The sequence below is a fragment of the Gobio gobio genome (genome assembly GCF_949357685.1).
Source record: "Gobio gobio genome assembly, chromosome: 15".
Lineage (NCBI taxonomy): Eukaryota > Metazoa > Chordata > Actinopteri > Cypriniformes > Gobionidae > Gobio > Gobio gobio.
This window is the reverse complement of record NC_137108.1, coordinates 22,921,585-23,498,300: the sequence shown is the minus strand read 5'-3', so window position 1 is coordinate 23,498,300 and position 576,716 is coordinate 22,921,585. Positions and strand designations below refer to the sequence as shown.

Sequence of the window (576,716 nt, the reverse complement as noted above, 5' to 3'; positions counted from 1 at the left end):
TGATTAGGACGATTTTAAGTGCCCTTGTCAAACAAGGGGCTCATGCTATCGGTGTGAAAGGGACAAAATAGAACTGTGGTCGCGATAGAACTGTGTTTTTTTTGTTATAAAAACAAAACAAAACAAAAAAACAAGCCAAGACCAAGAGTAACATAACACATTACTATCCATAAAAAGTAACTATGTAACATTTAGTTACTTTTTTAGGGAGTAATGCAATATTCATTACTTTTTAAATTAACTTTCTCGAACACTTAGTGTGACTGTAGCTTTACGGTCAAAGGAGGATACTTTGAAATGCCTGGGCGCTCAACTGAGCAAAGACAGAGAGGAATGTGGCAAAATGAATTAAACTTGAGCTTTAAGAAAAATCTGGCTGTGCGCGTACAGTATACACATACTATGCTGATGATTATATTATTACACTTAAAAGTAATCATTGCTTTAACTCAGTACCTTATAAACATAATGTGTTTACAGATGAACCAATAAAAAAGAAAAGAAAAGAAAACTGTCATTACTCTTGTAAGTAAAAAATAAATAAAAAGAAGCAGTACTAGGTGCACTGTTCATTTGACATCATAGCATTTCTTTGTTTTTCTTTTTTTATCTAAGTCCTGAAACTATATTTCCAGGTTTAAATTAGATTTTGAATCCCACAATTTCATGGTGGCCTTCTGGACCCCACTGTAATTTCAAGCACCTTGCCAAAACTCCCTTTGCCCAGAACCATGAGGAAGTTGAAATCGTGCAGTCCGACTTGGCCTTTGCCTTTGCCCGTGTGCTGGAGAGATGGACTTGGACTCAGAGCGGGCGGGGTCACAGAAGGAACAGGCGTTGTCATGGTAATATGAGAAGGAGGAATAGAGGGTGTGATAGCAGCCTCTGGTACCTTCAGAAAAGAGAAACACAGGATGAGAGAAAGAGAATAGTTTGTTTCAATATAGGCATACACTGCCCTCCTGTGGATGTGTTATGAAAGTGACAATTATGGTGCTCACTGAAGAAGACTTGGAGATGATGGTAAGACAACATCTACAGAATATGTTTTGCTGCAGTGGTGTGTGTGCAGTGCTCGAGTATGTGGCTATCTGACTCTATGTTGTCAAAAAGAACATTTGATTTTAGATCAATGTGTTTATTTGTGGACCTGTGACCTGTGTGGCCCCAGGCTTCTATTAGCACTCTCTTGGCTGAATATTGCATGGACACTTTTATCTAAAGTGATTTACAATACACCTATCACAGGAGTAATCGCCCCTGGAGCAAACTGGAGTAAAGTGCTTTGCTCAAGGGCACAAAAATGATGCTTAATGGATATAACCACTTGAAGCCAACAACTTTTCAAATTGTCAACCTAGAATTTTGGTCCTTAAAGTTCTGGATGGCAACTGAAAAGTTGCAGGCTGCCTAGTGCTTATGGTAGGTAATATGGGGGTGTAGTTATACTAAAAAAAGGTAACATGAACACAATAAAATTCAATTTGTTAAAGTCATAATGTGTTGGAAGTCGCGTTTACAAAAACGTAATCATAAACTTTAATTTAAAACAGATGTATAGCTGGCCAGATCATAAAATGAAAAATTTCACTAAATAATGTTACCAAAAATGAAATCATCTACCATATATAATTTTATGAAAATTAGCTGTATAGCTGATCAGACCATAAATGTGACAGTTTTTACACACGCACATCCGCACGCACACAAAACAGAGCATTACAAAAAAAGGAATTACACAGTATTATAACAGTAAAAGCACAAGATATACCTGTAGGTCTGGGTCGGGTACAGGGATATTATAATACTCTCCTTCATCCTGGTTGAGTAGTTTGAACCAGCCGCTGACGGAACGTCTGAATATCTCAGTAACACCAAACGACAGAGCCCCCATAAAGTCATTCCTTGAGGTCCGATCCCAGTCCCAGACCTCTACAGACAAACGCCTGTCCCACTGCCTCCCACGCACTGAACTACACTCAGACAGAAAGAAAGAAAGAGAGAGATAGCCTAGCATCCACTCAGAAGACCTTAGGAACAGCATAGCAACACCTTGGCAACCACACACAACACCCATAGCATCATGGCAATGACGTCTGCATCGTACACACACACAAACAAACGGAATAAACACTCACAAGGTGAAGCTCTCGTTCCAGATGGGGTTGAGTGTAGAACGGATGGTTTTGGTTTTCTGTTTGCTCTGGCTCTTTGGATCAGGGATGAGTTTGAGCTTCACATAAGGGTCCGAAAGGCCGTTAGGGTCCATGGGTATCAGGTTATGTGCCTCATGCACTAAAACGTAGAATACATAGTGAGAGAGAAGCATAACAGCAGTTTATACAGTTTACACATAACGGCATTTGCATGAAAACTAATGTACATATGGCTGTGTTGATATGCTTTGTACAGTGAACGTATGTTTAGTTGTACTGTTAAATTAACCTGTCAGAATGACACAACAGCAGTGCATTTTAAGACGCTCACATTCTCTGTAGAGCATTAGTAGTCTCCTCACTACTCGCTAGACTCTCTATGGTGGCGCTGATGTAAGAGCCACAGGCTTAGTTAAGTTGACACAGTGCAGCTAATGCATTGTAATACAGCATATTGTGTGTGTATAATTAGCTTTTTCCTCATGTCCTGATGATGGTGTATGCACACATTTCCCTCTGCTGGAGGAAAACTGAGCTGTGCCATGCGGCTCATAATGCATCTCCAGTGTGATTCCTTAAACAGCCCATTTTCTGTGAGCAAAGGAGTAATTCTTCATTGGGGTATAAATAGGAGCACCTTAATAAACATTACGTAGCACTTTCTATGAATAGGGTATGAAACAAGGACAGCCAGACATTTATTTTCTATTCATTTTCTAAGGGCTTTGCAATCCCGTTGACAAAACTTGGCGCCATGTATAAACCTATCATATTTCTTTTACATTGTAATTTTCTAGCAATAAATAAAGTAGTAATAACAATCTGATACAATTTATGGTAACACTTTATTTTAAGGTAAAGTAGCTACACGTTACTACATGTACTTACTATAGTAACAACAGTAAATGATGCATATTTACATGCCAAACCCTAACCATAACTCTATAGAAAGTACACAGTTAATAATTAATATTACTCAGTACCTTTTTGAGTAAGTACAATGTAACTATGTCACCTTAAAATAAAGTGTAACCCAATTTATTAATTTTATTTAATACAATAAAAGGTACAATACAGTATATACAGTAAAAAATTTCAGACCCCATATATAATTTTTTACTAGTGGGTGCAGGACACTATGGTTAATTTATGTAAGCGAGGATAGCAAAATAAAGTAAATTGTGACATATTAGACCCCAAAATTCTTCATACAGTCGACTACCAGTAAAATGTATACAAATTTGGGACCAAAATTATTCAGACACTTTGACCTGACCATGTTTTGCTTAAGTGTTTTTTCTTTAATTGCTAATGCGACCTTTTACACCACAGACTGAAGAGAATTAAGCATTGTTGGTTGACCTAAATTGGTATTGTCTAATTGTGTACTTAAATTTAACAGCTGACAGCTGATTGGTTGATTGTAATCCACATATCTTTCAATCAAAGTTATCTGACATTATCAACATGAATTAGTTCTGACACAGTTTAACTCTGAGTTCTTGTCATATTTTATTACCATTTTCTAAACTTTAGCGAATAAACTGTGATAATGTGACAAATGTTTGAAGTTGTCAGAATACATTTTGGTTTGACTGTAGTTACATATAGTTTATCAATATCTTAAAGATATAATTTGGGGAACAGGGTTGAAAGGTTGCGCTTGACAAAAGCAATTAAAAGTAAAATTTGTGTAAAATGGAAAAAATATTATCAAATTAATTCCCATAATGTAGAAAGGGTCCAAATTATGTTATTTATAGGGTTACATTTTCTGGTAATGGGGTAAATCATGCAGTGACATTGTTGCATGCTTTTGTTGGTCATTAAAATGAGTTAATAATAAGCAGGTCATTGAATACCAATTAGATGGATTATGTCAACATCATGACGTTGTATCAATTTTATTGGATACAGTCAAGAATGTCAAGACCTCATATGTGGGACAGCACAAAAATTAAAATATGTAACATATACTGTAATTGTTACAAACTTGGTGTATATCCAAACTCACGAAGGCGAAGGAGAACTTGGAACAGGAACTTTTAAATGACAGAACTCACACTCAGAAACACCAGTATACGAGAACGTCGACAAACAAACACGGAAAGGAACACAGAGAACTAAATACACCGCGGCAAACGAGGTAATGACTAAACACAGGTAAACAGAATGAACTCATAATGACAACGATCAGGGAGTGACGAAAAAATGGACAAAGGAAAAAACTCAAAGACAAGCAATACAGACTAGACATGTAACAGTAATAACAGTCAGCTGCATTGTTTTGTCTCAAGATGCACACCAGTAATGTTTTTCTCTAAGGCACATTTATAAAAGCTACTTAAATGTCCTAATTTAACCAAGGCCTACTCATGGCTTAATCCAAGCCCTGTCTGTGAAACCAGGCCATGAGGTTACAGCTATATGTTCACCTGTGACATATAAGTCTTCCTTCTCTCCACGCACGGTCAGACGAATCCGTCCCCTTTTCTCAGTGTGGTCCTGTCCGCACAAGCTGGGGACGCTGCTCTCACAACGCTTGTGTACATTAATGTCACAACCTCTCTCACACAGACACACACAAACAGACAAATAACACAAAAACAAAAGACAGAGAGAAAGAGTGATGTACTTACAGTCTCCCACTTATCCAAAAACAATAATTATAAAGTCCAGTCTGCCTAATAAAGCTTCCAAATCTAATATAAACAGTGTAATTGTTAACAGCCATTGTCAAACGTTGTACCTTATATGACAACATGCTGAAACAGCAAGTGCTGTCAGCTGCATCAGCCTGCTTTATTATTTTCTAAAAGTGTATCATGTCATGCAAATTATATTAGATGACATGGTTGTTATTACATGGATTAAAACAATAGTTAAAGGGAATTAATTAAATATGACATACAGTATGAATTATTATTAAAAGCCTGAAAAATATTACTCTACAGTAATACCATTACACATAATTACAGAAATTATGTTAATTTAATAACAGTGAGCTTGATAATTATGATATGCTAATCTCAGAATTGATACAGTTTAATTAAAATAAAAAAATACTTCATGTAGTGCTTCATGTAGAATTTGAGCAACTCCCTAATTTTTAATTCATTAAAAATTAGTATAATAATATTTATTGTAATTTGAAAAATGTATAAATATTAAAATGTACAATCATTTATATATCCTTGCATGGCTGGCAGGATTACCCAATCCCTCAAAAACGTAGTGAATGAACTTAATAATATAATTAATATAATTAATATAATATAATATAATATAATATAATATAATATAATTAATATAATATAATATAATATAATATAATATAATATAATATAATATAATATAATATAATATAATATAATATAATATAATATAATATAATATAATATAATATAATATAATATAATATATAATATATAATATATAATATAATATAATATAATATATATAATATATATAATATAATATAATTAATATATAATATAATTAATATAATATAATATAATATAATTAATATAATATAATATAATATAATATAATATAATATAATATAATATAATATAATATAATATAATATAATATAATATAATATAATATAATATAATATAATATAATATAATATAATATAATATAATATAATATATAATATAATATAATATAATATAATATAATATAATTAATATAATATAATATAATATAATATAATATAATATAATATAATATAATATAATATAATATAATATAATATAATATAATATAATATAATATAATATAATATAATATAATATAATATAATATAATATATAATATAATATAATATAATATAATATAATATAATATAATATAATATAATATAATATAATATAATTAATATAATATAATATAATAATTACTGTAAAACACAACACTTTTATTTGCAAGTCTCCATTTTAATTATTTCAATGGAATTTCAATACGGAGATTGGGCAGGGGATTTTCCATTTTATTTTGTATTTATATTATATTATATTATATTATATTATTAATTATATTATATTATATTATATTATATTATATTATATTATATTATATTATATTATATTATATTATATTATATTATATTATATTATATTATATTCTATTATATTATATTATATTATATTATATTATATTATATTATATTATATTATATTATATTATTATATATGAGAAACAACATGTGATATAAAATATAGGTAAACATAACTACAGTCCCCAGCACATCACAAATAACGCTCTAGGTGAACTTCATTTGGATAATTATTTGCTCAATATATACTCACTGGCACATTTCATGCCCTGATGTATAAGGCCATAGAGCAGAGACCCACAGTGATCACAGAAAGTGGGACTGGAGTATGTTTGTACTTTAAACTTGTGCTTGCTCTTGAGATCCTAGAGAGAGGGACAGAGAAAAACATTGCACTCATTAATTGCTTAGTCCGTTGGCAAAAGCACTTTGATACATTTTTATATTTAACAAAGAGGGGCGCCATCCAATGCCCAGTTCTTGGAAATGGTTGGCCATGAGAGAAAGAAAAGAGATTTAAATTATGTGTCTGATAAGAAGCCCTCTCATACTGTTCTTTGCTCTATAAATAGGACATGCTTTATGCACAGACACACCAAGAATATGCACAAACAAACACAGATACTCTACTTTCCCTCTGGTTCTCTCTCTCTCTTTAAAGGTCCAGAGGAAAGGCTTCATTTTGAAGTGACTTTTTCACTGGGAGCCAATTAGCTAGGGCTATTTTGAGGATGAATGGTAGATGAATATATGAGTTCAGCTCAGCTGTGAAAACTGAATCCTCCTAAATGCCTAAACCCCCTCCACCCCACCCTCGTTTCTCTCTCTCTTCCTCATTCTCACTCTCTGCATGCTGCCTGCTCCTTTTCTTCACCCTCTGACAATCTTTCTCTCCACTTCTCTCTCTCTCTGTCAGTCTGCCTCATCTGCCTTTCACACAGGCACAATTGTCTACCCATCCTTACGGCCTAGTCGCACACGCACAGTCGCACACAAGCACCCCTCCTTTACCTCATTTTACAACAATTCCATTCAGCTGCTTATGAAAAAAAGAATCTCATAAAAAAGTTGTAACTATGCTCCTGAGGAAGACATGATGAAATGCTATAGCTCTGTTCCAAAACCTAGCGAGCTGCCTCACTGCCTACATTGGCAGGTGCCTTTTAGGACAGCATCCTAACCATCGTGGAAGTGAAGATTCAGAGTGCTCTACATGCCGCACAAACATTGCTTCACATACTCAATTTGTATCGATTTCAGTAGAGCTTGACGTCAGCATGTTGCTAATCTAACACTGTGATACTCTAACAAGCATAAAAATACATACAAAAAATATATAGGTTTGAAAAAAAAATTTTTTAATTACATTGAACTATTTTTATCAACACTGTCTGGTATATGAAAAATATAGGTTTGTGATCAACATTTATTTCACCTTGTCCACCATTTATTTTTTTCCTGTTTAATTAATTTGTAATTAATATAATATATCAATCATATCATATCATATCATATCATATCATATCATATCATATCATATCATATCATATAGTATAATAATTTATTAATATAATAAATTATTAAGTAAAAACAACAACATCTGCAGCATTTTATCTGTAATTCTTTTTTAATATCAATTGTCCTGGCAAAAATAGCAAAATATTTTTGTATGCGTGTATGTATATATAGTGCATCCGGAAAGTATTCACAGTGCTTCACTTTTCCCACATTTTGTTATGTTAAAGCCTTATTCCAAAATGGATTAAATGCATTATTTTCCTCAAAATTCTACAAACAATACTCCATAATGACAACATGAAATAATTGTTTTTGAAATCTTTGCAAATTTATTAAAAAGAAAAAAAAGGAGAAAAAAAATCACTTTTACATAAGTATTCACAGCCTTTGCCATGACAGTCGTAATTAAGCTCAGGTGCATCCTGTTTCCACTGATCATCCTTGAGATGTTTCTACAACTTGATTAGAGTCCACCTGTGGTAAATTCAGTTTATTGGGCATGATTTGGAAAGGCACACATCAGTCTATATAAGGTCCCACAGTTAACAGTGCATGTCAAAGCACAAACCAAGCCATGAAGTCTAAGGAATTGTCTGTAGACCTCCGAGACAGGATTGGCACAGATCTGGGGAAGGGTACAGAAAAATTTCTGCAGCATTGAAGGTCCCATTGAGCACAGTGACCTCCATCATCTGTAAATGGAAGAAGTTTGGAACCACCACGACTCTTCCTAGAGCTGGCCGCCCGGCCAAACTGAGTGAATGGGGGAGAAGGGCCTTAGTCAGGGAGGTGACTAGTAACCAGATGGTCACTCTGACAGAGCTCCAGCGTTTCTCTGTGGAGAGAGGAGAACCTTCCAGAAGAACAACCATCTCTGCAGCACTCCACCAATCAGGCCAGGTAGAGTGGCCAGACAGAAACAAAATTCTCTGGTCTGATGAAACAAAGACTGAACTCTTTGGCCTGAAAGGCAAGCATCATGTCTGGAGGAAACCCGGCACTGCTCATCACCTGGCCAATACCATCCCTACAGTGAAGCATGGTGGTGGCAGCATCATGCTGTGGGGATGTTTTTCAGCGGTAGGAACTTGGAGACTAGTCAGGATTGAGGGAAAGATGAATGCAGCAATAAACAGAGACATCCTTGATGAAAACCTGCTCCAGAGAGCTCTGGACCTCAAACTGGAGTGAAGGTTCATCTTCCAAAAGGACAATGACCCTAAGCACACAGCCAAGATAACAAAGGAGTGGCTACGGGACAACTCTGTGAATGTCCTTAAGTGGCCCAGCCACAGGCCAGACTTGAACCCGATTGAACATCTCTGGATAGATCTGAAAATGGCTGTGCACCGACGCTCCCCATCCAACCTGATGGAGCTTGAGAGGTCCTGCAAAGAAGAATGGGAGAAACTGCCCCAAAATAAGTGTGCCAAACTTGTAGCATCATACTCAAAAAGACTTGAGGCTGTAATTGGTGCCAAAGGTGCTTCAACAAAGTATTGAACAAAGGCCGTGAATACTTATGTACATCCCCCCCCCCCCCCCCCGTTTTTTTTTTTTAATAAATTTGCAAAGATTTCAAACAAACTTACAGAAAATAATGAAACAGAAAATAATGAATTTAATCCATTTTGAAATAAGGCTCTAACATAACGTGGAAAAAAGTGAAGTGCTGTGAATCAAAAAGTATATATCATATATATATATATACACACACACACACACACACACACACACACACACACACACACACATACAAACATGCATATATTAGGAAAAATAAACCATTTCTAATTACACCAAACTATTTTCATCAACACTTCTAGGTATTGAATGAAATAGATTTATAATAAACAGTAGATCCACCATCTTGGAGTCACAATTAATTTTTTCTGGGAAAAAATGCCAAAACAAAAGTATATTTGGACTTTGGAGGCAGCGAAACTAAATTGTTTTGCTTTTGAAACAGCCCTTGGAAGAGGCCATGACGCCTTTGATGAAAAGTGCTGCCTACGTAGGCTGCTAACTAAGATTTGGAACAGAGGGAGTGTTACAATATAGCCCCTTCCCTGCTTTTCTCCATCACACATAGTCTCACACTCACTCTATGCGAGTGTGAGTAGCAGTGTAACACCATCATATCACATCCCCTGCATGTTTTATCATACTGTAGCATGAATAAGAGAGAATAAAAGAGAATAAGAGAGAGAGAGGAAATTGATATTCTTTTTCCTTTAAAGCCTCCTCTTTTAAAGAAGGTATGCAAGCGAAAGCAATAAAAGGCTTGTCAGGAAGAGGAAAAAAAATGTCTGTGACAGTGAGACCTACTACCATATTGGCTTACTCAGCCAAAAAATAAATGTCTTGCCATGCAAAAATGAAGAGGAGAGAGACAGATGGGGTATGGATGATACAGTAGAATAAAAGATGAACTGCTGTGATCATAGCAAAAAATCAAGCATGAAAAGAAGAGTTATACGTTGATCAAGCAAAAAATAAATAAAAATAGGACAAAAACAACAACAACAACAAAAAATATTAATGCTAATGGAAAGAGGATTACATGGTTCAAGTTAACACAGAAAGGTACATACATACCTCTGCTTTGGGAGCAGTGATGGCACCAGGACAAGTAAAAGTGACGAACTCATGGCAGCGTTTGTGCACCACAAAACTGCAGACTAAAAGAAACACATATCATTATCTAGTAAAGAATCACCGTTTAATAAGTTTAATAAGTCAAATGTTTTATTAATATTCCCTTTGTTAAGGGTTATAGAAGATTAATAATAGATTATTTAAGTTGTTAATAATGAGTACACTTTAGATTTAATAAACAATTTTTCATAATTTAATAAAAAACATTAAAATTTCATAATTCAAGATGTACACTATCATTCAAATGTTGGGGTCAGTAAGATATTTTAAAATGTTTTTGAAAGAAGTCATTTACGCTTTTTTAAACCAAATTATTTGATAAAAAAAAATACAGTAATATTGTGAAATATTATTACAATTTAAAATAATGATTTTATATTTTATTCAATTTTTAAATGTAATTTATTAGTCTCCACTTTTAAGTGTCACATGATCTTTAATATTTTTTATATTAATGCTATATATTTTTTCAGGATTTTAGGATTCTTTGATGAATAGAAGTTCAAAAGAACAGAATTTTTGAATCTGAAATCTTTTGTAACTTTATAAATGTCTTTACTGTCACTTTTGATAAATTGAATGACTCCTTACTGAATAAAAATCTGAATTTATGTAATAATTTTTTTTTAATCTTACTGACCCCAAACTTTTGAATGCCATGATGCAGCAAAAAAAAAATACTGTTGTAGTGAGATTAAATAGAGGGAGTACGTCATTTTGCTACAGGTCATTGCTACATTGCTTTTTTTGCCATATTTATACAGGACAGTGCAGACAGCAGACAGGAAGCAAAGTGGGGAAAAAGAGAGATAGATGGATCAGAAAGGACCACAAGCCGAGACTTGATCTCAGGTCAAAACATTTCTCTGCTCAGACTTTTGCAGTCTCAGCTTACTCATTGTGAAATACGAATTGCTTCAGCGAACCACTTTTTGATCTTCACATGTACACCATAGGCATTAAGGGGAGAGGAAGAGGCCTACACTTTTACATCTGGTCCCCTTCAATACTGAATATTTGGTTACATCCTTTGATGCTCATTCACAGCAATGTATGATAACATGTAATGCTATGTAATGACTGCTAATGCTACTGGAGACTTTGATGATAGGTAGCCCCAGATAGAATCAGTTATTTTACATTTTATGCACTTGTTTTGTTTTTGGTTGAGTGCCTGTGTGGAATGAATTTAAATATGGTAAAAGGTGGGACAGATTCAAAATCATTACCTTGACACTGGAATCCTTGTTTTCCAATTCCCCTGTGAAACATAAACAAAACTCATATAATGCAGTCTAATTATATTGTATGTAAATGCATATATTTGTGAGAAAGAGCAGATCACAGAGAGCTGTAATAGGTGTGTGTGTGTGTGTGTGTGTGTGTGTGTGTATCAGCACAGAGGGCAAACAGAAGACATAAGCTGCTGAGGCCGTGACAGATAAGGTAATTTCAAGAAATCCTCATCCGACGGGCAATTTAAGTGCTCTTCAGTTCACCATAATAACAGGTTGCTCTGCTCATGATATCTTTGCTATGCAAAACACAACTTAGCATAAATCCCTAAAGTACTAAAATAAGATACTTTGACACCCAACACTTTGGGCATGATCTGCTCTCAGCATCTGAGAGTAGCTACGACTCTTTAAGAGCGTCCTTCAGACCAATCGACAGGGTTTGAGAGATGTGAGCCATCAACATCAACATATATTCAGAAATATAGGCTGAGACAGGACAAGGGCAAAGAGACAGAGAGTGGAAAAGAGAACTCGAGTTAAATGAATTCAATAGTGATTTATGTACTGTTTAGGGTTAGTTTAGGTACATTCAGTTGCAGTCAGTCACATCAATGTGAATCAATCAACCAACCAACTAGGGATGTCCTGGTACCAAAATTCCAGTAGTCTGTACCAATACCATAATTTTTTTTTTAACTATTAAAAAAATATATAAAATGTATTAAGTTTATTATTTATGATGATAATCATTATAAGTAAATAATAGAAACATTTAAAGGCTGTATGCTGTTTAAAAGAAAACATTGTTTATAAAAAAAGATCAAGTGAAAAATAATCAACCATCTAGGCATAATTATTATTATTAGTAGAGACGTATTATTATTACATAGAGACGTAGCTAAATCTACTGTAATATATTAATTAAAAATTTAAAAAAAAAAATTTTAAACCAAACTTTTATTTTGACGGGTTGCCGTGAAGACCTTTGAGTGTCCGTGTTCATGATATGACAGTTTTCTCAAATGAAACAGTAAATTCTCATGAATTGAGAACTTTGTGTCCTCATATAGTGACACACGGCAGAGACTACAAAGACAGCGAGCGAGTGCCCGCGCATCTGTGCCCGACTTCCCGTCATTCACACAGAGACGCAGAACTCGCAGGAGTAAAATTTAAATAGTATTTTGCAGTTTAATATTCACAGACACTAGCATATATTCAGCTACATATATTCAGCCCTGCGCTTAGATAAACACGGAAGCGACTGAACGCAGCTGCGGGTACCGCGGGAGTCTACTACAGGAATACTGGTATCATCACATTTTTATAATTTCAGTACCGACTTGGTACTGAAGTACCGGTACTTGTGACATCCCTACAACCAACCAACCAACCAATCAACCAACCAATCCATCCATCCATCCATCCATCCATCCATCCATCCATCCATCCATCCATCCATCCATCCATCCATCAATCTTTCAAATCAATCAACCAACCATCGATCGATTGCCCGCCCGCCCGATCGACCAACCAACCATCAATCGATCGATCGACGGACCGACCAATCAATCAATCCATCTACCCAATCAACCAACCATCAATCAATCAATAATCAACCAACCATCAATCAATCAATAATCAACCAACCATCAATCAATAAATAATCAACCAACCATCAATCAATAATCAACCATCAATCAATCAATCAACCAACCATCGATCGACCACCCGACAGCCCGACCAATCAATCAATCAATCATTCAATCCATCCATCCATCCATCCATCCATCCATCCATCCATCCATCCATCCATCCATCCATCCATCCATCCATCCATCCATCCATCCATCAATCCGTTCCATCCATCAATCAACAAACCAATCAATAAATTGTTGAACTGACCTGAATTAACCCTACACTGCAAAAAATACTTAGACCTCATTTTGAGATGCGAGTATTTGAATTGCAAATTAAATTTCCATCCATTTGGATAACACAATTTTTGCATTAACACACTAATAAAAGTAATATATTTATATTTGTCTGTCATAAACAGAACGGATAAAGATTTTTGTAATGCACTAATAAACGGAATGTGTTTTATAAACACAATAACCAGGTATACATCAATTCTCAAAAATGTTTTATTTGTTTCAATCTCATAATTATAGCTTATTGATTATTGTTTGTTCCTCAGCTAGCCATATTTTAACCATGTTCATTGTTTTTAACTGAATACATTTCATTGTTTTCACAATTTATACTGATTCTAAGCAATTTGAACAAATAGATGCAAAAGTTAGTAATAAACTACACTCTAAAAAATGCTGGGTTAAAAGCAACCCAAGTTGGGTTGAAAATGGACTAACCCAGCAATTGGGTTGTTTTAACCCAGCGATTGGGTTGTTTTAACCCAGCATTTAGGTTGTTTTAACCCAGCGGTTTGGTTAAATGTTTGCTTAAAACAACCCAATTGCTGGTTAAGACAACCCAATTGCTGGGTTAGTCCATTTTCAACCCAACTTGGGTTCTTTTTAACCCAGCATTTTTAGAGTGTATGCCAAGATTTTATTTTTTTAATTTTTTTTTGTGCAGAAATCGTTTTTAATTGTTTTATATATGACTGACAAATATGCATTAATGGTACAAATCTGCTTATATTAAATTCAATGTATTTCTCCCTGTAAATGTTTTGATGGTATTCATACCGCTGGCATATACAGTACATATTGCAGACTAGATTTGTAGTAATTTATGTTAGGGAAAAGAAAGCAATAAAAATATATGTACAAAAGGTATTTCCCTAGTCTCCCCTACTTTACAATTCTCTGTATATGCTGTACTCCAACAGACATAATAAAACTTCAATGAACTGAAATGAAAGGACAGAAAGAGAAACAGATGCATCCATCAGAAGCTATTTGAATTGTATTAATGAACATGAGGTACAGAATATGAGTGGGTAATGCATGGGCCATATGGCCGGCCACAGTTCCATGCGGGTTTTGTGAAGCTTGTGGTTAAATGGCAGCTCAAACAGAGAGGACTGCATAATTTAAGAAGCCCCTCAGGGCATGAGTTTTATGAGGCATGGAGGAAACTGAACAAGCACGGTCATGTAACACACGTGTGGGACAGTGTTCTTCTGCCCTCTCTTGTGTGTGTCATTGAAAGAGTAGTCACTGTAAATGTTAACTAAGTTCTTTTGCCTTGTTTTCCAGGAAAAATATATATTAATATTTAACAACAGCATGTTACAACATATGTATTTTTTTTGTTTCAAGCAATATATATATTTTTTATTACATACATGCTTTAAACGTGCATTTCAAAAGTATGCTTAGTTGCAAGATTGTACATACACTACTGTTCAAAAGATTGGGGTCAGTAAGAATTTTATTTTAAAATTAATTTTAGAAATTAATACTTTCATTTATAATATTTAGAACTTTCTATACATTAAAGAATGCTAAAAAAATATATTAGTTTCCACAAAAATATTAAGCAGAAACGGTTTTCAATAGAACACTGAAGATTGGAGTAATTCAGCTTTGCTATCAGAGGAATACATTACATTTTAAAACAATAAAATAGAAAACAGTTGAATTGCAATAATATTTTACAATATTACAGTTTTTACCATACACTAAAAAAAATCAAGCCTTTTTTAAGATTTAAGCATTTCAATTAATAGTAAAATTCCATAAATTTAATCAAATCAAATTAAATTATCCTAACGCATTTTAATTGAATGACTGATTATGGATTGTTCAACTATTTAATTAAAATGTGTAAGTTTTATTCAATTCAATTTGATGGAATTTATAATTGAAATGCATAAATATATTTTTTTTTAAAAAGAGTGTATTTTTGATCAAATAAATTCAGCCTTGATGTGAAATAGTAAGATTTTTTAAATGTTTTTGAAAGAGACTGACCACAAACTTTTGAATGGTAGTGTAAACAAAAACAAACACTAGAATTGTCTTTTAATAAATAGTTAATGGTGTTAAAGCGAACTGTATTCAAATTGTATGTAAGAGCTAATAGAGGCTTCGTCTCATAATTCAGTATGAACTATAAAATACGAGGCCAGTACAGCATTGAGAGTGAGTTATGATATGAATCACGATATGGGCATTACGTTTTTAGGATTAAATCAATACATAAATTCAGTGCAAAGTAAAGGTTAAGGTACAAGTATCGGTTTAATAATGTTAGGAGTTCAGTAAAGTTACTGAAGTGGCCAGCAGTGTTAAAGGTGTGAAGTACCAGATGAAGTCAGTGCAGTGGCTGCAGAAAGTGGGCTGCTTGAAGAATCGGGCAGTGAACTGGTGGTCCTTCACTTCAATGACCCTCTTGTGCTTGAGAGCTCCCTTCCTCTGGAAGACTGGCAGCCTGGGGGGAGGAGAAAGGGGAGAGGGGAGCGGGGAGGAGGAGGGAGATGGGGTGGACAGGGCCAGGGGAGACAGAGATGGAGATGGAGAGACTGGGGTAGACATGCTACCAGTTGGACAGAGCAAGACACAGAGAACAAGACTGGGACCGGGATGGACGGCCTATGCAACCAATGGGTGAAAGAACAACGAGAGGATTTATAAAAGGGGGAGAATAAATAATAAGAAAAGCGTCTGGTAGAACACAGATCAAGCATGAGAGGTTACGTGGAACATAGAGGAAGGAATTCAATAGGATGTGATGGCAGTTCGGTTTGTGATGTTGAGGAAATGAAAGGAAAAGATTCCCAGGAGAGAAGGAAAGGGAGGGTGAGAACCAGAGTAAAATAGAGGTTAATACACACTCCAAGAGAAACTTCCACTGGGACTTCAAAACGCATAGCGATTAGTGTACTTTCTGCCCTACTTCAAACACACACACACACACCAGATTCCCAATGTAATTTAAATTCTAATTAAAATGCCAAAAAACAATACCAGCTCTATATATATATATATATATATATATACACACACATACATAACTGAACATCTATGATAAGAACCGACTGCTGTTTTTTAGCTGATTTAAGGTCAGTCAGAAGTGGAGTGCATTAGGATCGATCAGACTCACATTAATAAAAGAGAACGGATGAAGAAAAGCTGAAATGAATGATGACAGGATCAAATCAAACAGGAGACGGCACTGAACAAATGATCGTCACATTAATTAAAGAGGAGATCTACAGAGCTGGAGAATGAAGAATGAAGGAAACAAAGAATTTATGACATCCACCAATAAGTGACAAAAACGAAATTTATGAAAGAAAGGAAGAAAAAAAAGAAAGAAAACAAACAACAGATACCTAAATGTGACAGTATGGTTTCTCCTCTTCCTCCCACTTCTTCTTAAGACTCTTGCTATGCGATCAATCCTTGGCTCATAAAAAGTAAGAGAAAAAAAGAGACAACCTCACCGAACAGAAGGTCTACAAGAGAGGAAACACACCTGGGGAAAAAAAAAGAATCAAACCCCAAAAAGGAAATTAATGAAGGCAAGGATGAAACAGCAGCTTTCCAGGAAAGAGAGGAGGAGTGAATGCCCGTATATTCCTTTATCCAATAGAGGGGGTGAGGAAGAGGCGATTTTCACTTTCCAAGATTGATTCTACCAACAGAAAGAGGGGATGAAGTAAAGTGAAACAGAGAGAGAGAGAGAGAGAGAGAGAGAGGGAGGGAGAGAGAGAGAGAGAGAGGAAAGAGGAGGGAGTAGATGAAGAGAAATAGGCAGCAATTCATTTTTGAAATCTGGGTTACCCCTCTCTAGAGAGTAAAAAAGAGACAGATGATGGGAGGGTGAGGAAAGAGGACAGAGAGAGAAAGAGAGGGAGAAGTTGGCCACTAGCTCGCTCATCCTCGGTCAGCCAGTCGCTCCCGTATAGCATGGAAAACAAAGAAATCAGATCAATGATCAATAATCAGCTTCGGCCTGTAAAGCTGCCAGTCTCGCTCTATAGAAGTGTTACGACAGATGGCCGCCTTGGCAGTCATTATGTTCACACATGAGGACTTTGAGGCCTTCAGACTGTTCCAGTGAACCGCTGAGAATGAGACAAGAAAATCAGTATTCCTGAAAAGAGTAACATAAAGCATTATACAGCTGATTTGTGAGACAATAAAAAAATAAATATAATTATATTATATTATAATATATTAAGCCGGGATGCACTGAATTGATCAAAAGTTACTATAACATTGTTACAAAAAATATTGTTCTTTTTTAAATAAATGCTGTTCTTTTAAACTTTCTATTCAAAGACATCTGGAAAAAAATTGTTTTCACTGTTTCCAAAAAAATATAAGCAGAAAAACTTTTTTCAACATTGATAACAATAAGAAATATTTCTTGAGCACCAAATCATCATATTAGAATGATTTCTGAAGGATCATGTGACACTGAAGACAGGAGAAATGATGCTGAAAATTAAGTTTGCCATTACAGGGTTGAATAACATTTTAAAATATATTTAAATAGAAAACATAATTCTTTTAAATTGTAATAATATTTCACAATATTACTGTTTTACTGTATTTTTGATCAAATAAATGCAGCCTTGGTGAGCAAAAACACCAATTATTTCAAAAACATTATAAACCTTTGAATGGTAGAGTGTATATATATATAAGTTAATTGCAATTATTTTAATAAAATACATTTCCACACCCGAATACCAACTCTATATAAGTAATATATATATATACATAAGTGATATCAAATAATGTATATAAAACAATATATGAGAGAAAATTTAAATATAAAAAGAATTACTTTAAAAAGGCTCATTTCCCCCTATCTAGATGAAATAAAAATTACAATAAAAATGCACATTTTCATACAACAAAAACATGTCAATTAATGGCTCAAAAGTTCACTTGTAACTTTGCTTGGATAATTCAAATTAAATTAAAATACAGTATTATGTGAGATTTTGAACCCAGGTCCCTTAACCCATGCAGGCACACTAAACAAAAATGACACCACTAGAATAACACATCTCATCTCGCCTAGAGCAAAAGTGAGTCAGAAGTGCCCCCGGTGCCCCCTGAAAACAAATAGGTGCATGCATGAGGCTCCTACACACAGGTGGCTATCTGTAGCACTCACAGCTGCATCTGAAACCAGGTCACAGAGTATGTGTGAGAGAGGGAGGAGGCAGACAAGATGGCCGTCAGACACTGACATTAAGGGAAGAAGACCAGCGGGAAGGGCGACCGTGAGGGGTCCGGCCACAGTGATGTTATATCGGGACGAGGGTGCAAGAAACGGTGTTAGGACATAACACTAACCCACTAACATCCAGAGAACAGGAGTGAGACAGAGTCCAAGAGGTGATGTGAAGAGAATAAGAGGATGAGAGGAAGAGGGAGGGAACGGGAGAGTGAGTAAAAGGTTGAAGGTCTAATTATGTAAAATGTAGGTTATTAGTCTCCTGATGGGGACACTGTGAGAAAATTAATTAACAATTATAATTAGCAAGATTGTTGGAGAGCAAAACGGTGTCATTGGACAGGTATGTGTATGGAGATTTAGATGTGTGTGTGTGTGTGTGTTGCTGTCATTGAGAGTGAGGGTGTGTAGGTCAGCGTGTTTTATATCTTAATTTCAGATAGAGGCACATGCCGCAGCAATGATTTCAGAGCTTCAGTGTCTCATGCCTGCAGTGATAAATCAATGCCAGCTTCATGTCTCCGGTCATGCTGTAATAGCATCATAATGCAGAATATATAGTCAGCTATATTATTATATAATTCTTACATTTAAAGGGAAAGTTCACCTTAAAATGAAAATGCAGTCTTTATTTATTGATTCTCATGTCTTACAAAACCCGTTTGACTTTCTTCCTTTGTGGAACAGAAAAGGAAGATTTGGAGGAATTGTACCAGTCACACTTTTCCATGCAATTGGGGTGAATTCAGGGTGATTGGGACACTTTTTGCCATTGGGATGACTTGTGTCCAAGTTTCCCAATCAACCTGAATTCACCCCTACAAAAAAAAGTAAAAGCATGGTGTCATAAAAGAAACATGTTTTCCTTGTTCTAGCTCTCCTTGGTTAATGAACAAATTTGCTTTTGATAAAATTTTATCAATGGATCAGTTGATCCAATTCACAAAAGCAGTCAGAATGATTAATTCTCAAATCAGACTGATCCGGCTCTCAATTTGTGGGTCACTGCAGTTAACAGCTCACTGGAGGAGATTGACAGTGACTAACTCACAGTATGTTACTCACACAATGCAAAAACAAATTTTTTTTTAATTAAATCATCTTTCCATTGATGTATGGTTTGTTAGGATAGGACGATATTTGGCTGAGATACAACTATTTGAAAATCTGGAATCTGAGGGTGCAAAAAAAATATCTAAATATTGAGAAAATCGCCTATAAAGTTGTCCAAATTAAGTCCTCAGCAATGCATATTACTACTAATAATACATTTTTGATTTATTTACGGTAGGAAATTTACTAAATATCTTCATGGAACATGATCTTTCCTTAATATACTAATGATTTTTGACATCAAGAAAACTGGATAATTTTGACATACAATGTATTGTTGGCTATTGCCACAAATATACCCGTGTGACTTAAAACCAGTCATATGACATTTGAATACAGAAGACTTTGAAAATAGTGCACAAGTTGTGTGCATGGACCACTTTTAAGATATTTCTCTGATGCGTTGGCACTCTTTTAGGGCGTTTTCACACCTATACTGTACCTTGTAGGCTACTTTTGTTCCGAAACAGGGACTTCATTTGTTACAATGTTGCATTTTCTTCTTGGATCGGTTCGCTTTCACAAGGCAAAGCGTACAAAAATGTGTTTATGCAAGTCACATGCGAGTACAACTTTCCTCTTATCGGTTAGTTTCCTCTGCGTAATTCATCAAGTCAAGTTCTCTTCATGAGAGCTTTATTTGTAACTGTCGAGACAAACGGAAACACTATATGTTCGAATGTAGCAGTCATTTCCGCTGTTAAATGATATACTACATTGGCATTAATACTGCAAAAAAATTCAAACACGCTCTCTCTGGATCTCCCAGTGCTGTCTAGAGGTTAACTGAGTCAAGACACACGCAAACACTAATGTTATAATGCAGCATCAAGGCTTCATCGGGACAGCATTCTCGAATAGAGAAGCATAACATTTTAAGATGAAGAGGTGAAAACTAATGTGCTCACTCACTACTGCTTTTTATATAGCACATTTCCTGTTATGAATTATAATACCATTAGGTTATTTGGTCCGTTGGGTCGTATTGCTTTCTCATCTCAAGCGAACCGCCGAGTTCAGGCTCGTTCAGGCGGCCTTGGAGCGATTGTTTTAGTGCGGATCCAAGCGCGATTGCAGTGTACACTTATGCCTAAACGAACCGAACCAAAGGAGAAAACGCACCAGGTTCCGAAACAAACGTTCATGTGTGAAATCCCTAGTCCCTATTCATTGCAATTGCAGAGAAAAGAGCAACAAGCAAAGTCTTCAAAATGTCTCTTTTGTGTTCTTTTCACCTTATGTAGCAATGCAGAATTGAGCTATTTTCTGTGATTGTGAGGGCACTTCCGATTCATTTGCTGCTAGAGGTAAATAATGGGAAGATAACAAAATGCTGCAGATGGCTACAAACCAGTGTGTTTATGATTACGATAATAAATTAAAATGATATGATAAGTAACAGTTTGCAATCTCAAGCAGTTTTTGTATACAGCTAAAATAAATGGAAGCAAGACCATGATACAATCGGTTACAATGGCCGTGCCAGCTCCAACGTTAAGAATAAGGTGACAGATATATGGGTTTGGAAAGACGTGAGGGTAAATGAGGACAGAATTTTATTTTTGGGTGAACTATCCCTTTAATAATAGAAGATGCATTGCAACACTGGGCTCCTGTATTGTGCAATAAGAAATAAAAATGTAAAAAAATGAAGAATAAAAGGACAAGTAGTGAGAATGAAAAGGTGATGGAAAAGAGGACAAAATCATTTTCACCTCCAAACACGTAAACGGCATATCTGATGATGTGCAGTGCCAGAGTATGGCAGGCTTTCAGTATCATGTTATAAACGTGGCCATGAGGCAAATCGCAGATATGAATCATGTTTAGCCTTTTCACACCTGTCATTTTTTAAAGGCGAGCGTTTTATCATCACCTTGCAAGAACAAACATCTAAACAAAGTTGCTTAATAAGGATGAAACAAAACTTCTCATCTCAAAGGGGCATATACTGTAGGTAATCATAGCAACACATATTTCCATTTACCACCAAATAGTTTTAAGAGAATAGAGTTAAGGCCCCGTTATACTCACGGAATTCGAAATTCCTTCTTCATTTAGGGGTAAAATGAAGTTCGAAACACGTGAGCAGCGATACACTGTTAGCGAACATCCGATGCCACCCACAATGCTGAGAGCGACATTTAAGTAATTATGTAAATATATGCTGTGCACTTTCCTCTCAATAACAAAATAAACAACAAAATGGAGAAAACAGCAAGCATTTTAAAAAAAATAAAGCATAAGAAAAGCATCTGATCATGGCAACGTGGATATGTTTGCAGGAGCATTTTGCAATCTGGCACTTTAGTAAAGTCACGTCACGTTTATTTATATAGCACTTTATACAATAGATTGCTTAAAATCAAGCAGCTTTACCGTATTAAACATGAAAAACAGAGTCTGTGTCTCATTTCATCAGATGTACAACTTCATTTTCTACTATATAATAATAATAATAATAATAATTATTATTATTATTATTATTACTATAAAGCAGCTCTCCAGTGTGTTCATGTTTTCATGCATGGACGACTGACCTCGACGGACTCAACAGAAGAAATGAACCAGAAAAGAGTTCGACATCGAAGAAGGCGGAGTCTCTACGCAAACCTACCTATTACGTAATCGCCACGGACCAATGGTTGTACGAATGTGTTTATCAGCGGGAGTGAACTTTTGCTTTGGCAAGTTGTTTCAAACTCCCAAAACAAACTCCAAATGAAATTCGTTTTGGCCGGATTTTGTTCAAAATGACGTCACATCAGTTCGTTCTTCAATTTCGCTTGAAGTATATCGGGGCCTTTAGAGGCTTTTCCCACAGTTCCTTTTCAAGGTTACATACACAAATATGTAATCCCGTTCCCTTTCGAGGGAACTCAGAGCTATGTCATGGCGTTGATGCTTTTGAAATGTTTCCATAGAACACTATATGACGCAGCGTTGAGTTCCCTTCACAGGGAACCACAAGATCCTTTTAATACAGTTTAACTTCTTTTAACTGCATTCCTGAAGTAATAATCAGTGACTGTATTTGGATAGCCCTCTATACCCTCATTCGCTAATCGCTACTTTAGCTCACTAATATATCACTGAGTAAGAGTGAATGAAAGTGAATGAACAAATTTGGACACTAAGTGTGCCAGAAGGGCTGAAGGTATCTCCTAGCAAGACAGAAAAATTTATTCTGACTGTATACATTGGTATTCTCTAGTGACTAGCCATTAAGTGTACATCCATAGAATTGTTATTGAGGTGCATTATGGGATTGAATAAGTGCACTCGATACTGACCACTATGGTTTCGGACACCACTACAAACGGATGTTCCCTCAAACAGTGCACCATATAAGGGTATAGGGGCAATTTTGGACAGAGCAAATGTTCTTGAACAACAGTTGCGTGAATGATTCAATGAATCACTTAGTGTTTTTGAATGATTATGCTATACTGTACATATATGCCCGGTTTCACACATAATGCTTAAACCTAGTCCCAGACTAAAATGCATGCCTGAGCTGTTTTAACTGAAAGCAACTTGCACTAAAAATTTTCTAAGGCACATTTATAAAAGCTACTTAAATGTCCTAATTTAAAGGATTAGTTCACTTTTGATGATTTACTCACCCGGTCCCTCAAGCCATTATGGGTGGATATGACATTCTTCCTTCTGATGAACACAATCGGAGTTATATTAATACACATCCTGATGTTTCCAAGCTTTATAATGGCAGTGAACAGGCCAGGGCTCACAAATTTGAAGCTGAAAAAAGTGCATCCATCCATCATAAACGTGCTCCACACGGCTCCGGGCGGTTAATAAAGGCCTTCTGAAGCGAATCGATGGGTTTTTGTAAGAAAAATATTCATATTTAAAACTGTATAAAGCAAAATATCTAGCTCCCGCCAGACTGCCTTCCGTATTCAACTTATGCAGAAAGTGTAATGCTGCTTTCACACCAAACGCGAATAGACCGTCAAAATCACGTCTACCGCGTCTAGTTTCACGCGCGAACATTTTGAATGCATTCGCGCGTCTGCGGCGAATTGGACGCGCGTAGAAATCGAGCGTTTGAAGCGAAATTGACGCGCGTTCAAGGCACTCCAGGAGAAATATGTCATAAAACACCACTCTGCCTCTTTTCATTTTCATTAAAAATATATATTAAGCATTAATTGCCACACAAATGTGGTCCAGGGAACTCCTACATTATCTTCACTGCATGTATGTTTAAATATCCTTAAAATATAAAGTTATGAAACTTCTCTTTGCCCTCAGTCAAAACGATTTGGCAGACAACAAATTATAGATTCATGAGAGCAAAGCTCGGCCGTTAGATCTACACAAAACGAACCACTACAGGACATCAGAGCCAGCGGCAGATGCCAGAAGGACTGGCCGAGGAAAGGCTGCCTTCGCCGGGGTTATGAGCAGTGATTGCTCTGTGATCCCCTGGATCTCACAACTCCAAAAACACAAGATTATTTTTTTTAAATAGGCGCTCTCTTTATAAATAAACCACAGATTTGAGCTTTAAACAACTACATTCCCACCTGAAAAAGTCTTAAAACTACATTTTGTGACACAATAGTACTATTTTTAATTTATGCAGGGTTTCTCATACACGTCACTTTACCACGTGACAGCAGCAAGCAGGCTCCTGATTGGTTAACGCGGCGCGAATTGACGCCAAAGATCAAATTTTTCAACTCGGGCGTCAGACGCGAATTCGCTTCAAACGCGTGAATGCACAACAGCACCATTCGCGTGTAATGCACGTATCTCGCAAGAAGCTCAATTCGCGTCCAATTCGCGTCATTCGCGCGAACTGGACGCGTGAATGAGGCGGATTCGCGTACTTCACACCGTGCGAAACGCGCCTTCCGCGCCGCGGGACCTCCAGACGCGCGTCAACGCGCCTTTCCATTGACTTAACATTGAAATCACTCGCGCCAGACGCTCTATTCGCGTTTGGTGTAAACGCAGCATCAGTCAAAACTATTTGGCAGACAACAAATGATAGATTCATGACACCAAAGATCGGCCGTTAGATCCACACAAGACAAACCACTACAGGACATCAGAGCCAGCGGCAAACGTCAGAAGGACTGGCCGAGGAAAGGCTGCCCTCGCCGGGGTTATGAGCGGTGATTGCCCGGTGATCGCCTGGATCTCACAACTCCAAAAACACAAGATAATTTTTTTTAAATATGCGCTCTCTTTATAAATAAACCACAGATTTGAGCTTTAAATAACTACATTATCACCTGAAAAAGTCTTAAAACTACATTTTGTGACACAATAGTTGTATTTTTAAATTATGCAGGGTTTCTCAGCACGTCACTTTACCACGTGACTGCAGCGAGCAGGCTCCTGATTGGTTAACGCGGCGCGAATTGACGCCAAAGTTAAAATTTTTCAACTCGGGCCTCAGACGCGAATTCGCTTCAAACGCATGAATGCACAAAAGCACCATTCGCGTGTAACGCGCGTATCGCGCAAGACGCTCAATTCGCGTCCAATTCGTCCAATGAGACAGATTCGCGTCCTTCGCGCCGCGGGACCTCCAGACGCGCGTCAACACGCCTTTCCATTGACTTAACATTGAAATCACTCGTGCCAGACGCTCAATTCGCGTTTGGTGTGAACGCAGCATCAGACCTACGTTCATCTTCGGAACACAAATTAAGATATTTTTGTTGAAATCCGAATCCGAACCACTGAATCGACTCGCTGACTCGATACACTCCGAAGCTTCATGAAGCAGTTTTGAAATCGGTTATCACTATAAGTCGTTATTTAGTTGGGTTTTTTTGGCGCACCACAAATATGATTGTCGCTTTATAATATTAATGTTGAACCACTTTACTTACATGGACTGCTTTAAATATGTTTTTAGTACATTAATGGATCTTGAGAGTGTAAATTGCTTTGGTCTCTATGGAGGCCTCACCGATCTCAACAAAAATATCTTAATTTGTGTTCCGAAGATGAACGGAGGTCTTACAGGTGTGGGACGGCATGAGGGTGATTTTTGGGTGAGCTAACCCTTTAATCCCCCGGAGCCGTGTGGAGTAGCCTACGTTTATGATGGATGGATGCACTTTTTTCAACTTCAAACTCATGAGCCCCATTCACTGACGTTATAAAGCTTGGAAACATCAGGATATGTATTAATATAACTCAACTGTGTTAATTAGAAAGAAGAAAGTCACCCAGGATGTCTTGAGGGTGAGTAAATCATGGGGTAATTTTCATTTTAAATTGAACTACTCCTTTAACTAAGGCCTAGTCCTGCTTAATCTAAGCCTCGTCTGTGAAACCAGGCATATTACTAGATTACTTATGTATTACTAGAATAATAATATTTACTACTAAAAAATACAGTATACATTTTTTTTATATATAATGATGTATAAACAGAATTTTCTTATATATAGGCCCATTTATTTATGGTATATCTTTGTTTCATTTTGGTAGAGTGCAGCAGAAATTACAAGAGCAGCGGTCATGCTGTGGACACAGGGAGGAATATTTCACAGCGCTATCTCTGCCTGCTTTACAATGCCCCGCTCCTGCTCGTAAAAATGAACTATGGCAATGCTGAGTGGAAATACATTACCGCCATAAAGAACTCTACCACGCCCGCAGTACTCTGGGAACACACCTCTCTCACACAGAACAAGAGAGAGAGACTGTTTTGTTGCTGATTAGTTGCTAAAAAAAGAGAGGGACCGTGATAAAATGGAACAAAGGCAATAGTCACTAACTATCTGGAGGCTTGTTAGGAACAGAGGGAAGGTAGTTCATAGTTGGAGATACCCACAACTCAAACACCTTTAGAAAACCCATAAAAATCCTTCATTACCTCTTTGGGGCCATAATAGTGTAAAAATGACTGTCACACACAGAAAGATTCTAGATCTGTGTTAGAGATGCAGACATGATTTCAAGTGTAAACACCCCAATACACACAAAACCAGTATATTTAATTCATCAACGTATCAAAAAAAAGTGAAATATTCACATCTATATTAGCCAATATTTCCATTTGCTGACTGAACCTTTTTGATGACTGCATAAGACTCCTATATAAGCCCCAGCATTTCACAGCTAATTTCTTCCTCTTAGTTTGCTGATAAAGTTCGAGGCAGTTTAAATCCAGAGAGCACTGATAACAGAGGCACTTTTGCTTCAGGCACAAAAGCATTCTTAAACTAACCTAAAACATGGCAGCCTATTTTATGAAAAAGCACTGCATTCATTAAATCATCAGTGAGTCACTGACACCCCCTGAGTGACTTTTGACAGATATGAGGATGATGAGGCTGTCTAAATGAGTCTGAGGAATGGCAGGAGGATATTAATAACTTCCTTTTTACAGATTTTCCTTAAATCTTTAGCAGGTTTTCTGTAGTGATTCTCATCTGGACGGTTTTCATGAATGTGCAGATTGAAATCTGAGAAGTACATTTATACAGATTAGCTGTACATTTTCCTGGGAAAAGATTAAATGGCCTGCTTTATATATATATATGCCCCACCCATGAATTCCAGTCAGTTTTTGTGAACTAAAAACTGTCATTATGTAGTTTTAAACTTAACTGTCACCATTATTATCATCACATTATAATATCTACTTAATACTTAAACTGTACTTAAATACTTAATAAACCTTTAAGACATATCTGTGTAAAAACTTATTATTGGCTAAACTAACATGTAAAATAGTTCACACTTTCCAGTTGATTAATACTAATTTGCTATTAACTACACTGTGAGCAACTACAGATCCCCTAAAGGGACATGGTGAAGGAAAAAAATGTGATATGGGAGAAATTTTTTTCAATAATTTTGCATTCTCTCGCATGTGTTTTGCATTCCCCAGAGATGCTTTGTGTTTGCTCGCAAAACCTTTGGGTTCTTTGCGAGCAAACGCAGAGAGTTTCTCAAGGGGACAAAAAAGTTTTGCGAGGGAAAAGTGCACCGGCAAAAGTAATGATTATGAATGTGTCGTGAAAAAACAGCAAGGAGACTGTCTGAACATTTTAATAATTTATTGACAATGTTTTCGGCTGCAGAGATCTCCACAGTAGTGGACGAGCCTATATGCACGTTTCATATGCATTGCATAATCGGAGAATATTTGTTTTACACTTTATTTGGTCGACAATCGCTTGACATTTCAAGCTTTCTATAGATATATTTCTCATGTCTGTAAGCGAAATATACCTTGAGTTTTGGGTTTATTTTTTTGACGCGCTCAAGTTCACAGAAACCGAGACGGCAGAAAGCGCATCCTGTTTGTTTTTTTTTATTCTACAGAGGAACAGCGTTTTGTTGTTATTGTCCGTTTACACACATAAAATACAGTTTATAATGATGTACTCTTATCTGTAGGACCAAAAATGTAGTATTTTAAGTTGTTTCCGCTGTTATCAGAAAGAAATTGCGCCGGCTTGTCCATGTCTTGCAGTAAGCGCGCTAATACTTTAGTTCTCCACACTGCACACTTGGATTAGCGCCTGATAATAAGCACACATTTATCCAGGTTAACATTAGAGCGATGTAAAAGTTGCTACTTACATGTTCCAAATGATAAGCCATATTTGAGGCCGATGGATGATATGCGAACATTTGGATTTACTGCCCGACATACTGTAATTACCACAAGGAGCCACCATTAACGATCTGCCTCTTACGGACTGCAGACTTCGCAACCAGTTTTTTTTTCTGCAAATAACCGACTAATCACATTTTTGGTCGACTAAGGTTTCATTAATACGGATAGATTACAAAACTAAGATGCTCTCCGTCCACACTAGCGTCATCCAAAAGTTTCTCATCCCCACTGAAACGTCAGAAAACGTCAAATTGTGCATGCATAAAACCTCATAAAAGCTCACTGAGACGATACAAACGAAACAGACATCAGACACTCTAAAAAATGCTGTTGGGTTGTTTTAACCCAGCAGTTGGGTTGTTTTAACCCAGTGAATGGGTCGTTTTAACCCAGCAGTTGGGTTAAATGTTTGCTTAAAACAACCCAATTGCTGGGTTAATCCATTTTCAACCCAACTTGGGTTGTTTTTAACCCAGCATTTTTTAGAGTGTAAAGTTCATGATCATTTTAATTAGCAATATCTCACCATTCAGGTCGCACTCACACACCATTATTAGGTTTGGTCTAAAACGCAACTCCTCTCATGTTTTGCCGCAGGACAGCAAATGCGAGTACATTTTCTGTCATCCTTGCAGGACTGTGATATGAAGTGTGCAAAGTAACTGTGTGAAAGTGAATAGCACATAACAGGCAGAGTAGCGGTATAAACATACATCAGCTATCTATTGGTACAAAATGCGTCACATGACTAAACATGCTTCATCGTTTTCAAATACCTCCGTCTTCACAGTCCACACTAAAACAGCATTTTCAAATGTATCCATTTTGGAGAGCGTTTTAAAAAGCGTAGTTTTTGTGAAAAAAAAAAAAACGCCGTCTCAGTGTGGACGGAAGGCCAAAACGGAGAGAAAAAGGTGCGTTTTCAAACAAAAATTACATATTAGTGTGGACATGGCCTAAGCCTCTTCTAGTTGACTAACGATTGGTTGACCATTAGGGGGCAGCCCTAAATGTAATATATATTTTAAACACAATGTCCCTTAAGGGGCTCCGTATATCAGAATATGTGTACATACATTGAATTCTTCAAGATACATTTCATATTTTCTAAGGGGTTAGAATTTGGCAGCTTGGCAAGGTCCAGTTAGCTCCTGCTGCTAGATTCTCCTGCCAAAGCCTATCTCTCTATTGACGTTCAAAAACGGCAATGTATTATGTAAACATTTAATTATATTATAGTAGATATTTTGTCAGTGCCCATTTTCTTTGAAATGATCTTAAAAGCATGAAATGGGCTTATGTTTATCCATGTCTGCTGCCTTTGGCGTCACAGCTTATGTACAGACGGGACAGTCATCAGTAAAAGGCTTGGGACTGTGGCGTCAGTCAATCAGCATTGGCATTACATCATTTTCCTGCGGCTGATCAGTCAGATTGCAATCTAAATTGCAATCGCAATTACAACTAAAGACCCCCTTGATTATTTCATGTATGCGATGTGAGCCACTCTGTACTTTAACCAAACACAGACAGAAAAACAAGCGCTTAGACACCCAGCATCAAGAAGCCAAACACACACATGGCAAAACCCGCAGCTTTCTTTATTTCCGGCTCGTTGATCTTAACTGCAGGGTTGGGTTCTTTAGGAACTCCCAGATGCTGATGAAATTTGGCCATCCCAGTTGAGTGCACTGTCTGGCCAAATAATCACTCTAATTAGCTTAATTACTCAATTAGCTACTGAGGTATAACAAGTTTCAGCATCCAAGAATCCAGATAAATGAAGGTCAAAAGAGTAAAGATCTATCCGTTTCAGCAGTACTAAACCAGAAGCTGCTCTGTTGTGTCGTAACATTTGGAAATTCACATCTATCATGGTAACACCGATCTGAATAAATCTCTCTTCCAAATAATGGGGATTAATTGTTCAAAGGGAAGCTATATTGAACTGGCAGCTATGTGGCCAGAAACTATAAAATGCAAAACCAATGATGCAGCTTTTTTCCTGTAATTATTTTCTGTGACACCGCACCACATTAATGGTTTTGAGAGCTTTGTAAGCAGCTTATGATATACACTTATGAAACATTTGTTTACAGAGAGATAAAGGTAGATTCAGAAGATTAGAACATCAAAGTGCATCTCTTTCTCTCTCTCTCTTTTACTGTACAAAGCAGACAGAGTTTATACTGGCCACAAGCCATCAGCTTATTAGTCCTGACATTACACTAATGAAGAGGAAAATTCTGCATCTATACAATCCCCAGACTTCTTTTTCTGCCTCCCCCCTCCTCTCTCTCTCTCTCTCTCTCTCTCTCTCTCTCTCTCTCTCTCTCTCAAGCCGACCAGAATCTGACCAATTACATGAATCTATTACAGCAAAGTGAAAACATCCAAATGTACTTGTGTCTGGTCTTGCTTTTCCAACTTTCAAATGAAATTAGACACAAATTACATTTCAGAAACATTGCTTCTGGAAACCAAAAGACACCGGCAGATTGCTTCTGCTTTCCCACAGAAAACTATTCGACTGTGCCATCTCATAATGATCACATTTGAATTAAACACGCATCTGTTATTATAAACTTTTCATTTTTATTAACTAAAAAAAGAGGATTTTAACTGTTTACGAACCGATAGCCTATTCCAGGTGCATATTGAATGGCGCAAAGCAGCTGCAGTGAACCCAAAGGCCTTTGAACTGACAAAAATAACTGGGAAAAACAAGCGACTTTAATCGCCTCTGCACCATGTGAAGCATTCGCTCGCAATCGTTCGATTTACAAAAGCAGCAGCAAAATCCTGCAAGACAAATTGATATTAATGCTAATGTCAATAATGATGAGAGATGAGCGCTGTGCCATGTGAAGTTGGAGTATGCCCCCGTGAATTCTGGGTAATTTGTCGTTCGGTCCCACAGTAATGTGCACGGGAAAAAAGGAGATCTGACAGGATTTGCTTTGTGGATGAAAAGATGCTCTATCTTTCTCTCTGTCTTTCCCCTGTTCTTGTGTGTGTGTGTTTTTTTTTATATTGAGAGATCAAGTCGATGCGTTGGTGCAGCCTGCGGCACGCTGGGCTAATGATGAAAGAGAGAGCATTGCTGCTTCTATCATGTGCTGGATGGGTGCAAACGTGTGAATATATGAGCGTGTGCGCGCAAGCAACTAACACTTTCTTCGCTCGCTCGCGCACACGTGCGGTGTTAATCTGAGCATTGATGCTATAGTGAGAGGATAAGTGAAGACTCAGATTCTGCTGTGCCGTGGCAGAACTCTTCATACTCGTGCAGCTTTTGAGTGACATAAACACGGCTCAGTGTTGATCGATGTGCAGACATCAGCACACCCCAGAGATGGATCATCTACAGCCGCTGAAAACACTCCCAAGACGAGGTTGAAAGCTCTCCGCCATCACACTGATAACACTAGATATAGTGAACTTCAGCTATCTCCCTCACACAGCATATGCATAAAACACAAGATATCCAGCAATCTCTTTCTTGCCCCAGCGGGGGCACACACACACACACGGCTCCAGGGTAAGCGAGGACGAGGAGAACAAGAGCTGATTTCCAACAGCAGAGGTTATTATTTGGTTATCGTATGCTTGTATTTCAAGAATGTTTTTTCAGGGATAGTTCACCCATAAATGAAAATTCTGTCGTCATTTTTCTAAACCCGTGACTTTTGTTTGAAGACCAAGTTCGATCACGATTGACTTCCATTGTACTCGCAACACTGATACATTTTTCAAAATATCTTCTTTTATGTTCCACAGTAGAAACAGTCATACAGGTTGGGAACGGCAAAAGGGCGAGTATATTATGACAAATTTCATTTTTGTGTGAATTATACACTGCCTAACCAAAAGAAAAGTCGCTGTTTGGATTCTATGAAGTCTATGACTGTATTGCTGTGATTATTATGTTTCTGGCATGTTATACGTTTGGGAACAGTTCTTCTAACTCTTAATTGATGGAGTGTGTAGCTTTTCATTTCTTAAACAACCATGTAGGAAGACACATCATGGCCATATTCCAAGATGGCAAAGCTAAGATGCATCAAGCTCAAATTGTGAAAGAATGGTTGGGAGCATGAAGAATCATTTTAAATTCATTGAAAGTCTTTGGGGTGTGCTGGAGTAGACTTTACACAGTTCTTGACTCTTGCATTCTCAATATAAGATCTTGACCAAAAATGTATGCACCTCTTGATGGAAATAACATCACAATATTTATGTGACAATGCAAGAGTCAATGTCAATTCAATATCATACAGGTGTACATTCTTTTATAATTGATTATTAAATTGCTTAATTACAGTTTATACATGCTAGTTTCCATGACAGAGTACAAGATAAATCTTTTCATTAGTATACTGGAGCTGCCATTTGCTAAATTTCAAGCACAAACTGCAAAAGCGGCACTCAGTGTCCAAATTCACTCCCTCGTTTTCATTCACTCCTTCAAGTGAGCTATATTAGTGGAGTAATGTAGGGAATAGTGAACGAGGGTATAGGGGGCGATTTCGAACACAACCCTAAATGCAGGAAAAAAGTCATGTTTTGTTGTCTCAAGTCATGTGACTGAATAATTTGCTCATAAGACCCCAGTGTATAATTTCCATTTCCTTTTTTGTAATTAAGGCCAATTTCTCTGTAAGTGATGATTTTGCTTTCTTGAACAAATACAACAAAATGCTGCCTTAACCTTGCATAGTAACACATCTAATAATAATAAAAAGTATTATATTATATTAATAATCTAACTACCCATTTGTCTATATAGACTAAGTTCAGTTTTAGAAAAGAGAAATTGACTAATAAGAATGCAGGCTTGCACATATAATACGTTAGTATGTTTTATATCATAGCAAAGCATTGATAATGATATTGTGCAATACTGTGTGCAGTTTGTATTTGTCATTTTAACTGACAAGGGGAGGAAGATCACAGCTCATCACGGCTCATGACTGTGTACAGAGAAGGTGGCTTATATAAGGTCAGGTCTGGTCTTCAAAGATCAAAGCTCAGATAACATCGCTCAAAAGGAAGAGAGAGGGGGGGAGGGGAGGTTCAGAGAAAAGGGTACAAGAAAGTGAAGAAAGTTCTTACCAAGATACAAGAGAATTTAGTTTATAACCCCCACCGGCATGTGTGGAAGGCAAGACACACATTCTCACCCTCATAGACACACACATAAACAAGCCTTCCCATGTTCACACGTAAATACAGTTACAGGATAAATAAGCAAAGGCAAGGAGTATTTTAAAGAGTATTCTTTATGAAGCAATTCTTAGCACTGACCCATTCAAACCCCTTCCCAGGACATGATGTCAAAACCAAACAAACTCTGATTGGTGGATGAATTCTGTCTGGACTGTACAGTACAAAGGCAATAAACATCATCAACCGATGCCTGTCACACACATACACACTCACATTGCCTTTAGTTACAGTGCAGTTTACACAATGCCACATCAATCATTTAAAATAAAATAACAAAAATCCAAAATATTTTCAAAACAAAAAAAAGATTTGCGTAAAAAAATTGGACAGAATATCTTCTAGCTGTTAAGACAAGTAAAACACGTAATTACTTCTTTTCCTTCTGCATTTTGAATGGGAGATGGGATTATATGATTGTGATGTGACATGGAGGACCCTGTTTAAATATGGGTTTCACAACATGTAAGATGTAAGTGCTCATCAATTGCGTGACAAAGCAAAACTAGAGTACATTTCCAGCCTTGATTCTGAGACATTACTGTTGGTGTTCAGCTGCAGTTTGTGGAATAAAGGTAGGCGAAGTAAAACATGTAGCGGTCTATCACAGGGGCTGACCTGCTTTCACACAAACACGCATGCATACACACACTGATCTCTGCTCAGCTGTGATCAAGAGGGAAGAGCTACGCTTTTATCCGTCGAGCTGACTGTCAAGTTATGCCTTACATCATGGTGCCAACAGCTACCTGGAGCAACTCTGAGTCTCAAGCTCCTGAGGGAGAGAGAGAGCCAGAGAAAGTTCCAGAACACCTGCAGAATTTGTGCTATCCAAGCGAGTGTGAGTATGTATGTATGTCTGTCCTGAGTGAGTGAGTGAATTATGCATTATAGCAGCCCGATGAGTGCGAGGAAACAGTTGAAAAAATTGATTCAAAAAGAGGAAAAAGGAGACAGATAGAGACTTTGTATTGGGGTATATATAAATACTGTATGCACTCTCTCTCTCTCTCTCTCTCTCTCTCTCTCTCTCTCTCTCTCTCTCACACACACACTCACACACACAATCACCACATAAATAATGAAACACCTACAAATCTGTGTGCAGTACATAACTGCACATAATCTGTCTCTTTCTCTTCTTTCTCATTCACTCACTAAGTACAGAGCCTCAATTCATTGTGACACTCACTTGGCAAGTCCAGATGGAATCTGAGGACCTTTCAAATGTTTTCAAATCTGCAGAAAGGATTTATATGTATATATAATTCAATAATAGTCTAATACACTAACGGTCTGTAAAATTTGCTTACATTTTTAATGTTTTTTTGTTCCAATTCTACATGAACTCACTGAAATAAATGACAGAGAACCTAGCAATGCTGATCGCAAATGAGATGCACACACATAAGATCACACATAATGCATCAATGTAGAAAAAGGACACTAGGCTTTTCCCTCCTGTTCTGATGATTAAACATACAAACAAGCAGCCACACTGAATCTAAAGTAGCAGCTGACCAGCCCTTAACACAATATGTGACTAATTTCCCAGCCAAATATTGACCACCACTGACAATTCTACCAGCAATATCCAACCCTTGTACTTTGTCTATTTCACAAGTCTAAACGGACGAGGCGAACGGTGAAGCCTTTGGTGAGTGTTTGTTTTGGCGATGGGATGACATATCTATTGCCTACGGTACCTCCTAATCAACATGAGTCAGTACGGCAACATTACGTTACAGTTACACACATTACCCATCATGCATCTAGTCAGCACAGTGAGTTGCGTACAGTACAGCCCAGACTCTCACTACAGTGTCATGGTCATCAGGTACAACTCTTCAGTCACATTTTCAGTCATTTATCAATTACATCATCTTTAATTGATCATTATCTTCAATAATCAATTGATCGGAGCAGGAACACAGTAGCTACTGGTCTCTGTTTTTTTTTTCTTGTTTTGTTTTTTGCTAACTGAGAGAACGTACAGAGGGATAAACAGAGAGATTAAAAATATCACAAAAAAAAGGAAAATGCCAGAGGTACATTGTTTAAGTTGCCTAATCAATGGTGCTGAGGAAAAAATATACTAAGAAAACTACAGAATAAGAAGAAATCAGTAGTTATTGTTAGACTGATGGGTGGCTGAATGGATGGATGGAATACTAACTGGCTAGATGGACAGTTGGAATGGCAGAATATCAAAAGGACAGACGCATGGGCAAAGGGCTAAAACACAAATGATATGAAAGCTATTTAGGTAGTATTAGAGTAATTGTGAAGATCTGCTAGAAATAAGAATAGACGAAAAGATGGACAGAAGGATGGATGGATGGATGGATGAAAGGATATTAGACTTGTTTTTTTTTTCTTCTTCACAGGCACTAATGTTTTCACAGTCATATAGGAGGAATCAAAATCCAAAAATGTCTCCAGAGTCTAGAATTGCTACAAAGCTAAAACATTTAAAACTATTTCTACCACTTCCTCCAAGTATATCAAACTTAACTCATTATATATATACCTGTCTGTATATATATATATGTATATATTTATTTGTACATATATATTTTGTATAGATAAATTATATGATGGCAATGAAAACTGAATACAATGGGCAATAAAATATCTATGTCAATTCACAGTATAACATGATACATTCTCAAAAACATAGTATATAGAGATAATATTTCTTTTTGTTCTCAAGAAAAAGCTACATGGGAATTATAAGTCTGTTCTGTACATGCAGTCACAGAATTCTGTGTTAGCGCCTTCTGACTCAGTAAGGGTCAATGACAGATCAAGTGTACTCGTGGCACACTATATTAATTCAATCATTCTACATCCATCTTCCTGCCCCCCGCCGCGCTTCCATGCCGGGTGCGGTGGACTTTCCGCTGACGCACCCGTATTCCCGGCATTGGAAGAAACGCTGACCGAGGGGAATTAGCGGCTGTGTGTGATTCAGTTTACACAACGCGCAATTCAATACCTGAGCTTGTTATTTCTTGACTCATGCGATGACAGGTGGGTCTTTAAAATGTGTAAAAGCCCTAAATTTTATTGTAGTTGATGACGAACCTTCCCCAAGGGTCTTGTTACAATTAACAAGATATGAAAGGGAGACAAACATCACTTATATCAAATAAAGGGCAATCAAATCTGTTGATCTGTGACGACATGTACAAGCCCTCTATGCCCCCCAGAATGAAAGTGTAATTGTCACTTCTTGTGATGAGTAACTGCATCCAGAGTGCTACAAAATCTACCGCATGTCTACTTTTTGCTAAATCATTTCAAAGCTACATTCAACTACAACACGGGCAAATAAGCGGTGCCTGACGTCAAATAGGTATTCAGAAACTGAATCTCTGTATGACTGACATCAATACTCTTGCCAACATAAATGGTGTAGGATGCATTTGGTTAAAAATCGATAAGTAATGTTTGTCCTTGACTCTTCATTATCATATGTTAACATTTGCACTGACAAGAGCCAGCAGCTTGTGCTTTATTATATGCAACTCTGCACTGGAAGTAGGCTTGACTTGATAATGCACAATCAGTGACAACGACAGCCTCAGCTCTTTAAAACATTGCCCCTAACCATCCCAGAAACACAGCAAGCTGCCTGTTCGCGATCTAATGCATGACGATTAAGGAACAAAACAACAAGCACGATCCACTCATGGTCCACCGTTTATAATTGTTAACGTACAGTTTTTAATATTATGTAGCCATCTAGTGCCAATCATAAATATTGCAACCCATCATCATTTGATGAAAGACAAGTATTGCTTGTATGCAAAGAAAGGACCATCACATTGGGCAGTGCCGTGGATCTAGTTGTGACAATTTGAAAAGTCTGTTATCAAAAGAAATAAATACCCCTTTAAAAATTGTCTTCACATCTATAATCCCACTATTTAACATCAGACACAGCTGGTTTACCCTTTTGTTAAAATACGACCACAGTGGGAGCAATAAATAGCATAAAAGAAAAGGAAACCTGAAGGGGAAAAAATATACAGGAAAAATTGCTACATTTTTGTTTTGTCTGTGTTCTTATTGTTTTTCTTTTGAAGTCTGTCTCTTAAGAAGATAAAGTCAAACCTATTTGATGTCAAAGTGACACCATGGCATTGGAGTTCTGATAGGACAACAAAAGTTCAGATGAGTGAAATGGCTCCATGTAGATTCTGATCAGCTTGGAATCAGAAATACAGAAAGAGTGACAGTTTACTCTTGTTTAGTTTGAGGTCAAATTTCAATTAATTCCAGCATGGCCTTAAAAGAGGAAGTCAAACAGTTACTGATGCCATAGCATCACTGTTGCAAGAATAAAAAAAAAACAAAGAAGAAAAAAGAAAGGGTATTTCTGTATCTATGTGCATCAGGTTGCCATGGAGACCATTTTTCAGTCAGTGGGTTGATGCTGATCATCTGAGCCTTTCCAAGACTGCATTCAAATTGAATATAGATTAATTTGGAGTCATCTGTAAATAAACTGAATAGCCAGTTTGAGCCACAGCAGTATTTGATGTCTGTCGTCACATGTTGTATGTGGACGATGCAAAAATGTCTTTTCCTTGTTTGAGGGAGTGTATATGTGTAAACATGACATCATTACTCACAGAAAAATCCCAGACATTTGCTATCCACTGTTGTCATTGGAGGAGAGGAGCACAGAGGACATCATAATACTCAGCTCAGACCGAAGATGTAGCACGGCTGGAGAATCCGTTGTGACCGCGGCAGAATGTGTCGAGCCATTCCCTGCTTTGACTGCCCTTTCTTTGCTGCTCTGGTCACTGTGGTGGACGTTTTCCTCGTCTTGGTGCGGCGCATGTATGTGCATCACACTCCAGCTGCGCTTCACAGTAGAGCTCACACACACGCGCAGCAGCGAAGCCCCGTGTCATACTTCACTCTCTAGGCTGGAGAAATGGGCAGAACCACGGCGTGAGCATAAGCTCTTGGCTTTGAGTGGCAGGTGTGGGGAGTAAAATCGCCTTGGCTGGGGCACAGACCGAAGTCTCTGGTACTGAAGCTTAGCACTGGCGGTGGCTGCTTGGGAGGAGCCGGAAGTAGCCCCAGGGGAAAGCACAGGTGGAGGGGACATGGATGCAGAGGATGGAGGTGGAGGAATGGGCATGGGTAGGGAGTTGGGAGCAGAAGGTACAGGTAATGAGGGCAGGAGTGGCTGGGGGGAGGAGGGTGATGGCTGGGATATGTGTTCTGAGAGTTGGGCTTGCTGGGAGCTTAGGTTGGACTGGCTTCCGGATTTGGATTTGTCAGGTTTAGGGGGTGCTTTGGGCCGAGAGCTTCCACTGAAGCTGTGGCAGTGAGGAAGCAGATCCTCCTGACTGTGGGACTGAGCACTGCTGTGTTTGTGGTGTATGTGGGGCCTACCGTGCCCATACTGTGTACACGTACATGATGCTGCATCTTGCATTCTATCCCGAGACCTCTGACCTTTGCTCTTTGTCCCACTGCGGCTACGCTTCTCACCCTTCATCTGCAGTTTGTCCACTGACCAATAGCGTCGCGGTGGTGGCAGGGAAGTGGGAGGGGGTGGCCACTGTGAACCCAGCCCTCCACTGCCTCCTCCAGAACCCCATCCAATCCCTGGACCTGAACCCCAGAAATCACCTGCCACACCCCACCCTTCAGCCCGACCCAAAATGGAGTCATCTCTACTGTTGATACTTCCACCTTTCTCTCGAGCAGGGTATGTTCCAAAAAACCAGCCCCCACCCCCAATTCCACTGGCTCCAGCCACACCAGTTCCTTCCCAGTACCTCTCAAATCGGCCGAACTCTCCTGAGGACCCCTCATCAGAAAAGCTTTCCTCTGCTCTTATTCTGTCCCGTTCTGACTCTGACACTGCTCCTCTCCCTGCACGCCGCACTCTCTCCTCTATTCTCTCTCTCTCTCGTTCTCTCTCTCTCTCTTCTTCTTCCCCTTCCTCCTCCTCATCCTCAGAGTCCCACTCATGGAGGGACAGGCCTTCTCTTGTGTTAACTCGCCCCCTTTCATAGTGGAGAAGCAGTGGCCTGCGCTCTCCTACTCTCCCTTCTGCCTCTCTCTCTACTCCACTACTCCTCCGTCTCTTGGAGGAGGAGAGGAGGGTATGTAAAGAGGAGGGAGGGGAGGGTCCGGAGGCCTCTGTGCCACCTGCTTCTCCTCCACTGACCCAGAATTTGACTGAAGAGGGGAGTTTGTTGAGGTTGGGATAGCGTTTACTGGATGGTCGATGTCGTGAATGGGAGCTTTTGGGTCTTCTCTCCCTTCCTCTACCTCCCCCACTCTCATCTTCTCTTTCATCCCCCTCGTCCTCACCTTCATCTCTCCTCACTCGTTCTCTCTCTCCCTCCCAAGCTGAAAGACTGCCTTTGTCCACAAATGCGCTGCGGTATTGAGTGGAAAATGACGCGTACTCTCCTTCTCTATCCCCATCCCCCTCTCCATCTCTCTCTGCCTCAACATCACCATCCTCTGGCTCGGACCGCTTGCCGGAAGAAACTTTCTTCTTCTTTTTTGTTTTCATTGCCTTCTTTTTCTTCTTTTTCACCTTGCGACGCTTCCTCTCTCTTTCTCTTTCCCTTTCACGCTCCTCCCTCTTCTTCCGTCTTTTATTTTTCTTCCTCTTTTTCTTTTTTTCTTTTTCTCTGTCTTTCCTACGTTTCTTCTCTCTTTTTCTTTCTGTATCACCCTGGGCTCCACCACTCCTCTCCCTGTCCCTCTCTCTCTCTGCCCACCCTGCCCACCATTCCTGGAGCTGTGCTAGCTGACTGCCACCCCTCTCTCTTTCTCTGTCCTTCTTATGCTCCCTGTCTCCAAAGGTGCCCCATGGTTTACGTGGGGGTATAGGAGGAGGAGGTCCATGAGTGAGAGATCTAGGGGAAAGGATGGACCGTTCTCTGTCCCTGGTTCTGTTGTGGCCCTGCAGAAGACTAGACTCTTCGGTCAGCTCATCCAAATCCTCCTCATCCTCTTCCTCAGCCTCTCTGTCTCGGGTGCTGCGAGATGACGCTGTGGAAGTGGATGATGGAGAGGTAGAACGTGAGGATGTGGCTGAAGTTGTGGTTGAGGAGCTGGTGGTGGATGAGGAAGATGATGTGGAGGTGTAGGGGAGTGAGGGAGAGGGAGATGGAGGAGTGTAGGTTGGGGAAAGAGTGACTGGCACAGGGATGGGGAGAGGAGGAGAGGGTCTCGGTCTTCGACTCGCTTCCCTCCCTCCACCTCTCCGGCCCAGTGGCAGGATGTTTTCGTACAGTGGGCCACCAGGTTCTTTGGGCTTTTTTGGTCGCCGTTTCCTCCAGAAGGATGAAGGGAGAGGGGGAGAGGGGTGCTGCAGCGGGGGGTTAGGTGTCAGCGGGGCTGGGGCCTGGCTCTTAGGAGGAAGCCTGGGAGTTCCCAGAGATTTAACCCCTCTACCCTGACCCCCTCCACCAGTACCCACTCCCACCTTCTTCCCCATGCCATGGTCCATGCCCTTCTCCTGGTAGAAAGCCACAGTAGTTGGTGGGGGCTGTTGGTGGGCTCTGGGGATGGTTTTTGGAGTTTGAGAGCCTGTCTGTTGGTCCACACATGGCCCAAGTCCCTCCGGATCAATAGGTCCATAGTAGCGCTTATATCCATCTAGACCACTACCTGTACCTCCACCACTTGCCCAGGTAGGTGCCCCCTTTTGGGGTAAGGGCCCTGTTTCTGCTAGGGCTCCTCTCACACCCATGGAGGTGGCGGCACTAGCGGTTTTGGGTAGTCTCCAGCGGTCCACAACCGCCAGTCGGCGATCTGGCCGGGGTAAGAAAGTAGTACATGGTAGCGGAGCTCCTATTAGTTGAGTATTTGCAGGACCCAAGGCTGCTCCAGAATGAACAATTGTGGGAGGGGAACCAGGAAGAGGTGTTTTGTAAGACTGAGGAGGTTGAGGCTGTTGTGGTTGCTGCTGCACCATGGCAATGGCTGGATTGGATACAGCTGAAGTGACCACATGTGAGGAAGAAGAAACAGGAATCATGGCAGTGTGATGGTGGCCAGGAACTGTGACTTTAGTCCCACCTTGTGCAGTTTCATCTTCAAAACTGCAGCAGCTATACATTCCCTAAGAGTACAAAAAATATAAGTCATATTCTGATAATGAGGGCAAATCAGGTTTCATTGCATGACTCTCACCATCTGTAATACCCCATTCATGTCCATGTCACCATCATTTTCTTTTTACTCAAACTCTTCCATATGTCTTTCATCCAGTGACTAATAATCACTCACTCTTTCAATTCACACTCTCTCACCCTGCTGAAGGCGAGTAGGAAGTCCAGTTTGCCGGACTGGCCCATTTTGTTCATGCAGTGCCGCAGCCTCCAGTAAACCAGGTGTTCCCAGGCGAAGACCAACAGACTTAGGCCCATGGCCACCAGCAGCATGTAGAACACACCGGCCATGTTGTCTATGTCTAGTTTGGAGCTCATCACTTCAATTTTATCATTATGACAGATCCCTGAGAGCCAGAGACGCTCTAGCATCTCAATCTCATCTGAATGGAGAGGGAAGAGAAATACAAGGCATTAACATTATTCACTTTCTCATTTAATTTCTCATTTAACTTCTAGGCACAGATGCATCAATACAACATGTATGAATGCAATATGGCATTGAGTTGCCTTTCCCACATGCTTGCTGTAGCAGGAAGCAGATGCCAATACTAAATGTGTGTAAATCTGTTGTGAACCAGGTGTCAGGTGCTATTTTGAGATCATGACAAAACATTTCAGGTTAGAGGTCAACTGAACAGGTGCCTGTGGGTAAAGGTAACATTACTGTGAAGGTCTGTTTAGAAGCTGATTAAAGGGGGCAGTTTTTGTTAATCTTAGAGTGAAAGGAAGATGAAGAGAGCAAGAGGCCTGTAGGCTAGCAAAGGCTAGGTCCTGCATAATGATCTACCCATATCCTCTTTTCCTCAGAGGTTAAATGAGATAAAAAAGGAAAGAGAGAAAAGTTCTTTGTCTTTTCAATGCTGCATTGTATCATGGGAAATGAGAGGATGTGAAGAAATAAGTAAAAGGCATGTGGAAAAGAAGAAGAGGGTGACTTTGCCATTATGACAAATAGCAGAAGCACCTTTTCTATTCAGAGAGGAGGAAGATGACAAAAAAAGAGGGATGAAGACATATGGCAACAGGGGGAAAACAGTATATGTGCATTGTTTATGTTTGCCTGTGTGTGTATGAGGTTGTGAAAGATGGAACAGAAAAGGGTAAATTAAATAAAGAAGGAGCAACAGAGTGATAGGCAGGGGGCAGAAAAACAAGAGGACAGAGAGGGAGACAGAACGGTGAAAGGGTGAGATCATAATCATTTAATTGTGCTGGAAGATGGTCAGGCCTGCTGCAAACTCAAGAGAAAATCAGAATCTCACCTTTTATCTACAAAAAGACGAGCTTGTGAATTACTGCAATCCTTACTAGACCAAGGCATGTACTGCAGCATTAACTGCTTTGATGAGAACTGGCCAACTGCACCACGTTATCTCAGTATGGACCATCTCAAAATAGTGCTGTGTAACATAATAAAAGTACATCATCACCCATCACACTGTAAATGACAGTTGCGTTGTTCTCAGAGTTTGAATTATGGCGTCTGTCTCTTATGCTATCAAAACAAACTATCCAGCAAGCATAACTTGCGGGCATTAATCACAATGTAGATGAGGTGCAGCAGACACATCACATAAAACATTTCACAAAAGAAAATGCAGTCAAGCAGGACGAAGAAGCGAAAGCTGAATCCCACACGGGACTAAAATAGATAACAGCACGAGCCCGGCTTGGATCAGAGCAATGCCTCACTCTGTTGACACTGTCCATTCACCTCCTTCTGACTCCTGCCAGAGGCTCTGGCAAACCACTTCACTGGCCACAGCCAAACTTAGCAGGTGTGTCACACTGAGAGCACACATACACACACAGCTATATTATAAACACACAAACACTATTCACACACTTGCACAGCTTTACAGCTGTACGCTAAGTTACAAATATGCACCCACACATAATAAACAGACGCAGACATACTTTCACACCTTTGCTCTTGCCATCACAGCTTCTGTTTGGCAATTGAACTCAGTGTTGGCACGATTAAGTGGGCACATTTGAACAGATAATGCTTTAGTAAGGTCTTTAAGCTCAGGCAGACAGCCAGTCTGTGCCATTTGTGTGACCTCCAACACTGTTCCCTGTGCAGCCCACTCTGATCCCACCCTGACCCAAACCACTATCATGCTAAAGCAAACATTGCTCTTGGATCAGCCTTAAAGGTCAACACTTTTATAAACAGATCAGAACCACAGAGGCATCTCTGACCACTGTAATAAGTCCTTGGAATTGTTAGTAGGTGAAAGGACTCCTATTCTAGATGACCGCTCCACAGAAAGCTGCTGGCCCTGAGATAAAATAACATAGCGCTTTTAGCAGGTAAGAAGTGCTTTTGCGTGGTACTGACCAATAAGTTTACCTGCGGCGTTTAAAAGGCTGCAGATGGACAAGTGGTTTCCTGTGGCTTTTAAAGGCTCTAAAGAAACATAAAAGTACAAATTATAGTCGTTGGTTGTGCAACAAAAAGGATTCAATACCCCCATAGTAACTTCCCAAATGTTACGCTAATTTCTTGGATTGGCACAATTTCATCAGTTAAAGAACAACTGGACCCACTTTATATTAGGTGGCCTTAAGTACTATGTACTAACATTTTAATTAATCATTTGATACAATGCACTTATTGTGTACATACATGTTTTTACATTGTACTTACATTTAAAAAATATCTGCCTGTAATTACATCATAATTAATTTCTGTAGTTACATTTGTAATTACACAGTTGACACTTCCCTTACACCTAACCCTACCATTAAACTTACCCATACCACCACACCTGTCCCTAACCCTACCCGTATCCCACCTCAATATCAGCAAAGGTGTTTTGCAATACAATTTGAACACAGTAAGTACATTGTACTTATTTTTTAATGTAAGTACATAGTACTTAAGGCCACCTAATATAAAGTGGGGCCGAACAACTCCGGTGAAAAATGAACCTAGGGGTAATTAACACATGGTTACTGAGTAGATCGTTCTCTGGGATGCGTTTTCATGAAAATCAAAGGTAAAGAGTTTTATCTCTAAAAACAGATTAGCTTATAATGCTAGTATATGGGGCAGTAAAATTAAATCGCTAGTTAATACCACTAACAAGGCTCAAAATAGAGACTAGTGCTTCCAAAAGATACACACTAAAGAGAAGGCGAATTATTCAACCGTGGCTCGACTGTTTTCCAAGATGGCTCCTGCCTGTATACGCGTAATGTACTGTCTTTATAAAGTATCTTCTTATTAAACTGTTTGTAAACTGTTTACAAAGTTCTCAATGCTTCGGTTTGCATGTAGGGACCCCCATTATTCTACCGTGTTAGTGTGAGGCTATTTTGAGCCTTGTTAGTGGTATTAACTAGTGATTTAATTGTACTTATACTACGGGGCCGTTGAATGCTTGAATCTGATTGGCTGATGAACGTTCTGAGGTGTGCAATTATTTTCTGGGAGATGCACAGCGAACGTAGTTCCAGGCAGCTCTTGACCGCATTACAGTTCCATATCACTTCGCATAGTTAACTGTAATAACGGACTAAAAAACAACAATATGACAGACGATTTTCCTAAAGTAAATCTTAATATTTACGGTGAATATAAAACGTTCAACAACTGGGCGGCAGCAGTATTAGACAGTCCAGATGAAAACCAACAGACGGAAGCGGACATCAAAGGCAAGCTTTTCTGTCTCATTACTGAAATCACACACACTCGCACTCGCACTACAGTTTGCACAAAAAGGTGTCAGCGCTGCCCTGACGATTTGATCAGTTAGCCTATATAGTGGAGCAACTTAAAGGCTACACGTGACATTTTTTCACTAGCAAGGTAATAATTCACACACACTCTCTCTCTCTCTCTCTCTCTCTCTCTAATAATAACTGAAGTAGAATGCTATCAACGGCTCAAGCCTTTGGATGAGACGCGGAAGAAATAGTCCTACTCACAATAGCGATTTAAGTACAAAAACCGGACAAATCCCTTTAAATATATCTTCGGATCGATGTCTTGAGGTGTGGTAACCGTAGTATAAGCGGAATAATTGACTCCGGGGCGTTCAATTATTAGAATAATAATGCACACCCGAGGTGTAACGGCCACTCCGCTTCGCGTCGTGACCGCATCACCACCTCGGGTGTGCATTATTGTTCTAATAATTGAACGGCCCGTCGTCAATTATTCCTTACTTATTATATGCCCCATATACTAGCGTTATAAGCTAATCTGTTTTTAGAGATAAAACTCTTTACATTCGATTTTCATGAAAACGCATCCCAGAGAACGATCTACTCGGTAACCATGTGTTAATTACCCCTAGGTTCATTTTTCACCGGAGTTGTCCTTTAAGAATAGTGTTACTTTGTGTTGATATGCCTTCAACAAATATGCTTATGCAGAAAAGGCAACCTTTCTAACTTGAGGATAAGCTAAAACTAAACAACAGCACTGACATTGTCTTTCATGATTTTCCAGTGAAACATTTTGAAAAAGAAGAGTGATTACATGTAGAGCTGCCCTAATTGAGATTAAAATGTTTGATAATAGAGACTCATTATCCACAGAAAACCACAAAGGTTTTTAACACTTTAAAGGCAAAAAGGACAGAATTCAGAAAATAACATCAGATAAAACACCCATGCCTCAACCACCAACCGGATGAATAAAAAAAGTCACTGTTCATTTCACTTGTTAAGCTTCTCAGCTGTTAAATTGTAGTGTTAGCTAATGGAACCTGGCACCAGTGTGACGATCGCACTGTGGGAACCTGGCGTACTCACACATTCTTTCAGTCTCTCTCTCTGTCTCTGACACACCAAAAGCCAAAGAGGATTTAAACAGCAATCAAACAAACCCTCCAGTTTAAACAAAACACTGTGTGAGATAGCTAGAGCATTTATGTGTTTGTGTATGTGTGTGTTGGGAGAAGGCAGGGAGGATGGTGTATAAATGACAATTAAAGAATTAGTACTTGGACAAGCACATTTGAATCAGATGTGTTCCACTCTGACATTGCAAATCCATAACAGCTAATCCTCTAAGGACTGTGAGAATGGACAGCCACTCAATACACACATATCTCACAATAGCTTGATTCCAAAACCTAGTGAGCTGACTAGCTACCTGTTGCCAACACAGGCAACTGCCTGTGTAGTATTCCTAACCATCATGGGACCGCCTAAGTGACTAGTTTGGAATTGGAATGCTTTGTGGCGTGCACACCATATGAACAGCACAGGAGAAACAACTCACAATAGTTTGCTGTTAGCATGTTGTTAAGTTAACAACGTGATACTTTCATACGCATAAAAATACATAGCACAAAAATGAGTAAGATGATCAATTTGACACTTTAAGGTATCTAAGCTTCATTCATAATGAAGCTGATTTTACACGCAAACACTTGACGAACTACGTTACACAGCTTGATGCCTCACAATCCTGCATCAGGCAGCTCATAGGTTTTGGAACAGGGCACAGCCTTTCTTTCTCTATTTCTCTCTTTCACACACACACACACACACACACACACACACACACACACACACACACACACACACACACACACACACACACACACACACACACACACACACACACACACACACACACACACACACACACACACACACACACACACACACACACACACACACACACACACACACACACACACACACACACACACACACACACACACACACACACACACACACACACACACACACACACACACACACACACACACACACACACCACTTCTGTCATTCCCAAGACTGAATGTTTGACACATGAGACATCTCTTTTATGCATCAATAGGTTGCTATCATCTTTAAATCAGTAAACGGCCTCCTAGCACAAAGACAAATGCCACCTGACAGACAACAAAGATACATATTGCGTCATGTTAAGGAAACTGGATTACACCAAAATGGCTGGGAAGATGGCTTGGAGCTAGCTGTGCAGGCGAATGAATAAAGTCTTATTAAACATGCATAAAAAAAAGACTTTTATCTCCCAAAAGCTTTTATCTTCTCCATCCCAACAGCATGAATGCACTAATATACAATCCCTTAAATTTGAGCACTTTGATACTGCAGAACCTTCAGACTCTCACCGTCGCCCACCAGCTGCAGTAAGGCCAGGTCCAATGGCCGTTTCCAGCGGGAGTTCTTGATCAGGGCGATGCCGTAACCAGTTGTGGCGAATACTTTCCCTGAGCCGATGGTCATTACTTTACAGCCTTCATCTTTACGAGCCATGTAGTTCAACACAGCTGCATCATAGATTAAGGCATCCAGCTTACTGCAGACACAGACAGGAAGAGTAGGAGTCAGAAGAGACAGAGCGTGAGATGAAGGAGGGTGACAGACAGAAAGAGAACAGAGAGGAAAGTTGTAGTGTGGCAGCATTATATTATATAATCACTTTTGCTAAAAATGGATAAGGAAATGACAGGCTCAGGGAAACCATGGTGTGGATTAACAACTCATGACAAATAGAGGAAGAGTGTGTGAGGTGTGCAGGGCTAACAGAGGAAGTGTGGGAGGAGGGAAAAAAAAGTGCAAACACATCGTAAAGGAACCCGTTTGTGAGAGCAACATGGGGCTGGGAGGTGTAAGGAAGCGAGTGGAAAAGTGAGAGACGTTAGATAACACATTGCAAGCAATGTTATTTTTGTTTATGAAAACTATTACAAAGACAGAAAGTAAATAAACACAGTGGAAGTATTTTCATTAACAGAAATATAAATGAGTTTGTGAAGGAATGAAAGCTAAACTGGAAATATAGAAGAAAGCAGCAAATATCAGGGTTTAAGTACTGCTGGAACTTGAAGTATTATTATTATTATTATTTTCAAAATATAAAGCATTTCTCAGACAGTCAGTTATTTCAGGACGATTAGACAGTAGAGATCTGACCATTCTCATATTTATAATCGTTGTAGCCCCATCTATTGTCTGACTGTCATTTTATGAAAATCTTGCTTTTCGAGGTTGTAGACTTTTGAGTAAACTGGGCCACACCCACAAAGAACAGAAATTTAATTTAGGATACACATTTGGTTTGTCTTGGATTATATACAGTTAGAAATGGTTCTGGTGATTTACAGTTCAGGAGAGACAAAGGTTCAAAATGTACAACCTCAAACGCATTTATCTTCATTGTCGTGCCCACACTTGGCTGTTTGGGCTGTGTCCTTTTGCGCATAAAGTAATGGGCAATAGTTCTACCAAATTTCAGATTTATTGGCTTTATGGTTTGGGCTATATGATCAGTTTTAGAGAATAAAAAAATTATACTACAGGGCTCCAGAGTAACATTTGAGAGCAATGGCACCAGCGACGTCAGCACCTGATTTGGTGGCGCTGGAGGAAAATTTATCATAAAGTTGATTTAATCATAAAATTACTATTGTTTTGCGTTGTTTGGTTAATAAGTGCAGTTACTAATAATATTACATGTTTATTTATTGGAATTGTAACAGTGAAGCACTGAGCTTGAATTAATATGCAGATAAAATTAACAACAGTACAGTATGTACAGTAAAAACAGTAATGTGCTAAAACCTAATTTTATAGGGAAAATGTAAATATTCTGCTCTTAATTAAATGTACCATTGTTCTTTTATAAAATCACACTGAATTGACCGACAGCTTCAATGATTAGAAAAGGAGCACTCTACTTGTTTTCTGTCTAATTCAGTCATAATTTAAAGAATTTTTTTGTTATTCATGAGACGTGCGACTACTTACTTTTTTCCCATATATTAAGGAGTGGAAATGGCTAATAAGTCAATAAGTGGTCCTTTGCCGCCACCTACTGGTTATAGTGGTAATTTCATGTCTTTTTAAAATAAAAGTGCTTGTTTGCCATAAAGTGGACTACACCTTAAAACGTTTAGTTTTACAAATCACCACATTAAAAATAACATTGGAATTGGATTAATATTTAGAGCTTTTAAGTGCTGGAAAAAGTGTGAAGCCCTTGAAAAGTGCTTCAATTTCACTCCAAGCCTGTAGTGCTCCTGTCAGAAATTGAAGCTTCTGCGCCTCGATCGCCCCCGGTGGCCGGTCCCAGTATAGCTCTTAAACCCCACCCCTCCATGTATTTGAATGGACGCGAGACACACTAAACAATTCAATTACACTTCAAATAATTGTTTCCTAAAGATGGTTTCTGTCATTTTAGGCAGTTTTTATTACGATAATTTCTTTTCAAGTGTTCGTTTTTTAAATAAGTTTAGTTTTAGTGAGTTATTTGATGCTATAAAAACGGGGGTTGTGACGTCATGATTGACAGCTGAGATTGACGGCTTCTCTGAGTGAAGTTGTCACTGAGGCACTAACGGACTTTTTTCGGGATTTTTGGGAGGAGATTGGAGCTTTAGCTTTAATTTCTACATTTCCATAACTGTTTATTTCACACCAACACAATGAATTATTCTGCATCTGTGAGAGTGTGGGCGGGCTTTTGATAATCGTGCCTCTACTTCCTGTTCTCTACTGCGCAACTCCGGTCCCGAGATCGCTACTGCGCAGACTCGGTCCCAAGATGTCAGCGCCGTGAGCGGGCATATGAAAGCTTCAACTATGGTCAGCGGAAGTCAATGAAGTTGCGTCGTCCATATTTTTTTACGGTCTATGTTTCACTCTCAAAAGGTTGTATGAACCCTGAGATGAATAATGTAAAAAAAAAAAAAAAAAAAAAAAAAAACATTTGACAATTGCTTCCACAATACCATGGGGTGTTATTACATTAAATCCATGGTTAATGTTTCTGATTTGTGAAACCCCTTAACTTTGTTCACAATGTTGCTCCTCGTTTCCATGTCAGCGCTGTTTGATCTGATATGGTTTATAACAGAGGATTCAGCGATCTAGATCTTGCAGTAGCGATGTTATTAATTCTGTGGGCGAATTCAAACACTTTCTCACTGGATCTCCCAGCGCTGTTTAATAACGGTGTCACGTGATCGAGATCGGCCCGTTTATGAGCTTGCGCTGCGCTGTCTCTTATTGCTCCGAGCTGATAAACCGTCCGCACAGCTCAAATGAGTAGCGCGGTTCCGTTCCGCTTTCATTTAGTTTGCCGTTTGATGTTTCTCATATGTTACAGAAATGGCAGCTCTTATCAGTTGGGCAACGTGGTGGTGGCACCAGCAGGAAAAAAGGTTGCAGTCTGGAGCCCTGTACTAAAAAGAATCTCACAAAAACAGTAGGGTTTTTATCATTTGATCCCAAAGCTATAAATGTGCTCAACAATCACTGTGAATGAAAATGACACAGAATATACAAATACAAAATACAAAAATACCACTTTCTTTTTTTACATTTCTTTTAGCTTATAAAACACTCTTGAACAACAATGTGGATCCAGTCCAAATTTAAAGCTAGGGTGATTAGTGATGGTAATTTCAAATGCAGCTAAATGTAGTTTGTGGAGGTTTTTTTTTAAAGAATAAAGAACTATCTATGAACTGTAATACAAAACAAAATTAAAAACTGTATGAGAAACAGAATAACGTAAGTCAGTGAGAGTAAGAAACCCAGCACAGACCCAGTCTTGAGGTGGGAGATGGCGTCCTCCACACTTTTCTGGTTGTATTTGATCATGTACTGGTGCATGTCTGGATAGTTACTGCGGATGTTTTTCTCTGTGCTTCCGTTAGGGACTGTTCCAAATTTCAGAGGAGGGTACTGCTCTGTGGGGTGCTGAAACTGAGAGAGGGGAACACAGTATGAAACGGTGATTGAAATTGATTTTGCATCTGTTTTTTTCAAAGTAATTAGTGGACTAACATAGAGCACAATGAAAAAAATGTTGTAAGAATAAACATGAATGACGTGAAAGCGAACGCATGTTAGAAACAGACTACAGCTACTGCAGCTGTCAAAACCAACTACAATACATCATAAGCACAGAACAATATCCAATGCAGCAGTGCTGACATGCACATTGTGTTCATTCCGCTTCACAATAGTGAAGCAGATGGGGGAAACTATTTTCATTTAAAAGGGGATTACAAAATGAACATGAGTCACTTAGAAAAAGAACCAACAAAAGCCACCGCAAGTTAAATGACTTTAAGTATCCAGATTTGATGTAGCTTCTTTTCTGAAAATGACACAAACACAATGGGACTCAAATACATTTCATTTGGTGTACATAAGTACATTCATTTGCCACGACAGCAAAACAGTGTTTTTAATGTCTGTGTGTTTCTTCAAGAATCCCTGTAGATTCTCCAAGGTCAACACTGAGAGCGAGGGCAAAGGAACATTTCCACGCTAGAGTGGCAAATTACTGAACATCTCACAGACCCACGATAAACGAGCACTACCACCGTATTAAAACGCAAGCACAAGTAGAGGCACATCAATGCGATATGCTCTGGTTGCTAGCAGAAGATTGAGTATGAATTGTCCTTATTGTTAGCTATGATAAGGCCTTTTATAGAATTAGGCTGCTTTTCATGTAATATAGGAGCTGAATGGCCAAACGGTAAAGATGAGAATGTAGGGTTTTCAAATACTTGTAAGTGTGTGTGTTTGTGTGTAGTTTGAGGTTGATTTTTATGTTTTGGAAATAAATCTCCTTCAATAGAGACTGATTGTTCAGTTAGCCATGTTCAAAACAGTAGTGCTGCTTAATATTTTTTTTTGGAAACCGTCTTTCTTCCAAAATGTGTGTCATTTCAGTAATAGACTTAAAATTCAGTAAAAGACAAAGAGTGAGAAAATGTTTCTTCATGCTGTTCATCCACTTAGCAGCCAATTTAAGCTATACTGTCAATCTCAAATTCTAGTCCCACTCTATTCTCTGTAGTCTTAGGGATTTTGATCCCAAAATCCATGTCAACACTATGGGCCCTATCTTGCACCCAGCGCAATTGACTTTGTACACCGACGCATGTGTCATTCCTATTTTGCACCCGCGCAAAGCACGCTTTTCCCTCCACAGAAGCACGTCGCTAAACTAGTGAATGAACTTGCGCTACCTGGGCGGTTCAGCGCAAAAAAGGAGGCGTGTTCCGGCGCAAACAATCCCTGGTGCTATTTTGCTGTTCCATTAAACAATTGCGCCACTGACCAGAAAAAACCTAGTCTAAAGTCAGTGGCGCGTTGCGCGTTGTTCATTATGCTATTTTAAGGGCGCATGCTTGACCATAATGTATAGCGTGCACAACGCGCATACACTTTGCTCATGTAACCTACACAGATGCAAGTTATTTTTGCAAATCATAAATTGTTACACTAAAAAAATATTAACACATGAGTTGACGGAAATCATTGTGGTGTGCCACGAAGATGTGAAAAAATAGGTATAAATAGCTTACAAATGATTCAGGCTAATTGTAATAATTAAGGATAAGACCTGTTTGCCCAATATAGTGGCAAGACATATATGTATATAAGGACATCTGACAAATTGGTTTGTCCGTCAAGAACCAGGAAAAAAAATCGACTGAAAAACTGAAAAAACTGAAAGACTGAAAAAAAAGACTGTGAAATCACCTTTACCATAATGTACAACATTACAACTTCACTTCTCTGTCTTTCAATGCTCTTACAAGCACACCAGTCTCCTCGGCTGTGAACCGCTCCTGGCGTGCGCCTGGTAAATACGCCATAATAATAGCAATCCATAATGGAACTTGCGCACCTGCTTTTAAAGGGAATGTTGGATGACGCTCGGATTGGTTTATTCACGTTACGCCCAAACCACACCTATGAATAATGAAGCTACTTCAGACCAACCCATTTTAGATTTGCGCCGGGCGCAAGAGCCATTTATCCCGCAAGGAAAATAGCAACAGCGCCGAGACCCGCCCACAAAGTTACTTGCGCTTCGCGCGTTGACACTTGCGTTTCAGATCGTTAAAATAGGGCCCAATATCACAAATTATGAAAACTTTATATGCCCATCTACACGCACCAATGAACACAAGCTGCATCTACGGTATCTCTGAAACCCCTATTCCCCTACCTTTTTATCGCTGAGGCCAGACACAGTGTCAATGTATTCCTCTTGGATCATGAAGGCAGCCAGGTTGGCAGTGTAGCTAGCCAGGAAGATGACAGCAAAGAAAGCCCAGACAAGAACCATGATCTTGCTAGTAGTTCCTTTGGGGTTCTCCACTGGAACTGAGTTATTAAAGACCAGAGCCCAAAGAAGCCAGATTGACTTCCCTATTGTGAACGTAGAACCACCGGCCTCTGACAGAGAAGAGCAAGTGAAACAGAGAAAGAAAAGACTTTTAACATGGCCTTGAATTTTAAAGGAACTGTATGTAAGAATTGTATTTCATTTAATCATAAAATGGCCCTGATATGTCACTAGACATTAAGAAATCATGTTAATTTCAAATACTTATATCACTGACAACTGTTGTCCGGCCAGGATATTGTCTTTTTAAAAGTGAAGTTGCAGCCCTCAACTGATGTTGATGTTGACATGTTGTGTTTTGGCCTGAAGCGCCACCCTCCACCTATCTACCAATCACGAAGTCAGTAGTGTTTCGGCATCCGGGTTGCCAGCTCTGCTCTAGTTACCACAGTTGCAGCTACAAACTTTTTGGATAAAAAATGTCTAAGGAGGGGGAGAGGGAATACACCGCTCTACAGTAATTTGAAAGTGATTGCAGTACCAGTTTTGGCCACAATCCTACATACAGTTCCTTTAAAGGCACTTTAAATATTCATAAGCTCCAAACAAACTAAAAAGTACCAAAACTGCTAAATTGATAAAAAAAAAAAAAGGCTTCCTAAACTATGCAGGTGATGAGGTGAGAGAGGGGTGTCGGTGCCAGAGGATGAAGAAGAGAACAGAGGAGGGAGAGGAATACAGAGCACATGTCTGCAGTCCTTTATTATACATGAGTGTCTGAGAAACTGACTGCACCACAAATATTAAACCCACACCCAGGCCAATAAAAGAACAGAGGTGAACTCATCCATTCGGACTCCTGGATAAACTCAGTGACAAGCAACTGTGCACATTTATCTCCGTTAAAATAATGCTTGAGGCTACTTAAGTTTGACCTTATTAAAAGGTTACGTGCAGGACTAAGAGCAAACCGGACTCACTCTTGCCGCTCTGAAGGCTGCGGTTGTACCCCACTGGACTGAAGAACTCAAAGATGAAAACCGTCACTGCCACCACGGTCAGGCACATAACAAACATCATCACCCACACAGCAGGACTGTACGGCTCTGAGAGAGGGCACAGACAAAGAGAAGAGGACAGAGAAATCAAAACCATTAGTAGTAGTTTTTCTACTCAACACGGAGCAGAAATCAATACCAGGGTTGTAGCAAACATTAGAACTGGAGGAGACTTTTGGAAATGGCTAAATTTGAATTCAATTAACTAACTAACTTAACTAGGCTTTTAAAACCATGATATACACTATATTGCCAAAAGTTTTGGGACGCCTGCCTTTACATGCACATGAACGTAAGAATGGGAAGACATCCCATTCTTAATCTGTAGGGTTTAATATGGAATTGGCCCACCCTTTGCAGCTATAACAGCTTCAACTCTTCTGGGAAGTCTTTCCACAAGATTTAGGAGTGTGTTTATGGGAATTTTTGACCATTCTTCTAGAAGTGTATTTGTGAGGTCAGGCACTGGTGTTGGACGAGAAGGTCTGGCTCACAGTCTTTGCTCTAATTCATCCCAAAGGTGTTCTATCGGGTTGAGGTCAGGACTCTGTGCAGACCAGTCAAGTTCCTCCACACCAAACTCGCTCATCCATGTCTTTATGGACCATGCTTTGTGCACTGGTGCATAGTCATGTTGGAACAGGAAGGGGCCATCCCCAAACTGTTCCCACAAAGTTGGGAGCATGAAATTGTCCAAAATAGGGCTGGGCGATAAAACGATAAGGATGTGTATCGCGATAGACACGTAATCGATATCAATAAAAAATGCGTTTGATAAAACGTTCAATTTTTTTTTTCAATCGTCGCCAGTCAGCTCGCCAGTATGGCAGTTTTTGGGATTTTTAGAAGTCTGACCATAGTCAGACCAATGTCGTCTGCAAATTATGCAAGACCGCCATCGCCACCAAGACTGGTAAGATGTAAGATGTGCGGTGAGAAGAAGTACACACGTGACAATGTTTACTTTAAACTTTCCCAAAACCACACAACGAAAGAATCGTGTAAACCCAGTATTACTTGTGACATTAGAACAGAATATATGGATGGAAGAACATGTATACAACTAAATTAACGATCTCTCAAACATTTTCTCGAAACATTTGCAATTCGTTTCGTGACCCTTTTTATTAAACATGGATCTTTATTTTCATTAAAAGGGCTTATTTCTGCTATTGTTGTCTCATTTTGTAAATATAAGCAACTGATTTAGATACGCAAACTGGGTGCTGGTGTGATGAGATGTCAAGGAAGATTTGCCTCAAACTCGTGCATCTTCGGTTGCAGAGCCACGCGTAAAGTTAAAAATTTGACGTGCAGTCATGCACACCGCCAAGCGAAATGGGGTCTCACGCTTGTCCTTTGGAGCACAGCCGTCAGCAACGTCCAACAACATCTGCAGCTGCAACACCGCACAAGCAGCAGACCACCATGGAGAGGTACTCTGCATCAGTGCCTTATGACAAAGCATCTAAAGAAATAACGGTACAAAGAAATAACGGAGGCACTGCACCTTAATGTTAAGAGATAATTGTTAAGTGTTCCTTCTGATTTTAGACTTCTGTTTACATTTTAATTATTTGAGTGTTTTCTATGGTTGTGTTGACATTTCTGCCTTTATAACTGAGGGTATTATAATTAGAAGATGGTTAAGTTTAAAATAAAAATGTTTAAATGTAATATATTTTTCTCCTGGTCCTTATTTTAAATAGGTCATAAAAAATATAAATAATTATCGATATCGACCGATATGAAACAGTTATATCGTGATACAGTTTTCAGCCATATCACCCAGCCCTAATCCAAAATGTATTGTATGCTGAAGCATTAAGAGTTCCTTTCACTGGAATTAAGGGGCCAAGCCCAACCTCTGAAAAACAACTCCACGTCATAATCCCCCCTCCACCAAACTTTACACTTGGCACAACCCAGTCAGGCAAGTACCTGTCTCATGGCAACTGCCAAACCCAGACTCGTCCATCGGATTGCCAGACAGAGAAGTGTGATTCATCACTCCAAAGAACACTTCTCCATTGCTCAAGAGTCCAGTGGTGGCGTGCTTTACCACGCTTGAATGCACTGAGCTCCGGAGAGCGACCTATTCTTTCAGAAATGTTTGGAAGTGAATTCAATGATTTGGAGGGGTGTCCTAATACTTTTGGCAATAAAGTGTATTTGTAAAAAACTAAAAACAAAAATAAATAAATAATAAAAATAAATAAAATTAATATAAATAAAATAAATAAATAAAATAAAATAAAATAAAATAAAATAAATAAAATAAAATAAAATAAAATAAAATAAAATAAAATAAAATAAAATAAAATAAATAAAATAAAATAAATAAATAAAATAAAAATGGCATTAAGTCTGTTTGGAAAAATGTTGATTTAGTGCTTCTCACTGAAGTGTGATAGATAGTTTGTTTTGAAAGGGAACTGTAAGTCTGATTGATGAGCTCTGAAAAGATACGCACCAGTACCTGAAAAGCCATACATCATAATCACATGCAGCAGAGACTGATTAAAGTCAAATATGATGAAACATTATGGCTCACATGAGACTCAAACTCACCAAGAAAAGCAGAGGGGGAGACCGTTCCGTTACTGCGAGAGACCATGACGCTGATTCCCGTCTCCACAAAGGGCACAGAGAAGTCCACAACCTCTGACCTCTCTTCATTGATAGTGAGGGAGCCGATCGCCATGTCTGCCCGCTTGTACACAACCTAGAGAACAGGAGGAAGTAGAGGATAATATTTTTTGCCCTTTTATTTGTAGTAGGAACGTTTTATTTACAGGATTTATAGGGACTCTTTTTACAGGAGCATGATTCCCTGTAAAATGCCGCTGTGGGCCAGTAAAGTTTTACTGATTAATCCTTGTTTGACAAGGGAAATTACCATATACTGACCCTATATTTCCTATATTGCAACCCTATATTCTAAATCCCTATATTTAACTGAACAGTGAAGAAGCAACAGGAAAGTACAGGAAGAGAGAGAGAGGGGGAACACGACTGGGATTGGGACTTGAACCCAGGTCCCCACGAGCACAACAGTACTGCAAACTGGATGTCTGGAGTGCCACCCTCTGTGCCACAGCTCTGATTTAAAAAAAGCATTATGGATCAATAAAGGCCACAAAGAAAGCTACTGTATTAAAAGTATATGGCCGAAGTAGTCCAAAGCATGGAGCACTTTATATTAAACACTTCAAAAAAGATTGAGCATATAGTTTCATGTGGTCAAAGTGCTTGTGTCATTAAATGTGCTAAAGTGGCTTTGTTCTTATCAGTAAATATTATTTAAAAAAAGAATGTAAGTGAATATTAGTTGGTAGACATCGAATTTAGATATAAATGAATGTAAAATTATCATTAAATTTAATATACATTTTAGATGTAGAAAATATTTTTCTACAAGAACTAACACAAGTCCTTATTTTTATCTGAAAAATAAATTTCATTAACATGTTATGTTCAGAGAAGAGAATGTTGTTTAATGAAGATTCTAGTAGGTGGTTATAACACTTGTTCTTAATGTTTATAATATACGTTAGTTATTTAAACTTTCAAACTGTAAACCGTTTTTTATATTCTAACATTAACACTACTGTTCAAAAGTTTGAGGGCAGTAAGATTTTCTATTTTTAAAGGAATTAATAATTTTATTCAGCAAGGACTCTAGTGACAAAAAGGCACAGTAAAGACTTTTACATTGTTACAATGAGTACAATACATACAAATAAATCTTGTTCTTTTTTTTTACTTTGAAGTAATTAAAGTATAAAAAAAAATCACTGATTCCACAACAATATCAAACAGCAAAACTGTTTTCAACATTGATAAGAAAATCCGCACTAAATGATCATATTTGAATGATTTCTTAAAGATCATGTGACACTGAAGACTGGAGTACTTACTGCTGAAATTCAGATTTGGCAATACAGGAATACATTAATAAACCAATTTAATACATACATTTACATTTTATATATAAACATTATTATTATTATTTTTATCCTGTGATACTTTTTCAGGATTCTTTGATGAATAAAAAAGTTTAAAAAGAACAGCATTTATTTAAAATATAAATCTTTTGTAAAAGTATACACCAGGAGTGCCCAACCTTTTTTGAACAAAGATCTACCTTAAATTTGTCAGTGTGCCGAAATCTACCCTGGCTGAATTCAGATTAGCGTACTAGCATACTACTCTTGCTATTCCTGCCATATATTTATTTGAATAAGTATGAGTAGTATGTTAATATGCGATTTCGAATTCAGCCCCTGTTCAGTTATGTTACTTATAAGTAATTAGTTAATGATTAAGTAATCATTTACAAAACATAACTGTACATTCATAAATTATTAATAAGTGGTATGCTAACAATTAAAAAAAAAAAAAAAATGTTTTTAAGTAATTTATAAATTATTAGATCATGATGAAATAATCAGTAATACTTTACAATAAGGTTCATTAGTTAACTACATTAGTTAACATGAACTAATGATGAACTGCACTTTTAAAGCATTTATTTATCTTTGTTAATGTTAATTTCAACATTTAATAATGCATTATTAAAATCTTGTTAGTAAAATAAAAAGCTTATTATTTATTTATATTCACTTGTTTTCTTATTTTTTTTACTTTTTTATTAATGTTGTTGCTTGTTTAGGTCCTTTTTATTTGTATGTGATATTGCAGAGGTTTATTTTTCATTTTATATCAAGAGTACAATTATACAGTTAATTTTTTTGCATCTTTCTGTATCATATGTTGTGCTTGTTTCCTTTTTTGTTTAGACGATAACTGAGCCTTTAAAACTCCTTTGTAAAAGTTTTATGAGGCATAAATAGTCCTCACTTTAGATGAGCTCAAAAAAATAGTTAACAATAATAATAATAACTAACTATTAACTATTCACTAATGCTTAACTTATGAATAATACCATTAAGTTATTATAAAGTGTTACCTATTTGGGTAAACCTTTTTGGCACATTATATATAGCCCTTTATATAATTAAAATATATATTTCATTAAAATAGGGGATTTTTTAAACTCTGACTGAATAAATATAAATCAACAGATAAAATAATTCTAAAAAATAGTTGTAGCCCTAAACAAGCTGTGATTAAATGTAGAGGGATATAAAGTCAAACCAACATTTATTCTGACACTTCAACATTTTCTCACATTATCACAGTTTATTCACTACAGTTTAGAAAATGGTAATAAAATATGACAATAACTCAGAGTTAAACTGTGTCAGAACTAATTCATGTTGATAATGTCAGATAACTTTGATAGAAAGGTATGCGATGGATTACAATCAACCAATCAGCTGTCAGCTTTTAAATTTAAGTACACAATTAGACCATTTTAGGTCAACCAATGACCAAGCAATGCTTAATTCTGTTCAGTCTGTGGTGTAAAATGTCGCATTAGCAATTTAAGAAAAAACACTTAAGCAAAACATGGTCAGGTCAAAATGTCTGAATAATTTTGGTCCCAAATTGTTTATAAATTTTACTGGTAGTCCACTGTATGAAGAATTTTTGGGTATAATATGTAACAGTTTACTTTATTTTGCTATCCTCACTTACATAAATTAACTATAGTGTCCTGCACCCTCTAGTAAAAAAATATATCTGGTGTATAATTTTTGGTTTGACAGTATATTTTCTGTTCTGTTAATGTTTAAAAAGTCAACTTTATCTAGTTTCTATTTTCTTTGTGAAAGATACGGTAACGGTTAACTTTACAAATGTGTTTAGGTTAGAATTATGCAAATAAGAAACTGAACTACTGAAATAATCTGTAACCCATAGTTACATTAATGCCACACAGAGAATGTAAAACTGCTGCTCCAAAAGTCAACGGAATTGAATGCTTTGGTTCTTTGAACCCTACCCCCAGGCCCCCCAAGAAAATAAGGGTGCACTTTTTTGGCTCCATGGGGAGAAGCGCCAGCAATGCCCCTGGTAGAAAGAGGGTATAAAATGTTAGCGAGAGAAGAGTGGAACGAGCTGGGGAATTGACACGAAGATTAATCAAACTTGTGATGCCCGCATGAGCACCACGGCCCAAAATTTCCTCTACACTTTACTGATCAAAGCACCCACTGTGCACTAAAACTAGACATTCAAAGAACTATCAAGAACTGGTGATGTACAACAGAGGCGAGTCCGCGGCAAGGAATCAGCATTTTGCCTGAACACAGGGGCCATATGTGGTGTGTAACAGGTGGTCTATCTGCAAATTCAGAGAACCTCCATCTCTAATTAATATTCAATCCACATACTGGCTGCATTCCAGTATACATAAATTGGTCGGGCAGATAGTGTAGTAAGAAGCCTGCACACAGACGCTACAGGAGGCAGGTTATCCATCTCGAGACAGTATACCCCATACAGAGAGAAAGCATGTACGGGAATACCAAAAAGGGGGGACAACATTAACATCTTTACTTTCCAGTGCAGCACTTTTCTCACTTTGCATTCTGTTTTATATTCCTGAATGGTGTGAAAAGCTCATGATGCAGAGGAATGGGATTTATGGCGACAAATGCAGAGTTGAGTCACTGCCTAAAATCATGCAGGTTACAAGCTTTCCCAAAGCTCCTCTGACAGCTTGAGCGCTGAAAAGACGCGCACCTGCCTGCGCCTATAAATGTGTATGTGGGAGACGGGATTGTTTAGGTATAATTTCCAGTGTGTATCGGAAGCTTTTGCATCCTTGTGGAAAGTGAGCCTGCACATTTGTTGGTCTGCAGAGAATGCGGAAAGAACATCGATGAAGTTGTTTCCTCGCGAGCACGCCGCAGTCCCGGTCCTGCTGCAGGCCGGCAAAACGCACAGGGGAAATGTGGACCTGTCGTAGATAGAAGATCAAAGCCGCTCACGCACACACACTCTCGCAGCCTGAGAAAATAACCCTTAGCACTGTGCCTACAGGGGCCGTGCTGACAGCTGATTGGCTGAGCATCAAAATATGCAGTGAGCGAGAGAGGGAGAGAGAGAGAGAGAGGGAAAGGAAAAGACTTAAAAAAGAAAAAAAAAGATGTGGTCACAGAAAAAGAGATATGCTGAAAACCAAAGAGCGGGGCCGGGGGTGTGGGGGGGGGGGGGGGACATAAGATACCGTGAGAAATATTAAGAGCAGAAGGATGGAAATGAAGAAGGAATGAGACAGAGAAAAGAGCTGTTTCCATTCCCTAGCAACTGTCTCGAACAGGCGTCACTCCAGGGTGTGAGCGCCACAGCGGGGTCTCGCTCTCAAAACAACAACCTCCTGTCTGTCATTCGCACTCACATGTATCAATGGCAAGTCATTTTTGGCTGGCTTCAGGGCTCTGTCTTGGATACCTCTGTGTATGTGCATGTGACCTATTATTCAAATCCCTCGGCGCTGTGTTAAAAGGGTTCAGAGTGTTTCAGCAGTCCTGGAGGCCGGCAGATACGGGTGGGAATTCAGTCATCAAACAGGGCAACAAGTGACTGCTCTGTTACATCACACATTGTACTGGAATTGCAAGTTGAAATCCTTTACAAAGAGCAGCACTCCTAGAGACCAAGCACTCAGACTATAAACAATATAATATCTTCAGCAACCCTTTATCATAATAGCTTTTATTAAGAACATTAACATTACCACATTATAAAATGATTTCATTTAAAAGTTAGATTAGAAAAATAAGTTTTATTAATTTCCCTTTTATTAATGCATTCAATTGATCAAAAGTGACAGTAATAGCATGTTCTTTTGTAACTTTTGTAACTTACTATTTATCAAAGAATACAGAAAAAAATTAAATCACGGTTTTCACAACAAATTGTTTTTATAATTTATAATAATAAGAAATGGCTAATGAAAATTCAGCTTTGCTGTCATAGGAACAAATTACATTTAAATATTCCAAACATATTACAGCAGAAAACAGTTATTGGTTAAACATACTTAATTCAAATCACAACACATTTTTTATTCTTTTTTTTTTCCTGAGATGAATCAATTATTTTATTGTACTGACAGCCATAGTTTAACAGTTATAAATAAAAAGGAAATACGATTTGTGGAAAAATAAATATTTCTTGTTGTGCTTTGTTGTAACTTTCTAAGGATTTTTTCCCTGTCCACTGTCACCTTTAGCTTGCTCACTCATGGTTTTATGCCAATATGCCCTCTAAAGCTGCTCTGGAACAATATTCATGCTTATTGAATTGGAATTGAAAATATAATTGTACTAGAAGAAAACAGACACACACTTTTATTTAATTACTTTAATTTTAATTACAATAAAACAAATATAATTGTTGCTTTTAAAGGGTTAGTTCACCCAAAAAGGAAAATTCTGTCATTAATTACTTACCCTCATGTCGTTTGACACCCGTAAGACCTCCATTCATCTTCGGAACACAAATGAAGATATTTTTGTTGAAATTCGATGGCTCAGAAAGGCCTCCATTGGCAGCAACGAAATGTACACTCACAAGACCCATAAAAGGTACTAAAGACATCGTTACAAAGTCCATCTCACTACAGTGGTCATACAATAATTTTATGAAGCGGCGAGAATAGTTTTTGTGTGCAAAAAAAAAAAAATCAAAATAACGACTTTATTAAACACGTTTCTATCTTCCACCTAGACCTGAACTAGCGAACTCACGAAGCACCACGACGCATGCGCGAGAATACGACGTAGAGCCGGCATTACGACACATGACCCGGAAGCGAGAAGCTTTAGCCCCTTTTCCACCGAAATTACCCAGAACAATTTGTACCAGGAACTTTTTTTACAGGAACTTTTTTCCCCCACAGACCTGCTACTGTATGCATTTCCACTGCGGTCTAAAGTGCCGTGAAGATTAGGCAAATTAGTCCTCCCAGTCGCCGACGGACAGTAATAATTTTTGCGAGACACCGTCGGCAACAATAAAGAATTGAGGAGATTCAAGCAGCGCTGCTTTTGCTGGTTATCTATTGGTTTACTAAAGAGGTCATTAACAAAACGGCGGAAAAGAGACGAGCACGGATACTAAAGCATATTCTGAAAGCTTGTAAAGCTAGATTTAAAATAAGACAACGTATGTTATTATCCGCTATTACGGACATTGACCGTGAGATGGCTGAGACGAACGCGCGCCAACGTACAGAAAGAGCAAGACTGATATTTACTGAACGCAGAACGAACCTCGCAGAGACTTTTAAAAATGCTGGTTGAAATAAAATGCTGCGTGAGCTCAACCAATCAGCATGTTCAGCGCCCCAAGTCCCACCCCCGAAAGTTCCTGAACTTTGAAAAAGGACTACCTCAGGAGCAGGGCCATTCGGAGGGGGAAATATTTACCAGGAACTTCATTTAGACCCTGGTTCCTGCGGTAGAAACACACCGAGTACCACCCCAAAGTTCCTAGTTCCTGGGGAAAGTTCCTGCGGTGGAAACGCGGCTTTTGTTTACAAACAGAGGAAGACGCGCCGTATCTAAGCTGTTGAATTCTACATTGATCGTTCTGTACATCAAACATCATTCGTAAATATATCCGCAGATTTCGACGAAGAAGAGGACTTGCATTTTTTTGCCCAACCGTAATTATTCGAACCTGAATATACAGAAAGTGAACTACAAGAGATGGAAGTGGCTACAACACAGCCACAGCCACAAGCTACTGGCATATTCTCACGCATGCGTCGTTGGTGCTTCGCAAGTTCACGTCAAAGGCCTAGGCGGAAGACAGAAACTTTATTTTTTTTGCGCACAAAAACTATTCTCGTCGCTTCATAACATTTTTGTAGAACCACTGTAGTGAGACTTTGTAACTACGTCTTTAGTACCTTTTATGGGTCTTGTGAGTGTTAAATTCGTTGCTGCCAATGGAGGCCTTTCAGAGCCATCACATTTCAACAAAAATATCTTAATTTGTGTTCCGAAGATGAACAAAGGTCTTACGGGTGTCGAACGACATGAGGGTAAGTAATTAATGACAGAATTTACATTTTTGGGTGAACTAACCCTTTAAATATTTTCCAGATATTTTAGCTTTACCGCAAAAACAATATAAAAGCCAAACAACATATTGTTTATATAATATCATGCTATTATATGCTATCTTTTCTCAGACCCTATAAACGGATGTTTATGCAAATGTATGAAAATAATAGCTGCTTATACATTTTAGGAAGTGAATCCCTCTCAAGGGATCATCATATTTTAAGATTTGCCTTAGAGTTGAAAACCCTGGATACTCTCTCCCTCTCTCACCACACACTCACATACATCCTCATACAAAGAACATTGAAACATGTCATAGACTCCCATTGCTTCCATACGGCAAATACACTGCACCATGGCCTCATCTATCCCACAATCCCAGTGTTTGATCATCATGAGTACTAATACTAAAGGGAATAGCAGCCTTGCCTTTAATCTGCAGTCCTCTCTCTACCTAATGCCTGTATTTACATATGCAAGTAAAGTCTTCTAAGAGATATCGCTGACAGTGCATCCAGGGCACTTGCTCATCAGAATAAGGAGAGGCGCTGATGGGAATACAACAAGCTTGGCCAGTTTAAAGTAGGATGCAAAGAAAGATGCAAAAAGCCTCTCTCACCTCTCCCACCATCCCGTTCCAAACACCATCAATCTTTTTCCCATGTTTCCCATTGGTCACCAAGTAGAGGTCATAGGTGAAGCCGACAATTCTGGCCAATCGCTTAAGAATGTCGATGCAGAATCCCTTGCAGCACTGTTTCATAGGTGCCACCCCTTCCTGAAGTGCACTGTAATCAGAGAGAAAGTGCTCACTTAGCTTTATTGCACGTGTCAAGAAAATCCATCACATTTCCAATAAGATTCAATTTAACATGTGTTGATGCATTTGGTACCAAATGTTTAATAATTCCTTTTTAGGAATAAAATATTTTGCAGTAAATAAAATAAAATAATCATTTAGACGTTTGGGATCAGTAAGATTTAAAAAAAGAAGAAATTAATATTTTTAGGATGCATTCAATTAATCAAAAGTGACATTAAAAGCTTTACTTTCATCAAAGTTACTGTTCTCCACATTAAGAATCATAAGAAAAGTTGCTTCAGCAAATCAGCATATTACAATGATTTGTCAAGGATTATGTGACACTAAAGACTGGAGTAATGATGCTTAAAATTCAGCTTTATCATCATCAGAAATAAATTACATTTGAAAATATATTCTCTCTTGATAAACAGTTATTTTAAAAGGTAATAAAATATTATTACTTTTTAAAATATTATTACCTAATACTACTAATATTTATAATACCCACCCCCATCCCCACCCCTGAAGAATGAAAAGCAACAGAAGGATGACAAGTGCATTACGATATAATGGGATGAAACACGCACACACACATGACTGGTGTGGGAGTAGTGAAACAGCATCCGCAGAGACACACGTACACAGCAAGAGCTCAAGCAGATTGACAAGCAACATGATGGCTAAGTATGAGTAGAGATCGCCACAAGGCAATTCAAAATGAGAGGGGGGAGTGAGAAAAAAAAGAGAGAGGAAATGAGTGATCGATTGCAAAGCTAAGATAGGTGAGTATAGCCCCTGGAACTTCATAGTGATATCTTGTGTGTGTGTGTGTGTGTGTGTGTGTGGGGGTGAGAGACACAGAGATAAAGACAAAATTGAAAGAATGTGACAAATGACTGGAGAAAGATGACCAAAGACTCCTGAGAATTTACTCAGAGTAAATTCTCTGGAACAACAGGCCATGCTCATACATGCATACATACATATATGGGCTCAACACTAAGGATTTTTCTACTGGCCTGGTCGGGGCTGGGTTGTGGCCCCACCTCAAAAAAGTAATAAATTAATAAATAAAGTAAATAAAATAGGCCTAGATATTGTTTCCATTGTTTTTGACACATAACCTTAATAAATAAGGTTGTTACACCAAAAACTACTAGCCGAACTCGTCTAATTTTTTTTAAATATTGTTAAAGACAAGTAAACTGTCAGTAATAAAATAAGAACAAATCGAATTATGAGCAATAGCACAAACACAATAGAACAAATATACAAATAGCACTACATATTCTTCACTGTATAAATTAAATCTAGATTAATACTTTTTAAAGTTACAAAAGTTATTCAGTCAAGAGCAGTGAGAGGTTTTTTTCTTTGTTTCTTTTTTCTTTTGTTGTTTGGTTGACATTAAAACAAAGACAGCATTTTGACATGCGTTTTGTTTCTCAAATGTTTATATTCACTCATTTCATAGACCAGCATTTTTTTATGTAATGTTGTGTGAATATGTCCTTTCAAGAACAAAAAGACATGAAAGAGAGCTCAATTCAGCATTCGTAACACTTTCTGAGAAACAGCTTTCTGGGCGTACGATGTGGATAAGGTAAATTATTAAAATTTGGCATTATTAAGACATTAAGGACCCTATCATACAGCCGACGCAATGCGACGTCGGGCGCGATGCAAGTGTTTTTTTGCTAGATTCAGCATGATGCAGTTATCATTTTCCCGTCCTGCGCCTCGTTGTTTAAATTGCAAATGAACTTGTTCGCCCATGGGCATGCTGGTCTGAAAACCAGGTGTGTTCAGGCGCATTGTTGGCGCTTTACAATTTTGATGCAACTGAAAACGACTGTGCCATTGACCAATAAAAACCTGGTCTGAAGTATTTTTTGTGTTACTTAAAGGGTGCGTTAGTAATGTGCGCCTATAGGCGGGTACACAACGCATGTACACTTATTACACACACAGGGACGCGCAGCAACACACAACCATTTTTAAATATAAATAAAAGGATTCCTCTCTGGAGAAGCAGTCAGTCTTTCCTCTCACAAATTCCACCATGTAAATAGTGAATACCCCATGGTAAAATAAAGGGAATGGGAGATGAGACTCTAATTGGTTTATTGCACGTTACACCCAAAACACACCCATGACTCATTAAGAGACTAGGTACAACCCTTTTGGACCATGCACCTGTTGCACTAACCGTTTTTTTCCGTCATTAAACTAGCAGAAGTGGATTCGGACACGCCTTAAGTGTACCTGCGCCATGCACTTCAGACCATGCGCTCAGATCATTAAAATAGGGCCCAATAACTACTAAGACTACTCTGTTGTATACAAACAGTGAATGAGTTAATATAATGATCATAGCTTGAAATCTGAGTGTGTGCAGTACTAATAGAAACTTGGCTGTATCAGACTCTACTAACATCACTTTCAGACAGTTTAGGAAAACATGGAATGACATTGGAATGCCTGTCTCACTGAAAGGTCATATGAATCGTACAGGGAAGAAACTCCTTACCCTGTCCACTGAAACGTACAATTTTCTAATTTAACATTGGTTTCCTGGGACTCACTTGGACAATACACAACAAATGTTCCTTTTCCCCCTTATAGAAAAGCCATGAAAAATGGCAGAAGAGCAGGTCTGATGAGTACCTGGCATTTAGAGGGCGTCGGCATGGCACAGAGTCCCTAATGCAGGTTCCAGAGGCAGGGTCTGCAAGCTCCACGATAACGAAGGGCCGCTCCTCCAGGGTCACAACCCTCAGGTGCTGGGCATCATCGGGTGGCTGCAGAAAGGGGCCATAGCGAGACCAAGCAGGGTATCTCAGACGTAACACTCCATTCTCCCACCATCCTACCTAAGACCACACAGACAGTACATGGTCGAGTGTCAGAGATCCAATGTGGCCAATGATATATAATAATTATTGTGGCCAAAATATGTTTAAACATGAGCACTTCTCATTATGAATACAATTCATAAATCAATAATACATGAAAGTCAAAGGTCATTTCAGCGATATCAGCTATTTAAAATGGTGTATTCTAAAGAAGTCATTGAGGCTGGATTACAGGCAGGAATGGCTTCCCTTACTCAGGTTAAGCCTGTAAAGTGGGGAAGGATAGTGAAAAATGAAATACTATCGCCTCTATGTTCCTCTGTGAGCTTATAGCTGAGGGCTCTCTAAAAACAGTCCTGTGCCCTTTTTACTCGCTGGGGAATGAGTGGATTTTTCTTTTCAGAGGAAAAAAGACAGATTTTTAGCTAAGTGACGGGCCACAGAGGAAAAGGTTGCGAGCCTGAAAAAAAAACCAGAAGGGGTAAAATGTGTCAAGATGGGCTATGACAGTATAACTGAGCTCATAATCCATATACAGAAGACCAAGACCTGAAGAATTGTATGTATCAGAGAGTTGTACGCACACAGAGCTTGACAGAAAATAAACAAAGTTGGCAATTAAAAGTGAGCTTTATGCAATTGAGTATTATTTAGATTGAATATTATTATCATTCATTTTTATTTTATAAAATAATAATATTTGTATTAATTATTATTACTATTATTAATATATGTAGATTATACTTAGTATTAAAGGTCCCATATTGTATACCTTTCTGGAGTTAGGTGTTGATGTCCTTAAGAATATATATTTGCGGTTTAAGTACCAAAAGCAATATATTTTTACAGCTCCTTTCTCAGGAGCTCTAGTAAGAACAGGTCGATTTTGGCCTGTCTAATTAATATTCACGAGCCTCTCTTCTGATTGGCCTGTTGTTTTCGGAAACTATGGTAATGCAGGGCTGTCAGGCACGGCCGTGGGCGGGGCGTGAGGAATGTGACGTCACATTCCTCAGAGAATCAAAATGGCTTGTCTAATGAGACCGCTTTGGTTTAATGGGGATTAAAAAATAAGGAGTGGGTGGATTTTTATCATTGTAGGGTGTTTGTGTTCACACACCGTTAACACACATTAATATCCAAACACCTTGTAAAAGTGGATTTTGCATAATAGGGGGCCGTTAATAATAATAAGCCTTTATACAAAAATCATAATCTGCATGTATTAATAACAATACTAATAAATAATATAAGACTTTTGTCCAAAGCAAAACACATGAGAAATGCTACAAGAAATTCACCCTAAGAAAATAACAGAATAGCCACGATACAAAGCATCAGTTCAAATTAAAGAGATATTTACACCAAAAAAAAACAACATTATTTTACTCACCCTTACCCATTCCATTCTTGTATGCTGTTATTATGTAAATTAACCACAAATTTAAAGAATCTTCACATAGATCTTTTCCATACAACTGTTTATAGTGACCACAGGTTGTCAAGCTTCAAAAAGGGCCAAAAAGCAACGCAAAAGCAACACACAAACATAATCCATAGGATTTGCTTTCAGACTGAAATTTAAGTCTGATGATGATGTCATGACATCAAATATCTGAGCCAAATGTCAAACCTGCAAAAAGGTCATATGTGCGTCTACTTTAAAAACACTTTTAGAGTGCTTTTATTTCATTTCAAAAGCTTGACAGTCTGTAATCCATGAACAGTGGCTGCATGGACAAATGATGATGATTTGTTTGTGGAAAAAAATTACATACAGGTTGGGAACGACACATGGGTGAGTAAATAATGACAGAATTTTCCATTTTCAGAAATATTCCTATAGGACACAACAACCTCTCGGCAGTTTGTAAGCAGCGCACACTTCAACTGTCTTTTCCCAATCCCAGCACTCAAACTTTGTTCGCAGCATTGGGCCGTAGGAGTCTCCTCTACACACCGGCAGAGACTGGCAGCTATCAGCACCAAAGCAGCCCTCGGGAGCCATTCAGATACAGCAAAAGATGTTCAGCTCTTTAAAAATTGTTACAAAGTCTCCATGGCAGGCAAAGAATAAATATACTTCTCATACGCTGTGTATGTGCACGCATATGACTCGAAGAGATCAGCCAGAGGCTGGCAGCTAGAAGACTTTGCATATTAGCACAGGATCAGTGCAGAGGCAACTAATTGAAAGGAATAGAGCAGGAAATGGCAGCAGTCAGCATTGGATTCCTGCAAGCGCTGGTCTCATTGGGCTAGTTATCCCACTTCTAACTGCCCCGTAACTGAGGCTGTGCTACTACAAAGGCTCCGAAATCAAACGCATCCAGGGCGGATCATTGGAAATTACAAAAAGCCGATTCGGCGACATCGGCTCACCTGGTCCCTGTCTCGTTCTCTCTTCATCAATCAGTCTGCTTGGGTCAGTTTGACTGTCCATTTGTCTGCTTTCTCTCTCTGTCTCTCTCCATCCTTCTAAAACATCCACCTTTACAGTGTGTTAAACCAAGATCCATTTTCTCTGAGCTCCACTGACAGGAGGGAAGAGAACAAGAAGGCAATGTTGGGTTTGTTGGCTCGTGTCTGCATCTGACAGACAGCGTCAGCTCAGAATCCGCCACAGAAAGAGAATCAGCCACACATCTCAACAGGTGACACCGTCTTGTATTAAGGATGTCTGAACAGCTTCATAAAATATGCATGGCGTGTCACAAAGTAGCACAACCAGGCAAGGTAGGACTGTGTGCGATCCGAGTGGCTTTTTGCTGCTGCTTGAGGGATAGAAATGCTAATAATGCACAGTGTTTAGTGTCATGTCCCTACAATACTCTTTAATGTGTTTGAACGTGCTGTTGGGTTTCTCTTCTCCCTCTCCTCTCTTCTCTGATCTCTCTGCTTTTCTCCCTGAATCTTTCTTACTCTCTCCCACCTCTGAAATGCGGCGAGTTCTCAGGGCTGATCCGTGTCAGCGGCAGCCAGACGTCTTAACTCTTCTCGACGTCAGAATGCGGGCCGACAAAATGACCGAAATAGGAGTGTTGGAGCATGTGTGGAGGACCGGAGATCCTGCGGTGAATAACAAAGAGCTGGAGTAGCAAAGATTTGGGCCCAAGCTGAGGGGGCAGAGCCTCACGCAGGCAGAGGTAGAGCAGGGGCCTGATCAAACACCGTCTCCCCCGGGAACAGATAATACTTTCACAGGGTGAAACACAAACACGCTGCCATGACACCCCCGTCCCTGTGAGAGGAGGATGAAACGAGGCGCTTTTTACCTCAGCGCGATCCTTACAAATCCACTAGAAGATTTACACAGCATAAACACACATGGACACATCCTGACAGGTACAAAGAGGGTTTGGAGAAATGTGCCTGGCATTTCATTTCTTAAACGTCTCCCCCCTGATATGTATCGATTTATGAGAACAGCGTGGACAAATGGGATCAAAAGCACTGTAGCAGTTAGTTTGTTAAAGCACTATAAATGCTGCATGTGGAAGCCGTCACATGAAGTGCCTTGTGCACAACGGCTTCTGGAAGTTGAGTCATCAACATCCATTGTCTACTCCATGTTAGACGGAACGCATTTAAGACAACCAGAGACAAAACGGAGCAAAGACAAAGACGGCAAGCATCACATTTTAATAGAGCAGCCTCCTAAAACAAATGGAAATTGAAAACCTCCTATAGTCAGCGTGGAAGCCTTTTAAATGTACATTATGGTGCACCATTAAATATTTTATGTGAATCACAAAGACAGTGACTCTGAAGTACAAAAGCATCCAGATGTCTCTAACAGCACTTTTCTCCAGAACATATCTGCAAATGAGACGCAGACGCCAAAGCCAGAACCAGCACCATGCAACCCTTAACAGACTGTTGCACTGTTTGATGGGTTTTTTAAGAGTTGTTCCGTGCACAGATTTCAAAAACTACAAAATACCACCGTTTTTTGTGCCATTTCTTGACCAAAACTTTTCATGCAATAGAAAAATAAAACTTCTCTCAAGATTTACTCATGTCATTTTTAAAACCAATAATTCTGGCCTGTTCCTTACACAACACACTCGGCTATCAAACTAATTACATTGCACAAATTCATATGAAATTGCAATGAGATCCGGTTGAGCTATAATAAGACTTCAGATGATTTGGGCTATCGCACATGATGTATATGGAGCGCTTTTAGGGTGTTTGTATTTTTGCGGCTTGACAGCCCCAGTAGTCACCATTCACTTTCATTGCATAGAAACGAATATAATTAACATACTGCTTAGCATCTCCTTTTATGGTCGACAGAAGAAAGAAAATCATTAGGGTTTGGATCAACATGAGAGTAAATGACAGAAATCTATTTTTGGTAGAACTGTTAAAAATACAAGATTTTAAGGAAATGAAAGACTGGCCTGATTCAGACTAAATGTAGAAAAGGCTGCGAAGAGAAGCTCATTGGCTGGCACCCAAACAAAGCCTATACAAGAACATCGACGGAACAAACAATCAACGCTCCACCTTTCAAGACGCCCTGGGCAACATAATCCCTGTGCATCCTCTCACTTTCCTACTGGAGCCTGTTAGCGTGAACCGGTGGCATGACAGAACGTGCTGCCGTTCGAAGTGCTATCAGAGGTCCAAGGCATGACAATACTAGGGCTGGTCCGAATATCATTTTTTGAGCTTCGAAGCTTCGGTAGGGAGGGGGCTGAACATATTCTTCTCTCTAATAAAGGCAGGAATCTGGAGAAGCGGCACACCTCATGCGGGCAGGGCTTATATACACTGCACTAGTGATACAAAACACACTGGTCTGTTACGTCCCGGTAAAAAGCTCCTATATTTCGCAGGAGATTCATTTAGATTGATACTAATAACGGGTAATAGGCTTGCAGCAATAGGCATAACACCAGTTTAACAGGCATAACACCAGTAACACCACTTGCCCACCGCGGCATCGCCCCCCACCATCGTTTCGATTTTTTTATAGTAATAAAATGATTTAGTTCAGTTAGAGAACAGACACTACAAATAAAAACTGAACGTGTCTGCCGAAATCGCAGCACAGACCAAAAGCAGGAGTCAGATTTCATTCATCACGAGAGTAGCTGAATGACAAGATGACGGCTGAAGATTTGGTCTCAATGCAAAATGTAAAAGTGCCTATTTAAGTGAGTTTGTCATTGTACTGTTTTGTTGTTGTGTTTTTAATAATAATAGGCTAATGAACCCACCATTCAAGCAACCCGCCCAGAATTGGCGCTAATTCGCAAACAAAACTAAAATGCTGGCCCACAATGTGACGGTGAGGGAAAATTTTCTCACGTCACACCCCTAACGGGTAGAAAGGCTAATACATTTTGATTCCATCGTTCTATTTTCCGCAAAATGTCAAACGAACGCAGCTTAACCCAAAATGCAGGCTCAGGCATGCGCTTCTTCCATATAAGATCATGCAGTTGTGCGCTCTAGACAGAGAATACTCCGTTGCAGGGAATGCTAAGAAAAAGCAAAAGTATAACGAGGTTGGGTCCCTATTCAACTGTCCATCCTATTAAAATGGCTAGGCTATAAGATAATTGTAAACAAAAAAAAAAAGTATAAACATATGCAGGTGTGAAGGAGAACCGCTTCGAGGGGGATGCCAGGTGTGCGCAAAAAAAAAAAAAAAAAAAAGAATATTCGAATCCCAAAATTGAAAACCGAATACCAAACCACGAACGAATATTGTGGTCCAGCCTTAGACAATACTAGTGAAAAGCATTGATCTTAGGCTATGTTGTGCGAATGAATACAAAGAGCACAGTATATAAAGCAAATAAATAAATATGGATGGGGATCAGCAGAAAACAAACCCCCACTCTATATCGAAACTTTTTTGTTTTATGGCTCAATGTCAGTGAATATTGCCCGAAGGACTCAGAATTTCTCCCAAGTACATAATCCGTTGTCATTTTCTCTGTTAACAGATTGTAGAGGTGGAGAACACAAGCGCTGCCAGGGATTACAATTTTCGGTCTATACGCTTGTCTTTGTGGCATCTAAATATTAATAATTCTGTTTTAAGGCACAGTTTGAGTGGCACCTTCATGTACATGACATTCTCCCCGGCTATATTTACTCAGTTGGGTTTGGTATCAGTAATTTAGTCTCACGACAGCAGCGCTCTGCGGGAAAAATGTAGAGCCACAACGTCCCATGTGGCACCTACGATACGCTGATATACGAGAAACCAATAAATTTAAGAGAGTTTATATTCATTTATTTATTTATTCCTTCCTTTTCCACATTTAGAGACACTTAACGCAAGCATGACTAGCGAAGGAATCGGAAGAGGGAAAAGAGAAAATCAAATCCACTCTAAAACCATTTCACAATTAATTATTTTCCGTTTGTTGGTATTCACATAAAAATAATAAAGTCGCAAGCTAATAATGTAGGGAAGCATTGCTAATCCTAATAACATACCGGGGGTATCATGGATATGCATAGATAACAAGGCCAAATGTAAACAAAAGCTAATTGTACATTATGAACATCCTCTTGAAACCCTAATTATATGTTTATATCATTGAGGCTTTAAGGTTTCTCTGCAGTACAGCAGAAGTGCACCGTCAACACCACAACACTCTCTCTGCTGCACAATGTGATGCATTGTTCAGAGTTAATTGTAAAGGGTTTTTTTTTCTGCTGTGGACTGTCATGGGAAATGGTTTTCGAAATTAGTGTAGTGTCAAGTTGTATATCATTTTAAACCTGCTTTCAATCTATATGTCTTAATGCTACAATCTACAACATTAGGTTTTCAGCTCTTAGACAGCAAGTACATCATTACGACAGTCGTGATGGAGTAAATCGCACATTTTATTAGAGCAATGCGCTTGTCGTTACCTTTAAATCACAATACGTACCACAATCGCTCATATGCGTAATTAACAGCGCACAGAACACCGTCCATGTCATAAACAGACATCTCGAATGATATGTGGTCTTTCAAAATCCATTCCAGCGCATTGGTACTGCAGTGCTCAGCATGGCTACTGCAATGCTGCTTTTCATCCTGGACATTACCAATCCATAACAGCAGTTACACAAGAACGAACAGAAATAGAATTCTGATTAGTTCTTACGTCTTCCCAGCCACTCCCAGGCGTGTAGGAGATGACATCCAGAAAGGGATTGGCCAGGTAGCCCTCGTTATTGAACGAATAGTCCCGCCCACCGAGAGTGATGTTACTGAAATACCTGCAGAATGAAGAGAACAGAGCAGAAACAGTCTGTTGAGATGGAAGAGACCCAGAAAGAATTAGTGTAAAAGACTCAGAGGACACGTCAAAGAGGAAATCTTGCACAGAACACTTCACAAACATCCTAATTAGGTCAGATTGCAAGAGTGTGTTGAAGGTAACCATTTTATTTCCTTCAGCAATGGAATCAAAGGAGGCAGTCACTCTATTTCGAGCACTTAATCTAAACCAGTAAAATACCCAGAACAGTGCCTAAATGTGACATTCTTTGTGACTGCTTCAAATGAATCTTTTTATCTTAAATCCAATATGCTTTTGGCAAAATGAAGACTGCACACTTAAAAAATTTGACTGGGTGAACAAATTTGAAGGAGCAAAGTTCCTCTGCTCTGTTCTTATGAGCCTTTTGAAAGCCCTTTGTGAATACACCTCACAAAATTCCGCCAAAGATCTGTGTGATAAATGCATGCAAAACCATTATGTATAAGCCTATTTAGCGAACCATAATTACAACAGCAGTACTAAACAGGTGAATCTCTTTTCCCCATCAATCCTCTTCTGTGTAATGAGTGTGAGTCACACTGGATGGTACGTCGAGAGCTTCTGCTCAGTGAGTCCATGTCATTTCTCCTTACCATGTGCAAAACATGCTATAAAAGGTGATTATTTTTTTTCCCCCATTCTGGCTATTGTTCAGAAATTCTAGTTTCAAGGGTAACACTTTATTTTACAGTGTCCTTGTTACACGTTACATGTAATTACTGTAGTAGTAATTATAAATTATGCATAATTACATTCAACTAAACCAAAACCTAATCCTGACCCTATAGTAAGTACATGTAGCTAATTATTATTACACAGTGTTTAAATGTATAATTACACTGTAACATGGACACCTTAAAATAAAGTGTAACCTTGGCACTAAGCCTTTTTTATTTATTTATTTATTTATTTATTTGAAATGCAGTGATGATAATTACGCAAAATTAATTAAAACATACTGTTGATGAAAATAAGATGAGAACAAAATTACACTGTTTTTTTTAATGAATCTAATCTTAGCCAATAAAATCATGGATATGAAATGTTTGAATATTTCATTACATTTTGTACTTTTTTCGTCTACTAAAATTAGATGCAATTTTTGTCAAATTTGACTTGAAATAAAGAATATCAAATGACAAAATACTAACTAAAAAGGGAAACATTTCAAAAATGACAAACAAAAAACGCCTCATGAATTATCCACCTTATTTTTAAACGCAGAATTAATCCATTTCCTGTGAGTCTGCGAGACTTCTGATTCACTAGTCACTAAAAAAACTACAAGAATTACAAAATGCAGTAAATGGTAATATTATTTTGCACTATAACAAGTGATTATGATTAGGATAATATGTAAAAATAATATGATAACAAGTACAGGTCTGCAGTATAAAGCAGCATAATCTGTTTTTGTACAGCTAAAACAACTGGAAGCAGCTCATACCAGAATCCTTGCACATTCAAGTTAAAAACGAACCCATTCACTCTTACGTTAAAAATAAGGTGAGTAACGTTCCCATTATAATAAATGAAACTGGCACATGATTGTTAATTATAATGGGAATTTCTAGTTTAGTTGTTACTTGCTTTGAGGGTAGAGACAGCGTCAAACGTGCTGCAATTGTTTATCCGCTCCCACCAACTTTGTCGTCTTAAACACAGAGGCATGTTGAACGCCTCCCCTACAGTCCCTGTGGTGGGGGAGTAAAGGACGTCCGTGCCCCAAAGGTGCAGCACTTTCGCTCTCATTAGAGTGTGTCATTACTGGTAAAGTGACTTACTATAAATGCAACAAAGCAGCAAAAAAAAACAAAGCTTGCAACAAAGTTGAAGGTTAATGCCAAACAAGATGAGCTTTAAACACAGTTCTCAGGATGAACATAAATTGAGGGCTTTTAAAAGATTTTCAAGATCACACAATACAATAACATCATAAACTACGCTGAAAGCACCATTTATTTGCATGTGCTGGTTTAGCACTTTATTCACTAAATTAATCACACAGGTAATATCACGCACACACGTTCACAAAAGCAGCTTTATTAGCGCTGGAATACCATGGGCAAAAATGATTTAAGTCTTTAGTGAATTTGCTCCTATGGGAGTATCTAAATGCATTACTGATATGGCTGATATAACTAGGGCTACTGCATATATGACAAAATTAACATTTCTAAATAAATGTCACTGGTTAGTCCAAAAAACATTTTTATAATCTTGATCAAAACAATATTTAAACTTTTTAATTATTTTTGACCAGTAAAATTACACTTTGGTGTAAGAAAAATGTTTGCTGTACTACTGTGAAATAGTAATACAATTTAAAATAAGTTTATATTTTTAAATATTTTAAACTGTTATTTATTACTGTAATGGCAAAACTGAATTTTCCACATCGTTACTCCAGTATTTAGTGTCATGTGATCCTTCAGAAATCATTCTAAGATGCTGATTTGCTGCTCAAGAAACATTTCTTATGGTTATTAATGTTGAAATCAGTTGTGCTTCTTACTATATACTAATACTTTTGTGGAAACCATGATGAATCTTTTTCAGGATTCTTTGATGAATAGAAAATTCTAAAGAACATCATTTATTTAAAATAGATTTTTTTTTGTATAAAAATCTTTACTGTCACTTTTGTTCAAGGTAATGCATCCTTGCTGAATAAAAGTATGAATCTCTTTTTTTTACTAATTTCAAACTTTTGAACAGTAGTACGTTTATTTTAAAAATGAACTATTTTATAGCCTTCTTTCATTACCCAATGAAATCTCATTTGATAAAATCAAATCTCACCGTACATCATGTTTCAATATATATATATATATATATATATATATATATATATATATATATATATATATATATATATATATATATATATATATATTTTTTTTTTTTTTTTTTTAAATACAGCACATTACATTAATTAAATGTTTTGCGAATACAATTTTCATGTTCATGGTCACTCTCTTACTTCATTCTACCGCGAATCCTCTGTGTTCTGTTGCCATCCGTCTGGCAGTTAGTGACAAAGTGCGGACCTCCAGTGGCTCCGTAGTCCTTGCGCAACGCAACAGCTCCGTGGGTAAGGATGGACACCCCACGGGCGATACGTCTGCGGGGCTCGTCCCTCCATCCCTGCGGTCTGACAGCAAAAAGGCGATTGGGTAGTCCGGTCAGGCCCAGCTCGGACAGAGCTGGACCCACCGCGAACCATATGTGGGAGGCACTGGCCTGACCAGCTGCCCAAGCAGCGTGGAACACCTGTTCTGCTTCCTCCTGAGAGCAGTACAACAACCGCACCTACAGTAGGAGTGGGGGCAAAGAGGACAGAGGGGACCAAGATGAAAACCAGAGAGCAGGAGCAAGAGAGGAAACAAAAGAGAGTGCAAACAAGAACACAGAGGTCAAAAGGGAGGAAAAGACCATGAGCAGAATGAGAAGAGGAAATGGAATAGAGGACAGGAGAGGTATTGGGGTTATATATTTTAGTGCTGGAACTAATTTGTAAAATCACTAATAACGGATCATGAAAATGTCACGTCTTTGCGGTGTGCTTGGAGAACCTCTTTCAGTGCTTGAAAAAGTCTTTCTTAAAAAAAAACATTTAATTACATTTTACTGTTAAATTTTTATAATGAGAGTATTTCCATTTCCATGAGAGCGTCCTAATAATCAAAAGAGCGATTAAAATGTCGCCGTCGTCATTAAATTTCAGATACTTCATAGAACACATGCAGATCAAATGGAGCACAACAGAAAGGGAGTGCAATCACTTGGATCAGTGAATTTGGATTGAAACTTGAAATCCTATACGCACTGCAATTAATGATACATGAACAATAACTTTAATGGGATTACTGAAAAATAAAGGGTTCATTACAGGAACTAATAAACTGATTACAGTAGATTGATGTACTACAGTATGTACCATATTCAGAGGGCAGAACGTGTTCATTCCTGCAGTCACACGTTCTACCTCTTAACAGTTAACACTGTTAATAAAAATGCTATTTATTCTGCTGATTTCAAACTGTAAAAAGTGTTTTTTTATAATCACTTTAATTTTGTACTGAGCATTATAGCATATATTTCAATGTGCACATTGTTTGAAGGACAATACTGGTCAAGATACTGTATATGATTAGTCAAAGAACTTGTCATCGATTAAATTGAATATCAAAAGAGTTATTAGCTGCAGCCCTAATGTATTTGGACTTATTTCAGGGAAACATGTAACAGACAGAAATGTCCAATTACTTTACAGGAGAGGAGCAGCTTTGGAGTAATGGTGCTGGGACATTCCTTAATGAAGAAAGACAGAGACAGGATGGAAAGAGAAGGAGAGAAAGAAAAAGGGAAGAAAGGAGACTAGCACAATCTGGGAAGGAGAGAGAGAAAGGAAGAAAAGAACAGAAACTGAGAGAGGGGCTAAATATTTCACCTTTACAATACATGAGAGAGAGAGAAAAACCCAAGAGAGAAAGACTGCAAAAAAGAAGAAGAAAAGGGCAATAGAGAACCAGGAAAAGAACTAAAGAATGAATGAGAGAATAAACTATAAAGAATCCAAACTGTATCTAAAGTCACCAGACCTGAACAAGTGATGAAATGATGTTTTTGTTCTGTGTGTGTGTGTGTGTGTGTGTGTGTGTGTGTGTGTGTGTGTGTGTGTGTGTGTGTGTGTGTGTGTGTGTGTGTGTGTGTGTGTGTGCGCTTACGTAGAGTATACAGTATATCCTATATGTGTCTAAAGTAGGGGTGTGCGAAAATCGCAGAATGAGTAATATCATAAATCATGCTAATGTATATATAACATTATAAAATGGACAGGCCTGGTCTTGGCTTCTGATTGGTCAACAGAACATTCCACCCATGCTAAAATCCACACATTAAGCACAACACATCAAGATCATCACATCACTGCGCAGCTCACATAGCAGATTATGCGGCATCGCAACATTCTGATATGCCAGGGACTATATCTTTTAGCAGAATAATGCAGCTTGATGAATTATCTTAATAAAATAATGTTTTTAATTGTATTTTTTAATATTCAGTAACTGTTTTGCAATAAGGCACTCAATGCTGTGCTGCATTGTAAATAAATTCACAGCTCTATGTTAATACTAATGCATCCCTCAAAATATATTTGTATAAGAAAGGTGAGAAACCTTTCTTATACAAATATATTTTGAGGGATGTATTAATATTAATATTCTGGCTGATACTGATAAATCAATATTTTTTATGTTATAGCCAATAATTGATCAATTCTAGAATTCCATGCCAAATAAGAACATTCTTAAAGGGGCTATATGCAACTTTTTCCCCAAAATAAACGTAACAATAGCCTTTTTATTTTACCATTTATGACTCAAACATCTCCTGATGAGCATACTGACACCTTGTCCGCTCACAGTGGGTGCACCTATAAGCCTGTATCCTATTTTTCCTATTTTCTGGCGGGTCGTCTTTTCCCGCGCTGTCTGCGGATGTGACGTCACCACCGCTGCGAGAGCGAGCAGAAAATGAGAGCAGTTCTGTTTTTTGGCCACAGGTGTCAGTCGCGAGTTTAAATTTCAGAAAAACGCATATAGCCCCTTTAAAATTAAAAAAAAAATCACAATACTCATATCTCGCAACAATAACTCAAACAAAATTTTCCCAATTATAATCAAAAAGTTTTGCTTAGTATCACACAGCAGACTGCAGATCCCTACTGACTAAAACATTTCTATCCCCATCATACTACTTATTCAACTATGTAACTTTCTGTGTATAAAATGCATACTTTATGCATGTGTGCAATATTTATTTTGGTATGTGTGTGAATGTGAGTGTGTGTAATTGAGCAGAAGCACTGCAGACTGAATCTAATGCATACGGCATTGGGTTGCACCGCCACAGGCTCTGTGTTATATTAACACTGACATCAGTGTACTGGGACCCACAAGGCACAATAACACCCTCTAACACACACATACACAGAACAATAACAGCCTGGAGCCAGGGGGAGACAGAGGACAACCTGTGACACACATACACACACATACACATTACACAAATATAGGTAGAGATGGGAAAGAGAATGAGAGGGGAACGGAGAAAGGACGGTGAGAGGTCACAGAAAGATGGCGGCGTAAACAGCCAAAAGAAAATAAATGGTTAAGGACAGGAAGTGATGTCAGGTGGAGGGAGGAAGAGTAAGTGAATGATTAAATGAGTGAATGATTAAGTGAGACATAAATGCAATGACCTTCCCTCTCTACCTGTGCTTCATTCTCTTTCAGTAGCCGTCGTGCTCGCGCTCCTCCTGGGTCATCGGTTAAATTCAACATCACTATGCTCTTCTTCTCCCAGCCAATGAATGACCCGTCGGTCAAACCTTCCACCACCGACAGGAAGTCCTGGTAGCCATGGTGACGTGTGGACACCACCGAGAAGGCCGTCCAATCGTACTCCTCCAGCACCTCAAAGATCACCTCCAATTGGAGAGAGGTGGAAGAGCTGAACTGCAGGAAGATTGAACCGGTCTCCTGCAGAGTAATTAAGAAGGTAAACGGCTACATTTCCCAAGACTAAAGACGGTGGATTCATTCCTTGCATAAGGCGTCATGGGAACTACATTTCTTATGAACTGTTTCTAATGCGACGTTCTCTAATCGTAACAGCAGACAGAGCTAGTATTCTGCAGTGCAATTAAGGGGGGGAAAAATAACTACATTTCCTGTGATTGAAGACTATTCATTGCCTCCATAAAGCATCATAGGAATTCAATTTCTTATAAAGAGTTTCTGAGATATGCAGCCACAGTAGAAACAGGAGGGAGGTACTTCAGTGACTCTAATAGTCACCGGAGTACTTCGCACAGATTTAAATTTAATTTACAATGCAATGGAGTGGAGTGTACGTGAAGGTCCGGGAGAGTGTAGGATTCAATATCATGTCTCCAAAGTTAATAATAATAAAACATTTGTAAATGAAAAAAATCATGTCTTTTTGCTTTCATACTGTGCTAAAGAGAACATGCTATAAATGTCGAGACGAGCAACTGAAATTGCGAAACCCAGACCGTAGCACTTCAGAGAACACAAGAGAGGGAAAAAAAAGAGCAGACCATATGGCCTGCAGCAGTAATGCATGACCCTTGGCCTTGCTATTTATCCAAATGGATGTTAGTAATGCCATCCCTTCCTACAGTTATCGGTGTGCCCCGATCAGGCCCCGACAGAGACGATGGCAGACCTATCTCTGTCCGTTTAACACTCCTCCTCAGGCGGTACCATTAACAAACAATGCCCTTATAGCACTACAGCAAGCCAAACACTATCTAGCAAGTGTTGGAGCTCATTAACACCAAGAGCTTGCAGAGAGATGTTTGTGAGGAATTTCCACAGTCCAAAGAAACAATATTGTTGTTTTTTTTCTTTTAAGAAAAAATAACGCTGTCAAATAATTCAGAGCATCTAAAGTGCATCTGAGACTGTTCAAACTGGTCTTTTCTGAGAAATCCTCAATGGCCCCGTTTTATTGTGCTATTAAATGGCATAGACAGTACAGTTAATCAGGAACAAACACTATTCATTTCGAGACAGCTAAACTTCAGAAAAAGAATCAATCATACTGGCTGGGTACAATTGCTTTTAATAGGCATTTGACTTAGCGTTTGCTGACACCAGCAGAGTTGCAGGAAATACTTAAAAAAGGACAAGTTTAAGTCTGTAGCCTTTAGATCTGTATTTAAAATCGTTCATTTAGTTGGCACCAGTCTATAAGATTTGCTGTGATATCCAAGGTTGATCAATGAAATGTGCACAAAGGTTAAGTCAAATTAATTTAACTCAGATTATGGAATCATTGTGAATAATCACTGGTTACTTTCTAATTTGAATGCACTTAAAGTAATTGAGTGAAATCAAATTTAAAGTTCCGGTCACATTGGCGAAATAAAGGTTTACTGTCAATAGTGTAGCAATGCATGAAGCACTGCTCACACAGACTCACTCACTTTCAAACCAAGCAGCTTTTTGTTTGTATGACCAACTTGAACATGGGTGAAATCTGCTTGAGGGACTCCTAACCTTGTGGATTCCTTTAAAAATGCAAGGATTTCATCCGCGAAATTTCATTGAACAACGGTAGATGTGACCATATCTTAATTCTGTAAACAGCCATACCTGTGGTACCCTGCCCAGACCCGCCCCCCCTCCCACAGCAACGATGGGGAGGCCGGTCTGGGCCGAAACGAACTCCAGCATGGGGGCCAGGGGGCCGGAGGCCAGCGGTAGGGGTCTCTCATCTTCATATACGAGTCCCTGAAGGGGTCTGGCTGCCAGCAGGTCACACAGCTGAGAGAGCAGTGTCCTGGGACTGCTGTCATTCACCTGTAGTCAATTCACATTCATGTTCACATTCACACTACATTTACTTCTGTAGTTATAAATAAACACTCATGCTTAAGTGCCCATTATTTCACTCTACTTTTGTGTTCGCACTTCAGTTCAGAATTAACAAAGCGTTCAGGAATTCTAGGTTACTCTAAAGATAAAAATCACAATCTGTCTCCACCCTGAAAGCAATCAATTCCGTTCCAGTTGTATGAACTCTTTCACACTGACCTGAAGCCAGATTACATTTGCGGATCCCCACTGGGTGACGACACTCTCACCAAAGCTGCTGTGCACACGTCCGAAACCTGGGTACGGCACCCTACCCGCAGCTGCTGCCGCCCCTGCTTCCCCTTGTTGAACGGTTGAGCCCGCGTGGATCACTGCGATGTTGAAGTGCATGGATGCCACCGGGTCCCGTTCACGCTCTCGGGGCCGGAGCAAGAGATGAGGGGAGGAGCTAGTCTGACCCGCCCATTCTACCAGGGCCAACAGCAGAGACAGCGTGGGTACTGTGACCATGGCAACAAACATGGAGGCCAAACGAGAGGGCACAAAGAAAGCCTAAGTGAAACCAGGAAGGGAAAAGCAAGAGAGAAACTGCAATTAAAATAAAATCATAAATTCAATATATTGCATACAATTAAAAAAAAAAAAACCTTGAGAGATAGAAAGAGAGATTAAATTATTAGAATGAGAGAAAGAAAGTGAAGTAGAAAAAGAAAGATGGCAAGAAAGTAAGAGAACAGACAAAAGGAGGGAAGAAAATGAAACATGCTTTATTCAGGCCACAGGCTGAAATGGAGCAACACAGGAGGAAAACAAACAGAGAGAGAGAGAGAGAGAGAGAGAGAGTGTAATTGATAGAGGGATAGAGAGAAACTGCATGTACAGGTTTAGCTGTTCATGTGAAGGTCTAGTGAATGTCCTCGTGAAACAGTCTTGTGAGAGCATCTGAAGTGGACTTCACCATTTGGAGGGCTCACTGATCAGCCAAATCATGAGCCAAATCATGTTTACTTTAAAGGTTAGTTCACCCAAAAATAAAATTCTGTCATAATTTACTCAAACTTGTGTTGTCCCAAACCATAAGACTTTCGTTCATCTTCTGAAAACAAATTATTTTAATAAAATCTGTGCCAGTTCTGTACTCTCCACTGACAGCTACACAATCAACACTATTTGATGCTACAAAAAGTTTATAAAGAGATCGTAAAACCATGGGCATCACTAGGCCCTTTTTAGCCCTAAACTTCTGTCCAGCCCCCTAAAAAAATGTGTGATTAACCTTTCAAAACTCTGAAACTGGCGGGAGGCTTCGGCTTCATCCCGTCTTTTAATCTGCATTAATCAGCATGTTCTTCAATCCGCAGTGGCGTCGAACAGAGTTCATGTCAGAAGCAGAGGTGTGTGCGTTGATCTAAGCCTTATTGGTCTGTCACCGCTCGTCAATGTCAAAATATTTGAGAAAACCAATCTAATCAGAGTAGGCGGGCTTTATGTACGCATACAAGCTGCTGAGGCTGAGCGCAAATTTTAGCAGCATGACTCGACATCAAATGAGAGATATATGTTAGTAGCTAAACTTGACATTTCATATTTGACAGCTGCTTCTTTAAGTCCGAAATGTTAAACAAATGACTAAAATATTCAAGCAAATTAATAAACTTTTGTCTAATTTCGCCATTTTTATTTGAAATAGGCCTATGTAATGTCATTTATAATACAATTAACAAACAAGAAATATTAACAAAGTAATATTAGTAATAATGTGTGCATATTGTAAATGAATAATTCCACGTGTAGCTCTCAGTAAATACAAATATTTTTTCAGCCTGTATTGGGCACAAGACAAGTAATGAATGTGGGCATATTGTGAATTAATTTAATACATTTAGTTACCTAGCTTTCCTGTTAGCCTTCAGTAAATTAACATGTCTACAAAAATGATTCATAAAACATAAATATCAGTTAAACATATGTTTACTTTCTTCACGGACAAAATGGAAAAACTTTATCAGTCATATCTGCCCACTGACATGGTTTTCAAGCTATTGTTATCTCATTTTTTTATTGTTAATCTCATCTTAAAATGCACATATGTAGATCATAGAAGTCAAAATTTTCTTGAGGGGCCATGCCCCCAAACCCCCAAACCTCACATTTGGGATCTCAGTGATTATAAACCTGCCTACATTGTATGATTAAGGGATGTACAATATGGTCACGCAGAATAAGGCATTCCGATTTGCTTTATAAGTATAAGTAATAATAAACTGCCAATATCCTAATATGCATACTAATAAGATACTAGTTAATAGTAAGAATTGGACCCTAAACCAGTGTTACCATTTTTTTTCATACCCTCACTGGGTGCTGAGCACCCCTAAAATGAAAATCCTAGAGTCCCCCCTGCGTAAAGCTTATCCATATGAATTGAGTGGTTTAGTCCACATTTTCTGAAGAGGCACGATCGCTTTATATGATTAACAGATTGAATTTAGGTTTTTATTCACATATAAACATTGATCAGCAAACAGAAGCTCAACCGAACCTGCTTGACGCACAAGAACAAAACTCATTGGTTCTCACACGTCATTCCCATTTGTAAATTTTTGCACAATCGGATGATGATGCCCTACTGAGGGTTAGTGTGGTCTCTGTCAGGAGTTTGTAAGCATAGAAAACACATGAGACAGGAGTAACAAACTTCATCCATCTTGTTTACTCTTCACTTTCGTTCTCACACATTACATCATTACAGAACACTTCCTTACAACACTCATTCAAAATAGTAGTCTTAACACAATGGTTAGATTTAGGGGTGGAGCTTCATGCTTATATTTTTCTAAAATGCATGCGATTTTGGCAATCCTATAAGATAATTACAAATCACACTGTACGACATGGACCTAATAAACTTGGGTAAGAAATGTATGTAGACTATACGATAATGACACTTATTGAATCGTAGGCTACGACGCAAGTTAGTATAGAAGAATAAAACGTCATCAGCATAAACAAATAAAGCCAGATGAATCGCACTTTGGCAATTGTGGTTTTTAAGTGTGCTGAAAAAAGAGGAGGAAGCGAAAGATGAGGAAAAAGAGGCAAACTTGGCATGCCAATTTTGCAAATGGGTAAGTAGTTTTAAGGGGATGTCTAATGCTAATTCATGCATTCTCACTTATTTACAATGCTAAGGAGTTGAATTCTCATGGCCAAAGTAAAAAAAAAATTTTGTTGGACGTATGATGGAGAACTTCTGTGCCAAATACACTCCTTCAGGTTTCGTATAAGTTTCGGAACTTTTTTTTTAGTATGGCCCTGTGTGCCATACGCCATGGGTCATGGCAAGCCGCCATAAGCTTGACTGTATCGGTACAGCTGTTTCTGTCTTGTATAAATCTGATAAAACTAAAGACTCTTCTGAGATATGAAGGATGCAATACTACTCTATAGGTACTCAAGTTTAACATGAGATTGACTGTGTGTGTTTTGTCCCCTTTAAGTTTTAACGGCATGTCGCGATGATCAATTTTATATGCTAGTCAGTAGACATAGGTCGTAGTAGCAAACACACTGTGGGATGATCAAGCCACAACCACAGAAATCGCCACGATTGGTCATCTTTTGTCTGGGACAGCCCAAAATCATATACTGTGTATCGGGCATAACCTGAAGGTTGCGACTTCGATTCTCAATACCGGCAGGAAACAACTGAGGTGCCCTTTAGCAAGGCACCTAACCCCCAATTGCTCCCTAGGCACCACAGTGAATGGCTGCCCACTGCTCCTGGTGTGTGTGTCCACGGTTTACAGTGTGTGTGTTCACTACTCACTACTTCTAATGTGTGTGCACTAACTTGGATGGATTAAATGCAGAGGACAAATTCCGAGCCTTCGCTTCGCTTCACTCTGAATTGGCAACTCATTAAATAATTACAGTTTCTCATGTGATCAGGTTGGGTCATCTCTATGATGTAATTTCCTGTTTTTTGTGTGTGTTTTTTGCATATTGGCCAGACTACCTGATTTTGATTCGGTGGACAAAAGTTTTCAAATTTAAGCAATGAAGCAGTTTTTTTTTTCTTCTGAAAAATAATAAGAGATTATGCCAAACTACTCTTTTCAATGATTTCCTTTTTTTCTACATTTTAAAAAAAGATATCAACTTTTATTTTAATCCAAAAAAAAATAAAACATCTTAATTTACTAAACAGGGCAAATTAGCGTGAGAGCGCAATTCCAAAAAAACGCAGATGGGAGTGGAAAGTTCAGCGCATGATCTACAACAAACTGCATCCACTGTTCCCTCATCGCTGGGTTCTTTGGGAAGCTGAACAAGGTTATCATTCCCTCACAACCAAGAACACACTTCTTTGGTGACATTGGGCCCTATCTTGCACCCAGCGCAATTGACTTTGTACACCGACGCATGTGTCATTCCTATTTTGCACCCGCGCAAAGCGCGCTTTTCCCTCCACAGAAGCACGTCGCTAAACTAGTGAATGAACTTGCGCTACCTGGGCGGTTCAGCGCAAAAAAGGAGGCGTGTTCCGGCGCAAACAATCCCTGGTGCTATTTTGCTGTTCCATTAAACAATTGCGCCACTGACCAGAAAAAACCTAGTCTAAAGTCAGTGGCGCGTTGCGCGTTGTTCATTATACTATTTTAAGGGCGCATGCTTGACCATAATGTATAGCGTGCACAACGCGCATACACTTTGCTCATGTAATCTACACAGATGCAACAGTTATTTTTGCAAATCATAAATTGTTACACTAAAAAAATATTAACACATGAGATGACGGAAATCATTGTGGTGTGCCACGAAGATGTGAAAAAATAGGCATAAATCTAGCTTACAAATGATTCAGGCTAATTGTAATAATTAAGGATAAGACCTGTTTGCCCAATTGTGGTAAGACATATATGTATATAAGGACATCTGACAAATTGGTTTGTCCGTCAAGAACCAGGAAAAAAAATCGACTGAAAAACTGAAAAAACTGAAAGACTGAAAAAAAAAAGACTGTGAAATCACCTTTACCATAATGTACAACATTACAACTTCACTTCTCTGTCTTTCACTGCTCTTACTAGAACATCAGTCTCCTCGGCTGTGAACCGCTCCTGGCGTGCGCCTGGTAAATACGCCATAATAATAGCAATCCATAATGGAACTTGCGCACCTGCTTTTCAAGGGAATGTTGGATGACGCTCGGATTGGTTTATTCACGTTACGCCCAAACCATACCTATGAATAATGAAGCTACTTCAGACCAACCCATTTTAGATTTGCGCCGGGCGCAAGAGCCATTTATCCCGCCGGGAAAATAGCAACAGCGCCGAGACCCGCCCACAAAGTTACTTGCGCTTCGCGCTTTGACACTTGCGTTTCAGATCGTTAAAATAGGGCCCATTGTCTTGCATTTATCCGAATGATGGCCGTGCTCTTTCCTCTGGTTGGTGTGTGCACGTGCTTTTCCAGGAGAAGTGTACATACAAAGACTTTCTGCCATTTCGGCCATACTGGAAAAAAACTTTACATAACTTGTGAGAAACCGAAATGCTCTATCATACGTCCAGTTAATTTTTTAAAACATTGGCCATGTTTAGCATGGGAATCCAACTCTTTAACAGTGTACAAAAACTCAGAATGCATGAAATAGAACTAGACCCCAACCCCTTTATTTTGTATGTGCAAAACAATAAGGTCAGCCGCAAAAATAACTGTCAACACCTTTTCAGCGCTAATATTTCACTGCGTGTCTTTAGTAAATCCTCACCATCACAGCGTTTATGAGAGGTCCTCATCATTAATAAGCTTCTAAGGTCTGTGTGTATGCACTAATAAAAAAACAGTCAAGGAATGAATGGTGGCTACTCTAAAGTAAATGAATAATAACAAACATTAAAATATAAACACTCACATAAATACTTCATACCCACACACACATACCAACATCACAGAACGCGCACCAATAAAAAGATTTAGAGTTAGTGCAGTTGATATGCAAGAAAGTGTCTCCACGCTGTCTTACTCTCCTTTCTATCTCAGTCACACACACAAACACACACACACACACACACACACACACACACACACACACACACACACACACACACACACACACACACACACACACACACACACACACACACACACACACACACACACACACACACACACACACACACACACACACACACACACACACACACACACACACACACACACAATACAAGCAAATCATTTTCAATTTACTTTTGTGGCAGCCTCCTCCTGCCTGCTCCTCTGTTTCATGACTTCAGGTGCTAATGCAATTGCTTGGAATCACCAGGCTCTCTGACATAATATTCCCTCTCTCCCATTTCTATCACCACTCTCTGGGTTTGTTCTCTTTTTGTTGCATTCTCTTTTTCCCTCTGTTATATTTATCCATCTCTAAGCCTGTTGGTCTGTTGACCCTGATAAGTCCTTCAGATGAATGAGAGAAAGAATTAAGAGGCCAAAGACGAAGAAGGAATGAGAAGAATATGGGAGGGATGAGACAGAGAGAGAGAGAGAGAGAGAGAGAGAGAGAGAGAGAGAGAGAGAGAGAGAGAGAGAGAGAGAGAGAGAGAGAGAGAGAGAGAGAGAGAGAGAGAGAGAGAGAGAGAGAGAGAGAGAGAGAGAGAGAGAGAGAGAGAGAGAGAGAGAGAGAGAGAGAGAGAGAGAGAGAGAGAGAGAGAGAGAGAGAGAGAGAGAGAGAGAGAGAGAGAGAGAGAGAAAGAAGGGAGACAGGCAGACATTGGAATTCTGTTTTGCTGGAAGAGGTAAATATAGTCCTAATGACTAAGATGTGGACAGAGATGAGGAGGAGGGGGAAATGGAGGGAGTGTAGAAAAAGAAAGAGGGATAAAATATGGAGGAATAGAGGAAAGGAGAGAAATATTGATTACTGGGGTATGTGTACGTGTTTGGCCTGAACAAACACGCTGGCAATCCTCCATTTTTGACAGACATGGGACAGTATGTGTGTGTGTGTGTGTGTGTGTGTGTGTGTGTGTGTGTGTGTGTGTGTGTGTGTGTGTGTGTGTGTGTGTGTGTGTGTGTGTGTGTGTGTGTGTTTGAAAGGTTGGTGGGGGAGGGGGGGAGGGGGGTGGAACGTACGAAAGAGCACAAGACCACATTCCACAACAGCATATTACTGTTTTTGAGTCACTTCAAATTAACCTGGAGTAATCATAGCCTGGGCTTGTCATTTGGGATCCAACTGTGCTAATGTTGTGCAAAAGCAGCAATTTACTGCCGCTTCCACAGGTTGCATTATACAGTGGGAGACGTGGGAAGTGCACATGCAGTCCTGAATTCATCAAAGAGAGCCAAAAAAACTAAACGATATATCATCCACAAAGGAAGGGACATGTGCTTCGCTGTTGCTTACAGACCCCTGGGCAATTCTAAAATACTACAGAGTACATTACTATAACGGCGCCATATAAATTTACATAAATCTCTAGTGTCCCTGACTGCTTTATTAAATATGCTGTGAACACTATTTTAAAAGATATGTTCAGTTCAGTTATTTACAATTAAGTTTCCCCTACCATTGTTTTGGGGGGTCTCACACTCACAGTGCGTGAATATTCACACAAAATTATGTCAAAATGCCTGTCTTGTCGAGTATCATCGTAAACATAGTCGGTTATGTCGTGAGCGTAAACATGAAATTTGCCAGTCACCGCCAGCGTTTTTGGGCATTTTCACAAGTTTCATGGCCCACAGAATATCATGTATGAATATCTGAACATGCAAAATAATCACAAAAAAACAGACCCTCTGTTTTATTCTAGCTTCATATATCTTTTTTTTAATCAACACTTTCATGAACAGTTTCATGAAAAAGCAACATTTTGAGCATAAAGCTGAGAAAATCAAGTTGGATCAGATGCTGCGTCTGGATCAGATGTTGATCGAGTCAACACCCTCAAAACTTCTCGCCCTGGGTCGACATTTCATTGAGTAACATTAGGCTGTTTTGATTGATATGCTGTTTAATATTGATGATCGCATTATTTTACATATGCATCTGCTTAAATATGATATTGCTCGTTTCTGCTTCTTCGCCTCTGTACTCGTTCAGGACAGGAGATGCGAAATAGCGCCGCCTACCGTATAACAGTGAAAACATGGAAAGCTGGAATATATCGTCACTGGCTATATAAATATCGAGTTAACAAAAGACAAAAATAAATAAATCACTCACTGCTCTTGACTAAATAACTTTTAGGTTAATCTATATTTATATGCAGCGACATATAATTTTATGCAGACTATGCAGTGATATTTTACATTTGATTACTATTTTTGTACCGGACAACCTAGTTTAGAACTACATGAAACAACTTAAAAGAACTGTTTATTTGATTTGTATGTTTGTTCTGCTGTATCTATTTGTGCTGTTGCTCGTAATTTGATTATTTGTTCTTATTTTATTACTGACTGTCTTTAACAATATAAAAAATTGATATGAGTTAGGATAATAGTTTTTAGATTCATAACCTTATTTATTAAGGTTACATGGCTCAAAAAAAACAAAAACAATACTAGGTCTATTTTATTTTATTTTTTACTTTTTTGTGGTGGGGCCAGTGAAAAAAATATTTAACCACTGGCCAGACTGGCATTGAGCCCTGACATATATAAAAAATAATAATAAAAAAACACGGACGTGCGAGCTACATGTAGTAACTTTAGCAGTAAAAATGTCGAAGAGGAGCGGAGAAGGTGACAAACCTAAACAGGTTATAACAATAAATGTTGTTTATATTTATTTACCAAATTTATGTGCACCACTGCGCGCCGCGTCTATGACAACAACACATATCCACAGGCGTAACACGCCCACTCCACAACACTAGTAGTTTCGGGAGGTCTACCATCCCCCCTGAAATAAAATCCTAGGGGAAACACTGAAGACACAAGGTCAATTTATTTCCATTACAATACTACTCATATATAAATATAAAAAAAATATCCTGGCTCTTCCAAGCTTTATAATGGCAGTGAATGGCTGCACAAAATTTGAAGCCCAAAAAAGTGCATCCATCCATTATAAAAGTAATCCACACGGCTCCGGGGGGTTAATAAAGGCCTTCTGAAGCAAATCGATGGATTTGTGTAAGAAAAATATCCACTTTTAACACGTTATAAAGTAAAATATCTAGCTCCCGGCGGACTGCCTTCTGTATTGGCGTAACTATGATGTTGGATGTAGCGCAAGCGTTTTGAACTGCAAGAGGCGTTATACTTTCTGCGTAAGTCATACACCTAGGATGGCTTGAGAGTAATTCATGGGGTAATTTTCATTTTTGGGAATTTTATAACAACAATAAATAACCCACAACACAAACTATCTTTCATATTGCAAATACCATGTAGCCCTTTGATTTCCACGATGCGGAAAACACGAATGGAATCACAGAATGCAGTCAGAAATAGAACTTACTGTATAAAGCAAGCTTCATGCAATTTTTGGGCTTTACAAGGAATCAAAGCTTGGTGGGGGGGGGGCTATTTTCACAACTACTTCCGCGTTCTACTAGTTTCCGGTGACAGCATTCAGCGCACCAACATACATGAGCATGCAGATTATTACTACGTTTTATGGCTGCCAATTGATTAAAACAATGAATCATGTTCTCAGTTAACATTATCTTGAGCCTGCTGAAATGTTCCTATAAATATTTTCTGTGTGTTCTGGATAATACATTTCCCCACTATCCTGTAGCACTCCAGTGCTCGTCTTCTCATTAACAGTGTCTTTCTCTTACTGATCATATTTTATACCTGTTGAATTTACATTTTAAATGAATCTGACTAATAAAAATGATTGCTTGTGTGCGCTGGTGCTTTTATTCCAGTCTTTTAAAAAATTTGAATGAATGTGAATGCGCGGTACATGCCTATGTTAAATATTTAAACAAAACCTTAAAAAATAACGCACACAGTAGAGGAGAATGACAGTCAACTATGCCTACTTTGAATATTAATTAAGCATTTTGGGCATAAACATGTAAATTACATACAGTTGATTTACAAATATGAAAATATTTAATACAAATACAAATATCACACACTTCAGCAATGCCGTATGTTTACCAGCCGCTGCTTTCTCAGATCTGCTTGGCTGGATTAAAAGTTCACGCCCCATTGAGTTTGGAAAATTCTGTCCATAGTAATCATCAGAATATCTCTTTTCCTGTCTCTGAAAATTGCCACTCATTTTAGGTGGCGTTTATTCAACTTGATGACTGCAGTACATTGAAAATATACACAACCGGAAATAAGTGAGATGCATTGTTTTAAAACGGAAGTGCGTCACGAAGCTCAGCGCAAATAGTCCATTGAGAATGAAAGAGGGAAAGTCACATGAGAGGAGGCAATGCCTCAATCACGCTAAAATTCATACAATAAATCCCACCTTGTTTTAGTGCGCATTTTCATCTTTGGGTGAACTATTCCTTTAAAGGAATTAGCCCATATTTTACTCACCCTCAAGCCATCCTAGGTGAATATGACATAGCCAAACACAATCAGCTCTTTATAATGGGAGTAAATGGTACCATTTTTTAAAGCCCAAAAATGCACATCCGTCCATCATAAAAGTAATCAACACGGCTCCAGAGGGTTAATAAAGGCCGTCTGAAGCGAAGCTATGCACTTTTGTAAGAAAAATATTCATAATTATAACTTCATAATCTGTAATAATCACTAGCTTCTGGTAACAGCCATACATGCGTTCTCGAGAGAGTAGAGTTCCGGTGTATGATGTAGGCGTAGTGTAGACATGACGTGCCGGTACACGGTAATACGATATATCACAATAATGAACATGCACGATATTGTTACCGTGGGCACTTCAAAATACCGTGAATAATTATTTATTACGAATTATTTAGATTTCTTAGAATGCATTTTAAAAATACTTTCCCCACAACCGTTTAAAATGAACAACACGTCAAAGAGGAACGTGCACTGATGTAAACAAACTCAACGTGCATGAGCACATGGCGGAACGCGTGTAGGAGACGCGCATTCACACTCTCTGACAGCAGAGGGCGCCTTAATGGACCTGAGCTAACACTAACTAACAGTTGCTTTTTTAACTAACGTTATCAAAGAAGAATAACTTCTATAAAAATGTAGCTATTCATTCTTTGTTCATGTTAATGCATTAACTAGTGAGACCTTATTGTGTTACCTATTGTTCTTTATAATTCTTTTGCACTTTAATCTGTTTTAAATATTGTTTACTTTATACATTTGTATGTATTGCTTTATTGTATTTAAATGTTTGGTTATTTTGTTATAAGAAAGTTATTATACCTGTTATAGTATGACAACACTTTTTTTGCAACTTATTTCAATATCTTGATAATACCGTATACCGTGAGAAAAGCTTCAGCAATTAATCGCAACATGAAAACTTGATACCGGCACATGCCTAGCGTAGTGTAAGCTTAGGTGAGAGTACACTTCTCTCACAGTTCAAATATAGGGCAGGGCAACAGACTCAAGCACCAAAATTCTCGTTTTAGACTTCTAATTCGCAACCATTGTTTTGTTTTGCTCTATCCTCTGTGCTTCCGCTTTCCTCAATATGTCATGCGTTGGGTTAGAGGTCACTCTTCCGCCGGAACAGCTGTTACAAAAACGCAACACTTCACTTCAGAAGGCCTATATTAACCCCTGGAGCCGTATGGATTACTTTTATGATGGACGGATGAGCTTTTTTGGGTACCATTCACTCCCATTGTAAAGCTTGGAAGAGCCAGGACATTTTTTAACATTACTCCGATTGTGTTTGGCTGAAAGAAGAAAGGCATACACCTAGGATGGCTTGAGGGCGAGTAAATTATGGGATAATATTCACTTTTGGCTAAACTAACCATTTATACCGACAATGCATTTGGTCATGTTATGTAAATGCTTTAACCAGTTTTTCTTTATCAGAGACATAAATGGCTTGAGGATAAACCAGTCGACACAGCTAGATTTTTGCAAATTCACTAAATTTTGTCCAGCATGTAAACACCTTAACCTGTTTACTGGAGCATGCATGTCTGTCTTTGACATGAAAGCGTCCTTACTGGGGATTTAAGCACATCTAGCCTGAGCAAGTGTTTCGACATAGGGGAAAATATATTGCATCATTGCAACTCTTTCTTGTCCCAAGAAATTATAAAAACTCTTATCTCGTGCAGCTGAAGTGGTACAGTCAAAATGCTAAATCCATAATTGCATGAGGAGAATATGAGTCCAAACAAGTTTCCAGCTGACATTTTGGAATATTGGGTTTTTAATACTTTATTTAACACCAACTCAAACAATTTAAATACCTGCAGTCAAATACACGAATGATTACACTTTCGGTTTTACTCCCAGGGAATAACCTGATAATAAAGTCTTTAATAAAGTCTTGTAAACACGGTACACATGCAAACATACCCAATGATAATATTTTTTTTAATTGTTCAAATACAAAAAAAATGCACCATTTTCATTACGCAATTATTGTGGCCAAAATATTATTATTTTTGTTTATTTATGTCAGTTATCATCAACACCATATATATATAGAAACATCCCGATTAGAACCATGCCAACAGTTCCCTGCCCCTCCTTTCCCCCCAAAAAAACACAACAAATGGACAACAATGCTCGAGAGATGAGATAGACTGCATTCACAAAAACTGGCTGGATCTGGGGCCATATGCATTGACAGCTCGTGATCATTATGGCTGAGCCCATGGCGGCACTGGCTGTGAGAATGCTTCCCTTTACTGCACGGCTGTAAACACAGCTCGTAAAATGCTTCGCATGCACCGTGATGACCGACGCTATCGAAAGCACTTTAGCTGACAAACGATCACGTCATCCATCAACCGTCCACACAGGCGCAGATCCTTGTCAAAATAACAAAGCCCATGCTGCACTGCACAAAAACATTACTACACTATTTTGATACCACCACGAGTATGTTGGACGCGTTTTACTGAGATGCTGCTGTATCAACTTAAAGAAGTGAGTTTAATCTAGTCCAACTCCAAGATCTCTTCTTCAAGACTGTGGCACAAAGTAATCTTACTCACAAGACAATAGCCATCTTATCTTGCTCCTTTACCAGATTTTCACCCTCAATCGCAGCAGACTAAGGAAAAACAAGCCGTTTCCCCTAATTCTCTCATCAGCATTAAACCACATGCGGGCTATTATGCCCTGAAAAAAATTAAGAAAATCGAAGGTTTCCATTCTGTAAAGTGTTTGTACCACGTAATAAAAATGTAAACAGAAAGTACTAAAAAGTACTAAAACCTCTCCACCAGTTGGTTAAACCTTCACATCTTCAGCAACTTGGTAAACTGAGTAGAGTAGCCAAGAACAACCCTCAACAATGCGAGTAAATCACTCGCATATGCAAGTAGGCTAAATCTTCACTCTGGGCGACTAAATAATATCGATCATTAGCCACTGGCTAATAAATGCTTAGATTTTACTCGCCAGTGTGTTAGAGGCTAAGAATAAGTTTAGCATAGATATATTTTCACTCGCTGAACACTCCCCGTCAAGCGATCTGTCTTTTTCAGTTCAGCTCAACGGATGCGCAGCGTGCCTGTATTTGACATACCATAAACTCTAGTGTGAAGGCGCACGACTCGCCGTCGCATTGCTGAGAGCGCTAGCTGTGTTTCACTAACAAGGCTCAAAATAGCCTCTTCTTATTAAACTGTTTCTACACTTACAAAGTTCTCAATGCTTCAGTTTGCATGTAGGGACCCTCATCATGCTACCGTGTTAGTGTGAGGCTATTTTGAGCCTTGTTAGTGGTATTAACTAGCGATTTAATTTTACTTATTCTATGCCCCATATACTAGCGTTATAAGCTAATCTGTTTTTAGAGATAAAACTCTTTACATTCGATTTTCATGAAAACGCATCCCAGAACTACTCGGTAACCATGTGTTAATTACCCCTAAGTTCATTTTTTTAATATATATATATATATATATATATATATATATATATATATATATATATATATATATATATATATATATATATATATATATATATATATATATATATATATATATATATATATATATATATATATATATATATATATATATATATATATATCACATATTATATATATATCACTCTAAAAAAAAAAAGGTTCTATATGGCACAAAAAAATGGTTCTCATTAGAAATCATAGAGGAACCACTTTTGGTGCTATATATATATATATATATATATATATATATATATATATAGCACCATATCTTAACATGTTCTGTATATGGTAGCGGTGCTATATGGCACCTTAGTTAGCGGTGCTATATAGCACCTTAGTCAAAGAACCGGTGAAGAACCTCTGACGAACAGCTGAAGCACCAAAATTGGTGCTATATAGCACTTAAAAAGGTTCCCCTATGATTACGAGCCAAGAACCATTTTTGGTGCCATACAGAACCTTTTTTTTAGAGTGTGTATATATGACACATACATATATATAAAGATTAACACTGGCTGCTCAGAGCTGTACAGCAGAATTCAAGTATAAAATTGAATGAATAAATGTACAAATAAAACACTACATAGACTTCACTATAAAATATACATGGATTCTTATTAAAGTTACTGTGTTAAAGTTTTTCAGTCGAGAACAATGAGTGATTTTATCTTTGTCTTTTGTTGTTTTATTAACATTAAAGGGATAGTTCACCTAAAAATTTAAATTCTGTCATCGATTTACTCACGCTCAGTTGTTTTAAACCTGAATAAAGTTCTTTATTCTGTTGAAAATAAACTATATATGAAGAAGTCCCCATGGACTTCCATTGTAGGAAAAAATACTATGGAAGTCAATGGCTACTGTCAATTGTCTGGTTACCAACATTCATCCAAATATCTTCTTCTGTGTACAACAGAAGAAATGAATACAGGTTTGGAACAACATTAAAGTGAGTAAATGAGTCATTTTGAGGTGAAATGTCCCTTTAAGGACAGCATGTTCACTATTAGGCTGCGCTACTATCACTTTAAGACCTACAGACACTCATCCGATTTTACTTTCACTTTAGACATAACCAACACTGTGTTTATGTTAACCATGTGTGCATTTGACAGTATTAGCGCGCAGTAAGATTATTTAGTCCAGTAATCTCGTCCTGTTTGACAGGCTTTTAGTGCGCATGCTCAGAAAAGCGCATGTTAAAACCATGCAGAAGCACACAAATTAAATGTTTAACCGGCAAGGCTTTAAAACGCATGTAAATAATGAACTCGTGATTACGAATAACTATAGTGTCCCGTGAGCTGTGTGACCTTTGCAAGCATGACTAAACACCCCCTAACTTTAGTGCATAGTGATTGGATATTTACTCTTATCAGCGCGTAGTCTCACGGGCACACACAAACAGAGCCAATTCGGAGATAAATAAAATGCACGGAAATTAATTAAATAAATGCAAAACCGAAAAAAACCCAATTCACAAGCACGTATTGAACCGCAGATGCCATACCGAACGGTTCAATATTATATTGAGAATTGTGGCATCCCTAATATATTATATATATATATATATATAAACGATTAATCACGATATATAAAAGTTTGTTTACATAATATATATGTGTATACTGTATATAATTATTATTTATATTTGAATACACACTCATTCATGTATATATTTAAGAAATATTTGCATGTATTTACTGTATATATATTTATATAATTTATATTATATATAAATATAAAAAACATTTCTTAAATATACACATGCATGGGTGCGTATTTATATACACATAATAATTATACACAGTACACACACACATATATTATGTAAACAACACAAACCTTTATTTTGGATGCGGTTAAATGTTATTAATAGATTTGACAGCACTAATATAAATAAAATAGTATATCAGTCTGGCGAGTAAACAAAAAAATGTCCTAGCCAATGGTGATTATGTTGCCAATGTGTGCGTAGAGGCTTGCAAGAAGTTGCAGCCGATAAGTAAAAGGTTGTAGGTTTGAATCCCACAAGGAGCAATTTATGAACTATTATCATTGTGCCCTTGGGCAAGACACTTAACCTTAGGTTGCTCCAGGGGGATCTTCCCTGTAATAAGTGTTCTCTTTGGATAAAAGTGTCAGCTAAATGATAAAATAGCAAAACTGCTTCCAGCATTTTTTTCTTTCTTTCAAATACAACACTGTTAGACCCTGACTGAGGTCTATGAGAAAGAGAGGTACTGTAAGTGCACTCCTGGGGATTCGTCTCCAAAGCTTCACATTTTTGCAATACACTAAACACATTTCTCATTTGGCTCAATTCCCATCTTTTAAAAATGATTTAGTTCTAAGACTGTGCAAATCATGGTATGTTTGAGAGAAGTAGTTTAGCTGTTCTAAAACCCAGTGAGCTGCCTTGCTGTCTACATAGGCACCTCTGTGCACCGTACAAATAGCGTTCCTCAAACACAGTGCATGGGAGACTCAAATTGATTTCAATACGGGCCGCACGAGTAGAGTGATTGAATAATCTAATAGGGCTGTTGACCTTTGATATGACATGCTGCACTCCATCCGAATGTATTTTAAACTGAACTAGCTAATTATTTTATAATTGTTAGATGTGCAGCTTTAATGACTTTTAATATTTAAAAGACTACATAGAATATTTGTACTTTTAAAAAATCAATTTGTCACAGCACAAGACCATTTAAAATAAAGCAGTACAGGCAAGAAAAGTGATTAAAACATTATAATAAACCTTGATAAAAAGTAGGAAAATATGTACTTTATCTTAGAAATCAATTCCAATCTGAACCTAAAATCTTGATATTTATTGATTTAAAAAAAAAGAATCACATTGGAAATATTATTAATTAACCACCCAATAATGTTAAATAGTCACTCATGACAACTCTCGAAGTAGTTTTGGCATGTTAATGAATATGGCGATGTTAATGTATTTGGTCTAGTTTGATATGCATGCTGCTTGCATACACAGGCCCGCTGCTGTGAGCATGTAAGATATGCTGCTGACATTCATAGACAGACATACATCCCGTAACAGATCTAGACAGATGGAGCTGGAAGGTTTCTGCTCCAGGACCAGCGTACAGTAAAAACTAAACCAGACTATTTATATGCTGAGAAAGCAATCTCATTGGTTTGCGAAATCAGCAAAGGCCAATCAGCTTGTGCCATGTAGTAATGGTGATAGGGTTGGGTGATGTCTCCTTAATTGGCAGTTGACGATGTTTACAGTAAAACATTGTGATGGACGATGATATCGTCGTTTAAAAAAAAAAAAAAAAAAAAATTATATATATATATATTACACAAGCAAAAATTCCTCCGATGACACAAATATCGTCATTTTGCGTCATCGGAGGATTTGTTGGCCAGAGGCTAAAGACTACAGCCACTAGATGGAGCTGTTCCGCATGTTATCAACCCGCCCATAGGGAGAGATCTCACCGTCACACACAGAATGTAAAAGACACAGACGGCCGCACGGACAATCATAATAACGGAGCGCGGTGCAGAGTAAAGTGAGTGTTTCAACTTTTCAATGAATTCCTGTGATAGTTTAGCTTCCATATGCGATCTGAATACGTGCCAGACTGGCGCTTACCACCGCTCTGCTCAGCTCGAATGAAATCTGACACTGCTGCGTCTGTGACGTGTCTTTCGTTCAGCTCACCCACACTTTATTGAAAAGACACGTTCAGTTTTTAATTGTAGTGTTTATTCTCTAACTGAACGAAATGATTGTATTAGTATGAAGATCAAAACGACGGTGTACGGAGTGGCCTCGTAGGGAAGCGAAGCAAGTGCATTCTGGGAGTTGTTGTCTTTCATCCACATGAGACGAAAATACATTTTCGGTCTTTTCTCAGTCTAGAAGGCACCAAATTCAAAAATAATTTCACATTTCTACTGCATAAATGACCCAGTTTATATACAAAGCTTAATGCTAAATCACTGAAGTTACCCTTTAAGTCTATTATACCCATTCACATCCTTTACTGTGAGAAAGTAAAATAAACACTGTAGGACGAATACCTTTTTACTTCAAATTTTATTTAACACATTTTGTTCTTGTTATTAGACTTGGTAAGGTGCGTCAAGTTTATTTGAATAGCGCATTTCACACACACCGGTGATTTTAGTTTTGTTTTCTATGGCAGTGAATAATCAAACATAGCTTAAATGTCTTGACCCTGTGGAAGATAAAATTCGCTCTTCACACCTTTTACAACAAGTGTTGCTTTGCAACATCAGGAGAAAACATGAAGACGATATTCAAAAAGGTGTCTATCCAGCTCGTGTCCCACATTCATCTCAAAGCGCAGAGCGGTATATGACGCATCTTTGCGGGGAAATAGGCTATGAAACAAATATTTTTTTAACTAATATTTAATTTTCTTATAATCTTTAGGTTACCATTATTTACTGATAATCGTTTAAATGTTTTATAGGCTGTAGTGTGTTGTTTCCCTGACGGAAGTGCTAAAATAAACACAGCCTCAAATTATTTCAAAATGTAGGCTATGTATCTGGCATAGACTACAGTATTTAAAATAGCATGTATGCATTAGTTATACTCTCAATTTAATTTACAGAGCAATCCCTGCAAAGTTTTTAATTTAACTATAGAAGAGGATTAGTGTGTGGCGTACTCTAAATCTAAATCTTATATTTATTATAATATATTTTTACATTGAAATGATAATAACTGAATTCATAAATGTATAAATTAGTTAACATTTCTCTCACTTCTCTGCCATCTTAGGCTACGTTCACACTGTCAATTTTTCGGATTGACAACCACATTTAGTTACTGGTGTGAGTCTTGAAATGTCTCGTTCACACAGCAACTTACAGTAGCGTCTGGAATACTGTCTGTATGAACGTGCAACGAGAGTCAAGCCTGTATTCTCTTACCAGTAACCATAGTGAAAAGTCTTAACACTTTTGACACGACAAGAGTCCAATTGAGTCGCGATTTTATCCGTCAAATCTTCATTAACCGACAGAAGCTTCAATGTAAACACACTAGCCAGACCACGCTAACCAGACCGTTGCACTCGCGTCCTTCATTTGAGTAGCGCATAGAACACAAAACTGACGAGAGCCGCTCTGGTGGAGAACAGTGACTGGATCTAAAACCTTCAGATGACACACAGCACAAATACAGGGCTGACAACCATATTCTGCTGCTGTGTGAACGTGGCCTTAAATTCATCTCACTGAGCTCATATCAGTGCATTATGGGATTGTCTTCTCCACAAAGAATACATTAAAGGAACAAAAAAAAAATGTATTAGGCTCATTTTCCAACTCAAACAGTTAAACAGTTGAGTTTTAACATTTTCGAATCCATTCAGCTGATCTCCGGGTCTGGCGGTAGCACTTTTAGCATAGCTTAGCATAGATCATCGACTCTGATTAGACCGTTAGCATCTCGCTTAAAAGAGTGACCAAAGAGTTTTGATATTTTTCCTATTTAAAACTCGACTCTTCTGTAGTTACATCGTGTACTAAGCATACCATGGGTGCAGCAGGCGCAATGATATTAATGACTCTTTGGTCTTTTTTTTTTAGCGAGATGCTAACAGTCTAATCGGATTCATTGATCTATGCTAAGCTATGCTAAAAGTGCTACCGCCAGACCCGGAGATCACTATCGCGATATGCAATATTATTACTGCCATTTGAAAGGTGTCATGAACTGGCTTTTTAAATGTTTTTATACTGTTGTCAACTTATGACGTTTGCATGGTTTTTACTTTAAAAAACATAATAATAATGAATAACTAATAGGCTATTTTCTGCCCTGGTTTTGAGGCTCTCTCAAGAACCGCTCGGTTTCTATGGGCATGCCGCACTGAAGACTTGGAAGTAAACGCCCACTGCTAGGATTGGATAATATTTGAATATTTAATTAGATTCAGCTCCCCTCTCAGTACATGTGGGAATTGTTTTGAAAGCGTGTGGGAAAACGGAAACCGGAATGATGATTAGCTCACAGGACTCGCAAAATGTGTTTATCAAACAAACACAATGATTTATCTCTCATCCACCTGCGGTTGATTGGAATGTTATTTTTTTATTACTTGGCCCGCCCGATTGGTGGATATAACCGTGAACCGCACAAGCGCGCACGCACAAGCCTTACTGCAGGGTTTTGCGAGCCCTGGCCCATACATGTCCGAGTCTGATCCCGAATCGCAATGAACCAACAACACCACAAATAAAGGATTCTTCAGCCTTTGACAGCATGCTTTATGTTAAGGTATGTTTAGTTAGACACGTACACATAATCAATAGATTTCAAAGGATCTGTAACAATGCAATACTGTCACATATAAAAAACATATTTTACTCACATTAGTGTGTTGCTTCATTCATTCATTCATGTAATCTCATCCAGTCTCTTGTTTACAAACGAATCTGTGGTGAAATGAAGGAACAAACGCGCAAAGTCTTCCCCACGTGAGCTGGATATTCATTAAAAATAAAGTTCATCCATACATTCATAATATTGGAATCCGAATTAAGCTTTTTCGGTATGTTTATTGCTTAGAAATTCGATACGGTTTAGCTCTATGTAGGCCTATGTCATGTCAAGCACGAGTCGGTGGGCGGGGCTACAGAATCAGCCGTTGTTGTTCTTCTTCTGTTGAGGCGGTGTTTCACCACACGATGACGTCAAGGTGTGGCATATTTGAGATCGAGCGTTTGCTGGGCCTGGTGTCAATAAAAGCTTTTCTTTGACTAACAAGGAAGTTTTCAGCTCTGAAACGTACAGGATATTCTTATATTACCATGACCTTTTATATATCAAAAGCTCAAGGGAAAGTTGATTACTCAATTCAGGACCCCTTTAAATGTAATACAATTATTATTATTAAATATATTTTGCTATATAAATAAGTGTTATGATGTGGGTAGCAGGTACACAAATGAAGGAGATTCAAAAACAAACAGGCTTTATTAATAATTCAAACTCTAAATGAACATGCAGGAAAGTAACAGCCAGTTCCGATCCTCAAATCTGACTGGACGAGAGGCTTTCTAAGGTTACGTTCACACTGCAAGCCTTAAAGCTACACTATATATATATTATATATATATATATATATATATATATATATATATATATATATATATATATATATATATATATATATATATATATATATATATATATATATATATATATATATATATATATATAAAATTTATAATTTATTTTTTTCACAGCTTGTCGTCTTACCGATGGATCTAATAATGTTTATGGGGAAATAATGTTTATGGATGAGTGAATGCATTTATGTGTTTTAACATGACTGTGGTATGAAGCTGGGCGCGATTACTAATAAGAGACAGATATCAGCACCACACACGCGATCTCACATGGGGATATAAAGAAATGAGGATATTTAATTCAACCCAACTACGCGCAAGTGCTAAATTACTACTCATACAGGTCAGTTTATTTGACGAATTAAAATTGGGAGGAAATGCAATTCTGTTTCACTTGGTCTACACTATCTAAACTGCATTTGAGTGTGTTGAAAGTTATATAATTCTGTGTGTTGGCTGTATGAGACCATAGACCGTAAAAAAATATGGACGACGCGACTTCATTGACTTCCGCTGACCAAAGTTGAAGCTTTCATAGGCCCGCTCACGGCGCTGACATCTTGGGACCGAGTCTGCGCAGTAGCGATCTCGGGACCGGAGTTGCGCAGTAGAGAACAGGAAGTAGAGGCGCGATTATCAAAAGCCCGCCCACACTCTCGCAGATGCAGAATAATTAATTATATTGGTGTGAAATAAACAGTTATAGAAGTGTAGAAATTAAAGCTAAAGCTCCAATCTCCTCCCAAAAATCCAGAAAAAAGTCCGTTAGTGCCTCAGTGACAAGTTCACTCAGAGAAGCCGTCAATCTCAGCTGTCAATCATGACGTCATACCCCCGTTTTTATAGCATCAAATAACTCACTAAAACTAAACTTATTTAAAAAACGAACACTTGAAATGAAATTATTGTAATAAAAATTGCCTAAAATGACAGAAACCATCTTTAGGAAACAATTATTTGAAGTGTAATTAAATTGTTTAGTGTGTCTCGCGCCCATTCAAATACATGGAGAGGCGGGGTTTAGGAGCTATACTGGGACCGGCCACCGGGGGGCGATCGAGGCGCGAAAGCTTCAATTTCTGACTGGAGCACTACAGGCTTGTATGAGACTAGCAGTAAGCTACATCAACATTAGAACATCCATAACATACTGATGATATTATAAGATTTCATTGTGTTGAGCTAAATAACATTGATTGTTTTTTTTGTACATTTGCTCACCTGTCTAATAAAGCACATGTAAGAACGGCATCTCTGTCAAGTCGAAGTTTGTTGCAAAGCTCTCTCCATCTCGAAAACGCTACTTCGATACCGGTCCTCTTTTGAGTTCTCATTTTGTCCCAAAGTCTGCTTGCCATGGTCCATAATGTTTGAATGAAACTTTCCACGTCGGTTGCGACACGTCCTGTCTGTTATGTTTCTACGGCAATAAAAGCAGAAATCGAGGGTAACGCGGATATTACGCCATTGACAGGCGACTCCCTCACACGTCCCTGACTGTTCCTTGGTTAAAAACGCAATTTTCTCACGATTTACAAATAGTTGGAAACATTTGAGATATTGTAAGTACTCAAGTGAACAAAATATATAGTACTGGCCCAGAGCCGGCCCAAGGCATAAGCGAACTAAACGGCTAAACTAAGTGCATCTCGATTTTAGTGCAGATGCGATGCGCTGATGTGAAGCCATTTGAGCATTTTGAGGGAAAGAGAGAGCGCGCGCACGCGGTGATTCACTCGCGCTGTTTGTGAACTTGCATCTCACAGAAAGTTTTCAAATGACTGCGCAAGTTATTTAATATAGAAATATGAATTTTACCTCACCTTCAGCATTATAATTATTTTACCCGCGCCGGAAAGAGAATGAGACGGTGTCGCTGCATGTCATGCCCTGCATGGTTTTATGTGTCGTCATGAGATCGTTTTATGAGATCGGCCTTTTTTAGAGACCGCCGATCAATCATCCCAAAGCGATTATCGGCAGATAGAGATCGGTTGCCGATCAATCGGAGCACCCCTAATTTATTTGATCAAAAATACAGTAAAAACGTTAATATTGTGAAATATTATTATAATGTAAAACATCTGTTTTATATGTGAATATAGTAAAGTGTGATGCGGGGCCGTGCAGAGAGTTCTTCAGGGGCAGGGGCTCAAATGTAAAAAAGGGGCAATATGTAAATATATATATATATCTTATGCTCATCAAGCCTGCATTTATTTAATCAAAAATACAGAAAAAAACAGTAGCCTAATATTGTGAAATTTTATTACATTATGTTCTTTTTAACTTTTTATTAATAAAAGAATCTTGAAAATAGTATCACAGTTTCCATCATTGACATTAAATCCTCATATTAGAATGATTTCTGAATGATCATGTGACACTGAAGAGTAATGATGCTGAAAATACAGCTGTGATCACAGGAATAAATTATATTTTAAATTATTTTAAAATAGAAAACCATTATTTTAATATTTCACAATATTGCTGTTTTTTATCAAATAAATGCAGGCTTGATGAACATAAGAGACTTTCATAATGCTGCATAATATTCAAAAATGGTAATATAATAAAGTCCTTTCACGTAACCATTTCGCCGGCCTACCCTTCACATAATAGGCCTGTAGGTGCTGGTGGCACTTGGGGTTTGTTAACTTTGATAGTTTCATGAAATAGTAAACGGTGTATCAATAAACATAAATACAAGTGAATTTAACACTTACCATTAATGCGACTTTTGCTGCTGCTGCATGGTTTTGTGCAGGGATTTGTTTGTTAAAATCCATTTTGTCAGTGATGCAATTTAAAAAATGAGACAAACCGCAGGAAATCGTTCCACAAACGTTAGTTCGTCTGTCCATGTCATTTTCAACCGATTTATGAATAAGAACAGAAAATTACCGTTTCACATCGCCCAATGGAATTTGAACTTGCTTTGCCAGATCACGATTGGTTGGTGTATATACATGACAAACGGGCATTGGTGAATTGTGTAATACTTTAAAATATATAATATATAGATTTGTAATTAAATCAACACATTGGCTTTGATTATGGATGAAAAAAAAATATTGGTTTAATTTTTTCCCGTAAGGCCACACACTCTCTGAAAGGACCATATTTGGCTCGAGAGCCGCTTCCGAACAGAGGAAAATCAGCTGTCAATTAAAACGCACGCGACCCATAGCAACACGTTACGGCAACGCCTCAACAGAAATTGTCCGACTTTTGAGCCGTTCGTTACCATTGTATACATTGTCATGTTATAATAATCACATTTATTTAGTTTTATTGACCACGATATTATCATTGATATTTGTCTGAGAGGGGCACTTTTGATTCATTTTGAAAAAGGGCAGGGGCTCGAGCACCCAAAGCCCATTTCCATTTCCCATTGACCATATCCTCTTTATAATAAAGATAAGAGTAATTTAATCATTTTTAAATGTCATTTTATAATTAAAATATTAGGCATGTAATTTAATTTTATCTTAGTTTTTAAAAATAAGCAAAAATGCAAATTACAAACAATGACAAATACTATAAGAAAGAGACAAATTAAATAAACAATGGTTTATATTTCAGCTATAGTAGGTCTATTTAACAGTAGCATTCAAGAAAGAAATTAAATAATCAAATGTAACAACAAAAAAAAAACTAACGGCATAGCCTTCACTCTAACTATACACTGATTCTTAATACATATATTAAAGTTATTCAGTCAAGCTTGGGGTGATTTTCTATTTTCATTTGTTGTTTGATTAACATTAAATCACACAGAATATTAGAGGTGCGTTCCATTCGACCGTAAGTGGACTGCGAAGATCAATGAACTGTCATTGCGCGTTGCGTCACCAGTCACAACTATTGATGGAGCAGAGCCATTAGAAGAGTTTTTAAACAGCTCTGCGATGGAGGAGCTAATGTATGCGTTTGAGTATTCATTAATATTGTTACATTTATATAAACTAGAGTATTTATGAATGGTTATGGCAATGAATGTCACATTTGCATATTCTATTGCATGTATATGTTAACAAAGTAACAAAGTAAACAAGTAAACAAAAGTGTGTTGAGAAAAAAAAAAACTGTAATTTTTATTTTATTTTACTTTATTTACCTCAGGAATGTTTACTATGCAGCTGCGCGTGGGAAAGAATGCGCACGAGATGAGACCGCTACAATTATTATGACCATTATTAAGAACACATTTATACACAGTTAACCAAATCCAAATTTATTTTCATATTGAATGACAGTTACAGTGCAGCTTCAAATCTGTTAATAGTCAATTTAATATACAGCAGTCTATGTAATAAACTAATACAATGTTTTGATCATATTTATTAGATACATACTGTGTGTTTTGTATATGTATAGGCCTATTATATGGTTTTAAATTTTAAAGTAAAATAAATTAATATTTATTTATGTTATATCATAATCTGCGTGACTCCTCTTGTTGCCTTTCTTTGATGACGTTCCAAATGAGCAATAATTGTCAGTCCGCTTCAACTGATATACCGTGCTCAGGGAGTAGGGAGCAGTAAACACTGCGTAGGGACCCTGTCGAATGGAACGCAGCTTAGATCCGGCCCTTGAACACATCGGATTTCTTACTCAACTGTATATGTTCACTAAAGACATACCTGACTGTGTTTACCGGAATACTTGTCAGGACGTGTATATTTACATATTATTGACCATTCAAACCCAATAATTGCATGCGTGTTTCAGGTCAGAGCCCGGCAGTGCGAGCACGTCCCAAGCTGTGCTTTACTTTCTCATGCATGCATGTTTCTGTTGCTTTCTTTGTCATGCGCATATATATATTTGACTGAACGTAAACAGTGGAAGCAGAGCTCTGCACACATGTCCTGACTCCTGCTGTCACACAACGACGCAAATTAAGAAATACTGCTCTTATTAGAGTGCTGTCATTCTTAAAGTACCGGCACTAATAAAATTTCATATCGCACTGTTTTTAATAGCAGGGTATCGTGATACTTTTCTAGTACCGGTATATCGTGCAACAGTACTGCACAGCTATAACGATACTGGGGAATGTTATATTTGGGATCACTTTCAGAATTTTTTTTCCCAGTTGAACGATAAAATACTGACAGCCAACCAGAGTCCATTCGAATGTAAGGGCTTGTCCATTTAAAATGGCAGACAACATTGCAGAGAATTTAGTTGCCGAGGTCCAGAAAAATCTGCCACTGTTTGACAAGTCAAACCCCCTTTACAAGGATACTTTAAAGAAAATGGATATACTGACTGGAAAGCAATCGGTCATACCTTCGGAATAAATCGTGAGATGTATTAATGGAGATCAGATCATTATGCCAGGCTCGCAAACAGTGTAACAAAATTACTCAGGTATCCAGCACTAGTCTCGACAAAATTTGTCTTACTTCCTTTGAATTTGTAGTTGTGTTTTTATTCCACTTCACTATCGACTACAACAGCTAAATTCAGTTAGATTCGATCAATTACACTCGAAACATGCTGATGACATCTGCTGGTTAAAGCAGTGTCAATGCCACGAGAACAGCAACATCGTGTTCAATGACATGTTGTACAGACTTTGAAACCGCAGCGCGCAAGCTTAGAATAAAAAGTCAGTTATCGTTCATTGGTGTGGACGGCCACAAATAGTTATCGTTCTTGGTGCCATAAAGGCCCGTTCACATCAAGGCCCGCTCACATTCGTTCTAAATATAAAATACTCACACCACAACTATAACGGCACAGAAAAACTACATCTTTGGAATCACTTTCAGAACAATTTTTTCCAGCTTATGAACTATAAGAACATTGACAGCCAATCAGAATCCATGCAGCTTTAAAGAACTCGAGCATTTAAAGCGGCAGATGACAAAACTGCAGCACGAGCTTATAATAAACCAAACAATATCGGCCGCTGGTGTGGAGGTTAATAGTTATCATTCTAGGTGTGAACGTCTCTGCGCGTTTTAAACGGACTGTCAGTCAGTGCAGGTTACATTGTTACACCACTATGTGGTGGCAAGGGACTGTCTTTGAGTGAGTCATTAAACTGTTCATTCAAATAATACGTTTAAAAACACAGATTCATTCATGAATTAAACAAAGTGTTGAAATTATTTTAACTTTGAGCACAACTTTACAAGGCTGAACCGACCAGCAATGCGTCGCCGGGGTAACGCTGAAGCTGAAGCTTCACCTCATAGAGATCAATGGCACTGATTCGATGCGCTGACGCCATTCACAACAGTATACAGAGTCTTAATTACATTTTTAAAAAGCCAGTTGGTGGAAAAAAATTACATGTTATCATTATTAACTTGTTTAACATTTAATACACATGCATGAAGTGTAAAACAAGGGCGTATCCTTATGAAAAAAAGAAAAAATGTAAACATCGTGGTTGCTTTTAGTGATTTTTTTTACACAATAAAATTATGAAAGTATACATGAACAAGATGTTTATTTGGTATTTAAAAGGATAAATTGGCTTTTGGCTAATGAAAACAAATCCGCAATCTGAAATTAATGGGAAATTGAATTGGAAATTAAAAGGCTGAAAGGTGAAATTAAAGGCAACAACTGCATATTCTGCAATCCAAACAAAGATGTTACTTAAATCAGCATTTGTTTTTAAATTCAGTGTAAAGAAAAAAAGTCTTTACCAGTTAAATTAAATAAAACCAAAGTATATAATTGTTCCAAAATGTTAAATCAAATAATGTTTAGTGCAACGAAAAAAACTAAGATGCTACAGCAGGTGCTTTTTAAATCAAATTAAGTCAATGTAATTTTAAGGTAAAATAAAAATGATCATCCTATAGGCTACAGAACTGATAGTATTTCATTTCAAAAGTGTATGCATGTTCTTCTTTAGGCTACAAAAGAAGTATTTCGGCTTTGTCACAAGTTAGTCTGTTTCGTTCTCATCCGATCCAACACGTGAGAAGCTGAGCTGAACAAACGCTCACTATCTACGCTTGTGCAGGGCGCCGAGTGGTAAGCTCGCGCAACATTGAACAGCTCGCACAGGAAAGCGGCTCTTCATTCCCTTCAGCGTATCTCGTCTCTTCCCTCAGTTCTCCAGTTTCCGTTTGTAACACACAAGTGACATGTTCGCGAATGATTGCAATATATGCGCATGTGCATGCGGGCGCACTTCCGGAAAAATCGGCAGAAAAATACAAAGAAAACCGGTTCCTATTTTTGGCCGGTCAACCGGTGCATCCCTAGTTGCTTTCATTCATCTGCAGTAAGCTTGTCAGTATCGTATTACTACAATGTTGCGATAATCGCAACGGCCCTATTGTCACTGTCAATCATCGCATTTTACGATTCAATCGCCTATTTAAATACGATTGTCAATACAGAAACTTTGCATACTGATTGTGAATGGGTAATAAACAGCAAGCAAGAGAAGATTATTCCCTTTATAATCACTTAGGCAGTCAATGTTTAGAGAGCAAGCTTCTGCACTCTCACAAAAACTCCTGTTATAATAAAAAAGCAATGAATCTCTTATACATTGTACTTACACTTTATTGGTTGAAATGAAAGGATTCGCTAGTGTGCAGCTTGCATTGAACAGCGTATTCTGACTAACTGACAGACTAGCATCTCTGATAGGCCATTGCATTCATGTGCTCAACAGATATGATTGTGAGAGCGTTTGTGTCTATAAGCGGGTGCTCGGTACTGCAGAAATGCTGGTACCATTTAAGTACTATATAGTATTCAAAAAACAGGTATAATGTACCCAGGTTACCTACTAATTCCGCCAAGATTCTGGAGTGCGCATTTGATGGACATTTTACTATCCCATGAGGCCACAGGAGAAGAGTCATGAATGGCAGGGAAGCGACACCATAGGTCACATGGTATTGCCAAGCCAACATGGAGGGTCTGGATTTCATTCATACTACACGCATTCAGAATATATAGAACGGATGCAGAAAGTGAACCTACTCTGTATGTAATTTCGGACAGAGCAGGTTTTAGAAACAGCATTTGTGTCTACATCAAATAAATTCAATACAAATAGATGAAAAAAGAACAGCCAGTTGACACAGACTTTTTTGGAGTCCTGAAAACCTTACGAATGTTGATATTGGTCTTAAATAAAAACCATTCCACTTTCCTTCATTGTGACTTTAAACCAGCACAACATTCACTGTCAGAAATAGCAGGTCCTCGATGGCAGCCTCTTTCTCATTATCTCGTAATTTATTTCACTGATGAAGGCAGGAAGCGGAGATGTTTGAAACAGCAGCCACATCTGAACAAATAAACAAGAACAACATTACAGAAAAAAACTCTCAGTGTGAATCATTTTTCTCAATTCATTCTGGAAAACCTGAGAGCTGAAATGAGAAATTTGTGAGCTGGCCTTTCCACACAGCCCTCTATGCAGCATTTTTGCTCACTTTCTCTCTCACACTCACTCACATTTTCCCACTCGCCTTCTGCCTTCTGTTCGGAGGCCCTGAACTGCTTTAAAGGTTGAAGAACACTATGTTCTCGTGTAGCGTGCCAGCCGATCACACCGTGCCTCTGCCTCAAACATGCACATTTTCGTGGTTATGCTGAGTCGATTCAATCCAACAGGCTCCTATGTCCCCATTCACAAAACAAAGAAACACCTATGCATCCTCCCATTCATAAATCAGCACCCTAATAACTTCCATTCACCAAAATCAACCCCCATGGCCTCAATTAGCATAACAAGCTAAGCCAAAGACATTAATTCGCCCAATTTATCCATGCTGAGAAAACAAGTTTCCCGTCCATAAGGAAAGAACAATTTCACAAGCCATTCTAATAAAATAGATCCCCTGCAATTCATTCACTGCATTTACAAAAGAAAGATTCTCCTAATTCACCTTGCTTTCTTACCGAAATCATAGGACTTCCTAACACTCGATTTTTTTAAAACAGCCCCTCAAACTACATCCATGCCATGTATCTGCCTATCGTCACCAACCAGAGCATGTGAGCGGAGTGGTAATATTTCCTCCGGAGTAGTGAGTGCTTTTCTGAAGATTCTGCTCCGCTCGCTCAGTCCGCTCAGGACCGCTCGCTCAACCCCGAATTACCTTTGTGACATGCATGTCGACTACTAGATGTTCATTTAAGCCATTAGTCAATCACACATTATATTAATTTAAATATTTAAATATATACTGGAGAGAATACTAAACCATAATGAGCATTTATATATAGCCTATTGGGCACTCAAGCGTACGCATAAAGCTTCCAAAAAACAAACGGCAAAAGTAATGATTATGAACGTGTCAAAAATAGCAAGGAGACATTTGAATTGTTAATTAATAAACTAGTGTTTTCTGTGTCAGTGTCGGCTGCATAGATGAAGTTGATGATGCTGACTCGCCATCTCCGCAGTAGTGGACGCGCCTATAGAAAGAAATGCACATTTCATATGGATTGCATAAGCGGAGAGTAGCCTATTTCTTTTAGTTTTGAATGGTTTCATTGCAAAGTAGACATTTCAAGCTTCCTATAGACATATTTCTCATGTCTGTGAGGCAAATAGCTTATACGCTGAGTTTCGGTTCATTTATGAGACGTGCTCCAGTTCACGGAGACCGAGACGGCAGAAAGTGCATCCTGATTTTTTTCTAAATTGTGCAAAGGCTCAATGTTAACTTGTTATTGTGAGTTTATAAAAAAGAAATTAATTAATTAAATAAATAAATAAATAAATAAAGTAGACACCTCCGTTTTGAATGATGTATTACTCTATATGACCAAAAACCACAGAGCATTCACAGTTGTTTCCGCTGTTGTCAGCTATATTTGCTTCTTAAGGCATCTTTCCTCTGCATGCTATATATATAACGTTTTGATGTTTGTCATAATTCTGTGATACTGATAGGCTATTGAAGACTAAATGGTATAGTTATTTTATATTTCTTAATAAAATTGTGGCAGCTGGAACAAATGCTATAAAGAAATGGCTGACGTCGTGAAATATGGTTCTCTATATAATATAACAATGCACAATCACAGTGACGCTGATTGAGTAAAGCATTTACCGCATCTGAGGGAAAAGTTGCAGCGCGTTTGATCTGCAATCTCTTCAAAGGAAGATTACAAACGGCGAACACCAATTGATTACACAACACGACTGTTTGGTGGTTTGCTTCACGATGTGAGTACAGGACTTTTACAGGACTCTATTTTAATGATAGACATTTTTTAATTTGTCTAAAACATATGGAGCTATTCCTATAGGTTTTGTCTCCCGCTTCTTGATTCTCGCGCCACCTCAGCTGACACTGACAGGCGTTTGTCATGACAATGACGTAATTTAGGGCGGCACAAGTTAGCATTCATTTACACTGAATCAAAACCGTTTCAGCGTCGCTTTTGATACTAGGGGCTGAGGTGGGTCAGACCCGGCGTATTTTAAGTCTGCTTTTATATGGCATTGCATCTTTACACAGAATTTGAGAAATCAGAATCTTACTCATGCAGTTCACCTTTCATAATCAACATAGATTAAATAAAATAATAATATTATAATATTTAAACATAATTATGAAACTAAATATGTTTTCTTCAATGGGTACAACACGTATAGTACAGTGCAGAGAAATTTCGGCGCGGGATTTGATCGAAAATTGCTGCGTGAAAATAAGTTATTATTAATTTATAATCTGGCCATGTAATCATAATAAAAGTTGCAGGTGTTTTACTGCTACTAGTGGTAATGTAATCTGGAAACTGCAGTGAATTGTATGTATAGTTATGTTTTTGGAGTTTTGCAAAAATGTAGGTAGAGGCACATTTTTCCATTGAGCCTAGGTTGAATATTTGGCTGCTATTCAGAGGCTCTACATTGATGAATGGGCTCCTAGAAACTGCTACCAGCCGGCAGCTGGCTCCGAGGACCCTCGAGTAGGAGTTCAGCACCACAAACCTCTGTGGCGGTCCCTACATGATGCCCTGCCTAGAGTTGGCTCAACCAGCACATCCCTTAAGCTTCCAGGCCCCACTGAGATCCTGCATCCTGCCTTTCTGTCAAGCACAATGGAGTGTTTTAAGGATTAGAGACGTTCTAAGGACACACCGAGGGAAATGCCGTGAGTCAACTTGGATCATAAACCATCCAAAATCTATGAGCCCTTGGGCAGCGTCTGCCCTAAGATCCGACTTCACCCTCTATAACACCACCAGTCCTCAGAAGATCCAAGCTTCTGTATAACCCACAAAGAATCTGAGCACCTCAAGGCTGGATATGGATTTCTTTAACAAGTGTTGGTCGTTGAATTTCTTTTTCCTTGTACAGGTGGATTTAACAAGAGAAGCTAATTTATTGCAGCTTTAAAAGATTGTTAGCACTGAACAACAGCGGTAAATGATGCGTGTAAGTCAAGCTTCAGCTGTTGAATCAAAGCTCCTCCAAAGATACTGAGCGCTCAAACGGACTCTTAACTAAAATTTAATTATAAATGACCAGGAATGGGTTCCTCCTGCCTCTATGCACAGATAATTGACTACCTACCATGAGCATTAGCTATTCATTGGTTGCCTAGATTAAATCGCACAGTTTCATTTGAAAAAACCTGAAAAACCTCATCAACTTGGTGGGGGGTTTAATAAAAAAAAAAAAACAACAGTTGCCCTGTGTTGTGCCACTCTAACATTTGAATATGATTGAGATTTAAAGTGGAAATTGCCCTGGAGAAAGAGACTTCCTGAGAGCGGGGGAAATAAGCAAGCCAGGAGATGCAATCCATCAGGGAGAGTGGCCTCTTCGCTGAGCGCTACAGTGCAAAAAGACCATTATCCAGCAAAAACACACAGATTTAGATGCATTGATATCATAACAGTCGGGTCAACGGCGCAACACACATTTTTGTTTTTGTCTGTATCTTTAAATGACCTCAAATACTACTCATTAGAAATGCAATTGCAATGACTAGAATACATGTTTAGTTTTTTCTCTAGCTTTTTGTTTCGTTTTTTGTCTCGGATGATTGTCACGTTTCGCTATGTGGTTTTATTCAGTGGGCAGCCCAAACAAGCGTATTGTTTTACATTTTTGGCCAATCAAGAATGAAGTCTTTCAAAAAACCTAATGAAGCATCTGATGAGCATCCAAAAATGAAAGGCGGTTACAGTTCTACATGAGCCAAAGTGAATGTAGTGCTCCTATCTGTTCAGTGCGGTGGGGAGAGAATGGATTGGGAGCCAGTGGAGTGGCACAGGATGAGTGGGAGGTGCTGATGAGAGGAGATGAAGGAGGAGGAGAGCTAGAGCTGAAAGCCAGCAGTCTTACTGCATCCCTCCTCAGTCCTCACACCTCTCAGACACACACCGCTGTGAGGAGGGAGCTTCACTGACAACAGCTGCATAATAACGCTCTCAACACACACACATAGTAACACAATGCGTGCACTGAAAAAAATCTATACTTTGAACCAACTTTTAAAAAAACTTTTCCTCAAATTATATTTATTATTTTGTTTCAAATCTTACATTTTGATTCAATATTAAATCAAAAAAAATATTTATGTATTATACAGATCATACATGATATATATTTTCTTTAAACATAAGCCAAAATGTTACTTAATGTAGGTCAGTATAATATTTTTTGGGCTTTTTACTCAATTTCACCATAAACAAAATCTAAAGCTAAATTAGATATGAAACATTTAGTTTCATATTATTGTTGCAGTTTTTATTGTAATGTCTTTTTAAAAGTATGTATCATTTCCATGTACAATTTTTTTTTATAAAACCCACAATAATTGCATAATTTCAGAGCTGCCAACTTTTCGAAAAATCTTGGAGTGAGGTTTGGTGGGGCCAACCAAAATTGTGTCGCGGTACAAAGCTAATTTTTTTTTGCCTCATTCAGCATATATATATATACATATACATATACATATACATATACACATACACATACACATACACATACACACACACACACACACACACACACACACACACACACACACACACACACACACACACACACACACACACACACACACACACACACACACACACACACACACACACACACACACACACACACACACACACACACACACACACACACACACACACACACACTTCAGTGGTTCACCACAGAAAACATTCTATCTATCTCTCTCTCTCTCTCTCTTTCTATATATATATATATATACATACACACAGGGAGTGCAGAATTATTAGGCACGTTGATTTTCTGATCATATTTTTTTTCCAGGCACATTTGACCAATTTCAAACCACAGTAATCCTAATAACTACTATTGATTTAGTATTTAATAATGTATAAGTGATATATAATTGTTCATGAAGGCTGGAAATGAAAATCACCTTATATTCAGGTGTGCAGAATTATTAGGCATGTTTTCTTTTACAGATAAATTGAGCCAAAAAAGAGATTTAACTCAGACTGAAAAGTCAAAAAGTACACTCTAAAAAAAAAGGCTCGTAATCATAGGGGAACCTTTTTTAGTGCTATATAGCACCAATTTTGGTGCTTCAGTGGTTCTTCAGCGGTTCTTCAGAGGTGCTATATAGCACCTTAGTCAAAGAACCGGTGAAGAACCTCTGAAGAACCGCTGAAGAACCTCTGAAGAACCGCTGAAGAACCACTGAAGCACCAAAATTGGTGCTATGTAGCACTAAAAAAGGTTCCCCTATGATTACGAGCCAAGAACCATTTTTGGTGCAATATAGAACCTTTTTTTTTTTTAGAGTGTATTAAATGCCCATGAGAAGGATGCAATACTAATGCAATACTAGACATTGCAGTTAAGGCATGACCATTGGACAGTGAATTGCTCGTTGGGTCAGCAGGATCTGACAAAAACAGGTGGTGAAGAAAAGACACCTGTTAACTGCAAAAGAATTAAGAATTAAGGTGAAGAATTAAGGGTGAAACCATCAGGAACCCTTTAGTCTCCAGCGCCACCATTTTCCAGAGCTGCAACCTACCTGGAGTCTCCAGAAGTGCAAGGTGTCAGGATCTCAGACTTCAGTTAGGTAAAGAATCCTAAAAAATGACCCCCACTAGATAAGAATCACAAGCTGAAGTGTTGTAAAATACATGAAGAAGGTTTTTTTATAGGCTTTATGGACAGATAGGTTGAGAGTGACTCTTGAAGGACCAGCACCACATCCTCTAGTACCACTGTTTGAAGAATTCATCTTCCAGAATCTGGCAGTACGTTTTGGGAGTTCATTTTTAGTCCATCTCTGCAAAACGGACTTCAGGATGGACTAAAATGAACTCCCAAAACGTACTGCCAGATTCTGGAAGATGAATTCTTCAAACAGTGGTACTAGAGGATGTGGTGCTGGTCCTTCAAGAGTCACTCTCAACCTATAAAACCTATAAAGCCTATAAAAAAGCAGGCTTCATGTATTTTACAACACTTCAGCTTGTGATTCTTATCTAGTGGGGGTCATTTTTTAGGATTCTTTACCTAACTGAAGTCTCTGAGATCCTGACACCTTGCACTTCTGGAGACTCCAGGTAGGTTGCAGCTTTGGAAAATGGTGGCGCTGGAGACTAAAGGGTTCCTGATGGTTTCACCCTTAATTCTTCACCTTAATTCTTAATTCTTTTGCAGTTAACAGGTGTCTTTACTTCACCACCTGTTTTTGTCAGATCCTGCTGACCCAACGAGCATTTCACTGTCCAATGGTCACGCCTTAACTGCAATGTCTAGTATTGCATTAGTATTGCATCCTTCTCATGGGCATTTAATACTTTTTGACTTTTCAGTCTGAGTTAAATCTCTTTTTTGGCTCAATTTATCTGTAAAAGAAAACATGCCTAATAATTCTGCACACCTGAATATGAGGTGTTTTTCATTTCCAGCCTTCATGAACAATTATATATCACTTATACATTATTAAATACTAAATCAATAGTAGTTATTAGGATTACTGTGGTTTGGAATTGGTCAAATGTGCCTGGAAAAAAAATATGATCAGAAAATCAACGTGCCTAATAATTCTGCACTCCCTGTACACACACATATATATATATATATATATATATACACACACACTTCAGTGGTTCACCACAGAAAACATTCTCTCTGCATCAGTATTTGAATGGGGTAGTATTGTTTTTTGTTGTTGATTTCTTTGTCTATTAAGACAAAATGCATCTATAAGACAACATTTTAAAGCACTATGTAGAGGCATGATTTTGTCTAAATAGAACTACTTTAACTTACAAGCTACTTGTAAGTTAAACTAGTTGTTACATTCAAGCTACCCTTTTGAAAATATAGCTAAGTTACTATCAAAAAGCATTTTTACAATGGCATTGTTACAAATAACTGAACAATTGTTAATGAAGAATGTTGTAATATTTGGGGTTTCAAGCAACATAATGCAATGTAATTATGATTTCAAAGAGTATGGGGTGAATTCAGGGTTATTGGGACACTTTTTTCCCAGTCATTTCAATGGCAAAAACTGTCAGAATCATGCGATTTTGTAAACCAAATACTTTTTTGGCTGAATGGTGATAAAACGGTATATACCCCGGTATATAATATATATAGATATATATCCCGGTTTTTTCGAAGTTTTTCTATTTGGAAAAAAATGTATCTGTACTTATTTTAATAATTTTATCTCACATCCTGCCCACTGATGTCCTAAAAGCAATGTTGATATTGAAATACAGTGAATGTAATGTAGGCTATGCAATACATTGTGCAAAAAGGGGGTTTATACGGTGGCCAAAAACTAAATTAATAATTTTGAAAAAGCATAGGCTATTAGAATACTTGATTACCCCATAATGGTCACTTTCATAAAAAATATATTTACTTGTGGGTTTAAAATTCCACATATGGCACATTTACTGTCCAACAACAAATATTTTAGAAATATGTATATTTTAGTCAGATTTATTGCGTTCCTATTCTATTGCGCTCCGTCTGTTTGGCTTTAAAGAAATTCAAAATCATTTCTGACCCTATGTCTTTGACTTTGTCTATGCACTTTTCAGATTAAATTTAAAATAGCACTATAATATTTAAACATAAATATTAAACAAAATAGCTACATTTAATAGCTACAGCAAGTACAGGCAAATTTCATGTCAGAACTGGATTTGAGCGAACGTTGTTTTACTGGTGAGCGCGCAGTTCATGAGTGGAGCGTTCGCTTGGGCCGTGAGATTGAGCTGAGCGTCACACCGCACCGCTTCGCTCATTACAGACTTGTTCTCGTCAGAACCCAAAACGGAATGTAGCTTTTGGTCGCACTACGCCGTATTTATTTGCACATTTATCTTGAATCCCCTCACTGAAAGCATAACTACCGTAGTCGATAACGAGTAGCTGGTACCTGGTAGATCTATAAACTCATCTTTCAGGCATTTGACCGACCAGGTTGACACTTCAGCGTGAGAAATCAGGGGTGTGGCGTGTGAGACCATTCGTATGCGTGTGTCTCACGGCCAATGCGTGAGAGTTGGCAGCTCTGTAATTTCGCCAGTCAGTAAAGCTAGCCAGTATGTGTTCTACACATTACACTATTTAATGCCCCTGTACTCAATAATTATATCCCTTAAAACTCACATTTGATCATCAAAATTACATATTTAAACTTTTTATTTTCCTGTGAAAAAAATGTCTTCATGCCTTAAAAAGTCAAGTCAAGTCAAGTCAACTTTATTTATATAGCGCTTTTAACAATGTAGATTGTTTCAAAGCAGCTTTACAGTGTTAAACAGGAAAATAATGCAGCATAATTTTATTCAGCTGTATAGCCATTCTGGAAAAATGTCAAGTATCATACAGTGACAGTGTGGGCTTTAGATCAATAATTTGATCAGTAATTTAGTTGAAATGGTTAATTTAGTTTATTATTTAGATGTATTTCGATGTTTAGTTGAAAAATTTAGTGTTAAAAGTTAAAAAGTTAAAAAAAGTTAAAAAAAAGTTAAAAAGACTGTAATGAATGCATCTCTACACCCTTGCTTCATTTAGTGCACGGACCCATGCACAAATGGAAGCACGAATCCATGTAAAAGAGCCCCGCCTCCACTCAAGCTCAGAAATACCTGATCCACTTATGTCAACTTTACTATAGTAAACGCTGCTCAATGTCAAGTGTAAACACTGGTTTAATTCAGCCATATATGTTTAACCAGAAACTAATTCAGAAGAAGTAGAAGTAGTACATCTCAGAGTCAGACAGCTGCCTTCTAAAAATCAATATCCTTAGAAAACGCTTTGAACTTAGAACGTCAGTGGAGAAAGACCTATAGTTCATCATAATATACATCATACATTATTCACCCGCTATATTGCTAAACGTACAGATTTTTCATATCAACAGAAAAATATACCGGGATAACCTGGCTTCTCTTGAGACCCCCCTGCTTCGCAGCATAGATAATGATATTCTAAAGTCTGCCCGCACATTGATGTGATTGGTTACAACATATTTGTGACAAAGAACATCGATTTCAAGCCGCGTTTTTGTGACTGTCTATGGTTTACTGCTGTTAAGGAGAAAATACTCAGCAATAAGTATCACAATACCCTGCTATTAAAAATGGTACGATTTGACATTTCATTAGTAGCGGTACTTTAAGAATGACAGAACTCTTATAATTTGCGTCGATGTGTGACAGCAGGAGTCAGGACATGTGTGCAGAACTCTGCTTCCACTGTTTACATTCACTAAACCGTGAAAGCAGAACAGTCAAATATATATGCGCATGACAAAGAAAGCAAAAGAAAATAAAGCACGGCGTGGGACGTGCTTACGCTGCAGGGCTCTGACCGGTATAGAGGTATTTTAGTCAGGTATCGCATCGAATTCATAATTTTGGTATCGTGACAACACTACTCAGCAATGGCATTGACCTATGAATTTGCACATGATTTGTCTTAAAGCATATTAAAAACACCACATATAAATAACATTAAAAACTTGATTTTCTCCACAGGGGGTAGGCCTATTTAACCCCTTTCCACGCAACCCCCATTTTGGAAAGTGGGGCATAAATGACACACTCAAAATAAAGGTTGCTGCTCATAAATAATTCTGAATAGACAATAAATAACAAAATGTGTGGAGTGTTATTTGCTTTTACACAAACTAAACAAAACCGAAATCCATGATTTTCAATTAGACCAATACAAAAATGCACTTTAAATAAATTACAGTTGTTTCATTTTTTTTCAATGTAGACAGATACTCTCGGGAACTAACCTGCACTCTTAAAACAGACCAAGTTGTTTGTGAAGTTTCGTCTACATATCCGCATCGACAACTTGGAATGGAAATAAGGACACACATCAAATTACACTCTCTTAATCAGTCACACACACATGCTTTCACACCACATCTGGCCATTCCTCACACACACCGGGTGCCAGAAAAGAAGCCGGATACACACTGTGCACATCAACACAATCTTCATGGACACTGATACACTCTCACAGCTGTCAGCTTCCTCCTGTGCCCGCCTCAACACACACAGACACAGACCCACACACACATGCAAGAGGACACTTGGCTTTACCCACTAACATGTAATTTCAGGCACAGATGCACAGAGCGACCACACACACACACACACTCGCACACAGACATACACAATAAAATTGGTGATAGGGAGCACATGTGCTCACATGGCATAAATGACACTTACACTCATGTGCACCCCAGCACTCCACTGCACAGACGACACACAAACATGCAGCGGTTTGCACCGATGCAACACACACAGCCTCTTGCAAATCGCTTTGGTAGAAGAGCGTCTGCCAAGAAAATAAATGTAAATGTAATCGGAAATGGTCGCGTTATTGGCCTCATCTGCCCTCGCTGTACAAGCGCCGTGACTCTTTGTTTGACATGGTCATTATTAAAGGTCAATGGGAATGTTGTAAACATGACAAAAAGCCTGTCGTGGACTTTCAATCTTTGACACGACTGCTATGAAACATGCACAGTTTGGATTGTTTTACAGGTAACACCGACTCCCGTCATGTGGCTTTATTGGGTCATTTGTGCTGTTGTGGAAACGTCTCCTTGCTTGCATGTTATGAGGTGTCATGAATCGTTAATGAAGAAACAGGGAGACATGAGTGGAATTAAAAATCACACAACATCAAATAAACTGGGAAAAATTACAAAATAATATTAAAAGGGATAGCTCGGCCAAAAATGTTGTATCAAACCCACAAGATTTTCATTAATCTTCAAAACACAAATGAAGACATTTTTGATTTCTGATTTTGATTTCCTGACAGATTTCTGCCCCTCTATTAAAGGGCCATTATACCAAAAATCTGACACTTCAAAAAGTTCATAACGACATCATAAAGTAATCCATATGAATCAAACCGTTTAATCCAAGTCTTCTGAGGACACACAATTGCTTTATATGATGAACATATTTAATTCAGGATTTCATTCACATGTAAACATTGAACAACGCACACAGAGCACATCAAATACGGTAGGCAAACATGGATGCACAACCGTACTTTCTAGACATTAGAGAACAGACCTTGTTTTTTATTTTACTGTATTGAATAACATACTAAAGCACATGTAAATCACTTCCTTTTAAATTTTAAAGGGATAGTTCGATTCTGTCATTAATTACTCACCCTCATGTCGTTCCAAACCCGTAAGACCTTCATTCATCTTCGGAGCACAAATTAAGATATTTTTGATGAAATTCGAGAGCTCTCTGACCCCTCTATAGACAGAAATGTAATTGACACTTTCAAGACGGCAGCCGATGCTGTTCACGTGAGCACCACGACGCATGCGTGAAATGATGACACAGGAGTTGCACTTTAGTTACAACGGAAACTGCATTGGAGACTGACACAGGCTAGAACGAAATTGTTGAGTAAAGTCATTATTTTTGTTTGTTTTTGCGCACAAAAAGTATTCTCGTCGCTTCATAAAATTAAGGTTGACCACTAGGGTTGGGTACCGAACTCGGTACTTTTAAGGGCACCGACCGAATTACGTCGGTACTACCGAGTACCGATTCACATTAAATCAATCGGTACCAAATTTCGGTACCTGAGAACGCATCTGGTGATATAGACTAGTGTCTGTGAATAATAAACCGCAAAAAGACTATTTAAATACGAATCCTGCGTGTCTCTGTGCGAATGAATGCCGTAGAAGCGCGGTTTACCACACACACACACACACACACTCACTCAAGGTCGCATGTTTCCATCTCTGACGTCTCATATGAGGACATGAACGCACGAACGTCATCTCCAGATCCACTGAGTCACTTTATGAGCATTTTACCGTTTTATTTGAGAAAAACTACCGTCATATCATAAACACAGAAACTCAAAGCAACGGCAACCCGTCAAAATAAAAGTCCGGTTTATCTTGACAAATACATCACTGTTGTACAGTAGAACTTAGATACGTCTCAATTAATAATACTAACACAAATGTAATAATAATAAAAAAATATATATTTTTTAAGTAATACATTTAAATTGTTCTGTTTTAATGTTTTAATTTTAACCATATAAAGCTCAGTTGTGCAGCACTTTGTATGACAAAAAAGTTTAATTAAATTAAAAAGATAAATTAAATTAAATTAATGTCTTATGTCTTCATTTGATTACCAGAAAATACACAGCACATAATTTGTGGGAAATCTTTTCATAGAAATGAAAAGAAAAAGAAAAAAATAATATGGTTGTTTTTATTAATTAAATTTAAGTATCTAGTAGCCTACTATCTAGTAAATATTACAGTATACAAACATCACAGACAATGGCAGACTTCTATAAATGACTTAAAATCGTAAAGTAAAACCCTAAAGTACCTAAAAAAGGTACCGTATTTCCGTTAAATGAAGTTAAAATGAGAACGCTACCCAACCCTATTGACCACTGGAGTCACATGGACTATTTTACCGATGTTTTTACTACCTTTCTGGGACTTAAAAGTGTTAATTAAATAGCTGTCTATGGAGAGGTCAGAGAGCTCTCGGATTTCATCAAAAATATCTTCATTTGTGCTCTGAAGATTAACAAAGTTCTTACGGGTTTGAAACGACATGAGGGTGAGTAATTAATGACAGAATTTTCATTTTTGGGTGAACTATCCCTTTAAGTGTTTTATTCGACATTATATTTAAAGGTAATCTATTTTAAAAGGTACACTATAACTTTTAGCCCTCTAGCAGTAAAAAAAAAAAAAAAAAAAATGCATGCATTTTGCCCTTAAAACATTGTTTTGGTTGTGCTTCGGATCTGTGTGACTGTGCGGATACAATTTATCCGCACAGTCACACAAAGCCGAAGCACAACCATATGGTTCTTTCTCATAATTAAAAAAAAGAGAGCGAGATTATCCTACTGCTCATAAAACATTTACTACTAGGAGTAAGAGATGTAGTTTAGATAAAAAAGGATCTCAAGCTGACAAGCTGAAGATGTTACTGTAGCTATACCCATTACTAGACAGTATCACAGATTTGGTTAGGGTTAGGTTTGGTTAGGGTTACATACATTTCAAACACAATTAAAATCAAGCAAACAGTCTGTAATAAAATAAGAACAAATAATCAAACTACAACAGGGTTTTTCCTACATTTAATTTTTTTTGGCGGCCGCCAAAACAAATTTTTGTCCCACCAAAGCTTTATTTGATGAGTTATTGTGATTTATGAGTGATGTAGAATAGATGCTGCGCTTGTAACCGAGTGTCAGAGAGAACGATCAGAGAGCTCCTCCCCCGCTCGCACGCTCTCGGTCTTCAAAATAAGCATTCTTAGCTTTCTAATATTTCACATATTACGTTAATCAAAATCAAAAGGTTGGAAGACCGAATCCATGTTGCACGTGGCGCTATCAGACAATGTTTTCCTTTAATTACCGTTGGGTGTGAAATACGCTCAAAAAACATTGACCGATTCTATGACCAGTTGACATAAACCATACTTTCAATAAACGGGAAACAAATCCTATCCAGTTATGAAGTGTTTTCTGTGTGTTTACAAATCTTTCGCGATGTTCTAACAGACGGGATTCGCACACAACACGTCTGCTAATGTCCGATTCGCCACCTTATGACTCCTTTTGTACCGAATCATTTCAACGACTGGTTAGAACAACTGATCTGTCAGTGTCCAACACTGAACTCACGAATCCGTTTATTAATTTACTCAGAACAATCTGAAATGAGAATACAAGTGTGCTTACCCAATTTAGCAAGAGTGGGTGTAAGAGTTAGTTTTAATTATCCACAGTCTTTCAGCTTATTTATGTTCATAATGTGTAGTAAAATAAATAGTCTATAAATCACTTAGTTTAGACTGGAGTGAGGTGAACCCAGAACAAAGTTGTTGTTAGCTAGCTGATAATTTTATGAAATTGTATATGGCAGAAAATTAGGCTATTTGTTCATTTTTTTTAATACTACTTTTTAATATTTATATGATTATATACCAAAACAATTATCAGTAAATAGTGTAAAAATGAGGAACAAAAACAAACCTCAAGGTATCCCACATGGAAAAATACTATAGTATATTATAGTAAAATTACTATAGTGTTTTTGAACCATACTATAGTAAAGATACTACAGTAAATTGTAGTATATTATAGTATTTACTACACTTTGTTAATTTACTGTAGTATATTTACTATAGTACGGTTCAAAAACACTATAGTATTTACTAGAGTAATTTTACTATAATATACTATAGTATTTTTTCATGTGGGATCAAAATAAGATAAGCAAAAGTTACAAACTTTCTTTGAATTTATTTAAAATGTATTGCATATAGTATTTGAATATCAGTATTGCGCTTGCAGATCACGTGGGTAGGGTACTTTTTTACCGTGCGTGCGTGTGTGTGTATGGATGACCATGTCTGTCAGCCACCACCGAAGACCATTTTTGACCCAGGAAAAACCCTGTACAAGCAATAGCACAAATAAACAATAGAACAAATATACACATTAAATAAACTGTGCTTTTCTTTAGGTAAATTAAGTACAGAAGTTGAATTAAGTAATCAAATGTAAAATAACACTGCATAGTCTGAAATATAGATGAATCCTTATTAAAAGTTACAAAAGTTATTCAGTCAAGAGCATTGTGATTTTTTGCAAGATTTTTTGGCCGTTTCACTTTAAGATATAATGCATGGATCCAATATACAGATACTGTACACTCGACTGTTTCTTGACTGTTTATAATCACTTAATACATTACCAATGTTTACTAGAATACTCGCCAAGACGGGCATTTTGACAATTTTGTGTGAAATTGTCTGTTAAAGCACAAGAAGACGTGAAAGAGAGCTTACTTCAGCATTTACGTGCTGTCAGACGCGGCTTTCTGGGCGCGCACTTTGAATGTGCAGTTTGCGCACATCGTGCAGGATTTATGTTTTGCGTTTGCTTGCGCTTGAATGCTTAAATTGGCAAGGCTTAACACTAATTAAACACATTAAATGCTAATTTAAAGAAATTTTTTGAAATTTGGTCGCATATGCAAGTGATTGACTCACATTGTAAGAGGGTTGGAAAGTAACTTGGTGCTTCAAATACGGGTGTATAAATAATTACAAAATGACAAATGACTGTTAAAAATGTTTTTGTCATGGAATATTCACTCAAGAGATTCGTTCAAAATGCTAGGCCTAATTCATGCAGTAATGAAACAAGTAATCATTCATTCAAAAACAACCATTCGAATTAATTTTTAAAACAATTAAATAGACTGCAGAAATGAATATTTTGTAAATTAAATGTTCTTTTGTTTAGTTATCTATTCAGAATCATAGAAGTATTGTGATCTCTATTTGAAACAAAAAAAGTGTGATTCTCAATTTATCCAGAATTGCGCAGGTCTAGTTATCGCAATCCTCAAAAAGCCAAGCCAATGTTGATTCTCTTTTTATTACGAGCTCTTTTGGGTTCTCTTTTTGCCAACAGACGGGTGAAACGGGTGATTCCCTGGAGGTTAAGCTTGCTCCATGTCAACCTTTCTCACTCGTTGACAACTAACCTACGCCACTCCCACACTATACACGCCTCCATGTATGACGAGACATGCACGGACGAGTGACATGTGTACGCAATTTCCCTGAAAACCATTGCCTTTTTGGAAGAAGGACTGATGATGCATCTAACTCATTAAAAATGTGTTACTTTGCAACAAAAACTGTCACATAGTTTAAAGGGTTAGTTCACCCAAAAATGAAAATTCTGTCATTAATTACTTACCCTCATGTCGTTCGACACCCGTAAGACCTCCGTTCATCTTCGGAACAGAAATTAAGATATTTTAGTTTAAATCTGATGGCTCTGATGGCCTCTGATGGCTCTGATGGCCTCCATTGGCACAATGGCACTTTACACTCTCAAGACCCTTAAAAGGTACTAAAGACGTTGTTACAAAGTCCATCTCAATACAGTGGTTCTAAAATAACTTTATGAATCGGCGAGAATAGTTTTTGTGCGCAAAAAAACCCTAAATAACGACTTACATAGTGAAGACGATTTCAAAACAAGGCATCATGAAGCTTCGAAGCGTTATGAATCAGTGAGCCGAATCATGATTCGGATCGCGTGTCAAACCGCCAAACTGCTGAAATTTGGCGATTCAAACCGCTGAATCAACTCAGTGATTCATAAAGCTTCGAAGCTTCATGATGCTTTGTTTTGAAATCGTCATCACTATGTAAGTCGTTATTTAGGGTTTTTTTGCGCACAAAAACTATTCTCGCCGATTCATAAAGTTATTTTAGAACCACTGTAGTGAGATGGACTTTGTAACGACGTCTTTAGTACCTTTTAAGGGTCTTGAGAGTGTAAAGTGCCATTGTGCCAATGGAGGCCTTTCAGAGCCATCAGATTTCAACTAAAATATCTTCATTTGTGTTCCGAAGATGAACGGAGGTCTTACAGGTGTCGAACGACATGAGGGAAAGTAATTAATGACAGAATTTTCATTTTTGGGTGAACTAACCCTTTAAATATACTAAATTGCAAATTAAATTATTTCAAATACTTTTAAAAAGTCACTGTTTGGATTTAAAGTAACTGTATGTAAGAAATGTATTTCAATTAATCATAAAATCGCCCTGATATGTCACTAGACATTAAGAAATCATGTTAATTTCAAATATTTATATCACTGACAACAGTTGTCCGGCCAGGATATTGTCATTTTAAAAGTGAAGTTGCAGCCCTCAACTGATGTTGATGTTGACATGTTGTGTTTGGCCTGAAGCGCCACCCTCCACCTATCTACCAATCACGAAGTCAGTAGTGTTTCGGCATCCGGGTTGCCAGCTCTGCTCTAGTTACCACAGCTTTTTGGATAAAAAATAAAACTTTACGAAACCTAAAAGACCTCGTTATGAATCAGAAAAACTTTGTGACAATGTAAAAACAAAGAACTTGCTGTGTAGGACTCTTCACTTGCCATTGGAAGCTCCTTGTAGCAGCCTACGTTCCTGCAGCCTATTTGGCAACCTCAAGTCAGGGGGAGGAGGAGAGGGGATACACCGCTCTACAGTCATTTGAAAATGATTGCAGTACCAGTTTTGGCCACAATCTTACATACATTTCCTTTAAATAGGCAGTCTATGACTGGATCATTATCATGACAGGCTCAAATTGTGAAAGAATGGTTGGGAGGGAGCATGAAGAATAATTTTCACACAGGAAACTGCTCGACTCCTGCACTGTCAATACAAGATCTTGTCCAAAAATCAATGCATCTCTTGATGGAAATAAATGCTGTGATGTGAGTCAAGCACTCTGTAAAGTCTACTCCAGCACATCCCAAAGACATTCAACTAAGGTCTGGACTGTCATCCTGAAACATGGCCATGATACATCATCCTACATGGTTGCATCCTAATCTTTAAAACACCCCCTGTTTTAAAGTGTTTTTTCTTCAGTAATTAATAATCCATTACAGAATAGTATGCTAAAGTATACTTCTTTTTCACAAGGATATGCAATGTGCATTGATCAATGTTTAGATGTGAATAAAAGCGTAAATTAAAGGTCCCATGGCATGAAATTTTCATTTTATGAGGTATTTCAACATTAATATGAGTTCCCCTAGCCTGAATATTGTCCCCAAGTGGATAGAAATGTTGATCGGTGTAAAACCGAGTTCTGGCTGTCTTTCTCTGCCTTTGAGAAAATGACAGGCCAGACGAGCCAATCCTGAAGTCTCCTGGTTTGACGTCCAAGCAGGAGCGGTTTCCTCCCTTTCCTCCGCCCAGAGAATCTGGCACGCCCATGCAAACACTCCAGATCATTAACGTTACTTGTGAACGAGTGAACACTGGCAGTTTCTCAGTGTTTGGATGTACAAATGAAAACAGAAGTCTTTCTTCAGTTCCTTCTGATCTGTGATCATTGATTTCTTATGTGTAGCTTATTATTTATTATTTGTGGACACGCAGCGGCTTCTCTCTCTCCCGACAGAACAGTGTTTTCGTGTTTTCTATCTTGTGAGTCAGTGTTTTTGTACGTCCTTGTCGCGTCTATCTGTTCTAAAATGTGCATACAGTCTTTTCTGTTTAACATCAGCAGTCACATCTTTAGAGATAAACTTCACACACGCCGAAGCTCGGCCTCCAACATCCCCGACCCCCAGTACTGCATCTGGCCCACAGCGGAGGCACCAAACGCGGCGTGAGATTAAGCAGAAGGAGGGTAAGCGTGAGGGTATCCGGCTAGGCTAGCCAGCTTTCCCCACAATAAACTGGATTACATTCGATTACAGCTGTTGTGTCTTTGTTTGCGCTGTGTAACGTTACTCAATGCGCGTCAATGACGCTATTCATATGATTGGAACATATCTAGAAATAATGCTATACTCAACACTTACTAACTCGTTCATCTCGCTGTAATGGTACATTGCATGTGTTACAAAGTTGGTAGAATAATGATGAAGAGGACTCGGTGTGACTGGGACTCGTGTTTATTCAGAACTCTCAGATACAAACACAATAAACTCGCGCTGACTGACAGCGCTCTCATAACTCAGTAGTTACTATAAATAACTTTGTTAGCAATCGCTTTGTCTCCGTGATGTCCGGTTCGCGAACGAATCATTCTTTTGAATCGGTTCTTTTTAGTGAACCGAACCAGTTCACCAAATCGGACTGAATCGTTCTAAACGGTCCGCGTCTCGAGTGAGCGCTGATCCATAATTTACTAAAGTTACTAACTTTCTGACATGAGTGACAGCCCCTCCGACTAGAAATAAACTAATAACCTGAAGTATATGCTGTAACTACAACAGTTCACCCTGAACTGAGACATGCTGAGAGAACTGATGAGAAGTGAACACAGGTCCATCCGTCTCTCTGGCAGCAGCTCGTGCCTGCTCGTGCCTCGTTAAACCACGCCCCCTCCGCTCATTTAAAATGCAAAGATGTCAGCCAATCACAACAGTGGGCGTTTTTACTGAAGTCTCACAGCAGACACGCCTCTTGAAGCAGGGCAGTCAGCCACAGGGCAAACAGCAGTATAGAAAAAATGCCTTTTATTTCTAAATTATGACATTTTATGATGTAAAAATCATACTAATAATATAAGTACACCTCAGAAAACACTATAAAATAATAGAAAAATGCTATGCCATGGGACCTTTAAATATGTTCATCATAAAAAGTGATAATGTCTCTTTAAATACACAGCATATTGATTTCTTTTATGTCTATGAACTTAATGAAGCTGGAAAGTTTGAAAGTAGAAATTTCTCTGGTATCACAAAAAAAAAACCTTCACTTGTGTTTCGAAGATGAACAAAAATCTTGTGGGCTTGGAACAACATGAGGCTGAGTAAATGATGACAGAATTCTCTTTTGAATCTCTTTTGGGTGAGCAATCCCTTTAAAGGCAACAGCATCTTAAAGAATATTAATCATGAATTCAATTCCCTGTTCAATGCTGGCGGGTCAGAATCCAGAGTGAGGCCACGCCCATAATCTTACAGTTTTTTTTGAAGATTGGGTATTGAGCTCTTCGGATGGGCTTATTAAGCATGTAAAGTACTATGCTATTAGTATGTATATTAGATTCAAGGTAATCTCTCTAGGTAGCTTTTGTGCAGTTGCCCCTAATTACCACGTGCGGCAGGAAGAAAGAGATGATGAAAGAGAAGGAGAGAGAGAGAGAGAGAGAGAGAGAGAGAGAGAGAGAGAGAGAGAGAGAGAGAGAGAGAGAGAGAGAGAGAGAGAGAGAGAGAGAGAGAGAGATGTTTGACAAAGCGATGGGGGGAGCTCATAATTCCAGTACTTTTAATGAAAGTTGTTGGGAAAACTTCACCGAGGCAACTAAGCAAAAGACAAGAAAAAACCCTGTGTCAGAGTTTAAATTAATGCATCATTTCATAAATGCAGCCTTGCGTTGTCCTATTTCTTTGAAACAGATGACAGTTGTTGCCCAATGAGACAGTTTCTCTCGTGCTCAGCACACCCTGCTGTGAGTTAACCAGCAAATTATGGCTGTAATAACGCAAGAACACCCTCCTCTGTTCAATCATTTAGACAGTGTATCTATAGATATTTAAAAACTAAACGCAGTCAGCATTCCTAAACACACATGTACAAAAGATAAACAGCATAGGTAAACATAACTCAAAGTAGGAAATGCCAGACCCTGAGGCCACATACCATATTAAAGATTAATAATGTATGTTATTTAAACTACACGGCAAACAGTTGTTACATTCAGACGGCGATGCACGGATGTAACAGCACTGCTCGTATATATGCCTACAGCAACATTAGATTACTGACGCACCAACATGCACACCTGTGCATCATATGCTTGAATACACTTACAATCTCTCTCTCTCTCTCTGTCTTTCGCTATCTCTCCTTCTCGCTCTCGCTCTCGCTCTCTCTCTCTCTCACACACACACACACACACACACACACACACACACACACACACACACACACACACACACACACACACACACACACACACACACACACACACACACACACACACACACACACACACACACACACACACACACACACACACACACACACACACACACACACACACACACACACACACACACACACACACACACACACACACACACACACACAACTGGACTGAAGGTGAATACTTTGAACAACAAGTAATCTGAACAAACAATCTTTACTACATGGATATTTGTACTTCATACCTACATTTATCAAAATACAGGCGAGGAGTATTAAAACTGTGTAGAGTGTAGCAATAACAAAACACATTTTGCAGGGTTAAAAAATGTGGATTCATTGCTGGTCAAGCTGTTTTACATTTTTACTCAGCCCTAACTTCATCAAAAATAGTTATGCATTTTATTTTTAGAAACATATTTTATGTGTGTCAGAAACGTAATATGTTCATACTTTTTATAGAAAGAGATTGTTTTGAGAAATGTTACCCCCAAAAAAAGAGAATAAACTGTCATGATTTACCCTCATGTCAGTCATTCCAAACCTGTTCGACTTACTTTCTTCTTTGGAGAATACACTTTTTTTTTGGTCACCAACATTCTTCGACAAAAAAATTAATATGTATATTTATATATATATTTGTGTGTGTGTGTGTGTTCTGAAGAAGTCATACATGTTTGGAACGACATGAGGATGAGTAAATTAATCTTTTTTGGGGAGAGGGGTTGTTTTGGGGGAACTATCCTTGTAACATTTAGTCATCTTTATGTCTTTAAAATCTGCAAAATTTGTAACATTTAAAGTGCCCCTATATTATGGTTTTTCAAACATTCCCTTTAATGCAGTGTGTAATATAGCTGTTTGTGAATGTAAACGCTCTGCAAAGTTGTAAAGTGAAAGCGAATTGTCTCCCAAAAGAATAGACTCTGAACGAGTCGTTTGTAAATCGAGTTCCACTGTGTGACAGTTCTACGTCACTCGAAATAAATTTACATAATGCCCGTCTATGTTGTACATTGTCCGCCCGCGAACAACTTGCCACGCCCACTGCTTCTCAAATCTCAGAGTTCAGCGCAGGTTTTGCAAAATATGCCAGCTCATGAAAGATGGGTCAGTACCCAGTTTATTTTGATCAGCTTAGAATCACAACCTGTATGAATAATTATTGATACAGGGCTCCAGACTGCGACCAAATGGGGAGCAGCGGGAGCTACTTGCGAGCTACTTGATCTCGATTGCACGATACAATTACACAGTGCTGGGAGATCCATTGAAGAAATCTGTTGAATCTGCCACAGAATTAATAGCAACGTCTGTATATAATCGCTGCAAGATCTAGTGAGAAGCATTCCAATTCGGCACAGAGTTCTGTTATAAACCATAGATATCAGATCAAACGGTGCTGATGTAGAAACCAGGAGCAACATTGTGCCAAGAATGAACAAGTTATAAAAGACTTTGTCCACAAATCAGCAACATTCACCATGGGTTTAATGTAAAACTATGTGACAGAAATAGTCAAACGCTTACAAGTACTACTTTTTCCAGCACTTCAAAACTATAGCATTATAATATTTAAATGTTATTTGTGATGACCAAAACATTATTTGTTCAGCCTTCAAAGATTGTGCCCATTTATAAAAATAAAAGTTTCAAGATGTAGGAAAACTCGCACTTATTTAAAAATAAAAAAGGCCTTAAAGTAGGTGGCTGCAGAGCAGCGCTTATTGGCTTATTAGCTATTTTCACTCCCTAATATAAATTTTTTCACTCGTTTTCCTTTTGAATTAATATTAAGACATGAATGATAATAATTAAAGTTAATTTTATCTACACAGCAACTGAGCTCAGCGTCAGCCCCCCAGTGCTACCAAATACTTTCTGTAGAACTTAGCGGCACCGGTGCTGCTGCCCTCAAATGTTATTCTGGAGCCCTGTGAACTTAGAATAAAACTGCACAATGGAATTTTCTGTACGTTAAGTCTACTTATTACCAAGGCATTTGTCAATAATGCAGTCAAAATGGGGGAAAATGTGAATAACTGCGTTGCAGGTTGATTTAAGGTGTGCCCCTACATTTTCTGCTTGTGCTCCTAAAAATGTTCAGTTATGGGCTACAGTGCTCCTAATAAAAACAGTTAGTCTGGAGCCCAGATATATTTTCTACCCGGTGTTCAAAATAAGTCGTTTTGTGTTTTATATTGTGTACATTTCTGGCTATCCGGCAAACACACGTTATTACTATCTTACTGAAATAGTTCTGCTAAGCAGCTGTGGGCCACGATTACCTAAAACTGTGTCTATTAATGCAGATTGTCTGTCGTTTTTTACTACTCTGAGTAAAGATAAAGGAAGGAGCAAGATTTGTTTTGCAAAGGTTTATGTTACAGCAGTCATTCACGTTAGTGCTCGGCTAATTATGCGGTTATTGTTCCGCAATAAATTAGAAATATACACATCGTTTTTTTGATGGACAAGCACTTGTTAATGCTGATGGAGAGGAATTACAGTTGCAACATCTGACCTCATACTGAGTAATGCATCACTGAGAAAAATTGAGAACCATTGAGATATGTGCTGATGTGCAATTTATATTATGAGAAAATGAAACCTGTTGTAGGAGACATCTAAAATGAGGAAACTTTAAAATAGCATTATTGGTGTGCTTTAATACATCACAGGATACCAAATGTTTTAGTTTTCAAGTGCACAATCAACAGGCGCAAGATTTTATGCAACTGTAATTCACTGTGCAAATGTAATTTGTTGTTAACAGTTTTATTCTAGCATTAGTAAGTAACTATGACTAGTGGTGCAGGGATGATGTCAAAACCTGACCAATTCGCCTTTAGGATTTTCGTATGGGTTTTATAATGGGGTTTTTCAATTAATGAGTAAAATAAGGTCTGTGCTAAACATAAGCTGACAACACTAGGTCGTTTTGTTCAACAACATAAAATTAAACACACCTGTACCAAAAATACAAATTTTGAAGCTGTTGTGCTGCAGTGGTAACAATACTTCCGGAACCAAGGCTGCTGAAAAACTGGACTATGCACTCTGTTAGGCATACTGACAAAAAAAAAACACCAGTATGTAAAACATCTGCGAAACAAAGTTATCAGTGAACCGTTTCTGTTCTTGCTTTCATCTAAACAAAAGTATTTCAGCTTTATCTTTTCTAGATCTGTGTCAGGTAAAAATCGTGCCATCTCTCTTGTCCTCCTTTTTCTCCGTTAACATACCGAACAGAAATCTGTCAGTATGATCAATCAGCATCTTGAATACATACAGCCCAAAATGTCTCCTCAGTCTGGTCCACCATTATCCGTGTCATTTCACTGCCCCTGAATCTCATCTTGTTTCATCCAACAGCTGCTATACACATCTCTGCCCCTCTCCACTTCACAGAAACAGCATCACAATACCTGTCTTATCACTGGAGACCTCCCCAGGGGGAGAGCACGGCCCCACTGGCTTCGTTTTCAGCCATTGTTAGTTTACACCTGTCAATAGCGTTTTATGGACATGTGTCTGATTGGATATCGGAGATGAATGAATCAAGAGACGCCTGTGATCTCACAGAGTGTCAGCAAGCTCACGTTAAGCTGTCAGGTGTAATGTCTATGGAAGCGAGGGAAGACTTGCAGGGATTTCCGTGGTAACTGTACAGGACCGCAGTTGTAGTTAGACAGAAATATCCGTGGTTACGGTAACCGTGGAGATGGGTGAAAGGGAGGACTCGGCTTCCTGTGGAAACTCATGGCTGATTAGAACAGGATGCCACTGAGTGCTACACTTTCTGTGTTAACATTTCCTCTTAATACGCTAACATTTCCGGCTTCTTGTTAAAAGTCTCTTGTTTCCCTTTTCAGAGCTTTTTAAAATCACCACAATGGATCATCTCCTCCTCTTTTTTCCATTGCTCCTTTACTACCACTTGGCCTCAGCTGTACACTATAAGTTGTTATTTACACAAAATGCTTTTAGAATTTGTTTAAAAATTGTAAACATCCGCTAGACAGGTATGTTTGACTGTTGACTGTTGTCTTTTGCAGCGTCTTGTTATACTAAAAACACAACACTAGAGTTAATATGGAATCCCATTTTAGCCAGATAATTTTTTTTTTTGGTAAATCAGAATTAAGACACAAAAAGTCATAATTATGAAATTAAATGTAATTATTACATCATAAGACATCCTAAAAAGACATAATAATTTATAATCATTATGAAATGAAAAGTCAGATTTTTTTCATACTTACAACTTAGTACAGTATGTCAATTTCAATTATTTATCTAAAAATGAAGTTGTAAATAATAATTTTTATTTTTTATTAGAGGTTGACCGATAGTGGATTTTACCGATACCGGTATCTAGGTTGTACCGCACTTGTCGATAACCGATTAATCGACCGATAGTTTTTTTTAATGGATACTGGATAAAAAAAAACATAAGTAAAACAGTGCTGAACTTTATTACTAGAAAAAAACTGTACTAATCCATGAAAATGTGCTAAATTAAAAATATATACGAATATTAAAATGAGAAGTTCTAACAGAACAAATTATTCAGAAAATAATTTAAACAAGATATTACAGGTCAAATTTGTTTCTTTATCTACAACCTAGAAACATGCATGTACATTTCATAGGTAACACTATATGCATTATGCAATATACATTGAATATTGTATGTATTAATATGATCAATACAATTTTACCTTCATGTTAGTTTAGTGCATTAACAAGGTTAACAGATACAAATTTAAATTCTAACTCAATTTAATGTTGAAATACTAACTACTAACCATGAACAATACTTCCACCACATTTATTAACCTTAGTTAATATTACAAATGGAATATTATTTTAAAGTGTTAGTTACCATTTCATATAATCAAACTGCTTTTTTAGAAGGCGATTATCTAATAAAAAAAACAAGTGCGCTTCTGCTTTATGTTTCTGTCGGCAGCATGACGATACAGTTTGCTTCCTCACGTCACTAATTTTATATATGCAACATTTGGGTCGGACTTGCGTGTGTTTTATCACAATGTTTTACCTGCTTGAGGTACCGCTAATTTTAGCGTCACCTCAGCCTCGTCGACAAACATACACACTGCTGTTCTTTACTTGCTAATGCAGTATCTAGTCAACAAATTAATTACTTTATAATGATTTGGCAACAAGTACTGTAGTGTTCTGTATTCACACTGTTTCGCTGTCATGTTTTAAACGCGCATCTGATGTGTCAGCTCTCTCCGTGCGGCATGTGCTTTCCCTGCAGTGCAGCCTCACGTGTGAATGTAAACACAGTGACTTTTTATTTGGCCTCTAGAGGCCACTCTCGTGCTATATAATGGCAGCAGACTCTTCTCGGAGCTCTCGTAATGACCGCGCAGCCTCCAGCAACGGATGCAACCCGGGAAAAACTATCGGTGTGGATTTTTGCCGATAACCGATTGTTCCTCCAATCAGCTGTCGGTGCCGATTAATCGGCAAAACCGATGAATCGGTTGACCTCTACTTTTTATGTCATAAGTGTGACATCTCAGAATTTCGATTAATCTCTTGGGCCCCATCCACATGAAGCCAGAGCTTTCTAGGGCTGTCAACGAATATTCTAAATTCGAATATATATTCGAATAGTTTTTAAAAAACGAATTTCGAAGGTGAAAATTAATATTCAAATAAATAAAAAAATGTGGGGGAAAAAACGCCCGCGGTAGTAGAGGCGTGGCTGTCTGCTTTGCGAGTGGGCGCTAGCGCGCCTGAAGCCTTGTGTACTTTGGCCCGTCTCCAGAGCGCGAGCCCCCGCTGACTGCGCGCGCTCCTCCCCAAACGGACGAGGTGTTTATACTTGACGCGCTCGCCGTTGTGCTTTTCTTTGAAACGACAGATGGCGACTCGGAGTAATTGTTCTATAAACTATCAGGAAAAGCGTCGAGAAGAAGTGGACTAATGTACACAGGTGACGATATTCATTTTAGCACACTTCACCGAAAACCACACTACAAAAGAATCATGTAAAACAGATCAAAATAAACCTTGATATTACTTGTGACATGAGAACAAAATGTATGTAGGAATGTAACGTTAACTTATACAACTCAATGTATGATATCTAAATGTTTCCTAATTTCACTAAACACTTTAGTGAGTTTTCACTTAGTTTCGTGAACTTTTCTTTATTAAACGGGCTTTTTTATGCTTTTGTAGGCTCGTTTTGTAAATATAAGCAACTAATTTGTATGTGCAAACTGGACCAGCCTTACTTTGCATCGCCCGCCACAAGCTCTCTGTCTGCAACACGCGAGGCCATAACGGAGAAATTAATTTTGTTCATTTTTAAGGACATGAGAGCGATCAGTGTCGTGGATGGGGCAGGCTTCAGGGAGTTCTGTCAAGCAATGGAACCGAGGTACTGACTAGGGCTGCACGATAAGGGCCAAAATGATAATCACGATTATTTTGATCAATATTGAGATCACGATTAATTATCACGATTATTTGTTGATTTTAACCAAAACAATTTTTTATTGTCACACAAGCTAATTACATTTACTGCCTTCACATCCATATTGTGCAACATTCCTGCTAATGTACAGATATGTGCATCAAAATAAAATAGGTCCTCTTATTCACCAAAATTCAGTGAATCTCCTTAAAGAATAAATAAAAATAAATTAAAACAATAAAGAAAATGTAGCAAAACTTCAACAGGGCACTATTTTACATTTTACAATGTGTAAATATATTTTAGGAAGCAAAATATAAACTTAAGTTTTACCTGCATAATGGATGTGAATAACACTAAAAATAAAATATACAATCAATAAGAAACAAATATTCCATAACAGAATGTAACCAAATAAGAACATTTCAAGGCAGAAGAACTATGGCGAAAAGAATATTGGCAAGATCACGCTCTATTTCCCCTCTGCGTTTTCTGTACATCGCAGGTAGTGCCACCTTTGAAAAATAATTACGCGAGGGGATCACGTATCGTTTATCCAGAGTGTTGACCAAGAATTTGAAGCCTTCGTTTGTCACCGTGTTTATTGAGCACATGTCTTTAGCCAAATGAAATGCGACTGCATTTGTTATTTCACTGTGTCTTTGAGAGGTGGATGGGTATGGTGATGCGCTAAAGAGGCTCGCTTCGATGGATGTCTGAGATGTTGTGGGATGATTAGTCTTTGCAACGCATTTCTTGGCCCTCATACATTCATCGTATTGAACTTTATGGTGTTTTTTTAAGTGGTTAAAGAGGTTCGTTGTGTTGCTTTGTGGTGCCAAAACAACTTTATGGCACTCTTTGCATATGACCTTTTCTTGTTTTGTGTCACTTGCCTGAAACCCAAAATGTTTCCACACAATGGATGACGATCTCGGCCGCTCCCTCTGCTACGTTAGACATTTTTTCTTTGTTAAGATAGATTATAGCCTGCTATATGTTGTGGTATTTTCCTCACGCTACTCTGTCTTCTGTCTGTGACTGTCTACATCTGGAAACTGACTGAGCTGCTGCGCGGTGCAGGGAACAACTCTGATTGGTGCATGGACGCACGTGATCAGACAGCGGCTTTACAGCGCGCTAGACTGGCTTTGGAAAAAAAAAAAAAACCTTTAATACAAAGCGTGAATGAATGACGCATTTTAAATATCGCTCGATCACGCGAATTTGATCGTGGGAAGCCAAAATCGTGATCGTGATTAAAATTCGATTAATTGTGCAGCCCTAGTACTGACTGAATAGATATTGCATGAATGAAGGATAAATGCACGGCTTCCACTGGTTTGATTATTTTCCGTTTCATGTCAAGGAAAAGTTCCATGTTTACCACAGCACAGCTCGCTCGGAGCGTTCAATGATATGCTGTAAAACTTATTTTAATATTTGTTTCAATCACTGAATGAAGCCTGCTATATTTGGGACAAGAGTCGCAACCTTAAATTGCTTGCACAAAACTCTCGATCAGCCTCAAAATGTGTTTGTTCATTTAAACCGTTATATGCAGAGACGGTGAGGGCGAGAGAGAGAGTGAGGTCTGCGGTCTTTAGCCATTAGTTGATTTACTTGTTTTTGTGTAGGTAATACGTTGTCAAATATGTTTAAACTTAAATAGACTACCTATATAAGTAGTTATGTGTCTTTGTATTCATTTGTCCTGTTATTGACGTAATGCGCGTCATTGATCAAATGCGCAACCAGATGTTCGAATAGTTAGAATATTCATGCTTTTTTTAGAGGGAATATTCGAACGTCATTTTTGAGCAATTTTGACAGCCCTAGAGCTTTCCCTATTCAATCTTTTTTTCCCCTCGTTTCAAGAAACATCCACGTACACACGAGAGCACTGAAACCGACTCAAAACGACGTAGTATACATGCCAGGCCAGTATGTGGCGCTGTAATTCTGCCACAGAAATACACTAAAAACGGAGAAGAAGAGTTGTTGAAGGGGTACAGCAATGGTCGTAGGCAAAATCTCACAATAAAATAACAATAAATAAATGTGCTACTCACCAGATTGTGTTTTATTAACGCCTCCACCTACTCCAACCCTAAACCTACCCTTACAATAATGCAAATACAGTAATTAAATGACGCTATATTGATGTGCGCATGCCCAGTGGCCGTAGCTGCAGGGCCGGCTCTAGCTCTTTGGTTGCCCTAGGCGAGATTGAGTTTTGCGCCAATCTCAATGAATACAGATTGATCTGTTGAAAGCAGTTATTTTGAGTTAGATGCTAAATGTTCTCCTCTTATACATATTTGACATTGAAGGGGTGCATAGGTTACAACATATTTGCCCACCAGCAACTATAGTTGCCACAGATTCAAATACGATTTTCAAGAAAAAATACAAAAACCTGGGGAAAATAAATGCAGGACATGCCATTCAGAAAAAAAATGGGCACAAATGGGTTAAGTATTTATAAAAACTATACAAACAAAAATGCTCCTATAGTTACTCCAAGACTTAAAAAGCTAATTATGACTTACATGATACACTCTAATAAATTGCACATACAAAAATGTTACAAAGAACGTTGGAGGATATTTAACAAATTATGACTCAAACTATGGATGAACAAACAAAAAGGCTTTTATAGTCACTCCAACACTTAATCAAGAAAATTAAGACTTGAAGGATCAACTGCAATAAATTGTTCATACACAAATTCTAGAAAGAATGTTCAAGGATATTTACCAAATATTAACTCCATAAACTGTGCAAAAACACTCTTAAGCACCTGTAAAGACACTTAAGCAAATTATGACCCATAAACTGGATTAACTATACCCTCTACAAACAAAAGTGCTATTATGGATACACTGTACTTACCACTACAAAATTAAAATATATAAGTTCTTGTAGCTCTATCCCTATCTTAAATAATAAAAGATGAACAGTTGTTTCTGGCATTTCTATTCAACTTCAAAATTGACGCAGCATTAAAATTTGGCTCGTCTGGATTTCCTTATTGTCAGTGAAATGCGTAGTAATATGTAGATAACTAGCTAGCTAGTGATAGCTTAGTGACAGCAATAAAACGTCCAATGCCGTCCAATATTAGTTGATAATATCGATAATACGAAGTAAATTTATTTCGTTTGACAGCTTTATGGCTGAGATGAGAAGACTTACCTCTATACTGGGCTTTCTTGTGATCGTCTGCCTTTCTCTTTTTCCGTCCCTGTGCACTCGAGGGTTTAGACCGCGTCATTTTTGAAGAACGCGCCAGTGATGAGCACATGCCTGACCAACCGCCTGAACGCCTGTGCTCGACAATACTCACTATCAATTCAATCTAATAATCAGGTTAAGTAATTAAACGTGCGGCTGAGGGGGCGCCCAAGGATGATCATGTTTAATAAACAGTATGTTTTATTTCGCTTGTGTTATTCTATGCTTAATGGGAAGTAAGTTTAAGGGCGCCACAAGAGGGCGCCTGGCTGCGCCCCCAACACATTTGTCGCCCTAGGCAACCGCCTAGCTCGCCTATAGCAAACGCCGGCCCTGCGTAGCTGTATCCCTTTCTAGTCTTTCCCGTGCTGGATGTGGTGTGATGACATCACCATTTCACAAAATATACGGATTGGCTGTACACACGAAAACACAAGGGTGTCGTTTTCAGATTTATCCACTCTGGGACCCGGTTTCAAAAAATATCAGATTCATGCTCCCAAAACGCGGATCCGTGTGGATGAAACGCTGATACGGTACAAATTTTTTACGTATACAGCTAAACGCGTCTCCGTGTGGACGGGGCCTAAGTAACTTATAACTTATCTCATACTTGTGTCATTTTTATGTAAATTCTGAATTCTGAACATAATTTGACTCATCTCTTAGTAGCCTATATAATTTTGTAGTTATACTATAATAATTGTGACTTTGTCAATTTTGACTGTTATCAATTCCATGTGGCGGAAAACAGGTTTAACGGTTGAAAAATGTGCCTCTTTTTTGTCATTCCACTGCCCAGCGTCATGTGTTTTTAAACTCAAAAAATGCATTCTGTCTGGCCCCTAAAGCGGCAATAGCTCTCTGTGTGAGACAGGGTTGGCTGCTTTATTTGGGTCTGAAAGTTTGAGCAAATGTGGGGTCCCACGTGCTTTCTCCATCTGACCCCGAGCACCCAAACTGCGTCTAAGGTCTAATGTAAATTAGAATGGCCTTTATCAATAGCGAGCCAGTCTAACCTCTGGGGAGTCGGGGGAGAGGGGAGCAATGTAATCTCTTTCAAACACCAGCCTATGATCTCGTTAAAGACTAATTGATGTTCTGTGTTAACGAGCTTTACCTTAATTAGTCACATTTAAGTGAACGGGGATACTGAGAGGGAGTTGGATACAGTTTTGGGCATGCTGGACTCATCAACACAGCTATGCGAACAAACAAAAAAAAGAGAGAGGAAAGTAATCAGATGGAGAGACTGATACAGAAACGCTGAAGAGAGGGATCCAGCGGGGGGGGGGTTGAGAGATCTTAAAAAAGCAGCAATACTCTCTAGAGCTGGAAAGCCCAAGAGAAGGAATGATAGAGAGGATGGAGAGCAAAGGTAAAGGAGAAGATAAAGAATCAATGCTCTGAAACAGAAAAGGAGAAATGCAAACGTTGATTCAAGCTGCTCTCATCTTTCTGTCTGAGCCCTCCAACCATGTTCAGTCTCAGATATTCAATTCCTCTTCTCGCTTTCTTCCTCTCCTTCATTTCCTCCTCTCACTCCCTCGTTCTGTTTGCACTGTATTTCTATTTTCCCCATCCTTCACTGTATTTCTGTCTATGAGTCTTCTCCTTCCCATCCAGCTTCATCTGTATCCACACCTCGGCTACATCCTCCTCTTTAGTGCATTATAGTCTCTCACCTTCTTTCATTCTATACTCTTACATTCTTTCACTCTCCCTTCTTCTTTACAAGTGAACTCCCCCTCCCTCTACAGTAAAGCCTGGAAAGCAGCTGTAAGACAGACCACTGGAGTGAAGCTATATTGACACTGAAGGCAACACATTAACATTACTGTGCGCATTACAGTACTGCAGTGTGTGTGTGTGTGTGTATGTGTGTGTGCAGTCCTTGCGTCCAGTACCCACTACATGCCTTGTTCAGTAAATGTGCTTTTCTGGAGGTCATAATCTTTTCTCACCTATCTTTTATTTATAGACCTGCGGGATCAAATACTGTATGTATGTGAAGAGTCTCAAGACAGCAAATCAGTACAGCGTGAAGCTCACGAAAGGTCACGTTGCACAACAAGCCGCTTGTACACTAAAACATATAATTGAGCTAAAATGTGTTTTTTGTGTGTGTGTGTGTGTAAGAGGCCAGCACTGATCTCAGGCCTGTCTTGGTGTACATTAAGACCTCACATTCCCTCTGCAGGACTCCAGGCTCCATCATAACAGCTTTAATAAGTTTGGCGCAAGGAGGGAGTAAAACTTATTACAGAATATGAAGCAGAAGCCCCACATAAATGATTTTACTTCATCTAAACGCCAACGGTTTGATTCATATCGCAGGAGGAAAACTGTGGGCCTATGATGGGCTCATATGAAATTAACATAATGAGTGCTGCTCATAAATCTCACTGATTTCTTAGCCAACTATTAAAAAGCAAATGGCCAGACTTTGAAAAACGACAGCAATTGGTGTATTGAGATATTTCAATTCTCTGTATTCCCATTTCAATGATTATCAATAAATGAAATACTCGAATAGGCTATGCTATGTAAATAAGCTCGCATGGCACTGAAACACAACGAGTATCAAAAGACATATACACTGGGAGACACAGGAAACTGTGCTCAGTAAAATTGACAAATCCGCAGTTTACATACACAACTGGAGACGAGCAGCCTGACAGCGCGGCGCATCGACACGATCATTAGCCGCAGCAAAGCAGCATTTTAAACACGTTTTAATATTCAGTTGCTGCACAGTTGTTGTTTTTATGAAAATCACTAATTGTGCCCGCAGACTGCGCGTGTCTCAAAGCCGTTTCCAGGCGCGTGCGACAGTGTGCGCGTGCGTTTTCGCGTGTTGCTGTAACCTCTGCGCGTATCTGTGCAGTGAGAGTGCAAGAAAAGTCTAAGTATGTGCCGTTTCACAGAGGAACAAGTGGGCTTATAAGCACTGGCATATGTGCGCGCGTGCAGCAATGACAGAAGGGTCAAACCCCCGCGCGCGCCGGCCGTATCCATCTCTCTTTCACGTACCATCCATCTTTTCCAATACCCTCACCCGGAGCCGCAGGTGCGCTGTCAGTGCCATGTCTCCTCGCTCCACGCAGTCAAGTCCATGCAGAAACACAGCAGTATTCATTAAACTGTTACTTACTGTGTATTCACGCGCCTGTCCCCCCTCTCGCCTTTCGGCCCTCCATTCTCTTCACATCATTCCCCTCGAGGTATCCTTTTTGCGGCTTCTCCGGGGAAAATACACCTAGAAATATATATATTCTACATGTATTCAATTTTCGCGAGCGCTCTCTCTCCACCTATCTCCCGCTCCCTCCTCTCTCTCTCTCTCTCTCACTTTCTCTCCCTCTCCCTCTTTCTCCGCTCTTTTGTTAAAATTCAGTATATGCGCCTCGTCACCTAGCAACCGTCAACCGTCAACCTCTCTCTCCCTCTCTCTCGCGCCTCCCGCCTCTCTCTCTCTCTCTCCATCACTAGCGACACGTGTTGAATGCTAAACTTAGCGGTGTGGAATAATATTAATAACTGGGTGGCTCGAGGTCTCTTCCTCAGCCTCTCTCTCTCTCGCACTCCACACACACACTCACTCACTCTATCGCGCACACACACCTCCTCCTTTCGCTCGCGCATATCATCATGCAATATAAATATTTACTAGAGCCACTCAGTCCTCTGCATGCCCCCCGCAGCCCCCCTCCGTGTGTCTCTCCCCTCCCATCATCCCGTACTGCGAATCAATGGTGCCGTATCGCCACTTTTGCTTCTCCGTGCAAAACGGAGAGGTGTGCGTCCGTCACGCTGTCCGTCCGTTTCACTAGACACGCGTGTATCCATACAGCAAAGAAAGGGGGGGGGGGGGGGGGGGGGGGTGGATACGCACTGAGCGTGTGCGCGCGCTTGTGTTCTGGAGAGTGAGTTACCGTTTCTTAAAACCGGGAAAATGGATGGAGTAAGTAGCATGAGCTGCAGTATTAATGGAGTATCAACGTTAATACCCGTTTATTCTATAATATTCCACCCCGTTGAGTGCTTTTATATTATTTCACTGAATTCCATATTTTTCATTGGTTAGATTTTTGGAGCTCTCTTTTTGATCTGAGGTCTACTGGATGTGGTCACTTGTCAATCGATTAATAAACCAATAACTCAAAAGCCCGTGATTAATACTGACACTGTGTGTTTCATTTAGTGAGCTCGGATGATAAATGGTCAATGTTTTTTTCAGAAGGTCAGTCCTTACTGAATCCCAGCGTGACGCAGCGCTATTGATGAAATACCGTTCAGCCGTTTAAAACGCTGTCGTCTCCATCCCTGTTCCTGGAGACCCCCCAACGCTACACATTTGGGATGTCTCCCTCATCTAACATAGCCTACCCATTTAAAAGTCTTGGGCTGCGTCCGAGAACCCAGGCAGCTGACTTGCCTCGCTGCCTTATCAGACAATGACTTGTAAGGCAGCGTTTGTGCATGAAGGCACCTGACGAAACAGACTTCTAAGGCAGTGTAACAGTTTAATGATGTACAGCAAAACAGAGAGAGCTTTGGTGAGAACTAAACAAATATTTAATAACTACATTAGTAATTTCTCGCTAGAAATGACATCAGAAGTGGAAAATGTTGTCGGTGTGAAAAAACTTTCGGACGCCATATTTTTCTCTAGCTCAACTGTCACAGAATAGAACGCACAGGATTGTGGGATATCAAAGGCAGCGAATGATACATTTATACTGCCTTCAAAAAAATCAATCAGATGAAGGTATCTCAGGAGACAGGAAGTGAAGCTAACATTAGATTTGGATGTGTCTTGATGCCGTCCTATCTTGAAATGTGTCCTCCGAAGGCAGCATTTTCCAGGTTTCGGACACAGCCTTCGAGTACTCTACTAATGAGCTGACGAGTTTAATCAGGTGTGTTTGATTTGGGAGACATCCAAAGTGAGTACTGTTGGGGGCCCTCCAGGAACAGGGTAGGGAACCTGCATTTTAAAGCAAACTACTGATCCGTTTCTTCATCTCCACTAAAGAAATCTACCTGCATTATGTCTGTGCGTTGAATGTAGTGGATATAACAGTCAAAACACTCACTCATTCAATGCCTGAGTTTAATGCAATGCAAGTTAATTCATATCTGCCTTTATACTTAAAGTTATTATTATTATTATTAGGCCCTTAATAGATCGGGGGGTATTCCAGAAAGCAGGTTATGTGACATACCCGGGTATGTTTAAAGGTCTGTACACACCGGGACGAATATCATGCGCGCTTACCGCCAGCGTTTTTCATGACGTTTTTCGGCACGTATTGAGTGTTCACACCCAAACGATTTCCACTGGCGATGCGTCGAGAGAACGTGCAAATTCAGTAGATGGTGCTGCGGCACTTTACGCTTCTGACACTCGCTTGTCACACAGAAGAAGAAGAGAGACAGTATTTACGTGCTTGCCAAAACCATAGACATATGTCTATGGCCAAAACCATTCACACAGACTTTTTACTAACTGGCAAGCAGCATTAGCAGCTCATCTTCTTCTTTGTCTACTTACTACTTCTTTGTCGTATCAATGTGTGCAAGGCCGTTTTGTGCTTGAGCGCCACCAAGTCGTGTTTTACTGTCACTTCAGCAGCTCCAGGCACGTGAACAAAAGCGCTGATCTCATTGGTCGGCCAGTTTTTAACGCACCGCGTCAAAATAAAAAAACGAACCCGAGGCGTTTTTTTTAAAATGACGCTTTTACGCCTGCCGTTTTTTGCGTCGGTGTGCACACTCATATTGGTGCCCTTTGTTTAGTCACAAGGCGTTAAACGTCGGCGATAAACGCGCACGAAAATCGTCCCGGTGTGAACAGGCCTTAAGAGTAAGCAAGCGGATAACCTCAACTTTCGGTTCCAAAAACGGAGGGAACTTTCAGGGTATGTAAGTAGCCCGGAGCAGGTTATGTTCCAGGGTTTGTTTGCTTAAAGGCCCACTGAAATCGAAATAGTTAGAAATCAAAGTTTTTTAGCTTTCAGTATGATTATGTTAGCCTTAGGGTTATGAATAAGCTGGTGTGTTCCAAAACAATGACAAAATTAGCATTTAGGAGATATAAGCATTCAAAACTTACACTCTCACTTCCATAAAAAAATTAATCCCAGATTTTGATGACATCATCGCAGACTTCACCTTCTCATCAAATCTTCTGTCCAATCTAATGCTCTCTAGAATCTGAAGCCCCGCCCCCTACATTATAAATAGACCCTGAAGCTGCATTTGAAATCGGTCAGTTGTTCACACATTTACTAATTTCTACATGAATATGTGTGAAAGGCACATAGCGCACTATACATGCGATAGGAAACGATTCAGTGTAAATATGCTTTCAGTTGATGCGAATGAAGTCTGGTTTCACGTTAGTTTCAAACGCACCGCTGCAGCGCACACACACACACACACACCAACGGCTCTGGTCTAAAGTTAGACTAAAGACACGAAAGCCATTGGCTGTTTCAAAAAAGGGGAGGAGCTGCTAACAGCTAGAGCCATTTCAGGGGAAATTCCGTCAACATTGAATAATGCTGCGCGTTTCAAGGCACTTCAGTGGGCCTTTAAGAAGTATTCAGATGTGTGTAATATAATTAATATAGTTAAATTAATATAACTAAATGTGTTATATAGTTTATAATACTATACACGGTTATAATATACAATATTATATATTAATTTGAAATAATTAAAATAAAAATTATAACAAGGTAATGTTTAAATGTTAATTCAATTCAAATATATTTATTATTTATTTATTGTCATCTCACACATGGATCTGCATTCAATTAATTATCATAAAATAAACAATATAATCCTTATGCTCAGTGAATAAAGATTACTTAAAATTATTGAATTATTGAAATTATTGATATTCAAATTAAAATATTTATTTAAAAAAAAAACACCACCAAATAGGTGGCGATGTGCACTAAGTAGGTTATGTAAATCGGCATAAAAAAAAGAAGAAGAGAAAGTAGAATGGCGTGCTTTTTCAAAGGCCCTGTCCCAAATGGCACCCTAAACCCCCACTGTCTTCCTCTGAGTCCGCACTTTCACGACGTAATGCCGCTTTGACTGCCGGGCTCGGCAGACGTGTGCATCGAGGGCGCATATCGACCTCAAAGCGGGCGCCCTTTTGAGACCTAAATTGACAAATGGGACACCCTGCGGTCTCGTGGACTTAACGGACATGCGCACGCAGTGGCCATTGTAAGTCCACAAGACCGAAAGTGCACATGAAGTGTGCCATTTGGGACAGGGCCTTAGTGTCTGTTTCCATGGTGACTCATGGTTTCGTTGCTCTGTTGAGGGTGTCTTGCCTGTTCACGGTTAACATACTCTGAGTTGTCTGAACTTACTCACGGACTCGTTTTTGGAACCAGCATACCTCGAGTAAGCAAGGTTTGGGTTAATCAACCGAGAGTTCAAGGTAGGTTAACCTTGCTTTCTGGAATACCCCAGGGGGCAGTTGTAAGTTATAGGATAAATTAACACCAGATCACAACTTTAACTTACACACCGAAAATGTGAGGAATGCACTAGTTGAAACCTAACCATATAAAAACTAAATATTTATGAAAGACCAATTGTTGGAATAAAAATGGCAAAATCGACTGGATTACATGAGCACACATTGTATTACCTGACAGACTTCACTATATATTTAAATTTAAGAGGTTTAAATTTAAATACAGTTTTTTTATGCATCTTATTTCAATGGAAATGTATTACGGTTGACAGTTACGTGAGACATCAACCATCCATAACCAAAGAAATCAAATGAACAGCTTTTTAAAATCATGAACACAAAATCTTATGGTGCCCATTGGACAAATAAATGTACATGTCATATTATGCAGCACATTACTTTATGGAGAGCTTACAACCTAGTAGCCAAGTCTTCCCTTAAAGTTATAGTTTATAGAAAATAAAAAGTTCTAGTTATAGTTTTTATAAAAAATAAAAGTTTTGCCAGGTTTGGAACGACATTTGGGCCAGTGAGTATCTCCTTAAATTAGCGACAGATCTTTTTTTCTGTATTGTGACATACATCTGAGAGTACAGATTATCGAAAAAAAGAATAATTGTAAGGGAGGACTGCTGATTGGATTTTGGGGCGTTGCATTCAAACGTGGAAGCTGATTAGCGTAAGTTTGTAGGGGCAGGTTTAAAGGCACAATATGTAATTTTCGCCGCTAGAGGTCGCTTATTCAAAACAAAGACATAGCTTGACTGCATGAATGAGCGTGGAATCATGGGAGTTGTAGTGTTGACTCTTCACCTCCACAGCCGATGGAAAGGAATCTTATGGAATCGGGCAGAAATCATGTTCATGAATGAGTGTGGAATCATGGGACTTGTAGTCTTGTCTTCACCTCCACAGCTGATGGAAAGGAATCTGATGGACTTGGGAAGAAATCATGTTCATGAATGAGCGTGGAATCATGGGAGTTGTAGTCTTGACTCTTCACCTCCACAGCCGATCGAAAGGAATCTTATGGAATCGGGCAGACATCATGTTCATGAATGAGCGTGGAATCATGGGACTTGTAGTCTTGTCTTCACCTCCACAGCTGATGGAAAGGAATCTGATGGACTTGGGAAGAAATCATGTTCATGAATGAGCGTGGAATCATGGGAGTTGTAGTCTTGACTCTTCACCTCCACAGCCGATCGAAAGGAATCTTATGGAATCGGGCAGACATCATGTTCATGAATGAGCGTGGAATCATGGGAGTTGTAGTCTTGACTTCACCTCCACAGCCAATGGAAAGGAATCGGGCAGACATCATGTTCATGAATGAGCGTGGAATCATGGGAGTTGTAGTCTCGACTTCACCTCCACAGCTGATGGAAAATAATCTGATGGACTCGGGCAGAAATCATGTTCATGAATGAGCGTGGAATCATGGGACTTGTAGTCTTGTCTTCACCTCCACAGCTGATGGAAAGGAATCAGATGGACTCGGGAAGAAATCATGTTCATGAATGAGCGTGGAATCATGGGAGTTGTAGTCTTGACTCTTCCCCTCCACAGCTGATGGAAAGGAATCTGATGGACTCGGGCAGAAATCATGTTCATGAATGAGCGTGGAATCATGGAAGTTGTAGTCTTGACTCTTCACCTCCACAGCCGATCGAAAGGAATCTTATGGAATCGGGCAGAAATCATGTTCATGAATGAGCGTGGAATCATGGGAGTTGTAGTCTTGACTTCACCTCCACAGCCGATGGAAAGGAATTTGATGGACTCGGGCAGAAATCATGTTCATGAATGAGTGTGGAATCATGGGAGTTGTAGTCTTGTCTTCACCTCTACAGCTGATGGAAAGGAATCTGATGGACTTGGGAAGAAATCATGTTCATGAATGAGCGTGGAATCATGGGAGTTGTAGTCTTGTCTTCACCTCCACAGCTGATGGAAAGGAATCTGATGGACTCGGGAAGAAATCATGTTCATGAATGAGCGTGGAATCATGGGAGTTGTAGTCTTGACTCTTCACCTCCACAGCTGATGGAAAGGAATCTGATGGACTCGGGCAGAAATCATGTTCATGAATGAGCGTGGAATCATGGAAGTTGTAGTCTTGACTCTTCACCTCCACAGCCGATCGAAAGGAATCTTATGGAATCGGGCAGAAATCATGTTCATGAATGAGCGTGGAATCATGGGAGTTGTAGTCTTGTCTTCACCTCCACAGCCGATCGAAAGGAATCGGGCAGATATCATGTTCATGAATGAGCGTGGAATCATGGGAGTTGTAGTCTTGACTTCACCTCCACAGCCGATGGAAAGGAATCTCATGGACTCGGGCAGAAATCATGTTCATGAATGAGCGTGGAATCATGGGACTTGTAGTCTTGTTTTCACCTCCACAGCTGATGGAAAGGAATCTGATGGACTCGGGAAGAAAACATGTTCATGAATGAGCGTGGAATCATGGGAGTTGTAGTCTTGACTTCACCTCCACAGCCAATGGAAAGGAATTGGGCAGACATCATGTTAATGAATGAGCGTGGAATCATGGGAGTTGTAGTCTTGACTTCACCTCCACAGCTGATGGAAAATAATCTGATGGACTCGTGCAGAAATCATGTTCATGAATGAGCGTGGAATCATGGGAGTTGTAGTCTTGACTCTTCACCTCCACAGCCGATGGAAAGGAATCTTATGGAATCGGGCAGAAATCATGGGACTTGTAGTCTTGTCTTCACCTCCACAGTCGATGGAAAGGAATCTTATGGACTTGGGCAGAAATCATGTTCATGAATGAGCGTGGAATCATGGGAGTTGTAGTCTTGACTCTTCACCTCCACAGCTGATGGAAAGGAATCTGATGGACTCGAATGTATTAAACTTTGATTAACGTTACAGGGGTCTGAAGCAGGAACACCAGTCTCGAAAAACCAGTCTTGGAGATTTTATTATGCTTATGCCGCAGGGGTAACGCAGTGCTGTTTTAAACAATCATACTAAATACATTTGAGTGTGTTGAAAGTTATGTTATAAGATTACTCTGTGCATTCGCTCAGTGGCTGGTATGTGAGACTTGTTGCACTTTGCAGTAATCTAGATCGATATTAGAATATCATAAAGGATGACTAAATGACTGTTGCTAAATGACATGCAATTAATTTTAAAATATATTATATGATGGAGAAAGCTCTCCCTGATTATGCTATGTTAGCCACTTGACAAAATAGTGTTGTCTCTGAAGTGCAAACATGGTACTTGTGGTAAATCAAGGAAACATGCGATTCAAACAATAAGACTAACCGTGTTGAGCTATATAACAATGATTCGTTTTCTGTCGATAAATGTATCTAAACAGTTGCTCTCTAATAAAACACATAATATATTAAAGAGTCTTTATGAAAGTAAATATGGAAATCGAGGGAAACGCGGATATCACGTCATTGACAGGCGACGCAAGGAGACGGTCCGTAACTCTGGTTAAAATACCTGATTTCTCTGAATTTAAACATTGTTGGAAATGTTTGGGATAATGTAAGTACACGGGTCAACAAAATCTATAACATTATTCTAGTGGTTCATGGATGTTTTAATAAAAAAATCTTACATATTGTGCCTTTAAATGAACTAAATGATTGGAGAAGTCCTGTATATATCACTAGAGAGAGTTCTGTTGTTTTCACTGGAAAGTCCCATTATAACATTTTGATTAAACACAGGGGCGCCGATAGCAATTTTGGGTCCTATGAAAGAATATGAGGTTGGGCCCCCTACCGCACCCATTCCACACCAAACATACAAGCCAAGCTAGCTATCCAAAATCTAATCTAATACCGCTCAGCACTGCTCGCTCAGCTCAGAATGCCCTTTGTGATATGCTGGATGAAAATATGTGAAATAAATAGGGCTGCCCCTGACTTAAGATTTTTCTATACTCGACTAGAAGTTGTTCATTTAAGCCATTCGTCGACTATGCACTTTTATTAATTTAATTACAAAAATATATATACTGGAGAGAATTCTTAACCATAGCCTAATGAGCGCTTGCATAATATATTACACTATTGCTCATTCATAAAGCTTGCCACAGATAACAGGCAAAAGTAATGATTAAGACATTTTAATTGTTTATTAATAAACACTAAAGTTTTCTGTGTCAGTGTCGGCTGACGATGTGGACCCGCCATCTCCGCAGTATAGGACGCACCAAGAGAGAAATGCACATTTCATTACATAATCAGAGTTTCGTTTTGAATAGTTTTGTTTAAAAGTAGACATTTCAAGCAACATATTTTTCATTTCTGTGAGACGCGCTCCATTTCGTGCAATGCAATTAATCGCGCCGGCGCTTCCATGTCTTGATTATATTGTCTGCTATATTTGCTTATTGTTTATTAAATCCAGGTTGATGAAACATTGATTACAATTAAGATACAACTTATACAAAACGAAATTCACTTTAAAGAAAGGCTTTCTACAAACCATAACTTAATGAAGTGGTCAAAATAATTTCTGACAAACTCCATGTCTTCCAACATATTGCGTATCTTATGGTGTGTCCTTTCTTACTCATGCTGTTCACTTTTCATAATCAACATAGATTAAATAAAAAATAGCATTATAATATTTAACCTAAATACATTTTCTTAATGGGTTACAACAAGTATAGTAGCCTATACAGTACAGAGAAATTTCATGTCGAAGCGGATTAGAGCAAAGATAGTTTTACTGGTGAACGCAAGCGGTTCATGAGTGGAGCGTTTTGCCGGAAATGCAGAAATAAGCCATAATTTAGTTTTATTTATAAAATTTTGGTAGATTACACATTTATAATTTTTATTACATTAATACTAGGCCTACTAATAAAACTGATCTCTGGGGGCCCCAAAAGTGTGTGGGCCCTTAGAATAGTCCTAACTTCCCCTCCTTAGTTAATTTTGATGATTATAACAGACAACTAAGGAAAATCCCAAATTCAGTATCTCAGAAAATTTGAATATTACTTAAGACCAATACAAAGAAAGGATTGAACATGAAAAGTATGAGCATGTACAGCACTCAATACTTAGTTGGGGCTTCTTTTGCCTGATTTACTGCAGCAATGCGGCGTGGCATGGAGTCGATCAGTCTGTGGCACTGCTCAGGTGTTATGAGAGCCCAGGTTGCTCTGATAGTGGCCTTCAGCTCTTCTGCATTGTTGGGTCTGGCATATCGCATCTTCCTCTTCACAATACCCTGTAGATTTTCTATGGGGTTAAGGTCAGGCGAGTTTGCTGGCCAATTAAGAACAGGGATACCATGGTCCTTAAACCAGGTACTGGTTGCTTTGGCACTGTGTGCAGGTGCCAAGTCCTGTTGGAAAATGAAATCTGCATCTACATAAAGTTGGTCAGCAGCAGGAAGCATGAAGTGCTCTAAAACTTCCTGGTATAAGGCTGTGTTGACCTTGGACCTCAGAAAACACAGTGGACCAACACCAGCAGATGACATGGCACCCCAAACCATCACTGACTGTGGAAACTTTACACTGGACCTCAAGCAACGTGGATTGTGTGCCTCTCCGTTCTTCCTCCAGACTCTGGGACCCTGATTTCCAAAGGAAATGCAAAATTTACTTTCATCAGAGAACATAACTTTGGACCACTTTTTTTCCTTTTTGTCTTTAGCCCAGGCGAGACACTTCTGATGCTGTCTGTTGTTCAAGAGTGGCTTTACACAAGGAGTCGAGATGGCGCCGAGGATGGCCGCAACGTCGCAAGCTCTGCTGAAACATTGTAGTTTTTTGTTTGTTCTGTTTATAGTTTTTGTGTTTTTTGTCTTGGATGTTGTCTGCCTCACTACGTACGACAGACAGACACTTTTGGACATTGGTTCGGCAATCGCACACCGAAAACCGGACTTTAAATTCTCCAGTGACGAACCGCTGCTTACAAACACAGCAGCGGATCCTTTTGTTTGGGCGGCCCGACCACGGAAACGCCGCCGGAGAAGGGGAAGCAGAGCCGGCGTGCTCATCAGATTAAGACGCCGCGCAAACCGACCCCCGCTTCCCAGTATTTTACTGGCAAATGTTCAGTCTCTGGACAATAAACTCTGCGAGCTGAGAGCACGGATCTCTTTCCAACGAGAGACGAGGGACTGCTGCATTATCTGCCTTACAGAAACTTGGATGTCCGCTGAGATTCCAGATTCGGCCATCGAAACCACGGGGTTCTCCGTGCATCGGATGGACAGAGAAAAAGATCTCTCCGGGAAAAGCAAAGGCGGGGGTGTATGTTTTATGATCAACCGATCCTGGTGTGATCAGAGGAACGTACATTCTATCAAGTCTTTCTGTTCTCCTGATCTGGAATTTCTCACGGTTATGTGTCGACCATTCTGGCTACCGAGGGAATTCACAGCGGTCATCATCACAGCGGTGTATATTCCCCCACAAGCCGACACAGACCGGGCACTGAAGGAATTGTATAGGTCAGTGAGTGAGCAGGAAACCGCGCATCCTGAGGCTGCGTTTATTGTGACCGGGGACTTTAACAAAGCCAACTTCAAGCGCATCGCACCCAAATACCACCAACATGTTAGCTTCAACACACGAGGGAACCGAGTTCTGGATCATTGTTACTCTCCCTTCAAGGATGGTTACAAATCACTCCCGCGCCCACCATTTGGCAAATCGGATCACGCTTCCATCATCCTTCTGCCCGCTTACAGGCAGAGACTGAAACAGGAAGCACCCGCCCTCAGAACCATCCAGTGCTGGTCGGACCAATCGGACTCTATGCTACAAGACTGTTTTGATCACGCGGACTGGGAGATGTTCCGGTCGGCCTCTGATGACGACATCGAGGTCTACGCCGATAGCGTAACGTGTTTCATCAGGAAGTGCGTAGAAGACGTTGTTCCGACCAAAACAATACGGCTGTACCCCAATCAGAAGCCGTGGCTAAATGTGGATGTTCGCGCGGCACTCAATGCGCGGACCTTCGCCTTTAACTCCTGTAATGCGGAGGAGCAAAAACAAGCAAGTTATGCCCTCCGGAAAACCATCAGAGCAGCAAAATGCCAGTACAGGGACAAGATTGAAGGACAGTTCAACACCACCGACTCCAGAAGCATGTGGAGGGGAATTAACACCATCACGGACTACAAAGGGAACACAAACTCCACCGTGAACACCGCTGCCTCTCTCCCGGACGAGCTAAACACCTTCTATGCTCGCTTTGAGGGAACTAACACCGCCCTCGCGGAGAGAGAGCTCGTGGCTGAAGATACAGAGGTTAGTGCACTCTCCGTATCTGTAGCGGATGTTACCCGATCCTTCCGGCGGGTGAACGTCCGTAAAGCCGCGGGTCCAGACGGCATTCCGGGCCGCGTCATCAGAGCGTGCGCGCGCCAACTGGCTGGAGTTTTCACGGACATTTTTAACCTGTCCCTCTCCCTGTCTGTGGTCCCCACATGCTTCAAAACGTCCACCATTGTTCCTGTACCGAAGCAAGCAAAAACCACCTGCTTAAACGACTGGCGTCCTGTTGCTCTGACCCCCATCATCAGCAAATGCTTTGAGAGACTAGTCAGAAACCACATCTGCTCTGTTCTCCCCCCCTCACTGGACCCACTGCAGTTTGCATACCGCAAAAACCGCTCCACTGATGATGCCATTTCATCCACTATTCACACTGCTCTCTCCCACCTGGAAAAGAGGAACACATATGTGAGAATGCTGTTTGTAGACTACAGCTCAGCATTCAACACCATTGTGCCCTCCATACTTGACATGAAACTCCGGGCTCTCGGCTTAAACAGCCTGTTATGCAGCTGGATCCTGGACTTCCTGTCAAACAGACGCCAGGTGGTCAGAATGGGCAGTAACATCTCCTCACCACTGACTCTCAACACTGGAGCCCCTCAGGGCTGTGTTCTCAGCCCACTCCTGTACTCCTTGTACACACATGACTGTGTGGCAACCCACAGCTCCAACACCATCATCAAGTTTGCTGACGATACGACGGTGGTAGGTCTCATCACTGACAATGATGAAACGGCCTACAGAGAGGAGGTGCACACTCTGACACGGTGGTGTCAGGAGCACAACCTCTCCCTCAACGTCAGCAAGACCAAGGAGCTGGTGGTCGACTTCAGGAGGAATGAGAGAGAACACCGCCCCATCACCATCGATGGAGCACCGGTGGAGAGAGTCAGCAGCTTCAAGTTCCTCGGTGTCCACATCACAGAGGAACTCTCATGGTCCGTCCACACCGAGGCCGTTGTGAAGAAGGCTCATCAGCGCCTTTTCTTCCTGCGACGGCTGAGGAGGTTTGGAATGAACCGCCACATCCTCACACGGTTCTACACCAGCACTACAGAGAGCCTGCTGACTGGCTGCATCACCACCTGGTACGGCAACAGTACCGCCCGCAGCCGCAAAGCCCTGCAAAGGGTAGTGCGCACGGCCAGCTGCATCATCGGAGGTGAGCTTCCCTCCCTCCAGGACATTTACGCCAGGCGGTGTGTGAAGAGAGCTCAGAGGATCATCAGAGACTCTAGCCACCCGAGCCATGGGCTGCTCTCACTGCTGCCATCAGGCAGGCGGTACCGCAGCATCAGAACACGCACCAGCCGACTCCAGAACAGCTTCTTCCCACAAGCAATTAGACTCCTGAACTCTTGATCCATCAGGATCATAACACACACTGGACAGAATATCACTCAGCACAACCCACTGTCGATACACACACATTATATACACATTTATATAATTTATTATTATCATATAGCACCTATTGCACATTGGATCTCTACTGTGAATAATAATGTATACTGTACATTGTATACTATTATTATTATTATTATAGCGTAATGTATATTGTTTAATGTATGTTTTAGTGTGTATATTGTTTAAAGTATATTGTTTAAAGTATATTGTTTAAAGTATATGTATATTGTAAGTATGTGTATATTGGTTAAAGCTGTGAGAACCACACTCACATTGTGTAAATTATTTATTGTTTATTGTAGAGTTTACTGTGCTGTGAGTAATTGTGGGCGCATCAGTGTAATCTGATGCTGCTCTAAATGTTGTACATGTCATGTCGTGACTACTATGTTGCTCGGAACTGCACCAAGAATTTCACCTGCTGTTGCACTTGTGTACATGGCTGTGTGACAATAAAGTGATTTGATTTGATTTGATTTGATTTGAATGTGATAGCTGACACCCATGTCTTGCATACGTCTGTGCGTAGTGTTTCTTGAAGCACTGACTTAAGCTCCAGTCCACTCTTTGTGAATCTCCCCCACATTTTGTAATGGGTTTTGTTTCACAATCCTCTCCAGGGTGCGGTTATCCCTATTGCTTGTACACTTTTTTCTACCACATCTTTTCCTTCCATTCGCCTCTCTATTAATGTGCTTGGTGTTGATTCATATTGGTTTTACAGCTTTTAAAGACAGCATTAATTAATTATTAAACAAGATTTCTGATTTTACCACCAGGTGGTGCGACCATATATTCATTTAAAATAATATACATATACAATATACATATGAATCATTGTAAAATGCATATCACATGGTAAATTCCCTTCCCCTTTTCTTTGTATAGCCCTTTTAATCCAATTCATATAAACGGACACTTTTCTATGTGTTCAGAACACAATTTTCCATACAGAGTTTTTATGTTTTTTTTTTATTATTATTATTATTTGTATACATTATATAATGGTTTACATTTATATTTCTTACTTCATTTTGCAATTGAAGTGGAAATTGATACTTGTAAATGTAATTTGCTGGTTGCACCACCTGACATTTTAGGTCTTTGAAACACCACAACTCAAAGTCAATTGAATTTAAAAAAAAATTAAAAGAGTATCTTATAATATTGTAGATCAATTTGATATGTGATATTTATTATTATTATTATTTTTTTTTAGGAAAATAATGAATTCGGACACAAAAAAATACATGTCATGTCATTGACCCATTTATGTTTTTGAATTTCGTAATAAAATAAAATAGACGTAATTTTAAATCTGAGACTTTGTTTCATATTAATAGTAACAAAGCGCAAATATTATTTCGATTTAATGGATGGGAGCCACGCTACAATGTTCTGTTCATTCATCAGCTGAAAACAGGATGTCTAACTGATTCTTGGGATTTGAAAATCGACATCGGTTCGTGAAAATGAGAATCGATTAAAATCGAGAAATCAATATTTTTTTACCCAGCCCTAGTAAAAACAGTGAAAAAAAATCTACATATGCATAAATAAATTTTTCACATTTCGATCTATAACATTTAGAAAATATATAGGGTGAATTTTAATTTCATGCTGACTGCAAGACTAAAGCCGAAAGTATACTTTGTTTTTTCCCCATATGCGGGCGTATGCGCACAGTCGAACGCACAGCCTTGCAAAGTATACTTCTTTTGACTCGTACGCGTACTCAAGTGGTGCAACCAAATGAAGTACAGACTTAGTTACAAACTTACAGTAGCTACTAAGCCACTAGTGTACACTTTACATCCCAATTTAAGGGGAATGTTCACCCAAAAAATTTAATTCCATCATGATATACTTACCCTCATAATGTTCTAAACCTGCATGACTTTCTTCTGTGGAAAAACTATCCCTTTAAGTAAGACCATACAAATGGATCGGTTCAACCTACCCAGGTCATCACAATGATTTTTGTGAGAGACCAGTGTTCTAGTTGTCAGTTTGCACATACACATATATCAATCATCGTTCTGTTTCTCATTGGCCAGCGACAGATGGCAGTTGAATGGTTCGCAACATAAACTGTCAAATCGAATGAGTGTGATTTTGAAGTGAGGGCATGTTAACAAGTTTCATTCAGTGGAATTTATGTTCACACCCTTTTCACCCTCTTTCTCTCTCTCGGTCTCCCTCTTTGTATATGTGTCCTGTTGTTTGAGTTACAGCTCAGAGCACAACAGATGAGTAAACATTGATAGTCACAAGTAAATCCCATCAAATCAGATTGGGGAATGCAAAGGCTACGCTCCCTCCTGCCCTCGCTCTCGGCTCCTCTTTTTCTCTCTCTGTTGGTGTTTCTTTCATTCTCTCTTCCACTACTCACAAAGTCTGATTAGAGTTGATAAAGAAAAATCCCATTTAATCAAGTAAATAGTAGGTGGAGGAATTGAGCAGCAATCCTAGAGGCACGCATAAGGCCTTGGCCTTATAGGAATCATACTGAAGGCTCGTAAGGCCTTGGGATAATAATATGGACTACGACATGGCATCTGGTATTAGTGTCGGATAAAACAAGCAGACGTGAGGGAGATGTGCAGAAGCAGCTAATAGGAGAACTAAAGAGAGAGAGAGACTGCCTGAGGGAAGATGGAGAGAGTGAGAGCCCTATTCAGCAGTGCCACACAGACTTTCCTTTCGCACTGGGAGACCTCGACGACGATTGAATTTTTTCTCTGTCCGAGCTGTAATAGAAAATAACCAAGTACTTTTGCGCAATAGCTGTCAGCGACCTTCTGAGAAGAATAGGGCTAATCCTTTACGGTGGCCTCGCAGAACGGCTCCGTTCAAATCCCCTACATTTCATTTCTTGAATACATTTTCTTCCTCTTAAAGATAATTTTTCCCCCCCTCACATTGAGACTGAACCCTGTCTTTGACTGGGCCGGTGTTAAACGTACACTCGAAATTAGGCTTTCAGCACAGAAAGAAAAAGCTACAAATCGTCACATTCATTTTCACAGGCGGTAAATGATGGGCATTGTAATCCCGAGCTAATTATCGCAATAAGCACAAATGTACATCACCGTTTTTCAAGTATCCACATTTGTAAATATCTAAAGACTTTGCATGAATAATTCTTTAAGACTCCTCGCTTGTGTTGATACAGTATAGTTGAAGGGTTCCGAAGTAACTGATGCAAGCCACAAGAGCCTTCAGTCCCCACGGTCATTTCTCTGATCACTTATAATTCCATTTAAACAGTATTACTCTCAACGAACAGCTTCATCCACGGCTAATGATGGCATGATGCCGCATGTTTCAAGATCCTTCTTTCTCTTTCTCGAGAGGCATTCAACAGGGTCGGATAGAGATTCGATGAGAAGATTGGAAAGCCCTTCATCATCCAGAACACCAGGGGTTTGGGCTTTATCCCAGTGTGTGCCAAGTTCTCAGATATATCGGTTAAAAGGCCCAAACAATCAGTGCTCTAAGCTGTCTAAAGATGCAGAACCCCAGCCATTATGAAGTGCACATTGTTCTATCTGCTCTACTTTATGTTTAAGGAATATTCTGGGTTCAGTACTAGTTAAGCTTAATCGACAGCTTTTGTGGCATAATGTTGATTAACACAAAAATGAATTTCCACTTGGGGAAACTTACAATAGAAGAGAATGAGGCCAATCCGTAAACATTAAAACACCCACTGTTTCAAAAATATAGCGACAGAACAATATGTGATAACATGATTTTAATGTGTGCGCGTGGAGGGGTGATCCTTTTTTGTATGAAGTTATCCAATTTTCCAATGTAATGCCATAAACCCTAAAAATGGCGGTGAAAATTATTATTTTTACAGCTAAAAAGAAAACAAACAAAGTTTTGGGACGTCTGCCTGTACATGCACATGAACTTTAATGACATCCCATTCTTAATCCGTAGGATTTAATATGGAGTTGGCCCACCCTTTGAAGCTATAACAGCTTCAATTCTTCTGGGAAGGCTTTCCACAAGGTTTAGGAGTGTGTTTATGGGAATCTTTGACCATTCCTCTAGAAGCGTATTTGTGAGGTCAGGCACTGATGTTGGACAAGAAGGCCACGAAGTCTGTAGCTATTGACAGAAAGTTGCCGACTTCTGTGCGCCTCAGCATGCGCTGACCCCGCTCTGTGATTTTACTTGGCCTACCACTTCGTGGCTGAGTTGCTGTTGTTCCCAATTGCTTCTACTTTGTTATAATACCACTAACAGTTGACCGTGGAATATTTAGTAGTGAGGAAATGTCACAAATGTTCTTATTGCACAGATGGAAACCTATCACGATACCAAGCTTGAATTCACTGAGCTCCTGAGCGAGCCATTCTTTCAGAAATGTTTGTAGAAGCAGTCTGCATGCCTAGGTGCTTGATTTGATACACCTGTGGCCATGGAAGTGATTGGAACACCTGAATTCAATGATTTGGAGGGGTGTCCTAATACTTTTGGCAATATAGTGTATGTCATAACAAGAATTATTGTACATGCTTTTATAAGATAAGCTTCACATTTCTTTTTAATTTTTGGCCTCATTCACTTCAATTGCAAGCGCCTCAATGTTACCTTGATTTTTTTTTTAAAGAAAACAAGGGATGAGTTGACTGATTGAACTTAACCTCGCTACTTCAATGCAATGTTTTCAAAAGGCCCACATCTTAAAAACTAATCAACAACAAGTGAACCAAGACAGAACAAAGTCTCCGCCCTGCATTTTTTCTTTTCCGATAAGCCGTTACACTCAGATGAACGTCAAAATGCAAAAGAAAAGATGTCGATACTTACAGTTAATCTCAACTTCTCTGCATCTACCAAGAAATGTAATGTTTTCATTGTATTAAATGTTGTAAACATATTGTAAACCAAAATGCTGCATAAACTGAAAACACAAAATGTGTAGCTACAAAATAAAAATAAATGTAAAAAAAAACTTGGCCACTCTGAGTGCTACCCACAGTTCTAAACTATTGCCAATCTCTGAGGTGGAACCTTCCAAAAAACAAAAACAAAATGATATACATATAAAACATAAAACCTGCTTGGTTACAGTTTATTGGAAAGGGGAGCATTGTCAAGAACAGTCCAGGAGATTCATTTACATTGTTGCTGGGGTGTAAGTAATACAGAGAAAGGACTTACAATTGTCAAACCGGTTTCATTTCATTATTGTTTTATTATAATGGTAATCCAATGCTGGAATGCAAACCAGCAAGAACTTTAACATCCACAGCAATGTTTGTATTTTACAGTAAAGAAAAACACATCCATATTACGTCCATACTAACTTTGTCCTGCTGATCTCTCCAATTAATCTATCCTTTGCCCTACAAAAAAAAAAACAAGGAATGAGAGCAGTAGATGTAGAGACGTTGTAGTGTCATAGATGTAAAAAATACATTGTAAATAAAGATCAAAAAAGTCTGCACACTCCACTGACACAGTCGCTCAACCAGCTCTCACAGATTCATTCAGATCACAGCAGGCTAGTTTGTGTTCAGTTCCCCCTCAGTTTTCTTTTTCATGGTTTCCATTCTACACTACTACACACAGGCCACTGGTATCTCTACCCAAAATAAGACATATTGACTCTGCTGCTGCCTACAAGATGACAGGGTTTAGTTTAGCCTGATCCGGTTAAGCTGATAAAACAATTGAACAGAACAGAAACCGAGAGACATTACCATCCGCTCAGAAGCTGAGCCGGTTCCTTTTGTTTGAGGGATTGAAGGTGTAAAACTATTGTGCTTCGAGAAGACAACATCGTTATGCTAAGTAAAGAAAGCAGGGCAGTTTACAGTGAAACCAAAATCACCAGAGCAGAAAACTATTATGCTTTGCTGGGGGCGTTCAAATTGCAAATGGGGGCTGGATCTGCTGAGTGAGGGTATGGTGGGGGAGATGAGAAATTTCATAGACTTCCTCCTGTAATGCTTAATTACCTCTCTCCTGTACTTGAGGTAATCTTTAATCAGATGAGCACCATGGACTCCAAGGGGGTGTGTGAGTGCCCTGCAGCCGCCTCTGAGAAAATTCACGCACGCACAGGTTTGTTTTTCCACCATAGAGGAAAATTTCCATAGACTTCTATTGTGTTTTCTTTACTGAGCTAATTATATTTTGATTCCATATTCACTACAAATAAATCCAGTCCTTAACTCTTATACCATTTTCAATTTTCATTTAATGACTAAAATGTCATGTGGCATATATCAATCAAGCAAATAGTAGTACAACTTTTCATATTATTAATTCATTAATAATCATTACAATTTTGGGGAGTCGCAAGACATGACATTTGGACTTTTTTGCTTCTTGTTTTATATTGTTTTATATATATACAACCCCAAATCAGAAAAAGTTGGGACAGTATGGAAAACGCAAAAAAAAAAAAAGAAGTGATTACTTTGACTTGTATTTCATTGCAGACAATATGAACACAAAATATTTCATGTTTTGTCTGGTCAACTTCATGTCATTTGTAAATGTGCATCCTTTCCTGTCATTCAGACCAGCAACACATTTAAAAAAAAGTTGGGACAGGAGCAATTTAGGGCTAGTAATGAGGTAAAATGGTTAAATAATGATGTGATTTGAAACAGGGGATGTCAACAGGTGATTGTAATTATGATTTGGTACAAAAACAGCATTCAAGAAAGGTCTAATCCTTTAGGAGCAAAGATGGGCAGAGGATCGCCAGTTGCCAACAAATACGTGAGAAAATTATTGAAATGTTTAAAAACAATGTTCCTCAAAGAAAGATAGGAAGAGATTTGGATATTTCACATTCAACAGTGCATAACATAATTAAAAGATTCAAGGAATCTGGAGGAATTTCAGTGCGTAAAGGACAAGGGCGCAAGCCTAAGCTGAACAACCGTGATCTCCGATCCCTCAGGCGGCACTGCATCAAGAATCGTCATTTATCTATAAGCGATATCACCACATGGGCTCAGGACTACTTTGGCAAACCTTTGTCAAGTACCACAATACGTAGTTACATCCACAAATGCCAGTTAAAACTGTACTGTGCCAAAAGGAAGCCCTATGTTAACAGTGTCCAGAAGCGCCGTCGACTTCTCTGGGCTAGGAGGCATCTGGGATGGACCATCACACAGTGGAAACGTGTTCTGTGGTCAGATGAATCAGTATTTGAGGTATTTTTTGGGAGGAATGGACGCTGTGTGCTCCGGACCAAAGAAGAAAAGGATCATCCAGACTGTTACCAGCAACAAGTCCAAAAGCCAGGGTCTGTCATGGTATGGGGTTGTGTCAGTGCCCTTGGCAAAGGTAACTTGCACTTCTGAGAAGGCACCATTAATGCTGAAAAGTACATAGAGATTTTGGAGCATAATATGCTGCCTTCAAGAAGACATCTTTTAGGGACGTCTAATATATAAGATATATAAATATATAAGATAATCAATGTAGGCCTAGCTACGCGTTGCCTGAACCACATTTGTGAGGCTATTATGTTTAAGATTTTTTTTTTTTTTTTTTACGAAATGAGGCAGTGGTGTTTTTTGACATATTTCGTCCGCGAACTTCTGACTTGTGTCCGTGACTTGCCAAGTTTGACTCCGGAGAATGAACTCCCGAGGACAGGAGGACACTAGTCCGCCTACTCTGCTAATGGACAAGCAGCGTTCTTGACAGTATCACTCAGTATATATTTGTATATTTTAGGCTACAATAAAACAAAATGTATGATAAAACACCACTCTGCCTCTTTTCATTTTCATAAAAAAAATATTAAACATATTATAGCCACACAAATGTAGTGCATGCAATGCATATTATCTGCAATGCAAGTATATAACAAAACGAAATATTAAAAAAACGGCCTCTTTTCGTTTACATAAAAAAAAAAATAATATGTGTGCATATAAAGGCTATGATTATCACTGTAATAAAATGAAATATGACATAAAACACAACCCAGTCTCTTTTTGTTAAATGTCAGTTTATGTGTGATCAATAGCCATTATAAAAGTATAAATAAAAGGTATAAGAAGCTATACAATAAATAAAGCAATTCAGCCAAACAAAGTCAGCGCTAGGAGACTACAATGGTAAAGTTTAATAGCTTAAAAATATAAAGTTATGAAACTTCACTTTGCCCTCAGACAAAACGATCTGTCAGGGAACAAATTATAGATTAATGAGAGCATAGATCAGCCGAATCATATCTTATGTTTAACCACTACAGAGACATCAGAGCCAGCGGCAGACGGCAGAAGGACTAGCCGAGTTAAAGCTGCTCTCGGCGGGGTTAATGAGCGCTGAGCGCCGCTGATCCACTGGAGCTCACAAATTTTCAAAAAGGCGCTCTTTATAAATAAACCACAGATTTGAGCTTTAAACAACTACATTCTCACCTGAAAAGGACTTAAAACTATATTTTGTGAAACATTAACACTACCAGAGGGCTCTCGCTAAGACCCATTCGTTTAGCCACCACAGGGGTAAGCTGGTATATCAGACTTTTGCCGAATCCAGTCGGTGAGACAGCGATAACATCTTTTTTAGATATGAAGGCTTCGAGTGTTGTTCTTTGCTCAGGTTTTAACGAAAAGGAAAAGTTGAAATCGCTTAAAACAGACGCGATAGCTGATTCGAACGAGTGATGTTCCACGGCGGCATCCATCTTTGTAATGTACAAAATCTGCTATACCGTCGCTGCGATGTCGTCATCGTGTAAAGCCGCCCCAACGTCTCTGATTGGTGCCGCAAATTCGACGGATTAGAAATGGGCTTGAATGGGCTCTTTGCCAGATTACTTGCAGAGCAAATCTAAATTTGCCGGAAGTAGTCTGGGTTTTCCCAGGCAACAATGGAGCCGTATCGGACTCATATTCTGACTAGAATTGAGTATGACGACGTCAGGCTATATCGGGGGTATTTTTACGAGTACTATCGGGCCCAATACCGATACTGGTATCAGTAATTTGAATCCCTAATTTTAAAATGTACTTTATTGTTATGATGGCAAAGATGAATTAGTAATCATTCTAATATGCTCAATAAACATTTCTTATTATGTTGAAAACAGTTGTGCTGCTGACATTTTTGTAAAAAACAATGATATATTTTTTTCAGGATTTTTTGGATGAATATAAAGTTCAAAAGTAAAGCATTTATTTGAAATGGCAAGCTTTTGTTACATTATAAATGTCTTTACAGTCACTTTTGATCAATTTTAACGGTTCAACGTGTCCTTGCAGAAAAAAAGCCTTCATTTCTTTCAACAACAACAAAAAAAAACTTACTGAACCCAAACTTTTGAACGATAGTGTAAACCTGTGAATCTGGCAGAAAGGATTGAACAGACTGAACAGGTTAGTGCATTTTGTATTGTAAACAGATTGTGGTTGTTTAATCTGGGGCAAAGTGAAGTTATATTGATATATTGAGAGAGCAGGACAAAGAGGGAAAGAGGGAGAAAGCGAAAGTAGAACTAAGTATGAGAGATTTAAAAGATGGAGAGCTGGTATTGTGTGGGAAATCAGCAGAGAAAAGTAAAGTCAGGTGGAGGAGGGAAGGGGAGGAGAGAAAGAATAACGATAAGCACTGAAGAAAAGAATGCACAGAGAACGGAGACGAGGGGAGGGAAGAGGGAGGGGCAAAGAACATGGCAAGGTTACACATGAACTGCAGTCTGTTTTCTTCTTTGACAGACACAGAACGAGAGAAGTAGAGAGAGGAAGCCTCGCTTTTGCTCTTATCTCTGCAATATCACATTAAACCATAAATTAAAAACAGAACGGAAGAACTGAATGCTAAGGGAGTGAGTAACATTCATGACACAGAGAGCCAGGAAAGAGGGACACTGCAAGAGAAACACAGACAAAAGACAGAGAGACTATGAGAACAATAAAATAAACACGGCGGATACACATTGGCAGAGTTTACAAGACCAGCTCTGACATCAGTGAAGTGAGAGAGGAAGAGGGGTGCAACATTGCTTTACGGAAACCACTTGTTTCGTACGCTGACACAGTCTGAAAGTAGGAAACAGACACTTAAGAGAAACAGAAAGAGAAAGAAAGACAAAAGGATAAAACAAATCCCATTTAAACCAAACCATGTTGATCAAAGAATACCGGATATGCATGCCGCTCACAGTCGATGAGGTAAGTTTGTAACTTTTTACATGTGTTTGGGTTTGCTTCCAAATGTTTGTGTGTACTGCAGCTGTCCACATGATTAGTGTGCATGAAAGTAAACGTTATTAAGATGTTTATTCCACTTTGTTTATGCAGATGAAACCTTAATCTAGTTCTGTGTACGTCTGTGGGTTGCATTTTATAATCTCCCCAATTCAGCCGTTTTCTTTAGCTAAACGGGTCTGACCAGTTATGTCCTTTTATTCTAAAGGCAGAAGTTGAGTTATTCACCTCGAGGTTACAAACAAAACACAAAGGCCTTTTCCACAAAAAGCTTGAGATTTCTATCACGAGGGTCAGATTCAGGGATTGTTTAGTCTGTCTATGTTTCACCTTCAAGTAGCCAACTTGCGCTCCTCCAGATCAGACAAGCCCACACAAGCACACCTGACCTAAAAGTCTGCATTAGAATTCGTCTATGGACTACATCAGCACTAGACCGCATAGTTTCCAGACAGGAGCTCCGCCCCCTTTTTCTGGAGAAGCTCTGTTGTGCGTACAGACAGCGGTTTTATGCTCCAAGCCTCACAAGGTCTCTGTCTGTCGCCATCATCAGTGATTGTTGGAGTTTTCACATTAACAGATTTCAAAAGAATTAGTCCTCGGACAAACAGCAGGAACATTGTCAGTGCTGCCAGCATGGGGTTTTTTTAGGAGAATATGTGGGGAAAAAATTATATATGCTCTTCAGTGAATATCAATCTTTAGACAAAAACAAAACAAAAACATGTGGCAATGAAAGATCAGTTTCCACCCACATACGCATTTTAGGGTATCTCATAAAAATAAAATAAATAAACCTGAATCCCTTCCACCCTAAATTCTAAAAATGTGCATAAAAATGTATGCGCTCAATTAAAATGAATAAATTTTTTATCTGATAAGACATGCGCGTAACGATAGAAACACATTTACCAAATAAATCTCCCACTGCACAACAAAGACGTTGATTTTGTGATTTTGCCTCAACAGTGGATGTGATTAGATAACTTGGACAACTGCCAATTTCATTGCAGAGCATCTCAAATATTGGTTTTGATCGTTCTGTAATGCCTGAGCCAAAGTCATAAAATGATTTGGTTTAATTCGCTGTGTCTCACACTTTTGATCAATTTAATGTGTCCTTGCTGAATAGAAGTATTCATTTCTTCTTCTTTTTTATATATATATTACTGACCCCAAACTTTCGAACAAAACCTCTCTTGCTCACACAAACACACACACACACACACAATCTGGAAGAAAGGATTCTACAGACTGAGCAGAGCACTTTGTGTTCCTAAACACCAGGCATTAGAATGCAAGATAACATGACAGCTTTTATTGCGTTCCATCTGCGTGCTCGTCTGCGTTCGTCATTTATGAAGTCATGCAAGTCATTTATGACGTAGGAAAAAAGAGCCACAGTGGCTTCTCTGATTGCAGCAATTTCCATTTTTATTACAGATATTTTGTGATAATTTCCCAGGAAGTGACATTTTTGTTCTCTTTAACTCATGGGATGGAAATGCTGGTTTATTCGAAAAAATGTTATGCAACATTCCACTTTTGCGCATAAGTTATATTTACAACTTTGAATGGATATCGCTAGTGACATTAAAGTAACCGTTCAGTTTTTTTTTTTTTTACTTTAAACTAAAATGAATCATTTTATTTACACAAATTTTACATTTCTCAGAATAAATTAGCCATAAACTGTTATATGTCATAATAGCACATATCACAACATATATTATCAAAACATTTTATATTATATTAAAGATGTCATGAACTGGCTTTTTAAAAATTGTTATAGTGTTGTCTGATGTCAACTTATGACGTTTGCGTGGTTTTTACATTCAAAAATCATAATGAATAAGTAATAGGCTATTTTCTACCCTGGTTTTGAGGCTCTCTCCTGGAACGCTCTGTTTTTATGGGTGTGCCGCACTGAAAACTTGGAAGTAAACGCCCACCGCTAGGATTTGATAAGATTTGCATATTCAACTCCCCTCTCAGTACATGTTTGAATTGTTTTGAAAGCGTGTGGGAAAACGACAACCGGAATCATGATTTCGCCCACAGGACTCGCAAAATGTCTTTATCAAACAAACACAATGATTTATCTCTCATCCCCCCGCGATTGATTGGAATGTTATTTCTTTATTACTTGGCCTGCCCGATCGGAGGATATAACCATGAACGGTGCATCACACACACACACGCGCGCGCTCGTGCGTGCGTCTCACTGCAAAGTCAAACAAATCAGCATGTTCTAAACTTCCGCGATTATATTTTTCCTTCAAATATCAAGTCAAGAGAGTGAACAGTGCACATCAAGAAAGGACTGTTATTTCACTATTTAAGATATGTTTTTACGTTTTGGTAGCCCGTCTGAAAAGCACATAGCCACATTGCGAGCACTGACCCACATTGCGAGCACTGACACATACATGTCCAAGTCTGATCCCGAATCGCAATGAACCAACAACACCACAAATAAAGGATTCTTCAGCCTTTGACAGCATGCTAAGGTGTTCAGTTAGACATACACATAATCAATAGATAGCCTATCAAACGATCTGTAACAATGCAATACTATCACATATAAAAAAAAAAAATACTCACATTAGTGTAGTGCTTCATTCATTCATGTAATCTCATCCTGTCTGCAAATCCAGTCTCTTGTTTACAAACGAATCCGTGGTAAAATGAAGGAACAAATGCGCAATGTCTTCCCCACATGAGCTGGATATTCATTAAAAATAAAGTTCATCCATGCATTCATAATATTGGAATCCGAATGAAGCTTATGCGGTATGTTTATTGCTTAGAAGTTCGATCCGGTTTAGCTCTATGTAGGCCTATGTCATGTCAGGCACGAGTCGGTGGGCGGGGCTACAGAATCAGGCGTTGTTGTTCTTCTTCTGTTGACACGATGACGTCAAGGTGTGGCATATTCTGAGATCGGTCGTTTGCTGGGCCTGGTGTCAATAAAAGCTATTCTTTGACTAACAAAGAAGTTTTCAGCGTTTTCAGCTCTGAAACTTACAGGATATTGTTATATTACCATGAACTTTTATATATCAAAAGCTCAAGGGAAAGTTAATTTCTCAATTCTGACCCCTTTAATGAATCAATGAATAAATCTAATTGACTGCAAAATGGCACCTATAGAAATTTAATAATTTAAGGTGCAGTGTGTTAATTTTAGCGGCATCTAGCAGTGAGGTTGCGAGTCGCAACCGCTCACCCCTCCCTTTAGAAGCACATAGAGAAGCTACAGTGGCCAACACAGGACAAATTTGTCGTCTGAGTAGCTAGCGCTCTATAGAGCAGTTGTCCGTTTATAGCAGGGGTAGGAAACGTTGATCCCAGAGAGCCACTGCCCTGCAGAGTTTAGCTCTAACCCTAATCAAACACACCTGAACAAGCTAATCAAGGTCTTCAGGATTACTTAAATTATAGGTAGGTGAGTGTCTTTATAGGGTTGGAGCTAAACTCTGCAGGGCAGTGGCTCTCCAGGATCAAAGTGCCCTACCCCTGGTTTAGAGCTACTGTAGCTACTTAACCGGTATTCATGCCGGCACAAAATGGTGACTTCACCCTAACTGTGCGTTCACATCGCAGCCGGCGAGAGCGTCAAACTTCGCTCTGGCCGCCCTGTCATCGACACTGTAGAAATATTTGTGGACGCGCTGCTGCTCTGACGTAGATCGAATGCTTGGTCTTTATTTAAACTTTATTTAAAGGGGCTGCAAAGCGAACAATCAATGCCTTTGTGCTGACTGACCACAGGTAGGGTATAACCGTATGAGATAACCCCATGAAATCATTTAAATGTGAAAGTAAAAAAAACAAAAAAAAACAGATCAATTGAAAGAATTTAACATGTTTGCAAACAAAATAAACCAATCGAGCAATCGAACGCTCTCCATTGACTTTGCATTGCGTGAAGCGGCCTCCTTGTCATTTCGGACTTATAACAAGAAACAGAACAATGTCTAAAAGCGTGACAAATGTGACAAAGTGTACAGCAAACAAGCTAAGCAAAACCCACAACCAAAAACCCAGACGTTTTTATAAGCTATTGACCCAAAAAACGAGCGTTTAAGGACAAAAAAGTGGATACAGGCCATTGAGACACTGAGAACTACACCCACTAGAGGGGAACGTAATCAGCGACAGGAAATATCATATATAAAACTGACATTTGGATATTTGACTTAACAGTGACAACATATTTACTGCACACATAGGTATACTGAGGCATACTGAGTGTCAGGATCCCAAAATGTACCCATTCTTCCTGCTGAAGCGTCACGTTTTACTGCCTTTATCCACTTTTGTCTCCTTAAACTCTCGTTTCTTTGGGTCGACAGCTTATAAAAACTTATTTCCGTGTTTTTTAGCTTATTTGCTGTACACTTTGTCACATATCAGCTTTTAGACATTGTTCTGTTTTTTTTTTTTATAAGTCCGAAATGACAAGGACGCAGCCTCACGCAATGCAAAGTCAATGGAGAGCGTTGGATTGTTTTCCCCCCCGGTGTGGGCGTGGCCAAAATACGCTCTGTCTCTATGGCTGCCGCCGAACCACGTCATAGCTCATTACCATAAAGTTGAGCTGATTTCAACTCTTCTCGACGCCCAAATCGTCCAAGACGCGCCGCGCCACTCTCGCCGGAGCTCGCCGCCATCTCCCATTGAAAATGAACGCCTTCCGGCCACTTTGACGCTCTCGCCGGCGGCAGTAGGACCTGCGGTGTATGTAGATAGAAATGGCTCATTCTAAGGTAATAAAAACATAAAGGTTCGTTATGTGAGATCTTTATACACCACTGAAAACATAGGTATGTATATTATATTTCATTTCAATAGATCCTCATAAATACTATACACTGCACCTTCAAGAAAATATTAGTTAAAGGGTTAGTTCACCCAAAAATGAAAATTCTGTCATTAATTACTTACCCTCATGTCGTTCGACACCCGTAAGACCTCCGTTCATCTTCGGAACACAAATGAAGATATTTTAGTTGAAATCCGATCGCTCAGAAAGGCCTCCATTGGCACAATGCACGGTACACTCTCAAGACCCATAAAAGGTACTAAAGACGTAGTTACAAAGTCCATCTCATTACAGTGGTTCTACAATAACTTTATAAAGTGACGAGAATAGTTTTTGTGCGCAAAAAAACCCTAAATAACGACTTATATCATGATGACCGATTTCAAAACAAGGCATCATGAAGCTTCGAAGCGTTATGAATCAGTGAGTCGATTCAGCGGTTTGAATAGCCAAAGTCAACTGATTCAGCAGTTTGGCGATTTGACACGCAATCCGAATTATGATTCAACTCGCTGATTCATAACGCTTCGAAGCTTCATGATGCATTATTTTGAAATCGGTCATCACTATATAAGTCGTTATTTAGGTTTTTTTGCGCACAAAAACTATTCTCGTCGCTTTATAAAGTTATTGTAGAACCACTGTAGTGAGATGGACTTTGTAACGACGTCTTTAGTACCTTTTATGGGTCTTGAGAGTGTACCGTGCATTGTGCCAATGGAGGCCTTTCTGAGCAATCGGATTTCAACTAAAATATCTTCATTTGTGTTCTGAAGATGAACAGAGGTCGAACGACATGAGGGTAAGTAATTAATGACAGAATTTTCATTTTTGGGTGAACTAACCCTTTAATAGTTAACAAATCAATTTTAATTTCATAGATCATTATGGAACAAGCCACTCAAAAAAATTAAAATTATGAAAATGTATCACTTTGTAACATTTTTCAGAAAAAATTTGCCATAAATTATTACGTTATCGAAATAGCACAAAATGTATTCCAAAAATTCTATTTTATTAATCAATGTTTGATTGCAAAATGGCATCTATATTCAATTTATAATTGAATTATTTTATTTAACCAATTAAAAAATGTGGCATGAATCATTATGGCAGAGCACACAGTTTCCAAGAATGCCCTAATTTATGTAATATATCAATATATGTACCAAGATACATTTACAGACATTGCTGTGAGCATGGAAGACATGTTGCTGCTGCTGCACATGTAACACACATGGAATAACCCCTGTAGTAGAACTATACAGGTAGAGGGTTTCTGAAAGCGCACTGCAGACTGCTAACAGCAACACTACCGGTATTTGTTTGAATGTTGAGCCACAGCTCATTGGCCGCTGAAGCAACAGCATCATTATGTAGATAATGATGTGATCGCTACCAAATGAGTTAAAGACCTATCAGCCTGCGCAATCAGTTTAATGCCAGAACTAAGTAATAGATTCACATTTTTTTCAATATTTCCTTTTTCTGAAAACAATATGATTATACTTTTTAAATCGGTTTTAAATCTTCATTGTTATATTCAATCAGCGTTACTGAACTCAAACCACTTGAGAAAAAGCGTACATATCAGAGAATAAGTTCAGAATTAGTCCAAATCAGTGAGTTAAGAAATTATGTTGTCGCAAAACTTACACTCTGGACTAAAGAAATCTCTCTGAATTAAGTGATGAAATTTATTTTATGCTAAATATACTACAAATACATTTACATATGTACGTACTTAAAGGGATAGTTCACCCAAAAATGAAAATTATGTCATTAATTACTTACCCTCATATAGTTCCAAACCTGTAAGACCTTCGGAACACAAATGAAGATATTTTTGATGAAATCCGAGAGCTCTCTGACCCCTCCATAGACAGCAGTTTATTTACCACTTTCAAGGCCCAGAAAGGAATTAAAACATTGTTAAAGTAGTTCATGTGACTCCAGTGGTTCAACCTTAATTCTATGAAGCGACAAGAATACTTTTTGTGCGCAAAAAGCTAACAAAAATAAGGACTTTATTCAACAATTTCTAATTGTCGTCATTTTTGGGGGGTTTTGCGCACAAAAAGTGTTCTCGTCGCTTCATAAAATTAAGGTTGAACCACTATAGAACCACAAATTGGAACAACTATTTTTGCATTTTAGTTATCCGGAAGTTGTGCTGAGGTCCAACTAAAGATATACTTAAGCGTTTTTGATGTTGCTAAAATGGAACTATCGCAAGTATAAGCTACTTTAACACATTTTAGGCTTAATATTAAGAAATGTGCATTGCGCAATAAAGAAGTACTCCAAATAAAGTTTCATTGTAATATTTAAATCAGTAAATCTTAAGCAATATGTCAGTAATTATGTGGATTTGTAGTAATACTTAGTATGAAATAAATGTATTTTAAATACATTTTGAATTAGGTTTTTTTTTTTTCACTGGGGGAATTCAACTTCCTGCCATTCCAATTTAAATTCCACTTCAACATCCATGTGGAAAGGGGCCGATTCAATTCACATTCCTTGAGCTGAAAGGGAGCCATTTCTAAAATCCAGGATTTTGCTCAACCTAACTAAAAAAAAAGGCCAATAATGAAACATATGAGGTCACAAACAAAGGTCAGCAATTTCTCTCGCTCTCTTCCTCAGTACAAGATCGGCCAGTTATACATGATCAGCAAGCACAGCAGAGAGCAGAGCGGAGGAGGCGAAGGGGTGGAGGTCGTCCGTAATGAACCTTGCACAGACCCCAAACACGGAGCCGGTCAGATCACAGAGAAACGCATCTACCTCAACAGGTGAGAGCGCGCACACACCCACACACACACGTGCACACATAAGCAATCCTGTTTTGTTCACGGTTTACATTACCCACCTGCCAACGTGCCAGCGATCAGCTATTATTGATGACTGCAGCTAACACCTTTATGCATACAGCAGAGCTCCGGCCATCGCTCACTTTACCTCCAAAAACACATTTTCTCTCCCCTTCGAGCTTCAAGCAGAATTGCACAGCAACATAACCGTCCTGAGGAAGATCACGTAGGCATTCAGTCTGATATCTTCCCACGCTATGAACATGCATACACACGTATTGTAATTGCCTGTTTTCTTACATTCTTTACACTCTCGCACTACAAGGACAAACCCCCCCCCAATACACACACACACACACACACACACACACACACACACACACTCAGTCATTAGATGCTGTTGTGAATATGAATTACTGCACCTCTAGCAGTAAAACAAAATTTTCAAGCCATTAATGTGTTAGCAAAGACCAAAAGGGCAGAGCATTAAGTTCCTAATGGTCAAATAAATCTTATCATGGAGCATGTGAGTCTAATTCAAATGCTGATATTACAGCAGACAAGATCATTATATGCTGTTTACAAGTACATCATGCTGAACCGCTGCATTGTAATTATGAATAATTTAACTTGTATCATCAAGATACGAGCGTCAAAGGATTGTAAATGTAATGGCAGTTGTTTGGTAGGAATGTGCTGTTCCGCCGGACACACTGTGGAAATGTCTGTCACTTCAGAAATGGGAAAGAGAGAGTGTGAGAACGCGAGGCCACATCCGTGGCGCTCGACACAACTGGCTGACCGTGAATGATCTACATCTTCTCTTCTCCACCCCTCTCTTCTCATCCTCTGTCCATCCATCCATCACTCAAGTCCTCAGGCTGTAAATCTCAACCGCTGTCTGTGCTGCCTTATCTTACAGTGCTGAGTTCATTATCTCTCTCGCCCGCTCTCACTCTCTCTCTCTCTCTCTCTCTCTCTCTCTTTTTCTTGGACTCTGACTGAGTTTTTTTTGGTAGGGACAGATGGCACCAGACACCTCTGGAAATGAGACTTATAGCTATTGTGACGGCTGCCTGACCTCTCACCCTAGCACACACACACATCTACAGCAGCCCCAAAAAGTATCTGGACACTTAAGACAAACTTTAAATGATCTGTACTTCACAAGACAAAATATCAAAACAAAGGGCGACTGCAAACAAAACAATGCAAGACATTTTCTCAGAACGTACTTTTTCACAATTACTTTGAGCCAACCAATGAGCAAATGTACACAGGTCGGTAAGATTAAAAATACAGTAAAAACACTAACATTGTAAAATATTGTACAATTTAAAATAACTTTTCGATTTTAAAATATTTAAAATGTAATTTATTACGGTGATGGCAAAGCTATATCCAGTCTTTAGTGTCACATGATCCATCATAAATCATTCTAATATGTAGATTTGCTGCTCAAGAAACATTTCTCATTATTATCACAGTTGAAAACAGTTGTGCTACGTCATACGTTGTTTTAGAATTCTTCAATGAGCATTTATTTGGAATGTAAATCTTTTGTAAATGTTATAAATGTCTTTACGGTCTCTACAATGGAGTGTTGTTTATGTCTTTGTATAACGTGTCTGTTGCGTCATAACATCTTCTCGTTTCCCTTTTTGTCTGTGTTCAGCAAACTGCCAACCTGGATGAGAAATTTTGTTCCCATGGTTTTTTATGTAACAGAAACTGCCTGGAACTTCTACCCTTACACCATTACAGGTCAGTTCAAGCATTGTGTTACAATAAACACACCAGTGTTTGAATATTAACATGTTGTCACAAGGCACATACATCCATCTTGTGTTTTTAATGCACCAGTAACCATGCAGCCGTAACCTAACACTCTGTTTCTCTTTTGCACACTTTTCTCTGTTTCCGTCCACTGATGTTTTACCACAGAGTACTCTGTAAGTATTCTCACATGTCAGCTCTAACTCATGCAGTTTGCTCTTGGCTCACTGTCCCACTGAGCATACAACATAATCACCTCACTCTCCCTCCTTCTCATTTCTCCTTCCAAAAGTGTTCCTTCCTACCGAAGTTTCGTGTCAGGATCGAGACACGCTTTGAGAATGACAACGGTTGCAGTGAAAATGTGAGTAAGAGATGGCAACACACACACACACACACACACACACACACACACACACAGGAGATAATCCTCTTAAAGGAGGACGATTCATCAGAGGCACACGTAGCGCCGCGTCCTTGTAAAGGCCATTGTGCTTGTGTCTGTCTCTGAAGCACTCATACAGTAGTAACAGTCAGGTAAGCAAATCCAAACACTCCACCTCACTCCTGAGACACAGGACACCAGTGCCTTCAAAGCAGAGCCTCAAATACTGGTATTGGTCAGACATGAGACAAAGCTACAGGGCTTTCGTATTTAAATCAACAGAGCCGTTTACACCAGAATGCACTGCAGTGTGACGCGCCTTCAGTTATTGGATGTCACATTTTTATTTTTGGACGTTTTGATTTATGGTGCATTTTGATTTTTCGGCACAGCTACAGTACACTACCATTCAAAAAATATATATATATTTTTAAAGAAACTGGTACTTTTATCGAAAAAGGATGCATTAAATTGATCAAAACTGACAGTAAAGACTATTATATTGTAATAATTTCAAATAAATGCAGTTATTTTGAACTTTCTGTTCAAAGAATCCTGAAACAAAAATGTATCATGGTTTCCACAAAAATATTAAGCAGCATAATTGTTCTCAACACTTATGTAATAATATTCTTCAGCACCAATTCAGCATTATTTCTGAAGTACCACGTGACTGAAGACTGGAGTAAATATGTTGAAAATTCAGCTTTGCCGTGACAGCAATAAATAGAATTTTAAATTATATTTCAATAGAAAACAGTTACTTTAAATGTTAATAATATTTCACAATATTACTGTTTTTACTGTATTATTGGTCAAATAAATGCAATCTTTGGTGAGCATCTTGGTAATAAACTTCTTTTAAATATATTTTTTTTAAGTTTACCTACCTCAACCATTTGAACTATAGCATACTCTGGAAACTTTATTTAGCTTGCCCATCTGAGAATTTTTTTATTTTTTTATTAAGAAAAATATATCCAAATTGATTGATTTATGTTTGTAGTCTGCAAATTATTTTAGGGATACAAAATATATCTGGACCATATCAGCTAATCGATGATATTAGAGATTTATTATATATAGTTTTGTATGATATTGCATATTTCATTGTTCAAGTTGTTCAAGGTGTCAACAGTAACCTGTTTAACAACACCTTTTTCATACTGTTCAATATAATATAATGTTGTAATGCCAAAATTCATGTGGCATATAAATACATTTTTGTTTTTAGTATCTTATTTTTAACTTATTAACTTATTACATTTTATTACAAGAATATAATAATCATCATCTTATCGGTATTGGCCAGATTTGTTAAATCTGGCATTCATATTTATCTGTTTAAATAACTTTTTCTGACTTCTTAATGGGATGATACCTGCAAGGACAAAATTGCAGTTCTCAGGAAATACAATCTCATGAGACGCCCAGAGGCCTTTTAATGCATCAACAACCATAAAACCGCACTAATAACTGGAGACAGTTAAAGTTTTAGGTTGTAAAAACATTTTTTCCCAACTAGCCTTCAGGTAATTTGAGACTCCTGCTCAATAAAGTGAACAAACAGACAGTATAGCTGCAAACAGACAATTCATTTAGCTGTGTTGTCATTCAGACTTTTTACTTAGTAATTATTGAGATGAGTTGAGTTATTACTGGTTTGCCGTTTGTTTATTTGCACGCAGCAAAATGGGGGGGGCAGAGAGGACGTTGTGCCCCGGAGTGCTCCCTGTTATTAAGAAATGAAAAGTATGACTTAAACAAGATCCAACCTGCCACAAAGAAACTCTTGATTTATGAGAAAGTCTTCCTGAGAAAAAGAAAGGGAAATGGAGGTGTTGGGGGATGGGGGATGGGGGATTGTTATTGATACAATTTCCTCCAAATCATCCAACTTTCTCTCCACATACCAGCAGACAGTACACTCCCTCATTCACATACACACCTACTGTGGAAGTCAATGAGGCCACGTTAACTGTTTGGTTACCCATATTCTTCAAAATATCTTCTTTTGTGTTCAGCAGAAGAAAGAAAATCATACAGGTTTAGAACAACTTGAGGGTGACTAAATGATGACAGATTTTTCATTTTTGGGTGAACTATCCCGTTAATATTTAAATTAGTGCTGGGGAAAAATTAAGATTAATCACATTCAAAATAAAAGTTTGTCTTTACATAATATGTGTTTGCACTGTGTATAATTATTATGTATATATAAATAAATACACACACATGCATGTATATATTTAAGAAAAATATGTTGTATTTTTATTTATTTTTTTAAATATATATATAAATATAGATAAAGATAAATTATATATACAGTATACACTTGCAAATAGTTCTTAAATATATCCATGCATGTGTGTGTGTGTATTTATATAAACAAAATAATTATACACAGTACACACACATTATGTAAACACAAACTTTTCTTTTGGATGCAGAACTAATTTAAATGTATACATGCATATGCTGGGTAGATCTCAGGAAATCTGGATTACGTATTCAGATTCAAAAAGTTAATTTCTTGTAATTAGATTATATTACATTCTGAAACACTTGTAATCAGACTACATTTACTTTACTGATTACATGATTATTACATATTCACACAATGGTAGTAAATCAATTATTATTTATTGAGTTTAACCAATTTTTTTTTTTTTCATGTTTTAAATTTTCCTTTCTAAAAAGCATATCACACACATTCAAAAAGTCTTCTAGTTTTGTGAAGTTGCACACACAGACCAGCCACTAGTCAGGTGGCTATAATTACATGGAAAACTGAGCGAGCTTAGGCCACGTTTACACCTGGTATTAAGATGCGATCGGATCACAAGTGGATGAGGGAGACACATTCCTGTTACACCTGGTGTTTAATGCTGCCTTCACATGCTATCAGAATTATCATAAATACTAGTTTTACTAGTTACAAAAATTTGAATGCGATTATCTTACGACTTCAGAAGTGGGAAGTAGATTTCCGATAGCACGTGAAGGCAGCATTATTCCTTAAAGCAACAAAATAAGCGTGCGCACATGCACAGAGATGACGGAAAAACATATAGAGAGCAACGGCTTTCGTTGCTGCTCTAACAGTCGCAAGACCATGCAGAACACAATGAGTGCATGTTAGAAATTAGGAACGGTGAAGGAAAATTGAGCTTGGTATGTTTTTTTTATCTTCAAACCAAACTTGGGTCCCCAGACGACAAAGTTTAAATTACGTTTGGCTAGCACGCTTCCCATGTTCCCGCGTTAGGTCAGTAGGCGGTCTCTTGCGGCTGTTCAAACCAAGCATGCCACACGAGACCTTAAAAGTGAAGCCAAAGCATCGTGATCGCCCCCAGGTGGCTGGATGCAGTATAGGTCATAAACCCCGCCCTCTCCATGAAATGTAATGGGACTTAGACAAACTAAACAATTACACTTCAATTACATTTTTTCCAAAGATGGCTTCTGATGTTAGTTCAAGTGTTCGTTCTTTAGAGAAGTTTGGTTTTAGTTGGTTAGTTGATGCTATAAAAACAGGGGTGTGACAATTATGATTGACAGCTGAGATTTACATCTTCTCTGAGCGAAGTAGTTACTGAGGCACCAACGGACATTTTTCGGAAACTTCGGGAGGAAATTCGAGCTTTAACTTTAATTTGTACATTTCCAGAACTGTTTATTTCACAAAAAGTTGCCGATTCGGCGCTCACTAATGCATAGACTCGGGCTCCAAGTTGCTACTGCGCAGACTTGAGACCCAAGAATGTCAGCGCCATATTTGAAAACTGGCGGCTTTACTTATTTCAATGGAGAAAAGTGAAGACGCATGATTCATCATTTTTTACAGTCTATGGTTCAAACGCATGCGACCACATGAGCGTCTACATTACGAAAGCAATCCGGTCGAATGCGTTTACGACTACCTCTCTGGAAGTGGCCAAGTTCAAAATGTTTTAGACCCTGTTTAGACCTATATTTTGCATCATCCACTTGTGATCCAATTGACCTAAACACATTTTTATACCAGCGGTAAACAGGGCTATAAAGCATTTCTGGATTTCCAGAAACTAAAATTGCACATTAATTATTTGAATTATCACTGTCTTTTAACCATGTATTGCTGTGTCTTTAGAAGGGTTTTTTCTTAAATGTTTTATTTCTTTTTATTATTATTTTTTATTAAAGATTGAATTTTTTCCTAAACTTACAAACTCCCTGCAGTTCCTTTAATGTTTAATGAACTTCATGTTCTTGATAAAAAATGGAATACATTTTCTTTCTCTCTGTATTTTTATATCAATATGTTACAATATTAACCTATTCAAAGTGATAAAAAGTAATCTAAAAGTAGTCAGATTATATTACCTGATTATGTTACCAATTAAAATCTTTGACAGGTAATTGGGAATCAGTAACAGACTACAATTTGTACGTAATCTACCAAGAACTGTGTATATTACATATGCACTTAACCTCCAAATGATCATCAACATATCCGTTTTGCACATAGGCACTGCAACTCCAGCACAGTCAAACAAATCAAAATAATACTGGTGCAAGTGTCAACACATCAGACAAGAGGAACAGTAAACAGCTTTTCTCACGAGGAGACCGAGATAAAAAGACAAAGAGAGAGGAAAGAACGGGAGAGGAAAAAGAGCAGGGGTTTGCTAAAACACTTGCATTGTTTTTAACAACTTTAAAAGACTAAAAAGGTTTTGAAACAGAGAGACCACAAAAGAGAGATCAGCACACCACTTTTCTTAATTGCTTATTTTTCATTCATCCTCTTCAGCGGGTGCAAAAAGCACCTGCAATGCTGCACAGTCAAGGCAGCACTCCTTTAAGTTAAGACTTGTTATCTGGTTTCTTTCTCCATTGGCCTGCAGTAGTTTGCATAATTCAGTACTTCAGCTATAGTAGGCTTGATTTTGCACTCTTTGTTTCCATGTTTTTTTGCATTAATTCCGCGTCTCTGCCTATGCCCTACGGTCTTTCTGTTATGTAGTGTGTCAAAGTTCTGTAATGGGCTACACTACAGAATGTTTAACCGGTTGCATTGCATTGTGTGGTATTTTATATTAAGATTGCTGTGAGCGATGCTGAGCACTTCCATTTGTCTTCAAGATGCAGAAGTTGGTGCATTTCTATTCCTCTGTGTTCAGAAGACTTTAAGTTAGTGTCATATTTTACTTGGGCGTTGGCGACTAGCTGGAATAAGAAAGCAGTGTTTTCTTTGATATATTGTTGGATTTGTCTGACCATGCTGTCTGATGTCTCCTGTGCAGGTGTTTGGTGGTGACCCAACTCCGAAGGACAGTGTCTGCTTTCTGGATATTTTGAGCGATCCAATCCCTGATAAGCATTACAAGGCATCAGAGGTACAATACATTCATATTTGCATAAATACATGGCCAAACTAAATCAGGGGTGGGTAAAATTCAGAATTTATGAGTGGGTTCATTTTCAATTCATGAGTTAGACTGTGAATTGAATTGGCCACACGCCACCGGATGCTAAATTGGGATTTGAATCGGGAACGTCAGAAAGAGGAATGTATACAACACCAGTCTACATAAGAGGAAAATCTGTTTCGTTTCGTCAAAACATAAATAAATCATAAATTTTGACTAATTATGCCTATTTATCTCCTGATATGCAGGCTAAAAAAACTCATCTCATTAGGCTAAACTGAGTCTAAACTGAGTGCTGTCAAGTTAACATGAACATAAAAACAGATTTGACATACAGCAGGGCTCTTTTTTATGCAAAGGACCCTTCAAATATATAATGATCCCCTTGAGAGAAATATGTATATCTTTATTAGGGCTGCACAATTGAATCGAATTTGTAATCGTGATTACAATTACGGATGCCACAATTATGTAATCGTTCAAAGAAAAAAAAGTCCATTACATTATTCTGTGTGCTTAAAGGGTAACTCAACCCCTGGTTCAGAGCCTAACTCCACCCACTTGCAATATTTGAAAAATGCTGGAAAAGTGGGACGAACCGAAGGCGGGGTTGAGCGGGGGGGGGGGGGGGGGGGATTGCACCTGAGACCCACAGTGACAGATTGATTGACAGCTGTCAGACTCACAAAGATGGAGAATGACTGGAGTGATGCCAGAAGATTTGCAACAGAGCGGTCATTTGAAGTAGAGGATATATGCTATCCTGATCATATTCAATACTCGCAATTCCAACTGCAGACTCGCTACAGTGGTTTTGACGGAACAAGATGTTTTATACCAGGGGCTGAACCTATGCCAAGGGCGTGGTGAGCTCGCGCCAGGGGCGTGGGTAGTGAGCCGTTGGAAGAGCCAACATACGTCACGATGACAAACAACGTCCAATAGGAACATTCAACTGCAGTAGCCACCGTTCAACCTTAAAAGGCCAGCACTCAAACGTTTTTACACCATATATTGTAGAATTAAAACTTTATGCCCAAATGTCAAAACATTTACTCGAATCAATGAACAGCACTATAAAGCCCCAGTCTTGCAGATCATTAACTAAAAAAAAGTTGTTTTAGGGTTTAGTTACCCTTTAAGATGTGTTTTTTTTTCGTTCTACAGGTTATCTTAAGGGTTTTTTCCCCCCATTGTTTTAATTTTAATTTTAGTATATTATAATACCATGCGTATTTTTACTTTTTATTAAACCAAACCAATGTATATTTGACATTTGAGGCTTAATGCTACAGAAAAGCAATACAGGTCATCTTGTTTATTTTGATATAACAATACGGCATGCAGTCACTTCAAACAATGGCATAAAGCTATTCAAAATATCATTCAATGTAAATTGTGATTATTGTATTTAATAATCGCAATTACAATTTCAAGGGAAAAATCGACAGTTATGATTTTTGTCATAATCGTGCAGCCCTACATATAAAAAGAGAGAAAAATATTAAAGGTGACTTTATAAAAGACATGTTTTATATAAATTAATTAACTGGCCTTATATTGTCAGTATATTTAAATCAATAGAAAAGAAAAGTTTATCTGATGTAATCAGAAACAAAAGGCTGAAATAAACAGTAAGTTTCAAATCTTTTTTTAAATGGATTTTAGTTAAAAAAAAAAAAAATTGCCACATTGTTTTCAGATAACTTTATAAAAATAGCATTTTAAATCCATTTAATACATTGAGTAAATCAGAGAATTCTGTGAAATTAAATGTTCTTCCACCATGACATATACAATTAAAGGTGAACTATGTAAGATTTTTGCTGTAAAATATCCCAAAACCACTAGGCCAGTGTTATATATTTTGTTCAGTTGAGTACTTAGAATATCCCAAATGTTTCTAACTATGTGTAAATCGTGAGAAATTGCTATTTTAACCAAGGAACCGGGACGTGAGCTATGCGTGTGAGGTAGTCGCCTGTCGATTGCATCATATCTGCGTTACCCTCGGTTTCTGGTTTTATTTAGCAGAAACGATGTACTCTCACTGCAGTGTGAACAAGTGTCATAGCAGCCGCTGAGCGAACGTCATAACTTCCTTTTCAACACACTCAGATATATCTAATACGACAAACAGAGTTGCGTTACCTCATACTCATGACTGGAAAAGAGGAAGTGGCGCCGGCGACCGTGTCATAATAAAAGTCCCACCGGCGACTATGCCATAAAAACAGTCCCGCTCTTCAATCGCTCCTGCGGCCTTGCTCAGCCTTACAACACTCGGCCCTGCTCTGCTTCATACTACAGTAATGTTAATAATCGCATCCATGAACATGATTTCTGCCCGAGTCCTATCCTGACTCTTTTCCAACGGCTGTGAGGTGAAGACCACATGTCCCAAGATTCTGCACTCAAACGTGGCGTCATCAAACTACGCCTTTGTTTTGAACAGGCGACCTCTAGTGGACGGAAAAGTTACATAGTGTAGCTTTAAATAATGTCAATAAGTGGCATTTCAAATACTGATTGTTATGATATTACATGTTGATATGTTTTATGATAAGGGTAATTCATACCGAACAATGTTAGTATTATAAACAACAGTTACAGCAGATATAATTGCTTGTTCTTCCTTAAATTTTGAATCTTATGTAGTATCATCTGTATCATCGTCAATAAAAATGTAATTGGAATTAAATTCTCAGTTCATATCTGAACGGTGAACAACTTTGACTCACAAATAAATAATCATCCAGTCTACTGTGTTCTCGAAGTCTTTGCGCTCTTACAGCAGTGCAAATGTCTTCAAAGCATTTAACAGAGACTGACACCACAGAGGCTCTCACAGCTCTACATAAGTATACGTGCACACAAGTGCAGAAACAAAAACCACAAGACAAACATTACAAAAAAAACACATTCCTCAGTGTGCTCTACTTAAGAGACACAGTTTATCGGACTCTGCTGCTTTTTCAGTGGACAAATAATACATCAGAGGAAAGCATGTTTTCATGTTACACTCTCAGATTCAGTCATGCACAACCTCAAATCCATAGCTGTCATATGCCAAGTTAGGAATAAGACAAATCCAAGGATTACAGTTTTTCAATGAGAAAAAAAAACAGCTGAGATACACCAAAGACATACTCAGACAAAAGGTAAACTAACTATTATTAGAGCCTACCAGTCCTACAGACAAAAGGGACCAAAACAAAACATTAAAATATGGACCGGACTATATTATATTACATTACATTACATTACAATATATTATATTATATTACATTATATTATATTTAATGCTGGGCAATCGATTAATCGCATCCAAAATAACATTTTGTTTTTACATAATATATGTGTGTGTACTGTGTATATGTATATATAAATACACACACACACACACACACACGTATATATTTAAGAAAAATATGTTTTATTTAAATATAAAATATTTATATATAAAATAATTATATAAATATATGTATGCAAATATTTCTTAAATATATACATGAAGGAGAGTGTATTTATAATAATTATACACAGTACACACATATTATTTAAACACAAACTTTTTATTTTGGATGTGATTAATCACGATTAATCGATTGCCCAGCACCAATCATATTATATTATATTATATCATATTATATTATATTAGTTATGTTCTCAATTACTGTAATAAATAAACAAAAACAGAGCCTGATAACAGTTTACACCTAATCATTGTTAATGATGGCTTTCAAATATAATTTTACTTTTTCAAATTAATTTGACTTCAATTTCCATTTTATCCTGAGAAATCACAACAGCTTCCATGTAATGGAGGTGATGTTACCAATAAAACTTAAAATAACTAACAATTTTCACGAATAACGGTACAACATAGGGCTTGACAATCTTCAGAAATTCAGGAAAATTAGCAACAAATAGGGAAAAAAGGAGCTAGGTGGTTTGTGACCAAATGTTGGTTTGTACCAATAAACCTTTATTTTGTTTATTAATTAAAGTAAATTATTTGTTTGATGATTGCTCCTACATACCATTTAACAGTCAATGCTTGAGATTGATGAATGAAAGCAACACTACAATTTGTGTAAACAATGAGAAAATGGAAAAAGATGAATTTACTTGTCATGCTTTAAAAAGGTGCCAATTAAATTATGTTACTTCTTGGGTCTCACAATTTTAAGGAAATGTTAAACTTTTTGCAATGGGAAAATATTCATGCACCAGCATTGTAAAGCAAAAAATATGGGACACAGCTAAATATTTAAAACAAATAATTATTATTATTAGAACAGCTTTTACGACAATTTTACAAAACGGACAAGCCAAAATCACTCATTTTACCCAGGGGTTTAATACTAGCTACTTGTCATGCTAGGTTTTTTATGCTAGATGATCATTCATCAAACATAGCTAATAGGTCACACAACAAAAAGCATGGAATTTGTGCCTCTAACGCTTTAAAAATGGGACACCACATGACCAACTGTGAAAAGTAATGTCACCCCTGCACAGTGATTCATGCGCAGCATGCAACACACACACACGCACACGAGCAATGATCTGCTCGCTCAGCAGGTAATGTGTATCTACTTAAAACAAACAGGATCTGAGGCAATGGGTGTCAGAGAAAACAGGCCGGGGACCCCTAGTGGACGGCTGGAGGAACACCACTAAACCCATCATGTGCTCCTACAAGAGAGTCACCTGTAGCTTTGAGGTCTACGGCTTCCAGGGAAGAACAGAGGAATTCATTCACAGGGTACTGACCATAACGCCCCATGCATTACGTCATGTAATCCCATCATGTGTCATATTACAGCATGTTATGATTCACCATAGAACATCCGTGACATTCTGTTGGTGGGACACAGACAGGCGGTGGCATGGATTGACGAGTGGCATGGTAAATGAGACGTATTGTAATGCTTCATTACCATAATTTATCACATGCTCTGTTCATTACCATAATTTATCACATGCTCTGTTAAGTACACACAAGAATCATGATCTCTCACTTGGCACTCGAATGCCGTACGTCATCGGTCTTATTTCTTCGCAAATACACAGCAAACATATAACAAATATGTGTGCATGCAGGAATGACGATCGAGCAGGTGAGAGAGTACGAGAAAAAACAGCAGGAGGAAACCAACTGCCAACTCAAGAGCGACATTACCTGCGCAGGTAACATCTCAAAGAAAAAGCAAGCAAATTGCTGAAAATGAGTAAAAATGTGCAATTGAAAAATACATCAATCAATATCACAAATGTGCTTATTGATTAGTGACCTGTAAATAGTGCCATACATTTTTTTTAAAAATAATTTCCATTATAACATTTCTAGATTTAGAGTTTGAATAGATTGTCCATGTGAACTCTGTCATCTCTCACTGCCCTCTATTGGTGAATGTTTTACACATCACAGCTGTTACAGTTTAGTCAGCACTGTGATGAAACTTCACTATTAATATGGAAGTCATCATGACTCATCGAACAAAACTGTTGCAACACGATACGATAAATCGGAAGCATTTGTGGCGAAAACTGATTCTCTTGTCTGCTTTTCAGACTCTGCTCCTCCAATACGACCCAGCTACACTCGCTCCATCTCTGTTACGGATGAATCGTCACTGAAAAAGATGGGGGTAAAGACTGTTGACATGCCAGACGCTTCATCCAGCCCTTCCTCCGTCAAAAGTCCCTTGAGATTAAACTCTACCCCGGAATAAGACCCACAAGGACCACTGCCAGTACCACATCTTGAAACATTTGCCAAAATTCTCTTCTTACCAAAACGGATAGAAAGACATTCCAGTGTCACTCTCTGCTCTCCATTCACGCTGGACTTGCATGCTTGTGTTCATGCAGAGGTCGACATTAACAAAAACATCTTACTAAAGAATTAGAGATATTATGTAAAAGACTGTGCCACAGTGCCTTAGTTCACTTTTTTCACAGACAAGCCCACATCACCAAAATGGATTCAACAACGCAGTCTATTCCACTGGCAATGGACATGAAGGGGACCACAGACCCAGCACAGAATGGATATGAAAAGCCTATTGACATCATGATGAAATCAATAGACCGGTTCACTGAAACCCAAATATATGGATTCTGGTGATTGTGAGCAACTAACCGACATTTCTAGTGAGTTACGGCTTACGGGTTATTAAGACTGACCTTTTGACCCTGTATCAATACATTGAAGTAACATAATTGATTGTTTAGTCATGCAGCACATAGTAAGAACATTATCAATAGTACTTTTGGTGAGAAGATTAAAGACTACAATAGACTCTGAACATTATCCATTATTTGACATTGATATCACACCTCTCATTGGATACATGCAACTGGTGATATTTTGGGCCCTATTTTAAAGATCTGTGCGCATGGTCTGAAGCGCATGGCGCAGGCGCATTTCGCTAAACTTTGCTAGTTTAACGACGGAAAAACGGTCAGCGCTCCAGGCGCACAGTACAAAAGGGTTGTCCCTATTCTCTTAATGAGTCATGGGTGGGTTTTGGGCGTAATGTGCAATAAACCAATTAGAGTCTCATCTCCCATTCCCTTTAAAAGCCAGTTTTTGCAGAATCGCTAAGCGTTCTCAAAGCGGGAATGAAGCGGATGAGTTTGGTCTGGATATCTATAATATACTGTGATCGCTGTGAGGGTAATTTTTCCATTACCCTTTTTTCGGCCTCATTGTTAAATTACCATACCGCAATACAATGTTATATGTCAAAAAAATGTCAATTCCATCGATGTACAGACAATAGTTAGGACCCTCCTATCGACACTAAAATTTCTTAGTTTCCTAAGTACACCTAAACGCTGTCTTGCAATGAGAATTTATCGTCAATGATTGTACATAACTACTTAAAATTTGAGACTTTTACACCTTTTATAGAAATGTGTTAATATGAAATACCAGCCATACCTGTTCTATTTTTGTTCCCACAACATAGTTCCAAGAACCCACAGTGACACGGGTGTCACAAACACTGGTGATTATCTGGAAAGGTCTTTTTAAAGCAATATCCCTAAATTTCAACTCAGGAAGTCCCTAAGTGACATATAAGGAACACCCAGGTTCAGTCATGTGACAATTTGTGCATTTTTTGTTGCCATGGCAACATTTCCAAAATGGTGGTCTGTCTGGTTAGCACATGTTGCAGTGTGAGCAATTTTTTAATACGCTTGTTTTTGTTACTAAAGGTATGTTTCAAACCATGCAACAATTCTAACATTTTAATAACTTATCATAGATTACACTTGACCTGATTTTAATAAATTTCTTAAACAAATTGATATAAAACAAGTTATGAAAATATTGTGGTGACGTATGTCACATCGGGCTGTTAACCTTACAACAGTTGGTGGAATTTTGATGTTATGTATTTGTCATATTAAGAAAAATATTAATGAGCTGCTCAATTAATTTAGCAGATTCAATATTTTTTTTAGTATTATATATTTTCTCTATGTTTTATATAAAATCTGGGACTCAGAAAAATGTTAACAGCACTGTTTAATATAATTGAAATATTGATTGGTATTGATCTGCGCATGATCTGGACCAAATCATGCATACTTGGGAAAATGACAAAATGACATACCATGGTGGCTGACAAAATGTTACGCAACTGTTTTCAGACTCTACTAGCATGTCTACATTTCACTGACAACAATGATTCTTAAAATCAGCAAGCAGGGGATAAGTGTTGGAAGATCCGTCTATGGCTTGATATGTTTTGCTCACAAGGCAGCATTAATTGAATCTAAAATATAGTAAATATAGTAAAAATATTATTACAATTTAAAATAACTGTTTTTGATTTTAATACATTTTAAAATATGATGCAATGGCAAAGTCTTCAGTGTCACATGATCCTTTAGAAATCATTCTAATATGCGGATTCGTTATACATTTTTTTTCAGGCGTTCTTTGGTGCACTGCAAAGAAAGTTAAAAAACAGAAATCTTTTGTAACATTGAAAATGTCTTTCACTTTTGATCAATTTAATACATCCTTGCTGAATAACAGTATCAACTTCTTTAAAAGGAAAAATACTGACCCTAAACTTTCGAATTTATATATATATATATATATATATATATATATATATATATATATATATATATATATATATATATATATATATATATATATATATATATATATATATATATATATATATATATATATATATATATATATATATATATATATATATATATATATATATATATATATATATATATATATATATATATATTCTTTAAGTTTATTTTTATCAAGGTTTAACACTGCATCCCTACTTGGTAAAAGACCTAGAAAACGCATCAATAAAAAGTGACTTTGTAAACAAAAGTCTGAACGCAGGCATGTTGTAAGCTTTAAGCGTTTGCATTTTTGCTGTCATCGGTACATTCACCTTTTCTCATCACATTTAATTTCAAAGATCCTCGCTGCTGCTTCCTCCTGTGGCAATTGCCGTATTCATTCATTCATTACTAGCGTTTTATTTCCTTCTTTTTATCTCTCTGACGAAGGGATGTGGAAGGCAAAGATTGAATCCATGGTTCCTGAAGTCCTCTAGTAGCACTCAAAGGACTCCAGGCTGTTCTGTTATAGGCTCTGGCTCTCTCTTTCTTTCAATTTATCAGTTTCGGCATTCTCTCTCATTCTTTCCTTGCTGCCCCTCCTTCACATCCCAATTTCTATTGCTCTCAGGAGAGCATTTCTGATGTATAAATTTCATTAAAAGAAAGCTTCTAAGGCTGTACCACTAGTGCAGGCAGATTAAAAGATCAGTTCAAAATAGAATAAACAGACCAATTAAATAAAATGCTTTAAATCGTAGGACCGCGCACAATATTCGTGTCTTTAAAACACTAATATTGTGCATGATTCGGTTTTCCATCATTTTAAAGCCAGACCAAAGCGTCCAATCCACTTTCTATCAAGCAGCTATTTGAGATTCGTCAAAAATGCACCTTTTGTGTTTCACAAAGTAAAAGTATCTACACCATATCTAGCATGAATGTCATTACATCTGACAGCCCATATTATCTGGAAGTATGATAAACTGCATTGAAATACAGAATATCCACAACCCATTAAATGTCAACAGACAATTCATATTTAACATTAGACTTACCAGACAGAGATAACATCACTCATTTTCTCATAGAATTCACTGAAATTGCAAACTGGATCTCACAGAGCAGATCTGTTGATATTGTACCAGCTGCTGACCCAGACAGACTGACCCAAGCCTTGTGAACTTACCCAGATAGCGATGCCTTTATTGTCTGTCTCTAATCATTATTATCATAAAAATGTATAGGTGGGTTAAAAAGATCTCAAGGGTAATTTATGAGCAGTAATTATATTGCTGGAGCCACCCCCAGACGACACACACGGGCACACGCACAAGCATCCCCTCATGCAAGCAAATGTAGAGTTACACATGCACGCACATATTCCCCCAAGAGGGTGGGAATGTTTGGGAGGCATTCATTGAAATTCAGGCCCTAAACATAGCAATCAGCACAACCATAAAGGACCCAAATTTAATTGGCCCACCCAGCCCATTAATTACATAGCCAGAACTGCACTACAACACAGCATATGTTGCCTAATAAAGCCCAATGGATCTTAATAGAGATGTATTATTGATTCACAAAGGTGGAATTACACTTTTACATACAAGCAGAGAACCTAAAAGCACACATCGCGATAATTATATACTCACACACACACATATTAACATAAGCTTACACACACATTACACCCTTGAGTGTTGTCATGGACACAAACAAGGGTAGAAAATAAAACCGTTAGAATGGTCATTATATGGACATTGTGTGAAAGCACACACAAAAACACACAGGGCATGACACGCAAGGGTCATCATATGTCATTACATAATGAGACTCCACCAACAAGCAGCCAAAAAGCCTTTCCGCCCTAAACATGGCCATAATAGTAATGAGATCCTATTCAGGAAACCAGGAAATCTCCACAATTTTCATCCGATTCCTCACCAGCACTTATCTTCTATTAAAACATCAGATAGCCACCAGCAAATATTGCAATTTTGCCTATTACTTACTTTTTTCCTATTTCATTTCTTATCTTTCCCATACCTCATTCCTTTCCATCCCTTTTAATACAGACAGACAGGCAGCCAAATACACACAAGGCTGCACAAGGGAAGTCATTTACTCTAAATATTAAATATTGAATAAAGGGTCATTGCACACTTGAGGACCTTAAATAAACAAACAAATGATGCAATCGCTACATCATCAAAGCTTTAAACCCCCAGTACTTTTTGTTTCATCTCGGACCTGCCTTAGGAATGCTGTCGAAGCTTTTTCCTACTCCATCAGCAGGACATATCTGTGTGATTTGTTGAAGCCCTTGAGAGGTTTGACATCACTATAATCAATATCAATTATTCATGAATTAATAATTAAAAGGGCTGGAAGCCTTCAGTTTTGGAACTCCTGTGAAAACTGGAGTTACATTTTATCTAATGTATTATTTTTTGTAGTTTACAGATATGGAGGAACAAAGTTACATAAGTTTTAAATAATTAAATGTAGGCTATAGATAAAAATAAAAAAAGTAACTTAATAATAGTAAAATAAATCAAGCAAATTCCGATCTCACTCACGCTTCACGTTCACACAGCAGCAGTGCTGTATCTGAGTCCTTAATACGGTTACATTCATACACACAACACTGTTGTTTACGGGAGTGAAAACGCATTCCATAACCGAACTAACACCAGTAGATTTTCAGGACTCACAAACGCATTCTCGTGTGAACGGAACCACACTGGACATAACTAGTTGTCTGCACGTCATGTGGCCTCCTGTGCGAGAGCTCTGCTGCTGAGAGGTTTTGCGTGGTTTTGCTTTCGGTAACTTACAGCGACGGAGATGTGAGCTGTGTGCCATCTGAAGATTTTTAATCCAGTCACTGCTTGTTCTCCACTGGAGCGGCTCCCGTCAGTTTTGTATTTTATGCCCGAGGCAGCGCGCGCCGCGCGATGTGCGTGAGACGTGAGTGCAACGATAAAGGCGTCCGGCTAGCGCGTGTTTACATTGAAGCTTCTGGAAGATTTGACGGATCAATTCGCTGCTCATTTGCAGGGCCGGTGTCCTGACATTTCATCCTACCCGTCAGATTGTCCTACCAAGGCTTACTGCGCATGCCCACATAAAAAAAAATTTATTTTTATTTTTTATATTTACATTTTAAAGGTAGGTTTAGGGTAGGGATAGGGGTAGGTGTGGATATTAATGGATATTAATAGAGCAAATCACATTAATATGATTCTTGTAGCACAATCTGATAGGTAGCATTTTACATCCATATTTAAGATTTATTTATTTAAAATATTTACATAGTTTTCAGGGTAGGGGTAGGTATGGATATTAATAAAGCCTCAAATCAGATGAATATGATGCTGGTAGCACAATCTGATAGATAGCATTTTTTGCTGTCGAATTGTGCTACCTACTGTTTTAATGGGAGGTATAGCAAAATCTGACAAGGTAGGACAAATCGACAGAACACCGGCCCAAGCCCTTATGGGGCCCTAAGCAGAATTTAATTTGGGGGCCCCTGGGTGCCACCAATACGATTGACTATTGTCAATTCTTGATAATTCGCACACCCAGTAACAATTTTAGTATTTGTAGCTGTGTTGCTTTCATCATGTCTGGCAGTAATGGTCTTACCCTTTTGGTCTTACGTTTTTAATGTAACAGTAGCAAACCCACAGGTGTGGTCAGGTGTTAGTATTCAAAGCCTTACTGTACTACAGTTCAGACTGGGATATGTACTTTAAAAAAAAAAGTAGTCTCTTATGCTGAATATGCTCAGGATATTGAATATTTCCCCAGGATTCTTTGATGAATAGGAGGTTCAAAAGAACAGCATTTCTCTGAAATAGAAAGCTTTCAAAAAATCCTAAAAATATTGTACACAACTGTTTTCACCATTGATAATAATCATAAATGTTTCTTGAGCATCAAATCCTCATATCAGAATGAATTCTGAAGGATCATGTAACACTGAAGACTGGAGTAATGATGATAAATTCAGCTTTGATCACAGGAATAAATCACACTTTACTATGTTCACATATAAAACAGATATTTTACATTATAATAATATTTCACAATACTACCGTTTTACTGTATTTTTGATCAAATAAATGCACAGCAGAAGAGACTTATTTTAAAAACAAGAATTGTTGATTTCTTTCAAACATTAAAGGAAATGTATGTAAGTTTGTGGCCAAAACTGGTACTGCAATCACTTTCAAATGACTGTAGAGCGGTGTATCCCCTCCCCCCTCCCCCTGTCTCGAGGTTGCCAGATAGGCTGCAGTATCCAGCAGGAACGTAGGCTGCTACAAAGAGCTTCCAATGGCAAGTGACGAGTCCTACACAGCAAGTTTTTTTTTTTTCATTGTCACAACGTTTTTCTGATTCATAACGAGGTCTTTTAGGTTTCGTAAAGTTTTATTTTTTATCCAAAAAGTTTGTAGCATGCAGCTGTGGTAACTAGAGCAGAGCTGGCAACCCGGATGCCGAAACACTACTGACTGATTGGTAGATAAGGTGGAGGGTGGCGCTTCAGGCCAAAACACAACATGTCAACATCAACATCAGTTGAGGGCTGCAACTTCACTTTTAAATGACAATATCCTGGCTGGACAACTGTTGTCAGTGATATAAGTATTTTAAATTAACATGATTTCTTAATGTAGTGACATATCAGGGCGATTTTATGATTAATTGAAATACATTTCTTACATACAGTTCCTTTAAGCTTTTATTTTGGCGTATTTTTGATCAAATAAATGCATCCTTGGTGAGCAGAAGAGACTTATTTTAAAAACAAGAAATGTTGATTTCATTCAAACATTAAGATTTTATTTTGGCGGAAATACAATTTTATTTTTTGCCTTCCATTCGACTTAGTAGAAAGAACCTTTTTATTTTCTAAATAAAAACTTCCCAAATATAGGCAACACAATTTATAATTCCAAGGGGACGATATAGCAGTTTGTAGAAAAACATTTACTGAGAAAATGGAAGCTCTGCTGTACTCCGCACAAAACATCAGACAAACGTCAGACAAGATATTCGCACTAAACCATATCACATTCTCAAATCCATCCATTCATAAAAAGGTTACCGGGTAACTGACGAGTAACGTTACGTTTTAGCGCTGGTTTTCTCGCACTTTGGACTTTGAACCCTGGCTAACATGCGAATAGTGTCTGGCCAGTGGCGCCGCAAGCTCATGCAATGCTGTCAGAAACAATCCGTGCATATATTAGAAAACTTAAAATTTTGCTGTTTATTTAGTAATTGTTTAAGGCCATTTCGCGATTTCAATCATCATGAAATAACATAGGCCTACTGCAAAAAGTCATTTCATGTGCTCTTGGGGGCCCCCTGGTGGCAAAGGGGGCCATAAGCAGCCTGCTTAGTTCGCTTATGCCTTGGGCCGGCTCTGCTCATTTGGGCTCTTGTCAAACGTTTTAAGACTTCAGTTTTATGGTCGTCGCCATCTTTGAAATGAATTTGGTCACTGTCACTACAGCCAGGCTTGGCATGTTAGTAAGACAGTATTGAGATGCTACGACTGTAAATGGGACATTGAGACTCACACCCGTGAGTAAATGCTGTTGCCAATCCCAAAAATGTACAGTGTGAACATAGTGTGAGCGCTCAACCAATGATGCACTGGAGCCTCCATAATTTTCATGTTGCACATGGAAAAGTAAAAACAAATAAACGAATAAATAAATAAATCTGGAATTAAATACAAATGGGAATAAATACATTACATAAATATTTATTTATTTAAATTCCTGCAGGTTTTCCATACAGAAAATTAGAACACCTAGAACCTTAGCCTACACTTAACCGAGTGTGTTCATTCAGGTGATATTTCAAGTGCATTTCCATAAAAAATTGCGTACAGTTGCTTATTGCTTATATACATAATTCATTAACTCAGTTATATCATTAATAACAACAACAAAAATCCCATTTTCCAAAATTCAAAAAACGGAGCATGCACTATTGAATATTGAGTAAAACCGGTTGCAAATTTAAACTGGTAATGCATTGCTGTTCATTCATATAATCTTGAAACACCTCCCACAGGATAGAAAGGGCCCTGAAGCGCTTTTCCGATGTACAGATTCTCCGATAAGTCAGGGCCCTCGTGGAAAAAAACAGAAAGGCTGACCTTCAGTAGATGGGGGAGATGGTCGACTGTGCGCTCATGAATATTTATTAGTCGGGAGGGGTGAGACCTCCCTGTGGGCTTAATGCTGCAGCTCATATCAAAAGTTTCATTACTATAAAACTAAAAATGACTAGCAACAAAAACCAGAGACATCGAGAGTAGAGAACATGGGCGAAGGGAAAACAGAGAAAAAGAAAGAGAAAAGACAAAGAGAGAGATGAAGTGGCAGAGTTGTATCAATGATGTAGTGTGATAGGGCTCTTGACCCTAATCTCAGATTCTCTCGTTTAATTGAGGTTGTAATTACTCACTCACACTACTCTCTCTCTCTCTCTCTCTCTCTCTCTCTCTCTCTCTCTCTCTCTCTCTCTCTCTGTCTCATTCAGTCCCGCCATGCTGTTCAGGTTGTTATCTACATACTGAAAGAGCTTATAATCACTAACTCAAGAGGCACATCTCCTGAGACTTAGAGGGCCCTCTCACTTTCTCTCCTCCCCTCTCTACACTAAAGAATCTTTTATACCTCTTCTCGAATCTATCCCTCCTTTCCTCTCTGTCTGACCTACAAATTCATACCCCGTCTCCACTGCATTTTGTTGCATTCAAACACCATCCATTACATCATTTCAGAGCTTAATCATATTAAACATGACTTCGCTTAACTGAGCGTTAAGTCCTTGACTGTGGATCAGAACATTTCAATTGAAACGGCGCAAACGGAATACAACAACTCCATCAGAATAAACAGCCTCGTGCTGAATGGAACTGATCGGCCGACAGAAGGAGAGATTCAAAGCTGAATTGACCTTGTATGCTTGGCCGAGTTGACATATGTAAGGTAATGATGTGTTGGTCATTATGTAATCATTTTCCCGGGTTCATTTGGCCCCCACGGTTCCACCTGTTCAAACAGGCATCCAGCAGGGACAACAGATCCACCACAATGTGTTTCTACTCAGCTAAGGCTCAAACACTGACACACCGCTCGCCTGCTTCATATGTTGACCTCTACTCTAGTGATTCACTGTGCTTCAGACAAAAAAAGGACGAAGTGAAACCGGGAAGGACAGGTCAGGTGAATCATGCTGTCCCACAGCTGTGACCACTTGTAGGTAATTCTAGTCTCACTTCTTTCCAGATTCAATATCACACCAATATATCAATGTCTTGGTTTTAGGCAGGCTCTTATATAGTTTATATTGTAGGTTCCATAGCATTGTTAACTTACACTTCGGCATAAATGGCTAGGAATATCAACAACAAACTAGATTCGATTCATTTTAATGTTTATTGCCGCTGAGTTTCAATTTACATGACAAATAGCACCATAGCCAACAAGAAGTGTCAAAATAAAACCATTTAAATGAGTCAAGTGTGATTTCTAAAACTTCATTCTAAATGCATTTTAAACTGTGATATAAATCATATAGTTTATCACTAACTGACTATAATCTGAATCTGGAGACCAGGATGGTGATGAAAAGTGAGAGCCTGGAGTAAACAGGTGTTGGGTTTGATTCTACTTGCTGGCCAATGATGACATTTATTTTTTTCCATGGAACAAGCACAAGGTGCTCCAATTCCTCTTATTTTGACAGCATGCGGGTTTCAGTTATTGGATTCATAAGCCATACAGCCACTGTATAAATAATAGTAAAATAGTGACACTGTAAACAGTAATCATATTAAATAGATAGTTCACCAAAAAATGAAAATTACTGCGAGAGGCATTACACTTTCAGCGTAAGTTGAATGTGGAAGGCGGTCTGCCGGAAGCTAGATATTTTACTTTATAATGTGTTAAATATGGATATTTTTCTTACATCGATTTGCTGTATAAGGCGCCATCGCGGGCACCATAAAGTAGTTACGCTTAGGGCACCAAGACGGCCAGCGGGACTGATTATAATGGATGGATGCACTTTTTTGGGCTTCAAATTCTGGGCAGCCATTTACTGCCATTGTAATGTTTGGATTAGCCAGGACATTAGTAGATTGGGAATGGGTGTGGGACACCGAGAACCATCTCAGACAATGAGGACGGTGTCTCAAATTCATTAACATACAGAACACAGCTGTTACTACAGGATCAACTTCATTTACATTAAGAGTGGTAAACTGTAACAGGATAAAAGGATTGAGATTCATTCTGACGCTGGTGAACCCAAAGTGCTACTGTGACAGATCTGCCAGGCTCTCTCACCAGTCAACCAAAGCGCACCTAAATCACCAGAGTACTATACACACCTGCACCTGCGGAGGTCCTGCAACGTCTGAGAGTGTTCCATTTATTCACCAGTCCTTTAACAGATCTTCTCAAGAACAATTCCAAGTCTCTGTCCTGGTCACCATCTGTCGCTGCCACATTTCATCAGCTGAAGACCGCCTTTACTAGTACACCGCTCCTAGTTCATCCAGATCCTGATCGACCGTTTGTGGTGGAAGTGGACTCTTCAACTACTGGAGTCGGAGCCGTGCTCTCTCAGCAGCGGGGAACTCCAGCCAAACTCCATCCATTCGCCTTCTCCAAAAAACGAAATCCGGCGGAGGTAAATTATGACATCGGCAACAGGGAACTTCTTGCCATCAAGTTAGCCCTGGAAGAGTGGAGGCATTGGTTGGAGGGTTCTCACCACCACTTCACAGTTCTCACCGACCATACTTGAAGTACCTGAGAAACACTAAAAGACTGAATCCTTGTCAAGGCCGCTGGGCTTTATTCTTCACCCGATTTGATTTCCTATCGTCCAGGAACCAGAAATGTGAAGGCTGATGCCTTGTCCGGTCTCCACGTTCCTGAGAAGGTCAACGAGATCCCAGAACCCATTCTGCCTAGTAACTTGATCGTGAGTCCCATTCAGTGGCCCTCAGACTCCTTTGCATCCACCAATGTCTCCACCGCCACTCCGCCGGGCTGTCTACCCAGTCACCAGTATGTTCCACGACAACAGTGCACTCCACTTATCCACTCCACTCATTCATCTCTGGGCACTGGCCACCCAGGGGCCAACAACACCTTTCACTGCTGAAAGATCGCTTCTGGTGGCCCAACATGGCCAGGGATGTGAGAAGGTTCGTACAGGGATGTAAGGACTGTGCCATCTCCCATTTGGCAAGTTACATCCGCTGCCCATTCCCAATCGACCATGGTCACACCTGGGAGTGGACTTTATCACTAATCTGCCTTCATCTAACGGTAACACATGCATCCTTGTTATCATTGACCGTTATTCCAAGTTATGCCGTCTGCTTTCTCTAAAGGGACTCCCAACAGCTCTAGAGACTGCCAAATTACTATTCAACCACGTCTTCAGATATTACAGGATTCCTGAGGATATAGTGTCTAACTGGGGTCCACAGTTTATATCCTGGGTATGGAAGGCATTCTGCACTCTCCTAGGTGTGACCGTACATCTCTCCTCGGGATACCATCCTCAGTCGAACGGGCAGACAGAAAGAAAGATCCAAGAGATCGGTCGCTTCCTTTGAACTTTCTGTCATGGCCACCAGAACTCTTGGAATCAGTTCCTTGGCTGGGCCGAGTACGCCCAGAACTCCCTGCGTCTACTCACTACTGGACTCACTCCCTTCCAGTGCGTACTCGGTTACCAGCCACGCCTATTTCCCTGGTCTGGGGAACCTTCAGATATCCCTTCCATCGACCCCTGGTTCCGAGAGAGCGAGAGGGTCTGGGACGCAGCTCACCATCGGCTTCAGCAGGCAGTCCGCCTGCGGAAGATCACAGTCAACCGTCAAAGATCAGAGAAACCACCATACCAGCCTGGTCAAAAGGTTTGGTTGTCCACCCGAGACATTAGAATGCGGCTGCCCTGCAAGAAGCTAAGTTCCAGATTTATTGGCCCCTTCACCATCCTCGAACAGATCAACCCGGTCACCTTCCAGCTCCAACTCCCACCGCACTACAGAATACACTCCTCCTTTCATGTTTCACTCCTCAAGCCTTATAACGACCCTGTTTCTATTCCCACAGAGCCTGGCCCAGCCGAAGAACCCCCCTTCCCAAAGGTCCTAGAGGATGGTACCATCTACCAGGTGCAAGAGATTCTGGACTGCGCCGTGGTGGGGAGGATACGATGCAGAGGAAAGGTCTTGGGTTCCCAGAAATGATATCCTCGACCCCACACTACTGACTGCCTTCCATGAGTCTAACCCACATCGTCCTGCTCCTCGTGGCAGAGGTCGACCACCACGACGTCGGGGTCCTCGGCCCTCGTGAGCGGGCCGTGGAGAGAGGGGGTGGGGGGGTATGTACTGTGAGTCCCTGCATCTGTAAGGAAAATACATTCCATCATTCTCACATTCAAAGAACATCAAGTCTCTACTGTGTGTCTACTCACCTGTTTACATTGCCTGTTGCTTCGTGCTGTCTCGAATAAACTCTGTTAACCATTCCTCTTTGTGTTCCGAGTATACATTCCATAACAGCTACATGTACTTTGGCACTGCTATGCTGCAATAAACTTCTTCTTCAAGATCGTCCAAGTCCATCATAATTTTTTCTTACAAGGTAATAGTGTGAAATATCAAAATTGAAAACTAAACCAGTTATTTAAAATTGTAATATTTAACAATATTACTGTTTTTAGTGGAATTTTGATCAAATAAATGCAGCCTTGGTGAGGATATGAGTTTGAATGGCACATGTCAAAAAGACTAGACATATCATGTTTGACCAGACTTTTCAGTGTACTTCTGGGCTGTGTTTTATGTATTTGTTCTATATTCTGAATGTATGTGTTATTCTGATTTAATATTTCCTTTATGTTTACTATGTTTCATTAAAATGCTTCAATGAAATGGGGAGGATTGGGGTGGGGGTTTTGGCAATGATTTTGTACCAGTAAATTTAATATGTTCATGTTAAAGTTATGGATTTACATTTCACATTTACATTTGAAAAAAAAAAAGCTTCTATTCAAAGCAACACATATTCCATCCAAAGTACACAGTGCATTTCTAAACTATTTTATAGCAGACAAATATGAGACATATAATGCAAGGGAAAACCCCACAGAAGTAACGATATAGAAATGTTTTAAACCAGTTCCCAGCCTCCCCTATGTGTGTTTATCAGTGTTGGAGGAGGTCAGGTTAGCTCATTTCCCCATGGGCTGCTTCTTTACAATGGTGCTGATGACTCATCAAACCTGAGAGGACTGAGGGTCAGTGAGTGCAGCTGATTAAGAGTGTAATTGCTTTGGGTTTTCCAGCACTGTGCTAATTGGTTATTATAACTAACCCATCAATTCTTTCATGTTTAGTGGCTGATTTATAAATGGACTCTCTGGGACTATTGACCATTAGGGAAGATGGAGACACAGCAAATCCAAACATGGCCTGTGGACAGTTGGTTTTAAAAAATTGCTGTTTAACGAGACGATTAACCATTATTGCACTTTTTTTGAAAATGGCAGTAATGCAAGTGGTTGTGAAGTGCTGGCAGATCAGATGGCAACTTTCGTTTACATAATGCATGCATGATGAGCTCTTGAATATATAATTGCATCTACTTATCACCTGGAACGAAGCCTGTTTATTCATAATCTGATACCCTGTCTAGAAACTCCACCATTTTGCCACAGTTATATAAAGTCAGCAGGAGGAGGTTGGCCTTAATTTGGACATGTTCAATGATAAAACTGATAAAATAAAGTGAGATTTTCAATCCACACTGATGTTCCTTGATTTAACATTTTAATTAACCGTTCAGTAATAAAGGGGCACACAGTTATGGGAGGCATTGAAGTGCACCGTAAGAAGAAGAAAAAATACATAGAAAAATGGAAAACATACTGGTAATTTTAACCTTATCCTTAAAACACAATATATAACGTAATTCAAAATACTGGGAAAACACCTGTGAAAAATCAATAGGAAAATTCCTTTATATTATTGGACCCAATTTTTACAGGCATTTTTTAGAGTGTAAAACCACTGTATCTCCTCTTCATTTCAAAATACTGCATGGCTTTTGAAGATACTGTAGAGGCTTATTTTAGGTCTACACAATTTTGAAACAAAAAATATCATCAAAATCACACCAGACCACTGAGTAATATATAAAAGTCTCCAGTTCCCAGCAGGGCTCTCACACATAATGTGTGGTCTGTCTTCAGTGTGTAATGGAGTGAATACGACTCAAGTTGTAAAAATTATGATCGGTCAAGGTAAGAGAATCTAAAGGGATCAGTAAAAGCTCAGGCAGGCAGCATGGATCATGAGCTCCTCTAACTCATGGTCTCTCACTTTCTCTCACTTTCTTTCTCTCTCTCTCTCTCTCTCTCTCTCTCTCGCACACACACATGCACGCACACACATGTACACACAGCCATAGAATTATTGATTGATTTCATTGATTGATTGATTGATTGATTGACGATCGATCAATTGATTGATTGCTTGCTTGCAACATCTATATGTACCTTGTAGTGCTATGGTACCATACGGTACCCCTAAAAATATTTCAAAAATTTCCTTTTAAGGGTACTGCCCCAGTGACAATGGTGTGCATGAAAGTGTGAAAGACACTGGGTCTCATTCACTAAGCATACATACGCACAAATTTGTATGTGAAATGTGCGTTCAAACATTTTCAAGAATAAATCACAATTCACCTCTAAATTTACGAAAAAAAATATAGGAACAACAGAAACCACACGTATGCAAAAATAACTTAGTCTGTATGGCTTTATAATCGTGTTAAGAAGTTATATTTCATCCTAACCTGAATAATTACATTGAAGTAGCCTTTATTGCATTAATTGTATTATATAATCCATATATAAAATTATATAATGAAATTATTAAATAATACAATTTAATTTCATCTTAAATATATTCGATCATAAACAGTTAAAGAGGAAGAATGCGTTATATCTTCAGCTGCGAGGTTTCTCTGAATAACGCAGATATGCGTGTATGTACAGCTGGCTAATGCTAGCTCTGTAATCTGGGTCTTTATAAAAGGTGTTTATTGTGAGAACTGGTGAGAATGGCACACTTGGGATTGCCAGAGGTGAATCAGGCAGAGATTTTCCGTGCACCACGAAGCACAACAAACAGTGCTCCAGCCAATAGCCGACAAGAATGATTTGGGGGTGGAAATCATTCTTGTCGGCTATTGGCTGGAGCACTGTTTGTTGTGCTTCGTGGTGCAGCCTGCACCAGTTTGTTTTTGTTGCAGTTTGTTGCAAAAAAATGTTTGGCCTAAAAAACGTGTGACATCGCTTAGAGCACCTTTAAAGGGTTAGTTCACCCAAAAATGACAATTCTGTCATTAATTACTTACCCTCATGTCGTTCGACACCCGTAAGACCTCTGTTCGTCTTCGGAACACAAATGAAGATATTTTAGTTGAAATCTGATGGCTCTGTAAGGCCTCCATTGGCACAATGCATGGTTCACTCTCAAGACCCTTAAAAGGTACTAAAGACGTCGTTACAAAGTCCATCTCACTACAGTGGTTCTAAAATAACTTTATGAATCGGCGAGAATAGTTTTTGTGCGCAAATAAACCCTAAATAACGACTTATATAGTGATGACGATTTCAAAACACGATCTCATGAAGTTTCGAAGCGTTATGAATCAGTGAGTCGAATCATGATTCGGATCGCGTGTCAAACCGCCAAACTGCTGAAATTTGGCGATCCAAACTGCTCATTCGACTCACTGATTCATAACGCTTCGAAGCTTCATGAGGCCGTGTTTTGAAATCGTCATCACTATATAAGTCGTTATTTAGGGTTTTTTTGCACACAAAAACTATTCTCGCAGATTCATAAAGTTATTTTAGAACCACTGTAGTGAGATGGACTTTGTAACGACGTCTTTAGTACCTTTTAAGGGTCTTGAGAGTGAACAGTGCATTGTGCCAATGGAGGTGTTTCAGAGCCATCAGATTTCAACTAAAATATCTTCATTTGTGTTCCGAAGACGAAAGGAGGTCTTACCGGTGTCGAACGACATGAGGGTAAGTAATTAATGACAGAATTTTCATTTTTGGGTGAACTAACCCTTTAACTGCACCTGTTTGAACTTGTTACCTGTATAAAAGACACCTGTCCACACACTCAATCAAACAGACTCCAACCTCTCCACAATGGCCAAGACCAGAGAGCTGTGTAAGGACATCAGGGATAAAATTGTAGACCTGCACAAGGCTGGGATGGGCTACAGGACAATAGCCAAGCAGCTTGGTGAGAAGGCAACAACTGTTGGCGCAATTATTAGAAAATGGAAAGAAGTTCAAGATGACGGTCAATCTCCCTCGGTCTGGGGCACCATGCAAGATCTAACCTCGTGGGGCATCAATGATCATTAGGAAGGTGAGGGATCAGCCCAGAACTACACGGCAGGACCTGGTCAATGACCTGAAGAGAGCTGGGACCACAGTCTCAAAGAAAACCATTAGTAGCACACTACGCCGTCATGGATTAAAATCCTGCAGCGCACACAAGGTCCCCCTGCTCAAGCCAGCGCATGTCCAGGCCCGTCTGAAGTTTGCCAATGATCATCTGGAGGATCCAGAGGAGGAATGGGAAAAGGTCATGTGGTCTGATGTGACAAAAATAGAGCTTTTTGGTCTAAACTCCACTCGCCGTGTTTGGAGGAAGTAGAAGGATGAGTAAAACCCCAAGAACACCATCCCAACCATGAAGCATGGAGGTGGAAACATCATTCTTTGGGGATGCTTTTCTGCAAAGGGGACAGGACGACTGCACTGTATTGAGGGGAGGATGGATGGGGCTATGTATCGCGAGATCTTGGCCAACAATCTCCTTCCCTCAGTAAGAGCATTGAAAATGGGTCGTGGCTGGGTCTTCCAGCATGACAACGACCCTAAACATACAGCCAGGGCAACTAAGGAGTGGCTCCGTAAGAAGCATCTCAAGGTCCTGGAGTGGCCTAGCCAGTCTCCAGACCTGAACCCAATAGAAAATCTTTGGAGGGAGCTGAAAGTCCATATTGCCCAGCGACAGCCCCGAAACCTGAAGGATCTGGAGATGGTCTGTATGGAGGAGTGGGCCAAAATCCCTGCTGCAGTGTGTGCAAACCTGGTCAAGAACTACAGGAAACGTATGATCTCTGTAATTGCAAACAAAGGTTTCTGTACCAAATATTAAGTTCTGCTTTTCTGATGTAGCAAAAAACTTATGTCATGCAGTAAAATGCTAATTAATTACTTAAATATCAAACAATGTGATTTTCTGGATTTTAGATTCCATCACTCACAGTTGAAAAGTACCTATGATAAAAAAAAATATTTTTTTCAAGACTTCTACATGCTTTGTAAGTGGGCAAACCTGGAAAATCGGCAGTGTATCAAATACTAGTTCTCCCCACTGTATATATATGAATCCCAGACACAGTCCAAAGACATGCAGGTGAGATGGATATGCCAAATTGGCCATATAAGTGTGCATAAGAAAGGGCATCAGGCATAAAACCTGTGCTTCACGTGTCTGATCACGCTCTGTTGTTCCAAATCCAAACAATTAAATGCTCCTTCCGCTCATGCACCTGAGGGGGGTTGATCAGGGTCAGTATAGCATCTGATCGAACTAACCTGACCTTCTTTCAGTGTTCTAATCAGCCACAGCGCGTCCCAGTGGATCCACGCAGTGGAAGAACGAAGAAGATGCAAAAAGACTCCAGACTCTACTCGGCTGCTTTACACATGAAATCAGTTAATTTCCATGAAGCTGGAGTAAAACTCAGCACCAAGCAAGAAAGCAGGTTATCCGTGACAGCATAGGTCATTATACGGAAACTCATTACATACCGTTCATGTGAGCAGAGCGTTAAATCGCTCGATTGGCTCGAGCAAGGCCTTCGATGTGGAAATGGATGAATGCTTGCTTGATTTATGTTGGATTAGGTTGCTTGTTTGATGGTTATCTTCGTTTTACACAGTTCACACTTAAGAACCTTTTATCTCTCTGAACATCCTACTTTTAAAAAATCTGTGAAATGCAGCACATTAAAAAAAAAATCCCTGTACTATGTTATTCATCTTAATTTGCCTGAGTATGTCAGATGGAATTTGTTGGTATTATTGCATGAGATGTTTCCATGTTGTGAAATTTGCAGTAAGCCTTCTATTTCCACACTCATTTGTAAAGTCACTATCGTAGGTCTATTTTTCAGGCGTGTAGTACAGGAGTGTATTTCAAAGGTGTTAAGTAAGGCATAATGTCCACTTCACATCAGTGCTTTATTTGGCGATAATATCTGTAGGCTATTATGTTAGGGCTATATAATTTCATGGACATGAAATCATTGATTTAAAATTATTATTTTACTTGTATAGCTTAAAGGCCCACTGAAGTGCCTTGGTACGTGCAGCATTATAAAGTGGTGCAGATATGACATCACTTTGTTGGCCAAAATGCGGAAGCGAGTTGGCATTTTAGCGCTCCCGGTTCCATTGTCCTAAAGTCAATTTTTATTTTATTTTATGGGATTTTGTTTCAAAGGCTGAAATAAGGTTTGTGGTGAACAAAAGCTCAAGACACTTTCACGTTTTATTCTACGACATAAAATACATCGGTATTACGCCACTCGTGATTTTTTGAAGCTGTAATGCGTTTTGAAAAAGGCGGTTGCTAACAAGTGGTTAAGTGAGGCTACAGAGGCTGTCGGGGAGATTTAACATTATTACGCCAAAAAGGTAAACTCAGTCCAATTTTACAGCCTAATTATGCTCATAATTCTGCTCTTATAAACCATTCAAACTCAAACGTTCTGGGAAAATGTTTTGAGATAAAAACTGAAAGAGTTGTGGGAAGTTTAGTGACGTTGAAGTTGAGCGACCTTGGTGTAGACTGTTAACCTTTAGCTTTTTACTTCTGGCGACTGCATTCAGGCTTCAAAATTAATAAAAGTAGTTTTCATCTGTGATAATTATCTTGATGGACAAAATGTGTAAGTATCATAAACTTTTGTTGATCACAGATCACAGCCTATGGGAAAATCCTATTGGGTTTTTATCGAGGGAACCAGTGTGATACTAACTGCCGATTGGCCTACAAAGTGACGTCATACCTGCACCACTATTCAATTGCTGTGTTCGAAATCGCCTGTATATTAGGCTGTAGCCACAACGGATCAGCGGTTTCGAAAAGCTGCGAGTGCCATCTTGTGATCAGACGCGGGAATTCATTCGACGAGCGACTCTCAGAGTGCATTATGGGTATTTGCTTTTGAGCTTACATCAGTTGTACACTCGTTATTGCAGTGCATTGTGGGATTTAATGAGTGCACTCAATAATGACCTTCTGGTTTCGGACAAATACAAATGGCTATTCCCTCAAATAGTGCCCTATTTAAGGGTATGGGGGGGGGGATTTCGGACACAGCCAATGTGTTGACGGAATCTGCACTGAAACAGGAAGACATTTCCTCCTACTAATCGCTAACATTTCTCCTCATGAACTCCCCCATATTGCTTTAAAATATAGCATTTTGCTTATATCTTCTAAATGCGAATTTTGTCATTGATTTGGAACAGACTAGCTTATAGAAAACAGTAAACCTAGCACATTCGTACTAAAAGCCAACAAATTTAATTAAATAAACCTAAAAATTGTAAAGCTTCCGCTAAAGAAAACAGTCCATTACAAAATAGGGTAACACTTTATTTTACAGTGTCCTTGTTACATATATTACGTGTGCATGTAACAGTAAATTATGCATAATTACATGCAACTAACCCTCAACCAAACCCTAATCCTACCCTAACCCTATAAGTGCATGTAGTTAATCATTATTACTTAATACTTAAATACTAAGTAATAATAATTAAGTACTTACTATAGGGTTAGTGTAGGATTTGGTTTATAATTACACTGTAAACGATACAGTGTTTTTTTTACTGTAACAATGACACCTTAAAATAAAGTGTAACCCAAAATAGAAAAAAAATTGCCCTACCAAGGCAAACACTGCAACAATAGACTCTTTGCCATCATCAAGCAGAATAGTTTTCTTTTATTTGAAACTACGTCGATCCATATAAACTGCGCTGACTAAATACTGCCTTTTTTATTTCAAACGACAGAAACCATTGTGAGTCACAATATGCAGCAATGAACTATTTCTGGTTGCATTGATATGAAAAGTGAGAGACAGTGGAGAGATATCTAGTTAAACCAAACAAATATAAGTATTCCAGAAAGCTGTGTAATGATCTAAAACTACAAAATTATAATAAAAAAATCTATATGCTCTAATGCAGTAATGCACATTCAAACAGAATCAACTATATTTATAAATAAATGTAATAAATCCTAATATTATGCCAATGTCCCTTATAAGCTGCTACCAATTGGACATATTTTCTTTGATCAAGATGTATATTGAATTTGTCACGTTGTGTTAGTGAGCTCACAGCCCGTGTCAAACATTTTGAGCGATCTAATTAACACATTCAAGTAATTAAAGCAATTCTGCTTTGCCAAAAGGTAGCAAAAATGCATAATGCATGGTTGTGTAAACTGTATTTATTAGGATCACTGAATAGTTAATCAGCTGGTGTGAATTAATATGATTGGTGTGAAGTGTGTTTCAAATACGAAAGCAGATCTTTTCATAAGGGTTGCCTGATGTATGTTTCATTTCTACCATCGAGCATCTTCAAAAGCCGTCTCTGCTTAGATGATTTACAGTGCAGTTTAACACTATGATCTAGACAGAAAGGCAATCAAGCTCCTGCTAAGTTCTAACCATCTACAAATGTTGACTTGAAATGTTGGGAACTAAAAGACTGAACTTCACAGAGGCTCAACCCATTTCCAGCAGGAGCGAAGGCGTCTAGACTGAAACGGTGTACGAAGAATTTATTGCTGACACCACACTACAGGAACATTATGGGCAGTGAAATGAATCAATGAGGCAGCCTAAGGGACATTTAAAAGAAAATTAAAGCATAGTGATCACCATGATTCCTTGGAGTAATTTGACACAAACGTATTTAACAATAAAGCCATTATTGTAAATACTGAGCTCATCAATATAACAAAATAAAAAGCATAAAGACAAAGAAACAGACACAGGTGGGAAAATCAATTAAGACTTTAATTTTACTATTTTAAGTTATAGGACTTTAACGTGGATAGTTGACAGAGTTTAAATAAATTACTCAATAAATATATCAGTGAACATATCTGATCAAACACTTGATATGTTTGCTTTTTGTTGGTTGGTTAATTGGTCATTGATTTAGACACGTGGCTTAAAAGAAACAATAGTTGTGTTTGGTAGGGTTACATAAAAAACCTCATTTGAGAACAAACAATGGCCAGCTGCACAAATGCTGAGATTCTCTAGCACCTGTCCGCATTCTGAACGCAGGGCAATATATTTGATTATCAAACATGTTGTCCTATTTACACATACCCTTTCACATATAAGACTGGGACAGAATAAGGAGGACATGTTTCACTTTCTTTGGACATTTCAATTGTGTCGTATCCCTGTGTAGTAATGCATAAAAGCAACGGGCAGTCAAAAGGTCAAATGTCTGTAAACAACAATGGTAGATGATGTTACATGGGTCCCATTAAGAAAATTCAAACAGTAGCAGTTGAAAGATTCCTTCTTTAACGTTTCACAGTGTTTTCTGGGCAGGCTGATCAATCAGCTTAAAAGCCTTTAGATTTTCCAACTTAATTACGTTAGGCTTTTTAAAAACACATTTTCTCCTAATTTGTGGTTTCAATCCTGCTGAAGGTGCATTCTGGCGTCAGACCAGCATTATTTTGCACTGTATTGGTGCCTAAAGGTAGCTTGAGTTATTCTACCCTAAAATCTAAAGAGGATCTGTTGTTAGGCCAATGCTTTTGGGTTAACATCAGTCCCATGATGCACTAGTCCAGACAAAGCCAATTGTAACTTGATACTAAATGGAAAAAATGTACACCAATATAAACAGAAACAAGTGCATTTGGATGCTTTAGGCATCTCATTTATGTTGCATTGAATTTGTAGATACAGAACATGCTGGCAAGTGTGTACGCGCCAACACAAACACACACACGAACACACACGCAGCTAAAGCAGCCAAGAGAAGCGTGCTCACACATACAGGGAGCGCATACACTTCCCTGTAAATACACACAGATTGTTTGAAGCTCCCACTGCTCCACACAGTTGCCACATGCCGACAGTTTGTCTGGCACCGAAGCAAGAGGCAAATCAACTGGGAAACCCGCTTTTTTGTATAGTATATTCTTTTTTCATTTTTAAAGCTTTTATAAAAATACAATCATTGTGAAAGTGTGGCGTATGTGCACATGCTCTTTGTGGCTCTTTCTCAACAAGTTACCAAAGCATATCTCTTTTTCCATTTCCCTCTTTCTCTCGACATTGCGTGGAGTAGAGGTTAGCAGTCAACACCAGTCAGATCCGTTTGGTCACATCAGTTGACAAAGATGGATGAATGCAAAAACGGAGGAACGCATGAGAGGATGAGGGGTCGCCTCTCGAGGGTACGCGATTTGAAAGGTGGTTAATTTTCAATCATGCATCCAATTAGCCACACACACACATACAGACACGCACTACGCCCCTTCCTCACCATTGCTCCACCATCAGGTCGAGGACCCTGTTGACGTTTAGGTCTGAGTCAAGGCCAAAGTCGCTCTCTAAAAAGGGGGCGGTGGGGGGCGTTAGCGGGTTCAGGCCAGAGGTCAAGGTCTCCAGCCAATCAGCAGGGTCAAAAACAAGAACCTCTGACCTTCTTTTCCTGGACAGTGACCTGGATGGTGGAGTGGTGCAGATGGGGGGAGGAGGAAGTGGAGTTGGGGTTGAACTGAGGGGTGGAGCGTTGTTAGGTGAGGGAGGAAGCTCTAAAAGAAGCGAAGAGCACAGAGGAGAGGAAAGAAAGTTGTCTTCTTTTTGGCGCTTGGTGAGCTGTGATTGGTCAGGCTGTGGGGCAGGGGAGGAGCCTGAGAGGATGGTAGTGGCTGATTGGATGTCTGTGATGAGTGAGGAGTTATCTGAAAGATAAGGACATGAGTTAATGGTTACTTCGTGGTGTTTGAAATATTAGTTGGATGTAACCTATATGCCAGCTGTGACCAACACAGGAATGTCAGTATAGCCCTTTTCACACAGAGCGTTGATCCCAGAAAATTGCCATAAAATGCCTTCTGTGTGACAAAAAAACACGTCCCGGGATGGGGCCCTAGTAACATTGCCGAGATCACAAAAGACTGAATCAATGCTGTAAGGGGTCTGTCATAGAGATGACGCTGATGCTGAGATCGCTCACCAGCTTAGTGGAACTGTACGCGATCCGCTAGTTTATGTTCGAATCAGAAAAAAAATGCGCAGTTTCATTTCATAAGCAAACTTAAGATGCTGTGGAGACATTACACGTCGCAACGATGTCACGTGTCTTTATGGGATCTTTACGGGATGTGTGTGAACGCACGCACAGATTCCAGAAAATCACTGACAGTTTGAATGAACCAAAATAAAACAAGTATATTTTCCGGAATTTCTGTGTGAAAGGGGCTTATGTCCGGCCAACCTTAAATGTCATCAAAATGTCCTCAAATTGAATGTTTTTTGCCATTGGTAAGCCACATTTTTGCTTCCTCTTTCTATTTCGACCACCACTTTTCAAATTTTTACTCACCTGAACAACCAATAGTCTCGTCCAAAATGTCATCTATGGATTGAGTAGGGTCCATCTTACATGGTGAGAAAAAGAATGGACAGGAAGTCGAACGCTCAGTGCTCATTGTTAATGAACAGCAATCAATACATCAATAGTTGCATAACATAGGTAATTGTGAGAAAGCAGACAGCACACAAACTCAAAAACACTCACCTGCACTCTTTGAATAGCCTCCTGTAGTTCCTCTTCCAAACTGCGGACAGTGGGCGATGCCTGTGCTGGACTGGCAGTGATTTGCATAGGCAAATCAAAGTCTTGACCAATTGCATCACAAAGCTGACAGCAGTTCACCTAATATTAGGAAAACAATATTCATTTTAGTGGTGAGATATATATTAGTTAGTTTTTGTTTTGTGCCTAATATTACCCACATTGATTTCAAAAATCTGTCATCATTTACCCCTCATGTCGTTACAAACCCATAAGACTTTCGTTAGACTCATCTTCTGAACACAAATTAAGATATTTTTTTCGAGGTATAACTGAGGCAGTTCTGTACTCTCCATTGAAAGTCTACGCAACTACCACTTTGACGCTTCAAAAAGTTCATAAAGCGATCTAAAATGAATCCATATGAATTAAGGGGCTTGACCGAACTTGCTTGACGCGTGAGAACAAACCTAACTGGCTCAAAAAAGAATGAACCTCATTGGCTCTCGCACATCAAGCGAACATGCTTGAGCTTCCGTTTATTATAACTGATGTGTGCGTTGATGAATGTTTAGATGTGAATAAAAGCCTAAATTAAATCTGTTCAGCATATAAAGTGATTGTGTCTCTTCAGATAAATTGGACTAAATCGCTCAAATCATATGGATTAGTTTTACAATCTCTTTATGAACTTTTAAAAGCATCAAAGTGGTAGTTGTCAATGGAAGAACAAAAAAATATCTTTATTTGTGTTGCGAAGATGAGCGAAGGTGACACGACATGAGGGTGAGTAATTAATGGACAGAATTTTCATTTTTGGGTCAACTAATCATTTAATGGTGCAGTAGTATGTCACAGTACTGTCTTACTAGTATGTCCCTGCTTGTCTTACTAAATACTCAAAGTACGTACTTTTCCTTCACCAGTGCAGTACGTGAAGAGCAGTTCCTGTCCGCTTGTGTCTGGTTTCCCTCTGGTGCATCCTGGCTCCTGTTGCAGGAACGAATGAAGGGAACTTCCACACAGCTGGGGGAAAAAAGAAGGAATTAAATAGTACATTAAATACACTAAATAGATTCACCACAAATAAAAAGGATAAAAAAAGTGCCAATTTTAGGAAATGTCAAAAAAATTCAACTCGTGGTCAATTATCCATTCTCACCTGAGTGTCCTTTGCTCCTTCTCTGGGTCTGCTCCTCATCCTCTCTCTCATTTCCAGCTCCACACTAAGTTCATCTACTGCCTTTCCTGGCCTCCACGTGGCGCCAGAGGGCATTGGAGGAGAGGGTGTATGTAAGGTAGGACTGGAGCCAGCAGAAGAAGGAGAAGGGAGGTAACTATCACTAGCTAAGCTTTGCTCTCCTAAACCCGAAGGGTGGATGTACATTTGAGCAGACTTGGCGGCGGCGTCTACACTGGTAGGGATTTGGTTGAGGCCAGCAGGGTGTGCGGTTTCTAGTGTAGCCCCTAGCTGGCAAAGTGGAGCAGGGGTTAACGGGGGACGAGGCATCTGGAAAGGACGGAGTCTCTCAAGTAGTGCCGGCTTAGTGCCGGAAACTGGGAGTCCACGTTTCCGCAACTGCTGACGAAGAACTGACACCTGAGAAGAAGGAAATGCAGTCAATGTTCTAAACAAACAGTTTATGAAGACCAGACAATCTAGAGCAAGTGTGCCCAAACCTACTTCTGGAGGGGCACTGTCCTGCAGAGTTTAGCTCCATCCCTAATCAAACACCCAAGAAGCAGGTAATCAAGGTGTTCATGATTAAATGAAAATAATAGGTAGGTGTTTTGAGAAGTATTGGGAGTCTGCAGGAAGTAGCCCTCCAAGAGCAGGATTGGACACCTGCTCACCTGGATCTAGAGCGAGTAATCTTAACCAATGAGATTCTTACTGTTAGGTCATCAAGGTTCGAGGGGAGTAACTCTGCCTGGTGGATGGGACTTGTATCAGGAGTAGAGGGGTTTGTTGAAGGGGTTCCAGACTGAGGGGAACTTTGAGGTGTAGTTCCAGAAATCTTCAAATGGTTCTCACTATTATTTAAATGTAGAGTATAGGTAAGTAATTGTTTCTGTAATACCATTCACATTACAGGGTAGAATCTCTTAAGCTGGGTTCGCACTGTACGATTTCTATGCTAGCTATGATTTTGCCCTCTTAGACAAATTTTGGGGATTGCAAACGATTTCTTATAGGTAAAGCCATCAGTCTTAGATCACAAAGCGCTGACTTACACTACACAACTTAAACCCAGACTGTAGCCCCAAATTACAGGGGGCAAATTGATGCTAATTGCCTTGAGTCAGAGCCAGGCTACACATTTTGGGAGATTGGAGTTGCTAGATTTCATAATGTGTATGATGGTTACAGCCATCTAGTCTGAGGGTTTCAACCCCACCCCACCCACCCAATTTGGCCAGCAGCAGCTCTGATTGAACAGTCTAGCATGAAAGAATGATCTTGCACAGTGTGCCATGGCTTTTACTCAAGATGACCGTAAAAATCGTGCATTGTGCAACCTGGCTTTAGTTGTACAAATTAGAGGTTGACCGATTTATCGGTTTGGCCGATTAATCGGCACCAATAGCTGATTGGTGGAACAATCGGTTATCTGCAAAAATCAATACCTATAGTTTTTCCGGGTTATGTCCGTTGCTGAAGCGGCTGAGAAGTGTGCGCTGTCATTACACAATACGAGAACTCTGAGAAGGTCTGCTGGCATTATATAGCCCGAGAGCGGCCTCTAGAGGCGAAATAACAACTATCCCTGATGCCTCGTGTTGTTTATATTAACACGTGAGGCTGCACGCTGCACAAAGAGGGCTTACACATCCGATACACGTTTAAAACACAGACAGTGAAACGGTATAAATACAGAACACTTCAGTACTTGTTGCCAAATCATTATGAAGTATTATACAGTGTATATGTACTGTATGTACTTTGTCGTCGAGGCTGAGAAGACGCTAACATTAGCTAAAACTAAAGCTAACACTAATACCTATAGGTTACTAATAGACAAACACACGTCCAACCCAAATGTTGCATGTATAAAACTTGTGAGGTGAGAAAGCAAACTGTATTGTCATGCAGGCGACAGAAATATGAACAAATCAGAAAATTTTGTTATTTTGATTAGATAATCGTCAAGTGTTCTAAAAAAGTTTGGATTTATATTAAATGGTAACACTTTACAATAATTTTCCATTTGTAACATTAACTAAGGTTAATAAATGCTGTGGAAGTATTGTTCGTTGTTAGTTTTATCTGTTAACCTTATTTAATGCACTATGAACTAACATGAATGATCAAGGTACAATTGTATATTGCATAATGCATATAGTTCATGTGAGCTAGCTAAATAAGCTAACACATCCTTGTTAACAAATGGGACTTGCAGTCTGTTACCTATCACATTTACATACATGTTTCTAGGTTATAGCTAAAGAAACGTTTACATTTTTTGTAGATTTTTTTCTGTTAGAACTTCTCATTTTAATAAATTCATATTTACATATGTAATTTAGCAATTTTCATGGTTCAGCACTGTTTTACTTAGAGTGTTATGTTTTTTTTATTTGTTTTTTTAGTATCCATTTTAAAAACTATCGGCCGATTAATCGGTTATCGGCAAGTGCGGTCCAACCTAGTTATCGGTATCGGTGAAATACACTATCGGTCGACCTCTTGTAAAAATGATGGTCTTTTTCATGGGTTTTGTTTGGATGTTTACCTGTTTGTCACCGTAAGCTGTTGTTGTTGGTTAAGAATTTGTAGTTGTAAGAACACCTGCTGTTGTTGCAAGAGGTGGGAGTAAGAGGCATCAGTGGACGGAGCCTGACTGTTGTTATTCTTTTGCGAAGCATTTCCGGCTCCGCTTCCAGTCCCAGTCCTTTGATCTGGGGGAATGTACTGATGGTATTTCAGCTTCCTCATTTTAGGTTTGGAATCACGAGGCTTTCGTGGCCGTGGAGGGCGGGATGACGTTAAAGACCCAGCCAGAATGGAATGAGAAGATGGAGCTGGAGGTTGTGCTGTCTTGAGGAATACAGAGAGAGAATGTGAGTATTATAATTTGGAAAAATTAATGAGGGAAATAATGAATGTTGAAACAAATCGTTATTTTAAATCTCTATGTGAATGTGTACCTTTGGCAGCAGTGGTGGTGTCTGTGAGGGCATGTACATCCCTTTGGGTCTTCCAGTTGTTGATATGGAGTTTGACCCCGTTACGGTCATGGTCATTGGTTGGCTGATGCACTCGGTTGCCGGGAGCAACGCCAATCTGCACTGCTTTGAAAAGATGAGTTGGTTGTTGGTGAAAATTCTGAGCAAACATCTTCCAGCCATTTAACCTGAACTTAAAAGGTAAAATGTGCAATTTCTGCACCCCTAGTGGCACAAAACAGCTGTTTTCCATCAGTTCTTTTCCCCAAACACTTTAACAGATAGCAACCAATATCACCACTTTGGTTGACCCAGTGTTGCTATGTTTGGCTTGTAGGGATGCACAAATGAACAGAGACATATTTGATAGCTCCACAGTGCTTGCAAAATTAAGACAAAAAGTAATTTGTCAAAATATTTAGTCTAATGTTGGGTAGGTATTTTACGCCTCTTATACCTGTACATTGTTTGGGCTGATGGGAGTAGTAATAGGTGACGCATCACTTGGTGATTGGTCACCTCCTTGCCCAGGTGACGATGAGAAGCCAGGAGATTGGTGCATCCCGAGTTGCTCGGGAGATGCAGAGGCAGAAGAGGAGTTGTCATCTTCAAAAACATCTGATGGCAAAGAAGCAACTGAGGCAGAGGAAATGGTGATGTGTGAAGCTTTCTGCAACAATGCTGGGTATAAGTTAAATGTTATGTGGAAATGTGAAACTGTAATTGATAATAATGCACGTTTTGTTTATAGATTTTTTTAAGGTTTATTTTTCATTTATTTGGTGGCATAACCATATAAATGTAAAAATGTAATTAAAATGGTTGAAACTTTATCTGTAATAGCAATGCACAATATGCATTACAATTAGATTTCATAAAACATTTTTAATACTATATTGTTTTAATTTGCATATCATTCTGTGTGATTTCTAAAAAAAAACTTTTGGAAGTCTCTAAGTCAACTGGATCTGATTAGGGCTGCTATTATGGACAATTTGGTCTGCCCGCTGAATCAAGTCTGCCTAGGAGCGATTAGTAGGCTATTTTATGGTATGGTACTTTATGATGTGTGTGCCATCTGACCTACAGTATGTTATTATGCCCATTAAAATTGTTATCATTAATGTTACAAATAATTAACATAACCCGAAGCTATAGACTTAATTTATTTTTAGTAGGTTGAGGTTTTTACAAGCAAACAACTTAGCATACAGGCCTAGCATACCGCTAACTGATTAACCTTCTTGCTTTTGTTTGTATAAATACGGTCACTGTTTGTTTCTGTTGCATACATTTTACATCTGACTGGTGTCTTTAATGTACTACATACAGTATATACACACATATTATGCTAGGAGTGTCATCCACAAAAATTGCTGACGCCAATAATTGTGTAAATATACATTATAGCTTCCTCTCTTTAGTTAAAAAAATATGAGAAATAAGACCCCAATTAAATGTTAGTATAAAACTATTATATAAGAGAGTATTTGTTTATGTACATAAAATATTTAGTTTGAGTTTATGCTATTTTGTGAGGCATCAGTTTCAGTTATTTTTCAATGACTCACTGTTCTCTAGAGGCAGAATATGCCTCTGCAGGAGTTCAAGTGGTCCAGGCTGACTCTGAATTTTGTCACTCAGATCCTCAGCCAGACGAGCCTTCTTCTGCCTGTGAGCTCCACTATAACTCCTGTCTGTGAGCGAGAGACATACGAAGAGAGGAAGTGAAAACAAGAAACGGGCGAATCAGTGAGAGAACAAAATGAATAGTGAAAATGGGGAATGTAAATGGAAGATCAATTGCTCTGCTTTATAATACGAGAGGAGAAGAGGAGGAATATTTTAAAGACAGATATGAATGATTTTTCACAACAGAATTTGTTGTCGGGTAATCCAATTCAGGCATTCAGAAAGCTACTGATAATAAGTGCAGTACAGAAGGACCTTCAGCTGAATGATTTGCAAACACAAAGAGCTGTTTGGTGAATGGGGACCGATAGATATGTGAATGGCTAATGGACAAACCGCTCATTTCAGCTATAAGGTTACAGCTTTGTTCAGTACTAGTATTGGGATATTCTTTTATAACTGAAGGTCAGGAAATATCGGCAAACCCTCAATGGCATCACCTGGTGCAGTTTGAGCAGTCAGACCACTAGGGGGCGACTTCTGAGTGGCACCATCATCTGTCTGACGCTGCATTGGGAAAAAGCCCAGTCAAATCAACATCAACAAATACTGTAAACCATAATTTCTCCAATAGTTAATGAAAGATAGCACATGGGTGAAGTTTCTGAAAAGAACTAATTGTTTGCTTTGTGTGGTAACATTCTCCTGTAAGACTCCATTTTCCCTCCTGACAGTAATTATCTTGAACCAGCTGCTGTTTACTGTCTTACTAAACATAATTAATAACTGTGCTAACAGTGTTTCACGGCTAATACTAATAGTTTGCGACAGTAACTAGACATGTAATTAAATTATGCTAAAGAGTTTGAAGACCAAGTCATGTCAGTTATCAGACTGTTTTGGCATCACTGAGTAGTTTGCTTATCTACACTGGCACCCTGTTTCACATCAGTCTATTTTCATATAAACCAAAGGAATACACATACTGCGGCTGGAGTGTGTCAAGAGGGGAAGCCATTAGATCTGACTATAGTTTTAGGTAGGAACTTCTTCCTCAAATTAAGGTTTACATAATCAGCTATTTTGTGGAAACATATATTTTAATTTTGGTCTATATTTTACCATTTCTCCTAAAACATAGATAAATAATGGCTCACCAAACCACTGCTGACTTCTTTCTCCCCAACTTTATCAGGGACGGAGGCCTTTGTACCTACAGAGCACAGAGAAATTGAGAATGAACAAAAAGACAAGTTGTAATAAAGCTATTATTTAGAATTAAAATGCATAAAGAGAGCAGTCTGGTTTGAAAAATGTGAATCAAATATATTATGATCTTCCTGCCCCATAAGGGGACATTTCATTGACTTCCTGTGGCCAAGCACAATGATCAAAATTCACACACACACACACAGACTCACCAGACTCTGCATTAAGCTCATTCTGCTGTCTGCGGTTCTGTATTCTCAACTGCAGAACTGAAAAAATATATTTATATATTTATTATTGAGCAATAAAAACAATATTTGCAATACTTTATTTCTAACACAGTCTTTGTATTTCAGAAAACTTTTAAAGCCCGAGTTTCCCATCTTGAGGAATGTGCAGTGTTGCTCTGTTGATCATATAGTTCAATTTATGACTGTAAGCCCAGCATTTTTTTAAAATTGCAGCACTCGGATGTGAATTTCTCTCATAAATAAGTTTCATATGAAATAGGCACTGCAAACATACACTGTTCACTAACCTAGTCAATCATGCAATCACTGTTTTTTGTCACAAATATAACAAGATCTGCACAAACAAACATGCTTGAACCAGCAGGTGAATTACAGCTAGGTCAGAGGTGGGAGGAGTCGCTTGTCCCATGATGCACCTCTGTGCTGAGTTTTGAGATCTGAGAGTGGACGTAAGAGGAAGGGGGTAACTATTTATCCCTCTGAATGTCTATTTATGTATCCTTCCCATCCCCCATCCAGCTGTCTCTCTCTCTCTCTCTCCCTCCCTTCCTCCACTTCTCTCTCTCTCTCTCGCTCGCTCGCTGTCTGTCTTTCACTCCCTCTCTTGCTGTCAATCGTGCTAAGTAAATTCTTCCTCTTTTTACTTTACTCTGAAAAAGAATGACATGCTGAGTGGCATCAGGCCAAATCAGGTTGGAATTCTGGGATTAAAAAATTCACTGAGTGCCATGGCAACTTATAGTAATTATGATAACTGGTGTGCTCTGATCATATAATGGCATAGATTCATAATGATAGTTCAAGTTTTATGATATTCTACTAACTATACCACCCGTTGATATCACTATTATATGTCTTAAAAAAAAGAAGTACCTAGGCATGCAGACTGCTTCTACAAAAATTTGTGAAAGAATGGGTCGCTCTCAGGAGCTCAGTGAATTGAAGCGTGGTACTGTGATAGGTTGCCACCTGTGCATTCGTGGAAAAGCCCATTCGCGAAATTCTCACTACTAAATATTCCACGGTCAACTGTTAGTGGTATTATAACACATGTGGAAGCAATTGGGAACAACAGCAACTCAGCCACTAAGTGTTGGCCACGTAAAATCACAGAGCGGGGTCAGCCTATGCTGAGGCACACAGTGCATAGAAGTCGGCAACTTTCTGCAGTCAATAGCTACAGACCTATAAACTTCGTGTTGCTGAGCAGCTGCATCTAAGCCTTACATCACCAAGTGCAATGCAAATGCTGTTTTGTGCCATGTGTAAAGTTTGGTGGAGGGGGGATTATGGTGTGGGTTTGTTTTTCAGGGGTTGGGCTTGGCCCCTTAGTTCCAGTGAAAGGTACTCTGGAAGTGATTTCACCATGCCATTGAAGTGATTGGAACACCTGAATTCAATGATTTGGATAGGTGTCCCAATACTTTTGGCAAGTCAAGTCGAGATTTATTGTCTTGTATATACACTGTATGTATGTATGTATGTATGTATGTATGTATGTATGTATGTATGTATGTATGTATGTATGTATGTATGTATGTATGTATGTATGTATGTATGTATGTATGTATGTATGTATGTATGTATGTATGTATGTATGTATGTATGTATGTATGTATGTATGTATGTATGTATGTATGTATGTATATATATATATATATATATATATATATATAAATAAAAACATATATACTAAGACATTCTGAAGTTCAATTCAACTTCTCACTCGAACCGTTAATGAATAGTATTTTATCCCTACAATTGAATATTGTGTAAAGTCAAAGTGTGCAGGAATGAGAGCATTAATATGACGTTACCCTAGCATCCTAGTTTAAGTCCTTATATCTTTCAGCAGTTGCTTTTTTTTGCAGTAAACAGCTCTGCAGTTTTGGTTGACTGGTTCACTTTCACTCCGTTCTCAGCCACTGAACTCTTTCAAAGTGATTGTTGGCTTCTCTGTGGCTTCTCTATTTATCCTTCTTGTTTGAGAAAGTTTAGAGGTTGACCTTTTCTAGGCAGCATCTGGGCGGTTTGATGAAGCCTCCTTCCTGATAATTGAGCCAAAAGTGCCCTCCGAGACCAAACACTTGGATATGGTTTTGTACCCTTTGTTTTACATTATCTTTGGCATCTTTGAAAGGGTCTTTACTCTTCATTCTTACAGCTTGCCTTTTAGATTAACAACCTGCATAATATCTGTGTTTAAATTTTTTTTAAAAAGTAGTTCTTTTAATAAGGTAATTGTGTTATCATTAGGGGTTTCTTTCAGGCCTGAAAGATGAAAACACTAAAGGCTGTTAAAGGTTTTTTTTTTGTTTTTGTTTTTTTGGTGGAGCCTAAGGCTGCCGCAGTGTTATTTCTCAGGACACCAAATTCACTGATATCTCTCAGGTTAGAAGTGTGGTATTAAAAAAAGGAATAAACAATCAAGTAAAATTTAAAATGAAATCTAATTTTAAATACAAGCTTCGGTGTTGAGAAACACTCAACAGAGGGGAAGTTTTCAATATATATTTTTTATATATACTTTAATAAGTAGGCTCTCTCATATTACAAGTCTCTTTGGAATCTGGTTTTCTAAAAAATATTGTGTGAAATGTGAAACAATTATTAAAAACAAATCAAAATAATAATAGGCCCCTCCATGGCTAATTCATTTTTTATTGCATAATCAACACATGATACAAAAAATGATGAATCACCTGGTAGCCTTTAAAGCAATAATGTAAAGCAATATTTGTTGGCTATATAATACATTTCATAAACATACTAAATTCATGAATATTGGCAAATTTCCCTAGGTTCATCCAAAATAAAAACATTTTAAAGTACTTCAGTTTTGTTTTCGCTCATTAATTGCTGGAGCATAACTTAAATAGTCAATGAGGAATAAATGACAATTTTGTTATAAATCTTAAACATTCTTACATAGAACGTTTCATACATTTCCCCTTTGTTTACACTGTGGATCAGGATTTGCCAGAGAGGCAGCCATCTTTCTCACAACACAACACACTAACACAGCGTATCCAAGGTCACAGCTGATCTCCTTGCTGTCTATACACGTGATCCTCCTTTTAAAAAAATGACAGTCCTTTTTAAAATATTAGCTGAACTGTTTAAGTTTAAAAAGTGTTAATTCAATGCAGTTTTGATGGAAGAGTCTCGTTATTAGTAAAGAGTGCTGCTGGACATTTGTCTGAGAATCTTGCCAGCAGGAATTTTATAGGGAACCCAAGAAGAGAGGGCACCGCTTTTGAAGGGGTTCCAACCACAGATGGGAACCAACAAAGACAATCTGTCCACTGTCCACATGTCCTTCAGGGAGACCCGTACTGCTGGGCCCAATTGTACAATATGAGGAAGTGCGAGAGACCGTGGAACCTCATGAAGACGGGTTTATTGGTCAAATTTTAAGGTCCACAATCTCCACATTTTATAATGCGATGCATTGAGGATGCACAACAGGGCTTAATTTAAATTTAAATTGTAATGAACTGAAATTCATATCACTGCAATGAGTTATGTTTAAAAATAAAAGGAAGCTTTGGTTTGAAAAAAAGAATGATGGTTTGACAGCCTTGTCTGAATGTTTAAAGTCTTTCAAGGTTCTACAAGTTTTAAAAACCTATTGATTCAACACCGTTTTTTGTTACATAAATCTGCATGAGTAGCTCATTCAGAAAATTATATTCTTTATATACAAGCAAGCCCATCCTCAACTTATGAGCCCTGTTCCATAAAGTGTGCTAAGAAAATTTGGGATTGCTCTCCAAAACCTGAATTTAATTAACTTAACAAATCAGTTGGGGCTAAAGCGGTTCCATAAAGGACCATTTAAGACCCATGTTCAATTAGTCAAGCTCATTTGATGTGTTCTTAATTAAGCAGCCCTAAAGGTCCATCATGGATCAAATCGATCCACTATGGCAAACTATATTTTGTGCTATTTAATGCGTTTTAATGCCGTTTTCCTCAGTGCGTAACTATATTCCCCATCTGTAAATGTTATAACAAACACTGTATATTTATTTTTGGACTGATAGTGGTTAATAAAGTCAAATCATGGTATGCGAGAGAGTCAGCGGTGATATTATGGTGTTAGCCTGCCCTGGACCAGAGTGACTGAGCTTGAGCTATGTTAAATTTGCTTAATGGAACCAAATCAACTGACAATGAGTCAGACGAACTAAAAAGCCTGGCTTATTTGGTCAAATTGTTTTTGTGGAACAGGCCTCTGCTTTGTAAGACCAGCTAAATTCACCAGGGTTTTCAAAGCTGCAAAGAGCTTCACTCAGACTCCATCACCAGAACAGTCACTAGGAGCATCATCACAACTTATATCACCAACTAAGACAGACAGCTTTAAATGTGGGCTTTCAAACCCAGCTTGGACACAGTCGTGCGATCCTTCCTTTGTTCTTACCTGAACGGAACTTATTGCGGATGAGCAGCGACCTCTCAGACGCCAGCAAGGTCATAATGGGGTGGGGGCTTTAAAGATACGTCTTCCTCTTGCAGGGCAGATACTTATGATGATTTCTTACGCCCTTTCCTCTCCCTGAAGAGAAAGAAAACAAAGTCACAGGAGACCCGAACTTATAGTCGTCACCAAGACGGCAAGGGAAAAACACAAGAACCAAACAACTGGCGAAGTCTGTGTATGACTGACAGAAACAGGAGGAATCAGAAGTTAACTGCTATTCTAACAGCATCACAGAGAGACCGTAAACAGCATCGCTTAAAATACAGCAATAAACAGTGACTAGCGCTTTCAAGCTTCAAAAAGGAAGCAAAAACACCATAAAGGTGGTTCATACGACTTGCACACTATGTTCCAAGACTTCTGCAGCCAAACAATAGGTTTTTGTAACAAACAGGACATTTTTGAATTTGATATTCAAGAGAATCTTGACATCTACACTAGTGGTCCACGGCATGTTCTTAGAGAAGTAGAGACTTGTAAAAAATGTGTTCTTTTGAGATAGATCTTTTTAATGATTCAGATGATTTGATTCATAAAACCAGTCTGAATCATTTGTTTATGAATCAGAAAACTGTTTAACAGCGAGTACCATCTCAATGGATGAAATAATGACTTTGATTTGATGACTAATGACTAAAAGTCATATGCAACATTTGTATGGCGCTTTTTAATCCTTTTTTGAAACTTTGAAAGGTAAGTTTACCTAAAGATGAAAATTTGATCATCACTTGCTCACCCTCATGTTGTACCAAAACCTCAAGACCTTCGTTAATCTTTGAAAACCTTTAGCAATACCTTTATGAGATTTTTGAAGCATCAACGTTTTGGTGGTACAGATTTTCAATGGAGGGACAGAAATCTGTTAGGTTTCATTAAAATATCTTTATTTGTACTTTGAAGATGAACAAAAGTTGGGTTTGGAACAACATGAGGGTGAGTAAATGATGACAGAATTTTCAAATAAATAGGTTTTCATTTTTGGATTACCTATATTTTTAAACTATTCCAATGAGAGGAATTTTTGCCCAACTAGCCACGGATAAAATGGCTTGTTGGAGCACATGAGAGTGAATGCATGTACAGAGGCTTGAGTTACAGCAATAATTGGTTTTATTTATGTGCCCTACAGAGCTGGAGTTCAAGTACCTTTCACTGTACATCTTTCTTCAATGTTAATCAGAATGCACTACCCACTGACTACAACTACTGAAGCAACAAATTGGCCTTAGATGAAAATCACAAAAACTATCACTATTGTCAGATGGAGTCTTTACCGACATACACACGCAAATGCCTTCACAAAAGAACACATATATTCACAGATAAATGTATAAACACAATAGCATGAATGAAAATGAATACTCACAGTCAGACTGAACTCCCCTGAGTTTTGTCAGAGTGGCGTTGAACAGAGATTAAAGTGGAGAGAGAGAGAGATTCTTGTGATTGAGGTGGAAAATGAGGGCAGAACTTGAGGCACGTTAGATCGAGGCAATGTTCAATGACAAGGTTGTTCCTTATCTTCTTTTGCGCCGGTTTGTTCATTCCCTTCCACAGGTGAATCTAGGGAGAAAAGGGCCCTGTGTTTCTTCCTCTTTTCTTCCACGCAGAATTCACCCAGTTCACCTCGTTCTCTCTCTCTCTCTCTCTCTACCCCCACACCGAGGAGTTGAACCAACTGTGTTGGGCTATCAAAAAAGCACCCTGACGTGCTGCCCCTGCCCCCTCAGAAACATCACACACACACACACACACACACACATTTGCTGATAGATTCATTGTGGGTGATACTACTGGGTGGGTAACTTGCAGTGTTCCCTATCTCCTCTTTCTCACTCAGGGGTGACAAGGCCAGACCTACCCCCACAGGTACTTGAAGGAGCTTGTAAAAGCTGGTGACTTTCAGCGGCACATTATGTACAGTATAAAAGCTACAAACAGACAAATGACGCTGCTGGATCAGAAAGGGTTGTGGAGAAAGAAACTGTATTTCACTGCATTCAATTTTTTTTATTCAACTTTTTTATTGGGAAGCTTGAAAAAAAGGTCAGTGATGCAGACATGAGGTCCTAAAGAGATAGTACACCCAACACAATTTGTTATCATTTATTCACTCTCATGTTGTTCCAAACCTGTAAGATTTTCTTTCTTCCAATCGTAAAGATATTTCGAAAAATATGTTTTGTCCATACAATGAAAGTCAATGGGGTCCAATGCTGTTTGTTGCACAGAAGAAACTAATTTAGAACTAATTTATGACAAAATTTAAATTTTTGAGTGAACTATCCAGTTTAAATATACTCTGAAAGATGAATTTGCGCCGTCAAAAGTTATATACATATAGCTATAGAGATTAGCATCTAAAACACATCAAATAAATAAGCAAATGTATGTTTGTCTATGAGTGAGAGACAGGGGCCCGGGGGAAGAGGAGGGGGTTGGGAAAGGGAGATCATTACTGCACCACCTGTTTGGTGGCTTTGACGGACAGGTTGGTGTGTGCTGCTGTATCAGCAGGTCACAGACAGTCAGCAAGAGAGAGAGAGAAAGAGAGATACAAGAGTAAAAAAAAAGGCAAAACAGTCCAAAACAAGAGTTACAAGTTGAGTGCACAACAATTTGTGTGAAACCGATGGGAAAAAGAGAGAAGAAAGGAACACAAAGTTGGATTCTGTTCATAACAGCATTAAGCCATTATTAGCCATTTTAAAAAGAGACATCATCTCAACCTTGACACTGAATATAACTATATGAACCGTTATGAGCATGAAGGCTGTGAATGATAGAGTTGAAAAAAACTTGGCCCCTTATTGTGTGACGCACATGCAATTTATGCCATGATGTACTATTGGGGGAAAAGTGATGTAATCACCCTTCCTTCCATCGACCCCCCCTTTCGGGAATCCCTCTGTGATTAGCACCTGTTACTGTCCTTCTTTGTCTCTTTCTTGTCATCCCTCCCTGCTCAATTAGCTTGTTTCATTTTGTGTCACAGCATGAGCAGCTTAACTGAAACAACACATTCTATACATTCTAAAGACGCCACACGTCTCATTGGCTTTGAGAGATGCAGGAAAGAATGTCGAAATGACAAATATCTCCGCACACAAGGTGGGAACCTCTATTTCATCTCATTCTCCAGGCAATTTGACTTCATAGGCCTGAAGAAAATAGGAAAGAGTTGGAATTGCTAATCGTGTTAAAACTATAATCACGAAATAACTTAAAAGAACTGCAAAAGGTGCACTGCATAAATAGTAGTAATTGACTTTTTTAGTGATTGATCAAAAGCAGTATAAATTGAAAGCTGGTGTCACTTTGGGAACCAGTTTTTAAACACTGTACCATAATTGAATATCGTTCAAAAGTGGAATTAAAAAAAAAAAAAAATCAAACATTAAAATGTTTTAACAATGTGCACTATTATTAACATGACATAGGCTGAATAGGATTTTAAAAAATGGGTCAAATATTGTATTAGCATTAGCCATACTACCAAGCTATGATTATATAGTTGTATTTTACACTTTGCATTTAGCAGAACAACCCACTGACTGTGTGACCCCTTTCTGAGTCACGACCCACCGTAAATGAGAAGATTAATAACTTTAAATGTTGCAACTAAGGCTACTGTACACGCTCCAGTTTAACGTGCAAGGCCATGCATAACTTGGAGCGAGTTTGCCCTCTGGTGGCATAAGTATGCAACAACATCCTAGGCCTAAATGATGCTAGGTTCTGTCATACATTGTGCTTTCCTTTACAAATACTCACACACCTCATCCAGCTTCCTCTACAACTACAGTTCCAGAAGTATTTGTGCTTGGACCTCTAATCATCTCCGTCTACGCCAGGTCATTCAGGCCTCTCATCCAATCATACATCTTCTTTCACCACTGCTATGCTAACAACTCCATCTCCCTTGTGCCTCAACATCTACATCTCAGAAAACATCAATGCCCAGCATAATTAAAATAACACTCTCCCCTAAGCATTTCATAGCCACGCTGTTCCAAGCCTCTCCTTGCCACCAAACCATCTGCCATTTTGTCCAAAATGTTGCCTCTTCATTACTATCTGTTGAGAAATCATCTCAAGATACTTGGCTTACACAGACGCCGATTATTGTGCACATGCCACATTAATGGCAGGTAAACAACCATTAATGTAACAAGTATAGTCTCGCAGAAATTTTTTTTTACTGTTTCTCTCTTTCTCGCTCTCTCACACACAAATGCACGCATTCACAGTCGACCCTCATAGACACCTGCTGTCAGCTTGATTGTGGGAGCCACTCTCATTGATGCTGCCAAATGGAACACCGACCCTCTGAGCACATCTGAGCCGTCACTCACACGTACACAGATACTTCTGTCTGGCACAGCTTGTAAGGTTAAAGGAGGTGAAGTACATCCATACATAAACACTTTAAAGGGTTAGTTCGTCCCGAAAAAAAATTCTGTCATTAATTACTCACCCTCGTGTGTTCCAAACCCGCAAGACCTTCGGTTATCCTCAGAACACAAATTAAGATAGGCCTATTTTTGATGAAATCCGAGAGCTCTCGGACCCCCCTATAGAGAGCAACGACATAACCACTTTCAAGGCCCAGAAAAGTTGTCATTATAAACGAGACATCGTTAAAATAGTCCATGTGACTACTACAGTGGTTCAACCTTAAAGTTATGAAGCCACGAGAATACTTTTTGTGAGCAAAAAAAAAAAAAAAAACCGCTGCATGTGAACAGCCGTACGTTGGAGACTGACATGGAAGAGAAGACATTTTTGAATAAAGTCGTTATTTTTGTTTTCTTTTTTTGCGCACAAAAGTATATTTGTCGCTTCATAACATTAAGGTTGAACCACTCTATTGTCACATGGACTATTTTAAAAGGATAGTTCACCCAAAAATTAAAATGCTGTCATCATTTACTCACCCTCAAGTTGTTCCAAACCTGTATTAGTTTCTTTGTTCTGCTGAACACAAAAGAAGATATTTTGAAGAATGTTTGTAACCAAGCAGAGAGAGCAACCATTGACTACCATAGTAGGGGAAAATATACTATGGTTGTCAATGGTTGCTCTATATCAGGGGTGTCCAATCCTGATCCTGGAGGGCCACTGTCCTGCAGAGTTTAGCTTCAACCCCAATTAAACACACCTGTACCAGCTAATCAAGGTCTTATTAGACATACTAGAAACTTCCAGACAGGTGTGTTGAGGCAAGTTGGAGCTAAACTCTGCAGGACAGTGGCCCTCCAGGACCGACTTTGGACACCCCTGCTCTATATGCTTGGTTACAAACATTCTTCAAAATATCTTCTTTTGTGTTCAGCCGAACAAAGAAACTCACACAGGTTTGGAACAACTTGAGGGTGAGTAAATGATGACAGCATTTTCATTTTTGGGTGAACTATCCTTTTAACAATGTCTTTACATTTCTGGGCCTTGAAAGTGGTTATGACTTTGCTGTCTATAGGGGGTCAGAAACCTCTCGGATTTGATCAGAAATATCTTAATTTGTCTTCAACATTAGGGTGAGTATGGCAGAATTTAAATTTTTGGGTGAACGAACCCTTTAAACCTGAATTATCATATGAACCAGTAATATTGTGTATTCCATTCATTCATTGAATGAATTACATGTAACACATAGTCTATATATGTATCATAACACACAATGTTACACTTTTCATAATAGTCTTCATGTAAAAATAAAGAAAAAGACAATAAAAAGTCATGTTGCCTGAAAAAGATGGAAGGCTTGGAAGCTTTTCGATTTGATTCATTTTATTCAAAATCCTGTGACACAGGTTACAGAAATTAGGCTGTTTAAATATCTGCAGTCTTATTTTTAAATTGTGTATTAAATATATAAGTGTTCTGTGACATAACACGCCATTTTAAATATATACATTTTCACCATAAATAAATAGTTCTCATCGGTGCATGATTGTTCTTAGTTAAACACACTCTGAGCATTCATCTTGAAATTGTAAAGGAACCAAACATTTTAAAAAATCCATGATATCTACTGTGAAATGTGCTCAAAATAAAAACACTAAACCAATCTGAATATATATTAATAAAGTAATATGTAAACAAACTGTGCAAACCAAAATGTAATGATATTGTTCAGCAGCTGGACACTTCCACAGCATGCAGAATATGTGCTGCCACGAGCCTAAAGCAAAGTTAATTAAGCATGGGAACCACTGGAAAAGAAAAGGGCCTGACAAGCTTTAATTAGCGTGTGCAAATATTCAGATTCTTAATCAAATCTGAGATTTAACCAACAGAATTTTAGATTAGCCGAAGGTGTCCAGGCCATGCAGGATGTTTGGTTATTTACACAGCAAATTACATAAACATAAATTAATCAGCAGGGGTTAAACCTTTTTTCAAGCAAGTTTTTTCCAAGCTATATAACTTATCAAACTAAGAACTGAATTTTTAAAAAACTAATAAGTTAGACATTCTGCTAATAAAAGTTGAAAACTGCAACTCAAAGTGGAAAACTTGTCTTAAATAAATTAAATTATATATCAGAAAGAACATATGTGCAGGTGAACTTCTAATGAAAAGTTTCTGCAAAAATGTGTAACAGACGTCTAACAACCTATCAAGAGAAGAAGTAAAACCTTCTTTGTCCAGATGAAAAGCATAATTTCAAGCTAATACAATTGAAAGAGTTTATAAACCAAATAGTTCAGGTTTAGTGTTAAAAATGAACAATGCAGATCATTTAAAAGAAAAATACTAAGGTGACCATGAATTCTCCCTTCTGGAAAAATAGCCAACAAGGAGAAACTGAAATGAACACAATGTTTTATAATGCATAATATCTGAAAATGTTATGAAATATAAAAGTTGAGTAATGAGAAGGTCCCAAAGCATTTTTTAACCATTTTAGGGGAAATCTGTAGAATTCTACAGAATAGATGCATAAAATGTTTTAAAGGAGTACTACACTCTGTAACCAGAAGCATGCTTCACTTTTATATAGTGCATTTTTTCATCAATGTGGTCCACTCATGAAGCACAATTGTTTTTGTTTTTATCCACATGCTTTAGTGTGCCTGTAAACAACCGTTGCAAATTGACTGCAGTTATTAGTCTACATGGTAGCAACTCTCATGGTTGGGCTGTTACGAATTAGGGAAAGAAGTGACAAAGGTGTAAGTGACAACAGTGAATATGCCAGTCTGAAAGAGTATAAAGAAAACAACGCCATACTGTCCTCTGCAGGTCAGGTGGAGTATCACAAAGCAGACGCAAAGCACTTGCATTGAATATGTTTGAAAGACAAGACGACAAGAAAAACAAAGCAGATTTTTTTTTAGTAGCTTAAAGCATGGTCAAATTAGCCATACATAATAAATGAACGTGAAAGGAGTGGAAGATGTTTAGAACTTTGAGAATGACGCATGTTCAAATTCTATGGAAGTGGCCACGAAATCTGTGGGCCTAGTCATGATTGAGATGCACTGAGCTAGGCGATTCCCTTGGCGCTGCATCATTACTACAATATATCAGAATATAAAATTATAAATATTGATAAGCCTCTTAGTCTTTAACAACGAAAGCTGTACATGCGAAAAACTGAAATGAGAACCATAAATAAGTTGCAAATAATGGTAATTCAAAGTTATGCAAGATGAAGAATTAAAACAAATGTTGTTGTTTTTTAATCAAGCCGTCTATCTCAATAGCTAAAGCTTATTAGAATGAATCTGAAGTCAATATTGCAGGATTCAGTCATCACCAGTAAAGGTCTCGAGAGTTCATGGAATGAAATATACACAATTATATGAGACTAGTGAGAAGTAAATTGTTATATCAATACAAATAAATTAAACGTATTTACAACTATCTTGAAACTTTAAAAAAAGAAAGAAATGTAGTTCATTCTCCCCCCGTGTCACTGTCGGACTCCATTTCAGGAACTGTTGAACTGTACCACTCTGCATTCTCTTCCGACTCTCCTTGTACACCAGAGAGGGAAATCTCTCCACTCTCTGACTTCACCTTCATGTCCATCGCCTCCAGATGCTGGCCTTGGTGCTTGCGCTTTGTGTGACGTCGCAGTGTGTTGCGCTCAGCAAAACGCATGTGGCATATTAAGCACTGAAAAGGTTTCTCACCGGTGTGTACTCTCTGGTGTCTCATTAGCTCCCCTGATTCACGAAAGCGCCTCGGGCAAAGCTGGCACACAAAGTTTCTTTGACCTGTATGAATGTGTTTGTGTCGCTCAAGATGGCTTGATCTTTTGAACGCCTTGCCGCAAAGGTGACATACGTGGGGTTTGCTTTGGGAGTGTGTGATGGAATGGCGCTCGAGGTCTGAAAGATAGTAGAAGACCCGCGGACAGTACTGACAGTAAAGAATGCGACGTGGACCTAATGCTTGTGAGTCTTGGTTCTTTGGGTGGTTCATGGGATTTACGGGTGATATGGAACGAAGGGGTGATGTGGAAGAGATGGTATCCAATGCGTCTGTTTGGTCTACAGAGGTAGACTCAGTCTCACCGTCACAGTTTACCTCCGTCTCGTGGTTTTTGCTTTCATGTACTGTTGCAGAGGAATCCGACTTAGTTGCTTCAGAACATGAGGAAGGAGTAGCGACCGAATGCATCTCAGGCTGGCTTTCTTGTTTCTTCTCCACAGACACAGCCAATCTGAGAAGAGCTTCCCGAAAGGAAGTGGGCACTGGTGTGTCGGAGTAGGCATCAGTACTGGATTGCTTGGTTGGACTTGTAGAGGTCACTGTGGAAGTGCTAGAGGAAGCAGTTGATGAGGTAGGGCTAGCAGGAAGATTAGAGGGGTTATTCAATCCTGAGATGTCTGTTGCAGTGGCGGGGGAAACCGTGCTGAGGCTGAGAAGTGATGGACGTGAACTTAATGTAGATCCCAAATCAAGTGGACAAGTAGCTAAGGGAAGTGCAACAGTGGAAGAGGGGGAAATGTGAGATAATTGCCCAGGCGAGGATGAACTCGGAGTTGAGGACACCTGAGGAGATGACAAAACTAGGAACATGGGGGAGGACTGAGTGTTCTGACAAAGAGGAATCGGTAAGGAAAGGGTAATTAGCCCTGGGTTAGCCTTAGAAGCTGATGAGGAAAGCGACTGAAGCTGAGATGGAGGAAGAAGAAGAATGGGAGTGTTTGACCCTGTAGTATTAGCCACGATCTGAATGGGAACTGATGCCAAGTCAGACACAGCAGGTATGATGGAGGGTTTAGCAAGAGCTGCAGAACTGTAAGAAGATTTTGGCTCCAGGTTTGGGGAATCTTGTGACTCTTCCACTGAGATATGACCTAAAGAAGTATTTGGACACAGTGAATTGGGTTGCGTCTGCAGTCTTGAGTCTGCAATATCCTGTACATCAGCAAAGGAAGAGGGCTTATCTTCAGCTTGCCTTGGGCTTAGAGCTGTTTGTTCAGAAAGCCCCTCAACATGTTGTATATTATCAATTTGTGGGACTTTCTGTCCATCTGGGGTGAGCGTGTAAGGAATGCCCTGGTCATCTATAAGTAGTGTATCCATCGGATCTGGGGTTGTGACGGTGGGGTACGATGGATTTGGCATGGCTTCAAGCGCAGGGGAGGACAAATGTCCATCCCAATACTGTGGGAGATATGTATAAGCTTCACTTACTAATGGAATCCAGCTAATTTCATTATCGTCCTCCTGTTCCACTTCTACATGTTGAGGCTCATCCTCAATTTCATCAACTTCCATATGAAGTGAACCTTCATATTCAGGGTCTACAACCCATTCACTCTGCCTCTTATTATTACCGTCTTTCTTTTTTGGGAGGCTTAAATCTAATACCTCGTCCCCTTCATTTTGTCCCAAAGAATCTCCCCCACTCATTGCTGTGTTCCTTCCAAAATCAAGTCTCTCCTCTCTTACATTACATAGGATTTGTGTTTTATAATCTTCAATGCAGTCTTTACCATATTCTAATCGTTTGTTTGCATTTATGTCCATCCCAAGTTTACGCTCTCTTCCATGTGCCACATCAACAACATGCGTCTTATTCTTAGCACACAACTCCTTGTTTGTGTGGTTGCCTCTGGCAGGTGACGGTAGTTTATCATTATGGAAACCTTTATTTAAAATAGATTGTCGTTGAACCTTAATCTCTAGTAAATCATTGGTTGAGATCTTAGCCATGTTTGTAGCTTTGGTTGTGACTTCACAAACTTCGGTCCTAGCATTATCAGACTCCATCTTGGGTTTCAGCTGCATGTTTGTTGGTAGACTCCTTGTATTCTCATCAAAAGTAAGAATTGTTTTTTCAACAGTCTGGTTTTCAAGAGGACTCGTCTGGTTTGAATCCGATTCATATTTTGGTGAGTTCTGCTCACTGCTCACAGAGTTCTGCTTGCTGTAATCCTTTACAACTTCTGTCTGCTCTTGTGGTGGAACAAGAAACACATCTTTGTTCTTAGATTCAGTCTTCAATGAGAGCCTCTCGTCTGATAACTCGCCCTCTTGACCCACAGACATTTGGCAATCTTTGGTTGCAGAAAGGTCAGTCCACTTAATATGTGGAATGGTCTCACCTATCCTGTCCAATGCTTGTTGTTTGCGCATAGCAACCTCCGTACATTCAGCAGTAGAGAAGAAATCATATTATTCAGTACTTGTGGAGTAAGTCAGTTCATTATAACCTGAGAGAACATTGAAATATTGCCTGACAGGTCCACAGAATCTTGCATAATCCAAGTAATGGCACCATTTCCATTTCCGTGCCCATCTGACGTAACTGCTGACTTTCACCCATGTCTCTGGCACAGCCATCAGTCAGGACCTTCCACTCATCTAAGGCATCAATCTGGAAAAAAAAGACAAAATTATGATTCTGCATTCTATAATAGTAACAGAACTTAAGTTACAAAGACAGATCTCAAATGTTAAGACCGCATCACACAGTACATAAAAATGGATGCAGAGTAAGTTTTAATTGTGGCTTAGAAAAATGTTTTATAATCATTTGTTCATTTTCTGATCTATAAGGGGTGGGTTTACAAGCATTTGTGAATCACATACTTCACAAGCATAACAGAATCATAACAATCAATTAAAGAGAACAGGCAGTTGCAGTTAAACGGAGCAAACAGAGGAGGCGATATAGGGCGCCTTGATAAGAATCTGTAATTATATTTCATCTGGGGAGTATTCAGTAGTCATACAAAATCAGTAATAATATGAAAAAAATAATAAACCAATCTTCATCATTGTTAACAATATGATTAAATTTCAGGTTATTTTTATTAAATACTGATCCCTAATACATTCAAACAGTAAGATCAAATGTTGACGATGACATCCCCAAAACATCCCTGAAGTGTCTGCAGAGACTATGTCAATTAGACTCGCCCTGAAATTGCCTCATCGACACGGCATCCTCAATAAACACGTCTCCGGTGTGATGACTCCATCTTTCGAATATTCCTATTTTATAATTGATTAATCGACACGTCATCCTCAATAAACCCGTCTCCGGCATGATGACTCCGATCTTTCAAATATTCCTATTTAATAATTGATTAATCGACACGTCATTCTCAATAAATCCGTCTCCGGCATGATAACTCTGATCTTTCAAATATTCCTATTTAATAATTGGTTAATCAACACGTCATCCTCAATAAATCCGTCTCCGGCATGATAACTCTGATCTTTCAAATATTCCTATTTAATAATTGGTTAATCGACACGTCATCCTCAATAAACCTGTCTCCGGCATGATAACTCTGATCTTTCGAATATTCCTATTTAATAATTGGTTGATCGACATGTCATCCTCAATAAACCTGTCTCCGGCATGATGACTCCGATCTTTCGAATATTCCTATTTAATAATTGGTTAATCAACATGTCATCCTCAATAAACCCGTCTCCGGCTGGATGACTCCGATCTTTCGAATATTCCTATTTAATAATTGGTTAATCAACATGTCATCCTCAATAAACCCGTCTCCGGCTGAATGACTCCGATCTTTCGAATATTCCTATTTAATAATTGGTTAATCAACATGTCATCCTCAATAAATCCGTCTCCGGCTGGATGACTCCGATCTTTCGAATATTCCTATTTGATTATTGGTTAATCGACACTTCATCCTCAATAAACCCGTCTCCGGCGTGATGACTCCGATCTTTCGAATATTCCTATTTGATTATTGGTTAATCGACACTTCATCCTCAATAAACCCGTCTCCGGCGTGATGACTCCGATCGTTCAAATATTCCTATTTAATAATTGGTTGATCGACATGTCATCCTCAATAAACACGTCTCCGGCATGATGACTCCTTTCTTTCGAATATTCCTATTTGATTATTGGTTAATCGACACTTCATCCTCAATAAACCCGTCTCCGGCTGGATGACTCCGATCGTTCAAATATTCCTATTTAATAATTGGTTGATCGACATGTCATCCTCAATAAACACGTCTCCGGCATGATGCCTCCAATCTTTCGAATATTCCTATTTAATAATTGGTTAATCGACACGTCATCCTCAATAAACACGTCTCCGGCATGATGACTCTGATCTTTCAAATATTTGGATCTAATATGACCTCTGACCTGTAAAGCTGCCAGAATAATAATCATACACTGTTTGTTAATTGGCCAGAGGAGAACTGGCACCCCAAATGAGCCTGGTTTCTCCCAAGGTTTATTTTTCTCCATTATGCCCCTGATGGGGTTTTGGTTTCCTTGCCACAGTCGCCTTTGGCTTGGCTTGCTCAGTTGGGGACACTACATTTTCAACTAAATACCCAAATAAATTCAATTACTAAACAAAATTAAATACATCAACTAAATTACTGATCTGCCCACATTGTCACTGTATGATGATTGAAATGAGCTGATGACATCACCGTTTTCTCCAGAGCGGCTGTACAGCCTAATCAAATTTGGTTGCATTATTTCCCTGTTTAACACTGTTAAGCTGCTGAAACAATCGGCATTGTAAAAAGCGCTATATAAATAAAGTTGACTTGACATCCCTGAGAAACTTGCATTGAAAAAACAACCTTCTTGACAGGTTATTTTAGAAGCTTAAAAATCTTTTTGTATTATAACGGAATTTAACGAATTCTTTCTAATTTAGAACAAAACTATCTTAGGCGCATCCCAAGCCCTTCTAACTACGGATAGTGTCATTATCAACTTCCTCTAGTTGTGTCGATATGGTCCAATGACTCAACAAATCTAGTCTTAATATATTTTGAAAGCTTAAATCACATTTCAGAGGACACGGTTGGAGGTTCATATTTTTAGCTGTTGTTTTTATTTGCATTAAACCCTAAAATGTCAACAATACTATACAAAACTAACAGCATTTGTTATAAAACTTATGACAGAACGAAAACTTCAGACGCCTCATCACCTGTGAATTAACGACTTCAACTCCTGCGAGGACTTCGGGTGTATCAACATGCACCAATGCTACATTTTTCTATATATCCTAATCATTTGTCAACAACATGTATTCTTTATTTCAATGAGCTCATTGTTTTTGCCTTAAATTAATACATTGTTAGCTAACTGCATGATTTGGATATGTACATTTCTGAAATACATAACTTGGACACAGCCACCTCTGATAACAGATCACTCTAAATTCTGATGCATGCATTTTCTGTAAAGCTGCTTTGAAACGATATGTATTGTGAAAAGCGCTATACAAATAAATGTGAATTTAATTTGATTGAATTACCGGTAAATTAAAACAATAAAGCACTTTATTTTTTTATCAACAGCATTATTATGGCATACTATTTATACACTTTATAATTAAACCAAGAAACCCACCAGTACTTTATTTTTTAAAATGAATGACACAATATGATTGCAATTTGTTATTAAAGGTTTTAGATTGTGTTGCATAAACACACATTTAGGAAGTTCTCACATGTAACAATATCACAAACACTAAAAACAGACGAATTGTCTGGAAATTAAAGGCTTGACATGATGCCAGACACTGGTTACATTGTTTACAGCTCTGACCTATAATCGTCACAACATTCAATAGCGTGCAATATTTGGAGAAGTGCTCAAATGCCATGCAGTTTTTGAGAATGCAACGCAATGAGCTTGAACGCCGCGCTGTCATGGAAGCAGGTCCACTCCTCCTCCCCGTGGCTTTCATCACAAATTAAGTACGTTCATCTGTCAGCGCGCATGGCTCAGGGTTTGACACCAACGCCTTTGTCCGTACAGTCAGCCATGCAGCACTGTGGGAGAGTTAGAGATCAACACGGGGACATTCGACGCCATTACGCGCCGGAGGTTCGTTTAAAGAAGAAAAAAATAAAACCAAACACCGCGTTTGATGTCTGTGGGGTCCAGACAGCGAGTCGAACCCATGCCATTATATGACCAAAAGTATCTGTCTGAGGGATATATGCTTTTATAACGTGGGTATTTCAAATACACTTGAATATTCTCATATTTTGGTCAAAATACTGACTGCGCTCGAACCTGCGACCAGCCATTTTATGCGTACCGAGGGTTCGAGCCGGTGACAGCGCTCACACACTGCCGCTTTGGAAACCTTATTTCAAACTTTCTAAGACAACAAACGCTCTTTATCTGCTACTCACAAGAACATACATTTCTGTCCAAAAGCTTACAGCCATTCGCACACATTCCTTCTTTATAACTGAAATATTGAATATGAAACTGTTCTCACCCCACGAGTCAGCTCGCGCAGGCACTGACTGGCCCGACCCTGAGATACTTCCGGAAGACCAAATATGAATGAATGACTGGGCGGAGAGGTTGAGCGCGAGAGAACTGGGAGGGGGGATGTCGTGGTGTTGCAGTTTTCTACGTCCGACCTGGACACGTTCAGGACTGAAATTTTAGATTAGAGCCATAACTTTATTTGTGGATTTATCAGTATGTTTATAAGATGAATGAAACAAAACAGAAACCTATGGGTGAATCTCACTTTAACTGAATACAGGTAATAGGCTATTTCACCCCAGAATTAAAAGGAAAACAAAATTGTATGAATAAAAAAAAAAAAGGAATTATTAATGTTTACATTTATATTGAGCACATTAAATAGTGAGTAGTCATGGTACATAATCCAGTAGGCCACATTTTTGTGCTATACAGTATTTTTTATTACTGTATTAAGATAAGATTTATACATTTCAGTTTTGCAAATGCGAGGGGGCGCATAAAATAGAGCAAAAAATAAAGCCTAATTAAAATGTCTTTAAGTTTTGACATATAGGGCTCAGACATTTCTTTGTATGCATTTAAGTTTAAGAGGTCGTTTTTTTTTTAGTTTTGAGATATAGGATTCAAACAGTTCTTTGTACACTATACAAATGATTTATACAGACTTACCAAGTAAAATAAAATCAGTACTTTTAATGACAACAAAACATTTTCCAGTTTCTTTATTGTAGAATCATGCCAAGATAGATGAAAAAAAAAAACTACATTCTAAGATTATTATGAAGTTTGCACAATGCAAAACGAAATCCTTATGAAAGCAACAATTCAGCAGTCCAGTCAAAAATCAGTTAACCTTATAAAACTGCTTTTGGAATACAGTAAAACTAGAGAGCATCATACATGGCATGATTTCAGATTTCACCTTTGGCCTGTGCTTTGTTGGTTTTGGGATTGACAAATGCATCAGTTAGCAGAAACAATGTTTTAAAGCGATAGTTTACCCAACAATTTACATTATTTTATCACTTACTCACCCTCATGTTGTTCCAAACCTGTATGAGTGTCTTTTTTCTGAACACAAAAGAAGATATTTTGAAGGATGTCGGTAACCAGTTATGGGCCCCATTGACTTTTTTTTCCTATTATGGAAGTCAATGGCTACCGTCAAATGTCTGGTTCTTCTGGTTTATCTTCTTTCGCGTTCAACAGAAGAAAGAAACTCCATACAGGTTTAGAACAACTTAATGGTGAGTAAAAGACATTTTATTTTTGGGCGAACTATTCCTTTAACAAAGAAATAAAATATTCGAACAAGATAAACAATTTTACACTTTGTAAGACAACAAAACACAAGAAAAGAGAACAGCTTATGACAACCGCGACCTCAAGCAAGTATGAGGGTGTCTGCATACATCGGATATGACAAAAACTCTGTTTAAGGTAACTTTGTCAATGCAACATACAAAATAGAAGAGAGAAGAGTTAAATGGGGCATAAATGTGAGATCCTGAGAACCAGTCCAACATAAAAATGTAGTGGCACATTAATAAAACAAATGTTGATCCAGACTCCGAATAGGTGTCAGAGTGAGGAGAGAATGTGCGCGCCAACATGCAAAATGTGTTGATGAGTTCACTGAAGGTCAGCGGGATCACATGCATCAATCTCAGAAACCAGTCGATGAGGGAAGAGCTTGAACTGCAGCCAGGTAGGGTCTAAAGAGAAAAGAGGTAGATGAAGGTGATGCAGGGTTATTTTAAATGTAAAGTACAGTTATTTTATTATGTGTATAAATGTGGTAATTGTGTACCAAGGAAGCAACTAGGTGCCTTGAGCTGTCCATCTACGCAGACCCCTGTGGCAGTGAAGCTGCACAGTTTATCTGGGTGTTTACAGAAAAATGTCACATTCTCTCCATGGGCAACCACACCATCCGTCAGATCATATGGCCAGCGCTTTAGTCCTCCCACAATCACCCTGCTGCGTTGAGCTGGGACTGGACAGCGGGCTGATCGAAAGCACAAGGGAAGAAATGGTGAAGAGAATGAGGGGAGATATTTGTCAGTGACAAAAGGGAAAGGAGGTTTATGATTCACGGCGGGAAACCAAAACATTCCAAGAAAATAAAAACGTTGAATGCAAATGTTCAACACAGCCATGATGACTGAATGTATTTGTGTTGTTAACAGCTTTCCTTACCCCGGCAAGCAGGCTCTGCACTCCATGTCCCATTAGCTAGACAAGTCACTTGATTTGGTCCATCCAAAAAGAAGGTTTTCTTGCAAAGGTAATAAATTGTGTCACCGACTTCATATTCAGTTCTTTGGACAGCCACCAGGTGTCCACGATCAACCTCCTTAGGAGGAGGACAAACCACACCTGATAACATACATATGCACACACTTATATACACATAAAAGTGCTCTGCAGAAATACAGTGATGAAGTGTAATGTGAAAACCCTTTAAAGGAATAATCATGTGCTTAATCGACATCACTGTGGCACAATGTTTATTATATGCCACAAGTAGCATATTTGTTTTAATGTTTATGTTAAAGGTGCTGTATGTAAGAATGGCTAGTGGTTGAAAAGGGTACTGTAGTCCAAATACAAAATATTGTTTACCCTAGGTTGCCCTCCTCCTCAGACTCGATGCTCACGCAGGTTGTCAGTTTGAGGACACACAACAGGAATGAGCGCAACTGACAATGGAAGGCGAGGAGACTTACACACTGTAGGCTTATGAGTTGGTTTATCCTCGTTTTAATACTCCCGTTAATAGAGATTATTAGATGGATGCCAAGGCTTTTTAGGTCGGGTAGAATCTGCGATCTCTGACCCAGTTTGTTTGCTGGCTTCCATGGCTGCATTACACTGTGTTTTCCGCAACTGGCAAGTAAAACAATTGGCTGTAGCATTGTTTTTCGGAGAAATGAGTATGTGAACTCAGCATGTTACCTAAATATCTACAAACATATGGTATTTTTATGCTTTAGTACAGTCCAAAACTTACATACAGCACCTTTAACATGCAGAAATGTAACGTTTCGAATTGTATGTATCATATATTTTTGAGTTATAATGTGTGTATTGTTTGAGCAAAGTCAATAGGTGATTTCCACTGGTTTACAACCATATTTATTTGACATCTTTTAACTATTTTAACTACAGGTCTGTCATACTTAAATGCAGGGTAGGCTATTTGTTCCAGAAACATTTTTTGTTATGCTGGTTGAAAGTCTCTTCACATCTTGACAGCAATCACAAAGTTAAGTGGTCTTAATGTATTTATATGTATTTATTACACAGCCCTGTAGAAAACTTGATTCTGATTTGTCAATTGCGCCATCTAGTGGTGTGTTATTCCCCGATATCCGGGTAACTGAAGTCAGTGGTGTGCGCTCGCTAGGAAAGTTTTGCGTTTGGTGAGCTAATAAAATATAAACACTCAAATCAATATTAGGTGTACAATTATTTAATTATGTCATCTGGGTAACGTGGACCTGCTCTTCTTTCATACAAGCACAGCTGCTGCCATTTTGCAACGATTGTTTTGTACACTGAAATGGATTATAAGATAAACAGGTAAGATTAATCTCAAATCAATATATGTTACCCCTATAATTATTTATGTGGTGAAATGCTGTGTAATAAGTGGTATGCCTGTACCATATAGTTTAAATGTCTCTCTAGTTTGAACGTGCTGCTTGCTAGGAAATGCTTTCTTCGCGGAAGCTTTGAGTTTAAAGACCTAATAAAATATTTAAACTCAACTCAATATTTACTTATGTGGCAAGTAGCCATGTAATAAGTGGGATAATGTACATCCAGCCGGTTGTTATCGCAGAATAAACCCCTTCAGGTTGGTGCAAGACCTGCGGCTGGATGTACCTTATCCCTAACATATAACATCTGTGGAAGGGGCAGGACCATAAAATGTTTGTCCTAACTGCCTAACTGTCAGCGTATGTATTGACATACCTCCACGCACCCTGCTCACGCAGACATCACACGTCATCAGCACATTTCATGCTATGCATTGCAGAGTTAGCTGTCAGTCGCCGAGCACCACAAACGAAACAGCAGCCACCTTTTATGGTGATGATACACAGGGCAACTTTTTGAGCAATGTTACTAGGCAATGTTGCCGTCAACGGGCAACCAGGTAAGACACAGGGCCCATGACCGATCTAAAGTATCCAGATAGAAATTTGTTGCCCATTCCCAATGGCAAAGTGGCCAAGCAACATTGCTTTGTAACATTGCCCAGCAACATTGCTCAAAAAAGTTGCCCCATGTATCATCACCTTTACAGTTCCTCCTAAACCAAAACAACGAGCTTATGCTGCGTTCACGCCATAACTACTGTAATTTAAAATCTGTAACGTTTAACTAAGAGCATCTTGAATCGAATAAATGCGTTTCAATGGCAACACTATCAACACCGAAATGAATCTGCAGCAGTCAAGTGGTTGCCAGTGTTCATTATTATTGTAATGTTATGTGCTTTGAGACATGAGGTAGTTTAACGCCGTCTATCGTCTTGTGCCGCTTTGCAAACTCTGCTGTGTGTGTGTTCATGTGTTTTGAAGAAGGCGTGGCTTTGGACACGCTCTGAAGGGAGGGATTCAATGCTAACTTGCTATTGCTAGCCGTTCCGCAAATTGCCGACCCGACCTTTAAAGTGCCTCACAGTAACACACATTCTTTGCATTTTTTAAAAGAAAAGAAAGGAACAGTCGAAATTACATTGTGGTAATCAACATTATGCCAACATTATGGTAAACAGCGTGCTATTGTATCGATTAAGCACAATGGAATGCCTTTAAAACAAGCATAGCTGCAAAAATGATGTTGATCCAACAGGGGGCATCGTTACACCAGAATATTTGAGTGAAACCTGCATTTTAGTGAAGCTCCACTAGCTCTACACACTCAAACATTCATTTACACATAGTGCCCTATCCGCCTACTCACAAACCCACACAGTCTTTATTGCTCTTCTCTCTCCCGCTGTCCCTCTCATCTCTTTCTTGTTACTTTGTACCATGGTGTGTGCAAGAGTACACAATATCTCTTTAGCAGTTTGGAACAACATCCCCCCACTCAAGCATACATTCTAATACACCTGCTATTTCCTTTTTGCAAGATCTCTGTCTCAGTCATTCCCTTGTGGAGGAGTACGTGTAGACAGACAGACAGACACACACACACACCCACACACACACTTACGGCGACAGATGGGGTGAGGGTATTGCCATGTCTGGTTCTCATAACAGATATTCTCACTATTTCCAATCAGCACAGATCTGTATGGGGAAGAGGACGAGGTGTGTAGATTGCATAATTATAATAAAACCAGACATTCTGTTGTATATCAGTCACAGTTTTCTCTTTCCAGTTTTTTTTTCTCTTCAATCTCACCCAGATGCACATTGGTACTGGATGGCGGATCCCACAACAGCACTGCCCAGCACAGAGAGCACATCATCATCATCATCAGGCAAAGAACAGGACACCTCAGGCACCAGAACCGGATCGGTTGTAAGACCTCCACCTGGAGAGGCTGGTGGAAAAATAGCAAAATAGCTTATTTATCTCTTGACTTGAGTATGCATTTAAATGCTAGGTTGATTTGGCAGACAAACATGTGCAAAGTCCTTAGAAATGTACTCTTTGTATTCATGTTTCTTATTGTTTTAATTTTGTAATTTTCAGGAAAGTTTCAATGAGTAAAAATGCAGGCTAGTAAAAAGAAGTAACATTATTGTAAAATTATTAATTAATACTTATTAAGTTTTTGGGGAGTCCATTGACATTTTACAATCTGAACTAACCTTGTTTGTCATAAAATGGTCTAAGTACCTGATATTGTAAGAGACTTACTAAAGGGATAGTTCACTAGTTTATTAAAATGTACTCACCCTCAAGCCATCCTAGGTGTAAATGACATTCTTCTTTCAGACGAATATAATAATAGTTATATTAAAAAATGTCCTTTATAATGGCAGTGAATGGCTGTTTCTGTTTTGAAGTCCATAAAAGTGCATCTATCCGTCATAAAAGTGCTCCACACGCTCCAAAGTGCTCCAAGGCCTTCTGAAGCGATGCATATGTGTAAGAAAAATATCCATATTTAAAACTTTACAAACCGTAATCTCTAACTTCCGCTAAGTGTTGTACGCGCATTCACGAGAGACTGGCGTTCCAGCTTATGACGTAGGACGCAGGCGTAGCGTAAGTTTAGGTGACAAAGGCGGAAGCGCAGAGGATTGAGCAAAACAAAACTTGGTTCTCGTGAGAACTAACATATTCTCACTGGAGCGTTCTACGTCATACGCTGAAAGAAGAATGTCATATTCACCTAGGATGGCTTGAAGGTGAGTAAATCTTGGGATCATTTTCATTTTTGGGTGAACTATCCCTTCACCTTGACACGCAGTCATGAGGGTCTGCAGGTGTACGCTCTACCATATCAATTCATGTTTTATGTTTGTTTTTCTGCATGTTACTGTATGTTAGTTGCACCACGACTTTGATTGTGTGACTTTGATCAGTGTAGCAGTTTTTTCCCCTAAGAAATAATAATCAAACACAGCCAAAAAGACGTAGAACATCCGTGCCAAATACTGAAGGAATTAGTAGATTAAAAATTACTTTGGTGCGTAAGCTCAAAAAAGCATATCAAAGTTCAACAAGGAGAGGATCTCACACACGTAATAGTAGATGATTTCTTACCAAAAAAAAAAGAGGCCAAACGCAAAGACAAAACATTTTCGAAATTACCATCAGTTGTTACAAGGGGACATGGTATTGGAAAAAATATGAGATGGGAGGGAAATTTTATATTTCAATGATTTTGCTACTTTTACACTACCCTAAGAATTTCAGTTTTTCTTCTTTTTTTTTGCGTTTACATACAAACGTTTTGTGGGAAATAATGAGATTGCAGGAAAAAAGTATTTTTGCAAGCAAATGCAAGTGTCTCTTGGGGGAAAGCAAAAGCTTTGCAAAATAATGCAAATCTTCTTGTGGCAATGCAAATGTTTTACAATATAAAAGTATTGCATTTTTTTGTAATTCTGAAAAAAAATTAGTTTTACATAATTGAAATGGATCACATGCATGGTTTAGAGGTGGAAAGTGTCCTTTTTTTTACTTTAAGTTCAAAACAAGAGCTTAGATGGTGAATAGATATTACAGTCAAAAACCCTCCGTTATTCAGCTTCCCTAACTTGCGAAGACAGAACTGCTTGTAGTCTCTTCATCACAACTTCTCCATTCAGCTAGGTTTATCAGTCATAACTCCATCCAGGACAGCTAGGAACCCTGGAGTTGTGATTGATGATCAGTTAAACTTCACAGACCACATTGCTAGAACTGCCCAGTCCAGCAGATTTGCCTTATACAACATTAGAAGGATCAGGCCCTTCCTATGGGAGCATGAAAAACAACTTCTTGTCAAAGCTCTTGTTCTATCCAGACTGGACTATTGTAATGCTCTCTTGGCAGGCCTTCCAGCTTGCGCCGTCAAACCTCTGCAACTGATCCAGAATGCTGCAGCGAGAGTGGTCTTTAAAAAGCCAAAGAGAGCGCACGTCAGACATAAAATTGCACTTGTTGCCAATTGCCACTCGCATTAAATTCAAGGCACTGATGTTTGCGAACAGAACCACTGGCGTGGCATCCCAGAAGCTTGCGTTCTGCAAGTGAGCACAAAAAGAGGCACAAAATCACTTCCACTGACCCTTACCTTGACTGTTCCAAGCTAGTGAAATACTAACACAACCTGTGCTGCTGAACCTTTCTTTAGCCATTTTCATGAAATGACTGAAGATGCAACACTTGAACCAATAATACTAACACTTACTATTATATATTATATATTATATATATATATATAGATGTTATCCACTGCATTAGATGAAGTAACATACAAATACATGACTGGGTGAATAAAAAGATGGGTAAGCAGGGTTGAAAAATGGATTCACAGGTCACCGCGTGGCTCAGCGGATGCCCAGATGATGGATGGACAGAATGCGCGTCTTCATTTTGAGTTTTATCAGAAAAATCCATCTGGAACAAGCTGTTCTCACATTCCCTCTTGAGCAGTTGACTCATGCAGTTACAGTATGTATCAAATCTCTCCCTCTTTTGTGAGAATGACTGATTAATGAAGGGGGGAGGAAATCATACAGTCAACATGCACACACACCAAACTTCCATTGTACATCAATTCAGCTTTGAATGCGCTTGAACTTTGTGTGTGAATCTGGCGCATCTACATGCCTGTCTCTGCTTAAACATTAAATATTCCATGTCACTGATCTGCAGATAATACAGTACTGCAGGACAGTTCTTACAGACCCCAAACGCCCACACTTCGGCTCTTTTGACAGCTCATTCCTAGAAATACCTCTCATGTTACTCCAGGAAATGAGTGTTTGAATGTGTGCATGTGTTGCAGAGGGGGTGATGCTGGGAATGCTGCAGCCTGGAGCTCTGCCGATTTACGCCTCCTCTCCACAGAGCTGAAGTCTTTAGACTAAAACTCCACTGCCCAGAAATAAGCGCTGACCCAGGTCCACTAGCTCTAAGCTTTTGTTCCATAAACTACTGTTGCAACCAAAAATTCATTATTATGCAGACACTGACACATATTTCTCTTTTTTTTTTTCTCGCATTCATGGCTGGCTTCGCTCAATATCGCCACCATAAAATTGCTGCTGTGAAGTCATTCTCCCTGAATTGCATAATACTGACAATAACTTGATGGTTTACAAACAAGATGAGGGCAACCTGACCCAACAGGACTGATGTCTTCATCTCATAGTACATATAGTCATGCAATATTAGCAAGCAAAATGCAGGGGTTTTCAAATGTTATAGAATTATGGACCCCCATATGAGCCAACCCAGAGACCTCCAATATAGAAAATCTAGTTTTATGGTTTTTTTTTTAGAAAACAATATATGTTTTAGAGCATCAAATGGATGGATGGATGGATGGATGGATGGATGGATGGATGGATGGATGGATGGATGGATGGATGGATGGATGGATGGATGGATGGATGGATGGATGGATGGATAGATAGATAGATAGATAGATAGATAGATAGATAGATAGATAGATAGATAGATAGATAGATAGATAGATAGATAGATAGATAGATAGATAGATAGATAATAGTTTACATGTGTTTACTCCTACCTGTACAAACAGGCTCATCTCCACTCCACTGCCGGTCACCCTGGCAGCGGCGTATTGTAGTGTCCAGCCCGTTATCCATGGTGTACCCAGGCTTACAACGAACCTCAAGCAGAGCGGAGAAAGAGGGCAAAGGGGAAAGGAGAACTACATCAAAGTAGTTTGCTGGTGGGAGAGGCCACGGACACGTACGACCTGTTCACAGAGAATAATTACATGAAAAATGTGGACATTGCCTTATAATATATTATAAATTTAGTCATTGTTTTAGGCTTATTTGCTTTTAAGCTTCGTATTTAATTCATTATAGGGTTTCTAGCTCTGACCTGGGGCCACACAGCTGAGTCCACACTGCCCGTCGCAGAGACACTGACGTTTGTTGCCACAGTCTTTATCTTGCTGACACTTTTTTGGGCATGTTTGTCTTCTCTCATTGCCCAGTATTCTCTCTGGGCACTGTTCTGGTGCATCCACTTTAAGACAAGCATGCACAGAAACATTACAAATTTACAGAAAAAAGACAATATGCAAATCATAATTTGCTTCACAGGCAGGTGGGCCGACACACATACACTACCGGTCAAAGATCAGAATAGGTACAATTTTCCAAGGTGCAAATGAAAGAAGTCTCTTATGCTCACCAAGGTTGCATTAACTTGATCTAAAATACAGTAAAAACAGTAATATTGTGAAATATTTTAAGACTTTAAAATAATGGTTTCCTATTTTAATATATTTTCAAATTTAATTTATTCCTGTGATGGCAAAGCTGAATTTTCAGCATCATTACTCACATGATCCTTCTTTTAAAATGTAATACTTCACAAAATTACTGTTTTTTTACTGTATTTTTGATCAATTAATGCAACCTTGGTGAGCATAAGAGACTTCTTTCAAATACATTAAAAAAATCTTAATTATTCCAAACTTGCCTTACGAAAAATAAGTATACTTCAAGTTCATTTGATTAACTTAAGTTGAAGTATACTTTTAAGTTACTTTAAGTGTAACAGTAAAATTAGTACACAAATAGTTTACAACTAGGTTTTTCGTTTGTACTGCAAATATACTACAAGTGAACTTATAGGTATACTGAAAGTTTACTAGTCAAATAATTGTTAATAATTAGTTTATGACACTTTAAAGTATAGCTTACTCTCAGTAAACTACTAGTTTAGTACTTTTATACTGCAAGTATACATGTAAGTTTTCTTTAAGTGAACATAACATTATACTTATACATTATACTGTGTAAGTTTCATACAAAAAGCAACATTTTAAACAAAAGGCTGAGAAACGATGATCAATGGAGTAGATTGAGTACTTCAACACCCCCAAAGCTTCCCAGTCGTTTCCTCTTCATGGGTTCAATATTTCATTCGGTGATGTTGGGCAGTTTTTAACTGTGCTGTTTAATGTTTGAGAATCACGTTATTTTATATTTGCGTTTCTGCTTCTTCTTCTCCTGTGTTTTGATCCAAAGATTGTGTACTATTTCAGAAGATGCGTAATAGCGCCCCCTGTTTTCACTGCGTATAACAGTGAAAACATGGATATCCGGAAACCCGTTTTATCCCACTGGTCACAATTGTGGCCGCATCTTTTTTCTTATTTTTGAAAGCTGACCCCCCCAAGTGCTGTGTGTAGCATAACCACCCTTTCCACACTTGAAAAAGGCAACCGAAAGTGGCCGCAACAGTGATGGCCCAGAGGGACGGCCCACCCGCTGGCAAAAGGGCCGCCCCAGCCCAGCACAGCACTTCCCATCTGAGCCATCATCAACACCCCCGACTGCCTCCCCCTCAAATGCAGGAACGACAGAGATGCCACACACAGCATGCACGTCTGGGAGGTCTAACACATCCGCAAAAATAAACAACTGGGATCAACAGCCAAAACCTGTGTTTTCAATTGAAACATTTTTATGAATTCTGACTGTTTCCCACCGGTGACTATTGTGACTGAATATAAAACCTATTATTTCACTAACTTAACCAACATAAAATCAAAGTGGGCATAACGTTTGTGTGTTAGGGAGATCTAAGGAGTAAAATGCATGTACTCAATTTTCAAGAAAAATTTTCGTATTAAACGGGTTAAGTGTAATTTTAAGTATATTTCTGAGAAGTACATAAAAAGTAGCCTTAAAGTATACTTTCTTATTTTTAGTTTAAAAGAAGTATACTAGCACACTTGAATAAACTTATTTTACGTAAGGCTTTTGACAGGTAGGCTAGTGTACATGCAATCAACAACCAGAGGTGGACAGTAACTAAGTACATTTACTTGAGTACTGTACTTAAGTACACTTTTTGAGTATCTGTACTTTACTGAAGTATTATTTTTTAGGGATACTTTTACTTTGACTTCACTACATTTGAAAGGCAAATATCGTACTTTTTACTCCACTACATTTCTATCAAGGTGCTCGAAGACGAAAGTTGTTTCTGTAGCAGCTTTGAAAGTCAGTGGATGATTTTTTTTTTCTTCTTTAAAAGGTGTTTTTTTTTTTTTTTTTTTTTTTGCAGACAGCCTATCAGTAATCACTCATGTAGGGTCATGTGAAGTTTCCTAACAATTTTTTGAACACTGATCAGTTTATAGCAAAATGGAAGAAGACGGTTCCTTGGCACAGTGTGTGCACCCATGGCCATACTTAAAAAGTGTGTTTCAGTTTTCTCAAAAGATTAAAGATTAGTTTCGTTGGTATACACTTGATGCATGTCTCATAAAATGTAAAAAAAATGAAATGTCTGGGAGAAAGAGAAGAGTAAACAGTTGGGAGAATATCGGATGCGTATCAGAGTATAGGGTACATGCATTCCCTGAAATGAAATGAAATGACATTTTGCAGGTTGGGATGTCTGTGAAATGAGTTTAAGGTAGTCGTATGCTAGCATGTCGGATAGAGCATCACTGACTGGCTTAAACCACCATAATGGCATTTATACAACAATGCAACAATAATAAAATAATGCATTGACATACAAATGAAAATGTTCTTTTGATACTTAAGTACATTTAAAAACAAATACTTCTGTACTTTTACTTAAGTAAAAATCTGTTTTTAGAACTTTCACTTGTAAAGGAGTAATATTTGACCAGTAGTACTTTTACTTTTACTCAAGTAATAGAGTTGTGTACTTTGTCCACCTCTGTCAACAACACATAGCCTACATTTGTCTAGCTATTTAATCATGCCATAAAATAGCAGGCTGTTAAACGGCTGGCCGCCTGCCCAAGACATTGCTCTCTGAGCTGAACCAGGTGTTTAACACAATATATCCACATAAACCAGACAGCGATATGGATGTAGCCCACCCATAAACACGATGCAACATTTAAATGTTACAAGCTCATAATAAAACAGAACATTAGTAGTAGAATGAAAGAGCTTAACACAATTATGCATTTCTGGTTATGCAATGATTTTGAGCTGAAACAGAAGATGATATAGCCTATGCGTGTGCGTCTGTGTCCTGGTAAACCTTACATTATGAGGACAAAATGTCCCCACAAAGATATCCGAAATCCTTGTCCTTGTGGGGACATTTTTTGGTCCCCATGAGGAACAGCCTATGAGGAAATCATAATAAGTAATGTTTTTTAAAAATGTAAAAATGCAGAAAGTTTTCTGTGATGGGTCGGTTTAGGGTTAGAGGATAGAATATACCTTTGTACAGTATAAAAATCATTAAGTCTATGAAAGTCCCCATAAAACATGCGTGTGTGGTCCTGGTAAACCCTACGTTGTGGGAACCAAATGTCCCCGCAAAGATAGTAATACCAGTATAATTAAACAGGCTATAAATCATACAAAATTATGTTACTTTGAAAATGTAAATGTTTTCTGTGAGGGTCATGTTTAGGGGAAGGGTTAGAGTAGATGGATAGAATTTACAGTTTGTACAGTGTGTGCATGTGTGTACATGTTTTTTCTATTCCAGTGGGAACTTCAACCTGAATGCAGGTGTCACTGTCACTGTGGGTCCCCTAAACTGAGGTCCCCATGGCTACAAAAGCTTATAAATCATGCAGAATGAGTTCTTTTGAAAATATAAAAATGCAGAAAGTTTCATGTGATAGGTAGGTTTAGGGGTAGGGTTAGTGTAAGGGGATAGAATATGCAGTTTGTACAGTATAAAAACCATTACGTCTATGGCGAGTCCCCAGAAAGATGTGACATGACGTGTGTGTGTGTGTGTGTGTGTGTGTGTGTGTGTGTGTGTGTGTGTGTGTGTGTGTGTGTGTGTGTGTGTGTGTGTGTGTGTGTGTGTGTGTGTGTGTGTGTGTGTGTGTGTGTGTGTGTTTCATGGAAAATTGGCTCTAAGAAACAGATTCTCAAGGCAAAATGTGAAAGGGAGGGGATGATAAATGACACAATCACAACCCAGACAGATTTTAAAGGTACAGTTCACTCAAACATTTAAATTCTGTTATGATTTACTCACCCTCGTGTCATTCCAAAACTGTACATTTCTTTCTTCTATGTGTAACACAAAATGAATGATGAATAATAAATATTTTTTATAAATGTTTTTTTGATCCTACTAGGGATGAAACGGTATGAAAATTTCATATCACGATTATAGTGACCCAAATTATCACGATTATCAATATTATCACAGTTTTGTTCAAATGAGATGAAAGTGTTCAAAACAGATGCACACACTGAAAACATTTCAACAAGTTTTATATTTGAAAATCAACAAACAACAAATATCCATGCATCACAACGGATGAGCTCATTCAAATGCGACTTGCGTCTCTGTTTTTGATTGTATTGAAAATGAAATCAGAGGTCTTTACTATTAATACTACTATAATTATTACTATAACTTCTTGTGATCATCTTGTCTGGACGATTGTTTTGTAGGCCTACACTGTACAAAATGGATTTATAAACAGGTAAGATTTAAAACATTAATCTCAATTATATGTCCCCGTAACCTAATTATTTACGTTATGTGGTAAAGAAAATCTGTGTAATGAATATACATTATTATCCCTTAAATGTCACCCTAGTCTTGTCTGAGCTTGTTCATTCGTCTTTGGCTCAAAGCCACTTGCTGCGGACTTTTCTTCGTGGAAGCTTCGCGTTATTATTTCCCAGACATAGTTTTAGTATCGAGGTCAAAGTCCACTTGCCTTGCGTTCGCAGATTTGAAGTGTTTCCCCCTATTGCATTTGCATGTTCAGCAGACAGGGTGACCATCCTCGATTGAGTTTCCCTCAGGACTTTTGTAAAAGTCAAAATATGACCGCACCTCAGATTTGGTCCTTTTAGAAGGTAAATCTTCTGCCATTTCTTCCTATTAAAAAAACAGCGTTGCGCGCTGCACCTGCGCAGACTGACTGGACAGGATTTACCGCGAGTTTTCAAAATCGTGATAATCAAACAAGGTTTAAATGATAATTACATTTTAAACGATATTACTAACTGTCAGCACATTTTATCATGGTTTATCACCGGTAATCATTCCAATATCCTACAATGGATGGTGTTTTGGACCCCATTGACTTTCATTGAATGGCCAAAAACATTTGAAAATTTCTTCAAAATATATTGTTTTGCACAGAAGAAAGAAAATCATGCCGGTTTGGAGCAAAATAAAGTTAAGTAAATAATGATCAAAATTTCATTTTTGGGTGAATATAAATTTCAGAAACAATGTGATGCAGACCAAAATGTATGTTCAAATAAATGAAAAAAAGATCAAATTTTCTTACAAAATCTGAATCATAAATAACTACTCTACTAACTAAACTGTTTTACATGGAAAGCCATCCATAATCCTGTCATTTTCTCCCAGACACCCACGCACACAAACACGCTCACCTGATGCTGCAGACAGGCTGCTGAGGGCCCACACACACAGAAGAGACACAAGCAGAGATCGCTCCATCTTTCCCTGACACTTACTGCAGAGGTTATGAAAGAGGTAGTGAGACGGAAGAGGGGATATAAAGATGGGGGAGAGTCTGGAGGAGGGGGTATTGTGATGGTGTGATGGCGAGGGAGGAGTGGAGCTGCCGTGCATGCAAGAACACACACATCTGGATCGTATTGAGTGTTTTGAATGCTGGGTAGAATTCCGCAGAAAAAAGACCTTTCACCCAATTCCATTGATGCCAAATGAGCTCAAACACTCACCCCCACATCAAATGACAGGCCTTGTGGATACACTCTTCTCCACATACACAGGCACAGTGCCAAGTCGAATACTGAAACAAAGTGTCTGTCAGACGGCAAGAGTGAGCTGCCTGATATAGACACCTCTCAACGCACCACAATTAAACACAGCATCCTAAAACAACTTCCTTTAGCAAGAGTAAATAGACACTTTGACAGATAAACGTGACAACGCTCCCACACAGAGCGACCAGCTAAACCAACGAACAATCACATGCAGGTTATGTCCACTGATTTATTTCTACATCTCACCCTTTTGATGAATGTCACACTCAGTGAATGAAACAAACCTCTTTATCTCTCAAGAATGAACATACATCCACAATATTGTCTTGGAGCTGTTGTTTACTGGTCAGAAATGGTAAACTCTTTCATACTAAATATCTTAAAGAATAAAGATAAGACTGAAGTAATGACAAAAGTACCCAGAAGAGCATATTGGACAATGTTTATTGTTCTTGAAAGATTTAAGGCATCACAAAGCTACACAGAATGTTGACTTCCCTGTATGTTCCTGTTCCCTTTCTGAGGACACTGAGGTGATACAGGTACATGTGCTTAGGTCACACGTGGACAATAGACTAATTGGGGGGACATCTGGGGTTCCTGGGTTTGCCACACCACCAGAACCTTCTGGAAAACCCTTATGAAAAATAAGTCTATTCAAGTGTGCTAGTATACTTCTTTTAAACTAAAAATAAGAAAGTATACTTTCAGTCTATGTTATACTGACAGAAAAGTCGGTTTGTATATTTGTATAACTATATTTGGCCTATGTGTATTCAATCTTTTAATCGAGATATACTTAAAAGTATAATTATTCTAAGTATACTTGGCTTGTAGTTGTGTTTACTTTTTTGGTTGAGTAGCCTATTTCTTTTTCACATCGGTTTACAACCCCAAATCAGAAAAAGTTGGGACAGTATGGAAAACGCAAAAAAAAAAAAAAAAAAAAAGTGATTTCTAAATTTACTTTGACTTGTATTTCATTGCAGACAATATGAACACAAAATATTTCATGTTTTGTCTGGTCAACTTCATGTCATTTGTAAATATGCATCCTTTCCTGTCATTCAGACCTGCAACACATTTCAAAAAAAGTTGGGACAGGAGCAATTTAGGGCTAGTAATGAGGTAAAATGGTTAAATAATGATGTGATTTGAAACAGGTGATGTCAACAGGTGATTGTAATTATGATTTGGTACAAAAGCAGCATCCAAGAAAGGTCTAATCCTTTAGGAGCAAAGATGGGCCGAGGATCGCCAGTTTGCCAACAAATACGTGAGAAAATTATTGAAATGTTTAAAAACAATGTTCCTCAAAGTAAGATAGGAAGAGATTTGGATATTTCACATTCAACAGGGCATAACATAATTAAAATATTCAAGGAATCTGGAGGAATTTCAGTGTGTAAAGGACAAGGGCGCAAGCCTAAGCTGAACAACCGTGATCTCCGATCCCTCAGGCGGCACTGCATCAAGAATCGTCATTCATCTATAAGCGATATCGCCACATGGGCTCAGGACTAATTTGGCAAACCTTTGTCAAGTACCACAATACGTAGTTACATCCACAAATGCCAGTTAAAACTGTACTGTGCCAAAAGGAAGCCCTATGTTAACAGTGTCCAGAAGCGCCGTCGACTTCTCTGGGCTCGGAGGCATCTGGGATGCACCATCACACAGTGGAAACGTGTACTGTGGTCAGATTAATCAGTATTTGAGGTATTTTTTGGGAGGAATGGACGCCGTGTGCTCCGGACCAAAGAAGAAAAGGATCATCCAGACTGTTACCAGCAACAAGTCCAAAAGCCAGGGTCTGTCATGGTATGGGGTTGTGTCAGTGCCCTTGGCAAAGGTAACTTGCACTTCTGTGAAGGCACCATTAATGCTGAAAAGTACATAGAGATTTTGGAGCATAATATGCTGCCTTCAAGAAGACATCTTTTCCAGGGACGTCCATGCATATTTCAACAAGACAATGCAAAACCACATTCTGCACACATTACAAAGTCCTGGCTGCGGAGGAAGAGGGTACGGGTACTTGACTGGCCTGCCTGCAGTCCCGACCTGTCTCCAATAGAAATTGTGTGGCAAATTTTGAGGCGCAAAATGCGACAACGAAGACCCCGTACTGTTGCCCACCTTAAGACTTGTTTGCAGGAAGAATGGGACAAAATTACACCTGAAACACTTCATCACTTGGTGTCTTCAGTCCCTAAACGTCTTTTAAGTGTTGTGAAAAGGAATGGCAACATTACAAAGTGGTAAATGCTTAACTGTCCCAACTTTTTTTGAAATGTGTTGCAGGTCTGAATGACAGGAAAGGATGCATATTTACAAATGACATGAAGTTGACCAGACAAAACATGAAATATTTTGTGTTCATATTGTCTGCAATGAAATACAAGTCAAAGTAAATTTAGAAATCACTTCTTTTTTTTTTTTTTTTGCGTTTTCCATACTGTCCCAACTTTTTCTGATTTGGGGTTGTACATACTGTCTTATAAACTTACATTGTTTGAAAATATTGATTTATAAAGAAAACAAATATGTCTTTGTAATTCTGAGTAGCTAGATTTTTGTGTAGGCTAGTCCATTGGTAGTGTTCATAGGAAATGGAATTTACATCAAATCTACTTTTTCTGGATATCCGTGTTTTCACTGTTATATGGTAGGGGGCGCTACGCATATTCTAGTACAGAATCACCGGATCAAAAAACAAGTGAAGAAGAAGCAAAACAAGCAATAGAAGATTGCTTACGCAAATGTAAAAAATGCAATTATCAAAACATTAAACAGCATTTAAGTTCAAAACTGCCAAAATGAACCAATGAAGAGAAAACGACTGTGAAGCTTTGTGATTGTGGGTGTTGATGGACTCAATCTACTACTCCATCTGTTTCTTGATCATTGTTCTGAATCCAATACGGACGTAATTTGAATTGTTGCTTTTTTATGGAACTTACCCTCATTCAAGTGTTGATAAAAAAAGACTGCACAAAGCTATAAAAGGTTTTTAAAATGGAAAGAGTTCAAGTGCAGTTAGGTATATTTCAAGTATAAAAAAAGTATAGACTACCTAAAAGGGAACATATTAGTATACTTAAAGTGCAAAAATAATATATAAATTGTAAACTATAAGTAGGCCTATGATGTTATGTTCACTTAAAGAAAGCTTACAAGTATACTTGCATTGCAGTATAAAACTACTAAACTAGTAGTTTACGGAGTATACTAAAAAAAGTGCTACAAGAAGTAAACTATCAGTAGCCTATAGCCTACCTATAAGTTAACTTAGTAGGCTACAGTTGCAGAACAAACAAAATACCTAGCTGTAAACTAGTTGTGTACTCAAAGTTTATGTTACACAGTACCTTAAAAGTATACTTTTATACACTAAAAATTGGGCCAATTTAGTCCTAAGTTATACACTTACAAGTATAGGGGAGAGCGGGGCACAACCTAACGCAGGGTTAGTTGTAACACGCATGGTTTAAAACTTTCCACACATGCCAGGATTATGAAACTTAGTGTATTTACTAGTTGCCATATCAACATTATTTAGAGATCCATCACAATTTGGCCCTTGTGAAACTCGCTCAAAAATACAGTTGCCCATTTTTCCTGCTTCTAACACATCAACTTTGAGGACAAAATGTTCACTTGTTTCCAAATATATCCCACCCACTAACAAGTGCCATGACGAAGAGATAATCAGTGTTATTCACTTCACTGTCGGTGGTCATAATGTTATGCCGGATATACTGTATATAATGCTATATTCTTTTTCCCATTTATTTTCTTCAAATATCTTTTTTTAGTCTATCCTATCTTTGATTTTATATGTCACTTATATCTTATATTGTTAAATATTTAGAAATATTTGTCTGTAAGGGCTTTTCAGAACCGCAGTACATGACAGCATTATACATTAGCTTGATGGTTGAGAGGTTTTCTACAAGCTACATTTGTTTGACAGATAGCTCTTTGCGGTGCTTCCTTCATGCCGACTAAAATTCAAGAACACACTGGATCTGCACTTTATCTTTGAACTTATTTTTTTAGTAAGGAAATGGAAGATACTACACTTGGTAGCACAGAATAGGCACAAACAACATACACAATAAAATAATCAACCTTAGTGTTTAGTGAGTAAGAACAAGAGTTTATTTGTGGTCTTGGAGAAAAAGACTACATTCCCCTGCATTACTTTGGCTAGGTGCAGTGTGGGTAACACTGATGCATTAGGGCATTTGTACATCCAAAAAAAAAAAAAAAAAAACAAGAGTCACAACACAAAATGTTCATAGTCATCCACATGTGGAAGTGCAGAAATGTAAGGACTACATTACCCAAAATCCATCTGCAAAAGTATATTGTCACTGATGAGAAACAGGCAGCAAATTACTGGGTAAAAAAGGCGGTTCGCTAAAACACCTACATGCACAAAAAAGAGAAAGACGGAGCAAACGGTATGATGGGTCTTTATAATGCTAGTGTACAGAAATAAAGAGAAAAAAAATCCATTTATTTCAGGGAAGCAGTTTGTGATTGCCAAGGGCACCAGTCCCCCCCCCAGTGTTCCTCTGATACACAAATTGACCTGGCTGTCATGGGCAACGCTTCTTCTACAGCTGGTGTTGACGATGAATGCTGTAACAAACAGGAAGTGACAATCTCCACAGATGAGGAGACTTGTGGGTTTTTTTCTTTAAAGGAACATAAAGTAGACAATATCAAGGAAATAAAACAACAAAAAAATAATAATTCATTCGTAGTATTAACAACAATAGTAATAATGATCAGATCAATAATAATTCATAATAAGTGAAGTTACTTTAATGGTCATTAAGGAAAGAAACAGACATGACTGGAGAACCAGCAAGAAACCACAAAACGTATCGATTTTGAAACATTTGTACTGACACCAGTAAACAGGTTGTAAAAATGCAATATTGTTCCAATAAAAGTAAGAGCGCTCATTGGCTTCAATGTGTTTGCATATACAGGTGCAAAACCAGCAAAAGAGCAGACATAGTCGACCTGTTTTGAAATGCAATTTCCCGTGCATCCAATACAAGAAATCATTCTGTACAATCAGATGAGTCATGTCCCATATATATATATTCAATCCATAGAGGTCCAAATTGTGTTTTTGCACAGCAAGAACAGCCTCTGCAAGTTCAACTTACGATCTGCACGTTGTGGATGTGTGCTGTTGCTAAAAAGCTGTTTTTTGTTTGCAACTGTGAGTCAGATTCCTATAAAAAGATGAGTACATTGTAGACAGGAGATAGCAACTTTAAGAAGAGAAAGAATCCTACGGAGTTCACCAAGGAAATAAACACAAAAAATGCCAATAAAATGCGTGACAATTAATGCATGTCTTTCTTAACCATCTCCTCGCCACCGTCACATGTTTAGCTTTCCTTTGAGAATGACAAATAAATATCAGCAGTAAACTGATAAAAACAATGTTTTTCCCCAAAGAGTTGAGATGCACCTGTCATTTCCCCTCATCCGTGGTTGTTCTCGGTCACCTTTGCCAAAATATTTATCACAACTTAAGTGCTTGAATAAATCTATATTAACATTTCTATACAAATTTAAATGTATATTTTTTTCTCAGTATTTTACAGTTTAATTTCTCTAGAAAGGTTGTTTTTTTTTCTAAATCTTTAAAGTTCTGTGAATGTCTGGGCTCCTCCTTTTTCTCCTTCACAAGATCAAAAGTTTTCAACCGCTTCAAAAATACCTCAACCACTTCCCTCCGTCTATACTTTACAGCCCTCCCAAAGATATAGAAAATATACAAAAATTAATTTCAAAATTTTCCTTTCACCATTAAGCATTGTTCTATCATATAAAAATATACATTTCTCTCCATAATTAAAATCTCGCCATTGTACCTTACTGGGGAAAAAAAAGAAAAGTTAAGAGAGGTGACATGTTCTCTCCCTCCAGTTTAAAACGTGAGCTCTTGTGCCGTCTTCATACACCCTTCTTCCATATATTTGATGCACTTTCCATCTGTCTTTTAGTGTGACTATCACAGGAACATTCCTCGCGTTCTCCATTCATCATCTCATTTTGCCTTCCTCTCCTTCTTATTGATCCAAGTGATGGCTCTCGTATTTGTTCAGGATGTTGCGGCACCGGCCGAGCTCTTTGCGCATGTCGGCTACTTCCTGTCTGAGTGCAGCGTTCTCACGCTCAAGGAAGGCGGCGCGCACGGAGATCTGGTTCTCCTTCAGTCGACGAGCATCACGAGAACGCTTTGCTGCCTCGTTGTTCTTACAACGCCGACTCCAATACTTCTCATCCTTTAAAAAAAGGGGGGAAAAAAAGGATACATTAGAACATGTCTACAACTGTAGGTGTGGAGCTTTGCCAGATGTGTGACTGGTTTTTTTTAGCAACTCTGAGTGACATTCCAACGAGAATTGGCTTTGAACCAGCAAACAGTCTGAGGTTTGACTGAGGTTCTGTGACTGTTCTCAAAGTGCCAGACACAGGGCTGTGGTTCACACCAGTCTGTCAGTAGTGGTGAGGAACAGTAAATTTGATGTCATGAGAAAACCAGTTACAAATCAAAACACTAAATACATTCTCATAAAACTGTCAATTCCCATGATGCCATTTACTACCAAATAATTCCTTTAGCTATTTATTCATTTAAAGGAAGGATAGCCAAACATTGTTTTCAGCCGAAGCCATTTGATACAAAATGTTTATTTGAAATAGATTTCAATAATTTGCATGTTCATGGTTCTCTGATGTCAGTTAGCGGTCATTTGACATGCAGGTAAACAAAATATATATTTTTTAGAATGCATTTTATTTAGATTGTTTTTATCTTAAATGATTTATTTCAATTTTGTATTTCCAATTTGTATGATTTAGATAATTATTAGCTTTTCATCAACTTACGAACCCCTGCAGTTCCCTCACGAAAACCACTTTGGGAAACCCTGATTTAAAGCATTTCTCAAAAAACATATTTCTACTGGTCACTACTAGTTAATTTACTGTTTAAAAGCAAGTTTTATTTTTCATTTAACAAAATCATTTTTGTTCGTACAGTGAAAGTCAATGTGGTCCAGTGTTGTTTTGAAGCGGTGTCAAAAAAATCTAAACTAAAGCTGTTAAAATTTTTGTTCATTGAACTAAAGCTGACATAAAATAAAATATAAATATTAGATGAAAAACTTACATTTAAAAATACTTTAATGAAAATTAGAAATGTGTCCTTGGCATCTAACTGAAATAAAAAAGTAAAAAAAATAAATAAATAAAATCAAAATTATCAACAACAAAAAATGAAACTAAACTAAAATAAAAATAAAATTACCAACAAAAATAAAAGCTACATAGAAAAAATAAATAAATACAAAAGCGCATAAAATATTTCTACCCTAAGCTCAGTATTTCAGAACACTGAAATTAATTGTTTCATTTTATAAATGAGATTAATTTGACAGAGAATCTATGCTAATGCAAGATAAATAAATAAGACAAAACCATCAAATTACTAAAACATAAATAAAAGCTGATTCAAAATATTATGAATACTACAATAGTACATATATTTGACTAAAATAACACTATTGGACTTTCATTGTATGGACAAACAAAAAAATTTTGGTGTTCCACGATCCTGTTTCATAGGTTTGGAAAGACATGAGGGTAAGTAAATGATGACAGTTTTCCTTTTGGCGTGAACTATAAGGGTCCTAGGGGTAAAAAAAAGAAACAACTAAACAAAGATTGTTGCTTCCTTTCAAAGTATTCAAAACATCTACTTGTTCCCAGAGGAGAGGTCACTGTGATTACAAAGGAATTCCCACTTTTGACTGCTGTGCCCTTTATAACAAAAAAGCTGGCATATCTGAGAACCTTGGTTTCCAAGACATCTGCCTCAGAATTGAGATATGATCACATAATGCTACCACCCATTCCCCAATGAAGTCAATGTGGCATGCTTTATAAATAACTGTCTGGTACTTCATCATACTAAAACTATGCTAGTCATGGGTTTTGAGAACTAATGATCACTTTAAATTGGACTTACTTTAATTTTGAAATCTAGTTATTAGTGAGTGACAATGTCACACTGTCTGTACTGATGCAAACATGCCTGGCATTACTGCATTTGTATAGAGGCATGAAAAACCTGTTAAACAAAATGAGGGTGGAATTTTCCATCCAATGGCAATATCTATGAATAAGTGGCGCAAAAACTATTTCAACACATGTGACAAATAATCACTACACTGTGATAGATGACTAGTGATGCTTAGGCGGCTGCACAATAATATTGACTGTAAGCTATTAGGGTTTCACAAAATCCACATTCATATGATAAAGGGATACGGAAAACGGCGAAAATCTCAGCTAAATCTCTTAGGACCTCTACACAAGAATATCTGATAAATTAGATGAATTCTAACCATAAAATGATGCTGCGTTGAGCTTCTCACCTTCAGGTCTTCAGGGACTAGCATCTTGCGAGCCTTTTTAATCATGGGCTGAGGTTTAAGCTCTTCATCACTGAACCGATGCCGGCGGGGGTCAAACGCCTCCTGCCCGGGCACACTCGACAGCGCAACATCTGCAGGATCAGGGTCAAAGGACGGCGCCATCTCATTGCAGTTAGTAATGGGTGGAGTAGGGAGTGGTGGACATGTAGTGGAAGAAGGTGAGGGCGTTGGCTCCAAGCTGCCTGGCGGAGTGCCTGAAGGAAGAGACACAAAGCAGATTAAGCCTTGATTAAGTCACGTTGCTATATGTTTGCATTCAAAATAATATGACTCAAAACTGTTCCGAGACGACCCACAAGGGGGCAGTAACAAGCAGTAGAAAACAACTCAATCCATTAATCCAGCTCTTGTTTTTCCATTTTCCAATATTTCTACCCTGAACTCTGTATTTTAGAACATTGAACTGGTGGTTTCATTTTATTAATGCTTACACACACACACACACACACACACACACACACACACACACACACACACACACACACACACACACACACACACACACACACACACACACACACACACACACACACACACACACACACACACACAAACATAAATATACATATATATATATATATATATATATATATATATATATATATATGAAATAGTATGAGCTTGAGCTAGAGTTAAAACTTAAAAGTAAACACTCACACTGATTTTTTTTATTTATATTAAATTGGTAAAAAAAATAATAATATACACATATTTTTATCCTAATATATATATATATATATTTTTTTTTTAATCTTAACTAAGTTACAACCCCATACACACCTTAAAGTGAACCCTGTTCAGACAGCAAAACAAAACTACTGTTGCCATGTTTTGAAAATCTGTTTTGAGCCATAAACCTAATCTAAAGTCTGTAAGAGTAACTTTAACCCCATTTGGCAATGATCCTCTCTTTACTGTCCACTGCGGCACATGCACTGACACAAGCCCTCGTTTTCGAGGGAGCTTGATAAAATCTGGGGAAATATGTGATGCGAGGGCTTCTGCATGTGCTTTTTAATCGCCCCGGAACATTCTAAATATTTACCAGCAGCACTTTAATCTCTCTCTATCTCTTCTCAGCCACTCCAGAAATGTAAACAAACATCTAATCGGAAGTACAGCACCAACTCGCACGGAGTAATTCCATCTCAATCTTTCAGTTTCTCCCTGTCTGTTACTCACACACACTCCCACACATACCTCCTCTCCTCTGCCCCTCCCCCGTCCTCGCTTGCTCTGCCTGCCTCGGCACGTGAGTGAGCGAGTGCACATGGACCAAGCGTGTGAGAAGAGGAGGAGATTTAAAAACATGCGAGCACAATCACAAACACGCCGTCTCTGCCTTTCATTCTTTGCTACTGGCTCACCTGTGCGTCTCTCATTGTTTACTTACCAGCCTTTCAATCGGCATCATGTTCTCAGCTCTATATCAAAACCTTTTCCTGTCTTTTCACCTTTTTTCATTGCTGAAAGTCTTTTTATACATCTCTAACCAGCCTATTCTTTTCATATACTGCAGCAACCAAAAAAAAACACAAACTTTTCACTTAGCCCTTTGATGACACGAAATATATGCAATGTTAACTAGTGCTGTCAAAACGATGAATCGCATCTAACAATTATATATATATATATATATATATATATATATATATATATATGTGTGTGTGTGTGTGTGTAAACAGTATACACACACACACACACACACACACACACACACACACACACACACACACACACACAATTACTTACAAACTTTTGTTAGATGTGATTAATCGTGATTAATCGATTTGACAGCACTAATGTGTCTATAAAACACAACTCACATAAAGCACAACAGCTGCACACCCTCCAACACTCACTTCCAAAAACCGCCCCAAACCTCTTAATCCATATAGTGAAACCTGCAAACACACACCATGAGCCTCTATCCACACTCATAACAACACACACACACCCAAACAATTAATACTCTGAAACTACACACACACACCCAAGGGACAGCCTGGTACTTTTTACAACTCGCAAACGGACCAAAATCCAGGGGAATTCTTGCAAACAGAATGAAGGAAGTGTTTGAACTGCGTTAGACCTCATTTTCGACCCAAAACATTTCCTTTCTTCATCTCGACGGCCTGCCTTCAGACTGTTTGTCTTGTGGGTTTTTAACATCCTCTCTAGCTTACGTTCCGCAGCGAGCTGAATCTCTGAACTGCGAAAGCAAACTCACCGTGCAAGCAGTCTGCCGTTCCCATCATGCTTTGCGGCGTATGCATGTCCAGCCCGAGCAGAGAGGGCGAGGAAGATGTGGTGGTGGATGTCGGTGAGGAGGAAGAGGAGCAGTGTGGGGGCGAGGTGGGGAGGCACTGGGAGCCCTGGTTGGGAATGGCGGACTGAGAGCTTTGCGAGGGTATCTGAGCTGAGGTGGAGTTGGAGGTACTGTGCATGCTGCTCATCCCGTTCTCTGTCAGAAACTCCTCGAGATCCATGTACTGCAACTGGAACAGCCCGCCATCACATGGCAATGTTCGTTCCCATAGCAACGGGCCCAGGAAGGAACTGTTGTTGCCGTTTGAGAAGCTGCCAGTGCCTGCTCCATTGCTGTCAGTGGCTAGTCCATTGCTGCAGCCGTTGCGCAGAGGACAACGGCCTAGAGAGTCCTCGTCCATATCCATCCTGTCCTTACCTATAAGAGAGAAAGTGAAATCCAATTAAATCTGCATAATATTACTGTCATATCTTCATTTTACACTCTCGAGCCTTCTAAAAAGACATACTATCTATTCTTATGGATGCATATATGACTTGATTTCAAGAGAGCAATATTTTTGATGGTGCTCAGATCACGTAGTTAGGGGCAGAATAACACTTCCCAGCAACTTTCACATCCCTCTGGGAGATCTACCTCTGCAATGTCAACACATGTGAATAGCTCCGACTCTCAGTGCATCAAGGCAAAATGAAGAGCCTTTGAAAAACCTTTCTTTAAACTTGAAAAAGATTAATGTGCTTTGACATTGCCGAAAGACCATGGTAAAGCGATTACACTGCACTGACACTGCTTAACTCTGTGGTACAGTAACAATACTGTTGAACAATGGTTAAACGTTACAAACCTACCGAATTATGGCTAAACCAAAGCCATGATGCAAAAGGCAACAGGCATAACACAACAAAATCAGACGTGTATTGTATAACACAATATTATGCTAGTGTAACATTGCGATACTACATAGTGATGCTCTGCTGTGGTATCGGCTGAGATGTAGTAGTGTGGTACTGGTAAAACAATTCTAATGGACAGGAACAATGCCCATGGTCTTAAGTCTGAAGGTTTCCATCTTAAACTATTTACGTGGGGGTCTAAGAAACAGTAGGGTGGGGTCTAAAATCTTAATAACAATAGTTAAGCTAAATCAGACATTTTATGGTGCATTGGTGTGGAAACCAGGACCAGTAAAGGCAGTTTGAAATGAGACATTTCTGTTTTTTTATACTGTATAAAAACAAACCATAAAAATGTAACTGCAACATGTGTTTCGTTTAAGTTTGTATTCTTTTCTCTATGAAAAAAACAGCAGACTGTTGCCTAAAAATACCAACGGTTTAAACCAAAAAGTGCTAATCTGTTCATGAATCATTTGACATGCAGTTTGAGAACTATACGTGTTCAAAAGTAACAGCAGTGCTTTTAATGCTAAATAATACGATTCACAAGCCGCGTGCACATTGAAACTGGATTGACACTGGATTAGAGATTTTCTTCTGGACTTTTTAGGGTCAGTTTGCATTAATGGTAACCAGATAATCAGTACAAAACAACCACATTGACAGCAATCAATAAAGAAGCTTTTCCAATAATCGCCGTGCTGTATTCACAGGCAGTGGAAAACTTCTATGCAGGCCTGTAATGGCTAAAATGGCTTAGCCAATAGCTGACCTCAAAGTACCTAGGTACTGAACTAAGTGGCTGAATGGCCTAGCCTTGTTTATCTCTTCAACTAAGTCCCATGTGATGTACTGTCTGCAGCTCACTGAGAGATATGCACAAGTGCACATGACCCAGCCATTTGACATGTGAAACCACACATTTAAAAACAAAACAAAAAAAGACTAATCGTAATAGTGACTATTAAAACATTAAGCATACTATCTGAAGGAGCACAAACAGAAAGTTGACAGGGTTTCAGGGAAGCAGGTGCGTTTCCTCACCCTTCATTTCGCTACAGTCTTTGACGCGCTGGTCGCCCTTCACGGGGAGCTGCAGGAGCGACTTTAAGTTTGCTGTTGAGTTTAAGTGTCCTCCGTTAAGTGAGCCCCCTGCCTGGCTACTGTTGCCAAACTGCGGACTGGCTCCGGCAGAAGGAAGGTCCGGGGGAAGAAGCTGTGAAAGCGGCCTGGCCATCATCCAACGTCTGCCGGATTGAGCTCCCTTGACCGCTAGATGCTTGTGTGGTTCAGTACTATTGAGCAGCCGTCAAATCAATCACATGACGATTCATAGTGGAAACAAACAAACAAAAATAAAGTATTAGCATTAGTTCTTGGTCATACAGAACATATAATAAGATAGCATTACGTTCATATCACTAGAGTACCATAAAAGTACACATAAAGTTGTGAAGTCATGCAACACGAGACCGTGTTTACTTTAGAGACAGAGGAGGAGGAAAGACCTGCGCGGCTCACGTGCAGCAAAGCATCTGACATGAAAGAGAAATCCACTTTAAATTACCTTTATTTGAAGAGAAGGTGTTTAAACAAAGAGTGCCATTCTGCTTGCATTTGATTGTTGATTGGTCAAGTGGATAAAAATATACATTCCCAGTACTTCCAGAAAATGTTGACAGCTTATGTTGAATTAAAATAAAAATGCATATAATAGACGAATGTCCAGATATAGCGTCCAAAAGCAACAAAATTGACCGGATATAACGGTTCCAGAAAAGAACAGCGGTGAGTGGAAAAAATCTGGGAGAATAAAAAAATCCAATAGTGCAAACGAGTGCGCTGAACTCCTGAATGCGCGAAACTTGCGTCGTCTCAAAATAACAAATGAAAACAAAACGAAGAAAGTGTTGCTGAGTCAATTTCTGCTGCGTAGTGCGATTGGTGGGATGTTGACGTTTTTTTCCATTCAGTCGCTCAATCGCTTTTTCCCCCTGTGGTCACCCCCTTCTGTTCAGTTCTCTCTGCATGTGAGTTACTGCACGCTTTGAGCTTGAACCGTCCGATCTTTTCGCTCAGCTGGAACGAACACGGGCCGCTCACGTGACGTCACACCTCCCAGAGCAGAAGCGCGAGAGCGCTGCACGAAGGCGCATCACTGGGTAATATTAATAAGGAACGCCCCCTCGTGACAGGAACGCTCCTCGGGGTGGGTAGCGCTGATTAAAAACAAATTGGTCAATAATTTCACTCCAAGCTGTCCCGATGACGCTTATGTTCGGCACACAGGAACACGCGGAGACATAATTACTAAGTTGGAAAGTGGACAGTTTTTAAAGAGCATCAGAATTATGAGTAAAATATGGAATTAATTGCCTATTTAACAACCTGCCAAGTTTCTACGCAGTCCTATCAGATAGCAACATTTGGGGGTGGGGGGTGAAACCTGTCAAGCGAATGGCACACTTTTTCACTTCACTAGTAATCCGGGGGAAACGTGATCATCATGCGAGAGGAGATGGCAACTACACGTTGTGTCTCAGAAACACAGACGCGCTCTCCAGTGCACATGGTGTCCGCACGCGGAGACACGGCTGAGCTTTTTTCCTGCCATTGGCTGAGCGAAAATAGGCTCCTCCCTGCTCGCCCAACCACTGGCTGCCGCGGAGAACAGCGCTCCGCCCATTCATCACACCCATGCTACAGCCGCGTGAGAATACAGAAACTGCGTGAACCCAGTCGAAGAGTGGCGCACACACCCACAAAAGATTCAGAAATAAAGGAAATAGATTTGTTAGGGTTGAACCTTATGAACCCAACCTCACTAAAGTATCAAAATATTATAATATTCAATGCAGGTCTTAAAAACCAAAATATTAATAAGCTGTAGTATCTGCCTTTAAGGATTCAACACACTAATTAATGAGGACAGTAGAATGCAAAGAATGTGAACATGTAAAATACAGATTAGAAGGCATCTAACAAAGACCTTTTTCGCACACTCAAACTCTATGCGAATAAGCCATTCCTGTCTCTCTTGGACACATATTAATTCCATGCCTCCCTCGTGCACACACACACTCGAGGACTCAGAGTACTTGTTCCACCCACTATCAGCGTTTAATTCCATGTGACAGTTGTGCTGCTGCTGCCTGGGCTCCCAGCTTCATGCTGTAGGTTATAGGATCCTTGCTGCCACCAACTGATCAACATGAGAAAGAGCAACGTGAAGTGCTAGAATGACTAAAGCACTCTAAACGGTTCTAATGCTTGTTGTTGATTTAATTTCACAACCTCAACACCTATTATTCAGCCGTACAGTGTATTACAGTGCAATTGATAAAATCTGCAAACTATATAAAATGAATCCCAAACTAGTATAATTCTATAAACAATCTATAAAGGGGTTAAAATAGTACATCATGTTCTGACAGAAACTGAGCAGTGAATGTCCAAGTGCAGGTCAAATGATGAAAGGAATTCAGTGGATAAAATGAAAATTGGACAACATGGATTTTTTTGGGGACAGACTGTGCACGTCTTTATGGGCAATGTGCATTCTAGCATTATTCAATTATATTTGCCATTACAAAAAAGCTATTTTCTGTCTGGTATTGGCTTAGTGTAACATCCTTTGTAGTTCATAGTTGTGTGCTCCATCAAAATTGAACCCTGATATAATCAGACACAACTATGCCCGTTACTACAACAAAAAAGGTATAAGAAACACATTACTACAGGGTAAAAAAATGACCTTACAGCAACAGAATAAATATTTAAGTGAGCAAAGGTTTAACAGAAGCAATACATTAAATAATAAATGTTAAATAAAATATCGGAACCATGAAATAAAGTTGTATGCGAAATGAATATGTCTGCGTATTTTAATACAAGCAAACAAATATGAAACAATGAGGTAACAAAATGATAAATGTGCAATTACATGCAATTAATGAGGATATAACATTTTGAAATTTTATTAAATGCTTGGGTATCATCAACAAACAGCTTATCATGTGTAAATAAAGTGATAGAAACATACTTATACTTTTCTTCTTACAAAGAAAAAGAGAGGCTATAAGTAGTATGGCATCTCTACATAAAAAGTGAGAAAAAGTACATGGGATACGTTCATAGTTGGCAAATGGACAGACTGTCACACACTAATACACTTAATCAAGACCTGATCTAAAGTGATAACTCTTACAATCACTCTTCCAACTACCTGAAGTGTAGCTATGGTAAAAACATAATTGACTTTTGCTTAAAAAAACATAATAAAATATTGACACAATTTACATTACAGTACACTTATTTCTTTCCGTTCCTCCCTTAAACTCTATACATAAACGCTACATTGTAATACCCATAAAATGTGTTATATCGTCACAATTTGGTAAGGCTTTTGCCTTTAGGGCAAGAATCTGTGAATTCACATCTTACTTTTTTTTTGTCCTTTGACTGGTTACGTGGAAAATCATATTTTTCCTGTTTAAGTGCTGGCGTTACAATCTTAATGCTAGTTTTCTTTCAAAACAGATCAAATCAGGGCTCAAGTTTGATATTACAAAGTGTTTATCAGCATGTGTTATTATACATTAGTTTCTTTTGGTTCCTCTATTAAGATTTAAAGTACATTTTCAATTGGATTTGTCATGTAACCATGTAAGCCCACAGTCTTATCACGCTGACCTTTCAATACATGGACAGCAATGTCCAACATGCAGTAATTTAAATACTCTTTAAAATAAAACACTCAACTTCCTAACAGGAACCTTTTTTTCTCCTTCGGATACTGAATGCACTTATATTAACAAAATCACACCTCCACACTTTCTCTAAGTGAACACCAACAACACAATATATATCTTAGACAGAATAGTTCTACAGAGTATCTGTTGAGGAACAGTGAGCAATAGCCTACTGTTAGGGCACAGTACAATATTAGCCCCAAATCACTGAATCTTCATCTATTGCCACCCAAGGATCACTTCAATCTGAACAAACATTTTCATCTTAGAAGACTGGTGTGGAATTGGATAGATAACAACAAATGCCTTTGATACATCTGTGAGTTTGCTGAAGGTGTTCATTTGTAGGGTTCCAAGTTACGAGAGGAAATGTAATGATTGAGAGAGAAAAGAAAACGCTCTCATGACACACAAGTCACTGTCTACATGAGCATAGTTCAGTCAGATATCTCAGTTTTTGTCATGAAAATGACAACACTTCTCTTCTTAAGTGCACATGAAAATGAATTGAATGACATAACTCAGTGACTGTATTCCATATGCATGGATGAAGAGTTTCCTTTACACTCAAACCTGTTGTATGTTGCTCCCATGACTAATTTTACACAAAGAGACCTCTCTTGCCGAAACCTAGCCAACGTCCCTCGACACACCTTCTTGTGCCGTGTGAGGAGCATTGCATTCCAGAAACGACAGGGACAATGTTTACAAGAAAATGCTCTGTTGGTTAAATGGGAGCTTCTGTGAATGAGAGCTGAGAGGAACTTGCGAGACTGTTTTCCACAAACTGGACATTTCAAACGATGCTGAAGGCCTCTCACTTTGGGACAATGTCTAGCTGCTATATGAACTTTAAGTGCTACCTGTTGTGAGAAGGTAGCTCCAAGGCAAAGGGGACAGGACTTTCGTTTCAGAGGAACTTTCAGAGAACGAAGCCTGTTAAGTTTCAGTCCGCCTGGAAGGCCCAGTTCATACACAGCACTTCCTCCACTTCCACGCTTGATTTTTACGAGCACAGCCATGCGCTTCTTGATTTTATGTTGCGTCCTGTGAATTGCTGTCCTTTTTCTCTTAAAAAGTTTTCCTCTAAGAAGATTTCTCTGCCTTTCCCCAAGGGAAACTTGCACCTGTTCTCTCTCTACTTTTGCAGCCGGGGTCCATTGGTAGCCTATCTCCTCTCTCTCTTGCCGACTTTTTTTTTTTTTTTTTCGTCTCCTCAACTCTTCCTGGCTTTGAAAAGTGTGGTGGTGTGTAGATTGAATCTCTGCTGAATGCTGCTGGGGATTGTGGTGTTGCTGATGTGGCTCTGATGGAGGCAAGGCAAGGGAATGCATGGGTATGTTTGGAGTAAGAATATGTCCGTGACCAGTGTGATAAATTGGTTCACCCTTTATCCCAGTGTGTTGATGCTGATGATTACAAAGAAGAGGCCCTGAGGAAGTTGATGGCAGAGAATGGGAATAAGATGAGGCATTAGATGAAGTGGGGTGTGTAATATTGGCATCGGGTATATAGAACAGAGAGGAGTAGCCAGTTTGTGGTTGGGGAGGAGCCTGCTGGCTATGAAGAACTCCATGTTCGCCATGTGTGCCACTAGGTGGTGCAAGCTGAAGCAAAGCATTTGTAGCAGCTTCGCTTTCTGCTATCGAACCACCAGCACTGTTATCTTCGCCTGTGCTTCTTTGAGCAACTGGCTGGCCAGTCCGTGTTAAGCCATGCTGAGAAAGTCTGTGCCGAGTAAGGCTGTTAGAGTATGCAAAAGCCTTCCCACAGACTTCACAAGAAAACAGCTTTTCTCCACCACCTTCGTGAACTGTTTGGTGATGTGCTGTCAAGTGAAAGTGATGGCGGAACGATTTCCAGCATATAGCACATGTGTACAGTCTAGGAGGAGGCTGAGGGTTTGAAGTCTGTGGTTTGACATCTTGAGCGTATGAATAGAAAGAAGAAGAGCTGCTTTGGCCCCCTTGAATCAAGCTGCCGCCAGAGGATGGAGGATAGCTGTTAAGGTTTTCCCCACCTGGCGTAGTTGGCACTTCTTCCAGTTCACCTTTCTGGTGTAGCTTGCCATGTCTTTTAAGGCTCTGAGCATATCCAAAGTCCTTTCCACACAAAATACATTTGTAGTTCTTTTCTCCAGAATGCACTGTGTGGTGCTTGCTAAGATGAAATGCCTCTCTGAAGTACTTGCCACATAAAGTACAATGGTGAGGCTTTTCTCCGGTGTGTATTCTGTCATGCCTCCTCAAGGTCTCTCTTCTTGCAAATCCTCGACCACAGACACTGCACAAGTATGGTCTAACATCCCCACCAGGCCCTCCTGGTCTGTGAGAGGACTGCCTTCTTTTAGGGGGCTCAGCACCAACCACACCTGGTTCCTTTTTCTTGCGGGGCTTACGAGGGCGCTTGGGCTTTCCACCAGGTGTCAGCTGATTTGGTTGCTGATTGAGCCCCACTGCACTTGGGTTAGTATTGCCTCTATAGGACTTTTCCAGGCCAGATGTTGATAGCAGACCACTAGGTGAGGTAAGAGGCCCTAGACCCAGACCTCCAAGCAATCCACCAATGATATCCCTTCGATCATCCCCTCTACCTCCACTATGGGCAAGATCACTGCTCATGCAATTTGCAGCTGCAGCAGTGATGGCAGAAATGGCATTGTTGACAGAGCTAGTGACATCATCTTCAGAATCCTCTAACAGGGACGAAAGTGGAAGATGTGGCTGTTGATGATGCTGCTGGCTTTGGTTTTGTGGGTGTGGATGCAGAGTAGGAGCTAATGGTGACTTCCTAAGTGCAGACCCTGTCATGCTGCCACCACCACAAGGGGTTGGTCCAGAATACATGTTACCTTGAGAGCGCTGGTCCTTGTAGTCATCACTGAAATCATCACTCCGGTAAGAACCTGCACAACAGACTAAACAGTAATAATGCTATGCACACAAATTTCACAGTGCCTATGAAAATTTTTGACTTTGAGTGGGTTTACTAAAAATAAACACTACTCTAGACGTTACTCACCCGCTGCATTAGTCGCTATTCCATCTTGGGAGCCCCCAGATTTATTGCTCTTGCCTTCAACTATATTACTTTCATGCTTAGATCTCGCTGTACGTCCTGACTTGCCACAGGTGCCAGAGGCTGCATGGTTCAAAAGGGATGTACTTTCCCGAAAACAGCGACCACAAGCTGGACAGCGGAATGGTTTCTCTTCATGGATTTTTTCATGGCGGGTGAGTGACTCACGGCGATTGAAAGCACGACTACAAGTAGAGCAGGCATAGGGCCGAGCCCCAGAGTGGATGACCCCATGTTGAAGGAGGTGCCCTTTTTTCTTGAAACTTTTGCCACAATCAGAACAATGAAAAGTCTTGTCATGACTGCCACATGAAGATGAGTTGACAGCTGAGGTGTCTTGAGTAGAGTGGGGAATACTTGGATCGGAAGGATGCAGAACTGGATTTATGATGCTACTTCTCGTGCCACTTGTGCCAGCTGTGGTTAATTCATGACTACGCAGGTGTCTGCGCAGACTAGAGAGATGTGTGAAAGTTTTGCCACACTCGCCGCAATGATAAAGGGGCTCTTGTTCAGGCTGAGATTGAGGTGGCATGGAACCATGGCTGGCTGTTTTAGAGCCATTTGTCACCAAAACTGATGCTGATGTAGAAGATGCAGAAGTAGATGATGAGACAACAGAAGTAGAGGATGAAGAGGTTAGGTGGGAAGAAGGGTCTCCGCCAATACCTGACAAACCACCTCTATCCAAGCCTGGTGTGCCATCCTGGTTCAGTCCCCCTGAAGTGCTACTGTTAGGGTTTGTAGAGCTGTGACTGTTGCTGCTATTGTTGTTGTTACTTTCAGTCTTTCTTTGTGGCAGGTAGCCAGCCATTGCTTTCTTTCTTCTACCACCTCCGATAGCATTATCCCCTTTTCCCTCGTCTTTTGATAAAGAAAGATGTAGTGGAAGAGGAAGTGGCAAACCAGCTTCCTGCTGCATCAGAGATGCTAGCTGGTTGGAGGAGAGTACTGGGATTCCTTGAAAGTCAAAACCTCCGAGCGAAGAAGGCTGAGAGGAGTGCAGTGGATGGTGTGGAGGTGGGTGAGGGTGAGACAAAGTGTGAGGTGGTAGTTGCTGTTGTTGTGTTGGTGGCTGTTGAGGCTGTGATAGAGTGGTTGAATGTCCATGAGTGTGTGAAGAATGAAGAGCGGGGGGAGGTGCAAGGGTTGAACTTGTTTCTCCTGCAGCTTGGCCCAGACCAAGGCCAAGATGGTTATGACTGCCTTGCTGAACTAAAAATTGTTCTAAACTGGAATTGGCCGGTACTCCAGAAAGAAAATACTGATTTGCAGCTAACATGCAGCTAAACTGTTGATGTAGGCTTCGGGCGTCAGACTGAGATCCTGCCAACTGATGACCCAAGGTAGTCACTGCACTACTGCTGGGAGGGTTAATGGAAGTTGAAACAGAAGTTGAAGGGGATGGGGTAGAGGACGGTGGCCCAGGGGAGGCCTGAGGTACTGACAGGCCAGGATGCAATGGGGGTGGTGGAGGTGGAACAGATGAAACCAGTCCTCCACTTGCACTACTGCTGGCAAAATGATCAAATCGTCCTGAATGTAACTGCTCTTGTGCAAGGGTCGCCTCAGTTGGGTGGAATGAGCGCAAAAACTGAGGGTATCCACTTACATGACTTCCACCACTACTACTGCTTCCAGACATTTTGCTGGATTTCCTCAAACTTTGAGACGATGAAGACAGGGATTGCTGTTGTAGAGGTGGAGGAGGTGCACTCATTTTTGCAAAAATTGATGCAGAATCTGTAAAGGCACTGCCTCTAGATCCTTGTAGTGGGCCTAAGCCAAGTCCAGACAAAATTGATCCAGATGTCTCACCTTGCTGCTGTTGCTGTAACTGGTGTTGGTGAAGCTGCACTTGCTGTTGGTGCTGAAGTTGTCGCTCTAATCCAAGACCTTTGAACTGATGGGACTGGTGTCCGCTCAGCATCTCTATGATGTCCACATTGTATTTTCCAAACTGGAACATCTCCCACTTACTGATACATGGGTGCGCAGTAGCAACACCTTCTGCTCTGAGCAGTAACAAAATTTATTTGATTCTTTCCTATTAGTTGTAGTCAGAAACATAAGCAATTTCAAAAACAGTGCTACCTCACATGTTCCTTATGCTACTGGTGTTGTTTAATTTAAAGCGGGCTCCCAATTTTTCCAGTCTTTGGGCAAGTAGTTGAGAAGGACATTTTGAATTCATTGTAACATGAATTTGTTATTTCTGCAAAAAGTTGTTTCCGATGGGATTTGTCACTTATGAAATGACTTAAATCATGTCACCTTTAGGCTTCACATTGGATTCCATACAATCACGGTTATTTTGGATAGTTCAGTTTTGATATCAATATTTCAGTCTGAATGTTCCATAAGAGTGCAAAGATGCAATTATGTTTTCACATTTTGGGAAATGCACTAAAAGTGCTTAATGTAGTTTGAGTTCATTGGAAAATTTCCACTTGCTTGGTTACATTTTCCAGTTCATAACCATCCCACTGTAGGATGGATCCATCCAAATCCCATGGGCTGGTTTTATTACATTGAATATCTATTCATTCTCACTCCACATGTGGCTTACATCTCCGTTTCCAAGTTTCAATTAATATATATTTCTTTTTTTCCATAGTTGGAAGCAAAATCCTCCACTACCATTCTTGGGGGCTGTGAAAATGTTCTTTCTGCCACTCCTCTTCTCACTGTGAGAGGAAAAAAGGAGCAACATGTTAAATTACTGATTTTAAACAAAAACTCATACAGATACAATTCTTCTAATAAACAACACGAGCCATCACAACAAAATTTTTGATTTAAAAAAACAACAACAGACAGTTTATTACAGCAACATTTTAATTTATTTATTTTAAATTCACATTTAAAAAATCGTTTGTGTGTGTGTGAGAATAATTATGAGTATTGGCACATCTCTGAAAAACTTTGGTCCTTCACTTGAACATTTTAAAAGCATTTACATATTTTCATTTTGGCTCATTTGCTTTCTTCATTAACAAAATAACTCATAATAACAGAAACAATAAAAAATAAAATAAAACCTGAGTCCCTATTTATTTCTAACGAACCATAACCTTTAAATAAATTATTTTTGCATTCATAATTCATTCTGAAATAATACATTGCATCTAAAACATTAATTCATCTTATCAGCATCATCTAAATGACAGATTTTAACCATTCAACTGATACTCGCTGTCTAGTATTGAAGCATTTAACGAATGTCATTTTACAGTTACAACACGATACTAAACAAAAAGTATGCCACTGTAAAATACGTTCTCAGACGATATGCGCAATGAAAACAGTAAGTTAAGACACATATCCAAATGTGTACACGATTTTCTTATATGTAAACGTTGCGAGTGTTTTCAATCACTTCCTCTTACATTCTGAGCAGTTGGCATTGTGCTGAAAAGATGCTGAGTGCAGTGTGAATCGTCAGGGTTAGAGGTGAATTTCATGTAATTATTACATCCAACGATTGCATCGCGTATCACTAAAGAAAACATCCACTTCAACAGACTCCTATGAGTAATGGAAAATTGTCTACGATGGGCAAAATGCATGTCAAAAGTCAAAAGTGCTTTAAAAAAACGATCTGCGTAATAATGGACGCGAATTTCTTTTAGCGCTGGGGCTATGGGAAACATGTTAGCATGCAAAACAGCTGGCTAATACTACACATTTAGCAAAGGGACACGGCTTAGCTTGCCGTCATGATGCGCGATCTAACAACAGCAAGTCAGATAATGCAGGAGCAAAACTATATTATTGTGCAAGTAACGTTAAATCACCATAATGAAATAATAGTCGAGACAATAAAATAGGCCTTTTTACCTACGCATCCATCTTTTAGACCAGGAAAGATGAACGGGGCCTGCTATACTCTCTCCCACCCTGCCCCCCTCGTTCATGTACCCCAGCAGCAGCAGCTCTGCGCTGTTTTCCAGTGGTTAGCCTTCTAGCTACAGCTAGTTAGCAGACTCTGATTCCACTGCAACCGTGGTGCCATAGCATGAGACCGAGTGTCCCTTATATTCTCAAACAGATGCACTTATCGTACTTATATCCTGTGAAAAATGCATTAAACGGCATTGCGACCGATTACTTTTTATTTTGCGTTTGCTTTTTTTGTCGGCTAAAATATTTTGCACGGTCTATGTTGGTGTTTTAGAGAGGAACGAGTGACGTGTGAGATTTTAACATCAGTCGTTTCCGGACCTTGGAATACTTCCGGCTACCCCGTCTTGTGTCCGTTATGTTTTGTATTTGTGGTGGAGGCAGTACTGTGTGTGTGTGTGTGTGTGTGTGTGTGAAACTATCGCACTCATAATGTTAGCGTACTTAATAATAGGAGCTACTAATAATAACGATAGTATCCGTCTGCCTTTTAGCCGTATGATATTCGCGGTTAGCTTTCAAGTAAGCGTTTTCAGTGTTGTTATTGTTGTGCAGTCAAATCTGGCATGTTAGCGAGCTCGTAAAATACGAGATAAATCCGAATTCCAACTCAGCGAACATATTTCTGATCTAATGTTCTAAATTCGCCTGTCATATATTCTATGATTTCTTTACCAGCACGTTTATATCTTAGAAGCTCTTACAGTGGCCATTTTATTACATCCTGGCAGCTCAAATTCAAAGGCTGGTCTTTATCAAAATGGCTGCCTTGGAATTGCTTATTTCCAGTCTGATGCTTCATGAAAAATAAATTTGTAAACATTGTAAATTAATTGCTGACATTAAGAATAATTTAAACTTTCTGTTTCTCTTTAGATGTGTGCCATCAGACATTCGAGGCAATAGTTTCATCAGTTGACTTTATTTTACAAAGGTGAAATTTAACCTGTATGGAAACCAAGTTGTTGAGAATGCAGAACGTATATATATATATATATATATATATATATATATATATATATATATATATATATATATATATATATATATATATATATATATATATATATATATATGATTTATTGTTTGAGGGAAATATAATGTTTGATTTGAAGAGATTTACCCAAACATTCATTCTACTTAAGAAATTCTGCTTAAACATTTTAAGACATGAGCTCAGTGCTGTTTTCCCAAAGGTTTTCAGTCTTCGTTGTCCCGCTTTGCTTGTGCAACCATGGCATTGTAAGCTACCATCCTTTTAAAATGCTTTAGGGTTTTATTTGCACATCCAATGTTTGTTATTTTCTGCAGTAATATGCCTTGTGAATAAATTTCATAAACATTTTCATAATTATGGCTTGTGGATACAAAACAGACATTGCTACAGACTTTATATGACAAAGAAAATACTAAATTGATTCATCTGTTCTAATTGTCCCTGAAAGAAACATTAAAAAGTTGAAATTTCACTTAACAAAAAGACATTCGTTACGTACATACAACATACATCCTATGACATCATTTATAAACCCATTGTGATGTCTCTGCAACAAGTAATGACATTTGCAGGCTTAGAACAATTACAATGTGACATCACACTGAGAAATTTTCGAAGGCACTCCTCATCATCAGGAATGCATGAAGAATTGGAAAACAATGAGTGGCTTTGATGTTTGTGCTTCTATTTTCTACTCATAATTTCAAAAGAATTTCATGAGAAAGATATCTAAAACAAGTAAACACTAAAACCACAGAGGAAAAAAATCACCATCATAATCATAAGATAACCATAACAACAAGAAGAAATTTCACCAATAACCATAATATTAACTGTCATAGTAATGACAATAACAAACACCAATGTATTACAGAGCTGTTAGGAAGATTGTCTTTAAGTTGTATTCATAATTCAGTAAGATACACACTATTTCCAGTCAAAAGTTAAATGAATGTGTTACCACCAATCCTGATGCTGATGTGATATAAACTACTCCTTAACACTTTTACTGGGAGGCATAAATATTCAAATAGTCCGTAACTTATACTGTTCAATTTCATTACACTGAAAATTAACCAAGAGGTAAAAAGTCTATGACAAAAAAAAAGAAAAGAAAAGAAAAAAGACCAGTTGGTGGTTTTACAATGTAAACTGAGTAGTTTTCATTGGTAAAATGAGCTCTGTTTCTCAGAGGTCAGAACCATACAGTAAATGATATCTGGCTCTTATGCGAACAATCTCACATTTTTCATTGTAATATTTACTATTTTTTAATATCTTTTTTTTTGTAAATAATGCGATTATTATCATTGAATAATGATTAAGCTGTGGGGTAACAGCTGTACCACTAACGCATGTGTGTTGTATAGCCCTTATTGATAAGCGTTATTGGTTATGAAGATATCAGATATGACGTGTTGTGGTCATATCTCGGTAACAGCTGATTCGAAAAATACAGGTTAGCTGTTTTGGCATTCCCGTATCCTCAGACTGTTCGCAGAGTCTCAGTTTTAACAGCATATACACATGGCTTCAAGATGGAGATTCAAAAAGCAGTCCAGGAGGTTTGTCTTTATGCAAATGCCAACCAACACCTGAGCGAGATAATGGTACCGCCATGTTCTGCACTAATTTTATGCCAGAATATCACAACATACAAATACATTGATGAGTGCCCTTACTCTTGAGTCGTATTCTTCGTCTCAGATCCATATTTAATAGCTTAAGGTGAACCGTTTGTCTACACAGTACCTAAGAGGAGCATAAACGTTTATGTACCCAGCATTACAGAAATCAAATGTATTCTTGTACTTTTGGTAGTCCAGCATCCTTTATGATGAATCTCCCTTGCAAATCCCAGCACTTGGACATTGTAGAAAGTGGTGGCTCAGAATCCAAACAAAGTGCCATTGATTATTAATGAGTCTTTTTAAGATGGAGAAAAAAGATGATTGTCAGACATTTCTCTTGGTTTTCTTCTGGGCTTTTCTGCCCAATCGTGTCCCAGAATGGCTTTCATCGATAGTTCAAAGCAATCTCCAGTTATGTACTGAAGGGCAAACTTGAGGATTTAAAACCCCTTGTGTACTATTTTCAGGATTCCACCAAAAACGAATTGGAACAGAAACTCACTTGGTACATCCCTATTAAATTCACACTGTATGGTAAGGCTTACTTTCTCTGTCTCGCGGCATTCAAAATTAATTCATCAAACAAGTTCATCGAATGCTCTAAGAGTCTATGGATATGCTCCTCCGATTGTTCCATTATCATTCCTTTTGACATACGTTGTAAAAACCCTGCCGCACTTCCTCATTATGATGAAGTGGATTAGGGTTTAAAAAGAGATAAGATCCAGCATTACTTTTGTCCAACTGTAAGTAGCTTTTCAATTCATCAGTCGGGAATGGGATGAGCGTTCCACGTTCAACTGGTTTCTCTTATGCAGATGTTAATTATTAGTCTCCCAGTCATTCCATCATAGTTGTAAGATAAAAGCCATTCTCTGAAATATATGGCTCCATAGCAGCTATATCTGTAATGTGTAACAATGTAAGATATGTGAGGATAAAAACATATGACATAAAGATATGAAAAATGTCCACATCATGTGGAATTTATATTACACTCTATTGATATTCTATGCGGTAGATTTATAGGCAAAATGTACACAAATAAATAGTTGTATATGGCAGCTTTGATCATAATTATAGCGGCAATTTCATGAACATAAAAAGCACAAGAAGCTCTATCAAACCTGACTTATAACTGTTGTTATCTAATCTTATGTTGTGAATTTGCCACTATATACAATATATATATGTAAAAATATGGTGCCACTTCGCCTTCTGTGTAGTTTCTCCCACTTCATGGCCCCCTACTTCAAAATCTGTTTCTCTGATTCCTTTACCATCCTCCTACTCCTTTTCTCTCTTCACTCGTTATTTCTCTCCCTCTTCCGCCCACTCTCTCTCTCCCACAGTCCCTCTACCATCCTCCAACTCTTCACACAGTCTATCTCTTACCCATCTTCTCCATTCGCTCCTTACCCTCTCCAGCCTCTTGCTCACACAGTAACCTCATTCTTGCTTCCTGTTCTAACCCCTTGGTTGGATGCCACTCCTCCTCCACTTCCCCCTCCACCGGGGATGAAGTGAAGTTGTTCAATGGTATTTTGCCTTTTAGCTGCAAATGCAAGCCTCCTGGCACTGTGTCCACCAAGAGTCCCTGTTCCCATGACAACTCCTGTTCCTGGCATGTCGCCCCATGCCACTCCTCCAACCCCGCCTCCGCCCAGGTGACCTGACATCGCCGCCGAATTCCGCTCCTGCTCTCGCCCCGACGTCGGGTGCGAGTTCATCTTGATCATGTGGTGACGGTCGAGTGACGGCGTGGCACAGACATTCTGCTGCGATTGAGCTTTCTGGTGGCTGACGCGGGGCAGGGTGGGCACCTTTCCGCCTCCCCCTCCGCCTCCGCCCGTGTAGTCGCCCATTCCCATACCCATCCCATCCCTTCCGCCATACTCGAGCCCGCCTATCTCCTCCTCTAGATGGTCTGGTGACATCAGCAGCCTCTCCTTGGACTTCTTCAGGGTGTTCTGGTTATTGGAGTTCTTTGATGCAGAGGCCATGGCTTTGTAGTATTGGTGCTGCTGGTTCTTCGAGAGCCTTGATAAGGTGTTGCCATCACCAAGGGCAAGGAGCTGGTCCGTTGACTTGACGCGACGTGGCGGTTTGGAAAGCGTATCGTAATTCTGATTTTGCTTTGATTCCGGGGGTTCCAGAGGGTAAGGATTTGGAGTGTGGCTTGGGGCGGACTGTGGATGAGGTATCCGAGGACGAGTGGCATGGGTGGGAAGTGTGCCTCTTCCCCCCATGGTGTAGTCGCCACCCCAGGGAAGGTGATGCTGGGAGGAATGAAAGGAGGGAGGGGCGTTGTTGGGCCTCCGTTTGGTGGTACAGTAACCTGAATATTCCTCCAATCCTCCTTTCTCTGTAGGTGGAGGAAAACATGTTTAAAAAGATCCAAAAACATGTTTAAAAAGATCCAAAAACATGTTAAAAAAGAAGAAACATTAGGGATGCACCGATATTAATAATCTGTCTAATGCACTTATTAAAATGATTCTGTGGTGAAGTAAATATTACATACAAACGATTGTAATTTCTACAAGAAAAAGTTAGTTCAGGCAAGAATTTAAAAAACAAAGTCAATTCTATATTATTACTCAATTCAAGCTTGTAGAAATTCAAGCATAAATATCAACATTATAAAATTAAGTATTTTTCTGATACTGGTGTTCCCATCATGCACTGGGGCTTGAATAATTAATAAGGTTTTCGCTTTTTTCCCGCTGTTTACCATTCTTCCAGTGATTTTTTGCTGTTTTGCAGCTGTATTTACACGGTTTTATACTTGCTTTTGTTGTTAGGTTTAGTAACTTGCCATTTTGTGACATTTGGAGTCCATTTTCTACTCAAAATGACACAATCCACCGTTATTGTGTACCAAGTATTGAGATCTCTGTTCAGGTGCCGTTTTACTTCTATTATATAGATATGGTGTCTACACAATATCTATTGTATTATTTACTTGGATGTTTAGTAAAGCATACACTTTATATTGTTATATTGTTAAAGTAAAAAGTATTACAAAGGATACTTCAACTAAGTAGAAATTACTTTTACTGGCCAAGTTAAAGTTACTTATTTTATTTGTTAAGTAGAGTTTACTTAATTCCATATGAGAAATTGACTTCTGTGTGTAAAACTTGCAAAAGAAAACTAAGTCAATTTTACTTGTTGTTTTTTCAGTGTATGATAAGCTGATGATTATAATATATGTGACCCTGGACCACAAAACCAGTCATACACCTTTCAATTGCTGAATAAATAAGCTTTCCATTGTTGTATGGTTTGTTAGGATAGGACAATTATATTTGGCTGAGATACAACTATTTGAAAATCTGGAATCTGAGGGTGCAAAAAATCCTAAATATTGAGAAAATCGCCTTTAAAGTTGTCCAAATGAAGTCCTCAGCAATGCATATTACCACTGATAATGTTTTTTTAAATATATTTACGGTAGGAAATTGGAACATGATTTTTACTTAATATCCTAATGATTTTTGGCATAAAAGAACAATGGATCATTTAGAATTTTGACCCATACAATGTATTGTTGGCTATTGCCACAAATATACCCGTTACATTTTTCTAAACATACAGTGAGGAAAATAAGTATTTGAACACCCTGCTATTTTGCAAGTTCTCCCACTTAGAAATCATGGAGGGGTCTGAAATTGTCATCGTAGGTGCATGTCCACTGTGAGAGACATAATCAAAAAAAAAAATCCAGAAATCACAATGTATGATTTTTTAACTATTTATTTGTATGATACAGCTGTAAATAAGTATTTGAACACCTGAGAAAATCAATGTTAATATTTGGTACAGTAGCCTTTGCTTGCAATTACAGAGGTCAAACGTTTCCTGTAGTTTTTCACCAGGTTTGCACACACTGCAGGAGGGATTTTGGCCCACTCCTCCACACAGATCTTCTCTAGATCAGTCAGGTTTCTGGCCTGTCGCTGAGAAACACGGAGTTTGAGCTCCCTCCAAAGATTCTCTATTGGGTTTAGGTCTGGAGACTGGCTAGGCCACGCCAGAACCTTGATATGCTTCTTACAGAGCCACTCCTTGGTTATCCTGGCTGTGTGCTTCGGGTCATTGTCATGTTGGAAGTCCATGACCATGTAGGTTGTTCCCCAAAATCTCGCAATACATGCCCCCGGTCATCCTCTCCTTAATACAGTGCAGTCGCCCTGTCCCATGTGCAGAAAAACACCCCCAAAGTCTGATGCTACCACCCCCATGCTTCACAGTAGGGATGGTGTTCTTGAGATGGTACTTCCTCCAAACACGTTTAGTGGAATTATGACCAAAAAGTTCTATTTTGGTCTCATCTGACCACATGACTTTCTCCCATGACTCCTCTGGATCATCCAAATGGTCATTGGCAAACTTAAGACGGGCCTGGACATGTGCTGGTTTAAGCAGGGGAACCTTCCGTGCCATGCATGATTTCAAACCATGACGTCTTAGTGTATTACCAACAGTAACCTTGGAAACGGTGGTCCCAGCTCTTTTCAGGTCATTGACCAGCTCCTCCCGTGTAGTTCTGGGCTGATTTCTCACCTTTCTTAGGATCATTGAGACCCCACGAGGTGAGATCTTGCATGGAGCCCCAGTCCGAGGGAGATTGACAGTCATGTTTAGCTTCTTCCATTTTCTAATGATTGCTCCAACAGTGGATATTTTTTCATCAAGCTGCTTGGCAATTTCCCCGTAGCCCTTTCCAGCCTTGTGAAAGTGTACAATTTTGTCTCTAGTGTCTTTGGACAGCTCTTTTGTCTTGGCCATGTTAGTAGTTGGATTCTTACTGATTGTATGGGGTGGACAGGTGTCTTTATGCAGCTAACGACCTCAAACAGGTGCATCTAATTTAGGATAATAAATGGAGTGGAGGTGGACATTTTAAAGGCAGACTAAAAGGTCTTTGAGGGTCAGAATTCTAGCTGATAGACAGGTGTTCAAATACTTATTTGCAGCTGTGTCATACAAATAAATAGTTAAAAAATCATACATTGTGATTTCTGGATTTTTTTTTTAGATTATGTCTCTCACAGTGGACATGCACCTACGATGACAATTTCAGACCCCTCCATGATTTCTAAGTGGGAGAACTTGCAAAATAGCAGGGTGTTCAAATACTTATTTTCCTCACTGTATATATATATATATATATATATATATATATATATATATATATATATATATATATATATATATAGAGAGAGAGAGAGAGAGAGAGAGAATGAGAGAGCGAGAGATAAATGTAATACATTCATAAAAGTAATTCATTTTTCAATTATAGAAATAGCTGATGCTGAGCAATAAACAACTAAAATCTGTCCAATATCAATATCGAGACTTTATTTATTTGTTTTCTCATTTGTTTTATTTATTTATTATAGTGGCTACTATTAAAACTATTTGTAATAATTTAAAAACTAAACTAAAAACAATAATTTTAATTATATTGCACAGTATGAAAAATAACGATTCATTTCGAGAGTTGTTTATTATTAGTACTACACTAAGTAAATTATCAGATTTACCAATATGGAACCAATATACCGTGTATCCCAAACTAAATAATTTTACATGATTTGAGCTACAAGCAAAAATGTCATTCAAACGTTCATCACAACCTACTTAACTTAATATAAATTCTTCAACCTCCATCCCAGGACTATGTGTTTAATGTGAAACTTGATTAAATTAATACAACGATATTAGTGCAATCCTATTTTATCCTTTACCTTGAGTCATTTCATCTTTCGGCTGATTAACTCTGAGTCATTGTATCAGCCTGTCTAACCTTTGCCTGTGCAGAACTTTCTTGTCATCCAACTGTAACTCACACTTCCCAGGAGGTTTCATGTCTAGCTGAGAGAGAGGCCTTAAGGCTTTATGCGTCTGTACAAGATTGCGGGCGCTTTGCTATGGTTTGCCCTCATTAAAATGACCGTCACAAACATTTGTATCTCCCAAGCCAGCAAGTGAAACACTGACACTGCTTTAAATAAAAACCCAAGCGTACAGATAATTTTCTGAGCCCCACATGAGACTGTGTCCTCATCATCGAGCGGGTAATTTCTCAGTACTAAATGTCACACTGTTTTTGATATTCATTCATCTTTCTCTCCTTATTGCTTCTAAATTTGCTTTATGCCTTTGAAATGATGTGGGCTATAATAAGAAAGCAATCATGCCAACCTTTTATGTAATTCTTATAAAACATCATTTCCTTAAGATAAGAATCTTCCTCTCCAATGGTAATAAAGCACTCACCCAGACGCTTGAGAGATGAGTATCTGTTGATCTCAGGCTTCATGGCGGCTTCATACGAGGGTGGCAGCTGAGCCAGGTTATGTAGGGAGTGATGGAAGGACGGCTGGGTCTTCATGGCGTTAGTATGCTTACTGGGCTTCAATGTGCCACCGGTGGCCATCTGCATGTTGTTCATACGTGCTCCACGTTCTTTAAAGACACATATGCGCAATGATGGACGTTGTGAACTCAACAGTTGCGAATATACAACTATATAGAATTGTTGGTTTTACCTACCGATGGTGGCTGTATGTTTGGGACTGGAGCCTGTTGTATGGATGAAGTTATGCTGTAGATTCCCCACTGTGAATAAGAAAAAAGGCATAGGGTGTTTGTTTTTTATGGATTTCTGCCTGTATGTGCATGTCTTTGCGATAACGTACATTTAGTATGAATTTACAAAGCACATTTATCCATCTAACGCTATAAATGTTGCCCTATTAAGCTCTTTCTAGCTCCACAATGTGTTTTACACCGTCTGTTCATTCTAATGCCATCATATACAGCTTTGTGCTAAATAATTCACAAATGCCCTTTCGTCATTTGGCTATTGCTTTTTCCCTATGCTCCTTTCTTGTCCTGAATTTATACAGTTGGTACAGTTCACAAGGCTCAAGCTGAGATGGAAATATGAAAGGAACTCTGTTATAATGCAATACCTGCCAACTGCAACCAGGTCCATGAGGGTAAAATTATATCACATTCATAAAATCATTGAATATTAATCGATATTTGACCCAAGAGACTTTGTTTCATGTTATAGCATGCGACTATTAGCTATTTTATCCATGTAGAAATACGATTTCATGCAAAGTCAATTAGATACAATAATGGCGACATGTTTTTTCATTGCTTTAGCTTTATCAAAATAAAAGTTACCAACTAGACAAAATGAGTTGAAATGACTGCAATTTGCTGATTTGAAGTGACAGATAACCTGGATAAAAGAATAGACATTTAGTTTTCTTCTTAACCATAGATGTCACTAAAATTGAACACATTTAGCAGATGATTATGCTCTCGTTATTCATGACTTTTCATCTGAACATCACCATTTGTGAGTTCCATTTGAACTTTACTGGAGTTAAAGGATTTACCTTTTGTCACTTAATGATGGTGACCTGTGGATTTAATTTTCATATTAACGTTTTGGTAACACTTTATTTTACAGTGTTATTTTTACATACACTGTAAACCCTAATGCTCAAAATAATTCATTGGTTTGATTAGCGCCAACTCAAATTAAACAAATTAGTTCAATCAAATGAACTTTTAAGAGTATTTAGAACTTTCCTTTTCTTTTGAGTTCACAAAACTGACACATTTTAAGTCATCTAGATTGTTTCACTGTTTTATATTTTATGAACTTTTAATTGAAACAAATTTACAGCATGCTTTGCCATGACACTTAAAAAGGGAGAGTAAAAGCTAAAATGAAGTGTTGTATAATGTTTTTTTGTGCAAGATTAATGTTAAGTGGGAGCTTTAGTAGTGTTTAATGTCTTGCTTTGCTAGTTTAGAAGAGTTTCTGTTATGTTGAGGGTTTTTTTGGGGGGAGGGGGGGGGCAAATTTAAATTACCTTAGTTTTGCCAACTAATTCGGCTTTACAGTGTACATTACATGTAGTTACTATAGTAAAAACTATTAATTATGCATAATTACATGCAACTAACCCTAAACCAAACCAAACCAAACCCTTATCCGGCAACACTTTATTTGACAGTGTCTTTGTTACATATGTTACATGTACTTACCATAGTAATAATAATAAAGTATGCATAATTACATGCAAACCAAATCCTAATCCTACCCTAACCCTATAGTAAGTACATGTAGTTAATTATTATTACTTAGTACTTAAATATATAATTACACTGTAACAATCACACCTTAAAATCAAGTGTAACCCCTAATCCTTACCCTATTGTAAGTACATGTAGTTACTTAATATTACTCAGTACTTAAATGTATAATTACAGTGTGTCTAAGACACCTTAATATAAAGCAGGGGTGTCCAACCCTGGTCCTGGAGAGCTACCACCCTGCATATTTTAGCTCCAACCTCAATCAAACCCACCTGAACTGGCTAATCATGGTGTTCAGGGTGCTAGATAATTACAGACAGGTGTGTTGGAGCAGGGTTGGAACTGAAATCTGCAGTACGGTAGCTCTCCAGGAGCAGGGTTGGACACCCTTGATATAAAGTGTAACCAAAGTTTTTTATGTCTTTTTGTTAATGGGTGATATGTGGATACACAAATTCAGTATTATGGTGTGTGCGATAACAAATATTGTTTTTTGTTTTTATTTTCGAATGAAAAGTTAAGGGAAAAGGCCCCCTCAGAAATGGCCCGCAGTGGCATGTTGTTGCTGTTGTTTTATTATGATTCTTAACTGTAATTGTGCTGGACTTATTGGATTATTAAAAATGTATATTAGATGTACACTTCATAGGCTAATTAGGCTACATCACCAATCCGAATGAATACTTTATTGCTACTATTACATGTCTTCGGATAGTTTATATATAATTCATAGAATTATACGCACATGCACACTGTTCTTAAAGGGTTAGTTCACCCAAAAATGAAAATTCTGTCATTAATTACTCACCCTCATGTCGTTCGACACCCGTAAGACCTCCGTTCATATTCGGAACACAAATGAAGATATTTTAGTTGAAAGCTGATGGCTGAGAAAGGCTTCAGATAGGCCTCCATTGGCATTCAGTACATTAATACTCCCAAGACCCATAAAAGGCACTTAAAACGTCGTTACAAAGTCCATCTCACCACAGTGGCTCGACAATAATTTTACGATGCGACGACAATAGTTTTTGTGCGCAAAAAAATCAAAATAACACCTTTATCCAGCTTGTTATTGTCTTCCGTGTGTGCCTCCACGACGCATGCGCGAGAATATGACGTAGCGCCAGCGTTCGGGAATCCATGAAATGCACACTTAAGCCCCATTTTGAGCACTACGCTGAGACCTAAAGCACGATCAATGTAGAATCCAACAGCTTAGACACGCGCGTCTTCCTCTGCTTGTAAACAAATCCCTTCTGGGTCATGTGTCCGAACGCCGGATCTGCGTCACATTCTCGCGCATGCGTCGTGGAGGCACACACGGAAGACAATAACAAGCTGGATAAAAGTGTTATTTTGATTTTTTTTGCGCACAAAAACTATTGTCGTCGCATCGTAAAATTATTGTAGAGCCACTGTGGTGAGATGGACTTTGTAACGACGTTTTAAGTGCCTTTTATGGGTCTTGGGAGTATTAATGTACTGAATGCCAATGGAGGCCTATCTGAAGCCTTTCTCAGCCATCAGCTTTCAACTAAAATATCTTCATTTGTGTTCCGAATATGAACGGAGGTCTTACGGGTGTCGAACGACATGAGGGTGAGTAATTAATGACAGAATTTTCATTTTTGGGTGAACTAACCCTTTAAGGGGGGGGCGTCTTCCCCTGCATATGGAGATTATGGAGTTTTCCACTCACGTCTGTTATCTTTACTCTGTAGTGTGGGATATAGATTTTTCGGGGGTCGTCCAAGCGTCCCCTCTCCTCCTCCAGTTCCCAAGGCTACGCTGTTGTTTCTCTCTCCCTCTTGAACTGGACTCGACTGGTGACGCAACATTTCCACAAGAGCCCTGACAGAGAAGGATGTAGAAACAATTAGTATAGAGCAGTGGATTTCAACCCTGGTCCTGGAGACCCAGCACTCTACACATTTTGTATGTGTCCCTTATTTAACACACCTGATTCAGATCATGACAGCTCATTAGGTGTATCAGGCCTTATCCACACTAATACATTTTAGTTTGAAAACGCATCTTTTTTTCTCTGTTTTGGCCTTCCGTCCACACTGTGACAGTGTTTTTATTATCGAAAAGGGGTTACATTTGAAAACACTGTTTTCGCGGTCAAGTGTGGACTGTGAAAACCCTAATGCATTTGTACCAATAGATATTCATGTTTATACCGGTATTGTGCCTGTTATGTGCTATTCACATTCACACAGTTGCTAAAATATGTTACCTTGCACACTCTTATTATCACAGTCCTGCAATGATGAAAGTATCCGGATTAATGTAGACGTAGCCCTGACCAGATAAGAGAGACATATACAATGTGCAGAGTGGTGGGTCCCCAGGACCAGGATTGAAAATCACTGGTCTATAGAATACAATTTAAGGTAGATTAGACATTCTTTTTGTCTGAGACGCATTAGACATGAACTCTCACCTGGGCATGTTGAGTTCTCTGTTCCTAGGCTGCCGTGATGCCTTGTGGAACGCCACTTTAATGGCCACTGCCACTGCCACAGTAAACGAGATGACTCCACCGATGACGTAGACAGTGTTGTTGCTCTGTTCGATGCGGCTGAGGTCCGGATGGGCAGGCAGTGGGGGCCTGGTCGCAGGGGGTGCTGTATTGGCCCACACAGGTGAATGGTAGTTGTGGCAGCCATTCTGGTCCAGCCTCCGAGTGCGGTCCGGACAACAAAATCGATAATGGCAGGTCCCACAGCAGTAGATGAAGTCATCCTTGGAGCAGTTAAAGGTGAGGTCATACTGCCCCATGACATCATAATAACCTCGACACATGTCCACTGTCACAGGCGGAGCTACCTGCGCTGCTCTGATAGGGGGCTTCAGCGCATCAGTCGTTACATTCTTTGGCAGCATTCTCTGAGGCAGCGGCCTGGGGGGCATTTCTGCCGCTCCAGCTGGCTGCTTTGGCCTACGATTCATGGACTTCCCTCGCATACTCCCACCGCTTTTAGAAAGGGGGTAAAGAAAGCCCCTACCCTGAGATCTGGGGTTGGGCGTAGGGGCGATGGGCCCATTTGTTCCGTTTCTGGAGGGGCCCGGGACACTCGCAGAGGAAACATTAAGCGGGACAGCGATTAGCAGGAAGAGAATGATGACACGCACTCGAGCTTCCAAGGTGGGCATCATCTTTACATGACTAATGCTGCTATTTTCTCTCGCTGACTCAACCCACCGCACAATGCCGAATTTTGTAAAAACAGCCTGCTTAGTGCTGTATGTAAAATATTCTTGTAGCAGCCCTCCGACGTATGCAATCTGAGTCTATATCAAAACAGTCTCAAAAAAGTCTGATGAAAGTGTACAATGTGAATGGTCACACTCTGAGACAGCGTGAGAGAGAGAGAAAAATTATTTTGATGTGCTTTCAGCTTCAAGGTGAGTTATACAACACATATCCTCTCAACATGCAGAGCTTCCATCCAGCATATAGACAATATGTAAAACAATCCAAATGCATTCTGAGCAGGCAACATACAATTGGCTAGATCTTGTATAAACAGGGCATGAAAGAATATTTAACAAATTGTCAGTTTTGAATGTATTAACAAGGCAGATATTCCCTTTTGTGGCTTTCTTCAAAAATATACATTTACACAGACAAACAGAATGGCTTCTCGTTACTGTCCTCCTATTACTTCAATATCTAGTATTTTCATGACACATAAAGGCATTTAAGTTGTATTCTCTTCTCTGTTTGATTCTCTGTTTTGGCACTTATCAGGCTGAAAGTTTCATTTAAGAGAAAGGGGCGATTGTAAACATCTTGAAAATGTAAACAAATGTTTTGCTTGTCACAATTTTTATTTTTATTTTAACTGGGCACTCCTTACATTCAGCAATGGCACTTACGTCTTTAAGCAGATTTCCCTGACCTGTTAAGCTCCCTGAATGTTTACTATTATTAACTAGTATAAACAATTTCCATACACTTGGTGAAAAAAAATAACCCCCAAAACTAATCTTCTTGTTCTTGTTTACGTGTTAACAGGACTACTCAGAATGGTGAACTCCTTTGAGGGTTTGAGGGCAGCGTGATGAGGAATGATTCTGAGTTTGTTCAGCATCTCGGCCTGCAAACCTCTACATTACTGAACTAAAATGACTGTGCATTTCCTCATTCAGCATGTAAAGAATTACCAAATGGACTGCGTGCAAATGTAAAATAGTTGAAAGTAATCAGATATGAATCGAGTCCTCTGTCATCGTGCCCTATCTTCACGTATTTTAGGCGTGCATTAGAGAATGTTCAATAAACCGACGACAGACACACACGCACACACACAAAAAAAAACTGATGATGGCAGTAAAGACGTAAAACGTTTTAAAGGCTGATTGTACAATAGAAATTTCCAAGGAGAGTGACTATGTGTAAACCTTCCAGTCTCTTTCCAGTTTTTTAAGGTTCACGCAGCAGATATGCTTTTAAGATAAGCTCAGTTTTCATTGAGAAAGCGTTTGCTGAAGCTCATGGTGAAATGGTTTAAAATCCCAAGGTGTAGACATGGCTGTTTCCTCACGATTTTTGCAGGGTTGATCTTGGAATCCTCCGGCAGTTATGAAGTGTTCAGTTATCAAGCGATGAGCCTCTGAAAAGAAATCGACACACTGATGTTACATCCTACATGCACACACACACACACACACACAGATCAGTGAAAGTTTTTGAAAGATCATAGTTAGCTTGTCATTTGCATGGCAGCCTATTATTTTCATTGTGACACACAAGGCATGTGACGAGAAAAAAAGGTATGCGGCAACTAATGCGATCAATATAGAATCCACAGAGTTCAACACAAAAGAGATTTTTATGGGGATAGACTGTATGTTTATACACATTAAATCTACATGAATCATATTTGTTTAGTCAAGGAGACCATGCATGAACAAGCATGCATAAGCCCTTTTTGAGCATAGATGTGAAAAATGCACTATCCATACTTAAATGGTTGTAATTCATGACTGCTTTAGAATACAGACAGACCGACAGACAGACAGACAAGTCTACTGTAATTTTTTTTTACTGTATTAAACAATTATGCAAAATATATACAGCTCTGGAAAAAATAAAGAGACCACTTAACATTGAGAAATAAATTTTTGGATTTTTTGAATTTTTTTCCAGAGCTGTATTTACCAAATAAAATTGCTATAAAATCAAAGCCATATGTCTAACCAAGTTGATATCACAAAAATGTTCCTATGAGATTTTGTTTAGGGACTATACCAAAAATTCTCCTTTACCAAACGAATGAATTCTGTCACAATCCCACTTCTATCACAAAACAGTCGCCAAATATGGAACCTTTAAGGCCTGTTCATTTCAAGGATGATAACTATGAAGATAATAAAGATATAGTTCTAAAAATCGTTCTCAATATTAAAGTATAGCAGAGTTCACACCACATCTATAACGATAATGGCAGAGAGAAACAATCGTTGCGTTGGAATCACTTGCAGAACGATTTTATCCAGCTGATGAACGATAAAAACGTTAACAGCCAATCAGAATCCATCCTGCTGTAACAAACTCAAGCATTTAAAGTGGGAGACAAGCGCGCTCTTAGAAAATAAATCGTCCGCTGGTGTGGATGCTAATATAGTTATCTTTATAGTTATCGTTCTTGGTGTGAATGGACCTTTAGACCTTTCAGAGGAAACGTTTTTGTCAAGATTAGACATTTTTTGGATTGTAAAATAGTTTAGTTAGTCAGAGCCCGCTAAAAGGTTTTAAATGAGCGTTTCCCGTTTTGGTAACACAATGTCCGATTTCAAACCGTTTTCACAGGATGAATTTTGAGCTTTTAAGAGTTCGAATGATACCTAATTTATGATGATTACTAAAAAATGTGATAGGGAAAAAGGGGTTAACATGTTAAATATGCATAGCCTATCTGCAAAAAAGCTCATATTTATTTTTATTAACAAAATTGCATCGAAATATTGAACTTTCAATATCAATCGAAGTTACTAAGAAGTGTGTGAAACAAGTGACAACAACCTCAAGATATTTTGATGAAATGAGTCTTAAACTAAACACAACAAGCTTTTAAACAACTCCAATTCGCATTTCCAATACACATTATAAGCAAGCTAACTTACTTTTTAGCCTTATCTGTAAAATCATCTCTACATACACTCTGAGATTTCAATTAGTTCTGTTTCTTATTAGTTCGAATTTGGCCAAACTTGTGAGTCGTTCCCACCGGACCGCGCTGAATTCGGAAGCGCATACTATGCTTATGCTAGCTATTTTCTTGGAGTGTAATGAAAAAAAAATTTATATTATGCACTGAAATGTAGTGAAGTAAACGTTCTTGAAAAACATACTTCACTACAGTAACAGTAATATACGTTGAATATACATTTAAAGTCGGCATGAAACAGAAGTTTCATGTAACGTATATCTGAAATGTATGGCAGGACTACATTTTTTGGAAAATGATTGGATCACTGGATTGTGACAGGTTGTCCCACCCTCGCTCCGAAAAACACGCCATAAGAGATTTCATGGTGACTTTAACATTTAGATTTAATATTTACAGTCAAATTCAAGCAAGATTGAGATAGATTACATTTAATATACACCCCTTAAATGTACTTAAACTTAAATCTAACATTTGTACTGAGTGCAATGCAGCTGCAGATTTCGGCGCGTGACACTGAGAAAGAAAAGGAGAGATGATGTGATGACCATTTGTCTAACGTGCTACAACAAGTCACTATGAATCAGAAGCATTGAGAGAAGTGAATAGTAGCAATGATCTTAACAAATAGTGATCAGTCCTTTTCAGAGAGCATAGCATGATGCATGACAGGAGGGAGGGGGTAGAAAGAGAGAGAGAGAGAGAGAGAGAGATGCTGCTTTCCTGACACTGTAGGTCTATGTGTCAGAATGTTTGTGAGGAAGTAAAAGAGACACCGAGTGTTATGCTAAAGTTATTCTGTAATCAATACCTATATGCCTTATTTTTCACAATTGTAGGGGCCCGTGGAAAACCATCGAGCAGATAAAAGAAGGTTGGGAAAAATACGAAAGAAAAGAGAGATAAATGCAGGGTAGAGATTTAAATATGAGCACAGCATAACAGAAGTGCACAGAGCCAGAGGTATGACAGAGGAGAGGTGCTTTGTGTGTTTGTGTGTGTGTATGTGGGAGGGCAGTGTGTGGGTGGAAAAGAATGGAGAGCGTTCAGTGACACCACTTACTAACACACACACACACGCAGGCAGTACACACAATACACAACACCGGGAACATACAGTGCTACATAGACAGTATGCTGGCTCACACAGGAACACCGACACGCTCTTGTACCGCATACAACACGATCCCCAAACATGTGTTTTACAGGTATATCAAATATACAGCCCTTGAAACGAGGGAGTACACAAAATCTGTCGTCGCAGATCAACAGGTTAATGCCATGAGAGAGACGTCTTCGATGTAATGAGGCACAGATATCACCGAGGAAAACTGCACAGATAAAAATCTGCAAGAAATACAGCATTAGCCAGGAAATACATGTGACTGGCTGCTGCAGGCTGCGCTCTCATCTTAGCAATAGCGGTTATGCATCACGTCAACAGTGGCGGTGTGGCATCCAGCTGGTTCTGCTAAATTATTGAAATATTTACTGAAAAAATTATAAATGCAGGTATTATTTCGGAATGCACGGAAACCGCTGGTGCACAGGCTCAAATCCAAAAAGAGAAACTCAGTTATTAAATATTTTCCACTCTAAATACAATTATAATTTTTTTTTTAAGTTATTAGCATAATATTAAGACCATCTGGGTATATTTAAGTTAATGCAGATAATGTATAAAAATATGATATTATATATTATTCATTAATGGGCAATACATTTAAATGATGTGTGGCATAATGTTTTTATGGTTTAGTTACCGTGATGACTGAAATATGATTTTGATCAATTGATATATACAAATATATTTGAATGGTCAGACTATATTCACTTATTTATGTAATGTTGCGAAAAGGTTGATAACAAAATATTCCTAATTAGCAGATCATAATCTGCTTGTGGTTTTGCCCCCATTTTGTGCATAATTAATATGGAGAAAGGACTAATTTAGAGTTGACATGATGCGATTGCGGATTTTGCACAAAGTGCAACAAGCGACCTACGTAGGAAGAATGTTTTCCAGTTTTTCGCCATTGTATTTTGCGCACAACTGTCAGAAGTTGTGAGAGGAGACATTTTAGACATGGAAAAGCGAACGTGTGGCGCTGAGTGATTCATGAGGGCCATTTACAGGTTTTCACAGGAGCCAACCTAAGAACAGCCTATATAACATTAAAAACAGTAACCTCTCATTTGCATATCTATAATAAAGCGTAGGCCATTTCTACACCTTCTTGTCTATGTGAAACAGTGCGCGCCTCTACAAACTGGATTAGCTTTTCCTGAACACGGCACCCAATCAGCAAGGCACTGTGGGCGACTTCTAAGAGATGTGACACTAAAGATGTGGCGCATTCACAAACAGTTTCTAGAATGGTCAGAAACGCGAGTTCACAGAGGAATCACGGACAATTCATCTGATTTTAGGGAATCGTGCTATTCTCTTTCTATTTCATTGTATTCCTGTTGAAAAACACATCTGTTTTGGATATTTCTCTCGACTTCTCTTTATCTCCCTCCATTTCCCTCTCTCTCTCTCTCTCTCTCTCTCTGTGATATTCAGTGCGTGGGTTGAGGCAGCTCACTCTCTCTCAGAATAGCACTGCAGTAGTTCAGACTTGTATAGAAGGAGAGAAGGAGAAAGAGAATGATAGATAGGATGAATAGACCTTCTTTACCCCCTCTAAACCCGCTCTTCTCTCGAAAAAAAATGACAGTTTGCCCTTTTCCTTCATACCCCTGTGACACTCTGGGTTATTCATGGACCTGACCATAGCAGTCAATCAAGTCCTAAAGCCTATGCATCTATAACATTCTCTCATATTAAAAATGTATATTTACAAAATGTACGATTACCTCGGTAATGATCCGGTTAAAAGGCTGTTCAATGGATGAAACGAGAAGTGAAACAGACCAAAAAAAGCACTTGTTTTGCATCATGGACCATGTTTAGTTCTAGAGTAATGAGACGAGTAATTATCACATATTTGACTTCTGTCCAAAATGAGCACAAATTCTGCTTGGTGCCTTTCGACAGGAAGTTTCACTTATGCCAATTTCCAAACAAGAAAACCAGCTTTGTTTATATGAGCTGGAATAATGAAATAATATAAAAAATACTATTACTAAAACTGATGATAATAAATATTTGAAGTGAACGTGTAGTGATTTAAATGATCAACATATGGGATCTGCAGGTCTTTACTAAAGGTTCACCTCATCACTGAACTCTATTCGGCAAGACTTCTGCAACTCTGTTTGCCAAGTCCCTTTTTTCTGTTCTTTTAAACTAAACAAACTAGGAAGCGTTGCAATTCACAAAGATAGACGTCAGATTTGTCATCATTTGCTACAGTTTAGTACCTACACTTATATTTGAATAGTTGCTACCTATTGTGTAGGCCCAAAAAATGCCACCAGGCTGTGATTCTGTCAACTTAACATCATAATGTAACATAAAGAACCACCGAACGCCATACCTGTGGAGAGACACACCGTATGAAAAGTCCTCTGCGCAACCCACCTAACAAACCGGACTTTTGTTGCTCTCGCTACAGTCATATTCTCCAATAATATCAGGTTCTTGATATATTTCTGATAGCGTCGTATATCGACGTGTCTCTTGCGGATTGCGGAGCTGTAATTCGCACGAGGGTGAGTAGGTGAACATGACAACCAGCGCGAGAGCAGTGAATGGCCGTCTGCGTAGGCGTGAATGCATGTTTGCACGAAGGCTGATGTGGAGCCACCTTACACTAACATATGTGCGAACATCTTCCTCAGAGTCGATTGAAAACATAAAACGTGACAAGAACATGTCGAACATTTGTTTTTGTTTTGTTTTTTTTCCTCCCAGCGCCAATCTCGAAACTTCGATGAGGGAGAACGAAACATATGCGCGTGAACGATTGATCAGACAATTAGACGACATGCAGCAATATAGTTCAACTTGAGCGACTTACCTGAAGTGAATTCTGTTGATCCTCACGACAGCGCCAGTCTCGCATCTTATTCAACCCTGAGCGACGATGACGGCTGAGAAATTATTTCCACAAACTGTTGCAGCACTCCTCTATTGCTGATAGTCTCGTCTTTTGGTAACACAACAACAGTTGTAGTCACTAATTTCTTTGAAGGATTTTCTCTCACCTACCCCGGCTGTTTCCATGTTCGTACTCTAGATAACGCATCTGTTTTTACCTGTGGGCAGCAGATCGTGCACAACTTATTTGCGTGTATGTGTACTGTGAAAGTATTCCAGGTGAGATAACCTTTGCCTAAGTCCCTCATATATTTTTAATAACGCTCAGAATAAAGTACGCCATGAATTGTTTCCCCCTCTGTGTTGCTCCTTAACGTTGCCGTTAATCGACGCCGCCTGCAAAGTGTGCACACAAGAACATTCCGACCCTGTCACGAAACACCGGTGGAATGAGGCGGGTGTTCTCACAGAGGTCCGCTGCGCTGAATAGTGCGTTTATTGGTTTCGCGAGACGGTGTTGATGAGGGTTTGATACGTTGATTCCCGACCGCTTCAAGTGTTTCGTTTCTCAAACTACTTCTCATCCTTGCCGCGATTATGGCTGGCTAAGTAATATGGTGTGTGTGTGTGTGTGTTGAGGGGAGACACACTGATCGGTTGCCATGGCAACGATGTCATTTTGTTTGTGACTAATAATCTTGATTCCTTATACCCTTAAAGAATACACGAATGGGAAAACAGTAAAGCATCGCAACAACGACATATAGCGTTTGCTAAACGTGGCGGATTTAGCAAAGAAATAAAAAGAAAAGCCAACCCTGCAGGATGACACAGCCATATCCTATTCTTTCCCACAGCCTATGGTAAAAGCTTAACCTGCACATCATTCTTAATAGAAAATATAAAGGTGCCTAATGATTTCAGTAGCCTACTGCACGAGGCCAAATGATTTAGACCGGCTGGTAGCTAATTTACATAAAGATTTTCATTCATTCAAACTGCTAATCTGATTCCCGCACTCATCATGGGTTTCTCTGCAATAAATACAACTTTGTATTAATTACAAGAAGTCTTTAGCTAACTAAGATTACTCATCGAGGCAAATGCATGCATGATTAAATCGGCAATAACTATTTCTATAATTAATCTGCACCTAATAAATGAGTTGGAGTTGATAATCACACATCCTCTGCGGCGGTGCTGATGCATGCGGCCAAATGCTGAACGCCTCTAGCTAAACGACAGCAGTCAATCGCCATTTCAGCACCACGGAGAGCGATGCAATCAGCTCTCAGCACTGCACAGCATCCACGGAGGACATGAAATATTAACTACTCGGTGCAGCTCATTTGCTTTTCTTGACACAGATTCTCACAGGTGAAAAGGGCGAGTAGCAGACTAGTTTAGGCCCATATCTACAGTGTGCAACAAACAGATTTTTTTAATATATAAATAAATGCTTTGAATTCCTTCGATTGTTGAACGTGTAATTCAAACTAATATCTGCCCCCTCATCGGCTTCCCTTCCTACAGACAGCAATTAGCCGGTGTGCACTTAGCACACAGGTGGGTGGGCCGCTGTTTCGGCCGCTCAGACAACCTGCGACGAGAACCGATCATCCGTTCATAACCCGCGCAAATTACAGCCCGAAATGCGCGCTCTGAATATGGAGAGTATTGGATAAAATATTTCAAGGGGCCAAATACACCGAATAGCTTGTTTTTGAACGTCTCCATCATTATACAATGTTTCAAAAGCAAATATGGCTGTGTCAGGGTTTCCACAGGTCATATGAAGGTACATTTAAACGGTTAGTTCACTCAAACATGAAAATTCTGTCATTACTCACCCTCATGTCATTCCAAGAACGAATTGTTGAATAAAGTCGTTATTTTTGCGCACAAAAAGTATTCTCGTCGCTTCATAAAATCAAGGTTGAGCCACTGGAGTCACATGGACTATTTTAACGATGTTTTGACTACCTTTCTGGGCTTGAAATGGCTGTCTATGGAGGGGCCAGAGAGCTCTCGGATTTCATCAAAAATATCTTAATTTGTGTTGAAGATGAACAAAGGTCTTACGGGTTTGGAACAACATGAGGGTTTTCATTTTTGGGTGAACTATCCATTTAAGACCTTTTTAAGATCAATTAAAGAAATAAATTAAATTGAAAATACATCAGTATGTTCCCTAAATGTAAATGTCTAAGCACACAAGTTTGAGAAGAAATCTTGGGAAAGTGATTTTCTGATTAAAACAAGAACAAATATCTGCCAATGGGTTCAGATAATTATGGACATATACTTGTTCTCAACTTTGTTCAATTTCTCAGAAAATAAGATGTAATTTCATTTTGCATCTCAAGTAAATGTATCTTGATACTGGAAAACAAAAATCCTAATTTTTGCAGTGCATGCAGTTTAATTTTGCAATTAAATGTAGGACCTTTGATATCTTTTTATACATTTTTTTTGTTTTATAGTTTATTCCGTTTGAATTTTTCTGGACCTCGCTTTAATGGTTAAATTAAAATTGACTGGCTTTCATTCATCTTCAGAACACAAATGAAGATCTTTTTAATGAAAAGGGCTTTCTGTCCCTCCATTGACAGTCTAGGCAACTACAACATTGACACTTCAAAAAGAGATTGTAAAACGAATCCATATGAATCAAGCGATTTATTCCATATTTTCTGAAAAGACTCAATCGCTTTATATGAAGAACGGAAGTCTTACAGGTTTGGAATGACATTAGGGTGAGTAAATGACGACAAAATGTTCATTTTTGGGTGAACTATCCAGTGTTCTGACCTACTTTTGATTTATTCATCCACAATTTGACAAATTCTGAGACATTCTTCATTGTACAGTGAATTTTTATGAACGGATACTGCAATTCTGGCCACATTTTTTGCATCACTGAAATCATAGGGTCCTTATTTAATTCCATGATATTGAATTTAAGACTGTTTGATCAAACGCAAGACATTTTAAAGGCCTTAAATTGTGGAAGGTCAAATTAAGACTTTAAGAAACCCTGTGTTAGGTGAACTCAGCCTGAACGGTATGATGCCAATAAGATATATGTAAATAAACAATTTGGAGAATATGTACAATTATGCAAAAACACTTCGTAAATTGATTTCTATTGAACATCCTGCAATTATTTTCCAATTGCTTCCAACTCTTGACATCAGAACTTTCTCACCCAGTTTCAATTGTTCAACATGCAAACACAAGGTACATTTTTTTCTAATCTTAATAAAAGAATGAACCAAATTGCTCCCTAAAATTCCTTTATTTCTTAATTTAAATAACTTAAATGGCCACAAAATGCCCTATTGTTTATCCACAAGCTTCGAAACACTGGCAAACTGTTTCAGCAAGTGCATCCTGCCCAGGATGTAGGATCTTTGGGAACTGAAGGCCCCATATAGTGTAACAATGGGCAACAACAGACTACCAGAGAAGATTCCTTAACAGCCTTTTGATTGAGAGACCAGCAGAGCCAGAGAAAAATGCAGCTGGTCTTATTGACAAGTATAACCAAACAACTATTTCAAAGAGGAGCGTAGACTGAACGCCACTTCTGGATCATTTCATGACTAACTATTTGCCCCTTTGCTCTACCCCAGCTGGCCTAAAGGCTTTAAGGATTCTCTCTCCAGCATCAGTGTTAGGTATTTACCAAGCCGTTCACTTAAAAATGGAAAAAAGGCCTTTTTATAAGTGAACTACAAAATATAAAAGAACAGACAAATTTGAGTATAAACTGGAAACAATAAAAAAAATAATACCACACAAATATGCACTCACAAAAAAACAAACAAGACATTTCATGAATAATATTCAGACCACATGTGAACCCCCTCTGTTATTCCTGATCTTGCATCTTTCACCACAAACACACACACAACGATCACATCCTGTGCAATGTACTATTCTTCATTAATCCCCTGAAAAAAACTCATCTGTAACTTAATAGGTTCAGTCCAAATGCAATAGGACAGAATTACATTAACCGTCCCATCACATCCACTATCTAAATACATTACAAATTCTGTGCTGACAGTACACACCAAAATCCTGCTGATGGTCATGACAATGCTAGAGGCCACAAATTAAATTGTCCAAAATCTTTTACTACCGTTTTCATAATCTGAACAATTGTAAAACTTTTTGACAGACAGATGAAAACCCTTTTTGTCAGTGAAACAGAGAGAATTGTCACGAGGACAGTTCAAGTCCTGAGAGCAAGTCGAAAGAGACAACAGAACGAAAACGAGGAGTGATCTGGTAGGAGCATGACAAAATAAATGTGCTATCCTAAAACGGTAAGACAGTTTAAGGAGGTGAAAAGGTGGTCTGCACACTTCAATATTTATATGTACACAAAACGGACAAATTCATTCTCTTTTATAGCCGCCTCAGAGCTCGTTTTTTATCTGTTTTCTTCTTTGCGACTATATTGCTACTGCTTGTGGCGCTGGAGCTGCTGTGGTTTGAGTTGTTGACGCCAACAGCCATTGTGGCCAACCCAGCCCCGGGTACACGTTTGTTTGGGTCCCCTGCATGTTTCTTGGGTTGGGGTCCATCAGCGGGCTCCTGAGGGGCCCCTGAAGTGCCTCCCATAGCGTGGATCTCTGTTAGAAGGCGAGCACGGGATGCATACTCCTTATAGTCCTCCAAAAGTAACTTCCCAGCCTCTTCATTCAGCGCAGACTCAGGGTTCGGATGGATCAGAAGGCACTTGATGGTCTGTGACAGAAACAAAGAATTAGAGGGGTGTGAGCGATTAGTACGAGTTGCATAATACAGTACTGAACAAAGGTTCCTACTTTAAGAAGTTGAAAATTTCTCAATATTATGAAGATCTGGTGATAAAATTCCTGTTTCCATGGCCACATCTAGCCTTGGCTTAAATTGTGGTCAAATGTTGTATAATCCAGCTACTCTTGAAATACCAATACTCTTTATATATTTACACCAACCATGACATTCAAGGTCTGTTACCACCATGTAAAACAAACCAAACTGTAGGGAAGAATCAATGAATACAATATTTAAAATATTCAATAATTACAATGGAACGTCTGATATAAACTGAAATAAGGTTTATAATAGCACCATTTTAATGATTGCCATTTTGCTGTACATTTATTGAGCACCAAATCAGCATATTAGAATGATTTCTGAATGATCATGTGACTAGGGCTGTCACAATTACTTTAATTAAAAGTACTTGATCAAAAAAAAAAAAAAAAAAAAAATCCTCTATTGCAATTTACCTGTGTGGACGAGAATCCATGAACAGCATTACAACACCATTTTTTAAGGCTACACAATGCATTAAAACCCATTTAAAAACAATACTACAGCATAGACATTGAGCACTTCATTTACATGCGTGTAGGTTACATGAGTCTCAGTTCACAGATGCTGCTCCACATGAACTGTTATCATTTATACGCATGGAGCATCTCAAACTCCATCTCTGCATAGGATGTGAGTTTGAGTTGCTTATAACATTCATGCAATGTGGACCATTTCATCAGATTTGTAAAGTAAAGCATTTATAAACCTACGCAAAGTCGCAAACACATGAGAATACTTCAATATGCAAACTGCTAATCACGATTTCACAAAATAAATTTAAACCCTCGCTCTGAGTTTGCATGTTTTGATGTCCACATATTCTTGTTCATAAAATTTCAGTGAATGTAGCATTTTTTCTATCATTCAGAAGTTTCCAAATATTAATTATTGTTTACATTTGAATTAAATGTTTGGCCAAGGATTTGATATGCTGTAAAGTGTAACAACACCAGGCATTTGCTATAATACATAATTTAGACCAGGGGTGTCATACAGAGAGCCCAAAAACAAAAGTACAATCCAGGCCGGGGTATGATTTGAACAATAATATACATATACACATACATACATATATATATATATATATATATATATATATATATATATATATATATATATATATATATATAAAAAGAAGAGATTCACTGACTAGTCCACAGGCACCGGCCATTCGAACAGGTTTTAGTTTTATTTTGGTCGATCTCTATTTCAGACTTGCAAACAAACTGTTTTGCAATCATTTTCCAAAATATAATTTGTGTGGAAATATTACAACGTCTGTTAACACCGACACACCCTGAATACGGACGGAAAAATGAGAAAGATGCCCCAGCAGAGAGAAAGTGTAAAAAGGTAATTCGGTCTACACATGGTTATTTTTCCCGATCCAGCCCTCAACCTAAAATGAGTTGGACACCCCTGATATAGACAATCAACTTATGTACATTATGCATTTTAACAGTGTTTTTCTACATGATTATTTGATTTTGATACTTTATTTGAACCAAATATTATTGCTTCATTATTATATGTTTTCAAGCCATTTTAATGGCTATTTGCTTAAGTCTATTTTTATTACCACACAATCTTGAATAATCAATAATAATAATAAAAAAAAAAATTACAACTAAAAATGATTACAGATTATCAAAATAACATGTGACAGCCCTACATGACACTGAAGACCAGAATAAAATGATCATTTTGTTGATCAAATAAATGCAGTTGTGTGAAGCATTACATTAAAATAATAATAATAATAATAATGGGATAGTTCACCCAAAAAAAATGGAAGTTCTGTCATAGTTTAAACACCCTCAAGTTGTTCCAAACCTGTATGACGAACACCAAATTCTGAAGAATGTTGGCAACCAGACAGTTGACAGTAGCCATTGACTTCTATAGTACTTTTTCCCCTATGGAAGTCAATGGCTACTGTCAACTGTCTGGTTACCAACATTCTTCAAAATACCCTCTTTAGTGTCCAACAGAAGAAACAAACTCATACAGGTTTGGAACAACTAGAGGGTGAATTATTTTGCTTGGGTAAATACTACAATTTATTTTTTGGGTGAACCATCCCTTTAAATTATCTTTTTATCTCTCTTTATACACACAAAATCCAATAATGTGGCAGAGCTTCAGAAACCATATGCTTCAGAGAGTGATCCTCGAATTGGAAATGCCAAGATGTTAGAGGTGTAACAAATCTTTAGGTATATTTTAGGGCATTAGTCTAGGTTTAAAGGGACAGTAAAAGTGTAAAATGGCACTTACTAGCAATACATGTCTCAGGCCCAGCTCTGCCTTCCAGTCTCTCTTCAGTACATTGACACAGATCTCGCCCTTGTGCCCAACATTAGGATGAAAAATCTTTGTGAGGAAATAGCCTCTGGGAGGTGCAGCAGGAAAATCCTTCCCAAGGACCAAACGCATCCTGAACACCCCTCCCGCATAGGGAGTTCCTTCTGTTGTGCAAAACAGTGTATGTTTAAAATGTAAGCAATGGGCCTTATAAAAAAGGGACAAACGACCTCTAATAATATGCCCTTCTTACCTGGTCCCTCAATGGCAGTGTGTAGTTCTGTGATGTCCTCTTCACTGGGGTAGATTTTGATCCCCTCCGGTGGGTCTGCTGCCAAGGCAGAAACCTCTTTATACACGAGTCTCAACACTTGAGGCGGCAAGTTCTCCACGTTTGAATTCTACAAGAAAAACAGAATCGCTAATGAACCTCACAAATACAGCAATTACAACATTTGCTGGTAAAGCGGTGCACGTTCATGGCAAAAAGGGATAGTTCACCGCAAAATTGTCTCATTATTTACTCAACCTCAAGTTGTTTCTTCTGATGAACACAAAAGATGATATTTTGGAGAACATGGTTAACCAGACAGTTGACAGCACCCATTGTAGGGAAAAAAAAAATACTATGGAAGTCAATGGGTGCTGTTCAACTGTCTGGATACCGACATTCTTTAAAAGATCTTCTTTTGTGTTTAACATACAGGTCAGTAAATGAAAAAAATATTTAATTTAGTGATAACTATACATTTAGATTAGTACATTTGTACTAATTTGTTACAAAGATGACTCACTGAAAATCAAAATTATCTAATACTAGGACTTCAGAATCAGCGAAGTGTAGTTAGCAACAGCTAGTTTGATATCAGCACAGTATAATCGGTTCTATTAACTCAAGACAGTGATAATGGTATAACTGATATCAACCATGTATGAAAAAAAATCAAGTTTCAGCAGCATTGTTAAGTTAAAGCTTGCAACGTCTCCTAATGAACCAGATTAACTGCTAAAAGTAATGATAATAAAAAGAAAATGTTCTGATATTAACCAAGCAGTTTAAAGCAACACTCATCGGCGCACAGTTTAAACGTACCATTTCCAGCTGTGTGGGTTTTTCTTTTAGCCTCAAATGAGAAAGCTCAGTAACTGCTACCAAACCAGCGGCTAGACTGATCTGATATATCACTAGGTTGACGGAAACCACCTATAACGAATCTAAAAGTTGCAACCAATCAAGACTGCGAAATATATTAAGACGGTTAAAGACTATATAAATGATCAAAACCAAATGTCCACTATAATGTCGGTCGCCTTGCTAGAGTTGCTATCAAATCAGGCTAAGCTAACGGTGGGCTTGCTAAGTAATGTAGATGCCTAGCTAATCTCTAGAGCTTTCCCTTGTGAAACTGCTATCCGACGTTGTCCTCAGAAGAAATCTGCCATGTAGAGGTTTTAAAGTCCAACGTGTTGTCAGTTTCGTCTCGGATAAAGTTGATTTGTTCGATAGCTAACTGTCACAGACGGCTACTGTAGCCTGTTACCAGCTAGCAGTCTTTGACACAGGAACAAAAATACAATTCGTCTAAGAAGCAGTTCGAAAGAGGTTGGACCAATCAGAATTTGAGAAAGGCTCCACGTGCTCAACAATCAAATTCATCGAACCAATCAGAAGCTTGTGTTGCGCTGACGCAGCCGCCCTTGGAGACCTCACGGACCAGAGAAAGTTGAGAATGCGAAAAATGCTCTTTGGTAATAGGTGCGTTTGAATAACTCGTGCCCTCCCAAAGGCAGGGACAAATGTTGTTTCGATTGATGATCCAATGAAAGACTTTCGCGTTTAGTGTCACTCTGAAAAAAAAAGTTGTTTAACCCAGAGCCTGGTTTAACCCAGTGTTGGGTAAGAAAAGTAATTAATAGTTACTAATTACATCTTCTATAGTTTAATTAGATTACTGTACAAGTTACTCTCTCCAAAAAGTATTTAATTACTTATTACTTTCTAAATCCTATATCAACATCGAGGATAGACATGAAACAGCTCTTTTAATTCATTCAAATAAATAATATAAAACTACATAAATTAGTATTATTAACTGACCAAAGTATTACAAATGCTACAGGATGCAAAGGATACACAAAAACATGCATTTTAAAGTTAGACTTTACATTTTGATGTTAATTCCACTATTGTATTATATGTAATATTTCTACAGTCTAAACACATTTAGTCACACATTTATCAGAAGTAAGTGTAATTAAATTACAGAAAAAAATAAGAGTAATTCCTTACTTTACTTTTTTAAGGGAAAAGTAATTAAATTACAGTAACTAATTACTTAGTAACTAGTAGTTACACCCAACACTGGTTTAACCTAAATCATTTCTAAATCTAACCTGCTATAATGAGCCATCTCTTGTAGCTGTAAGTAACTTGTGTTGTGAATAACATAATTAGATTTGAACGTGAAAGTACTTCGGTACAACCCCTTCAAAAAAAACTAAATGTAAATGCTATTCAAAGGTTTAGTTTTTAGGTAACATGCTTAATATTGATCATTTACACTATCAGTTAGATATGTGCATTTTCTTGCCCTACTAAACATCAAAACTAGTTGTTTAACCCCCTTATAAGTCATTTAGGTCGTCATTATAATTGATTTAATCAAGCCTGTTAAACGAGTGACCTGAGAACCCACAAAACAATCAGACAATGATGTCTGTAGTACCACTTAACGACCGCTAGAGAGCAATCGAATCCTAAAGCTACGCTTATTAGTGTTTGAAGTCTTGCGCTAATTTAAGTGTTGTATTTTTTTAGTCGTAAAAAACTTGTTTACAACATATAAAGCACGACATTTTACAAAATATATCTAATATAACTAAATTATGCAGAAAAATTAAATAAGAAAATGTAGACTATCATAAAAAAGTGCTGCAGCATTTATCTATTAATATTATATGTAATAACAAACAGCTTTCTTAACATTTATACAATGCACTATAACAGTATTGTTTACAGTCATGGATAAAATAGAAAACAACATTTGGTTTGGAGCCAGGCCATTTCATTCTATATACTAGCCTATATATTACTATATATAACTTCCTCAATAATAGTAAAGCTTATATAAAAAAATAATTTCATTATTTAATCCAATTTCTATTGAAATAAATCAATATTTCGCTTTAGTCAAAAGAGGATAATAACCTGATATTAACCAACAGCGTCCCCTGTGGAGCTCACGTGACTCCTCCGTGACCGCACGGGGCGTTACCTCAACTCATCAACAACACAACTTCCGGCCGATCCTCACGGACAAGAAACGGAAAGCGTCCCCGTTTCAGAGATTATTGTAGGTTTAGTTTAACAGGGGAACAATAATAAAGATTAGTTTCACGGTACGTCTCGGTAGCAATAGTTCTACTGTGGATAAATCATTGCACTGCGGATTCTGTCTTCCAGAAGGTATGATAATGATGATGTATTCAGTCATTCATGTGCTGTCAGCTCGCGTGAACGCGAGTACAGAATGTGTTATTGGGCGTATTTAAATGTTAATCATCGGACTTGTAATGGCAGGGTGAGTATGAGCGAAGGCGAGGTGTTTCATGAGAAACAGAGACTGGAGCTGTGCGCCATCCATGCCTTGAATAACGTGCTTCAGGAGAGAGTTTTCACCAAGGAGACCGCAGACGACATCTGCAAGCGGTGAGCGGCACTGCGCTTCACATCATTTAAAGTCACCATGAAATCAAAATGTACAATTCTTGTTTTTTTATGCAATATTGCAGTATTTATTATTTTAAAAAAAACTACAATATTCATATTAAAAAAATGAATAAGATTATACATCCGTGCACAACTCATATGCCCTGGTAATCTTTATTTAAAATAACTTCCTCTTGCAATGACTTCTCTTCTCTGATGACATATTTACTGGCACAAGAGCAGGGCCATCCTGTCACGCCATCCTGTCACTCACATGAAATCAGAGCAATAGCAAACCACAACAATCCAATCAATTCCTGATGGACAAAATCAAGTCCCGTCTTACATTTTTTCTGGTTTGAGAAGCCGTTTCACTCAGATATACGCCACAATAGGGAAGAAAAGTCTATCGCAACTTCCATTTCATACTGAATTTAAAGGGATATTTCACTCAAAAATGAAAATCATCCCATGATTTACTCACCCTCTAGGCATCCAAGGTGTATATGACTATCTTCTTTCAGACTAACACAATTGGAGTTATATTAAATAATATTCTCGCTTTTCCCAATGGGAGTGAATGGGGTGTGAGATTTTGAAGCCCCCCCCCCAAAAAAGCCCATCCAACATAAAAGTAAAAAAGTAAAAGTAATCCATACGGCTCTGAAGCGCAGCGATGGGTTTTTGTAAGAAAAATATCCATATTTAAAACTTTATAAACTATAATAACTAACTTCCATCAGATTGCCTTACCCATCGATTTACAGCAAAAGAGTAACTCCTGACTGGACGCACAACGCACAGAGGATAGAGCAAAACAAAACACCAGCCACGAATTAGAAGACTAAAGCAAGAATTTTTAAAGCAAAATGTCTGAGGATATAAGAGAAGAGGAGCTTGAGTTTGTTGCCCAGCCCTATTTCTTAGAGCAGCGAGAGCTTACTCTTAGTAGAAGTTACTCGTTCGCTGTAAATCGATGCGTACAACCATCTGCCAAAAGCTAGTTATTATAGTTAATACATTTTTAAACATGGATATTTTCTTACAACAACACATCGTTTCGCTTCAGAAGGCCTTTATTAACCTCCTGGAGCCCCCTAAAGCTTGTAAGAGTCAGGATATATTTTAATATACCTCCGATTGTGTTTGTCTGAAAGAAGAAAGTCATGTACTCATAGGATGGCTTGAGGGTGAGTAAATCATGGGATCATTTTTGGGTGAACTATCCCTTTAATGTCTCTCTCTTCTCAGTCTTGTGCTATGTTCTCAAAGTCGAAGTTGTCTAATTTGTTTCTTGCAGACTTGCCCCACAATGTGTGATGAATCCACACCGCTCGGTGTTAGGCACAGGAAACTATGATGTCAATGTCATCATGGCAGCTTTGCAGAGTCGGGGGCTTGCTGCAGTTTGGTGGGACAAACGCAAGTAAGTGTGACTTTGTTAATCATGAGCTTCATGATGATCATAAGATGTGCATGAACTTTTCTCCACTTCTGTCACACACTGTAGGTCAGTACAGAATTTGTGCCTGGACAAAATTCAAGGCTTCATTTTGAATGTCCCATCAAGGGTGTCACTGGGATTTGTGTCTCTCCCACTGAGACGCAGACACTGGCTGGCAGTACGGGAGGTCAACGGACAGTTCTATAACCTAGACTCTAAATTAAAGGGGCCTGCTTGTATAGGCGTGGAAACCGAACTCAGGTGAGACTTCTAAGAATTAGTTATTTTCTACAACTTTTACTAAATAAAAGGAAAAGTACAAACTTATTGATACATTTCTGCATGAAAACTTTAGCACATATGTTTTACACCAACCAGGTATGTACACAATGTAGACTGAGTAAATAAGGCCCTGTTTACACCTGGTATTAAGATGCGTTTGGTCTATCGCATAACAAGTGGACAACGCTAAATACAGATGTAAACAGGGTCTAAAACGTTTTGAGCTTGTCCACTTTTGACCACTTCTAGAGGTAGTCAAAAACGCATTTGATCGGATTGCTTTCGTAGTGTAGACGCTCATGTGGTTGCGTGTGTTTGAACAGCTACAAAAGACTAATGCGTAAACATTATGGGAATCACACTAGCCAGACGGGATTTAAACTTTGTCAGCTGGCTGAAGACCCAAGTTTGGTTTGAAGACAAAAAACATAATGTTCTCTCACCATTCCTGATTTCTAACAAGCTATCTCATTCCTGATTTCTTGCGGCTGTCAGAGCAGAAACAAAAGCTGCTGCTCTCCGTATGTTAATCCGTTGTTTTTGGGCGCGTTCATATGTAAATTGCGCAAGCTTTTTTTGTCCATTACATCGTAAGACCTGAAAAAAAAACGTACATTTACCTGCCCATAGACCCTCCCCTCGAAGAAATCAGGACAGAAGTGCTTGAAAGTGGACAAAAGAAACGGCTTAAAACACCAGGTGTAAACGAGTATGTGTCTTCCCCGTCCACTTGGGATCCGCTCGACCAAAATGCGTCTTAATACCAGGTGTAAACAGGACGTAAGACCCATGTATTTCCAGATGTCACTGATAATCAGTGCATCGTTGCCCAGACACAATTATAATGACACAGAACATGTAATTCAATAAGAAAAAGAACAGGACTATAACGACAGGTGCTTGGAAATATCACAGGATACAACAGACATACAGTCAAGCTCATGGGCGTCAGAAGCAAAAAAAAATGTGGGTCCTACCCCAGAAAATGTTTACTGGAGTAAATGCCATTTGCTTTGTGCAAAGAGCCCGTCTTGTTTCCTAAACGTCGAACTTACAGAAGACCCCGAATTGTTCACGAATTGGTAGGGGTAAAGCACAGGGTAGAAGGTTTTGACGCAAATCGACACAAGGTTCGAATCCGCCTTTTGCCAAACTCGCTTTACTCCCTTTTCTCATCACATATTAGATCGGAAAGGCATTTATTTTCAGTAAAAATAAAGAAAATATTTGAAAGTGTAAATAAAGCTTCTAACGTGTGTTTAATAACAAAGTGTTTATCGGGGTAGGTGAACAGACATGCACTGAATTAGAGACTGTAAAAGTGAGTGGGTCCGATATCATTGGACTTAAAAAGTGGCTGGATCCTGTCCCACCCACATACAATGGTTCCGACGCCCATAGTCAAGCTGGATCACATGGTCTCTTGGACTAGCCTAGAAATCTAGACGCACCCTAGCGGCAGCAAATCTAATTCGCCGCCAGGGCGTCTAGCAACTCTCCGTTGGCTTGCGAGCTGGAAAAACCAAACTCTGGTCAGGCCAATCATATTGTGTATATAGTCGATGGGCGGGCTTAACATAATGACGGCAGAGTTGCGGCTGTTATAAACTGCATGTTGAAATTAGACCAGCACTTAGCCATGAACACAAAAGCCACACCACACAAATGGCTTTTAATTGGTTTATTTCATTAGCAAACATGTTAAGTTCTTTCAATCGATTTTTTTTATTTTTTTTTTACTTTCACATTTAAATAATTTCATGAGGTTAACTTATACGGTTATACCCTACCTGTGGTCAGTCTGCACAAATGGCGATCAACATGATTCTTTGCTTTGGGCCCTTTAAATAAAGTTTTTTTAAAAAGACGTGGCAGCGCATTCACAAATCTTTCACTGTGTCGATGGCAGGGCGGCCGGAGCGAAGTTTGATGCTCTCACTGGCGGCGGTGTGAACGCAAAGTTATTAGACAGCGACTGGGTATCAACACACATTTCCAGATTCGATTCTGATTCACAAGCTCTTGATTCGATACTGATTCAGTTTGATTTGATTCAGTTACTTAAAGAGCACCTATTATGGCATTTAAAATGTTCCAAATATTGTTTTAGAAGTCCCCAACAACAGTTTTGCATGCATGCAATGACAAAAAAGACTTTAGTTTTCTTATAATATGCATTTATTTTTACCAGTTTTGACAGCGATTCTCAAATGATTCCTTTAGTGATTCACTTTTCAAAACCCCGCCTTTACGTGACGCTAATCTGTGGTGATTGGTCCGATGACCCAGTCAGTTGTGATTGGTATAGTCTGTGCAGATATTTTCGGAAACGGAATGCCCATCACCATAAATGGTTTTCGGAACCTCTTAACTGTATTAAGGGCGCATTCGTCCTCAAGCTTTATTTGTTTAAATTAGCTCAAATGACTGTCAGATGTAAGTAATTACCATGTCAATCTATACATCATTTAAAAGATCTAAGAGTCAAGCTTCCATTTTTTACCTCTGTTTTATTCTCAAAGTCTTATAGTGACAGTAATTTGTTAATATGTGTCAGGAGTTATGAATATGAAAACCGGGTCGGTAGCGTTTGATTGTAATATGAGCCTCAGCTGATCTCATTCATAAAAAACTCCTCTATTCTCCTCACGAAGACTCGCGGCAAATCAACATCCCTCAGGGCTTTTAGTTCAAAAGTGTGCAGATGAGGAGAAATATTGATAGATTCTCATATGTCTGTGTCAAATTTCTAAACAGGAGTATTTTTTATTCAATACTTCCTCAAAATGGGCAGTTATAGCCTAATCATGAGCGATTGAGTCTCTTATGTGTTGTTTTCAATTCATACTGGCAGCCGGAGGGCGCTCTGTGCACATGTAGTCCATATATGGTACAGACAGACGAAGAAGATACCATGTGCCAAAATAGAAGTCCATAATAAAAGCTTCCTGAGATCGCGAAACATGCAAATAGAGACATTTGAAGACTAATAAACACACAATCGCGACGATGTATGGTTTGTCTTCAAGCCACTTAGTCTTCAAATGCTCATCCTTGGGCAGATGAAAAAAGTTTGCTTTTGAGGCGCACTTCAGAACACAGTGTCTCATCGCCATGATGTTTTCTAGTTTTCACTGGCGTCTTGGAGCGCAATAAGTGGGCGTATCGTATTCAAATAACTTGACGTCATCTAGTCAGAGAAAAAGCTTCGGTCTTCTAACGATTCTTAAAAATGACTCAGAGTCGACTCTTACTTTTGAAAGAAAATAACTATATATACGGTGCACTGTCATATTTCAAACTTTGCAGGATGTTTTTGTTCACTTAGATCTATGTTACACACTACATGAAAGGTAAATTTCAAAATTCCATGATAGGTGCTCTTTAATAGTTCAGTAGACTTAATCTTCAATGCAACCCACAACAGTAAGTTTTAAAATAACCTTGTATTGTTGTTATTGTTATCTAAAACTATTACAAACATTTCTGTTAATTGAAATAAAGCTGAAATTAAAAGAAAATATAAATATTAGATGAAAAACTTGGAAACGTTGCCTTGGGAACTTTCTGAAGTACGTTTAAGTTGAAGAATTGAAATAAGACTAAAACTTAAAGGGTTAACGTTAGTTCACCCAAATTTATTCCTCACCCTCATGCCGTCCCACACCCGTAAGACCTCCGTTTCATCTTTGGAACACAAATGAAGATATTTATGTTGAAATCTGATGGCTCAGTGAGGCCTGCATTGCCAGCAATGACATTTCCTCTCTCAAGATCCATTAATGTACTAAAAACATATTTAAATCAGTTCATGTGAGTACAGTGGTTCAATATTAATATTGTAAAGCGACAAGAGTATTTTTGGTGCGCCAAAAAAACTAAATAACGACTTATATAGTGATAACCGATTTCAAAACACTGCTTCATGAAGCTTCGAACCGTTATGAATCAGCAAGTCGAATCATGACTCGGATTGCGTGTCAAACCGCCAAACTGCTGAAATCATGTGACTTTGACACTCCGAACCGCTGATTCGACTCACTGATTCATAACGGTTCGAAGCTTCATGAAGCAGTGTTTTGAAATCGGTTATCACTATAGAAGTCGTTATTTCGTTTTTTTGGCGCATCAAAAATATTCTCGTCGCTTTATAATATTAATATTGAACCACTGTGCTCACATGAACTGATTTAAATATGTTTTTAGTACATTAATGGATGAAATTATTTTCATTTTTGGTTGAACTAACCCTTTAAACCGTAATAAAATAAAATGAATATTATTTAGACATATTTAAATAAAACAGAAACTAATAAAAATCACTAAACGGCGGAATGACTCAAATTTAAACTAAAATGAAAAATGAATTAAAAGCTGATTTAAAATCTGAATAAAATCTATAAATAATGTTAAAATAACAGATTCAGATGTAACTTATGAGTTTGTCTTTTTAAAACCGTTTAAAAACAAATGGCTCAAGAGTAAAAAAAATGTTTTTGTAAAAAATGTTGTAAAAAAAGTTTTTCAAGAGTAAAAAAAATGTTTTTGATTCACTAAAAACACTGGCTCATAAGAGTCATTTGTTCATGAATTATGTACAGAATGAAAAATATATATACTTACCCAGCCTTACTTTATAGACCCTGATAAGTACAAACTGAAATGCCTTACTGTTTAAGCTAAAGTGATTTTATAGATATTATTATTATTATTAGAAATGTCCTTTTTTTTTTTACTGATTTTGAGGCTGTTAGAAACTTGTATGCCATTTTTAGCAAATAAATCCCAATAAATCTTGATCTTTGTTTTTATTGGGTTTTTTTTGTATTCTTCTTCCTCCCAGGTCATTTCTCATTGAACAGCTTTCTCAGGATGTTGCAGAGATGCTGCTTGTCGTTCAAAAGGAAGTCGACGACGATGGGACATGGCTGAAACCAGATGACACCAGGAAGTGATTTAATCGAACATTCTCTCTCTCTCAATGCGGAGTAATCGTGAAAGAGAAACATTGGAGCGCCGAAAAGCTTTATGGAGAGCAACACTACAGGAAGATGGCAGATTCATTCACAGACACTCACACACAAAGGGAAGTCCGAGAGAATGATCTAGTGTTTTCTCACATGAAGGAGCTGTTTATCTGCAGTCACACTGGCTGTGTGCTTGTGGGGAGACGCTACTATAGCTGTGCCAGCCACGTCACTCTTCTCTTTCTCTCTCTCTCTCTCTTTCTTTCTTTCTTTCTCCTCTCAGGAACTACCATCTCTCACTTTATCTTTATCTATGCACTCCACTGCTGAAGTAGATCAAAGATTTGTGTCTTTGTTACAACTATGCACAGAAAGAGTACTCTAGAGTTTAAGTATGTATCATTCATTGCCTTTTAGACGTCATTGTACATCTTACTATGCATAAACAAAGGAGATTAGAGATTGTAGCTCTATCTCACGCCCACGTCCTTTACTCTTTCAAGCTCTATTGCAAACTGCCTCATTTACATTGACTCAGTGAAAACCACCAAACAGAGTGAAATTGAATACATTTGATTTGTGTTATTTATTTGAATTTTATTGCATTTCTGTATTGCTGTAGCAAAATGGAAGAGCTGTTTGAAATTGTCATTACAGCTACAAACACTTTTGTTTTGTCCGAGGTGTTGCTTTTGTCTGATTACTAATGTTTGTTGATTAATGTTGGTTCTGTCATCCGAGCTGGATTTTAATGTCATATAAATGATATTTAATCAAGTCAATGATTCAGTCAGTTGAATTTCACAGAAAGGATCACATTAAGTGCAGGGTCTGAATTGAACCACAATTTAGGGCAAATAAGCCATAAAAAGTGCCCAAAATTAATCAAATAAATATGAATTAAACACATGGAATTTTGAATATAACATTTAATGAATTTCTTTTTATTAAATAAGCCCTAATAATAAAGTGTAACCAATAATACAAAAAAAATGTGTGAATTAAATGTGTAATATTAAATAAATTAATATTATGATTGAAAATATTGCCCCAAACATAAAAAGCTTTTATTTCTGACCCACTGTAATAACCCAGTATAAGTTTATATAGCGGGATGGTTGTACGTAGTGCTTTGCAAAAAAAAAAAACAAATTCAGACATTCCACTTTTGTTACTCTATTTTTATTTCATTTATATTAGACTCTGTAGTGAAAAAGGATGCCATTCAAAAGGAGCATTAAACCATAGAAACCCATTTTTTTAAGGATTAACAACAGGTTGATAGCCAAGAGAAGGGACCACTGCAATGTCATGTATAGTATGAACTGAACATGTCATGACACACACAGACACGAATGGTGTTTGCAAGATGTCCTGATGATTATTGCTGCTTACATTGTGGCCATTGCATTGCAATTGGCAAAACGCAGTTATATTGCTCAGAGCCAGCAGAGGAAACACACTAGCCCTCAACAATGTTTTACAGGTTTTTTTTTTTTGATCATCAAAATGCATTAACAATCAAACGTTTATACAGTGAATATATATATCCATATATTTATATTATATAAATAATCATATAGTATCAGAGGGTATACAAGGTAATACAGAATTGCCACTTATAAAATAGGGTCCTGTCAAATAGTAAAAAAAAAGAAAAGAAGGTGAAGAGAAAACTGCATAATCATACAAAGAAATTGTGCCATCGCCACTATGCATCTGTGACAACATATAACAATATAAAACCTCCAAAATAAAGTGGTTATACATTTAAAAATAGACCACTACTGTAACGTCAATACCATCTTGTTTCCACTGGCTATATGTACAGCATGACACTAGAGGGAGAGGAAGTGATAGGATTGTACGACTAAATGAAGCAGATGGCTTTATCTGTCACTCACTTTGTAAGTCTGTTACACCCAAAAGACTCAATGGTACTGACGTTACACACAGATATTTAACATCTAGAGTTTTAAATTAGTCTCTCGTCTCATAAAGTGTCCATCCATATGAAAACTAAACCTTGCTATATATCTTTCTTTTTCTACTATACAGAAAAATAATTAGTGCGAGTACAGGTTTCTTGAATGGGCGGGGTTGGGGTGTGATTGACTGCTGCCGTAGCCAGTCAGCATGCTGGGAGAGTACTGTACTTTCAGAGAACCAGAGAGCATTGAAGTCGTCAGAAGAGGAACCAGATCCACAAGTGGAGGAGCACAAAGGAAGGAAAGAAAAGAAAATAAGTTAAAAAATTGATCAGTGCATATATATATATATAACAATTACATCTAAACCCTTCACTAAGTCCCGCCCCTTTAGTTAATGTTGCTAACTCTGTAAACAGCAAATTTTTGTCTAGTAAAATGTGCTTTTAAACAGATTTAAAAAAAAATCTGTAAACTATTAAATTATGTTTACTGTTCTGTAACACATTACTGTTCAAAAGTTTGGGGTCAGTAAGATTTTATTTAATTTTTTTTAATAAGAAATTAATACTTTTATTCAGCAAGGATGCATTTAATTTATTAAAGGGATAGTTCACCCAAAAATAAAAATTATGTCATTAATTCCTCACCCTCATGTCGTTCCAAACCCGTAAGACCTTCGTTCATCTTCAACACAGAGAGTTCTCTGACCGCTCCATAGACAGCAATTTAATTAACCTTTTCAAGGCTCAGAAAGTTAATAAAAATATAGTTAAAATAGTCCATTGTTAATTAAATTGCTGTCTATGGAGGGAGATCTCGGATTTCATCAAAAATATAATAATTAATTTGTGTTGAAGATGAACGAAGGTCTTACGGCTTTGGAACGACATGAGAGTGAGGAATTAATAAGAACTTTAATTTCTGGGTGAAATAACCCTTTAAAAATGACATTAAAGACATTTATAATGTTAAGATTTCTTTTTCAAATAAAAGCTGTTCTTTTGAACTTTCTATTCATCAAAGAATCTTGAGATATTTCCACAAAAATGTAACAATAAATGTTACTTGAGCTTTAAATCATCATATTAGAATGATTTTTGAAGGATCATGTGACTCTGAAGACTGGAGTATGATGCTGAAAATTCAGCTTTGCATCACAGGATTAAATTACACTTTAAAATATATTAAAATAGAAAATATTCATTTTAAATTGTAATAATATTTCACAATATTGCTGTTTTAACTGTATTGTTGATCAAATAAATGCTGCTTTGGTGAGTTATCTCAGTTATGAGAGCCCTATCACCTTCGAATGTGTACTAAACAAGCCAATGAACATTGGCGTGCGAGATTTGCATGTCGCACTCCGCCCAGCGGGTGAAAATACAGAAGTGCATGCAAGACCTCTGGAAACATGGACTTTCCAGAGGTCTGGACGCGGTGCCAGAGGGCGCCCCGTCTCTGAGTCAGAAGGTCCTTCCTCAGAGGAATGGGCCAAGGAGGAGCTGTTGCGAGGAGCATCAGTTCCGGGAACCAGGTCCAGTTGGGCCAATAGGGCGCAACCAACAAGACCTGCTCCTCGTCCTCCCTGACTTTGCAAAGTCACTGGGGGAAACGCATACTTGCGTAGGCCCCGGGGCCAGCTGTGAGCCAGTGCGTCCGTGCCGAGGGTGCCCTCGGTCAGGGAGTAAAACCATTGGCAATGGGTCGAGTCCGGAGAGGCAAACAGGTCTACCAGTGCGGCTCCGAAGAGGTCCCATATCAGCTGGACCACCTGGGTATGGAGTCTCCATTCTCCCGGAAGCGGAGGCTGCCGTGAGAGCTCATTGGCTGCACGGTTGAGCACGCCAGGGATATGAATAGCATCGATCTCAGATGCTTCTGATTCCATAGGAGGAGATTGCGGACGAGTTGCGACATGCGACAGGAGCGTAGACCACCCTGATGGTTGATGTACGCAACAGTCGCAGTGCTGTCCATACGGACCAGTACATAACACATACTTCTCCATGAGGCGCGCTGTCCGGTTGACCAAGTCAAACTCCATACCAAGATCCTCTGCACAGGGGAGAGTTTGCTCTTGTCCCAGTTGACCCGAAGACCCAACTGGCTGAGCACCATGTCCTTGTGTTCACACAACTGCTCTCACGACTGTGCAAGGATGAGTCGTCGAGATAGTTGAGAATGCGAACACCACGCTGTCTCATGGGAGCAATGGGCGCCTCTGCGACTTTCGTGAAGACGCTGGACGACAGGGCTAGCCCGAAGGGTAGGACCTCCTACTGATATGTCCGCCACCCGAACGCAAACCTAAGAAATGGTCTATGTCGAGGGAGAATCGAGACTTGAAAGTGTGTGTCCTTCAGGTCGATCGCTGCAAATCAATCTTGGGGACGGGTGCATTCGAAAATGCGCTTTTGCATCAACATCTTGAACAGCAGCCTCCAAGATTTGCCATAACACATCGCTTTTCTTGGATACGATGAAGTAAGGGCTGTAAAACCCAGACCTCATCTCAGCTAGAGGGACCGGCTCGATCGCGTCCTTCGCCAGTAGGACTGCAATCTCCTCCTGAAGCACAGGAGCGCTCTCCGCCAGTATGCAGGGGGACCTGCTCCTGAAGACCGGGGGACGCCGGGCAAATGGAATCGCGTAGCCGAGTCTGATAGTGCAGATGAGCCAGCGAGACGGGCTGGGAAGTGCTAGCCAGGCATGTTTAGCGCGGCCTGGCCACACACAGCGCTGCCAGCTGGCGATATGAGAGGGGGCTGTGGGTGGCAAGGCATAGTGTCGCACACCGCCAGACCTGCTTGCGTTACCGCTTGCCACCTGGCTTGTCTGCGGCCTGAGCAGGCTGGGCACCTCACCCACGCCCTGCTGTCCCTGGGTGGAGGCTGCTGCTTTGCAGACTTGGCAGGGACGGAGGACGAGGCGGGCAGGCGCCCTCGGCGACGAGCAGACGAAGGAGCTGCGACCGGCGGCTGGGTGGAGGCAGCAGCAGACCACCGGGGCAGAATGTGCCAGATCTCCTCCGTCTGCTTCTGTGCGGCCGAGAACTGTTGGGCGAAGCTCTCGACCTCTTCGCCGTATAGGCCCACCTGCGACACAGGGGAGTCCAGGAACCGATACTTGTCGGTTTCCCTCATTTCGGCCAGGTTGAGCCATAGTTGGCGCTCCTGGACCACAAGTGTGGCCATCGCTTGACCAACCGAGCGTACCGTCACCTTAGTCGCCCAGAGGGCGAGGTCAGTGGCGGTGCGCAGCTTGTCCATGAGTGCCTTGGCCTAATAGCCATGCAGCAACGCCATGGCATGGAGAGCAGAGGTGGCCTGTCCACAGGCTCTGTTAGCCTTGTCCGTTAGGTTGGACGAGAACTTACAGGCCTTGGATGGGTGCCGCAGATTACCTCTCCAATTTGCGGCAGTCGGACACAGCTGCATCACGACTGCACTCTCAACCGGAGCTATTACCGTGCACCCTTTGTCCTCCCTGCCATCCAGGGTGGTGAAGGCGGAAGAGAAACCACGGTTCCTTGGGGAAAAAGTGTTACCATGACCGGGAGACCTCTTTATGCAGTTTCGGGAAGAATGCCACCGGGGCGGGGTACTGAGACCCAGCACGGGCTGCCCCAAAAAACCAGTCATCCAACCGAGAGGGCTCGGGACACGGTGGAGGGTTCCACTCGAGCCCGATCCACTCGCTGCCGCGCACACACATATCAAAATGTAAATAAAACACAACATAAAGTCCAGGCCTGGTCCTCTCTCGTCCTTCACTGTCGTCGCTCCTCCTTTTATGCTCCCGTCACTCCTTCGTGAGAGATCCGAGACCGTTGTGACACGCAGCTGGCGCTCATGTGCTGGAGGGAATAGGGGCCCGCGGAGGTTGTCTCGGCGGGGAAGCCCTAAATGTAATCGTCAGGTCCCCCATCCTATTCGCCGAAGTAGCACTCGCCCGGTTTCCACCAGAGGGAGTGCTAGATCAGGGCATAGGGGTGGGTGCTTGGCCTCGAGAACCAAGGTAAGCAAGCCTGAACCGCAACACTGCAATAGTCAAGTTCCCACAGTGAGAACATGAACTATCCACAAAAGCTGCTTCAGTGTGCTGAAAGCCCAAACATGTGACGCAGCGATTGTGACCATCAGCCGGCATCAGGGAACGACCACATCCAGAAACACACGGGCGGAATGTCATCTTGAAAAAGACGCAGTGTCCGCCCGTATGCTCTTTTAGACATTAAAATATCGTATCAACCCCAAACTTTTGAACGGTCCTGTGAAACACACAGGACTTTTATAGGATTATATTAAAAAAGAGCAAAAGCTTGTCTGATAATATGGACATATTAGGGTGGGGCATAGCGAAAAGTAATTCGGTCTGATCTGTCTGTCTGTTTGAATCTTAACACAATGAATCATGAGAATGCCACAGATTGCAGTGATGTCACAAAGACAAGGGAACTCACAGAGGGGGGTGGGGACTGCCTGTCACTCAAAGGCAGGTTCTCATAACCAGGGTTGCCATTGGAGGAAACGTTTGGAGTCCTGCATAGAGAAAGAGAGAGGTGCAGAGAGGAACAAGGTGAAGGGGACAATGGAGAGGAAAGGAAGCGGACCGCAAAGAGACGGAAGAGTGACAGACGGAACGAGGAGGAAGGACGAGAGCCAGGATCCAGGGTGGAAACAGGAAGAGAAAAGGTGGAAGAGAGTTAGAGAGATGTGACATTTTCACTTTAAGAATCTTTAGATTTTTTTCTGAAAGAATCGAAGAGGGCAGAGAAGGATATTTAAAAGGAGAAGTGAATGTAAAATATATCAATATAAATTTATTTCATTTTAAAGCACATGGAAATGTGAATGAAGTGAGAAAAGGTGTTCGTGTCAGATCTAATGTTATGAAAACAGCAAATATGATTAAAACAAACTGAAAGAGAGAGAAATAGGGAATGTAATAAAGCAGGTGGAGTGAAACTGCAAGGCAGATTGCAATAGATTTGAAAAGAGTGATGTACTTTGAACAGCATGATTTTTGACAGCGGACAGAAATATCAGAGGGGGGCGGGACTTTACCTATATTGTGCATCGTCTCTGATTGGTGGATCTAAGTCTGTCTTGCAATGACTGACAGACCAATAGACAGACACACAGACAGACAGACCTCTTGACTCATGTCTGTTTTTTTTGGCTAGACTGTGACATATACACCTGTCTGTGTGTCTGTCTGTGTGTGCATGTGTTTGTCTGTCTGTCTGTGCGCTCCATCTAACACCTACCTGTCTACCTGTCTGTGTGTGACTGGAGCTTTATGTGTTTGTCTGCCTGCATGACACTTGTTTCTATATGTTTATGCATGTGTGACTATATATGTATATTTTATAGTGCAAAGGTTAATCATAAGACAACCTAGATGCATAGCTCCTCAAGCAAGGAACGAATCTGTGAGTTTCTAATACCTAGACATATATGGAAGACTAAAAGTGCCACTTAAAAATAATAAATGTATTAATAAAAAAATATATACATATTTAAAAGTGTTTATTTAATTCAAAAGTTTGGGATTGGTAAATCTGTTATGCTCATCAAGTCTGCATTTTTTTTTATCAATAATTCAATAAAAACAGTAACCTAATAAAAATATTATTATAAAATATTATTATAATTTAAATTAAGTGTTTTCTATTTAAATTTATTGCTGTGATGGCAGAGCTGAATTATCAGGAGGGATTTCTCCAGTTTTAGTGTCACATGATCCTTCAGAAATCATTCTAATATGCTGATTTAGTTCTCAAGAAACATTTCTTCTTCTTATTAATGTTGAAAGCAGTTGATGCTTAAAACTTTTAATAGTTGTGGAGGCCATGATACATTTTTTCAGGTCTCTTTGATGAATAGTAAAGCATTTATTTGAAATAGAAATCTAACAACATTTATAAATTATATAAATTATAAATGTATTTTCTTTGAATTATTTAAATCAATTTAATGCATCCTTGCTGAATAGAATATAACTGTAGCATAGTGACAAATTATAAATAATTTTTAATTGCTTCAATTTATTATGTTATAAACTTGATTGAAAAATGGATAAAGAAAAGCATTTAGAAAATGTAATTGGCCAATGTTTTCTATAACTGCAAGCTATTGAAGTATTATTTTATTGTTACATTTAGCTAACATTGTAAACTTAAATTAAATACATCATTTTAAATATGTCTATTTAATTGTTGGTTTGAAAAGCGTTTTTAATTGTATTATTTTATTGTTACATTTTATATATAAATGAAATCAATAGTTATGAATGTCTATTTATTTGTGAGTTTGAAAACTGATTTATTTATTTGCATTTTTATTTTTAATTAATAAATTAACATTTTATTTATTTTATTTGTTAGTGGCACTCCTAGTACTCCAGATACTTAAGGAAATAATTTAGGAGAAGAATTGAGGTACTGCTGTTGAGCTATATGTGAGTGATGTACACAACCTCGTGGTGGTTTATGGGTAGGGTCATTCTGTCTGTCTGTCTGTGTGTCTGTGCATGTGTTACTCACGGTAACGGAGGTGCGCTAGAAAAGGGGGGAGTCCAGCCGGCCCCCTGGTAACTATAGAAGGGGGGCAAGGCCCCTCGCTGGGAACCCGTGGCCGTCTGTCTACGTGCCTGATGAGAAGTGAAGGGGTCCTCGCTTTCGCTGTCGGAGTCCTCGTATTCCTCTGAATCGCTATGCCACCCGGTGATAATTATGGAACATCAAAAAAAGGAAAAAACGTCATGAAATAAGTATATGCTTTATGTGCTTATGTATGCATTTGCAAAAAACAAAGGCTTTAAAGACATTTACTGAAAAATCTCTCTTAACTACATACATGTAGATATTGTCATGAAATAAAATAATCCCAGTCTAGGTAATCCTTTAATCTGTCTCGCTCCTCTTTGTCATTTCAGTAATCTATGCATCTGCCATCTACTGTCTGTGCAAATGGAGTTTGTGCTCTAAACATAATTTGACTGCAATTAAGCACTGCAGCCACCTCTGAAACTTAAAACAACTGGATTTGCCTACATCAGGCATTTTGAGGGAGTGTACCAAGTCAGGCTGAATCAATAGTAAGTGACTGAGCTTTCTGAACTAATGGTAATAGCGACATTAATACCATATCCACATAAAAGGAGTGAAATGCATTTAAGCACTAATGCCCTTAAGTTGAGATCATATTTCTCTCATCTGTGCATTGCTGATAAGAGCAGTTGTTAGTGTTTATTCTGTTACCACAGGCCCATTTAAGTCAAACTGGGCTGGAGTTGAGCAGCCCAACCTCCATTAACATTCGGCTGCATTTGTTGTTGAGGATGGTGGAATCATGTCATTTGTTTTGCATTAAAAATCGGAAGATTTTCAGATTCTCTGCGAGCATTAATCTCTATATTCACATTACACATACAGCTTACATATTAACACAACATATGCTATGCATTCCTCAAATGGAGGACACATAAAGTCTTCGGTTATTCTCAAAGATTTTTTGTTTGTTATTTATTTCTATATAAAAATGAGCAATTCTCACCATGTACCTTCTGCATTTATAAAAACAGTGGGGTGCAAAAAGTCACCTTGAAAATTTGGTATTCAATCTAATCTATTTAAAACTGCAAATACACAATCTTTTAGGATTTTGAAAAATATACTAAAAAACATAATGATCAAAATTAGCTCGGGCACATACAACCCCAAATCAGAAAAAGTTGGGACAGTATGGAAAACGCAAATAAAACAAAAAAGAAGAAGTGATTTCTAAATTTACTTTGACTTGTATTTCATTGCAGACAATATGAACAAAAAATATTTCATGTTTTGTCTGGTCAACTTCATGTCATTTGTAAATATGCATCATTTCCTGTCATTCAGACCTGCAACACATTTCAAAAAAAGTTGGGACAGTAAAGCATTTACCACTTTGTAATGTTGCCATTCCTTTTCACAACACTTAAAAGACGTTTAGGGACTGAAGACACCAAGTGATGAAGTGTTTCAGGTGTAATTTTGTCCCAATCTTCCTGCAAACAAGTCTTAAGGTGGGCAACAGTACGGGATCTTCGTTGTCGCATTCACACATTCTCTATTGGAGACAGGTCGGGACAGCAGGCAGGCCAGTCAAGTACCCGTACCCTCTTCCTCCGCAGCCAGGACTTTGTAATGTGTGCAGAATGTGGTTTTGCATTGTCTTGTTGAAATATGCATGGACATCCCTGGAAAAGATGCCTTCTTGAAGGCAGCATATTATGCTCCAAAATCTCTATGTAGTTTTCAGCATTAATGGTGCCTTCACAGAAGTGCAAGTTACCTTTGCCAAGGGCACTGACACAACCCCATACCATGACAGACCCTGGCTTTTGGACTTGTTGCTGGTAACAGTCTGGATGATCCTTTTCTTCTTTGGTCCGGAGCACACGGCGTCCATTCCTCCCAAAAATACCTCAAATACTGATTAATCTGACCACAGTACACGTTTCCACTGTGTGATGGTCCATCCCAGATGCCTCCGAGCCCAGAGAAGTCGACGGCGCTTCTGGACACTGTTAACATAGGGCTTCCTTTTGGCACAGTACAGTTTTAACTGGCATTTGTGGATGTAACTACGTATTGTGGTACTTGACAAAGGTTTGCCAAAGTAGTCCTGAGCCCATGTGGCGATATCGCTTATAGATGAATGACGATTCTTGATGCAGTGCCGCCTGAGGGATCGGAGATCACGGTTGTTCAGCTTAGGCTTGCGCCCTTGTCCTTTACACACTGAAATTCCTCCAGATTCCTTGAATCTTTTAATTATGTTATGCACTGTTGAATGTGAAATATCCAAATCTCTTCCTATCTTTCTTTGAGGAACATTGTTTTTTAAACATTTCAAAAATTTCTCACGTATTTGTTGGCAAACTGGCGATCCTCGGCCCATCTTTGCTCCTAAAGGATTAGACCTTTCTTGGATGCTGCTTTTGTACCAAATCATAATTACAATCACCTGTTGACATCACCTGTTTCAAATCACATCATTATTTAACCATTTTACCTCATTACTAGCCCTAAATTGCTCCTGTCCCAACTTTTTTGGAAATGTGTTGCAGGTCTGAATGAAAGGAAAGGATGCATATTTACAAATGACATGAAGTTGACCAGACAAAACATGAAATATTTTGTGTTCATATTGTCTGCAATGAAATACAAGTCAAAGTAAATTTAGAAATCACTTCTTTTTTGTTTTATTTGTGTTTTCCATACTGTCCCAACTTTTTCTGATTTGGGGTTCTACATTAAAGCAGGGTTTTCCAAACTGGGGTTTGTGAGTTGATAAAGCAAATAATTAATTAAATAATGTAAAGGTAAAATTCAAGTAAATAAATAATAATAAAAAAACACTTACTAAAATATTTTTTATATTTTATTTACCTGGATGTCATGTGACCAATAACTGACATCAGATAACCGTGAACATGCAAATGTGTTGTTAAATTATTGAAATAATTACTTAAATCTCATCCTAAGTAAATATTTGAGGTAAAATGGGTTTGCTAAAAAAAAGTTTGGGAATCCCTAAATTAAAACAAAAGGATACCAGATACTGGGAAATTAATGTGATTTTTTTTTTTAATTAACGTTTCACTTTAACTGTTATGGTATATTGTTGTAATAGAATTTGTTAGGGGGGAAAAAGTTTGAATTTTAAGAAAAATGCAAAATAGAAGCATTTTAAGACTTTTTACATGCAGGTTCTTCATGTTTCTTCATTTATAACATGCTTCCTAGAAATAACGTCTATAATAATATTAATAATAATTACAAAATGTAAATATATATTAACCATTTGATACAGGCTATACTAATAAAAAGGCTCACTGCTCAAGTACAACACTACTTGTTTTATGTAGCTCATCCATCTTAAAATTGTCGGCATGAATATAATTAAAAATGCTATTTCTGAAAATAACAGCAGATGGGCTGTTAGACGGGTTCACCTAACCTGTGGAAACTCCTCCAGGCTCCAGGGAGGGAGCAAAGAATAGCTGTGAACGCCAACGCGGAGAGAAACGAGTACAGGGAAAGATAGAGCAACCCCTCCATCCCATCATAGCACAGGCCTTTCAGAGAGTCAACATAATCCTGAGAGAGTGACATGAAAACAGGGAGGAGATTGAGACGGTGTGCTTTAATATACAGAAGTGTAGCTCATCAACCTCATTTGCAGAGTATTAGATTCTCACTTGCAGTCAGGCTGAGGTGGAAAACAGGTTGCTATGGTTACCTTGTTCAGCCCTCGACAGTTGAGAAGTGCTACCAGCTGGTGGAAGTTGCCCTCAGTGGTGTTGAGGATCTGCTGTACCTCCCTGAGTGACTTCTACAAGGGGAAATATCACAGTAGCTAAGCAGCATGTTGCAATCCACTTTACTTTACAGCTGCTATTGATCTTTCCAGTCAGTTTCTGCCATACTGGCAGTGAAAGCAGTGTTAACATACCTCTGCCTTTGGAAACCGTGGGAGGGCGTCTCTCTCCAGACTGGAAAGGTGAGAGTGGATGCTGGAAAGTGCTCTCTGGGACTGGGTCAGTATCTTATGCCCGTTCAACAAACAGAATTTTGCTGATTTAACAGAATTTCTCAAGCCAAAATCTGTAACTGCATTTTTAAGGCACAATCTTGTCTCGAGGCATGATTCATTTCAGCCTCTTTATGAAGAAGAAAATACTTTTATGAAGCAAAATAATAATTTCCAATGGCTCGAAAACAATTGTATCATTTATAGACTGTATTAAAGGAAATATTCAATACATCAACTCAGCAGTTCTATTACACTGTCAGTTTGAACCTGGCCTTTCGTTTTCACATCAAAATATTGTTATTGCACATTTCCTTCATGACATCAAATTCTTTTCTTCATTCATCAGTCCCTCCAAAAACACTGCCATACTAGGTCTTGATTACAAAATCGTGATTATAATGTCATAATCCTCTTTATTCTGTTCATCCTCACCGTGACATAAATGGCATTGCTTTTTAATCTTAATCTGTGCTTTGTGACATCATTATAATTCCTTATACTTGCCTCGTGATATCATCAACATTCTATTTGTTACCGCTTTAGTAATCTCTATGACATCACTGTCATGTAACAAGATTGCGCACCTGTTGAAAAGGGCTGTTCATTTTCCTGCTGCAGGTTAGGTAATAATCCAGGATTTCTATTTAGAGAAAAGAGAGAGCGAGGAAAATAAAAAGATACAATGCGTGGGTAAGACTGTGTATGCGTCAGAGATGAAGGCAGGTGGACAGTTAGCGCTGTTCCAAAACTTAATGAGTTGCCTCGCTGCCTACTGTCTACATGTACAGCTGCCTTCTAAGTGGCCGTTCACACAGAAGCATTTTTCCCATTGTTTTCTATGTCAATATGAACTAAGCGGACACGCTTGAAAGAGAGATTTCTGCATGCAGATAAAGATATGCGTTTACATTTACCGCCGTTTGACTATTATTTTTTTTTTTTACAATTTCTCATTTTAGCATTCCACTGTGCTGCTTTTAATCATTTTTGATGTCAACATGAACTAGAGAGACATGTTTGACAGATATTTTAGCATGCACCTAAAAATATTCATTCACAATTATATAATTTTTTTGCATTACACTTTTCTGCTTTTCCATAGTTTTCTATCAAAATGAACTATGGACACGTTTAACTAAGATATTTTAGCAAGCAGCGAAATATGCATTCATATTTGCAGCTGTTTGACGTATTTATTAGGATTTTGCATTTTTACAGTCCACTGTTCTGCTTTTTGATCGTTTTCGATGTCAACATGAACTAGACAGACACTTTTGATATACATTTTAGCAGGCAGCTAAAAATATGCACTCAAATTTACCGTTGTTTGACGAAATCGCGATTTTGCATTTTAGCATTCCCTAACGAAACAAAAATATATTGCAGTTTATTGGAAAATATCATGTAATACATTTGGCAATATATTCCCATTTATGGGATTTAATATTTATATTTTCCAATATATTTAAAGCAGCAATAATTTGTATATTTTGCAATATACTGCAATATATTACATTAATACTGTATATAATATATTGTATTTGTATATATGTACCATCAATATATTAACAATATATTATAATATATTTCAAGTAATATATTGGTAAATATACTTTCCTTTCGTAAGGGTTCTACTGTGCTGCTTTTTGATCGTTTTTCGATATCAATATGAACTAGACAGACATGTTTGACTATTTTGCAGACAGCTAAAAATAGATTGTTTGATGTATTTTTTACGATTTTGCATTCCACTGTGCTGCTTTTCGATTGTTTTCAATGTCAACATGAACTACACAGAAATGTTTGACAAAGTAGCTAAAAATATGCGTTTACATTTACCGTTGTTTAACAAATTTTCGCAAGCCAAATCCAGTCATTTCATTTGGAATCCACGGGATCAGGATTTGTCGCATTAACCTACAGAAAGCTGCCACGCTTGGAAGTGACTTTTGCGTGAGTGGCGCTTTGTGAATTGCTACACCTTTAACAATAGACACTGAACCTTTTTTATACCTAATTTAGTTAAAAATTTGCTAATGACACACCGTGTGCCTTTTTGAACAGCCTTTACGTTGGTACTGTAACTGACGCCCTACAATGCTGCTTATGTAGGCAGCTCAATAAGTTTTGAAACAAAGCAATTGCGTATGAATGAGCTTTACAGCACCTGTGCTTGTCCTAGAGTTGAAGTGAGTGGAGTTAAGCACAAATGTGTTTGGGTCAAAGCAAAAATCACTCAGGGCCTGAGAGAGAAAAAGAGAGAGGGAGAAAAAAAGAGCAAGAAAGGGAATTGAGCAAAATCAAATACAGAAGAGAGATGTTAACTGTGTGACACAGTGACCAAGTGACATACTTCCCTCAGTCTCTCTCGTCCCACTGCTCTGACTGCTATTGATCTACAGTATTCACTGACACGTATGCAAATCCTAATTTTTTTCTCATCCCTCAAGCAGTTTTCCGATTGTCCTTCTTCCCTCTTGTCCACTCAGCACTGTCTGTCTCTTTAACACACACTTGCTCTCGCTCATGGAATGTGATTAATTAATCAAAGTGAATAGCACTCGATATTACCAAGAGCTTCACAAGAGGACTAAAGAGGGTCAGGAAAAAGAGAGAGAGAGAGTGATGGAGAGAGGAAAGAAAAACTGAGTATGTGTGTGCGTATGTATTATAAAGGGGAAAGCTAGGCAATTGTTCCTGTTGGCTGGATCTGGACAATGAAACTCTTGTTTTGAAGGCCAGCAACTGCCATCTCGTCCTGTCACTTTCTTTCTTTCTTTCTTTCTTTCTTTCTTTCTTTCTTTCTTTCTTTCTTTCTTTCTTTCTTTCTTTCTTTCTTTCTTTCTTTCTTTCTTTCTTTCTTTCTTTCTTTCTTTCTTTCTTTCTTTCTTTCGCATCATCGGTATTGCCTTTAAAGATTTTGGTTGAGGTTCTTACTGGTGACCCATAATATTTATCTTCATTTATGCACTACCCTTCAAATGTCTGGGCTTGGTGAATGTTTTAATTTTAGTTTTCAAAATAAGTATGTTATGCTCACCAAGGCTGCATTTATTTGATCAAAAATACAGCCATATTGTGAAATATTATTACAATTTAATATAACTATTTTATGGTTAAAAATGTCATTTATTTCTGTAATGGTAAAGCTGAATTATCAGCATCATTACTCCAGCCTTCAGTGTCACATGATCCTTCAGAAATCATTATAATTTGCTGATTTGGGGCCCAATAAACATTTATTATAATCAAAGTTGAAACAGAGTTGCTGCTTAATGTTTTTGTGGAAATAGAAATATTTTGTAACATTATAAATGCCTTTACTGCCACTTTTGTTCAATGTAATGCCTTCTTGCTGAATAAAGCTTCTTACCCAAATTCCCTTACTTATCATTTTGAACTGTGTATTTACATTTGTAATTTTAAATTTATATAATATATTTTTTGAAGTCAAGCTGACCATTACTGCTGTATTCCTCTCAGAAACATGCAGCACACTCACTCTCTCTTTTTTTCAATTGCTTTTAAGATCTTTTATGCTCATCTTCAACACAGCATCCATTTTTCCTTCTTTTTTTTTTTTTTTACAAAGAAACACAGACACTCAGATTCACACACATTGAAGCTTTAATCTCTGCCCTATTTTCCTCCCTTTTTGGGATTGTGCCATGACTGCTGAGTTCCCAGAGTGGAAAACCTTTTTCATTATAACACACGCACAAACACACTCTATTCCTCTCTCCCTCTTTCATAAGCAGACAATAAGTGACTGCATCTTGGCTGGTGTGACCTTTTAAAACTTAAAAAGTCACATTCACAGAGATTTTGGCTGGATTTTTCACTGAACACAAATGTCTCCGCGAAGGGAGCTGACACACTCATTCACACACAGATGGCGGTATTCTGTGCTGGATGTCCGCTTGCGGAGAGCTGTTGTTTTTCTGTCAGGCTAGACGTTGCTGGAATACTCACCACCACTGTGGCCGTCTCCAGGCCGAGAGAACCCCAACTCAGAAACAGAGCCAACCAGGCCAGCACTGTCATCCTGCAAATGCATGCATGCACACACACATAGACATTTTCACCATCTGCCTCTCTGTGCCTGAGTGGGTGTCAGTAAGCAAAAATAAAATGTTCTATCTTAAGGAATTCAGATACATAGTAAAACATTACTGTGAATGTTTATGTTCTTTGTACATTATGCAGGAATGCTGTGTGCATATCAAATATACTAAACACTCACATATAGCAGGTCAGAAATGAGTGTAACTCACAGAATAAGTAGCCAGCGGGCCTGTTTGGCTAAACCCAGAAGAATAAAGAAACACACCACCAGATCTAGTAAAAGCAGCAGCACGTACGACAGCCACCTAAACAATAAACACAGATAAGACATTTTCAGAACATCTTCAATACCTTTCAGTATACCTTTCAATATCAGTGCCTTTTAGACAGTGAAATATCAAAACGTACACACACACATTTTTGCCACACCTGCCAATAACAAATAAACTGGAGACAAAATACTAGAAACCAAATTAATTTTACTCAATTACTCATATTTTTCATTGAATTCAAAAAATGTGTTGCCATATTCAGCTATTATTTTACAATACACACACATGCTTGGGGTCAGTACGTTTTTTTTTTCAGCAAGGATGCATTAACCTGATCAAAAGCAACAGGAAATACATTTATGATGTTACAAAACATATTTCTATTTCAAATAAATGCTGTTGATTTGTACTCTATTTACCAAAGAAATTTGGAAAAAAAATATTTTGACAAAATATGGTGCACATCTCCAACACTGACAATAATAAAAAATGTTTCTTGAGCACCAAATCCGCATATTAGAATGATTTCTGAAGGATCATGTGACACTGAAGACTGGATGCTGAATATTCAGCTTTGCATCACAGGAATAAACTACATTTAAAAACTATTAAAATAGAAAACAGAAAAACTTTTAATAATATTTCACAACATTACTGTTTTGCTGTATTTTGATCAAATAAATGGAACCTTGGTGAGCATGAGACTTCTTTCAAGACCGTTAAAAAATCTTACTGACCCCAAACTTTTGAAAAGCAAGGGCCAGAGTATCATTCTTGCATTTAAATTTTTCAATCAGTTTCAAAGGATAATATTATGGACAAACAGGATTGTCTTTGCTCTTTTACAATAAAGATGTTTTATGTACCGTGAGTTTAACCATCAGCATCTATGAAAACTACACTCTAAAAAATGCTGGGTTAAAAGCAACCCAAGTTGGGTTGAAAACGGACTAAACCAGCAATTGGGTTGTTTTAACCCAGCGATTGGGATGTTTTAAACAACCATTTAACCCAACCGCTGGGTTAAAACGACCCATTCACTGGGTTAAAACGTCCCATTCACTGGGTTAAAACAACCCAATTGCTGGGTTAGTCCATTTTCAACCCAACTTGGGTTGCTTTTAACCCAGCATTTTTTAGAGTGTACGCTTTAAAAATCTTGACTAAGAATACAATTCTTCAAAGGCATAGAATATGGCCCTTTTAAGCATATTGTGCTCTGATATATTTTTATCAACTGAACATCAACATTTATCAACACTGAACAAATCTCCAAATCTGGACATTTGATCTCTTTAACTAGTACTCCTGATATTGATATCTCCTCACCTGTAGTCTTCATTCACCATGAGGATGTTAGCTGCCCAGCCTGGGGAGAAGGGCGCAGGAATGCTGTTGGCGGATGGACTGAGAGTGGGGGCTACAGAAGGTGGGGCTGGGGTAAGTGCTCCTACTATGCTTTCGCTTCCATTCGCCCTGTAAAATCCATCAGCGATGGGGATCAGACCTCTTCCCAGAGTCAGGTTGGAGAGGAGCGCCATGACCCGCTCTGAAAGACGCCTGCAGGAGCGTGTGGGCACGAGCGCCGGCTTATGTCCTCCAAACACATCCTCCAAAGAGGTCAAGGGTCCTGAGACAGACTGCTGCAGCCCGGCCACGGTGTCTGAAACCTGGGCACAAAAGAGGAGAAGATTATCATGAAATACTTCACTTTGAATGGCATGAACTCAATGCATTTGTACCAAGATCTGATTTATGAACATACCATCTTAAATACAGGGTAACACTTTACAATAAGTTCCCATTAGTTGACATTAGTTAATGCATTAACTAACATTAAAGGGTTAGTTCACCCAAAAATGAAAAGTCTGTCATTAATTACTCACCCTTATGTCGTTCCAAACCCGTAATGCCTTCGTACATCTTTGCAAACACAAATGAAGATATTTTTGATGAAATCTGAGAGCTTTCTGTCCCCCCGTTGACAGCAACGCAACTGACACTTTGATGCTTCAAGAAGTTAGAGATCGTAAAACTAATCCATATGAATTGAGTGATTTAAATGTGAATAAAAGGCTAATCTGTTCATCATATAAAGTGACCGAGTCTCTTCAGAAAATGTGGACTAACCTGCTCAATTCATATGGATTAGTTTTACGATCTCTTTATGAACTTTTTGAAGCATCAAAGCATCGCTTAGATTTTGCATCGCTCAGATTTTATTGAAAAGATCTTGATTTGTAATATAAAGATGAACAAAAGTCTTACGGGTTTGGAACGACATGAGGGTGAGTAAATGATGACAGAATTTTATTTTCTTTAAAGGTCCCATGGCATGGCATTTTTCTATTATTTTATAATGTTTCCTGAGGTGTACTTCTATTGTTAGTATGATTTTTACATCATAAAATGTCATAATTTTGAAATAAAAGGCATTTTTCCTATACTGATGTTTGCCCTCTGGCTTGAATGCCCTGTTTCAAGGGGCGTGTCTGCTGTGAGACTTCAGTAAAAACAGCCTCTGTTGTGATTGGCTGAGATCTTTGCATTTGAAATGAGTATCAGATCTTGTAGCAGAGGGGGTGTGGTTTAACGAGGTCTTGTACGAGCAGGCACGAGCTGCTGCCAGAGAGACGGATGGACCTGAGTTCACTTCTCATCAGTTTCTCTCAGCACGTCTCAGTTCAGTGAACTGTTGAAGTTAGCATATACTTCAGGTTATTGGTTTATTTCTAGTCGGAGGGGCTGTCACTCATGTCAGAAAGTTAGTAACTTAAGTAAATGATGGATCAGCACTGACTCGAGACGCGAACAGTTTAGAACGATTCAGTCCAATTTGGTGAACTGGTTCGATCAGTTCACTAAAAAGAACCGGTTCAAAAGAATGATTCGTTTGCGAACCGGACATCATGGACCAGAGACGGAGCGATTGCTAACAAACAAAGTTATATTGTACTGAGTTGTGAAAGCGCTGTCAGCGCGAGTTTATTGTGTTTGTATCTGAGAGTTCTGAATAAACACGAGTCTCAGTCACGCCGAGTCTTTGCCAACTTTGTAACATGCAATGTACCATTACAGCTGTCAAGATGAACTAGTTACGAGTAAGTGTTGATTATAGCATTATTTTTAGATATTTTCTTATCATATGAAAAGCGTCAGTGACGCGCATTGAGTACACATCGCAAACAAAGACACAACAGCAGTAACCGAATGTAATCCAGTTTATTGTGGGGATAGCTGGCTAGCATAGCCCGGAGACCCCCACGTTTACCCCCCTTCTGCTTAATCTCGCGCCGCGTTTGGCACCTCCGCTGTGGGCCAGATGCAGTACTGTGGGTCGGTGATGTTGAAGGCCGACCGGTCAGTGCAGCCCGAGCTTCAGCGTGAGTGAGGTTTATCTCTCAAGATGTAGCTCTACCGATGTTGAGCAGAACTGACTGTATGAGTTACTCACGACTGTATTACATTTTAGAACAGATAGACGCGACGAGGACGTACAAAAACACTGACTCACAAGATAGAAAACACTGTTCTGTCGGGAGAGAGAGAAGCCGCAGCGTGTGCACGAATAATACAGTTCTGTGTGAACTTGAATAATAAGCTACACATCAGAAATCACTGATCACAGATCAGAAGGAACAGAAAAAAGACTTGTTTTCATTTGTACATCCAAACACTGAGAAACTGCCAGCATTCACTCATTCACAAGCCATTATCTCTCGAGGACAAATATAGTTCTTGCATGGGCGTGCCAAATTCTCTGGGCGGAGGAAAGGGAGGTAACCGTTCCTGTTATGAAGTCATAACAGGAAAATTCCAGATCAGCTCGTCTGGGCTGTCATTTTCTCAAAGGCAGAGAAAGACAGCCAGAACTCGGTTTACACTGTTCAAAATTTCTAGCCACTTGGGGACAATATTCAGGCTAGGGGAACTCATGTTAATGTTGAAAAACCTCATAAAATTAAAATTTCATGCCATGGGACCTTTAACAATGAGCAATACAGTTACAGTGTTTATTAATCTTTGTTAAAGCCGGCATGAAACAAAAGTTGTGATAGTCTATTGTGATTTATATAGGGGAGAGCGGGGCACAACCTAACGCTTTTAGACTTTCTCAGTTTGTGTAAATCCACTTGGGGTTCAGAGTATTTATTTTTTCCCACATTCATTTCACACGTCTAGTACAATTATGTGGTTTTGTTTCATTAAGACAGTGTATACTTTTTTTTTTATTTACCCCGAAAGAATGGAAGTGAAATGTGACAACATTCTCCATAGGTGGGGTACATTGTAACCTGTGGGGCACATTGTAACATGACCAAATGACAGCTTAAAATGTAAGCTGATATAATCAAAAAAATATCCAAGACAAACTAAAATATTTTGTCAATAAAATACAATTATTAACTTTTTTAAGTAAAATAAAGGCATTTTTTAATCATTTAAAATATATATATTTTTGAGTTTGACAACAAACACATCGCTAAACACAGCTATACAGCACAGTTAAAAACATCATAATAATTAATAGTTTCTAAACATTGACTCTCAGTCATTATTCACCCTTTTCTCATGGTTTCTCAAAAGAATTCATAAAAGTTTAGAATATAATAGCATATTTACCTAATAGGGGCTCATTGTAACGCAGTGTTACAACGCACCCCACCTGCGCAACTGGGATTTAAACCATGGCTCGTGTCTTCTGCAGTAAGATCAACATTTAAGAACTATCTCAACTGTTAAATAAAAGATATAACCTTAAAATAATATCAGATTTGTCTAATTTTAAATAAACACAAAAAACTGATGAAAAATAAACTTAAGTAAGAAATTTATTTTGCTATGGTTAAATAAATGTTCAGTGATTTATCTTCCAAATATTTTTTAATTTTGGTGCAATTTTTTCTCAAAATAATGTTGATATGGCAACAAGTAAATACACTAAGTTTCATCATCCTGGCATGTGTGGAAAGTTTTAAACCATGCGTGTTACAACTAACCCTGCGTTAGGTTGTGCCCAGCGCTCCCCTACAAGTAAATTGACTTTTTGAACAAGAATAAATGTAGGAGGTTGTCTCGCCCTCACGCCAATAAACACATCATCAGAGAAGAGATGTTGTTGCAAGAGGGAGGGGAAGTTATTTTGATTAAAGATTACGAGGTCACATTAATTTATAATAAATACTGCAATATTACATAAAAAAAACAGAACAAGCATTTTCAAATTAGAGTTTATTGGGCCTTTAACGCTTTCCCAGCCAAACATGGAATTTCCCAATATTAGTGAGAAACCCAGAATTTTCACTGTTATATGCTAGGGGACGCTATTGTGCATCTTCTGAATGAGTACAGAATCTCCTGATCAAAACACAGGCGAAGAAGACGCAAAAAAAAAACAAGTGATCGTATGTAAGCAGATGCATATGTAAAATAAAGTGATCATCAACAATAAACATAATTTAAATCAAAACTATCTAATGTTACTGAATGAAATGTTGACCCAGGACGAGCTATAGGACTGTGCAAGCATTAGGGGTGTTGATGGACTTGATCTACTTCATCTGTGTTTGATCATTGCTCTGAATCTGATCTGGATGTAGTCTTTGACAAAAATGTGATTTTTTTGTTCAAAATGTTGCTTTTTTTAATAAAAAGTACATGAAGCTTTTTTAAAGCAGTGGGTCTGCATGCTCAGATATTCATACAACAAAATATTCTATGGGCATTACATTTTTGTGAAAATGATCAAAAACCCTGGCGGTGGCTGGCAACTTTTAAAAAAATGCTGACGGGGAAAGAGTTAATGTTAGATAACTGTTTATTTCATGTAAGCTCAGGTCCATATTATCGAAACATTTGATTTTAATGATGTTGAAATTAACATAAACTAAGATTACTAAATGGTTTGAATGGTGTTTGTTAGTTTATAATGGAAACTTATTGTAAAGTGTTATCAAGAAAAGAGTAGTGGAAAAGATGAGTGGGAGATAAAGTGGGAATGAATGAAGAGTGTCTTATAAAAGTACAGTAGAAGTAAAGTAGGCCATTAATCAGATTGACACACTTTCATCGATTGACCATATGAGCAACCAGACAAATCAATACCCAGAGAGGATTTTATCTCACACAAATGCATTCAAACACTCTCTCCCTCTCTCTCTCTCTCTCTCTCTCTCTCTCTCTCTCTCTCTCTCTCTCACACACACACACACACACACACACACACACACACACACACACACACACACATTCAAAACAGATAAGACTCATCTGAATTCCCCTGTTCGCTTATTGCAATCTCAGTGTAATAAAATCATGCAGTGTGTTTGCTGAACATCCTGGATTTCCTTTGGTCCCCTGGTGCTTCAAAAGGAGATTGATGGAATAAGCTTTTGTGTATGTACGAGTGCGCGTGCGTGTGTGTGTGCATTTCTGTTCTCACCAGAAGATCGATGGAAGCCAGCGTGTAGTTGGCAGTGAGTAAGGATGAGGTCAACTGATACATCCCATCGTTCGCCTCACTGTTGCCGTAGAAACCAACGCCTATGGCAACACTACAAAAAGCAGAAATATGAATAAGGAAACAAGGAGAGTAGAGACAAAGAAAGAGAAAGTGAGAGGGAGGAAAGACAGCATAAATAGAGAATTGAAAGAGAGAGAAAACCAAATGAGACATTTTTAAGCTAGTTACACGAATACCCTTAAAAAGTTTGGGTTTGGTAAGATTATTATATGTTTTTGAAAGTCTATTATGCTCACTAAGGCTGCATTTATTTGAGCAATAATACAGTACATTTTGTAAAATATTATTAAAATTTAAATATCTATGAGAATATATTTTAAAATATGATTTATTCCTGTGATGGCAAAGCTGAATTTTCAGCATCCTTACTCCAGACTTCAGTGTGATAATATGATGATTTGGTGCTCAAGAAACATTTTTATTATGATTATTATTTTATTATATTGTTGAAAACAAGTGTGCTAGTATACATTCAGCAAATATTTTAAGTATTATAAGATTTGCTTAATATTTATTAATATTAAGCAAATATTTTACAAATGAATGCATCCTTGGTGAATTCTTTCAAAAAAAATCTTAATGACTATAATAAACATTTAAATGATAGAGTACATATTAAATGGTTTTCATTCAAAAAGTCTAAAAAAGAGCACTGGAGTCCAAACCATCAACACTGAAAATCCACTCATTTACATATCTATTTCACATTCAGATATTCAGATTAATTCTTGGGCCAGATGCTTGTCCAATCCTTTCCAACCTGCCAAAAATAGCACAGCCCAATCTCTCGCTGTTAGACCCAGATTAAGCCAAAGAAAGCAGAATGTTTATGTGTTTGACACAGTAATTAATATTGCAATGCGAGCAGTAAGTGTTTATATGTCTATATGCAGTCCTCACTGTAAATCAGCATGTAGCTTTTGAATCCCTCAGAAAAAGAGGTCAACATGGATGGGAAGGGGGTGATGTCATAGGGGCGGGCCTGCAGGCGGAACACGTGCCACATCAGAACGTTTGCATCATGAAATCACGCAGAGAGCAAACCAAACCAACTCTTACACAGATACAATGATGATTCACTCAAACAATTTATGTGCGACAAAAAGAGCATTAATACATCATGCTGATGGTTCAGATCAATGAGGCATGAAAAACATTGGGTTTCATATTCATATTCATAAGCGTGTTAAATGGGATGGTTCTGCACACTGAGAGCATATAATCGAAGGAACCCATCCCTTGCAAATGTGCAAATTCAACAGCTTTATTTAGATGAAATCATAATATATTTATCTTTAATGCAACTCTGGAAATGGGGGGGCTTATACAGATATGGGCAGTTGCTAATAATAGAATCCCTGAACAATTTACTGATTCTGCACTCTAATGTGTGAAAAGCAGAACATGGAGCGAGTTAAATACAGTAGGGAACATTTCTCTTTTTCACTCATTATACTTTCCCACAGGGACTGAATGGATGATGTCAGGTGCTAAATGTCATCTGATCTTGATCTTGATGCAAATTACTTGATTGCTGAAGTAGTCATAAACAAGACACAGATGATGTCATCAAAGTCTTGTTGTTGTGCATAAAAAATATCAAAACACAATACACAGAAATTACGGAGCATTTTTTATGCCAGCGTGTAATTGGACTAAGACTTTATAGACTTGATTATTCTATTGTAGATGTGGCCACACTAAATGTTGGGCATGGAAAGTTAAATATTATGTCACATTTTGTTTTTAAATATTTCATACATTTTTAAATATATGATTTAAATTTACTTTTTTGAAATATATACATCACACAAGTAAGAGTGCGATATGGCTCTATATAAGCTGATATAGATCCATATCGCATGACTACGAGTGAAATTGCTTGTATACAACAGTTTGACAGCATAAGCGTGTAAATAAATAAGGAACAACAACTCTTTAAAGTTGTTCTTTAAAACCCCTCTTTTGTGAGCAACCACTTCATTCCGCCACAAATTCAAATCTCATGTTGACAGTTTAACAGTCACTGTTACTAATTCTAAAATGTCCCTTTAGAATTAGCAATAAAGGGATGCTGAATTGTTTTAATGAACTCTTAAACCTACATTCCATGACATTATTTGTAAAATTATAGTGGGATTGCTTATCTGTCAATGACGCTCGCTGTGAGAAAGGCTTGTGGGTAATAGTGGGAATTGAGAAGAGAGGAAAAATCAAGGAAGATCCGGCAAAAACAAACGGAGTGAAACAAATTGTGAAATGTTTTTTGTGCACTATTAGTAGAATATCCAACACTATCTCACCAATTAGTACGTATTTGTACGAGGTTGCTAGTTCGTATGAATTCGTACAACCTCACTCGTATGAATTTGAACGATTTGTCTATACTGTAGTGATGGGTAGGTTTTAGGGATCGGGGTTAGGGGTAGATAATTCGTACGAAATCATACGTACGAATTGAACAACTCGTCAAATACGTATGATTTAGCAAAAATCTTACAAATTCGTATGAGTGAGTTCGTACAAATTTGTACGAATTAGCCACCTTGTAAAATATGTACGAATTGCCGTGAGATCAGGTTGGAATATCGCATGGCAATATAATATATAATAGTCAAGTCAAGTCAAGTCAACTTTATTTATATAGCGCTTTTAACAATGTAGATTGTTTCAAAGCAGCTTTACAGTGTTAAAACAGGAAAATAATGCAGAATAATTTTATTCAGCTGTATAGCCATTCTGGAAAAAACGCTGATGTCATCAGTTCATTTCAATTATCATACAGTGACAGTGTGGGCTTTAGATCAATAATTCGATCAGTAATTTAGTTTAAATGGTTAATTTAGTTTATTAATCTAACATATACATCTAATCTAACTATATACATCTAATTATACATCTAACTTTAGTTTTCAGGAACAGAAATTGATCAAATGTAAAATAGCATTGCATATTTGACTGTATAAATTAAAGATTAATCCTATTAAACTTACAAAAGCTATTCAATCAAGAGCAGTGAGTGATGTCCTCGTCTTTTGTTGTTTGACATTAAACAGACAGCAGTAAAGGCTACTGCCCCTTTAAGACCTAATGCTACTGCCCCTTTAAGACCTAATGCACGGATATGCGTCGTCTTTCTCGACTGTATAAAGTTTACTTAAGGCATATACAGACTATGTCTGCTAGAATACTCATCAAGATGGACATGTTGACATACTTTTTGTGTGAGTTTGTCCGTTCAAGAGCAAGACTTGAAAGAGAACTCAATATTTGCGCGCTGTGAGACGTGTGCATACAGTATATACATTATATAAAACCCCAAGCTTATTTTGGCTATTTTCATGGTTTTCACAAAACCATATATACATTTCAAAAACCATAAACTAAATAAGATATTCCTAAAAATTAAGATATTCCTAAAATTCTAATACCAAATATTGATTAAGATTAACTTGATTCAACCTCTTTTCATCAGAATCACCTCTTATCAACAGAATACATTTTTTATTTTATTGAGCCAAGAGGCATTTAGATGTACCATCGGTCCGATTTTCAGAGTTCCCCCAACATTTCTCTGGTATTCTGGTGAGCGAGAAAAAAATGTGCTTTCCATTCCCCATATTTGCATGTGTGTGAAGTCTATAGTCTAACCGCACTTTTAAAATTTGCGTTGCATCATGATTATGGTGAATATCAAATTTAGAATTTTGAACTTTTGAATTAAAAAAGTATCCTTAACAGTTAGAAATCACTGACATATTAAAATTACTGTCATTAACAGGTATTACCAACACAATGTGACGGCTGCAACCGATACCCATGTGACGCAGCAGATGCCCCGCCCTTTTTTGCCACTGTATCCATGGCCACCGCTGGCATCATCGTCTTCCTCCTCTTCCTCTGCATCCCTGCCCCCCTCACCACGATGGCAGCAGCAGTAGTGGATGAGGAAGGAGAGAACAACAAGCAACGAGAGGACGAGAGCAATGGCGGAGAAGCTGGAGAGGACCAGGAGAGTCTGTGGAAAGAGAGAATGGAATATGAGTAGGAAGAAAATACTTTTTACAGATTAATTTTACTTAGTATTAGCTGGTCTAGCGCACGACATCAGTTTTTAGATGATGTCATTGGTCTAAGAAACAATAAGCAGTGGATCTTGAATCAAGTCTTGAATCTGATCATCATTAAACTTGTCAAAAAAATTTATCTTAAAGATTTTATATAAAGTTAAACTGTTTTACGTTTGACAAGAATATACTATTTCTGTCCTTCTACTTCAAAATGTCATGTTTAACTCAATGTGTTATTTGTCTTTTGAAATTATTTGTGAAATTTACTAACAATTTCTGAGTACCTTTTCTTTTTTTTACACCAAATTGTTTTCAGAGTAAAAAAGAGCACAGAAAATACTGCATAGCTGCACACCATTCAAGTACATGCATGTACTGTATGGAAACCAGTGTGACATAAAATGGAGGATGTCTCTTTAATCTTATTGGCTAATACAGCATGGATGCTCCACTCACAGAGAGAGAAAGGGGAGGTGTAATTAAAGGCTGCTGTCAGATTCATACACACATCGTGCATTCATGTTTCATATACAATACATCTACAATCTGGTCCCAATCCATCTTCCTCAATTTCTCTTACTATCACTGTCTCCCAATGCTCTCTTTCTCCTTTCCCCATGGTTTCTCCCCATGCCTTCTCTTCCGCTCACTGTTCTCCCCCTTTCTTTCTTTTTATCCACGCCACTGGATCTCTATTAATAATCTGTGACCTACTTAAATACATTCACTGCTTTTCCCTCTGATTCTCTCTCTTGTTTTTTTTTTTATCTCTCACTCTCTCTCTCATCTTCCTTGATTTTTCCTCTCTTCTCAATTCCAACTATTACCCACAAGTATTTCGCTCTTTCATTTCTCCTCTCAACCATCTCTCTTGATCTCTCAAAGTTATTTTCTAGCACATCTTTCTCTTATTATCTGTGTCTTATCCTGTAAATCCATTCAGCCATCCAGCATAATCTGGCTTTGTCTCTTCCACCTTTATCCGTTTGTGGTGAAGCTATTTCTTTTCCTAAGAGCTGTTTAATTTCTGCGTCGATAATGTCACCAATACTGTAAAGAGATAGTTCCTCCACCATGAACTCTGAGGCTGTTAATCAATGATATATACTTCTGTTAAAGTCATCAGTTCATATTATTTTTATCTAAGTGTTTCACAGTGCAATTCCTGGTCAAGAAATACATTACCCATGATGCTGCAGAGAAATATCCACCAATCATAGAATTGCAGCAAACAAATGGCGCTAAAGGAGCTCTGCTTTGATCGCCCGCTACCATAAAGCACTGCAAATGATGTATAATCGAGGCTACATTTGTAAATGATTAATATTTGCGTGCATCTGATTATTTTGCAATCAACTTAAACTACATTGTTTCTACTTTTTAGCACTTTTTGTGGGTAATCGACCTACAATTTCAGTGATGTAGGCTACTTATAACTGCAAGTTTGCATACTTAGATTGGGATAGGAGAAAGTAATTTTAACAGAAAAGATTACACACTGGATCAAAAGCATCAAACAGCATGCATAATTTCTGTTTCAATTTAATCTCTTAATGCAGAAATGAAATATATTTATATATGCTATCAAGATTGCGTCTTAGATTTGTCTAAAATGTATAGTTAGGGTTCATATGTCACGTTAGAACTAGCGACGACAGTTTAGACTGTTTCTTAGAAGTTACTGAAGCAGCAAGGAGGCGGCTTTTATACAAGATTTCAATATACAAGATAATAATATTTAGTAACTTGTAGACAGTTACTTTCACTGTTTTTGCTCTGTTAACAAAGAAAAGCTCCAAACAAAGTCACAGCACAACACACAGTAGTTGTGTTTCATTCCTGAAAGCTGAATAATTCAGTTGAGTGAATGATTCAATGACTCATTCTTTAATATATCTTTTGAATAAATGAATCAGTGACACAATCCTAAAGTTACTTGTCACCACCTACTAGGGCTGGGATTCACCTAAATATTTCTAATTTTTACGATTTTAAAATCTTTTTTTTTTTTTTTTCAATATGATGCAAATATTAATTCAAATTAAATTGCTTTATTTTAGTCCTTGCTTATAGATGAGGTGGACAGAAGTAATCCACTTTTGTTCCAACAGAGGGGAGTTTCCCATACATTGATTTATTTGTGGTGCCTTGACACAATATCAATATTGACTGCCACAAATAGATTTAAACTGTTCTGAAAATGGTTCTGGTGGGATGGGTGGGAGAAGAGATGTATCCTTTAATAGCGATGTTTCACTCATTGATATAGTAATGAATGATTATCAGATATCAATGCTGAGAGAGATAGAGAGAGATGGAGACAGTGAAGCTGCATGATTAATCTTTAAAAGATTGTGATCCTAAATCAAACACCCACTTGATCTTATTCCTGAATTACAACAAATCGTCTGGCTATTAAAACCTTTCACAAAATCATATTCCGACATTAAAATCTGCTTTGGCTCTTCCGCTGTTCCAGAGAGAGCAATTGTCATCATTTCAACCTCATAGTATCATTATTTCTGCGATACAATAGTTAAAATTATCATAGAGGTACTGGGATAAAGGTTTATAGTTCAAATATAAACACGGCGCTACAAATAACGTATAGTTTACATAGTTTCGCCACTAGGCGACAAATGACTGTTAAAAAATGTGTTTGTCATAGAATCATTTATTCAAGAGAATGTTGTATTTGTAATGTATGATGAAATAAAACACAGAAAGATGTGATGAATTGTTTTTTTTTCAATTATAAAAATAGACTCTAGAATCCTATACATCATGTACATGTATATAAGTGAATGACTCAACTTTTCTCCATGGTCTAGTGTTAAAAAAAATAAAATCTGAAAAATCGCAAAACATTGCAATATCGAATCGCAATACTTGTAGAAACGGTATCGGCACCCAAGTATCGAATTGGGAGATAGGTGTATCGTCCCAGCCCTACCACCTACTGGTCTAAAGACAATGGTAACCTATGTATGTTATGGAGAAATCACCTGAAATCACGGACTTGGATTTAAACTCGAGAACCGGAACTAATAGTACATAAAAAATAAAAAATAAACTATTTATGAATATTTAATATGTTTAATATTTTCTAAACCAAAATGGAATGTACACACCCTCATTTAAGCCACATTCACTGCTTCATGATTCCTTTCCTAAAGTGTTAAATATATATAGTCATCATGCTTTTAGTCTCTGATAATGCAAGTATATGGTTCTTTAGCTACAGTACATTAGATAATGTGAGATATAGCTTTGAGTCAATACATCTTTAAACTGCAGACAGAAAATTGCTTTTAATGGTTTTGACTATAACACTCCAGTTTAATCTCTCTGAGAGCGTGTTAGAGTGTAAGAGTGCTGGAGAGAAGTCATGCGAGTCAACGTGTAAATATTTCTGACAGCAAGAAAAAAGACGTTTCTGGCTGTTCACACACTATATTGCATATACGTGATAACATTTTGACAAAATGAGAGGGTGCAAACAAAGGAGAAAAAATAGAAAGTGAGACAAATAAATGTGTGTCGCTCCAAGTGATGAGCGTGCCCACCACCAGCTGTCAGATGTGAAAATTGTTTCTGAGAGTGAAAAATAAGGAGAGGGCAGGGGGAAGTGAGCATGAGTGAGAGCAAGAGGGTTACCTGCTGGTACTCCCAGCTGTCTGGAGTGAACGTGCTGTCTCGGGTCTGCAGGGTTAAGTCCAGGCGAGGGATGGCATGGCATAACCGTACCCATAGCGATGGGGTGTAGTTGGGGACAGTTGCTATGGCCGCCATGACCGCAGTAAATCACCTCTGTCTTTCTCAAATGTCTGTAATGGTTGAGAAACGTATGATTATTAAAGGTGCAGTAAGTTATTTCTGAGAAACCGAGTACCACAACACACTTGTAGCCAATCAGCAGTAGGGGGTATGGATAATGGCCGAGGTGAGAGAGTGAGCGGGAGAGAGATTTGGAGAAAGACTGTAGAAAGCGAGATGTCTGAGAGACATTACAAAAGAGAAAAGGTCAAAGGAAAATCATTGGAAAAAGAAGGGTGTGGGATCTGGCAAGAGCTTTAGGACCCACGTTAACATTAGATAAGCTTTTCAGCATTGGAGAAACAAAAGCGGGAAGACCACTTAGTAATATTGGCTTTGCTATGTTTCACAGAACCTGCTATTATTGTAATGTAAGCTATAGTAACAGGACCATTTTGAGTGTCATTAGCCACGTTTACATGCGCACTTTTTTTGTCATTCCGATTAAAATCATTCCGATTGAAAGATTCAGTGGACTGTTTACATGAGACGTTATCTAAACCGATCGGTGTTTACATGTGCTGACTTTCAGTAGGAATCCTTTTGTGACATGCGCACACAGTTTGTCTGCCGCCTCAGATTCGTTACGTATCGTGGATCAATAGTTCTGTGTTGGTAACTTTTATATTTATTTATTTTTCTGTGGGCGGACATGCAGTAGTTTAACCTAATTTATGTCCTATACAATGGCTATTTCAACAGCTGTGAATGATGAATGCGGAATCAAAAATGAATTCAATTCATTTATTTTGAAAAACACAAAATTAACAATAAAATGCACTCAAATTATTAATAAAAACATAAGATATACGGTGAAACATGAATGAAGCATTCAAGACGTGCTCAGCATCATTACTAGTAGTACTAAACATATATATTTCAGATGATTAAGGAAAGATACCATAATCACAAAGGTATAAATATTAACAAAAGTAATTAAAGTAATTAAGACTGTGGGTAATGTTACTTAACCAATTTGAAGCAGTTGTTGAATTGTTTTTTTTTTTTATAGCTAACTTAACTAACGAGAAACAGAGAGCAGCTTGAATGTTCCCCGTTGAAATGGCAGCTCTCAACGGCCACCAGGACTTGTACAGTTTTATAAAAGCTATTTATTATTTGTCGTAAAGTGTAAGATTCACCTCAGAAAAATAAATTATTCTGTCAGGCGCAGTTGAAGCCTAGGACAAACGCTGTCAAGATGAGATGGTGTAGCCAGGCTATGTCTGTGTCATTATTCAAACATCATGTTCATAACATGTTACGAAATAAAAAGTTTAATACCTCAGAAAAATGAACTTTCCTCTCGTGTCAACATAAGCCTGGTGTGAGCGCGGCGCGCGCTCTTCAGTTGAGGAGGCGCGCGTTGTATATCACGTCACAGAAAGACGTGCACTCAAAGTAATCGGATCAGATCGTTTACATGGTGGAATTTTTCGTTTGATCGGTTCATGAAAAGGTAAATCCCACCCCTCTCAAACCGATTACAATTTCATTCGGTTTGGCCATTTTTATTCCGATTGAGGTGTTTATATGGAGTATTTTTATTCGGATTGGACTTTTAAACCGATTACAGTGCTCCATGTAAACGCACCTAGTGTTTGTCTGGAGCCGGTGTGCGGCTAGGGACTAAACAAACTTTTGCTTGTGTGGTTCGTTCATCATCTTCACTCAAAGCCACAATATGTAATTTTTCACCACTAGAGGTTGCTTATTCAAAACAAAGGCATATCTTGATGACACCTTGGGTACGTCTCAATCAGCTCCCTAGTTTAGTAGTCAGGGCACTGATTTACATTTTAAGGGTCTCAATCGCAGAATCCTTCCGCAGTATCCTGAAACGTTCGCTCCCTAAAATTTCCCACAATGCACCGCAAAACACAGGGTGCATCAATGCTCACTATGCTCCCTTAACGGAAGTTCTGAAGTTCTCGCGAAACTTAAATCACGTGAGCCAACTCACTACACATAACGACCAATAATGACATGCGATATGTGTTTTTAAAAATAAACACCATTATTTTATTATATTTCAGCATAAACATTCATCGTTGGACAGGTAATGAACACAATCTAGCTAACATTTATAATTGATTTAAGGCTGAAATTTTGCACGTATATGTAACAAGCAAAGTATTTATAATAATGTAATTTAAATAACATTAGGCTACAAGTAATGTCAGAAAGATCATAAATACCAGTAGTGATGTTGTTCAATGAAGACGTTGTCACGTCGCCGGAAATAGAGTCATCAGTGTCCCAATGTGTAGTGAGCCAGTGTCCTTTACTGTCCTTACTAGTGCCTGAATTTGTGTATACAATATACTGATTAACTAAGCTAGGGAACTGAATGAGACGGACCCCTTAATTTCGCAGAGTTTTTATTATGCCGCAGGAGAGCGCTTCCGCTTTTTCCGGCTTTTTTTCATGCGTATGTGGGGTAACGCATCGCTGTTTTATCATATTAGAGACAATTGAGGGTGTTGAAAGTTATGTTAATGCTACTCTGTGCGTTCGCTTGACAGCTACTATGAGACACTTGTTGCACACTGCAGAAAGCTAGATCGATATTAGGCATGGTAAAACATATTACTTGCGGTAAATAAAAAAAAAACAAGATTTAAACAGTAAGACTAACTGTGTTGAGTTATATAACAATGATACGTTTTCTGTCAATGAATGTATCTAAACAGTTGCTCACCTGTCTAATAAAACACTTCATATATTAAAGCGTCTTTGGCGTTTCCATGGTTTCTACAACATAAAATCGGAAATCAAGGGTAACACGGGTATAATATCATTGATAGGCGACGCACGGACACGGTCTGTATCCTGGTTAAAATGGCTTATTTCTCTGGATTTAAACATTCTTTGAAGTACACAAGTCAACAAAATCTAGAATATTGTTCTAGTGGTTTTTGGATATTTTAATCCAATATAAATCTTACATATTGTGCCTTTCATTTTTAGCGGCGCATTATTTTGCATTGCTTGTTTGTGCATTTTGGGGGCGGAGCAATGAAGGGAGGGGTGTGTTTGTTTGGGATGATTTCAAATATCAACAGTGTTTCTCAGAAATTGCTTACTGCACCTTTAAGAGAAAACACCAAGATTGGACTGTGAGCCAGCATCACTTAAAGAGGTGTTTTTTATTCAAACCGATTTCAACTTTTTATATATATATATATATATATATATATATATATATATATATATATATATATATATATATATATATATATATATATATATATATATGAAAGTCACATCAAAACCGTCTCAGAAATCTATTTACATGTCATAATTTATTTTGATACTTTTATGTATAGATTACATTTAAAGTTGCATAAATGTCCTAAACCCAGATTATGAAATATATCCACTATAAAAAATTATAGAGATATTTTGTATACGTTTTATTTTTATTTTTAGAAAAACTATAATAAACTGAATAAAGACTGATATAAACATACATATTTATTGAAATTTGAAATTGATTTATATATTATATTATTTACTGATTTATTTTGTTTTTTAGTGTATATATATTATGTATATTATTAAAGTCGGCATGAAATGGTTGTTGCGATAGTTTTTCTTCCCTATTGTGACGTATATCTATAAATAAGGAAAAAAAATATACAGGACTTTGTACAGGACTTTGATTTTGTCAATTGGGAATTGATTGGATGGTTGTGGTTTGCTATTGCTGTGATGTCATGTGAGTGACAGGTTTGTCCCGCCCTCATGTCAGTAAACACATTATCAAGAAGAGAAGAGATTGCTGCAAGAGGGAGGGGAAGTTAATTTAATTAAAGATTATGAATAAATGAATAAATAAAAAAAACACATGAATAAATAAAAAAAGATAATGTGCATCATTCTTAATAAACACATGTTCCATAATCAATAAGAATTGTCAATTTTGATTTAATGGTGACTTTAATTCTGTACATGATATATGTTATGTTCACCTGTATGTAAATAACTGCAGTGTGTGGACCACACTTTTTCACTCAGCATTACACTTGTGTATAAAGTTGAATGACAATAAAGAGATTTGATTGATTTATTAGATTTTTTTGGGGGGGAAAGGAGGAAAAATTATTTAAATGTCAAAAACTTCAAACAAACCAAGAAGAGGAAAGGGGAATAACATGCAGAAATAACAGGAGAAACAAGGAATAGGTTGAAAGTAGGTTAAGTACACAGACACACACACACACACACACACACACACACACACACACACACACAAATACTTTCATTACCAGGACTGAGGTCCACTGGGAAACAACATGGATTAAGTGATTAGATCATCAGTGTTAAGAGAAGAGGTTTCTAAGAGGACACTTGAGCAACCATTAGATCTTGAAAAATCATTATGGGGTTTGGAGGGGTCTACACACTGCAAAATCATACCTTATAATATTATTACTTCATCAGACATACTTAACAAAATAATTATGACCTCATCTGGGGCTAGACATTTCGAAATCTTGTCCTCAAGTTGGGACAAATCATATGACATCATCAGGGTCTTTACATGTCATTTAAATTATTACTTCATAATCCTACATGATGATGACGACGTCATCAGAATCTGTATAAAATTTCAGTATACCTCATGTATGGTCCTGATTTATGGGATCTACATGGGATCCATTGCTATAACTTTTGATTTATAATCAAATGCAATACATTCCAACACCATTATAACTTCAAGAGGGGAATATACTGCACATTTTGAAATTATTATGACCTGGCTATTTATGCACTTCTACATCACTATGACATGACGGGGCAATTTATTGTAACTTATGGACTGACTGTGAGCTTTAGAAAAAAATCTCACTAATACTCACTAATAACAGATAATTAATAGTTTGTGTAATTTCTGCACCACTATCTGCATCAAACAGAAGAAGAAAAATAATAAAAAAATTTAATATTATTGTTTCAAATCAGGTCTACTAAAACTCACTATCGTGCCTTTTGCACCACCCCATGTCATCTATTGTTTGGCCAAGTTAACCCTAAGTTGTCTAGATGTTTTGGTTAACAGAAACCTCTAAAAAAAGTCATGTCTGTGTATGTCCGTCATTTGCATTTAACCACTTAATTACGCCAAAACAGTTCACATCAATAAATTAACAATAAACTGCAGGCTCCATCACAAATAACCCTTACAATAGTGTCTGATGTGTTTTTAGTTCATAATAATGTCTGAAGGCTATACATTTACTGTTAGAGTAGACGTGCATACAGTTGGTCGAGACAATAAGCTGCTGAATTGTGGTATGGTTGGTGCAGCATTATCACAAGTGTCCTCTTCTCAAATGCAAATGGCAATAAAAGCCAAATTAATATGAAACTGTGTTATGGAATAGTTAAACATCATGCAGACTGTGACTCAGACTGGAACGCTAGCACATCTGAACATGATGCATTCTGTCAGCTTGTTATAAGGATGGTTCGCATTGCATAACGCAAAGAAAATAATGTGAGTTTGGAAATGGAGCATGGAAGAAAAATTGGTAACACTTTACAATAAGGTTGTATTAGTTAACATGAACTAACCATGAACAACACATCTGTTCAGCATTAGTTAATCTTTGTTAACGTTAGTTCATAAAAATACAGCTGTTCATGGTTTGATGTTAGTTCAGTGCATTAACTAATGTTAACAAGATTTTAATAATGCATTAGTAAATGTTGACATTAACATTAACAAAGATAAATAAATGCTTTGTAAGTGAAGTTCATTTTTAGTTCATGTTAACTAATGTAGTTAACTAATGTTAACTAATGAACCTTATTGTAAAGTGCTACCGAGAGATTTTGTGCAGAACAATAGAGGGACAAAACATCTTCCATCTTCATGCTTAACATCAATACCATTCTTTAGCTTCACTATAATTAACCACAACAGAAATATGCTAAAAAAATAAAAAAATGGTTTCCAGGATTAATAATGATGGGTTTGTCATCCAAAATAAGCCATTTTAAGCTCACTGAAAACTCATTAGATGCTTTTTTGGGAATCATTCACCTTTGGTTTAGCTCTATGACAAATATTTTCACATAGTGACACGAGTATAATAATTATATATATATATGTGTGTGTGTGTGTGTGTGTGTGTGTGTGTGTGTGTGTGTGTGTGTGTGTGTGTGTGTGTGTGTGTGTGTGTGTGTGTGTGTGTGTGTGTATTCTAAAAATGGTCCTTGTAATATTTTTCCACCAAAATTTTAATAAAAGTAGGATTTCCAAATTCTGAATGTATGGACTTCACTGCATAGTCAGTGTCATTAATTCAGTATTCTGATTTAAAAAAGCATGAATGAACTGATCATTGGTCACTAAGACTAAACCTTTAAAGTAAAACCTTTAAAAGTATTTGTTATAATATTCTCAATGTTGATCTTGTGTTTTATACACACTAAGAATGACATATTCTTTTTCTGCTTTAGAGGACATTCTTCAGTGATGCTGTGGTTCAGTAGCCTACAGATAGATGGCCCAAAGGAGGGTCAAAAGGAAGTTCATAAAGGTCACTGGGAGCCACTGTTTGTATTCGTATTCACTTGTGTTTAGTGTCAATAACTAAAGGAGCTTATTATGAAGGTATTTGTAAATATACAACAATCCACACAACATAATCAAATAGATATTGATGAAACCTTCCAAATTACCAGAAACAAAATAGGCCAGAATTGATTGATTGCACTTATGTGAGTTGACCCGGTGTGAGAGACCAATCGATGTCATTCATTCAGCTGACTTTACTTGTTTATGGAAATCATATCCAACCACACTAGCGCTTTGTCTGGGCGACAAGATACATTACGGGGATCTTTTGTTTGAATGGACTCGTGATTCACTCGCATAATAAATTAACTGTCATACATTTTCGCACAGACCAATTGACACGGCAAATTAACCGCACAACAGGCTATAAAATTTTATATCGCACATTTAAAAAGGGTTGCCCACCTTAATTTGCAGCAGCCTAATGTGGTGCTTCCACGTCTCTCACGCTCGTGTGATTTAGTTTGCGATTAGATGCTATTACTGAGACCGCTGACCGTTAAAACGGTTTGCATCCTGAGTGATGAGATCTGTTGTATTGGGCTTCAAGAGAAAACTACAGTATTTTCGGTTCCAGTAGGCGCCCAGTCTTTGTGCTCGCTGATAGATGGGAAACAGGTCTTCAGAGAGAGAGAGAGGCGAGAATCCCTGAGGGGTGTTTTAAGATAGGGATGACTCCTTCAATTCCCGACGCCTTTCCGTCAGTTTCACTCTTTATTTGAAATCCGCTGAGAACTTGAATCACCGTCAACCGTCGCGCGAAAAGACGCCCAGGCTCATTAAAAAACTTCAGAAATTCGCGTTAAAACAATCCACAACTATGTCTTCGATGTCGTTTCCAAACAAAATAAATGTTCAGTCTGCAGAAATAGCAAATCCATCACATCCAGGGCAAATGAAATCCATCCAGAGTGTGTTCGTTTAAAATTCTAGCTACTATTTTTTTTGTGGGGAAATTGTGCATTTATTTTAATTGTCCCATTTTAAAACTCACTAGTCTAATTTAAGTAAGTGAATGACAGAAAAAAAATGGTGTGGTCCTGAGGGTCCCAATGATCAGGACTGAACTTGGCTCTCTCTCTCTCCCCCCCTCTCTCTCTCTCTCTCTCTCTCTCTCACTGTGGGTGTTTGTGTGTAAGAGACAAAAAGGGATGGAGGGATTTACACATGTACTGTATTTAGAGTACACAACACATAATGACAGAGGTGTTTGATTGGGAGAAAACCACATGTACTTCATATACAGGATCTTTTGTCAAATTAAAGAGTAAAAAAAAGACAATAATGGTTTTGCAAATCCTTTCAGTTTAGCATAAACTCTCAGGGAATTCCCAAAAATGCTTATGATTATTTGATTCATTCATTTACCACAAATTAAGTAGGTGATGGCCGGTGAAAGAAAGGGTTGAAGGGAGACTCTCGGTGGCCTGGGAGGTTTAGCCGAGATAGGGGGATTTAAAAAATACAATGAAAACAACAGCTCGAGCGAGGGATGGAGAGATGGGTATTTGTGTGCCAAGAGAGTATGGGGGGGTATGTGAACGCATGAGAGGGAGGGTGGTGTTGGTTTTTCTGTGTCACTGAAAGAGAAAGCGAGTGAGGATGGGGGAAGGGTGGTATATTGAGAAGCACAAAAGGGAGGGATGGAGAGACTGCACAAGCATTCATATGTGTGCATGTATCCAGGAGGAAAGAGAAATTGATGTTATGTATGCAAGATTTCCTAACTGACAACTCACACAGAGGTGCTACTGTAACACACGCACACAAGCAAGAAAAAATATTCATACAAATTCGTAATTTCGTTTAATTTTTTCTCTGTTTTTTGTACATAATAGGTCTCAAGACATTCCAGCGGCTAAATGTGCAGATGTTCTGAGTTGTTTGTTTGATCTTGAATAATTGAGAGCTTGTGCTATAAAAACAGCTGAAATACATGGAGTATTACTTATTTATATGCAATCCACTTTCAACTCAAAAAAATTACACTCGCTCTCACGTCCAGTTCCATAAGTGATCCAAAAAAAAGTAATGTAGCAACATTCTGCAATAATTGACTGAACAGGACATGAAGAAATAGTTATAGGTGAATGCTGTATGTCTTCACCTAAGCGCAGCTTCTCAAGCAAGAGAAGGCATTGTTATATTTGTACAGAAATGTACAATAAATAAAATAAAACTCAAATAAAAGAAATGATAACATAAACAGGGTCAAATTCAAGTGTCAAAGCTTGGCCATTCAATTCAATGTAGCTTCTGCTTTGAAATAAGACTCCTGTACATAAACCAAGATACTAACAGATGACTACATTTTTTGTGTTGTCGAAATTTGATTGAGTTTATGAAGAAAGAAAGAATTGAGAAATGATTGTAAACATATTTTTTAAATGCTCAGATTCATTGTCTTTGCAACCATTACATTTAAAATAAACGGTCATGCTGTAGGAAACCTGTTTGTCTAAAATACACCAAGTATTTGATGTAGCTATTTAAAAACCATCATCTCTGACACATTTACACATTGGGCAGCTGCACAATACATACAACCTGATAGAAACCGTCCTCTGTGTCTGTGTGCCCATTCACACAAAGATAGAGTTTATTTACTTCTAGCTTGCCGAAATTCACGTCTTTGGCCAGTTTTACAGCCCCTATCCCGTCAAATATCTTGTCTGTCTTCTTATCTTGTTTGTCGGCCCAACTCACTTTGGCCAGGGTGAGATGGTACGTAGGGCATCGGGAATGGCGGTGGAGCCAGCCCTTCTCCTGGAAGGCTTCTTGGAGAGGGGAATTCAGGCTCTGGACATCCGACAGGGGTTGTGGGGTCACATGGAGAACAGTCCCATTAAAGTGCCTTAGTTTTGGGGTGAAAGACACAGATATAGGGGGTTTGTGGGAGTTCTTGACTGTGGTACGCAGGAGCTCAGCAGCAGCGATGACTTCCTCAGGGTTATTGAGAACAAGCAAAGTGAGAGTGATGTGTAAAGTTGCCGAGTCCACCCATAGCGGCTCTGACTGAGGGAGGTGGGTGAGAACCTTCCTCTTAATGCGCTGGAAGGCCAGGTGAGCAGCGGGCGAGTCTACGCGGAAGCAGATGAAGTGAGTGGGTCTGCGTGGTGGTGGACGTCTCGACTGTGGTTGTGGCAGAACGAATGATACCAGCTCTGGTTGTGGACCACTCACTCCATCCCAGCTGTCCTTCCATTCTTCCACTGTTTCATCCTGTTCTTCTTTCTGAGTGATGGATAGCTCCTCTACCAAATGATTCAAACTGAGATCTTCAGTAGCTGCCATCTTTTCTGGTGCAGATTCTTGTTGCAATAGTAAGATGTCATCACCGGTTCCTTCCTCACCATTTTCGGTAAATGAGTGATCTATGGCATCTTCCAGCTCTTGTTTATCGTTTGTTGTTGTAATTTTAGTTGCAACCTCATCCTGTTCTTCAGAAAGTTCAGTTGCTTGCTCTAGTTCATTTGAAACATCTGCAGTGTTGGTGGTCTGTTCATGTTGTCCAGTGTCAGGTGTGTCTGAGGATTGAATAATTCCAATATATTATGTTTGATTAGAGAAATAATATAATATTGTATTAAATACAAAATATTTATTACATAATATAATGAAATAATATTAAAATAATACCAAAAGAAATACATTTACAGTTCAATGGCATGATATTTTTTGTCCTATACTTATTAAAAAAAAAAAAAAAAAAAAATTTTGTATATATTTTTTGAGGCATAAAGTCCTAAAATAATAATATAGAAAAAATGTAATTCTTGAAAAGAAACCCCTTATAGAATAGTTTGGCATACTCTTGTATTATTTGACTACTTTATTATTATTTTAATTATTAATAATACTGTTATTTTTTTATTGTTTCAAACTTTTGTCTGCTGAGTCAAAGTCATGTGGTGCAATTAAAAAAACACATGGTCCAACTCCAACTAATAATCAATACATTGAGACTTTTCTTGAAAATGTTATAAAAGTTATTCATGAATACAAAGACATCTCTAAGAACTTGGCAGTGACACATGTTTTAAACTGGATTTTTTTTTAACTGGACTTTTTTCTTATTGTGGACAATACCTGCTGGACAATGCAGAACAAAATACTGGTGAATACATGTCTAGCATGAGGCTACTTCGCTAGTTGAGTCTCTACCATCCAGAGTGACTGACAGACCTGTGAGACAGTCGACATCTGTCTCTGAAATGACATCTGCCCAAGAGCCTGTTTCCCGGGACAAAATAATAGTAGGGACTTTAGGCAACAGCTGCTAATGGAACCGCAATGGCGTTCTGGCATTCTATTGCGTGACCTTAAAGTGATAGTTCACCCAAAAATGAAAATTAGCCCATGATTTACTCACCCTCAAGCCCTCCTAGGTGTATATCACATTCTTCTTTCAGACGAATACAATCTGAGTAATACTAAAAAAGTGCAAGCTAATCCAAGCATTATTACAGCAGTAATAGTTGCTCTGTTTTTGAAGTCCATAAAAAATGCATCTGTCCGTCGAATAACATGCTCCACGCGGCTCTGGGGTGTTAATAAAGGCTTTCTGAAGTGAATCGATCCATTTGTGTAAGAAAAATATCCATATTTAAAACTTTATAAACTAAAGTTCCACCCGATCGCCTTCTGTGGAAAAGTGTTGAAAGTGCCTTCTCGCAATTCAACATGCGTACGTGACATCATGACTAGCCTACCTGGTGGCGTTGGTCTTTTGAACGGCAGAGGCACTTTCAACACTTTTTCAATAAATTGAACACGGAAGGCGGTCAGCCGAAACTTTACTTTATAAAGTTTTAAATATGGATATTTTTCTTACACAAACGCATCGATTTGCTTCAGAAGGCCTTTATTAACCCCCCAGAGCCACGTGGAGCACATTATTCGACGAACAGATGCATTTTTTATGGACTTCAAAAACAGAGAAACTATAACTGCTATTATAATGCTTGGATTAGCCTGGACTTTTTTAATATAACTATATATATATATATATATATATATATATATATATATATATATATATATATATATATATATATATATATATATATATATATATATATATATATATATATATATATATATATATATATATATAATATATAAAATATATATTTAATTTGTCTGAAAGAAGAATGTCATATACACCTAGGATGACTTGAGGGTGAGTAAATCATGGGCTAATTTTCATTTTTGGATGAACTATCCCTTTAACTGCTACTTTGTGACGTTCTACTGTAACCGTCTACTATAGGAGAATCGCTGGTTTGCCATAGTTGTTAATACATGACAGATTAGATAAGTAAATGCTATGTTTTATGGCATTTTAATTTAATCAGTATATCATTTAATGCCAAAAGCAATCCTACTCTTGCTTTTTTTATGACATTTTTTGTACTTTGTCCAATGATTAAATGATCCGTTAAGCCGTCCTTTTTATTGTTGCTTAGTGATTTTTGTGTTCTTTGGCTATGGCAGTTAACAGTTTACTTCCATTCACCGTTGCCATCAGCAGCTGTTGCGTAAAGTCCCTACTGTTGCTCACCTTGCTGCTGATCCTCACCGCCAAAAGGGGGCAAAATAGTCTGCCCAGTGGAGCCGAACACCCTGTCGGTGCGACTGTCTCTATCCCAAACCCGCTGGCCTTTGTAGCTGAAGTACTGGATCCTATGACGAGGGAGAGCCAACTCCTCAGAGAAGTCACAGTCACACACCTAATGAGGAACAAATGAGTGTTAAGGCTGGTACATGCCACATGATAATGAACCGCATTAATACTGATGTAACACACCTGAGTGTCCCATGAGAAGTCAGAGAATGGGCGTTCCAGCACCCCAAGGAAGCGGTCCAGGTGACCAACTATAAAATCAGCTGGGTCCACTGAGGAGTCCCATATAATTCTGGAGATGACATCATCGGCTGTACGCATGCGTGGCTTCTTCTTACACCCTGAGACAGAAAGGCATCTATTTGTAATCATGAAGAGTGAATTTGGAAGGTAAAGTGCATCTGCACTGCATCACTAAATCTTTCATCACACCTTCCCACTCAGTCTTTATATGCTGCTTTTCAGCATTCGTCTTTTTTCCATTTTTTCGGCTCTTGCTCTGCTTTTCTGTGATGGTTGTATCATCTTCCTCTGAGTGTGTGGTTTGAGAGACGTCAAGCATACTGTGAAGTCGGGAAAAAGCAATGCATTATTTATCCACTTAGCTTCAATGAATATGCTCAAGATCTATCGAATTTTACATCTTTTATCGCAGCTTCGAGACACTGTGCCAACTGCCGTTTAAATGAAAGTATACAGATAATAAAGCATGTCTACCATTAGGTTAGTTCGCTAGTTGAATTTCTACCATCCAGAGTGATTGACAGACCTGTGAGACAGTCGACATCTGTCTCCAAAATGACATTTGCCCAAGAGGAAGTGCTGGCAAATGTCCCGGCCTGATTTTTGTTTCATCTCATCTGGTACGATGGGAAATGGAAGAAAAAGTTCAGTAAATCATTCACACAGCAACTTGAATATTCAGCAGTATGATATGAATACATTCATACACTGATAACACAAGATAAGGTTAACTATTTGACTATATGGACAATAGAAGTTAAGTTCTCCCAGAGCAGTTATGTAGTGATGTGTGAACATGAAAATGGTGGTAAACGGGCAAGTTTACACGGGACAGAATAAACGTCTGAAGCAAATGTCAGTTTCAGTGCAGCATGTTTGAACTCATGTCTTCAACTCCACCCACAAGCTACACTTTTACACACCTGTAGTGGCAAAACAAACAGACACACTAGCGTTCGAAAGTTGGGTATCAGTACGTTTTTTTTTTTTTCTGAAAGAAAGAAATTAATACCTTTATTCGGCAAGGACAAATTCTAATGATCAAATGTGAGAGTAAAGACTTTTACAATGTTACAAAAGATTGCTATTTCAAAAATTCTGTTCTTTTGTTCTTTCTATTCATCGAGGAATCTAGAAAAAAAATGTATCACAGTTTCCACAAAAATATTAAGCAGCACTAATGATGATAAGAAAAGTTTATTGAGCAGCAATTCGAATGATTTCTGAAGGGTCATGTGACACTGAAGACTGGAGTAATAATGGCTGCTGAAAATTCAGTTTGCCGTAACAGGAATTATTATGAATTATTTTAAAATAATATTTTACAATATTAAATTTTTTACTTCATTTTGGATCAAATAAATGCAGCAGTCTTGGTGAACATAAGAGACTTCTTTCAAAAACAATGATCTTATAAACCCCAAACATTTGAACGGTAGTATCTGTACAACATTTACCCGAAAGGCTGGTACAGACTACAACCTAAAACTTCCCATCTAACAACAAATGACAATTTGGGTGCCTCAACACAGCACAAATGTCCCTTTTGAAAGCTTTTGGACCAGGAGGTTTTAACTGAAAATAGCACAATAATGGCTTGTCCTTGTAAGTGCTCTTAGGTCTAGTGGTGTAGAAGCAGACCTCTCTTTGTGAAATTTATATTCTCTACCCTGCACTTATAGTTAGCCCACAGCAATTTTGTACAAAACAAACATATACTTGGCTAGAAATTATGAATAAATTAAAAAGGCTTTTCACTGCCATCTTCAGGTCATTTGCATTATAGCTTCCACCTCTCCAGTATTTGTTATAGGCAGTGACCTAAACATTTTATTATCAAAGTAGATAAATTTGTCATTTTCAGCTCATTTTGAAGTAATGTATTTAATGTATGAGAACTTTTAGATTTACAACATTTATATTTTACATTCTTAATTTCCCGATGACAATGTAACTCAGTGAAGTGTAAATAGACTTATGTCTTACCTATGTGGATTTGTCTGTCAGAATCCTCTGTGAGGTTCCCCTGAGTTCTCTCTTCCTCAAACTCCATATTTGACAGCTTCAACAGAGCTTTACTGAAACAGACATATCACGTTTACAATCATTTATAAAGCAACTTACCCCAGTACTTTTGCCATACTGTACTGTAGTCGGCAAGACAAACAATACATTATGTAAGAGAATATTTTGGCATAATAAGGGAGAGCATGAACCATCCTACCTCAAGTCACAAACAGGAAGACAACTAGGTTCGAAGTTGACTGGTCAGTGTGTGTTAACCTGTACATAATGACATCATCTGGTACAACTGACTACATTCTGCGCGAATGATTTAACCAAATAACGCCAAAACAATGTAACGTTAACTCAAAAATATATATACTTCTGAGCACACTGTTTTGTATTGTTGGTTGTAACCTTTACTGTACATTTAATAATAGGTCTTTATTATTTTCAAGTCTACTCACTGCTAGGGCAATGTCCACAAACGCCACTACCGGTTTCAGGTCTTGGGTATTGTAGTTTTCGCCAAAAGCAATGTCCGAGTCATTTCCGCGAATCGATTCTTTCGAACAGTTCTGCTCATTCAAACGCATATTAAATGCTCCATTTTCCAATAGACATATGCTATGGGGTTACGTTTCTACCACATACCCCATATATGCAGGCATATACTGCTTTGTATTCATGTTTCAGATTTTTTTTATTAATAATAAATGTATTGTAATTTGATGTGTCCCAGGTCAGTCCGTTACAGCTATGATTCCACTCATAAAAACATTAAATGTAATTTTCATTTAAATAAACAATACTAATTTATATATCTCGCCTGAAAGGGTGTTTGCATATTTTGGGATAGTTCACCCAAAAATGAAAATTATGTGATCATCACCACCATCAAGTTGTTCTAAACCTGTATGAGTTTCTTTCTTCTGCTGAACACAAAAGAAGATATTCTGAATTTTTTTGTAACCAAACAGTTGACAGGCCCCATTGCCTTCCATAGTATGGAGAACAAAAATACTAAGGAAGTCAATGGGGTCCATCAACTGTTTGGTTACAAACCATCTTCACAATATCTTCCTTTGTGTTCAGCAGAACAAAACAAACAAAAAATCATACAGGTTTGGAACGACTTGAGAGTGAGAAAATGATGACAGAATTTTCATTTTTGGGTGAACTATCCCTTTAACTCGAGAACCACTCGAACCGATTCAGTCTGATTTTTGAGCAATTCATCTTTAAGCCGGTTCAACTGAATCATCGAAAAGATTCGATTCCACAGAAGATTCTTTCATGGACCAGGGATCTCAAAAGGCATTCAGTGGATTACGGAAGAGCCCGTAATTAATTATATCACTCGAAATAACAAACATGTTCATGCCACCATGTAACTACAACAGAAAAACGTATTAGTGGATTATTTGGACTGTACCGAATGAAATGGAATGACCATGCAGTGAAAGACAAGAGCAGCTGTGAGTCACGCACACACACGTTGTTGTGATCTAAGCGCGTGACTTCCCCATCACATGATGCATAAGACTGAAAAAGGATGGAACTAACAATGTAAACACAATAAAACTAATTATTACGATTGTATTTCAGCGACGATTTAGTAAACTGTACATCGGTGAGAATAGTTTGCAATTTATGTTGACTATTAATAAATTACATTGTAAGCAACATTGATAGCCACGCAAAACCTGTAGATAGTTGCTATTGTCAAGGCTCCATTGCAATGTTTTGTTGATACTTGATAGTTGACTGGCAGTACCAGTCGTCGCAATAGCTCTACCCAGCTGATAAAGGTAAGGATTTTGTGTTTTTTTCTATATATCATATTTGCTTGTATTTAGATTTAGTCGATACCACGTGAATAAGGTAAAAATGTAACTAACATGTTACCATACTTCACTAGTTGATCACAACACATTACATTTATTATTACACATTTCCTTAAATGTTATGTCTAAATATGCAAATGAGGCATTATCTAATTCATTTTTTTCTTTTCATCACTCCCAAAATCATAAAATACTGTCAAGAAAACAACAACAATATTTTTAGGAATAAAATGTATAAATCGAATGTATCGACAAAGCCCTCTCTTAAAACCTTCAGAATATAGATAGGAATAAAACAGGAAACTTGATGTATGTATTACTGAAGTGGAGATTTCTGGCTCAGTGCACGAGAAAAAAAAAAACGTTTAAATTGATGTATTATTGAAATCTATAGACACAAATAGTCAGAGTGTAATCAATTAAACACTGGGATGTTTTCCACTTGTCTTGAAGAAGATATGTTATGTACACAAAATCTCAAAATGTACCAGTGATTGAAAAAACAATGGTTTTGCCTGTACAGTTGATAAGAGTTAATGTTTACTGCCATAATCATCACTGTTAGGTCCCTTTAACATTATGCATTAAATCAAAGCAAAATGAATTTGTAAAGCACAATAAAAACAACAGTAGTTGACCACCGTGCTGTACAAACCTTACTAAAAAAGACATAAATTAAATAAAAACTAGTTTAGCATTAATCCAAGCATTAAAACTGGTGTATAAACATCTCTATAACTCATCCTCATTCTATCAAAATGTATAAAATATTTTTGATAACATTTCATATTCTCATATAAACTTTCAATTCCCTCCAGATGAACGCTTTAGTTGCCCTTTGCCACTTCTGTGAACTCCATGGCCCTCGGACACTATTCTGTACAGAGGCCGTCCACCCTCCGTCCCCATCTCCTGCGCAGCCTGGTTCAGCCATTCCTGGTGACAGGGACCGAGAAGGGGACAGAGAGGGCGAAGGGCTCACCATGAGGGCCAACAGCTCTGCCACACAAAGAGCAGACATGTGTGAGGTGAGAAAGTATTCTTGTCACAACCCGAATATATTCGGAAATGTTCTTCTCTCTAATATCATATGATATCTGTATTTTTCTCCCCAGGGCTGTCGCTCCCTCCCTGCATCTCACCCAGGCTTCGTGAGTGTGGACAGTGAGACAGGAATCCGCTACCTGAGCCATCAACATCCACGCCAGCCACAGCTCTTCAGTGTGGTGCGACAGGCATGCGTGCGCAGCCTCAGCTGCGAGGTATGTGTACGTTTGTATGCATTAATGAATTAATCTAAACTTGATAAAAAAATGCATCTATTAGACACTTTTTAAAAATAATAATATCTGCTTTTGCAGGTTTGTCCTGGTCGAGAGGGGCCCATCTTCTTTGGAGATGAACAGCATGGATTTGTTTTTTCTCATACGTTTTTCATCAAAGACAGCCTGGCAAGGGGCTTCCAGCGATGGTACAGCATTGTCGTGGTAGCTATGGACAGGATCTACCTCATCAACTCCTGGCCATTCCTGTTGCGCCACCTGCGGCTAACCATTCAGAGTCTACAGAACACAGCACTCAAGGTACTGGACTGCAGCTCCACTTTAGCACCGTGATTGACGGAGTGCCTCTTGGAGTGATGAGTTGCTTGCAGTGTTGAAAATACAACATTTTGTCCTGTTTGTTTCTCTGCAGGTGTTTGACAGTGAGCAGTGTGTGTGTCCTCAGAGGGCTGTGCGTATGAACAGCGCCTTCTCTCCGGCAGTGTTCCCACATCAGCGGAGCGGTAATGCAGCCCGCTCACTCACATCTCTAACCCAGCACCAAAACCTGTGGGCTAGTCTGCACTCCTCATTCAGCTGGTACGTAAAACTGAATTCGGAATATTTTTGACTTTACAACTCATATTGTGACTTCATATCTCACATGTTACTTTCTATTGCAAAATTGTGACTTCATTTCATATAATTATGACTTATCTCACTATTGTCACATTTAATCTCACAATTCTGACTTATCTTACAATTGCAACTTTATATCTCATAAGTGTGACTTGATATCTCACAATTGCTACTTTGTCTCACAATTGTAACTTTATATTTCACAATTACAACTTTATTTCTCATAATTGCCACTCACAATTGTGACATAATTGTGACTTTATATCACAATTGTAACTTTATATCTCACAATTGTAACTTTATTTTTCACAATTACAACTTTATTTCTCACAATTGAAACTTTATTTTTCACAATTACAACTTTATTTTTCACAATTGAAACTTTATTTTTCACAATTACAACTTTATTTCTCATAATTATGACTTTTTCCTCATAATGCAATTTTGTAACTTTATGCCTAACAATTACATATTTATTTATCATAATTGAGACAGCTGTGACTATTTCTCATGATTGGGACAGTTGTGACTATTTCTCACAATTGTAACTTAATTTCTCATAATTTTGTCTTTTTCTCACAATTGCCACCTTATGTCTCACAATTATGACTTTCTATTTAAAAAATGTAACTTCATTTCACATAATTGTGACTTATCTCACAATTGTCGCTTTTTATCTTACTATTCTGATTTGATATCTTACAATTGCAAATTCGTCTAACAATTGTAACTATACCTCACAATTACAACTTTATTTCTCATAATTGCAACTTTCTCACAATTGTGACTTTTATGTCTTACAATTAACTTTTTCTCATAATTGTGACTTTTTTAGCTCAATTTTTACTTTATAGCTCACTATTCTAACTTTATTTCTCTTAATAGTGACTCTCAATTTCAACTTTATTTCTCTCAATTGTAACTTTATTTTTCACAATTACAACTTTATTTCTCACGATTGTAACTTTATTTTTCACAATTACAACTTTATTTCTCGTAATTGTCACTCTCACAATTTTGACATAATTGTGACTATATCACAATTTCAACTTTATTTCTCACAATTGTAACTTTATTTTTCACAATTACAACTTTATTTATCATAGTTGTCACTCTCACAATTGTGACATAATTGTGACTTTATATCACAATTTCAACATTATTTCTCACAACTGTAACTTTATTTTTCACAATTACAACTTTATTTCTCATAATTATGACTGTTCTCACAATTGCAACTTTGTCTCACAATTACAACTTTATTTCTCATTATTATGACTAATTGACTAATTCTCATAATTGCTACTTTGTCTTACAACTAGCAATTTCTCACAATTGTAACTTTTTTTATCTGACAATTACAAATTTATTTTAAATACAAATGTATTTCCTATAATTGAGACTCTCACAATTGTGACTATTTCTCATAATTGTGACTTTATAGCTCAAAATTTAGATTTTTATTGTGACTATTATATAACTCATAACTATTACAACATTATTTCTCATAATTACGACTTTATTTCTTAAATTTGTGACTTTATTGCCTGGTTTCTCAGACAAGGCTTAAGATAGTCCCAGACTAAAATGCATGTTTGAGCTGTTTTAACTAAAAGCAACTTGCACTGACATTATTTTAAAATATGCCAGTACTATTGTTCTGTCTCAAGATGCACAGTAAAGTTTTTTTCTAAGGCAAAGCAAAGCTACTTAAATGTCCTAATTTAACTAAGGTCTACTCCTGGCTTAATCTAAGGCCTGTCTGTGAAACCAGGCCTATAACGCAAATTTCTACTTTATATCTCACAATGTGACATTATTTCTTATTTTACAGTACACTTTATTTTACCGTTAGCACTGTTTGAGTTGGTATTTATGTACCTGGCACAATTGTTTAACATTTAGGGTTAGGAGTCTGGTCTTTATGAGCAATAGTAATAGCAATGCTTTCCTTGGCAAACACACATACAATTTAGGCCTATCTATTTTATATTTTTTAAATCATAATATTCTAATATTCATTATTCTTACTTTGTTAACTATCTGTACTTTAGGTTGCTGAAAGCTTGTGGCAGTCGGTTGACTGAGAAGCTTTTAGAGGGAGCACCCACAGAAGACACACTCGTTCTCATTGAAAGACAAACAGGTAAAATGAATACACTGAGTAAAATAATTAAAAACATTAAGAGTATTAAGAGAATAAAGATAGAATTTTAGTTTTGTTAAAAATGTGATAAAATGTTGTTTCTATACACAGCTAGACTGAACAAGTTAAACTGAAATGTTTTTTGTGTTTTGTATCCTGGCATACTATTGATTCCTTGGGTATATTTTAATTAGTGTGTCTGCTAACAAATTGATTTTGTGAACTGTTGCCCTGGGTGTCTGGCCTAGATTCTGCTCTTGAGACTAACAAACAAACAGCTCTCTACTGATTGTTCAACTTTATTCATCTTTTATAATCAGAATGATAGCACTGGCTCAACATAACCTGAGGTTATACTATAAAGTTATACTGTAAACTTCAACATTAAAAAAGGTTCACAGCAACATTGTGTATAATCCTCTCACAGAACAAGAGGAAGAGATGAGTGGCTGGGATGGTGCTGAAGGGGGCGGATCTAACTCACAGTCCAGCCAGTCAGAGAATGCACAGGCTAAAGACTTTCAATTTGATGACGGAAGACAAGAGGACCTTATTGGGCCAAAGTTCAAATCATTGAGACATTTAAGACAGGCAAATAAATGTTTACTCTATTACCAACATCAAATTTTTTTTTAAAAACTACAAGTATTAAATTTGACTATGCTATATTGGATTAATTGGCAGGTCCTGGGTACCACAGATTTCAGACAGCTGACATGGCACGTTCTCATGGGAAACCAGGTCATATGGAGAGGTGCAGACCCTGGTCTTATCCAGTCAGCTTTCAATGTGCTGAAGGTCAGTTAAATACCTACAGTATGCATACAATATTTCCATCACACTAATCAAGTGATTCCAGGTCTACACAATCCAAAGCACATGTGATAAATGTATACACTACCAGTCAAAATTTTGGACACCATTGACTGAACTTGTCTCTTTTGATCTTTAAAAGAGTTCTTAAATGCCTGTGCAAAATATGTTTTGTAAACAAATAAATTTTTTTGTTTATATGTAGACTTAAAAAACAAAAACAGAATTTTAAATTAAAAAATAAATTGTATTTTAATTTCTCAAAGCCCATCCCATCCATCCATCATCTTCCGCTTATCCGGGGCCGGGTCGCGGGGGCAACAGTCTAAGCAGAGACGCCCAGACTTCCCTCTCTCTAGCCACTTTCTCCAGCTCTTCCGGGGGAACCCCGAGGCGTTCCCAGGCCAGCCGGGAGACATAGTCCCTCCAGCGTGTCCTAGGTCTTCCCCGGGGCCTCCTCCCGGTGGGACGTGCCTGGAACACCTCCCTGGGAAGGCGTCCAGGAGGCATCCGAAATAGATGCCCGAGCCACCTCAGCTGGCTCCTCTCGATGTGGAGGAGCAGCGGCTCTACTCCGAGTTCCTCCCGAGTGACCGAGCTCCTCACCCTATCTCTAAGGGAGCGCCCAGCCACCCTACGGAGAAAGCTCATTTCGGCCGCCTGTATCCGGGATCTTGTCCTTTCGGTCATGACCCACAGCTCATGACCATAGGTGAGAGTAGGAACGTAGATTGACCGGTAAATCGAGAGCTTTGCCTTGCAGCTCAGCTCCTTCTTTACCACGACAGACCGGTACATCGACCGCATTACTGCAGAAGCTGCACCGATCTGTCTGTCAATCTCCCGTTCCATCCTTCCCTCACTCGTGAACAAGACCCCAAGATACCTGAACTCCTAAACTTGAGGCAGGAACTCTCCACCCACCTGAAGCGGGCAAGCCACCCTTTTCCGACTGAGAACCATGGCCTCGGACTTGGAGGTGCTGATTCTCATCCCAGCCGCTTCACACTCGGCCGCAAACCGTCCCAGTGCACGCTGAAGGTCCTGGCTCGAGGAAGCCAACACGACAACATCATCTGCAAAAAGCAGTGACGAAATCGTGTAGTCCCCAAACCGGACACTCTCCGGCCCTTGGCTGCGCCTAGAAATTCTGTCCATAAAAATTATGAACAGAACCGGTGACAAAGGGCAGCCCTGCCGGAGTCCAACATGCACCGGGAACAAGTCTGACTTACTGCGGCCCAAGCTCCTGCTCTGGTTGTACAGGGACTGAACAGCCCTAAGCAGGGGGCCGCCGACCCCATACTCCCAGAGCACCCTCCACAGAATGCCACGGGGAACACAGTCGAATGCCTTCTCCAAATCCACAAAACACATGTGGGCTGGTTGGGCAAACTCCCATGAACCCCCCAGCACCCTGGAAAGGGTATAGAGCTGGTCCAGTGTTCCACGACCGGGACGAAAACCGCACTGTTCCTCCTGAATCCGAGGTTCCACTATCGGCCGAATTCTCCTCTCCAGTACCCTGGCATAGACTTTCCCGGGGAGGCCGAGAAGTGTGATCCCCCTATAGTTGGAACACACTCTCCGGTCCCCCTTCTTGAAAAGAGGGACCACCACCCCGGTCTGCCAGTCCAGAGGTACTGTTCCCGACCGCCATGCGATGCTGCAGAGGCGTGTCAGCCAAGACAGCCCCACAACATCCAGAGACTTGAGGTACTCAGGGCGGATCTCATCCAACCCCGGTGCCTTGCCACCGAGGAGCTTTTTAACCACCTCGATGACTTCAGCCCGGGTGATGGACGAGTCCACCTCTGGGTCCCCAGCCTCTGCTTCCTCAACGGAAGACATGTCGGTGGGATTGAGGAGATCCTCGAAGTATTCCTTCCACCGCCCGACGATATCCCCAGTTGAGGTCAACAGGTGCCCATCTCCACTGTAAACAGTGTTGGTAGGGCACTGCTTCCCCCTCCTGAGGCGTCGAATGGGTTGCCAGAATCTCTTCGAGGCCGACCGATAGTCTTTCTCCAGGGCCTCACCAAACTCCTCCCAGGCCCGAATTTTTGCCTCCACGACTACCCGGGCTGCAGTCCGCTTGGCCTGCCGGTACCGGTCAGCTGCCTCCGGAGTCCCACTAGCCATCCAGGCCCGATAGGACTCCTTCTTCAGCTTGACGGCATCCCTTACTTCCGGTGTCCACCACCGGGTTCGGGGATTGCCGCCTCGACAGGCACCGGAGACCTTACGGCCACAGCTCCGAGCGGCCGCAGCGACAATGGAGGTGGAGAACATGGTCCACTCGGACTCAATATCTCCAGACTCCCTCGGGATCCGGTCGAAGTTCTGCCGGAGGTGGGAGTTGAAGATCTCTCTGACAGGGGGCTCGGCCAAACGTTCCCAACAGACCCTCACAGTACGTTTGGGTCTGCCGGGTCTGTCCAGCTTCCTCCCCCGCCATCGGATCCAACTCACCACCAGGTGGTGATCAGTTGACAGCTCCGCCCCTCTCTTCACCCGAGTGTCCAAGACATATGGCCGAAGGTCTGATGACACGACCACAAAGTCGATCATCGACCTCCGGCCTAGGGTGTCCTGGTGCCACTGATGGACACCCTTATGCTTGAACATGGTGTTCGTTATGGACAAACCGTGGCTAGCACAGAAATCCAATAACAGAACACCGCTCGGGTTCATATCAGGGGGGCCGTTCCTCCCAATCACGCCCCTCCAGGTGTCACTGTCACTGCCCACGTGGGCGTTGAAGTCCCCCAGTAGAACGATGGAGTCTCCAGTCTGAGCACTTTCCAGCACCTCTCCCAGAGACTCCAAGAGGGCCGGGTACTCCGCACTGCCATTTGGGCCGTAGGCACAAACGACAGTGAGAGACCTATCCCCGACCCGAAGGCGCAGGGAAGCGACCCTCTCGTTCACCGGGGTGAACTCCAACACATGGCGGCTGAGCTGGGGAGCTATAAGCAAACCCACTCCAGCCCTCCGCCTCTCACCATGGGCAACTCCAGAGTGGTAGAGAGTCCAGCCTCTCTCGAGAAGTGTGGTTCCAGAGCCCAAGCTGTGCGTGGAGGTGAGCCCGACTATCTCTAGTCGGTACCTCTCGACCTCCCGCACAAGCTCAGGCTCCTTCCCCGCCAACGAGGTGACATTCCACGTCCCTAAAGCCAGATTCCGTGTCCAGAGATCGGGTCGTCAGGGGCCTCGCCCTCGACTGCTGCCCGATTCACAATGCACCGGCCCCTTACGCTCCCTCCTGCAGGTGGTGAGCCCACAGGAGGGCGGCCCCGATACACCGATCAGGCATAATATTATGACAAGTGATTAACACCGATTATCTCTTCATCACGGCACCTGCTAGTGGGTTGGATATATTAGACAGAAAGTGATCATTTTGCTCTCAAAGTTGATGTGTTAGAAGCAGAAAAAAATGGGCAAGTGTAAGGATTTGAGCGAGTTTGACAAGGGCCAAATTGTGATGGACTGGGTCTGAGCATCTCCAAAACTGCAGCTCTTGTGGGGTGTTCCCAGTCTGCAGTGGTCAGTATCTATCAAAAGTGGTCCAAGGAAGGAACAGTGGTAAACCGGCAACAGGGTCATGCATTGGTGCACGTGGAGAGCGAAGGCTTGCCCGTGTGGTCCGATAAAACAGATGAGCTACTGTAGCTCGAATTGCTCAAGAAGTTAATGCTGGTTCTGATAAAAAGGTGTCAGAATACACAGTGCATCGCAGTTTGTTGCTGCATAGCCGCAGATCAGTCAGGGTGCCCATGCTGACCCCTGTTCACCGCCAGATGTGCCAACAGTGGGCACGTGAGCATCAGAACTGGACCACGGAGCAATGGAAGAAGGTGGCATGGTCTGATGAATCACGTTTTCTTTTACATCACATGGATGGCCAGGTGCGTGTGCGTCACTTACCAGGGAAACACATGGCACCAGGATGCACTATGGGAAGAAGGCAAGTCAGCGGAGGCAGTGTGATGCTTTGGCCAATGTTCTGCTGGGAAACCTTGGGTCCTGTCTTCCATGCATGTTACTTTGACACACGTACCATCTACCTTTCATGGAAACGGTATTCCCTGGTGGCTGTGACCTTTTTCAGCAGGAATGGTTTGAGTAGCACAAAAACGAGTTTAGCTGTTGACTTGGCCTCCAAATTCCCCAGATCTCAATCCAATCGAGCATCTGTGGGATGTGCTGAACAAACAAGTCCGATCCATGGAGGCCCCACCTCGCAACTTACAGGACTTAAAAGATCTGCTGCTAACATCTTGGTGCCAGATACCACAGCACACCTTCAGGGGTCTAGTGGAGTCCATGCCTCGACGGGTCAGGGCTGTTTTGACAGCAAAAGGGGGACCAACACGATATTAGGAAGGTGGTCATAATGTTATGCCTGATCAGTGTATATCATATTTAAAAAAATAATGAATAAGTGTCAACATTTTGGCTAGTAGTGTATTTTTAAAAGTAGATGCTGCAAGTCTTGCTAATTCAGTTCTGATGCTGAATTCATATTTCTGACCATTTCACAGGCTTTGCTTCCAGTTGGCTGTGTCCGAGCTGTTCCGTACAGTCCTCAATATGAGGAAGCATATCGATGCAACTTCCTTGGCCTTAGCCCTGATGTACCAATCCCAGCCCATGTCAGCTCTTCAGGTACTGTACTGTACAATAATCTGCTGTTTCTTTAGTGTTTCACTGCAAACCCTCTTTTGTATATTTTAGCTTGACACAGCTAGTTAATATAACTTTCAGAAACATACAGTCTGAAATCCCGAGGGATTTGAGCCCCATTAACCTATTGTATTCTGATCGCATCCTTGTGGTGCCGCCGTAGCTGAGATTCCTTGGGGTCAAATGTACACAAACAGTGACACTATGCATAAGTGACACTGAGAAATGGCAGCAGTGCTCTCGTAATCTTTATCCATCAATTCAGGGTAAAATATTGTTTTTATAACATGATTGTGTTTTATTTGAATCAAGACAAACACACATAAATGTAACAGAGGCCTCAAACAAAGTGTTTTGGTGTGTTCTTTGTCAGAATGTGATTTACATCTTATTTCTCAACTTCTGTGCGACTGTTTTCTTTCTAAACATAGTGAAATTGTTTCATAAGTCAGTGTCAGGTTCATTTCAAAGTTCAACACTCATTGAGTATCCTAATGGTGTAACCCCCCTCCCTCTTTCTTTCTCTCTCTCAATCTGTCTTCCAGAGTTTTCAGTGCTGGTGGATGTACTTAACGTTGAGCGCGGTTGTGTAATTCCTGTTTCGGATGATGACCTTCTCTCACTTTACCAGTTCAACATTAGCAGCGCCAACACACAACCAACGGATAAAGGTAAACGCATGGACACATGTAGTATTGCCACAGTCTTTAAAGATGCATACCCCTATTCAAACAGACACACTATATATTGCATTTTGCATTTGTACTCTGGTTTTTCTTTCTCTCAGGTCCAACTCTGTTGAATAAGATCGAAGTGGCTCTTTCTAATGAGAATCTGTCAGTGGAGGTGGTCTCTCTCTGCCTACTCTGTCTGAAAGAGGAGTGGATGAAGTAAATCAGCATTTTTTTCTTTAGATATATACAACCACTATTTCATAAATATAAGACAACATGGTAACACTTTACAATAAGGTTCATTAGTTAACTGCATTAGTTAACATGAACTAATAATGAACTGCACTTATAAAGCATTTATTTATCTTTGTTAATTTCGACATTTACTAATGCATTATTAAAATCTTGTTAACATTAGTTAATGCACTGTGAACTAACATGAACAGAACATGAACAGCTGTATTTTTATGAACTAATGTTAACAAAGATGAACTAATGCTGAACAGAGGTGTTGTTCATGGTTAGCTCATGTTAACTAATGCATTAACTAATGTTAACTAATACAACCTTATTGTAAAAGTGTTACCGACAACATATACAAAATATCCACTAATATATCCAAAACACTTGCTCTTGCTTTTCATTTTGATTTATATAATTTTATCAAATGTATTATGTTTGTATATATACAGTATGTGTATATACAGTCATGGCCAAAAGTGTTGGCACCCCTGGTAAATATGATCAAAGATGGCTGTAAAAATAAATCTGCATTGTTTATCCTTTTGATCTATCATTCAAAAAATTCACAAAAACCTTACCTTTCATTGAAGTAAAAGAATTGGAAGTGGGGGGTAAATCACATTATAAAATAAATGCTTTTCTCAAAAACACGTCGGCCATAATTATTGGCACCCATTTATTAAATAGTTTTTGCAACCTCCTTTTCCCAAGATAACAGCTCTGAGTCTTGTTCTATAATGCCTGATGAGTTTGGAGAACACCTGACAAGAGATCAGAGACCCTTCCTCCGTACAGAATCTCTCCAGATCCTTCAGATTCCCAGATCCATGTTGGTGCTTCTTCTCTTCAGTTCACCACTCATTTTCTTTAGGGTTCAGGTCAGGGGACTGGGACGACTATGGCAGAAGCTTCCTTTTGTGTTCAGTGACACATTTGTGTGTTGATTTTGATGTTTGTTTTGGATCATTGTCCTGAGGAAAGATTCAACCACGGCCCATTATAAGATTTCTAGCAGAAGCCGTCAGCTTTTGATTTTTTTATCTGTTGGTATTTGCTAGAAACCATGTATCTGAACAAGATGTCCAGGACCGCCAGCAAAAACACAGGCCCACAACATTAAAGATCCAGTTGTATTTTTAACCGTGGACATAGGGTACTTTTTATCCCAGTTTGCACCAAACCCCTATGGTGTGTTTGCTGCTAAAAAAAAGCTGTTTTTATAATTTCATCTGACCACAGAACCAGGTCCCGTTTTAATTTCCAGTTGTGTCTGACAACTGAAAATGCTGAAATTTGTTTTTTGGATGAGCGAGGAAGATTTATCTTGAATCTCTCCCACACAACATGTGGTGATGAAGGGGTTGTTCGCTTTTTTTTTTTAAAGGCTTTCTGAACCCAAGACTCTAATTTCTGCAATTCTCCATCTGTGATCCTTGGAGAATCTTTGGCCACTGAAACTCTCCTCCTCACCGTGCATTAGGACAATATAGACACACGTCCTATTCCAGGCAGATTCATAACATCTTTAGTTGATTGGAACTTTTTAATTATTGTCCTGATGGTGGAAATGGGGATTTTCAATGCTTTAGCTATTTTCTTATAGTCACTTTCTGTTTTGTGAAGTTCAACAATCTTTTGCTGCACATCAGAACTATATTCTGTGGTTTTACTCATTGTGATTAAGGGAATTTGGCCTTTGTGTTTCCTCATATTTATACTCCTGTGAAACAAGATGTCATAGCTAGATAATTTCATGTTCCTAGTTACCCTGGTGTGCTAAAAAAAAAATATATTAATGGGAATATATACTTCAGAGATATTTTAGTCATAAACAATTCTAGGGGTGTCAATAATTGTGGCCAAGGTGTTTTGGAGAAAAACATTTATTTCGTAATGTGAGTTTCCACCCACTTTCAATTCTTTTACTTCAATGAAAGGTGAGGTTTTTGCGAATTTTTTGAATGATAGATCAAAAGGATAAACAATGCAGATGTATTTTTACAGCCATCTTTGATCATATTTACCAGGGGTGCCAACACTTTTGGCCATGACTGTATATACACTACCAATCAAAATTTTGGATCAGTAAGATTTTAAAATAAGTCTCACCAAGGCTGCATTTATCTTATTAAAAATACAGTAAAACAGTAATATTGTGAAATATTCTTACAATATCGGTTTTCTATTGTAATATGTTTTAAAATGTAATTTATTTCGGTGTTGGCAAAGCTGAATTTTCAGCATCATTACTCCAGTCTTCAGTGTCACATGATCCTTCAGAAATCATTCTTATATGCTGATTTGTTGCTCAAGGAATATATCCTATCACATTTGAAAACAGTTTTGACGAAGGATTTTTTGAGGAAAGCGAGATACATTTGATCAAGATTCTTAGATGAATAGAAAGTTCAAATGAACAGCTTTTATTTGAAATAGAAATCTTTTGTAACATTATAAATGTCTTTACTGCTTCCTTGCTGAACAAAAGTATTAATTTCTTTCAAAAAACAAACTTCTGAATGATATATAAAATGAAAACTACAGTTTAAATTTGTTGAATGAAATATGAAGTACTGTAACATTGTTTATATAAGGCATTTTCCACAATTGGCTACAAAATAGGGCCTGAAATCTGGGACTTTTAGGTTTCACCAAAAATGTAGGACCACTGTTAAATAATACTTTTGTGTATTATTTATTAATTAAAAATAGCTTTTACTACAATGAATGAACTGTTACCAAAATATACTGTGTTTTGTGGAATGTGCCATTATATTTATTTCAGACAGTCTTGAAAAGTCATGTAGCATTCACAAAGTATGTTCCCTGTTCTCCTTTTTTCCCTGTAATTCTCCTTTTCCCTCTCTCCCTTATTCGCTTACTCGCTTCTTCCCAATTTCCTCTTGTTTTCGTCTTGTCTGTTTATTGTTCCCTTGCTAACCTTCTGTGCTTCCTCTCACCACATGCTCTCCTTTTTCTCTCTGTTACAGCAAAGTAAAAGTGTTATTTAAGTTCTCCAAGGTGGACGGCAGAGGTAAAGAGGACACTCAGAAGGTTTTAGCCCTGCTGGGGGCCACGGGGCCAGGGGAAGAGGACAATGTGCGTCTTCTTAAGTTTTGGATGACAGGACTCAGCAAGCTCTACAAGAGCCATCTGATGACAGCAGTCAGAGGTGGAGAGAGAACTCTGAGCCAGTGAGAAAGGGGACAATAGACTCATTGCTAGAGCTAGATGAAAGGAATGTGTGTGCGTGTCTGTGTGTCAATTACGGGAAAAGGGGGCCAAGCCTGAGAATGTGTTTTTCTGCATGGTACAGAGAGAAAGTAAAAGCTATCATTGGGTTGGAGCCTCAAAAACTTTTACTTAGACATGTGCATTTAAATGGAATGTTGTTTTACCGTCATGACTAGACATGTCCATTTTCTGTCTTTTTCACTGTGTCTAATATCGCACATGGTCCACTAAGTTCATGGGAACTACACAGAGTATCAGTTGGCATGATACTGTATGAGGTTTGCCTGTTTTATGCCCATTATAACTCATGTCATCATCACATATCTCTGTTTTTCTGACTTGTCTGAGAGAAAATTTGTGTTTTATCAGCAATTCTATTTATCCTTATTTGATAACTTATTTTAAATAAATGGATTTTAAATTCACACATGCTAAATAAAGACGTGTGCTGCTTGTAAATATGTGATACTTACATTTTTTTTTAACTCTTTAAAGCAGGGATCTCCAAACTCGGTCCTGGAGGGCCGCTGTCCTGCAGAGTTTAGCTCCAACCCCAAATAAACACACCTGAACCAGCTAATCTGTGTCTTACAAGGCCCTAATTAGACACCGATTAGCTGGTTCAGGTGTGTTTAATTGGGGTTGGAGCTAAACTCTGCAGGACAGTGACCCTCCAGGACCGAGTTTGAAGACCCCTGCTTTAAAGGGTTAGTTCACCCAAAAATGAAAATTCTGTCATTAATTACATACCCTCATGTCGTTCGACACCCGTAAGACCTAAATAACGCTTCGAAGCTTCATGATGCAGTGTTTTGAAATCAGTCATCACTATACAAGTCATTATTTCGTTTTTTTCTGCGCACAAAAACTATTCTCGCCGATTCATAAAGTTATTGTAGAACCACTGTAGTGAGATGGACTTTGTAACAATGTCTTTAGTACTTTTTATGGGTCTTGAGAGTGTCAAGTACATTGTACCAATTGAGGCCTTTCTGAGCCATCGGATTTCAACCAAAATATCTTTGTTTGTGTTTCGAAGATGAACGGAGGTCTTATGGGTGTCGAACGACATGAGGGTAATTAATTAATGACAGAATTTTCATTTTTGGGTGAACTAACCCTTTAAGCATCGCATTTGACAGATTATTGTAGAATGAAATAAATTAAAGTGAAACAGAAAAAAAGTTATAGAAGTTTATGAAAATGTACATTGTAAAAGTATAATTTTTCATATTTCATATAAAATATATATTTTACAAAACATGTTGTACTCTAAAACTGCTAGAAAATCAAAGCAAACAATCTGAACAAGTTGTGTTCCAAATTTTAGGTTGACATCTCAAAAAATGTGCTTTCAGTAAGATTTTGTTTGGGCGCAGTACCAAACTTTTTCTCTAGATGACATCCAAGCTCCATATAAGGGCGCATCCATTGATCTGAACCATATTATTTCCATAATTTTCATACAATTTATGAAGTAGACATCCTATTCAGAAGGAGTATGGGCAGTTTGACAGTATTTTATTTGAATTCAACCTCTAATAAACACATAAAAAAGAATACGTATTTTGCATCACAATTTTTGTTTAAATTTATCATAACTTGATACATTTTTGGCAACTGGCCCTGTAATTGCAGAGTTTCTAAAATGTTTAGCAATCACACTAAACCCATTAGTTTTTACAACTTGTTTCAAAGTGCTACAAGACCTTGAGCCATGTAATAAACACTTCTAACATGTACCCCTATCATAAGCACCTCTTACATAAGCACATTCTAGTGTTTCACAGTTGTAAGAGCGTAACTGAAAGGATCAGCTTATTTCCCCCCTATATTAATGTACACAGTGCAGAGCAGAAGTGATATATCACTTTACACAAACAGAGACTATATACATTTTTATGTATCTTGGATGTACAAAATCTTTATAGATTTAAATATTTGTAACAAGTCTATCAATGCAGGTTAAATAAAAAATGTATGTAGTCACATGTGGTGTGTAGGTGTGAATGTCCCCCTGAGGAAGATCCTCTTTCTTGTCTGCACAGGTTGATTGACGCAAAGTAGGAAATGCTGGATCATTGCCACGACATCTATTACTCACACATAGATAATCAGGAATTTATTTATTCCAGATGGTACATATTTCAATTTTTATTTTTGCATTGTAACAATACTACATTATAAAAAAGTCCAATACAGAGAGTTGAATACATTTTTTATAATTGTGATGCAATCTTTCATAACTGTAACTGTATTTGAACCAAATGCACCACAAACTGGTGCTTTGTCTATATAACGTTGAAAGTTGTCATTTTATTGACATCACATGCCTGAAATGACTCATCTGGAATAATATGGATTACATAAACATGATGAAATATGACATCCTTTTATTGTAGGTGTGAAAGCTTATGTGCTTAGTCATCATTTCACTTCTTGAATAGTTGTGGGACTGAGGGAGCAACAGACTTGGATACTTGAGTGGGGGGGAGGGAAATTAAAAACAGACTGCCAGTGTGCATGACTATGACTAAGTCCGGGAAAGGCCGTGCATTGAGTACTGATAAAGAGAGGAGAAGAGGGGGAGTGAATGCTGTTTAATGAGGTAAAGGGGTGGGGAACTTTAAAGAGAGCGGGGAGAGAGACTGAACCACCAGGACTTTCACTTTCAGTGAGCAAACAGCCTCCACACGGTTTGCTCCTGCAGCCTTCAACAGATCAATTGTGCTGCTCACTACTTGCCAGTTGAAGATAAAAGCCTCAAAACAAAGGGATTTATAAATGAAGAAGGAAAGCAAGCAGAGTAAAAGAAACAGGAGACTAAAATCTCACAGGAAATAGAGAAATATCTTGCTATCCATCAGAATTTCCCCCCCAGAAGACTGGGAATTTCCAAGGCACTGAGTGGGATTCTGAGCCAGAGAGGGACAGAACGCAGAGCAGCTGTCAATGAGGGATCGAGGAGAAAGTGCAGCAGTAAGAGGAAGAGGAGACGTTGGTTAGTACTCACGAAAAGAGGCAGCTGGGAAACCCATTGAGACTGTGATTCTTCCATAACTTTTCTGCAACAATCTGTCGTGCAAAAAGACTTGGTTAAGAAGAACATGGGGAATATGGGCCGCATTGGCCGGTAGAAGCATGTCACCAACAGGTAACGTGATACGCGTGCAGAAGAAGGTCCATCAATTGATGCGCGTATTAAAATGATTATCAGACAGTGTTTATGGTGTTCGAGAGACTAAAATGCGTAGTTGTTTTGAAAATCTTACGGATTTTAATGCTCTGCACCTTTGTTTACCTTTGCCTTTCAGTGCTGTTACTTCTATCAATATTGACTGTTCAAGGAAGTGGGTGCAATGATTTTATGAAGACGACGATCAGAAATCTACAGGACTCAATAAACTTTGAAAGAACGACCGGATTCGTGAGTTTTGCCTTTAAAAAAAAAGAAAAGCTCATTGTTTACTAGAAAGTTCGCAAACTCTTATATCTGTGCCGTGTCATTTTGCACTGACCTTATTGTTGTTCCGCGGTTTTGGAAACGTGTGAGAAGCCCTTGCAACCTAAAGTAAAGATCAAAGGATGTAAAATGTGACATTTTAAATGTGTTGCAGCCAGAAGTGTTTCCGAAGAACTACGTCGTGTCTCACTATTTCAACGACAGCGCGCTGTGCAATGAGCCGGTAAGAATGACAGTTCAATACGGGTCAGTGACGCTCACTTTTGTGTGATTTATTGTAAGTTATTCAAAAATACATTACATATGCAGTCCAGTTACAGACAATAATTTAAATAAACCTGATGAACATGTTTTAGTTTTCTGAAATAGGCCTAAATGTCATTTTTGGTATTTGAATGGGGCCTACTATTAAAAAAGTCCAGATGGTGTAATTGTTGGGAGATATTAAAAATAAATAAATAAATAACAATTATTTTGAATTAAATAAATAAATAAATAAATAAATAAATAAATATATATTGGCAAAAGTAGTATGGCATTATGTTGCATTATAATTTCTGTAATATTGAAAAAACTTTATATCCATGACTCAAAAATAAAAAAAAGTACTTTGAAACATGTTTGACAAATTGTTTGACAATAATGATTCAGTTGGGTACAATCTTGTTACTTAATTGTGGTTACACCACATGCTATTTTTAGTCATTTTGAGTCATTAAATCTCAAATCTAGATTTTCTCCTGATTTATTATGTCAGCCATTCATATTTGTCATTAACCCATAAATATGATCAGACATAGGGGTCCATTTTTGGAAATTGAGATTTATACATAATCTGAAAGCTGAATTAATAAGCTTTCCATTGATGTATGGTTTGTTTGGATAGAATAGCCTATATAATGAGATACAACTATTTGAAAATCTGGAATCTGAGGGTTTTTCTTTAATTTTTTATATATATTTACGGTAGGAAATTTACAAAATATCTTCATGGAACTTGATCTTTACTTAATATACTAATGATTTTTGGCATTAAAGAAAAATGGGTAATTTTGACCCATACAATGTATTGTTGGCTATTGCCACAAATATTCCCGTACGACTTATGACTGGTTTTGTGGTCCAGGGTCACAAATGTTTACTATGATAGTCCTTATGAATTGTTACAGAGGTCTAATTTTAAAATTACGTCTGTTTTGTGTGTGTTTAGTGCTGTGTGTTCAGTGCTGCTGTGTTCCTGTCTAATTCCTGGAGTCAGCTCCTCCTGCACCTCAGTAGAGTTCACCTCAAGTACAAGTTCATCAGTGAACTGATTTACAGGCTGGACGACATAGCAAAAGCGGTATATCATCATATACAGTTATTTCTTTCTAACACACTTCATACCATACTTCTTGCTACTATACTGTTTTATCAGATGTTGTATCAGTAAGTTTTTCATAGGCTTGACAGATTGTAGATCTGTGTATCTGTCATCTGAAGTCAGTTTTCTTTTCTTTTTGTGAACAGAAATTCCCAGATCTGGACGATCTTTCTGATTTCCCATCTGTTCAGTCATCGCCTGAAGGACTTCTCTCCTTCACCTCATCCGTCTTCACACGATGGCTCGATTTGAATTGTGCTTTTGGAGAGCATCACTGCATCTTCCCCACACCAAGTGAAGAGGATCAAGAATATCCAAAGGAGGGAGAGATTGTGAAGAATCATGAACCGGTGGAGGAGCAACAGCCTGTGATAGAAGGAGAGACAGGTAAAATGCAGCTCGGCCCTGGTCCGACCAACAGCTATACTAAGACACGTTGCACAGGTTTCACTCACTGGAGCTTACCTTTTCTATGGATAACATCAAGTCTGATCTGGTGAAAGTCAAGAAATCTGTTTTAAATATGCCATGAAACTTGGCCAGAAGAAGGCTTCACTTTGAAAGGACCGCTATACTGTGTTGCCTGGACTTTTAGTCAGTTTGGATGCCAATTTTGTTTTTCACTGATAAAAAAGCTTGGCATTTGCATGAGGTTTTGAAGAAATGCTCTCTGGATAAGGTAACTCATGGCTTCTGGATGCAGTTATGGAGGAGTTTCTGTTTCGAGAATAGGGATGTTTTGGAAACATGGCTAATGGCTAATATGATGTTCTCTTGTATGTATGTATATGTATGATGTTTTCTTCTGCATCATATCTTTGCACTGATTGTTTCTATTACTTATCCAGTGTTTCTATCATCTTATACAGTGAATTATGTGTCATCCATGGTAAATCAGGTAAAACCTGTTGACTGAATGTTATAACATTGAATGTAGTGAAAAAGTCAAGAATACATGAAGCCAAAAAACTCTGCTTATCGCTTAGTGTTCAAGAGGAAACAACTACACTCATATACTACAGTAAATTCAGCCATATTAAATACAATTGTAGCATAGGAACCACAGCACCTGCTACTTTCTGAAAAAGAAAAGACATTTGCAAAAGGGTTACACAAGTCATGTTTACAAGTATTGTTGTCTTGCCTTAGAGAAGGTTACTACTACAAGCAATGTTTTACTCAAATGAATTTAACAATCTGTCTGTTTTTGGTGTACATGTGTTGTCTGTTTTTACATGTAGATTTTTTTATATAAATAAAATCTCCTTAAAATTAATTCTGTGTTTGCCTGAACTGTTGATTTATTGTTTTTGAAAGAGACTACTCTTTTGTCTGTCAGAGTGTTTGTATGAGGACTCTCTAGTATCAGCTGGATGGAGGGACTTGCAGATGATGGCACAAACAACAAGACGCCACAGAGACCTTTTGTTCACACGTTTGCTGTCCTACCACAATATAGCTGGCACATCTCGAAAACACACATAAAAAAACACAGTTTGCCAGTCAACACGCAATCAATTACATTTTAGTTACAGTTTAGTTTAAATTAAACAAGGTTGTTTCCCTGTTACATTTCAGCAATGGGTTTGTTTGGATTAGCACAAAATAAAGCCAAACCACATGCAAACTAGCGCCAACCTTTATGGAGGGGGATAAAATAAGCTTAAACCAGCCTAAACTGGTTTGCTGGTCTTTTGGCTCATTTTAGATGGAATTTGGGCACTTTTCAGTTGGTTTTTATGAGAGAGCTTGGTGGCCATCTTGGCCAGGTTTGAAGACCTAACCAAGACAATAAGGCCCCTTTATTTAACATCAGTAACTAACAACTAGTAGCAATACATTTGTTACAGAATTTAGCCTTAGTCTTTGTAAACACTTTATAAATACAACTGTTTGTTCATGTTAGACAGTCCTTTAGCCTAAATAATATTAACCGATACGACTTTTGATTTTGATAATTTATTAGTAGGCTAAATGCTGTAACTGACATTATGCTTTATTAACATTTTTCATTGTTAGTTCATTTTAACCAATTCCATCTAGTGGAATTGAACAAATAGGCTGGCAGATTTTCAATGCCCAGATTTTTACAAGATGACTTATGTTACAGATATAATAATTAAGAAGGATTTCTGGAAAACACTCTCTCTGGTACAACAGTTCCCGCTAGCCCGTGGACCTGGGTGCTTTCCAACTCTGTACAGGGCACGGCGTGCGCTTTAAACCACGTGACGTGGAGCGGAAATACTCCGTTCTCTCAAAATGTCCGCGGCCGGTGAAGACACGTTGCCTCTGGAGGATGATGAGTTTGAGGACATGGAAGCGAGTGGAAGCGACGCGGAGGATGTGGAGGGAGGTGGACAGAACGGGGACGGAGAGGAAAAAGTTTATGTCCCCGGTCTGCAGGCGCTTCAGCCGGGAGAAGAGCTCGAGATGGACCGCTCCGCTTACCGCCTGTACCACGAGTGCCAGACTGGTCAGTTTGCTGAACATGTCCGATCACTAAAACACAGACAAGCATGGTCGATTTATGTATACATGCGGTTTGCTGTATATACAACATATTGCACAAATCTACCAACAAAATAAAGTGTTTGAAGTACTGTCAACTATAATGTAGGACCATGGTGTTTGTATTACAGTGTGTAAGTGGTACGATACCAGGTTTTTTTTATACATCTTTGCTAAGAAATATCTGGGTATGTCACCCTAAAGTGTATTTCTTATGTGTGTATAATCATTGAAAATTAAAATGTCAGAAAATATTGTCACAATATCCTAATGGCAATGTCGTTTTTATTATTATTTGTATTATTATATTTTGAATTTACCAATTCTCATTACTCTAACGCATTCTGACATTTTTCTTTTGGCATGCTCAATGTCGTAACACAGTATTACAATAAGAATGTTTCACAATTAAACAATAAAAGCTAAACAATGATTTTTATTTTAATATCAAAGTTACTGAAACAAATGGTGTTGTCATGAATAGTACTTTTTTAAATAATGTTTGTCATATGATAGTGAGAATGGGGTTTTGAGGAAGATTAAGGCGTTCTTCATCAAATCCATTTTTCTTTGAGCAAAATTTTTTGATTTCCCCCCCTTTCTATTCTTAAAATGAGTGAAATATGGCCTGGATATTTTGACCGGTTTTGTGAGAACGTCTTGAAGCCCAATTAACGTGAATTATAATATAATAACTTTTACGTTAACAACCAGCTGTATCAGTTTCAAAACCATACCTGCTCTCTTCTTAATTTCAAATATAATAGGTGAACTTCTCTTTCCTTTGCAGGTGCCCCATGTCTGAGTTTTGATGTGGTGCGTGATGGTGAAGGAGAGGGGAGGGAGCAGTTTCCTCTCTCTATGGTGCTTTGTGCTGGTACACAGGCGGACACAGCGCTCAGCAACAGGTAAACTGGCAACAAAACTGTCAGAGTTTATTACTTTTCATTTTCTTTGGCTTCTTATAAAGACCTAGAGATAATGAAATTTTCTCTATCTCTATCCAGGCTTATTGTCATGCGCATGCACAATCTTCATGAAACCGAAAAAGAAGAAGACGATAATGAAAGCAGTGATGGAGAAAGTGATGAAGATGAGGAAGATGAGGATAAGAAACCACAGTTGGAACTGGCCATGATGCCACATTATGGCGGGATCAACAGAGTCAGAGTAAGTATTTAATTTCATATTTACTCTTCATATATATGTTCAGTTTGTCTCAGTTGTTCAATCTTTTTATGTCCATACAAATATTTACATGTAATAAAAAATTTGCTGGAGAGAAAAAAAAGCAGTTGAATGTTTCTCTTCTTGCTGAGTACAAATCAGATATGTATTCCAGTTTAACTTTCTCACTCATCTAAAGTTATTATCTTTATACTTGAATAGGTCACCCAGCGAGGGGAACAGGCACTGGCTGCTGTCTGGTCAGAGAAAGGCCTGGTGGAGATTTTTGACCTCCGACCTCAGCTTGAGGCAGTACATAGTTCATCAGTGATGTCGGCCTTCATCAAGCAACAGAAGGAAGCCACGCCCCTTTTCAGTTTTACTGGTCACATGTCAGAAGGATTTGCCATTGATTGGTCACCCAAGGTACCAGGTGGGTAATATGAGGTGTGTTTGCCATGAAACGACACTGTGCAGACTAGGGGTGTAATGCTTCAAATTGCTCACGGTTCAATATTTGCTATGTTCAGGGCAAAAGGGACTACTGTCAAATAAAAATAAAGAAAATAAGAACAAATTATCTAACTAAAAGCAACAGCGCAAATAAAATAAACAGTGCTTTTCAGTTTTTTCAGGTAGGTCTAACATTAGTTGAAAAAAGTAATCAAATGTAAAATAACATTGCATATTTCTGTGTATAAATGAATAGATTAATCCTTATTAAAGTTACAAAAGCTATTCAGTCAAGAGCAGTGAGTGATTTCCTTGTCTTTTGTTGTTTTGAATAATGCGCTGTCTGAGATGTGCGTGCGCTTCGGATGAGTACACACGCACACACACGCACGCACACACACACACACACACACACACACACACACACACACAAATACACACAAATACAAGTCTTATCACAGCATCCATGCGAGGAGAATGGTACGGTTCGATTTAAAAAAATATTTTTTATTTTATTTAAGCGAGAACCATTACACCCCTATGTAGACCGATCGGTGTATAACATCAAAGTGCTATGAGAATGATTAGAGAGCAGGTGGCTCTGTATGCTTTGGGATCTGTCTCACGGTGCTTTATTATTGTACACCGATCAGTCTGCGCCGCTTCACACACCTATGGATTGTGACCTTAGACACTGTGTTCCACATTAGTATGCAAGTGACATCAGTAGGATTTCAGTACAAAAAAACATTCAGATTTTAGTTTGTTTGTTTTATTTGTCCATATCTTTTTAGATAACTGGTATCAATCTCAGACATGTTTGTTAAATAGTTTGCCAGGTCTTCTTAGGTAAATGGAAAACCTGCTTAAAAAGGTTGAGCAAGTCACAGTTCTCATGCAATATGGGGAAGAAGAAAGATCTTTCTGAAGATGAAAAGCATGAAATGTTGCAATGTGTTGCAGAAGGCATGAAAACAACTAATATTGTGTTAAAACTGAATGGAGATGATCAAACTTTTAAAAGATTTGTGAGTGATTTTTAGAGCACAGAAGAAACCCGGTTAGATAAAGGCGTATTTTTTAAAAATCTGACTCTTTCTGTGATTAAGTGCTATAATCGGGTCCCTGGTGCATCTACCAACCCAGAAAATGTGAAAAAGGACAACCCAGTAACTTTGTTTTGGTAAGCCTTTCTCTGCAAGCACATGAAAAAACGAGGCGCTCAGATTTTCTGACGTAGGAATATCTTATTATAATATTACCGCCCCTTAATCTGCTCGTTTCCACCCACGGCACCACTGTTTTGTTTTCGCAAGCGACAACGGTGAACAAGACCCTTGTGTGTATTTGACAGTTTAAACACAACATAAATGCGAAAGAGAAGTTACTCACGAGACTTGATGTCTGACAGCCAGTTGTCTGTGTGCGTGGGCTTCAGATAAGTGCGCTCTGAAAACGATCCAATAGAAGTTTAAACTAATATAGCTTTAAAACGCGTGGAAATAATAAACTTTAATGATGAAAGAAGAACTATGCTATCCGTGAGAGTGATCGCGATATATATATAATCAAAACCAAGCAGATGTCTTAGTATTTGGCAGAGAATCCGATTGAGGCAGGAACTATGTGGAGAGGGGGCGGCACACAGCAGCTCATTTACATTTAAAGGCACATGCCCGAAAACAGCCTGTTCTTAACTGTAGTCAGAAATGGGTATTTACAACATGGATTTATAAATGATCTGTGAGGTATTTTAAGCTGAAACTTCACAGACACATTCTGGGGACATCTGAGACTTAAATTACATCTTGTAAAAATGGGCATACTAGGTCCCCTTTAAGGAAAGTTTCTGTCAAACAAATTAATTGAATTAAAAGGACAGCTCTGGAGTCTCCAGAACCTCTCTAAGCAGGCTGGCAGTTGTACATAAAATTTAGAAATGCATTAAGGCCCCGTCCACATGGACACGTGTTAAGCTGTATACGTAAAAAAATTGTATCATATCAGATCCGTCGCTTTAGGAGCCAGAAAAAAACTGTATTTTTTTTAAAACCGGGACCCAGAGTGGATAAATCTGAAATCGGCACTCTTGCGTTTTCGTGTGTACAGCCAATACGTATATTTTGTGAAACGGTGATGTTGTCACACCACGTACCGCATGGTAAAGACTAGAAGTGATAAAGCTGGGCATGCGCACATCAATATTGCATCATTTAATTACTGTATTTGCATTGTAAGGGTAGGTTTAGGGTTGGGGTAGGGGTAGGTGTAGGTGTTAATAATACACAATCTGGTGAGTAGCAAATGTATTTATTGTTATTTTATCGTGAGATTTTGCCCCTCCTTCGACCGTTGTAGTACCCCTTCTAGCCACAACTCTTCTTCTCTGTTTTTAGTGTATTTCTGTGGCAGAATTACAGCGCCAGATACTGGCCTGGCATGTATACTACATCGTTTTGAGTCGGTTTTCAGTGGTTTCGTCTGTATGCAGATATTTCCTGAGACGAGGGGAAAAAAAAGATTGGATAGGGAAAGCTCTGGCTTCGTTTGGATGTGGCCTAAGACTCATTTTTAAATAGTTTTATTCACCAATGAACGCTGTACTACAATGTATGGTCTGCCCTTTTAATACAATTAATTAGTTTGACAGAAAATAAGCCTTTGTCTGAGTTCTTCTGTGCTCTAAATCGCTCACACAAAGTTTGATAATCTCGGTTCAGTTTTCACAAAATATTAGTTGTTTTCATGCCTTTTACATAACATTGAACCATTTAATGCTTTTCATCTTCAGAAAGATCTTTCTTCCTCCCCAATCTCTTCAAGTAAGTTGTCCATTTACCTAAGTAGACCTGGCAAACTTCTTAACAAGCCTGTCTGAGATTGACACCAGTTATCTAAAAAGATATGAGAAACAAACACAATAAATCTGAATGTTTATTGTACTGAAATCCCACTGATATGTCCCTTGCATAATAATTGGTGTAACAGTGTATAAAACAGACAGAACAGTGTCTTATCTATATACAAATAGATGTCTACTCTAGACTAAAGGAACAACTGACTTAGACTCAAATCATTTTATGTTTACCTACCTTAGGACGCCTGGTAAGCGGCGACTGCAAGAAGAACATTCATGTCTGGGAGCCACAGGAGGGTGGGACTTGGAAGATTGACCAACGACCTTTCAGCTCGCACAGCAAGTCTGTTGAGGACCTACAGTGGTCACCTACTGAAGCCACGGTGTGTCAGTCAACAGAGAAAGATGATTTTAAGATACTTTTCTACAACAAGAGGATGTAATGTCTAAATTAGTGTTTCACTCTCACCCCCAGGTTTTTGCATCTTGCTCCATGGATCAGTCCATTCGCATTTGGGACCTAAGAGCACCACCTAATTCTATGCTTTCAGCCAATGAGGCTCATTCTTCAGATGTCAATGTTATCAGCTGGAACCGGACTGAACCATTTATTTTGTCTGGAGGAGATGATGGCCTCCTGAAAGTTTGGGATTTAAGGCAGTTCCAGGTGAGCATGAGCAAGAGGCAACAAATAATAACATATTTTATTTTCCAACTGAAGGAAAATGCCAAAGCGAAACGAGTCAGCTTGGGATCATGTGAAGAGACAAAAGCAATGGATGCCATATAAACCCATAGCAGAACTGTTTGCCAGGTATATTGTTCGGATGTTTGGAACAACCTACCTGCAAACTACAGTACTGTGAAAAGTTAAAGACAAATGTGAAAAATGCTGTAAAGTTAGGATCTTTTCAAATATATAGCTATGAATAGTTAATGGTCTGAAGGATTTCTGAAAAAAGTATCTTATGCTCACCACTAAAGGCCTGTTCACACCGGGACGATTTTCGCACGCGTTTATCGCCGACGTTTAACGCCTCGTGACTAAACAATGGGCGCCAATGTGAGTGTGCACACCGACGCGCAAAACAGCAGGCGTAAAAGCGTCATTTAAAAAAAAAAACGCCTCGGGTTCGTTTTTTATTTTGACGCGCCGTGTTAAAAACTGGCTGACCAATGAGATCTGCGCTTTTGTTCACGTGCCTGGAGCTGCTGAAGTGACAGTAAAACACGACTTGGTGGCGCTCAAGCACAAAATCGGTCTTGCCGAGCACACATTGATACGACGAAGAAGTAGTAAGTAGACAAAGAAGAAGATGAGCTGCTAATGCTGCTTGCCAGTTAGCAAAAAGTGTGTGAATGGTTTTGGCCATAGACATAGTATTTATGTGCTTGCCAAAACCACAGATTTATTGTCTCTCTTCTTCTTCTGTGTGACAAGCGAGTGTCAGAAGCGTAAAGTGCCGCAGCACCACCTTGTGTACCGGGAGTGCTATCTACTGAATATGCACGTTCACTTGGCGCATCGCCAGTGAAAATCACTTGGGTGTGAACACTCAAGACGCGCCGAAAAACGTCATGAAAAACGCTGGCGAAAAGCGCGTGCGATATTTGTCCCGGTGTGTACAAGCCATAGACTGTAAAAAAATATGGACGTAGTGTCCGTGAAGTCACCCATAGGGTTCTGATGAGTATGGACGAGATGGCCGTTGCCATCTTGGTAGCGCGTCACTCCCGGATAACAGAAAATGGGCAAAAAGGCGGGACGTGGGCGGAGCTGAAGTGACGCGATGACTAACATACAGTAGATAAATGGCTTTCCGACTGTCACTCGAAGTAGCCACGCCCTTAATTATGCAGAACTTTAATGCTTTATATAATGTAAACCAGTCCCTCCAGAAAAACGCGATTATGCGATCGCGTGATTTAACGCATAATCATCCAAAGTCCGCATATTCATGCGGGGGCCGCATTTTTTCAAATACGCCGCACTTTCGCCGCATAAATTGCCTATTTCCGCGTGCAAAATATGCGGGGCTATCATGATTTCATAATCCCCGCATTTTCGTTGCAAAAAAAGTCATATATATTAGCAGAAAGTTGAAAAATTTTCTTTTGAAATTTTCTTGAAAAGTTTACTTCACACAAGAGCCGCCATTTCCGCCTATTGCCATGGGAACGTTTTGAAGTGACGTGATTACCCGACGCGAACGTCATCGAAAAGCTTCAAACCCCGTGGAGAAACCATAGATACCGGTGAAACCATGATGAAGCACAAACTCCCATTGGCCAACAAAAATAACAGCAAAAGAGCAAAGCAGTTTCCCTGTGTGCTGACTGATTTCAAAACACAGCATCATGAAGCTTTGAAGCGTTATGAATCAATGAGGCGATTCAGCGGTTTGAAGCGTTATGAATCAATGAGTTGATTCAGCGGTTTGAAGCATTATGAATCAATGAGTCGATTCAGCGGGTTGGATCGCCAAAGTCACGTATTTCAGCAGTTTGACACGCGATCCGAATCATGAATCGACTCGATGATTCATAGCATCATGATGCTGTGTTTTGAAATCAGTCATCACTATATAAGTCGTTATTTAGTTTTTTTTGCACACAATAACTATTATCGGCGCTTCATAAAGTTATTGTAGAACCACTGTAGTGAGATGGACTTTGTAACGACGTCTTTAGTAGGCTACCTTTTATGGGTCTTGAGAGTGTACATTGTGCCAATGGAGGCCTTTCTGAGCCATCGGAATTCAACTAAAATATCTTAATTTGTGTCCAACAACATAAAGGGAAGTCATTAATGACAGAATTTTCATTTTTAGGTGAACTAACCCTTTAAGAGATTGCACTTTGTGCATTGGAAGCACTCAAATGTCTGTTTTGTATAGCGACATCTGTAAAACAGGAAGTTATTTATTAATTTTTTCAGAAGTTGTAGCATATTCCTTTTGTAAAGCTACAGAACTTGATTGACTAAATGTTTTGTAAATTTGAGCCATTATTAAGGTCTTCAATAAAACAAGATGAGAACTTAAATATTCCAGCACTTTCTGTGATGTAGTGCTTTTTTTCTCTTTCTCATCAAACCGCAGTTTTTGCAAGTTCCCGCAATTTTATCGCATGAAATTGCATAAATATCCCGCATTTTTCATCGCATTTTTTAAGAAAACGTGCCGCATAATCAAGGATTTTTGCCCGCAACAATCACAAAAAAAAGCCTTTTTGAAATTTGAAAAAAAAAAATTTCTGGAAGGACTGGTAAACAAATGAGTTATAAAAAAATTCACCCCCCTCACAGTTGTCATGAAGGGCAAAATTAGCCGTATAGACCAAAACCACAATTTGTACCAGGCTGTAAATATGTTTTATTCTGCTGTGAAGTTGGGCATTTTAACATGGGGCTCAATGAGATTCTGCTCCCTTCTGGAGCCTGTCCCTAGTGGCCAGTCGATGAATTGCAGTTTAAGGCACTTCCGTATTGGCTTCAAGAGAAACTGCGGGAGGTTGCCGCTTGGTACAAGCCTTAAAGGCCCGGGCACACCCCGTCCGCGCGCAGCCCAAATTTTCAGACCGCGCGGACGGTCCGCGTGCAACAGCGCATGCGCCAGCAGTACAGAAGAGTCCACTAGGTGGCAATACGCACAGTATTGAGCACAGTCTTCAGCCGTTGAAGAAGAGTGTGCAAAGACCGGTTTAAAAACAACACACTTGAAAAAAAGAGAGAATTTTTGATTCTTCAGTGTTTCTTCCAAACTATGTTGCAATGGTGGATGCACTACAGTTCTTCTCCGATCATGCCCAGCGAATGTCCCGTTGATGACAGGACTCAGTGCTGCCCTCCGATGTCTGGTAGAGCATAGACACTTTTTTTACCGCGCATGTGTCGAACGCGATCATCCGCGCGCATCCGTTGTGAAGTATACTTTGAAAGACGCGCGGACAGGGCTGCGCGCGTGACGCGTCCGGGCGCGGTAAGTGAAGTATACCCGGGCCTTAAGGCTGCATTTACAGTAATATTGTAAAATATTATTACAATAAAAATATATTTTCTATTTTTATATAATGTGAAACGTAATTTATTGTGATATTATAGCTGTGTTTTTTTGCAGTCATTACTCCAGTGTCACAATTATTATTATTAGTAGTAGAAGTAGTAGTATTAAAACAGGATGACAGGACTTTTCAGAATACAGTCCTGGTATTCTTTACCAGGTTGAATATAAAATAATTTATTTAAATAGAAATCTTTTACTGTCACTTTTGATCCATTTAATTAGTTTTTGCTAGATGAAAACCTTTTTAAAAAATCTTACTGATCACAGAGTTTTAATTGGTAGCGTAGATGTTTTTTTTTACTGATCGCATGCATTTCTTTTTTCAGTCTGGACGTCCAGTGGCCAGTTTTAAGCAGCACAGTGCACCTGTGACGTCAGTGCAGTGGAGCCCTGTTGACTCCAGTGTGTTTGCCGCCTCCGGAGCTGATGACGTCATTAGCCAATGGGATCTGTCAGTGGAATCATGTGATGTGGGAGGACAGGCAGAGGGCTTAAAACAGCTACCACCACAGCTACTGTTCCTTCACCAGGGCCAGAAAGAAGTGAAGGAGCTCCACTGGCACCCACAGATTCCTGGTGTTCTCATTTCCACAGCGCTGTCAGGATTCAACATCTTCAGAACTATTTCTGTTTAACTGACTGTGTGTGTGTGTGTGTGTGTGTGTGTGTGTGTGTGTGTGTGTGTGTGTGTGTGTGTGTGTGTGTGTGTGTGTGTGTGTGTGTGTGTGTGTGTGTGTGTGTGTGTGTGTGTGTGTGTGTGTGATAGAGACAGAGAGTGAAAGAGAGACAGATTGGACAGATTTGTTTCAGGCAGACTGTGCATGTGTATAATTTTAAATGTACATAGATGGATGAATGGAACATCTTGGTGTGCATTTGTCATTTTCCCCACCCTTTTCTTCTACTTGTGGAACCAATTTTTCAAGTTCTTGAGACAGAAATTATGTAATTGTATGTGACAAATTACTAATTTGTGCTCGTTAAAACTCTGAATCATCATCTAGTCTGTTGGTTGTCGGTTTTATTAACTATTTACTATCTATTATTTTAAAAACCAGCATAAAAACAGCATAGAGCCACTTTTGGGTTAAAAAAAAGTTTAGAATTGTTTTCTCAGGCAACTTGATGGACATAACAGAGGAAGATATTTTAGTCTTTCAGTCTGAAAGCAGACTGCCGGTTTGAATTAAGGTTCATTTTTAAAACCATAGTAACATTACATATTAGAATAAACAGGAAAATGTATTTCTTCATGGAAAAAATGAGAGAACTCATAAATTTCTTCTTTATGTTTTGCCTTAGACAAATGTTTTTAATGCACTTTAATGTTAAACTTTAAAGAGTACTGAAGGAAATTTGATAATCCTAGATTTAGGTTATGTATCTCAAGGCTGAGGTGAAAACTGATATCTAATGAATTCAGTGACTGGAAAGAGGAAATAGTTTTAATATAGAAGGATGCCCTCCAGTGTAGGTATGAAGAAATGGCTTGTTTAATTTTTGGCCAAGTTTGTTTAAAAAACAATTGTAAATACTCCACTTCCAGCAGTTGGTAGCTTTTTTTTTTTTTTTTTTACTTTGATCCTTAGTTGATTCTGTAAAACAAATAATTCTGGACTCATGGTCATGTATGTGGCATCTGTAAAAGGAGTAAAAGAAAATCCATAACGTAATTTAGAATTATTCAGAAAAGTTTTGAGTGCAACTAAAAATCCATCTATTCATCCACCTACACATCCAAACATGCATTAATACATATAACATCAGGAAAAATGTTCCCACACTGATGCTATCAAAATAAAATGGGAGTTAAAGATAGTAAAGAATTCATTTATTTACTTGATTTTAAAATATAAAATATATATCAATAGAAATAGCATTACAAAAATGCATTTACCTTCAATCAGCACATTCAAAGAATACAAAATGCCAGTTGACAGTTTTCTAAAACTTTAATTACACATTTTGGTCTATCTACATTATTTCAATTGGCAGAGTGGTTTTGAGTGTAAAATAATTACTGATTGTCTGTTATTTAGCATTTAAATCATACAAATGTGAAAGCAAGATAAAAGCAACCTATTAAAGCTGTTCATGCTTCCCTTTATGAATCTGGTCAAAACCTACACTCAAATGATCAACCAGAATATGAGCTTTTTTGATTCACAGTTAAAAAACTATGCATTTTGCACTTGTTGCACTTTAAGGCTATTTTGTAGTGTGTAACTATATTGTGTGCATTTCATTTTTACACTTAAAGTCCCTGTAAAGGCAATTCTGAGATTTGTTTCTAAACACATTATAAATGTTAGAAATGTATTGCTGAAACACATTACAAAGACTGTGAACTATTAAGTACTGAATTCAGAAGTTAGACCGTTAAACAGTTTTTCACCGTTGCTGTGTTCAGGATTTTCTGGGCGGGGCTAAAACGGTGGCTCGATGACGCACTGGAGCCACCGAGCCTGGCTCCTCCCCTAACACGATCATAACTAGAGCACATTCGCAAAAGTTCGATCGCGAGTTACTGTTAGTACTGTTAGTTACTATAGTCAACAACTTACATAACAGCTTATAAAACAAAAACGACGAAGAGGTGGATTAATTTTGTGAACAGCAGCCTTGATGGAGAGCTGAGGATCATCACCGACACCTACCTCTGCAGTGACTTTACACCGGTTCGTTTTACAAACTTTCACCGGAGACAACTGGGATTCACTGATAATCCGCTGCAGAACCGACTATCCCCCGCCCAAGCCTTCATCCTCCCGTCCCGCCGACATCTGGTGCGTTGTGATCATAGACGCTCGTGATCAGTGAGTGTTGTCTTGTTTTGCTACTGCCGCTTTCCCGCGAGTGGGCGTGGTTTCGGCGCCGACAGCGGACACACCCCCAGCGTTTGAGAGCAGAGAATGCTGCTCATTTTTTCAGGTTTTTTATAAGCTATTTTATGTACTTCCCGAATTTTTTTATGATTCAAATTTGGCTGGGTGGTTAATAACACATTTATCTGTGGTGTGAGGAACTCAGAACACATGTTTAGTTTTGACTTTACAGGGACTTTAAAGACTACATCTCCTAAAACAAAAAGCAATCTGATTGCTTATTGCATTTTAGGATATGTATATATATATAATAATGAAAACTCCCAAGAGAAAATTCCAGCATTTGTGAATGCATTCAGCAACCTTGCATCTTCCCACAAAAAGAAAAGCTTCTTCGCTGGCTTTTCAGTGAAACTAAGTAAGACAAGGATGGAAAACATTTTTGGTGCCTTTTGTAAGGCACTGTGTATAACCATTACATAAACAATAATTAATAACTTTGTATGTGGTGTTTGGCTTAAAAAAAAAGAAAAAAGAGTTGACTGTTATTTTAAGCATCACCTTATTGTTCCATTTTGTACTGCAGGTATTCACTCTCCATTGAGATTAAAGCTGTATCCAGTTAACTGAAGAAGGTAAAGTGCCCTATAACAGAGCTATTACGTGAAAATAATAAACAGTTTTATATATCTTGGGAAATATATGCAGAAAATTGGTCTTGGGATATTCTTTAAGACACTTTCCATGGGAGACTCTCAAAATATGTATTTATAAAATCCAATAAAAAGACAAAACCGTAACATTGTCTTTCTTACATAAAATAGATTTGAAAATGAGCAAATACCATCGTAAACTTCAAAAGTGTGGAAAAGAGAGTTCCAAATAGTCCAGTTATTACCTCAAGAAGGAATTTTTCCTTAATTCTCCATGTTTGGATTTTTTTAAAGCATGATTCAGTTCACATGTTCCATCAGCGACGCTAATGACTTATTTTTGGTCCTCAAATCACTCGCTCTGTCCTCTTATAGGCCAATCTCATCATCAAACTCGTCCTCAAAAGTGTATCCTTGTTCTCCATTGACACCCTCCTCCTCTGAATCTGTTTCTAAAAGATGTTGGTCCTCTCTCCTCCGGTCCAACGGTGAGACTCCCTCATATTCTGAGCTCATTGAGGAAGGGGGGCTTGGAGAGTTGTCCTCCTTCCGATTAACCATCTCTGCTTGTCTTGGGTCTTTGTCGTAAACCATTCTCCCGCTAATCTCCTGCGTCCCCTTATTTGGGCTCATTTCTTCTTCGCCTTCCACGTCTAGCCCCTCAATTACTTCCTGTCGACCGATGATCTCATCACGTTTGTCGCTGAATCGCACTTTAGGCCTGAGCCCTTTTGATTTCACGCCATTCATCTCGTTCACTTGGTCATCTAGTTGGATCACCTCTTTGGTCACACTTTCCGTTCTCATCCTCTCATTCAACTCATTGGCAGCACTCCTTGGCACCATCATCACATCTCTTGTGCTCTTGCTGGGACTAAACACCTCTTCGTTGTCCTTGCGAGAACCCATGGTCAGTCCATCCATCACTCCCAGTACATCTCCTAAAATCGAAGGCCCTAAATCGAAGTCGAGGTCAAAAGAGGAAACTGAATCAGCGTGCCGGAGCTCACTTGGACCGGTATCTTCTGCATATTCAATATCATCGTTATGGTTCATCTGAATGTCTGTGGTCTCTAGAGTGGCTGCCCCGACTGGTTCCACAGAGTTGGGATTAGGACTAGAGGGGCCATGGGTGGACAGGAAGGAGGTGTCACCAAAAGCGTCTCCACCACGACCAATGTGCATGGTATGACGGAAATCACCCAGGGGAGCGGAGATCATGGTGGGGTCCAGACGAGGGGTCCGAGATGATTTGTGGAGAGGCATGGTAGCAACTGTGAAACGAAATTGCAAAGTCAGATGAAGGGAAAGGTGTAATAAAAACATTTAATACAACTACATTGCCCGGCAAAAAATAAATACAAAATTCACTGTTTGAATTCAAATGCTTAAGAGTCTATGATTGGATCGTTATTGCTTTTTTGTAGTTTTTCATTTCTTAAACTACCATGTAGGAAGACACTGGAGTAGACTTTACAGAGTGCTTGACTCTTGCATTGTCAATACAAGATCTTGACCAAAAATGTATGTACCTCTTGATGGAAATAACATCACAACATTTATTTCCATCAAGAGGTGCATCAATTTTTGGTCAAGATCTTGTGTTGGCAATGCAAGAGTCAAGCACTTTGTGAAGTCTACTCCAGTCCATCCCAAAGACTTTCAATGAATTTAAGGTCTGGACTCAGAGATGCCAATTCATGTGTGAAAATGATTCTTCATACTCCCTCCCAACCATTCTTTCGCAATTTGAGCCTCATGAATCTTGGCTTTGTCATCCTGAAATATGTCCATGATGTTTCTTCCTACATGGTTGTTTAAGAAAGGAAAAGCTACACACTCCATCAATTAGGGTTAGAAGAACTGTTAACAAACATATAACATACTAGAAACATAATAATCACAGCAATAATGATCCAGTCATAGATCAAGCATTTGCCTATTTAAATCCAAACAGCTAGGCTACTTTTTTGTTGTTGGCAAGGCTGTGTATAATATATTATATGCTGGTTGTTGCTCGATATTCACATTCCTAAATCCCCTAAATCATAAATATATATATCAGAATATTATATATTACTTATTATATTATAGTTAGTGAAACAGTTATAAAATAGTTACTGTCATTCCTACATTTCTTTCCTCAGACTGATTTCTCTGTAAATGCTGAAGTTTCCACACAGAGTGACTTAACTGCTCTGTTTTGGGTGAGGTGAGATTATATATACAACTCGTGGTCTTAAATCTTTAAATTTCCATATTTTATCCATAATCATCAGGTATGAAATCATCACGTAGCACAAAACAGAGCTATGATTGCGTAAAGGTTGTGAAAAAAGCAGTTGACAGACGCCAAATCCAAGCTCGGACTTGTATGTGAAGAGCATTCTTGCCTCGAGCATTCTCGCGAGGTCGAGACTGAGAAACATTATGAACGTGCGGTTACATCTTTTTAAAACTTAATTTAATTAAATAATTGACACACAGAAATGTAACTCGTTTATGGAGCCTATAGAATAGGCTACTTTTGAAGCTCGTGGATAGTTTCTAATACTTCAAAATTCAAACAAAATACTTAATAATGAAATAAAAAGTATTTTTTTTTTACTCTTTATAGGCCTAACGTTAGTTGTTAAAAATCAACTTTTGGTATCATCCAAGAAATGTATTCGATATGCGTTATATCTCCTGACCTGTTCATAAACAACTGCAACAGCTGGAAAGGGTATTAATTCTAGCGGGGCGTCTTTACCCAGATCTATTCACCACGGGTAACTTATACGATAAAAATACAATTTATGAGGTTAGTTCTACTGATAAATACTATAAAACAACTTTTTTATACATTTATACACTGGATGAAAACGAAATAGAGTTGCAGCCACGTTAAATCTTACCAGTGGTATTTCAATTTTAAGCAGAAGACCTGCCTGTTGCCCAGGAAAGCGTCGCCCTGTCCAATGAAACTGTAATAGAGCAAAAATCAAAAGTGTGTTTCAAATAGTATAGTTTAATGCAATGAATGTCTCTTAAAGTGGGAGTAACTGCAAAAGTTACGCGCCCAACGGAGTTACCGAATCGGTTTCCTTTAAAACGAGGGAATTAGACTTACTTTGATCACCGTGTGCTTGTCAACGGGGCTGTACCTATTTGTTCCTCTTTGAACCAAATGTTTCTTTAAATATCTTCGCTTTCCTTCTTTTACAGACTTTTCTGGCGTCGCTCTTCTCTCCGATATTTCTTTTTTTTCCTTTAGGGATGGGCAAGGAAGTGACGTGAGTTTTACATGGGAGCGCTTTGGCAACAGCTGTAATAGTGAATGAACGCAGCGCTGAGCGCTGCCTTTGGCCTATGCATTGTTTTCCTTTCAGAACAAAATTTCACATTCATTTTCTTTGATTTTTCAACCTAACTCAAGTGAAGAATCAGGAGTAAAAGTGTGGCTGGAACCAGGCAATTGGTCATCTAAAAAAGTAATGAGAATCTTTAACAAAATAGGTGATGCAATTTTTTTTAAAAGTGAGACGAAATATAAGAGTAGGACTTATGCAGGGACTGTTTGTGTGTTTGAGTTTATTGCCATGGTTGAATAACAATGAGAACACTTTTTGGAATCCCGTCTGTCAACATTTTGAACAGAGCTTGTCGAAGCAGAACCTGTTCTAATTTGTTTTGTTTTTGAATCTCCATGTATAGGCCTATCACTTTCACCATCAATATTATAATAGAAGTAGTTACAAAGGTCATGATGAAAAAGTTTGATTTCTTTGAGTAAAAAAGGTGACCTAAATAATAGTCAGAAAAATATTTTAGTCTGTTTTATAGCAGACTGCTATAAAAATATCCATCATATATAAATATCAGTCATCACGCAATATCTCCCAATAATAAGTATTAGAAATTTATATTTATATGTGATCAAAGACAAAGCCCTGTAGTTTTTATTTTGGGAAGCAAATATATAATGCAATGTGATTGATAAATGTTCAAATAAATGCTCCTCGAAAGCCTGTTTTTAAAATATGGAACCTATAAAACACAATATATAAAACACACACACACACACACACACACACACACACACACACACACACACACACACACACACACACACACACACACACACACACACACACACACACACACACACACACACACACACACACACACACATAAAAGTTTACCTTAATATATTAATAATATGATCATATAAAAGTTATACTTATGTTTAATTTACTTATGTTCATAAAAATAATTAAAGATTTAATTTTAAATTCAAGCATCAAATACAGTATGCTTATGTGGTTAAGAAAACGGAGATCATTGAATTAATTATAGATTAAAGGCTACAACTGACATTCTTTCTGCTTTGGTGGTCTACATTTCCTGCCTGGAAAGAGAATTCAAGGATGCTGCAGCTGAGCCATGAATCACATCACATCACTTCCTCTTTCTTAGCACAGCTTATGTCACACTAAAATACTATCGCCTGAGTTACTAATACAATGATGAATGGCTGGAAGTGTTGTCAGTGTATGAGGTCACATATGAAACCCAACATTATTGAAGGAGTGGCTCACTGGATTAGAGAATATCCATTTACATGAATGAAACTAAATCAATCTATTTTTATCTTTACAATGACAAAATAAGTCTGAACAGTAGGCCTTATTTACACATGGATTTATACTTCGAATGGAATATTTGCCCTTAGTGTTGTAATGTGAGTAAAAAAAAAATGGGATAAAAAGTCTGTGGAGCCAAGAAGTGTGTCAAAGTAAACAGTGTTAGGCCTACTTACATTTGAAGTCCGAGGCATGCAACACAGTAGATCACTTTAATACCAGAACACATGCATATCGATTCATCACTTGTCAGACCTACCTACACACTAACAAGCTTTCCAGAAGTTCTTATCTTATGTAACCCCTCTTATGAAAATGTTGCCATCCAGTGGTGTGATTAGCCTATAAGTTTGGCTGGCACTAAATTAAAACGAATTTAATTTACTAAACTGAAATGAAAATTATAAAATTTATAAAAAATTAAAATGATATAAACTAATAAATACAACAATAAATAAATCTATAATAATTACTGTTTTCTTTTTATGGTAGCCAATTTAAAAATAGAACGCCCTCAGAGACTTTTAATTTGAAAAATCTGCTCAGTGCGCCTGCGCAGTCTTCTAGTGTTGCTGCCTGTTGTGCATGTCGGAGGATGTCTGACAACGCAGAATCTCCTACAGAAAATCAAAAAGATGAACCTTCGATACAACACACTGTCACTGAACACACTGGATCATCGGATGAGAAGAAAAAGAGTATGAGTTATATATATGACCAGAGAAACTGTTATAAATGAATTGCCAAACGCTGCTGCAGTGTTTATCTCGGGCAGGTTATCAGCGAGTTACTTCCGCTATTTCGCAAAAATTGACAGCTCTGCCAGCCAATGAACTTTGCGTTTGTATGTAGGCAGCCAATGGCTGGCCAAGTAGGCATGTGCTTCCTTACCATGTAAATGTTTTTTTGTCGCGATTTTAAAGAAATTTAGGCCTAATAGCTGTTTTAATGAACTACATGGTCTAAAACATTCGTGTAGAATCATTCAACCATAGGTTACAAGATATTACAGAGTATTATAATCACACTTTATTGAAACGGTGGGTAAGTTACCCCTTTGCGGACTTTATGGCCATATCGTACCATAGTAATGTATTTTATATAATGTTTTTATTGCAGAACCGTTAGCATCATTATTGATGTACAGAGTAATATACTTGTGCAATTTTACTTGACACGTAACAGTTATTAGTATTCACGTTTTATATTAGCTGTCTTTAAATACTATGTAGGTCTTGCATACTTGTAGGTACAATTTACTCATTGTTTTTATGTTGTATTTCAAACACTTGCTGCTATTGAGGTGGGATACTAGTAAGGTTAGGGTGGGGACAGGTTATCATTTTGTTAAAGTGTAAGGGAAGGGTTAATAGTGTAATTATAAATGCAATTAATTACAGCTGTAATTACATGCAGGTTTTTAATATATATATATATATATATATATATATATATATATATATATATATATATATATATATATATATATATATATATATATATAAAAATGTTAATTGTAGCAAATAATTATGTTACTAGTAGTTAAAGACACTTAATGTAAAGTTGGACTGTGTTTGAAAAACTACTTTCATATAATATAATATAAATGAGATGAGCAGCCACTTAAAGTTTCATGTTTTGTAACAATTAAGTACACTTATATAATAAGTCTATCATAAGTCACAATCTATAATAAGTTTCAGCTTCTGGAGTATGGTCTTCAGATATTTTTTGAGTATTTTTGTAATTTATTTTATTCTCTTTTTGTCTTTCAGTTGATGTGCTGTTAAAGGCTGTCGGTGATGCGCCCATCATGAAAACCAAAAAATGGTCTGTGGAGAAAGGGAGGACCGTACAGTCACTCTCTCAATTCATCTCACGCTTTCTCAAACTGGAGCCTAATGAACAATTGGTATGTTATTCACCCCCACCATGGCCACCTCATTTTATTAAAAAGCAGTGTTAGGCAGGGTGGGCTCTACAGGGATTTGTGCCTCCTCTGCCAGACCACTGTGACAATTTTTTCCTTGTTCGAAATCTTGAATACTCTGTGCTGCCCTTTGATATCCTGCTGAGTCTGGAAAAGCAATTGTGTCAAACTTGCCCATCTGTGCTCTTTTGAAAGCTGTGCGGAGCGGACACGGAAAGTGGAAAATGAAGTATACTCGGGCCTTAAATGGATAGTTCACCCAAAGAAGAAAAGTCTGTCATAATTTACTCACCCTCAAGTTGTTCCAAACCTTTAAGATAGGAACAGGAGGATATTTGGAAGAATGTTTGTAACCAAGCAGATCTTGGCAGCCATTTAATACCATAGTGGGGGGAAAAATACTATGGTAGTCAGTGGCTGCCGAGATCTGCTTGGTTACAAACATTCTTCCAAATATCTTCCTTTGTGTTCAGCAGAACGAAGTCATTCATACAGGTTTGGAACAACTTGAGGGGGACTAATGATGACAGAATTAAAATTTTTGGGTGAACTATCCCTTTAAGACTGATGCAAGGGAACAGGTCTTGAAAATGCTATGCCATTTTCTGGAAGTTTTTAGATCAGTGGGCTTAACCTTTTTGACTTTTCCCAAATAAATAATAAAGCCGTGGTCACACTACACTGAGCATGCAAAATTTCTTCGGACACCGCAACGGTCGTGATATAAAGTCACACTCTGCAGCGTCTTTTTTGTAAACATGAATTCAATATATAACATAGTAATACACTTGAAAAAAAAAAAAAAAAAAATCTATTTGACTTTACTGCAAATATATAGTTCTTTTAATTCAGTCAAGAGGTCACCCTGTGGCGTATCAATCTTCTACTGGTCACATGTCTTCACATGATGCAAATTCGCAGCTCAGAGTTCACCAAACTTGAACTTTGGAATGCAGCGAAATTTTTCGCACGACGTTGAGTTTCTGGTCTGACACATTCACATGCGTTTGAATGGAAGTCAATGGAACGAAAAGTACAGTGCGACCACCCCTTAAGATATTTCTGGTACTGATTATGACATAGCTACTTGTTTTCATGCTGTTTTATTTATATATTTAATTAATTAACATGGTTAATGCAACGTTTAATACAAAATTATTTACCCACAGTTCCATTTTGGGATTTCAGAAATTATATTCTGCATTTCAGAACTATGTTTTTCATTAAAAACAACAGTTATTGAGGAAAAATATAAATAAATATGTTTCTGTTTACATCTTGATTTTATGTTTTTTTTTTTTAGCATTTTAATTTAGATTAAAGTTAGATTATATATATAATGAGATATATATATATATAATTTTTAAAAAATATATAAATTATATTTATGAAGCAACCCAAAGTAATTTTACTCATGAAATAAATTTTTTTTTTTTTAAAATTATGTGATGAACTACTTTTTTCTTACTGTTCTTCTCTACTAAATGCTTTTCTGCTCTTCCATCAGTTTATTTATGTCAATCAGTCATTTGCTCCATCACCAGACCAAGAAGTGGGTGTGCTTTTTGAGGTAAGTTTTTTTTTTTTTTTTAATGCATTTATTTTTGTGTGTGTTTTACCAAATGCTAGTCTGCCCCCATCTGGCTTTTTTAAGAAATTGAAAGTAGACTGAAATCATTTCAGATGGCCATTTGGCTGCACTTTATTTTAAGGTGTCTTAGTCACACTGCAATTAAACATTTAAGTACCGAGTAATATAAAGTAACTACATTTACTTACTATAGGTTTAGGATTAGGGTTTTGTTTAGAGTTATTTGCATGTAATTATACACAATTTATAGTTATTTCTATGGTAACTACATGTGACTTGTAACAATGACACTGTAAAATAAAGTGCTACCGGGTTAGGAGTAGGGTTTGGTTTAGGGTTTTGGTGCATGTAATTATGCATAATTTTTCGTTACTACAGTAAGTACATGTAGCATGTGTAACAAAGACACTGTAAAATAAATTGTTACTGTCCATTTTGCAGACAAATGCTATATCTACCTGCTCATTTTCACACTATTCAGAAGACTTGAAACTTAAAGAAAATGTAACAGTCCTCCATACACAAGTTACTGTTTCTGTGCTAACATGTGTAATGTATAATGGATATAATAGGTTAAAGCATGGTGGGCATTTCTGTGAAGGGACAGTGTGTTTTGCTGATCTAATGGGTAAACCTTGTTGTTCTACTCTGTTTTACAGTGTTTTGGAAGTGATGGGAAACTAGTTCTCCATTACTGCAAGTCCCAGGCCTGGGGATGAACGTGCAGCTCTCTTTTCCCTTTCTCCCTTATACATCTGTACACATACAGTAATCCCATTCACATATTCATTGTTTTTATAACTTATAAATTTTTCATGTCTTGTTTTTTGTAAATAATAAAGTGTAAATAATATTATAAAACAATGCATCATCTGGTGGGACTTTTTTAAAGCGGATTGGAGGTGGGAGGAATGGGTGGAAATCATAAGAACACCAAATACCTTTAGCTACAAATTCTGATGAATGCATTTAATATATAAGCTCATGTTGAAGTGATTTACAGGGAGGAGGACAATATGTGATTCTCAGCAGTACACAGTGATTACTTTTTATAGGAGGGGTGGGTAATGTCCCAGGGCAGAACAGGTCACATGTAAGGGCCGGTGCAGACGTAGAGGGGTGTGAAGAACAGGTGGGACAGAGGGTTGTTTAAAAAGGGTGGGATGGAGAGATGTAAAAGAAGACCGGGTAGAAAGATGGAGATGGCACTAACAGATGGACTGAAGAGGGATTATGGATGCTCTTGGTAGAGTGTGACACCAATTTCTAAGGAAAGGCAGGAAAAGGAGGAGATTTGGACAGGATTGTACCAAAAAAGGGGAAAACCAGAAATAATCGCAGAAGGATAAGGAGGGAAACTGCATGCTGAACCAAAGAGACGAGACCTTCTGTGTTTAACAACTGCACAGAAGGTAGAAGAAGATGAAAATTAATGGATCGAAATAGGGGGAAATTATCACGATGGACATGATGTAAGAAGATTAATGTGCACAGGTAAAAAATCTGCTTTTTTAAATGCAGAATTATGTTGATTTTCTTGTAAAATATTGCTAAATTCAAGTCTCGATACTGCAGATACATCTGGTACTACTCTTAAACAATAAATGAATGATTCATGCATTTCTTCTGATAAGCGCACATAATGTCTTTCGTATCGCTTACAAACATAAAAATAAATTTACGATCTGTATTTCAATAAACTGTGAAGATGTTGCCGTAAAGAACTGTTTGACTTTTGAAAACGAGTTTTGTTGATGTAATCTATAATGTAGTCAGGTTTATTCTGATATATTAAACTTTTTTTTTTTTTCTACAGTTTTTATATTAAATGTTCATATAGCTCAAAATTGTAATGTGAGTTTATTTAAGGATAAATATAATACATGGGAATCCTTAAAAGCGTTTATATAAAAAAAACATGCACACCTACAAAGCTCAAACAGATTAAAACAGATTATTAGAGGATTACAAGTAAAGTTAGACTTAATGCAAGAGCTTAACTAATAATTTCATCACGTAACTTCAAACGTAATCCTTTGAATTCCCTCTCTTTCCTTTTCTCATTTTTAATCCTATTCAGGGCTAGGCTGGATGATGCGTTAGGGAATATCAGAAATAGTTCCATATCCTTTATTATGCATTCGATTAACATGTTTTACCTTTAGATTATAGTTCTGCTCATACATTTACACACCCCTTGCAAAATATGCAAGATGTTAATAAGTTTAACAAAATAAGAGGGTCATAAACATTGCATGTTATTTTTATTTAGTTCTGTCCTGAATAAGCGTTTTCCAGCATCTTCTGCATATTTGAACCCTTTCTATCTGTGACTGATTTTGAGATCCACCTTTTCACACTGAGGACAACCGAGGAACTTACTGTACACAACTATTACAAAAGATGCAAATATTCACTGATGTTTAAGAAGGCAACGTGGTGCAGGGGATACAAATATCTTATGTAGTCTCTGAAGTGCCGTACTAAATGAAAAAATAAACAAAAGAAAAAAAATGTACACCCTACAAGCTCCCAATTGGGGGCGCTGTATGTTGTCACTGAGAAAATCAATGGAAAAAAATATTTACAGATTACTGTACTATATACCATAAAGCTGAAAATAATGCTGTATGAACCATTTATGTTACATATGGTCTGAAAATCTACTGAGAGGTTTGTAAATTTGAGTCTGGAAAAGTATGGAATTTTGAAATGGAAAATGTGTATAAGTTTCTCAGTTGTCCCCAGTGTGAAAAGATGGATCTCAAAATCATACAGTCACTGCTGGAAAGAGTTTAAAAAAGCAGAAGATGCTAGAAAACAAAAGAATGTGCAGGACTTTTCTGAGGAACAGTGCACGGTTATTTTTATAACTGAAAAAAAATGAAACTGTATTTTTTTAATTTTTTTTACTTAAAATAAAACAAATGTTAACTGAAGTCAAATAAAGTATAAAAACCAAACTTATTTTATTTAATCTAGCTGCCAAGGCAACATTTCTCATTTAGTTTAACCTAATGAAATAAATAAACAAACAAAAAATGAAATAATATTTAATAAAATACACAACAAAATGACTAAAACTTTAAATGAAATTAAAATGAAAAATATAAACATAAAAATATAATTTAAAATAAAACTATAATAGTATCTCAATGATACTAAAATGGGCAGTTGAACAGTGGGCAGTTTAACAACTATCAAAACATAAAATTGTTGATCATCCAGGTAACAACACACAGAATTAAGATTCAATGGTATGTACACTTTTTAACTGGTTTATTTTTGTAAATTCAGTTATTACTTTGTCTTGTGGACTATATATATACATCTCTAATGTGAAACAGCTTATTCAACAGTACATGCTATTTTTATGATCCCTCTTATTTTGTAATAACATTTGGTTTTCAAAGAAACAGATCATTGATATAAGAGACTCAAATATTTTACAGTTTTAATAAAGCAATTTTATGACATGAATATTTGATGACGTGTAAATTACTTCATATAAAAATATCAAATAAAAAATCATAGCTTTCAAACTTAAAATAATAATCCATATAATAATGATGTACAGTACTAATGCCAAACCGTATTAACACACACAGTGGTCCAGTATGTGTCTGTGTAGTTAACGTAATCTGTCTTTTAGAACTCTTCAAGAACTTTTTAATTTAATGCTTTGGTTAATAAACATCTGCCTAGAACAATGTTTAAATGTATAATCCTGGGACATATGTTTTTCTTTCCTTATCTGATCCTCTCCTCTAATAAATCCACATCTTCATTTATCCTATCATCTGGCACAGGGATTTCTTTCTCATTTCTCCTTTATATAATTTTCTCAATTTCATTCTCATCCCAAAGATTGTTTTGTGCGTGGCCACTGGCATCCCGGTTTGCCCTTCTCTTCCTTACCTCTAGGTAGCATGTTGGACCACATGTCCAGGCGTTCTCGCTCCCTGCTCTCTCTTTTCCTGACCTCCCTTGCCCTTGCTTTATCCGTGCTGGCTTTCTGCACGTCTTACTGGTGTGAAGGAACGCACAAGGTGGTCAAACCTCTTTGCCTTTCACCTGTCAAGATGAAGAACTGCGGCCAGAACAACAGTGAGCCTTACACTACAGGTATGGTTATCACATGCACCTTAATCTTCTGGTTTGGTATTACCGGTGTGATATCAATCGTGCTGATATTCAGACCAAAATAATGATTGAGAGTACGAAAAGTTATGATTGAGTAACTTTTTAGAGACAATATTGTTCTGCCTCTTTGACCCATCAACTGAAATAGTCCCAAACTAATTGAAAGCAGATTGTTGTTTTGAATGAATTGGTTGAGTGAATGACTCAATGACTCATTCATAAACAGTGTTAGGGAAAGTTGTTACAATATTGCATTGCTACCTTAAAAAAAGTAACTAATTGCGTAACTTAGTTACTTTTTATGGAATGGAATGCATTGAGTTACTTTTGTGTTTTACTCTGTTTTACTCTTGTTTTTTAATAACAACTACAAATTTAAAGGCCCTTTCGCACCATAAGTGAATAAGCCTCAGGGTGAAGGAAATACAAACTCGCGGCTGTACAGTAGCTACCGCGCAGCTCAAACAAACCTTTCGGCTGTGCTTCCATTCTGGACTGCAGAAGAATAGGATGCAGGAAAGTTAGTTCAACACTCTTACTTAAGCAATAAAAAGAAAACACAAATGTGATGTTTATCTTAGTTTTTCCTCAGTTGATTTGACACATTTCTCCAAAGTTATGTAACTGCTCTCAAAACAGTTAACACAGTGATCTAAACACTCTACCTTAGCCAAACAGTTCAACTTTACTGCAAAATAAAGCACCATTTTTTCCAGTAATGCATTTATTAAAAGTAATTACTAACATCAAAACTACTTGTGTGTTCTCTAATGATTTTAGATCACTTTCAGCTGTAGATGTACAATTACACTAATGAAAATACACGTTTATTGTAATGTTTCCAACAGGTTTTGTTATATGGGTCATTGAGCAAATAAAGCTTCAAAAAAGGTATTTTTAAGAAATCTTTTTGAAACTGATGTAATGCATATTTTTGTGTCATGAACAATGTCTTTAAACAAGTTTTTTTTTTTTGGTCAGGTGGTACAACCAACTATTTGTAAATACACTCACCTAAAGGATTACTAGGAACACCTGTTCAATTTCTCATTAATGCAATTATCTAATCAACCAATCACATGGCAGTTGCTTCAATGCATTTAGGGGTGTGGTCCTTGTCAAGACAATCTCCTGAACTCCAAACTGAATGTCAGAATGGGAAAGAAAGGTGATTTAAGCAATTTTGTGCGTGGCATGGTTGTTGGTGCCAGACGGGCCGGTCTGAGTATTTCACAATCTGCTCAGTTACTAAGATTTTCACCCACAACCATTTCTAGGGTTTACAAAGAATGGAGTGAAAAGGGAAAAACATCCAGTGTGCGGCAGTCCTGTGGGCGAAAATGCCTTGTTGATGCTAGAGGTCAGAGGAGAATGGGCCGACTGATTCAAGCTGATAGAAGAGCAACTTTGACTGAAATAACCACTCGTTACAACCGAGGTATGCAGCAAAGCATTTGTGAAGCCACAACACGCACAACCTTGAGGCGGATGGGCTACAACAGCAGAAGACCAGAAGGTACCACTCATCTCCGCTACAAATAGGAAAAAGAGGCTACAATTTGCACGAGATCACCAAAATTGGACAGTTGAAGACTGGAAAAATGTTGCCTGGTCTGATGAGTCTCGATTTCTGTTGAGACATTCAGACGGTAGAGTCAGAATTTGACGTAAACAGAATGAGAACATGGATCCATCATGCCTTGTTTCCACTGTGTAGGCTGGTGGTGGTGGTGTAGTGGTGTGGGGGATGTTTTCTTGGCACACTTTAGGCCCCTTAGTACCAATTGGGCATCGTTTAAATGCCACGGCCTAACTGAGCATTGTTTCTGACCATGTCCATCCCTTTATGACCACCATGTACCCATCCTCTGATGGCTACTTCCAGCAGGTTAATGCACCATGTCACAAAGCTTGAATCATTTCAAATTGGTTTCTTGAACATGACAATGAGTTCACTGTACTAAAATGGCGCCCACAGTCACCAGATCTTAACCCAATAGAGCATCTTTGGGATGTGGTGGAACGGGAGCTTCGTGCCCTGGATGTGCATCCCACAAATCTCCATCAACTGCAAGATGCTATCCTATCAATATGGGCCAACATTTCTAAAGAATGCTTTCAGCACCTTGTTGAATCAATGCCACGTAGAATTAAGGCAGTTCTGAAGGCAAAAGGGGGTCAAACACAGTATTAGTATGGTGTTCCTAATAATCCTTTAGGTGAGTGTATATCTACCCATACTTGAAATTAGCTGTTTTTATCAGTATTTGAGAGTTATCTACAAACCTTTTCACTCTGCCACAATGGTCTATTCGAGTCCTCTGGATGTTGCATTACAGTATTAGGCTTAACGTTATTACCTTGTCAGTTGATGATAAAATATTTGCAGTTGTGCCACCCTGACATTTGAGAATATACAAATTGCCAGGCAAAAGTTTTTCAATTATCTCAACAGCTTTAAAACTACAGATATTTATACAATTTGTTTATATGTATATTAAAACATAACATTATGCCAAAGTATTTTATCTTGAATTTCTTATTAATAAAACAATTTCTTATTAAAAAGTTTTTTTTTTTAATTATGGGGGCTGAATCCAATTAATTGACAATTACCATCACACACCTGTTGGTAATAGATAGGTGCGTAGGAAAGAGGATAAAAAAAAGTTAAAGGAAATCCTGCACACTATCGATACTTGCAGAAGATATTTAAAAAACGTTTTATTAGCAACATTTCGGTATGCCTGATGAAGGTCATGACACTGAAACCTTGCTAATAAAACGTTTTTGATATCTTCTGCAAGTATATCGATAGTGTGCAGGATTTCCTTTAACTTATGGGGGCTTAATCCTAAATCCCCAATACCCTCAGATAGGGCTCACCAGATCCAGGATTAAGAACCTCTGCATTAGGGTAATTCTGATTTCATTTAAAATCCACCTCTCCTCCCACCCCTTCCACCCTGCTGTCCACTATGTCCATGTCTTCCTACAGTTTCTTCTCTTGCTCTTTCCACTACAATGTCCTCCACTGTACTCAGCTCCACTCCTATTCTCCTTTTTTACTTCCTCCTCACTCCTCATATGATCTCCTTCTATATGTTCCACTCTTCCTTACACCCATTTCTCCTAACCACACCGCCACCTTTACGCTTACACCTCTTTATTTTCCCCTTCTCTTGCATATTTTCTTGCTGTATGTACAACCCCAAATCAGAAAAAGTTGGGACATTATGGAAAACGCAAATAAATAAAAAAAGAAGTGATTTCTAAATTTACTTTGACTTGTATTTCATTGCAGACAATATGAACACAAAATATTTCATGTTTTGTCTGGTCAACTTCATGTCATTTGTAAATATGCATCCTTTCCTTTCATTCAGACCTGCAACACATTTAAAAAAAAGTTGAGACAGGAGCAATTTAGGGCTAGTAATGAGGTAAAATGGTTAAATAATGATGTGATTTGAAACAGGGGATGTCAACAGGTGATTGTAATTATGATTTGGTACAATAGCAGCATCCAAGAAAGGTCAAATCCTTCAGGAGCAAAGATGGGCTGAGGATCGCCAGTTTGCCAACAAATACGTGAGAAAATTATTGAAATGTTTAAAAACAATGTTCCTCAAAGAAAGATAGGAAGAGATTTTGATATTTCACATTCAACAGTGCATAACATAATTAAAAGGTTCAAGGAATCTGGAGGAATTTCAGTGCGTAAAGGACAAGGGCGCAAGCCTAAGCTGAACAACCGTGATCTCCGATCCCTCAGGCGGCACTGCATCAAGAATCGTCATTCATCTATAAGCGATATCACCACATGGGCTCAGCACTACTTTGGCAAACCTTTGTCAAGTACCACAATACGTAGTTACATCCACAAATGCCAGTTAAAACTGTACTGTGCCAAAAGGAAGCCCTATGTTAACAGTGTCCAGAAGCGCCGTCAACTTCTCTGGGCTCGGAGGCATCTGGGATGGACCATCACACAGTGGAAACGTGTACTGTGGTCAGATGAATCAGTATTTGAGGTATTTTTTGGGAGGAATGGACGCTGTGTGCTCCGGACCAAAGAAGAAAAGGATCATCCAGACTGTTACCAGCAACAAGTTCAAAAGCCAGGAACTGTCATGGTATAGGGTTGTGTCAGTGCCCTTGGCAAAGGTAACTTGCACTTCTGTGAAGGCACCATTAATGCTGAAAAGTACATAGAGATTTTGGAGCATAATATGCCTTCAAGAAGACATCTTTTCCTGGGACGTCCATGAATATTTCAACAAGACAATGCAAAACCACATTCTGCACACATTACAAAGTCCTGGCTGCGGAGGAAGAGGGTACGGGTACTTGACTGGCCTGCCTGCAGTCCCGACCTGTCTCCAATAGAGAATGTGTGGCGCATTTTGAAGCGCAAAATGCGACAACGAAGACCCCGTACTGTTGCCCACCTTAAGACTTGTTTGCAGGAAGAATGGGACAAAATTACACCTGAAACACTTCATCACTTGGTGTCTTCAGTCCCTAAACGTCTTTTAAGTGTTGTGAAAAGGAATGGCAACATCACAAAGTGGTAAATGCTTTACTGTCCCAACTTTTTTTGAAATGTGTTGCAGGTCTGAATGAAAGGAAAGGATGGATATTTACAAATGACATGAAGTTGACCAGACAAAACATGAAATATTTTGTGTTCATATTGTCTGCAATTAAATACAAGTCAAAGTAAATTTAGAAATCACTTCTTTTTTTTTTATTTGCGTTTTCCATACTGTCCCAACTTTTTCTGATTTGGGGTTGTATACTTTCCCTTTTATATTTTCCCTATTACATAATGCAATGATAAATGCGTAAACATTTGAGAAAACTGCATTTCCCATGTTGTGTGTATTATTAATCAAGCAGATATCAGTTTGGGGCTAATAGAAAACATAACGTGCATTTGATATGACAAATTTCAGAGTTTTGTTTGTTGTGTTTGGACAAAATGGTTCATAAATGTTTGTGATTTGTGTAAAGCCAATAAAAATAGCTGTCATGTATAGCTATGAGATAGCTGTTTTTGTAATATATATTACAGTTTTGGTTGGATCTGAGAATTTTGTGCGTAGTGTTTTGAGAAAATGGTTCACATGATTTGCGATTTGTGTAAAATGAATGAAAACGTACAATCTTTTTAGGACAATTACAAAGTGTTCAGATCACCGAGTTAACTGTTTTTTTGAGTGATCCGAGTTTGGAGAAATGTGTCAAATCGATTGAGAATAACTGTAATTCAATTGGATTATCAAAGGTCAGCAGCAAAGACGTTGATTTATAAAGTGAGATTAAATACATAAAGTATATGTGTTTATATATATGTATATATTATTTAATTTTTGCAGGTTTGCGTAATATCCTAAGTTTCGTAGGATCGTGCGTATAATACGCCATAAAGTGCGTATCATATGCACGCAAAAAACGGCGTACCATATGCACACCAAAACTAATTTTGTCATATACATTCCACGAGATTGCACCCTCATATTATTTAGACGCATTTTCGTGAGATCGGGCTCTAACAGGAGAGCTTTCGGTCTATAAATGGGAAGTTAGATATATTTTGTTGTAAATTTAAAAGTAATGCATTACTTTACGAGTTACTTGATTATGTAACTCACTTTACTTGTTAGCCCCAACACTGTTTATAAAGATAGTCGCCACCTACTGGCGTAATGATGGAAAGAGTAAATTAAAAATCCACACTACTAATGCACAGACTGACAATACGTCTGGATTCTGGAACGCATGTGAAAAGTTACAGTTTGTACACTCCATTTATTTAGTTTACTAACAGGCTAACTGGTTACCTTTTTTTTTCTTTCAGAAAGTCCCACCCCAGATCCACGGGGGACATTATCACCAAAGCGAAGGGAGGAACTTGCCAGGATTCGTCAAAGGCAATTGGCCAATGCAGTTCACTACATTTGGGAGACAGGAGAAGACAAGTACACCTTCAGATATTTCCACACAGGATTTTGGGAGTCTTGTGAAAAACATGCTGATGGTAAGAAAAAGTCTTATCAAGAGACATCACATAGAAATTTCACCCAAAAAAGGTCTAAAATCTACTCACCGTCATATCCACAACAAAAGGAGATATTGGGCTGGACTTTCACACTGCTCTTTCCCATACAGTGAAACTGAATGTTGTCCAGGTCCTGTCAAATGTTTGCTATATATGCAAAAGTTAACACGATTTCAGAAATGCAGCAAAGGTGATTTAAAAATTTTTTTTTTCAATTCTATTGAATGTCTTCAGAAGAGTTTGTAAGTAATCCCTTATGGTACTTTTTGTGATTCTGCTAGACAGTCCCTGCTCACTGTTCACTTTCAATTTATGGAAGAGCTGCAAGAACATTCTGCCAAATGTTTTATTTTGTGTTTAATGGAAGAAAGAGAAGTCGAGGGGTTTTGAGCAACATGACACACATTACAAAGTACAGGTTTTTTTACAATCACTTTGGTACTAATTTCAGAACCTTGATAGCATTTTTCAAAATTTAGACACAAAACAGTCACGTGTAACAGGCTGTCTAATGTTTAAACATTTTATCAACCTGCTTTTGTGGATTTGGCCACAGGATCTCATCAAGGACCTGCACACATACAGTAATGTCAAATCTGAAAACATGCTCTATAAAAGTCGAACATGGGATCATAGAAACAGTGTCTTAAAGGAACACTTTATAAAAAATAAATAGATTCATTTTCCAACTCCCCTAGAGTTAAACAGTTGAGTTTTACCGTTTTGGAATCCATTCAGCCGATCTCCGGATCTGGTGATAGAACTTTTATAGCATAGCTTAGCATAGATCATTGAATCTGATTAGACCGTTCGCATCTCGCTCAAAAATTACCAAAGAATTTAGATATTTTTCCTATTTAAAACTTGACTCTTCTGTAGTTACATCGTGTACTAAGACCCACGGAAAATGAAAAGTTGCGATTTTCTAGACTCTCATTCCTGCGTAGTAATCAAGGAACTTTGCTGCCGTACCATGGGTGCAGCGGCACAATGATATTACGCAGCGCCTGAAAATAGTCCCCAGCACTCTCTTTGCGCAAGCAGGTTGTCACGTTGGTTATGTTGACGAAAGTAAGCCTATTTTCAGGAACTGCGTAATATCATTGCGCTGCTGCACCCATGGTATGGCAGCAAAGTTCTTTGATTATTACGCAGGAATGACAGTATAGTTCCTAACCATATCTGGCTAGAAAAACTTTTCATTTTTCCGTCGGTCTTAGTACACAATGGCCCTCATTTATCAATCTTGCGTAGAAACGGGCGTATATGTTGGCGTAAGATTATGCTTACACTCCTCTCACCGCCTGATTTATGAAGCTGTGCGCACCTCTGAAATCCAGGCGTACGCAAAACCTGCCCTTGATAAATGCCGTGCTGAAAACGATCCTCATTAGAATAACACGCCCCTATATATTCAAGTCTCATGCCTCCCCCACGCCCTCATTTTACGCCATGGACACTCGGAAGACGGCAATGAAGCGAAACTTCTCTGACGTGGAGATCGAGACCATCACCAGGGAAGTGGAAAAAAAAAGTTTTGTTTTATTTGGGAGTTTAAAGAGTGGGATTAAAGGCGCCCACAAAAAGGTGTACGGTGGAAATCCAGTTTAAATAGCTTTTTGGATGAGAAATTACCTATCACAATTATTTTATTGTTTTGAAATAATATGCATTTAATTTCGTATCACATCACATGTATTCGGGTGTACAATAGTAATGATGATGTGATGTGGAGTACCATTCATTCACATTAATATAATTGCATGACAATTTGTTAGATTCTTATTATTATTATGATTTGTATTATTAATGACGCTTATTGTTATTTAGAAGAAGAATTTCGTTATTATTATTATTTATTTTATTATTATTTAAAAGAAGAAGAATGTCATTTTTATTATTTTGTCAGTCAGAATTATGTTCAGTTCCAGTCCGTGCGCAGCTAACCGGGCCTAACCAACGTCAGGTAAAGCGCACAGGCTCGCAACTGGAGGAATACATATCAAATGCTTTGGTAAAGTCACACAAATTAAACATTGAAGTCCATGTTGCACAAAAATAAACACTTAAGTTTATAATTACTTCCCTATTCGCACGGGATGTGGGGAGCTCTGGTGATTTGTAATAATTGCAGAGAACGTCTGTGATCTTAATCCCGTGCAAATCGGCCATGTCTGTAATATGTAAAGTAAAAATTCCCCCGCAAATGACCTACCATATTTCGCCGAACACCGAGGTCCTGTGATAATATTAGTCCTGTGCGAATCGTATATAATTTTTGCAAGGTTTTTGTGTCCTGTGCGCATTTCTATCTTTATCTTTCACGAAGAATGGAGCTATAGGCTGCATATAATGCGCACCGTTATGACTTCCCGTGCGGCCGCGCGGATTATAGACTACTACTTTCACTTTAGAATGAGCACAATTTGGGAGTAGCCTAATTGCTTGAATGGTGTGTTTAATATTATTCTTAATGAAAAACACAAAAACAGAACAGTACAATGACAACTCGCTTAAATGGGCACTTTTACATTAGCTTTGAAACTGAATCTTCCGTCGTATATTGTTATTATACGAAATTATTTGTATTACTAAAACAATCAAAATTATATCTATACGACTGTTTATAATTTCATACAGCTATATAACGAAAAAACATTTTCAAGTAACATCATATCCGGGAGATAAGTCAGTAAATTCGAGTAAAATCACAGTTTATCTCGTGCGAATGCGCCACGCAAAATTCAGATGTGGGGGAGTAATTTCTAAATCACACGAGGTCCCCAGATAATACTTATCCCGTGCGAATAGGGCTTTATTTGTTGTTGTTGTTGTTGTTGTTGTTGTTACAGTGGGTCATAATATAGCATATCTTTGTCAGTGCGTTTTGTGGTGTTAGGAATTGTTTTTCTGCGCATTTTCGCACTAACTCAAAACGTGCGTACACCACCTCCTGAGCTGGTGTAGGATTTGAGCGTGCGGTACGCCAACGTCCATATTGATAAATCTCAAAGTCACCGTGGTTTTGGGTGTACGCCAGGTGTACGCTGGAAAATTGGTGTACGCAAGATTGATAAATGAGGGCCAATGTAACTACAGAAGAGTCAAGTTTTAAATAGAAAAAATATTGAAAGTCTTTGGTCATTTTTGAGCGAGAAATCAGATTCAATAATCTATGCTAAGCTATGCTAAAAGTGCTACCGCCAGATCCGGAGATCGGCTGAATGGATTCGAAAACGGTAACTCAACTGTTTAACTCTAAGGGAGTTGGAAAATGAGCCTATTTTCAAAAAAGTGGATTGTTCCTTTAAAAAGAATGATGATGAGGAATTACATCCAAAATAATGTAGACCAGTTGGTTCATGTTCCACAGTAATTGGTGTAAGTTGATTTCATTATCATGGAACCTTAATGATGATAACATAGAATGTTCATCAATTTACATTACTTGTCATTTTGAGCAGTTGTAATTGACTGTTAGATCATTGCAATGAAATGAAAAATATGTATGTTGATCATTGGTTGTAGGTTTTATGTCTGGAGTTTTGAAAAATGTGTGCCAAATTTGTGTCAAAGAAATTGTAAAAACCAAAATGACACACCCATTTTAAAATGCGTATGTTGTTCATCTTTAAAAGAATCAGATATGTTGTGTGTCAGACATTGGATTTCATTGATATTCTCGTTAATTCTGCTACATTACAGGAGAACGATGTCGCCGGTTCCTAGATCTTACTCCTGGAGAGACTCATGGTGAGAGTGCAGAGTGTGTGACTGTGTGTGCATGGAATTATATATGATATCTGCAGAATGTCAAGTCTCTCTCTATTTGTACAGCATGTGCTCATAAAAGTGCATGTGCTCTTCTCTGCCTGCTGCAGGTGTTCTGTGGTTGTCAATGATTGCTGAGTTCATGTACATCAGTTTGTTGGGAATGGGGTTTCTACTCATGTGGGTCGAGGTGTTGTGTGCTCATAAAGAAATGCATGCGCTCAAAATCAACGCTTATGCAGCCATGTGCACTGTGCTCTCAGGTAAGAGATTGGTTCTCTCTTGTGGTACATTTGAGTTTTGCAGTCTTTGCAATTATTGTTAAATAATGATATTTTGATAATTTGCATCACATAGATACCAGGCATCTTATATTGTTCTAATGATATCTTTCAGGACTGTTAGGGATGGTGGCTCATATGATGTACACCACAGTATTTCAGCTGACTGTGATCGTGGGGCCCAAAGACTGGAGGCCTCAGACGTGGGACTACGGCTGGTCTTTTGCGTGAGTACACTTACATGTTAATACAATATACTTCCACCCGACTTATGTATGGTAAGTTCTGATTCGATTAAAAGGGTAGTTTGCGCGTACAACTAGTAAAGTAAAGTCAAATGAAATGTATTTATATAGTGCTTTTCACATTACATATTGTTTCAAAACAGCTTTACAGAAAATCATGATGCTTTTGCTTATCATATCTTAATATTTTCATGCCTTTTGGTTGCATTTAGCAGATTAGAGTTGAGTGATATAGATTAAATTTTGCAATGATACAATTGAGGATTCGCTATGTATTATATATTACTTTACATGAGTGTACTACACTGTTGGATATGCTGTGCGATAATAGAGTTTACAGTTTGTAATGATTAAAAAAATTGCGTGAAGCAGGCCTAGGTCAGGAATTAACTTTAGAAACATGCAAATGTTTATGATTTTTTTTTTCTCAGTTCATGGAATATTGAATTAATGGAATTAATTGGTTGCTTCTTTGTATTTAATCAGTGAAATTAATTGAATACATTTATTAGATACATTTTTCTGACTTTATACAAAGGTTTCAATCTGTTCTGTGTGATTTTTTTGATGTATAGTTACATGATGTAACTATATTATATTATATTATATTAAATAATATTATATTAAAAAAATATATAATATTTGTAAAGATTTTTTCACTTTCCCTTTTGCCATCGATCTCAAATATCATTTAAGTTTTCATATATTACAAATATGGAAAGTCTAAGCTATGATATATGTAAATATGGATGTGACACTGGACCACAAAACTAGTCATACGGGTCCATTTTTAAAAAAAATTGAGATTTATAAATCATCTGACAGCTGAATAAATAAGCTTTCCATTGATGTATAGGACAATGTTTGGCTGATATACAACTTTGAAAATCCTGAATCTGAGGGTGCAAAAAAATAAAAAAAAATAAAAAATGTATATATATATATATATATATATATATATATATATATATATATATATATATATATATATATATATATATATATATTGAGAAAATCGCCTTTAAAGTCATCTAAATGAAGTCCTAGCAATGCATATTACTAATAATAATACATTTTTATATATATTTACAATAGGACATTTATAAATAATGTATTGTTGGCTATTGGCCATTTGAATGTCAAAGTGTTAATTAGCAAAACAAAATAAGTAAGAAAAGTTCTCTGATTGTTGACAAAAGCCTGTAACTACTCCAGTCAAGTTCTATGCTTATCTCCCTCTTTCTTTTGCATGGTCCTTTCACTTCCTTCCCAACTCCAAGGTTGGCATGGGTGTCTTTCAGCTGCTGCATGGGTGCTGCAGTTATGACCCTTAATTCTTACACCAAAACAGTCATTGAGATGCATCACCGCCAGAGGCTTCGGTTAGAAGAGGCCCGCGCTACAACCCACGCTCCATCCTACGATGAGGTGGTCCCAGGGGGCGGGCTCTACTCGGTCAGTGGCCTATTACAGTGCCCGAATGGGATGATGGACTCTGTGTGGGCATCCAATGGGAACATGAGAATGGTGCAAGAGGAGGATGTGCCCACCCTGGTACTGGTTGGGGGATGCAGACCAGATACGTGTGAGGACTGTGAGAGAGAGATGGATGAGATGAAGGAGGCTATGAAAGGAATAGATTCTCCCTGCTGATTCTCCCACAAAGAAAAAATCTGACTTAATTTACTCAACTTCATGTAAAAGTCATGGGGGTTTGGAAAGATAAGCGCACAAGTAAATGATTTCAGAATTTTCATTTTGGGGTGAGTTTTTACAACAAAGGCCTTGAATGATTTATTTGCCTGATTAACTGACTGACTAGCAAAAATTGTCTATGCAAAATGTCTCTATAGATGATTTTTTTTCTTTTTTCAGTTATGTGTGTGGCTGAAATTCAGTCAGTATGAGTGAGAGATACTATATGTAGACACAGCAGGTGTGAGGAGTCCCCTTCTGTGTTTAAATCATTCAGTGATTGGATTTCCAAGTGAGAGGATTCCGGGAAATGTGATTTATGTATTGAAAGGTATGAGACTCTTGAGTGGATTACTCTAAAATTGTGTCATCACAAAGCCTGTATTATTTTCAGTTATGCATCTCATCTGTTATGTTTAAAACAAAAAGGTTTTCTGTTATATCACATCTTTTATGCTATATGTATCCGCATCTGGTACCATAGCTGATGTACAGACTTGCTTAAAAAACATTATTACTAACAAAATCTAAAATGCTTGAAATATAAATGTGGAATTGTTGCAATCACCAAATGGTGTGATTATTTGTGTCATGGGTTTTTCTACTACTTTTGAGTGTAGAGCAGGGTATAGTCAATACTGTATAATAATATTGTAAGAATTGTGCAATTACAATGTGACATTCTTTGTGTTTCTAACAGTTCAAGTTCATCATCACAAATGTTCAATATGGCAAAACAAAGGAAAAGATGATATATTAAAGAGACTGAAGAGAGAAAATGGACTGTGAAGCTGGAGATTTTGAAATGTCTACTTTGCAATGTTGGACAGGCGATTATGTCTGTAATCCTAACTTGGACTAATACAGTGAGGAAAGGAACGGTTATTAAACAGTGTTATAAAGAGCTTTCAGATTCTCTCCGACACAATATTCCAAAGTACTCGCATGCAGACTCACATTTACCTGTGTGCATAAAGTATATATCTGGCCCAACTTTGCCATGCGTTGTTGACACACACAAAGATAATCTAGGATTATGGGTAAATATTGCCACGAGAATGAATGTTAAACCTCTTGGCCGCTAGCTGACCATTAGAGATTAATGTGCTGCCATTTCCAGCAGTTCACTTGAACTCTTAACCTCATTTAATTACACACAAATTCACACATACTGACGGTTCACTTGAACTCTTAACCTCATCTACACACAAATTCACACATACTGAGCGAGTCTCATGGTAGCTTTTACGGTTTCAGTTTTATTCCTCAGCAGTTGACATCAAAAAACAGATTTGCTTCATTTAAATGACAAACATTATTAAATTTATTGTGCAATCTTCCTGGATGAGGAAGATTTCCAAGTCGTTTTCTTTTTCATTTTTTTTCTTTTTTCATTTTTTGGCAACAGCCAAAAGGTTTAGTTGGCCTTCATAGGTATTTTACTTCTTTTACAAGAAAAACAGGAATTATCTTGCTATCATTTCGATTTATAAAGAATAAAAATGCTTGCTTACAGTTCAAGAGTATTGTTATAATTTCATCTGTCAGAAAGTCTATATTTTTCACACATTTCAACACATTAGTATGTTCTTCAGGTCACTTTACTATCATTTTACAATCGCTTTAACCTATCCTCACTCCATCTATCATGACTCACTCCAAATATATTGGAGTTGGGCTTTCAGATATTGACAAAATTATTTTGTGCTAATAAAAGAAACAGACAGATGTGCCCAGATTAAAGGGGTAAAAGTTGAAAACAAACATAATGAAAAAAGAAGAGGGGGAAAACACAAAAGAAAACTAAATGACAATAAAAAATACAGTGTTATTGTTCTGATGTTACTGTTTGGGCTCATACTGAATAAGGTGGATAGCGTCTTCATTCTCAAGAACACCTTGAATAAACTCTCCCTCAGCCAATCGCTCTGGAAGAAGAAGAGAAAGAGAGGGTGAGAACTCTCAATGTTACCGGACAAACTCACATATTCCTTCTTTTAACAGCAGCCTTTTGACATTGCATGATACCATCTACCATCATGAAAATGTATATTCAAACAATACTCTTGAAACGTTTACCATGCATCCATGGATGACTATATTGTATCATTTTAAAAGATATACAAACAGCTAAAGGTTATTTAAAAAAATATTACCATTATCTTTTTTATTGAAGTACGACCACAGTTTGTCTGCTCTCTTCTCAGGAGTGTTTGCGTCTTCTGGAAGATCCTCTTGGGCCTCTTTGGGGATCAGCTTAAAGATAGCCTGAAGATCAACAAGACGGAAGAAAAGTAGAGGTGAGGAGCGAGGAAAGAAATAACCGACTAATGCTCATATGAATGCTCGTTCTCTGTTGAGTAACACTTTATTATAGTCCACTTTAAACATTCTACTAAGCATGTACTTGCAAAGTTGCTTAGTAGAATGTCTAAAGTGGACTATCGAAATAAAGTGCAATGCAAAAACGATGCATAATTACATATAACTAACCCTAAACCAAACCCTAACCATAACTCTATAGAAAGTACATGGTTTATTAATGTTACTCAGTACTTATCTGAGTAAGTACAATGTAACTACATCATCTTAAAATAAAGGGTAACCAATTATTATTTTATAATATTATTAATAAATAGTCTAATATAATATTATTAATAATAGTCTAGCCACAATCTCATAGCATTTTCTCCCCAACACATCAAAAGTAAACCCCTTAAATCTCAATAAAGGCTATGTAATGGTTTATTAATTGACTGCGAAAACCACAGCCATTAGTCATCAGCCATAATTGGGATTGTCAAATGAATGACCATCTGCTCTTCTGATAATGCTTGTCTGGAGGTAATCATCATAGATTAGGACCACTGATGCCAAGGGTCATCTACAGAGACTTTAGTTTTTCCTGCCTACAGCTGACCTGGATCTGAGAGGTTCAGTGAGCTGAGGAGATGTTTATCTCTGACAAAGACGCATAAGAATAATGCAGATTAGATGCAGCACCAAAGCTCCTGCCAAAACCACACGCTGGCCTCAACACAGCTCAGTCTTTAATAGGCTACTCTTTTGCATTCAGTCAGTGGCACGATGACAGAGACATTTACACTTATAAACCACCAAATCAGTGATCACAAAGCCTGAGTATGAGGTCAAATAAATACACAAATGCCTTAAACTAGTGTATCTCCTGTCCAATAGCATCTATATCGCATATTACGCTTTTTAAGTTTCTGCGGTGGTGTAGCCTACTCCCTTCCAAGGCTTCAATTTATACTATTGTGATCTGTGTGACTCTTTTCTTGCTATCACTGAAGAAACACCTTTTCTCGTGTCTGTCCATCTGGACATAATATGCAATTTAAGCCTCATGATTCCCATTGTTTACTGTGACCCACTTATCGAGCATCTTTCTTAAAAAAAGTATCTTACACTGTAATCCCCCCACCCACCTGTCTCTGCGCTAATGGCTGTCTACCTCCGAAAAGGCCTCTGTGAACATTTATTGTTTAAGCTAAACCATTTATCGGATGGATTATTTTGGGATTGGCCAATTCCATTAGCCATGCTCTGAGGCACTGTCTTGTTGAGTCAAAGTTATAAGACATTTGTCTTCTTTTTAATGTGTTTTGTTTGTGTTCAGTATTGCTGCTGACAGAACGAAAATTAGAGAGAAAGTCTGGTTAATTGATTAAATACAGAATATGTGATGTGTGATCAGGACAAAGATTAGAATGCATTAGCGTGAGTACTATATTGGGGCAGAGGCAAGTTGTCACACAGGGGAAGTAGGGACTATAAACTATAAGGATTTACGGTACATTTTTCTAGTTGGTTTCAAACATCTTAAATCAGAATCATTTTGCTATCTAAAATGTTAATATTATAATTTGTAACAAGTGAACAAAATCAGGTCTCCAATTGAAAATTTTCTAGTGAGCGATCATATCTAAAAATTTCAGTTGGCCAAATTTAATTTCTTGAATTTTAATTGAATTAAATCGCATCAATTCACAGAAATTAAATTTGGCCAACTGAAAAATTTTGATTTGATCGCTCACTAGAAAATTTTCCATTGGAGACCTGCATTTTTTTTTACAGTGTCGAAAATTTTCAATTGGAGACCTGATTTTTTTTTACAGTGCTGGGATACATTCAGACAAGAGTCAGCTATAATGAAGACAGTTTTTTTAATTGAAAATTTCAACTGTGTTTTCAGGACAAATATTTATTATAAATGTCTGGTTGGGGTTAGTTGTCACATTTGTATCTTAACTTATATATTTGAACAATTGTTAGTGTACACTGTAAAAAAAAATCAGGTCTCCAATTGAAAAATTTGTAGTGAGCGATCACATCTAAATTTTTCAGTTGACCAAATTGAAATTCTGTGAATTGATGCAATTTAATTCAATTAAAATTCAAGAAATTCAATTTGGCCAACTGAAAATTTTAGATGTGTTCGCTCACAAGAAAATGTTCAATTGGAGACCTGATTTTTTTTTCCTACATTCCTTTTTAAAGATTTTGCTGTTGAATTATTGTTTTTCATTTAATAATTGTTTTACTGAAATAATAGACTGTTTATTGGCAGGCTCCATTATGACAACTTGCCCCTGGGTGACAACATATATTGTGACAACATACCTTGCATATTGGGGCATTTTGTCACAAAAGGTCAGTGTTTGTTCAATACGTTATATCTCCTTTCCCCCCTGGGGAATAAGGGTGAAATGTTCAATAATTTTTTGATACTGAGAAATTGCAGTAAAAAAGTGTGACAACAGCCCTAGTCTCCCTACATAAATATACTCACTCCTTTATGCTATGATTTTTAAGGGAAGCCACACAAAAGTGCCACAAATGTTTCATATTTGTGAAGATGTTCACTAACATTTGACCTACCTGGCAGATATCTGCCACTTCTGACTTGGTGATGTAGCCGTTCTTGTCAACATCGAAGAGTGAAAAGGCCCACTCCAGCTTCCGCTCCGTCTTTCCAGTTGATGTCATATGTAGAGCAATGATGTATTCCTTGAAATCCAACGTCCCATCATCATTCGTGTCAAAGGAGCGGAAGACGTGCTGGGCGTATGATGCGGCGTCACTTTCTGGGAAAATGCGTTCATAGATCTTTTTAAACTCCTCTGGTGTGATACGGCCAGATGGGCACTGCTTCTGGAAGTTCTCGTACCACTGTGCCAGTTCATCCTCTGAGAATTTGGTAGTGAGTTTGAGATCCTCCAGGATTTCTTTGGACATTGCACTGCTTTTGGCATTCCCCATTTTTGGCTGCTGGTGGAGGGCACTGGTAGGGGTTTCAGGAATTTTCGTTTTTCAGGTCCTCTTTTCCCAACCAGAGACACACTCTACTTTGAAGCTGCTCTTGTTGAGATTTTCCCAGAGAATCTCTTTTGGTTGGGTGCCTGTAATTAATGTCCCATAAAAATCTTGATGGTCAGTTCTCCTTTGAAAATGATGGATTGATAGATGTTTCTCCAAAGAGTTAGTAGAGAAAGAACAACGTCCGTTCTCAAATGTACAGGGAAGAATGACCACGGGTTGATGACGGTGGCTGCTGATGAGTGAGTGAGTGAGGGTGGGGCAGGTGAACTTAGGCTGTTACCTTTGAATGCAGGTTTAAGTCGTTAAAAAGGGATTTGACATGGCTGAGCCTCTGAGCCCTAAATCTACAGCTCGGGACTATCCCCTCCCACAAACGATTACAGTAATAACCCTGAATACAATCAAAACAATGTCTGTCTATCTATCTATCTATCTATCTATCTATCTATCTATCTATCTATCTATCTATCTATCTATCTATCTATCTATCTATCTATCTGTCTATCTGTCTATCTGTCTATCTGTCTGTCTGTCTGTCTGTCTGTCTGTCTGTCTGTCTATCTATCTATCTTTCTCAGTTCTGGGCCAGTTGACAAAACCATCACTTGGCAAATACCCAGTTGTCACTATTGTCACAACATCTTACAGTTTTTCTCAGTCACTTTGGTACATTTATTGAAACGTCCTTAAGATCTGCAAACCAGTAAGTGCATTTCTCAAAACAATTGATACAAACAGCACAACACAATGGACTACCTCCAAAAGCCTGTAACTTGCTCAGAATCTCTCAAACGTAAATATTTTTGTCAATCAATGCAGTGTGTGAACATATCAATGCAGTGTGTCATTGTTCACAAACAAGATGCTCATGCTCATGTTGTCAATATAACTGTGTACTCTGTCAGTATTTTCAGATGTAAACTATGGCAATAATTTTGATGACAATGATTGAAAATTCACAAGACTGCACTTTATCTGTATGGCATGTATACATTTTACATTTGTGGGATATTGATCACAAGAGACTGGACAGGATTTACAGTTAGACTTTTACTGTTGGTCTGTCAACAAATTATAGAAAAAGACAAGACTCTCTCTCTGTCTCTCTGTCTCTCTCTCTCTCTCTCTCTCTCTCTCTCTCTCTCTCTCTCTATATATATATATATATATATATACACTCACCTAAAGGATTATAAGGAACACCTGTTCAATTTCTCATTAATGCAATAATCTAATCAATCAATCACATGGCAGTTGCTTCAATGCATTTAGGGGTGTGGTCCTGGTCAAGACAATCTCCTGAACTCCAAACTGAATGTCAGAATGGGAAAGAAAGGTGATTTAAGCAATTTTGAGCGTGGCATGGTTGTTGGTGCCAGACGGGCCGGTCTGAGTATTTCACAATCTGCTCAGTTACTGGGATTTACACGCACAACCATTTCTAGGGTTTACAAAGAATGGTGTGAAAAGGGAAAAACATCCAGTATGCGGCAGTCCTGTGGGCGAAAATGCCTTGTTGATGCTAGAGGTCAGAGGAGAATGGGCCGACTGATTCAAGCTGATAGAAGAGCAACTTTGACTGAAATAACCACTCGTTACAACCGAGGTATGCAGCAAAGCATTTGTGAAGCCACAACATGCACAACCTTGAGGCGGATGGGCTACAACAGCAGAAGACTCCACTGGGTACCACTCATCTCCACTACAAATAGGAAAAAGAGGCTACAATTTGCACGAGCTCATCAAAATTGGACAGTTGAAGACTGGAAAAATGTTGCCTGGTCTGATGAGTCTCGATTTCTGTTGAGACATTCAGATGGTAGAGTCAGAATTTGGTGTAAACAGAATGAGAACATGGATCCATCATGCCTTGTTACCACTGTGTAGGCTGGTGGTGGTGGTGTAATGGTGGAGAAGGGTCTGGCTGCAGACTTGCACTCTCAGACTTGCACGCTCAGTCAACTGCACTTCCGCTGCAAGTGACGTCACTTGCACTCTCAGACTTGCACGCTCAGTCAACTGCACTTCCTCTGCAAGTGACGTCACTTGCAATCGACACCTGCTCTACTGCGACATCACTTGCAATCGACATAAATAACCCGGAAATACATTTCCAGCAATTCCTTCGCATTGAATTGACGCTGTTAAACGCGTTAAGATTCATTCGCATTGTATTGACGCTGTTAAACGCGTTAAGATTCATTTGCATTGTATTGACGCTGTTAAACGCGTTAAGATTCATTTGCATTGTATTGACGCTGTTAAACGCGTTAAGTACTTACGTGCTACAACGACATCGAAATGTCATCACATTCCCCCACCCCGCCCCTATCGAAATATAATGCTGTATTATTTATTTAGCATTCAAGTTAATAAAGTCCGTTTTAATAACAGCAAAGCAAATGATCAATGATACAAGGGTCTACTACACAATCAACAAAGAAAAATATAAACCGATGCAATTTGAGTTGTAAATGTCAATTATAGAAATTTATTACGTGTACATATACACTATTCAAATAGTACAATATAAAGATACAAATTTAAAACATTTACATATTTAAAAACAAACAAAAAAATATATGTAAAAGAGACATTATGTACTTTCTTCTACTTCAGTTTTACAGAATACTTTTAGTGTCCACTGCGATGAGCAAGAAGCTGATACTGGCCACACACCTCCAACTCACACCTAACAATGAACTTTGCCCCAAGTCTTTCTCTGAACATGAACTGGTATAGTGAAACCATGACCACTTCTTTGAACTGCTGACAGTCAATTTGAGGGATCAATGCACACACTGGAAAGATGTGACTGCATTGTAACATCTTTCGGATGGTCAGTATGTTTTCTGTTACTGTGGATTATCAAGTTCTTTTTTAGTACAGTGATAGAACAATGTGGGCATTTAATCACATTTTGCCTTTTTGACAACTGTGAACCTGACGGCGTTGCAGATGGCAGAGAAGACGGTGCAGGTGTCGTTGCAGATGGCAGAGAAGACAGTGCAGGTGTCGTTGCAGATGGCAGAGAAGACTGTGCAGGTGTCGTTGCAGATGGCAGAGAAGACAGTGCAGGTGTCGTTGCAGATGGCAGTGAAGACAGTGCAGGTGTCGTTGCAGATGGCAGAGAAGACAGTGCAGGTGTCGTTGCAGATGGCAGAGAAGACAGTGCAGGTGTCGTTGCAGATGGCAGAGAAGACTGTGCAGGTGTCGTTGCAGATGGCAGAGAAGACGGTGCAGGTGTCGTTGCAGATGGCAGTCGATACAGTGCAGGTGTCGTTGCAGATGGCAGTCGATACAGTGCAGGTGTCGTTGCAGATGGCAGTGAAGACGGTGCAGGTGTCGTTGCAGATGGCAGTCGATACAGTGCAGGTGTCGTTGCAGATGGCAGTCGATACAGTGCAGGTGTCGTTGCAGATGGCAGTGAAGGTCCCACTGCATAAGGAGGTGATGAGAGTGCAGGTGTCATTGCTGACAAATTTGATGATGGGCATATTTGTAAGTGAGCTTCCATAACGTATCTCCTGAGAACAGTTTTGCTGCAATTTGGACAATGGTAATGAGGCTCAATTCTGCAAGGCAAATGGCAATGACATTTTCTTTTGCCTGTAGATAAAGCACAGTATGAAAATCAGGAAAACACATCAATATAGAACCCATACAATAATATAATTAGGTCCAGTATTATGAAGATTAAATGATGCCAAAAAGAATTGCATACGTAAGGTAAGATTTGTGGAAGTGTACATAAGATTGTACCCGTAAACAAAATTTGCATGCACAAGAAAAGCTTTGTAATGGTGTGTTGCATTTCAAACGTAAGTTTGTACATTTTTTTCAAGTTTAATTGAAACTGCAGCTTCACGCTAACACAAAATAAATATGATCTGCATTCTTCAGACACTTTTGGCAGTTTTTTCCCCACCCAAATACAGACGAAAGCATTGCAAGCCTGTGAACAGCGATTTACAAGCAAAAAACAACAGTTTAGAGACTGCTAAACGGATTGAACATGTAAAATTAATCTGCATGTGCAAGTGTCTAAATAAATTGTATATAGGGCAAGGTTACGGAAAACTTACCTTTACAAAGCTTCTCTTGCATTTGCAAATGCTTCCAATCTTATATATAGTTCCACAAATCTTACTGTGAATGCAAATCTTTTTGGCATCATTATCAAATTTCATATGGTGTTTTTCTTAGCACAAATTTCTTCAGAGCGTCACCTTAGGTTTATTTGAAGGAAAAATATTTATGAAGGTGTTTGTGCCACCAATAATCAACTACAATTATAGTAAAATAGTGTAATGCACCTACCTTGGAAAACAATTGCTTTTTTAAAATGTCCTTCCCAGTGTTGCTTTATTCTTTTCAGGGTTGTTGGCTTTAGGGTAGGGCATAAACTGCAGTGATACAAAGTGCAACATGATGTGCACTGTGGTACCAGGGGGTTTTCAGATAGTAAAAATATTGATTGGTGCATCTGTAATGAAATCAATGATAATATTGATATTAGAACTGTGTAACTTACAGGAAATTACAATTCAAGAACTGAACTGAGGCGCAAGGTCGTATTTTACGATATGTATTTTACTAATAATTAACCCCGCAAAAAATAAAACAAAATGGACGGTAATATGTGATTTCAACGTGTAAGCCATGTAGCACAGTATTTAAGACATATGTATATAAAAAGTTTATATACCACTTTTATTTAAGAGTAAGACTAGTTAGCAAGAGTAGACAAACAAGTAACGTTAGACATACTTTCGCATATTAGATATTAAAATGAGTATTTAAATTGACGTAGAACGTATTATCATATATTAACCAAGTATATTTATATATATATATATATATACTTACGGCAATGATTCTTTTCTCAATCTGACACGTGCCACTAGTATACACCTGGCGTCGGTCGCAGGAGAGCGGAGAGCAGGTGTCGATTGCAAGTGACGTCACTTGCAGAGGAAGTGCAGTTTACTGAGCGTGCAAGTCTGAGAGTGCAAGTGACGTCACTTGCAGCGGAAGTGCAGTTGACTGAGCGTGCAAGTCTGAGAGTGCAAGTCTGCAGCCAGACGCTATTGGAATGGTGTGGGGGATGTTTTCTTGGCACACTTTAGGCCCCTTAGTACCAATTGGGCATCGTTTAAATGCCACGGCCTACCTGAGCATTGTTTCTGACCATGTCCATCCCTTTATGACCACCATGTACCCATCCTCTGATGGCTACTTCCAGCAGGATAATGCACCATGTCGCAAAGCTTGAATCATTTCAAATTGGTTTCTTGAACATGACAATGAGTTCACTGTACTAAAATGACCCCCACAGTCACCAGATCTTAACCCAATAGAGCATCTTTGGGATGTGGTGGAACGGGAGCTTCGTGCCCTGGATGTGCATCCCACAAATCTCCATCAACTGCAAAATACTATCCTATCAGTATGGGCCAACATTTCTAAAGAATGCTTTCAGCACCTTGTTGAATCAATGCCACGTAGAATTTAAGGCAGTTCTGAAGGCGAAAGGGGGTCAAACACAGTATTGGTGTTCCTAATAATCCTTCAGGTGAGTGTATATATACACACACATACTGTATATATGTACATGACATTTGTTTGTGTTACATAAAGTATATTTACTGTATAATGTAAAATGCAAGTGGACTACTGTAATATAGCATTACAGTAAGCCTACAGTATATGTGAACATTGTCTGATTACATACCTGTTCGATCTACAAACATTTGATTGAGGACACGGTTATTCTCCCAACTTTCGGCTGTACCTTTCAATCTGCCTCGGCCATAATAGGTCGTGATTGAGAACATGTATAGTTGAATAGAGGCCCTTATATCATCAGAATTTCTACAATCTTGGCCTCTTCCACTGTTTTTCCTCTGTACCCCTCCACCACACATCCTTACTCCTCTTCTTCTTCCCGGCCTTTTGTTTCCTTGTTGTTCTTCCATTGTCCGAAATTGTAACACTGTGTTGTGCACTGTCTATGCCAAATGAAGCTTCATGAGATGCTCCTCTGAGATCTTTTAGAGGTTGATCATTGGTTGATCTAGCCCTTTACATCCCCCTTCATTAGTGAAATTCAAAATTCACCTCTGCAAAATCAATTCAGGGCACATTTACAAAAAAAGAGAAAATATGCTTGACAGTTTATGACAACTAGTTCAATCATTCTGCATTTAATGACTTACAAGGAATGAATACCTATGTTTTGAAGGGTATAAGACTATTCAACAGGGAACCAGTATACTATATTTTGATCAACATGACATAAGCAATTGATAATGTAGGAAACAGCAGACAATTGTACATTAGCAATTGCATACCAAAGCAATGTTCAAAACAATGATAAATTGCTTTTATGATGTTCTCAAGTGACTATGATGTGGAGGTTGAACGAGTAGTTTTGAGTTTAAACATATAGCATTATTTTGAATTCTGCTAATTTACTGTAAGCTTGTTGATGATAAACATGTTATGTCTTACAAATTTAAACATTTAGTTTATGTGAAATATTAAGCATTCTTTTGAATTCTGCTCATTTAAATATGTATATATATGTATTAAATATTAAATATTAAAAGGTAACATTATCTAACTAACTGTTTTATTTAAATTGCACAAATCAGTAAGGTTTTTCACCTTAAACACTGTAAAAAATATGATCAATAAGTTATGACAACATATGTTTTTACATTGCGTTAACTTATCAAAATAAGTTAAGCAAATGTAAACTTTTTTTAATAAATTATACAAGATTAAACTTTTTTTAAAAGTCAGTTTAATGTAATTTAAGTTGAAAAGACTTAAACATCCAAGTTGATTGCACTTAAATTTAAGGCAGCAACTTTTTAAAAAATATATAATTATCAATTTATTTATGTATCATGCTGATTAAAAATGGCAGTAATAAATATGTGATTGTAGTGAATTTCAGGTAAACTCCAGAGATAATCTATTTAAGTGCAGAACTTTCTTGGTTCATATTTTGTTTGGATCAAACAGCTGACTGATATCAAGAAGAAATACTAAGGAAATTATAATATGCCTAAATGTATGGACAATATAAAAAAATTCACACACACAAAAAAGTAAATATTCATTATTGTCTCCAAATCATTTTAGCAGCAAAAGCGCAGTGGTAAAGTCAATAACAATGCGTCCTGAACATACAGTCATGTCCTCAACTGACAGTCTTAGTCCTCTTAATGAGACATCAGAGCACTTTGACACAGAGAGAAGCATCTAGACGACCAAACTGACCTTTTGTGACGTTAAAAATAAGGCGTTGCTGTAGAAACACACTTATTTTTCCTCAACTTCAGTAGCAGCACAATAGGTTCTATATATGGCTTTAAAAAAACAGCTTTATTTGTTTTATTTTAAGAAACATTATCTGTCAACGCTTTCACTGAGCGTGAATCCGATGTCAGTATCAAGTTCATTGAGGTTAATTTGAAACACCTCTGGGTTTTGTTTGATGGTGTTTCAATTGCAAGCTGTAATCAGGGAATCATTAAGCCTGGACCTGACATCTGCCGTACCCTCTTTTCCAGGAATGATCCCTCTTTTAATCTCATTCCTGTGCTTCTCACCTCTTTACTACTTTTCTTGCCATTTGTCCCCTGTCCACTGGGTCTATTTTCATGTCTTGTGCTGGTTTTCTAATTTACTGTATTATGTATCTTTTTCAGTTCAGCGTCAAACTTAAGCAACATGACTCTATCCTGCTCACTGACTCATAATGGTGTGTGTCCTTTGACACTTGCACATAAACTGTTGTTGCTCCAATAAATGTGTTTGGTTCAGTGACTAACGGCTGCTTTAGGAGCAGCTGTGTTTAGGTTCATTAAGTTGGGTTGAGAGAGCCAACTTACTGAAATCCTATTGTCTTCTGACCCTAAAATTTACAACTCTAAGGCCTAGTCCACCTAGAGTTTTTCCTCATCCGTTTTAAAAAACAATCGCGTCCACACAAGCACGGTTTAAAATCTTGCCTGATTTCCACATGGGTCCCATCCCCGGCACCGATGCACTGAGGGATGCCATGGGCTCAGTGAAACCCTTCTACAAGTTCCTTTACTTTGGACTCAGTGACCGGTAACTGTAGAGGAGCAGGGCCCCTTACTATGTTGTATTATTGCATTCCGGCACCTCTGTTCTGCAATACAATGAGATAACTGCGCATGTTATTAAAAGTTATTAAAAGTTACGACCGCCATTGCATAGACTCGACTCATGTAAACAAAAGAGATAACGGCGCACAATCTGACATCAAACAAAGCAGAGAATGGCGCACACTTCGACTTCACAAGCCGAAATCTCTGGTTTCACCATCTACATGACAATGCTGCAACCGGAGTTTCTAAAAATCTTCACCCTGGCCGGAGTTTTAAAAAAAGTCAGGTTTCAGTAACCGGACACTGCGTTTGCATGTGGGCTAACAGCCAAACCGCGTAGAAAAAGCTGAGGTATTGAAAATACCCGTGTTCGTGTGGGCAGGGCCTAACTCCTCCTAGAGCTTTAACTCTACAAACTCCAAACTCAGCTCAGAACTTCAGAATGTTCTGACTTAGGCCCCGATCACACGGAACGCGTTTTTGCAGCGAGAGGCTCCTCTTTTGAATAGATTTCTGTTGGCAGAGAGCATTATGTGTGCTGCTTATGCGCCATGTGCGCCTCGCGTTTTACCGCCTGCTGCGCCTTGCGCTTCATGGGCCTTTCACACAGAACGCGGCAGCGGCACCGCTGCGCTAAGAAATCCATTCATTTCTCCATTGAATGGAGCGCACCATTTACGAGCTTGCGCACACGCCGCGGTCAAAGTTCAAAATATTATAACTTTTGCTGCTGCGCTCTGTGACGATTACCCGCGCGGCCAATAGAAATGGTGCATCGAAACAAGCACGGAAAGCGGATGAACAGTTTTGAAAACTCCGCCTACTTTGCTCTGGCCAGCAAAGCGCAGTGCATTCCGCATCCTGTGTGAAAGCCCCATTCGAAACAGCGCTCTGAGTGCATGAAGTTGAAAAAAAAATCAACTAGGAGAGGAAAAGCACCCGATGTCATTGCGTTTTTTTCTATTGTCTAATCGAATGAATGGAGAGGCGGGTCTTCCGTTGTGGTGACCGTTACCTTGATTAGACTGACAGGACAGTTGATTCGGGGGTTTCCTAGCAACATAAAAAAAAAACACAGCGCACTGCTATTTTCTAAATGAAAAAACGTCAACCAAAAAAGGTAGTGCGGTGCGCCTCGAGTTTTCGAACCTGAAAAACGCGTTCTGTGTGATCGGGGCTTTAGTGTGCTATATCCTTTCTAACTGATCAGACTTAAGGTTTTCCTAAAATTGACGATCAAAAATCCCATTGACTTTCATTGACGGAATGTTCAGATGAGCCAAGACTATTCAAACTCCAACTGACAAAATTCAAAATTGTTTTGAGAGGCTGGTGAGTTAGTGTGTGTGTGTGTGTGTGTGTGTGTGTGTGTGTGTGTGTGTGTGTGTGTGTGTGTGTGTGTGTAAGAGTGTGTGTGTGAGTGTGTGGGTAAGAGTGTGTGTGTGAGTGAGTGTTGCGAGTGAGTGAGTGTGAGTTAGTGTGTGTGTGTGTGTGTGTGTGTGTGTGTGTGTGTGTGTGTGTGTGTGTGTGTGTGAGTGTGAGTGAGTGAGTGAATGAGTGAGTGAGTGTTGCGAGTGAGTGAGTGCGTGTGCATGTGTGTGTGTTTGTTGCGAGTGTGAGAGTGTTTGTGTGTGTGTGTGTGAGAGCGAGTGGGTGGGTGGTGGATGAGTGAGTGAGTGTGTGTGTGTGTGTGTGTGTGTGAGAGAGAGAGAGTGCGTGTGTGTGTATGTGTGAGAGAGAGAGAAAGAGAGAGTGTGTGTGTGTGTGTGTGTGTGTGTGTGTTTGTTGCGAGTGTGTGTGTGTGTGTGTGTGTGTGTGTGTGTGTGTGTGTGTGTGTGTGTGTGTGTGTGTGTGTGTGTGTGTGTGTGTGTGTGTGTGTGTGTGAGTGAGTGTGTGTGTCTATTTATCTGTCTGTCTGTCTACTCACTCACTCGCTTCAAACTTTCTGCTCCGGCTTTCTCAAGCCAACTTCAAAGTTTGTCTCGACAAACTTTTTTTGTCTAGTTTGTAAACATCATTAGATTGTTGAATATGTGACATACAGCATTCTTAATTCTGTAAGGTCATTCTAAATAAATGTTATTTATTACAGTATTTTGCAAGCAGAAATGTACTTCTCTCTAGGCATTCTCCAGTGCCTCTTCCATAGTAATATTAGCTGCCACATTGCTTTTTTTTACCATAACAATGCGTTAACACTAGGAGAGAGCAAAGCAGAGTGGGTGTTTTTATTTCATCCCCATGATTGAGCAACATGCTTAAGTGGTGGATTGTGGGATTAACAGTAGGCGATTGTTGTGAGGTGCAGGTAGTAACGCTTGTCATGAAAATGGACAATGCTTATTTTCATGCATTATTATAAATGATGTATCCGTGGGTGCACATTAATGTGCCCTCCTAATCTTTAATCAAAATAACTTCACATATCTTGCAGCGACATCTCTTCTCTTCTCTGATGACGTGTTTACTGGCACTAGGGCCTGACAACCTGTCACTCACATGACATCACAGCAATAGCAAACCACAACCATCCAATGATCTAATCAGTTCTCAATGCATGGTCTCGCCCCTATATTTTTTCTCGTTTGAGGAACTCGGGAGCCTGATCTCACGAAAATGCGTATAAATAATAAGAGTGTGCAATCTCGTGGTATGTATACGCCAAAATGAGTTTTGGCGTGCATATGGTACGCCGTTTTTCGCGTGCATATGATATGCACTTTATGGAGTATTATACGTATCACTCTGTGGGAGCAGGTTAAGTAAAATATTATTAATTTACTATATAGTGCATACATTCAACAATATATTTACCGGTATATAATAATATATGCTCTTTTAAAAAGTTATATTTTTCTAGCTAAGATATGGACTGTTACATCAAGAATTTTATTAAGCTGTTCTATTGGTGGCTTTCTGCGGTATCTTTCAACATCTCTTGTGATGTTAAAAACCTCCTGTTTAAGTTAATACAAATCAAATTATTATAAATTAGACATAAACAAAAGACATACAATAAAAAAGCAACCCAACAGTCAAAAAATATATATATTTAGGGTTAAAATCATGTTTCTCATCAAGCAGCTTGTGATTTTTGACTCAGAATAAAGCACATAATTTGCTTAATATCTGGTAGAGGTATTTACTAATGTTACATTTAGGGTACGTTTAACAACAACAATGCACTCTAAAAATAATGTGTTGACTCAAAAAAAAAGCAACAAAAAAAACCAGTTTGCATCATTTTTTGAGTTATGACAACTTTAAGTGAATTTACGTTCAACCAACAAGCTACATTGAGTTAGAGGAACTTAGCATAAACACACATTTTTAAGTTAATTACTCAAAGAAAATTATGTTGTTCCAATCATGGAACCAATGAAACTTTAAGTTCAAATCCACAGCTATCATAGCACATGCTAATATAACTTATTTAGCATGTTTATTTAATTGACAAGTAAGATCATTCTTGTCACTGCATTAGCGCAGTTATAGAGTCAATGTTATGTTTACCTTCATCTATACTCTTCTGCACAATAACCACAAAAACTTCAATAGTACAGAAACTCTGTTAAATATCAAACATAACAGCATTAACCACTAACAGGTCTTTCCCTTCACTAAAAGCAAATACATTAACACTTAATTTCAACATGTATTCTCCTTATCAAGTCCTATGCAAAGCATGCTGGAAACTAGAAATCCACTGCCTAATTTCCAAAGTTATCAAGACAAGTTATCCATTTCATTGAGTAACTAGAACTTAATAAAAAAAGCCAATTAATGCAGAAATTTGAGTTTAAATTACAGATGATATTAAGTTGATGTAATGATCAACATAATTGTGTCAACAGAACTCAACTTGAAAGGTTTAATTAAATCATTAAATTAGAATTTTTAGCTTGCAACCATGCATTTATTTAAGTTGTAGAAACAGGTCCCCTGAATTACTTTTTAGAGTGAACAGAACAGTTTTTCTTTTGCATTTTTTGTGGACAGATGACAACGTTGTCAAAATGATCCCATTCACACGGATCCATTAAAATAGCTGTACTATGCATGTCAGACCAGTAGTTGGCGATGTCACTTTGTAAAGAAACATCACGCCTGAACATGTTATGCATGACGTCAACGTTTTCACAAAATTCACGTTTTTTATTAGTTTACACGAAGATGATAATGGCGTCATTTTCAAAAACGCACACTTTGAAACCTGCTTTCAAAAGCTTGCATTTTCAGGCCCCCAAAATGCCGGTGTCGTGTAAAGGAACAGCCAAAACGCGTAAAAGAAAATGGTGTCTTGTAAACAGCTCATAGTCTACACAGCATACATGTATTTAAACTGTTTACAGTGCTGACAGGACAAAAAAGGGAAACATTCACATTTCATCTGGATTTTTGTCCCGTCCCTATACATTTCCCCTCATCAGGTCACAAATTTAGATCTTAAGCTGCATTTGAAACTTTCCAAAACATTCACTTGATACAGGTCTGCCCTGCCTTTAATCACCCTGGATTTATTTAACTCCCTTGGAAACACTAGACATACCTCACTGTTCCCTTTTTTAGCACAGGGATTTTCTCTGTGCTATTCCAGGGATTTCAAGAGCACATTTATTGGATTACTTGTCAGGACTAATTACAATGTGCCCACCTTGACAGCAAAAAAAGGATTGTTGGGACTAGTGTAGATATTTAGTCTATAGTAGTTGTTGTGATGGTTGTGTGAGTGGGGTTTTAGGTCAGTGTAATGAATCTACACAAATTGCAAATGACAACATAATAAACAGTCTGTCAAAAATCCCTTGTAGCCTTTCCTGAAGGTGCACAGCATCAAACAGGCTGACACGTCAGTCATTAGAAACAACAATTGTGTCACTTGGAAGGAAACACCCTCTTATGCAAGTGTTTACTGGCGTCATGGTTTTTTTCAAATGTTCAATGGACTTCTTATGCCTTTTAGGTGGGTTCAACTGATCAACTTTGAATGAGTAGATCTTTAGGAATACCTAAACAAGAACAGACGTCACTGATAAACAAATTCAGTGTTTCTTAAGACTAACTGGCTTCAGATATTCTTGAGCTTGGAAATGATTATGAGAGATATCTGAGTGGTGATTGAACTAAATTGACGTTTTCTCGCAAGAATGAGACACGTAGACAGGATATCGATTGAAATGTCAAAAGGGCAGGGGAAATTTCTTTTGAAAGAAAAACCAAACTTTCTGCCTAGAAAACAATACCTCTTTTAAAAGTGCAGCCGGTTCTTAAGCAAAGGCAGCAGTGAGGGTGGGAGCAGAGGAAGGGAGGGAGTCTTAGATAAATACAAGTTAATGGGTCATAATGATGTCTAATGACAGACATCGCTTTCCTTCGGGACACAAAGGGGCGATGGAAACAAACAAATGATAAGGAAAATAAAAAACAACAGTTCACCGGCTCTGTGGTGGGTACAGCCTGGTCTGCAAGTAGTGATACGTGAATTGTCATAGAGCACTGGCATTTAACATGTTCTTGCCTGAGAGAAAACATGTCCTTGGAGTACATTTTTTACATTGATGAATTTTAGGAAAAAGACTTGTGTTAGAATAAAGTTTTATTTGTGAAGGAATTTCTTTTTCATTATTCATGTTTTGACATACAAAGATATCGGTGTGATTCTACCTGCAAGAAAAAAGGTGAGAAATTGATATCCATTTGACTAAATACATATTTATGCACTTGATATGTTTGCATTCAATTAACACACACACACATATGTATATATATATATATATATATATATATATATATATATATATATATATATATATATATATATATATATATATATATATATATATATATATATATATATATATATATATATATATATATATATATATATATATATATATATATATATATATTTATAACATTTTAATTTTGAGGGATTTCTCTGTAAGGTTTTTTTTGGCCCCACTTTTAGGTGGCATTAACTACTATGTACTTACATCAAAAAATAAGTACAATGTACTTATTGTGTTCATATTGTATTGCAAAACACTTTTGCTGATATTGAGGTGATACGGGTGAAGTTAGGGACAGGTGTGGTGGTATGGGTAAGTTAAAGGGTAGGGTTGGGTGTAAGGGAAGGGTCAACAGTGTAATCATAAATACAGAAATTAATTACAGATGTAATTACATGCAGGTATTTAAAAATGTTAGTACAATGTAAAAACATGTATGTACACAATAAGTGCATTGTATCAAATGATTAATTAAAATGTTAGTACATAGTAGTTAAGGCCACCTAATATAAAGTGGGTCAGATTTTTTAAATGTTTTTGAAGAAGTCTCTTATGCTCACCAAGGCTGCATTTATTTGATTAAAGACACAGTAAAAGCAGTAATATTGTTAAATATTATTACAATTTAAAATAACTGTTTTCTATTTGAAGATATTTGAAGATATTCTATTTATAAGATTTTCAGCATCACTACTCCAGTCTTCAGTGTCACATGATCCTTCAGAAATCATTCTTGTATGCCGATTTGGTGCTCAAGAAACATTTCCAATTATTATTATTAAGTTGTGCTGCTTCATATTTTGGTGAAAACCGTGATACATTTTTCATTCACAATTTTTTGATGAATAGAAAGTTTAAAAGAACTGCATTTATTTGAAACCGAAAACTTTTGTAACATTATAAATGTCTGTCAGTCTTACTGAGCCCAAACCAATTAAAGTTAGATGACACTTAAAGGGATAGTTCACCCAAAAATTTAAATTAGCCCCTGATTTACTCACCCTCAAGCCACTATAGGTGTATATTTACATTTACATTTATGCATTTAGCAGACGCTTTTATCCAAAGCGAACTGAGGAATACAGGAAGCGATCCGTCATGAAGAGGTGAAAAATCACAAAAAGTGCCTGAAATACTACGTTTTGGACATTACTAGCATAAGCTAGAATAGGGAGGGAGAAGAGAAAAATAGATTTAATTTTTTTTTTAAAGATGAGATTAAGTGCTCATGGAAGATGACATTCGACACGGTATATGACATTCTTCTTTCAGACGAATACAATTGGAGTTATATTAAAATATGTCCTGGTAATGGTAGCATAATAGTAATATAAATATAATGACCGTAAATGGCAGCCCAAAAATTGAAGCTCAAAAAAGTGTATCCATCCATTATAATAGTAATCCACACAGCTCCGGGGGTTAATAAAGGCCTTCTGAAGTAAATCGATCCGTTTGTGTACACTGAAAAAAAAAAAATTCAGGTCTCCAATTGAAAATTTTCTAGTGACTGATCACATCTACATTTTTTAGTTGGCCAAATTGAATTTCTGTGAATTAAAGGTGAACTATGTAGGATTTTTGCAGTAAAACATCCAGAAACCACTAGGCCAGTGTTATATATTTTGTTCAGTTGAGTACTTAGAATATCCCAAATGTTTTCAACTATTTGTAAATCGTGAGAAAATTGCTATTTTAACCAAGGAGCCGGGACGTGTGAGCTATGCGTGTGAGGGAGTCGCCTGTCGATTGCGTCATACCTGCGTCACCCTCGGTCTCCGGTTTTATTCAGTGAAACACTTTACTCTCACTGCAGTGTGAACAAGTGTCATAGCAGCCGCCGAGCGAACGTTATAACTTCCTTTTCAACACACTCAGATATATCTAATACGATAAACAGAGCTGCGTTACCTCACACTCAGCACTGGAGAAGAGGAAGTGCCGCCGGCAACCGTGTCATAATAAAAGTCCCGCCAGCGACTATGCCATAATAACGGTCCCGCTCTTCAATCGCTCCTGCGGCCTTGCTCAGCTCCACAACACTCGCTCCTGCTCTGCTTCAGACTACAGTAATGTTAATAATCGCATCCATGAACATGATTTCTGCCCGAGTCCTATCCTGACTGTTTCCCACCGGCTGTGAGGTGAAGACCACATGTCCCGAGATTCTGCGCTCAAACGTGGCGTCATCAAACTACGCCTTTGTTTTGAACAGGCGACCTCTAGTGGACGGAAAAGTTACATAGTGTAGCTTTAAATTGCATCAATTCACAGAAATTAAATTTGGCCCACTGAAAACTGTAGATGTGATCAGACACTAGAACATTTTCAATTGGAGACCTGAATTTTTTTTACAGTGTAAGAAAAATATCCATATTTAACACGTTATAAAGTAAAATATCTAGCATCCGTCAGACCGCCTTCCGTAAGTATTCAACTTACGAAAAAAGACGATGACGTTGGATAACTGCGAGAGGCGCTACACTTTCTCTGTAAGTTGAATACAGAAGGCGGTCCGCCGGAAGCTAGAAATGTTACTTTATACTGTTTTAAATATGGATATTTTTCGTACACCCCATTAAAAAACATTAAAATGTTTTTTAATATAACTCGGAATGTATTAGTCTGAAAGAAGAATGTAATTTACACCATGGGTGGCTTGAGGGTGAGTAAATCATGGGGTTATTTTCATTTTTGGGTGAACTATCCCTTTAATGCTCACATTTTGTAAACTATCCAAGATAATGATAATATTAATTTTGACCATTAACAAAACAACATAAGTTTAATTCTTACAATGAGAGCTAAAAAACTATTTCTAAAACTGATTGTGGCGGGCAGCGAGGCCGAGGGACCGTGAGGGCGGGACGAGGCGGCGCTCATCAGGGAGGATGAGCGCCAGCTGCGCGCCGCAGCGATCTCGGCCCTTGCGGAGGAGTGAGGGACTATAAAGGAGGAGCGACAACAGTGAGGGACGAGAGAGGACCAGGCCTGGATTTTATGTTGAGTTTTATTTATGTTTTGTTATGTGTTGCTGCAGTCGACTGTGAGGGGCTGCAGCTTTTTATTTTCATTGTGTTTGTTTGTATGTAGGCGGCAGTCGACCGTGAGGGGCTGTCGCCGCCATTTTATTTTGATTAAAAGTTTGTTTAATGTTCGCCGGTTCCCGCCTCCTTCTTCCCGTACAAACGAGATTTACTACAGTGGTGCCGAAGCCCGGGAAGAAGGAGGCGGGAACCGGCGAACAATAAACAAACTTTTAATTAAATAAACACAAAATAAAATGGCGGCGACAGCCCCTCACGGTCGGCTGCCGCCTACATACAAACAAACACCAAATGAAAATAAAAAGCTGCAGCCCCTCACGGACGACTGCAGCGAACACAAAATAAAATACAACATAAAATCCAGGCCTGGTCCTCTCTCGTCCCTCACTGTCATCACTCCTCCTTTATACTCCCTCACTCCTCCGCAAGGGCCGAGATCGCTGCGGCTCGCAGCTGGCGCTCATCCTCTCTGATGAGCGCCGCCTCGTCCCGCCCTCACGGTCCCTCGGCCTCGCTGCTCGCCACACTGATGCTCTGCATTTTCATACGTGGATATTGATTCACTTAATTGTAGTCTTTCTATAATATACAACTTAATAAGTTAATAATCACAATATCATTTTCTATGCATAGGCTATTAAGCTGATGTATTTTGTGATTTTGTATCATTTCTAGGGAGTATAGAAATGACTGGCACAACCCTATGAGGAAATATAAGGACAACCACAGACGAAGCACAGCCTGGGTGGACAACTGCTTCCTAAAATATTTATTGTGTTAAGATCATCAATATTTAAGAAGTTTATTAAAATCACACATCAACAGAAGAGGCAGACATCTTCGGAAAGATACTTTTGTGGAGCACATTAATGATGGCAACATCCATGGACCTTTCAGCCCAGTCTAACCCGACCCAAACCGTGAATTATGATCCAAAGTCTCAAACTGTAACGTTCCCAAATGGGTTGGTTTCTGTGGCAGGGGTCACGGTGGTGACGGGGGGAGCGGAGCTGTCCTGTGGATCCTGTATGTTGGCCTTCGGGGTTTGTGGCACTCTGGTTGGTTTGAGTATTGTGTCATTGGGCTTATGGGATCTTTCGGTGTACAGTGGTCCGTCACACCTTCTGGCTCTTGGATTGGTACTGCTGCTTACCAGTTTTAGTCTGGTTGCCGTGATCTTTATCCTCCGTTTATTAATGAAAAAGAGAAGAATGATGGCCAGAAGAGAGAGGGCAGAAGCTAATTTAGTGTTGGTTAATGATTATGCAGAAGTTGTTTTAAAAAGAGTCACAGTGTAAATAAGCAGTGAAACAATATGATGTGAAATTTTACAGTTTCGTTCTCTTTGACCATGTCAGACTCCCTGCTGCTTCATCCTTCTTTTTCTCCATCACTGTTTGCTTAATCATGTAGGAATGTCACAGGAAATTCATTGGGTTCACTGCTACAGGAAACACTTGGCTATTTCCTGTGTGATTTTAGAACGCACAAGAGACATTTGCTTCTGCATTCATGTGTATTTATTAAAAACAGTTTATTTACTATTTTTCAAAGGACTGTTAGAGTTAAATTTTGAATTTAAGTTTGAATTAATATTATTACACAGCTTATTAACTTTTAAACCTAAGCCCATTAATAAATGTTTGTAATTATATAAATATATATAAACTACATTTTCTTCATTGCCATTTGCTGTCGTTAAAATGACAACAGGTCCAATTGCATCAGCAAATATAGATATAGTATGGGTATATAACATTGTTAACAACTTGCGTGATTGAGAAAACCCACTGCCTTTCTATCTCTGTGTGTGTGTGTGTGTGTGTGTGTGTGTGTGTGTGTGTGTGTGTGTGTGTGTGTGTGTGTGTGTGTATTGTTTTGTGAAAACATACTGTATGTGTTATCTGGGTCATGTATCAATGTATTTCTGAAAAAGGTGGATTTTACAAATGATGATCCACACCAAGAGGCATTACAGACTTTTTTTAAGCCTTACTTTGTTACACTGTTGTTCTTACTGTATACCATGCATAGTACAATGTACTATTTTAAATAAATTGTAAATTAAATGAATGAATAATTGTAACATTAAAAATTATTATTATTTTTTTAATTACCTTTTTTTTAACCTTTTTTTACAGTAGCTGACAAACTTGTAACTGCATGTTAAAACATCATTGATACTTTACAAATGAATTGTTCAGTGTAAAAACGGTAATGTCTGTCTCCATCTGCTGGTCACATGTATTATTATTCACAGTGATTTACTATGTTATACTGCCTGTCATAAAAAAATATATATTTACTTGAAATAATCAAGTTATTACTCTTTTTTATATCATGATGATATGATATGATGATTATGTATTATTAGCAGTAGTGGTGATACATTATTATTGTTATATATTATACTATAATAATATTGGTATTATCAATGTTTTAAATACCACTCAGAATATGAACAAGGGCATATGTTACAGAAGTATTAATACAATGAAGAAAAAACATTGAAAAAACATGAAAGACCATTAATCAAATAAAGCTACTGTGCACTGAAGTTGTCAAGTCTTTACTTTTCTAATTTTAATGTTCAGATGATGCTGGATAAATAAATTCATAAATACCCCAAACTTCACAAAAAAGGCATAAATTGATAGATGAAGATGGTGATATAACAATTTTTTTTTAAATGGGATCACACCTGATACCTTTGTGCTATACGAAGGATGATTGAGGGTAAACGTTTTATTAGTCCATTCAAGAAAACTTTAGAAACCATGGCATTCAAATTAAAAAGCCTTTATTATCAGATGGCTACAAAAAATTCCCAAAACTCTCCAATGCGTTTCTTGCAATACAACAAACTGAGCAACAAAGCAGTATCATTCATTGTCATCTGATTAGTTAAAAGTTGTCATGTGACCAACATCTCTTTACAGCATTTACTATGCACCAATACAGTTATTTTCCATACTCAAAAACCCCACTTCAAATATTAATGTAAAAGAAATTATAAAAAGGAGTAAATCCAAGTCACTCATTTAATCCTGGATAATATTAGCCTTTAGTTTAAACGTCTCTCTTTGATTCAGTTAACATTCTCTATTCCCTTTCCTAATAGTAATATTCACCTGATCAATATCTAGTATTCTAAGGGTAGATGGATTACTATTATGTATTCATTTTAAATGTTTTGCCATGGGATATTCTTCATTATCCCTCCTGAAGGCATATTTATATTAAGCCAATCGATCCAGTAATCGTCTTTTTGTTCTCCCAATATAAAACACCAAATTGAGGATGTTAAATAGAATAGATCTTGTTTGTTTTTACATCTAAAAACGTTTTATCTTGCACAACATTATCACAATGATTACAATGGTGACATTTAGAGGAACCTTAAGGTTTAACCCCTGACCAGGAGCTTTCACGAGTGGGTGGTAAATAGATATGTACTAATTTGTCCCCTAAGGGTGTAATAAAAAAAAAAGGCATATATTTCTCAACAATTCATCACTCTGTAAAATGCCCCCAATTTTTTTGAATAATTTTCTTTTTTTCCAGCAATTGTACTGTATTTTAACGTTGTGGCGGAGGGGCCGTGGTTTCGCGAGGTCTGCAGCGGGAGAGAGAGGGAGGAACCGAGCGGTGTGTAAGTAGGTCAAGTGCAGATCACAAACACCTGTGTCTCATTGCAGTAATTGGCGTGGAGAGACCGCATAAAAGCCACTCCGGGACGAGAGAGAGGGAGAGAGAGACACGCACAACTGGGACTCGAGGGACGACTGCACTCAGAGAGGAACTGCCCAAACCGACGAGTGATACGAAAAAAGAGAGTTTATATTCAAGTTTATGTTGTGCGATGTGCACACTGTTTGTTTATTGAGCAACAAGAATAAAAGAGAGTACTCACGAGTTCCAGTACGCCGACCCCATCTTCTTCCTTCCTACACCCACAAGAGCGACCACTACACTGGTGCCGAAACCCGGGAAGGGAGAAGATCGCCGCCGCCATGCAGACCCCGCCAAAGACACCGCTTGCGGACCTCGTCACCTCGCTCGCCGGTCTTCACCAGGAGCAACACCAAAACCTGCTGGTGGTGAGGGAGGAGCAACAGAAGCACTTTGAAGCTCTCCTTCACGCCCAGCATGAAGACCGGGAGCTGTTCCGGAGCTGGATTGGCCGGGAGATTCGGGCCGTCCCCCCTCACACCACCGACTCGGCCGCCGCCCTGCACCTCTCGAAGATGGGCCCGGAGGATGATCCGGAGGCATTCCTCGACCTCTTTGAGAGGTCCGCCGAGTCCCGGGGATGGCCCAAGGCGGACTGGCCGATGCGGCTCCTGCCGCTGTTGTCTGGGGAGGCGCAGGTAGCCGCCCACCAGCTGCCAGTCCAGAATCTCCTGGCTTACGACGATCTCAAGCGCGCGATTTTACAGCGGGTTGGCCGGAGCCCAGAACAACATCGGCAGCGGTTCCGCACCCTGACCCTGGATGACTCCGGCCGACCCTTCGCCTATGCGCACCAGCTCCGGGACTCCTGCCGCAAGTGGCTGATGGCCGACAGAAGCGTCGTCGAGGTCATTATCGATCGGGTGGTACTGGAGCAGTTCGTCGCGCGGCTTCCTTGAAAGACCGCGCAGTGGGTCCAGTGCCACCGCCCGACGTCGCTGAGCAAGGCCATCCAGTTGGCGGAGGATCAGATGGTGGCGTGCCACGGGGTCGGAGAACCCCTTCCATCTGCTTCTCTCTCTCTCTACCCTCTTCTTCCCCCGCCCCCTCTGTCTCCAAGCCTGTCCCCTTCCCTAGGTCCCGCGGCGGCTTGACACCCAGGCCGGCCCCACGATGGAGGATGGGCGGAGCCAGTGACCCACCTGCACCTCCCCGGCAGGCGCCGAGGGGAGGCGCTGTGCTGCCGGATCCTTACCTGTCTTCCTCCACCCCCGCGCTCTCTCCACGCCAACCTGCTGACCTACTTCCGGCCACTAGGGCAGCGGGAAGGTCTGGGTCGGCTTGTTGGCGCTGCGGGGATCCAGAACATTTTATTGACAGCTGTCTGGTCATGGAGGTCGGAACGCTGGTCCGGGTCCCCGACGCTCCGCAAGCCGCCCTTGATCAAGCTGGACTGTGCCTTATACCTGTGAGTATCAAGGGGGGTACTTATCAGGCCTTGGTGGATTCCGGTTGTAACCAGACCTCTATTCACCAAAGCCTGATTCAGCCTATGGCATTGGGTAACAGCCGTGTGGTTACGGTGAGGTGTGTGCACGGGGAAGTGGTGAACTATCTGTTGGTGCCCGTCTCTATTCAGTTTAGGGGGCAAACGCATAGTGTGGAGGTTGCAGTTAACCCGCACCTCCGACATCCGCTAATTCTGGGAACCAATTGGCCAGCATTTAACAATTTATTGGGACATTTATGTGCGGATGCTTCTTGGGGAAAACGCTCGGAAAGGAAGTTGGCGGTTGCTCAGATGGGCGAGGCGGAACCGGGACCTCTGGCGGCGGTTTCAGGGGAAACGAGCGAGCTGGAGACACCGGTGCTCACAGACGGCGATGACTTTCCCCTGGAACAGTCCCAGGATGACACGCTCAAATGCGTTTAGTCAGGTCCGTTCCATCGACGGCCACCTCCTCCATCCTGGACCACCACTCTCCTTTCCGTATTTTGCGATTATAAAAGATAGGTTGTATCGGGTGACCCAAGACACCCAGTCAAAGCAGGATACAACCCAGTTATTAATTCCTAAAAGCCGCCGGGAAATGCTTTTCCAGGCGGCTCATTCTAACCCGATGGCCGGGCATTTAGGGCAGACAGCTACATTAAACCGTCTCATGGCCCGGTTCTTCTGGCCGGGCATTCACGAGAATGTACGCAAGTGGTGTGCGTCGTGTCGTGAATGTCAGTTGGTGAATCCACCGGCCACCCCAAAAGCACCATTGTGCCCACTTCCACTGATGCAGGTCCCCTTCGAACGAATTGGTATGGACCTCATCGGGCCATTAGAACGGTCAGCACGGGGGCATCGCTTTGCATTAGTCCTAGTGGATTATGCAACGCGATACCCGGAAGCAGTTCCGCTCCGCACTGTTTCGGCGAAAAGTGTCGCGAGCGCGCTGTTTTCTTTAATCTCCCGGGTGGGAATCCCGAAAGAGATTCTCACCGATCAAGGCACGGCGTTCATGTCACGGACGGTCCGCGAACTTTACGAGTTGTTGGGCATTAAATCCGTTCGCACCAGCGTCTATCACCCACAAACAGACGGGCTGGTGGAACGTTTTAATCGCACGTTGAAAACCATGATTCGGAAGTTCGTTCACAAGGACGCCAAAAATTGGGATAAGTGGCTAGAACCTCTGTTGTTTGCTGTTCGCGAGGTCCCGCAAGCCTCCACGGGGTTTTCCACCTTCTAGCTTCTCTATGGGCGCCAGCCTCGGGGGGTGCTGGATGTCCTTAGGGAGACTTGGGAGGACGGACTGTCAGTGAGTAAAAATGAAATTCAGTATGTCCTGGACCTGAGAACAAAACTCCACACTTTGGGACGGCTATCAATGGAGAATTTGTTACAGGCTCAGGACAGACAAAAACAGCTGTACAACAGAGGGGCTAGGTTATGTCAATTTGCACCGGGAGATAAAGTGCTTGTGGTACTCCCTACTTCTAGCTCTAAATTGCTCGCAAAGTGGCAAGGGCCCTTTGAGGTCACACGCCGAGTTGGGGACCTCAACTATGAGGTCGTGCGTTCAGATAGGGGCGGGACACGTCAAATATACCACCTCAACCTGCTAAAAAAGTGGTCAGAGGTGGAGTCAGTGATGTTGGCGAGGGTGGTGAGCGGAGAGGAGGATCTCGGGCCAGAGGCGGTGCAAAAGTCCCAATCTCTCGCTCTGGCCCCGGGGGGGGGGGGGGGGGGGGTACCCTCTCGCCGTCCCATCTCACTGACGTAAAGACATTACAGGCCGAGTTTGCCGACGTGTTTTCGCCCCTACCTGGTCTCACTGACCTCATTCAGCACCACATTGAGACCGAGCCGGGCGTGGTGGTTCGCAGTCGGCCCTACCGGTTACCTGAACACAAGAAAAAAGTAGTTCAGTCTGAATTAGAGGCCATGTTAGAGATGGGGGTAATAGAAGAGTCCAGCAGTGACTGGGCCAGCCCGATAGTTGTGGTTCCAAAACCTGACGGCTCGGTCCGGTTCTGTGTGGACTACCGAAAGGTAAACGCGGTGTCGAAGTTTGATGCGTATCCAATGCCAAGGGTTGACAAACTGCTTGATCGGCTAGGGACCGCTCGATTTTACTCGACACTGGACTTAACTAAGGGTTATTGGCAGATCCCCTTATCTCCAATGACTAAAGAAAAAAACGCCTTCACCACGCCGTTTGGATTGCACCAATTTGTCACCCTTCCTTTCGGCTTGTTCGGGGCTCCCGCCACCTTCCAGCGTCTGATGGACAGAATTCTCCAGCCGCATGCTGCGTATGCCGCTGTGTATCTCGATGACATAATCATCTACAGCGCAGACTGGCAGCGGCATATGCAGCACCTGCGTGCTGTCCTGAAGTCGCTGAGAAGGGCGGGGCTCACGGCCAACCCAAAGAAGTGTGCGGTTGGGCAGGTGGAGGTAAGGTATCTGGGCTTCCACTTAGGTCATGGTCAGATGCCTCCCCAAATTGATAAGACCGCAGCAGTTGCGACCTGTCCAAGACCTAAGACCAAAAAGGAGGTCAGACAGTTCCTGGGGCTAGCGGGATATTATAGAAGGTTTGTGCCTAATTATTCGGACCTCGCTAGCCCGCTGACTGATCTGACTAAAAAAGAGGTACCAGATACGGTTCAGTGGACGGAGCGGTGCCAGGAGGCCTTCACCCAGATAAAGGCTGCTCTGTTTGGTGGGCCGCTCCTTCAGGCTCCTAACTTTTCTCTCCCTTTTTCTCTGCAGACTGACGCCTCGGACAGGGGGCTGGGCGCGGTCCTGTCCCAGTAGGTGGAGGGTGAAGAGCGGCCGGTGCTGTACATTAGTCGTAAGCTCTCTAAGAGAGAGACTATGTACAGCACCATAGAGAAGGAATGTTTGGCCATCAGGTGGGCCGTTCTCACCCTTCGCTATTACCTCCTGGGGCGGGAGTTCACCCTCTGTTCAGACCACGCCCCCTTGCAGTGGCTCCACCGCATGAAGGATACCAACGCGCGGATCACCCGTTGGCATCTAGCTTTACAGCCTTTTAAGTTCAAGGTGATCCACAGGCCGGGTGCACAGATGGTGGTGGCTGACTTCTCCAGGAGGGGGGGGCCTGAGTTGGGCGGTATGTGGCAGAGGGGGCGTGGTTTCGCGAGGTCTGCAGCGGGAGAGAGAGGGCGGAACCGAGCGGTGAGTAAGTAGGTCAAGTGCAGATCACAAACACCTGTGTCTCATTGCAGTAATTGGCGTGGAGAGACCGCATAAAAGCCGCTCCGGGACGAGAGAGAGGGAGAGAGAGACACGCACGACTGGGACTCGAGGGACGACTGCACGCAGAGAGGAACTGCCCAAACCGACGAGTGATACGAAAAAAGAGAGTTTATATTCAAGTTTATGTTGTGCGATGTGCACACTGTTTGTTTATTGAGCAACAAGAATAAAAGAGAGTACTCACGAGTCCCAGTACGCCGACCCCGTCTTCTTCCTTCCTACACCCACAAGAGCGACCACTACAAACGTTTTAATACTTGATTATATTTTGCCAGCAATATCCATATTTATATAGAGATATTAAAAATTGTATTCTTTATTTATTTATTTTTTTTATGCATAAAGTATAACTTAAAATGTTAATCAATATAAACGGTAATTGTTGTTTATAGATAAATGTTCTGATTATTATTATTATCATTACAATTTAAGATACAAAAAGTCTTAACTTTGATACCTTTTGTTGTTATTGCAGTAAATTGCTTTTACTGAGAATATCACATTTTGCATTTCAAAGTCTTATGCCTCATTGTCATTATTTGTTTCTTGCCCTGCTTGCATATGTAAGGTGGTTTATATATGCAGTGATCAGTAATAGCTATCATATTCAGAATTTTTGGGTGATTTGCATAAAGCTAGTAGTCCTCCAACATTCTCCCTCAAAGCATTCATGAAGTCTGGTACACCCTGCCTATTAAGGAGCCGATTCTTTGCAAAATTTCCTGCTGCCTTCATCACATCTTCCATGCACTTTATCACAGGCCCACAAAGGATGAAATGTCGAGTTTGCCTCTCCAGTACAGTGACTCTTCCACTGAAAACACCTAGAAGGTTCACATCTCTCCTGACTATTTCCTGAAAATCAGCTGTGACCTTTGGATGCTGCTTCAGCTCTTCAATCTCCCTCTGAATTTTATCCAGCAGCTTATCAGTGTCTTTAATCTCATTCTGTATGGTAGAGATCCTCGATTGGTATTCAGACACCTTTCTGCTGTTCTCAATCACTTGGGACTCATTTCTTTGTAGCTCATCTTCAGCATCCCTGATAGCCTTTGAGGCATCATTGGATACACGTTCTCCCTTAGCCATCATTATTGGACCTAAAGGAAAGCAAGAAATCATATCAGCCACAAATTCTGGTTAGTTGTACTTGTTGAGATGATAATATAGTAGTGAATCAGAGAGGATTTCTCACCAGCAATCCATCCGACAATTGGTATTGCAAACATTACCGCCCCTGCAAATGCTACATCTTCACCCGTGTTCTTCCTATCTGTCTCTCTTTTTATTTCATCTTTTCTTAATGCTACGATTTTTTCAGCCTGCTCCAAAGCTGCTTTAGAATTCTTTAATGATTCTTCAGCAGATTTCTTCTCGATGAGTAATTTATCCCTTGCCATGCGTTTCTCTTTGTTCTGTTGCTCAAAAGTTTCTTTTTCTTTAGTAAGTTGCTCCATGCATTCATCCAAACATTCCAGTTTTTCTTCACTCATTTTCTTTGATTTTTTCAGGCACTGCTCAGCGTGCTCAATATGTTCCCTGATTTGTTTGTAATTGGAGCACGTGTCAGTGTTGAGATCTACATTTGCATCCAAGAGGGATTTGCAGATGTTACCGATAGAGACGATTCCCTCATTTAGAGGCCCAGAACCTGCCTCCATTGCCTGCAAATCCATTACACTGCAAATGTGAAGATGGAAAGAGAAAATATTTTGACACTTTGAATGGCATTTACAATGGGAATATTTTTAATTTTTAATTTACAACATCATATCAATAATGGATCATCATTCACTATATACATAACACATCATTCATATAAACAATAACAGAGGGAGAGAAAAATATTTAGAGAGACTATTTATTTCGTTTTTTTTTTAAATTATGTTTCCATTTCAATGGTTGTGTATCTCAAATGGGAAGATACGCCCACTAGCGTGGAGCGGTGTCCTGACATTGATCACATCTGTTAGTGGCTTTATAAAAAGCAAGTTTGCCGTTAGATTCTTCTCCTGCATGTTATGTGGGCAGAAAAGGTCTTTCGGCTTATATTTCTTGTTGCTTTCCCTTGGTGCGTCGCTGCTTTATTGCTTTTTTTCCAGTCTCAGATCACAGTCTAAATATGTGTTTGTAATTAGGGATGTGTGTGCGTGAAGTGCCGAGTGCAGGTAGGGGGAGGGGGGGGGGGGGGGTTCTTTTTAACGGTTTCACTATTTGTTTTTTTTTGTTTGTTTTTCAGGTGCGGCCTAAGAACGCTAGCTGTTGTCTCATATACCCATGCCATATTTGAGGTACGAGGTCTTGAGGTACGACTGTGTGGACGTCGCAGCTTTTGAACCGCTGATTTACAGTGTTTTTAAAGATTATTCTGCCTAATTGATTTTGTATGATATATCTGAGTAAGCACTTGGACATTTTTGTCTTTTGTCAAGTATATTAAACTAACATGCTTTGTATTCTTGTTCAGTGAAGCAGCTTGGACGATTTTTAAATATTAATTGTGAATTATCTATGGTATCTTGGCTGGCTTTGTACTTTTTTTCCCTTTTTCTTTTTAGTTTGTTTGTACAAGTGCCTGTTACCATATATATCCACATAAGATTACCTGATGGGCTGTGATTCATACCTGACCTCTGCAGAAGCATCCAATTGCACCAAGTCTAGCAAGACAGACAGAAGCGTGCAGCCAATGCCCGGTAAGGCCCCACCCCTTACCTGTGGGCATATAAGACCTGCACGTGCTACTATACATCAGTTGGCATTCGCTTCTTGCGATCTCTGCACTGACACAGCTCAGTTGCTTACTTTACTTGTCTGCAGGAGGACAAATTGCCAGATCAGCCTCCACCAGGCGTGACAGTTCTATTCTGCCAGCTTTACTGTGTAAAACTCTGAGCCACCTGCGCTCTCGCATCTTCTTTCCTGTTCCCACGGCTGCCTGCCACGGATTTTTCTGAGTTTTTCGCCGGTATGTCGCTCACTAATTCTGCTTCTTCTGGCAACAGCTTATCCCGAGCCTGCCCGGCTGCGTGTGGTGTTCTTATTGCCGCTAAGGACCTTCACCCGTTCTGCGTGGTTTGCTTGGGCCTCAAGTACGCGGAAGAGGCCTGGGAGAACCCGGAGAATTGCAGTCACTGCCTGGTCCTGCCTAAAAAAACTCTTGCGACGCTGCCTTAAAGTTGCTGCTACCATTGTGTAGAGCTCGACTTTTCTGACTTGGATGTAGGACACGGTGATGACAGCATGCCCCCGGGGACCTCCCGGGGCACACTTCTCTCATCTGGGCTGACCAGCCCAATCCTGAGTTCCCCCGAAGAGGACATCTTCGCAGGCAACCCCCCGCTCGCCGACGATCGGGCCGGGTCCGGTGACTATGACGACGCGGGCCTTCTCGGGGTCTCAGAGGACGAGGAGGCCATTCCGCCCTCTGGCATTCCCCAGGCCAACGCCCCCGCAGCCTTGCCTCAGTCTATCCTCCTGGAAGTGTTTGAGCGAGCAGCCGCTCATCTCAACATTGAGTGGCCGGCTCCACAGTGCACCACCGACCAGGAAAGGGAGATTTATGAAGGGAAAGTGCTGGGAGCTTCTCCCGGCCCAAGGAAACAACTCTTTCCCATCCTTCCAGCGTGCGCGAAGCACATGAGGCACTACTGCAGCGACCTGCTCGATTTAAAACATGGTCTCGCGGGTCTAGAGGTAAAGGATATGGCGGCTCTCAGTATGGGCGACCCGCCCGCTATCGAGCCCTCGATCGCCAGGCACCTCAACCTAGTCCTGGGAGGGCTGCTCGCTCCCCCTAAGCCAGTCATTCCTAACAAGATGGACCATTTTTCTGCCTCAGTGCACCAGGCTGCTTATAAATCCTTGACTTTGGCTGTTAGGGTCCTGAATGTCTCCTCCCTCCTCTCCGCTTACCAGGCGTATATTTTGGATGACCTGGGCCAACAGCTGGACAAGGGATCTCCCTCTCTGTAGAAGGAGATCATCACAGTTGATGACCTCGTCCTCCGTAACCCTTGCCAGGCCGTCTAAACCTGGGTGCGCTCCATGGCGCTTTCTGTGGAAGGAGAGCGCATGCTCTGGCTTAACATGTCGGGCCTCCCGGATAGTGAGAAGAGACGCATTGCGAGCGCCCCAGTAGAACCTGGCTGGGCTCTCTTTGGCCCCACTGTCGCACTAATGCAACAACGATGTGACGACAAGGAGGACGAGGCTTTCAAGTTGTGCCTTCCCAAGAAGGCGCCCCCACACCAGGCGCCCCCTGCGCATTTGCCTAATCCCCCGGCCCTGGGACGTAACTTTCATCAGGCCAAGGAAAGGCCCTGCAACCACCCCCGCCACGGCAAAGCAAACCAACCCTCTGCTAAGCCCTGGGGAAAATCTACTCCTGCCGCAGCGGGAAAACCCCCGAACTCTACCCCCACAACTCGAAACGCAAGCGGCCTGCCTGATGTTCACCAATGGGGGCTTCGGGTTCACGTTCACGAGCGGCAAGCTCTTTGGACTCTCTTCCTGCCCCAGAGCCCCTGTCCAAAAGTCTCTTCTGGAGGGTGCCCCCCTCCCGTGGCTGCACGTGTTCAGTGGACGTTGTGTGTTTCCCCCCCACGTTCAGGGGGTCTGTTGTGAGGTAAAGTGCAAAAGCAGTGTCACCACACTGCACATACTGTGTTCCCCTCCCTCAGTTAATAAAGGCTTCGACCCCAAACAAAACACACAAAAAACACAAAACACATTAAATCAAACAAATCAAATGAATTTGTTACAAAGAGATATCCTCTCTCTGCAGGGAAAGCACTTTTCTCTGCAAAGGGTGGACATCTCTCTGAACCCCTGCATGCCATCCCTAGTTTCCTAGTTATTGCATAACAAATAAGCCAGCTGGGCATGCACGAAGCCGGCACGGCTCGAGTGGGTACACTCGCGAGCTATGTGTCAGCGGGGTAAACTGCAGCGGCACCCGAATGGGGGATGTGCACAATAATGGAGGGCTATCGATGATGAAACCCCCACATTTCATGGGCGTTCTCTCGACACCTGCCGTGTGCTCGTGCACATCACATCTCTCGGGTTCAGGGTGAATGTGAACAAAAGCAATTTTACACCCAGTCAGAGAGTGATCTTCTTGGGCCTGGAGCTGAACTCAGTCTCCATGCGAGCGCGTCTCTCTCAAGAGCGCTCTCTCTCTCTGATGAACTGTCTGTCGCAGTTCAAAGAGGTGCAATATCACACATGCCTCAGACTGCAGGGTCTTATGGCTTCATCTATCCAGGTTTTGCCACCAGGACTCCTGAGGATGAGGGCTTTCATGAAATGGGTTTTGTCACTACATTTCAGCCTGTTACGCTGTCTTTGCCGCTCTGTAACATTAACACGCACCTGCGCCGCAGCTTTGCGCCACTGGAAGAGTGCAGACTTTTACGCACAGGGTACCCCTCTGGGCATGGTTATGTTGCGGAAAGTTGTGAGGACGGATGCGTCCTTAACAGGCTGGGGTGCCACCCAAGAGGGCAGAACTGTGAACGGTTTGTGGCCGAGCAAACTACGTTCAGAGCACATAAATTATTTAGAGCTTCTGACGATTTGGAAAGCTCAGAATTATTTTCTGCCTCGTCTGCAGGGACATCATGTGCTCGTACGCTGCGACAATACCACGGCAGTGGCATATATCAACCGTCAAGGCAGCCTGCGCTCGTCAAAACTCCATGCTCTAGCTTACAAGCTTTTGGTATGGAGCAGGCGATTTTTCCTGTCGTTATGTGCGACTCATGTTCCGGGCATTCTGAACAGAGGCTAAGACCTTCTAACGAGGGGGAACCCGTTATACGGGATTGGTGCCTGCACCCTCAATGGGCATGATATGGATGAGATTCGGACAGGCATCTGTAGATCTATTCGCCTCTCGCGACAACACCCATTGTCCTATGTTCTTCTCGCTAAGGACATGGGGGCGTCCCTCTGGGTGGATGCACTGACCGACCCATGGCCCAGAGTGCTGCTGTATGCTTTTCCTCCCCTGTGCCTGATAATTCCAACACTGACCAGGGTGAGAGGAGGGGGCACCCCCCCCCCCCCCCCCCCCCCCCCCTCCTCCGCACAGACCTATTGTCTCAAGCGTACGGGGAGATTTATCACCCACACCCGAACAGGGTGGCTCTCTGGGCCTGGCCCGTGAGAGGACAACCCTAAGCGCACTAGGGCTTCTCCCGTGTGGATGCTACTATACAGAATGCGCAGTCCTTATATGGCTGTAAGTGGCAGGTGTTTGATGAGTGGTGTGATGGGTGTGGTCTCACATCATATCAGTGCTCTGTTTCTGATATTTTGTGTTTCCTCCAAGACCTTATGGATAACGTCTTTCCATGTCTTTTTCCACTATTAAGTTCTATCAGGCAGCTATCTCTGCTTGTCATGTAGGTTTTGAGGGCTCAAAGGTTGGGCAGCATCTTCTAATCTGCAGATTTGTGAAGGGTGCCTGTCGCTCTTTGCCAGTCATTAGGAGAACGATCCCTGAATGGGACCTCTCCGTGGTGCAGGAGGCTCTGTCTCAATTCCCTTTTGAGCCTCTGGGAAATATTTCCCTAAAGTTGCTGTCTTTTAAGGTCCATCCACTTTCGGTCCATCCCACGTGCACTAAATAATTTCTGGGTGGAGAAAAGGTTTTCTTAATCCGACCTTCATGTCGAAATGTTTCCCTGCGTTCACATCGGAGGTGTTGGAGCTGTCCGCTTTCACCCTCCCCCCTTTTCCTTCACAGAGGATCAAAGGTTAAATGCCCTGTGTCCAGTCTGTGCGTTACAGACGCATTTGGCTAGGACCAGTGCTTTCTGGAAGAGTGACCAGCTCTTTGTTTCATGGGCACCTCCCCACAACGCCTCTCACATTGGCTTGTGGACGCTATAATTTTGGCATACGAATCGGAAGTGCAGCCCCCAGGCGACATCAGAGCTCATTCCACGAGGGGCTTAGCCGCCTTTTGGGCTCTGTTCAGGGGAGTATCACAGCAGGACATTTGCTCTATTGCCAGTTGGGCTTCTCCCCATACGTTTGTGCGTTACTACAGGATGGATGTCACCAGAACCTCAGTAGCACGTTCGGTTTTGGGGGTGGGGTCGTCTTAACCCTGCCTTCTCTTGTGTGTGCCACACACGTTTCATGCCCTGCTTGTACACTGCAGTTACGTGTGTGCGTCGGTGTATCAGGTTCATGATTATGAGACGTGTCAAGCACCGCCCCTTGGGGTGACCGTCTTTCTCTGGCTAACAGAACCTCACTGTGAGTGTATTTGGCAATTGGTGGGAGCTGTTTCCATAGGTGGATCTCGAACACGAGATGATGAAAGAGAACAATAGGTTACTGTCGTAACCCCGATTCTCTGAAACATCGAGTGGAGAGATCCACCAGCTTTGCCCCGCTTACCGCACGAGAAGCGAATATACTTACTGATGTAGAATAGCGCATGCATGTCTTATATGCCCACAGGTAAGGGGTGGGGCCTTACTGGCATTGACTTGGGCTTCTGTCTGTCTTACCAGACTTGGTGCAATTGGATGCTTCTGCAGAGGTCAGGTATGGATGCCCTTCCCATAGGTGGATCTCTCCATTCGATGTTTCAGAGAACCAGGGTTACGACAGTAACCTATTGTGTTGTCTTTTGTTTTTGGTTTATCACTTGCTTTAAGAATTATGCACTGATTTGCTGTGTTTTTGTCCCTTCTGTTAAAGTGGACGTAATCTAGTCTCTTATTAACTGTGGGTTAATAACTGATAAACTGTAAATGTTTTTGTTTTTTTTAACATTTTAAAGTAAATCATTTTTCTGAAATAAATTTGTACTATTCTGGAAAGTCACGTCTCTGTCTCTAATCCCATCCGAACCAGAAGGGTCATTCACATTATTGTAATTTCTTTTGGTTTAATTATTTTTTGGGGTTTTTTAAATCCTATTTTCCTGGGTGAAGACATAACCTAGGTGGACATAACTCTGGTTTTTCTTTTAACACTTTTAGCCAAAGGTTACATATAGATAAGGTATTGTATGCAGGTACAGTAATAAGTTTAAGCAATGGTTTAATCTAGTGTGATTTGTTATTATTTAAAAATAAAATTCTAGTTATGCTGTGGAGAGGGAAAAAAATATATAAATATGGACTCAATATCAAAACTATTTATAATAATAATAGTGGCAGTAGTAGCAGCACCAGCAGCAGTAATAGTAATAATAACAACAACAATAATAAATATAGCTGCAAGCAGCAATACCGGGGCCAAGCGCAAAGAAGAAGACAAGACATGCCAAAATGGCTGGCAGTGTCAGATCAACTGCAGCAATGAGCAATTAATCACATTTTAAGATGATTTTAGACAAAAGGCTGAAAATGCATTATAGTTTGAGAGTGTCAGACCAACTGCAACAATGAACAATTATACAGTTTAAGAAGATTAGGCAAAATGGCTGAAATATAATATATAGAGTCACTGATAATATAAGTGAATGGTTTATCACTTTTGACCAATAGGTGGCACATTTACGAAATAAATGTGGTGTGGTCAAAATAAGGGAACAATGACACAGGCAAAGTTTGATGCCAATATGTCAAAGCATTGCAGAGATAAAGCCTCAAGAGTCATTTTGGCATCATGCCTCAACTTTGTCACTGTGGTAAACAAAAACATTGTTTCATCTATTGATGCAAAATCCATAACTTTTTGTCGGCACAGTCTGAAGATGATACGATTTCATTTTGGTGGAAATCGGACAAACGGTCTAGGACGAGTTAAAAAAATACTACATTGTAGTCAATGGGAATTTCATGTTGTGTTCTATTATAGCGCCACCAAGACACACAATCCCACCACTTTTTTTATGTGTCCTCACCTCAGAGTCCATACATATGCACTGTTAAAAATTTGTTGTAATTTTACAGGAAATTCCTGGCAACTAGTTGCCGTAAATTTACAGCAAGTAAGATACAGTATTTTTCCTGTTTTTTTAATACAATAAAGTACTGTATTTATACAGCAATACTACTGTGATTATTACAGTAAAATGCTGTAATTTATTATAATTTCCTGTAAATTTACTGCAACTCAGTTGCCAGGAATTTCCTGTAATTTTACAGGACAGAATTACAATGAAATATTCCTGTTATTTGTAAATATACAAATACAATAAAATACTGTAATTTTCTGTCTTCCGCAATTAACAACAAAACAATGGCCTCTTTTCTTTGTTTTATTAACACACTATGCAACAACACATTACACACTTATAAAAGTATCCACTTTTTTTTTCATACAAAAATTAGTCTCACGGGAGAATCCAGCTCATTTCCAGATGTTCAGAGAGCCCATCATCAGGGGGGAGGTGGGGGGTTTACTATAAAGGCTCACACCACTACTAGCCCATCAACTCTAAAGTCCAGGAGTTCTTAGGTGCAGACAGTTGTGTTGAGCCTGTGTCTCTTTTCTGCTTTGCTGCCCGCCTGGGAGAGAAAAAAAAAAAAAGTTTCACGTTTTCATATCTGTTGATGAATACAGTGTAAAAAAAAAAAAAGTTACCTAATTCCTACTTGCTCATAGAAGAAAACTACCTTGATGTATTTAACATTAACAATTTATATATTACAACAACTTCACATTAGAATATTTTATGTGAATTTAAACAGTTTCCAGTCAGGATTTCTTTTTCAAATGGTTAAAATGTACATTAAAAAGTTGGATGGAGACCCAGCTATTGCCGTTAAGTGTCATCTAGAGTTGGTATTCATTCCCCTGCAGGACATTTATTTAAACAGAAGAGTCTGACAGACAGCAGTTTAACGTCACAAAATTTGACATTAATTAATTAATGAAAGTCGTAAAGTATGGTCATGGTATTTAGCAGATGCTTTTGTCCAAAGCGACACAATATACAGTAGATGCATACATACAATGACATATATTGAAGAAAAACATTGTAAAAGCCAATGTAATTCTAAATGTTAAGTTGTTAAAGGGTTAGTTCACCCAAAAATGTAAATCCTGTCATTTATTCCTCATATCGTTCCAAACCCATAAGACCTTCGTTCATCTTCAGAACACAAATGAAGATATTTCTGATGAAAACCGAGAGCTCTCTGACCCCTGCATAGACAGCAATGTAACGAACACTTTCAAGGGCCAGAAAGGAAGTAAAGACGTCGTTAAAATCTTCCATGTGACTCCAGTAGTTCAACCTTAATTTTACGAAGCAACGGTAATTATTTTTAGGCGCAAAAAACAAACAAAATTACTTGATTGAACAATTTCTTCTCATCTGTGTTAGACTTCCTAGTTCTACGGCAGAACTTACTTATGCGTCGTGGTGCTCACGTGAACAGTGTCGGCCAAAGGTAAGCCAGCGTTCTGAAGACGCTGCACTGTTTGCAATATGTGAACAGAGTCTGACACAGGCTAGAAGAAATTGTTGAATTAAGTTTTTTTTTTTTTTTTATTGCGCACAAAAAGAATTTTCGTGGCTTAATAACATTAAAGGGTTAGTTCACCCCAAAATGAAAATTCTGTCATTAATTACTGACCCTCATGTCGTTCGACACCCGTAAGACCTCTGTTCATCTTCGGAACAGAAATGAAGATATTTTAGTTGAAATCTGATGGCTCTGAAAGGCCTACATTGGCTCAATGCACTTTACACTCTCAAGACCCTTAAAAGGTACTAAAGACGTTGTTACAAAGTCCATCTCACTACAGTGGTTCTAAAATAACTTTATGAATCTGCGATAATAGTTTTTGTGCGCAAAAAAACCCTAAATAACAACTTATATAGTGATGACGATTTCAAAACACGGAATCATGAAGCTTTGAAGCATTATGAATCAGCGAGTCGATTCATGATTCGGATCGCGTGTCAAACCGCCAAACTGCTGAAATTTGGTGATTCAAACCGCTGAATCGACTCACTGATTCATAACGCTTCGAAGCTTCATGAGGCCGTGTTTTGAAATCGTCATCACTATGTAAGTCGTTATTTAGGGGTTTTTTTGCGCACAAAAACTATTATCGCAGATTCATAAAGTTATTTTAGAACCGCTGTAGTGAGATGGACTTTGTAACGACGTCTTTAGTGTCTTTTAAGGGTCTTGATAGTGAACCGTGCCATTGTGCCAATGGAGGCCTTTCAGAGCATCAGATTTCAACTAAAATATCTTAATTTCTGTTCCGAAGATGAACAGAGGTCTTATGGGTGTCGAACGACATGAGGGTGAGTAATTAATTACAGAATTTTCATTTTTGGGTGAACTAACCCTTTAAGGTTAAACCACTGGAGTCACATGGACTATTTTAACGATGTCTTTATTTCCTTTCTGGCCCTTGAAAGTGTTCGTTACATTGCTGTCTATGCAGGGGTCAGAGAGCTCTCGGTTTTCATCAGAAATATCTTCCTTTGTGCTCTGAAGATGAACGAAGGTCTTACGGGTTTTAAAGAGGAATTAATGACAGGATTACATTTTTTTGGGTGAACTAACCCTTTAACAACTTAACATTTAGAATTAAATTGGCTTTTACATTGTTTTTCTTCAATATATGTCGTTGTATGTATGCATCTACTGTATATTGTATGTCGCTTTGGACAAAAGCGTCTGCTAAATACCTTAACCATACTTCACCAAATTTGACATTAATTAATTAATGAAAGTCGTAATGTTAAACTGCTGTCCGTCAGACTATGGCAATAGCTGGGTCTCCATCCAACTTTTTAATGTACATTTGAAAAAGAAATCCTGACTGGAAAAAAATTCACATAAAATATTCTAATGTGAATAAAAACTTTTATTTGGATTGACTCGATATTTTGTAGAGATAACAGAGCTGATGGAAATGCTCTCTAATTAGAATGTTTTTTTTTTGAGTGTGCCAAATTTGTACGAATGCACTTAATGAGCAAATGAGTTGGATGGAAACCTGTCTATTGACATCAATGCATATAGTATATCATAGAGCCTAATAATACTGGACAAAAAGGAAGTGATTAATGGGACTTTCCATATGAGAATGATAGATCTATTTTCTTTATTAGTGTGTAAACAGTTTAAACATACCTTTGGACAAATTCAAGAGTTCTTGAGGCCTCTTTAGGATACTGCAAGTTGATGTCGTTCCATGGACATCATCCACTTGTCCGCATAGTGTCTCTCCTGAAATGCATTACAATATGATAACTAAAAGAGCACTAGAAAACTGCACGACATAAACACACACAAGTGGCGATGTTGGCATGCAGAATTCCAGCACAGTGCTATTAAACAAAAAAGGGAAGAATATACCTTGCACAATTAAGCAAGGTGTACTGGGTAGGGTCTCTCTCTGGATATCAGCAGCTGTGGCATTGGGCTAGGGAATAAAAATGTAAACATTACAAAAGGTAAATTACACAGCAAATTCCAATTACTATTATTTTAATATTCCATACAGTATGCCAGGCAGCCATATATAATTTGAGACAAAGAAAATGGTCCACTCAACACAGAAGAAAAAAAATGGCTAATATTTTTAATATACTTTATGTATGCTACACCATCTAAAACAGTTAAAGGATGTTAGCCAGTCAACTCCCTATAGCGGTTCAGAGTGTCTATGGAATATTAGAATAATTTTGAATAGATAGTCTGTGTGAAGACTATATTATCAACACAATGGTATTGCACAAACAATTTACAATTGCTATCGTCATTGTGGTGGTTTTCCATTAGTTACTAGTTCAGCTCACCTCAACTGTATTCACCATGTTTGCTTTTCCATTGTGAAAATCTCATGCCTTGTGGCTGTAAGGTAACTGTGACTGTACCCGTCGAAGTAACAAGGCGAGCCGATGAGATGACGTTCAGATCAACGGCTCTGGTTCTGATATAATTGACAACAAATCCGTGTCTGAAATAATCCAGCTAGGAGCCGATGTGCAGCTAATTTACTCCCGCGGCGGTGTTACAGCTGCTGCTGAGTTTGTCTACGTTAGTAACTTATGATTCCTTCGGTGTTGACCGTTCAGGGCCGCGGTGAAGTTCGCGTCTTACTCTATCAGTTAAGTTGGATAGAGTAAGACGCGAACTTCACCGCGGTCAGTTCAGGTTTCTACCGGGAGCGAGCGAGTCGAGGCGAGCTAATTTTAGTAACGGGACCTAACGCTAATGTCACGGAAATAGACCAAACTAAACAAACAGCACTCACTCAGATCACCGGTATTAATATATCCATAGACTTATAAAATAAATGTCATGTTACATACCTGAGATGTTCCTTCTTCCAAAAATGGTTGAATACTTCTGGTACCGTTGGCCGGCTGGCCGCGTAAATTTCGAAATTCAAACAGCAGCGATCTCACAATGCAATGCGGTTGCTGTAAAATAACGCTTCTACAGTGTAGTTACAATAATATTACAGGACTGACCAAAAATTTCCCGTCATGCATTTGCATTTACAGGAAAACCGTGAATACAATACGTTGTTGTAAAATTTATTGTAAAAATTACATCAATTGCTAACAGTGTGCGTGTCGATTTTGGTGAAATTCTTGTTAGATTTTAGCTCAGCATTTTATGTAATGGATCATAAATTATTGCTGGATAAATTGAAATGTCACATATGTACTTCTTACTGTCTGCATTGGTTTAAAAGTTATCTGTTTAATATGTGACAATGTTTATGTTATTATGGAAGTTATTCAGATTTTAAAGAGCAATGTGGTGTTCCTCAAGGAAGTTGTTTAGGACTATTATTGTCATCATTATTTTTCCAATGATCTTTCTCCTGTTTTAAAGTGTGCATGGACTGTCATGTATTTTTTTTTGAAAATCACTGCAGAACAATGGACTATAATATATAGAGGAATGAAAATATGGAATGATTTACTATCAGATATTACATATTTTAAGAAGTAAAATTAGTTTTAAATGGAAAGAACATTTAATGGGATTTGTATGTTTAATTTTATTGTTGTTGATTTAATTAGGGCCCGAGTACCGATGGCGGTCTACATGCCAATATTCAGTTGGTTATAGTGCCACCTGTGGGTAACTCCTCATTAAGATTGAACCAGAATCAAATTTCGTCAGTCTAATCTTAAGCCTTAGTGATGTTAAATTTCAAAGATCTTGAGTTTTGTTGAACGGCGTGTCCGCAGCATCCTGACAAATTCTGATGTTTTGCCAAAATTTTAGTTAGTCATAGTGCTACCAGCTGGTAGCAGGAAGTGTGGCAAATATAAATGATTGATTTAGTCCTCCTATTTTTATATACTTAAATGCATTTTGCCCACCATGCTCTGTGTTCCTAAAGCCCACAAGGTGGTGGTGGCCAGAGTATGTGAGCGGAGTGGAGTGGGAACGGAGCGAGGAGTCGAGCGGCGTGATTTTTTAAAAGTCTCCACTACCGCTCCATCACAAGTGCAATTAATGTCAATGGCCCATAATAAAACTGCTTTTCTATCCACAATACACACACACGTTAAACACGTTTAACTAGCTTCAGTACTGCCGCTTCCACCACACAGATGGATCATTCAAATCAGAAAGAATGTAAAGGTTATGATGACGACGACGGACATGAGCGGGATGTTATAGTTCAAGGAATTTTTTGTACCTTCTACATACTGAATATGATCGGGTGAAAGCACATTTTAAACAGGTAGCACTTATTCACACACACAAGCATTCTCTCTAATGCATTCAAACAAATGTAGTCTTACAGTGCTTATCTGCTTATCTGGATCTTATTTTGAATGAGCAGAAATCTGTAATGTATAGTGAGCCGTAGATAAAATAACGGATGAAAACGTAGTACTATTTTCATGATTCTCAACTAAATTTGCACTGCAAAAAGCAGCAATGATATTTAACTTTTAATGCTGATAAAGCCTAATGAGCTTGGCATGTCGTATTTTTTTTTGCACACAATGTTCCAATAAAGCACGTTGAAACTATCGCCTATTATTATTTTTTTTTTTTTAATTTAATGAATGTTATAAAGCGAATTTTTGTGACATTTCTGAGCTTACTTAAATAGACGCAAATTTCCTCGGAGCGAAGACGGAGCAGTGTTTCTGATATCAGTGAGCGAGGAGTGGAGCTGGGAGTGGGAAATGGTGAACCCGGAGTGGAGCTGGAGCGGAGTGATTATTGAACGCTTAGAGCGTGAATGGGAAATTGATGCCGCTCCATTCTGCTCACATACTCTGGTGGTGGCACAGGTGCGAGGACCCTTTCATTGCTCTTGAAGCTTTAATGTAGGTTTGTAGTTTTTACTTTTTGGGACCTCAGGAAGAGTAGTCACTGCCTAGTTGTTGGCTAATGAGGATCCAAAGAAATAAATAAACTTAGATCAAAGATGGGAAAGAGCATTCAAGGCAATACAGGCAATTTAACTAAGGAAAAATATGTTGTTTTTTTGACAGTTATAACACGTCTTTGCTTTTTTTTTTAGGTGTCCTCAATGTGTGCCCATAAATATGTGTCAAATTTGTTGTAAATATCTCATTTTGTTTTGAAGTTATAGCCACTTATATTTATGAAAGCATGGGCTGCATTAATTGGATTTTTTGGCCACTTCCTTCCAAAATGTTGGCTTTTTGTCATTATTGTTTAGCTATTGACCTATGTTTCTGAATTTGCTGATGTGGTTTTGTTTTGATCGGACTAACTGTTTCGAAGACATTCACAAAGGTTTTTTAGGTGCTAAAGTACACCTTTTTACAAATCGTAAGGTGAAACCTGGCATGTTTGGTATCATTGGACTCGGCAAGAATTCAGAAGTCTAAGGAGGTGAATGCTGTGAAAAACGTAGGCTTGAAATTTCTCAGGCTCCTTCAGGGCATTGTGGCAATGACATATAGAAAGTTTTTTGAGATACACCAATGTCCTCATAGACTATCATGGCACCCTGGACGAAGACAATGAATGCCCATTTTCATCTGACTAATGTTTGGGTGTGTATATTGCATTTTCATGTGTTTTTCCCCTAATATAGCGCCACCAAGTGGTCAATAATTGCGATTTTTTTCATGTGATCTCAGATTGAGCTCATACATATGTGACATATGTGATACATAGCACTCTCCAGAGAACATTTCTGCAGTGGTTTGGTTCTGATCAGGCAAAGAACCTGGGAGTAATTTGCAAAAGTAGGTTTTGCAAAAAACCTAAAATATCTCAAAATTGGCACCTGAAGGGCGAGCAAATCCGAGGCATGCCTTTTGTCCGTCTTGAGCCAAGGATTCCAGCGATACAAGGCACTCGAGGCTACGCCTTACAGTTGAGGAGTTATGAGCCGTTTCGTACTTTTGATCGCCGTTTCGTACTTTTGATCGCTGTAGCGCCCCCGTCAGGCCGATTGGGGTGGGCTTCGGTGACGTCAGTAGTCGTTGTGAGTGCTACCAGCCCTGCAAGTTTCAAGTCTCTACGACTTACGGTTTGGTCTGCCCGATCAGTTTTAGCTGGAGAATGATGCATCATGGGAAAATGAACAGTTACAATAGGGTTTCAGCCTGACACCTGACTTTGATTGGATTTTACTACCCCTTAATATCAATATTTTGACATTTGGGCTTGCGATCCGAACTGACGCTGGTTTCGTCTCGATCGGACTAGCGGTTTCGAAGATATCGGCAAAAAAGTTTTAAGCGCTAAATTACAACGGTGCACAAACCATATGGCGAAACCTGGCAAGTGTGGTATCGTTGGACTCGGCAACGATTCAGGAGTCTAATGAGATGAGTCTCGTGAAAATAAGTCAACCACACCCAAAGTTCTGAGCATTTAAAAAAAAAAACTCCACTAGGTGGCGCTGTTTCGAAACTTGTCAGGCTACTTTGGGGTATCGTGGTGATGACCCATACCGAGTTTCGTAACAATCCGTTCATGCGTTGATAAAATACAGCATTTTAGCACATAATTCAAGATGGCCGACAGCCAAAATGGCCGATATGGTAAAATTGGATATCCGTCGACTCGGCATGATGTCCCGAATCTAACGAGGCCCCTTTTATGATATTTGGACAAACGGTTCAGCAAAGAAAAGATAAAATAGCAATTTTTCGTATCTCCAGACCAGTAGGTGGCACTGCGCCGAAACGCTGCATGTGGCCTCAAGTCATGCTTGTGATGACATGTACCAAGTTTGGTTTGAACACAATAAAGCGTTGCGGAGATATTGCCTTAAGTGTGTTTTTGCAAACGTTATGTAAAATTTGTTCGCGCGTTTATCGAAAACGATTAGACGAATCAACTTGATTTGCAAGATTTTTTGTCAATATTGTCTGAAGATGATCTGGTTCAATTTTCGTGCAAATCGGATGAATGGTTAATTGAAAATGGCGGGGAAATATTCAAGGCGGAAAATGACGTCATAGGGTGCAATCGAATTGGCATGAGCTCAGAAATTAGAGGAAAAAAGAATTTCGTTTCTAGCCCTTACGGTTCAAAAGTTATTAGCATAAACATGAGTACACATTTGGACAGGTGGTGGCGCTAGAGGGATTGAGATAGAGACACCAAAATTGCCATGGTGACATACCAGACCGTCCTCTATTAGTGTGCCAAATTTCACAACGTTTTACCATACGGTTCTATGGGCTGCCATAGACTCCCATGGCGGAAGAAAAAAAGACGGGAACGATTTCAATAGGTGCCTTCGCACCTTTGGTGCTTGGCCCCTAATAACAACAATAATAATAACAATAATAATAATATCACCTCAGTTTTATGGGTTTTTAGATACACATCACTTTCTAGGTCTGGGAGCCACTCCACCACTGCTAGTGAACATGACCAACAGGCCCCCTGACACAGACACCATTCACACCTCCAATCTACCTGGCCTCCCTCCCCGACGCTGGCAGAACCCAACCCCCATTCCAGCAGTTCATCTTCTGTTCTCTGCTGTATCTTCATCCACCTGAGATGCTGGGACACCACCACAGGCTCCTCCAAACCAAGCTCACCTGGTCTGGCTGTGACCTGGCAGATAAAATCGTTTGGTTGCCTTTGTTTAGATTTTAATCTGTGGCTGAAACCATGGTGTACTCCAGCTGGCTCCCCAGCCAGAGACACCACATCCAACCCAGATAGCACTCCTACACGTCACTTTAAATGGGAGAGGGGCCCACCGGCAGAGATGGACAAAGGGAGGGGCCAGGCAAACCAACAACCGAACCGATAATGCCCATGCCGAAAAGACCAGCCAATCGCACCCACCGACAGCACTAGAGCAGCCGCCAGACCCAGACAGCTTATCGAGAGTAGAAGTTATAAGTGTTTATATTTAATATTTTGGATTCAGATTTCACTTTTAATAACAGAAAGTAGAACTGGAGTTAATTAACAATATCACACAAGAGTGCTGTTGTTCTCAGGCACATAATGATAATATTCTGTCACAAATGATGAATTCCTTGTGCTTTTGTTTTGTGATCTTTTCGTTAGTAGTTCTGCCTTGTGCTTTGAGTTCCTGGTTCCTCTGCCTGTTTGTTCTCACCTGTTTGTTGTTACCCTTATTATTCTTTGTGTATTTACTGCAAGCTCTTGTGTTTCTCTAGTTCCTGGTATGGTCTTGTCCATATGGAGATGTTCTCTAGTTTCTTTTCCTGTTTGTATGCTGTTAATAAACTGCATGTGGATCTATACACTCTCACATTCTGAGACTCTGTGTTACATATTCAGCACTGCAGCATGAAAGTGAGTCAGATGCTGCTATGTAATAAAGTATGTAGTTAAAGTAATTAATGTTAATTGATTAATTAACTAATTAAGCATTTTACATGCCATACAAAAACTAGGTTTAGCACTTTAGAATTAAGGTCCGTCATTAAAGGTCCCATGGCATGAAATTTTCATTTTATGAGGTATTTCAACATTAATATGAGTTCCCCTAGCCTGAATATTGTCCCCAAGTGGATAGAAATGTTGATCGGTATAAAACCGAGTTCTGGCTGTCTTTCTCTGCCTTTGAGAAAATGACAGGCCAGACGAGCCAATCCTGAAGTCTCCTGGTTTGACGTCCAAGCAGGAACGGTTACCTCCCTTTCCCCCGCCCAGAGAATCTGGCACGCCCATGCAAACACTCGAGATCATTAACGTTACTTGTGAACGAGTGAACACTGGCAGTTTATCAGTGTTTGGATGTACAAATGAAAACAGAAGTCTTTCTTCAGTTCCTTCTGATCTGTGATCATTGATTTCTTATGTGTAGCTTATTATTTATTATTTGTGGACACGCAGCGGCTTCTCTCTCTCCCGACAGAACAGTGTTTTCGTGTTTTCTATCTTGTGAGTCAGTGTTTTTGTGCGTCCTCGTCGCGTCTATCGGTTCTAAAATGTGCATACAGTCTTTTCTGTTTAACATCAGCAGTAACATCTTTAGAGATAAACTTCACACACGCCGAAGCTCGGCCTCCAACATCCCCGACCCCCAGTACTGCATCTGGCCCACAGCGGAGGCACCAAACGCGGCGTGAGATTAAGCAGAAGGAGGGTAAGCGTGAGGGTATCCGGCTAGGCTAGCCAGCTTTCCCCACAATAAACTGGATTACATTCGATTACTGCTGTTGTGTCTTTGTTTGCGCTGTGTAACGTTACTCAATGCGCGTCAATGACGCTATTCATATGATTGGAACATATATAGAAATAATGCTATACTCAACACTTACTAACTCGTTCATCTCGCTGTAATGGTACATTCCATGTGTTACAAAGTTGGTAGAATAATGATGAAGAGGACTCGGTGTGACTGGGACTCGTGTTTATTCAGAACTCTCAGATACAAACACAATAAACTCGCGCTGACTGACAGCGCTCTCATAACTCAGTAGTTACTATAAATAACTTTGTTAGCAATCACTTCGTCTCCGTGATGTCCGGTTCGCGAACGAATCATTCTTTTGAATCGGTTCTTTTTAGTGAACCGAACCAGTTCACCAAATCGGACTGAATCGTTCTAAACGGTTCGCGTCGAGTCAGCGCTGATCCATAATTTACTAAAGTTACTAACTTTCTGACATGAGTGACAGCCCCTCCGACTAGAAATAAACTGATAAACTGAAGTATATGCTAGTAACTACAACAGTTCACCCTGAACTGAGACATGCTGAGAGAACTGATGAGAAGTGAACACAGGTCCATCCGTCTCTCTGGCAGACTCGTGCCTGCTCGTGCCTCGTTAAACCACGCCCCCTCCGCTCATTTAAAATGCAAAGATGTCAGCCAATCACAACAGTGGGCGTTTTTACTGAAGTCTCACAGCAGACACGCCTCTTGAAGCAGGGCATTCAGCCACAGGGCAAACAGCATTATAGAAAAAATGCCTTTTATTTCTAAATTATGACATTTTATGATGTAAAAATCATACTAATAATATAAGTACACCTCAGAAAACACTATAAAATAATAGAAAAATGCCATGCCATGGGACCTTTAAGGTATCTGTGCAGGAAGTAATGCAGGACAAAGGAGATTACATTAACACTTCATCTATTAACTAATATGGAAACAATAACAAATGTAGGACTGAGACTGACCTTATTCAGTAATTATTGATTACCTGATAATAAGGAACTAATCTTGTTTCCATATTAATTAAAAGCTGAAGTGTTAAAGGAATAGTTCACCCAAAAATGAAAATTACCCCATAATTTACTCACCCTCAAGCCATCCTCTCTCAGACGAAAACAATCAGAGTTATATTAAAAAAAAAAGTCCTGACTCTTACTGTTTCTGTTTTAGTCCATAAAAGTGCATCTATCCATCATAAAAGTGATCCACATGGCTCCACGGGATTAATAAAGGCCTTCTGAAGCAAAACGTTTGAAACTTTACAAACTTTAATCTCTAACTTCCGCTAACTGTTGTCCATACGTTCACGAGAGACTAGCGTTCCAGTGTATGACGTAGGATGCAGGCGTAGCATAAGTTCCAGTGACGATCACGGAAGCGCAGAGGATTAAGCAAAACAAAACTTGGTTCTCGTGAGAGCATATTCTCATCGAAGCGTCATGCGCTGGAACGCCAGTCTCTCATGAACGCACGTGCGACAGTTAGCGGAAGTTAGAGATTACAGTTAGTAAAGTTTTAAATATTGATATTATTCTTACACAAACGCATCGCTTCGCTTCAGAAGGCCTTTATTAACCCCCCAGAGCTGTGTGGAGCACTTTTATGATGGATAGATGCACTTTTATGGACTTCAAAACAGAAACAACTATTCCATTATAAAGCTTGGAAGAGCCAGGACATGTTTTAATATAACTCAGATTGTATTCGTCTAAAATAAGAAAGTCACATACACCAAGGATGGCTTGAGGGCGAGTAATGTAGCCTATTTACTTCCTGCATAGTTATAGGCTAATAATAATGTAGCCTATACCTTTAGCCAGGAAATTCCTTCTCTTACAATGAAAGTAGTTCCAAAAGAAGCATCAAGTTTTGCATGTCACAAAGCAACACAGGGTGAAAGGCAGGCAAGACACAAACTGACCGTAAGACTGGAGAAACTGTAAAAACAGTAAGAGATGAGAAAACAACGGAAATTAAAATTTGAACTCTCTCTTGCAAAAGTAGCATCCCCATCTGAGACGAAATCACACAGAGTTGTTCACCCAAGTATTGCCTTAATTTACATTTCTTTCCCTTCACTGCCTCTTCCCCATCTCTCCTCTCCACATATTGAGATGACCTGAAATTCACCCAAAATCTACATTGAATGTGAACAATTATCATAAAATATTATACATGTTTGGCATCAAAGGTCTCATTCCTACAGTATATATCAAAAGGTAATAAAGGTTTTAAGAGTTTAGAGATATTTTGCTTACTGTGGAGGGTGGATCTCTGGTCTTTCATGCATATTACCTCCTGTCCTTAAAGTCCCAGTGAACCGGAAGTTGCAACTGACTTTATTTCAGTGCTGTGACGTATTTCCAAGTGAAACGGAATATTGAATAGAGGGCAGGGTTTTACTTCAGCGCTCCTCCTCTCCATCTCGCGCTCATAGTAGACTAACGGATGGAGGGGAGTGGTTAAGGGTATTCAAACCCAAGCCGTCAGCGATATTTTTTTTCCCAGGATGGTAGGGGAAGGTACCGCCTTTTTCGTCTATGATTGGCTAGAAGGGCTCTCCTCCGATTGGTTATATATCCCACGTTCATGGCAGGCTGTCAGCTAGTCTGTTTTGATCGTCGTTAAACGAAGTCAATCCAACATAGCCTACTAAGAAAAGCGCTATATGTGCGTGTCTTCAGATTTATATTTCAAGTTCACAATTTCATAGCCTGTTTAGATTAGTTTTAGCTGTTTCCTAACCCTAACCCTAACCTCTCAATACCTGCGCCAAAACCATTTATTACTGGAGCTGTTCTCCCTGTCCGTTGATTTATACCTAATCCTAACCTCAAGATGATCCGGTATGATGTTCTCCAAGTTCTGGGACAAGACCCACCCACTTTTTACGATCAATGATATTGGACCCACTCTCTTTTATCGTCTCTAACATTCAGCACATGTCTGTTTACCCCTAATCGATAAACACTTATTATTAAACACATATTAGACGCTTTATTTCCACTTTTCTAATATTTTCTTAATTTGTATTGAAAATAAATGCCTTTCCGATTTTATATGTGATGGGAAAACGGAGAAGATTGATTTCGGCGAAAGCCGGACTCGAACCGCGGGTCGATTTGTGTCAAAACTAGATGCCGTACGTCTTACCCCTACACTACTGTCACTCTCAATGATATGAAAATTTACGTAGTTTTGTCTTTCCGACCTATACGTTTACCAAGTAAAGCGGTATATTTGTACTTAATGTAATTGGCATCTACTCCAGTAAAAAAATTCTGAGGACCCACCCACATTTTTTTTGCTTCCGACGCCCATGCACACACACACACACACACACACACACACACACACACACACACACACACACACACACACACACACACACACACACACACACACACACACACACACACACACACACACACACACACACACAATAATTACTAGTAATGTTTAACATACAGTTAATGTTGATGCACTAATATTGTGTAATCCTTACCTTGAAATGGCTAACAAATGTTATTTGTTTTGGAAAGAGATTGTTTCTATAGAAGATGGGACGAATCAGTACATTAGCATGACACAGTGGCCCTTAACCACCACATTTCTGTGTGGCTTTAAAGTTACTGTACAGTCAATTTACCCATAGTGTTTGCCACAACTAGTAGATACACCATGTGAACTTGGAATATAAATCTGATGGCACGCACACGTGCCATGAACGTGAGATGACGTTTCACGGCCAAATCAAATAACCAATCGGAGGAGAGCCCTTCTAGCCAATCATTGACGAAAAAGGCGGTACCTTCCCCTACCATCCTGGGAAAAAAAATATCGCAAGCCGTCACACAGTCGTCATCGGAAAGGGAACACCGTTCAAGACCGGAAGTTACTTTTCAGATTTTGATTAAAGATTACCGCGGCAAACAATTTTTTTCTGTGTATTAACTTGCACGAATTAGTTGTTCACCCTAAGACCTGTAATGTGGGCTAACAAATTAAATAAGATCGATTTTGATTTCATGAGGACTTTAATATTTACATTTTAAAGAGGTTTCTGTCTTGGTTCTGTCCAGCATCTTATGCATATTTGAACCCTCTCCAGCAATGACTGTATGATTTTGAGATCCATCTTTTCTCACTGAGGACAATTGAGGAACTCAAACACAACTATTTAAAAAGGTTGAAACATTTACTGATGCTCCAGAAGGAAACACGGTGCATCAAGAGCCGGGGATGAAAACTTTTGAACAGGATGAAGATGTCCAAATGTTTCTTATTTTGTTTAAAAAAAAAAAAAATTAATTTAGTACTGCCCTTCAGAAGCAACAGAAGATAATTGCATGTTTCCCAGAAGACAAATTGAGTACAATTTACCTTGATCTTAATATTCAATACACCCACCCAGAGCCGATCAGCCCTATACGCTCACTACGCAAGCTGCGTAGGGCCCCGCAAATTACTCAAGGCCCCGCCTCCTCCTCGTGTCATAGCGCGTCACGTCACCGTCAATTAATGTTTACAACATCCATGACAAAATCAAGCGAAACTATCCTTCTGGTCATGAAAAGAGGAAAAAAAAAACCCATGAAAGTGAACTGCGGGAACAACAATCAGGTAAACTTGTCTTCTCTCTAAGTTTGATGTCAGTAAAGTAAAGTTTATGTGCATTTCTGTTGTGTTTTTTTTGGTCTTGCTAACCTAGCTGGGCAGGCAGGCAGTGCATCTCTTTCATCACTTTGTGCCTGACAAAAGTGAGAGTAAAATACAATTATTTATTACGTTTGTTTTTGATAAATGACAAAGTGCAACGGTGTTTGTTTACAGCAGCTCGGAAAAGATAACCGCGTCGCGTGTGTTATCATGCGTTCATTCATATGCACGAAATTAAATGCACATTTTTCAAGCAGAAATATATGTGGAGACCAGACAGACTGTACAATATATGGGCGTGAATGATGGCACTCCTCATCAAAAGTGCACATTATACATACATACTTTTAAAACAAGACACTGATTATCTAGTCTCAGTCAATGTGTAGTTAAAAACTCTATACAACGGCACTGCACTAATTATGCAAGATGGAAAGCAATGTATTGATAATTTGACAGTGATTGACTTGATTTATAGGCTATATTGAATTTAAAATGTTGATTAGCTGGACATGCTGGTCAATGTGTGGATGCACATCCCTCAGTCAATAATAACCATAAATCAAGAATTGCTTCACCATATGTATTACAAAAATTTAAAAAAAAACTTTAACATGCTATGGCAAGCCATTTTAGCTTTTATTCATTCACAGTTTATGCATTTTTGATATCAAGCATTAATTTTTTTTACTATTTGCAATGTGAATTCTTGATTATTTTTACTAATAGTTAGTCAATAATAGCTAATACTAATAATATTAATACTAATAGCTAATAGTAATACTTAGTTGCATTTTTATCTACCAATGTCTATTTTTGATATCAGGAATTACATGTTAACTTGTAAAAAAGTTCATTCTTGATATCAATGATGTCATCACTCACAGGGATTATTGATATCTGCATAACTAGTTCACTAGTTAAATATTACAAGAGCCAAGCCATAGTAGTATTTTATATTTGAAAATGTATAAAAGAAAATTGGGAGCCAGTTTGAAACACCTGTCCTATGATGACATCATTGATGATTTTGCCTCAAGAAAGTGCAGAAAAGGAATATTTTGATGGTAAGATTTGAATTCAAACATTCAAATGTTTACGCATTTGTAACATGTAACGAGTAACATGTAAGATTGTGTAAATGACTGTTTAACTAACTATGTGATATTCTTCTCAGTTTCTCAGTTTCTTCTAGACAGTCCAAATAGACTGGTGTTGCCCATACTGATGCCGAAAATGCCCAGGCTGTAGAGAGAACCTAAGTTAATCCCAAAAGCCAAAGCTCAGAGTTATAATTTATTATTTTCTTCTTATTTATGTTTACGTTAATATTCACTTACTTAATAATATTCACTTTTTATCTTAATATTCTATAGGAAATTCTCTATTCAATAAATATTGTTTGTTTGAACCTCATTCTGTATTGCGACTGTTTTGTTTAAAGGAGGGAGGATTGTATTGGGATCACTGAAGTGTCAGGTGTGACTGTGTGGCAATGGCAAATAGTTTACATGGCTCACGGCGTCACGGGTCAGTTAGAGGGCCCCTTAGCAGAATTTTGCTTAGGGCCCCAGGGAGGTCAGGATCGGCACTGCACCCACCAATCATCATCAGTTATGTGTACCACCCCACCCACCCCCCAACACGCATGGCATGCACGCCCGCACACACACACACTTAGCTACAGAAAAAAACACGCTGCAGGTTAGACTGACAGAGAGCCTGTTCGGACGAAAACCGCTTCAGTGCGCTCAATTATAGTAACGCCGCGTTTTTTTCTCAGTAACGCTAACGGCGTTGTAACGGGAGAAACAGTAATTCGTTTGATTACTCATTACTGAAAAAAATAATTCCGTTAGTAACGCCGTTTATCTATAACGCCGTTATTCCCATCACTGCATTTTAAGCTGTCATTTGGTCACATTACAATGTGCCCCTAACATGTTACAATGTACCCCATATGGGGCGTTGTCACATTTCACTTCCATTCTTTCAGGGTAAATCAAGAAAAAAAGAATACACTGTATTAATGAAACAAAACCACATAAATGTACTAGATGTGTGAAATTAATGTGGGGAAAAAAATTATACTCTGAACCCCAAGTGAATTTAAACAAGCTGAAAAAGTCAAAAAGTGTTAGGTTGTGCCCCGCTCTGCCCTATATAATATAAAATATATAATAGCCTACTATAAGATTATAATTATTTAAACAAGTTTTGAATAACAAGCGCTTTTGTTTAAAGATCCACTTCAACTTAACTGCTCTCATTATAAAATGGCAAAATAACCATAGTTGCCTTACCCTGTCGAAATGCCAGATGCTTCAAGTTCAGGTCCATTAACGGTCTGAGGGAATGGATGAAGCCGTACAGGTGCTATTATACTGTCAAAATGCTGCAGCGTGGCTCTGTTCCAACAAAACATATTGATTACTGTACTTTTGCTTTCATAAAGGACCATCCGACCACCTCCCAGCCAGGCTCACGTAATTGTTAAAGTTACCTTTGGGAAGACTGGGGATTTCAGTGATTGTGGTTTCAGATTCGGTTTTATGCACTGAGATTAAATTGGCTTCACGTAATTCAGCATCTAAAAACTTTTAGTTTAGTTTAAGTGGAACTATTATTGCTTATTCATGTTGGGCAAATTGTGAAAGATAGGCTATACTTGTGAAAATTTCTGTCAAACATTCATCCTGGGAAACTTCAATAAAGATATCATAATTGCACAAAAACAGCTTTTGAACTGTTTTACAATGTAAAAGAGAACTAGTTCTACCCTATGTATTTTAAATTGCCTTGATGTGTCGCAACTCATGGCTATGGTGCAAGTGCCTTCTACAAAGTACAAAATGAAGAGAATAAATGCTCAATATTACAAATAATAATATTGATTTCACCTGAAATTGTGGCAAGCAGGACGGGGCCAACAGCTGTGAGAATGGATCGAGTCTCACGGAGGAGCTCCGGAAGGATAAAAGGAGGAGTGACGGCAGTGAAGGATGTGAGAGGACCAGGCATAAGGCCTGTTGCATTAAGCTAGTTAAACAAGCTCCAACCTGAAGCCCATACCATGATGGTTGTCACGCAGGGTCAACTCAAAACCAAAAGGGAGAGCTGAATCCAAATGCAAATTTGTTTAATAACAAAATTAACATAACAAAACCACAGAGATCAGAGAACCAAGGAACAGATAACAGAATGACTCACACCAAACGTACATCCATGTAGGACAAGACCTGACAAAGAACATAGGAAACACAAGGGTTTAAATACACAGGGGCAAACAAGCTCAACAAATTAACAAGTCACACCTGGGGAGACTAATCAATATGAAAAACTACAAAGAACTACAAAACATGGCACAAAACAGGAAATAACAAAAGAGTCTTCACAAGACAGGGAAACACAGGCTGGAATCATGACAGAGCCCCCCACTTAGGGAGCGGATTCCAGACGCTCCACAGGAAAAAGTCTAGGAGGGTGGTGGAATGGAGGTAGAACAGGGGGAGGGATGGTGGGCCAGGCCCGTGCAGGGAGACAGGACATGGACCCAGACATGGCAGAGACGGGCCTGGGAGCATGGGCGGACCTGGGCCGTTTAGCATTGGCGGACCTGGACCGTGGAGCTTGGGAGGACCTGGACCGTGGAGCTTGGGCGGACCTGGACCGTGAAGCTTGGGCGGACCTGGACCGTGAAGCTTGGGCGGACCTGGACCGTGAAGCTTGGGCGGACCTGGACCGTGGAGCTTGGGCGGACCTGGACCGTGGAGCTTGGGCGGACCTGGACCGTGGAGCTTGGGCGGACCTGGACCGTGCAGCTTGGGCGGACCTGGACCGTGGAGCTTGGGCGGACCTGGACCGTGGAGCTTGGGCGGACCTGGACCGTGGAGCTTGGGCGGACCTGGACCGTGGAGCTTGGGCGGACCTGGAGTCTTTGGGCGCCTAGGCCAAACCAGAGCCCCACCCACATGTGCGCCACCCACATGTTTCCCACCCACAGGAACATGGCCCCCCCCCCAAAATTTTCTTTGGGGAATTCAGGGGTGGAGTGGAGGGCTCGTGGAATGGGGTGGTCTCGTGGGTTGGAGCGGCCTCGTTGAAGGCCGGAGCGGGCTCGTGGAAGGCCGGAGCGGGCTCGTGGAAGGCTGGAGCGGGCTTGTGGAAGGCTGGAGCGGGCTCGTGGAAGGCTGGAGCGGGGTCCAGGAAGTCCAGGGCTGCCGGAGCGGAGTCCAGGAGTGCCGGAGCGGAGTCCAGGAGGACTGGAGCCATCTCTGGACTGGGGACCATTACGGGACGAGACTCTGGACTGGCAGCCATGATGGGACGAGACTCTGGACTGGCAGCCATGATGGGACGAGACTCTGGACTGGCGGCCTTAATGGGACGAGATTCTGGACTGGCGGCCATATTATATTCCTCCTCTGCTATCCCCACTGTGTAAGAGGAGCCACTCATTTGAAGGGCATAGTCCAGGAATTCTACTAGCGACCCTCGAGGACCATCACGGGTGAGTATGGGTTGGTAGTGGTCATTGAGTCCGTAGCAATAAAAGTCAATGAGGGCAAAGTCTGGGAAGTCTGTGAGGTAGGCAAAATCCAAAAAGTCGTTGGTGTGGTCCTCGATGGAATGGTTGCCTTGTCGGAGCCGAATTAAACTAATTGCTGGATCCATAGTTGGTCAGGTCTTCTGTCACGCAGGGTCAACTCAAAACCAAAAGGGAGAGCTGAATCCAAATGCAAATTTGTTTAATAACAAAATGAACATAACAAAACCACAGAGATCAGAGAACCAAGGAACAGATAACAGTTTTTTTTTTTTTTTTCGCACCAAAAATAGGTCTTACGGATGTGGAACGGCATGAGGGTGAGTAATAAATGACATTATTTTCATTTTTGGGTGAACTAACCCTTTAATATCTTATTTGGGTAGGCTATATTTTGGTTAAAAAATATATATAATGGAGACTGGAGAGTCAAAATGAATATTTGGGTGGGCTAAATGAGCTGGCAATATGCCTATACCCATTATCATTATCCCTCAGTTTTAGAAAACTGAAATGCAAAAAAACATAAATTTCAGTTACTCTAAATCAGTTAATACTACGAATGCCATGTGCATCAAACGTTTGAAGACTTTCACACTGTGTTGGCGAAATGTAAAACTTGATGCTTTTGGCTTACTTTCATTGTAAAAAAAGGAATATTTCTTGACTATAGAAAAAAGGTCTGTCATTAATAGGTAACTACACAGGAAGTAATGTAGGACAAATAGGCTACATTAACACTTCAGTTATTAACAAGGCCAAAGGTGAAGGCAAACCGCACACTTGATAGGCCAAGGCAATTGCCTGAATGATCCATTTACTGATTGTCTACTTAGAAGTAGGCAGCCCCTTTTTAGGTGACCTAAAGCACACCAAGAATTGGTCTGACTTCCTCCACTGAGAAGACTTCTGGATATAAAAACTCAACGCCCTGACAGGGCAGAGCAGATGAAGCCTCTCTGCTTCCACCAACACATGTGATGGAGGGTGGAAGGCCTGAAGAACCACTGACCTTTCCACATTGGATGGCACCTTAGGCACATAGCCAGGTCATAGGGTGTAACATGGTTTTAACTCCCCCACGAGCAAACTCCAGGCAAGTTGGCGAGATAGCCAAGGCCTGGAGGTCCCCCACTCTTTTAAGAGAAATAATTGCCAGAAGAAAGACCATTTTAAAGCTACACTGTGTAACTTTTTTAGTCTATTCTTAGCTAAAAACACTTAGTTCTTTCAAAAATATATGTGCTCATTAATGTATATTTACTTCTTTCAAGTAATAAAGTATTCTCGTAAGTTTATAATATGCCATTGAAAATACATAAGGTAATGGGATCTAACGGTGGTCGCCATGTTGCCCCTCCATCTTGAAAGTACATTAGCCAAAGAGGGACATACCCGTAAATTCAAGCTTCGCCTTTCGCGTTTTAACCGGTTTTAATACTCGATGGCACTGTACAAAATTCTCTGCCTCGCACATGTGCGCATCAACTTGTTCAGACTTGTCTGGTGCATGTGCAGAGAGTTTTCATCTCAGCAGCGTCCAGTAACAGAGTTATACGGAGTTTTCCTGGCTTGTTTATTCCTCAAAAGTCTGTTTTTCCTTGTGTGGTATTTCTGTGCGTTAATAACTCCGTAAGTAATAATAGTTATTGTCATTGTAGATGTGTTTCAGAGTGTGTCATCGCGTAATTCAGTTGATGTCACCTCAGAAGTATTTTTGTGTCAACATACAATAGCATAATGCTCACCTATTTGAATAATCATTCAGTTATTTTGTTATCAACAATGTTTATTGGTTTATAGAAAATATTTGCTTGTAATGTATGTTGATGGAAATATGTATCAGGTCTGATCGGCATATTAACAATTGTTATACAGAGCGCACTGCAGTGCTAACGTTAAAGCAGCGCACACACTTTTGTAATCCGACACCGCTTGTTAGCAGCAGCAGAGGCAGCGGCAGCTCCGCTCCTTTTAATGCAGCTGCATTTAGCGCCTATATATGGTACAATAAGCTCTGGTTTACGGTTACATTATACAAATGTAACTTATAAGTATAGTTATACAGTTCTTAACTGTGTGTGCATATTTACCATCCTTATTTGTTTTCTCACAGAAACCACATTTATGTACATATCCACGCAAACCTGTTTATGCCTTGCAATTGGATGACTGAATAAACATTACTATCATCAAAGTTCACTCTGTATTAGCTGCAGTTCTTTCTAGCCAAATAATTAGGCCAGTTGAGTTCCAACCATCCCACTGCGCACAGAATATCCCACAGGCACCGTGTCGAATGTGGACGAGGTCGAACTGGAAGCCATGTTAATCTTGGACTAAATCGGCCACCGTAGGAGTTGAAACGAAATCGGAATTGAGAGGAACAGAAACTAAAATTCACTGGATGGTCATATACCTTTTCACCACTAGATGGGGGAAAATATCACACAGTGTAGCTTTAAACATCAGGTTTTCGATGTCGCAGACTCAAGAGGTTCGAAGGGAGCCAGAGACAGCCCTTCGAGAACCAGGTTGGGAAGAGTCGCAGGCCTCTTCCTCCATGCCCCACAGAGGAAATGTACGACCAGCTGGTGCCTCCCCAGAGGCCCATTACTTACATGAGCGTGGAAAGCCACAATGGCAACCACGTACACCTTAAGCATGGATGGGGTGATTCCCTGATTCTGGTCCCCGGGGACATACATCGCTCTGAGAGATGACACCCACCACCGTAGAGGCCTCATGTGCAGCAGGCCAAAAAGTATTACGTTGGACGCAGATGCCACGAGCCCCAGATGTCTTTGAATCTGCTTTAGAGGGATGGACTCAATACATGCAGGAAACAATTGTGCCTCGTCATTGAGTCCCATACTACAAGCAAAAGCAAAAGTATATAGTAATCCGTTGGGATGAGTCATGCTGTAGCATTTTGACAGTATAAAAGCCCCTATACGGCTTCATCCATTCCATCAGACCGTTAACGGACCGGAACTTAAAGCATCTGGCATTTCGACAGGTTAAGGCAAATGCAGGAAACATTTGTGCCTCATCATTGAGTCCCATACTAGAAGCAAAAGCAAAAGTACAACAAGCAAAAGCAAAAACAAAAGTACGGTAATCCGTTGGGACAGAGTCATGCTGCAGCATTTTGACAGTATAAAAGCACCTATACGGCTTCAACCATTCCATCAGACCGTTAACCACTTCAGCTCTGCACCCCCTCACCGACCCACCCGTGGGTCCAATATTGCATCATCATAATCATTTGAAAAAATCTATAAGTTGTACAGCACAAAACTAGACATATATGGTATAATTTGAAATATTAGAACCTCAGCTTTCTTGATAACCCAATCACTTTTGCATGTATGTTACATAGATAAAGATAATAAGGTCTGAATTTGACCCCCCCCACCATTTTCACAAGTATAGCCTATCTTTCACAATTTGCCCAACATGAATAAGGAATAATAGTTCTACAGGAAAGACTCGGGAGAATTATATCTACAATAGTGCATTTATTAATAGCTCAGCAAGCTAATAATATACAAAGTCATTTATATATAAGAAATAAGTCTGTTTTTTTTTTTTTGCTAGATGGTTTAATAATAACTTGAATTGGATTCTATCTATCTTTGATGATTTTGGTAATATTCTAAATTATAAGCAATTTTGGAATTTCCATAACTTTCCAGTTCCACCAAAAAAATACAACACCTTGATAAAAGAAATCCCAGCAGGTTTAATCCAAATAATTAAAAATCAGTAGGGTAGAGGTAGGGTAGGTAGGATTTGTTTAAAAAACTTTTTTTTCCAAATTTGTTTAAACTTTCTTTATATATCAATACATAATTAAAATGTAAGTACTCAGAAAAAGAAAGTATAAAAATTGAGTGTCTGTAGACCTATCACGACTGTTTTAAAGACAGCTCATTATTTCCATTCACTCCACCTTCTCCCTTCTGGGCTCTTTCCAAAGCCACGCCCCCAAAACACATGAACGCACTACGCCGACCACGATCAGCTCAGCTGAAAGACGCATTATTTACCTGAGGCGAGCGGAGAAGAAGTGCATGTAGTGACATCATGTCAGAATCACATGTAATAAAAAATCTAACTTTATCATTATGAATATAAACAAATAAGATGTCTTTTAGTACTCACTATCAAGCTAGAATAACGGTAGCCTACTGGTAAAGTTTAAAATACACACACAACACAGTGTCTACGACACACACAGATTCAAGATAAAAACATCAACATAAACATTGGTAGAGTATATAAAAACAAACCAAGGGCCGAAATAAACGTGCAGGTAAAGTTCCCGGTGAACATGGTAAAAGAGTTTAGACAGAGGGTAGTAGCTAAAGCTAACTTAGTTCTAAAAAAAAGTTCCTGGATGCGGTGTATTAGCTTTTACACATGCATTTTGTTATCTAAAGTTACATTTTGCGAAATTCAACACGACAGCGATCAACTTGAGCTAAACATATTGAGTATTTATCATCTCTACTAATGGTTCGCTAAGTGTATAACATTGTAACTTTATGCTAAGTAATGTTATGTTAGCTATAGAGTCTGGGAAACTACGTCATTGCGCATTGCATTATGGGTAGTCGCCGCCATGTTTTAAGACACGCTCAGGAGCGTACAATGATAACAAATGCAAATCACCATGAGGAAAAAACGACTGTATTTACTTTAATACTTTTTAAGAACTCTTGCTTGCACTCACTTATAATAAATGGACTAATATTTGAATCTCTTATGTACATGAGCGCTCAGTCGTGCGGCCAGGATACTGCACATATTCATCACGTTTCATACAATCAGAAATCAGACGGCCGCACCACACATTGGTTTGGTTTCTATCGCACCACTATCGCACCACACATTGGTTTGTCTTTTGCAGTTTATTTCTTAATAGCCTAACTAAAAAGTCTGTATCTGATATATAAAATAGTAAATATACTTATAGCTTGATCTCAGCCAGTGGATCATTTATTCAATCAACATAGCCTAACGTATATCATATCGCCCTAATTCCTTAATGTGCATTAAAGGATAACAGATTATGGCTCGTAATGCAGCTTTGAAATGATTTGTATTTGAAAGCGCTTTAGCCTACTGTACTAAAAAGTTTTACTGGACTTAAATGGAACAAGTTCAAGATTTCCTTCTACTGAGAGAAGCTGAACAATGAAGCATTTCCAGACGCGTTTCATGCATTATTTATGGTGTGAGCACATTCAAGCGGTTCAGAAAATATTAATCTGTAATATATATGTTATAAATAATAAATACAAATTATAAAGACACATTTTGGCTAAGTTGTTTATTTCCGAGTGTTATGCTGCCTTCACGTGCTCTCGGAATTATCGTGAATAGGAGTTTCCTTGGTAAAAATTGCACATGAACGCCCTCCACTTTCGAAATATGAATGGGATGAGCTCGTAATCACGACTTCAGAAGTGGGAATTGTTAAATTTCCGATAGCACGTGAAGGTAGCATTACTTTCACTTATTCTTGTTATTTCCAAGCTGGTAAACTGAAATATTGCGCGTGATTTGAGATATGTTTTCCACGCAGGTTGTTAAAGAGCGGCTATGGCAGTTCATAACACAGCAAGCGGTGACCATTCAAATGTATTTTTAACTGTATAATACAAGTTTGAAAGTCTACCTCCACTACTACTCATTCTCTAATGTAGTGTAGTGTCCTAAAGACCACGAATGCATTGCGTTGCTGACGTCACGTTCCCAGGCTCTATATTAGGCAGCTACGTGTGCTAGTAATACATGCTTCATGAAAACATAAACCAAAAAAATGTATAATCAAAATGAAAGATTACCTGTCCAGCAGAAATACAGCCTCTTGAACTCAAATCAAACGGGTGCGCCAGGGTTGCCAGGTTTTCACAACAAAATCCGCCCAATTGCTACTCAAAACTAGCCCAAAACAAGCCCAATCGTGTTTCTCCGGTAAAAATCGTGTTTGGGGGATAAAATATGTGTCTTTTTGGTAGGGCTGCCTGCTAAAATTCGCAAATCCCGGGGCAAAATATCACATAATTGGGGTCGCTTCAACCCGCGGACATGAAAAACAGCCCGCGGCAACAGTGTTTGAAGTAGCCCGACTTGGCAACACTGGGGCGCGCGCATGTGGACAGATCCTGGAGCAAAAGCGGCGGTAGCCATGGTAGCGAGAGAGAGTGACAGTCGCCCAAGCCAATCACTTGTTTCAGACCGAACGAAAATAGTTTAGAAAACTTTATTGCAGATTAAAAAGTCTAGAGTGACTCGATTTTTATACTCTCTTTTTCAGAGTACTTAAATTTTAATTATGTATTGACATATAAAGAAAGTTTAAACAAATTTGGACAAAAGTGTTTTAGATCATTCTTACCTACCCCACCTTTAAGTTCAGTAAAGGTAACAGTGTTTATCCGGTGAGGTATTGACATTTTAGATCGGAAATGCAACAACAAACATATATGCAAAATCTTTCAAATGAAGAGAAAGATTACTCCAAGGGAAAAATTCTATTGGGGTTCTCTTGTAACAAATGTAAATTGGAGAAAGGCCTGGCTTTTGCCAAGTAAATTTTGTATATCCAGGATTAGGAAATTCATTATAAAATCCTTCTTAAGATCCATCCTGTTAACTCATCTATTTCTAAATATTCTGATATTGATGAAACATCTGATATCGTTGGCGTAGGCCCTGTCCGTAGGCATAATCCAAGGGTATCGGATCTGCAATTCCTGCCTGAAGACGAGGGCAGGGGCGCAGCCGACCCCCCGGGAGGTATGGACAGGACCATCCTGGTGGTAGTGGGGAGGATGCACTGTAAAAAATTTAAAATCTTCCCAACTCAAAATTTTCTAGTGACTGGTCACATCTAAAATTTTCAATTGGCCAAATTGAATTTCTGTGAATTGAATTTTATCCATTGTGGCAAAAGTCTGTTAACATGGGCTCAATTAGAAATAATATGTTGAGCCAATGGAAAAATTTAATTTACCAACACTGTAAAAAATGTCAGGCCTCTCCAATTTAAAATTTTCTAGTGACCGATCATATCTAAATTTTTCAATTTGGCCAACTAAAACATTTAGATGTGATCAGTCACTAGAAAATTTTGAATTGGAGAAATGTTTTACAGTGAAGCTGTGTGGTTGGTCCAATTAAATATTTTAAATTGTAGTAACAATTGTTTATTTCTCACTGTCCCAAAAGACAAAAATGACTAAAAACATAAATATATTAAGCAAAATACAGAAACAGACAACAGGGTTGACATTTTATCACATTACTTTATTAACAAGTAAATTCCAACACAGGATATTTGGGTGAAAATACCTTATTTTCACCCAAATATCCTGTGTTGGAATTTACAGGATGTCTTAAAGTGGTGAAGGGCACTGCAAGCTAAAAACCTGCAAATAAAAATAAAAACTAACATTAATGACAAAGCTCCCCTGCATCACATCTGGCAAGAGACAGAACAGAAGTTTCTTCATTATATAATGAGGATGAGACGAATGAATGGACATCAGAAAATCACGAGCTTGACGTGTTTGATGTTAAAAGGCAATAACTTATGCTGCGTTCCAGGCAGGTTTTTGAGCCCGTAAATTACAACTTCAAACCACGACTCACGACTTTGTAGTGTTCCAGGCAAAGTCACGCCAAACTTCCTGAGCGCAAGGAATTGTGTGGTAGTTTGATGTAAACAAAGCATGTCGGACCGCACGGGGTGTATGCTCATTTACAATAATTGCTTACTCCTTGCTTATTTGAGGGAAATGGAGGAGAAAAACAGCGCAGACGGCAAGAAAAGCTGTTATACCTTTTATTTTACGTTATTTGTATATTTGTTTCATAAACACCGCATCCGTAGGGGGCTGCCATTGAGAATGAGGAGATGTCGTCACGACACAGCGCCCCGCCCCCCTTCCGCCATTTTGGGGGTCTGCCCGCCAGGTAATGAATTCGGACAGAGACTGGAGAAGAGATATTCTGATGATTACTATGTACATAGTTTTCCAAACTCAACTGAACATTAAGTTTTAATCCACCCAAGCCGATCTGAGAAAGCAGCGGCTGGTAAACGTACGCCATTATTTCACCACAGGGTGTCAGTCATGGTCTTAACTAGTGAGCGCGATGCTGAAGTGTGAGACACTTGATCAATACGAACCTTTATTTATTTGTATTAAACATGTTGATCACTATTCTGTCATTTTTCATTGTCGGTCATTTTACTGTATGCTATAAACATGTTTATGCCCAAAACGCTTAATTAATATTCAAGGTAGGCCTAGTTGACTGTCATTTTCCTCTACTGTGCATCACTGTTTAAGATTAATTCAATATTTAACATACATTACATCCATTTAAAGCACGTACCGAGCATTCATTCTACTCAAGAAGGCTGGAATAAAAGCACCAGCGCACACAAACGATCATTTAAATTTTTAGTCAAATTAATTTAAAAATATAAACTCAACAGGTACAAAATATGATCAGTAAGAGAAAAACACTGCTAAGGATGACGAGCACTGGACTGCTGCAGGATAGTGGGGAGATATATTTATTATTCAGAATGCACAGGAAATATATTTATAGAAACATTTCAGTGCAAGGTGGTAAAGAGTTCTGCCGTGGCAGCTCGTATGGGTCAACGTTTTTGATATCAGCTTCTCTAAATACCTCAGCTTGGCGCTGGTAGTAAGTTTCTCCCTGTACGAGACCTCTTCTTCTCCATTTCAAGTTTTCTCGTAATTTCTCCGCTTAAACGCCGCGATGATAATTCCTCGAGCCGTCTTTCCTGCTCTGATCTCTGTTTCGCTCTTACAATGTTACCCCTGGCAACCGATAGCGTCGGATCCCGGAATGGTGTACGGGCCAGACTCCGCCCACGACCATGACGTATCTCCTCATTCTCAATTGTTGCTTTGCGGGCTATGTGACGTCAAAACTCGTAACTGGGAGTACATCGATCTAGTAAGAGTTCACGGGTGGGAAGTCACGGGTTTGACTGCCGTTCCAGTGCACTTTCACGGGTAGAAGGTTGGAACAACACGGGTTACGGGTTGCCTGGAACGCGGCATCAAGCCCTGAAAGAGGCCGACGCCAAACGCATCGTGTTCAACAGTCGCATGCCGCACATCACACAAATGACTTAATTTCATTATTACCTATTGTTTTAGACATATAAGACATGAGGAAAATAAAACTATTGGCTACAGGCTACCATTAGATAATTATGTGGTAAACGAGAACACACGCATGAAACCATGAATGCATGAACTCGTGATTCTACAAAATGTCTTTTAAACTTCATACCAGGTCATAAAGCAAAACTCTGGAGAATAATTTCAGTGCTAAATACTCACCAACGTCTTTGTGAGATGAATATCTCTATTCTCTCGGGAATGTGTTTCGGTCTTCAGCACCTGCTGGTTCGGCTCCGCTCGCGCTCCCGCTCCCGCGTCTCCGTATTTGAAATCTCCACACAAACGGTTTTCTTCAAGTGCATTTTGCGCATGCGTATACCGTTTTTCGGACGTAGGACTTGTTCAGCCAACATGGATTTTTCACTTCGACTTCATAGATTGACTGAGCACAATTAAATATGTTCGGTGAATATACAATTTTAATTTTGAGTGAAGACCTTAAGCTATGATTAGTACAATGCATCTTTTTGCATGGCGATAATTATTTGGAAGTCATTTATTGGGCCATTATGTAATGATCAATTTGCACAATTTTTCCCCCCAATTTTTTTTTACAGTGTGGGGGTAATCGTCGCTTCAGTATCTGCGAACTCAAACATGTGTTAGTACCGGGCTTTTATACAGTGAGCATGAGAATATAATTGGGTTAGAATCAGAGCCGGCTCTCCCTATAAGCGAACTAAGCGGCTGCTTAGGGCCCCGCCGCCACTAGGGGGCCCCCTAACTACAGATTGCACTCGCCAGCGTCGCCGTAGTTTATCACGCAAGACGCTCAATTCGCGTCATTCGCACCGCGCGAAAAGCGCCTTCCGCGCCGCGGGACCTCCAGACGCGCGTCAACGCGCCTTTCCATTGACTTAACATTGAAATCAAATCACTCGCGCCAGACACTCTATTTGCGTTTGGTGTGAACGCAGCATAACGTTAGCTGTCCGTCGATTATGCTGAATCAACATTGCTTGCGCTATGGTCCAGCCGTCGGCCCCAGCTCTGGGCTACAGACCGCGTAGAGACAGACCCACCTCCTATGAATGTATTTCTTTTTAACAGTTAACGTTACATGACCTACACTAGTTCTGGGAAAGAAAAAAACAAAAAATCTTTGTCTCAATAGACGCTTATTACAATAAAAAATAGTTTAATTATTGAACATTCGAGAGAAAGAAAGTAAAAAGGAAGAGAAAGAGCAATCATTTGACAGTCAAAATCAAAATGAAGTTTAAAATAAAGAGGTTAAATACAAGCTTTTTCTTATGGTCTTAATTGAATAGGCAATTAAAGATTATTAATAAATATTAATCTATATACTATTATGAAATATTTTATATATTGTTAAGCTAAATCGCCCAGACCATTTAAACCTAAAGAAAACAGTGTCCTCTCTGAAACATTATTGAATGATGATCGATACAAGACACCTAAAAGCAAAATGGATTTGTGGTAAATTTTAGTAAAGACTACTGTAAAAAAAAAAGCAGGTGAGCGATCACATGTACATTTTTCAGTTGGCCAAATTGAATTAATGTGAATTGATGCAATTTAATTCAATTAAAATTCAAGAAATTAAATTTGGCCAACTGAATTTTAGATGTGATCACTCACTAGAAATTGTTCAATTTGGCACCTGATTTTTTTTTTACAGTGAATGTATTACTGTATGTAATCATAAAAGGTAAAAAATATCTCACTCCTTGCTGTGAAGGTTTAAAATATGAACAGTATGTAAGAGTTAATCAACCAATAATTAAATAATATAATTTAACATTGGATTTCTTTTAATTTACCCTTAACATAATTGTAAAAAACAAAATGTCACTTTCTCAGGAGGAGCCATTCTTAAATATTTTGGTGGTCGTGGAGAAACATTTCAGGAGGCTGACACCAGAGATGACACAAGTAAATATTTCCCACTGCCTTTCTTTTGAATAGTTTTGTGCGCAACTTAAACATAGCTAATTTTCCTCTTGCCAATAAAAAATTTAGTTTTATAACATTTATAAAAAATGTATATCATAATTCACTATGTTGTCTAATTGTACTTTAATATTAATTTAAAATTAATGTGTTTTATCTACTCTGCATACTGTATTTATTATTAATTATATTGTAATCTCAACAGCTGGAGGAGGTGACTCTACTGCTGCTTCAGTAGAGCATAGCGAGCCGCATACCACTATGGCTAATGTTGTAAATTAGCTATATATTGTTAATGCTAAATTATTAATATTTATTTGTTTACAACAAATTGACCTTAAATGTGCAAATCAGTAATCTTTACTTTTACTGTTTCAGTGAGTGTACTTTAATAAGCAGTAAAATAGTTGTAGGCAATCATGTTAAAAGATATACAGATGAAATGTGTAAGTGTTAGATTGTATACAGTTGATGGTTTGCGGTGCAATACTCCATTATTCACTGCAAGGCAGGGCCCCAAAATTATCCTGCTTAGGGCCCCCAGATTTACAGAGCCGGCCCTGGTTAGAATGAATAAGTGACGTAGTAATTGAGTCTTCCCAGCAGAACTTATGCTAGAGCTTTCATTTCCACTTAAATTATAAAGTTTTTCGATGCTGAATTACGTGAAGCCAATTTAATCTCAGTGCATAAAACCGAATCTGAAACCACAATCACTGAAATCCCCAGTCTTCCCAAAGGTAACTTTAACAATTACGTGAGCCTGGCTGGGAGGTGGTCTGATGGTCCTTTATGAAAGCAAAAGTAGCCTACAGTAATCAATTATGTTCTGTTGGAACAGAGCCAGACTGCAGCATCTTGACAGTATAAAAGCCCAAGACGGCTTCATCCATTCCATCAGACCGTTAACGGACCTGAACTTGAAGCATCTGGCATTTCGACAGGGTAAGGCAACTATGGTTATTTTGCCGTTTTATAATGAGAGCAGTTAAGATGAAGTGCATCTTTAAACAAAAGCGCTTGTTATTCAAAACTTGTTATAATCTTATAGTAGGCTATTATATATTTTATGTATTATATAACCTTATAACCTTATAGTTTTGAGAGTTTTAATAGCCTATATATTTAACGAAAGAGCAACGAATTAGACCAAAACTAATTTGGAAATGCACATTTGCTCTTTTGAAAGTTTTAAAATCTTCAATCTAAGAACAGCTATAATCAGAGATGTATAAAGTACTAGAGACACATACTTGAGTAAAAGTACAAGTTCCTTATCAAAAAAGTGACTTGAGTAGAAGTTGAAGTGCTCTTTAAGCACCACACTTAAGTAGAAGTAAAGTATTCAACATTTTTTGTACTTAAGTATTGCAAGTAGTTTATTTTAAAATGTACTACTCAAGTACTGAAAGTAAAAGTACAAGTATTGTGTTATGTAGTTATTAAAGAAAGTAGTCAAAAGTTTGAACATTATATTGTTTTTATTATTTCAAATGATTAAGCTAAAGGACAATCACAATGTTGGTAGGTAATTTTTCTACATATTGTCATATAAATAACCTGAAAATACTGTAGTTCATTAAGATTAAATCTTACTATAACCACTCTTACTAAAAAAAAATGGGGTAAGCACACTTATATTCTCATTTCAAGAGGTGTTCTGAGTAAATGATTTGTTTGTAACACTTTACAATATGGTTTGATTTGTTAACATTACATTAGTTAATGTAGACTAATAACTAACATGAACTAACCATGATCAATACATTTGTTACTGTATTTATTAATCTTTGTTAATCTTAATTAATAAAAATACAGCTGTTCATTGTTTGTATATGTTACTTCACAGTGCACATTAACTATGTAAACAAATAGAGAGCAATTTGAGCGTAAGACCCTCGTGTTGTTTTAAAGACAGTGAATGCGCGCTCGCGACGCGGGGCTCTCTCTCGCGCTCTGTCTCTCTCTCGCACTCTCGCGCGCGCTCTCTCTCTCTCATGCGCGGTAATGTGGGTTTAGAATGGAATGATTCATAACATTTTTATAATTGTAACGAGTAACGATGCAGCACATAAAAAAATATCGGAGTAAAAGTATTAAACTCATCGAAAATATGTACTGAAGTAAAAGTGGAAGTAGGAGAAAAAAATAATACTCTAGTAAAGTACAGGTACTGCCTTTTAGTACTTAAGTACAGTAGTGAAATAGTTCTACTTCGTTACTATACATCTCTGGCTATAATGCCTTCATTTTCAGATGGATCTCTGTGTGTAGATTATTTTTCTTGCCTAAGCTAATAATCAGTCAGATTCACTAATGCTTGTTTTGTGAATGAATGTTGCTGCACTGGTGTCCTGTGTTATACAAAACATGATTCAATGAAGTATACCTGAAAAATGAAGTACCCGAGCCTTGTGCTAACTGCTAACAGTAGTTTGCTTTTGTTGTCACAGAGATAAAAGCTACTGATAATAATTAAGTTAAATAATATCTGTATTCATTCATATGGTATAAAGGTATCCACTTTGCCATGTAACACTGTGATTTGGATTTTTTTAAATCATGTTGCAAAACGGACCAACTGGAGTTTAATGTTCAATAAAGACAGCTTTTCCCCACACAAAGTTCTCCATTGGAACAATGTTGATATAACTGTTAGAAATAAGTCTTTTTTTTTTTTTTTGCTAGATGGTTTAATAATAACTTGAATTGGATTCTATCTATCTTTGATGATTTTGGTAATATTCTAAATTATAAGCAATTTTGGAATTTCCATAACTTTCCAGTTCCACCAAAGAAATACAACACCTTGATAAAAGAAATCCCAGCAGGTTTAATCCAATTAATTAAAAATCACCTTAAGTTCAGTAAAGGTAACAGTGTTTATCCGGCTTTACGCTTGGGAGGTATTGACATTTTAGATCGGAAATGCAACAACAAACATATATGCAAAATCTTTCAAATGAGGAGAAATATTACTCCAAGGGGAAAATTCTATTGGGGTTCTCTTAACAAATGTAAATTGGAGAAAGGCCTGGCTTTTGCCAAGTAAATTTTGTATATCCAAGTTAAGGAAATTCATTATAAAATCCTTCATAAGATCCATCCTGTTAACTCATCTATTTCTAAATATTCTGATATTGATGAAACGTGTTCTTTTTGTGGTTTTGTTGAAGAAACAACCGCCCATTTATTTTGTGACTGTAATATAACCAATAATTTTTGGACTGAATCAAGTTATTTTATTTTTAGCCCTACAAATATGACCCACACCTTCATTCTCAAAGAGATTATCTTTATGAAAACCCAAAACTGCTGTCCCTTGAATATGTTGTTAATTTCTTTATCTTGTATGCAAAATTCCACAAGCAAAAATGGCTCAAGTGTCCTTTAAGCTTTCCTCTTTTTTTTGCTGAATATAACTTTTATTTCATCCCTTAAACTTATAAATAACAAAAACGTGCAAAATATTTGATGCATTATGACAATTTATTCAAGGATATGACTTATTATTACCTTATTATTATGCTTTTCTCTCTGTAATTACATATTGTGATGTATGCAATATTCATGTTTTCTGTTCCTTATCATTATGATGGTTCAGTGTAAGATAAACAACCTTACCTAATTTCCCTGATCTTACATGTATGTATAAGTTCTGTAATAAAAATAAAAATAAACTTTCCAAAACTATTTGGAACTAATGAAGGAGTATTTGGAGCAGAAATAGGCCTACTTCTTCATACGTCCAACTAATTTTTAAAAATTTTAAAGACCCCATAACACAAACTTTATGTTTATCGGTTTAACTAAAGATTATCTCGGCTAATATAGGACAACTTAACTTACTCACCAGTGGATGTTATCGACGTTACTGTGCGATCTGGCCGACAGTCAGAAAAAAAACACCAAAACCCTTCTGACATGAAAAACGACACAATGAATCGTGCTAGTTTGCTGTTATAATGTACATATTTTTTTCCATAAACCCTCTTCCACCATTCAGTAAAAAAAAAAAAAAAAAAAAAAAAAAAAACTTGAAAAGAAATCTCTCTTGCCATTGGTCAGTTTTTCGCGGGCAAGTTTACTTCTGTAAATTGATTTACAGTAGAGAAGAATTACAGTAGTGACCATATATTTTTCCATAATCCTTTGCTGTTTACAGTAACAGCCTACTGTAGGCTATACATTTTACAGTATCTTACTATTACAGTAAAAAATACAGATCAAATTAAAAAAATTCATTGAAGTGTAGTAAGATGTAAAAACATCTTAAAACATTGACTTTAATTCTCTTTTAAACCACGATGGCTCAAAAATTCAGCTCAGCACTTTTCTTAACAACCGCTTTTGATGATGTACATGGAACATTATCAAGCTGATGCTTGACGCGATTGCGGACAGCAACACAAAGTTGATCCGGCGCTAATTTGATCTAATATTTACTGTTATGTTAAATAAATGTGTTTTAAAGTTTTGTAGATTTATGTAGCAAATGAAAATCAATAAAATGATTGAATATATATTGAGACAGGGATCTTGTTAATGTTTTTGAGTTTTTTTAAAGCTTTAAGGTATAAAGCAACAGTTTTTCAATAATGGAAGAATAAGTAAAAGTATGGTATTTGAGGTACAATTATAGTAAGCCTAAGTAATAATATCGTTTCTGTACTTTTAAAACTTTGCTAAAGTGATAAGTTATTTTTAAAAGTGAATTCACACTCACTGAGAAAAGATACACCCAGCGATATGCATATAGGCTATTTATTTATTGGTTGAAAAATACTTATTTTGTTCAGCTTTGGAAGGGTTTTATTTGCATTATCCACTCACAAAAAAATGCTGAGGCAATTTGGGCTAGGGGTGTGCGATTTTCACTGACTTTGCAAAAAACAAACAAAAACACGACTTGAGAGTCCAAAAGCATTAATTGCATCATGATGAAGTCAGTAATGCTGCTATACAATTCAAAAATATCCCTGTATGAGTTTTTTTTTTTTTCATTTTTTTATTTATAACATACAATATAGTTACAATTGTTATATATCACACAGGCAAGAGTGCTGTTTTATATCAGTGCATAAGCATGATCACGAATTATATGAATATGAAGTTTTGTAATGAATTTGAGTAAATGATTCAATAACCCATTCATAAAGACAAGATACAATTCAGTTGGTTTGCTGATCATCCACAAGGGCCATGCTAGGACCCCTTGCTGTTATATTGCAAAATATTTAGTTTTCAACCTATTGTTGTTCTACTGGCAAATGCTGACACCATTTCTGGACAAAATTAATTTCAGATTTCTTTTTTTAATTTATATGATTGGAAAGATACTTATCTAATGTAATGTGATTGTGATTTCTCCTCAGGATTACTGAAAACAGGCTAATTGCAGTAAGTGTGAGTTATTTCACTTTACACTCTAAAAAATGCTGGGTTGTTTCAACCCATGTTTTGGCCAAATATGGATTTCATTCTAAACATTTAAATCAATGGTTGGATTTGTCCATATTTGACCCAAACATGGTTTGAAACAACCAAGCAATTTTAGTGTATATATTTTTTCCTTAACCAGATGTTTAACAAAATAATGTGGCGCTGTTCATTAGTTTTCATCAAGCTAAGAAAAAGTTATTATTTATACTTATAAAAGTCTTATAAAAGTGAGATTAGTATTTTTTTTCCTTCCAATGTTGTCTTTGTTTTGAGCAGGAATAGAGAAGCCATGGATTCCCAAATTTCAAAGACAACTCAAAGTCTTACCACTGCTGAGGACATGAGGAACCAAACCAAACTTATAATGCAGCCGTATGCCAACTGGGAAGAGTATCTGACTCCAGCACCTCTGTCCATAGCCATCCTGGGAGAGCTGGTTTTCATCTCATCCTCAACAGATTTCTCCATCAATAAAAATTCCCCCAAAGATGGATACAAATTCATCAAATACCCTGATTCCTTTCGTGCTTGCCTCATGCAAGTGTGTAACTCTGGTTGGTGGGCATTTAATGAGGCCCATACGAGCATGGATCAGATTCGCCTCCATACTGCCCAAGTTCCAGATTACATGAAGGCAGCTGTGAAGATTCTGTTCCAAGGTGATGATGAAGTTGTCAAAGCACATCTTCCTGATCAGCTGGACAATATCAGAGTCATTGCAGATGAATGTCTGGAGTTGTCTAATGCAACTGAAAAACGCTTCACTGATGTCATCAATATCATCCAAGAGCTGCTAGAAGCGTGTGTGAATGCAGAGCACTTCTATGGGGAAGAGATGGAAGCATTAAAGAAGAAACTAGAAGAGAGCAAACTGAGGGAGAAGTCAGCCCAAGAAACCAGGAAAAGGACTGAGAAGGCAGTGGGTGCCATGGAGAAGGAACTGGATGAGGCTCATGAGAGCTACAAGAAAGCCCTGGATTCTCTCCCTGGTGGATGGGAAATGATTGGCATGGATTTTGTTGGTGGGATAACACAGAGCATTACAGGCCTGGTTACTGGACTTACATCTCTTATTACTCACCCAGTGATAAACGCATGTTCTGCAACAACAAAGATCGCTGATACTTGGAGCAACATTAGAGATCAGGAAAGTGTAAGAGATGTGGTTACTGAAATAAATACATATAGTAAGTCTGCTGAAATATTAAATTGGGTGCAGAAAATCCAGGAACTAATGAATGTGACTTGTGAGGATAATGACATTGACTGGACAAATCTGTATGATCAGAGGAACAAAAATACAAAAACAGATTTCATTACAATACAGTTTGAAAGAATTGATGAAACTTTAAATGACATCCCTGACTGCCCATCAAAGAAACAAGCTAAAAAGTTATGCAATGAGGGCATGGAAATATGCAATCAACTGGCAAAATATGCACCAGATGGTAAATGTGACGAAGACAAAAGCAAGAAGATAATACACAAGGTCTTTGAATTGATCAAGTCGGCCCGTGTGTTTGATTGCAAAAGCAAAGACATCACAAATTCTCCAGCCGTTTCTCCAAAACCACCAATGATGCAAAAAGAAGAAAACAAGTCAGAGAACAAGAGTGCTTCACAGAAGGCCACAGAGAATTCACGATTCGCCATAGAGCAGACCCGAGCTCAGATGAACAAGACAAGAGAGACCTATGAGAAGTGTGTGGAGAACCTAGAGAAGAACCAGAAGGAACTAACGGATATCCTGGTCACTATGAGAAATTGTAAACTGAAAGAGATCGACTTCAAAACTACCATAGAGATGCTGGTCAAAGGAATGGATGCCATGGGGAGAGTGAAGGTGCAGTGGGAGAAGATGGTTCACTTCTTTCAGATGGTTTCAAACATTGTGAAAACCAGCCTGAGCAAAACTCTCACAAACTTTGTCTCAACATCTGAGAAAACACAAGCCCTCTCCTACAATGCAAAGCTCTTCTCAAAAGATCTGCTGTACATTCAAGCCTTCCAAGCCTGTAACATTGCTAGTCTGGTCCACATGATCTCTGGAACATACACAGATGTTTCCAGCAAGTACCTGATGGACCGTATCAGTTCACTGGGCAAACTGATGGTCATGGATAAAACTAAGCCAGAATTTGAGCATGAGCGACAACAGCTCCAGAACTCCTGTGATGAGGCACAAAAAGGCATCTTAAAGCTTGTCCTGCATAATAAAGAGGAGTTTGACAGAAAGAGCACTGCAAGACTAGAAAAGATCGACCGAGAGTTGCTTGCCATTCTGCCCGCTGCTCCTCCAGAGCAAATCAAGAGTATTCAAGAGGCTGTTAAAGCTGGATTCAGTGAGGAGGAAGAAGCAGCATACTACTGAGAGGATCTACCAAATATGTATTTTTGCTTGCTATGTACAAGATAATACTACCAATTAAGATTTAAGCTTTTCTGTCCAGTTACATGTAATAGTCAAGACAGCTCAATTTATCTGCATTAACATTGATACTAAAAATGTTAACACTAATTTTAAAAGCTGAGTTAGAAAAGGTGTTTGCATTGTTTTCTGTGTTTAAATTTAAATGTCAAAATAATCATATCATAACTTGCAAATGATTCTTACTAAAAACATATGCATGATTGTATGATCTTTAATGAAAAGTGGAAGTGACAGGAAATATTTGCTGTTAATAAATATGTTATTTATTTTCTTTTAAACTAATTTAGAAGAAAAATATGTAGAATGTTTTTGTTTATTTTTTTTAATTACTTAGTGAATCATTTTAGCTGCCTGTGTATGATACATTTGTCCTTAAATGAAGATTACTGTTAATGACATATTAATGCATTGCTGTGATGAAACGCCACTTTAATACAAATAAACATTACTAGTACTTTACTGTTGTTCTGTTGTATATCCCTGTAATTCTTTCCCTTTTCTAAACCAACTTTTTGAACTTTGTAGTGAAGACGTTAGAAGAAGATTACTTTTTTTAATCAAGTTGCAACAAATAAATTCACAAATATACAGTAATATTTGATGGCCTATTCAAATTCATACTAATATAAGCAAAAACAACATGAAGGAAAAAAAACATTAGTATATGGAAATAAATATTTTAAATTGTGCATGTATATCAGCATATCAACAGAAATAACAACAATGGAATACATGTTCATGTTTTTGAGGTATAAAAAATGGTGGAAATGGCTGAGATTCACTATTTGATTTCACAAGAATAATTTCTGAACTTATATCAGTTCAGTATAAGATTAATGCAGTTAAGAAATGGTGCAACGTAACTAACAGTTTGGGGTAGCCTTCAACAGTGAAGAAATAATTGTTCATCGTTAATCTAGTGAATATTATGCTACGAGAATCTGATAGGTTCACTTGCATTCACTCCACCCTTTGCGTCGTGGGTAGTTTCTTCTCATTGGCTAAATTCTCTGGAGCCCATCCTCGTTCGATTACTTCAGCCAATGGATGTTCGTGATGTCATATGAGCTTTTGCGTACACGCCCCAACAGATCATACGCAAAGCATTTCGGTAATTGAAGTTTAAAAGTGGGGACTTCAGACCGACACAAATGTACAGAAAAACTACAATATGCGGTACGCCCTCGGTCTAATGGGCCGTCTTGACTTTTCATACGGCAAGTGAAATAAAAGCACACAGATATGTGCTTGTCAGTAGTCTGAGCAAGGACGGAATCGTAATGGTAAGTCAAAGTAAACCTCTTGCATGATAAAAGTTTACAGTGAATCAGGTAATCTCAAATACGATGTAAATAATGTTCATACTGCTCTTAGCGAAGCTAGCAAAGTTTATGCGATCATGTTTACATATGAGAGCTAATGTTACATTGCTTATGTTATGTTGATCGTGCTAAGTAATTGTCTTGCTGTTATTTCCTAAAATTGGATATAATTAATTTAGCAATGTACATAAAAAGCAAGCATGCTAAATCAGAGTTTAACTGCAGATTAACCCAATGCATGAACAAGCTGCGATGTTAAGTTGTCTGAGGTTTTTATGTATTGTATTTGTATGTTGTATGTATTTTCAATTTAGGACGATATATTATTTACATATTATCCAAATGATACAGTAATCATGTTGTCAAATGTTTGCCTATTTTTGTATTTATGTTTCTGTCATTGCACTATATTTGTCTGCTCCATCACTTTAGGGTGACAGCAGGTGCAGTAACGGTGTCCAGCAAAAAGGAAAGATGTTGTCAGATGCTCAGCTCTTTGATGGGGTTTTTGAAAGGCTGGTGTCTGAACTTACTGAGCAAGACATCACTGATCCAGTTCTCACTGATGCCCTCAACAGAGTCAGAGAGGTAGAGTAAACTCTCGCAACCAGTACTGAAGAAACATGGCTGAATGAGATAGATGACAGGCTGCACTGGTTATTTAATGTGAAACTATTTAAGAAGCATACCATGTCACATGATTGACAAATGTCAATGTCATGGTGTCAGTACATAGACAAATAGAGCATGCTAATGTTAAAAAGAACAAAGTTTAGACACAGAGTCTGGCACACAGTGCAATTTAAAACTTTCAGAACAGATCTGAAACAAATCTTAATCAGCTCTGCATTGAATTTATTGTATTATTTGTCAGTTTTGGCTTGTCTTTGGAAATAAGTGTGATTATATTATTATTTTTTTCTTTAGGTGCTTCGGTACAATGCCCCTGGAGGCAAGAGAAACCGAGGCCTATCTGTCATTGGTTCTTTACGGGAGTTGGTCTCTCCCTCTGAACTGCCATCTGATGAAGTTCACCGAGCCCTTTTGGTTGGATGGTGCATTGAACTGGTGTGTGAAATTGATAAGATTAATTACAATGGAGAAAAAGAAAATAGTGCAGTGCAAAAACTTTTGATTTCTTCACAGCTTCAGGCATTTTTCTTGGTGGCTGATGACATCATGGATGCATCCATGACAAGAAGGGGTCAACCCTGCTGGTATAAGAAGGTAATTCATTTATTCTTGTCTTAAGATATGGATGCTGCTGTAAAATTGCATTATAAGGAGTGTATATTGATAAACAAATGTGTTTTCCATCCTCCAACCCCCTCCCCCACCCCCCGGTTACAAATTATGAAAATATTGTGTGTGGGGGTAACGCATTACAATTCAAATTACTTAAAGTTACTTTTTCACATTTATTTGACTGACAGCTCTCCTGTCCCCATGTTTAGAAAAAGTAAGTGCAGAGGCGTTGTGTATTTTTATTAGTGCTGTCAAACGATTAAAATATTTAATCGCGATTAATCGCATTAATGTCATAGTTAACTCACAATTAATCACAATTAATCGCACATTTTTATTTATTCTAAATGTCCCTTGATTTCTTTTTGTCCCATTATTTTTTCTTATTTTAATGCTCTTATCAACATAGAAAAGTGGATCGGCTTGCTTTGTTCAAATGTTTGTTTTATTGAAAACAACATTGGCATACTTTAGTCTTCGATTTCACACCAACATTCTCACTTGGAGCAAATAATCGCTCACACAATGTAACACTGCCCATCAATAAAAGGGTGAAACAAATACTTTGTTGCACAAACAGCCCCTTCAACAGCCCTTTCTAAGGGATCAAAACAGGGTGATACAAAATAAAATTACAAAGTGCACATGCAAGGTAAACTAGGACTCCGCCTATAGTGCAGTTAAACCAGGGGTCGCCAACTAGCGGACTCCGGTCCGAATCCGGACCGCGAAGCCTTTTGACGTAATGAAACAGTTAACGTTGCAATGCTCAGTTACTACGTTCAGACCCAGACGCGCGGTCAAGCATGCAGTGAAGAAGAGACTGATGGTGCGTTCACACCGGACGCGAATGACGCGACATGCACGCCGCTTAATCCGCGCCGCAGAATGTCTATTTGCGTCTTTGCATTGACTTAAATCACTCGCGCAAAACGCTTCATTCGCGTCTGGTGTCAGAGCAGAAAGCAGCGCTCAAGACAAGCACTTTTAGTTGAAGACCCCTGAGTTAAACCATGGCTTAATACGTTTCTCATTTCGGCGTCTCACGCTTGCCATCCACGTCTAATCTTTTAATGGCCCAAACGAGTGCGGGCAGCCGCAGCGTGCCTGATGTTTTGTTTCCGGTCTAGCTACATCCGGAGTGGTGTTGTAGTTTTTCTAACGTTACTAGTTGTTGCAACAGCATGTGAAAAAACTACAAAGTTTGTTAGACCAAAAAGAACGTTAATCTCGCGATAAAAAAATTGACGCCGTTAAAATAGGTTTGCGTTAACGTCGTTAATAACGCGTTTAACTGACAGCACTAATTTTTATGCATTTAATCTACCTTTACTGACCAATGTCTGGCTGCTGACCTTTGATGATTCAGTTAAACCATGAGCAAAAATTACTAGATTTTTTTGTTTTTATTGGTCAAACCTTTTTCTCCTGCGTCCTATTCTTCCATTATCCAGAATGGCAGCACAGCAGAGCTGCACCCTCTACTGTTCATGCGTGAATTTGCATTTTTATCCCAGCCTGAGGCTTATTTCAATTTTGGTATGAAGAGGTCTTTACATTTGCACAAAAATAGAACTTTTTTGTTATTAAAAAAAAAACAACAACAAACAAGCCCAGCCCAGGTGAGAAAAAGTAACGCAAAAGTAACGTAACGCATTACTTTTCTTAAAAAGTAACATAGTAACTCAGTTACTTTTTAAGGGAGTAACGCAATATTATAATACATTACTTTTCAAAGTAACTTTCCCCAACACTGCATGTAACATATTGTCCTCTTGATAATAATGAAATGATTGAACTCAGCAAATCCTAAATTCCACATTGTACCTATTTCCTTTTTTTTTCCACACACAAGATTGTTGATTATTATTATTATTATTATTATTATTATTATTACTACATTTTTACTGTTAAAGGCATGGTCCACCCAAACAAATCTGTCATCATTCCAAACCTGCATGACTTTATTTCTTATGTGGAACACAAAAGAAGATATTCTGAAAAGTGTTGGTAACCAAACCGTTTCGGTCCCCATTGACTTCCACTGTATAGTTAAAAATGGAGCACAAACCTTTTGGTTACCAACATCCTTCAAAATATCTTCTTTTGTATTCCACAGAAGAATGAAAGTCATACAGGTTTGGAACAACGTGAGATTGAGTAAATGATGACAGAATTTTCATTTTGGGGTGGACTATGTATTATATTATATTATATTATAACAGTAGTGTATATCAGTTGTATGGAGTATTTAAAATCTGTGCTAATTAGGCTCTTTTTAAATTTGTCAGGAAGGTATTGGTCTGGATGCCATTAATGATGCTTTTCTCCTGGAGGGGGCGATCTACCGCCTTCTTCGCAGAAATTGCAGAGGACAGCGCTACTATGTCCATTTACTTGAGCTTTTTACAGAGGTAACACAACCAAAAGCTTCATTAGTCTGCTATAGCACATGTACGCACATTTTAATGTATTATTGCACACTGGCAGCCTGTTCATACAAAGGTACACAAAACTGTCAAGCTGTTTATATCATATTAGCTGCTTCTCTCATATTAGCGGCATATTGTTTAATAGATAGGTGCACTCTCTCAAAACGGAATCTTTTTTTCTTTAAGACCTCTTTCCAGACAGAGTTGGGTCAAGCTCTTGATTTGATGACTGCACCTCCACACAAAATCGACCTTGATCGCTTTACCATGGAGAGGTGAGAAGATGAGGGCGTAAATGGAGCTGGGCTTTTGATACTTATGGCACAGACAATATTTACTTATAGCTTATCATTTGCCAATTTCCTACTGTAGACTGATTTACAGTGTATTTGCCTCAGGTACAAAGCCATTGTGAAATACAAGACCGCATTCTACTCGTTTTATCTCCCTGTGGCTGCAGCCATGTACATGGTGAGTTTTTGCATACACGTGTTTTGTGTATATTTTATAAAAAGTCTTATTTTTGTGATCATTTTTTTTTTTACTGATTACAGGCAGGGATTGAGAATGAGACCGAACACAACAATGCTAAAACAATTTTACTTGAGATGGGAGAGTTCTTTCAGATACAGGTATTAGTATAAAGTAACTCTTTTGAAGCCTAGTATCCTCAATGGTATCAGATCTGTTTTCAATATCTCAAAGCATTCATAACATGTTTGTCATTGACAGGATGACTACCTGGACTGCTATGGTGACCCTGCAGTGACCGGGAAGATCGGCACAGATATACAGGACAACAAATGCAGCTGGCTGGTGGTGACCGCATTGGGCATCATGACACCCGAACAAAGGGCAGAACTAGAGGTGAGAAAGTGTGGGGCAGCTGAATGACAAACAATTATAATGAATGCAATTATTATTATTAAAGTTAACAGTTTTCTGACTTAAACTCATCTTCTTTCTCTCAGGCATGTTATGGGCGTAGTGATGCCGAAAGTGTTGAAAGGGTCAAGGCTTTGTATGATACTCTGGAAATGCCTGTCCGATATTATCAACATGAGGAGGAGAGCTATCACCGCCTTCAAAAACTCATCCAGCTCCATGCCAAGAATCTGCCACATGCTGTTTTTCTTAATTTTGCCAAGAAAATATATAAGAGGAACAAATGAGGTGTGGTTCAGAAAACTGGAGGGACTTTATTGTATTTTTAGGCACACCAACTTGAGTCAAATAAATATGCAGTGAGGGATTTTAGTATTTTGAGTAAATATGAAAATGGTAGGTTTTAACTGCACTTTAAATATACTGTCAAGATGCATTTAAAAGTTCATCATTGTTTTTCCCCTTTTATTTTTGCAATACAATCCTCTGATTCAGAGGTTAGGCATTGTACAACAAATAGTACACACAGACAACACACAACATCTGTCAGTGTTTAAATTGAGGTACATACACACAGTATGTATAAACAGTTTATTTTCATCAGTTTTTGCATTATATTTTTAACATCTTTGGATGAACTAGGAAAAGGAAAGAAGAAAAGGAAAAAATTTAAAAATAAGTAAATAGTTATAAAAGAAAATATTCTAAGTATGAGAACCAAAAACTGCTGATCAGGTGCAGTCCCATGGGTTAGATGCACATATTCCTTGAAATTTGTAACTCGGATTATTTAATAAGTTAGATAAGCAAAGAAATGCCCTAGAGAAAATATCTACCCAAACAGAACACAATGGCACTTCAGGGCAGTTTCTTTCAGAATCCTAGCTTTATTTGTTTGTCGGTTTGTGAAACCTGTCACATTATTGTACTGTACATTTATGACTACCCAGAATGTATGAAGTCTCAAGTATCCGTCAGTGATCATCAATTTCAATTACAGAAATACAGCAATGTGTTTTTAATAAACAAATCTTATCAACGTTCTTTTATTAAGCATTTCTTACGTGTTTGAATGAGTGTGTGCAAGAGAAGTCTCAAGGAGTTGCGCGTGAGAGCCGCGGCGCGCGCATCACTACGAGAGATGCTGCTGAGGGGTGTGGTCTCGAGGATGGGATGAGAGAGAAGAGGGGAGGGTCAGATGACGGAGCGATAGACAGGAGGAAAGAGAATAACGGCATATAATAATTCCAGAGTCATGGCTTGTGCGATGGAATAGAGATCGAGATCAAGAAGAGCGCGCCCTTTATATCCTTCTGGAAATTGGGTAAATTAGGCCTATTATTATTTTTTTTGTATTACATGTATGCTAGATTTGAAGCGTTTTGTTTTATTGCCGAATTTTCTGATTCTTTTCTGATCTTTTTTGCTTGTAAGGAAATATTTCGAAGCTGTATCATAAACCGATACGTTATTAATGTGAATTTTAAGTCTACTGTATTGATACAGTGCCATTTAAAGTCTGCGGAGGAGGTGTCAACACAGCTCGTATGTCATCATCTTGTTAGATATCATTTTAAAACGCTCTTTAATTATTTAATATATTAGCCACCAAGATTAAATAATACACAATTGTGTATTCGAGTACATGATGTTCATATGTGTGTTTATATCAATCATGAGTTTATTTATTAAAGCCCCTGCTAGGCCTAGATTTACATCCTCCGTATCCAAGGACATTGGGCGCGAGCAGTGCATTGCCCACGGTGTTTATGAAACAGTGTTAGTTACTGCTATGATTTTCTGCTCCACATGGCTCCCGCAGAGGAAAAAACATATAGATATTATAGTGAAATAAAAGAGATTTCTGGATATGTTGAGGCTACATTTTGTGACAGCACGTTCATTACCTTCCTTTATATATGATAATGTTATGTTCTCTCTTGGCATGAGCTTTTAGATTATTCTCTAAATAATGAAAGAATTGCGAGAATCCCATGGCTTGTGAGAATGCAATAAATGACTCTGAAAAGATGTTATAATATTGATATAATAGGCCTACAGTAGGCTATATGAAATACTGATACAAACACGTGCATGCACACAGATAAGTATTTTATATAGGCCTATTATGTCAATATTATTACAATGATATATTATTTCTAATACAGAAAATGTAATATCAGTATTGAGAATACCAGCATTCTATATATATATAAAGGGCGGTGTGTACAGTAGGTACTTGTGTTTCAATATAACAGAATAGTGTACATATTTTTATGCTCTGAGAAACTGTAAATAATAATGATGTTCAATATTAGTCCAGGAACAACAGAGAAATACTTCATCTATGAAATTGACCAAATTATGTTAAATTATGGAGAATTTTTGCACCTCTCAAGCTATTTTTTTTTTTTTTTTGCTTTTGTGATTCTAAACAGAATATGTATTTTTTGATATTTCAGATACTAACTAAATCCAGGATGTGACCCCATAGCTTTACAAACTCCTTAGACAAACACCAACATAATAATCAGGATATAAAAACTATACCACCATGCATCCCTCTTCTCGTCCCTCTGTGCCCCCACGTTCCCGCAGGTTTGACAATAGGCGCACAGAGGTGAAACCAAGCCAAGGGGCTAAGAGGGAGGACAAAAACATGAACACAGCATCTTCATCCCCTCGGCGTGGCACTCGGGGACCACCTGAGTCTTCCAGGTTAAAAGGCCCCGGTCAAGGTGCACGAGCCCCAGTGGTTCAGTCCAAACTGGTGCGGCCACAGAAGAATGGTGCTCACGCAATTCCAGCAATCTCAAAACCAAAAAGTGGACACACTGTATCAAACCTGGCCCCAGCTGTGGATCCAAACTGCAATGAGCCCAGCCTACCTTGTCTGTGTTGTGATGGCCTTTCACCTCAGGATAGCAACAGCCTTTTTAATCACAACCATAACAACAATAACACTGTAAACATCAGGCAACAAATGAAGCTATCACCGCCACCTCCTCAGAAGGAATTGGCTGTTCCAAAACAAGATATCAAAGAAGACGAGTGTGAGCCAGAAGTAAAGCAACCTCATGCCATCCCAGTGAAGGAGACAGAGAAGGAAAATGGCAATGTGGATGAAAAAGAGGGTGGTGACCAAAAAAATGATGACTGCAGTGTAAATGTAAATGGCAACATTGATGTGAATGGCAACGGTAATTGTGATGGTGAAGATGATGATGAAGATGATGAAGATGATGATACTCTTGTCCCTTCATCCTGCAATTGCCCAGAATCCATGCTAGACTTCTCCCTCACATCTTCTACCTCATCTTCTTCCACATCCATTAGCAGCTGCTCAGATCTGGAGTGTGACTGCCCTGATACATTTTCATTGTCATCACAAGACCAAGAGGCCACTGAAAACTGTCCATCTTCTTGTTCCCCGGTCTCCAACTGCCTTACCTTTCAGTCCAGCGTCTTACCATTGGATCTCAACCCTTCTGCAAGATCGCCTTGCTCCTCTGATGAAGGTTATCCCTCGGCCCCTTGCTCTCCTTCCTCTGACTACACAGAGAGCAAGTTATCAGAAGAAGGAAAATGTATTAAAGTGGATCTCCTCCATTTTTTAGATTCCATAGAAGAATTGGGTAAAATGGATCTGTTCTACCGCATTGTTAGGCTGGCACATTGGCAACTGGATGGTGAGCTGATTGTCAGAGATAGATTGGATCACCAGCAGAAGCTTCAGAGGGTCAACAAAGAAGTTAAGTTGGCATATCTTGTGAAACTACAGGAGGGAGGGTTAGACTTTGACAATGAGGATATCACTGGAGTTTTGGATGAAATGGGCAACATTGACATTCCATGGAATTTGTATAAAAGCAACAAATCAAGTGACTCCCAGGAATTTTCAGATGCAGGGGTAGATCTGACAGCTCCTTCTGACCTTGATGAAACCCCTGCCTCTGATTCACTTGCCTCATCGCCATTGGATCCTCCTCCCCGGCCCCCAAAGCCTCCAACAAGGCATGTGAGTGCTCATCCAGAATCACACACTTATGAGAACATCAGTGGACATGCCTTCTCAGTCTCATCCACCAATGACACAACTCTTTTCTCTACAATGGTCCCTGTTCCTACCTTGCCTGCACTCTCATCCTCAACCCCAGCCTTAAAACCTCCAGCCCTTCCTCCTCCCCCATCACAGCCTGTGCCCTACTTCTCCCTAAATACAGACAGACCTACTCTCACCGCCCCTACACCACCCATTCCTCCCCCAAGAAGACGTCATAAAGCCCGTCTAGAGGCTCAAAGGCTTGCTCAGCTTGAAAGAGAAAAGACTCCTCTGTCCCTTCCACCACCAACGTCCAGACCTCCTCCATTGCCACCTCCACCTGCAATGTCCACGCCTCCAGCTATTCCACCTCCACCATCACTCCCACCCCCTCCATCTTTTCATGCTCTGGATGTGGAAATCAGGAAGTTGCTTGCACTCGCAGGCCTCACCCAAGCTGAATTGCTTAAACTTAGTCCCGAGCTGGGTGTCTGTGTAGATGTAGTCCTGGAGAATGAGCAACCGCCAATGTCTGATGTCTCTCAGATTGGAGAAATCAGTGTTGACAGAACACACAAGGAAGATGGTGTAGATAAGGGGTTGCATTCCATACTGAGAGAAGGAACCAGATTTGGGAAAGACAGGTCTACAGGTGTAAAGGAATTAGACACTCTCAGTGAAAAGGACGTTTCTAAAGACGAACAGAAAGAAGCAAACAGGACAACATCCTTCACAGAAATGGCAAGACGACGTAAGAGAAATGGTGGAAATGGTAATCATAGCTGCAGTTGTGAATCCAATGTTAGCCTATCTCCCAACTCTGGATATTACAGCACTGACCTTAGCAATACAAACATCCCGAATGTTAGCTTTGGGAGTTTTGATTATACTTCTATCATCTCAGACACCCCTCCTCCTCCACCTCCACGACCATTGCCCCCTTGTCCACCAATTGTCTCCAATCCTCCTGAGCTTCCCCCTCTTAAGCCATGCACTCTATCTGCCAATGCATCTCGCCCAGATAGATTTGACTGGCTGATAGCCTTCACCCCAGAAACAGAGTCGGCACCTCTCGAGATGCGAAAATTGTCCAATGATGGCACATTGAAAAAAGGCTCAACTTCAGGCTTAAAAGTCACAACCTTTAAAGAATTACGCAACAGAAGCAAACAGAGCTCCAATCTAGCCCATATTCAGTCAGAACCCGATCCGACTGTCATCACCCCAGACCCTGATTTCCTGTACAATCTCAAATGGAGAAGAGAGAAGATTGATGGGGATGGCTGGGAATATACTTCCCAAGCACAAGCCTCTTTTCTTCAGCCGCCACCCACTCCTGCCTCATTGTCCCTCTTTAGGGAAATGTGCCGCCTGAATATACAAGATGGTTGCCCAGCAGAACCCAAAGTGTCCCAACAAATTGGCTGTTCTGTAAGCGAAGGCAGCCTTAGGACTATTTGTGATGAAAGAGATAAAGATGTTCACACCAAAAAGATGGAAGATGAAGTGGAAGTTAGGGGAATGGCAGATGGAGCGTGGACTTTGGAATCCAGGACAACAGGTAAAGTTGCATTTCATAAATACATTTGTTTTCTCTCACCTGTTTTGTCTTAGAGAGTTAAAACAGTGCAAATTCAGTGGAATATTAAAGACAGAGTAAAATAACTATTGTCTATTGACATTGAAAGTGGTGAGCCAGGATGAGAGTCACACAGGCAGATGGGTAGATGAATCAGCAGAGCAAGACTGGAGGGAATCTCAGAATGCAGCAAGCTTAATGCTCTGTTATTTCTCATGATGTCACAAAGCCTTTTAATTATTCATCCTCTCAGCAGGCTGATTCCCTTTTTCTCTCATCCTCTCTTCCCTTGCCGTGCCACACATTCTGTCATACTTTCCTCAGTCAACCTTCCTAATTTTCAGTCATAGTTTCTATTTTAGGTGAATTGAAGTCAAATGAGTTGCCATTTCCCTTAAAATGATACGATCACAAATGTTGTCTCAAACAATAATCATAATGCACACCTCTGTCCTTAACCCTGCTTTGTCATCTTTCTGACATGCCTCGCTTTCTCCTTTTAATAATTTGATACTCCCATGCTTGTTATTCTTGCTTATCGTTATTTTATATTTGCCATTTCCCTTTTGCTCTGCTCCTTTCTGCACTGTTTATCTGCACAATGGAAAAGGCAAATTTGCTTGGATCAGGTTACTTCACTTTTGACATCAGATATAAATGGCCTCTAATGTGCCTGTAAATTGAGTCGCAAATACATTTGAGGGAGCCCTCATTTTTGTTTACAAGGTTATCACATCATACCATGCAATAGCAATATTTGTGCTATTCATCTTTTTCATAGATATTAGTATTTATGAATTTAACACTTTGGTGTTTAGTTCTTCAAGTTGTGTGTCTGTTATAATTTTCTGTTACGAAAATTGCTGTTTAGTTAATCATTACACCTTTCATCACTCTTTTTTGACTTTGTCAGTTAGCACACAAAAAATGACCTTATGCCTTTAAGTGTATGAAAGGCGTGACTCAGACCTTTACACCAATCACAATACAGCAACAGGGAAACAGGAAATACTGAGTCAAACTGACTTCATTTGAGAGAGAGATATCAGCACAAGTTAAGGTAAAGTAAAATGGTTTTATGTGAGTAAATCATAATACTCTAGAGGTATTGTACGCACTGTATGATGAAAAATTTATACTTTTTGACTAACCGAGGTTCAAAATGATTCAGTTGGATGGCTCAATTTGACAACACTTCATGGATCACAATAATCCATTGAAATGAAACATGCAATCTACTGACAAGAGGCAGAAAGTAATTGTCAATATTGTGCATATGAAAGAGCATATCCGGAAGCGCTAAAGTCTTGTAGTGTGCCTTTCAAGTCAAAGCTGCCATTGCAGGTGAAATGTGATCCTAGTGAGATCCTTGATAGAGAGTGCATGCTTTTCTGCACACGGTCGGACGCTGAGGGATCAGACATAGTGCTGTTAGGCTTTACACACCATATGCCACAGAAAATGTAGGTTTATAGGATTGTAGGATGTTTTAGTAGTTAAGGCAAATAAAAGATATAAGGGTGTGGCACTCAGTACTCTGGGCAGTTATAAGAAGGAATTTGTGTATTAGATAAATTTTTATGGATTGAGTACGTTTTATTTTTATAAGTTTTTTTTGGAAATTGTTAAGGAACCATTTTCAATTAATGCATATTTTTATCTTGTGTCTTGATTATTTATGCTAAAATAGTTAGTCTTTCTAACTGAAACATTGAGTTGCATTTCATTAAATGTGCTATCCAAATAAAATGTATTATTAGGATCTAAATTTTCTCATCTTTGGACAGTGAATAATATACATACTTCCCCCATACACTGTGTTGTGTTGTGCTGTGCTGTGTTCTAATGTTTTAATGGTTATTATAACACAGAACATACTCTCTTTAGCATATTGAATTTTTGAAGGAGTTCTCTGTCATGTTTCATCATATTTACATAAGTGCATTCTCTCTTCTTCAAAATGACACTAACATTTTTCCATTCTCTCTTTTTCTTCCTCTTTCTTTACTGTTTGCTGTTTTACCATTCTGCCCATCCTTTCATTTCTGAATCTTCTCCATTGTTATCATAATTCTTCACCCCCGTACACATAATGCTCCTGTTAAAGTGTCCTCACCACCCCTGTCCCAATGCTTGACCTCACCTTATTACCTGCACTCTGCTCCCCTGTCACAAGCCTCCCAATTTTACCACACTGACACTAACATGAATCATGCCGTGGCCCACTGTGAGGATTCCATAAACATCTCAAACCCGTTGTGCATAAATTCCACTTTTGACTGCAGCAAAAACGACTATACTGACTCCCTGTACTGTGCTGGGCCAGAAAACAATGCGTTTTTGTTCTGTAAACAAGACAATGATCTCAGTGGTAACATGAATTCTCTGTACCACCGCTGTAATCATGCTGACAGCTTTCTAGATTCTTTATACATCTGTGGGCATGATCCTGACTGCACAAACACCAACTTCTGTCTTGAGTATAACAATGAAGTAGATTTAATCAGAAATGATGATTCACACTACAGTGATGCCAGATACACAAGAAATACCCTGAAGCTGTTCACTGACCCTGAACCACCAACTAACATTAACACACTCACTGAGGGTGACATAACACCATACAAAAACATTGACATGCAGACTTACATTACTATGCGAAACCTCAAAAATCGGAGCTATGCAAACAAAAACTGTTATAAAGATGCCGACTCGCTGTTTGATTTGAACTCAGACATCACGGATGACTCAAAAGCACCTATCAACCCTTATTATGACAGTAATGAAAACACGCTAATGAACAAACAGCAGCTTGTCTCTTTCCCTGCCTACTACCTTTACCACCCCAAAAACTGCCCCTTGCATAAAGGCGCCCCACCACGGCTGTCCCCCGTAGGAGCGATCTCACCTCCCCACAGGTCCGGGCCTCCAGTTCCAGGCACAGATGTCGCTCGTCTTTGCTCACCCCTGTTCCCTCGCAGTCACACCCTTCCTGCCCTTGCTGCACCCCTTTACTACCCTTATCTGTACACTCCCCCTGTTCAAGCCCCTCTGCGGGAGCCATCGGTCCCCATACTTCACTCTCAGAGTCCACCACCGCTCACTTCCAGTAAGAGATCAGTGCATTCTCATTTCTCTCACTTTCCTCCACTTCTTTCCCACTTTCTTTGATTGTACAGCACTATGTCTGTTTGTCTGTGTGTCTTCATATCCTGTGGATATTGTAGCACTGTCAGTGTCTGTGACAGTGTGAGATATGTGGTTGTCTGTTGCATGATGACCTCAGAACCTCTTTCTGAAAGTGATAATATATGGCTTATGTCATGTTATTTTTTAATGTTCTGTTAGTGTTCCTTTTTTTTGTTCACTTGAAATATTGAAGCCTATTATAAATTCTGTAAATTAAAGATGCACTATTTGTAACTTTTGACCCTCCAGCGGTTGAATCATACAACAAATTACTTGTGGAGGAACATTGTTTTAGAAATTACGTGAGTTGTACCACGGCTTTGCTATTTTGCGTGGATGGATTTAATGACTAGAGGCCATTAGACTGAAACAGTGGACACTATTAGAACTCGGCTAGTAGGCTTTAAGACAAATAGACCAAATAAGTAACTAGTTTAGAGATTAAACACTGTTTATGCACCTTCCATTACATATAATAGTAGCCTCTTCTTTATTTATGGATATGACATAAACATGCATGGAATTAATTCCGGACAGTTTCCCCACAAAATCTATCCAGACTCTAAAATATAAATTATTATACGCCAAGGTAAAAATATAGGTTGGAAGATGGATTTATGATACAAAAAGTGACATAATATAGCTTTAATAATTTATATATATATATATATATATATATATATATATATATATATATATATATATATATATATATATATATATATATATATATATATATATATATATATATATATATATATAATTACACAATGAATATATATAATACTTTTATTTAACCATTGCTTTTTTGTGTATGTATGTATATGATTGTGTGTGTTTTGATTCATGTAATTTTTTTTACATTTATATTTTTGTTTATTTTTTAAGAGATTGGTCTTTCTTTTTTTTATGCTGCTCAGCATGTTTTGTTTTCCACTTACTTTATGGTAATGCATGTGACAAACCCAAATATGTCAAATCAGATCCAAATATGTCTCAAATGAATAAATATCTTTCATAATTTATTCATGAATATTTGTTCCTCACAAACTGCTGTCATGTTCTGCACTTGATGAATCAGGATCAGCTGTAATACATTGTCATCTGTTAATCGAGTTTCTAACCCCACCCTGCTGTCTTTCCCTCCTAATAGCTGTTCGGAGCTTCTCATTTGCCGGCTCTGAGCAGAAGAACACGGCCTGGATGGGAGATGATGTGAGGACCTCACTGAGTGCTGCAGGGCTGTCTTCTGCATGCCTGCAAGAAAAGAAAAGTAATATAATATAGTATACCTCATGATTATAAAAAAAGTGCTGGTCCATATTTGTCTTTATTTTACATTAATAATAAAAAAATAAAAAAAATTATTGTATGTGTTTTTGTCACACAGCTCTTGTCAATTCAATCAGCGTGGCAGTGGAGGCCATTTTGGCTCAGTTCAGTTCATCCAGGACTGTTGTACAGAAGGTCAGTTTTGTGCTAGCTTTCTTTTTTAAACTTTGCATCATTAACCCCACTTTAGTTTAATATAAACATTCCCACAGGAAAAAAACAAAAACTTTGAACTAAAGTTAGTAAATCCCTACCTGTTTTTTCCCCTCTCTCCATGCCACTTCCATGCACTTGGCTTATCTCTTCCTTTTTCTTTCTCCAGTTTTACTCAGTAAATAAGGTACATCAAAGTCCATAAACATGAGATTTGCAAATAACTTATTTGCACACTAACCTCATGCACCTTTTCACCTCTTTCTTCTTTTTCTTGCTCCCTCTCTCTCTCCTTTTTATTCATTTTAAATACTTTATATATATCCTATATCTCTTTTTTCCATTGCTTTGCACATTTGTTTTTTTTTCTCTGTCTGTCTCTCCCTTTCTTTTCTCTGTCTATCCTCCATTGCCCTTTTCTTGACCTCTGTTGACAGACTCTTTCTGGAGACAGCAGTGTAAATCCCTCTCTGGGTCGTCTGGTACTGCATTGCCTTTGCCCAGCCCTGCGCAGCCTTCTCTGTGATGGCCTCAAGCCCCACCAGAGTGACCTCATTGCAGGCAGAAGGCCAAATTCACCCTGGGGATTGGTTCAGGCCTCCACCAAACCAGGTATAAGACATCTGGACCTGGATTATAAGACAATTACCTTCATTAAATATCTAATTTTTGTATCTACCTCTCTTTCTCTCTCCTTCTCTATCTCTCATCCTCAAACTTGTTTCATTTTCTTCTTTTCTGGCACCGTGAATCCCTGCAGTATTGACTCATGCATCTCTGTCATACTTCCAATCTTTAAATATTCATCGGTTTTCTCCCTCAATGTTTTTGTTTTTGCTGCTCATATTCATTGTCTCATATTTTTTGGTAGCTTTAGCATAATTTAAAATAAATCATACAGCATGGTACACATTCATTCTGTTGCCCTTTCTAGCATATTAAAATAATCAGTGATTTGCTTAAATGCATCTTAGAGGTGCTGTATGCAATTTTTGACTGTAGTAAAGCATAAAAATACCGTAATATGTTTGCAGTTATTTCGGAAACATGCTAAGTTCACAAAATCATTCTTGTTTCTCCGACAAACATTCTACTGCCAGTTATTCTACTTTTAAATGTGTGTTCCATGTCCGAATGTCTGTTTTTGTTTTGGTCCGTGTGATCCCACCCACTGCTAATTTACCCATTAGTATTTTGACACCCTGGGTTGCCAGTTGGCGGAAAACACGGCATATTGCAGCCATGAAAGCCAGCAAATGAACTGGGTCAGAGAGTGCAGATTATCCCCGAACTAAAATGCCTCAACATCCACCTATAAAGCTCTATGGCCAGAGGCATATTAAAAAGCAGATAAATCAACTCATCAATTTACATTGTCAGGCTTATCGCCTTCTGTTGTCAATTGCTCTCGTTCCGGTTGCGTATCCTCAATCTGGCAACCCGCAACCAAGGTAGTCTGAGGTGGAGGTGGCAGGGCAAACAACTCTCTCCAATATTTTGAATTTGAACTGCAGTACCCATTTCAACCACTAGCTGTCAATATTACATACTGCACATTTAAATGTGTCTTCTCTCTTCATTTATGGTGTTCCTTTCCTTTAGGCCCAAGCACACAGGCTTTGCACAACCTCCAGACTAAAGTAGCGGGGCTTCCCCAGCTTAAGCAGAGCAGACACAGGTTCAACGCCTTCCTGTTTGGCCTTCTCAAGTAAGGCAGCATTTTCCTCAGAACTTTTCTTCCTTTCTAAGACGATTTCATTGACAAATTGACATAGGCCTATGTGTCTCTCTCTCTTCTTGTTTTTCTCCACTAATGTATTCTTCTCTTCTAATCTGTCATGTAGTGTCAAGCTTCTGGATAACTGGCTTTCCCATCTGCAGTCCTGCAGTGGTAAGTATTCATATTTACTGTTGTTCTCTAGTGGTCCTAGTTTTTGGAACAATAGCAGCTAGTAAACCATCTTGGACAGTGATAGCAATGATGGATTATAAAAACACAAACATTATATTTTTATTCTTTTTTTTAATCACTTCACATCGATCAAATATTAACAACAACAAAATGCAACGGAGCTAAAAACGGCTCTCATATGCTGCAGAGATGAGATTTTTTTAAGCCCAAGCAGGAAGTTCGCACCACCCTGGTACCCTCGACAAAAAGCCAGTAGGATTTTTTTTAACTGGCTTTTGGATTACCACAGAAAAGTTATGATTTGTTTTGTTCATCAAGATAATCTTCATAAATTAACTTTAGTGAATTTCGAGGCCTAAATACAATCGCCAGGTGTAAAAAGCTAAGTTGTGCTATAAACGAACTACACCACAGTCACATGACTTTACCGTCACCACCACATTCGACGAATGTTTCAAACTGTCTTTAAAATCTGGAAGTTGGAAAGTTTGAGTTAGAATAGTTTTTAATAACATAAACATAACATGACAGCAAAATCAGACTATACAACCTGTTTTTAGCCACAAAAAAATCTTAATTAAACCAGTTAATGCAATTTAAATGTTTACATTTTTTATTTATTTAAATAAATCCTGTAATCATTTTTTAAATAATAATACCTTTTATTAACTTTTTTTAAAATAATAACTGTAATTACTTTTTTACGTCCCGCAGATGTGTTGGAGACATATTATCGCCCCAATTCCTTCATGCGTCTGTCACTCACTTCTTGCCAGTCTCTTTTTGAGGAGCTTCTCCTCCTACTGCAGCCTCTCTCTCTTCTGACCTTTAACCTCGACCTGCTGTTTCAGCATCACCACCTTGACCCCTCCTCCCCAACTCTTACCCCAGCCAGTCAAACATCTGAGATATATAGCCCGCCAAATGAAGACTTCAGCTTCCACTTGTCACCCAAGGGGATTTTCCAAGGAAATGGCCATAATCTTAAAAGCTTGTTAGAGCAAGACTGTGGCAGTTTGGGTTTAGACACCAACCCTAATTCAGGTCTCACAAGTCATGTTCTTGATGTGTCAGCCTATCGCAATCCAATTTCGCTGTCATCAAGCGTCATCAAGGAGGAAGCCAATCCGCCATTATCATGGTTTAAAGGGAATGAGATCTCCGCACCTCCTAATGCTGGAAGCATTTCCCAGCAGGCAGGCCAGGCTCTTCAGCAAGGCTGGGGGGCAGTAATGCGCTTAGGGGAACGTTTGGGGCAGAACTTTGGTTTGGCCACTAACACGGAGGATGTTAAAGGTCCTGACTCACCAGATGAATTCAAGACAGGCTTCTCACTGAATCCAAAAAGTCCAGTTGAAAACAGGCAGCAACCAAAAGAGGATCTTTCTTTGTGGGATAGTGGAACAGCTGTTCCCTGGGGTCTGGGACGACTCTTTGGAGCTTCTAAGAGCCCCAACAACCCACCAAGCAGGTTTGATGAATTTTTTTAAAGTCAGTTAAATTTGTTTCAGATGTGTCAGGTTTATTCATGTGACAAATCTTTGTATTCTCTTCCATGCTGTTCCTCTCACATAGGCGTCCATCTCAGTGGCTCTCCCCTGGCGTAACCGTCCTTTCTCGCATAGTGAATCTTGGCCAGGGTTCTCCGCCTGAGAAGAAAGAGCTCCAGAGAAGCAAAGATAAGGAAGAAGATGAAAATGAAAAGATTAATGAAACCAGAGATCAGCCAAAGCCCCTGAGGTAAAGTTTCCATTAGATTATTCACATTCTTCTTATCAGATTTATACTTATGCATTTTATGAGAATAAGGTTCAAACCTTTTTAGGTCCTTTTTTTAAAAAGTGTTTTTTGTAGGGTCACTAAATAGTCATTTAATTAATTCAGAAATACTTTTTGTTTTTTTAAATCAACACTTAAATAATGATATTTCATTATATTTTCAAAACAACAGCTTTTTACTTAAAAAAAATATAACTTTTTGAAAATAAGAGGTGTGCACACAAATTCAAGGTGAAAGGAAAATGTGTATTTACTTTAAATTTTAGATTCATTAAGTTTAATTAATTAATTAAACTAATGTTAATGACATTTTTAATATAGTTTTTAATAAAATTTTTCACAATTCTTTTTCATTTATTTTTATTTCAGTTAGTAATTTTTGTAAACTTATTTCACTCATCTAATGTCTACATTATATAGTATTTTAGTATATAGTATATAGTATTCTTATAAATAAGAAACATGTTTTTAATAGTTTTAATAATAATAGTAATATGTTTAATTTATATAGCACCTTTCCCGAGCTTAAGGGTGCTTCACAACAATAGAACAATAACATGACAATAATACAGCCAATCATATGGACAGTCATATGCACAATGTTATTTTTTGATTCATCAGGGCGGTCAGAACTCTTTGTGACCACACAGGCACTGGAGCCGAGCTGAGCTTCAGGAAGGGGGAGGAGCTTGTTCTGTTGGGAGGTGTGGACCACGACTGGATTCGATGTCGTCAAGGTCACAATGAGGGCCTTGTTCCCATTGGTTATGCTTCACTTATCATGTGACTTAACTTTAATTCTGCCTGTATGTTTGTGTGAAAGAATATCAGGGGATAACATACAAGGAAAAAGAGACCATATATAGATGTAGTTATTAGTAGCTGTGTTACATGTTTATCTCTGACCCTTGTTGTCTGGTTTGTGATGTCTGGAATATTTTATGTAATATATAGGAAACAACTCACTATAAATTACTGTATAAATTATCAAATATATATATATATATATATATATATATATATATATATATATATATATATATATATATATATATATATATATATATATATATATATATATATATATATATATATATTTTATATATATATATATATATATATATATATATATATATATATATATATATATATATAATATATATATATATAGGTATATAGATTTTACAAAGATAGATAGACGGGTAAACAGGAAATAGAAATGGGTAATGAATAAGTATCAAGTTAAACATAAAATAAAACCATCATATTATATTTATTATTAGGTGTTCTGCCATAACAAACGCATTGCCCACAAGTTTACTTAATTAAAGAGCTCAGTGCAAAGTTATCAAAAAATGCATATTCGTAAAACAGTACTTCATCATCGTTTTAAGTTCAATAAGCAACCAATATGCATATGTGGCTTTTTTCAGGCAAACCACTCTCGTCATATCATCAGCCCAGCTATGTTTTATAAAGATACGCACGACTTTATCGCAAAGGCATGAGTTTTGGTTATTTGGGGGCTGCATTAGTGCATAAATCAAAAGTTAACTCTTTAATTTATTATACAATTAATGTGTTTATTTTTTATTATAAAGCTATTCAATAAGGATTTACTGACTAGTCAGTCTATAAACGAATTGCTGGATAATTAAAAATAATGTATTCCTCAAAAAAGTAATAATTTGTTTTTTGTTTTTTACACCAACAATTGATAGGTGTTGCCTGAAAATTCCCTAGTATACACAAATTTTTTTTATCACCAAAAAAAAAGGAAAACGCTTTTTTTGAACATTTTTGACCAACATTATAATTGTCTTAATGTTATTATTGTAACTCTCAATGGTAACAGTCAAATATATTAGCGTGGTAGTGTGTAGATGATTCTTTTATATTTCTTACAGTGTGATGGCTTATGTGGTAAGATCTGTATCACCATGAGCTTGATAGTGACTATGCATACTCTGTACTGTACTGTTTATGAGGCTTGTTGCTGGGGAAACCATATATGATTGATAGCATTAATGATTTACTTTTGAATGGATATTCTGCATCAGTATAATGTGTTGAATCAGGGGTTTACATACTAAACCTGCATGAATGTGTATGAATGTGTGTAGCAAATGTAAGGTAATAATCATCTATACAACTTAGTTGTGAGCACGGACACATCACTCAAGATAAAAATGCTTCATTCTAACGGTATAGGCCAGAGTTTTAGTGGCTGTAGTGGGAAAGGTGATTTAAATTAGAGCTGGCGTATTCTTGTTCATTAAATGGGTCTCTGTGTTTCCACAATTGAATGCTCATGTGTAGTATACAGTTTTGTCACACACTGCTTTCAGCCGAGCTGCTAATCAAAAACATATTATACAAAAGATGCATTTCGTCACGGTAACGTGCCAGTCCGCATGGAACACGGTTTTGTCCATTTCACCACATGATGATAAACCTTCTGGACGATTCCATCCAATTGCAGAAAAGCAGCCGGCTACAGTAGCAACTGAGCACTGAAAGAACTGAGCATTCACATTACTTGTACGAATAATGTATGAAAGCTTACAATTGAATCTTAATGTATGGGATTTATGTATCTATGAGTTTGTTAGGGACAATTGGTACTGTTTTTAGGATATAGTTTAGGAGGTATATTAAAAAAACTGAGACATAACTTAGCTTTGTAATTGGGTTGAACTTGTCTCTTTTTAAATTAAGAAAAATATAATACAAATGTTAAGGTTTGAGAGTTAAGCAAGCAGGGTTTTGGTAGAAATCATATTTAGTGTCAGTCTTACCTCACTGGGCAAACTGCAATGATGCATGACTTAATCTTTTGTTTAAATTATTATTATTATTTTTCTTGTCGCTGTTATTTTCATTATAACTGCATTTATAATTGTGACATTTGTATTACATTAGTGTGTTTTGGAGAAAGAAACAGCTATGTTCCATTATAAATATAGTGTACTTATTGTTTGTGGTTAATTATACCAATTTATCTGCTTTTCATCGGTTTCTCTTGTCTATCTCTCTCTATCTATCACTTGTGTGTGTGTGTACTTTTGTGTGGTAATGAGTTGCAAAGCTCTGTGTGGTATTGCCCATCGCTGGTAGCACACTTTAAGCATAATATGTTCTGTACCAACTCTTGAGTTCTGTAATTCCCTGTGAATCAGCTCTATGCATGTTGGTGTTTGTAAATATACCCAATAAAATATGAAAAGAAACAAGAGTGTGTGGTGCTGAAGAGTATAAGATGTGCTGTGGCCACAGATGTACAGTGTTTTGTGTTGTTTATACACTTCAGATGCAATACCACAGATCACATGAAGATGTCACTAAATAAACAGAATAAGACAGAACCTGATTTCACTAAGTGCAATATGTTCTTTGGAACAACATTCCAGTCAACCAATCAGATTTGAGGGACAAGCAACAGTTTGAGTCAAGTTTAGGTTAGGTGTTTCTACATCAGTGTTCCCTCATTTCCCTCTGATTTTATGGATAATTTACGTATTAGGATACAATTTTCAGACAGGAATGTTGTTCCAGGATCAAGAAAATATGTTGACCCAGGAACGCGCCTAACTCAGCAAATTTTGATCCCAATTTCTAGAGCTAGTTCCAAACCCAATGTTCTTACTGTAAATATTTCATAAACGAAATGAGACTTTGAATATTTCTCAAGAACAATTCATATTGCTGCCCTCTTGTGGCACATAAGGAATATTTCTTTTGGCCGTATACACCGATCAGGCTTAACATTATGACCACTGACAGGTGAAGTGAATAACACTGATTATCTCTTCATTATGGCACCTGTTAGTGGGTGGGATATATTAGGAAGTGAACATTTTGTCATCAAAGTTGATGTGTTAGAAGCAGGAAAAATGGGCAAGCGTAAGGATTTGAGCGTGTTTGACAAGGGCCAAATTGTAATGGCTAGACGACTGGGTCAGAACATCTCAAAAACTGCAGCTCTTGTGGGGTGTTGTTCCCGGTCAGCAGTGGTCAGTATCTATCAAAAGTGGTCCAAGCTACTGTAGCTCAAATTGCTCAAGAAGTTAATGCTGATTGGATCTGATAGAAAGGTGTCAGAATACACAGTGCATCACAGTTTTTTCCTTATGGAAGTATATCATTACAGTATTAGGAAGGTGGTCATAATTTTATGCCTGATCGGTGTATATAGGCCTATTTAAAATTGAATATACTGTAAATACACGTGACAATATCATAAACGTTTAGTCTAATATTTCACATATTTCCTAACATCAAACAACCCTTGTGAAGTGGAGAGGTCAAAATAATAAGAAAGTGGAACTAAAAAAATAAATAAGGTTACCGTTTATTATTTAACCAACGCGTTCCGGCACACATCAGGCCTTCATCAGTGCTAAAAGATGCACAAGGTGCACAAAGACTCATTTAAATACAAAAACAAAATTCTAACTTACAAATAACCAGTAAGAAAGAAATGGTATCAAATAACATATCAGGTAAGTGATCCTCTATTCTTATGGGGAGCTTCTAATCAACATCAAAGCAAAATAAAACACATTACTGAATTTTTTTTTGTTATACAGGTATGCAGTATAAAAATAACACATCACGTGATCACTTATCTCATGTAATGTGATTTGTGGAAGACATACCATTTGACTTTCTTATTGCTTGTTGCTTGTAAGTTTGAATTTTGTCTTTGTTTAAATGAGTCTTTGTGCACCTGCAATATTTTAGCAATGATGAAGACCTGATGTGTGCCAAACCCCGTTGGTGAAATAAACGATTATTTTTTCAGCTCCACTTTCAGATTATTTTGACCACTTCACAAGTGTTGCTGGTACTGTTAAAAAATACTTGAGCTTTTTCCCTCCATGCACCTTGTTTATTTTGTGAAGTTGCACTAGAATAACCATACAACACTTCTGATATCAAACAAACCACGTCTATAAACTATAGGCTATATATGAACCAGTATGTTCTGTATAATTCTATAATCTATATTATTTTATTGTAATTGAAGGTGACTTTATAACCATGGAAGCTGCATCTAAATTATTTCCTATAGAAGCCCATTTCTGCCACACAAGACGAAAAAGTTACATAAAAAAATCAAAATAAGATAAAAGGTTGAAATTGACATAAAAATTATTATTTAAAAAAAATATGAAATAGTTTAAATTATGAGAGAAAAATTTATAATTTTTACATAAAAAGTATTTTTATTTTATAATTATCTTAGTTTGTCATTTTGATTTATGTCATAATTATGATTTACCAAAGCATGATTTTTTTTTTCTTATGTGGTGGAAATGCAAACTGAGCCATTAAATACAGCAGCCATTACCATTCTCTCAAGCACTATTTCATCATGTACACTGTTACGGTATTTAAATTAATCTCAATAACCATAAATTGACCTGTCCTTATAACCATCTTAAAGAGCACCTATCATGGAATTTTGAAATTTACCTTTCATGTAGTGTGTAACATAGATCTAAGTGAACAAAAACATCCTGTGATAGCTTGAAATATGACAGTGCACCGTATATATAGTTATTTTCTTTCTAAAGTAAGAGTCGACTCGGAGTCATTTTTAAGAATCGTTAGAAGACCGAAGCTTTTTCTCTGACTAGATGACGTCAACTTGTCAAGTTATTTGAATACGATACGCCCACTTATTGCGCTCCAAGACGCCAGTGAAAACTAGAAAACATCATGGCCACGAGACGCTGTGTTCTGAAGTGCGACTCAAAAGCAAACTTTTTTCATCTGCCCAAGGATGAGCATTTGAAGACTAAGTGGCTTGAAGACAAACCATACATCGTCGCGATTGAGTGTTTATTATTAGTCGTCAAATGTATGTTTCGCGATCTCAGGAAGCTTTTATTATGGACTTTTATTATGGCACATGGTATCTTCTTCGTCTGTCTGTACCATATATGGATTACATGTGCACAGAGCGCCCTCCGGCTGCCAGTATGAATTGAAAACAACACATAAGAGACTCAATCGCTCATGATTAGGCTATTTCTGCCCATTTTGAGGAAGTATTGAATAAAAAATACTCCTCTGTTTAGAAATTTGACACAGACATATGAGAATCTATCAATATGTCTCCTCATCTGCACACTTTTGAACTAAAAGCCCTGAGGGATGTTGATTTGTCGCGAGTCTTCGTGAGGAGTTTTTTTATGAATGAGATCAGCTGAGGCTCATATTACAATCAAACAGTACCGACGCGGTTTTCATATTCATAACTCCTGACACATATTAACAAATTACTGTCATTATAAGACTTTGATGGGCGTTCCGTTTCCGAAAATATCTGCACAGACTATACCAATCACAACTGACTGGGTCATCTGACCAATCACCGCAGATTAGCGTCACGTAAAGGCGGGGTTTTGAAAAGTGAATCACTAAAGGAATCATTTGAGAATCGCTGTCAAAACAGGTAAAAATAAATGCATATTATAAGAAAACTAAAGTCTTTTTTGTCATTGCATGCATGCAAAACTGTTGTTGGGGACTTCTAAAACAATATTTGGAACATTTTAAATGCCATGATAGGTGCTCTTTAATAAAGTGTCAAATTGTTTCCCAGACCGATCAGTTCCAGGACACTGTCAGTGGATCGGCATTCTTCCCTGCCAGATAAGCTCCAGGAGAGAGGCTGAGTGAATAAGGGATGGATGAAGGGTATGTGGAGGTGTGCAGTAGAGTCATGTCATCGGCATTATAGAAGCACACCTGACACCTGTCGCAGTCCAGGTACATCCCTATCCTGCGCGGTTTCACAGTCAGATCTATCTCTGTCACTGTCTCATACTCTTTGATGCAGTATCCTTGGTCATGCTTAAGGTGAAGCCCAATGTCCTTGTTCAAGTTGCTTATACATCCACCATCAAAGCCCACGCTCCAGTCTATCTTCGCTCCTACATCCACCTCCCAGTAGTGCTGCCCTGACTGGAAGGTCTTGTGGGTCCTGGCCAGAGGCCTATAGTCTTTGTGACGCAAAAAAATCCCCTTTTTGGATGTGCGGATGACGCTGCGCCCATCAGAGGAGACCCTCAGGTATGGGTCATGACAGTCATGTATGACATTACGATCAGGGACTAAGAAAGACAAACAAAAGTTTGAAAGCAAAAATTAAGTAAAATATTACAACTTCTTTCAAAGAAACTTGAAAAAAAACATTTAAAAAAAAATCTTAATTATTCCAAACTTTTGACCAGTAGTGTACAAATATTGATACTGTAAATTTGCTAAATGTTTATTTTCACAATAGATGTTAAAGGTTCTGTACACAATATAACTTTTGTCCCTCTAGTGGTTAAAAAACAAAACTGCATGCATTTTGTGGAAAAGAACATTGTTTTGGTTGTGCTTCAGCTCTGCGTGACGGATGAATATGGTTATCTTACTGCTCAAAACATTCACTACAAGGCCTAAAAGAAATTAACTGATTTGCTGACTAGCTGAAGACGTTACTGCAGCTAATAGACACTAGACTGGGTAAACCCAGCCTGATCTGCCAGCGATTTGATTTCGCCCAGCAACTCAGTCTGGAAACCCGTACACTCATTTCTACTGCTTCTGTTACACTTTTGCGGGAACCAATCACAGACTGGCTTATCCACCTGGCCCGCTATTGGAGGGATTATAACAATGACGGATAGAGAAGCTATGGGTCGTTGCAAAGCGGCAACCTCCCACAGTTTCTCTAGAAGCCAATACGGAAGTGACATTTACTGCAATTCATCGACTGGCCACTAGGGACAGGCTCCAGAAGGGAGCAGAATCTCATTGAGCCCCATGTTAAAATGCCCAACTTTACAGCAGATTAAAACATGTTTACAGCCTGGTACAAATTGTGGTTTTGGTCTATACGGCTAATTTTGCCCTTCATGACAAGAGGGGGGTGAATTTTTTATAAATCATTCGTTTACATTATATAAAGCATTAAAGTTCTGCATAATTAAGGGCGTGGCCACTTCGAGTGACAGGTGGATAGCCATTTATCTGCTGTCTGTTAGTCATCGCGTCACTTCAGCTCCACCCATGTCCCGCCTTTTTGCCCATTTTCTGTTATCTGGGAGTGACGCACGATGACGCGCTGCCAAGATGGCAACGGCCATCTCGTCCATACTTTGCGCTTCAGAACGGCTCATCAGAATGGTTGACTATGGGTGACGTCACGGACACTACGTCCATATTTTTTTACAGTCTATGGTCGTTGCCCGTTGATCACGCCTCTTGTGGTCTGATTGGTTGAATGACTATCCAATTGCGTACAGAGTCATTTGAATTATGCTTGTTTATCACGCCTCTTGTGGTCTAATTGGTTGAAGGACTATCCAATTGCATACAGAGTCATTTATGCGCGTTTATGCTTGCATGTGCAGTAGAAAACAGAGCAGACTCTCCAGACCAATGTTCAATCTTAAATTGAGCTTGGTCTGGTGATAGCCAGACAAAATAGACACGGTACTTCCTTGAAAATAAATTCCAGCACAGTGCTATGCTACAACAACCAAAATGAAATGACCATTCACAATAATGCTTTAAAATGGACTCTTTTGAAGAGTATGGCAAATTATCTGTTCAATAAAATACTCACCGGCATCTTTTGCCCACTTTTACATTTAAAATCCCTCAGTTCTCGCCATCTCCGAAAAGCCAAGACAATGTTGATTCTTGTTTTATTACAAGCTCGTGTCATGTTCTTTTTTTGCGGACAAACTCTCCTCTGTTCGGGCGTTTTTATAAAACGTGATTCCCTAGAGGTTCAAGAATTACTGTGCTCCATTTCAACCTTCCTCGCTTGTTGTAACTACTAACCTATGCCACTCCCACACCATACACGCATACACCATTTTCTCTATTTACGGAAATGACAAGACCCGTACGGGTGATTATGTAGGCAATTTCTCGTAAAACCGTCCCGTCAAGTCTAAAATTATAAACATTTATAATACAACCAGGGTAAGACAAAAGCATGTTTTTGAAGAATTGATTATGTACTGACTCATTACTTTGTAATTTTGAAGAAAAACGCTGCATAGTTTACAGTACCTTTTAATATTACATGTATGTTAAGTCTACATATAGATAACTGATGTCCTCACCTGGTTTGATAGAGCCCAGCATCTCCTTCCACACAATAAACTGCAAATGAGTCTCATGAAGGCCGAGGAACAAAGAATTGGGAGTGAAATTTACACTTTTCACTGTTGATTTGAACCTACAATGCAGGAGATGAATGTCACTGATGGGATATACACAGAGTTGGTCATGTTTACCTCAAGCATTACTGTATATTGTCATACTTGGTTGTTTGAGAAGCACTGTCATTGTTTCCACTGCAGCTTTCATTCTCTTTCATCTCTTCAACAAATTCCAGCCCTTTCTCAGTCCACCACTACAGGAGAAGAACCAGACAATATGAATAACCCAGTGTTATCTATAATATATGCAATAATTATCTACCTAGCTAGCCCTTTCTTACTCCCAAAAAATTACATTCTTAAACCTGATTCTTCACACAAAAAGTGTATAACAGTGTGTCACTGGGACATCTTCATACTTGATTTACACTTAAAATATTCATAGTTGTATACCTTAAGGGTAAATAGTATATCTCAAATTCACTAATATGCACCTTTTAGGGGTACAACTGAAGGTAAAAAGTTGTCCATTTAAGGGTACTGCCCCAGTGACAAGCTGTTGTACCCCTAATTTTTGCACATTATTTCTGACAGTGTTGAGGTCATTGCATGCAAAGAGAAAGATTGAATTATACATCATATGAATATTTAAAATGTTCTATATAGGCTTTATGTTGTGGAGCCAAGCTAGTTATTTTAGTGGCATTTTACTTTATTTGAATATCCAAAAGTTAGTGAGAAGAAGAAAAATAAAAAACTTTAAGATATCAATCTGCATATGTGATGGACATCGGTTATGCTCATCTTTGCTCGCTTCTTTGAAGGCATCTTGAGTAAAAGAGCTTTTTAACGAAGCAAACAAAGCCTGCAAAAGACCAGAACCGAAAGTGATGCAACCGGTTTTATAGAATACGAAAATGTATCTCCATTATGTTGGTAACTAAATAAATAGAACATTTTGGTTAACTTTATTTTAAGGTGCCCTTGTTATAGTGTAATTATAAAAAGTATTGAGTAATATTAATTAACAACATTATCACGTCTGTTTTAGGTTTTTGATTATGTTCATGCTTTCATGTCTTTTATTCCTGGTTCCATGTCATGTGATTCCCTGTTCCCCCCATGTGATTTTAAGCTTGTTCAACTTGAAGCAGTGCTGCACAGACCGATCGGTGTATGACATATCAAAGTACAACTAGATCAATTCAAAAGCATGCGGAACCGTCTGCTCTCCAATCGCTCATCATCGATGTCATTCACCGATCGGTCTGTGTAGCACCGCTTCAAGCCGAACAATGGTTCTTTAGTACGTGTCTTCTTTTCATTGGTTCTTTAGTTCATGTGTCATGTTTTCATTGGTTTGTCTTTAGGGATGTGATGGTGAGGAAATTTTCCCACCAGTTAATCGATTAAAATGCACACGGTCGCTCTGCCATTTATTTAGTGTTTTCAATGACTTCCTATGGAAGCTCAACTTCAGTTCACTATAAATGAACTGAAAACGCACCAGTGGACACGCACCATGAATGACAGTGCAGCCGTAAATGCGTGCACACTGTGCGACCGTGAATGAATGATCTGTTTTTAACTGAACTAAATGATTTTATTTCTATAAAAAAATCTAAATGACGGTGGGAAAGTGAGATAACCGCTTGTGGCGAGCAGCGAGGCTGAGGGACCGTGAGAGCGAGATGAGGCCACGGTCATTAAGGATGATGAGCGACAGCGACGTGCCGCATCGGCCTCGTGTCTCACGGAGGAGTGATGGGAGCATAAAGGAGGAGCGACGACAGTGAAGGACGAGAGAGGACAAGACCTGGATTTTTGTGTGTGCGTGTGTGCGGTAGTCATCCGTGAGGGGCTGCCGCTTTTACTTTCTGTTTGTTGATTTATTTTATGAAAGTCTCTTAAATGTTTGCTGGTTCCCGCCTCCTTCTTCCCTTATCTACAAACTTTATTACACCGTTGTTGCGCGGCGCCTGAACACCGGTAACACCGTCAACAAAGACTATCGCAGCAAGCCTATTTGTCTCGTCATGTTACTCAGCTCTGTTTTGTCATTGGTTCATTGTCTTGATCATGCTCAGCTGTATCTTGTTAGACATTACTCTTTGTGTATAGCCCTCACTTTTCCATTGTGCCTTGTCTAGCTTTGTTCCCTGTAACCGCTGTTGGTAAGTTTCTTGTTTCTTAGCCTGACCAAGCCAAGTCTTTGTTTGTTTTTTTGGTTAAATAAATCTGCACATTGGTTTGTTAAACTCGCCTAGGTACGTTATAGAAAGCTAGACCACACCATGAACCCCAGAAGTTGCTCTCCTGCGCTTCCATCAATGCAATCGCCCCATTGAGGCTGTGTGGTGGATTTCTGTGAACTATGTTATGTGGTGGATTTTAATGATATGGCACTTAAGGACATTTTTTGAAATTGATTAAATGAGCCAATTTGTTCTGGGATTATCCTGCAGAACCCGCCATTGCAGAGCCTCCCTATTTGTGCAAATTTTAAAATAATGTGTTGGCATCAGGATTTTTTTTATTTTCCTTTTAAGCCTTATTGTAGCATACTGCAAGCATGTCTATAGAATGGACATGGCTAACTGGACAAATTGTGCTGAATGCAAATGTTTGTTTGAACCTGTAGAAACCCGTCTGGCTGATCAGACTCAAAGACTGAGTGTAGAATCCCTTCCTTCTCTCTTCCATCATTCAGCTTCTCTTCTATTTCTGCTCGGTTTCTTTTCATCTTTTCGATAATTTCCTTCTCTTCTTTCTCCAACATTTTCTTCACTTGCTCCTCCTTTTTCCTCAGAAACTGGTGCATCTCCTCAAATTGTGCAGAGATCTGAGAAGAGAGCTGCCGAGACCTTTCCTGAGAAAAAACAAATCACAGATAGTAATGAAGCCTGCTGTGGTCCTTTGTGGAGTCTTTAGATTGATTACGGGATCTGTTTCACTCTTGTGTAAAGAGTTTTTTTTTTTTTTACCTCAGTTTTAGAGATCTCATTCGTCTGTTTCTTGACTAGAGCCTGCAGGTCTTCATTCTCCTTTGACAGGAAACTCAGAGGCTCTAACAATAAATTCTACAACACAAGATTTCATATTTCAGGCATTACCTTAAAACAGTGGATCTCAATCTACAGCAACTTTTAGCAGAGGAACAGGATAGAACACTTCTGTCTATCACATAGAACACATCCATCATATAAATATACTGAATATTAAGTTGTAAAATGTCTTTCATATTACTACAGGGATATTTAACCCGTCTGTAATATTGCTGCGGAAAGAATCAAGCTTTTGTGGATATTAATGGTCTGAGTCAAATATGCCTATATTGCCTTGCTTTAGTTGGAGATACTTCTTAGGTTGTAAACATGTATTATTCCCTAGTGTAAGCATTCAAAGAGTAAATGTTTAGCAGGAGTGAGTTACTTTCAGTTTCCAGTGAAGGATCCAGCACATTGTAGGCAGCAGCTAAAAACTGAAAAGAAACTTAAATATGGAGAGAACACTGTGACAGAAAATCAGAAAAACCTCTGTTTTTAGTCAACATTTCAAACTGGATGACAACGAACACTAGCCTGGTCCTACCAGACTCTCGTATATTTCATTTGTACAGAGAGTCTGGCCACTCTCCACTGACAAGCGTTAACTTCCTTGAAGGTATCATGATTCGGATCGCGTGTCAAACCGCCAAACTGCTGAAATTTGGCGATCCAAACTGCTGACTCGGCTCACTGATTCATAACGCTTCGAAGCTTCATGAGGCCGTGTTTTGAAATCGTCATCACTATATAAGTCGTTATTTAGGGTTTTTTTGCGCACAAAAACTATTCTCGCCGATTCATAAAGTTATTTTAGAACCACTGTAGTGAGATGGACTTTGTAACAACGTCTTTAGAACCTTTTAAGGGTCTTGAGAGTGAACCGTGCATTGTGCCAATGGAGGCCTTTCAGAGCCATCAGATTTCAACTAAAATATCTTAATTTGTGTTCCGAAGATGAACGGAGGTCTTACGGGTGTCGAACGACATGAGGGTAAGTAATTAATGACAGATTTTTCATTTTTGGGTGAACTAACCCTTTAATGTTCCATACTTGAAATCTCTCAAACAAGAGTAAAGTAAAATGTCTTAAGTATGTGTGTAGAATGTAATAAAGTTTAGTTTTTTTGTATCACCCGTTCTTCTAATTAAGCCTGGAATACAATATATGACTGAACAGACTTCTGAACAGGTTTTAGAACTTAGGCAATAGGCATCATACACATGACAACTTTGTAAATGGTTACAGAGAAAAACTGGGCATCAAATGAGTGAGGATCACACACACTTTTAAGTCGTTCCAAACAAAACAAACCTGCGCAGAAAAGTACGCCTTGTTGCTAGGAGACACGTAACAAATAAAAGTTTTCTAAAATTGGCTCAAAATATCTTTAACCGGTTGGAATCTCAGTCTGAAGCTAAAAAAAATCGATGTCCATCATACACTACATGGTTTTTTTTTGTGTGTGAAAATGGTCAAATCTGTACACTGGCACTGATTTTTTTGCAGCTAGTAGTGACTCGTCCAGATTGCAAATCAGGGCCAAAATCTGTGCAAAAATTTAAGTGTATTTCTACCACTTTGATACGTTCATAAAGTTCATACAGAGATCATAAAACTAATCCATATGAATTGAGTGGTTTAGTCCAAAATTTTCTGAAGAGACACAATAGCTCTGAATTTAGTGTTTTATTCACATATAAATATTGATCAGCAAACATAAACAGAAGCTCAACCTGCTTGATGTGTGAGGACAAACCTCTTGCAGAAGCTCAAATGTGCTGCGTAACACACGAGAATGAACCTCATTGGTTCTCGCACGTCAAGCGAACATGCTTGAGCTTCCGTTACTGTAGCCTACAGTCCTACTTATTAGATGGCCACACCTCTTCAGTCAGTATGTGGGATTCGATACATCCGAAATAGAAACCAAATAATTTCAGTTTTCTGACTTGGATATGACATGCAATTTAAGTAGCTTCAAATAGAAACTTAATGAACGTATCTACAGTTTATGACTTTTCAATCCTAACCCACTGACCTTTCTGGGCTCCGCTGCCTCCTCCACAGGTTTGAACTTGTGTCCCTGGTGTTTCTCACCATCCCTACAGATCAGACACACCAGTTTCTGGTCCGTCTCACAGAACAGCCTGAGCCTCTCCTGATGATCTGAACACACCAGCTTCTCCGGTTCTTCGAACACTCTCACTGTGGTTCCACCGTCTGCTCCCAAAGCCCCCACGTCCCTGAGCGCCTGTTGCTCGCTCAAGTGCTCCCTCACGGCATTCACCATATTCCGCAGGACGCGGTTGGACCGGAGGTCCCACATGGTGTAGGGTCGCCTGCATTCCGGACACAGTCTCAAGCGGCTGCTTTGTGAATGATTGCTGATACACTGTCGGCAGAACGTGTGGTCGCACAGCAGGCTCACCGGATCCGTAAAGTCCCCCAAACACACAGAGCACTGGATCTGTTTCGACAGCCGAGAATCCATTGCAACTACTTGCTTGAAATGTGCTGGCTGACAAAACACTGCTTGTGTCCCCTAAATGTCCCCAATGCTCACTGGCACAGGGGATTTAGATGTGAGGTGTTGTTCCAACAGCTGCAGAGACAAATGACAACACACATGTCCACCACATGTGCTGGGGCAGGAGTGTGTTTGGGAGCTCTTCCTCTGCCCATACTTGACTTGTCCTAGTGTTCTAAATAAAGGGAGCCAATTGACTCCCTGCAATGATGAACTTCCCCTAATAAATCGTGTCACTGCACTCAAACACATTTAAATAACTGTCTTGACTGATTCCTAACAAGAGTAGCCTACTTGTTCACTTAGAACAAAACAAATGGTTAGCTCATATTACCAAAGTCAAATGTGACCTTCCCTCTCACATGGAGGGAATCAACAGGTGGTTAGATGATCACATGTGCATATAATACTAGAAGGGACGACCATACTCTTGTCATCTCTATAATTAGTGTCTTAACTACTGTAATAGTCAACAGAGTAAACTGTAGGCTATGTATTATGTTTTCAATTTACTGATATGGCTCTCATGGCATGTAGGCTATATTCTTGTAAATTAACTAAGCTATACTGGTCGAAATCTTGGGGTCAGTAAGTCTCTTGCTCACAAAGGCTGCATTTAATTGATCAAAAATACAGTAATATGGTGAAATATTATTTAAATTTAAACTAACTGTTTTCTATTTGAATATATTTAAAATGTAATTTATTCCTGTGATGGCAAAGCTGAATTTTCAGCATCATTACTACATTCTTCAGTGTCACATGATTCTTCAGAAATCATTCTAATATGCTGATTTCTAAACATTTCTTATTATTATCAATGTGGAAAACAGTTGTGCTGCTTAATATTTTTGTGGAACCATTTTTTCCCCCAGGGTTCCATGATGAATAGAAAGTTCAAAATAACTTTTTTTAAGATTTAATAATCTTTTTGTAACATCATACTGTATATGACTTTACTTTTGCTTTTTAATTAAATAAAATGTAAAATATGTTGTTTAATATGAAGGAAATAAATAAACGAAAACAATAATTAGTCAATGACCAAACAAAAAAAATTATAAATAGTGAATCAAATTCAGAAGTTATAAATGATCCAGGGTAAAAAAAATGATAAATCATAATAATAAACAGTAAAATAAAATGAGCAGAAATTACATGATATTAAGTTATATTTTGTGCTATGTGCATTACTGTTAGCAGTTAGTCCAAGATTATATTCTACTTCGCTTGACCAACAAATCTCAAGCCTAACAGCTGGTAGTCCAGAGACGCTACCATCAGCTAAAGACCATGTCCATGAATGAGCAGTTACCATCAGATATCTCTAAGGCATAATCTAGGTTTTGTTTGTGTTTGGCTGGGTTTTGCTTGTGTTAAGTTCTGTTTCCTGCGTTTGAGTTTGTTTCTTTGGTTACTCATTGTTTGCTTATCATTTACTAATTTTGTAAATTGGTTTGTTTGTTCAATTAAACTCCGTATTTCTTTCAGTTTACTTGTCAGTTCTCATCATGTTATGTTTGTTTGTCCTGTGTAGGCCTCATCGACTCACTCGACGTCCAGTGGCACTGATCCTCAACAAGCAACATCCTCTCCTGTCCTGCTTGATGACTCAGATCTTTAACCAGATAGAATGGGACACATATTCTGAAAGACTTGCAATGTTGCCTGAATCATAATCTGCATTGTAAAAAGCGCTATATAAAGGTGACTTGACTGGTTCTGTTCCTGTTTTCAAGTGTCCTGAGTTCATCTGATCCTTCACTCCTTGTTATTTCAACCAACGGTGACAATATCAATGATGAATAGGCTATTACTGTGCTATAACAGAGGTCCATTTTATGCAAAGCACAGGCCCCACTGTATCACATGGTTGTCTCATAATATAATACAGTATGATGGAAATTGCTGATTTTTCTCGTATCACCACGACCAAGGTGAATAAGTCCACTAGATGGCGCTATTATGCAAGTGTAATTCATCTCCACTCCGATGGTAAATGTGAACTTGTGGTCAATAATTTTATCCCTTAAAACTAATCTTTGATCACCAAAATTACATATTTAAAAATAATACTGTGAAAAACAAATCTTCATGTCTTAAAATAGTCTGAATGTAACTAAAACCTTGCTTTATTTAGTATCTGCGGATGCATGAATATGCAAACTAGCCCTGCCTCCACTCACTCACACACTAGCTCAAAGATCTAGGCTGCCTGAAAACTGGAAAATGCTTCGGAGAACGCATTTCAAGGTAGGAAGGCATCAAGACACGCCCAAATCCAATGTTAGCTTCACTTCCTGCCTCATGAGAGACTGTCATCTGATTGATTTTTGAAGGCACCATATAGATGTAGCCTATCCTTCAGTGCCTTTGATATACCCAGGGCCGGCTCTGTAAATCTGGGGGCCCTAAGCAGGATAATTTTGGGGCCCTGCCTTGCAGTGAATAATGGAGTATTGCACCGCAAACCAGCAACTGTATACAATCTAACACTTACACATTTCATCTGTATATCTTTTAACATGATTGCCTACAATTATTTTACTGCTTATTAAAGTACACTCACTGAAACAGTAAAAGTAAAGATTATAGATTTGCAAATTTAAGGTCAATTTGTTGTAAACAAATAAATATTAATAATTTAGCATTAACAATATATAGCTAACTTACAACATTAGCCATAGTGGTATGCGGCTCGCTATGCTCTACTGAAGCAGCAGTAGAGTCACCTCCTCCAGCTGTTGAGATTACAATATAATTAATAATAAATACAGTATGCAGAGTAGATAAAACACATTAATTTTAAATTAATATTAAAGTACAATTAGACAACATAGTGAATTATGATTATAAAACTACATTTTTTATTGGCAAGAGGAAAATTAGCTATGTTGAAGTTGCGCACAAAACTATTCAAAAGAAAGGCAGTGGGAAATATTTACTTGTGTCAGCCTCCTGAAATGTTTCTCCACGACCACCAAAATATTTAAGAATGGCTCCTCCTGAGAAAGTGACATTTAGTTTTTTACAATTATGTTAAGGGTAAATTAAAAGAAATCCATGTTAAGTTATATTATTTAATTATTGGTTGATTAACTCTTACATACTGTTCACATTTTAAACCTTCACAGCATGGAGTGAGATATTTTTTACCTTTAATGATTACATACAGTTATACATTCACTGTAAAAAAAAAAATCAGGTGCCCAATTGAAAATTTTCTAGTGAGCGATCACATCTAAAATTTTCAGTTGGCCAAATTTAATTTCTTGAAATTTAATTGAATTAAAATGCATCAATTCACATTAATTCAATTTGGCCAACTGAAAAATTTAGATGTGATCGCTCACTAGAAAATTTTAAATTGGGGACCTGCTTTTTTTTTACAGTGTTCTTTACTAAAATTTACCACAAATCCATTTTGCTTTTAGGTGTCTTGTATCGATCATCATTCAATAATGTTTCAGAGAGGACACTGTGTTTTCTTTAGGTTTAAATGGTCTGGGCGATTTAGCTTAACAATAGCCTATATCAAATATTTCATAATAGTATATAGATTAATATTTATTAATAATCTTTAATTGCCTATTCAATTAAGACCATAAGAAAAAGCTTGTATTTAACCGCTTTATTTTAAACTTCATTTTGATTTTGACTGTCAAATGATTGCTCTTTCTCTTCCTATTACTTTCTTTCTCTCGAATGTTCTTAAACTATTTTTTTATTGTAATAAGCGTCTATTGAGACATAGATTTTTCGTTTTTTTCTTTCCCAGAACTAGTGTAGGTCATGTAACGTTAACTGTTAAAAAGAAAATACATTCATAGGAGGTGGGTCTGTCTCTAAGCGGTCTGCAGCCCAGAGCTGGGGCCGACGGCTGGACCATAGCGCAAGCAATGTTGATTCAGCATAATCGACGGACAGCTAACGTTATGCTGCGTTCACACCAAACGCAAATAGAGTGTCTGGCGCGAGTGATTTGATTTCAATGTTAAGTCAATGGAAAGGCGCGTTGACGCGCGTCTAGAGGTCCCGCGGCGCGGAAGGCGCTTTTCGCGCGGTGCGAATGACGCGAATAGAGCGTCTTGCGTGATAAACTGCGGCGACGCTGGCGAGTGCAATCTGTAGTTAGGGGGCCCCCTAGTGGCGGCGGGGCCCTAAGCAGCCGCTTAGTTCGCTTATAGGGAGAGCCGGCTCTGGATATACCACAATCCCATGCATTCGATTCAGTGACAGTTGAGCTGGAAAAAGAAAGATGACGTCTGAAAGTTGCGGTTTGCATGTCAGTTTGTGTGTAAATGTACTTTTTTTGACCGTTTTCCACTTGACAAAATTCCTACTGTAGTAGGCCTAATTAAATATTTGTTTAGTTTTCACCAAAGGTCGCTTTATTTTGCTGTAGGCTAGATCAGTTAACTGTTACGCTGCCTCAGAAGTCTGTCTGAAATCAGTTTCGGGAGGTACCTTCAGAAAGCTTCTGAGAGCTCAGCTGTCAACCGTCACACCCGTTTTAATAAAAACTAAACTTATTTAAAGCACGAACACTAACTAACATCAGTGTGAAAAAAACGGCCTAAAATGACAGAAACCATCTTTGGAAAAAAATGTAGGCCTATTTGAAGTGTTATTTGATTGTTTAGATTTGTTGAATAAAGTCGTTATTTTTGTTTGTTCTCTGCGCACAAAAAGTGTTCTTGTTGCTTCAGGAACACAGCGACTTTTTGGGACTTTAGCTTGTTCACCGTATGCCCCAGAGTTAGATAAGTCCATACATACCATTCTCATCTCCTTGCGTGCCAAAACTCTGTCTGACGTACCCACCGCTAGCCTAGCTAAGCACAAAGAATGGAGGTAAATGGCTCCAGCTAGCCTACTGCTCATTAAGTGACAAAATAACGGCAACATTTTCCTATGTACATGTTGTGATGTGTATAGTTACATTGTGTACTAAGACCCGACGGAAAATGAAAAGTTGTACATTTCAGTTGCTGTGTAATTGCGCCGCTGCACCCATGGTACGGCAGCAAAGTTCCTTGATTATTACGCAGGAATGAGAGAATAGTTCCTAGCCACATTGGTCTACAAAATCGCAACTTTTCAGTTTCCGTCGGTCTTAATACACAATGTAACTATACACATCACAACATGTAAATAGGAAAATGTTGGCGTTATTTTGTCACTTATTGAGCAGTAGGCTAGCTGGAGCCATTTACCTCCAGTCTTTGTGCTAAGCTAGGCTAGCGGTGGGTACGTCAGACAGAGTTATGGCACGCACGGAGATGAGAATGGTATGTATGGATTTATCTAACTCTGGGGGATATGGTGAATAAGCTAAAGTCCAAAAAAGTCGGCGTGTTCCTTTAAGGTTGAACCACTGTAGTCACATGAACTATTTTAACATTGTCTTTACTACCTTTCTGGGTCTTGAACAAGCGTGCCACTTGAGTCTTGAAAAGTGAAGCCATAGCGTTTCGATTGCCCCCAGGTGGCTGGATGCAGTATAGGTCATAAACCCCGCCCTCTCCATGTAATGTAATGGGACAAAGCAAAGTATTCTGTGACAAAGTTTCTCAATGGGCAAATTTGGCCAGGATGCCGGGGGTTAAACCCATACTCTTTTTTCGAAGGACATCCTGGGATTTTTTAATGACCACAGAGAGCCAGGACCTTGATTTAATGTCTCACCCAAAGGACGGTGCTTTTTGACAGTACAGTGTCCCCATCACTATACTGGGGCATTAGGAGCCACACAGACCACAAGGTGAGCACCCCCTGCTGGCCTCAGTAACAGCTCTTCAGTTGCAGTAGCAACCTAGTTTTCACAGGAGGTCTCCCATCCAGGTACTAACCACGCTCAACCCTGCTTAGCTTCGGTGGGCAACCAGTCTTATTGGTCTACAGGGTTATAAAATGTAATTTTGAGTCTAGTTGTTGAATAAAAGCACTGTTGCTGCAGTTTCAAATCTGCATCTAATTAGTATCTGGGTTCATATAAAATGAAATAACAGCTAATAAAGCTACTATAGGCAGGTGCATAATCTATAAATGTAATAATTCCAGGCTGCACACACAATGAGTCATTATACGCTTCTCTTGTAATCTCGTTTGTGATGACCCTTTGCACATTCCTCGGTAGAAATGGATGTATATGGAAATCACTCACACCAGAATCTATTCTTATCCCCCGTTATATAACTATAGGGTTGAAATCAAGTCCACTATGTAAAAAGAGACCTGGAAAGAAACTTCATATACAATTTTCCATCTACTCAGGAGTTCAGTTAAACTATTTTACATTCTGACCTGCTTTTGCCTTGAAACCAGATTGAGTATAATGTGTTAATGCCATCAAGAGACAATATTTAACGAATCATATGATTAAATTAGCTGATGTAGGTCCACTGACACAAAGCTAAAGTGATAAAAGAAAATTTGCCTTATGAAGCACTAATACGTTTATGGACAAATTAAAAGATAAAAATAGATCTGCAGCTCTGCCTGTGGCTTTATTAGTCTCTTTGTCTTACCACGACTCACGAGTAATTAGTTACAACTTTCTTCAAGCACTATTTTATCTATAAACAATAAAACCTATTAAATCTGAAAGCACAATGGTCCAAATATTGACTCACTTTTATTAGTTAACTAATGTAGCTGGTTTAATTCATTTGTTCTGCTTTAAGCTGCTTAATGAGCTTCTAACAACTCATTTCTTAGTTCAGCATAACCATATACTTTGTTGCACACAGCTATTATACATTAAGCAATATAAAGTATGCCATGCACAAAGAAGGCTATGGAAATCTGCTGTTTTTACAGGCATCGAATTTCCTGTTCCAAATTACACATGCTTCGAGACACCATCGAAAAACTATATCTATAAAAATATTATTAAAGAATCAATGGAAAAGAGAGATGATTTGCCCACAACAATTTAAGACTGTAAATAGAGTTTCTTGAACCATACTAAAACATAATTTTGCTAAATATACATTATTTACAATATACAACGATATAAAACGTTTCTGAGTCTCAAAGCTATAAAGATTACTGCTTCAAATCAATATATTACAAAACGGCACTAGCACAAGATAGCTCTGCACAAAGTGGTAGTAAATCCCCTTTAAAATAAAAAAAATTCTAAAATGACTATAAACATACACATTTGCTTACATTAAGGCTGTGTTATTAAACCTTTCATGCATTATTGCTTACTTTATAGTTATAACCATCAACATAAAACACTAAAAAGGCTGTAGACCACAATTTTGCATTTAAGAGTAGTGAAGTCCATTTTCGTGTAGGAATGCCGATGTAGTGTGTCGTCGAATGATTTAAAACAGTCTGTGTGTGTTCATTCCTTCGACCCAAAACGGCAGCACGTTTCCTGCATCCCATTTCACATGTTTATGTTCAGTCTACTGTATAATATCTGAAAATAAAAGAATTGCATGTTGTTCAGGTATATGAAAGGATCTGGGGTCTCAGATGTTCATTTGTTTTATTATGTCTCCTGTTCCTTCGCTTGACTTTCTTTTCCCTGAGAGAAAGAAAGGCTGGGGTGCTTTCAACTAATCATGTTGTCAAGCATCAGCCATGTCCATGCTCACAAATGGCATTTCCAGGAGTGCTGTCTTAACCTGCAGAGGACAAAGAATGGGAGAAATAGTAAGAGCGAGAGCACCTTACAAGCAAATATAAATCAAGTGAAATGGGAATTATTAAAGGACCCTTGAAGTGGAGAGAAATAAAAGGCTTTGATCCATGCATTGACCTTAAAGCTGTTATAGTTTGTGCTTCACCTCTAGATCCGACTGTCCACATCAACACTTGGAAACTATTGGCTTGTGTAACTGTACATTTCCAACAGCAAATGGTTTGGTTAGCCTTGAATAAATGAGCTATGAAAATGAGTGAAATTTATGATTAAAACAAGAAACAAAAAAAATGCCATTAGGGTAAGAAAAATAAACTTTCTTTGAAAACAAGCCTGCATTTCTTTTATCATTTTTTCTTCTCAAGTAAACACGTTTTGTTTTTGCTACACTGTAAAAAAAAAAAACAGATCTCCAATTGCAAATTTTCTAGTGACTGATCACATCTAATTTTTTGTTGTTGGCCAAATTGAATTTCTGTGAATTCAATTGCATCTATTCACAAAAATTCTATTTGGCCAACTGAAAAATGTAGATGTGATCGTTCACTAGAAAATGTTCAATTGGAGACCTGAATTTTTTTTTACAGTGTATGCTTTAATATTTAGATATTTTTACTGGAATATAAGACAAAAAATACTGATAGAAAATAATGTATTGCAAAATGTACTCATTAAAAGTGGGATGATAAGCCAATAAATATTTTCATGTTATGTCCAATAACTGAAAAAAAAACATTAAAATGTATCATTTAAAATTTATAAAAATGTAAATTAAAATAAATAAAAATGTTTTAATTTGTAAATTAAAAATAAAATATTAAGAATAAATGGCTAATTATTAATAACTGGTAAATAGCTAACATAACACTAATTTTCATTTATTTATTTATGATTAATTAATTAAAAATAAAATATTAAGAACTAATAAATGGCTAATGATTAATAAATGATAAAATAGCTAACATAAAATTCTAGACTATTTAAATAAAATATTTTTTTTAAAATAATGATTAATTAATAAACAAATTAAATATTAAAAACCAGTAAATGGCTAATAAATAAATCAATAGCTAACATTCCAATTGTATACTATTTAAAGCTAAATACATTCAAAGAAATTATGTTTTTATTACAATAAATTAATTAAAAATAAAACATTGAAAAATAATAAATGGCTGAATAGCTAAACTCTATAGTATTTAAAGCTGCAGTCCGTAACTTTTTGCGCTCTAGCGGTTTATAAACAAACTGCATGCGTCTTGCGGAAGAACATTGCAGCCGGAGCTACTTCGCTCTGCTTATGTCTATGGCATAAGTGGACCATAATGATTCAAGTTAAGACAAAAACACGGTTTGGAAAATGGATTCATGTTGTACATTCTCATTATATAATTTTTGTAAATCTTGAACACAAAAATGTTACGGACAGCAGCTTTAAATCTGAAATTATTAAAAAATAAAATCAGTTGTTCTAAATTGTATTAAAAGCTACACGTGAATCCAAATTACAATGTTCAGTTTGAAAATTTACTAAAAATTACATTTAATTGTTATTAAATTATAAGTGTTTTTAAAGATTAAGTTGAATTGGCTGATAAATTACAACAAAGGCAATCTAAATGTAAAAATATGGGATATGAGCATACACAATTAAATATTGTACAATATTCTGTATCTAACTTTGATTGTTAACTTAAAAAAAAACTCTAATATCGGATTATTACCAATATATTGTGCATCTCCAGTAGTGATGTTTATAACTGATTTGATTTCTCTAAATAATTTTTTTTTTCTTTTCATAGCACAGTTGAATTGTGATTTGTGTGGATGTTAATACAGTATGTGTGTGTATGTGTATAAATGGCAAACCTTTTACCTGTGCAGTGCATCTGTGAGTGCAATATACAGCAGGTCTTTGGTATCGGAGAGCATTATCTGCCTTCTGGAAGGCCCATCATGCCTCTGGGTTTGGTCACAGCAACGCCCTGAGAGAGGCTGCTGATGTGTTTGTTTTGTCACTCACAGGATACTGCTGATCTGAGTTAAGGCCTCCTGATGAGCACTATGGTACACTTCCCTCAGCTGCCTCACGTTACGGCCCACTGAGGATTCGCAACCGTAGTATTTCTGATAGGATTCAAAACATAAGAGAATGAGATATTAAGTGCATATCTCAACATTATGCTGAGGCAGATATTAGGCTCCAATCTGCTTGCCAAACCATCAGTGTTTTTGGGGGGGAGGATGATGAGATGTAGTGACTCAGGGCTTGTAACCGAAAGATTTGATCTCCTCAAGAAGTGAGGCATAAGACACTGAACCTCAGGATGCTCCAGAGGGACTGTCATTAGCTATGTTTCCATCACCCTGCTCTTATGCGCATTTTGAAGTGAATCGCATCAGAAATGAGAAATGAAAAAAATTACACAGAGGCGAAAAACAGTTAATGCGAATAATGGGAGATGGAAACGCATTTGCCGAATAAATTCTGATGTAGCGAACATTAAACCCACGTGACTAATCGTCTGTTTCCCCTGATGGGGACATTCTAAAACGCTTAATGTACTAAGAAAATGTGATATTAAAAGACCAGCCCAGAATATGATGAAAGAACGCAAATTTGTGTTCAAGGTGAGAGCTTATTGGAATAGCTCCCTCTGTGTTTATTGACAATTTAAGTGTGAGTACAGATTTAGTTTTTGCAAACCACTAAACCTGGCTGTGTTTTATTAATAATGTATAACGTATTTTGTCTTTTTGATAACCGTTGGTCCACTAAGCCTCATAAGCGGTTTCTTTATTTTCTATGGGAGAAAAACACTTAACGTGTCATATTCAGGACTCATCTGCTTTTCTGTACATAGTATGCTTTATTAGTTTGGTGTTTACCGAGTTTGGTCTTTTAATGGCACTTTCTTAACTCACATTAAGCGATTTTCACGTTAAGTTTAAGCTGAGGGAGTTTTATTTATTGTTGGTTAGGTTACCAATACCACCGTCATCCACTCAATCAACTTGATGGAAACACACCTAATTCGCATTTGTTTGTTTGCAAACTTTGAAAAGATTTGCTTCACATTTGGATGGAAACCCAGGTATTGTAGTAATTTCATAGTGCAGTTCTGTGGTAACATTGCAGGGAAAATACTCTGGATGTGTGGCAATAACAAATCTATTCCATTCTGAATTTTGTTTGATGGTCAGTATGAGGTATGACCTAGGCAGCTAAGAAGTCAAACCCATGACAGGTGCAGAACAACATCAAACAGTGTGAGTCCATCAATACTGTGTGAAACTGACCTCAGCGCAGTGGAACACCTTCAGCATGTCTGAATGAAAGGTGTCCAAACTCTCATAGTGGCCTGAGAGGAGCTGCCTCTGCAACATACTAAGATCAACAGGAGCCGAGCCTGATCTGGAAGAGAAAACACACAAATTAAAATGGTTCCCCCCCCTCAACAAATATAAAAAACCCATGAAATCAAAATCGAGTTGTGTGATTTATCATTTAGGCCATCTATATCGTAGTGTACTGGCTAAAACTTTTGAACTTTCATCATCAAAGAATCCAGAAAAAATGTATAATGGTATCCACAAAAATAATTAGAAGCACAACTAAATGTAGATAATAATAATAATAAATGCTTCTAGAGCACCAAATCAGCATATTGGAAAAAGCTGATTTTAAATTGTTATAACATGTCACAATATTACTGTTTTTACTGTATTTTTGGTCAAATAAATGCAGCCTTGGTGATCATCCGAGTAGCGGCTTCATTGGTGTGTGTTTGGTTGCATTGACTAATAAATGACTGCATTTTCAGTTTTGGGTAAACTATTATTTTAAGATGGAGGCATGTCAAGATGAACAGCCTCTATAAATCTAGTTGACCACACCAGGTGCTACATCATGATTAACCATTCCCCAATCAGAGGCAGGCATTTAATAAAACATCCTTTATATTATATTTTGACTTCAAAGTTCAAAATCAAAAGTGCTGTCCGAAAAATTTTATGATCCATTGAATAAAGTATATCTGTATTTTCTATTTCATAAAATTGAATGGCAATAAATAGTCGATTGAAACATTAAAGGGTTAGTTCACCCAAAAATGAAAATTAGCCCATGATTTACTCACCTTCAAGTCATCCTAGGTGTATATGACAATCTTCTTTCAGACGAATAAAATCTGAGTTATATTCAGGGTTCCCACTCTTTCATGAACACCAGATTCAAGGACTTCCAAGGACTTTTTTAACCACCTTTTATTTTAAATCAAGCACAATAAATACGATAAAGGTGGGTGTGTTACTGCTAATATATAAAATACCTACTGTACCTGTGTCTATCATTAATGCAGTAATGCTAAGGCATATACTGACAACTAAAATACAATTTCCAATTGGGAAAAATTTCCAATTTTACAAAATTCAGTGAGGAAAGAGGCTGGTGTACAAGAGCAAGCGAGTTTTAACGAGAGATGCAGTTTGCAGCGCTCTTATTCCTGCATTTAACATTTATTTCACACTAGTTTTAGTTTTCTTTTATATAAATCATTACTTACTTAAAACATCAAAATATAGAGATAATATTGTATACATGAATTTTCCAATTAAATGAAAAGATATGGACAAGTTGATTGTTAGGCATTAAAAATATGCAAAATTATTTATTAAATCACCTGTACATGTACCTCTTTAAAAATCAATTTAAAGGCTTTTAAGACCTGCACATATTATATTTAAAATATATAACTGCTGCCGTAATAACGCCCCATTTCAAATGTTTACGTGCTTTTATTCTTTTTATTTTTTGAGCGGTGATGAAATATTGCTCTTGTAAATACTTGCCAGCATTTCAGTAATTAAAGTCTAGATTTTTAAAATGCATCCAAATTACAGCAAAGCGCAACCGTACGGTGCTCTGCAGGGGTCAAAAAGGATATAAACAGTGAATTTTGAAGAGATCTCATCTTGAAAACTCAGAGATGTGGATTCGGACGCCAATTAAATGACCACACGACCTTGGTGTTTGTCAAAAAACTGTAGGTAATTCGGTCTGGATTTTTACGCGGGTGGTGGGAGAAAAACACTGACATTCTGGATTCGGGTGGCAATAAAAATCACTGACTAGCCCCTTGTTCTGGCAGCGCATGAAAGCCAATTTTTGTAATAGCACCATGCTACTCTAACAAAATGCAGTTCATGCTTAATTCAAGCACTTTCAAGGACCTATGTTTGTTTTCAAGTACTTTCCAGGCCTTGAATCCATGTGTTTGAAATTCAAGAACTTTCAAGTACTTTCAAGAAGCGTAGGAACCCTGTATATTACAGAAGTCCAGGCTAATCCAAGCATTATTATAGCAGTATATATAATATACTGGGGCGGCAGTGGCTCAGTGGTTCATGTAGGTTGTCTACAAACCGGAAGGTTGGTGGTTCGATCCCCGGTTCCACCTGACCAAGTGCCGAGGTGTCCATGAGCAAGACACCTAACCCCAGCTGCTCCCGACGAGCTGGATGGCGCCTTGCATGGCTGACACCGTCGTCGGTGTGTGAATGAGTGTGTGAATGTGAGGCAAAATGTAAAGCGCTTTGGATGGCCGTAGGTCTGTTAAAAGCGCTATATAAATGCAGTCCATAATAGTTGGTCTGTTTTTGAAGTCCATAAAAAATGCATCTGTCCATTGAATAATGTGCTCCACGCGGCTCTGGGGTGTTAATAAAGGCCTTCTGAAGCGAATCGATGCGTTTGTGTAAGAAAAATATTCATATTTAAAGCTTTATTAAGTAAAGTTTCGGCTGACCGCCTTCCGTGTTCAATTTATGGAAAAAGTGTTGAAAGGTCCCCTGCCGATCGAAAGACTAACGCGAACAGGTACGCTCGTCATGACGTCACACTTTTCCACGGAAGGCGATCGGCTGGAACTTTACTTGATAAAGTTTTAAATATGGATATTTTTCTTACACAAACGCATCGATTCGCTTCAGAAGGCCTTTATTAACACCCCGGAGCCGCGTGGAGCATGTTATTTGATGGACAGGTGCATTTTTTATTGAATTCAAAAACAGAGCAACTATTACTGCTATAATAATGCTTGGATTAGCCTGGACTTTTTTAATATAACTCAGATTTTATTTGTCTGAAACAAGAATGTCATATACACCTAGGATGACTTGAGGGTGAGTAAATCATGGGCTAATTTTCATTTTTGGGTGAACTATCCCTTTAAAGTGTCCTTATAATGTTAATAGACCTCCTATTATGGAGGTCTCCTACAATAGGCTTAAATGCATCCAAAAAAACACTTACATTTTCTCATAACATATAGCATCACTTCTTTTGTCACTGTTTGGCACAGTTCGATAGAGTATTCGGCCTCTCTAAGCCCCTCCTTTCTGAGAGCCTACTTTGCTTTGATCGGTCAGATGGCCCAATTTTTGTGTTTGGTCTACCCGCTTACAACGCGTGTCGGAAATTTCAGCTCCGGGGGCTTCCTCATTAACTGTATGATGCACAGTGATAAGAACAGTAACTGTGTCGCTTTAACCATATCAGATTTGCTTTTGCAAATCGAACCAAACTCTTCCAGGCCTCTAGCCTGACATTGTCATACTCAGATTTTAGTCCGAATACTTCCCAAATGTGGGCAAGGCTAAGTTCAGCTGGCATCCAAGCTACCAAGCCTCAGCTACAACTACAGTGTTTGAGGGTGGGTCAAAGTAGATGTTGGCAGCCAATAAAGACCACATGCAGACATTATGCAAATTTGTTACAAACCTATATTGGTTCGAGCATAAAATAAGACTGGAATTACTAACAATTCATTTCAGACCATTCAGAATTGAAGCAGTGCTGCACAGACCGATCGGTGTAGAAAGATAATATCAGAAAAAGCATGGGACACTTTCACTTGCTAAACATAAATACACTGGAGTGCAAATGTATTAATCAAGAAAAATATTTGCATTCTTTAAATATATTAATGATTTTTTTGCAGACTTAAAATTAATAATTCTAATTATAGTTATAACTGACAATTGACATCCCTAATATCACACCACCGCTTTAAGAGCATTCTGTAATCTACTGTAGCTGTCAGTGGGAAGAGGTTTCAACTCCCAGGTTCCCTGAATCCCTAATCATCTGGAGACTGTGAAGAGAACAGCAGGAGAGTCTCTGAGCAAACAACACTGGCGAGTGGAAAAGCACACGCACAAACCTCTTTCTGGAGCACAGGTTCAGCAGAGGAGCGGCGAGGGTTTGTCCAGATGACCCTAAAAAACACAAATGACAGAAAGAGTGATGTGCTAGTCTTCACACGAGCCTCTGTTTAAGCCTTTTGAAACACGTCTCTATTAATAAAATCAGCCGACGTACCCTTGTGACTGACAATGACGTCATAGATCCCCTGGAGTGTTTGCATGAGGTTTCTGCTCGGTACGCTTCTCCCTTCCTCGTCTCCCTCGCCGCTCAGTCTGTTTTCAGACTGTGTGCTCAAGTGAGTCAGGCGCTGGTCTGTAATGTGCAGAAGACACATCCTCTTACACATACAGAATATAGTCTTATTGTTACACATACATGATACACAGTACACTTGAAAACCATGCAACCATAAACGCACAGACGATTCAATGCACATTCAGTAATGGACTGCAATCTGAAGTCTCATTGTCTGTCATTCTTATTTTAAGTGCAATAATCGGAATGCACTTAAATACACTTTTTCCATGAACTCAACAGGACACGGTAGCCAGTGTACGTGCCAGCTGCGCTAGCCGTTAACCACATGTCCTCTTCTGCCCTTTTGACTAATGCTGAGTGGAAATAGAATTGAGGTGGTTTTGGGAGCTGGTCCAGAGCTACGGCCCGCTGAGCATGAAGGAGGGAGAGGAATAGCTGATGCCATGTTCTTCATCAAGAAACTGCCTCATGTCAAAAAAAAGTGCTAGAAACAGAGTGTCCCACTTAACGTGAGTGTGTTTTGTAGCACCAGTACAAACGCTTAGGTTAAGGTGAGGTTTGCTGGCAAACCAATTCACTTAAGCTACACACTTAGAACGTATAATAAAAGAGTCATACCATGAGGGAGCAATTTCATACGACATACAGAACTTAATATGTCACTGAAAATGACACTGAAAAGGCTTTTTTACCTCCACAACTCAAATACATTTGAAAACTCAAATACAGGGAAACCCCTGGATGAAAGTTTTCTCTAAATGGTATTCGGAAACTTGGCCCATATTAAGGAAAAATCTGAATAGATACTTTTCTAAGAAAGTCTCTGATACCTGATAACAGTTTTGATGCGTACACTTTTTATTTCTTTGCCTTTTATTTTTTTGATATTATATTATCTGCAAATACAGTTTTCGAAACATATACTTTTACGATACGAAGTACACTACAAGTGCACATTCAGTACAGTTAAGCACACTTTATATTCACAAGAGGGAACTATGATGGACTTGACAGCAAACCTGCAGCTTGTGAGTAAAAGCACATCAAAGCACTGCATGTCATTTTACATGCGAAGAGGACATAGTCTTAAAGGAACAGCAGCCTGCATAATTACGATAAGAGTCAAAGTGGATGGAAAATGATCATAAAATGTAAATAAATGATGACAGAATTTTTATTTTAGGTAATATATCTCTTTAAGAGCACACAGACACACATGCGCACAAACATTTTACGGCTATACACACACTGCTGGACCTGACTTAGTGCTGGAGTCTTCCAGATCCCCTTTCTGACTCTGGCTGCTCCCTCCATCTTCTTTGTTTTCTTTCTCTTGCTCTGTCACCTCCTCCCTCAGGAGCAAAGCCTGCCTGTCTCTCATTTTTTCATAGTTTCTCACCAGAAAAATGCCATGTTCCAAGACGAAACTCCTATCAGGGGAATAAGAGCAATCACAGATGTATGAGCAAACATAAAAAGTACAAGACAATGAGAAATGAGAGTGAGCGTGCAAGTAAGAGGACAGCATAAAACGATCCATAAAACATAAAGAAGGAATGTGAGCAATGGGTAGAAATCTTGTTATTTGTTATCACTGTGTGTTCTTGCCTCTCCTCATAAGACAAGGGCATCATCAGGAGAGGGGAGGGGACATTTTCAGCATCATTGCCTTTCTCCTGCAAATAAAGTCATTCGCAATGTGACCCAACTGACCATGCGCTTTAAACTAATTCACAATGATGAAGTCACATTCAGGCATGTTGTAATGGAACAGGAGTAATAGAGGAATGAAGCTGTATCTGAATATACCTGCTGTTCGAAAGGGTCAGATTGATCGGGAAGCTTATTATCAGTGTCTGTGTCACTGACTTCTTCTCCAACCTCCTCTGTAGTTGGTCTGCAGCTGACATTTCTATGATAAAGAAAAAAGGTTTAGACAAACAATTGAAACCAAGTGTAAAAAACTGCCTAAAAGAAATCCACTAAATTCAACAATGGATGTTTTGCCTGTGAATGTGAATGTGCTTGTGTATATGTGTGTGTGTTTATTTACCCATTAATGCTGTCAGAAATGCAGTCACGAGTCACACTGTGCTTTTGAGGTTTACAGAAACTGTCTTCGGTCTGAGTGTGAGACATTACATCAACAGACCCATCTCAAAGAGACGAAGAAGAAAATGTTTAAACAATATTCACTAATTCAGAGAACAAAGCCATTTTAAATATAATATTACACAGTAGTCAGTGCGAATCTTCAAATTTGATTGGCCAAGTGGCGGTTGTTTGTTTTTGCAGTGTTTTACAACTATGGAAGCCCATTTCCATCACATAAGAAAAAAAAGAATACTTTTGTAAATCATAATTATGACATAAAAATAAATTTTTATAGAAATTACTAAGAAGATACTAAGTCATAATTATACAAATAAAAAGCCCAATTATGAGATACTGAGTCAAAAATATGACAAAAAATGTTGAAATATAATAAAAAGTCAAAATTGACAAAAAAATGTGTTGACATTATGACATGAAAATATATAAATTAGATAAAAAGATTTTGAATTACGACAAGAGAAAATTCTGACATAAAATGCTAAAATTATGACAAAAAGGTAGAAAATTATGAGATAAAAACATCATTTTGATTTTGAGATTATCAGAATTTTGTCTTTTTATGCCATCATTTAAATTTTGTCATAATTCTTGGCTCATCATTTCGAAATTTTGATGTCATAATTTCGAGACATTGTCTTTTTATCTCACAGTTATGATACATTGACTTTTTACTTTGTATGTTATCATTTTGACCATGTCATAATTATGATTTACCACTGCATGATATTATTTTCTTGTGTGGTCCAAATGGGCTTCCATGCATATCAGAGCATGTGAGAGGAAACTGAAATTGTTTAGTTTTTCCGCAGAGTTAATTTAGGCCTCCTTTCACCTACACAAACAACAACACATGCAAAAACACACCAACATGCTTACACAAATTAGCAGGTAAGCCTACTCACTGTACGGGGCTGTCTTTCGTGGAGTCTTTGACTTTTTAGAACGCTGTATTGGAACAGAGATTTCATCACAATTAGGGTATGACAGTGATAAAAAGGCAATATTTAAAAGGATAGTTGACTTGAAAATTTTAATTTTCATCCTTTACTCATCCTAATGTCATTTGAAACCCTTAAGAACCAATCATCCATAACATCATTGGTTCTCATATGTCTTGTTACCAATTGTGATGCACCATTTTTAATGTGCACAAGCGTGAATAAGATTTGAGACCTTGGCTTGGAATGTAGCGCACAAATCATATGGGGCTTTTGACGATTTAGTCTAATTATGAGAAAGAAAAGTTCGACAAAATTCCCTCCTTTTCTGTTCCAGAATAAAGACATACGGGTTTACAATGACATAAGGGCCAACAAAGGATGACAGACCATTCATGTTTTATGTTTTTTAAACTAATTAAAAAAAATACCTTTTTGTGTGCACAGTGTTGATATATTTCATAGGGCAACTGAAAGTCAATCCGTTTCAACCTCAGATACTTTCCTGTTACACACACACACACACACACACACACACACACACACACACACACACACACACACACACACACACACACACACACACACACACACACACACACACACACACACACACACACACACACACACACACACACACACACACACACACACACACACACACACACACACACACACACACACACACACACACACACACACACACACACACACACACACACACACACACACAGAGGTTAGGAATGTACCATTGAGATTCAGTCACCACAGTAATGTCTTTCTCTGTCTTTATCTCTCTCTCTCTTCTTACACTATTCTGACAGGTGGAAGAATGAAGTTCAAAATAACTTATTACATATATTTGAGTGAAAAGAATGATTGAAAATCACTGAGAAGACAATTTTTTTATGTTTTTGAAAGAAGTCTCTTATGTTCACAAAGGCTGTATTTATTTGATCAAAAATACAGTAAAATAGAAATATTGTGAAATATTAATAGAACTTAAAATAAGTGATTTATATATTATATATTATAATATATTTGAAAATGTAATGTATTCTGTGATGGCTAAACTGAATTTCTAACAGTTATTACTTCAGTGTGTTCAGTGTCACATGATCCTTTAGATATTATTCTAATATGCTGATTTGGGGCTCAAAAACGTTTCCTATTATTATCAATGTTGAAAAAAGTTGTGATGAAAAATACGTTTGTGAAAACAATTATATTTTTTTAGGAAAAAATATGTTTGTAAGTTTAATAATAACTTGTTTTTAAAGTTTACACATCAACTCAAGAGTACATGCATGGGCCCTTAATGTATGAATCCTACTATGACAAAGGCTTGGCCCATTAAAAATAATAATTAGGTAGGAAGGTTGTCATATTAATGAAGGTACACAATGAAACTTTTTTTGTTAAAAATTAACAACATTTAAATGAGTCAATACATAATCAACACTTCTTCCAAAACATGTTTTTGTCTTACCCTGATTCAGTAAGCTTATTATACGTGTTTATATTTTAGACCTAGCAGGATGGTTTTCACAGGAAATTGTGTACAAAATACACACATCACTCGCCCGTGCATGTCTCCTCATATCCGTAGTAGTTACAACAAGTGAGAAAGGTTGACATGGAGCACACTAAATCTCTAACCTCCGGGGAATCACCCATTTAAAAAAAAAAAAGAGCCAAACAGAGGAGAATCTGCTGGCAAGAAGAGAATGCGACAGAGCTCGTAATAAAACAAGAATCAACATTGGCTTGGCTTTTCAGAGATGGTGAGAACTGAGGGATTATCTAATGTAATCTAATATTTCATTATGGTTGTTGTAGCACTGTGCTGGAATTTATTTTTCAAGGAAGTACCATGTCTATTAATGGGTATAGCTAAAGTAACGTCTTCAGCTTGTCAGCTTGAGATCCTTTCCTAAACACAAGTGCCATAAACCATATTCATCCGCTAAGGCATGCAGAGCCAAAGCACAACCAAAATGGTCTTCTGCAAAATGCATTCAGTTTTGTTTTTTAACCGCTAAATGGCGAAAAGTTACAAAGTTTGATTATTATTCATTAGCAAATCATTGCCATACCATGAAATCATAACCAGCCTGCCAGTTGCATTTCAGTGGCGACCAAGAGCTCTAGATTCTTTCATTTAATACCAGCTCATTATGGACTGATTATGCTTCAACTTTCATAGTGACCTCCAAATGACCCCATTAAACTCACACACATACACAAACTTACCTACGTGTATAGGTGCAGGAAGCAGGCCGTGCTCATGTTCTTCAGGATCATATTCAAGGCAGTCCGTGTGTACTGGAGAGGACAGACTCATGGGGCTGGGCAGAGTAAACAGACAGACAGACGATTTGTCAAGCTCTTTGTAGAGAGCTCTGTAAATAAATATTCTCAAGACTTGTATATAAATACATGAGAGCTCACTTACTTCTCGTTTTTATAGACATTTGAGTAAAGCCCGGCCCACTCGTATTTCTTTTCAGGTGGCACAGCAGACCTCTTCTCTGATTGACTGTGTACTGACACCGATGGGTTCTGGAAAGGTGAGGATGTGTCAGCGTGTGAATATGAGGGCTCCTGGCTCAGAGCTACATCTTTTCCTTCATCTACCTGCCCTTCGTTGCTTCTAGCGTCATCTCTTTTTTCCCTTCTTTTCCTTTTCTCATGTTGAGCCATAGCATCAATTGCATTGAGCACTGTGTAATCATCTCTTTCACCTTTCTTCCGTTTTGCAGGACACTCTGTCACTTCGTGATGTAAAGGTAGAGATGGGAAAAAACACGGTGCAGGGTTTTTCCTTGGGCGACCTGGTCCCCTCCTCTTCACCTCACTTCCTGTGACCTCTTGACCTTTGGGATTCTTTTTCCTGAGAGGCGTTTTGGCATGTTTCAATGTACCCTTGTTCTGCATTGTGTTTTTAGAATTATTTAAATGAGAAAGGCTGTTTTTGGGAGCAGAACAAGAGGAAAAAAGCCTGATATCATTGGTCTGAAAGTGTGTTTTGCTGATCTTGGCTCTTTTCTCTCTTCCTCCTCCCTCTTGTCCTTCATTAAGCGATGGACTAGCATGAGAATAGTGCTCACGGAAGAGTGAACCGCCAGGCTGGAAGCTCTCTGAAAGAGAAGAGTAAAGATGTGTGCAATCAAATAAGAGAAATGTACTAATTAATTGCAACCACCGATGTCATCTTAAATTGTACACGCTGTCTGCGTTATTTTAGAACCAGTTTCACCAAAGTAATTATGCAAATCAGGTAATACCCAAATGGTCAAAAAAACTATGCTGAGCTTAATTTCCATGATGCAATGCCCCATGATTTCAGATCAGTTTGATTCTAGTACTTGAATTGACTCTTTAAAGCTGGGAGAATTTCGTGAATAAAGCAAAATCTACAATTGTGGGTGGTAAGTGAATAAAGGCCTGTTCACACTATGAAGATAACTATAACGGTAAAGATTTTTATAAGCATGTGTAGCAGTAATGTCGCCTGTTGCCTTAAGTGCTCAAATTCTTTAAAGTTGAGTGGATTCTGATATATAGACTATCAATATTTTTTAGTTCATCTGACTGCTAGAAAAAATCGTTGTGAAAGTGATTTCAACTATATTGTTTCTCTGTCATTGTTATAGCTGTAGTTTAACTATTAAGACTTTATAGTTATAGTCATCGTCCTTGGTAATTTAATGTTGTAGTTATATTTTTTATTGTGTAAATGTCCAGGGTTATGGAGCATATAGGGCACAACCCCAATTTGAGAGACAATAATTAGGGCATTCAACCCCCAGTGTTCAATTAAATTCAGATTTTATTGGTTCTGCCCACATCCCCACAGCAAAATGATATTTCCATTGCAATGCCAAGCAAGAAAGTTTGAACAACCTTGCACATCGTCTTAGCACAGCCTACACAGGAACTGTAATTACAATTATGCCACAATGATTACAATTACTGTTGGTACAAATGACAATTACACTGAGCGAATGATAGGTAGGAAATTGTATTTCCTGTTACTGAAGATGACCAAGTCATCATCATGAATTATCATTCTGTTTAAAACAATACTGAAACATTGAGAACCTGTGAGACAGCATGTTGATGTTTTTGAGAACTACTGTAATCCTGACCGTGGGAATTATTCTGCCAGTATTTACTCCTTTACGGCAAATTCCTCTACTCTCCTCTACCAGTACAGCTAGTTTAGATATAACACTAAATCAATTTCACAGAGCTCCACTGGAGTGCATTCCACAGCGAGCCATACACTGGGTCCCCAGCACAGCGATTGTGAGATGAAGACAGGGTGTGTGCTCGAACAGACTTTACTAGAGTGATAAAATAACACATTTGACAGCATATAAAGACAGGCAGTGAGGATAAAGGCTGCATAACATCACATTCCTGTTATCTCTCTAAAACCTCTCTGAGAGATGGAAAGGAAGGAAGAAAGTGGGTGAGAGAGAGAAAGAAAATGGCCTATGTACTTGTTTTCTCAACCATCTACAAAGGAGCTATTTCTAGTCTCTGGATGACAGCCAAACTAAAATAACAGCCAAAAATAAAATACAAAAAAATATCTCCACCTCTAAATGAAAGTGCGAGGACACATTAACGTCTGATATATCAGATATACTTAGTATTAATGCATTTTTTTGGCAAAGTAAATACACAAGAGTGGCATTTTTAGGGCACATCTGGCTCTGATTACAAAACGTGTTATTGCCGTATATTCGTTTTCGCTTACAAAAACATTCCTTCCTTTCCCCTATTCTTTCTGTCAATCATTTTTCACATTTCCCTTGTAGATTTCCATGCTCAGATTTCGTCCTTTCCACTAGCATCGCCACATTTCCTTACCGCTGCTGAATGCCTGCTCTTTCTCATTCACCCTTTCCAAATCAAACAGACTGTTTTGGCCACAGGCTGACAGAAGGTCTATGCCAGAGTCTTAAATGGAAATTCTTTGGCAGGAACATGACAGAATAAGCATATAATTCATAATGGTTAAATGTATAGCAGAAATCTGGGTGGATCCCTTTTACAGAAATACTCAATTGCCATTAAGATTAAAGCGTTTGTTTACATATAAATAAGCACTTTCATACTTCACTGAAATGTAAAAGCAATTTTGATATCCTCTTTGAATCCATGTCCACTGAAAATACTAGTCCAGTCCAGTGCTGCTTAGACAAAAAAAACCCTGTAGTACCTTAGTTTAAGCATTTATATCCACAAAATGACTGTTTTGATTTTGTGTGCTGGTGAAAGAAATTAAAACAACAACAGCAAAGCGGTTCTAATGAGGGATTTCATTACAGAGAACCCTAAAGCTAAGATTATGTTTGATTATGTTAACAGTACACTATTCTTTTACTTCCTTGCAAGAGATGGTATTTCATTAAGGAAATCAGGAAAACAATTATTCGTTTAGAAACGGTATCATGATTTGCTATAAGTCTTTTTTGCAGTAATAGGCAGGAGTGGCATGTGATGGACTTCTGAAATCAGAAGGAAAATCCCCTTCTCTGGTTTTGGGTTTTCCAGATTCCAGATTCATTTTCCATTGACGAAATAGGCATATACACTTAAGGATTATCAACAAGCAAGCAGTAACATAATACTTGTTACTAACAGATTATCAATTCAAGTTAACTGAATGCCTAATGTTGGTTTGATTACTTGTGTCACATAAGAAAATAAATATTCTTTGTATTCTTTGCAGTCTTTATGTCAAACGGGTCAGGTACGGAATTAAATTTGTGCTGTTGTCGGATAAAGTATAACTATCTTATAGGACAATTAGCCAATCATAGTGATGAAGTGATAAAGATAGTGTTGCAAGCAGGGCGGAGCAGAGAGCAATTGGAATGGAATGAGGCCGGTGGTGCCAGGCCACCGGGGACCCAGACCACAGCCAGGACGAAGGCCTATGGCAGAGCTGAAGGAAGGAGGAGCCATGGAGGAGAATTGGAGGTTTAACCAGAGGGGGGCGACAGACAGAGCCGGTGGAGGTGGGGAGCCAAGCAAAGTCGATGAGACCGGGGGAAACCGATGGATCAGGACACCAAGGGTGGAGCTGCAGCGACGAGCGTCCGAGATGGAGCCAGGGTGTCAGAGTACTGAAGCAGAGCCAGTGGGATTGAGGACCAAGGAGGAGCCAGACGGAGCCAAAAGGTCGAGGGACGAAGTGCAGCTGAAGGCGCGGAAGTCCATGGTGCAGGATGGATGAGGTCTGACCTAGGCAGAGCTGGAGGGATGAGGGAGCATTGTGAAGCCATAAGGATGATGGTCACAGGTGGAACCGAAGGAGGGAGGAGCCAAGGTGGATAGGGCTCAGGCTCCAGGGCGATGATTGGCTCAGTCTTTGCGCTAACATCATGGCAGGCTCTGACATACACTCCATGCAGGGTGTGGAAGGCGGCTGGCTCGGCTCTGGAGTGGGGCTGGTGATGTCCTCAGCGGGGCAGATGGTGAAAGCCAATGCATTGTTCTCCAGCACCCACTCCACAAACGCGGCGTAATAACCCAAAGACCGGGCAGGCGTGCCTTGGATCGCTTGCTGAGGCTGGTATAATAAAACACACAAAGCAAGCGATCAGGATAGTGTGGGAGGCACGCCAGATCTAAAAAGTACTTGGTGTGGTCCTCAAATTTTCGCTCCGTTAGAAGAAGTTAGAAGGCCGGCAAATCCATAACAAAAAAATGAGAAAAAAAAAAGCAAACAAAAATGTTATCTGGGTCCAGTATTCTGTATGTGGCAGAACACGCAACGCAGGAGATTCAGAGAAATAAACAATTAATAAATTATTAATAATAATAATAATATTTTTTTATAAGGCACATTCAGAAAATCTACTTAAATGTCCTAATTGAATCTAAGCCCTGTCTGTGAAACCAGGCCTAAGGTCTTAAATACACAGGGAGAGTTAATTAACCAGAACAGAAACAGGTGGCAGCGGCTATTTACACTTCACATATTATACACTAAGTGCAAATAATGATATATATTATTTACGCTAAGAGAAAATAGTGATAGATTCTGTTTAAACTAATTTCTTTGTCAAAATAGCAGTATTTTCTTTGCAATAAGTGTAAATAGTAGTTAGATGATATGTATACTAGTGCCAGATACTATTTGCACCTCAGTGTTGAGGTTCATTAACGATATGCAATAATAACATAGAGATTAAATTATTATATTTATTAAAAATTTTAAACGATGCCACCTTATTGGGACAATAAAGCCCTCCCTAAACCTACCCCTAACCCTAACCGATAACACTTTATTATTAAACACACTTTATTTCCACTTTTTAAATATTTTGTTAATTTTTATTGAAAATAAATATCTTTTCAATCTGATATGTGATGGAAAAGGGGATTAGAGCAAGTTCTGCAAAAGATGGATTCGAACTCAGGTTGATTTGCGTCTGAACTTTCTGCCACGCAATTTACCCCTACACTATTGCTGCTGTACACAGTCAGGTGTCTTCCGTAAATTTGTCTGACCCAACCAGATATCAGTGGGCGGGTTTAGTATAAATAACATATGCCAACAAGGGAGGCTATTTTCACTTAGTGTAAATAGACACTTCGTAATCAGAAACTAATGACCAAGCAACACAGGCAAAACGGGAGTGTAACAATGAAACTAAACAGACATAGACATAACCTGTCAGGGTCCTGCCCTGACAGCCTTGTCTTTCTTGTCTCTGTTCAATGTTTCTTTGTTTGTCTTGTGTCTGACCACATGGCTCTGTCTTTGTTTGTGTTGGCCATGTGCTCCTCTCGTCCCACCTCCTTGTTTCCCTTTACCACGCCCCCTTGTTTAGTCCTTGTTTGCTTAATTGTGTTCACCTGATCCTCATGTGCTCTTCCCTTTTATATTGAGCTCCTTTCCCTCTTGTCCTTGCTGGTTCGTTGTGTGCATTTGTTTTATGCCGTGTGTCTAGCTAAGCTATTCCTAGTGATAGGCCTTTGCTTTATTTTCCCTAGCCTTATTTTTTGGTTTTCTCTAGTTTTGATTTTGTTCCTGAGGTTTTAGCCTAGTTCAAGTCTTTATTTTTGGTCTAGTCTCCCTAGACTTATTTTTAATCTTGCTTTTTCTTGCTTATCTTATTTACTTTTATTTAGTTCCTCTCTAGTTTCCTGTAAAAGTGCAGTCTTGTTTTATTTCTTAGTTTCACTCTTTTATAGAGCTCTGTTTTATATTGTTCTCTTTTGCTAGCTTCAGTTATTATTTAGGTTATTTTGTTTTCTTTATTCTTACGTGTAAGTTTGTCTGTTATCTCTCGTTGTTTGTGTCTGTGTTAGTATGTGTGTCTTGTGTTGGTTCCTGCCCTGTGTTCAGAGTTTCCCCTGGTCATTGACTCTCCTGGCCTGGCTACCAGTCTGGTTCTACAGCAAGTCACATCGTCGACTGTCAAGCCTGGTTCCCTGAGCTGCTTCCTTGTCTCCATTGTTGGCCATCACATCCTTGCTGTCTCTGCCCTGACCAGCCAGTTCTCCCATTGTGTCCTGCCCCTATTGTTTGGACTTTGTTCCTGTCTCACCATTCTTGTCCTGTGTCTAATATTGTTAATAAATTTCACCCCCTGCTCATTCTGCATCTTGGTCCTCACTCTCAGTATCCTGACATAACCTTGACACTGAAGTAAGTTCAGTGGAAATTGTTGCTTTAGAAAGATTATTAGAAAGAACTATTGCTGTCTGATCTCATGTTATGTAATATATTTTTGTACCAGCAATTATGTTCTCATTCTATTTATTTTTACGGCAATGGCAGCCTCCTCCTCTGAGAGTCCCCCTGATGGGCAGGTATTCTTAATAAACAGTAAAAGCTGCATGCACAAAGACAAGCAGACATCACACTATGCAACACCAAATGTCCCTGTCTTCCTGCTGTGAGAAGTTCTTTGCATGCTGGCATTTCTTTCTTACCATATGTTTTTCAGCAATGCTAATAAGCCAAATATGCTTTGCTTTTGTCCCTACAGGTATGTACTAGAAGAGAAAGACTGATTCACAGGTTTGAGAGCCAAAATACAAATATCCATGGTATGAACAAAAATAAAATTCTATTCAACTTGGCAATAAATCACATTTTCAACTGGTGCTACTGTGGACAGTTCAAAACCTATTCAGATTTTGCGGTTCCAATCTCTTCATCTAAAACTATCCAAGAGAACATAAAACAACTAAATGATAGCAACATCAATGCCAGAATACCACATAATGTGTAGAGCTAATACGCAGCAATATTTACACACAAGAGAGACCATATACCTCTCAGTGGACTAATAAACAGATTCTCTGCCAAGGAAAGTCTTGTGTAGCCAATTACATGCAGAGCAAAATCAAGCTCCATTTTGGTACCTAACCAGTAAACAATGAGAGATAAATAAGACCATAGACTTTTAAACCTATAATAAATTAGTCTTTTTTCACTGTTCAAAGACTGTAATTATTTCTACAAGCATTCCCAAGGATCTCATTTAGTTAATAGGAACAAAAGGATACTAAATAGAACTTTTCAAAGCCAAAAAACGCTAGATTGTACCCTTAAAAAAATAATGTCTTCCATAATATGTCACCCAAGCAGTGACATTTGTTTGTTACATGCAAACAAACAAATAAAATAATCGGATGCCATCTTACCTGACATTCGTTTGCCTCCAGCTGAGCAAGACTCCTTCATCATTGAGCTTCCAGGTCTCATTGCGTTTCTTGAAGCACGCTGATCTCCATCAGTACTCCTTTGGCTTGTCATTCGACTGTACCCACTACTAGCAAGGTTGGGGTTCCTCAGGAAAGCGTGATGGTGGATTGTTCTGTCTACTAGGGGAGGTGATGGGAGGGCTTCATCACCTTCATCATCATCCTCCTGGTACCCTGACCCAGCTTCTTGGTTTAAGCCCCTGTTCCTCTGCTCTACATGGAAGCGCTCTCTCCACCTCCATGGCTGCTGATGCTCTGCCCACCTAACTTTTGATATCGGTCTCAGGTGTGCAGGTCCTATATATGAAAGTGGTGAAGTTTTGTGTTTGTCTGTTTGTTTTAAGGGGGTTGAGGAAGAGCTGGGGGAATTTGAGGACAGACCTCTTCTGAAATGGTCTTTTCTGAGCTTACTTTGTCCTAGTAAACCCTCTGTTCCTTCTCTTTCTCTTAGCCTATCATCCGCAAATCTTTTATCTCTACCTTGCTCTCCGTTGTCTTTTCTTTGCCAGCTATTTCTACTGAACCAGTCACTAGAGGAATGAGATGTGACATTAGCGTACGTCGCCTGTGGCTTCCCGCTACAAAGTACAGAGTCACGTTTCAGAAACTTGTGCTTCCTTTTATGGAACTTTGATGGGCTTAAAATGGGATTTTTTGAGTAGGGGTGCACATAAGAGGGTAAAAAAGGTGACGAAGGGTATATAGTTGCAGATGGAGGGTATCCACTATAAAGTCCAAAACCAAATGAAGTGGTAGAAAGTGGCATTTTGTAGGGCGAGTGGTAACATCCACCTCCTGACAGTGGAAAGCCCAGTTTGTGCACAACCGGACAATGTGTAACAATATGTTCACCTGGTTGTGAGGGGCATCTGTTGTTCCTTTTAAAATCTGCCATTCCAACATAATGCAGAGAGTCACGGGAAAAGTCTGACTGAGGTGAGTAGTAACCACTGAAATTGATTTGAAACATAGTCGGATGGTGAAGGTTTTGCGGCAGACACTGAAGAATGTGAGCTTTACCTTTCCCACTCTTCCTTCCAGACTTTGCTTCATCCCCACATCCCCGTGATGATATATGATGCACAATATGAATCTCACTAAGTCTGACCACTAACTCCTCAACCTCTGCCAGAAAGGCTGGGTCTTGTCTTTTTGCCCTGAGTTGCAGATACTTTTTCTTACATTTGTGTTTATGTCTCCTAGTCTTATCATGGCTAAAGCAATTATGACCTTTTTTATGACACTTATGCTCCATCAATACTGATCGTGCGAGGTGTGTTGTTCTGTGGTCTTCAATCCTTACAGAGCCTAACTCGGATGAGGCCGAAGGGTGTGGTGCTGACTGTGAAGAGGAGGGAGGTTTAGATTTTTCTTCAGGCACTGCTTTAACCTTTTGGGAACTGGTTACCTTCGGAGCAGAATGTTGATTAAATGCATGGTTGCCAGGATGAAGCTTTCTCCGGAAAGAACTAATAGTGGGTGAAGGGGACTCAAGATGTTTAAATGAATAGGGGAGGCTGTGCGAAGCAGATTGGCCATTAAATGAATGGCTATGTTCACCAGAGGTGGACAAAGAGTTCAACTGATTTGAAGATTCTGTCAAGACTTGCTGAGACTTTTGACTCAGAACATGGCCAGAGTCTTGGCCAGAAGTTTCCCTTTGAGTTTTAGGTTTACGACCTCTCCTTTTTCCTATGTAGATAGTCCCACGTTTGCTAACATTAATTTGTGGACCAAGTTTTGCCCCAAAAGATGTAAGAAGTGAGGATAAAGAGTGTGTACCATCTGAAACTAAACAATCAGCATCATCTTCATTCTTCTTCTGAGCAAAATCAGTTGGGTAACTTTGACTTTGGCCTGAAAGAAACTCTGTGAGTACTTTATCCTTCTTCTTCACTCTCATCTTATTGATATTTCTGATAATTGTCTTCATTATTAACCTATTTCGTTTGCGGCGGATTTGAGCATCTCTAGCTTTGGACAAGGAGGATTTGAGTTTTCCTTCAGCACCCTTCTTCCCAGATGATGAGTTCTGTGATTTATATTTCTTTGTCTGAACAGAGGATGGACATTTGAGATGAACTTGTGTTTTGGGTGTTGGCTTTAGAAGATTCAGTCCATCCTCTGGATCAGGGACATTTGAGTGTTTAAATATCGGGAGCTTAGTAGAAGACTTCTGAGACTTACTTCCCTGAGGAGACTCATCCAACCTGATGATTTTTGGACGACCCCTTTTCTTAGGAGGGGGCTCAAGGGATGAGGTTTCTGATTTGGGGGATGGATGTTGCAGTTGTTTAGATTTAGGAGGTCGTCCAACTGGTCTTGGTTTACCCTGCTGTGATGACAATGCCTTTGAGGACTTCATGGAAGGACCTTTTATAGGTTTTGATTTTTGAGGTATCATTTTAGAGGCAGTGGAACTAACATTAGCAGTTTTCACAAAATCCATCTTCTCTCCTTTATTTGCCACCTTTGCCATCGGAACAGCTTTTTGATTTTTCTGTGAGGTGGTGTTTTGTTTGGGATGTAAAGGTGACTCATCGCTTAGAACAGAACTGTTAAACTGAGAATCTGCACAGCTGGAAGTTTGAGAGGAACACTGCACATCTTCTTCCTGGTTTGAACCATGCCTATCTCTTTTCTTATTCTTATCAATGATATGCCCTATCCTGCTGCCATCATTTGGCTGGACAGCAACAGTTTGGGCAGGTTCCATGGTCATTTTTCTGGTGTCATCTATGACTTCACTTTCATTATACTTCTTGTTTCTTTCTCTGCTCTCCAGTAATTCTTTTGTACAAGTGCTGTTCTCAGGAGTTGCTGATTCAGCAGATTTATCTGAAGCAGGAAGAAGCAGAGGTGTCTTGATAGAGGGACTTGCCTGATGCATTAAACCATTTTCTTTACTCCGATTGTTAGTTATGTTCTTGGAACTTGAAGAATCCCCATCCTTTTTCTCATTTGCATTCGAAACCTTGTCAACATTACTTTCCCTGATTCTAGAAGTCTTTTTTGGAGGACAGGGAGTTTGCTTTTGTGAATTCTCACTACATGATATTGGAAACGATGTGACATTTTCAAGACTGGAAGAACACTGCTGAGATCTCTGAGCATTCAGAGTCATAACCTTTGAACCTTCTGACCTGAGGGTGGAGGTCATTACGTCTCCAGTTGGGAGATCTTTGCCCTTTTCTTTTTGAGCATTTGAAATTTGTGTTCTGTCTTGTGGACTGGAGTTCTGTTGTAATGATGAAGGTGGAGAAGGTGCAGCTGGAGGTGAATACGTCTGCTTCAGCAAGGTAGAGGAGGTTGTTCTATCTGAAAGTGGTACTTTGCTATCTGTCTGTGGTTGAACTGCATAAGAAGGCCCATCTGATGGGCATAATGACTTTGAGTCAGTCTTCCTCGTGTTTTTTGATGGAGTCTGTTGAAAGAAAGGACATATGCTGACCAGAATTCATTAGGAAATATTTGAAGATATTCAGTAATTCAGGTCTCTCTACGATATCCATTAAAATTAAATCAAAGGCAGCCTGGACAGGCAGACAGGCTTCTGACAGGCGTCATTACATGATGACTTTGACAGGCTTTGACTCAATTTCACAGGCATTTCATAAAAGCACATCACTAATGGTAAATACGTTTTTTAAATTATTTTTATTTATTACTATTTTGGTGTAACTATTCCATGGTACTATGACCAGGATTTGTTAGAAAGATCTTAGTGAATGAGACAGAAGGACATGGCACATATTACTTGAGCAAAAATAAAACAAATGGGAGGAATGTATTTAGCTGTAGGCTTTCCAGTAACTGTGTCCTGGTCATAAGAACCAACAAAAATGAATAACAGAGCAAAGATGGAAGACTTACAACTGCATATTTGTCAGTATGTGGGAGAAGGGGACAAAAAAAGGAGCGAGAACGAGCGAGAAGATAAGATCTGAGTGAGCAACAACAACAACAAAAAAACAGTTATAACATTTATGTTATAAATGAGGGGATGTAAAAATAGATAAAAAGTGTCAAACTGCTGGTGGCTGAAAATGGCTAGATGCAGACAGAAACAGTAACAAGAATTTGTCACTATATTTTTTAAAGAACTTTAGAAATAAAGCATGAAAGAAATAAAGAGAATTAAAGAAAGACTTACCTTTTTAGAGGCCGTAATGTCTGGTGTAGAGTCACCTTTTTTGGATGAAGTGGGAAGTGGGGGACTCATCCTTGTGGAACCTTTTGTAGAAGTGGAATTGTTGCTATCTTTTTTCCGAAAAGGCTGCTTGCCCACTCTGATCTCAGAACTGGAGACTTCACCTCCACATGAACTATGACCATCTCCATGTGTAAGCCTCTGAGAGATCCTAATTGTGGGCCTGCATATGAAGTTCTCGAGGCTCTTTGGGGGCTTCTTCGTCCGTTTTGCTCCAACCCCTATTTTCATTCTTACATTTACATCTGACTGGTCAGACTTTGTATGTGTTAACTCCCCCGGCCTAGTCTGCTGCTGGTGCTCAAGTTCGCTGTTAGTACTCTTTGAGGAAGCTTCTGGTTCAGCCCCTTTGGTTTTTCTCATCCTCTTCCTGTCTTCTGTCCTCTCTTCTTTCTCCAGTCTTTGTGCAGGTGTTGTCTTTTGCTTTTTCTTATCCATTTGAACTTTCAGAGTAGTGGACGTTTATGGGAGAAGTAGGCTACTTTGACTAATGTCAAAGTTTTGTCAATAATTAATGTTCAGCTTAACGTTAGTTTTTTCAGTCTTATTTAATACTCTTCTATCATCTCACTTGACTTGAGAGAGTAATAAGGAACTGGTACCATGGAAGGGGCTATAAAGTAAAAACAAGAAAGAGACAGACATTAGTCACAATTTACTCAGTTTCATATAATATGACACAGCACTCAAAATGTTTCATCAGAAAACATCAGCACAAAGTGAGAAGATCATGCAGGCAATACAACAGATCTAGACCTAGATCAAAACACATATCCAGCTCAAAAAGACTGCAAATTTAGCCTCAACTGTTGAGTTACCTGAGCAAGTGCTGTGACTGACTAGTTCAAATACTTAGTGCTCAATTTAGAGACATGGATTATTAAAGCATGTGCAGCTGGCTCTGAACATGCCGATTCAGATGCTAATGGAATCTGTTTTTGAGTAGCTGACATGAAGTACTTTTAGAAGTAGTAGACGTCCCGCAGTGTGACATACAATACTGTATCTCTAGAACACAACATTTTCCTGATTACTGAACTAAAACAAACAAACAAACAAACAAACAAACAAACAAACAAACAAGAGCAACAACAAAAAAGCTTACATATAGATACATTTATTTAGATTTGTTAAGCATGAGATGTATTCAGCTATGTGTGGTTGCAACATTCTGCTTTTTGTAGTAAAATGTTTACAATAAATATCTGCCAATTTAGCATTCAACTATTATTTAGTACAAACTCAGACTAAAGGACATTTCATCTATTGAACTTTCATCACTGCCAGACAGAAAATCTTACAATGTTGACAGATTTATGGTTTATTATGGTGGGGTGGGCCTCAGCAAACTTTCAAGGGGACATCAAGATGGCTTAAAAGTATTTGAAATAAGACAAAACATTAAAATCATCTAAACCAAATTAATAAAATATTATTTTTGATGAATATACATTTTTGTAGTCATGCCAAGCTCTAAAATATTTTACAGGGTAGAAATTGTGAGTAAAAAACATATTTGTGAAAAAAGAAATCATTATCCTTAATCTTTATGTCATGTTAATTCATTGGTTGGAAAGAGTGGAAACTCTGAAGAAAATTCAGCCTCTAAACCTTTTTGAATCCTGCAATTTAACTTTCAATATTATTGTGGACAATGGGACCTTGGAGTCAAAAGGTTCAGAACCACTGGTGTATGGTGAACCAACAGATTGCAAAAAGGTGATTAAAATTTAAACAATCTTAAAGGAAATGGTTGACCATTTTCATTGTTAAAAATATCTTGCAGTTCAAAAAATGACCCAGTGCTACAACTTTGACAGATACTTTTTGCTAGTTTTTTTTGTGTGCATTTATTTAGATAAATGTATAGATGGAGAGAGAGGACAGAAATTAAGTGGGAAAGAGAGGGGGTGGGATTGGGAAAGGATCGCTACATTTAAGAGCGCTGCCCATGAGGCTATTGGCTCCGACTAACAGTACTTTTCAACAGGAACCTGAAGATCAAACCAATTTTTTTTAATTGAATATGGGAGGAATGTCTTGTTACTACTTTCAATAGAGTTTGTTGATTTTGAAATGCAATGGTTTATCTGCTCCCATAAGACACATTTTCAGCTTTATTATTTGTTGCCCTGTCAGAGCAGTTCAGAATACTTCCAAATTTGGTGTAATAGAAGAGCAGCTCAGTGAGTATTATGACGCATGAGATGAAGAATTCATCTTAAAAAAATCCAGATAGCTTCATCTAACACAATTTAGTTCTTTAATATAAAGAATTAGTGTGTCAAATGAACAATTTGAACTCTAAAGTAAGCTTTTAACCTGAAAAAAAAAGCAATAAGTAAGATTTAAATAGTAAGATTTTAAGCAAGTTTTTGCACTTATATTTTTAAAGTAAATTAAACTTATGAAGTTAAGTAAACTCTACTTAACTAAGTTAAGTAAAATGAACAAAGACAATAAGTTAAATTGGCCAGTAAAAGGTTGAGTAATTTCTACTTAGTTGATGTTTCCTTTGCAATACATTTTACACAAAAATATATAACATTGAATTACACCACACTTTTGAAGTGTATGCTTTACTTAGAAATATCCAAGTAAATAACACAATAGATATTGTGTAGAACCCATATCTACATAAAAGAAATAACATGGTATCTGAACAGAGATCTCAATACCTGGTAGACAATGCCCAATGACGGTAACATTTAATGGATCGTTTTTGAGTTTGGATGTGTCATTTTGAGTAGAAAATTAACTCCAAATGTCACAAAATGGCAAGTTACTAAACCTAACAACAAAAGCAATGATAAAACAGTGTAAATACAGCTGGAAAACAGCTAAAAATCAACCTCCTTAATTATTCAAACCCCAGTGCATGATGGGAACACCAGTATCAGAAAAGTTGAGTAGCTTTACTTAATTTTATAATGTTGATACACTTTAATTTCGACAAGTTTGAATTGAGTACTAATATAGAATTTACTTACTTTTATAAATTCTTGTCTGAACTAAATTTTTCATGTAGAAATTTTGAAATTATATTTGTTTTTTCTGTAGTTTTTACTTCACCACACAATTTTTTTTTTTTTTATCAGTGTACAGTTTATGTGAAGAGAAGTAGGTTAGCCAGGTAGTCTACTTTCAGATTAACTCTGAATCTACAATACAAACTAATTAACAACTCAGTATTCTATATACGACTTCCTTTGGGACATACCCACATAAAAATCCCCAGCAATTGCGAAAAGCTGGCTGAAACTCAGTTTTGAGTTGTCTGAAAGGCAGGTGCTTTCCCACACAGAGTGAGCTCATTCTATGGAAGATTCCGCATGATGACCTCAGTGCGTTAATTTGCACAGGGGACCCATAAAATCCAGCGGCTGACCTCCAGGCTCCTGGGAGGAACACACTAATAAAGCCCAGGATCGGTAGTCTGAGACATCTGTGGGTTGTTGACTGTACTCTTTCAAAGCATCTCCAGTATCAAAATGTCTATCCACTCATACAATCTTGTCTAACTGTAAGAAAGTGTCCCACCCTGAACTCTCAATCTCTGTCTTGAATCATATTGTGAAGTGCTTTAGCGACCGTTTCGTAAAAGTAACACCCTTTGCAGGTTGTTTTAGTCTTTGCTAATTCTTATTAAGAATACAAAATCCAACAGCATTTCACATCCTGAGTGCAATCTTCTCAGCTCCTTTAGGAATTGGTGCTAAGAAAACAATCCCAATGGAACGCTTGAAAAGAAAAATGGCCCGAGGAGAGGAGAGAGAGAGAGCAAAGTACAATGATGTGTGTGTTAGAGAGCAGAAGAGGGAGCTCTGTGGCTATTAGTAGCACAGTTCAGAAGCAAAGTAAGAAGGACGTTTGAGGGTCTTTCTCTCCCTGGGACATAAGCCTACTTTTCAACATTTACCATAATTATTCATTTTCTTGTACTGCCTCAGCATTCTGTCTATCCACAGGTTTCCTTCACCCTTCTATTCTCTTGTCGCTGGTTTTGTTCATAACAGTTTCTTTCAATATATAATTTGCTCTCTCTTTTACACTCCATCTTTAAGGCATTAAGGCATCTTTACAAAGCAGACCACACTGTGCAGTTAAATAAGTCACTGTTTCTCTGTAAATCAAAAACATATGCTCTTGCTTAAAACTCTATGTTGGTGTTGCTGATACAAATCTTTGCAAACAAGTGAAAATCTCCTAGCAAATAATCTCTCTTAAATGTGCATTTTTCCTTTCGTTTTACTCATCTTATTTCCAAACATTTTCAATAGTGTCCTTTTTATTAATTTTTACCTGATGTAGCCTATCCAACCCTTCAGTGTCAAGTGCAATGGGGAAGTTATTAGGTTTCACTATGTTTCAGTTTGTGTATGTTATCTCGTTACAAACGGATATCTTATACCGTTCAACACATTGGGGTCGTCTGTCCTCTCATGTAGGCTACTTTAAGGCAACAATACACAGGTTAGCACCAGCCTTTGTCAGTCAAGCAGACCTGTTAAGCTCTCTGTTTCGCTTGTTAATCAGATTCAGTCAAATATTGTTAATCGGTGCAATGTGAAAGTAGCATAGTGGAGTGCATTAGAGTTGCAAACAAGATGACATCACTGAGCACTGCCCTTCATTCGGCAAAGCTTTTCTCCCTGACAAGAATCCCTGGGCAAACTCAGAGAGCTGACCGTGATTTGCCCGCAAATCCATCTGCCAAATTTGAAAATAAAAAAGGTATAAAGCTATTTCGATTCTACAGGCTCCTCTGTGACCTAGATATCGCCCGGTGATCCAAAAATAGCACAGAACTAGAGCATTAAATGAAAAAGCAACAGAGATATGGACACTTTAGTGTCTATGTGTTTTAGTTGGTTCGCCGCTTGAGCAGACGAGCACAGCATGTCAATGCAGTGTGAAGACGACTTGATTGATGGGACATAAAAAGTAGTCGGTAGAATAAGTTACTGCTCCTCTCGCTGAAGATATAATGTAAAGATACAGGTTTTCCAATGAAAAGAAAACAGAGTAATGTCAATACGATCGACAGCGCGAGGACAGAATCGATATAAAGTTATCGGGAAAGTAGAAAAATGGGATAGGAAGACCGCGAGTTATCTTTCTAATCTATTATCAGCTATTTCTAGCTGTTTACCGTTATTACAGCTATTATTTGAATGCCTGAAATTGTATAAGCGATACTGCACGCGCGTATGTTTACGATAAAAAAAGTATCTGCGTATTCATGCGCGAGGGCCTCGCAGATGATGGTCCCGTTTCAAATTACATTTTTATCAAGCAACGGGAGTAACGTTAGTACACTCCGAAAATGTTCTCTAAAACTAGTCGGAGGGTTAAGAAAACATTAACAACCATTTCCACAATGCTTTACGAAATGAAAAACGACTTACCAGAGCAGCAGAGAGGACGTATATCAAGAAAAGGAGCAGCTAATTTACAAGTGTGCGCAACGAGCTGAAACGATAAATGGAGGGATGTTGCGTGTCCATTGCGCGAAGCGAAGGACCCATGAAGATGAACATTGTGCAACACCACACGATACTCACGTCCCCCCTTCTTCTTCTCTTAGCCCCCCTGTTTTCTATCCGTCTCTTGCGCAGTTGTTTTACATCAAAAGCACGGTCGTACATTGTGTACCCAAATAGCCACAACCCAAGTTCACCGATGAGGGGAGACGGAGGAGAGGAATGACCATGCTGTACATGTTCGGTTACTGAGCTGATGCCTGCAACTTGAGCTAAATTTACCCACCAATAACACGAGAAAAGAGAAATGTAAACAGACACGCACATTTATCACCCTAGCGGATGCTGTTTTATCGACACTATCAAAGAGCGGATCAAAGCAACGACAATCATTAAATCTAACATGTGTGTGCGTTAGAATGTGATATTGAATAAATCTACCCGAGATGCCGACTTTGAAATGATGAGCAATGATGTAATTGAATTGTGGGCCAGCCTGCGTCGTTCATTTGAAAGATAATGTAATTACTGAGGTGTTAATATTTTTGGAATTTATCAATATTTGATATTTTATTTAATATAATAGGCTACATTACACACAAGTAACCACCATCTGAAAACTTCGTGCCCACACATCTGGCTCTTAAAATACCAATGAGGTCTATTGCTAACACATGTTTTGTCTCTTTCCTTTATTTGCATTACATTGTATTACAACATAATATTAATCTGTAGTAACTGCGCACTTACTGCGAGTGACCGATAGGGTGGTGCAAACATAATACAGTAGCTACTGTATATAGGCTACTTAAGTTAGGAAGACTTAAAGGGAATTAGTTGTTAGTTATCACCCAAAAATGAAAATTCTTACTTGCGTCACTTCATAAAATTAAGGTTAAACCAGGGCCGTAGCCACCATAGACATTGACAAGCCCCCCCCCCCCCCCCCCCCCCCCCCAAATAATTAGAAATGGTCAAA

The 576,716-nt window shown here is 38.6% G+C and overlaps 26 protein-coding genes across 48 annotated transcripts in view; 11 read left to right on the top strand and 15 right to left on the bottom strand.

The window, feature by feature from the left end:
- prkcg (protein kinase C, gamma) overlaps positions 1-16,135 on the bottom strand; it is a gene marked incomplete at both ends in the record, with an annotated part of 26,023 nt that extends 9,888 nt beyond the window's left edge. The window contains 8 exons of the mRNA XM_079836052.1: positions 704-892; positions 1,772-1,973; positions 2,139-2,295; positions 4,592-4,720; positions 6,470-6,581; positions 10,333-10,415; positions 11,622-11,653; positions 15,906-16,135. Of these exons, the coding sequence (XP_079692178.1) occupies positions 704-892; positions 1,772-1,973; positions 2,139-2,295; positions 4,592-4,720; positions 6,470-6,581; positions 10,333-10,415; positions 11,622-11,653; positions 15,906-16,135 (1,134 nt within the window). The remainder of the gene's footprint in view (positions 1-703; positions 893-1,771; positions 1,974-2,138; positions 2,296-4,591; positions 4,721-6,469; positions 6,582-10,332; positions 10,416-11,621; positions 11,654-15,905) is intronic.
- Positions 16,136-38,683: 22,548 nt separating this feature from the next.
- Positions 38,684-84,935, bottom strand: grin2db (glutamate receptor, ionotropic, N-methyl D-aspartate 2D, b; the record flags this gene model as incomplete). Its single annotated transcript, XM_079837241.1, has 14 exons — positions 38,684-41,875; positions 42,066-42,307; positions 48,032-48,215; positions 51,471-51,635; positions 53,905-54,134; positions 55,005-55,130; positions 57,654-57,807; positions 65,691-65,859; positions 68,544-68,749; positions 75,856-75,970; positions 78,998-79,326; positions 82,296-82,562; positions 84,204-84,410; positions 84,645-84,935. The coding sequence occupies 14 exons, from the start codon at positions 84,933-84,935 to the stop codon at positions 38,684-38,686; spliced, it is 5,877 nt and encodes a 1,958-aa protein (XP_079693367.1).
- An 85,306-nt stretch (positions 84,936-170,241) lies between these two features.
- pitpnc1b (phosphatidylinositol transfer protein cytoplasmic 1b) lies at positions 170,242-193,729 on the top strand. The gene is made up of 9 exons (XM_079837931.1): positions 170,242-170,702; positions 178,216-178,364; positions 180,058-180,163; positions 180,451-180,522; positions 185,832-185,924; positions 190,573-190,728; positions 190,809-190,872; positions 191,067-191,153; positions 191,538-193,729. The coding sequence occupies exons 1-9, from the start codon at positions 170,655-170,657 to the stop codon at positions 191,696-191,698; spliced, it is 936 nt and encodes a 311-aa protein (XP_079694057.1). The 5' UTR covers positions 170,242-170,654; the 3' UTR covers positions 191,699-193,729.
- Positions 193,730-213,106: 19,377 nt separating this feature from the next.
- LOC307138674 (uncharacterized protein) lies at positions 213,107-229,626 on the bottom strand. Of its 4 annotated transcripts, none has more exons than XM_079837172.1 (15): positions 229,231-229,626; positions 227,805-227,939; positions 223,340-223,396; positions 223,076-223,131; positions 222,419-222,485; positions 221,858-221,983; positions 220,744-220,904; positions 220,269-220,409; positions 219,854-220,158; positions 218,015-218,153; positions 217,282-217,719; positions 217,032-217,145; positions 216,123-216,260; positions 215,928-215,982; positions 213,107-215,283 (listed from the first exon to the last, which is right to left on the bottom strand). In XM_079837172.1, the coding sequence occupies exons 2-15, from the start codon at positions 227,857-227,859 to the stop codon at positions 214,859-214,861; spliced, it is 2,277 nt and encodes a 758-aa protein (XP_079693298.1). In that variant the 5' UTR covers positions 227,860-227,939; positions 229,231-229,626; the 3' UTR covers positions 213,107-214,858. The 4 variants fall into 4 exon arrangements, with proteins under 4 accessions (XP_079693298.1, XP_079693296.1, XP_079693297.1 ...); XM_079837170.1 differs by having other exon boundaries at positions 220,744-220,922; positions 229,231-229,578; XM_079837171.1 differs by having other exon boundaries at positions 220,269-220,412; positions 229,231-229,570.
- A 4,013-nt stretch (positions 229,627-233,639) lies between these two features.
- On the bottom strand, positions 233,640-242,644 carry LOC307138155 (uncharacterized protein). The gene is made up of 2 exons (XM_079836317.1): positions 242,585-242,644; positions 233,640-238,707 (listed from the first exon to the last, which is right to left on the bottom strand). Exon 2 carries the CDS (start codon positions 238,464-238,466, stop codon positions 235,770-235,772), a length of 2,697 nt encoding a protein of 898 aa, XP_079692443.1. The 5' UTR covers positions 238,467-238,707; positions 242,585-242,644; the 3' UTR covers positions 233,640-235,769.
- A 360-nt stretch (positions 242,645-243,004) lies between these two features.
- Positions 243,005-257,857, bottom strand: ntd5 (ntl-dependent gene 5). Of its 2 annotated transcripts, none has more exons than XM_079836640.1 (8): positions 257,637-257,857; positions 252,124-252,270; positions 251,801-251,992; positions 248,008-248,149; positions 247,816-247,892; positions 244,783-244,962; positions 244,394-244,591; positions 243,005-244,298 (listed from the first exon to the last, which is right to left on the bottom strand). In XM_079836640.1, exons 1-8 carry the CDS (start codon positions 257,836-257,838, stop codon positions 244,216-244,218), a joined length of 1,221 nt encoding a protein of 406 aa, XP_079692766.1. In that variant the 5' UTR covers positions 257,839-257,857; the 3' UTR covers positions 243,005-244,215. The 2 variants fall into 2 exon arrangements, with proteins under 2 accessions (XP_079692766.1, XP_079692767.1); XM_079836641.1 differs by lacking the exon at positions 257,637-257,857 and adding an exon at positions 256,946-257,150.
- Positions 257,858-262,042: 4,185 nt separating this feature from the next.
- Positions 262,043-272,263, bottom strand: dbpb (D site albumin promoter binding protein b). 2 transcript variants are annotated; one of them, XM_079836228.1, is made up of 5 exons: positions 271,269-272,263; positions 270,746-270,996; positions 268,764-269,219; positions 266,474-266,727; positions 262,043-264,316 (listed from the first exon to the last, which is right to left on the bottom strand). In XM_079836228.1, exons 2-5 carry the CDS (start codon positions 270,939-270,941, stop codon positions 264,101-264,103), a joined length of 1,122 nt encoding a protein of 373 aa, XP_079692354.1. In that variant the 5' UTR covers positions 270,942-270,996; positions 271,269-272,263; the 3' UTR covers positions 262,043-264,100. The 2 variants fall into 2 exon arrangements, with proteins under 2 accessions (XP_079692354.1, XP_079692353.1); XM_079836227.1 differs by having other exon boundaries at positions 262,140-264,316; positions 266,444-266,727; positions 271,269-271,787.
- A 707-nt stretch (positions 272,264-272,970) lies between these two features.
- Positions 272,971-281,755, bottom strand: LOC307138319 (uncharacterized protein). The gene is made up of 3 exons (XM_079836557.1): positions 281,371-281,755; positions 277,474-280,217; positions 272,971-277,357 (listed from the first exon to the last, which is right to left on the bottom strand). Exons 2-3 carry the CDS (start codon positions 279,497-279,499, stop codon positions 274,974-274,976), a joined length of 4,410 nt encoding a protein of 1,469 aa, XP_079692683.1. The 5' UTR covers positions 279,500-280,217; positions 281,371-281,755; the 3' UTR covers positions 272,971-274,973.
- A 1,963-nt stretch (positions 281,756-283,718) lies between these two features.
- shisa7a (shisa family member 7a) lies at positions 283,719-302,768 on the bottom strand. The gene is made up of 6 exons (XM_079838061.1): positions 302,342-302,768; positions 294,644-296,819; positions 293,897-294,048; positions 290,626-290,691; positions 290,350-290,538; positions 283,719-286,426 (listed from the first exon to the last, which is right to left on the bottom strand). Exons 2-6 carry the CDS (start codon positions 295,357-295,359, stop codon positions 285,498-285,500), a joined length of 2,052 nt encoding a protein of 683 aa, XP_079694187.1. The 5' UTR covers positions 295,360-296,819; positions 302,342-302,768; the 3' UTR covers positions 283,719-285,497.
- A 2,255-nt stretch (positions 302,769-305,023) lies between these two features.
- ube2s (ubiquitin-conjugating enzyme E2S) lies at positions 305,024-311,120 on the bottom strand. The gene is made up of 4 exons (XM_079838057.1): positions 310,634-311,120; positions 309,794-309,941; positions 309,514-309,704; positions 305,024-307,119 (listed from the first exon to the last, which is right to left on the bottom strand). Exons 1-4 carry the CDS (start codon positions 310,634-310,636, stop codon positions 306,778-306,780), a joined length of 684 nt encoding a protein of 227 aa, XP_079694183.1. The 5' UTR covers positions 310,637-311,120; the 3' UTR covers positions 305,024-306,777.
- A 1,701-nt stretch (positions 311,121-312,821) lies between these two features.
- josd2 (Josephin domain containing 2) lies at positions 312,822-320,981 on the top strand. The gene is made up of 5 exons (XM_079836494.1): positions 312,822-313,006; positions 313,121-313,249; positions 314,550-314,675; positions 314,760-314,954; positions 319,819-320,981. Exons 2-5 carry the CDS (start codon positions 313,128-313,130, stop codon positions 319,928-319,930), a joined length of 555 nt encoding a protein of 184 aa, XP_079692620.1. The 5' UTR covers positions 312,822-313,006; positions 313,121-313,127; the 3' UTR covers positions 319,931-320,981.
- Positions 320,982-322,008: 1,027 nt separating this feature from the next.
- ttyh1 (tweety family member 1) lies at positions 322,009-358,858 on the bottom strand (the record flags this gene model as incomplete). Its single annotated transcript, XM_079837789.1, has 15 exons — positions 358,200-358,858; positions 351,047-351,216; positions 347,108-347,337; positions 343,239-343,350; positions 338,126-338,466; positions 336,734-336,829; positions 336,432-336,504; positions 334,627-334,702; positions 333,044-333,099; positions 332,379-332,471; positions 332,166-332,258; positions 331,884-332,023; positions 328,424-328,591; positions 326,339-326,417; positions 322,009-322,092 (listed from the first exon to the last, which is right to left on the bottom strand). Exons 2-15 carry the CDS (start codon positions 351,179-351,181, stop codon positions 322,009-322,011), a joined length of 1,776 nt encoding a protein of 591 aa, XP_079693915.1. The 5' UTR covers positions 351,182-351,216; positions 358,200-358,858.
- Positions 358,859-359,582: 724 nt separating this feature from the next.
- On the bottom strand, positions 359,583-366,234 carry leng9 (leukocyte receptor cluster (LRC) member 9). 2 transcript variants are annotated; one of them, XM_079836585.1, is made up of 8 exons: positions 366,135-366,234; positions 365,888-365,946; positions 365,650-365,741; positions 364,190-364,280; positions 363,853-363,983; positions 363,604-363,761; positions 363,358-363,526; positions 359,583-361,321 (listed from the first exon to the last, which is right to left on the bottom strand). In XM_079836585.1, the coding sequence occupies exons 3-8, from the start codon at positions 365,714-365,716 to the stop codon at positions 360,309-360,311; spliced, it is 1,629 nt and encodes a 542-aa protein (XP_079692711.1). In that variant the 5' UTR covers positions 365,717-365,741; positions 365,888-365,946; positions 366,135-366,234; the 3' UTR covers positions 359,583-360,308. The 2 variants fall into 2 exon arrangements, with proteins under 2 accessions (XP_079692711.1, XP_079692710.1); XM_079836584.1 differs by having other exon boundaries at positions 365,888-366,185.
- Positions 366,235-366,948: 714 nt separating this feature from the next.
- flcn (folliculin) lies at positions 366,949-382,764 on the top strand. Its single transcript, XM_079836722.1, has 13 exons — positions 366,949-367,478; positions 368,333-368,542; positions 368,630-368,776; positions 368,876-369,097; positions 369,210-369,376; positions 371,470-371,561; positions 371,989-372,152; positions 372,246-372,359; positions 376,922-377,045; positions 377,609-377,734; positions 377,851-377,953; positions 380,971-381,727; positions 381,892-382,764. The coding sequence occupies exons 2-12, from the start codon at positions 368,333-368,335 to the stop codon at positions 381,176-381,178; spliced, it is 1,677 nt and encodes a 558-aa protein (XP_079692848.1). The 5' UTR covers positions 366,949-367,478; the 3' UTR covers positions 381,179-381,727; positions 381,892-382,764.
- Positions 382,765-383,745: 981 nt separating this feature from the next.
- Positions 383,746-387,315, top strand: LOC307138427 (uncharacterized protein). 2 transcript variants are annotated; one of them, XM_079836720.1, is made up of 5 exons: positions 383,746-384,368; positions 384,529-384,641; positions 384,832-384,900; positions 385,888-386,019; positions 386,187-387,315. In XM_079836720.1, exons 1-5 carry the CDS (start codon positions 384,356-384,358, stop codon positions 386,538-386,540), a joined length of 681 nt encoding a protein of 226 aa, XP_079692846.1. In that variant the 5' UTR covers positions 383,746-384,355; the 3' UTR covers positions 386,541-387,315. The 2 variants fall into 2 exon arrangements, with proteins under 2 accessions (XP_079692846.1, XP_079692847.1); XM_079836721.1 differs by lacking the exon at positions 384,832-384,900 and having other exon boundaries at positions 383,888-384,368; positions 386,187-387,308.
- Positions 387,316-388,276: 961 nt separating this feature from the next.
- Positions 388,277-398,977, top strand: grwd1 (glutamate-rich WD repeat containing 1). Of its 2 annotated transcripts, XM_079837926.1 has the most exons (8): positions 388,282-388,516; positions 389,342-389,459; positions 389,559-389,721; positions 389,941-390,151; positions 393,269-393,411; positions 393,504-393,695; positions 397,419-397,775; positions 397,859-398,977. In XM_079837926.1, the coding sequence occupies exons 1-7, from the start codon at positions 388,303-388,305 to the stop codon at positions 397,725-397,727; spliced, it is 1,350 nt and encodes a 449-aa protein (XP_079694052.1). In that variant the 5' UTR covers positions 388,282-388,302; the 3' UTR covers positions 397,728-397,775; positions 397,859-398,977. The 2 variants fall into 2 exon arrangements, with proteins under 2 accessions (XP_079694051.1, XP_079694052.1); XM_079837925.1 differs by having other exon boundaries at positions 388,277-388,516; positions 397,419-398,911.
- cdc42ep5 (CDC42 effector protein (Rho GTPase binding) 5) lies at positions 398,907-403,847 on the bottom strand. 2 transcript variants are annotated; one of them, XR_013818091.1, is made up of 4 exons: positions 403,683-403,847; positions 403,468-403,536; positions 400,163-401,844; positions 398,907-399,355 (listed from the first exon to the last, which is right to left on the bottom strand). XR_013818091.1 is itself a non-coding variant. In XM_079837927.1 (3 exons), exon 3 carries the CDS (start codon positions 401,834-401,836, stop codon positions 400,940-400,942), a length of 897 nt encoding a protein of 298 aa, XP_079694053.1. In that variant the 5' UTR covers positions 401,837-401,844; positions 403,468-403,536; positions 403,683-403,837; the 3' UTR covers positions 398,907-400,939. The 2 variants fall into 2 exon arrangements, 1 of the variants encoding a protein (XP_079694053.1); XM_079837927.1 differs by having other exon boundaries at positions 398,907-401,844; positions 403,683-403,837.
- A 1,898-nt stretch (positions 403,848-405,745) lies between these two features.
- Positions 405,746-411,206, top strand: atg12 (ATG12 autophagy related 12 homolog). The gene is made up of 4 exons (XM_079837920.1): positions 405,746-405,893; positions 406,971-407,107; positions 408,633-408,695; positions 409,376-411,206. The coding sequence occupies exons 1-4, from the start codon at positions 405,791-405,793 to the stop codon at positions 409,433-409,435; spliced, it is 363 nt and encodes a 120-aa protein (XP_079694046.1). The 5' UTR covers positions 405,746-405,790; the 3' UTR covers positions 409,436-411,206.
- LOC307139094 (germ cell-specific gene 1-like protein) lies at positions 409,819-426,431 on the top strand. 4 transcript variants are annotated; one of them, XR_013818088.1, is made up of 9 exons: positions 410,075-410,210; positions 412,641-412,841; positions 418,723-418,902; positions 422,629-422,676; positions 422,805-422,957; positions 423,091-423,202; positions 424,501-424,983; positions 425,096-425,246; positions 425,616-426,431. XR_013818088.1 is itself a non-coding variant. In XM_079837917.1 (7 exons), the coding sequence occupies exons 2-7, from the start codon at positions 412,646-412,648 to the stop codon at positions 424,871-424,873; spliced, it is 1,062 nt and encodes a 353-aa protein (XP_079694043.1). In that variant the 5' UTR covers positions 409,819-410,210; positions 412,526-412,645; the 3' UTR covers positions 424,874-426,429. The 4 variants fall into 4 exon arrangements, 3 of the variants coding, with proteins under 3 accessions (XP_079694043.1, XP_079694044.1, XP_079694042.1); XM_079837917.1 differs by having other exon boundaries at positions 409,819-410,210; positions 412,526-412,841; positions 424,501-426,429; XM_079837918.1 differs by having other exon boundaries at positions 409,894-410,188; positions 424,501-426,429.
- Positions 426,150-430,834, bottom strand: rcvrn2 (recoverin 2). The gene is made up of 3 exons (XM_079837919.1): positions 429,818-430,834; positions 427,072-427,183; positions 426,150-426,843 (listed from the first exon to the last, which is right to left on the bottom strand). The coding sequence occupies exons 1-3, from the start codon at positions 430,196-430,198 to the stop codon at positions 426,758-426,760; spliced, it is 579 nt and encodes a 192-aa protein (XP_079694045.1). The 5' UTR covers positions 430,199-430,834; the 3' UTR covers positions 426,150-426,757.
- Positions 430,835-448,113: 17,279 nt separating this feature from the next.
- Positions 448,114-448,539, top strand: LOC307139203 (transmembrane protein 100; the record flags this gene model as incomplete). Its single annotated transcript, XM_079838093.1, has 1 exon — positions 448,114-448,539. One exon carries the CDS (start codon positions 448,114-448,116, stop codon positions 448,537-448,539), a length of 426 nt encoding a protein of 141 aa, XP_079694219.1.
- A 52,823-nt stretch (positions 448,540-501,362) lies between these two features.
- On the top strand, positions 501,363-503,444 carry LOC307138267 (uncharacterized protein; the record flags this gene model as incomplete). The annotated part of the gene is made up of 1 exon (XM_079836479.1): positions 501,363-503,444. The coding sequence occupies one exon, from the start codon at positions 501,363-501,365 to the stop codon at positions 503,442-503,444; it is 2,082 nt and encodes a 693-aa protein (XP_079692605.1).
- Positions 503,445-504,657: 1,213 nt separating this feature from the next.
- Positions 504,658-510,432, top strand: fdps (farnesyl diphosphate synthase (farnesyl pyrophosphate synthetase, dimethylallyltranstransferase, geranyltranstransferase)). 2 transcript variants are annotated; one of them, XM_079836448.1, is made up of 10 exons: positions 504,658-504,787; positions 505,259-505,414; positions 505,754-505,894; positions 505,973-506,053; positions 508,363-508,485; positions 508,690-508,778; positions 508,902-508,974; positions 509,058-509,135; positions 509,236-509,370; positions 509,475-510,432. In XM_079836448.1, the coding sequence occupies exons 1-10, from the start codon at positions 504,785-504,787 to the stop codon at positions 509,673-509,675; spliced, it is 1,080 nt and encodes a 359-aa protein (XP_079692574.1). In that variant the 5' UTR covers positions 504,658-504,784; the 3' UTR covers positions 509,676-510,432. The 2 variants fall into 2 exon arrangements, with proteins under 2 accessions (XP_079692574.1, XP_079692575.1); XM_079836449.1 differs by having other exon boundaries at positions 504,715-504,787; positions 508,408-508,485.
- Positions 510,433-515,994: 5,562 nt separating this feature from the next.
- rusc1 (RUN and SH3 domain containing 1) lies at positions 515,995-524,302 on the top strand. Of its 2 annotated transcripts, none has more exons than XM_079836447.1 (9): positions 515,995-516,069; positions 519,352-519,471; positions 519,589-519,665; positions 520,121-520,295; positions 521,286-521,391; positions 521,528-521,574; positions 522,310-523,066; positions 523,171-523,335; positions 523,996-524,302. In XM_079836447.1, exons 2-9 carry the CDS (start codon positions 519,402-519,404, stop codon positions 524,159-524,161), a joined length of 1,563 nt encoding a protein of 520 aa, XP_079692573.1. In that variant the 5' UTR covers positions 515,995-516,069; positions 519,352-519,401; the 3' UTR covers positions 524,162-524,302. The 2 variants fall into 2 exon arrangements, with proteins under 2 accessions (XP_079692573.1, XP_079692572.1); XM_079836446.1 differs by lacking the exon at positions 515,995-516,069 and adding an exon at positions 517,381-518,118.
- Positions 524,303-528,252: 3,950 nt separating this feature from the next.
- On the bottom strand, positions 528,253-538,278 carry trim109 (tripartite motif containing 109). Its single transcript, XM_079837848.1, has 6 exons — positions 537,637-538,278; positions 535,535-535,630; positions 535,186-535,419; positions 532,713-532,804; positions 532,512-532,627; positions 528,253-530,498 (listed from the first exon to the last, which is right to left on the bottom strand). The coding sequence occupies exons 1-6, from the start codon at positions 538,087-538,089 to the stop codon at positions 529,993-529,995; spliced, it is 1,497 nt and encodes a 498-aa protein (XP_079693974.1). The 5' UTR covers positions 538,090-538,278; the 3' UTR covers positions 528,253-529,992.
- Positions 538,279-544,610: 6,332 nt separating this feature from the next.
- LOC307138673 (histone-lysine N-methyltransferase ASH1L-like) lies at positions 544,611-576,186 on the bottom strand. Of its 9 annotated transcripts, none has more exons than XM_079837161.1 (17): positions 575,663-576,186; positions 570,198-570,867; positions 565,985-569,468; positions 558,941-559,443; positions 558,759-558,865; positions 558,557-558,651; positions 556,735-556,808; positions 556,268-556,310; positions 555,304-555,406; positions 555,060-555,162; positions 554,859-554,926; positions 554,508-554,680; positions 553,167-553,304; positions 553,009-553,063; positions 549,086-549,200; positions 547,662-547,912; positions 544,611-545,768 (listed from the first exon to the last, which is right to left on the bottom strand). In XM_079837161.1, exons 2-16 carry the CDS (start codon positions 570,690-570,692, stop codon positions 547,805-547,807), a joined length of 5,664 nt encoding a protein of 1,887 aa, XP_079693287.1. In that variant the 5' UTR covers positions 570,693-570,867; positions 575,663-576,186; the 3' UTR covers positions 544,611-545,768; positions 547,662-547,804. The 9 variants fall into 9 exon arrangements, with proteins under 9 accessions (XP_079693287.1, XP_079693286.1, XP_079693290.1 ...); XM_079837164.1 differs by having other exon boundaries at positions 544,612-545,768; positions 554,513-554,680; XM_079837168.1 differs by having other exon boundaries at positions 544,612-545,768; positions 558,561-558,651.
- Between the last annotated feature and the right edge of the window lie 530 nt (positions 576,187-576,716).

Excerpts from the sequence above, each read along its gene's own strand:
- pitpnc1b (XM_079837931.1), top strand. The coding sequence starts at position 170,655 with ATGTTGATCAAAGAATACCGGATATGCATGCCGCTCACAGTCGATGAG. Across the intron at positions 190,729-190,808 it reads CAGAGGAATTCATTCACAGG|AACATCCGTGACATTCTGTT; the intron begins GTACTGACCATA and ends GATTCACCATAG. Across the intron at positions 191,154-191,537 it reads GAGCGACATTACCTGCGCAG|ACTCTGCTCCTCCAATACGA; the intron begins GTAACATCTCAA and ends TCTGCTTTTCAG.
- LOC307138674 (XM_079837169.1), bottom strand. The coding sequence starts at position 227,859 with ATGACCTTGCTGGCGTCTGAGAGGTCGCTGCTCATCCGCAATAAGTTC. Across the intron at positions 216,261-217,031 it reads ACTGCACTGGTGAAGGAAAA|GTGAACTGCTGTCAGCTTTG; the intron begins GTACGTACTTTG and ends TCCTAATATTAG. Across the intron at positions 215,983-216,122 it reads AGGCTATTCAAAGAGTGCAG|ATGGACCCTACTCAATCCAT; the intron begins GTGAGTGTTTTT and ends TCACCATGTAAG.
- LOC307138155 (XM_079836317.1), bottom strand. The coding sequence starts at position 238,466 with ATGCGCAAACAACAAGCATTGGACAGGATAGGTGAGACCATTCCACAT.
- ntd5 (XM_079836640.1), bottom strand. The coding sequence starts at position 257,838 with ATGCACGGCAGCTCCACTCCTCCCTCGCCATCACACCATCACAATACC. Across the intron at positions 244,963-247,815 it reads CCCTCACCCCATCTGTCGCC|GTGTGGTTTGTCCTCCTCCT; the intron begins GTAAGTGTGTGT and ends GTATGTTATCAG. Across the intron at positions 244,299-244,393 it reads GGCACCTAGTTGCTTCCTTG|ACCCTACCTGGCTGCAGTTC; the intron begins GTACACAATTAC and ends TTTTCTCTTTAG.
- dbpb (XM_079836227.1), bottom strand. The coding sequence starts at position 270,941 with ATGATGGCCAGGCCGCTTTCACAGCTTCTTCCCCCGGACCTTCCTTCT. Across the intron at positions 269,220-270,745 it reads AGACTGTAGCGAAATGAAGG|GTAAGGACAGGATGGATATG; the intron begins GTGAGGAAACGC and ends TCTCTCTTATAG. Across the intron at positions 266,728-268,763 it reads AACGGCAGACTGCTTGCACG|GCACTCCGCCAGGCAGCTTG; the intron begins GTGAGTTTGCTT and ends CTCTTCCTTCAG.
- LOC307138319 (XM_079836557.1), bottom strand. The coding sequence starts at position 279,499 with ATGTTCCAGTTTGGAAAATACAATGTGGACATCATAGAGATGCTGAGC. Across the intron at positions 277,358-277,473 it reads AATAGCGACTAATGCAGCGG|GTTCTTACCGGAGTGATGAT; the intron begins GTGAGTAACGTC and ends TCTGTTGTGCAG.
- shisa7a (XM_079838061.1), bottom strand. The coding sequence starts at position 295,359 with ATGATGCCCACCTTGGAAGCTCGAGTGCGTGTCATCATTCTCTTCCTG. Across the intron at positions 294,049-294,643 it reads AGAGAACTCAACATGCCCAG|GGCTCTTGTGGAAATGTTGC; the intron begins GTGAGAGTTCAT and ends CTTCTCTGTCAG. Across the intron at positions 286,427-290,349 it reads CTCATCTCTCAAGCGTCTGG|AGAAAGGAGGATTGGAGGAA; the intron begins GTGAGTGCTTTA and ends CTCCACCTACAG.
- ube2s (XM_079838057.1), bottom strand. Across the intron at positions 309,705-309,793 it reads CACTGCCATTGAGGGACCAG|AAGGAACTCCCTATGCGGGA; the intron begins GTAAGAAGGGCA and ends TTTGCACAACAG. Across the intron at positions 307,120-309,513 it reads GCCTGAGACATGTATTGCTA|ACCATCAAGTGCCTTCTGAT; the intron begins GTAAGTGCCATT and ends TTTCTGTCACAG.
- josd2 (XM_079836494.1), top strand. The coding sequence starts at position 313,128 with ATGAGCGAAGGCGAGGTGTTTCATGAGAAACAGAGACTGGAGCTGTGC. Across the intron at positions 313,250-314,549 it reads GCAGACGACATCTGCAAGCG|ACTTGCCCCACAATGTGTGA; the intron begins GTGAGCGGCACT and ends TGTTTCTTGCAG. Across the intron at positions 314,955-319,818 it reads GGCGTGGAAACCGAACTCAG|GTCATTTCTCATTGAACAGC; the intron begins GTGAGACTTCTA and ends TCTTCCTCCCAG.
- leng9 (XM_079836585.1), bottom strand. The coding sequence starts at position 365,716 with ATGGAGTTTGAGGAAGAGAGAACTCAGGGGAACCTCACAGAGGATTCT. Across the intron at positions 363,984-364,189 it reads AGATGTCGACTGTCTCACAG|TATGCTTGACGTCTCTCAAA; the intron begins GTCTGTCAATCA and ends CCGACTTCACAG. Across the intron at positions 363,527-363,603 it reads ACTTCTCATGGGACACTCAG|GTGTGTGACTGTGACTTCTC; the intron begins GTGTGTTACATC and ends GTTCCTCATTAG.
- flcn (XM_079836722.1), top strand. The coding sequence starts at position 368,333 with ATGAACGCTTTAGTTGCCCTTTGCCACTTCTGTGAACTCCATGGCCCT. Across the intron at positions 372,360-376,921 it reads CAGCTTTCAATGTGCTGAAG|GCTTTGCTTCCAGTTGGCTG; the intron begins GTCAGTTAAATA and ends ACCATTTCACAG. Across the intron at positions 377,046-377,608 it reads AGCCCATGTCAGCTCTTCAG|AGTTTTCAGTGCTGGTGGAT; the intron begins GTACTGTACTGT and ends TCTGTCTTCCAG.
- LOC307138427 (XM_079836720.1), top strand. Across the intron at positions 384,642-384,831 it reads TTGAAAGAACGACCGGATTC|CCAGAAGTGTTTCCGAAGAA; the intron begins GTGAGTTTTGCC and ends AATGTGTTGCAG. Across the intron at positions 384,901-385,887 it reads GCGCGCTGTGCAATGAGCCG|TGCTGTGTGTTCAGTGCTGC; the intron begins GTAAGAATGACA and ends GTGTGTGTTTAG.
- grwd1 (XM_079837926.1), top strand. The coding sequence starts at position 388,303 with ATGTCCGCGGCCGGTGAAGACACGTTGCCTCTGGAGGATGATGAGTTT. Across the intron at positions 389,460-389,558 it reads GACACAGCGCTCAGCAACAG|GCTTATTGTCATGCGCATGC; the intron begins GTAAACTGGCAA and ends ATCTCTATCCAG. Across the intron at positions 390,152-393,268 it reads TTGGTCACCCAAGGTACCAG|GACGCCTGGTAAGCGGCGAC; the intron begins GTGGGTAATATG and ends TACCTACCTTAG.
- cdc42ep5 (XM_079837927.1), bottom strand. The coding sequence starts at position 401,836 with ATGCCTCTCCACAAATCATCTCGGACCCCTCGTCTGGACCCCACCATG.
- atg12 (XM_079837920.1), top strand. The coding sequence starts at position 405,791 with ATGTCTGACAACGCAGAATCTCCTACAGAAAATCAAAAAGATGAACCT. Across the intron at positions 405,894-406,970 it reads ATCGGATGAGAAGAAAAAGA|TTGATGTGCTGTTAAAGGCT; the intron begins GTATGAGTTATA and ends TTTGTCTTTCAG. Across the intron at positions 407,108-408,632 it reads TGGAGCCTAATGAACAATTG|TTTATTTATGTCAATCAGTC; the intron begins GTATGTTATTCA and ends CTCTTCCATCAG.
- LOC307139094 (XM_079837916.1), top strand. Across the intron at positions 412,842-418,722 it reads CAGTGAGCCTTACACTACAG|AAAGTCCCACCCCAGATCCA; the intron begins GTATGGTTATCA and ends TTTTTCTTTCAG. Across the intron at positions 418,903-422,628 it reads TTGTGAAAAACATGCTGATG|GAGAACGATGTCGCCGGTTC; the intron begins GTAAGAAAAAGT and ends GCTACATTACAG.
- rcvrn2 (XM_079837919.1), bottom strand. The coding sequence starts at position 430,198 with ATGGGGAATGCCAAAAGCAGTGCAATGTCCAAAGAAATCCTGGAGGAT. Across the intron at positions 427,184-429,817 it reads AAGTGGCAGATATCTGCCAG|GCTATCTTTAAGCTGATCCC; the intron begins GTAGGTCAAATG and ends GTTGATCTTCAG. Across the intron at positions 426,844-427,071 it reads CTTCAATAAAAAAGATAATG|AGCGATTGGCTGAGGGAGAG; the intron begins GTAATATTTTTT and ends TTCTTCTTCCAG.
- fdps (XM_079836448.1), top strand. Across the intron at positions 505,415-505,753 it reads CCCTCAACAGAGTCAGAGAG|GTGCTTCGGTACAATGCCCC; the intron begins GTAGAGTAAACT and ends TTTTTTCTTTAG. Across the intron at positions 508,486-508,689 it reads TACTTGAGCTTTTTACAGAG|ACCTCTTTCCAGACAGAGTT; the intron begins GTAACACAACCA and ends TTTTTCTTTAAG.
- rusc1 (XM_079836446.1), top strand. The coding sequence starts at position 517,386 with ATGAATTCTCTGTACCACCGCTGTAATCATGCTGACAGCTTTCTAGAT. Across the intron at positions 519,472-519,588 it reads ATGCCTGCAAGAAAAGAAAA|CTCTTGTCAATTCAATCAGC; the intron begins GTAATATAATAT and ends TTTGTCACACAG. Across the intron at positions 520,296-521,285 it reads TCAGGCCTCCACCAAACCAG|GCCCAAGCACACAGGCTTTG; the intron begins GTATAAGACATC and ends CCTTTCCTTTAG.
- trim109 (XM_079837848.1), bottom strand. The coding sequence starts at position 538,089 with ATGGATTCTCGGCTGTCGAAACAGATCCAGTGCTCTGTGTGTTTGGGG. Across the intron at positions 532,628-532,712 it reads AGTGCTTCTCAAACAACCAA|GTTCAAATCAACAGTGAAAA; the intron begins GTATGACAATAT and ends CCTGCATTGTAG. Across the intron at positions 530,499-532,511 it reads GCTGGGCTCTATCAAACCAG|TCCCTGATCGTAATGTCATA; the intron begins GTGAGGACATCA and ends TGTCTTTCTTAG.
- LOC307138673 (XM_079837160.1), bottom strand. The coding sequence starts at position 570,692 with ATGGATAAGAAAAAGCAAAAGACAACACCTGCACAAAGACTGGAGAAA. Across the intron at positions 554,681-554,858 it reads CCCTTGTCTTATGAGGAGAG|GAGTTTCGTCTTGGAACATG; the intron begins GCAAGAACACAC and ends TTCCCCTGATAG. Across the intron at positions 547,913-549,085 it reads AGGTGTTCCACTGCGCTGAG|AAATACTACGGTTGCGAATC; the intron begins GTCAGTTTCACA and ends GAATCCTATCAG.